At 44.6% G+C, this 576,716-nt stretch overlaps 1 protein-coding gene, 1 long non-coding RNA gene, 1 other non-coding gene and 2 pseudogenes across 9 annotated transcripts; 2 read left to right on the top strand and 3 right to left on the bottom strand.

Moving 5' to 3' along the window:
* Positions 1-20,928: 20,928 nt before the first annotated feature.
* On the bottom strand, positions 20,929-63,334 carry LOC135361641 (uncharacterized). The gene is made up of 3 exons (XR_010405299.1): positions 63,316-63,334; positions 59,721-59,836; positions 20,929-21,510 (listed from the first exon to the last, which is right to left on the bottom strand). It is a non-coding gene; the product is annotated as an uncharacterized LOC135361641 (long non-coding RNA).
* Positions 38,546-39,901, bottom strand: LOC123862481 (eukaryotic translation initiation factor 3 subunit E-like; annotated as a pseudogene). Its single transcript, XR_010405298.1, has one exon. The product of XR_010405298.1 is annotated as a eukaryotic translation initiation factor 3 subunit E-like (transcript).
* A 78,544-nt stretch (positions 63,335-141,878) lies between the features above and the next one.
* Positions 141,879-536,063, top strand: FOXN3 (forkhead box N3). 6 transcript variants are annotated; one of them, XM_054513833.2, is made up of 9 exons: positions 141,879-142,055; positions 243,818-243,870; positions 254,885-255,000; positions 314,568-315,124; positions 364,470-364,606; positions 418,440-418,504; positions 504,502-504,567; positions 514,315-514,420; positions 529,214-536,063. In XM_054513833.2, exons 4-9 carry the CDS (start codon positions 314,582-314,584, stop codon positions 529,749-529,751), a joined length of 1,455 nt encoding a protein of 484 aa, XP_054369808.1. In that variant the 5' UTR covers positions 141,879-142,055; positions 243,818-243,870; positions 254,885-255,000; positions 314,568-314,581; the 3' UTR covers positions 529,752-536,063. The 6 variants fall into 6 exon arrangements, with proteins under 6 accessions (XP_054369808.1, XP_045757347.1, XP_045757341.1 ...); XM_045901391.3 differs by lacking the exon at positions 243,818-243,870 and having other exon boundaries at positions 504,502-504,564; XM_045901385.3 differs by lacking the exon at positions 243,818-243,870.
* LOC123862793 (small nucleolar RNA U3) lies at positions 221,332-221,404 on the top strand (annotated as a pseudogene).
* On the bottom strand, positions 292,289-292,400 carry LOC123862604 (U6 spliceosomal RNA). Its single transcript, XR_006795299.2, has one exon. It is a non-coding gene; the product is annotated as a U6 spliceosomal RNA (small nuclear RNA).
* Positions 536,064-576,716: the final 40,653 nt, after the last annotated feature.

Here is a 576,716-nt window from a genome sequence, read left to right as displayed (position 1 = left end):
AGGCAGGTGCTTAACCAACTGAGCCACCCAGGTGTCCCTTGAGTCCATTTCTTTATCAAGCTTTCCCTATTGCTATCTGTATTAGACTGCTTGTGGGATGAAGCTTGTTTATTTCTTTTCCCCCCTTTTTCCTTCCCTTCCTTCTTTTCTTCTTTCTTTTGTTTTTACTATCCCTCTCACATTCACAAATAGAATTAAATACATTGGGCCATCCAAGATTCAATTGGACCTGCTTTTTTTGGCTGATATACAAACTTATATCAACAGTTTTCCCCCCTCCTACAAATAAAAACCAAAATTGCAGGATACTTTATGTCTTCCATTAAATACGGAAACTTCTTGGCCATTATCTCTTCAAATACATCTTTTGCCACATTCTTGAAGAGAATGTCCTGTCGGACTCCAATTATACGTATGTTACACTGAGGATTTTATCTGAAATGTCTCTCATTCTCTGTTCTCTCCCCCACCTCCTCCTCCTCCTCCTCCCTCATCTTCCTCCTCTTCCCACCTCTCTTATTTTCAGTTTAGTAATGTTTACTCTCATTTATTGCTAGTGGGAATGCAAAACGGTATAGCCACTTTGGAAGACAGTTTGACAGTTTCTTACAAAGCTAAGTATAGTCTTACCATATGATCCAGCAATCATACTCCTACATATTTACTCAACTGACTTGAAAACTTCTCTCCACATAAAAACTTGCACATGAATGTTTATAGCAGCTTCCTTCATAATCACCAAAAACTAGAAGCTACCAAGATGTCCTTCAGGAAGTGAATGGATAAACAAAATGTGGTATAGTCACGCAATGGAATTATTACCCGGCGATAAAAAGAAATAAGCTATCAAGCCACAAAAAGACATGGGTGAGTCTTAAAATGTATATTAAGTAATGAAGCCAGTGTGAAAAAGTGTAAAAAATTATACCAATGTGACATTCTGGAAAAGGCAAAACTATAGTGGTGACTAAGATTAGTGATTATCGGGTTTTTTGCAGGGTGTGGGTTAAATAGGTAGAGCACTGGGAATTTTTTTTAATGTGGCAAAAAACACAAGATAAGCCTGGAGCATCTTGTAGTGCTGGAAGGTAAGGTAGTGCTCAAAAAGCAAACAAAAAACAAAAACAAGACCCCCTTTGTTGACAGGGGGTATGACCAAGGGACATAGGAACCAACAGAAAGAGTGCCCAGTGACCAAAGTTGGAACAATCTGAGCAACAAAATTGATAAAGTAGTATTGGGTTGTAACCCAAAGTAAAATAAATATCCATGAGTCCGTACTGATTCAAATAAATTGATCGAATAAAGAAATAAAGGGAAGAGTAGAGACAAATGTCCTTTGCAGAAGAATTCCAAGTAATTTATGCAAGTTCTCTGCCCTCAAAGAGAAGGAGTACAACTCTCCATTTCTTAAGTGTGGACTGAATAGAATGACTCTCTCCCAAAGAGTACGGTACAGAAGCAGGGAGTGGGGTGGGGCACAGAGGAACAGTGGAGAAACCTGACAATCACTACCTCAGCTAGGTGATCAAGGTCAATATTAACAATAATAAATCATGTTGATACTATCAACTGTTACGTAGGTGATGAAAATGACACTTTACCTCTCTGGATTTTCTCCCCAAAACCCACAACCCCAGTCTAATCATGAGGAAAATATCAGACACCTGTCAGTTCAGAGACATTCTACAAGATGCCTAATACTCCTCAAAAATGTCAAGGTCATCAAAAACAAGGAATGCCTGAGAAACTGTCACAGCCAAGAGGAGCCTAAGGAGACATGACAACCAAATGTAATGTGATAGCCAGGATGGTGTCCTGGCATAGGAAAAGGACATTAGGTAAAAATTCAGGATATATAAAGTAAGGACTTTAGTTAATAATATTGTACCAATATTGTTTCCTTCACTATAGCAAAGGTACCATACTAATATAAGATGTTAACATTAGGATACACTGGGTTTGAGATATATGGGAACTTTTTACTATTTCACAATTTTTCTGTAAATCTAGAACTGTTCTAAAATTAAAAGTTTTTTTAAAAATTTTCCTATTACAGGGCAACCCCCTGGGGCCCCCTCCCTCCTCGGGAGTTTTGTAGATCACTTTGCTATTGCTCAATAAACTTTGCTTTGCTGTCCAAAAAAAAAAAAAAAAAATTTCCTATTACAATTTTACTATGGTGAAAATTATATCCCATGCTACTATTTAAATTTCTAACTAAAGTGTAGATGTCAATTAAAAATATGCAAAGGGATACATAGCTTTTCAATATAATGTTTTGGGATACTTTAGCAAAAAACTTTGAAGACCACCACTTTATGGCACCTTTATAGGACTCTTTCAACTCTCAAGGGTCAAGCCTTTGCCATGGGGAAGTATATTAACAGCCTCTTATATGATTTGGGTTGGTTTCTGACAAAGAAGAGACCTCATATAGTTTAAAGTACCTGCTTTTGAATTGCATTTGGAGAACCTTCAAAAAACTAAGAAAAAAGTCCCCAGCTGTCCTATTATATTACTTTCAATATACATTTCAAGGAAAGAAATCCCTTAGCTTTGGACCTATTGAACAGAAAACCCTTTATACTTCTTTTGAACTTCATAATTCCTCACAACACTGAGAAATCTGTAAGGTACCATCTACCCACAAGGTATGGCTCCTAGATTCTCTCTGTGTCCAGTCTCGAAAGACCTGTTAATATAGCCAGCACATAGAAACTTCAGTGCCCATTGATGGAATAATGGGTAAAGAAAGTGTAGTGGTTGTGTGTGTGTGTGTGTAATTCCATTATGGAATAATGGAATACTATTCAGCGATAAAAAAAGAAATCCTGCCGTTTGCAAAACAAGGATGGACATTGAGGGCATTATGTTAAGTAAAATAGGTTCGAGAAGACAAATACAGTGTGATTTCAATTACCCATGGAATCTAAAAAAACCAAATTCACAGAAACAGAAAATAGAATAGTGGTTGCAGGACTGGGGGAAATGGGGAGGTATTGGTCCAAGGGTACAAATTTCCAGTTATAAGAGGAATTAGTTCTGGAGATCTAATGTACAGCATGGTGACTATAGATAACAGGACTACATTATATGCTTGAAAGTTGCTAAGAAAATAGATTTCAAGGGGCGCCTGGGTGGCTCAGTTGGTTAAGCGACTGCCTTCGGCTCAGGTCATGATCCTGGAGTCCCGGGATCGAGTCCCGCATCGGGCTCCCTGCTCGGCAGGGAGTCTGCTTCTCCCTCTGACCCTCCCCCTCTCATGCTCTCTGTCTCCCATTCTCTCTCTCAGATAAATAAATAAAACCTTAAAAAAAAAAAAAGATTTTAAAAACAAAACAAAACAAAAAAACAAAACAAAACAAAAAAAAAAGAAAATAGATTTCAAGTGTTCCTATCACAACTTTTTTTTAAAAAAGGTAATTATGTCAGGGGATGGAGATATTGACCAACCTTATTGTGGTGGTAATCATTTCATAATATATAAGGGTATCAAGTCATCACATTGTACACCTTAACCTTACATAATGTTGTATGTCAATTGTATCTCAGTAAAGCTGGGGGAAACAGCCTGTTCATGGTAGGAGCGCACTAGCACGTTGTGACTAACTCTCCTTTGTGTTCCCTGCCCTCCTGACAGCTTGGCCTCAGCTTGGTCCTGCATCATAGCCATGGAAGCCAGCATGGTCGTTGTGAGATTACTCAGAGACAAGTTTGGTTTTATAAGGTTAATATTTTACTCATTAAAATTATAATGGTGTCTTAGTCTGTTCGAGCTGCTATAACAAGAATACCATAGGCTGGGTGGTTAATGAACAAAAATCTTTTCTTTCTCAGTTCTGGAAGCTGAAATACTGAGATCAAGGTGCTGGCAGATACTGAACCTGCAAGAGCCTACTTCCTTACAGACGCTCATTTTCTCACTGTAGCCCTACCTGAGCATTAATCCCATTCCTGAAGGCTCTGCTCTCATGACCTAATCGCCTCCCAAAGGTCCCACCTCTTAACACCTGGGAGTTAGGATTTTAACATCTGAATTTGGCGGGGTGGGTAGCAAATGTTCAGACCAGAGCAAATGGTAAAAAGCCTAGTTCTTCCTTAAGCCTTCATCTCATATACAGATCATACTGTTCTGTTTATAAGTATCCAAAAATTTATTTATCACCTTCAGGTGGCTCTTATAATTCTCTTACATTTCCTTAAGTTTTAACTGCACCTATAAAAATAATATATTGTTGGGCACCTGGGTGGCTCAGTTGGTTAAGCGGCTGCCTTCGGCTCAGGTCATGATCCTGGAGTCCCTGGATCGAGTCCCGCATTGGGCTCCCTGCTCGGCGGGGAGTCTGCTTCTCCCTCCGACCCTCCCCCCTTTCATGCTCTCTCTCTCTCAGTCTCTCTCTCTCAAATAAATAAATAAAATCTTTAAATATATATATATATTGTTATCTTTTCTTGATTGGTCTTTGTAGGTATTCATTACTTTTATTAATCTTAACAAAACATCAACTTTTGGGCTTGTTGCTTTTCTTTATTTTCTGTTTCATTATTTCTGCCCTTCTTATTTTTTCTTCTTCTTTCTATTCTGCTTTTTTCCCCTAGCTACTTGAGAGGCTAAGGTCATTGATTTTCAGCTTTTTTTCTTTTCTTATACTTACATTTAAAGCTATGAAGGTCCTGGGGTGCCTGGGTGGCTATCAGTTAAGTGTCTGACTTCAGCTCAGGTCATGATCTCAGGGTCCTGGGATCAAGCTCCGTATCAGGCTCCATGCTCAGCGGGGAGTCTGCTTGTCCCTCTGCCCCTCACCCCACTTGTTCTCTCTCTCTCTCTCTCAAATAAATAAATAAAGTCTTATAAAAAATAATGAAGTAAAGCTATGAATGTCCTAAACCGCTGCTTTGGTCCCAAGTTTTAATACGTCTTATCTTCATTATTGTTATCTTCTTGCTCATTGTTGTAATTTCTTCTTTGGTGCACAGTCTATTCAGAAGTGAATTATTACATTTTCAAAAATATTTTTGGTTTTCCAGTTTTCCTTATTGCTTTCTAGCTAATTCTATCGTGGGCAGAGGACTTATTTTGAATATTTTCAATCTTTGAATGAATCAATTCTCTTTTAAGTCCTTTAACTTTTCAGTGAACAAAGACATCTTCCCATGCATTTAAATAAATTATTTAATAATTATAAATCAATTAATTATTGAACTCTATAATCTGATAAATCTTAATTCTCATGATGTTCCAACACTACTTGTGAACTTGAATTTCAACATAAAATTATAAATCTAAACCAACTTGTATTTTATGTGTTTTTTTAAGTTTATTTACTTTTTAGTACTCTCTACACTCAATGTGGGCCTTGAGCCCATCAAGGGTTGAATGCTCTTCTGACTGATCCAGCCAGGCACCCCCCCAACTTGTATTTTATTTTATTTATTTTTTTTAGAGAGAGAACATGTGCAAGCAGTGATGGGGTGGGGTGTGCAGAGAGAAAGAGGGAGAGAGAGAATCCTAAGCAGGCTCCACACTCAATGCAGAGTTCCACTCAGGGCTCAATCTCACAACCCTGCGATCATGACCTGAGTGGAGATCAAGAGTCAGACCCTTAACCGACTGAGCCACCCAGGCGCCCCTAAATTGGAATCACAAAGTGAATTTATCAGTCTAAAACTGCTGTCTAACATGGTAGTCACCAGCACACGTGGCAACTTAAATTTAATTGTTAATCAAAATTAGAGAAAATTTAAAATTCAGTTCCTCATTGAATAGCCATATTCAGTAGCCATATTACAAGTGTGCAATGACTGCATGTGATTGTCGGCTACCATATTGAACAGTGGCAAATAGAACATTTCTATCATTGCATGGAGTTCGATTGGGCAGCACTCCCTAGACACTCTTAGGGTACTGGCCAGTCATTAGATTGGCTGCTCTGGGCCCTGGTCCTGGTCCAATCAGGTGACAGAGTTATGTGGCTCCAGCATGGTAATTTATGCAAACATCTCCCCACATAAGAGAGCTATTGTGAGAACTTAGAAAGTGATTGAGGGAGAGAAAAACATTCTGAGCCTAAGTCCTGATCACCCTTCAAGGCCCCATGCCAACAACACCTCCTGCATGACACCTCTCCTTACTCCATTAAGAGACTTTCATACTTTCTTCTCGACATCCATAGCAGCCTCTTCAGAGTACTGCCTGTGTTGTGGTGTGACTGGTACATTTCCATATCTGTCTCCAACGTTGGATTATTAGCTTCCTGAAGCCAGGATCATGTGTTTTTTGTTTTTTGTTTTCTGTTTTTTTGTCTTCATGTCTCTAGTGGCTGGCACCATGCCTAGTGTATGATGGGATTGGGTACACTGATGAAGGAGAGGGATATTTCTCTGAGAGGCAGTGTGATTTGGAGCTAAGTAATGGAGGATCTGAATTCTACTCTCCACTCAGTGTGTGTGCTCTTTGGCAAGTCAACTACTTTTCCTGGGTCTCAGTTTCCTCTTTCTTATCCATTTCAATGGCAAGGTTGACTTAGATAAAATGCCTCATTGCCCATTTATACATAAATAAGTGTTATATGAAAAAAAAAAAAGAGCACCATGGCCAAACTTGGGAGCTTGGGAATACTTGGTTGAAGATGATAAATGGGTATTCTTATTACTGTAGGAGTCCCCCAAACTTTAAAAATACTAACATCCCGTTATGGCACTGCAAGAAACGGGTAGAATGTACAAAGTTTCTCAGACTTATTTAATGGGCCATAGGGCTGTGTGTGTGTGTGTGTGTGTGTGTCTAAGGAATTGTCCAGTTCCATGTTTTTATGACTTTTATGAAGATGCTGCCCAGTTTTACTGTCCCTGATGCCCAGCTTGGATAATGGTGTGACTGTGAACTCATGGAACCATACACTTAACCTCTCACTCCCTCAGCTCCAGCTTCCTCATCTCCCGTTGTACCCCCTGACCTACCCGGAGAAGAAATTGGAACAACTGTACTTGAAATGCCTGTCAGGAAGGAAGGGACTGAGGTGCATGCATTTAACTTTGGACCTCTGATAGTGAGGTAATGTCAATACTAATCTAGAAGAGCAGCTGCTTTGAAAATTGAAGCATAAGACAGAGAGAATGATTTTATTTTAATTTAAAATTGATGTTCTCAGTTCTACCACATTTTTTTTCATGATATCACGGGTGTCACTGTTTAATATATCTAATTTGAGCCATAACTTAATATACCAGGCTCTCATGCCCATGAATTCTTAAAGCAGCAACAGATTATTCAGGTTATGTTAGTAAGAAAGCAATAATGAAATATTATACAGAGTTCCTACTCCATATATTATTAATGACGACCTTTGTGTTTTGGTGGGCTTGATACTTTACGATGTGGTCACCGAACAGATTAGAAAATGTTTTTGCTTTCTCAGCAAAAAGGCACCAAATCAGGTTACGTGACTAGAAAGTATTAGCGACAGGTAGCAAAAGTGGCCATGAGGCATTGTGGGACGGGAGGCAATGAACTTATTTCAATTTGAGGTGCCAGGAATAGGAACATTCTTGTTACTCAAGAGTGAAATGAACAGTTCTATCAGCTGCCTTGGAAATAAAAAATAGAAAAAAACAGGCCTACTACAAAGCTTAGTCCTGTGCCATGCTAAATTGCCACATGCACTGAAACTTACTAACATCAATTGTAAAAACCAAGGTCCACTGTATGCCTGCCGTGGGCTGACACTGTTCTAAGCACTTGGCATGCGTTGTCACATTTAAATCTTGTGGTGACTTTAAGAGAGAGGCATTATCTTTATTCTCACGAGGGGGAATAAGAGCAGAGACATGAAGGGCCTTCAGTAGTAAGTGGCAGACACGGGATTTGAACCTGATCAAGCTGCCTGAGCCCATCCTCGTCACCTCAACACTGAGAATGGAGATTTGTCCTGTCAGGTCTGAGCTCTGGGGAAGCACCCAGGCCTCTGGCCCATCCAGAGGAGCTTCAAGTGTGTCCAGGAATGGACTCATTTGTCTGGATCTCAAAGGTCATCACAGGGGGCACCTGGGTAGCTCAGTCGGTTAAGCGTCTGCCTTCGGCTCAGGCCATGATCTCAGGGTCCTGGGATTGAGTCCCGCATCAGGCTCCCTGCTCAGCGGGGAGTCTGCTTCTCCCTCTGACCCTCCCCTCTCGTGCTCTCTCATTTTCTCTCTCAAATAAATAAATAAAATCTTTAAAAAAAAAAAAAAAGGTCACCATGGGTCTCACAGTGACCAGCCCCCTCAGGCCAGCTGTTATGTTAGAATGGGAGTAGAAGTCCAGAGAGATCTTCCAGTTACACTGTGACTCTCTATTAGAGGTGTCCACGGTCACGTGCTCACCTAAAAGGCCATTTTGTTCTTCATGAGACCAACATCACCAGAGGATTGGTAATCTATCAAAAATTACACACATGAACCCCCACCTTCCCTTCTCCTCCCCCTACACACCCACCCACATCCTCCATCCCAGCTGTAAGCCCTGTCCTGCCCTTGGCTGGTGTGGTTTTGTCTGTATCCCCCAGCCACTTCTCACATGAGATTGGCCTCCTCTCCCCTTGGCAGGTGACCTGTGCTATGTTGGATTTTGTTCAAGGAGCACAGGCTCCATGTTCACCTGCTCAGTGTGACAGTCATCACCCCACTCAGATCGTGAGGAGGAAGAGACTGTGTAATCCACAGTTTCCAAGATCCCAACAATCCTGTCGCCATCTCGGATTCTCCCACCACCCTCCCTGGGTTTTGCCAGACACATGGAAATTCTAAAAAGCAAAGTGCCATTTTCTTCAATCATTTGATTTTGAAAAAGGGGGGGTGGGGAATGACACACAGTTGACTTAGCCATTGCCCTTTCTGTGCAGATACGAAGCCCATTGTAGCTATGATTTAAATACTAATTATATGCCAGTTTTCATTTTAAGGTTTTTTTGTTTGTTTGTTCCTTTACAGAAGCAGTCAGGGGAGTGACTAAAAGCTTATTCATTGGCAGGATTTTTCTTTTGGAAATGAACATGCTGGCACAATTTTAATTGGGTTTTAGTTGTTGTTGTTTTAATTCTCACAGTGATGGCTTGGCTATGTCTTTTGGGACTGCAGAGGGAAACTGGCATCTGGTGTTTGAGGATTCTGGGGATTTGCACCATATTTATGTGTAATAACTATACAGTAAATAAACAGAATGAATAATTAAGTGAATAATGAGTTTCTCGGAAAAGAGGATTCTTCGGAAGACTTCGACAGAAATTCTCACGTGTGTTGCGTGCCCTCCCTCCTGCTCTCACGGTGCCTTTGCCCCCGTGGAAACCAGCAAGGACACCTTCCAAGCTGAATCCAGCATGCCATTCATCAACGTGGTTTGATAGAAACAAGATATTTTCTTCCCATTGCAAGGAGGTTGGATTTATGTCTCTCAGAATTATTTTTTTACTCTAGAGAGAGAGATATTTGCCTCTTTAAAAATAAAATCCACGAGATTAAATTTCATTGAACAGTTTCTCTCTAAGGGACTAAAAACCTGAAATTCCAGGAATTCGCCGTAGCTGGTGAAATTACATTAATGCATGTTAATACCCATATTAGCCAATCCAAGGTGCCCTTGCTTCTGGATGCGCCCTGGGCCCAAAGCGAATCTTCTCGGAGGTAAAACCGCTGTGTACTTACTGTTATTTCGTGTGTGTGTGTTCATGCATTCACTCATAAGTTTTTACATTCATTGATTCATTCGGCAAGTTATTGAGCACCTACTGCATGCCCAGCACAGTGCCAGGCTCTGGTGTTACAAGGTGATGAGCAAAACCAGACCCAGTTCCAGTCCTCCTGGAGCCCACGTCCCTGTCAGGGAGACAGCCATCACGTAAAGCAACGAAAGGTAAGTTGCAACGATGACAGGTGCTATGAAGGAGGCCATGTTAGTGTGCTCAGGCCGCCATAACAAAATACCACAGACCAGTGGCCTCAGCAACAGATACTTATTTTCTCACAGTTCTGGAAGCTGGAAGTCAATCACAGAATCAGCAGATTTGGTCTCAACAGAGGCAGCTCTCCTTGGCTTGCAAATAGCCACCTTCTCTGTGTGTCTTCACCTTATCTTCCTTCTGTATGTGTGTGTCTGTGTGTGTGTGTTTGTCCAAATTTCCTCTTCTTACAGATAGATACCAGTCTGATTGGATTAGGGCCCACCTTAATGGCCTTATTTTAACTGAATTACTTTTTTAAAGGCCCTATCTCCAAATACAGCCACAATCTGAGGTAGTGGGGGTTAGGGCTTCAACATAGGAATTTGGGGGGACACGATTCAGCCTTAACAGAGAGGTATCTGGTACATAAGGAGATAGTAACAGGGACGGGTCAGATACCCAAGCAGGGACATAGGGTGGGCTTGCTGAGGATTAGGTGGGGATCTCAGGGATGACCAGGAGCTAACTATAAGAAGAGGAGAAGGAAATTCCAGGAAAAGGGAGGATCACGTGGCAAAGCCCTCCAAAGAGAGAGCATGGCCAGTAGCAGAGACCAAAGGGAGGCAGACTATGGTGGCTAAGGAACGGTGAGGTAAGGCGTGGCACCTGGGATGGTGCTGACATTATAGAGGGGAGCCAGGCCATGTAGGGACTTTTGTCTTTTTCCCAAGAGCAGTGGGAGATCATCAAAGGTTTTTAACTGAGGACAGAAGTGTCATGACTATATTTGCCCTTTGGAAATATCAGTCTGGCTGCAGTGTGGAGAACAGACGTGTGGGGTTCTGGAGTGCCTTTAGACAGGCACTGGATACAGGAGAATGCTGTGGGTATCCAAGCAAGAGAGGAAAGTGGCGGGATTCAGGAACTAGGGTAGGAGCAGAAAGAAATGAGTCAGTTTGCAAGAGGAATAAGGGACAATGGATTAAATATGGTGAAGCACTGGGTGACAGGAATTGGTGACAGGTTAGATCCGTTGGACACCTGGTGAGGGAGAAGATGACAGGTTGTCTCCTGCATTTCTGACTCCTGTAACTGGGTAAACAAAGTACAAGTCAATGGGATCAAGAACACCTGGAGAAGGGCCTATGTTCAAGTTGTTTTGATCATACTGACATCATAGACACCAAAGACCCCTTGGCCACTTTCTGTGCCTCAGCACAGATACCTCTCTCCCCTGTACATGCTGTTCTGCTTGGAACACTTGCCCGCTTATACTTCACCACCCAAGCCCTTCACATCTCGGCCCAAGGGCCAACTTCCTCAGCACTGAGGCCTTTCCCAATTGCTCAGACTAGGCCACGTGTCCCTTTCACACACTCTTATAACACCTGTGTTTACCTTCAGAGCAATCATTACAGTTGAAATTACAGCTACCTGTTTAAATTCTATTTCTACCACTAGAATGGAAAGACTATGAAGGCCAAGGCGATATCTGTCTAATTAGTACAGCAGACTGGTGGTTCTAGTCTGACTAGAACTGACTCTTTGGGTTGGAATCTTGTCTTCCCTACTTCCTAGTGGTGGGAATTTGGGCAAGGTCTTTAATCTTGCTGCACCTCAGCTGGCTTTGTATATAAAGTATGGATTATGACAGCACATCCTTCATAGAACTGTTGGGATGATTAAATGAGTTCATTAGCAAGAGTGTTTATAACAATGCTTGACATATAATAAGCACTCAGTAAACGTTAGCTATGGTTATTTTCCATCACTGTATCCCTAAGTATTTGATGGACAGATGATCAGATAAATGGATGGACCACTGAATAGGTGGATTGAGGAATAAGTAAGGTGAGAAGAAATAAGACACAATCCTTATTAAGCTATGTTGAATGAGCACAGTGGAAAAGCAAGGAAACCCAAGTGGGTATTGTGAAAAGAGGGGCTGGCTCATTCTTCAAGACTTAGCTAACTTCCAAGATATTGGGCCCCATGAAGGTAAACTTCTCCTGTATGCTCACTTTTAGGCAGGGCCTTAAGGAATCTCCACCAGCTTTCTTTAAGAGTAAATCATGTTATTTGTTTCTGGACCCCAATAGAAGGGGAAACAAATTACCACAACCCAACCGTCCCCTTCTTAATTAAGCTGACTGCACATTTCCCAACTTCCCTGTGAATTTTTTTAAAAGATAAAATAAAAAACTAAGTTTAATCTGACTTAAACAATAAACTGAATCATTAATCCATTCTTGTGTCCCTCCTCCAAACATTTATGGGATTCCTCTTCTATGTCAGGCACTGGGATGGGTATGAGGTGGTTACCAAGTTAAATAAGATACCGTCCCCGTCCTTGAGAAGCTTGAGTCCTAATAAACTTTACAAAGAGATTTTAAATAGATATTCTTGATAGATAGACCTGATCAAAATAAAGCAAAAAGCAAAAGCTGTTTTCTGGACAGAGGGCAGCAGACTATTACAGATCATCCTCACTGTAACTCTTGCTTACCCCCGCCCTGCTGGGTCTTCAATGGTGAAGCCACCACATAGAAAAGCTGAGGCTGCTTGGTCCCAGCTGGAAGGTATTTTCATCGCTGTCACTCTATTTATGAAAGCAACGCGTGTCTCGTATCTTCTTTTTTGCCCAAAGGATTCTCTTTCTGTAATTTATTACAAAATTCAAGGCCATTCCATTAGGGGGAAATGCGCCATATCATTATTATAACAACTCCCCCTATTTTTTTCAATTTTGAAACTGACAATCCAAAGACTATTTTTAGCTCAGTCATGTGAGATTATTTGTTTCCTTCTGAGAAGTTTTTTCTTCGGACTAGTTAACATGAATTTTATGCTCACTTATTATGTCACATGCTCCAATTCAATTTATTTTAAAGCAGATTCTTTGGGGAAAACTGTAAAGCTAATTTGAATTGATTCTTTAGAGATTCCATTTTAAATGACGTGCTATAAAATTGGCAGACAAAGTGAAAAAATGGAATTGAATTTTCTTCTTCAGCTACTCATTGGATTCAGAAATCTTGCTTTTCAACACTGCCAAGGGTTTTGATATAATGTTTTATGCAATTTTCATAACATTTATCTTAAACTCCATCGCCTTTAGTTTGGTTGTTCAACTCAAAATGGTTTCCTGGTATTTCCGTGGGAAAAAAAAAAAAAAAGCAGAGTCCCTGCTACAAGAAGAATTGGGTGCTTTCATACAAACCTCCTGCCATCCACAGGGGTGCCTGTCTATGAAACATCTGGTGTAATGCAGGTGCTTTAATTCCAGAATGAATATTGTACGTCTGTGGACAAACGTGCTGAGGGAGGTGTGGAATAAAACAGCATCTCCCACTTCCTTCCACTCTGCACAATTTCTATTCCTCCCTCTCACATTTGATGGATTTGCAGCTTGAGGAAAGAGTGGGAATAATAGGCAAGACGCCCAACGGCTTACTTTCCCGTCCTACACAGCGCCCCCGAGAGGCGCCCACTGTTCGTCAGGGCAGTGGACTCCAAGCTAATCAGAAACAGCCGTCTCCAGGTGGGGACGAGGACCCCGGGTTTGGTACATCTGATTCCGCTCGATGATTTACATCCTATTATTATCAATCGAATGGAAAATACATGGAAAACACATGTCTGCAATTTCCCCTTGAGACACACTTGTTTTCTTGGCTATGTTTTTAAAAGGGAGTTTTATTTCACACTCATCTTTCTCTGGAATGCCCTCAATTGCAACTATCATTCCCATTGACCCAGCTAGTCGGCTCACAGTCACACTCACCAAGGGTCTTCCCCCCTTGTGCTCAGCCACCACCGAGTGCCACATCAAGTACTTGGGGTTACTTTCGTAAACCCAGGTTGGTCCCAAAAGAAGCCAGTCATTGCCTCCCGTGGTTTTGCTCTGACTACAAAGAAGGTAACTGTGTGAAGGGAGTGCACCTGTCAGTCAGGTTCAAAGGAAAGAGCAGACCTCGGGCTCCCTTCTCCCTTAGACACACAAGGCCTAGGGCTCATGATTGGTATGTGTAGGGGCCCACAAAAGCTTTCATTGTAATTAAAATGAATGTAATCATGAATATATAATAATGAATGCAGCCTAGATATTTGTTTTTCTACCAAAAGAGCCTTAAAATATCAATTTTATTATTATTATTTTTTTTTACTGGAGGAAGGGGTCCACGAAGGCCAAGTGTCTCAGGCCCACGAGTCATCATGCAGCCCTGAGCAGACCAGCTATGAGGAACATGGGATAAGGGATTGATTATAGGGTCAGACCTTCTGTGACTATGGGAGCTGGTGGAGAGGGCTAAGCAAGCCTGTTGGACCTCTGCATGTGAAGGCGAAGGTCAAGAAGGCCAGCAATTGGAAAGAAGAGCTGGCTGGGAAGACCGGGGCGGGGGGGGAAGGTCTCAACCAGGGATGATTCCCCACCCCCCGTTCAGAAGACTTTGGCAATGTCTGGAGACAGTTTGCCTCGTCACAACTAGGGTAAAAGTTGCTACTGGTATCCAGGGACCCTGCTAAACATCCTACAATGCACAGGACAGCTCCACATAACAAAGAATTATCCAGAATCATCAAAAGAGCAATAGTGCTGAGGTTGAGCAACCCCAAGGTTAAAGTTGAGAAAGGCCGGGAACTGCAAGGCCAGTCAGAGCCCAGGTCTCTCTCCCACGGCCACCAACTTCGGTGGAGGAGGTGACCTGCAGAAGGAGCAGGCCCTTCACCATGGAGCTACGCTTGCAGACTGGCTGAGGACTTGGAGAAGCTGCAGCAGGAGACTGGGGGGCTGTAGGCCTGGCGAGCCAGCAGATGAGCAGCAATGCCCGCGAGCTACAGCAGTGCCTGGTGCCCTGGGTCCGCCTTCTGAGCTGAACCAGAGAGCATTGCTAGAATCCCACGCTAACTTCCCCCACAGCCAGCCCTAACTCGGGGCCACACAGGGAAGGGAACTCGAGAGAAGGTAGCCCCCGCTTAGCTAGGTTGACACTGTGCACAGCCTCCCCGGGAGGAGGAGTTCTGTTCACTAGCACTCTTCACCAACAGAGCGGCTTGTCCCTCACCACACTCGCCACCTTGCACGCCCTTAAATCGGAGGCGGTGGAAAGCTGTCTCAATCTCCAGACGCCTGGTGTGCCTTAGACCCAGGGTCGCGCATCAGCATCTGTTCTTCCTTTCAGAAATAGAGACATGGCTGGACATGCAGCTGCCCAGACTACACGCCTCAGCTTCCCCGGAAGTGAGATGTGGCCGTGTCGCATGACTTTTTTTTTTTTTAAAGATTTTATTTATTTATTTATTTGAGAGAGAGAGAATGAGAGAGAGCGAGTACATGAGAGGGGGGAGGGTCAGAGGGAGAAGCAGACTCCCCACCGAGCAGGGAGCCCGATGCGGGACTCGATCCCGGGACTCCAGGATCATGACCTGAGCCGAAGGCAGTCGCTTAACCAACTGAGCCACCCAGGCACCCCGTGTCGCATGACTTTGAGGGCAAGCCGTGGTGCCAGCTCCAGAGGGGGACCTCCAGACATCGGCTGTACCCTCCTGCATGTGTTTTTGCCCCCTTCCCACTAGCTGGGACTCAGGCATGGAGGCGATCCAGCTTCAACCACACAAGGACAAAAGCAGAACACAGATGGAAGGACTCTGTGATCCGGAGAATCCTTAACCTTAGGCACCTTTTTTTTTTTTCCTTAAGGAGTTCTGAGGGAGCATGTTAGTTACTCAGGTTGTAGATGATTAAAGCCAACTCAGATTCACTGAAGACAGGGAATGTATTTGCTCACATCATTGGGAAGTCTGGGGTAAGAGTTTCAGGCATAGCTGGATCTAGGGGTTCAAAAGATGTCACGAGACTCTCCATCTCTCAGCACTGGCTTTCTGCTAAAGTCCAGAGAAGATGGCATTAAGAAAGTCCAAGCTTCTAATTTCCTTAGAGATCATGACCCAGGAGAAGACAGCAAATCCTCTCTCTCAATGTGTATTTTTAATTATGCAGAACAAATGCTGAACAGTCCTGCTGGGGTCACAGGCTCCCCTCTGAACCAAGTGCTATGAGTCCCAGAAGGAGGGAGATTGGAATAAATCTGTAAAATCAGCCGCTGCTACAGTCCACTCGGGAACTTAGCCAACATCACCAGGAGGGAAGACAGTGCCGATGAGGGTGTAGGGTCAGGGAATATCCACTGGGGTTCAAGGGAGGGAAAATCATGCTCCCCTGAGGTAGGAAAGGCTTCACGGTAGAGGTGGGATTGGAGCTGGGTGTTGAAAGATTAAGAGTTGAAAAATGGATACAGAAAATACGGTACTTTCATTCCTGACCATTTTCAAAAGCTCAAGCAAACTCAGTAGCCTTATGGGATGAAAGGGATCGTGTTGTTTTTCTTCCCTTTGCTGTTGGTTCAGAATGAGAAGTGTTTCCCTTTGAGCACCGAGTCCTTCCAGAGACTGACCAAAGCCGGGGGGAAGAGTCTGGGTGTCGGGACACAAATCTCCAACACGGGCACTCACACGTAAAGCAGGAAGAAAGGTTTGCTTCTCCGTAACCTGAAGAAAGGTTGGTAAGTGGAACTGGCAGCTCCCTAATCACTCCAGAAAGCCTCGTGATATAAATAAATGATTCAAATATGAAGTGACTTACCTTAGGAAACATGCATTGCTTTTTTGTTTGTTTTTCATGTTCCTAGCATGGTTTCCTTCAGTTTGGAGTGGAATAAGCTGGTAATTTTCATACGCATGTATTAATTCCAAAACTCTCTGGTGTTGGAATTTTAGGAAGACGTTTTTATTGAGGTTGCAAGTAGCTTAGTGATGTCCCAAGCAGTCCGGCCCCTGGAGCCTGTGGCTCATTTCTGCAGTACAGGGGTCAGTCTTTTGAGATGGAAATGCCTCTGTGGCCAACCAGGGTGCTACTGGCTGGATCAAGCCAGGTAACTGAAAAGGTGGTGGTGATGATGTTGATGATGAAGATAGCAACTGTTGATCTTACAGGTGATGCAGCCAGGATATAAACCCTATTCTCCCCTGTTCTGACTGTTGTACTGTCTTTCCTAAAGAACTGAGGTACCTTTCATTGGTTCAAGGGCTGTAAGAACATCCGGGGATTTATTGTTTCCTGGTTATTTGATGATGAAATGATTTCTTGGGATGCAAAGCTCTTTTCGTTGGCAAGTCTGCACCTTCATGCAGGGCGTGGGAGATGTACTCTTATGTGCCTTAAGCTGACTCTCTCTGGACCAGTTTGTCCTTAGAGCGCATTGAATGCAGGTCAGCAGCCCAGCTTCTGTCCTCTGTTTCCTTCGGGGGCCGAGCCATAAGACTCCCGGAAGGACAAGAGTCCTATAGGGGATTCCTGACTTCAGGTAGCTAGAGCCACATAAACCAGTTTAACTTAATTGGATTGATTTGACTGGTGGCGTAGATCATATTATTGTTCTCAATCATTGGCTCCCCATGTCAATTCCCACGCACTGCCATGTGACTTGCAGTGTCTCTTATGGTGGGAGCATACTTCTCCACCCCCTTGATATTGAGTGTGGTGCCATGACTTGCGTTCTCATGAACAAATGGAGATGTGAGCGGAAGAGACTAGGTGCCAGGTAGGAGCAGAGGCTTTAGGAGACTCTGCTCTTACTCCCTTGCTCATCTGCCTCCCTTCTTTTCCATCTGCCATGAGAGTGGCTTGTCCGTGTTAGGTATTGCTCTGTCAGCCTAGGCTTTCACATGTATTGTCATACTGGTTGTTGTAAGCTACTGAGATTTAGGCTTGTTACAATGACATAACTATGGGAAAGTTGACAGGTACAGAGGGTCACTTATTGTCCTAAACCCTCCCGTGAAGAATGGTCCAACTCTCTATGTAGATATAGACTGAGGTTGTGACAAATCAGGAAAAATTAATCCTAAGCATAAGAAAACTAAGGAACGCCAGTCAGATTAAACCAACAATAACAAGAAGCCAATTTTGCCTGTGAAAGGCTATAAAAAGAAGCGTATTGGAGAGAGTGTGCTAGAAACAGGCATTCTTAGACATTGTTAATAGGGGCATAAATTAATATAATGGTGCTGAAGATTCATTCAGAAATAATGCTAATGCTAATAATAATAGATGCCATTTGTAGAGTATCTTTACGTGCCAGACACGACTATTTGAAGTTTTATTAACCCCACTTGAATTAATAAAATTGGTTCACATGTACTAGTTCACTTAATCCTCATAACAACCTTGTAAGGGAGATACTATTATTAAACAACATATTTCAACAGCCTTCAAAATTTATGTATGCTCTTTGATTCACATCTGGGAATTTATCCTAATGAAACTATTAAAGATGGGGTGTAAACTTTTAATATAAGAATGTGGATGGCAGTCTTGTTTATAATTGTGAAATTTGGAAGCAATATAAATATTCAGAAAATGGGGATCTTTTCAATAAACTGATCCATTTAAAAGTGATATAAAAATATGTAGTGGGCATGAAATACGTTAAGTATATTGTGTAGCTTACAATAGTCCTGCCTTGTCCAGCACAATAGCCACTAGTCACGTGAGCACCTGAAATATGGCTAGTCTTTTCTTTTTAAATGTAGCGAGTCTGAAATGAGGTGTGCAATAAGTGAAGAATTAGTATGGAAAGAAAAGAATGTAAACTATCTCCTTGATAATTTATATTTATTTTTATATTTATATTTATATAATTTTATATTGATTGCAATGTTGAACTGATAATATTTTGGACATATTCAAATTAATTTCACTTTCTCCTTTGTATTTATAAAATTTTTACTTTTATTTTTTAGTAACAACTATGTTTAAAGTGTACAACATAACGTGGTCTACACAATAATGTTTTGATGTACATATACATAGCAAAATGATGACTACAGTCAAAGTCATTCACATACCCATCTCCTTACATCGTTCGTTTATTGCGTGATGAGGCTGCCTGGAAATGGACTCTTTTAGCAGATTTCTAGTACACAATGCAGTATTATTAACTATAGTCACTGTGCTGTGCACTAGATTTCTATACTCCTTCATTCTACACAACTGCACCTTCTCTCCCCAGTATCTCCTCTTCCTCTCAGCTCCCTGCCGTTGGTAACCACCATTCTACTCTCGGCTTCCATGTATTCAACTTTTTTATGTTCCACATATAAGTGAGATCATGAAGTATTTTTCTTTTGGGGTCTGGCTTATTTCACGTAGTAAAATGTCTTCCAGGTTTATCCAGATTGTTGCGATTGGCAAGACCTCCTTTTTAAAGGCTGGATAATATTCCAGGGGCTCTACGTACCACAATTTCTTTATCCGTTCATCTGTTGATGGACATTTGTGTTGTTTCCATATTTGGGTGTTGCGAATAATGCTGCCATGAACGTGAGCATACAGATATTCTCTGAGGTGCTGATTTCAGTTCCTCTCGGAAGATACCAGAAGTGGGATTGCTGAACCATATGGTGGTTCTCTTTTTCATTTTTTTGAGGAACCTCCATTCTGCTCTCCATGACGGCTGCACCAGTTTGCATGCCCACCAGTGTACAAGGCTTCCCTTTTCTTCACCTCCTCGCCAGCACTAACCTTTTGTCTTTTTGATACTAGCCGTCCTAACAGGTGTGAGGTGATGTCTCACGGTGGTTTTGATTTGCATCTCCCTAATGATGAGTGATGTTGAGCATCTTTTCATGTACCTGTTGGCCACTTCTATGCTTCCAAGTTGTGTTTGTACTTCTAAAAGAATGTGGCTACTAGAAAAACTTAAAATTTCATATGTGACTCACATTTATTTCAGGCTTTGCAAGCCACATGCTCTCTGTTACAACTATTCAACTGCTATTGTAAGCACCATGATGGATGAGGAGTGCTGGGTGGGAAACTGAGTCAGAAGTCCAGTTCTCTGGCACAGAAATGCCAGGCAGCAACCCTGGGCAGTGACTGGAGAGACAGTTCCACTCACTCCTGGGTCTGGGTGTTGGTCAGTACCACTCTGGGGCTGGTGAGCAGAGAGAGGGCATGAGTGGTCCAGGTGTCAGGGATGGGGGAAGGCAGGTATGGCAGAGGCTGTGGATGGCCCCTAATGCCGTTCTTCCCTTCTGCCTGGGTACTAGAACTCCCAAGCTTTCACTGGACACATGGTCACCAAACCAGACTCCCTTACAGATCAGTGTGGCCATGCCCTTCCTCTCCTGCTCTCCTTCCTGTGGTGCAAATGCAAGGGCTGGAGCTCAAGCAGCCATCTAAGACCATGAGGTGGACCCATTTTTGAGATTGGTGGAACAAGAATACAGGTAGAGACGGTGTCCCTGATAGTTGCAAAACTCTGATCTGCTCACTTCCAGACTTGGTTTCTCTTAGACATTTCAATACATACATGCAATATCAATACATATATGCGATATCTCAATACATTTCTATCTTGGCTAATTTATTATTATTTGGGGTTTGCTACCATTCTGAATTAAGCTGAAATTAATTTTAACTAATTTAACAAGGACTGGTGTATCAATAATGCTGGCCTCAGAAAGCCGGCTCCCCCTCCTAATCCTCTCTCTATAGCGTAGATTCTATATAGACCAATTCTAATTTTAATTAATAGGTACTTAATTAAATCACTTTAAGCAAATGGCAGCAAACCCACTCGCTGGTGTGATTGCTCCCTAACTGCTGTGATTCCTGCTGTGCTTTCAGTTCAGAGCCACGCCCACCCCCATCCTCCCTACCCCCCACCCCTGCCAGCATCTCTGGTAAAGGCACAATAGAAGGAAAAGCTGAACTTAGAAATAGAATGCTCTTGATCCGCAAGCAAATTCAGAGGCACAACCATCCTTACCGCTTTCTCAGCCTCCTCCCCCATTCCAGTTCCCATGGTCATCAACTGCACCTCACTGTTCTCCATTCTTCCTTTCTCTGACCAAGCTCAGTTCCTGCTTCTGTCCCTTGATGTCCTGGATCCCAGCCCCTCCTGCCCAGAAAACAACCCCCTCCCACAATAATCCACTATCCCCTGTAAGAAATTAACCTTTTCGTTTGTTACAGTTCTGGGTATGAGAGAAAAGTAGGGTTGTAGGTCCGGTTCCTCAGGAAACAGACCTTGAGACATATTTATTCAGGAGTATGGGAATAATACCTGTCAGACGGTGAAGGAAACACAGGACAGAGAACAAAGTGGAAGTTAAAGCAGTTGCCAAAGGAAGCCTCGCCCATCCCATGGGGCACTCTGAAGATGAGATGGCCCTTCAGAGATGTTTCCAATTGAGGCAAGGGGTTGAGTGCCTTCCTCCTTCGGGGGTCTTGGCAACACATTACAGTATCCACTCCAGGTGCACTGAAGGATTCTGGCTGACCTTGGTGAGACTCTTGGGGTGGCTGACTGAGACCCAGACCCTGAACGTTCTTTATATGTCCATAGATAATTAGTGTCTCCATGACAAAGTCACACCAACTAAATTCAGACAAGACTAATGAAAACATGGCCACTGGTTTGTTTACACTGAGATCGTCCTTTTGCTGTGATTAAAATGTATTCTTTACCTCTCACGCCCCTTCCTCCGGGTCCAAGTTAAAACAGGAAGTGAATGGGCTCCAAGAGATCTGTAAGAAGAAAACGCGAAGGCATTTTGCATTAGGTGAAATGAGTAAGAAGCTGGGAATGTTTGGTGAAGACAAAATATGTTTCTTCTCTCAACAACAAAAAAGCGAAGTCTTAGGAGAAACTGAAAAAGGTGCAAGAAAATCATGGTCCAAATAGAGGCGAACTAAAATGACCCATGATTTTGAATAATTAATAGAGTGTAATAAAAGAGAACCAGTCTGACCATGCCACAGAGTATTTCCTGTGGAATACTCCTTCGAATCACTCAAGAGTTGAGATGTTGGACCTAGGAGGAAGAAATGTGGTCCTAACACAATCCTTGGCTCTCCAGGAAGCAAGAGCTATTTACTCAAAAGAACTCAAATGCAGTTTATTGGTTTTCAACTCTTGGACTTAAGCAGTAGACCACGCAGAGAGGACTTCTGGCCGAAGACCAGAAGCTACTGCTGTCGGGCAGAACAACGGAAAAGCACAGGTCAAGCTGACAAGAGTTGAAGGGGTCCGTGGGAAGCTGATATCTTCATCTCACTCTGTGTGGAGTTAGGAAATACTGTCTCGAGTTCGTGGAATGAGACACAGAATTTCAATCCATTAGTTGAAGTAATGAACGTAACCACCAGAAGAATGAAAAATAATACTGTGACTACCAAACTTTGGAAGGAAGAAGGGGAAGTGAAGGCAGAGTAAATAAACCTTCATCTTCCAATATTGACCAACAATGAAAATGATAAATGATGAAAGGGACGAGTAAGTGTATTATCTATAGTGACAGGGTAACCACCAGAAGACACAAAAATAGAAACAAGCAGTTGCCTTTGGGATGTGAGATGTGCAGGTGGAGGTGGTTTGAGGGTGACAGTGTTGCTTCTGTAGTATTTACACTTTTTTTATCCTCTATATGATTCCTTCCAAATTTTGAAAAATATGTAAAATTTGAAAATCACCAGGCAAAGTTTAATTATTAATCAGAAGGATATTTGGCAAGTATAGACTCCGTGTGATTTGTGGGACAAGTCTCTTACGTTGTGGGAAAGCCCAGTGAAATTCCCCTCCCCAGCAATGGAGAACACATCCTTGGTGTTCCCCCAATTTCCAGGCCTGTCACCACCAAAAGGAACTGGCTCCACATGGATACATTTTGATTTGCTGGTCTTCATTTTCTGTACTTACCACTCCTCTGTGTCCTGATGACATGGACTGACATGAGAGTCATCAGACTTCTCCTAGAAGTAACACATTTCAATCTTGTGTTGCTCAAAATAGGGAATAATGTAACTGGAACAGTGGTTCCCAACTGTGGCCACATGTGAGACTCTCTCTTGGACATTTAAAAACATACCCCTGCCCAGGCCCCACTCCAGACCGATGACATGGATGGCCTAGGCTTTGATATTAACAACAACCACCACCAAAGTTCCCCAGGTGTTTCTATCCTGCAGGTAAAGTTGAGAATCTCTGGCCCAGTCTCCCGTGTTTTGTTCATCAGAGGATTGAAGCAGGTCCACCTCAAGGTAGTGCATGCTTCCTTCATCATCATAGTCCTTGCAAGCAGTCAAAATTCTGCTTCTCAGCGCAGAATCTGAACCTCTTGACAGCTCCTCCTACCCTGAAATTCTCTCCCTCAGTTTCTTTGATCCCCTCTCTTCCTGATGCTCTTCCTCTTAGTCTGTTCATGGGGTACCCGTCCCCTGTCTTCTTGGGACTCTTCTTCCTGGTCACATTCCATGGAATTTCAACTACCTTCTTGACCACCACTGTCATCATACTGAGGATGGCTTCCAAATCTTCATCTCCACCCCAGATCTCTCTCCAGAGGTCCAATTGTCTACTGGACATTTCCACTTTGATATCTCACAGGTTCTTCATCCAAAACTTGCCCCCAAATGGCACTCCTCCTCTATTGCCCCAAATCCTTTCTCCTATCTTCCCTGCTGTGTCAAATGGCACCAGTTATCCAATCTCCTTCAACCAAACAAACCCAAACTCCAGGAATCCCCTCGACACTTCTTTTCCCTCCTCTAACCAGCATTCAATTCATTCTGTCTTAGTTAATCCCCTTCTGCTTCATCTCTGTGGCCTGGCTATAGTCAGTCTATCATCATCTCTTTTTTGGATGTCTGCAACAATCTCCTATCCAGTCTCCCTGACTTAATCACGTCCCCTTCTGATGCCCACTTTGGCCAGAGTGATCGTTCCAAAGCACAAATATGACTGTGTCAATCTCCTGCTTAAAACCCTTCTATCACTTCCTCGTGGTCTTCCAAGTCCAAACTTAGAAAGGTCCACAAGGCACGCAGTAACTCACTCCTCCCTGCATCTCCAGTTTCAGCACCTGCTGCCACTAACAGATGCCCCATGCATCTCGCCACACTGAGCACCCCCACCCCACCCGCAGGCCCCCTAATCTGCCAGCCGGCTTCCTCCATGCTTTCCCCTGTGGATTCTGGGCCTGGACCGGCCTTCTTGACTTTCAGCTATCTCCTACTTGTGCTTGAAAACTTTGCTCAGACCTCACCATCTCCAAGCCCCCTCCTCCTCCCTGATGCCTATCCCAGGGCCTGGAAAACATTTAAGAAGTGTTTACAGAATGAGTGAATACATATGTTCTTAATTTCAGAGAAGGAATGGAATTAGTACATGAAGAAAGTGAAAAAGATAATTATAATTTATCTCTACCTCTCAAATGCATTGATTTTTAAAATAAAGTTATCAATGTATTCTGAAGAGTCCTGGGGGTCCCACAGAGCCCCCTCAAAGGCTCCCAGGGGACCTCTTCATTTTAAATAAAACTACTTTCATTTCATCTATTTTTATATGTTGGTCTTCCGAGAAAGGTCCAGTTTGAACAGTGTTTTGTGGCCAAGAAATATTTGAAAACCAATGGTCTAAATTATTCAAATAATTAAAATGAAGTGCAATTTCTGTTTGAATTACTGCCCCCCAAAAGTTCTCATCTCTCTGTTTCTTTTTAAAGCAGCATAACACAACGATGTTTTCTTCTGGTTTAATTTAGTATCCTAGTGACATATTGCCTTTTTTTTTTTTTTTGCTTTAAAAAGAAATTGTTATTTTGAATTGATAGTATAATGCATATGGTCACAAAAAGGAATTCAGTGAAAAATCAGCCTCCCACAAATACTCATCCTCCATCTTTGAGAGACAAACTGTAGCCAACTTCAGCACATCATTCCAGAGACTTCCGTGCATAGATCACTGCTCTGGTGGACAGGGGGCCCATCCCCTTGCTCGGGACAATGGAAGAACAAGCCTTCTACACACCACTGATGGTTTAATCATTAAGAACTTGGAGTGGCCTTGGAAAGACACCTGGCCTCACTATCCAATGACTGTCAGGAAGAAGGGCTTAACATCAACTCTCCCAATATCAAAACCACTTTTTGACAGACAACCTCTAGCATTTGCTTGGCTCATATCCAAATACCCATTTCAGTCAGCTTATTAACTTACCTAGGGATACATTTTCTCCTAATATATTTTGGAAGTGTTACCAGGAAATTACACTTCTTAAAATAAGACAGTCTGTGGGTGCTTTACTGAGTTTTTTTTTTTTAACTGATTAGAGTATTTGACATTTCAATAGATAGCGTTGGGACATTTGATTCTCACATGGGAAAGAAAAGGAAAAAAAAATTCCTACTTCATGCCCATCACAGAAATGAATTAAAGATCTGCTGCAGATCAGGGCGCCTGGCTGGCTCAGTTCGCGGAGCGTGCGACTCTGGATCTTGGGGTTGCGAGTTTGAGTCCCATGTTGGGTGTAGAGATGACTCAAAAATAAAATCTTTAAAAAGACGTACTGAAGATCTAAGCATGGGGAAAAATACTCTACAACTCTTAGAAGAAAATAGAACACCTCTCAAAATTTTGGAGAAGGAAAGTTGCAGGGTTTTTTTTAAGATGACACACAAAAAAGCAAACTATGACTAGAAGAACATCTGATTACACCTAAGTAAAGACCTTTTGTCAAAATAACACCATGAACAAGATTAAAAGAGTTCAGAACACCTAGCAGACATCTATCATTCTCTACAGTGTATATGATTCCCACCAATAAGGCAGAACAAGACATACAATGAATGGAAAAGCAGGCAAAGGATACGAACTGAGAATGTAGAGATGAGGAAATAAGAATGGATGATGCATGGGGAGCCTGGGTGGCTCATGAGATCAGGCCCCGCATCAGGCTCCACACTCAGCAGGGAGTCTGCTTGAGGATTCTCCCTCTCCCTCTCCCTCTCCCCCTGCTCATGCTCTCTCTCTCTCTCAAATAAATAAATAAATCTTAAAAGAAAAGAATGGAAAATGCATGTATGAAAAGATATCCAACTTCATATATAATGAGGGAAGTGCAAATGAAACAATGAGATCTTTTTTTGCCAATCATATTGGCACACATCTTAAAGTTGGAGAATATGAAATGTTGGCTAGGATGTGGGGAACTGGCACTCTCATTCGCTATTGTCGAGAGTATAGACAGATAAAGACGCGTTAGAAGGCCATTTGGCAGCATCTTGCAAATTTGAAAATGCGCCTCCCCTGTAATGCAGCGATTCCATTTTCTAGGTATTGCCCTAGAGACACTCCCACACATGTGCACGAGGAGCCACGTGCTTAGTTTCCATCTAAATGGCCACCAGTAGGGGAACAGCTGAAAATACTGTGGCATTTGTGTTCCAGGCTGCCCATACCCATCTGCCAGGACTGCCAGAGCAAAGTGCCAGAGACCAGGTGGCTTAAACAACGGAAATTTGTTATCTCACAGATCTGGAGCCTCAAAGTCCGAGATCATTGGCTTCCTCTGAGGCCTCTCTCCTTGGCTTAAAGATGACCACCTTCTCTCTATGTCTTCTCATGGTCTTCCCTCTGTTACGTGCCTGTGTCCTAATCTCTTCTGGTAAGTACAGCAGTTATATTGGATTCGGGCCCATACTAATGACCTCATTTTCACCTAATTTGTCTATTCAAATAGATAGTCTCCAACTATAGTCACATTCTGAGGCCCTGGGGTGAGGACGTCTACATACAGATTTTAGGGGGACAAAATTCATCCCATACCACCGTCCCTACAAGGAACTAGCAAGATGCATGTGTGACAACGCAGCTTTATCTCAGAAAACAATGTCAAGTTGAAAGAGTGTGATGCATAACGGTGCCTACCATATGATAGCACTCCCCACTTACAGAACACACACATGCGCCTACACAAATATCTAATGCATGTATATCAGCATTTAATGTTCTGGAAGGATCATTCAGATGCATTAGAAGTTGCTTCTCTGTTGGTAAGTCAGACATGACTTTAGTCATAGTATTTTATTTCCTTAAAAAATATTGCAAACAAATACAGTGAAATGTGAATGCTTTCTAATTCTGAGTAGCAGAATACGAGAACTTGGATACAATATTCTTTGTAATTTTCTGTATCTCTTATATATTTTTTAAAGATCTATTTATTTGAGAGTTGGGGGAGGGGCAGAGGGAGAGAGAGAATCCCAAGCAGGCTTCCCGCTGAGCAAAGAGCCCAACACAGGGATAAATCTCATGACCTTGAGATCAGGGCCTGGGCCAAAACCAAGAGTCAGACGCTTAACTGACTGCACCACCCAGGTGCCCCTGTATCTCTTGTATTTTTAAAGAAGTTTAAAAAGGCCAAAAGGATGACCAACTCATCCATTCCTCAAGATACTTTAAATGTATTTTTGTGTGAAGTCAGAAACCATGAAGGAGCTACACACTAGGACTTCATTTCACCTCTGCCTCTCTAGAAAAACATTGCTCTCTCTTACTGCATTTTGAGGCCATGCAAGTGCAGGATGCCTTAGGGATCAGCCCTGTGAGCTTCCTTTTGAATTTGTTATAGGAAGGTGGTCGATGATCTTATCTACTACTTTCCACTATCCCTTATGAGGACTAATTTATTCTGGAGATATTTTTATGAGCTGACTAACATCCTTTTAGATTGAAGAGGGGCATAAATAAATAAATAAATGAGTATAATATCAAAGGCAATAAATGCAATAAACATTTCTCTGCTGGTGAATAACAGGCTCGTGCCTTCAGAAGGATGAAAGCAACCTTTCCTGAACTCCTACCATGTGCCAAGCACTCTGCTAGAGGCTCTAAATAATTGTCATTTAAATATTAATTGTTACGACATTAGGAAGCAGGTTATGAGGGACAGTGAGTTTAAATAACTTGTCCAAAGTCACAGTGAGTGACTAATCCAGACTAACTTCAAACCATAATAGAATATTTGGGAAGTCGTAGCGTTTCCTGATTATAGAGGGGGTGGAAGAGGCAAAGGAGAGAAGTTCATGTTAACTTATTCAGAATCTATGTCCAGTGCAGCAGTCCTGTGAACCAAAGATTTTTCATTCCAATTGTGAAATGAGGAGACTAAAACTCAGAGAAGTTTTATATATATATCTCAAGATGCTCAAGATGAGGGTGCCTGGGTGGCTCAGTCAGTTAAGCGTCTGCCTTTGGCTCAGGTCATGATCCCACGGTCCTGGGACCGAGTCCCGCATTGGGCTTCCTGCTCAGTAGGAAGCCTGCTTCTCCCTCTGCCCTTCACCCCGCTCTTGTGCTCTCTCTCTCAAATAAATAGAATCTTAAAAAAAAAAAAAAGATGTTCAAGATGACATAACAAATCAATCTATGAGGTAGGTCTATTTCTAGAATAACAGGGAAGGTTCAAGATGAGGATCTTCCATGGAAAATGCATATGCTGGCCTTACTTCCTTTGTCCCCTTGATCTGCCATAGCAAAGTGTCACGGGCTGGGGGCCTTCAGCAGCAGCAATTTATTGTCTCACAGATTTGGACAGTAGAAGTCTGAAGTCAAAGCATTGGCAGGATAGGTTTCTTCCTCTCTCCTTGACTTGTAGATGGCCGGCCTCTCCCTGTGTCTTCACATGCTCTTCCCTCTGTGTGTGCCTATGTCCTAATCTCTTCTTCTTATAAGGGCACCGATTATATAGGGGTAGGGCCCATACTTATGACCCCTTTCTAACGTAATTACCTCTTTGAAGACCCTATCTCCATTATGTGAGGGTGATCTGGCTAAGACATTTGTCACCCCATTGATTGCCAAGCTTTATTCGGCGGATCTGGCTGGCTAGACAGGCGTCCCCCTTCCTCTCTCACCACTCCATGTGCGTCCCTCCCGAAGCTAAGCATTCGGTTGAAGAGGACGACCTTCCCTGATAGAAGAGGACCATTCTTTGGTCAAGGGTATACAAGTAACTGCACTCCCCTGCTAGAACTTCCAAACAAGCTCTCAAGGCCCACTTGTAGGAGAATGTAGGATAGTCAAGCTTCCAAGACTCCTGACACATCCAAATGAGGTGCTGCACATGGCAGTCTGCTTTTCTAAAAAACAATAAACAAAAACAAAAACAAACAAACAAAAACCAGACCCTGTCTCCAAATACAGTCACATTCTTAAGCACTGGGGTTTAGGACTTCAGTATATGAGTGCAAGGGGGACACAATTCAGCTCATAACACCTATCATTCGTGGTTAGGCTCACTCCATGTTACTGAAGAACAGGATGCAGGATGTTTTTAGGAAGCTTCTATGGTCTGGAGAGCTGGTGGTCAAAAAAAAAAAAAAAGGAAAGAAAAAAAAAGAGCCCTAAGTTTAGATCTCTAGAGGAATGATTAGGGCAAAAGCTGCCCTTTTGGTAATGAATAATTCCTTATGAACCAGTCTAATTTCATTTGATTCACGGTGCATCTTGCTTTAGTTATGCTTCTGTTAAAGTGTTCAAACACAGCTAAGAAGAGAGAAACTATTTCTTCTCTGTGTGAACAAAGTCCTCGGACACCCAGATGAAAGTACCTTGTGTTTCCCACCCAAATTTACCACCAGACTTGAAAAGGACAACAAATGTCAGCTCTGGTGGGTGATTCTCTTTGTTATGATTTCCTAAATGGTCTGTTTGGGGAGGGGGAGTGGTCTTCCCAGACCCCATGAACTGACTTATTTTCCTTGGAATAGAAATCTTCCAGGAAATCTCCTCTACTTTGCCCAACCGTCAAGTGATTCAGTTATTATCTGCAGAGGGTAAGGGTTTTTCTGACGAGTGATCTGTATCTGTTTTGAGATCATTCAGGAGGAAAGGAAATCTTGCCCCCACCCATTTTATTTTTAAAAAATCTCCATTTCCAAGGTGCCATGTGGCTCGGGACACTGTTGTTCCTCATTTTTATTGACTTTCTCTCTTGGTGCGTATTGAGCCTCACAGCTTTAATTATCACTTATATACAGATGATATTCAAATTTACACTTCATTTCCAGCCCTTTCAGATGATGTCACCCTTCGCCTCGCCCCAGACTTGGCTCACGTCTTGTCTTGGATGAGCCACAATTTTCTCTGATTGAATATGGATGAGACAGAGGCTTTGCAGTTTAGTTGTAAATAAACTCTACATGCATTGAAGTTAATTTACCTCATTGATATCCCGGTCTTCCAGTTAAGAGCAAGGGTGTTCAGTGACTGACTCCGAATTATCCTCCTTCATTCATCAGAGAACTACCTGGCCAAGGGACTAATCTCCACCAAATATCCCAAAGACATGTGACAGTTTCCATCACTCCTAATTTTGGCCAGAATTCTGGTTATCTCACAGCTGAAATTCTGCCATGATCTTTGGAAAGGCCTCCGCTAAAACCTCCTGTTTATGGTCTACTTGGAATATGGCTGCCCTTTGGCCTTGCTCTGTGTACACAATCCCAGGATACATTTTCCTTCAGGCAGCTGCGTTAGTTTCTTGTGCACTGAATAAAATGTAATTTGTCAAGATCTTGGCCAGATTGTCTGCCTTCACATAAACTAGCTTTTGAAATGACTTAAAATTACGGGCTCGTTTTTCCAAGAGTCGCTTGCTGTTTTGTTTCATCGTGTAGTTGGAGATGTACCAGGCATAGCACCTCAACACTCTATAGAACATGCCATCTTGAACAAAAATGTGTATTTGAAAATACCAGGAGTAAGTATTAGCCTATGAGAGCCTGGCACGTAATAAGCAATAAGCACTCAATAAATACTCAGTGGAATAAAGACTGGGTAAATGAATTTGTAATCCTTTGAACCATTTGTGGTTGTTGCTGCTGTAGTTATTTATAATATATTTTTATCTACCTCTTAGATTATGATGTAACTGTGACGGTGTAATTATTAATTCAACTAGAACATATTAGAAATCTCCATTAACATAAGTGAAGGATATAAAATAGAATGTTTGGAGTTGTCAATTAGCTGATTTGTCTTGTGTTGTTTTTCTTCATTATTTCAGTGCAGCTAACGGTTCATTCAGCACATTTTAATTAAAAACAAACATATGTGGGTCTGCTAAGAACGCGAGTGTCTAGTAGTGCAGTTAGACAGGGATGGCCAATATTTCTAGCAGTGACCATATGATATCTTCCATTCATCTCGGCAATAATCCTCCAAATCTAATTATTGGGAGGATGGCAGCTGGACTCGGTTAGGCTTTTCTTTATTTTTACAGAGATGTGTGTTTTTTTCAGCCCGTTGTGTTGTAGAAAATCAGCTGCTGCCTGAGTCCCTTCCAAGGCTGAAATCCCCCCATCCACAAGCTTTCCTCCAGTTGCTTCCATTGAGACACCACCCATTTGTTCCTGTCCATGTGCCTTCTGGCCTGAAGATGTTCCAAGGAAACATATAGCCTTCTGACAAGATCTCTTTCTCTGTTTGTACAAATATGTTAGGTATATTATTGTGACCTGAAAGTATAACCATGGAGCATGTGTCTCCAGGGGAAGCCTCAGTAACAGATGTGGGATCACCTGCATGAAGCCGCCATGTTCCTCGGTCCCGTCTTTAGCCTTGCAGACTCAGACAGGATTCTATCAGCTTCGTCTCATACTGAGGATGCAGAGGAGAATGTACTCATTTAAAGTGAGAATTATAGCAATTAAAAAAATATTCACTCATATGGAGTGTCCCTCTGGCGTAATAATTGAGAACAAGGACTCTGGAGTCAGACTGCTTGGGGACCAATCCTGTTTGTGCTGCTCACTAGCTATGTGACCTGCACTTCACTGCATGTGGCAGACAGACTTTAGGGTGGCCCCCACGATCTCTGCTCCTAAGAGTCATAACCCTGTGTCATTCCCTGCCCTACACGTGGGGGTAAGACCTGTGATATGCTTCTAACCAATGGAAGCTGGCAAAGGTAATGGGATGTACATGATTATGAATGCACGATTATGTAAGAGCACAGCACCCATCCTGCTAGAGTTTCTCTCTCTCTCCCTCTCTCCCCCTCTCTCTCTGTCCTTGGACTTGTGCTATTGGAGCGCTGAGCTGCCTTATAAAAAGTCCGTACGGTGAAGCCACCGTACAAGAACGACCACGTAGAGAGACCAAATATAAATAGAAAGATTGCCCAAGGAGCTATCGGTCTTCCAGCCCTAGCTTCCAGCTCTTTGGGTGTTTCCAGGCCCTAAACGAGTGTGTGAAGAGGACTTTGAGATGATTCCAGCCCCACCCCCATGCTGATGGCAACGGTGAAGAGGTCCCCGGGAGGACCACCCAGCTGAGCTCAGTCAACTTCTAGAACTGTGGGAGGGAAGAAGAAATGAGGGTTATTGTTTTCAGCCACTGTTTTAAGGTTGCTGGTTGCCGAACAATGGAGAACTTGAAAAGATGCACATACCGAAACTCCTGTGTGTGTGTGTGTGTGTGTGTGTGTGTGTGTGTGATGCAGACACATATTCTGTTTGACATACATGTGTCACACAGCTTGGTAACCGGTGCTAGCAATCCTATTGTCACAGTCACTGTTCTATCACAGACACTTGCCATCCTAGGGTCAGCACACATGGTTTTGGTGATTTTGCAAATCCCAGATCTGTGATGTGTGGTCATTTGTAATTTGCTGAGCCATGAATTTGCATCCTAGGCTTGTGGGCGAGAGCGAGTTTCTCACTGGTGAATGATCCTAGCTGACTACCAGCATAAACAGGGTTTTGTTTTCTGCTAGTCGTGCCTCATGCAATTAATTTTATGATGTAAGTTTTAAAAAAATGCTTTGCTCCCTTGTTAAAACAAAAGGCTCTAAAAAAATATCTTAGTGATAAAAATGAGAAAATAAAGAGGCCTGAGAGATCCTCCCCCCACCCCAGTAACAGGAATTTGAAAGCCTGGAGTGTCAAACGCTTGGCTTATATGACAGCAGTTGGAGGGGGGGCAATTCCCAAACCAGGGAGTGCAAGTGATTGAGCCATTTTGGTGAGAACTCTGATCAGAACAGAGTAGTTTACAAAGTCTTTAGAAACCTCAAGGCGTCATACATATTTTTCAATTAAAATAGACTGCATTTGGGGAGGAAATTATATGCTATTTCTATTCACCAATTTGTGGGATATTTGAAGGTGTAGGGACATATATGTCTTGAATTTCAGCAGAATGTAGTCCCCAAACTTCATATGTGAGAGGCTTGTGCAGCCTTAAGAAAAGTTTAAGTCATGGTCCTTGCCCTTGAGATGCATACAGTTTATCTAGGTGATGGATGTGGAGGCAAGAGGGGAAAAAAGAAGCCAACAAATGACAAGTTAAAGATTATCACTTTCATGCATGGTGGTGAATGTCATCTGTGATAAAGTGGTATAGAGAATAAGGGCTGTTAGTTCAGAGGAGAAAGACCAAGAACTTGAGATCTCTCATAGGATAAAGTCTAAGGTCCTTAGCCTGGCGTTCAAAGCCTTCCATAATCTCTCCCCAAACTTATCTCCAACCTTCTCTCTTAATATCCACCACATAAAACAGCGCTTCCAGTCAAGTTGGCTGATTCATTAAGAAATACACCTGCCTCTAATTTACATCCTCTTAATTTAAAGAGTTTGAAATAAAATGAAAGAGAATTGAGCAGCACACACATACACATAAAATAATTTCAGAATAGCAGGGATTTATGTTGCTTGTCAAGATTTTTTAAACAGAAAACTCCTTAGCAATAGGGAGTGAGAAACCTCTCATCCATGATCTACCCTGCCCCTTCCCCTTGTGGCTGGCTGGCTGGAGCAGAGTCAAGCCCCAAGGTCACCTTGGAAGCTACACATTGAAGATGGCAGAGCCTCTAGCAGCTGGGTCCTGAATGAGTGTGTGGAGGAAGGTCACCTAGCAACCAGGAAGGCCCCTGTCAACTCACACATAAGTAAGAAGTACACCTATTGTGGTTGGCCTTCGAAATTTTGGGCTTGTTTATTACAGCAGCTAACTTCTTGGGCAGTTTGCATCATCTTAACTAATATGGTCAGGTAATATGAAGAAGTAGGAAAAAGCTATCACTACCAGCATCAAAATAGAGGTTACCCACTGCACTAATAAAGGCTAACAGGACAGTTCCCATCAAGAGTATGGATTCTGGCACCAGACTGCAGGACTGGAAGCCATTTCTACCATTTACTGGGTATATAACCTCAGGCAAGGGCATTAGGTGGGGACGTGAAGTTCTCCAGAGAAACAGAACCAATAGGATGTGATATAGAGAAAGAGATTTATTTTAAGCAATCGGCTTATGTGATTGTGGAGGTTTGGCAAGTCCAAAATCTGATGGTGGAGGCTGGCAGGCTGCAGACACAGGAAAGAATTGCAGGTCAAGTTCAAAAGCAGTCTGTTAGTGAATTAGGAAGAGCTAATGCTGCAGATGGAGTCCAAAGGCGGGCTGCTGGCAGAATTTCTTCTTGCTCATGGCGAGGTCAGCCTTTTGTTCTCTTCAGTCTTTCAACTGATTGGATGAGGCCTCCCCAACAGTATGGAGGGCAATCTGCTTTACTCAAAGTCCACTGATTTAAATACGAATCTCATCTAGAAACACCCTCAAAGAAACATCCGGAATAGTGTTTGACCAACTATCTGGGCCCTGTGGCCCAGCCAAGTTGACACATAAAGGTAGCCATCACAGGAAGCTATTCACTCCCTCAGTGCCTCAGTTAACCTCCTCTGTGAAATGGAGATAATAAAAGAATCTATCCTATTGGACGAATCTGAAGACCGAATGAATAAGTGCATGTGTTTAGAATAGTGTCTGCCCATAGTGCTCTTGACTATTATTATTAATAATAATAATTATTATTATTAATTACTATTTTCACGGGCTTCAGCTGTATGCTTCACTCTGACAAAAGAGCTAAGAAAATGGTTAAGCAGGGCCACCAAGTGTAATGGGTGTTCAGTTGGGAACACCACTAACATGAAGAGAGTCTTCATACATGAGAATTCTTCTAGTGTAGAAGGGGAAGACTTGCCTACCGGCCTCTGCAGACTATACTGGCCAGTGCTCCCTTATTAAGGAGCTATCTTCTTTCTTGTTGTTATCCATGAATAAATTTTAATATATTCAAGTTTCCCCATGAACTGTTTATTTACAGTTCATATTAATGCAATCTGATGAAAACATTTACATGACTGGAATCCTTTGCAATCTACGGGAGCATCTCTCCTGCTTTGCTTTTCCTTCACTTCTGGTGAGAAACTTCATTTTTGCTTTACATGTTTTTGAATTAACTGTTTTTGAATGAACTTCTCAGGAATGCAACATCAGCATAAATCAAAAGGCTGAGGTAGAGTAGAATGATTAAGAATCTGGCTCAGAGTTAGCCAGAATTGGGTGTAAAGAAACCTCACCTTCTTCACAAAGGATTATCGTGGGGATTGAGTGGGGAGTCTCAACACCGTATCTGGCACAAGAAACATTCGGCAAATGGGAACTAGGAGGACTCCTTCCATTAGTAATTCTCTACATTGTTGTTACACTGTTCCTCCTCGTGCTGGGAGATGTAGCATCCTGGGACCTGAATGACTGTGTGGAAGAAGTCACCTAGCAGCGAGGATTAGCCCCGTCCATCTATTACATATGCAGAGTAAACTCCTGTTTTCATTAATCTTTTAAATTTGGGGTTTCCTTATTATTGCACCTAGCTTGTTAGGTGCTATGCATCACCCTAACCACTGTGGTCAGTTAATATTGCAAGAAGGCTACCAGTCATTCATGATGCTCTCTTCACCTCTACGGGCTGCAGAGGCCTTGAACTTCTATAGAAAGTGGCTGCAATACAAGAGCTTATTTACTCCTCCTATCCACTACCCAGTGACAATACCTCTCTTTTTATGGAAATGTCCTGCTTCCCCAGGTAGACAATATTGTAGATGTTGATTTCAGGGTGCAAGAAATGTGACTTTTAAAATTTAATTTTGGGGCGCCTGGGTGGTTCAGTTGGTTAAGTGTCTGGCTCTTGATTTTGGCTCAGGTCATGATCTTGGGGTTGTAGGATTGAGCCCCGAATTGGGCTGAGCATGGAGTCTGCTTGAGATGTCCTCTCTGTTTACCTCTGCCCCTCCCCCCATTTGTGCTCTCTCTCAAGTAAATAAATAAATCTTTAATAAAATAAAATAAAATTTCTTTCTTGAGTTTCCATGCTACTGGCACAGCCCAATAGGAATTCTAGTTAATTTGAGGTTTTCCTGATTTCTTTTGGGGTTGCATCTAAGTTCTGGGCTGTGGAGCTGGGCATCTGGTCTTCAATATCATCTGTGCAGACATCCTCATTTCTGCTGGGTATTTCATTGTCAGTTAGTGTGTAGTTTTCGCTCATTCTTGACTGTAAGGCTGCCCACCATTGGTCCCCAGTCTCAGCATTTTCATGCTGCTTATACATATGTGAGAATAAAGAGGCTTGTGTGAGTGTCCAAGGTGTATAGAAATCTGTCTGTGGAGCAATGGGTAGAAGAAGGGACTATGGACCAAAAAAAATCAGTTAATATTTTAAAGATTTATTTATTTATTTGAGAGACAGAGATAGGGTGGGGATATGGGGGGAGGGGCAGAGGGAGTAGGTGAGAAAGAATCGCAAACAGACTCCCCCTTGAGCACAGAGCCCATCACAGGGCTCCATCTCATGACTCTGAGATCATGACCTGAGCCTAAACTAAGAGTCAGACGCTTAACTGACTGAACCACCCAGGTGCTCCAGTTAATATTTTAATATCAAAAATATATAATTCCACCACAAAAAGAAAGGCCCTTGAGGATAGGAACTGTATCCTGACCATATCCTGGCACACTATCCAGCAAATCAAATCTACCTCATTACATTTTTTGCTGCCACCATTCAATGATAAAGAATGGCCAATGGGCCATAGAAACAGAGGGAGAAAAGATCCCAGTCTTTTTTAAAACAGTAACTTAAATAAGGAAAAGCACTGGTATGAGCTGAATTCTGTGTCCCCACCCGTCCCCCATGTCTAGTCCTGGTGGAATAACCAATACTACTTGTTTTCTTCCTGCCATAAACAACTAGACAACCTCACGAAATATATGATACAATTACTTCAGACATTGGACAGCAGGACTATAATCCCTGAGAGAAAGGGAACAAAGCAAGGTGAAAGAACTCCCAGGGAGCTATAAACTGAAAGTTTCTCAGCATCCACAGCTCTCTGGGAGACAACTGAGTGCCACCTAGTCAATGTGGAGAAACCTTTTTTCTATGGCTACTGTAACAAATTGTTATAAATGTAGTGATTTAAAACACCTAAGTTTATTATCTTACAATTCTGTAAGTCAGAAATCTGATACAGATCTCACTGGCTAAAATCAAAGTGTTGGCATGGTGCATTCCTTTCTAGCAGACCTAAGGAAGAATTCACATTTTTGTGTCTTTCACCTTGGTGAGGTCCCCCACTCTCCTTGATTCACGGCCCCCTTTTTCCATCTCCAAAGTCAACAACACTGAGCTGAATCCTCTATCTCTCTGGTTCTCTCTTCTGCTTCCCTCTTTAGTTTTTAAAAACTGTTGGATAAGCCAGTATAATCTTCCTACTTCAAAGTCAGCTGATCAGTAAATTTAATTCCAGCTGCTACTTCAATTCCCCTTTGGCATGTATCCTAACATATTTCCAGGTTCCAGGGATTAAGATGTAGGCATTTCAGGAGGCCTTTATTCAGCATACTACAACCACTGAGGCATTTACTAGAGACCTCAGAAATTGTGCCATAGTTGTGGAGATAAACTAGCTCTAAGGTAATGGATACTCTACATCCAACCTAACAAAGCTTTAAAATAAGCTCAAAAGAATTAAGCTAATCCACAAGTACATTAATACTTGCCAAAACAAATTTCAAAATTCTTTAAAGAAAGACAACACAATCCAGACACAAAACAGTGTGATGTTCATAATTGCAACCAAAAGTTACTAGACATTCAAAGAAGCAGGAAGACAGGAGTCACAACCAAAAGAAAAATTAATCAATAGGAACAGACCCAGAAATGACAGCAATAATAGAATTATCAAACAAGGACTTTTTTTTTTTAAAGATTTTATTTATTTATTTGACAGAGACAGAGACAGCGAGAGCAGGAACACAAGCAGGGGGAGTGGGAGAGGGAGAAGCAGGCTTCCTGCCGAGCAGGGAGCCCGATGTGGGACTCGATCCAGGACCCTGGGATCATGACCTGAGCCGAAGGCAGTCGCTTAACCAACTGAGCCACCCAGGCGCCCTCAAACAAGGACTTTAAAATAGTTCTTATAAATATGTTCAAGAGGAAATGACATGAGGAAAGAAATGCAAACTATTATAAAGAAATGAATAAAATTTCAATGGAACCAAAGGAAATTTTAAAAAGTCAATGGGTAGGCGTAACAAGAGATTGGACACTGCAGAAGAAAAGATCAGTGAACTTGAAGAAATAACAAAAGAAATATATGGAGAAAAAAAAGTCTGAAAAAAATGAAAGAACTTGAGTGACCTACGGGACAAGATCAAGTAGTCGAATATATATGAAAGGGGAGCCCTAGAAAAGGGAGAACAGAAAATCTATTAGAAGAAATAATGGCCAAAGTGACCCCAAATTTAATAACTAAAAACATAGGTCCAAGACACTCAATGAAGACCAAGCAGAAAAAACACAAATAAAAGCACATCACAATACATATAACCAAAATTGCTGAAAACCAGTGATGAAAAAGCTTTTTTTTTAATGAAACACAGCCAATTTTATTCAAATTCCCCAAAATTTATAAACTGTTAATTGTTCCTAAAATGTAGGTCACCCTTTATATAATGGTTTTATTATTTCATCTTTATTTTATAGTTTTTTCATCTTGTCTTTATACAGTTCTTCAGTAGAAGCCAGAGTCCTGAGTTGCCCAGTTAGGAGCTAATTTGGAATCAATCTTGGCATCCAGCCTTGCATTTCTAATCAAATTTACAATCCATCTTTCAGCTTCTTCTGGAGTCATGTTCAGTTTGTCTGCCAACATATTAATGCTGATACACTAGTAGATGCGACCAAAAGTCTCAAATATGAGGAGACGAGCGTTTTCAATGAAATCCTCAAGACAAGCCACCAAGAAGAAGTCATTCACAAGTACTGATTCACATTCCCTCAGCTTTTTCTGAGCCCCATCAAAGTCAAAGTTAACATATAAGCATTCAACAAATTCTGTAATTGGGTCTTTATATGTGTAAGACTCCTGTTGAATAACTTTAACAAGATCTTTTAGCACCTGTCGGCGTTTCCGAACATCTTTGTTTGTTATGACGGCTGTAGTCAAATAGCGCAGAATATGTGGACACATTGTCTGAATTGCATTAAGATACTGTGGCTGGTAAAGGAAGAGATCAATTATGTTATCACGCCCTTTGGGGTGGTTGAAGAAAACAAACAGAGACCAATGGATGAGCCATGTTCGCTGCTGAAGAGACTGAAGTGGAGAACTCACAGAATTAGTATCTATGGTCTCTTTTAACCTTGTAAGGTCTTCCATAGCTGCATCCCAATTCTGCATTAAGATTTCAGAGGCCAATTTTCCCCAGAGTGAACTCAAAGCATTTCTATCTGTTGCTGGAACCAACACTCTAAAGAAGTAAAGATATTCTGTGGCTCCAGAGTAATTCCCACATTCATATTGAAATTTCACATACCTTTAGAGTGTATCTAAATATTCCTGCCTAAAACCATGCTTGTCCGCCAGGTAGTCAAACAGCATCTGACCATCTCTGGTTGACTGCATCTGCCTTGTAGTTTCTGGATCTTCAAACATCTTCACAATTGGTTCTGTTTCTGCCTGAAGCTGTTTCAGTTGTGCAAAAACTGTGGTTCTTTTTTCTCTCAAAGCATGCGGAATATCATCAGAATAAAGGTTTTTGTATACATCCATAGTAGAGTCTACCATGTTGGTATCACTAAGGACATCCAATTTCCTTTGTAATAATTCTTTTTCATTATATATCTCTTTTATGGAGAGAAACTCAAGCAACGGAAAGACTAGATGCTGATCCAAAAAGTGCGCGATGCAAGTAGTCAAGTCGTATTCCACCATCTTGCCAAGTAAAAAGGGCTGAAAAAGTTCTTAGAAGAAGCCAGAGAAAAAAAGACATTTTATAAACAGGGGACACAGACAAGGATATTCAGACTTCTTGTCAGGGACAATGCAAGTCAGAAGAAAAGGAGAATGCACTGTCACAGTGCTGGAAGGGAAAAAAAACGTCAAAGTAGAATTCTATATCTAGAAAAAATATCCTTCAAAAATGAAAGCAAAATAAGACTTTTCATCTAGGAGACCTATACCATAAGGAATGTTTAAGTAAGCTTTTCAGGTGGAGGCAAATGATACCAGTTGGAAACCTGGATCTACGTAGAAGGGAAGAACATTGACATGGTGACTGTGTGTGTAAAGATAAAATATATGTTTCCCTAACTTAAAATCTTCTTTTAAAGAGAATGGAATGTTTAAGGCAAAAATAATAACAATGTATTATGGGGTTTATTATGCATGTAGAAGTAAGATGTATGGCACAAAGTGCATTAAGGACCCAAAGGGAGAAATGGAAGCATACTATTATAAGGTTCTTAGGTTATACATTATAAGATATATCATGATTTGAAAGTAGACTGCGATGTTAAAGATACATATTGTGAACTCTATACCCCACTCCACCAAAAAAACAAACCAGTAGGTATTGATAATAAGCTAATACAGAGAAAATAGAATGTAAAAATACTAAATCCAAAAGAAAGCCATGAAAGAGGGGGAAAATAGCAGATAACCCAGTAAAAAAAAAAAATAGTTAAGACAGTAGACTTAAATCCAACCATATCAGTAACTACATTAAATAAAAACACTTTAATTAAAAGTCAGAGATTGTCAGACAGGATAAGAAAGCAAGACCCCAATTAAACATTGCCTCAAAGAGATCTAATTTAAATATAAAAAAGGTTAAAATAAAGGAATGGAAAAAGATATACTATACAATATTAATAACAGGAAATCTGAAGTGGCTCTATTAATATCAGACAAGGGGAACGAACTTCAGGATAAAGAATATAACCAAAGAAAAAGAGGGACGCTTCACAATGATGCAAGATCAATTCATTAAGACATCACAATTGTGTATTCAACTAAATGTGTATTCACAAAACTTCAAAATACACAGAGCAAACACTGAAAGAACTGAGAAAGATTTCAAAATCTACAGTTATGTGTGATTTTGAAACTAAACATGGTGGGGTGTTTTTTGTTTGTTTGTTTTCTGTCAACAAATGGTGATAGGAAAACTGCATAGCCACATGCAAAAGAATGGAGTTGGACCTGACACCACGTACAAAAATTAACTCGAAATGGATCAAAAACCTAAATATGAGTTGAAGTTATAGAACTTTAAAGGACAGAGAAAAAACTTCACAACACTGGATTTGCATTGGTTTTATAGATATGACACCTAGACCACAGGTAACCAAAGAAAATTAGATAAAGTGGTCTACATCAAAATGTAAAACTTCTGTGCATGAAAGGATACTATCAACAGAGCAAAAAGGCAACCTACAAAATGGGAGAAAATACTTGTAAATTATACATCTGATCAGGGACTGATAACCAGAATATAGAAAAGAAGTCTTACAACTCAACAGTAAAAAAACAAACAACTCGATTAAAAATGAGCCAAGAACTTAGACAAACATTCCTCCAAAGAACATATACAAATGGTCAATAATCCATGAAAAGATGCTCAACATCACTAATTACCAGGGAAACCCAAGTCAAAACCACAACGAGATACCACTTCACACCCATTAGCATGGCCATTTAAACAACAACAACAACAAAAACAGAAAATAACAGATATTGGTGAAGATGTGGAGAAACTGGAACCACCACGCATTGCCAGAGGGAACATAAAATGGTATAGCTGCTGTGGAAAACATATGATGATTCCTCCAGTAATTAAACACAGAATTACCCTGTGATCCAGCAATTCCACCGGAGAATGGAAAGCAGGGACTTGCACAGATATTTGTACACCGTGTTCATAGTGTTATTCACGAAAGCCTGAGGTGGAAGCAACCTCAGCATCCATCGCTAGATAGGAGTAAACAAAATGTGATAAATGTGGTACATACAGCAGAATAGTATCGAATCTTTTAAAAAGAGGGAAATTCTGACATATGCTCCAATGTGAACAAGGCTTGAAGATATCATGGTGAGCGACATAAGCCCGTTTGGAAGGAACACACCCTCTGATTCCACTAATGGGAGGACTAATCACGTTCATGGAATTAGGAAGTAGAATGGTGGTTTTCAGGGACCAGGAAGTAGAACGGTGGTTTTCAGGGACAGAGAGGAAGGGCAGGGGGAATGGGGAGTTAAGTTAGTGTTTAGGGGTACGGAGTTTCAGTTTGGGAAGATGAAAAAGTTCTGGAGAGGGATAGTGGTGCTGATTGCACGACACTATGACTCTACTAATGCCCATTAAAGCGTAGGCTCTCAAATGTTTAAGATGGGAAATTTTATACTCTGGGTGTGTGTGTGTGTATGTGTGTGTATGTGTGTTACTATAATAAACAAAGAAGAGAAGGGAGGAGGAGAAGGAGAGAGTTAAAGCATTTGAACAGAAAGCCTCCATATGTTTTTGACTGAGATGATTAAATTTCTTTTTTTTTTTTTTTTTTTTTCTGTTTTTCCACATCAGAAGGAAATTCTTATATTGCAGTCTGGCCCAGTTCCCCAGCTCTGCTCTAGGAGAACTCCCCGGTGCTAGAAAGCTCTGGCCAAGTGGGCCTGTGGGTCCGTATGCTGGCATGGGAACACGTTTTTTTCTGACTTCCCAGTTTAATTTAGGGGACGGCACTTCACAAAGTGCTTAAACAGGAAGGAGAAATTACCGACACTGTTATTTTCTTTTACAACAGCTTCAAGATTCAAGCTAAAGCTCCCATTATCCTTCTCCCTCCATTCCTCTAAAAATACTCATTTCCCTATTTGATTCAATGGAGAAGGGAACTTGGGCTGGTTCTGCAGGTGCAGATGGAGACCTGGGTTCCTGGTCCTCATGGGCTCTTGCAGTGGTAAGTCACCCTGTCCTCCAGGGGCCTCTTGTTCAGCCATGGGTGCTCCTAGTGGATTCAAGTGTTAGGTAAATCCCAGACTTGAATAGGGACTTCCTTTCTGAATGATTGGATAAAGGGCTATTTTACCCAATAATTAGTAGACCCTGTGGATATTTAATTCAACTTGGTAACAGTTCAAAGCTGATGCCAAAAGGGTGCCTTTAATAGAGCAATAGAACACAGGCATTGAGATAATAATTTTTTAAAACAGGAATAACATGGGGCATCTGGGTGGCTCAGTCGGTTAAGTGTCTGACTTCAGCTCAGGTCATGATCTCAGATTCCTGGGATCAAGCCCCCTGTGGGGCTCCCTGCTCAACAGGGAGTCTGCTTCGCCCTCTCCTTCTGCCCCTCAACCCCCCCCCCACACACACACGTGCTCTCTCTCTCAAATAAATAAATAAAATCTTTTTTAAAAATAGGAATAACATCTAAATAAAATATGAAAAAATTTAAAAATGGGAATAATCTTAATAACAACAATATTGGCTAACATTTGGGGTACTTTTCATATACTGATTTACTTAATCCTCACAATAAGGCAAGTTTTATGACTGTCCCATTTCACAGATGAGGAAACTCAGCCACAGAGCAGCGAGGTAACTTTCCCCAACCCTAAATTTGAATTCCTATCTCTTGACACCTGCTTTCACCATGGGATGTCTCACTGAAAGGCAAACTAGTTAGAGGCTTGCTCTGTGTTGCTGTATTTACTATTCAAGTCATTTTGCTAGCAAGCCATGGGAAACCAACTCAAATTTGCTGAAGTAAGTATGGGCATTTGTCGGTGGTATAACCAAGACCATAGGGTATAGCCAGTTTCAGGCACAGCTGTATCCAAGTGACCAAATGGCAGTTATCTATCTGTCTCTCTCTCACACACACACACATACTTTTTCCACCTCTAGAGTCTGTTTACCCCTCTGCTGACAAAGTTAAAATGACTAGCATCAAGCCTACATCCAAAAGTTTAAATTCTAGTAGAAAGACAGAGCTTGTTTTCCCCCTCAGGAGTCCCAGCATGAATCCTGGGATTGCGTCTTAGAGGCCTATCTTGAGTCACCTAATATCCCTAAACCAATCACTGTGGTCAAGTGGAAGGAAAACTTGCATTGGCCTGACCTGATCCAATTGCCCATCTTCATGTCTGGGGGTTAGGGAGGGGCTTGGCTCCACCTTAAACTGTGTGAACCAAGAGTGAGAAAGGCCAATTGAGATGCTATTATCCAAAGAAAGAGGGTGTGCACGGAGGGCAGACAAAAGTAACATTCACTATTGCTGCCTGGAGGGCAGCCAACGATAGACCCAGACTACTATCGGATTTCAAGCTGGAGTGTAGGGAATCCCCATTTCGTTGGATTGGATGTCCAGTAGCCTGTTTTTTCCCTACATAGCTTGCTGACCAAAGTTCTTTCAAAGATTCTAACAGCTTTGAATTCATGACTCATGGGTCACTTAAGAAACTGAGTCACTGCCATATTTCTACTTCCATTTTGACATTCATTCAACAGATACTGATGGAGCCCTAGCTGTATGGAAGGATCTTGAGAGACAAAAGTGGATAGTGTCAGGGCCCTCCCTTTCATTCCAGCCAGGGCTGATGTCCATGGCCATTTGCCGTGGGTTTGCTTGACTTTGTAAATCACAAGAAGCTTTTGCATTGAACGTTGGATTTTCCTATGACACCATGGATAGAATTTCAAGTAGTAGCAGGTAGTCAATACATGTTTGCTGATTGATTATATGACAGTGAAGATCCATCCTTCTGTATTTATTTTTTTTTTCTCTATTGTTTATCTGCTGCTAGACCGATGGATCACGAGTGTTGGAAACCTTCAGCTATTTTTCCAAGAACAGTGATGTAATGCTGTTCTTTACAGGTGGTGGACATGGAAATTATTTGCTGTGGGAACCCCACGTTTATTAATCATTTGTGTGGTGGTAAATGTTTGGGACTGGGAAGTCTCACAACTGCCTTTCTTCCCTTTCTGTGTTTTTGCTAACTTTGATCTGGAATTTTAATCTTATTGGGTTATTTCTGGTGAGGTGTTCAAAGACTTTCAAGTATCTCTGTGTTTTTGAGCATTAGCTTCTTTCTGGTGTGTTTTTTCCTAATTTTTCCAAATATAGGACAAAGACCATGAAAGCAGAAAAAAAAAACCATTTTCCGTTCTTGAATTTGATTGCATATTCACAGCTTCCACTTAGTACCTCTCTAGTTATTAGGTTCATTTCAATGTCATTTTCAAGGTGCCTGCCAAAATTATAATCATTTCAATCTAAGTTAATATACATTTAGGGAACAAGTCGGTTCATTTGACTTAAACACTGGACCTCAATATCTGTGTTGACACATGGCTCAAAGCTCCTAGTACAGTTATTGTAGAGCTAGGCTACTGCATATTATTTAATATGTTTATTAATTCATTCATCAAATATTTACTGAACACCTACCATACGTGAAGGTGGTCAAAGGCACAGACTTCCAGGTATAAAAGAAACAAGTCCTGGGGATATAATATACAGCATGATGACTATAATTAATAATATGTACTGTCTATTTGAAAGTTTCTAAGAGAGTAGGTCTTAAAGGTTCTCACCACAAGAAAAAAAAAACTGTAATGATGTGTGGTACAGATGTTAACTAGACTTCTCGTGGTGCTCATTTCACAATGCACATACATATCAAATCATTATGTTGCACACCTGAAACTAGTGTAACATTATATGCCAGTTATATCTCAATTTTAAAATAGATATAAGTAAATAAATAGGTTCATACTTCATGTGCTAGGAAGAGATGTAAAGCAGGCTTCGGGGGAGAGTCAGGGGAGGGCTTTAGATGGGGGGATGTATTAGTCAGCTTGGGCCGCCATAACAAAATATCACAGCCTGGGGGCCATCAACCACAGAAATGTACTTTCTCACAGCTCTGGAGGCTAGAAGTCCAAGACCAAGGTATAGGCAGGTTTGGTTTCTCCTGAAGCCTCTCTTTAGCTGACAGGTGGCCATTTTCTTGCTGTGCATGTGCATGTGTGGTATCTGTCTCTATGCCCATCTCTTATTCTCATAAAGATACCAATCACACTGGATGAGTGCTACCCCTACAAACCCATGTTAACTCAAGCACATCTTTAAAGGCCTTGTCACCAGATGAAGTCACGTTCTGAGATATTGAAGATTAGGGCTTCCACATATGCATTTGGGGAGGATACCACTCAGCCCATAGCAGAGGGGTTCTGGAAAACCTCTCCAAGAAGAGGAGACATCTGAACAGAGACCTGAAGAAGGAAGAAGGTCATGGCTGTAGGGTGAGTCATCCAGGAGTGGAGCATCTCTGGCAGGGGGAGAAAATGAGTGCACAGGTTCAAGGCTGGAATATCAAGGGGGGATGGTAGCTGGAGCCCAGTGAGGGAGGCCGGCTCATGAGGAACCTTGGAGGCAGGGTGAGGACTTAATGCTTTTTCTTCTGAATGTCATTGGAAGTCACAGGAGTGTTTTCAGCAAGTCAGAGACATAATCTCACATATGTTTTTAAAGGATTATTTTAAAATTTACAACAGATTTTCTGCAGGCTCCCAAGAATTCAGTGGGAAAAATCATACTGATCATGAAGCCCAGAAGAATTTCTTAGAATAGTTAAGATGCAGACCCCAGAGGTTACTCTCCACTGATTTTTTTAGCAATGTCTTCCCTCAAGGGTTAAGGTATCAGCTAAGAATTATTTGGAATACTGGACTGCTGCCAAGGCTTCTCCTGCCACATTCACTGACGCTGAGTTTATAATAAGGGAAATATCCGGCTCCATGTGTATATACCCTTTTCTTGAAGGAAAACTTGGGTTATGATGATCTGGTCTGCATTAATTTATAAGGAGTGATGTTAAATTGACATCACTTGGAACAACTAGAGTCAGGGCAAGCTCTGAGGTGTCTTTTCCCTCCTTGACAGATGCCATCTCTAGACATACATGAAGAAACAAGAGAGTGAAAACAGTTATTTTGGAAATTCTGAGCAACTTCTTGCCAAAAAATAAGGGATCTCCCCAAAGCAGTTCCCACACATCACACCTAGACCCTATTCTGAATTAACCAGACAGGGCATTCTAAAGCCCCACATACAGGAAGCCTGCGTGACACTGGATTATATATAGACCACAAACCATCAAGGGATTTCTTAAGGTACTTTAAATGGCCATATCCATTTTTACAGCGCATTTATGTTGTACTCTGATGCAAGCACAACGCTCAATAGAAAACATATTCATTGAATACATTAGGAGTCATTTTCATGGGAACTTGTAAACACCAACCATCAATTTTCCCTCTTATGCCTCCATTAAACTTTGTTACTGAGGGCTGCCTTCCAGGATCTGTAAAAAGTTTCCTCATATAAAAGACTATAAAAATATTAGACACACACATGCACATACACACAGAAACTTCCTACTGAAATCTCCTGATTAGAGTTAGTAGAATTTTAGCTGAGATAAGTGACACGTCAAAAATAACACTCGGTCACTTTTTCAGTCTCTCTTCTTCTTTTTTAAGATTTATTCATTTATTTTGAGAGAGTGAGTGAGAGGCAGGGGCAGAGGGACAGAGAATCCTAAGCAGACTCCACGCTAAGCCTGATGCAGGGCTCCATCTCACGACCCTGAGGTCACAACCTGATCCGAAACCAAGAGTCGGATGCTCAACCAACGATGCCACCCGGGCGCACCGTCTTTCTTCTTTTTGAAACACGGTATCTGTTTTATGAAGGGGGATATGGTAAGTAGAAACAAATTTAACCTGTTTATGCCCTGAAAATCATTTAGAGGTCATTGGAAACAACTTTAATATGAGTATGAAAGCTTCCCTCACCCCCACAGGGAGAGAAAATGGACTAACCTGTTTTGGCCAAACAATGAGAATTACATATGGGTGAATAAAGTCCTTAGTAAAACAAATCATCCATCTGTTGTGGAGTTTGGATGTCTGTATCTAAAGTGTGTATGAACATTCCCCTAAAGACTGTCTTTGGACACCCGAAGAACCCCAAGGCACGACACAAACCAGAGGACATTTTCCACAGTCTTGGTAACTGAAGGATACAAGGCAGAGCAGAAGCTAGCTTGCCTCAATCGGGTTCTCAGTCAAGTATTTGGAGGCTATTCTCCACGGCTGAATTAAAAGACCAGGGCAGCAATAAAATAATCTTGTTTCACTGGCTTTAATAAGCAGACGTAGAGATAGTATTTATGATACGTAGAGATTATTATGATAACTCCATCATCAGCGGAATGTGCTCCGTGCATTCCGAAAACAGGAAGCCTCGCTTTGAGTCCTACTATTAAGTCCTTGCCGTGCAGGGGTGGCAAGTGTTATTAAGTTGTTAGATTAGCAAGGTTCTACTGCATTTTCGCTTTAAGCCGGCGTGCTTTCACAGCTGAGCCGTAAGGCTCTGAAAATGCCTACATAACAAGAGCCAGACATGGAGCTGAATCCCAAATGGTAAACGGCCAACAGCATTTATACACCATTACCTTGCTTGAAGCCATAAAAAGTCAGCACGTCCAAAAAGACACTGTGCCTAAATCCAAAAACATAGAGGAAGCCAACACAGAAAATAGGTAGGCTCTTTCCATAATAACATACCTTTACAGGGCGGGAAGGCAGTTCCGTTTTCTAGAGAATACCAGCATGAACTCCAATCCCTTCTTAAGAAGGCAAGTAGAAAGAATGAACATAAATTATCCTATTGATGACTAAACGTTACATTTAGCTCCCAGGAGTCCATGGGACAGAATTTCAAGGAATTGCATTTAGCCTGCTGGCCAAGTGGGACTTGTCAAATACTTGAGTAAACACGAGGTTTCCTAATAAACTGCCTTTCTGAGAAATCTGAAGTACTAAGTCCCTAAATTCACGCAAACCTGAATTTCTCCGGCAGGAAAAGGAATCAAATCGTAGAACGACAGAGCTAGAAAGAAAACCTAAATGCACCTGACGGCAGATAGCTAACGGAGTTTGAGAAATCACATTTCAGAAAAGTACATTTCAGTTGCCAGTTGAGGCGCTCGTTGGCCAAGTTGCCTGGATCCATGAATCGGTTGAATCTTATACAAACCCAATTTGCCTTGGCTTGACTCAAAATAGTCTGTGACTTTCGTTTCTTGTGTGATTGATGTGGTTGAGAGGTAGGCTCCTGGCCCTATGCTGGGGAACAAAGAACAAGACCTGGCCTTGGGCTTGGGAGGTTGGACATGAACACACACACCTGCAGCAAAGCTGAGAAATGGTGGTGGGATTTTAGGGGTGGGTTTAAATAAAGTTAGGAAGAGTTCAGTGACTTGCGCCCTAGGACAGAAAGGTAATTTGTTTCTTTGCTTCAGTACTTGAGGTAGCTTCTCAGAAGAGTTTAGGGCAGGGCCAGCGATGCAGAAGCATTTCTGAGTCACAATATCAAGAATGTAGGATCCAAAAAGATGCGTGGAATCTATCGGTGACTACCTTGGCAGCATCCAATGTTGTTTAGGGGGAAGCTACTACTGTTTCCTAGGAGGATGAATGATGACACTTCACTGGCTAGCTTTGCAAACTTTGGAATGTTAAAATAAAATGAAACCTTTGCACATGACCCAACGCCACAGTCAATGTTTTAATAATACAGACAAGCTCTGAGAATCCTTTTTGGTGCTGATGATTCCACTATTCACAAACCAACATTTTAGTACATTGATGTTCTTAAATGTATTATGTAGAATTTTTTTTAAATGAGGAAAGTCTGAAAAAATAAGATAAATGTTATCTTCTAAAGGGAATACATAAAAATAACTTTCTGACTGTATCTGTTATCCCATTACCAAGGAATGACTGGGTAGATTTTCACTGTATCAGACGACATGTGTGGAATGATCTGACTTGAAATATGGGCTCCCCTGACTTGCACAAAATTTACTTGGAGTTAGGTCCTGGAGGGCTACCTCAAAGAGAATGTCAACCATCACTCAAAAAAAGTGGAAACTCCTAGATTGTGTGGGTAGGGGTGGGGGGGGAGGTGACTGCCAGTGACCAATGAAGAGATGCATCATATGTATTATCTTAGGTCAGGTCCTCCCAGAAATGGACTTGGAAATGAATATTCATGGGAAAAGATTTTCTAAGGAACTATTCCCCAAGGCACATCAGTGGGGGTGGGGGAGTTGGGGGAGGACAGATAAGCAGGATAGAGAACCAGAAGAAGCCAAGCCAGGAGCCATTTCAGGCCAAGTCCCAGCCTTGACCTGCCCCTGGGAGAGCTGTGGAATAGAAGTTATGCCTCAGTCTCTGTCCCAACTCTGGACAAAGAACTGGGCCTTCATATTGGGCACCAGCCAGTCATCGACCAAGGGCCCCCCCAAGGAGCATATCAGTTTCCAGGTACTTCTGATTTGAGTCTTCCAAAGAGTCACTGGTGCTGGCTGTTGGAAGCAACCATACAAGCCTAGAGCAGACCATCTAAGAATGGAAAAAGGATTTTGAGGGGATCAGGTAGAGCCTCAACAGTGTTCACCCCGTGTATTAAAAACTGTGGACAGGACAAGAAATAGATACTTCAGATATGAGCCCAAGATTCCTAGGGCCCAAGACACCAAATTGCAGAAACTGGTTTACAATTGCAACTCTGTGCAGCTTGTCCCTCTTCTCATGCTGCTCTTGGGGGGCCCAGGGCGTGGGACTGCTCCAAAGGCGAAGACACACGTCTGACCCAAAGCAGCTAACAAGCCTCTTTCTTATTCCACCTGTGTCTGGCCGAACCCCTTTTCTCTTTGATGATGGGAGAGTCGTCGAGGAGACTACATCATCATGGGGGAGACTCCATGATGCAAACAGAGTAAGGGTGTCATGAAAATGGCAGTTAATTAGGACTGGAGGAGCCATGGAAGGCTTTGGGGGCAGGGAGATGAACTTTCCTTTTGGCCTGGAAAGTCCCCAGAAGTCAGATAGGTAGAAGAGAGCAGGAAGGGAGTCCTGGAGGAGGAGGACAGATTGGGCAAAGGCACAGAGGTGAGACCTGGCGAGCACTGTTACCCACAAGGTGAAGACGACTGAGTGAGCGGCAGTGAGGATCACAGCGCAGAAGGTTTTGCCCGCTGGCCGTGTGGGGTCTGAAAACTGGGTCATGGTCTTAAGCCGTCTCCCCGACTCCTGCTTGCCCCAGCTTCCTTCTGATTCTCTGCCCAATTTCCCACTCAGACTTGCTTTCCGTCAAGCTGTGTCGTGCACTGGACCATCCTCCTAATTAATACATGCCAGGTTCCAGCAGCTGACAAGCTTTCAATACAAAGAAACAAATGATACAAGCCAGGACAAAAAGCAGAACAAAATAAAGGCAGCAGGGGGTGTTTTGAGTGAGCGGCATCACAGAACAGGCAAATTTCAGAGACTTTTTGGAACAGGGGAAACCTGATGTGTTAATTAGGAGTCTATTTCAGTAATAAGACCCCTCAGGAAGGGCGATGAAAGAAATGGAAGGGGCAGCAGAGGGAATGGCTCAGGCAGAATGGGGTGACGGTGTACGAGGGGAGGGAGCTGATTATCCTCTGTTGTCTTCTCTACGTCTGTGGTCTGTCCGGTTCAAAGACAGATGACTTGGCCTTTGGTGTTTCGTAAAGCACCACGAATAAAGAGCTTTGGGTACAAATAACAATGCAGTGTCTGCCCCCAGGACCCAGTTCAACAGGAAGTATTGCAGCCTTACCAGCTCCAGCTGGTGGTGGATTTTGGCTTTCCAGAGCAGACTCGACTCAGGAACCGTTTGCAGCTGAGATGGGCCAATAGAAGGGCTCAAAACGACAGGAAGTACAGCAAAGGAGGGAGGCACCAAAGCAGCCGCAATGAGGAAAGGGGGGGGCTTGCGGAGCCAAAAGCCTTCATCCACTGGAGCGGCTCTTACCCCAGCTATGCACTTGCCGGCTCTATGGTTAGATGTCCCAGCTGGTGCTGCTGAGCCAGGAAGAGGCAGTCTATCCTCTACACCGCTGCCACACTGATTTTCCAAAAGCACAGCTTCAAACATATCTTTCCACTCTTCAGACCCAGCCGTGGCTCCCAACGGCTTAGCAGAGTCGGTGCACTGGAGGTTTTTGGGACGAAGGCAGCGAGTGAAACTTCCTGTGCCTCACTCTCTTCTTCGGGGCGGACAGCATGATAATAGTCACTGCATTGTTGGGCGGCCGTAACATTAAGGACGATGATCCATATACAGCACTGGGGACGTAGTAAGTGCTCAATTAACATTAATTTTCATTGTTGGTCAAGGGATTGCCCGAGAGTACAGCCCAGCTCTCCACTCCCTAGACAGATGATCTTGGGCCAATTTCTTAATTTCTCTATGCCTCCGTTCATTTTTTTTTTTTTTTAAGATTTTATTTATTTAAGAGAGAGAGAGAAAGAACACCCGTGAGCAGTGGGGAGGAGCAGAGGGAGAGGGACAAGCAGACTCCGGGCTGAGCCCTGGGCCTGAGGCAGGGTCATTCTCAGGACCCTGAGATCATGACCCCAGCTGAAATCAAGAGTCAGATGCTCAACCGACTGAGCCATGTGGACGCCCCTCTGTGCCTCAGTTCTAATCCTCGGAAGTTTGTTTGTTTTGTTTTGTTTTGTTTTAAAGATTTTATTTATTTATTTGACAGAGAGAGACACAGCGAGAGAGGGAACCCAAGCAGGGGGAGTGGGAGAGGGAGAAGCAGGCTTCCTGCGGAGCAGGGAGCCCGATGCGGGGCTTGATCCCAGGATTCTGGAATCATGACCTGAGCTGAAGGCAGACGCTTAACGACTGAGCCACCCAGGCGCCCCTACTCTTCAGAAGTTTGGATGAATTCATGTATCTAAAGCATCTTGACTAATACTTAGTGCTCAATAAATTTTACTTTTGTATTAAGATATGATGATCACGGCATCATCATCACCATCATCATTTATATCTGGGAGGGGAAAACAGTACGTTGGGAATATGAAAAGAATCCCCAAAGTTGCTCTGGGGGTTAAGGAGGGGGAAAAGGGGACTGGGCTCTCTCCACCCTTCTCTCCACAAAGACTTCTGACAAGCCCCTGGGTGGCTGGGACATTTATGACCAGGGAAGGAGAGAGAGGGAAAGAAGGAGAGAGAGAGAGAGATTGATTTTTAAGGGATTGGCTCACACGAATACAAAGCCTGGCGAGTCCAAAATCTGCAGAGTAGGCCAACAGGCTGGAGACCCAGAGAAGAGTTGCAGTTCAAGTCCAAAGGCCAAGTCTGCTAACAGAATTCCCTCCTCCTCTGGAGAGGTCAGTCTTTTTTTTTTTCTATTAAGGCCTTCAACTGAACGCATGAGACCCACTCACAATATTGAGGGTAATTTACTTTATTCAAAGTCTGCTTATGTAAATGTTAATCTTATCTTTAAAATGTCTTCAAAGAAACATCTAGAATAATGTTTGACAGACTATCTGGGTACCATGACCTAGGCAAACTGACGCATGAAACTGACTATCACACTTCCTCAAATGGTTTTTAGACCATCAGACTTCCCAAGTGGGCCCTAGGGGGAACATGAGCAGAGCTGCTGTTGAGTGACTATGGACATGACCAGCAAAACCCAAACCCTCAGGTCCTGGTGCATTGAGACTTCCTAAAATAACCAGTGTGAAGGCGTGGAATTCCCAGGATAGCAGCTGGGAACTTCCATTATGGAGAGTTGGGCCTTTATAGTAAAATGACCCCATCTGCAGGCCTGGGTAGGCCCGGGGACATTTAGATTACAGTTTCTTCTTAACTGGGTAGATCCTGAAGACGTGTACATCCATCTCTATACCCAGGGGCCAGCATATCCTGGGACAGGGTGCCAGTATTCAATAATTGTTCAATGAATAAGTCTTCACAAATGCCTATCTAGTAGTGGCATAGATAAGTGGCTTATTCATTAGAAGTTGAACTGGAAATAGACACTATGACTCATGTTAGTCCAGTGGTCTGTGCACAAGACCTTGACAGCAGGGGCCCTCAGTAATAGAAGGAGCCCCACATGGGGTCTCAGCTCCACCTCTGTCTGTGGGACCTTGGGAGAGCCTGCCACCCTCTCTGGGCTCTTTTTCATCATTTGTAAAATTAGGATGTTAGACCAGATGGTGTGTGAGGTTTTTTCCAGCTCTCACATCTACAGTTCAGTAAGATCATCCACATGGTGACCAAAATACCAGGATATTGTGCATGGAATTCGTAGTGATAAAGAGATTCAGGGAAAGACACTAACGGACTCCTATTCCACCATCTCTACTCGAGTTTAGAACAATTGCGTCTTGGAAAGACCAGAGCAGGTAGATGATCCTTTGCCATCCTGAGATCTCATTATATTTTAATAAACTATATTAGTTCTAATGTTTAAAAAGGTATTTTTTAAATTACCTAAGATTATAAAATGTAAATACACATAAAGAAGAAATTTAAGATCCCATAATCCTCGAACCCTCACATAACCTCCTCTGCTACCTTTTTTATATATATCCTTCCAGAAGTTTTCTATGAACATATACGTAATTTTGCTTTGCCAAAACAAGAAAAAATGGGACCATGTTATTTATCAGTTGTTCTCTATTTTGATCTTTTAGGGTTTTTAGGACCAGTCTTCCTTCCTGGTTTGTTTCTTGGTGATTTTTCTCTTTTTCAGGGTCTAAAATTTCCTCACCATGGTCTCTCAGATTCTGGTTTTATTGTAAATACTACAAATAAGAAGCAGGGGTTTGCTTCCGTGGCTGAAGGAGAAAGTCCAGAGGTCAAAATATGGAGAGCTCTTGGGAGGGTCAAAGCAGGAAGGAGTTATTGCAGATGAACTCTCCCTCAGTTGTGGGTTGAATCATGTCCCCCCTGAAAATATGTTCAAGTCCGAGCCCCTGGTCCATGGAATGTGACCTTATCTGGAAGTAGGGCCCTTGCAGATGGAACTGTGTTAAGGGTCTTAAGGTCACCTGGATAAGACATTTGCATATTGGCAGAAGAGTGCGTCCTAAATCCAATGACTGGTATCCTTCTAAGAGAAAGGAGAGGGAATCTGAGACCCAGACACAGGAGCACACACAGGGAAAGGCCACGTCTTCAGATAGAGCAGAGATTGCAGTGATGGGTCTACAAGCCAAAAAGCACCAAAGATTGCAGACCACCAGCAGAAACGAGGAGAAAGGTATGGGACGATTCTCCCTCAGAAACTCGGGAAGGAACCAATCCTGCCGACACCTTGATGTGGAACTTCGGGCCTCCAGAATGGTGAGAGCATAGGTTTCTATTGTTGGAAGCCACCAAGGCCATCGACAATGTCGATGACAGCCCTTGGAAGCCAATATACTCTCCATATCTCAGGCCCTTTTCTTGCGTTTTGTTCTTGTTTCCTGACTTGCCTGGTAAACCACTGAATGCCTTTCCAGCAGACCCACGAAGTCAGTCCTGGTAAGTGGGGTCAGGCCGACTTCAATTTCCTGAACAAGAATATCATTAGAGTTTGCCCCAGAATAAGAACTACATGATCTACAAATAGGACCCTGGCTCTAAACATTCACAATGATAGAAGACATTGTTTAAGACGGTAAGCAAAACTCCAACAGTGATTTATAGTTTACAAAGTAGATCAAAGCCCATCAAAATCCTCAAAAATAAAGCCACAACTTCATCAACTCCCAGTGCCAGTTTCAAATTCACCTCCATCCAGGAGAGCATTGGGGTCTGATTAGGAACACACCCAAATGATTAAACCTCATCTCTTCTCTTCGGTAAGACTGTTATTACTGCTGATAACAGCTGAGGAGGGACACTGCGCAGTGCACCCTGCACAGAGAAAATTTTGTTCTAAAAAAATCATTTTGGCTCATAAATATTGTGCATTAGAAGAGTTCTTTAGACCTTCTTAGCAATTTTTCTGTCCTGTATTAGCATGACCAGAAGCAAATCTCAATGTATTTACCCTATTACGCCAGCAGAAAAAAAAATGCACATCACACTTTCTAAGCAAAGTTGAGAGAGAGGGTGAGAGGCAGCATCACTGTGTAGGTCGTTCCCATATAATGACAAGGGTCTGTAAGAATTGAAAATCAATTGACTTGGAATGAGTACTAAAGGTCTAAAATCTGAGAAACTGGTTTTCAAATTTTTGCTTTAAATTATCATCATGAAGTTCATGTGGTATCCATTTCAAGAGTTAATTTAATTTATTTTGAGGAAATTTTCTATTGTGCTAACAGCTTTTATTTTACTTAAACTGTCATTCATCTTGAATGAAATTTACAAACTGTACTAATTGCAATTTAGATCCACCCAAAGTGGAGAAACGAAGGTTAACAGGAGATTAATGAGAACATTCACTCAATGGATTTTTTATTTTATTTTATGTGTTTCTCATTTCTTCCATGAACCAGGCGCTGTGCTGGGTGCTGAGACGCCAGAGAGGACCTGGAGAGTCCCCGCCCTCTCAGAGCTGGCCGTCCAGCTCCTCAAGAGGACCACCGTAAGGTGTGCACGGGGAACATAGCAGCCCTGAGGAGGGCACCAACCTTAGCTGAAAGAATGCTTGAGACACTGCCAACGACTTCTTAATGGGTCAGGCCTAAAGAGTTGGATCAGGGCTGGGAGGCGGGAAAGGAAGGCAATGGTTCCCAATACAATGGGAACCACACGTGCAAAGACCAATGGCTTTGGGGATCATAGAAAATTTGAGAAACAGAAAAGTGCAGAAGAGTAGGAATATGGAGGCTGGGGGGGTGGGGGTTAGGGAAAACCACTGAGTTGAAGTCAGTCAGAGGAGTAGGAACTGGATGAAAGAAGCCATCCTGGCTATCAGGCCAAGAAGTCCTTTTTCTTGAGGGGCCTGAAAGAGGCAGTGAAAAGTTGTAAGCAGGTGCAAGGCCACCAGATTTGCGTGGCACAGCCAGGATGACAGCAAAACAGAGGGGAAAGGCTACAGAAATAAAGCTCAGTCCTACCAGTCTTCTCAGGAAACGAAACACACTACCTAAAATGGCGGAGTCCACTTTTACAGAGTAAAGGATGGTCTTGTAGTTAATGGAACTCCCCCACTCACATTTTGTCTGTGGTATTAGAAACCAAAGCAACTGAATCACAGACACTGTTAATAAACTATGACTCTGACTCTCGTACCCGAAAACAATGAAAAATGAGACAAGACTTCAGCCGCTTTCCCTACTCTGAAATCATTGTGTGGCTAAGGAACTTGGCATTGAAAGAAACCATCTTTCATTCCCCATGCTTGTAGGCAGCCTAAAGACAGGTGATGTCTGAACATTTCAAATTCCCTCAGTTGAGGGTGTTAAGCAACTTGTTATTTTAAGCAATTTAGCCATATTTGCATATACAAGCAAGCAAGTACATTCCTTGAACCAACCCATTCTATAACCTCACTTATCCCTGCAGGTAACAAACTGCCCTAAGTGCGGAATGAGATATAATCCAAGGTTTTCTGTGCATGCCTGTGTAGTCAGACCAATAAGAAACAGACGCACTTATTAGGGACAATAGCTGTCTTCCACTTCACTTACCTCTTGTGAATTATTTCTTCTCTCAATTCCAAGGCAAGAAAAACACATATTTCCTAACTCGTGCTATCAAATAAGCACCGGAAGAGCTAAGATTGACAGAACTGCACAGAAATGTGTTGTGGGAGACACGTGAGTCTGCTGGTGTGTAATATCTAGAAATAGAGCATTCTATATATTTCCTTTTTTTTTTTATTTGTCTCCACATGCTATTCAAAGACACCTCATCCATTCATTCATTCACTTACTCATTCAACCAACTTTTTAAGGGTCCTATTGTAGCTATGTTTTAAATATGCAAGGTGGGATTTCATGTCAAAGAAGATACATGCCTGCCCTCCAACAGCTGACAAGTGGCTGAGGAGTTCGAATGCTTTATGGCACTTCAGAAAAGAACGCTGTTTGCGTGGCACCAAGCTCCAACTCCTCTCGGTTCTAAGAGGCAGCGTGGGCTCTGGAGCCAGACCATCCAGGGCATAAATCCCAACTCTGCCACTCACAGGTGTTACTGCCTTGGCAAATTATGTGTCCTCTCCGAGAGTCGTTTTTCTCATCTGCAATGGAAATCCTACTAGAGCCTAACTGATAATGATTGTTGTGAGGATTAAATAAATTGAGATTTGTAAAGTGCCTCGAACGAGGCCTGGCACACAGTGAGAACCCAGTCAGTTTTTGTTATTATAAATGCCTGGAGCCCCTGCCTGGGAGTCATTGACTATGAGCCTACTATGTGCAGGGCAAAGCCTCGCTGCTGGAGGGGGCCCCAAAAGCGGGCCTGGCATTCCAGCAGATAGATAAAACCTGTTGCACAGATAACCATCCTCAGCGCAGATGTGCTCAAGCCTACAGACCAGCTGCAGAGTGCTAGCATCGGTTACCTATTGCTGTATAACAAATTGCCACAAACTTAGTGGCTTAAACCAACATATACTTGTTTTCACACAGTTCTCATGGGTCAGGGATCTATATGTGATTAGCTGGGTCCTCTTTCAGGCTCTCACACAGGCTGCACTCAAGGTATTGGCCAGGGCTGGGTTCTCACGTTAAGGCTCAAGTGGGAAACGATCCTCTTCCAAATGCATGTTGGCAAAATTCAGTTCCTTGAGGGTTATTTGACTAAGGGCCTCAGTTCCTTTCTGGCTGTTGGCAGGAGACTCCCTCAGTTCTTTGCCATGAAGGCATGCAATCCAAAGACACGACAGAGAGAGAGTCTGCTAGCAAGATGGAAGGCACAATCTTATATAACCTAATCACAGAAGGTAATGATCTGCTCAGGGCAGCGAGGGAAGCAAAACTCTCCATAGCACCCTTCTCTCTGATGCTCTGAGTCATGCACTATGCCCTCCAACAACACGCTAATGGAAACCCAGCCTCTCTACATCTCTCCAGTGGTTTCTTCAGAGTTTGAGTCTGGGAGGAGGCGGAAAGAAGCTCGGTTCAGTTTCTCATCTTGTCAGTAACCAGAAGCTTTAAGTCAGTTGTTCATATATTAATTTTTGTTTCTTTAGCGGTTGTGGGACTCTTGTCTAGATCCTCTCAAATCCTCCCTGTTGGTTCAGTGTAGCCATCCCCCAGTTTCTACAAGCTTTGCTCCAGAAGTTCCTATCTGTAACTTTCTTCGGGAAGCTAATCTGTGGTCCCCTGGAACCACTTCACTCAGATGCCTCTAGAACCAAAAGAGCCTGGGAAGTTACAAATACCTATGGTGGCCTGACTGACTGGTACAGAAGTACAACAACCTGGATCCCCTACTTTTAGGTAGGATAAACTCCACTGGGGAATTTATTCTCAAGGGTTCAGACTGAATCTGGAACTTTACTTGAAATCACAACCTTGCCTGGCTAATTTTTTTCCCTATTCTGTTTTTCCTACTCCCTTACAATTTCTCTGGGGGTAAATTGCTTAATCACTCGCACACAAATTCTCTCCTCGGGGTCTGCATCTGGGGGACCTGCTTGAGACAACTATTACCACAAGTAGTCCCAGGAAGCTGACTTTAAGATTCTGGATGTAGCTCATTCACCAGCAAGATGAAAATGGGGATCCCATCCCTCATGGGAGGAGGCATTCTGTACTTTTTAAAATTCATTAGAAATTCAATATATTTTTATATTAAATTGCATACAATATCTCATTTTACTGAAATTTAAGGACATACGTACAAGTAAAACTCTAATTAGTACTATGATAAAGCATCAAGAAAGCAAAAAAAAAAAACTTTTTTCATACCTGTTATTAATTGTGGCCTCCTGTATCTTTGTACCATTGCAGTGACTAAGACTTTCACTCTTGGTAAACTGTGATGGGATCCAGATGGAAGGGGACGCATGGTTTGCATGGTATCTCTAGCTTTTGAGAAAGACAGAGGAAATAATCATAAGGACTATGGAAGTGGGTGAAACTGGGCTTGCGCAGGTCCACAACATAGGAGTAAACTGCACGAAACGGAGACCTAAACCTCTATGTGAGCTACCCACAAATGCATCTCTATTGGCTCACACCTATGGGTATCCCCCATGGCCAGCTGATAGAAGAAAGATCCCCAGTTTGGTTCACAGATAGTCTGACTCAGTCCATTGGTACAAACTGAAACTGGACAGTTGATGAACTATCCCCCCAACCAAAGGGGGCTCTGAAGAGACCAATGAGGATAAACTGTAATAGGCAGAGCTTTGGGCATTGCACCTGGTGATCCAATTGGTATGAAGGGAGAGGTGGCCCCAGGTGAGGAGATAGATAGAGTGAAGATCTTGGTATTGCACATTAGTGCCTACCAGAGAGCATTTCTTGCAGAAGAAGCTTTAAGCAACCAGGTGGGCAGGATGACTTGTCCGGTAAATGTCAGCCAGCCTTTGTCCGTAGCTCCTGTAGTTCCTGTGTGATAGGCACAGGCCCATGAATGTAGTAGCTTTGTGGCAGAGACGGAGGCTATGCATGAGTCAGAAAGCACAGGCTCCTTCTCACCAAAGCTGATTGAGTGCTGCCACTGCGGATGTTTGACCTGTGAGCTACAGAGACCGACTTTGTGTCCCCAGTAGGGTGCCCTTCCTTCAGGACAGCAATCAGAGACTTGGTGGAAAGTTAATGATGTGAAGTCCTCTCACCCTGGAAGTGACAGCATTTTGTTCGGACTGGGATTGATACAAATTAGTGTATGAATTCACCTTTCCTGCCTGCAGTGCCTTGGCAAGATCCACTATTTGAAGATTCAAAATGTCTGATATACTGATACAGGATCCCATAAAATATTTTCTGCCCATTTTTTGACAAAGGAGGTATGATAATGGGCACATGACTGTGAAATCTGATCCCACCATATACCATTCAGAAGCTTCTAGCATGATATATCGTAACCACATTCTGAAGGCATAGGTAGGCACTAACTTAGAAATGATGCTCTGTGAAATTGGGCCCCGTCCTTCAGAATGCAATATGTGCCTTAAACCGACAGTCATTATTTTGCATTGCGTCTCCAGTGAGTTGAATACGTGGGTCTGGAAACCAAGGGGTGGAAAGAGGAGTAGTCTGGTTCACTATCACTCCCAGTGAACTTTTTGGGCAATACACCCTTCCCATCCTCCTAACTCTAGGACATTGAGTCTAGAGGTTCTAGTTCCTGGAGGAAAATACCTCAGCTGATCCCCTGGAGTCTCTCTGGCTGCTCTCCGTGCCTACTGTTAACTGAAAGCAGGCAATTGCAACAGCTACTACCTGATAAAGACACAGCAGTAAGGAGCTCAGACCCCTGAAGGATGAAGATGTGGGCCACCCTGCCAGGCAAGCCACCGAGTCTGGCAGAGGGCTAGTTGAGGATGAGGGGAATCTAGAATGGACAATAGAGAAAAGGGATGATGGATATTCATTATAATCTTGGCACCAGCTACAGTGGCAGGGGCTGTGATTTGTCCTATTAGATCCATGATCAATTAGAATCTTGAATAAGCTGTGACAAAATGGACTAGACTCAATGTGAGAAGCACATGAATCTGAGTGGGACAAAGGGTGGACTCCAGTGAATGCTTTTGGTACAGATCCCCTTTACTGGGTCACTGGACCTATCCTCGAGCCTTTGGGTACTTCTCTCCTGATGGCTCACACCTCCAACCTCCTTCAGAGAACTGCCTTCCCTTAATTTACAGGAGCCACTTCACGCAGAGTCACTCAGAACAGGAAGTGCTGGGTATCATGTCCTCCATCCCCTCCTGGAAGGCCTGTAGCCGGTGACACATGTGTGGTATGTGGGTTTAAAAAACCCAGTTCCCTTCCTGGGGAGCTTGATCAAGCTGAGGCTGGATCTTGACTTTAAATTGCTCCCTTGCTTGCCTTCTTCTCCTGCCCTATTCCGCTTCCCTTTCTCCCTTACTAGTTTCTCCCGGAAACACTTCCCTAATACATTGTTTGCCCACAATCCTTGGCAACCCCAGACAGTCCCTGAACAGAATATAAACTCTTTGTGGACAAACACTGTCTAAGGAAAAAAATCTCTTAATCTCCCACATACCTAGGCCAGCATGGGATACCTGCTGGGAGTCAGTACCCGTTTTGGCAAATCTCCATCTTAGATTTTCTTCCTTGAGAAGAATCTGAACTCTTAAGTGGGGATCGTGGTAGTAAGTTACAGACCAGGACATTTGTAAATTAGCAGTGATATATGAGGGCATACTGTATGTCCCAGATTTGGGGGCCAATCTTGATTTTTTCAATCCTCTTGTCAGGCCATTTCTAGACACTGCCCAGTTGGTGCGGTGTGTACGTGTGGATAGGCAAAGGGATGATGAAGCAGCTGAGGGAGGACACTGGAGCATTATAACAAAGCAGAGACCTTGAAGTTGAGCAAGACTGGACTTCAAATCCTGGCTGCGCCCCCAATCAGCCGTATGACCTTGGCCACATTTTCTTCATTTCGTCGAAATAAAGTTACTAGTCCCTACTTCACAGGATTGAAAATGAGTCCATGTGGGCAAAGTGTTCGGCAATGCTCCTCGACATGGTAAAGCTCCAGAAAGGGTTCCTCTCGGAGGGAGGGAGGGAGAAGAGCGGGTCAAGAGCCCTCAGCGCAGCGTGGGGGCGTTACTGTCCTCGTAAAGCCGGTGCGGGGAGCGGCCATGCCCAAGGGCTTTCGCACATTCTTCCTCCGAGGGCACAGGACACAATACTTGCAAGCCAACGGGAAAGGGGACGCCATCTCGGCCGGAAGGACCCGCACCGCAGGAGAGAGGCCCTGAGGCCCTCGGCCAGCACGTGGCGCCCGCCCCCTCCTCCCCCTCGGCGGCGCCGGAGTCCACGGAGGGCGGAAGCCGGGCGAGCGCGACGCGGAGGCGGACTCCCACCGCCCGTTTCCTAGCAACTCCCGCCCCGCCCCATCCCGCCTGGCGTGGCGCGCCGGCGCCCGGAAGCGGGGACGGGCCGCCGTTGCCATGGCAGCGCGGCCGCCGCGCCCGACGCCGGCGGCGCCTGAGGGAAGCGCGAGCTGCGGGGCCCGCGTGGGCGGCCGGGAGGCGTCGCCGCCTCGCCTGCGTTCCCTCCGAGCGCGAGTCGCGGCCTCGCCGGAAGCCGCGGGGGCCCGCAGCTGCTTCCGAGTGTGGCCGGGCCTCAAGGTCGGTTGGCTGTGTCTCGCATCCCGGCCGTCTGGGCCGTTCGGCAGCCCGGAGACTTTCCAGCTTGTCTCGCGGGGACGGAGTTGGTCACCCCGGTCCGGTCAAGGCTGGGTGAATTGTTCTGGATTTGGAATCTCGTACCTTTTTTCTCCCCTACGCAAGAGAGGTATACACACACACAAATAAATACAGCCTAAAGTCCCAACCTTTTCCCTCCGGTGTCTCACCTGAAGGATCTTTAATCTTGGAAACAATATGCACAAAAAGGAGCAGCCTCCAAAATCAGCCTGTGAAAACAGCACTGGAAATTAAGTATCCTGTTTCTCGAGGGCCATTTTAAACTCTCAACGTCCATGCCTGGAAGGGTATTCTGGATTCTGGACTTGAATTTGCATTCTTCTAAATCCCTCTCTGCAATGAGCTGCGTTTGGACAATTCAGTTGTGGGGTATTAAATTTAAACATATATACCCCTCTAGCTAGTATTATGATTGCTCAGCTAAAGGACCCACAAAGACAAAGCCGCACGGTTCTCAGTCATTCTCTGGCTTGAGAGTATTTTTAACAGAGGCGGAGTCAGTCACGTGTCTGTGAGTTTAATCAAATTGACAAGGGCTCTGGGCAAGAAACGCTTGCTATCTAATAGTAAGACAGCATTAGGAACATGGAGATGCATTCTCTTTGGACTTACTTGAATCAGAGCTTCTCAAATGGAATCTTCACTTGCATATATTTTTCTCGATCTGCTGCAACTGGAAAATTTAAATCAAAATCCTATTTCTTACATTCATTTCTATGGTAAATGTGTCTAGGTTGAGATTATGCATTTTCTTGATCAACAAGGAAATGTGCAGCAATCACTATGAATTGAGCACCTTGCTGATTGAGCAACACTGGAACCTGCAGGCAAGAACGACCATAATCTTAGAATGAGAATCCTCCACAGTATATTTCACAAGCATTTTCACAGCTAACCTTTTTCCACTCCAAAGGATCACTCACTTGGAACTTCTTCTTTGTCAGAGTATTAAATCTCTTAGAAAATCGCTTTCACATACTTTTTAGTTTGAAAATATGATTGTGGTGGGACAAGTGCTCATATAATTTATATCTCTCTTTCTATTCTCTTACTCGTGGATCGTTTTTTCCCAGTATCAAAACGGAACCTTTAATTTGCGTGTTGGAGAGTAGAGGATAAATTCTGAAAGCTAAATGAGGGATCTGAAAATAATAGTTTCATGCTTAGCACTCTTGGGGGAAAAGAAAGAACCTATAAAGCTATGTGTACCAAATGACTTTTTTGTGCATCAGGCAAATCACTAAGATTATCTGCTTCAGATTTGGTAGTTTCAATGTTACAATAGCAGAAACAATAACAATGAATTTTGTAAGGAAATAGAAGCATTTCCAAAACTTGGTAGTTTTCATAGCATCTGATTATTCATTCATTTTCCGAAACTTTTTTACACAGAGCTTATTCATCTGTATGAGCCCAAACCAACTTGATTACAAGATACTGATAAGGGTCCACATATGCCTGGTGTGGCAAATAGAACTGACCAGATGAGCTGTTTAACTGGTTGGTTGTTCTCTGTAGATAAAGGTTTAGTTACACACGAGTTAGCCAAACCTTCACTCTTTAGACTTCATTAACCACTGTGGAGGGTTAAATAGACAGCAGAGGAACCCATAGGATTTATTGCGTACCCTACTCTGTTAATAACATTGGAATGTTAAGAACCTCACTAAATTTTTCCTATTATTTGCTAATGTGGAAATGATCTCCATACAACCATTCCAGTTGTTCCACGAGGTTTCTCTCTTCTCTTTTATGGTTATTGTTTCCTCAGGAACCGAATACAGGTTTCCCCCGAAGTAGGGTGTTTGTATGAAATCTTTTGTAAGCCGAAATGGCATAAAACAAAGAAGCAATTACCGCTAATTTATATGGAGAAATTTTGGAGTGTTCCCAGACCCAAAAAATAACCTCTCGTAGGCTTTTCTGATGCCTTAGGACACATCTCCCTAACGGATGCATAAAATAAATGGAGCAAAGCACAAATGCTCAGACCGAGGTCAAAACTATGAGGGCTTAATGCTGGGCTGCTGAATGTGATTTCCAGGGAAAGAGCTTGATGGGGCCCCTCTCACCGCTGGGGGTGTCCGCTGCCCACATAACAGTTTGCAGCAAAACATTGAAAGGTATTTTCACTTTTTTTTTTTTTCCCCTTTGGTAAAAGTGGAAATCATCTTCTGATTTCTTTCAGTTAACAAAAACAGGTACTAATGTAGATCTTTTGCAAAAGTGAAGTGGCGTAATGTGAACTTTTGAAAAGCGGGGGTACCTGTATTTATCAAACACCAGATCCATTCTGCACGTTCACCTTTTCCTCTTTTCCAAATAATCAGTGACCTTATGCTTTGCACATCTCATCGTTACTACCGACTACCAGCCTCTTATCTAATCCTGCATTAAACTCGATTTACTGTTTTATCTACACTATTTTAATCTTTTAGAGGCTTATCATAATATGGACTCCTTAATGAAATATTTTATCATACGAATAAACTAACCTTTCTCCATTTTCCAGATTCCTCTACTTTTGCTCATTTACCTATATACCTTTATCCTTCTTTAAATATTCATGTTTTCCAGTTTCATTTCTTATGCAACGAAATAAACCAAAATGCTTATCTTGTTACTCCAGAAATGACTGTGTTACCACAAAATGTGGAATGTTCTTGTTTAGTGCTTAATGTCTTAGTTTAGCTCTCCTGATCTCAGTAAAAAATTCATGCTTCTGTTGCTGGAAGATTTCCCCATCCTGACATCTTAAAATATTTCCTCCCATCAAGCTGCAAGGCCACCTAATATTCTCAGATCATTCCTTTGGATTTAAAGAGGCCATGTAGCATAGGAGTTAGTAGATAAGACTCTGAACCCAGGCCAGGACTCAGGTCTTGGTTCTAATGCTTCCAAGCTGTGTGACTTTAATCAAGTTTTTCTTAACCTCTCTGGGCTCAGTTTTCTCATCTGTAAAATGGAGATAACAGCAATTAGCTCATTGGATTTGAGGATTTTTAAGGATTAAAGGCATAATTCTTGTAACGTGCTTGGCATGTAGTGAATGCTCATGCATGTCTGCAGTGGGCATCACCATTGTTATTATTATCAATATTAAAATATTGTTTCCACTGTCACCAAATTAGTTCATTAAACTCTCCATAGATAGACAGTGTTCTGACAGGACATAAAACAGACATTCCGATGAAGGAGGGGAAAGGTGCAAGGAGAAGGGAAAAGTCCAGAGCATGCGCTAGCAGCTGGAGGGGGGCGCACATCGGTATCCTGGAAAGCTAAGGCACAGCATGGGCTCACTGGGCTCCGAAGGTGATAGAGTAGAATGAAAACTAGAGCTAACAGTTGAATGATATTCATAAAATTAGTCATGACATAGACAACACCACGAGAGAGATGATTTTTAAATATATATAAGATTGTGAGACCTACCATATAGAAAAAAATATGAAAAAGTGGGGAATTCTGACACATGCTAAAGACGTAAGACCTAGATGGGAAGGTTTGTTTGTTTGTTTTTTATCACTCGTGTTTCCCTGGCAGACATCAGAATCCACTGTAGAGAGTCTAGGCAGAAAGAAATTTATTCTAGGGTGATAAGTGGCTTCCAGACTTGGTTTTAGGGTTGAGGAAAATACTTGAGGCTGAGCTTCAGGAGCGACTCCCCACACAGAATTGGGCCATGGCAGAAGTTGCTTGCCTCTTGTGCCCCAGGAAACGCCTGCACAGTCGTGGCTGCCTGCTTGGGAGCCACACACCTCGGCCACCATCAGGAGTCTGCCACCATCAGGAAGCCCGCCAACAGGAAGTCTCCATGGCCGTGGCACCAGCAAGACAGATGCCCTCCTTTGACACCCACAAGGCTAGTGACCACACACTGATACCTCGGTGAACCCTGTGGAAGAAGTGCTCAATGGCTCCTGGGCCAGGCTTGCCAGTAGGAACAGTGGAACCCAGAGGCGAACCATGCAAGCGTCTAGTGAGAAGCTAAGTTAGATCCTGAATTTTGCTTCAAGGAAGTCTGAAAAATGAGTCTGTGGCATTCCCACCTCTGCAGGAGAGGAAGGTATATGAAAAGGAGGATGGAATGGCTGCTGAGCCCTAATCCACCTTGTCCTCGGTGGGCCACCCCTTTGGTGGTTAAAGATCCGTATGGTCTCTTCTTCCCAAATGTAAGCTACCAAATGAGAACGGTAACACCAGGCCTTCCCTAACGTTCAAATGCACTTGCCCTGTCCCTAAAGGGAGAGCAGTACTTCTCTGCATCCATCTCTGGGCAATGCTCATTTTCCCTTCAGCTCAGTCACAATCCGGTCTTGATGTCCCCACTACCTATGGGCTGACTTGTAAAGTTAATCATGCCCCGCAAAACCCTTCATTCAACATTGAAGGCAAAGATGAGGGAATAAAAAGAAAAGTGGTTAATATTTGTAAATGATACATGAACAGCAAGGGGAAAAATGACAAGCTACTACAGTCCTCACAGATGCATCACACCCCGGTCCACTGCAGGAGGTCTAGACACATAACCTGTTCCCTAGACCTCCATGAAACCAATCACCTGTTCCTTTTTCCAAGGCTCTTAAGTGTCTGGTTATATAGATCCATACTTTTGATTTCTCTCTTTCTATACAAACTGAACAACCAGAGGAATCGTTTCAAGTTCTAACCATTGGGAGAATTGTTGTTCCCCCACCTCTTAGTGAATCTGTAATGCTGGAGAAATCCAATATTGATGGAGCTTGCATATCATGTGGAACCTTCCCTTAAAAAAAAAAAAAAAACTCCCCCTGAGGGTCTACGTGTGTGTTGAAGGAGACGTGTAACAGGAGTAGGTGCTTTGGGGGTGTGACTCACCTACCAGTGCATCTTGGATCATCACAACTTGCTCAGACTCAATATGCTATATAGTGTACTACTTCCACTTAGGCCAACTTTGTGGATGAATGGATCCATACAACACCCAGTTCCTCACGGGAAGACTGGTCATGTGATCACTGGGTTTTCCATTAAAAAAAAAAAAGGTTCTTTGCCAAAGGATGTGGCTTTATTTCAAAATATTAAAATCCTCTGCTATGAACTTCCTACCACGGCTCTGTAAGCACCCTTACCCAAGTCACAAATGCTTTGCACGCTGTTAGATATTCTGGATCATCAGAGCCAAATTGCAGAACCGCTTGTATTGGATCAGCTCGAGAACTTTCTCTTGCTCTCATTTCCGCTCAAAACTGATAGCCCTATAGCTCACTTGGTAAATGGATCAGACACCCAAACACAGTGTGGCTTCCTTCCTTCAGAACCATCTACTATGACCAGAGTCTGGGAGGCTGCCACAGTCAAGAATCCTCCACTGGAGCCACCAGCCCCAAACCATAGTGGTCCTCTGAAAATCCTCATTGAAAAATGAAATGCCTCCATGACCATGCTTGCCAGAAAAACAGCAATAGGGCCTCTACTTCATTTTTGCCTTCCAAATTCTACCCGAGTGCTGAACCTACGTTATATCCATCATCCCAACTTCAAGAGAGTTCAAGAAAGGTAGTTTTAAGCTTTCCAGTCTCTGCTATGGGTTGAATTGTGTCCTCCACCCCCAATTCATATGTTGAAGTCCTAACCCCTTGTACCTCAGAATATGACCTTACTTGGAAATAGGGTCATTGCCGATGCAATTAGTTAACTTAAGATGAAGTCATTAGAGGGGCGCCAGTGTGGCTCAGTCGATAAGCATCTGCCTTCGGCTCAGGTCATGATCTCGGGGTCCTGGGATCAAGCCCCCCATCAGGCTCCCTGCTCCACGGGAAGCCTGCTTCTACCTCTCCTACTCCCTCTGCTTGAGTTCCCTCTCTCGCTGTGTCTCTCTCTGTCAAATAAATAAATAAAATCCTAAAAAAAAAAAAAAAATGAAGTCATTAGAGTGACCACTAACCCAATATAACCGTTATCCTTATAAAAAGGGGAAATTTGGACCCAGAGAGACACAAACAGGGAGAATCCCATGTGAAGCTGAAGGTAGAGCTCAGGGTTATGCTTCTACGAGCCAAAGAATGCCAGAGATTGCCAGCAACCGGCAGGAGCTAGAGGAGAGACTTGGAACAGACCCTTCCCTCACAGCCCTCAGAAGGAACCAACCCTGCCTACCAACAACATGATGTCGGACTTCTAGCCTCCAGAAATGTGAGACAATTCATTTCTGTCATTTAAGTTTTCCAGTTTGTGGAATTTTATTATGGCAGCCCTAGCAAGCTAGTATAGACTGTGTGGCCACCCCTATCTGTAATTTATGGTGTCCTTCTTGTGGCTTCTAAATGGGGCTCAGCAAGTCTTCTCACTGTTCTCGAGAAAAGTCCAGTCAGTATCTGCAGTGCTATTATTGATCATCCTGCAACATCCATCACTGGGGATTAAGCCCCCAAAAATATTTGGGGTGATGTAATTGTTTCATGAGTATCGTATTTTTTTTTTTAACGATTTTTCTTTTTTTTTTTTATTTGACACACAGAGAGAGAAAGCACAAGCAGGTGAAGCAGCAGGCAGAGAGAGAGGGAGGAGCAGATGCAGGGCTCAATCCCAGGACCCTGGGATCGTGACCTGAGCCGAAGGCAGATGCTTCACCGACTGAGCCACCCAGGAACCCCATGAGTAGCCATATTTTAACTCTGAGATGATTTAGCATACATTTAAGAGAATCCAGCCTACAACATTTCTATTTTATGTCGAGAAGGAATCTGTTCCTATTTGTTCATTTTCGTTCAAGAGAATTTAGCCTTGCGGTTAAACAGGTCAGTCTTGTTGCCCTAAATAAAAATTATAATTGTTTTAGGTTTCTGGTTTCTAGATTGAAATCTTTCTACATTTATACAAAGTTTTAGAACATTTAAGAGTACTTAAGACTCAACATAGTTGGGGCGCCTCAGTGGCTCAGTTGTTAAGCGTCTGCTCCGTGGGGAGCCTGCTTCTCCCTCTCCCACTCCCCCTGCTTGTATTCCCTCTCTCGCTGTGTCTGTCTCTGTCAAATAAATCAATAAAAAATCTTAAAAAAAAAAAAAGACTCAACATAGTTACAAGGTTATAGTAATAGTTATAAGTTACATAAATATAACTAGAGTTGTAAAATTCTACATAGCTTATTAGATTTACAAGAATTATACAAACACTTTCCCAAGTTAAGAGAGACACCTGAGTGACATTAAAAGGAAATCTAATACAAATATATACATGCACTTAAAAATGCTTCAAGGTGTTTTAACTGAATTTATTAAAGCCTCCTGAAGAGTGTTAAATATAGAATAATAAGATTTGTAAGTTAAATCCAAGACGGGGCTTGGCAAACTTTCTGTAAAGGGCCAGGTGTAAATATCTCAGGCTTTGTGGGCCCTGTGGTCTCGGCTGCAGATCTGTGACTCTGTCATGGATCCTAGCACAGAAGTAACCACAGACAGACACTATGTAAATGAATAGGTATGGCCGTGTTCCAGTAAAACTTTACTCACAAAAACAGGCAGCCAGCCAGACTTGGCTCACAGGCTGCAGTTTGCCAACCTCTGATTTAAGAGATTAAGGATCTTTAAATGTATAAGTTTTTAAATTTACGACTTCCATAAGTCAAATATTAATTATAAAAACAATATAACCACTGAATAATCTTCTCTGTGCATAAAAGCCACCTTCAAATGTATCATAAAAAGTCACATTGAAATGAGCTGGGTGGCACTGGGAAACAATGTCATGTAGCAGAAAGAGGATGAATTTTGGAGTTTGACACCTAGTTTCCAGTCCTAGCTCTGTTACTCCAGTAGCTACACTATTTGGAGAAAATCATTTAGCACTGGATCTTTGTAAAGACAGTATAATCGTCATTGGACCTATACTCATTAAGTTGTGATACTCAAATGAGACCTTACATAAAAGTGTACATTGAAACTAGAAAGTGTCTTTCAAAAATAGAGTATTACAGCCAAAGGATAAATGCATTTGCACATGTTTGTCCACAGAGTCTATCAAGAATTTTGAATAATTTCTTACCATATTTACCACTTGAAAAATTTTCATCTTGGTTGTAACTAATCTATGCTATCCTGCTCATCAGAAATTGAATTAATATAATACTCAGAAATTTGTCTCTTTAACATGGAAAATATTAAATAGGCATTTTATAATTTCAACAGATTCACCATCGCTTCTTTCTAAGGCCAACTTCTTTCCCAGGAAAAGCCCAATTTTTAAATTTCGTTCATGCTTTTGTGTCATACTTTGCTGTATAATTTTAGAGCTAGCAGGAATCTTTGAGATCATTCCATCAATCCTACAACTGTTTACAGATGAGGATACTGCAGATTTGATGGGCTTGCCAAAAAGCACACTATTAGGAGAACATTTATAACTTAATTATCCTGTAAATGAAAGCTCAGAACCAGTCATGATGGACCCTTTGTATTTGTAGGACCTGTTTGGTGCATATGTTCCAAACCTTACACAAATAATGTATGACTAGAAGGGATGCCTAAGTGATCTACACTAAGGGTGCATAGTAACGGTCCTTTCAACGTCTATTTAAGTGAACTATTTGGAATCATATGTGCAGAAAAAATGATCACTCATTCCTCTGGGTCTTTATTTTTCTCATTTGTACCGTAATTCCTCAGTAGGTTTCCTAGGATATATTGATAGAAGAAACTAGTAAACGTATCAACTCTAACCTTCTTTTTCAGTGTTTGTCCACAGGTGGTTTGCCCATTTAGTTTACTACTTTATTTAGTATCATCAGCTCCCTGTAAGAAATACCACTGAGGAAGATTGTCTAAGGTAGATGTTTTCATGATGGCATTGAGAAGCATTAATAGAAGTTAAATGTAGAAATCCCAGCATGCTAAGTTTACAACTGTAAAATATAATTTCCTTCCAAGCCTTTTCAGATCTGGAAGGTTGAGGATGGTTCGTTAAACTCAAATATTTATGTAGTTTTGATAGTCTCAGAAAAAGGAACTTACTTTCACTCTTTCTTTTATCATAATCTTGTTACAGAGTTTACAATGCAATCTACTAAACGGGGTTTTCCTCAATGCAGGGGACAGAGGTCTCACACAGACATGCACTAGTAGGATCAGCATGGATTTATGGTGGGAGTGCATTCTTTCTCACCAAGTTGCCATCCAGTATTTTCTATTCGTATAGAATACATATATGTATCACTGGTTTGTGGTATAATTGGCATTATGCTTATATATTGTTGTGTAACCTGTTTTTGTCACTTAATATGGATGCATTCTCTGATGATTAAGTGTTCTTTTGCGGCATGATATTTAATGGCCACTTGGTACTCCATCAACCAGATGAACCATCATTAATTTACCCACTCTACTGTTGGACATTTGTGTTTCCAATTTTTCACTGTTATAAATAATGTGGTGATGAATATCCATGTACATAAATCTTTGTTTCCCGTTCTGATCATTTTTGTAAGATAAATTCTTTGACATAAAATTGCTGGTCCAAGGAAAGTGAATATTTGTAAAACTCTTTGTACATAATGATCACGATAATACCATTTATTAGACTCTCTACATGCTGGGCACCGTGCTATAATGAGCATAATCTCATTTAATTCTCACAATAAATTTATGAGATAAGTAGTATTGATATCCACATTTTTTTCAAGGAAACTGAGGCTCGTGCCCAGAAAATGATTAATACATGACAGCAGTCGGCAGACCCAGCATTTGAGCCCCGGTCTGTCTGTCCAACTTCAAAGCTAATAGTCTTTATCCTTCCACTATATTGCCACTCCCATATTGTCAAGATATCTTCCAAAAAAGATTATTACAATTTAGATCTCTACCAGCAATATATGAGTGTGCCTATTTCCCCGTGCTACTGAGGATTCTTTGATTATGAGGGAAGCTGAACAAATTTTCTTCATGTTTGTTGGCCGTTTGTGGATTGTCTGTTCACGTCCTTTGCATAGAATCCATGTCTGAAATCTTTCCTTTTGAGAGTCAGATGATCTGAATTCTAATCACAGCTCTACCCCTAATTAGCTATGCGATGTCAGGAAAAAATCACTGCAGAGTTCTAAGTCTCCATTTCTTCTTGTGGAAAATGAGGTGGTTAAATTAAATAATCTCGTGGGCCATCTCTCAAGTTTTGTGATTCCATCTGTTGGTCCCCGCATCACCTGTCCTTGTCCGTGGGCAATGTGGGAGGAAGTAGGTGGTCACCTATACCGGATGTCTTCTTTTACGTATTTAAGGAAGCCTCTACTCCAAAACATCTTTCCCAGCCCCTGGGATTCATGTGCCTGAAATCCCACCCTTCATTTTGTGGGGCTCTCCTTCTTCATTCTGCCAAGTCTCTCCTTCCTGCTTCAAGGTGTCCTATTCTTTGGCTTCATTGGCATCCCTCTCTGATGGCTTGCTTCTGCTCACATTCCTTGTCAGGTTTCTCCCCGCATTTCCGCAAAATGTTGGGATTCCCTGGGTTTGCCCGTGGCTCACTGCTCTTTTAATTAGATCCCTCTCAGCCATCATGATCCAGATGGGGTTCCTAGAACATGCCATGACTCTCTTGCATCCAAACCTTTGAACATGTTATTCTCTCTCCCTGGAGTGCTCTTTTCTTCCTTTCTTTACTAAACGGAGTCCACGTGTGTCTTCTGGAAAGCAGCCTGGCTAAGACTTGATACATGGGCTTGGAGTCAGTCACGGCCAGGTTCTACCATGTATTAACCACGTGACCTTGGATAATTTATGTATCCTTCTTAACCTTCATTTCCTCATCTGTATAATGGGAGGAATGATCGTATCTCCCACTTAAGACTGTTGTGAGAAGGACGTGAGAGAACGAACGCAAAGCTTGGCCCGTGATGCTAGATGTTTTGAGCTTTCACGGCACTTAATGTGTACGTCTAGCATAACATTTAACATACTGCATTCTGAATATTCATTGTTTTATCTCCATTCGTTAGCACGTGTCTAGCACACTGTAGGCACTTAGCAGCTGTTTATTGGGGGGAATAAATGAATCACATTGCAAATACCTTTAGGAAAATTTTTTGTGGTGGTTGTTTCATTTTATATTGTTTTGCTAGTTTATTTATTTGTTTGTTTTACTAACACCCTATCAAGAATTGCTTTCCAACCTGACATTTAAGGAAACAAGATTAATGCCCTGAAATGATTAGAAGGTTTAGGAACAAGGATGCCCAACCCAGACAGACAGAAGGGTTCCAAATAGGGAGGTAAGAATATGTTGAAGACAAATTTTACAGCTCTGTGCTTTCACGGTGGCTACTCCATGAAGATACCCTAATCCCCCCTCACTCCAGCAGAACCTTCGGCCATGTAAGTTCTTCATGGGCAGGTTCAAATCCACCCATACCTAGAGATATCTTGTGTTACCTGTTTATCCCTGAATGTCTCAACACAGCTTCACAGAGCAAATGAGCAATAAAATATCTCAAACCAGATATCATCACTAAAATAGAAAAAAAATAATATAAAAAAGAAAAAGCAAACATATTTGGGAAATGTACTGGCTGGGGAGGTGGCCAGGGGCTAGAGATAGCAGAAAAACCAAGGAGAAGTGGATATGAAAAGAGAGAGGTCTACAGGCTTATTGAAAATTGAGATGTCTTTGGGGAAAGAAAAATCAATACGGGCTATGAATCTTTTAGTATAGACTCATGGTGAAAAGCATCCCAGCAGTTTGTGTGTGTGTGTGTTTTTAAGGATTTAAAAATAATTATCTATGCACATTAGCTGGTGTTTCTTTAAAGGGAAAAAAAAAAAAAAACCCTCACAAGTACCGTATTTCAAAAAGATTTTAAAATAGCAAAATTGCCTTCTGTGTGCAAATGGATGCCTGATTCCTCCCTAACGTGCCCCACAGGTTTATCATCAGTTCTGAGAGCCTCAGACATGGGGTCCTCATTCATCAATTCTGGGACCCACACTAAATGCCTGGTCAGTTTTACAGAAACAACATCTACCTTCCCTCACACCCCTCCACAATTCCCCAAACCCAACCAATCTTTCTAATGCCTTTAGAGAGTGGCGTGTATTTTGTTGAGTTATGCCCTAGAAACACAATGCCCTTTACTTATCTGTTGCCTCCCCATCTCCCCTGTGGTTTTCATTAGGTCTTCGCTGTCAATGACCCTTCAAGACTGCACATTACCAATACCTTGAGTGCAAACTCAAGGCATTCAGGCAAGATGAAGAACAAAGAGAGTACACTGGTGGAGACAGGTAATCTACAGGACACACAGGACTAAATTTGACTTGAGAAATCAAACCTCATGACTAGTCAAAGAATTACTCACAATATGGAAAGATATAGCCCAGCCGTCTGGATGTTTCTATTCTTTATGAGTGCACACGGAGTGACATATGCTTTTGACATTTGATACAAGCATTTTCAAAAATATTTTTCTTTTGCTAGTTTCTAGTGTTTCCCCCTCCATCTTGATCCACTTTGGATGATTACTTTTTAAAATGTTAAAGAAAATAGATGTCAGGATGAGTTTGAAAGGGACCAGAGGAAACGCACCCCTTTGCCTCTGTCTAGAATTCCCTCTTCCTCTCGATGTCACGAGCATCTACTCATCTTGAAGACCCAGCTCAAGGACCAGTTCCTGGGAGAATTGCTCCCTGACCCTGCAATCTCTGTCAGACACGGCTCCTCTGAGCTTCTGGAAACTTCTCTAGCCTCTACGGCATCATCTTCTCTAGTAGACTGCAAAGTTCTGGATGGAAAGTACCAGACTTTTCCTATCTCTATCCCCAGTGGAGTACCTCACCCAATATTTATTAAATAAACCATCAAAGGAATGAATGGATGGATGGATGGATGGCTATACAGAGAAGGAAAGGTTAAAAAAAAAAAAAAGTGGCAGGTGGTAAGCAAGTTTCAGAAAGTGAGAAGTAAGAGAGCCAGCACTCATTCAAACAATTTATACATGAAGTCCTGAAGTGAAATCCATTTTTCAGCCTCCACTGAGAGATCTGTTATACAGATTTTTGCCCCAAGTATGTATCAATTCTGAGTAAACCACAGTCCCAGTTAAAACTGTGAAATGAGGAAGAACTGTGAGCTACATTCAAACATACAGTTATAACAGCTTGTTTTAAATACAGTGATAGCTGTGTTTTTCAGAAATTTACCCTAGAAAACAAGTCCGAGGAAAAATCTATTTCTGTTATTTTTAAGTGTTAATATTCAAATGTGTGCATTATCCCACACTGAAGCACATGCATCTGAGTGATCTGTGGCCGTGGAAAAAGCTTGCGTAGCAGGAGTGAAAGCTGACTTGCTTGGTGGTGGTTTTGAGCACTAAAACTTTAGTTTTGAAAACTAAAGTTTTCCTTCCCCCTTCTCCCCACGCCCCACAAAGGTTTCCTCTACTTTCCAGTCTCCTAGAACTTGTAAATTCCCTTCGAAAAACGCCAGGTTTTTTGTTTTTTGTTTTTTGTTTTTTCTTTTTTTAAGGTTGGCATTACATTTCTAGGAACTATTCAATTGCAGATGAAGTTCAATTAAATTAACTTTTATTAGCTACTAAGGAACAAGGCCCTAGAGACCCACTATCATACACATCACCTTTGTACTGGTTCAAGGGGAACAGGTAAGTGTTGACAAGATAAGGTGCACGAAAGGCCTCATCCGTCCCTCTCATCACTGTTGGAATATCCCTCCTCTAATGCAGAGCTAATCATACCGCTCCCTACCCCCTCAAATGCTTCCCATGACTCTGTCTCCTACAGAATAAATACCAAATTCCATAATGAAAAGGTGTTTATCTAACTTATCCAAACAGGAATGCCCACTGCCCCACCCCCACCTCACCCCAACACCCCCACTCAGGGAGCAAATTCTCTCAAGCATTTTTTTTCACCAGAGAGAGAGCATAGAGACCATACTGGTTGATTAGAGATAGCTCTTCTTTAAAAAATCTGAAAGAGTTCGTAAAATCAGAGTGACAATCAAAAGGGATTCTTGCAAAATTTCTTAGAAAACTATGGCGGATCTCTATACACGATTACTGAACAGCGTGTTAACAAACTTCCACTGAAACAAAGCACGTAACTGACATGATCTATGGTGTTCTACTGCGCAACTGTGGTGTTGACCATCCCATCCTCAGCCAGCATCCTCTGTTTACATGGTCATTGTTCTTTGCTCTCATCACTGCTGTTCACTTCTGGAAACCTAAGTATGTCCACGTGAGATCTGTCATCTTCTTGTATTCTCAAACTATCTCATCTGTAGTTCCTCAGACCTTAAAACTCAGTCTTCCTGCCTCATCTCCAGAGGGTGCATCAACTACCATGAATACACTTGATCTTGATCATACACTCTTATTTTTTATTGTTCTTGATTCTGGAAAATTCCCATGAGGCACTGAAACAGCAGGTCCTGCCTTACAGGATCTGGGGACAACGGGTTTGGCCAGAGTCCGGTGTTTGGGCATTTCATGCCTGTTGCCCCTGGGCCACGTTACCAGGCCTTCAAAATCTCTCAATACTTGCTTCTTCCCACTGCTCCCTCCCATCTGCCATTGCCTCCCTCTTCATGCAACTGCCCTTGGGCCCATCAGCACGATCATTTCTGCTGTTCCACATTTATATCTATAATGAGAACCACTTCCTGAGGGCTTGTTATGTGTCATGTGCTTTTAGGAAGGCAACGGGGTGGGGGGTAGATTTAGACTGAGGTTTAAATTTGGGCTCTATCACCTAATACCCCGGGGACCTTGGGCAAGTCTTTTGGAGCTTTTGGTTTCACCTTTTAGAGCTTTCATTTCCTTATCCAAGGAAAGGAAATAACAGCTACTCATGATATTGGGATATATATGTATTTATGTGTATGTTTTATAAAATTGTATATGTGTGTGTGTGTGTATATATATATATATATATATATATATATATATATATATATATATGTATATAAAATTGCTCATCTCTTCCCTTCATGTTTAATGTCTTTGCTTTTACCGTTTCTTCCTTATTCTGGAATGCTCTTTACCTCCCATCCTCCACTTATCAAAACCCTACTCATATTTCAAAGTGTAGTTAAAACACCACCTTTTCTAAGAAGCTTTCTGAAACCTTGCATATTGATTTCCCATGGTTTCCACCTCTCCCTCTTTATATATTTTGTGACCTGGGTTTTCCAGGGTCCATAGACCTGATCTAATAACAGAGCCACAACAGTCCCCACCAGCTTTTCTCCAGTTCTGTCCCTGCAGCTGCAGGAACATCTCCACCCAATTCCTTTTGCCCAACTACTTCTTGCCTCAAGGAAACATTTTATAACACCTCAGACAACCTTGACCCTAACCTCTTTGTATTTTCCCAATTCTTTGTACTTTTCCTTCGCAGCACTTACACAATGAAATAATCATTTATACAAGTATGTGTTAACATCTGTTTGCGCCAAGCAGACCAGAAGCCATTTGGGGCAGGGGCCAGTATCTGACTGCTTGGTCTAGTCCAGTGCCTGGCACATGGGGGATGCCCAGCAAAGTGGGGTCATAACTGAACACAGGCTCCATGGGGGCCTCAGGCTTTTTCATCCGCAGTTAGCCCTGCCCTCCAGGCTCTTCCATATTACTCCCCTCCTGTTCTGCCAGCCATGATGCCACCAGTTGCTGGGAGGGCAACACTGCTCACACCTGCCAGAGAGAAGTCTTTCAAAGGACCTTCTATCTCCTGAGGCTGCCAGGACGCCACTGAGGATCACAATGGCAGACACACATTGTCCTCTCATATGTCTTCTTTGATCCAGCTCTGGCTGGACTGTCCAACTGCTCAAAACCATGGGTCTGTGCCATGTCCATAGGCATTCCAACCACAACCCAAGTGGGAGGCAAAATGGTTGCACCAGCAAGGAACCAATGTGACCTTGAGCACTGGATATCCCATGGACATGCGACTGATGGAGAGATTGCGTCCACTCGGGCCTCACCTCTTAAGACTCAGGATGTGACTAAAGGCCATATTGCACTGAACCTGTCTCTTCTTCTCTGATCTGGAAGCACTGACTTTGCAGCCATGTTATACATCGCCCTGCTAGCTCCTCTTAGAGTGACTTCTTCCCCAAATGCCTCTCGGTTCACTGGGCATATAGCCTTCTGCAGGTGGCACTTGCAGGCACTCTGAAACATTGTCTGTTTTCCTGACACACAAGCACAGCACTTGATATGCTTGCTGTTTTATTCCAATCCTCATATCTATCTCCCCTAGATTTTAAATTCCTTTAAGAAAGCTACTGTATCTTCTTTGTCTCTGCATCTCTCTCTCTCTCTCCCTCCCCACCATCTCCTGCCCAGCATCTAGCCCAGGCTTTACACATACTAGTTGCTTAATAAATATTTGTTACGTGGATGACTGAACCAACAGATGAGTAGTCATCAAGGGAAAGCAGGCTGGACAGAGATCCGTAGAGTCCATGTGAAACCCAGGAGGGCACCGAGGGAAAGGGGAGCGCCGCAAGCAGAGGCGATGCCTCTTCTATCTGACAGCCGAGTCTGTGTCTGAATGTGCTCCTCATTCCTCTTGTTCCTGGTGATGAAAAGAAAGGAAGGAAGCAGTAGATCTCTGCCTTAGATGGCTTCTGCAAAAATCAATACTTTCTGTTTACAAATTATTTCCTTTCCACTTATGTATAGGTCTTTCAAAGAGAAAAAGAAGTAAAGAGGTGAGGGAGAACCTGAGACCTATGGCTGGGGAGAGGTCAATGCGGACTAGCCGGATTGGTTGACCGGATGTTTAGACTAGCTGACATCACTCCATGTCCCACAAGATCAGGTTCCAAGGCTTTCACTCTCCTGATGTAGGCACACGTTTTTCTTGAGACTGAATCTTTTAGAAAATACATTTGTCTAGGATGGTAGCTATTTTTTGAGCCCGTGTTTGCATGCACAGTCGTTCCGTTCTACTAGACACAGTTTACCGCCATTATGCAATAAGTCTTTCACTTCTTCAGAAACATATCATCTATTTTTACAGTTCCCACTCTCTGCGGTGAATGTTAAAGGCCCAGAAGGAGCGTGCTTAGAAAGTAAGGATCTATGATCCAGCCACGCTGGTGCTCAGGGCTCCAGCATGTGTCTCCTTCATGCTTTTGCAGGTGACACGGATGGTGGGAACTTATTTAACTTATACTTGACCTGAGTTTCCTAATTAGAACATGGTCTTTGTCTCATTAAAGTGGGCATTCTTTATGGCTGAAGGCTTCAAGGTTTGGATTTCTATACAGCAGAAAAAATAAATTTCTCCTCCCTATCCCTCCTTTTTTTTTTTTTTTTTTTTTTGTTAAACACTGAAATTAAACTCTGTTTTCCACTGGCTGCAGCACTTACCCCCAGCAAGATGCTCTGATTCAGAAGCTAAGCCTATTTCTGAAAAAAGGACACAAAAATAACATCTTCAACATCGAGTGTATTTGAATTAATGCGTTGTGTTTCTTAAACCTTTGGGGAAATGGAAGTCCTGAAATTAAAACAGTGAACTATGAGTCCTATCTGGCCTCAGCCATCCTCCTGATTTACTGCGGGTGCTTACACCTTAGTCTATGCCTTATGGTTCCCCATCTGAAAAAAGAGGTGCCAGATTTCAAGGTAGGTAATGATCTGACATAAATTCTCAAGCACAATAATGTTCTTTCTCTGTTGGGGCAAAAATAGGACATATATATGGGAAGAAGGACTGAAAATGTGACCCTAATTTCTCATAGAATTCCACAGAACCTTCTCAAACAGTGTCATAATCCTATCCACTGAAGGAAGAAGGTTTAGGGGAAATACAAATTATCCTTGACATTCGGATTTACTGCTCCTGGTTTCAAACATTCGAGTGCGTCACTCTCCATCTCTGCAACGTGCTTGGCGATCCCCTGGCATTTCTAACATTTTAACACTCAGTTTGGAAGAGGAGGTTGCATTACAAAATTTGTCTCACGAGGTATGCAAAATTTAGCTGCTTGTAATTCATTGCCCCTCCCTATTGATCCTCTAGACTCTTCTCCCTCTCCAGGATGGATTCAGAACCTCATGATCCAGCCCAGAGATGTCCAATAAAAATGTGTGTGCCATCCTGGAGTGAGAGGCACAGCATAGGGAACGTAACCAATGACAATATGATAGTGTTGTACAGTGACAGATGGTGGCTGCCCTTGCGGGGAGCATAGCGTCAGGTATAAACTTGTCGAATCACTGTGTGGTACCCTGGAAACTCATGTTAACACCATGTGTCAACTACGCTCAAATAAAAAGTTTTCCAAAAAATTCGTGTGCCACAGAGATAATTAAAAATTTTGTAGTAGCCACATCAAAAACAGTAAAAAGAGGGGTACCTGGGTGGCCCAGTCAGTTTAGCATCTGCCTTCGGCTCAGGTCATGATCCCGGGGTCCTGGGATCAAGCCCTGCATCGGGCTCCCTGCTTGGTGGGGAGATGGCTTCTCCCTCTCCCTCTGCCTCTCTCCCCTCTGCCTCTCTCCCCGTGCTCCTGTGCGCTCTCTCTCAAATAAATAAATAAAATCTTCAAAAAAACCCAAAAACAGTAAAAAGAAAGAGGTGAAATTAATTTTAATAATGTATATAATATTTAATACTATAGCCAAAAAAATGATCATCTCAACATGTAATCAATACAAACATTTTAATGTGATATTTTACATTCTTTTTTTTATGCCATGTCCTGGAAATCCAGTGTGTATTTTTTACCCTTACGGTGCATCTCAACTCAGACACACCACATTTCAAATGTAAAACAGTGGCCTGTGGCTCGTGGCTACCTTCTTGGGCAGCATAGATGTGGCTCGTGACTGCAGAAAGTTCTGTTGGACAGCACATACCTAGTCCATTCATGAGGATTTTTATCTAGAAAGGCGTCTTTCTGCAGAAGGCATCACCTGTCATTTTTACTCTCCAAAGAGCCTTAGGCAGTGTCTTTCTAGTCAGCAGAAGAACAAGAAAGCCCACTTCTGACTATTTGTACCTGTTTTTCCTCAGGGCTCCAATTACACTATGGTTCCCTGAAAGCAAAGAAAACCCAGTCAGATGCTCTCCCCTCCTCCGCCCCCGAAAGCACCTGTGCTTCCCGCCTCTCCCTCACTGCCTCTTGAACCTTCTCAGATGGAATGAATTTGTGTCTCATTCCTGCTGGAGGAGGAAGCCCCGACTGTAGTGTTTGCCAGCTCGTGTGGTGTAAAGACCCCTGCTCTGGACGGCGATCGCAATCCACCAGCGTGGCACATCTGATCACCGAGGTGGGGAGAGATGCTCGCTACTCACTGGTAGGAGATGGTCCACCCCCTCACGGGAGCGCAGTGAAGTGTTTCTGGAATTCTCCCATTTTCCAGAACCTAGAGCATGTATATCACAGAATATCCTCCCCACGCAAAGCAAAAAGTGTCCCAAGGCTTCCATGTTTGGGGTAAAAGTGAGATTTTAAGCATAGTTGAATTTAGTAAGGAGGCTCACAGCTTAACAGAATATATAGAGAAGATCATCAATGTATCATCTATTCCACATCCGTTCTCATAATTAACAATACAGATCTAATCATGATTAGATCTGTTGAAATGTAGCTGAAAGTGATAAGCAAGGTATGTCAGACAGAGGAAGACGAGGACTGTATGCCATCATTCATATGCAGAATCTAAAAAAGTTAAGCCTGTAAAAAAACAGAGAGCAAGTGGCAACCGGGTGGCTCAGTCTGTTAAGCATCTGCCTTCAGCTCAGGTCAGATCCCAGGGTCCTGGGATCGAGCCCCGAGTCAGGCTTCCTGCTCGGCAGAGAGTCTGCTTCTCCCTCTCCCTCTGCTGTTCTCCCTGCTTCTGCTCTCTCTCTCTCCCTGTCTGTCAAATAAACAAGTAAATAAAATCTAAAAAAAAAAATTAAAAGAAAATAAAACAGAGTGCAAGATGGTGATTACCAGGGGGTGGGTGGGAGTCAGAGCGACGGTGTTTAAGGCAACAAACTTGTAATCCATAGTATATAAGCCACAGAGATCTCATGCACAGTATAATAAATATAGAAAATAACATTGTACTCTAATTATGTACTGTGATAAATACCACTGCGTGGGCAATCATATAATAATATAAAAATGGATCGACATAACATTCTGTAGACCTTAAACTTCCACAATGTTACATGTCAAATGTATTCAATAATAATAATAAAAAAATGTGCTGCAGGTGTGATCAGCTTTCATTATCACCTTTTCCTTCTGGTCAGGTGACAACTATACTACCCATTGTTCGATAGAAAGAAACAATATCAAATATAGAAAGAGCTTGAGAATTTATCTGAATTTCTTGTTGACTCATTCTTCCAGGAAAAAAAAAAAAATGAGTGTCCTTTGCGTGGCTGAAATAAATGGTATAAAGGCAACGTAGTCCATCTTAAATGGGACCCTAAGTTATAGTCTGAACTACCTATGACAAGCCGTAGGATCTGGGGCAAACCCTTTGAAACTATGCAGGGCCTCATCTTCCTCAACTATAAAACTAGGGGCTGGACTAGCTCAGTGTTTCCCAGATTTTAGTCATTCTCATATACGACCACCACTATTTTTGTCATTTCTATATGTCACCGGCACTATTATTTTCTCTGCATTTTTCTTAAAACAACTCATCTCTTTTTACTTAACTACCAAGCCTTTTCCTAAGTAGTAACATCTATAAAATCATAGCCTCGATTCACTAGTTATTTTTTTTCTAATACACATTGATACACAAACCTGAGTGTAAATGTAACCATGGCATGTGTACCTCCTAAAATCATCTTGTGTGCCGCATGTGATCTCTGTGGGTCCCACAGCGTTGTTGGCTTGCAAGCCAAGTCATAATTTCAGCCACTTGAGTGCTCGCTGTGGAAATTTCAGGATTGATTCATATTGCGGTGACACTTGTCAATCAAGATGAGTGAAGCTAATGGCTCATCCAGCTATACCGTTGTCCAGGCCTCTCATTAGAGATCAAAGGTGGTTTGAGACTTCTATTCTGAAATATATTTGCTCCTGCACCAATATAACTTTCTCGTTCCATCAAGCAGCAGAAAGAACTGATAAAAAATTTAAATGAACGCATTTTGCATATAATATTTTGTCTCTCACTATTAAGCTCAGTAAATAGGTTGAAATCTGCATATAAATCACTTATATTTGCCTGCTTGTCTCTATGGGGGTTGCAGCGATGGTGCTTTAAATATCAAGTGAAATCTTTACGAGATTGCCGGGCACGGGAGAGACTATAGAACTATTTTTATTAAAAAAATTACGAATTAGAAAGCAGGACTTTCTTTAGAGTTGATGCTTCAATAATTTCAACCAGATGAACCGTTGTCAACAATTTGCATTTAAAATATAATTAATTATGTTAGTCTGCCTGTTATTATACTAGGAAATTGAGATACCATACATGTTTATGATAGGAAATTTCTCAATTGTCTTTTTTAATCCACTATGAAGCTGCACATTTATTTCCACAGGAGGAAAGAGAAACAAATCATGCTGCTAAAGTAATACCAGTCTTTTCTAGGATTATGTATCAGTGGATGGTTTGTGGGATTAGTGATTTCTCTTCTCAAATGAAAACCAGATGGGCAAAGCCAAAAGCATAAACAGTTAAGGGGAAAAATTGGCAGAAAAAGTCACGTTTGATAATTACATTTGTTATTATACCTTCTCTTCTGTAACGAGATAGTCAGGAACTCGGTTTATAAGATAATGTAACTCCTGAGCTCTGATTTGACCCAATAAAGTTCAGACTCTATTTTGTTTGGCAACGATTAGGTAGCAATATGATAATTGGGCAGCTGTTTTTATTAGAAACAGAAAATTCTTGTCCACAAAAAACTTTCCGGAAATGTTCGCCCTGTTGTTCATTTAAATGTATAATAATAAGTTTATGTTTATAGTTATACGTAAAAAATAGGATAAACAAATTTAGCATCTGCCCTGTATGATGAAGTATTTGCAACATCTATATAATTACTGAACCGTACATTTTAGTAATATTCAATGTTTTACCACAAATGCAAGGATCTAATTTATATCTTTTGAACTAGAGAGTAGAAAGTTATGTTCATCACTCAGTGTTTTAGAGAACATGATACTGAAGAAATAAGGCACAGTTTGCTATTAATCTAGGCAATTTGTCTAGAATCCCAGATGCATTGGCTCGCCTGTTCACCCACATTCTGTGACAGTTTCTGTGAGTCGGGGTCTGTGCTGAGCTTTTGCAAGCATGATGCCATCGTTCTCCCCACTTTTCAAAGGAGGGGACTGAGGCTCTGAGGGGCTAAGGTGATTGGACAGCCCAGCCAGCACGTGGCAGAGCTGGATTTGAACATAGACCCAGCAGTTGTGCTATGTTCTTGACTTCTTCCTCTGAGCCAAGCTCTGGGCTCGGTGCTGGGAACACAGTAAGCTGTGGATGCTGAGTTTCAGATTAGGCAGCCCTTCACTCAGAACATGGGAACGCCGTGGAAATCTTCTGACCAAACTCCATTTTATCCCAGATAGGAAAACAGTAGTTTAGGAGGGTGTCTTACTCTCAGTGTACATGGTAGATAAGTGTATAGATATACATGTAAAGATGAAAATTATGAATCGGTTACTTAAAATGCTGATACCGTCATTTACTAAATACTGTGGTATCTTTGTAGCTTGAATATGTATAAGCTAGTACTTTGGTCTATTCTTTGCTCAAACATATGGTAAGAATACTGGTGTTGGTGAGTATTATAACTACGGCTAAAATAGAGATTGAAAAATGAAATAACCGGGGCGCCTGGGTGGCTCAGTCGTTAAGCGTCTGCCTTCGGCTCAGGTCATGATCCCAGGGTCCTGGGATCGAGCCCCGCATCGGGCTCCCTGCTCAGCGGGAAGCCTGCTTCTCCCTCTCCCACTCCCCCTGCTTGTGTTCCCTCTCTTCGCTGTGTCTCTGTCAAATAAATAAAATCTTAAAAAAAATGAAATGAAATAACAATTCTGGTTTATTTAGTTCAACAAACAAATTGAGTGCCTATGTGCTGACTACAGACATAAGGTTGGGTAAATAATGATGTACTCGACGTACTGGGCACTTGTCCTCATGGCCATTACCACGCAGTGAAAGAAACAAGCTAATTAATGTAATTACTGTGCATTGTGATAAGGGGAGGTTCAGGGTGTTGTTGGCACATAGCAGGGACACCTATCCCAGTGAAGGGCCATCAGGGTTGAAGGGAGTGTTGGGGTGAGGGCAGGAAAGAGAAAGGGGATCCAGATAGAAGGATGTTCGTATGCCAAGATCTCTTGAGAGGTATCTAGAGCTTCTTTAGGTTAATGGTGCCAGATTCATTTCCTTTGCTTCTCTACTTTCCACCTTTTGCCCCCGACCCTCTGACAGGAGACTCATCTGCAGAGACCACATTAGTGAGCACTAATGTGCTCTCTGGCTGCCAGTTGGATTCAGCCAATGGGGAGCCCCAGGAGGAGACTTGGATGGAGGAAGGTGACTGAGTTCAGGTCCTTGTGGGGTGCTTTCTGGCTCACTGGTGGTGTTCTACAACACTTCTTCACCTAACCGTCTCCTTAGCAGCCTCGAACTGCTCCCACCTTGAGGTGATAACAGCCCTCAGGCACTGTGTTCTCCCCGAGTTTCCCTATACCCCCACCCATCCCTTTGTACAGTCCCTTTATTAAGGCTTCCTTGAATGTTCCCAATTCCATGTGCAGGGACTCCTGAAAGGGAAGAAGCTAGAGTGAGGAATGGTGTTGATTGGTGAGGTAGGTGGGGATAGATTCACGAGTTGGTTTATAATCCAGATTAACAAAACTGGGAATGTAACCGAAGGGTAGCTAGGGCCAAGATCAAGGAGAACGTTATAGGCACAAGGTAAGATTCTGGATTTTATTCTTAGAAGGATGGCAAGGCATTGGAGGATCTTCCATAGAGAAGTGACAAGATCGAATTTATCTTTTCCAAAGATCTCTCTGGCTGCTGAGTGAAGAACAGGCTGTTGGGGCAAAGGGTGGGGACCACAAGACCACAAGCTCATGTGGGAGGGGATTGTCCCAGCTCCAGGGAGATACTGGCTGATTGCTGGCAAGGTCGCGAGAAATGGTTAGATTCTGGATCTGTTTTGAAGCTTCAGCTGACAAGGCATACTTTTAGTATGTGGTAATGGGTTCTGGGAATATAGCGAACTAAAATAAACATGATTGGGGGTGTCTTGGTAGCTCAGTCAGTAAAGCATCTGACTCCTAATCTCAGCTCAGATCTTCATCTCAGGGTCATGAGTTCAAGCCCTGTGGTGGGCTCCACCCTAGGCATGGAGCCTACTTAAAAAATAAATAAATAAGGGGCACCTGGGTGGCTCAGTCAGTTAAGCATCTGCCTTCAGCTCATGTCATGATTCTGGGGTCCCGAGATTGAGCCTGCCCATCAGGCTCCCTGTTCAGCCAGGAGACTGCTTCTCCCTGTCCCCTTGCCCCTCCCCACTGCTCATGCTCTCTTACCTCTCTCTCTCTCTCTCAAATAAATAAATAAAATCTTTTAAAAATAGATAAATAAAAATAACAAATAAAAAAGTTTTAAAAATAAACTAAACACGATTGTTGCCCTTCTGGAACTTTTATTGTAGTTGAGGTGTCAGACATTGATCAAACAATCACTCATATAAATGTAAAGTTCTAACTGCTTAAGTGTTCTGGAGAAAAACAAAACCAGGACTACCTAGGTGTATAGGGGATCTGACTGGGTCAGGAGGTGGGGTGTCATCAAGGAAAACTTCCCTTCAGATCCAAAGGATCCATATGCTCTGACAAGGTGGGCATGGGGTGGGTGGAGCAGAGACAGTATGTGCAAATGTCCTGGGGATGGGAGAGAAAATAGAGGCCTAGGGAGGACAGTTAGAGGGAACTTGTGGAGATAAGCCTGTGGGAGAGAAACAGAGGTTAAACTTCTAGGTAGCATGCCTAAGAAATAAATTGAAAAATGGAAGCCAAAAGGGAAGTTGAGATGATGTATCATAACTATTGAAGTCATTTCCCTGTTAGTTTAATTCAGGGACCAAAAGTGAGAGGTGAGTGCATTTTTACCATTGATAAACTGTTGATACCATTTTATCAACTCTGTGTTGATATTTCCTTCACTGAGCACACTTTCCTTGGATAAAAAACATTTAAAGAAAAAAAATGTTGTAAAAGTGAAGACGTTTTGAAAAGGGATTTGGTTTGTTTGTTATTTTTAGGGAGTCATCCCAAGAAGAGGCCAACCAGGGGGTGGGGTCACATGGGGTTCACGTTCAGACCCATTTCCTGCCTTGGGTTTGCACTGTGAACTGGCTTGACTTCGTGATCTGGGGCTGCCTCTGCCTTCGAGCTCTGTTTTTCTTTGCTTAAAAAAAATATGAATTTTTTTTCACATAACATAAAATTAACCATTTAAAACTGAACAACTCAGCGACATTAGTACATTCAGAGTGTTGTGTGGGTACCACTTTGATCTGAGGTTCCAGATCATTTCCATCACTCCAGAATAAAACCCTGGACCCATTAAGCAGTTACTCTCCATCCCCCACTTCCTGCCAGTCCCACTAGCCATTTACCACTTCCGGATCTTTCATATAAATGAAGTCATACAATTTGTGACTTTTGTGTCTGGCTTCTTTCACATAAACTAATGTTGTTGATGTTCATCCATATTATAGCAGGCATCAGTACTTCCTTCCTTACTATGGTTGAATAATATTCCATGGTGTGGATGACCCACATTTTGTTTATCCATTCATCTGTTGATGGACCCTTGGGCTGTTTCCACCTTGTGACTATTATGAATGATGCTGCAGTGAACATTTGAACATTGGTGTACAAGTATCTGTTTGAGTCCCACTTGCCAATTCTTTCAGGTAGATACTCAGAAGTGCAGTTCCTGGGTCCCATGGTGATTCTACATGGAACTTTTTGAGGAACCCATCTTTGGGCTTTTTTGATTGTTTCTTCCTTTGGGTCCGGTTGAGGTTCTGTAGGCCTCACCCAGCAGACCGTTGACCCTGCAACTGCGTTCTGATTATTGACCGGAACCCCAACCATGTTCCTGAAGGTTCACACTACCTAACAGTTGGTTGAGCTGTTGCTGCCATCTTTGTTCCCATGTGGTTTATTTCACAAAATTACATATTGAAAATGAGCCTTCACCTCCCAAGGGTCCTACTGAACATCAGAGTATGGGAGGTGGGGAGAGGCCTTGACACTAGGGAGATGTTGAAGTCCCTCCCCATGAAGAGATCACTGAGTGCAGTGGACACTGTTGGTGTGCAGCCACATCTTCCAGGCCCATCCTCATCTCCAGGCACTATACTCCCTTGTCCAAAGGCTTTCTTTGCCCAACAGAGTCCACTCTTCCTCAGGAGGCAGGCTGGAAACACAGGAAGAACTCATCATGCTCTCCCCTCTCCTCCACAGCTCCCCTCCTTCAATGACTGGTGGCAATCTAGAGGCCTCCAGAGTTCCACAGCTTGGTAATGCACCTTTCGTTGGCTTCCTTCCCTTCCCTGTGCCTCCTCCCCATGGCCCTGCACACATCTGCTCTGCCAGGTAAACCACTTGTCCCAGAATCTTTGTCTCAACTTCTGCTTTGGGTTGGGGGGTGGGGGGGTCCATGCTAAGACAGTGTGATGGTTAATTTTATGGGTCAACTTGGCTGTGCCATAATGCCCACTTATTTGGTCAAACACTATTCTGGGTGTTTCTGTGAAGGTGTTTTTTTGGATGAAATTAACATTTAAATAGCGGGCTTTGAATTAAACAGATCACCTTCCATAATGTGGGTGGGTCTCATCCAATCAGCCGAAGGTCCTAATAGAACAAAGACTGACCTCCCCTGAGCAAGAAGGACTTCTGCCAGTAGACTGCTATCAAACTTGAGCTGCAACCTAGACAGTTCCCTGGATCTTGAGCCCGCTGGCCTTATCCTGCAGATTTGGATTTACCACGCTTCCATAATCACATAAGCCAAGTCCTTAAAATCTCTCTCTCTCCCTGTCTCGCTCCCTCTCTCTGTCCCTCTCTCTAACTCTCTCTATATATACTAGCATTAGTCACAATACATATACATATTCTGTGTCTCTGGAGAACCCTGACCAATAAAGTCAATACGTGACCTTGTTTTGCAGGCAGGGGTTTGCCTGTGAGCTTTGATGCCCTGATCAGTGTCAGATGAGCCAGTGGCATAGGGGAAAGAACAGGGGTCCACGGATCACTAGGGCTGCAGCTCCATTCACGGACCCCAGAGCAGGTACCCCCAGCAGGTCTTTGAGGTCCCTTTGGGGCTCGATTTCATCTTTAAAATAGGAAAAGTAATAGCTTCCTTGCCCAACTCACATGGTTGTTGTGCAAATCAAATAAGACAATGTATTTAAGCACCCTGAAAATGACAACATACAAACACAAAGCATTAGGTATTATTTTTGATCAGCTTATAATTCTGCTGTAAACGTTCTTGAAATAGTGTATTGGCAGCAGTTTTGAAAGCCAGATAAACATGGGACATCCATTCACCCATTTAGCACCTGGGCAAGCTGTCCTTTCTGTCTGGAATGGCTCTTCTCCTGCTACCTTAATGCTTTTTTTTTTTTTTTTAAGATTTTATTTATTTATTTGACAGAGAGAGAGCGAGAGAGCACAAGCAGGGAGAGCGGCAGAAGGAGAGGGAGAAGCAGGCTCCCCTCTGTGCAGGGAGCCCGATGCGGGGCTCAATCCCAGAACCCTGGGATCACGACCTGAGCTGAAGGCAGACGCTTAACCGACTGAGCCACCCAGGTGTCCAGTTACCTTAATTCTTAATTTTGAGGCAGGGGAGAATGCCGGGGGCAGAGGGAGAAAGAGGGGTCGAGAATCATGCTATGTCTCTGGCTTGAACACATGTATGGATAGTGATGGCATTAAACAGAAGAACAAAGTAACTTGGCAAAATTAAGTATTGAAAATGACTTCTCCATTTCAAGGATGCTATCCGACATTAGAGGACGTTACTAAAGGAAGAACATATTTAGATGTCTGCATGTATGGGGCGGACAAGTGGGATGGTAAGTTTTAAATGGGGCCAGTTCAGTTTGCAGTGTTTATGGGAAATCTAAATGATAATATACAAGATCACTCCGAATTGAGAAATAGGCTGGAAATAGACACGCTAAGAAGAGCAGCTGACAGTTCATGTGTTACACCATGTGACAGACACTGTACTAAGCATGTTATATGTATGATCTCAGTTAACCATGAAACAGTCCTGTGAGATCTGTCTTTTATCACACCCATTTCCAGGATTCCCTAGCTAGAACGTAGCTAATTTGGGGTTTAAAGCAAACCGTGTGCCTGCGTTCACAGGGATACAAGTTTGCTTAGGCAGAGGGCACGCAGCCGGACTCGAGGGAACAGGAACATTTCCTGGTAGATCATGAGAAGAGGGTTTCTGGAAAAAGATGGAAGGGCAGAGCTTGGAGAGAAGAAGAAAGCTGTGTAGACGCTGGGTCAATGAATCTGAGGGAGGAGCATGTTTCCAGAGATTTTTCACCTTTTGCAGGGAGGCCAAATGAAGCAGGAATGATACCCAGATGTTGGATTTAGCAACTGGGGGTGGTGTTGGTGTTGGTGTTGGGGGCACGGGGACCTTCCGTGGGTGGGTAGATGTGGGAAGGGCTTCCGGCTCCATCGTGGGCTTTCCAGCCAAGCAGGGTCACCTCGACTCACCCAGGCTGAGAGCCACATCACTGGTTTCTCTGATAAAGGAAGGCTGCTGATACTGTCTCGTCATTGATCTCTCTGATAAAGTAGTGTTGCCGCTGGCTTGTTCTTCATTTTTCTCCCCGCTCAGCAATTTGTCATTTGCTTTATTTGGCTTTACCAGGTTCCCAGCTTCTCTCTAATAGTGTGACTTGGATCTGTCTTTGCTACAGGTGTGCAGCTTTGAATGATGAGTCTGTCTTTTCTTTTTCTTACCTTTAGTAAGTTTCATCTGACACTGGAGAGAAGATGAGATAAAGATAAATGTAAGCTTGGAGATTGGGAAGTTAGTGCAGCTCTCCATCTGTTTATCTTGGGAAACAGGCAGAGGGAAGGTTTTTCCATTCTGTTCCTAGTTGCTGCATAGACCCGGATATAATGCAAGGTCTCCCCCCTCCCCAAATATTCCCTCAGAGAAGAAGTTGTTGCCTTCAGTTAGATTCTCTGCCAAGTCACTCATATTACAGGGTGCCCTCTGAGTTGCTTCATTTTGAATCATAAATGCCATTGGGAGGAAATGTTGCTGGTTTTATATTCTAATAGTGTTTAAGTTATGGCATCAATGAAAAAGAAAAAGAACACTTTAACACAGATCTAGTAATTATGAATAGTAAGATGACCTCCCAACTACATTGTGGGAAATTGTTGAGAATAGGCCTTTTAAAAACCACTTTAAGAAGTACAGTAAGTCAGATAAGGGTAAATACTATATGACATCACTTACATGTGGAATTTTTAAAAGCCAAACTCATAAAAACAGAGAAGAATGGTGGTCACTAGGGGCCGAGAGGTGGGAGAATTAGGGAGATGTTGCTTAAGGATACAAACTTGCAAGTAGTAGATAAATAAGTCCTGGAGATCTAATGTACAGCAGAGTGAGTATAGTCAACAATATCGTATTATAAGCTTCAAAGCTGCTAAGGGACTAGATCTTAATTGTTCTCACCATAAAAAAGAAATGATAATTATGTGACATGATAGAGGTGTTAGCTAATGCCATAGTGGTAATCGTTCTGCAATGTATAGATGTATCAGATCGACACATTGTATACCTTAAACATACACAATGTTATATGTCAGTTATATCTCAAAAAAAGAAAAAAAGACAAACAACTTTAAGAAGCAATTAATTAAAGGATTATTTTGTGGAGTTCACAAGTAATAAATGGCTACTTGTAGCTTAGGATACAATTTCCAAGGTCATTATTACACAGAGATTCCAAAACTGCTGTATCTTAAACAATTTTGATGGAAACAAAAGTGATGTGTTCTGGGAAACTCTAGGAAACTCAAAAAGTGACTCCCATGATGACAGAAATGGTAAAGTATATGAAGACTTTAGATAAAACTGTTGCATGAGAGTTTATAACATGAGATTTTAAATATACATAATGAAAGTACATATTATAAGTAGACAGCCATTTCATCTACATTTCCTAAAGGTTTATATTACATTCAAATTGCCAAAAGGCTTTTGTTTTATAATTTCTCATGGGCTATTACCTTACATACACACTTGCCTTATACTGGGGCATATAAATTATTCCATAAACCATGAATTCAACTGGGCTAAGTATTTTGGCCTTGAGATTCAAAGATCAGCACCTGTAAGCACAGCAAAGAAAGAGTTGGACTACTCAAGTAAAAGATGCTGCCTCTAAAAGCCAACCCAAGCCTTGTGTCTCCATAGAGCATAACAGATGGTCCACAACATGCCTCCCTAATTGATTCGGCTTCAGCCACATTGCCCGGATTGAACCGCAGAGGCTGAAGAGAACTATCTCCTCCAAGGTCATGCTCCTTTTCCAGGGCAGTCCACAACCAACGACTGGTCAGCAGCGTACAGAGGCCCAACCCCAATGCCCCAACTCAGAACAACTCTGAAGGGCCATTCCGGCTCCAGAGCTCCTAGCAGAGTTGACTGGCCCCTAGTAGTACCTACACTGTAGCCCAGCTTTGCCTCATCCCAACCTTCTATCCTTCCCATCACCCACAGGTGCTCATCTCAAGAGCACTCCCCAAATCAGTGTCCTGCATGCCAACTTCTGCCTCAAAGGAAGAGGGGAGCCCAACTGTAGAAGCGTTGAAGAACATAGTGAAAATTATGAATATGATTCACTTGAACGCATTGAGTATAGACTTCTTAATTGTCAGGCTACAAGAAAAATGGACAATGAGTAAAGGTTCTGCTTTTCCACACTAGAGTATGTTGGCCCCTGGGGGCATGGGGGAAGCGCCCATAACATTTTAAAATGAGGGATGAGATGAAATTATTTCTTCACGACTCTAATAGTGCCAGTGAAGACATTTTTGTTACCAAGGGACTTGCTTAACTGGTTTTCCTCCCTCATCATTTCAGGACCCAACACCACAGTTGTTTTTGGTTTTGTTTTTTTTAACTGAAGTAGAGTTGACATACAGTATTATATTACTTTCAGGTGTACAACATAGTGATTCAACAATGACATGCATTATGGAATGCGTATCATGATAAGTGTAGTTAGCATCTATCATCACACAAAGTTATTAATATATTATGGACTGTATTCCCAATGCTGTACTTTTCATTCTTGTGACTTACTTATTTTATAATTGAAGTCTGTACCTCTTCATCCCCCTTCACCTGTTTCAGCCAGCCCCCCACCTCACTCCAATTCCCCTCTGGCAGTCATCAGTTTCTCTCTATATTTATGAGTCTGTTCCTATTTTGTCTGTCTGTTCATTTGTCTTGCTTTTTAGATTCCACATATAAGGGAAATCATACGGCATTTGTCTTCCATTGTCTGACTTATCTCACTTAACATAGTACCCTCTACTCCATCCATGTTGTTGCAAATGGCAAGATCTCATTCTTTTTATGACTGGGTAATATTCCATTGTGTATATACCACATCTTCTTTATCCATTCATCTACTGGTAGACACTTAGAATGCTATTGAAAATGATGCTGCAATAAACATATGGGTGCATATATTTTTTCAAATTAGTGTGTTCATTTTCTTCTGGTAAATACCCAGAAGTGGAATTACTGGATGGTATGGTACTTCCATTTTTCATTTTTTGAGGAAACCCCACACTCCAACACCACAGCTCTTAAAGTGAAGGACCAGATATTAAGTTTTCCTAGGAACCCAAACTCAACTCTAAAGGATTCTATCACAAAGTGTTTGATGATTTCTCAGTTTTGCACTTGATTTTTAAAAATTTTGTTGAAGACAGAAGAAAAAGATGTATTATTGGATGTATTTAAAAGTCGCATCTGAATGTTGCAACAGAACATGAACAAATATTTTCCAGAGAACAAATAAAACTAATGAGTGGATTACGGATCTATTCATGTTCTCTGCCAAGCTGGAAAATCCAACCTCTGGCTTTTGATTATGCATGCTCACTAACCTAGCCTCTGACACTCTCTCTTTAGTGAGAACTTCTCCTTTCCTTCTCTCTCTCTTTTTTTTAAAGTAACCTCTACTCCCAACATGGGGCTCGAACTCAGGACCCCCAGATCAAGGGTTGCATGCTCTACCAACTGAGCCAGCCAGCCCCACCCTTTTCTCCTTTTATGTTTAACCCAAATACCCAGAACTACCTGACAAAACCATAAAATGCTTGGTAACTTTTGAGATGAACTATGGTGGGCGCCTGGGTGGCTCAGTTGGTTAAGCGGCTGCCTTCGGCTCAGGTCATGATCCTGGAGTCCTGGGATCGAGTCCCACATCGGGCTCCCTGCTCGGCAGGGAGTCTGCTTCTCCCTCTGACCCTCCTCCCTCTCATGTTCTCTGTCTCTCATTCTCTCTCTCGCAAATAAATAAAATCTTAAAAAAAAAAAAAAGAGATGAACTATGGTGATTTATGCTTTTCTAATTTTGTAGAATGAAAATAATGATAATAATAATGAAGGAAACTGAGTGTGAACAATAACAGTGATACTAGCATGACTTTGACTCAGTGTTTGAGTCTCAGGTTTTGTGTTTTTTAAATTTAGCAGGCTGCCTGGGTGTCTCAGTTGGTTAAGTGTCTGCCTTGGGCTCAGGACATGATCCCAGGGTCCTGGGATCGAGTCCCGCATCGGGCTCCCTGCTCAGTGGGGAGTCTGCTTCTCCCTCTGCCCCTCCCCCTGCCCCTGCTCTTGTTCTCTCTCTCTTTCAAATGAGTAAATGAAAAATCTTTTAAAAAAACAAAATAAGGGCGCCTGGGTGTCTCAGTTGGTTAAGTGTCTGCCTTGGGCTCAGGACATGATCCCAGGGTCCTGGGATTGAGTCCCACATCGGGGTCTCCGCTTAGTGGGGAGCCCGCTTCTCCCTCTGACCCTCTCCCCTCTCATGCTGTTTCTCTGTCTCTCTCTCTTTCTCTCAAATAAATAAATAAAATCTTTAAAAATAAATAAATAAATAAATAAATTTAGTAAATGATGCCAAACGGTTTTCCTAAGTAGTTATACCAATTCACACCTTCTATCTTTATTTTTCTCAGAGGACCCGTTGGATTAAATCATTACCAACATTTGGTATAATCAGTTTTTTTAAAATTTAAGTCATTTTGAGGATAATACTACTAATAAACATAGACACAAAAATACTAGTAATCTGACTCCAGGGATGTGTAAAAATGTGACTTGTAATGAATAAGTTGAATTCATTTAGGAATGCAAGACTGGTTCAGCATTTGAAAACCATCCATGTAATTTCCACATTAACAGAATAAGAATTAAAGTCACAGAATAGTTTCAATTGATAGAGCAAAAGCATTTCACAAAATTCAGTATCCATTTATTCTGATATAGTAGTACCTTATTGTGGTTTTAATTTATTATTATTATTATATAAGTATAATTATTATACAGTGTTATATTAGCTTCAGGTATATAATATAATGAATCAACAGTTCTAAACATTTCTCAGTGCTCATCAGGATAAGTGTACTCTTAATCCCCTTTATCTATCTGTGGTTTTAATTTTAATTTCCTTAACGGGTTATGTGGTTGAGCTCATTTTTACATGCTTATTTAAAATTTGAATGTCTTCTTGTGCTCTGCTACTTCAAGTCTTTACTCATTTTTAATTGCTTTGCCTGAGTTTTGCCTATTGATCTGAATGGATACAAGTGCTATGTCTGTTACATATATTGGAAATATCTTTGCTCATTTTATTACTTGCTCATATAGTCTTTTCCTGGTCTCTCTCTCTCTCTCTCTCTCTCTCTCTCTTTTGGTATATCTAGATTGTAATTTTTTATGTGATGCAATTTACCAGTCTTTTAAAATACATCTCACCTCATCTAAGTTCGTGAAGATATTTTTCTATGTTGTCTTTTAGAAGCTTTTATTATTATTATTATTATTTAGTTTTTATATTTAGGTCTAAAACCCACCTCAAATTATTTTGATCATATGAGGTCAAGTTGTGTTTATATGAAGTCAGGTGCCTTTTTTTACTATCAATTTCTAATTGCTTATTGCTGTTTTGTAGAAATATAAATTGATTTTTAAATATTAAACTTACATCGAGAGATTTTGCTAAAATCACTTATTAATTGTAATTAACAAGGAAGAATTCTTTTGAATTTTATACATATAAAATGATGTTTTCTGGGAATAATGACACATTTTTATCTTCCTTTCCAATCTTTATGCCTTTTATTTCTTTTTCCAGTCTTTTTGAACTAGCTAAACCTTTCAGTATAATGTTGAATGGAAATGGTGATAATAAGCAAGATCATCATGCTCCCTATCTCAAATGAAAATTTTGAGCATGGCATCATTAAATATGCTTGCTGTAGGATTGTTTGTTTTTAATAAATACACTACATCAGACTGAAGGAAGTTTCTTTCTATTCCTAGTTTGCTAAATATTTCAAGAATTGTAAATGGATATTGAATTTTGTGAAATGCATTTGCTTTATCAATTAAAATTATCCTATGGGGTTGGGGCGCCTGGGTGGCTCAGTCGGTTAAGCATCTGCCTTCAGCTCAGTTCATGATCCCAGGTCCTGGGATCAAGCCCTGCATCAGGCTCCCGGCTCAGTGGAGAGCTTGCTTCTCCCTCTCTCCCTGCTGCTCCCCCTGCTTGTGCTCTCTCTCTCTTTCTATCAAATAAATTAATTAAGTAAAAATAAAATCTTAAAAAAAAAGAAACTATCCTATGCTGATGCTGGGGTGACTCAGTTGGTTAAGCGTCTGGCTCTTAATTTCAGCTCAAGTCATGATCTCAGGGTCATGAGATGGAGCCCCATGTCTGGTTTGTGCTTGGCGAAGAGGCTGCTTCGGATTATGTCTCTCCCTCTGCCCCTCCCCCCGCTTGAGCTCTCCCCCAGCCCCAGCAAAAAAAAAAAAAAAGGAAACCATCCTATGACTTTAATCTTTTATTCTGTTAATGTGAAGAATTCAATTAATTGATTTTCCAATGCTACAATACTCTTGATTCCTAAATAACTCAACTTGTTCATTACACGTATCACATTTTTACATATAACTGGAGTCCGTTTATTAGTATATTACTTAGTATTTTTCTTTCAATGTTTATGAGTAAGATTTTCCTCAGATTTTGTTTTCTCATAATGTACTTTTTATGTTGTGGTGTTAAGGTTACGTTGGCTTTTTAAAGTATTGTTGGGAAGTATTTTTCTGTTTTCTGGAAGTTGTTGAGTAAGAATGACATTAGCACTTCCTTAAGTATTTGGTAGATGTCACCATGGAAACCAGCTGCATCTGGAATTTTCTTTGTGGGAAACATAAATAACAAATTCAAGTTCTATAGCAGATATAGGACTGTTCAGATTTTCTATTTTTTCTTGTGTTAGTTTTGGTAAGTTTTGTTTTTTGACAAATTTGTATATTTCATTCTAAGTTTTTAAATCTATTGGTATAATGTCTTTTTGTTATCTCCTTAATGTTTGTAAGGCCTGTAGAGATGTTACCTCTTCATAACTAGTATTTGCCATTTGTGCTTCTTCTCTTTTTTTTTCTTGATCATTATTTCTAGGGCTTTATCAAAATTTTTGGACTTTTCAAAGAACCATGTTTGTTCTTTTTTTAAACCGTGTTGGTTCTATTGTATGCTTGTTTTCTATTTCATTGATTTCTGCTCCTATTTACGTTGTTTCCCTCCTTCTCTCTTTTTGGAGTTTATTATGCTATGGTTCCCTAACTTCTTTTTTTTTTTTAAGAGAGAAAGAGAGAGTGCATACATGCGAGGGGGGAGGGACAGAAGGAGAGGGAGAAAGAGAATCTTAAGCAGGATCCATGTCCAGTGCAGAGCCCAGCATGGAGCCCCATGGAGGTTTAAATCTCACATTGGTGGGGCTCCATCTCATCACCCTGAGATCATAACCTAAACCGAAATCAAGAGTCGGACACTCAACTTAATAAGCACCTTCTTGAGATAGTTGCTTAGCTAATTGATTTCTAGTCTTTTTATTTTTTCAAATCTATGCATTTAAGGATAAAATTTCCCTCTAAACACTGCTTTAGATGTGTCCTACAAGTTCTGATAGGTTATGTTTTCATTATTATTCATTTCAAAATATTTTCTCTTTTGCACTGTGCTTTCTTTTTAACCTATACTAATCAGAAGCTTATACTGTTTAATTTCTAAATATTTTAGGTGTTTCTAGTTTTTAAATTATTAACTTCTATTTAATTCAGGTCTATTTAATGGCAGCCTAAGAATGTGGTATGATTTTAATTATTTTAAATTTGTGACCCAACATATAAACAATTTTGGTAAATTCTCTATATGTGTTTGATAAGAATGTGTATTCTGCAATTGCTGGGTAAAGTATTCTATATATGTTCATTAGGTTTCTGAACCCATGCTATTCAACTACTTTGTAGTTTTACCAATTTTTTTTTTTTTGTCTATTGCTCTCTCAGTTACTGAGTGGAGTATATTAAAATATTCCATTATCTTTATGGATTTGTCTGCTTCTCATTTTAATTCTGTCATATAGAGATCTATAACTAACTATCCTTTCTTTCAGTAATGCTTTTTGCTTTAAAGTCTACAGAGAGGGAGGTAAACCATAAGAGACTCTTAACTATAGGAAACAAATGGAGGATTGCTGGAGGGCAGGTGGGTTGGGGGATGGGGAATTGGGTGATGGGCATCAAGGAGGGCACTTGTATTGAGCACTGGGTATTACATGAATCACTAAATTCTACCCCTGAAACTAGTAATACACTATATGTTAACTGAATTGAATTTAAATAAATTTTGGGGGGGGGGGCACCTGGGTGGCTCAGTTGGTTAAGCATCTGCCTTCGGTTCAGGTTATGATCCCAGAGTCCCAGGATCGAGTCCTGCATTGGTCTCCCCACTCAGCAGGGAGTCTGTTCTCCCTCTGACCCTCCACCCCCTCATGCTTTCTCTCTCTCTCTCTATCAAATAAATAAGTAAAATCTTTTAAAAAGTTTTAATGTAAAAAAATAAAATCTACTATGACTGATATTAATATAGCTACAGCAGCTTTCTTTTCATTGTGTTTGCAGGGTGTATATTTTTCCATCTTTTAACTTTCAACCATTCTGTACCCTTATGCTTAAGGTGTGACTAGTGTAAGCAATGTGTTGTTTTAACTTAGTATAAAATTTTTTATCTCTTAATTAGAAAATGTAATCAATTTACTTTTTTTTTTAAAAGATTTTATTTATTTATTTGACAGAGAGAGAGAGAGAGGGAGCACAAGTAGGCAGAACAGCAGGCAGAGTGAGAGGGAGAAGCAGGCTCCCTGCTAAGCAGGGAGCCCGATGTTGGGCTCAATCCTAGGACTCTGGGATCATGACTTGAGCTGAAGGCAGATGCTTAACCAACTGAGCCACCCAGGCACCCCTAATCAATTTACTTTTAATGTAATTACTGACCGATGTAGATTTAAATCTATCATCTTACCATCTGTTTTCTATTTATCCTACATGTTATTTGTTTCATTTTCTCTCCTCTTTTGTCTTCTTTTTAATTATGTCCATTTTATTATGACATTTTTACATTTTCCAGCTCTCTTTGCTTGTAATTTATACATTTTTAACTATTCTTTTTAGTGGTTGTCCTATATTTTACAATGTGCATTTTTAATTTATTCAAAGTATGATATAAATGTGCTTTTGCTTCTTCTCTGATAATGCTTTAAACTTAAAACACATTAACTCCATTTACTCCTCACATTTTGGGCTGTTTTTCCATGTACATTAATTGTATATATATATCTCAAGCCTCAGAAACATTGTTATTATTACTCCATACAGTAAATATATATTTAAATTTATCCATGTGTTTATCTTTCATTCTTTCTTGCAGATACCATGTAAGGTCTTATTCCTTCTTCCTAAAAATGTCCCTTTCATATTTGCATTAGATCAGATCCACTGCTAAAAAAAAATCGTGTCAGTTTTTGTTTGCCTGAAATGTATTTATTTTATTCTCATTTTTGAGGAATATTTTTGCTGGGCATAGAATTCTGGTTGGCAGTTATTTTATTTCAGCCCTTGGAATGTATGATTCCACTGTCTTCTGGATTCCATTGTGTTGTTGAAAAGTCAGCTGTAAATCTTATAGTATTGCCTCTTTGAAGCTAATATATTATTTTTCTTTGGATGCTTTTAAGAATGTCTCTTTATCTTTAGTTTTTAGTGTCTTTACTATATATATGTATATATATTAATATATAAATATATGTATATTTTACATATATATTTCTCGGGTGTTCGTAACACTTTTTGAATCTATGAGACTACTAATATCTCTGCTTATCTTATCATTCTCTCAGCCATACTCCACTTCAAATACCAGGCTTACCTCTCTTAGGTTTCCTCTTATTCAAATTTTGATCCTACAAATTATCTCTGCTTTGATATTTCTATGATATCTTCAGATGTTAGGTGTGTGTGTGTGTGTGTGTGTGTGTGTGTTTTAGTATTCTATCTAGCTCTTCTAATTTTTCTCAGAAGCAGCATTGGTATAAGATACCTCCTAAGCCACTGTTAGAAGTCTTGATTAACATTTTTGAAAAACAACTTACCTACAATTGAATATCTATATGTGTCCTACATGGCCTTAAAGTTGTTTGCAGATATCAAAATTGAGAGAAACACTAAAGTAAATGGTTTGGGCACCTGGGTGGCTCAGATGGTTAAGCGTCTGCCTTCAGCTCAGGTCATGATTCCAGGGTCCTGGGATCGAGTCCCACATCGGGCTCCTGGCTCAGCGGGGAGCCTGCTTCTCCCTCTGACCCTCTCCCCTCTCATGCTGTTTCTCTCTCGCTCGCTCTCTAAAAAATAAATAAAATCTTAATAAATAAATAAATAAATAAAGTAAATGGTTTGATAGGGAGCAAAGTAAAGACAATCAGGGACTGATTGGGAATGAACTTTAAGACTTTTTAATTCTTTAAGTTGATATAGTGCTCTAGATGATAATAAACATCACACACTCATGAATGTGGGGATAAAAGTCATTGGAATTGAGATGTGAATGAAGTGTGAGGTAAGGATTCAGACAGATTACCCACTTGGAAATTGAGGATCCCTGAAATGACTCTGGGACTATAACAGAGAGGGAGACTGAACTGTCTTTGATGAATATGGGGACCAAAGAAGAATTATATTGGTTATTACATGAATTCTTTCTCTACGTAATGCCTCAAACATGGTGGCCTCTGTACCAGTAAATGACGGACATGAGGAATGGTAAAAAGCTATACAATTAGATGGCACGAGGTTCAAAAAGGAAGAGAAGTCCACATGAGATATAGGAATAATGATTTGGCTGCCACAATGAGAAGCTAAGAAATTATAGGCATACCTAATTTTATTACAGTTCACTTTATTGCAGATATACAGTTCACAGATAGTTGCATTTTTTTACAAACTAAAAGTTTGTGGAAATCCTGTACCAATCAATTCTATCAGCACCATTTTTCCAACAGCATGTGCTCATTTCACTTTTCTGTGTCACATTTTTGGTAATTCTTGAAATATTTCACACTTTTAAGTTATTGTATTTGTTATGGTGATTTGTGATCAGTGAAAACCACTCACTGGAAGCTCAGATGATGGTAAGCATTTTTTAACAAAAAAGTATTTTAATTAAGGCATGTACATTGCTTTTTCAGACATAATGCTATTACACATTTAATAGACTATAGTATAGTGTAAACATAACTTTTATATGCACTGGGAAGCTAAAGAATTCATTGGACTTGCTTTATTGCAATATTCGCTTTATTGCAGGAGTCTGGAACCAAACCTGCCATGTCTGTACCAAGCCCTTCTTGCCTTCACCCACCTCCAGCTCCCTGCCCTGTCACATGTCAGTCCTGTGAGAACGAACAAGTTCTCTTGAGGAACAAGTTCTCTTGAGGATCCTATGAAGAACATCTGTATCCTTTTTTTTTTTTAAGATTTTATTTATTTATTAGAGAGCGAGCGAGAGAGAAACAGCATGAGAGAGGAGAGGGTCAGAGGGAGAAGCAGGCTCCCCGCTGAGCCGGGAGCCCGATGTGGGACTCGATCCCAGGACCCTGGGATCATGACCTGAGCCGAAGGCAGTCGCTTAACCAACTGAGCCACCCAGGCGCCCAGAACATCTGTATCCTTAAGAAAGATCAGGTTTCAGCTATAATTAGGAAGCACAGGGAATATTTTGTGAAGTAATGGAATATGTTAGGAAATCTGCTTAGCAGTTAACAGGGGTTCCAGAGGATGAAATGGAAGGCTTGGGAGAGTGAAGAGTGACCATAAAAAAACTTCTGTGCCATTGGAAGAGTGTGATGGTGAAGTTAGGGCTGAGATATTCTAGCAATCAATATTGAAACCACTAATGTTTATTCATGACAGTGTGAGAGTAAATTGAAAAATGGTTGCTGACAACACAGCATCCTTCAGATAACTTAGAGCCAAAGAGATCTACAGATGGCTTTAACCCAATTAGGAAATGAGTAACACAATAACAGGCATAGTTTTTATAAATTATGTACATGGATGGAATAACTTAGAGTACGATGATTTACTTATTCAACTTAAATTGCTATAAGAAAAACCCCTTAAAGACCAAGGTGGCATTCTAACATCTGTGGTGTGCAATGCCGTGGTGTTACGCAACATAGGTACTGAAGGCAAGTAACAGACCAAGTTCAAAAGAAAGGCTACAGTATTACAATCATTCTGAATTCCATTAGGTAAGTAGATAACATTTCCATCTCCAGAAAGTAACAAATAGGAGAAACAAGAAAAGACAAGACAACAAAAGAGACAATGGTGACATTAATAGAGGAAAGTTTTTGAAACACTACTGTTACAAGAAAATGTAGCCTAGAACCAGAGGCATGTTTGGAAAGAGTAACCGCTTCTCAGGAAGTTGTTAGTGGATGGGATACTTTTTTTTTTTTTTAAGATTTTATTTATTTATTTGAGAGAGAGAGCGAGCACAAGGCGGGGGAGCGGGAGAGGGAGAAGCAGACTCCCTGCCGAGCAGGGAGCCCGACATGGGACTCGATCCCGGGACTCCAGGATCATAACCCGAGCCGAAGGCAGTCGCTTAACCAACTGAGCCACCCAGGCGCCCTGGATGGGATACTATTTAAGCAGACATTCTCAGGCTCGAGACCATCCCTTTGCCTTTGAGATGTCAAGGGCTAAAATGGCATTTCTAGAACAAATGTGATACATGAATGCAGAAAAATATAAAGTGTAAGGTATTGTTACATTTCCCCTCGCCATCTTTGTATTCTGTCAAATTGGTCATTTTCATGGGAATACATTCAGAGTTGAGAGTGGGCACAGGGAGGGCATATAAAGGTTTTTGCAATAACACTTTACAAGCAGCATATTCTTTGATATTTTCCTTTTAGACCATGCTTTAACTTTTCTTCCCAGGAATTTCCCCCCCTGTGTAAGTTATCTTTAAATAATAAAAATCCTTTTTCTTACTCACGTGCACTGCTTGTAATGACTTCAGTGAGACATTTAGGTCATTTAGAGCACAGAACTGTTTTGTGATTCACATCATTACAACATATGTCCCATTAAGATGATGCACAAGCTGAACCGGAGTTAATGAGCCTGCCTTCTTGCAAGATAATTCAAACTTTAAGAGTGGTATCAACTTAAAATAAGAAAGGGAAGAAAAGTCAGGTTCATTGTACACCAGAGATCATGATCTTTATCCTCTCGGTTCATAAAAGCAAATGTGTTGCTCAGTGACTCTCAGACCATTATTAGAGTGGCTGTAGAGCCCATATACACATGTAATTAAGCACCCCTCTGTGGCCATAAAAGGACTGCATGTGTTTCCACAGGGAGTGCACAAGAAACTTGATTCATAAGCCTTTAAGAGAGTGTGTGTACCTTTAGCCTTTCTGGAATGCTGCATGGAAATGTGTGGCATATCTCCACTTCCTATTCAAAGCAAGGGTCGGAACACTATAGCTCATGGCCACGTTAGGCCCACTGCTGTTTTGTAAATAAAGTTTATTGAAACGCACCCACACCTATTCGTTTACATATTGTCTATGGCTGCTTTAGGCCCATCACAGCAGAATTCAACAGTTGCCACAGAGACTGTATGGCCCAGAAAGCCGAAAATATTTACTATCTGGCTCTTTAAAGAAAAAGTTTGCCCATTCTTGACCTAAAGCAAAACCTTTGTTCCATAATCGACAACCATATCCATAATTGCAAAATGAGTAAAGCCTCTATTAAATCAATGAAATATAATTTCAGAGCGCAATATTTACATTGTATATAGTGTCAAAGCTCCAGGATCCACTTGACCTACTTAGGAATCGATGTCTTCTAAAAAAGCGGACACTCGGTATTTGAAACCCTTCTTCCATTGTCAAGGAATAAAATAAGTAAGTAAGTAAATAAATAAATAAATAAATAAATAAATAAATAAACAAAAACAATAGCCACTAGTTTTGTAAACCCTCCTGAAACACAATGTCTCGTGTTCCCCTTCTGGCTCTGGGGCAGCTGTTAACCATCAAATACTATTTCTAGAACTGTGCTGACATCAGTCAACGATCATACACAAAGCTGTTTGGCAAGACATGCACTGTACGAATCTGTTAAAACGAAACGGCTCTGTTAAAATTAACTCTATTCACATCACAGGGAAAATCTCTACATTGGCCAAATCGAGCCCTTCCTATATCAGTGGGAAGAACGATTTTCCAACCTCCAAAAAGGTAATTCAGACACAGGAGAGAGAGAGGGGAAAGAAAACCCTCCGAAATTAAAATGATAAAACAAAAATTTGCTTGACAGCAAAAGTACTTCCAAATGTATGAAATTGAATCCAAAACTGAGCCTGCAACAAATTTAACTGACAAGCAGGTCTGCATAATGGACTTGGTTTTATTATTAATGCTAATATGGGTACATTTTTGTTCTATTTTGCTGATGGCAAGAAGATAAATGCCCACCGAAGGCACTAAAGTATCTCCACTCTGTTGAAGCCCTGATTGTAGTTAGAATGCAAACACTCTTCACTTGTAAGGAAAAAAGAAGAAAAAAAATTTTTAAAGCAAGTACTACTATAGGCCATTGCAGAATCAGGTAGAGTTTTTGAAATAGAATTTCTTAAAATAACTAAATGCAACCCTTAAAAACCAGTTTTGTGAAATTTAAAATTATATAGATATCACTCTGTCAAAATGATAAATATATGCCTTAAAAAATAAAACAATTTTTCATTAGCTCTTAAAAAATGAAGAATTAGCCTTACAGAGTCCTTGTAAGTAGTGATTGAAGTTTACATTCAGGGCAAACAAGTCAAACGGAGGACATGTTTTTCCTGCCCCCTCGCCGCTCCCTGAAAATCAATACTCCAAGTGCTCCCCTACCTCCCACGTCACCCAGGGGGACAGGCAGCGGCCAGACAGGGATTGTGAGCGGTGGGGACTGTGCCCAAGAATATCTGGCCGTTTTCAGGTTCGCGAGCCAAGGCTGTAAGCTCCACAGTGGTTGCTAGTCGACTGGGCCAAGCGTCTGGAAGCCAGGGAGCTCGGGCCAAGCGAGGCTGTAGTCAAGCCACTAAATAAGTTCATCTGAGAAGGAGCCATCGGGTTCTGCAGACCAAGACTCGCAGAAGGTCAGAAATTCTGGGAGGTTAGTAACCGCAGGGAAATAGAATATAGGAGTGTCAGCGGTGAAGGGGAGTCTATGCATGTTTGCTTTTAGGGGGCGTATGTGTATGCCCCCCCGGGTGCATGCAGCAGAGTATTATTACAGAGGCTCTGAGTGAAACTGCGGGGGTGGGGGTGGGGCTAAACCCTGATTCCAGCTGCGGCCAGCCGCTAATTACAAGAAGGGTGTTACAGACCTCCGAGATTATTTAAATAGCTATTACACCTGTGCTCTAAGCCTGCGCTAATGGGTCCAAATGCTCCCACCATTTGTCTTCTCTATTCATGTATTTAACCTTGTTCTACTTTCTAGATTGCTTCTATCAGCGGTGGACAGAGATTTAAGATGGCCCCCAAGAATCTCCCCCCTTGCCCCTGGACACACCGTGTATAATCTTCTCTTCTTGAGTGTGGGTGGACCAGTGGATATAATGGGCTATCATCACTCCTTTGATTAGGTTACTCATCAATTGACTTGGAGTTACTCAAAAGGGAAAGTATCCTGGGTGGGCCTGGCCCAATCAGGAAACCCTTAGAAGAAGGTGAAGGGCCAAAGAGCTAAGAGCCAGTTGGTCTCAAGGAAAAAAACAAATTGTCATGTCCTAAGAAGAGGGAAATGCATGGTAAGGACCACAGGTGGCCTCTAGGAGCTGCAAGTAGTCCCTCCATGGTACAGATTACAGCAAAATGAATTCTGCTGACAACCAGTGAGTGGGAAAGAAGACCCCAAACCTCAGGGGAGACCCCAGCCCACACCTTAATTTCAGCCTGGTGAGACCCTGAGCAGAGATCCCGGCTAAGTGCACATGGACTTCTGACCTACGGAAACTGTGAGGTAATAAATTTGTCCTATTTTAAGCCACGAAGTTTGTGGTAATTTGTTATACAGTAATAAGAAATGAATACACTATCCAATAGAACTTCCCCCCTAATGGAAATGTCTTATATTCGTGCTGTTAATATGGTAGCCACTAGCCTATCGAGCATTTGAAATGAGGCTAGTGCAACTGAGGAACTGAATTTTTTATTTTCTATTATTTTAATTAATTTAAACTCGAGTAGGCTTATGTGACTAGTGGCTACCCTCTGGGGCAGTGCAGTTCTAGAGGAATAATAATGAAGACAACAATCCTTTGATTTTAATGTTCTCGATTACAAATAGCTCTCCTCTGAATTTAATTTTCAAAATTCAATCTTAAACAAATTCTCTAGGACGACCATCTCATATGGTTTCTCATAAGCCCTGTGTGACCTGGTCATGCATGACCAATCTCTGTCTTCAGCCCATTCCCCTCCCCGACCATAAGGTTTCCTCCACTCATGTGAGGGTATCCAACTTGTTCTCTCCTGAAGTCTTCAGGACCCTCTTCCCTTCATTCTGCATTTGTCTAATACCTACTTAATACCCCAGTCCAAATGTCACTTTCTTGGAGAAGAATTCCCTGATGCCCTGCATTAGTTAGCTACTGCTGTATAACAGGCTATGCCATTGCAGGATCAGGTAGAGTTTTTGAAATAGAATTTCTTAAAATAACAGGCTATGCCAAAACTCAGTGGCTGAAAAAAATAATCATTTTTTAATTGCAGTTCATGCACCTGTGGGTCCACTGAGTCATCAGATATAGGCAGGGCTCACACATGTGCCTGTGGGATGGTGGAAGGCTCTGCTTTAAACTGGAATTGGCTGGGACACATTAGCAGGGTCAGGTCCCTCTGGGTGTCTCTCTTCCTTCTGGGGTCAGCAGGCTAGCCTGGGCATGCTCTTCTAGGGGCAATGGCAGAAGTGCAAAGGGCAAGTATAAACACACATGGACTGCTCAGGCATGAGCATATTTATTTTATCTACTGCTGGGCCACCAGAACCTATGACACTCCATTATTTATTGAAAAAAATGAATGAACGAAATGTCTGAAGACCCTTTTAAAAGCTGAGTACGTTCTGATGAGCAGGATCCGATAACTAGTTAAAGGTTGAGCAAAATTTGGCAGCTGTTATCAGAGCACGAGGAGGTATTTAACAAATTAATTTATGAAAGTCAAGAAAAGTAACTGAAAAGTGAGAATGTGTGTGTGTGTGTGTGTATAAAATTTGTATGTGTATGTATGAATATATACAGGCAAGAGAGTTGGAAGGAAGGAAGGACAGATGGAAGGAAGAAAGGAACAAGGAAATGACAAGTTGTAACAATCACAGGCCAGGTATATCTCTCTGAGGAACTATAATACTAGAATCCTCTAATAACCAATGAGTAATCAACCAGACTATGCTTCACGTAGGAGCCAATAATAGAATGATAGACTCTGTGTATTTAATATGGTTTATGTTTGAAGAAGCTCCTTTTCAGTTGGGCAGATGTCTCTAATAATACTATAGTCCTAAGACCCAGCACACATAAATTTTTAGTCCAGTTTTGATTTGCAGCCGTATCAGATGTTTTTAGAGACTCTCTCTTTTTTTTTTTTCTCATCACCTCATGGCCAGTCAGAATCTCAAAAATTTAAAAAGGTCCTCTGTCTCCTATTGCTATACTCCAGTGATTCTGTCATTTGAGAATTCCCTGCAATGTTTCTCAGCTTTGTTATTTGGGAATTCATAAAAAGCATATGGAAAGGATCACTGGAATATCGTTGCCCTTGCTTAGCTGCTGTGTTGCTGGGATAAATGTGGAGCCATCTTTGATGGTCACTGAGCCATACAGATTTTCAGAGCCAACAGGTTTTTGGTTTGGTGTTAGTCTAATTAATCTTAGATTCCAATAAAGATTTCACGTGTTTCTTCATTTTATTTGCATGCATGATATACATATGTGTATATGTCCTTTTTAATCAGGATCACAGAGAGCTGCAGGGTGTTAACGACATATTACTTTCTTTCCTATAAGCAGCATCTTGAACTCTGAGTCACTGACAACAATCTAATCATAGCAATGCAAGCCAGCAGGGTGCAGGGTTTCTAACTGCCTTAGACATAATGTCTTTTAAAACTTGTGCGTTTGCTGTTTATACTGATGTAAAAGCATGCAGAAATATTTATTGAGCACCGACTATCTTCTGGTGCTCTAAACACTAGGGTGGATGACCAGTTCCCTGTCTTCCTGGGGCACACCATCTCGTGGGTGAGGCAGACATGCATAAGCAATTGATTCCAAAGAGGTGTGATGCGTGATGTGAGAGAGAGATGTGTACAAAGTCAGGGAGAACTTGAAAGATAGATTGATTAATTTTGCCCAGAGGGTATTCTGAAGGGAAGGTGATGCTTAAGCTTTGGAGGAGTAGGAATTTGACAAGTGGATAAGGGTGAAAGACAGATCAGGCAGGAGATGAAATTTGAGAGATGTCAGGGTCCGGATCATGAAGGACCTACTTTGTTATACTAAGAAGTGTGGGTCTTACACTCTAGGGCAGTGTTTCTCAAAGTGTTGTGCTCAGACCAGCACCATCACCAACATCTGGAAACCTGTCAGAAATGCAAATCATTAGTCCCCACCTCAGACTGAGTCAGAAACTCTGGGAATGGAGCCCCATGATCTGTGTTTTAACAAGTCCTCCCAATGAGTCTGATGAGAACTCAAGTTTGAGAACCAATTGCCCTTGGTCATGAGGAGCCGTGAATATGTTTGAGTGGGGAAGTGGCTAGACCAGATCTAGATTTTTAGAAAGGTGTCCCTGGCCCTGATGTGGAGCGTGGATTTGAATTGGGAGAGGGGGTATGGGTGAGTAGAGGCAGTGAGACCACGGGGAAGCTGCTGAGAGTGTCAGTGGGAGCCGTGATGAGTAACTGGGACCCACAGGGAGGACCTTTGCCTTTGCTCTGAGTCAGATACAGAGACCTTAAAGGTGCATAGGTTATCGAGAGGCTTCGTACCCCATTATCTAGATCAGCGGCGGAGGAACCCTGAAGCTATTGAAGAATTACTCCAAAGGGCTTATGAATCCGTGTACTCACCTAGACTCAACAAATCATGGCACTCACACATATGGGAACCACTGCTCCCACTGTAGGCAGTTGTTTATCAGTAATAATAACATATTCATTTAAAATAACTTCCAAATTCTTAGCAACTTTTTGTCATTCTGTCTTTGCATCAGATACTAAAATATGGCTACCATTCTATAGGGGATCCCGGAAATTCTGAAAATATTACAGGGAGTTTTCATACTTGAAAAAGCTCACAATCCTAGATAGGGTGTCTGGAGTGCCACTGGGATATAATCGTTGGTAATGGACACCCAGTGCAGCATGTGAAGTTCACAGACACGGAAACTTTAATACTGTTTCAGCGCTCTGCTCTTTCTTTCTCTTTATGAGGTTGAGTTTGTAAGCTCAGCACTCAAAAGATTGTTTAGTTCCTGTTAGTACCTTGCATATGATTAGGGTACTGGCAGCCAAGTAAGTGACGATTCTTACATTAGCACTTTACAGTCTAAAAACCCCAGATCTCCCGAAGGTATGATTAGCTGAAAGATTAATTTATTTTACAACCTAATTATAACTTCTTTTTACAAAGAAAAGATCTCTTTATTAAAACAGATAGCAAACATTAAAAAGCAAAGAAGATAGCCCCACAGAGCAAATTACTAAAGAAAATATATACCTAAGTACATTTGCTACATTTCTCACCCATCCTTGAGTCTTATCAATCATCACTCATCTTTGTTTTAGTCTTAAAGCTTTGTAGACAATTTCTTTTTCAGTTGTTGGAGTCTGTATACCTCCAATCAAAGCTTCTGGCTGCCCTAACTAGTACCATAGCTTTCCCCAGGCTCCTGATTCTGAGTCATTAGCAGGGAGATCTGTGCACAATTAATGTGCCAATATAAATACATTCTACATATAAGTGCTTCCTTTCATGGTTGTTGTTTTATATATATACACACATACATAAATGTACATATGTACATATATGCATCTCATACATATACACATACACAACTCATATGTGTACAGAGATTTTAAGGATTTTTTTTTTTTTTTTTTTTTTTTTTGGTAAGTAGACTTTATTTGTAGAGCAGTTTAAAGTTCACAGCAAAATTGAGGGGAGATACAGAAATTTCCCCCTGCCCCCCACGTGCATAGTCTCCTCCACTACCAACATCCCCCACCAGAGTGGGATATGTTATACTTGCTGAACCCCCACGGACATATCATCATCACCCCAAAGTCCATACTTTACATTCAGTTTTACTCTTGGTGCTGTATATTCTATGGGTTTGGACAAATGTGTAATGACATGTGTCCATCATTCTGATATCATGCAGAGTAGCTCACTGCCCTAAAAATCCTGTGCTCTACCTGATCAGCCCGCTCCTGACCTCCAAACCCTGGCAACCATCATCTTTTAACTGTCATAGTTTTACTTTTTCCAGACTGTCCTATGGTTGGAATCAGGTAGTACTGAACCTTTGCAGACTGGCTTCTTTCACTCGGTAATATGCATTTAAAGTTCTTCCGTGTCTTTTCATGGCTTGGTAGTACATTTCTTTTTAGCATTGAAGAATATGTATTTGTCTGCATGTACCAGGACCTCAGTCTTCTTTATTTGAAGGCATTCAACTGATTGGATGAGGCCCATCAAATCTGCTTTACACCAAATCAACTGACTTAACTCTTACTCTCATCTAAAAATTATCTTCACAGCAGCATCTTTACTGGTGTTTGACCAACTATCTGGGTGCTGTGGCCCTAGCCAAGTTGACACATAAAATTAACCATCCTGTGTCCACCCCTTGTGTACTTGGCACCCATACACATCCCGTAAATCGTACTTCATCTCCAAATAAAGACGATGACAAGGTCATAACCGCACCTGACATGACACAACTATCCTGCATACAACTGAAATCACATTAACCCTTACCCCAGAAGAGGATGCAAAGTCCTTAGGTGATATTTACCCTTGTCCTTGATATCCTGTCATTTAAATACTATGATGTAAAATTAACAATATTTAAATGCTATGATATAAAGTCAATACATTTTATGTTATCTTCTAAGGTGATAAGGGAGAAGAAAACAAAGATATTTGATATCTATATATCTCTCTATAACTGTATACATATAAACATTTATAACATAACAACTACATTTCTTGTATCTGTAGCTGTTCATGTGCTCATAGCTGGTATTTGTAAGTACCTTTTTCCAGTACCCATTCTGTATTCCTTTTGCCTTCAGGAAACATGGGTCATGGTTCTTTACCTAGTGGGTGACCCAAACCTTCATTCCTGAAGGGTCTTGGCCATTACTAATGCTGCCTTGGTTGGCTTGCTGTTGTTTCCATCCACCTTAGTCACAGTGCATAGTGAGACTAAGAGACACTCTGTGGGATCTCCTGTACTCTGGACATACACTTCTTTACCTACATTGTGGGGCAGCAGTCCAATTTCCCCTTGGTAACCAGGAATAATTACTCCATTCAGCACAGAACTCCCTTCTTTGCCTGTTGACCCAGAAGCATGAGGAGCCCAAAGCGCCTGAGTGGCTGTCTTAACTTCCAGTTTAGTGGAATCCCTGTTGCAGACAGGACATTTCCCCTTCCATGATGGAAGCCGGCCAATGTCATCAACCAGGTAGCTGGTGGATCACCCTGGGGAAGTATGACATCAGCAATGGTGGTCGCCAGGCTGACCTTGGTAAATGAAAGTCCTTGTTGCTGAGCCCGTGCATAATGTCCCTCCCTGCCATCCTGGCCATTTTGTTCATGAACCCATTGGTCAATGACAGGACTGGCTCCAGGGAAAGAGACTCACTGGTATCCACAGAGCCAGTCATCCTATCCACTTGATCATTAAAACCCTTCTTTGCTGGGGTCACCTTTTGGTGAGCATTCATATGGGACATAGATATTCTAACATGTTTTACCCATTCAGAGTGGTCTGTCCACATGCCTCTTCTCCAGACCAGTTTTCACCAAATTCCCAATCATAACCCCTCCAAGTCAAACCACAGACCTCACGTGGCCATAGACCATGAATCCATATCTAATTGCTTGTCTGGACATTTCTCCTACCAAGCAAAATGAACAACCAGGTGCACTGCTCCAAGTTGTGCCCCCTGAGAGTATTTCACTTCACACTGCCCTTCACAGATGTGCCAGAAAGGGGCTGTAGTGCTGCAGCTGTCCACTCTTGGGGAGTGGCCACATTTCACACAGAACTATTATAAACAAGGCCCACGTGTTCTCTTCTTCCAAGTGATCACATGGAACTCTCCATGAGGCCATTGGTGCAGGCAGGGAGAGAGAAGGCTGTACAGCAGGAGTGGGGACCCAGGGAAGAGTTGATGCTGCAGTTTGATTCCAAAGGCAGTCTTCTGGCAGAATTCTCTCTTCCTAGATGGTGGTTGGTCCTTTTCAATTAAGATCTTCAACTGATTTGATGAGGCCCACCCACATTGTGGCAGGTAATCTGCTTTACTCACAGTCTACTGATTTAAATGTTAATCCTATCTTTAAAAATGCCTTCATAGAAACGTCTAAAATAATGTTTGACCAAACATCTGGGTACCAAGTTGACATGAAATTAACCATCATAATGTTCTTTTCTAATAGAAAAAGGCCCATCCTCCCACCCTCCACCATCCCTCCCTCTCTTTTTCCTTTATTCTTTCTCTCCTTTTTCTTTCTATAAGCATTTCCTGAGAGCCCACTAGATTCCTGATCCTATAGGCCTACTGATGATGCTGAGCTGTCTCCTTGGTAACCATCTCTAACCCAGAATGGAATACAGACTGCCTTCTGAAGCAGACAATCTTCTTTAAAGGGATCATATATCCCTTTCCAAATTTAAACCATAACTTAGAAAAACAATTTTACTATTTCTTTTAAACAGAAAAATAGATGTTTTACAAAGAGATTAATGACTGAAGCTGGCGTGAGCACTAATTTAGATGCTGCTGATTTAAAATTTGCCCTGATTTGGTCAGAGATCAGCTCAGAGATTACTTTTGTATTACAGGGTTTGTCATGGAAATTAATGGTTTAAAAATATTTCAGAGGAAAATATTAAACCCGCTTTAGAAAACAAACTGCTTTCAAGCCATTTAGATGGTAGACTATATAATTAATGAAACATGTAAGTTACACTGCATTTTAAAATACATTTACTAAAGCAGGTCCAAAGATGTCCTATATGTCAAAACAAACTGGAAAAATTTTGTTAAGTCTACTTTCAATGATCCTATTACTCACAAACTTATTTATCATGGAGGCTGCTTTTCTAGACGTGGCACTGCTACCCAAACCAGTATGGAAGGAGACTAAAGCCCAGTCCCTATGGAGCCATGTGCCCAGCATCACACATCGCCATGCAGCATATCTCGTGTCTGTTCTTTCCAAATCCCCAGGAGGAGCACCAACCACCCACCACGGTTTGTCTCCATCCCAGACTGCAGCAGTGTTCATGATGCCATTCACAGCATAAGACATCTTCCGCCAATCCCAATGGTCTGCTGATCTTCACTCTGTTTCTTCAACTGTTTCCATGACGGTGCCTCAAACTCTTGTAAAACTGACATTTAAAATCCCTAGTGATACTCTTCCATTGAAATTGGCTCCAGCCTTACCACACATACACTTTTGCTAGTCATTAATGGTTCAAAACGTTTAACCAGAACACAAAATAAGTATCGAAAAGAGAGTCCATCACCCATGAAACCACACATTACAAAACCCATTTAAGTAGCACAGCAGAGAGTGAGAGTTTACTTTGCTTACTTAGGGTTATATAGTTCTTTTGAACTTTCCTGAGTATCAAAAAAATGCAATGATGGTGGTCATTAAGAAAAGTCTGCTAGACTTTTCAGGAAGAAACTTCCACTTACCAGAGCACAACAAGATTATGAACAGGACTCTCAAAGAAGAAGATAGGAGGAGATTTCAATCTTAAAACACCTGTATACCTTTGTCTTTTTTTAAAAAAAACCTCCATGCATGGCCCGGGTACACATCTGCACCAATCTAAACTAGACTGTAAGCTCCTCGAGAGCAGGAACCCAACATTCCTTGAAACACTGAATATCTGAACATTTCTTCTTCCTTCTCTTTCTTTCCTCCTTTGATTTCTTCTGAAGAGCTGTCTCCCTTCCATGTAGGTTTCAGTCAAATGTACCTTCAGTTTTATGGAATTATATGGATAACTTGTTACTATGCCATGAATCATATTTCCTTTTGATCAATGTTGTCAGTCTTTCTCCTTCTTCATAATCTAGTCGAAAACTTGCTTTCTGTGATTTAATAAAAAATATTCAGAGGAAGGAGATTGGTTTTCTCTGTGTGTGTGTGTGTATGTGTGTGTGTGTGCTGGTCATACAAAAGCATATTTGTGTTAAATATTCTTTAGCCACCTAAAAGCATTTCCATATTTTATATAATCTACCCACCAAGTGACCAAGAAACACTTCAACACTTCATCCTCTTCAAATGCAGAAACAAAGTGCTTGCGTATTCCATAAGCAAGTATCGGATAGAGGTAGCTGATCTGTCTACTTAACAGAGAGTCCAGTGCCAAAGAGAGAAGTTTAGCACGCACCAGGCCTCTCTTGGTTCTCTGTAGGTAGGACTCAGGAGTGGGGTGTTGAGTTTTGGGCATGCATATTTACATCATCTCTACTTGCGCATGACAGGCATCATTAATCAACCATGGGATTCCTTCCTGCTGAGCACAGACATGAGCTCAGAAGCTTTCCAAATGTAACACTCTTAGGAAGGCACTCTCAAATAATAGGAGTTGGGATACAAGATAAGACCTACTTAACATCTCCAGTATGCAAAGTGGGGTTTAGAATCCAAGAGGATGGTTAAAAGATAAGAGGCTGCCTATAGTCTAAAATAAAATATCCTTATGGTCACCTGAAGATCTTCATAAGAAATCCTGAAGGACAAGGGTAAAGGAGATGTATTAGTCACGAGGCAGGTGAAGAATGAGCAGCAGTATAACCACATAAAGGCCATTAAGCCTTTATTGAACAATTACAATATAAATATCTGAGCTTTTAGGAATTTTCTTCCCATTTTGGTGTTTTAAGTATTTTACCCTAAGTTTCTCTTTTCTGAATTCCTTACTGCACTTTAAATGACAGAATTTTAAAATAATGGAACCTCCCCTGAATAAAGGAACCTCTTCTTCATCCTCTCCATTAATGAGCTATGGATGTCTCATGACTAAGTTTTACAAATCTGTTTATACACCAATTTGTTCCCGTGCCTACATAACCCTTCTAGGCATAGTGTTTACCACTCTTGCTTTGTTTTGTTTGGGTGTTGTTTTTTAATTACATAGGACATCTAAATGAACATTGGCCCTGCTGTTCTGAAGTTCATTTACTGCTTATTGACTTTTCAGTGTTATGAGCAAAACAACATTTATTTTCCTATCAACTTAGCTATTCATATAATGTGACTCACTGTAGGTCTTCTTTCCTAGAGTATATTGCTTCACCTTTGTTTATGGTTGGGGTTTTTTTTGTTCACTTATTTTTAAACAAAGAATCCATTCTACAAAGAAAATAGAATATAGTATTAGCTGCTATTCTTATCCATTTTAAAGGAACAATGCCTTTTTTTGCAGCAATAACTCACCTGCCCAGAGGTCATTTTTTCAATCATGTCAGTCATGGAGAACACAGCTCAAAGAAAAAGGCCTCTGAGAAGTTAAAATGAACACTGTAGATCTCACTCCCTAAGCTTGTGCATTTTATTTCCAACTTCTTTCTCTGTCATTCAGCAACTGTCTTTACCCATTTTAGACCTGATCTTAATAAACCTGGTTACCTAGTTTCTTAGCCCACAGAAAATTAGAACCAACTAATTCGAAGGAGATCTAGAGGCCTCTAGAAATCGACATAATGGCTGGGTGACAAAAGACAAAAAGAGAACCAGGCTCAAGGATGCAAAAATTGTAACAACTAGAGGCCATTTGAAATTTGGTCAGATAGTCCTACGTATAGCAGTAATCTCCTTTACCCAGGAAATCATGTTCCTAACTATGTCTCTGAATTACTGAGTTTATTTCATGTTCAAAATTTTCCATTTTAGGAGAGGTGAATATATAATATATTTTGGGAGACTCCTAGATAATGGAAGTAATACAGTAAAATGAGAATTAGGACAGGCTTTGGAGTAAAACAGATTTTTTTGCTTCCTGCAGTTTAATTGAGGTCTATAGACTCCAGGTGGGGACACTGGGTGCCTGCATTGGGCTCTGCATTTAAATTGGGGAAAAGGAGTATAGGAAGCATGTGACTTCAGTCCTCTTTTCTGAGTATTATTTAAAATTTTTAAAAATTCTAAAATAGACTTTTTTAGAGCAGTTTAAGGTTTACAGCAAAATTGAGGAAAAGAGGGTGCATGGGTGGCTCAGTCAGTTAAGCTTCTGCCTTCGGCTTAGGTCATGATCCCAAGGGTCCTGGAATCGAGTCCTGCATCGGGCTCCCCACTCAGCAGGGAACCTGCTTCTCCCTCTGCCTGCCGCTTCCCCTGCTTGTGCTCACTCTCTGTCTCTCTCTGGCAAATAAATAAATAAAATCTTTAAAAAATTTTGAGGAAAATGTACAGAGATCTCCCATGTACTCCCTGCCCCCACATATGCAAAGCCTCCCCCATGATCAACATCCCCTAGCAGAATGGGACTTTGTTACAGTTGATAAACGTACACTGACACATCATTATCACCCAAGATCTGTACTTTCCATTAGCGTTCGTTCTATGGATTTGGACAGATGTATAATGACATGTGCCCATCACTATGGTATCATACAGAGAAGTTTCACTGCCCTAAAATTCCTCTGTGCTCTGCCTATTCATCCCTCTCTGACCCTCCACCCCTGGCAACCACTGATCTTTTGACTGTCTCCATCGTTTTGCGTTTTCCAGAATGTCACATAGTCCGTAGCCTTTTCAAACTGGCTTCTTTCACTTCATCATATGCACTTGAGCTTCCTCCACATCTTTTCATGGCTTGATATTGCATTTCTTTTTAGTGCTGAGTATCCTCCATTGTCTGCATGCACCACAGTTTATGTATCCATTCACCTACTGAAGATACCTTGGTTACTTCCAAGATTTGGCAATTATAAACAAAACGGCTATAAATGTCTGTGTGCAGGTTGTTGTGTGGATATAAGTTCTCTACCCCTTTGGATAAATATCAAGGAGCACAATTGTTGGGTCACATGGTAAGAACATATTAAGTTTTGTAAGAAACTGCCAAACTGTCTTCCAAAGTGGCTGTATCATTTTGCATTCCCACCAGTGATGAATGAGAATTCCTGTTGTTGCACATCTTCACCAGCATTGGGTGTTGTTGGTGTTCCAGATTTTGTCCATTTTATTAGGCATGTGGTGGTATCTCGTTATCTTAATCTGCACTTCCCAGATGACATATGATATGGAGCCGGTTTGGGAAACTTTTAAGTGAACTGTAAATGCAGTCCTTCTCTCCACTTCAAATCACAGAAGGTTGTTCATCAGACTATAAGGATTTCTATTCATTCGTTCACTTACTCATTCTATCATTCATTCATTCACTCACTCACTCAGCTGTCCACAAATATAGTGTTCCTACTACATACCAGACATAGTGCTAGTTGCTGGGGATAAAACAGTGAAATAATTGTAGTTGTTAAAAAAAATAGTACCAAGAAAGTTTCCTATTCAACCACCACCAAAATCCTGGGATATATGGAAGCTCCCCACTCTAACACTTGACATGTGTCAAATTTGAGTTGACATTAAATTGGGTCAACATTCAGTGGTGACAGAGGGAATCGGGACTAATGTTTTTTTATTTTTTGTTTCTTCAGTATTTATTTATTTATTTATTTTAGAGAGACAGAGAGGGAGCGTGCACATGCGTGTGATTGCTCACATGCATGTGAGTGGAGGGGAGGGACAGAGGGAGTGGGAGGGAGAGAAACAGACTCCCCGCTGAGCATGGAGCCCCATGCAGGGCTTGATCCCACAACCTTGAGACCATGAGAGCCTAAATCAAGAGTCGGAGGCTCCACCGACTGAGCCACCCAGGCACCTCTCAAGATTAACGTTGAGTTTAATTTCCTCCCAAAGGTAGAGAATTAGCTGAACTAAGGAAGATATGGGAAGAGAGGCCTTGGTCTTGATTTGGCAACCAGCACACAGACTTCTCTTCCATTCTGTTGTCAGGCATTGGCATGACATCGGCCCCTGCAAAGACCACACAGATTGGTTTTCGGTCAACAGGGGAGAAGGTCCTTCTTAGTAAAAGGGTCCAACCCCTGGTTCTGATGAGCGGTATTTTGTTTAGCAGCAAGAGCAGGTCTTCACATTAGGCTAGTCTTCTACCATATCTTAATAACGCCTTGAAAAAATATTCATTATTTATATTTATATTTGCATCAAAGAGTTTATCTGAGATCAGTTTGGAAAGATGGATTTATATGTTGTAGTTACATAAAATAGTATTTACTACTTTAAGGACTCAATAAAATACCAAAGAAAGGTTACTTGAATTTGGGGCATAAAAAAAGGGGTCAAAGTTATATGGCATTCCAAGGGGCCTGTCACAGCTCTGCCCAAGCGTAGAGGGGGAAAAAAAGTTAGTCTCACGTTATCTTAGAATTTATTTTCTTCTCTTTATTGATTTTGGCCTTGGCAAGTCTTGGAATTATGGTCTCAAAGACCTTGGGGATTCCCAAGCGATCACCTGCTTCATTTTACTGATCAGGAAGTTGGAAGTTCAGAAAGGTTAAGTGATGCTTATGGTTGTCTATTGTATTGGTAACAGAGAATTTACTGGACACATAAAGGGGGGAAAAGCACAGCTGTTGTTTTTTTCTCAGAAAAGGCTCTCAGGCAGCACAACATCTGGAACATGATATTTGGAATATCTTATATGGCTATCGAGAGTTTCATAAACAAGTCAGAAGTACTTCCATAAAATGAATTATTATTATTCTTTTAAAGATTTTATTTATTTAATTGACAGGGAGAGAGAGAGAGAGACAGACAGCATGAGAGGGAACACAAGGAGGGGGAGTGGGAGAGGAAGAAGCAGGCTTCCCGCTGAGCAGGGAGCCCGATGCGGGGCTCGATCCCAGGACCCTGGGATCATGACCTGAGCTGAAGGCAGTCGCTTAACCAACTGAGCCACCCAGGCGCCCCAATGAAACGAATTATTGATCAGTTGTTGCCACGCTGTTTTATCTGCAGTACCTGGGTTAGCTCTTTTCTGCTAAATTTGAAAGCAGTTAACATCACTTTCAACTTTTGCCTGTTTTACTTTGCTCTAAGTGTGCCAACACAAAATGTCCAGGGTTGTTCCTTTGAATTGCACAGCTTCCTTCTGCACCACTTTGCTTAAGCAGCAGGACACACACTCGCTGCTTATCTAATAAAATTGCAAATGTGTGTGTGTATGCATGTGTGTGTGTGTAAAACCTGGCGGTCCAGGGAATTTTACTACCCAGTTTAACAACTCAATAAATGGGATTTTACATTACAAGCATTTTTTCCTTCTCTATGATGAAGAAACGATTGGTCTTTTAATTTAAAGTCTTCCCTTAAAAAGAAGGTTGCCTCAACTACAATAAATTCTGGATAAAAATGTTTCTGCTAATTAATTTTTCCCTGAGCCAACCAGTCTGCCAACCAAGCTGCTTCTTTACTTGAATTCAGATTGACAGTGAAATATTTTAAAGCAATAGATTTGTGGTTTCTTGTCTTTTTTAACTTTTTTTGATTATTTAAAATCCAATACTGCAGGGTGTAATTATCTTTTTCAACAAATATTTGCCATGACTTTGGAATTAACTTGTACTCTTTTAGGAGCACAAGGTAAATAAAAAAGCACTTCAGGTATGGAAATCCTAGATTCCAATTGACTATATGACCATGAAGAAAGCTCTTAACCTCACTGGGCCTCATTGTCCATGTTTATAAAGTAATAGAGTTGGGCTAGAGGATCTTTAATGTGTCTTCCAGTCTAAGATGTCATGGCTCTCATGTCTCTTTATACTTAACTTGTCCAAGCAGTGTAGGAGACTTATCTGGTCCCAAGGCTTCAAATGGCTTCTAGATGTGAATGATTTCCCGACCTTTTATCTGTAGCCTCATCTGTCTCTGGAATGCTAGATTCATGTACCAAAGTAGTTTTTTGCTATCTCCCCATTTGGATGATGAGTAGGCATCTCTAATTTAACATGGTCACAGCAGAATTCCCAATCCACCTCCTTGACCTCCAGATGAGGTTTCCCTTCATTTTCCCAAATCTGGGGGATGGCTTCACTGTCCACAAGTTGCTTAGGCCAGAAATCTAGGAGTTATCTTTAGTTCTCTCTCCTTCTCCACCAACATCCAGCTATTGGCAAAGCCCATTCACTCTGCCTTCAAAAGCTATCCTGAGTCTTTCCATTCATGTTCCTCTCCACTCCCCTTACCCTCAGCCAAGCCCTCAGTATCCCTCTCCCAGACCACTGCAAATACAACTCAGCTTTTGGTCTTCCTCTCTGCAGACTACTTTCTGCACAAAAAGTAAAATGAGCTTTTATTTATTTTTTTTTTAAAGATTTTTTTAAAAATTTATTTGACAGAGAGAGAGAGAGAGATCATAAGAAGGCAGGCAGGCAGGCAGAGGGAGAGGGAGAAGCAGGCTCCCCGCCAAGCAAGGAGCCCGATGCGGGGCCCAATCCCAGGACACCGAGATCATGACCCAAGCCGAAGGCAGACACTTAACCGACTGAGCCACCCAGGTGCCCCTAAAATGAGCTTTTAAAAATATAAATCAGACACTGTTCCTCTCTTGCTTAACACTGTTCTGTGGCTTCTTATCACAACTAGGATAACTTGGAACTCCTCACTTTGACTTATAAAGCTCTAAATGATATGGCTCCTGTCTTTGTCTACTGCTGCATCTTTCCCTTTCAACTTCCCCTAGTTCTCTCCAGTAGCTCTGACCTTCTTTCCTTTCTTTTACCATGCCTCTCTGAGTCAGGGTTCTCCAGAGAGGACCAATAGTGCATTGATATTTATGTTTATATTTACATTTGCATTTATATTTATAAAGGGATTTATTATAAGGAATTGGCTCATGGGATTACAGAGGCTGAGAAGTCTCGGGGCGCCTGGGTGGCTCAGTTGGTTAAACGACTGCCTTCAGCTCAGGTCACGATCCTGGAGTCCCGGGATCGAGCCCCGCATCGGGCTCCCTGCTCGGCAGGGAGTCTGCTTCTCCCTCTGACCCTCCCCCCTCTCATGTTCTCTCTCTCATTCTCTCTCTCTCTCTCTCTCAAATAAATAAATAAAATCTTTAAAAAAAAAAAATAAGTCCCATGATCTGCCATCTGTGAAGTAGAGACCCAGGGGAGCCAATGGTGGGTTCTATCCTAAGTCCAAAGGCCTAAGAACCGAGAAGGCTGATGGTGTAAATCTCAGTCTGATGGCAAGAGAAGACCAATGGTTCAGCTCAAATAGTCAAGCAGAGAGAGAAAATTCTCCCTTTCTCTGCCCTTTTATTCTGTTCAGGCCCTCAGTAGACTGAATAAAATGGCCATCAACATTGGGGAGGGCAATTTGCTTTACTTAGTTTACCAGTTCAAATGCTAACCTTCTCTGGAAACACCCTCAGAGGCATACCTGGAAATAATGTTTAACCAAATATCTGGGCAACCAAATATACTATGACCCAGTCAAGTTGACCCAGAAAATTAACCATCACACATTCTAACCCCACTCCTCTCTTAGGGTCCTTGTGATAATTCTCTCATCTGCCTCAAGTTCTTTTCCCATAATCTCATAGCTGGTTCCTTTGTGTTATTCAATTATCACCTTGAGAGTCATCTTCTCCAAAAGAATCCTTCCCTAACCATCCAACATAAAGTAGCCACCCGTTACTATTTATCATGTCATTTTAATTATCAGCAGAACACTTATGACTATCTTATAACTTTCTTGCTATTTGTTTATTTATTTTTTGCTGTCTTTCTCCATAAAATATAAGTTCCATAAGGACAGATACCTTATCTTGACCACCAAAGTGTCCCTAGCACCAGAATGGTGCTGGCATATGATAGGATTTCAAATACTTGTTGAATAAAGGAAATCTCTCAGAACCTTAAGAACCCTAGATAGTGTTAACTAGATAATATTGTTTGTTCCCTTAAATATTTGCTCACAAGCGAACGGTGATTTTGGAAGGAAGTTTCTGCATTATGGATACATTATAAATCCCTTGAGACCTCTTAAGGATTTATCTAATAGACATGGTTGCATATGGTGGTAGAGTTGTTATAAGCCCCATATGAAGCACCATATGTTTGAAAATCAAGAGGAAAAATAGTCAATGGAAACAGGCCCATAGGTAATCCAGACATTAGAAATATCAGACAAGGCCTTTAAAATAACTATGATTACTATGTTCAAGAAAATAGAAAAGATGATTTAGAATCTATTAAAAAAGAATAACATGAGAATTCTAGAATTCTAGAATTGAAAAACCTGCTATCTAATATTAAGAACCTATTGAATGGGTTTAATAGTAGATTAGACACAGAAGAACAGAGGAAAGACAAGTTAATAGAAAACATTCAACTGAAGCACAGATCAAAGAATGGGAAGAAAACAGAAGAGAAGATAAAAGATATATGAGACACTGTGAAAAGTTCTAACTTATAGGTAATCAGAGACTTGGAGAGGAGAGAAAGAATAGGACAGAAGCTATATTTGAAGTGTATTGGCTGGGCATTTTCCAAAACTGATGAAAAACATCAATCTACAGATATGAGAAGTTTAATGAATCCCAAGTAGGATAAATACAAAGGAATCACACATCAGAGCATCATATTAACTGCTGAAAACTGAAAAACAAAAGCAAAGGAAAAAAATAATAAAATCGGTCAGAGTTGTGAAGCTAGGTGAAGCTGTAAAGGACCTAGACAACCCAGAAACTGGGAGGTTTGTCCTTGAATAATCTAAAACACAATGTGAATTCATTTTAGTTATAGCTATAGTTTTATTCATGCCAATAAGTTTAAAAAATAAATTATATATTGTCACACATTGGATTCATTATTTTGGTCACTACTCAACATAGTTTTCATTCATTCATTCACTCACTCACTCATCCATTCAACCATTCTTGCAGATATTTATCCAAGCACCTTGTATGTGTCAGTCCCTGGGTTATCCTCTTGGGATAAGGTAGCAAACAAGAGAGATACAGTTTTTGCTTTCTTGGCACTGCCCCACATACTTAAAAAAATGTATTGCTCATTACTTCTACAAAAATGCACATTTTACAGATGAAGAAACTTAAATGCAGAGATATTAAGTAAATTTAGCATGGTTACAGAGCCTGTAAACAGAGTGATTCAAACCCAGGTATGTTGGATGTCAAAGCTCAGATTCTCTCTCCTGGACCACCTTGTCTATCACTTTTCCCTTCTGTTTACCCCATCCCTACAGATCCTTCCAAGTGCAACTGAAATCCTTCGTTCTCTCTGAGATCTTTGACTAAACTATTGACTCTCTTCTCCTGAAGGCCTATAGCATTCCTTGCCTGTGCCACACAAGTTAGCACCACCTCTTATGCTGTCTTGTTGAAAGATACTCCAAGTAATTTGCGTGGCCTTCCTCAAAGCCCTGAAGGTTGAGGTCTTAACATTCTTCTGGGTTCTTTTGTACCTAGCCCAACACTGAGTGTCATTATATAGTTGCAGCTTAATTAGAATCTAAGTGTCATCCCTTTATCCTAACTTCTGGATTAAGATTGAACCAGAAGGAAAGGGAAGGGAGAACATTTTGATAAGCCCACAGTGATCTTTTTAACCTGTGGGCTATGGATTCCATAATTCCCCTAAAATAGTTGTCATATTTTATATGTCTTTATTGATTGTCTCAAATTCTCAAGGGAGTGTAAGATCCACAAAAGGTTAAGAAACATTCAAAGTCATCCTGGTGGCCCACTTATTAATGCCCCATCTCACTTTTCTCTGCATCTTTCTTTTTTTATCTAGAAAATTAGAATTTACATTTTATGAGGCATCACAGGTCATTTCCGCCTTGACACTCATCCTTATGGCCTGGCAGAGAAAAAGTGCCTGTTTTCACTTTGCAACAACAAAAACAACAACAACAAATTTCAATCCTAATCATTCTGAGGCAACTATGAGAAGTAAGACATGAACCACTACATCTCTGACAGGCTTGTACAGTCCAGTTTTATTATTCAGCTCTTACTAAAACGCTACTCCTCTGGGAGGCAGAAAAAATCCCTGTATGAGTTCTTTAGCACCAACAAACATCTTAAAGGAAATATGAAGTAAAAATCACATTGACTGTATCAAAGATACAGTAGGGAGAAGGAACGACCAGAAACTGAGAAGGAGAAGGATGGTGGAATAAGTAGATTATATAAAGTAGGGTGAGCTGAATTGGGAAGTAGGAAGGTAAGGAGGCACAATTTCCTAAATCCATGAGCTGTAAGAATAAGCCACTGAGGAGAGTCGAGGCTGAGATTTTCTGGTAACATACACCCCAGTATGATGACCCAGGAATAATTTTTAGGGCAATGAGAGAACAGATCCGCCCAAATAAATTAGCCTTCCTAGTTTGGCATTAACAAAAGCAAATTCCATCACGTGATCCTACATAGCCTCCTGCCAGTAACAAATTTAAGGGCATCATGGTGTTTCACACTCACAACTACCAAGAAGTGATGAACTTTTCATTTAAAAATTTTCTTGGCCTGCACCTGTGGCTCTGCCCTTGGGATTCTGTTCTAGAAATTAAGATAACAGACTATACAGAACCCTAGCTTACATCAGTGGGATGGACTAAATCGGTGCTTCTAAAGGTTCTCACTTCTGCCAAATTCCTATGAAAAGGAAACATTGCCCAAGGGAATGAATTTAGGGCTCTTGTTTGTGTTACTAACTTTGTCTCTAATCCAAGTTCCCATTTTACTTGGCAGATATTCTGATGAGACACACATGGTGATCAATCCCACTTTTCAGATAGCATGAACCAGGGCACACGAGGATAAGGAAGGGTGCCATTTTCACAGGAAAGGAAAGCTACATGTTTGAGACAATGGTTGGCCTTTGGACACAGCAGAGTATCCAAAGCTTCCCGGTTTGCCCTCTGTGTTCTACCTCAGTCCTATGATGGATCATTCCTTCCCCCTCTTTGAATCCTATAAAGAGGATTATTTCTGAAGCCTATCTCCAAACCTCAGCCCATTGCATATGTCTCTCTTCCTTCGAATTTTGTTCAAATATCAAAACTAGCTTTGCTTCAAAGCCGTGGTATGTGCCTTGACCTACCCCCCCGCCCTCGCCAAATTGATAACTGGATTCTTGTGTTGTTTCCCTGTCCTGCTAAATTATCTAGTAGCTTAGGCTCTCTAAGGAAAGCTCCTCAGTCTCAGCCCGGAGGCTAGGGACTCCTTATTCACCAGGGAAGTATCTTAATTCGGACCGTTGATCTTATCTCTGGGTCCTTGTTGCTTTGCCTGCTCCAGACCCGAGCATGCGAGTGTGCCCTGTGATGGCAGCCGAGGCAAAATTGGGCACCTGCTGCAGTGGATGTCATCACAGCACCCGTGAATGGCTTGGTGCCAGCCTGGTCCACTTCTGGGTCCAATTTTAAGTCTTGCTCTGGGTCCTGCTGCCTCCCAATCTACCTGTCCCGTTACAGGCACCTGGCTGCATCCGACTGGGTTCTGAGGTACAAAATATGTCTTGCTCAAGAGTAGATCCTTAAAACTCCCCAGTCCAAGATTTGGAATTGTTCTAGACTCTAGAATTTTCTAGAATCCAAACTGGCATAGGGCCAATGCCGCTCAGGTTGGGTTAATGGTTTCAGCTGCAAGGGGAGGAGAGCTGGAAGCTGGGGAAGAGGGGGCTGTCAGGGAGTAGTAACTAAGCTTCTCCTGAGAACAGGAAGAGAATGGAAGGGAAAAACAACAAAGAGAATATTAATCCCAGCTTTATCTTCCTCTTTTATCTCTCTTCTGGTGATTCCCAGGCCCAACCGGGGCTCAGACTCACTGCATGAGATGACTGCATCTAATTGTGGGTGGGCCAGGGACCGCATCCCAAAAAACATGACTGTGGAGGTAACGTGCCCACAACCAGTGGCCCAGCGCATGTGGCATCACAGGCGAAGTCATGTTCACATCTAGAAAAGGACCCATTCGGACCTGAGAGAGGACAAAGTCGTATCCAGTGGTTGGGATAGGTCTCAGGACAGCAGCCCCAGGATGTTCTGTGGTCCTGCAGCCGTTGCAGGCAGGAAGGGTCAGGCACGGTGCCCTGGTGGGGGCTGCAAGCAAGGAAGGCAGACTTCCTCCAGCTGGGCCAGGGAATCTTGGGCTTCTTGGGTCTCCCTCCACCTTCCCATGAAAGGCCACTGAAAAGGCCGAAGGCAGACGCGTGACTGTCTAAGCCACCCAGACATCCCAGGACCCTGCTTTTAAAGAGCAATCACTTAGCAAACAATATAAGCCATACCCGCAAACATGTAAATTACAAGACAGTATCTGGTAGGTTTTGTGAGTTGCAAAAACAATAAACACCTTTGCAATGTTTTCCTAAGTATGACCCATGGTGTCATCTGTATTCGAATCACTGAAGGTTTATCAAACATGTTAATTTCTAGACCCAACCCCGGTCCTACTGAAACAGAATCTCTGGAAGGGGGACTTCGGAAATTGTGTGACTAAAAAGCACACCAGATGAATCCTTGTACCACAAAGTTAAGAACCAGCGCCTCAGAGCTCGGAAGATCGAAAATGTTTCCTCCACCAGGTGACCAATCGCCAATGTGACAATGACATAGGAGAGTCCCTGAAGGAGGCTCCTATGGGGAATACCATTGCAGAATTCATCACATTGTGATGTAACTTCCTTTTCCTTGTCTGTCTGTCTTTCCAGTGGATTAGGAATTCCTCGAGGGGAGAGATTTGTCTTCTTCGCTGGAATCCAGTCAGCCCATAGCTGGCTCTCAATAAATGTTGGTTGAGCAAATGAATAATTGTGGGTGATCTAAACAGGTTTGAGGAAATCTAGGACAGGGTTCTGGGAGGAGAAGAGACACAGGCAAAATTTTAGTGTTGGGAAAATGAAGGTCAGTAGTCAAGTATGTCGGAGAGAAAGGATAATTTAGGTGAATAAGTGGGCATAGGGTAGAGAGCAAAATCGCAAGAGAGAGTATGAGGGTCTTCAAGTGCTCAGAGAGGGGTATAAACTGTATGCTGTGTATTCTGTGGATGATGGGGAGTCACCAAAGCCTGGGGGCCAGAAAGTGATGGAACCAGAATGCATTTTAGGACAACTAATTATTTGGCCATGGGCTGCTTCCCTGGGAGGAGGAAGTGAGTGGACGCAGGCAGCCATGGCCGAACCCTGGGAGTAGCTAGGGACTGGCTTGGTCAGTAGAGGCAGGACTTGCTGAGATTTTACATTTAAGCATCATAATCATCCAGGGTCCTGACACCCCCCACCCAAAGAAATTTTTGTTCTTTTTCTAGCACTCATCTGTTTGGACTCCTGGGTTTGATGGGCTTTTCTCCCTCGGCTGCCCAAGGAGCACATCTCATCTGGCATGAGAATAACTGGGAAGCATTGCTCAGGATGTTGGGGACAGAAGCAGTGGTCAAGAGATGAAGGGGCCTGAACTGAGGCAGAGGCTGTGGGGATGGTCAGGAGAGGCCAGGTATAAGAACAATTTCTGAGACAGAACCTATAGAATTTGGTGAATGAACGTGAAGCAGAAAAAAGGGCATGTTAAGGATAATTTTGAGGTTTCTGGATGTTAATTATAGAGCTATAGGAAGAGGGTGCTTGGAGCAGAAGGACAAATAATTCAGCTTGGGGCATAATGAATTTGAATTTGAGGTAACGGCAAAATTTCCATCCAGGTAGAGGGGTCTTGAAACCTACTGGAGACAGAGATTTGAAGTTCAGCAGGAAGGTTGGTGCTGGTTGTTGATTATTTGTGATCATTCGAACGCACAGAAATGGATGTGATCACCCAGAAAGAGCAGGTGGAAAGAAAAGAGAAAAGGGCCAATGATAAACACCAGCATTAAGAGATGGACAGAGGAGGAGCCAGCGAGAGAAACCAAGAAGGACTGGCCAGAAAGGCAGAAGGAAAACCAGGTGAAAGTGGAGTTCAAGAAAGGCAAGAGTTTCCAGAAATGGCCGTAGCAACATCACACAGCACAAGGAGGTAGAGTAAGCCAGGCAGCACCCAGTGCATTGGTGGAAGCCATCAGTGGGAGCCAGGTTGAGGAAGGCATGGGAGGAGGGGAGGTGGATGGAAACCATGGCCCCCACGGATGGTCACCTTCCTCACCGAGTAACAGTCTCTGGACAACTGAACACAAAGGAATTCAACATGACAGATGGAGGGCGATGCCTTTCATTGAGACCTCTACTCTGATTCTCTTCAATCCACCCTGCTTTCATTTAAGACACCGACCATTTGTTCCTGGGCTTATTCAGGGCTGCTAATCATAGTGTAAGTGAAAGCCTTAATGATATCTTTGCCTTCTTGTTTTGTAAGAAATTTTTCCACTTCCACATTTAACTTGTTTGGAGAATATTCTGAAAAACTTGCCTTCCTGGGTTTTGTCAGTGGAAGTTTGTATTTTCTCATCTTTCAAGGAATCAGTTCTTAGCTCTTTGAGACAAAATAATCCATCTCATGTTGAAAGTTTCTTATTGTCAAGTTCAATGTCATTGGGAAGAGTCAATAGATGAATTATAAGTATTTACCATAATGTGATTTCTATAAGACAAAGAGAAAAAGCTGAATAAAGAGGATGAACTGGATATTGAAACCCTTTCTTCTCTATTAAAAAACAAAACAAAACAGCGAAAGTGATTTTTTCCTGTCACTATGGAGGTTTTGTTTTGCTTTGTTTTATTTTATTTTTATTTTGGCCCATCTTCTACTGTATTACATTCTTTGGAGTCATAGAAAAGACTCTACCCTGCCTGTGGTACCAGAAACACGTGTACCCAACCCACCCCATTTTACCCGTGCAGAAAGGTATCAACGTCTCTGGTTGATTCATGTATTACCAACAGCCAAGGTAGTCAATTCACCATAGGAGCAACTGGCTTATTTAATGGCCACAGATGGCCCCACACCTAAGTGCTACAGCAGGAGGAACCTGGTCATAGAGAGAGCGGAGGATCAATGCAAACCCAATGCTACTGCTTGAGAAACAATGGCTAGGTTGGTACAACTAGTATCTGAGGGAGACTATGGGACAAGGCCCTTGTATCAGTCGACAGAAGCTGACTCTGGATGATCTAAGCAGAAAATGTATTCATGTACAGCACGCTGGGTGGCCCACAGGAATCTTCAGGAGGGCCAGAAACCGGCGCTAAGGTGATACAGCTCGGATCAAGCCCCAAAGTGTAGACTGGTCTGGTGATGGCCCTTCCATAGACCCCAAGGACGCTACCCTCTGCCCTAAAGCTGCTGCCACCACTATGGCTACTGGATTCAGTACCTCCCACTTCTTCCCATCACCAGCACGCAGGGGGGACCTAGATTATGGCCCTCCCCTCCACTGGAAGAAAGGCTAGGGAGATGGTCTCTGGCATTTCCAGTTTTTAGTGGGGAGGTGGCTCTGCTTCCTGAGGTTGGGGGTTCTCCAGACACAGGAAGGAGGTGTCATCCTGGGCAACCAGAAAGACAAATGTCATTCTTGCACTTGAGGCCTGGGTCTCTGTCTTCACCTTCATTATGGGCCCAGATCCATGCCCTGAACAGCAGAGGTGCTGACAAAACTTTTGGTTGTGAATGCTCTGCCAACATCCATTCAGGAGTGAGTTATACTTCACAGATACTATTAGCCTAGAGAGCTGAGCAACTTGACAATACGTGTAGTCTGTGCTTTTTAAAGCTGTGGCTTCTTTTTTGAACCCATTGTAGTGTGGCCATATTATATTCACATTCTTTTGAGGGTGGGAGAAGGAGCAGAGGGAGAGGGAGAGAGAATCTTTTTTTTTTTTTTAAAGATTTTATTTATTTATTTGAGAGAGAGGGAATGAGAGAGAGCATGATGAGGGGAGGGTCAGAGGGAGAAGCAGACTCCCCACCGAGCAGGGAGCCCGATGCGGGACTCGATCCTGGGACTCCAGGATCATGACCTGATGCCAAAGGCAGTCGCCCAACCAACTGAGCCACCCAGGCGCCCAGGGAGAGAGAATCTTAAGCAGGCTCCACACCCAGTGTGGAGCCCGATGCGGGGCTCCATCGCACGACGCTGAGATCATGACCCGAGGTGAAATCAAGAGTCAGATGCTTAACCAACTGAGCCACCCAGGCACCCATATATTCACATTTTTTGATGGGATCTATGTCAAAGCCATTAACAAAACTCACTGTCTACTCAATGAAAATCTCCTTCTGACCCCCATGAGTACATTACAATTTGCATGGTATAAAAACTAAGGGAATAAAAGTGTTTAAACCTCTGGTCTCTGTTAAGTTAGAGAGAGAAAAGATATCCTCAGCATTTTAAGATGAACATCTTTTTTTTTTTTTTTTTTAAGATGAACGTCTTAAAACTGTACTCGGAGTGGCAAGCAATATAATCTGTAGTGTTATTTGACAAGATTGTTCTTCCTCATCACTGTCCACCGAAAGGGAAAGCATGGAGCTGATTGACTGGCAAGCCATCCATTTTCTGTGAAATGAGGAAAGCACTGGGGGCTGAAATGGTAAAGTTATCAAATATCTTACATCCAAACAGCTACCTTAAAATGACTTCCACACAGGCAACGTTTTCTTCCTGACAGTAATGTTTGCCATTTTAACGTACAATATGGTGCCTTGCAGACACTAGAAACTCAATGAGTTTCTTGCTGGTGATAACTGCTAAAGATAACATAATTGCCTCTTATTTTGGTAACAAAAAACTTGGTGGGTTTTTTTTTTTTTTTTTTTTTGTGGACCCTAAGGAGGAATTTTCATGTCTTATACTGGAAGTACAGGTGAAGCATTAGACCCACTGTGTAGGCATTACTGATTTTGATGCATTTTAAAAAAATTATTGTTATTGATAGATGAGCATTTGTTGCAGAGAAAGAAGAGTTCCTATATACCACTCACCCAACTTCCTGTAATGTTAATATCACAAATAACCATGACATGTGTATCAAAACTAAGAAATTGACATTGATACAAGCTGTCAACTAAACTACACACTTCTTTGGATTTCCCTACCATTTCTTGTCAATGCAAAACTTCACTACTTATTTGGACTTGAGGGTCCCACCAAGCTATAGAACTACATTAATTCAGATGGACCGGGATTAGATATAGAAGCGGCTCAGAAAGACTATAAATCTACCACTGTGTGTGCCAAACATAAATATATTTTAAATTTTGGTCCTAAATATTTTGCATGCATGCTCTGATTTCATCCTCCCCAGAAACCTAGAGGGTGGATACTATCATATCCACTTTATAGCTAAGACGGCGGGATTTGGGATTCCAAGCAATGTTTGCCAGATAGCTTAGCTGGGAAGTGGCACAGCTAGGATGTGGACTAAGGCCTCTCAGATTCCAAAGCCCATGGCCTTGAGCATCACCACTACGGTACCCACTCAAGGGCATTTATCACAGGTGTGATACTACTGTTTCTCTCCATCTGCAGTCTTGCTCAGGACCCACCTTCGGAAGGTCATCTGGATCAGCTGTGGCAGGTGATCCCGATGTTGGTGGGGGGGGTTGTCCTGTAATGAGGACATGTGACTCTAAGTAAAGGGGGGTTTTCTGTGATGTGTGGAATCATTTCAACCCTCAACACCCCGACCCTGCACGCTCAAACAGGAAGCTCTCCCTGGCAGCGTGGGGCTGTCCCCCCTGGCTGGACTGCCCTCCAGCCAGAGGAGCTGAAAGGAGCACAGTGCAAACATCCCCACGTGCCTTTTGCTTTTCTTTCCTGTGTTTCAAGGCTCAATTAACGCGTGTAAAGTGATCTGAAATGCAGGAATAAAAAGAGCTGGGGAGCTGCAGAGTGTTGGTCATTACCTGAGGTGAGACAGCTGAAAGAGGGAGGCCCAGGGAGACAAAGGGGGTCTGGGGAGAGGCGAGGCCTTCAGCTCAGCAGCCTGCTGGTTGGCATAGAGCCAGATCAGGCTGTTTCTCGCAGTGCTCTGTCCCAAGCCCTGTCTCAAGGCCTCCATTGCAGTTCTGCTCAGAATTCCTACAGGACTGAGCCAAAGCTGGGGAAAATGGGTCCTTGGTTCCAAACTGCAGCCAGTTCTATAACCGGCCCTACAGACAATGAGATGCCCCCCATTCTCCACTGTTGCCAACACAGGACCATCTGCAAATTACTGGATCTGGTCAATGAAGGAAAGAATGTGATCAATACCGAAGATATGAATGACGCCACGTGAGCTTTGTTCATTCCTTTTGACAAGCATGGATTCATAGTAGTGATTTTATACTGTCACCTGTGGGAGGCAATAAATCCCTTATAAAGTGATGGGTAAAAATTAATGAAGTCCGAGTCACATGCTATTTCACCATCACCCAAGTGTGTATTAGTGAAAGGGTGAGGCTACTGGTTTCACAGAGAACGTTGAGCCTTGTGACATCATAGGGTGAAGGCAGGTGGCATTTTTTTTTTTAAAGATTTTATTTATTTATTTCAGAGAGAGAGAATGAGAGAGAGCACATGAGAGAGGGGAGGGTCAGAGGGAGAAGCAGACCCCCCGCCGAGCAGGGAGCCTGATGCGGGACTCGATCCCGGGACTCCAGGATCATGACCTGAGCCGAAGGCAGTCGCTTAACCGACTGAGCCACCCAGGCGCCCGGCAGGTGGCATTTTATTGCAATGTAAAGCCTACAAAGAAGCAAGTGAAACATCTTTCTTTCAGTATAACTTGATACCACCTGAATCTAGAAAGTGAGAGAGCGTTACATCGTTCTCTCCAATGGGGCAAAGATGTCTGTGCATCTCTGGGGAGATATATATATATATGCACATATATATATACATATATATATATATAAACGGCTATATATACAGCCTATTCTAAACTGTTTATGATGATGGAGGAGAAAACGGTATGTGTGGATAACCCAAAGTTTACTTTCATCATGTCTTTATGTCCTGCTCAGGCTAATAGTTGGGTTGTTATCCATCTCTCGAGCCCACAAACTGAGGATGTGCCTACTGGCTGCTCCGTTCGGCTTGGCAACCAGAGCAGGAGGTCCGCTGCCCCTGACTTCAGTTCGAGAATTCCAGAGGACTCCAGGAGGTCTGGCATGGGGTCACGGGTCCACTCCAGGCCCAATCCTATGGTCAGAGAGGGAGGCTCATACTCCAAATTGCCTTTTTCCGTTCAACACCAGGGCCATCAAGTGAAATAGAAAACCCCCAAAGGAGACCCAGGTAGCCATCCCCACCTCCGTCTATTCCGACTGAGCAGGGAGAGGCCAGAAGATTCTGTTGTCCCCAGCCTGCAGCAAGGGACTTCTCCATGGCCGGGATCCACGACAGACAACAAGTTTGTTCTTTTCTGGGCATTGCATTTGTGACTGGTTCCCCCTGGAATTGTGTCTGTGCAGTGCTTCAGCACATGTAACATCCCGTGTTGCCATGGGTCACTGAGGGGTCATTTAAAGCCACCAGTGATGGTGCCCTTCAGATGTGCATCAATTCTTGCCTGATCTAGTTCAGTAATGACCTCCTAAGTCTCCCTGTCTCCGCCCTGTCCCCTTCTAAATCATTCTCCCTACAGGTCCTGGAATGATTCTTATAAAACACAGAGTCCCTTTCAATACCATGATGGTACATTTTATGCCAGCTTTACTGGGCCATGGGGTGCCCAGATAGTTGGTCAGATACTGGTTATGTCTGTGATGGTGTTTTGGATGAGATTAACATTTGAGTCAGTAGACTGAGAAAAGGGGATTGCGCTCCCTAATGTGGGTGAGCCGCATCCAATCAGTTGATGGCCTGAATAGGACAAACCAGAAGAAAACTCCTCCTACCCAACTGCCTTGAGCTGGGACATCTGTTCTTTTCTGCCTTTGGACTGGAACTGAAACATTGGCTCTTCCTAGATCTCGAACCAGCCAACATTCAAGCTGGAACAGCACCATGGGCTTTCCTGGGTCTCCAACGCGCTGGCTGCAGATCTTGGGACTTGTCAGCCTCCATAATCTTGTGAGCCGATACCTCATAATAAATCTCTTTCTCTATATATTTACATCCTACTAGTTCTGTTTCTCTGGAGAACTCTGACTGATACAAATACCTTCTTATCTACTAGCTTCATTCATTCATTCATTTAAAAAAATTTATTGAGCACCTGCTATCGGCTGGACACTGCTTCAGGTTCTTGGAAATGATCACTGAACTAAATAAAGAATCCTGGCCCATCGAACGTTTATTCATGTGTGCGGGGGGTGGGGGGCGGTGGTGATGGAGGGAGACAGGTAATGAATAATAGGAATAAGAGGATTAGTAATGTGTTAGAAGGTGGTCAGTACAAGGGGCAGAGGAAAAAGCAGAGCAGGACGTGGAGGATCAAGAAGCATCGAGAAAGGGATATTGGAGCAAAGGTTTACAGGAAATAAAGCGGCTTGTCATGTGGACATTACGGTAAGTTCACAGTGCGGGGGACACTGGCCCCTGCTTCATCTCCAGTGGGATCTGTGGGAGCTTCCTCATTAGAAACCTTTGTTTTAGCCACGCTGCTCCCAAGCAGCCCTCTGACCTACCTACCTTGACCTTTGCCCAGGCGGACAATGTCCCCTTGGTGAAGACCCTCCTCTCCCTACTCGTGTTTACATCTTAACCCCTCCTTGTCCGGGAAGACTCAGTTTCATGGCTCCTACCAAGGATGCCTACCCCAGTGATTTCTTGACCCTTTTTAGTGTCCCACAGACTTGAATTTGAGCTGCAATTGTCCCCCTATGTATCATGCAACTTGGGGCCAGTTTGTTCATCTCTAAAGTGGGAATAAAATCATTCCCTGCTTAGAAGGTTAAGAGACTAGAAATGAGAAAAAAGCACCTAACATGACTCTGTGACTCTTAGCTGCTGTAATTATTGTTCTCATGTCCCTCCTCCCCTGTTCCTCTTCTCTCTGTGCTCCCAGAGACTCCAGGGCCTGCCCCTCCAAGGCCGGTCACATTCAAGAGCGATCTCCAACCAGCCTACCTTCCCAGCCCTGCTCCACACCCTGGCTGGATGTCCTGTTTCCTCACTCATGGCTCCCACCTTCCTCTCATCAACCTCACCCCAGACCACATTCTGGCTTCAGACTCAGGTGTTTTCCTGGCTTCCCAGAACCTCTTATCCCTTGCTGGATGGGATATTTCTTGATGTTTTGACTATTAAAGTCTGTGCTTTAGCTCCCTGTAAGCAAGCCCCAGACCTGCTGGACCAGATCTATGGCCCCTGCTAGGGAAGGGAGGCAAGGGGTTTTCTGTAGTGGGGAAACAAAGCCATGTCAGTGTTTACCACAGAAGGATGTGTGAAGACATTATTTTTATGACTGTTTTAAATGTACAGACAAATCAAGAAGCTACTACAGAGTTCCCACACACCTCATTCCCAGTTTGCCCTGTTATTAGCATCTTACATGTTAATGTGTTTTTAAATGTTTTAATTAATTAATTACTTTATTTATTTATTTTTAGAGAGAGAGAGAGAGCATGCATGCAAGCAGGGGGTGTGGGGTGAGGGAGAGGGAGAGAGAGAATCCCAAGCAGGCTCCATGCTCAGAGTGGAGCCCAATACAGGGCTCGATCTCACGACCCTGAGATCATGACCTGAGCCAAAATCAAGAGGCGGATGCCTAATTGACTGAGCCACTCAGGCATCCCCTTACATGTTAATGTATGGTACATTTGTTACCATTAATGCACTAATATTGATAAATCACTGCTAAGTAAAGTCCATACTTAATGCAGATTTCCTTAGTTTTTCTGTCCCAGGATACATGTGGCATACCATGATACGTTTAAGATTTTATTTTTTGATCCCAGGGTCCTGAGATCAAGCCCTGTGTCCCGCTTCCTGCTCAGCAGGGAGTCTGCTTCTAGCTCTCCCTCTGCCCCTCCCCCTCTTGTGCACGCACGCACGCACGTTCTCTCTTGCTCATTCTCTCTCAAATCAAATCTTTTTTAAAAAAGATTTTATTTTTAAGTCATCTCTATACTCAATGTGGGGCTCGAACTCACGACCCCAAGATCAACGGTCACATGCTCTGCAGACTGAGCCAGGCAGGCGCCCCATACCACAATACATTTAATTGTCATGTCTCCTAATCTCCTCTTTGGAGTAATAGTTTCTCAGCATATCCTGGTTTTGTTGAACCTTGCTCGCTTTGAGGAAGTACTGCTCAGGTATTTGGTAAGATGCCTTTCCATTGGAATCTGATAAGCACAGAAGGAATTTAATGCAGGGGATTGCTCACACAGGTGGTAGAGGATCTGAGATGGAAACAGGGGAAGGTGAAGCTACCAAAGATTCATTTCAGCAGAAAGCCATTAACATTCTGAGATGGAAACAGGGGAAGGTGAAGTTACCCAAAGACTCATTTCAGCAGAAAGCCCTTAACATTCCTAAGCTGGGATGTTAGCAGAATGTGGCAGGGTTACCCAAGCCAGGAGTTGGGGTCACCTGGCAGAAGCCTCAGCCAGTTGCCGCCACTGTGGCAGATGCTGTCAGAGGCAAGAAGTAGGTGAAGAAATTCTTTATCTTCTTTTTCTTTTTTAAGATTTTATTTATTTATTTGAGAGAGAGAGAGCCCGAGCATGAGCGGGGGAGGGGAAGGAGCAGAGGGAGAGGGAGAAGCAGACTCCCTGCTGACCCTGAGATCATGACCTGAGTCGAAACCAAGAATCAGATGTTTAACTGACTGAGCCCCCCAGGCGCCCCAATTCTTTATCTTCTTTCCTCCCAACCTCCACTCTTCTTTCAGTACCTCTTGTTGACCATACCTCGCCGTTAACCAGCCGACCCAGGGGTCTGTGAACTCAGCCTGCAAATCTGCTCCTCGCCGTACAGAGCAGAGGGCGCCCCTGAGAATGGCTCTAAAGACAAAGTGGCCCATGACTGGGACAGCTGGCCTTTGAACCCATAGCACCTGAGATGTAGTTTTACTATAGCACTACACCTCTGTTGAGCAATGTTGGCCTGAGCTTGGGCTCCATATGATGATGAGGGCCGCGAGGGCATTATTTTTTATACCCAGAGCCTAGAATAGTACCTTGACCATATTAGGTTTTCGACGTGTGAGGTATACACAATTGAATGAATGAGTGAATGAACGAATGAATGAATGACAGTTTCTTTGGACCAGCACCTCTTCTGGGATGCTCCAGCTTTGAGGAATTGCTTAGCACCAGCATGTCTTTTCAGCTTCTCACAACCTCCTATTGCTGCTAAGATTACTCTGAGCCTCGCCTTTGCAACATCTGAAGGCCATGTGGACGGTGTGACTACAAACTAATTAGACCAGTTTTCAACGAAGGGATCCAATTAATTCATCAAGTAAGTAAGTTTTACATTAATCCTTTCGAGTTGTTGCTCAAGAAGGTCATCTGCATCTTCCAACGATGCTGCTACGCCCAGCCTCGTCCTCATGAGCTGCCCAAGGAAAGGAATGCATAATTTTTCAGAATAAAATGTCTCTGTCTTTTCAGCTAAATGTCACCCGGCCCTCACCTGCTGGTATTTAAGTGGGTGGGACACATCATCAGAGAAGTTACATTTCCTTGCAGCCGAGGGGAGGAGGCAGTGGACTGCCACAAACGGAACTGAATGTGGCTTTCCCATGCGTGCAGGAGGGTAGAGAAGTCACACCCGGGTGTCACCAGGTCTGGGCCAGGACGCCCTCCATCTCACTAATAGGACACCTGGTCTCTGAGACACCTGAGGTCCAGGATTTTTCGAGGACGGTCCGTGCCGAGACTGCACGTAGAAAACCAAGTTCCACTTGCGAGAACCTCACTCCTCTGTGTGCCAAGCGGATCTCAGTCTCTGATAAGAAGCAAAGGTGCCTAGGTTGCAGGAGCATTCCTCAGCCCTAGAGTTTTCCAGTTTTCTGCCTGCCCTGGACAGGGTGCCCTGGACAGTCACAGGACAGAAATCTGACCAGCCAGCATTCTCATTTAGCAGAGACGAAAATATTTTCAACTATCCTCTTGTTTCCATTCTGGTTAATTGCTCTTCTAATACAGGTAAGAAATGGTGGCTGCAGAACCTTTGCATTTTGGTTTCCGATACCTCCTTTACAGCAGTGCTTAATGGGGAAATCATTGGGAGGGCAGGTGGCGCACTTGGGAAAGCAGAGGTTGTTAGAAGTGTTGGGGACTGAGGTTGAGACCCCAGCTCCTCCACATATATACCAGCTGTGTGATTTCGGACAAGTCGCTTTATCCTTCGGGACTTCCACTATCTCATTTGAAAATCGGGGATTAAAATGTCTGTTTTATCACAGAGGTGTGGTAAAGATCACCTGAGAACGATGTACGGTCAAGTACTTGGAGGATCGACAAGTGTAACGTATTACAAGTATTTTTTTGTGTGGACATAAGGCAGCAGAAAAGGTGTCTTTGATGTTTAATTAATACTAAAAATCTTCCATTACATATATTTGTTATAATTGGGAAGAAAGGAGGTGGGCACGAGTAATTCTTAAAGGGACTTTTTCTGCTCCAGAAATAGAACTCAGAAAACACATATTTGATTTTCCTTTTGGTGTCAAACCACAGCACCATTGTTCTTAGCAGTTTTACAGAATTGTGACCTTAAAACTTGGTGATATCAATGACTGAAAGCAAGCTCCCAGTCCTGAAGCCTTTCAAACAGGCCCTTCAAACTAAAGCACTTTTATTTTGAATTAAGGGCTAATAGAATTGTCCTCTTAAATGAGCACTTACAAGTTTAAATGTCGCCTTCCAGGTGGGCTGCAGTAAATGAACGTGCTAAGAGGTCGCTGAAAGCTCTTTTGGGGACAATGAGGGGAATCTGTTATAGAGGTTCATGTAACACCCTTTCTGCGGTTAAAAGAGAAACCTAGAACTTACATTTTCCTAATTGTTCATAAGCTGATTTGTGTATACATCTAGGACGATAATTTACTTTCAGTTACTGAATTTGTAAATTTTCACATTTGTTTTAATTTGTAATTAAGTTTTCTCTATGAGGCACACCATATGCTACCATTAATTCTTTCTCATTGATTTCTTAGGAGATACATGAGTGCATATTTTGATGCAATTTTTGAGGTCTTTTGAAAATCAAATGACTACGTGTTTAGCCATATGGGCCTTTGTTATTTAAAATAGCATACGATAAAGTAAGAAATGCAAAGGAGGACCTGTTAGACAACAAAAAATTGGAAGACTGTAAAATACTGCTATAAACACACCAATTTTCGATTTTTTTTTTTTTTGCCTTATATTTTTGAAATCTGTCTTATGGATCCCCACACTGTCTCTTACCATCTGTGAAGGTACCGAATCACAAGTGCACCAGGCAAACGTACGGAAACCAGTTACTGCCCTAAGCTTTACACTGGGGCGCCAGATACTAACATCCGCCTCCAGTGAGTTCAGTTGTAGCCAGCGTGTTTCTTTGAACATCTTGTGCCAGCATTTGACACCGAGCGCCGTTCATCCGCACACACGGTGTCCGGTTTTGAAAGGGGCCGGCGGGTTTTTCTGTTTCGCAGGGGACTCCCGATGCTCCCGAGCTGCCTGCCGTACGTGCGGGCTGCAGCCCCGGCCGCGGGCGGGCGGGCCGGCGGGCGCGCGGCGCGCACTAGGACCCAGCGGGGCTCCGGACCCGGGTGGGAGCCGCGCCGCCGACCCCGGGCGGGCGCCGGGGCTGGAGCCGGGGTTCCGGCCGCGATCGGCTGCAGCTCGGCCGGGAGACGGCGCGACCCGGCGGCGGGGCCACCGGCGAGTCCAGCGCCGCCGCAGCCCCCCAATGCGGCCCGCGAGAAGCAGCGGGGGGGGGGGGCCGGCGATCGAAGGTAACGAAAATGGGGCTCATTTCCTGCCTCCTGAGCTTCTGCTCTGGCTCAGCATTGTCACGAGAAGCCCTCACTGTTCTGGCTGCTGCATTTTGGGGCACCCTTTGATTTTTTTAAGGTGTCCACCCCCATATTTCCACCTGGTTTCAGATTGATTTATAGCGTGCAGCCCAAGTGGGAAAGATCCAGGGATAGCAAGTTGAATATTTTCATTAGTTTTGGCTCAAAAGTAAGTTCATTAAAAAAAAAAAAAAAGTTTCTCAGGAATTTGTGAATAGCCGTTTAAAAAATTTTCTTTTAAAATAGAAGACAAATGAATAATTTAAGAAATTATCAAATAATTGATGTAATTGTGTTAATTACTTCCTAGGGCTTTACTTCTGTGGGCTCCCCAGGCGTTACTTTTATTTTCAAGGAACTAACGTGTTAAATGTGGAGTTTGGCTCGGGCAGAGTTTACAGCATTTGCTGTCGCAACTGTTTTGCTATCAATTATAAACAGTGTCAAATCTGTGGGCAGTTTCAGCCTCTTTTCCAACACTGTAACTGGTTATCCTAATATGACATCTACAGATGAGAGTTTCCTTTGAGGGCCCCAGGAATATTTCTCTTTTCGGAGAAGCGTTGCTTTGAGGAGAAAAACCATGATTCCTGGCTGGGAGGCTGAAGAGACTATTTTTCATGCTTTGTTTATACTCCTGGGATGACATTTGGGGAAGGGCAAGGCAGTCTTTCTCGGCAGCTTTTAATTGCGGGATTATTAATTTACTTAATTTATGAGTTTCAATCCATGGGGCTCGGGGAGCCCTCTGTCACAGGATGTGCTTAAGGTGACCCATTTGCTAGCAGTTGGGACGTACGATTGCAAATGTAAAATGTGCCGCCCGTGGACTGGTCTGCTGGGAGCTCGCATGTGGAGCTGTCGTAGGCTGGCTGCTAACTGGCTCATTGAGGAAAAAGGGAATCATTTTCCTTAGCAAAGGAAGACATCCTGTTATATTCCTTTTGTTCCCTGTTTTTCATTGATCACCAGCTCTGTCTTGAGAGGGGAGAGCAGCTCAGAGTGCAGAGCGGAAGACTGCACAGATGCCTACAAACCACTTCAACTCTCACATTGATTGGTCAGCTAGATTGAGACTTAGGAAAACAGCCACCCCAAACCTTCTTTTAAAATACTGCTGTAATTTTCAGATTAGCCTTCTCAGTGCGCAGATTCCTGCAAGATTGCTTTTTAATTTCGGGTGCAATTTTCGTGAGAGAACCTTTATGTTTAATTTTTCGTTGTTGTTTCTAACCGGATAAAGCAGGCCATTTTGGTGACAAATTTCTTTGCAGACGTCAGCTACTAGCTTACATTTATAGACATATCACTTTACAATACGTTCTCCATGATTTCTCCTCAGGAGCTGTACGATGCAAAGTTGTTCAACTTAGAATAATTTTTCCTAGGCGGTTTTTGACCCGAATATTTAAACAGCACCAGCAGCAGATGGATGTCTAGCTGGATCTTTACTTCGATCATTTAAGCGTCCTGTGCATTGACATGTTTCATGCACTAAATTTAAGTCTGCAACAGTGAAAGAAAAAGGCAATGAAGAGCAAACAATCAAAATCAACTTGCACACTATGATCAGAAATTGTGGCATCTGTTTGGGAGAATGCATTTCACGTCCGAGGAAAGGGGCATTCTTCACCTTATAAGAACAGAAATTAGTAAATCATTGTGTATCTATAAGACAAAAATATATATAAGACCCATGGACATCTTTATTTGAGCCTTAAAGCACTTCAATTAAAGAAGCACTATCTCAGAAGTTGTTAAATGGATAAACACTTTTCTGATTGGCTTAAAAATTTAGACACAGGAAGTGGATGGTATCTAATAACCTATGAGTGGAGACATGGTTGTCATGGAAACCGAGAATAGTAACCCCCCCGCAACACACACATACACTACCATAACCACCACTTAAAAAAAAAAAAAAAAAACCTGCATGTCATCACAGATGCCTGGAGAACATGTTGGCTTCTGTAAGCTTTCCCACAGCATCTGCTGAAACCCGAGACCATGCCTGTCAAATCAAGGTCATTTTACAACAACAACCAAAAATGCAGTCTCCTGGATTTCATAACCGTGTTTTATTAAGCATATGTGAGGAAAAAAAACCTTAAAGCGAGGATGAGCACACGTGCTTACTTAGCGGTTGGCTACCTCTGAGTTGTGCAAGGCAAAGCGAAGAAGGTATTTGAGCACTTCATTGTGGAATCAAACTGATTTGTAGGTCCTACTGTTAGAACGAAGCTCTTTTTAGAGCCATAAAGACTGGAGTGTTGCCCGTGGCTGAAGAGTCACTTGGGGAAGGTATAATGAAGAGTCTATGTTTGCGAGAGGGTTCAAAGTTGAACTGTGGCAATTGAATTCAAAGAACTGGCATTTTGGAACCCTGAACTAAGGCAAATCGACTGGCTGGTGATTTGCAAAGTACAGGGGAGGGTGTTCTCAATAGCTGAGCAGGGAGAGGAAAGCTCTGACTAAGTAGAGCTAAACTGTTTCAAAAACTCCAGTTCATATTTGATTAACTTAGAAAAGTTTCCTCTTCTTTTGTAGATGAGGAGAGTGCTTTTAGTTTTAAGTTTTCAAAATCAGAGTTGTGACTATTTCCGATACCTTGGTAATGGTTTCAGTGAGGAGGGGGAAGAAGGGAGAAAAGTTTGGAGACCCTCCCCCTTTTCACTTTGCTGAGTGAAAAATAACCGAGGAGGCCCTCTCCTCAATTTTGACTTGGACGGTCAACATGGAAGCTTGTAAATATAATGCCAAAGTGTTTCTTAGGTTTCTCTAATCTTGTCAGTGGTAGTCTTTAAATTCTAAATTCTTGATATTCATTTAGTAATATCTTCCTTCTAATCATGACTTATAGCATTGTCTTGCTTTATCTTAAATGAAATTGGTCAGTTTTAAATATTACTTAACACTTTGATCTTTTTAAAAAGAAGACAATTTTTCCTTGTTTTTATCAACTAATTGCATGGGGGAAGAGAAAAAGTGGAAAGAATCCTGAGTGTATTTTAATGTTTATATAACATCCTGCCCCTATGCCATAGGTAGTATGGACTTTAGAATAAATGCAGCGGTATAACAATCACCTGCTGTGTTGATTCAGCATATATATTTCATGATCCCATGTTGTTAAATATTTAACTGATTGGGGTTTGGTGAAAAAGGTTGTGTTTAATGGCACAACGGTTCTCTTTTAGCAAAGGATTTCCTGCAGGGAGCTTTCTTATCTGTAAGTATGGTCATTGGCAGGAAGCAAGTCAGTTGCTTGTTTTTACAAACTGAAGGAAATGAATGGGATTTGTTGGTTTCTAGAATCTGCCTTCCTTCTCCATTGTCTGTCAAATAGTTTGCTCAGAATTTCTAAAGCGACTCCAAATCTTTGGCATTTCTGTTTATTTATTTTTGACTTTGGGATTAGAAAAATTGGTCATTATTTTACTGTGTACAACTTACTTTACCAATCCAAATGAACAAGATGTTCAATAATATTCTAATTCATTTTCAGTTGTCAGATCTACACATACTCACTGAAGCTGGCTTTTTGGATAGCTCTGCCAAATTTCTGATCATTCAGAATACCAACCAAATGCCAGTTTCATGGTGAGGTAAAGGGAGAGAAGCAGCTTCATTCTTTCCTTTGCTTATCAGAAGAAAATTCATAAAGACTGAATGTCAGGTATATGCCTACTTTGCTGATGGCAAAAGACTGGTGTAGGGGGAGAATCAGAAATGGCGGGGGGCAGTGCTAAATCCAGTGTACAATCCATGTGAGAAAACCAGATCTTAACCTTGAAGAGATTTCTTGTGCAAGACTCTGGATTGCTTTTTGGATATTGTCAATAAACACATTTAGTTATTTTAATTTGTGTATGTTTCAAACTCTGGAAGAGAAAACAAGGGTGAACTTCTTTAAAGGAAAAGAAGTACATAAACCTGCATTTGAAGGAAACAGCCCTGGGGGGATGGGTTAAGAGTGTCTGAGGGAGAGAATGATTTGTTGCAATGGTTTTCACACATTTTTGAAGACATCATTTTTGTTTTATATTTAGCACCGAATGGAATCTTATGCAAGACCTTAATCCATGAGCGGAATAGGAACAGAGCTGCTTGGGGGAAACCAAGAACCAGGAGCCCAGAGCCTGATGTCTTCCCCTGGGCTGTGCCTGGGGCTCACCCTAGAACCCTGCTACCTCTGTGTAACAGTCTGAAAATCACTGCTTTTAAAGTGTCCAAAATAATCTCTAAAGAAGACCCAAGAGAATGGCTTACAGAGCCCCCAGAACCTCTTAGCTGAAGAGAGAACTTTTGCCTTGATAATTTAAGAGGCGCTTGTGCTCAGAACGAGTAGGAAAAAGGCACATACTACAATGTACTTTAATAAGCCAGTGTGTCTATAGCAAATGATTCGGCTGGCCATAAATATGGCAAAGCCCTGGACCAGTCTCTAATAAGGGAAGGGAAAGGATGTTTTTAGGGGTTACTTACAAACCAGGGCCCCCTTTCCCTATAAGCTATGGGAATATTGCATAGACATATTTGAGAGTACTTAGTTATGATTATTCCAGAATACATGGATTTATTCTGTTGCCACCTCGGGATCTGTTATATCACTGTTATTCTATTTGTCAGTGAAAATTATTTCATATTAAGTGTCGTTCATGAAATGAAAGTTTGCCAAGCTATATAATCTGCTTGGCAGACTCAGTCATGTTTTGCGTGTTGAGTAAAATGATAACACACAGATGATATTTGAATATCATCAAATATATTCGCATTATCTCCTCTCTTGTGCGATTGACTAAAATGGCAGCATTGGGGTTGGGCTCAGTTCTCCTCGCTCACATCCCATGGCTACGAGTATTAAGATTTCTAGGGGTGGTGGACAGAGAAATTCCCTTCGGTTCCACTCTGGATTTTCATGACCACTCGATTCACGCGTGCACAGTTATGGAGGTGAGGAGAAATCGGTGGACCCTTCAGGCAGACTGGAGTGCGTCGTGTTCCTTGTGGCCACAGCCATCCTCCCTGCATCGTTTCCTGGAGGATGTGCAGTGGGGCTGTTTGTAGAAGTAGGAAGGGCAGACCCCTCTCTACATTCTCCCATTACTTCCGCGGGGTTTGCAGTCCCTGTTACCCGCATGGGGTTGGAAATGGCAATTAGAATGATCAGTGTTCTGGGAAGTTGCAGGTCTTCCAACAATTTGTGCTGGAACTTTTTCTTTTTCTTTCTTTCTTTCTTTCTTTTTTTTTCTTTTAAAGTAGGCTCCACACTCACAGTGGGGCTTGAACTCACACCCCTGAGATCAAGCATCGCAGACTCTACCCACTGAGCCAGTCCGGCGCCCCGGGGAACTTTTTCTATTTTTAAGAAAATATTTCCTCTACAAAGATGAAACTAGTATGAGCACAAAATAGTTGGCTGCGGTGGTGGATGGAGAGAAAATGATTGTGGTTAACTTTTATTTGTTGAATTGTGTGGAAGAAAGCTTTTCATGTGTAGGCTGTTTAAAGCTATCTTATTCCTCCTCCCACTGCATTTCAAAGAAGAATGAGTGTGTACGCAGAAATCCAATGGAACTGTCCCAAGGCATATTCATGAAAATAGACCAATGATTCCTCTTGAGTGAGCATTTAAACTCCGATGTTCTTGGGGACTTTTTTTTTTTAACTCAAGGATTCGGTGCAGTTACTGGGACCTGGCAGAAATTGCTAGTGTAGGACTTAAGATGTTACATAGAGTGTATGCTGTGTACCTTTCTTAAGATTCGGATAACAGCAAGTTCTCCTTGAAGAGGGGACTTAAGTATATTATACAAGGTTAGATTTCAGATAATCTCAGGTTATGTCTTCACACCCTGATATTTTCTGATTCAGTAAACTTAACATTTTTGCAGCCTTTAAAACAATTACTGTTTAATGACTAGTTAATACAGATCTCTAAATTAAGGTAGTCATACTGTTTCGTGGGACTAGATTTAGCATTTATAGTGGTCTCTTGAAAAAGAAATAAGTTGCTCTCGGTAAGTTTAGCAGTATTGGGTAACAGAAAAATCATATCACACTAGTAAGAGGCTTTCCTTTAAAAGATGCCTCCCCAGGGTGCCTGGGTGACTCAGTGGGTTGGGCATCTGACTTCTGCTCAGGTCTTGATCTCAGTGTCCTGGATGGAGCCCTGCCTCAGGCACTGCGCTCAGCAAGGAGTCTACTTCTCCCTCCCTTTCCCTCTCCCTCTGCCCTTTCCCCTGCTCATGCTCTTTCTCTCCCTCTCTCTTTCTCAAATAAATAAATAAGATCTTTTTTTTTAAAGCTGCCTCCCCTATATGATTTTAATTGATTCTTATAATAACCTAGTATTCATATACTGCTACCACTGTTACTACTAAGTAATGATAAATATGCATTAATGTCCCATTTTACAGATAAAGAAACTGAGGCCCTGTGTTCCTAGGGCCACATACTCGTTGGTCACCAGCCAGTTCTGACTCCCAAATTCCAGGCATTTTTTCCACCCCACTGGCTACCTCACAACTGTTCAACTGTTTCTGTTCCAGGGTTGATGACTTCCCCTTCCATGTTCGAAATGGAATCTCCTCCTGGGAAAAAAATCACAGGGTGGGGTAGGGAATATTTGATATAACTTTGACAAGAAACAGGGTTTGCTCGTGAATGTTCTGTGTTCCCACGTCTGGCCAGTAGGGTTGCAAGGGACTTTGTAGTTCCCTTGTCAGAGACTATGCTAATTCCTCTTCATCTTTTGAATTTTCCTTCATCTACCTCTGAGCACATTCACCTACTTGGTAAACAAAAGGCTCTTACCACAGGGATATGACTTCCCTGAATTAGCCAAATATTGCACTTCATCTTTCTGTTGTGGCCTCCGCAGAAACGGATTTCCTAGACAACATTCACTTTTGTAATTCATAGGAGCTGCCCAACAAACTCAAATACAATGACATCTCCTTTATTTTCTGAATAAAAAACAGGGGGCTTACCTTGTCAGATTAGCAGGCTGTCTGGTATCTCCTTCTTGGGGCTCCCCTACCCCTAAGTCATACAAACCCCATATGGGTTGATACAGACCGAGTGGAGCAGGGTCCCTTTGGCTTCTCATCTAAGCCCAGAGCTCTGCTTCTTGCAAGCTGGCAGAACAGGCTTCAGCCAGAGAACATTCGTGGGGACTTGTTCATGCCCTTAGCAGCAGTGGGAGGTTGGGCTGGTGTGCACTAGGATGTCAGGCCCGAAAGGGAAGTGGCCAGGGCATCCGTAGCTCCTACCACCACTCTACTCTTCAGCTCCTTCTACGGGGTCAGAGATGTAGACGTTTTAGAAGAATAATCATTTTTAATAATCCTCTGAACTTCAAAATGAATGAAGACCCTGGGAGAGTGGTTTTTAGTCCAAACAAACAGGAACAGGAGAAGTCGCGCCAGTTCTGAGTCTAAGCATTCGGGCAGAAATGTTCAACGAGGGCATTCATTTTGTTGTTGTTTTTCCTCTGTTACCAGCATTATCCTGTTTCCCAGGTTGGAACACTTGGACACTTACTTGCTTTCCATCCATGTATCTCATTTATCACCAGAGCTGCTTGCTGCTTTCTTGGAAATGCACCTTCTATTCATCTCCTCATCTTGAGTGCTGGAGCCTTGCGCCTGGGACACCGCAGGTCACCTCGAAGGGGCTCTGTCCCTCCCGCTCCCTTTCCTTCCCCTGTACTCCTGAAGACTTGTCTCCCCCCAAAATGCTCTGGAAGTGCCTCTGCCGCGTAGAGCTGTGTGTGACCTTGACCTAAGACCCGGTGATATGGAAAGAAGACTCAGTAATGTGGAAATCCTGAACGGATTATTGTGAAGGTTAATCGTAGAGTCCCCGAGAAGCGCTTGGCACAGAGCCTGGCACATAGTTGCAACTTACTGTAGTGATTTGTATTGTTGTGTTGTTATTGGTGTTAGTCCCTCAGCCACTGAGAACCTGTGATGGCTTTCTGTGGCTCCCCTTACCAAGTCTGTCTTCCTCTGTCCGGCAAGACCTTCTGTGACCTGGCCTTACCCATTAGGGCTCAGGGAATGCCTCTGGCACTGGACCCCGGACTCGCCTTGCCCCTTTCAGCTCCGCTGCCTTTGTTTATATTGTTCCTAGTTCCTATGATCCCCTGACCACAACCTTCTTCTTCCTCCATTCACATGTTGGAAGGACACCAGTTGCGCCCATCCTGCAGCTCCAGTGTATAGAGAAAATGCAATTTATTCCTTTTTTTCCTACAGCGAACCTTCTTCCCCAGCACGCACCTGTTGATTATCAGGAAAAAGAATAAAACTTTTGATCCTATCTATTTTAAAACTTAGTGCGGTCAGATAATCCAAACAGTCCCTTACAGTAATTCTTAGTCTTCCTGGGAGAATACTGCCCATTCGCTCATGTTGTGTCCGCTCCTTTGCCTGTGATGGTGTGTGTGTGGGAAAGAGTGTCAAGCATGCTCCTCCCTTGTATTTCTTCCCGAGGACGAGCAGATTCAGGCTCCGTAGGTGGGGTGACCTCTGCTCTTGGGGACTGGGTCTCTTGCCCACTGGTGCTGCTTGTGTTATACTAGCAGTTGAAGCCTGTGACTCTTATTACACATAATCTAACCCAGGGGTTTTCAAAGACCCACAGTAAGATACAGATACATTGTCAGGGCGCTTGGGTGGCTCAGTCGGTTAAGCGTCCAACTCTTGGTTTCGGCTCAGGTCATGATCTCAGGGTTGTGGGATCGAGCCCCACATCGGGCTCTGCATTCAACTGGGAGTCTGTTTGAGATAATCTCTCTCCCTGTCCCTCTGCCCCTCCCCCACCACTCTCACTCTCTCTCTCTCTAAAATAAATCTTTTTTTTAAAAAAAGATAGATACATTGTCAGAAGATCCTAGTAAGCACATATGGACATTGTATACATGGATGGACCATACAGAAGATAGTATTATTCTTGCTACACTCCATGCACTCTGGTCTCCATTCTCTTTTATTTTATTCTATTTTATTTAATTTAAAAAACCTCACTGTGACACTCCCTGCTGACTTAGTCTCACCTCAGCTCCCATGAGCAGCAAACTCTGAGTTTGCTCCAACATCCTCCATCAGCCTTCTGGTCTGGTGGTCTTGGCAAGGGATCCCCTCCTCTGGCCACAGCCAACTCAAGGCAAGTGCATGGTTCTTAGCTCAGCCTCCTCCCCCTCCTCCTCCTCCCACCCCAACACCTCGACTCACTGCTCCCTCTGCTTGAGCATGCTGTCGCACTGGGCTGATGAAGCTGTGCCCCACACTGGTGCAGGCCATCTCTTCTCAGGGCTCCACATGGTGCAGGAATATGGGCACAAGGACATCCCTCTACACCCAGTGTACTTCCTCCAGTCAGGAGGCAGAATCACCCAGGAGTAGGTCAGGCCAAGCAAGAAATACCCAACTATCCTCTTTTCTTCTCTCCTATTTCTTTCCTATAATTATCTGGACCCAGAAACGGGTGGATTCTTCTTTAGCTTCCCCTTCACCACCACTTCCTTGCACCATCAAGGTGGGGAGATTAGGGACTTCCCTGTCCCTGATGGGTAAAAGTAGCATCTTCCACTGTCTTCCGGTAGATTCTTTGAGTTGGGTCGTCCAGATTCCTGGTAAATGGTGGAAAATCCTGTCCCAGGACAAAGCCTGACTTTCAAGGTTGTGGAATTTCTGCCTGTGGCACAGTCTACTATTTTCCCACCTGTGTACATTCTGTGCAAGTTTTAGCTAACAATCACATTTCGAAGACTGCCCCCCCTTTTTGGTCTTTTGCTAAGAATGGCAAAACTCTAGCTTCTGGGATGCGAGTAGATGTGTGGGGTTTCTGTCTGGTTTGTGTCCTTGTTTTTCTTTATAGTTTTATCCCATACTTTTTTTTTTAGCCTGAAACTACATATAGTTTAGTTTTGCCTGCTTTCATATAAATGGAAACATTATGGGGTGTGTGTGTGTACTGTCTCATGGTTTAAAATATGTTTCTTATAAATGGGAACAAAAAAATGGAAAGCCTCTGCATCGTGGTAATTGTCTAGATATGGAATTTCTGTTCATAAGGTATAAGCATCTTAATGCAAATTGGTTTCAAAAGTGCGTGGGCCAATTTACATTCCCACCAGTAGTGAATATATTTTTCTGTTGTTTCATGTTCTCAAGACATTTAATATTGTCAGACTTTAAAAGTTTTGCCAGTAGGGGCACCTGGGTGGCTCAGTTGGTTAAGCGACTGCCTTCGGCTCAGGTCATGATCCTGGAGTCCCGGGATCGAGTCCCCCATTGGGCTCCCTGCTCAGCAGGGAGTCTGCTTCTCCCTCTGACCCTTCCCCCTCTCATGCTCTCTCTCTATCTCATTCTCTCTCTCAAATAAATAAATAAAATCTTTAATAAAAAAAAAAAGTTTTGCCAGTATAAGTGTGAAATAATCTCATTGTTATTTAAATTATTTTGGTTATCAATAAGTTTGAGTATCTTTTCATAAGTTTATTGGTCATGTATGTTTCTTCATTTTGTGAAGTTCCTATTTGCCTTTCGTCTAGTGTTTTCCAAAAAACTTAGTTTCTTAGATCTCTGTAGTATCTCTTTGTTTATTTTCTGCTGTATCTTTATTGTTTTTACTCTTTTGTGTTTATTATTTTATTTTTTAACTTCCTGAGATGGCAGTTTTTGAAGTTTTCTATTTTTTCTTTTAAGATTTTATTTTAAGGTAATCTCTACACCCAACGTGGGGCTTGAACTCACAACCCTGAGATCAAGAGATACAACTTGTTCCAACTGAGCCAGTCAGGTGCCCCTGAAGTTTTCTTTTCTAATACCAAAATACAAGCTATAAATGACCTTCTAAGTACTGAGTTAGTGCTATCTCAGGAGTTATAGTATGTAACATTTTCACTGTTGTTCAGTTCTAATTAACTTTTAAATTTATTATAACTTTTTCTTTGTTCTATGGATTATTTAAAAGTGTTTTGTATCTTTCAAGTTATTTCTTCATTATTGATTTCTAACAATTGCATTTTTGTCATATAACACAGTCTTATGATGTCAATTATGGAACATTAAGTCAAGCTTGTTAACCTAGTCTTTAAATCTTTACTATTTTTATTGATACTTTGCTGATCTATTTTTAATTGAGAGAAGTGTATTAAAATTTCTCACTGAGAATAATAGTTTATCACTTTTCTTGATATATTTTGAAGTTACATTATTTGATGTATATATTTAGAATTCTTCTGTCATCTTGGAGAATTGAATCTTTTATTATTATGAAGGAATGCACTTTAACACTCATGCTGTTTTTTGTCCTTAAGTATATTTTTGTCTGATGTTCATGCAACAACACTAGACAACCATGGGACATGCCAGCTTCCTCTTTTTTTTTTTAAGATTTTATTTATTCATTTGAGACAGAGAGGTACACAGAGAGAGAGAGCATGAGCAGGGGGAGAGGCAGAGGGAGAGGGAGAAGCAGACTCCCCGCTGAGCCAGGAGCCCGACGTGGGGCTTGATCCTGGGACCCTGGGACCATGACCTGAGCCGAAGGCAGACACCCAACCATCTGAGCCATCCAGGCACCCCTCAGCTTCCTCTTTATTAACTTTTGCTACTTGTCTTTCCATCCTTTGTTTTTTTAAACTCTTTGTATCCTAGTATTTTGGATGTATCTTTTATATGTGACCTATAGGTGGATATTGTTTTTAGGCAGTCTGTAAATACCTTTTAACTGAAATATGTAATGTTTATATTTATTGTAATTACAGATATATTTCAATTTATCCTTCATGTTATTTTATCCTTTCCATTTGTCCTGCCTCTTCTGTGTTTCTTTTTCTTTCATTTCTTGCCTTCTTTTGAATTGATGAGCCTTCCTTTCTTATTTTATGTATTTTTCTATAGTAGTTTAGAAGTTTTACACTATTATTATTCTTTTAGTGGTTCTCTGGAAGTTTTAGCATGTATACTTATCAAAGTCTAAAACTAATTCATATCTTTCCTTTCCTCCCAAACAATGAAAGGATCTTAGGTTACTTAACTCCAGTCACTGCCCCCCACTTCCCCAAATTAGGTCCCATTTTTGCTCATTGTTTTAGGTGTATCTTATGTTTTTTTAACTTCACATGTTAGACATTACTGTTATCATTTTAAAATAGAACTTTTTGTTCAGATTTACCCACATATTTACTACTTTCTTTGTTTATAATTCCTTCCTCTGCCCCCAGTCCTACCCCACTGGATCACTTCTTTTCTTAGATTTCATTTAGTGAGGATCAATTGAGGGAAAACTATTTCAGTTATTGTTTGTTGGAAAGTTCTATTTTTTCTGTTTTCTAAAAATATAGTTTTGCTAGGTATAAAATCTGTGTTTGCTAGGTATACAATTCTAGTTATTTTTCTGTCAACATGTTAAAGATGTTCTGTTGTTTTCTGGTTTCCTCTGCTGAGAAGTCAATACTAAATCTAATTGTCACTTGTCATTGAAAGGTATTCTTTATTCAATAGTACTTTATGGCTGCTCTTAGATATTTTATTTTTGGTATTCTGCAATTTTATTATAAAGTATCTAGATGTGAATTTCTCTTTTATGTATTTATTTCATATGGGATTTTGGGGGTTTTGTGAATTTATGGATTGAATTGTTTCATCAGTTATGGAAGATTCTCAGAATATTGTCCCTGCTCTGTACTCTTCTACTTCTGGATTTCAGATTAAGTATATCTTAGACTTTTGCTCTTTGTCTTCTCTATGTTTTAACCTCTTTTTCATGTTTTCTGTCTTTCTCTCTAATATCTTTATGTGCTACAGTCTAGATATTTTCAGTATTTGTCAGTTTCCTCTATCCAATCTGTCTGATTTGCTTGCAGCTTATATACTTGTTTCCTTCTATTATTTAAACATTTATTTTATATTGTGTGTCTAATGATTTTAAAAGTTGAAGTCTTTGTGGGTTCAATTCTACCATCTCTTGTTTTTGCTAGTTGTTCATGATGCTTTGTTTCCTTATGCATGTGTGTGTTTGTGGGTTTTGTTTTATTTTACTGTGACCTAATTTTTTTTGAGATTTGATAGGTAGGAATTCTTTGAGGTTTGTATTTAGGTGAATTCTCTAGATTTTGCATTTGTTTCTGCCAGGTGCATGGTATCATAAACAATCTGCAAAGCAAGGACTTAAAATTTTCAACTTGAGTTTTGGGAGATCAATCACATAATCAGTTCGTATTCAAAACTCATGTGAAGGCTCTCTTGTGATTACAGATTTTCAGTAAGGACTCTCTCTCCTCTACTCAACACGAATTTTGGAGACAGGCATTCTGATAGCCTTTTGGAGTCCTATCTATAGCAGAGCACCTCCTAGTATACTTTCTTTGTACCTTGGTGAGTCCTGCCTTTGTTAGTGCTACCAAGTTTGTTTGCCATCCCCTGTGCTCTGCTATACTGTAAAAACAGAAGCTCAAGTTCACTCAGTTTGTTAAATGCCGTCAAGGTGAAAGCTGATGTAAGTGTTATGCTCTGAGTATGCCCCAGTTTCTTGTTGGCTCATACATCCATTTCAGACTATTTTGAGGAAGTATTTTGTCCGGCATCTTTAGTTGTTTCAAGGATTGGACAGATATCTTTTTTTGTCATAGTGCCAGAAAAAGAACTCCCATCCTTCTTTCTCTGTATTTCTTCTTCAATAGTCCCTGGATATATGAATGCCCCTGGGCAACTAGGGTGAAGATCATGTGTGCATAAAGCAGTAGAAAAAAAGCACAATCATTATTTTCAAAATATGACCTCCTTCTGCACCTATTTTAAGCCCTAACTTGTATTAGTTGAGGTAATACTAGCTGCTTCAATAAAACCAACAATGCAATGAATCAAAACAATAAAAGTTTATTCCTTATATATCCAAAGTGGGTGTCCTGAATGGAGAATGGCTCTCATTCAGGTGGTGATCCAGGGAACCAGACAGTTTTCATTCTGGGGCTCTGCCATTTTCAACCAATGGCTCCCAAGGTCATTGTGCTTACTTAGATCACGCCGGCAAAAGGGGGAAAGAACGGAGAAACTCAGGAGTGACAGGTTTTTACTGGCCATCCTAGATGTGGCACATTCCACTTCCTTTCCCAGTTATTAGCGAATACTTGGTAGGATTGCCACATCTGTCTGCAAGGAGGGTTGCTGGGAAAGGTAGTCTGGATGTGTGCCTAGGAGGAAGAAGAACAGGTGTAATAAACAGCCAGTCTGTCTCTGTCATGCATTTCCTTTCTGAAACTTTGGCCCAGCCTGTTTCCTCACTTCTCTGAGCTCCTTTTTCACTTAGAATCAGTGCCACCACGTTTAAGATTTAATTATCCTGAATTATTTCATGTTCATCCAGTTTAAACCCCCAACTATATAATAACTTCCTTGAGGGTGTGAATTATGTGCTGAACGTTTGAAAATGTCCCCTATCATGTAGTTTTGAACACACAGCATGCTCTACTGAAATTAAGCCTCAGATGAAAGGAGAACGTTCTTGTTGTAAGCAGATGACTGCTAACGCTTTTAGGGATGCAGCATTGTGATCTGCAACTTATTCATTATGTTACTCCTTCACGTTTTTGCCTTAGACTTGAAATTTATCAAAATAAAAATTTGAAGAAACAAACCCTGAAACCCCTGACAGTTGGAGGGGGCACTGCTCACCATAGTGGCATTTCCACGGGGGGATCACTTTAATCTGTCTCAGTTGTTTCTTCTGAAATGTCTTGACATCAGCCCTCTCGGCACCCTCTGGGTTGTTCTGAAAATTCATACCGTCATTCTGGAAATACTTGTTGAGGTCTGCAAGGTGCTAGAGACTGGGGAGCAGCTGGGTATAGGGGCGTGAGATAAGACCCTGCCCCAGAGCCAGTCAGGTGAGGGGGTGTAAACAAACTGCTTTGAGTGGAGAAAGACCTTTGTGGTTGATTTTGTGATTGATACAGTGGTGGTTCTAGTTCATTTGTAGGATGGGAAGGATAAAGGCTTGGTACGATCTCAAGTCCTTTAGGAGGGACTTTTCACTTCTTTTCCTTTGCTTTTAGGTCTTGCTTATGGAAGCCAGCCTTTTTCCAGGCAAGTAGTTAGCAAAGCAACAAGCAGAGTGTAGCTCTTAAATATTCTCTAGGGCCACAGATAATCTCAGCTGAACTGGACCCTGGGTTATTGGCCTCAGTATCACTCTCTGCTTCAGTTGAACTTACTACTTTGTTGCTAGGCTCAATGTTTTCAATTCTCTATTTTTATTTTCTGTTGCTATTGGTTTTAGTAAATGAGAATGACATATGGACTTGAGTTAAACTGTTGGAATCCTCGTTTGTTTTCTTTTCATTGCATAGTTTTCTTTCTCTACTGCACCGCGCTGTGGATGGGAAAATACACTGACATCTTAGTAACTCTAACTAATCTATTATCCACCTGCTCAGATGCAAGCACAATGCATGTGGCAAATTACTTTATATGCCAATAAAGCCTGTGTTTTGGAAAAATGTTGGGCTGTTTATATTCAAAACATTGTTTTGAATCAAGTCATCTAAAATATGCAGATGGAGAATAGGAAATGGTATCCTGAATAGCATCCTCAAAATTCCAGGAAGGGTCAGGCTGCAAAATACAAGACATGGTGAGTCTATAATTAGGTATAGACCATGTTTTATTTGCCTGAGCAACTCCTCGGGCTTAGCTCTGGCACTGGGCAGAGAATAGCTCTTGAACCCAGAGGAGTTCACTTTAGAAGATGACCCGGCAGGTAAATGTGGTTCCTTCAGTAGCCAAACAAAGCAAGTCCTTCACTTCTTATGTTGTTCCACTTGTGGAACAGGGCATAGAATTTCTGGCAGGTGAGAGTAGAGTACAGCATTTTTAATAAAATTGATGAAGTGTAGATGGGTGGGTGCACAGGGCTCTTCTTGAAATTGTGTCCATTTTCTTCCCAATTCTAAACCTCTAGTAAATGAGAATTTTAGATTTTTTTTCTTGTGTTTGGAAAGGTTTCCAAAGCTCCTCTTTTGGAGGTACCGAGTCTCAACCAAAGATGTTAATCAGATATACAGCCCAGGACCTAGCAGACTGAGTAGGATAGCTAACCCCCTCTTTTGATGCAGTGAGCTACTGAGTGGTCTCTTCCTACTTAGAGCAAGGGCTCCTTTTTAGCCTTAATAGTAAGTATTCAGTCACAGAGGGAAGAGGCAAGGCTTCCATATTTTTTATATGGCTGATGTGATTTTTAAATTAATTTGTGTATATATATATTTAAAGATTTATTTATCCTTAGAGAGAGAGAGCATGAGCAGGGGAGGGACAGAGGGAGAGGGAGAGAAGAAGAGGGAGAGAGGGAGTGGGAGAGAGACAATCCTCAAGCAGACTCCCCACTGAGCACAGAGCCCAATGTGGGGCTTGATCCCATGACCTCGAGATCATGACCTGAGCCAAAATCAAGAGTCGAACGCTTAACTGACTGAGCCACCCAGGCACCCCATTAAATTAATCTATATTTTTAAAGCAGAGTCCTCCATGCAGTATTATTGGGGTGACCATATATCCTGATTTGTTTGTAATAGTTTTGGTTTATGCGTACTGCCTCAGTTTAATGATTCCTTTTATTTTCAAAGGCACCCTGGCTTATATGATAAATTATGGTCACCTTACTTACAGTGGTAGTCAATGTATCTAGCAATAGTAGATCAGATTTGTTCCGACCAGCTTATCTGCTGAGAAAATCTGCTTAAAATTAAAAAGGAAAAAAAAAAAAGTCAGTTTGGAAGCCTTGGAGAGTCATCAAAGCAATGAGGAATGATAAAACCAAGATTCAGGGAAAGGAAAGCCCTAAGAGATGAGCACAGCTTTTGGATCTTTTTCTTGAGACAGTTGTCACTTCCAAAATTAGTGGCCAAGAGACTAAAAAACTTAGCAGAGTTTTCAACAGACTCATGGGATTGGGGGCATTATAACTGTATTCAAGTCCTGCCAAGGAGCAGAAGCCCTAGTAAACAACCTGGGCTTTCATTTGGAACCCTGAGTCAAGATAAACCAGAAATAGAAAAACTCACACAGGGACTGAAGCCAAAAATCAAATATTTTCAGATTAGTGTCCCTAGTTTAGTTCCTTGCCAGAAACAAAAGTTAAAATCCTCTCTGGAGGAAGATACATCTTCCAGAGCCTCATGTTTTTACTAGAGTTTTTCATGTACTGTATCTGTCACCTGGTAAAAAATAACTAGACATATGAGAAGACAAGACATGATTTAGAAAACCAACAAATAAAATATACCTTTCTCTGACTTATTTCACTTAACATTATACCCTGTAGGCCCATCCACATTGCTACAACTGGCAAGATCTTGTTTTTTTTTACGGCCAATTAATATTCCATTTTATATCTATATCATATCTTATCATTCACATGTGGAATTTAAGAAACAAAACAAATGAACAAACAAAGAAAAAAAGAGAGACAAAAAAACCCCAGACTTGAATACAGAGTACAAACTGGTGGTTGCCAGAGGGGAGATGGGTGGGGGGATGGGTGAAATAGGTAAGGAGGATTAAGACCACACTTATATTGATGAGCACTGAGAAATGTACAGAATTGTTGATGTATTTAAAAAGAAATATAAATGAGACAGAAAGATTTATAGATGTATTCTATAAATCTAGATGACTGAAGTTCTTTAAAGCGAGAAATAAAGATGAAGAAGAAGAAAAAAAGATATAGCTAAAAGAAATCCAGATAGTGGATTAATCAGAGATGGTCTCTAAAATAACTGTGATTAAGGGGCACCTGGGTGGCTCAGTCATTAAGCGTCTGCCTTCGGCTTGGGTCATGGTCCCAGGGTCCTGGGATCGAGCCCCACATCGGGCTCCCTGCTCCACAGGAAGCCTGCTTCTCCCTCTCCCACTCCCCTGCTTGTGTTCCCTCTCTCGCTGTGTCTCTCTCTGTCAAATAAATAAATACAAAATCTTAAAAAATAAAATAACTGTGATTGAAATATTCAGAGAATTAAAAGATAAGATGTAAAAAATTGCCAGACAACTGGAAATTATAAATAAGAACCTGGTACTGAAAAATATAGTTACTGAAGTTTAATAGATAACTTATAAATCAATGAACTTTTTGAGGTGATGGAAGTCCTCTAAGACTGTTATAGTGCTGGTGTTGGTTGCACAACTGAATTAATATGCTGAAACCATTGCGTGTACATTTACAATAGATCTATTTTATGGTATGTAAATTGTACTTTAATAAATGTGTTGAAAATGGATGGGTTCAATGGGGTAGATGCAGTTGAAGAGAGAATTAGTGAACTGAAATGTAGAGCAGAAGAAAATACCCAAAATAAAGCCTGGAGAGACAAAATGATGGAAAATAAATACAGGATTTTTAAAGACATACGATATATGGTGGAAAGGCCTAATATACAGGTAATTGGAGTTTCAGTAGGAGAGGACAGAGAAAATGGAGCAGAAGAAATAATTGGAAAAAATTGCTAAAATTTTTCCAAAACTAACAAGTGACACAAAACTGCAGAATTAAGAAGCCCTAAGATAGCAATCAGGTTCAGTACGAAAAAACAAAAACAAAACAAAAACAAACAAACCAGAAAACAAAGCAAAAACATGCTGAAAAGCAGTCAGGACTGGAAGAATAGTTAACTCTTGTTTTCAAAGGAGCAACAATAATATTGACAACCAACTGTTCAATGAAACAATAAAATTCAAAAAGAAATGGCATGAGATCTTCAAACTGCTGAAAGAAAACAGTTGTTAATTGTGAATTCTATATCTACCTAAAGGATTCCTCAAAATGAAGAAAAACTAAAAGTATTAAAAAAAAAATTATCATGAGCCCATCTGTACTACAGGAGATCCTAAAAGTCATCCCCCCCGACTTTTTTTAAAGTAGGCTCCATGCCCAGAGTGGAGCCCAGTGTGGGGCTTGAACTCAGAATCCTGAGATCAAGACCTGAGCTGAGATCAAGAGTCACATGCCCAAACTGACTGAGCCACCCAGGTGCCCCTAAAAGGCATCTTTTGGACAGAAGGAAAATTATTTCAGATCAAAGCTCAGAGATGCAGAAAGGAATGAAGAACAATAGAAATAATAAGTAACTAAATATAAATAAATATTCACTCTACAAAATAATAGTAATTATTCCTGTTATAAATATATGGTGAATAAAATATATGATCGAAGGAGAACTTAAGTCTGAACAGATTAAGGAAGTTAAATTCTATGATCCACGTATTGTGTAGGAAGTGATAAAAAAACTAATTTGTATTAGCCATTAATAAGTCAAGGATGCATGTTTTAAACTCTGGATAATCTTTAAAAGAATGGTAAAGGAATATAGAAATAATAAGCTAAAAGAAAGGAACTAGAATAATAAAACATACTCAGATAATTAAAAAGAAGGTAGAAAATGGAGAAAAAGGATCCTATAGTAGATAAAACAAATAAAAAATAGGTTTAAGCCCAAACATATCAGCAATTATATGAAATATAAATGGAGTAACTACTTAAAAGTCAAAGATAGGGCCGCCTGGGTGGCTCAGTCATTAAGCATCTGCCTTTGACTCAGGTCATGATCCCAGGGTCCTGGGTTCGAGCCCTGCGTCAGGCTCCCTGCTCAGCAGGAAGCCTGCTTCTCCCTCTCCCACTCCCCCGATTGTGTTCCTTCTCTCACTGTGTCTGTCTCTGTCAAATAAATAAATAAAATCTTTAAAAAAATAAAAATAAATAATAAATAAATAAATAAAAACATTTAGAAACTATAATTTCTAAAACAAAAATAAAAAAAGCGAAGATAATCAGGTTGAATTTTTAAAAACCTATACACTGCTTTAAAGAGACATACACTATTTTTTTTTACATTTAAAAAAAATTTTATTATGTTATGTTAATCACCATACATCATTAGTTTTTGATGTAGTGTTCCATGATTCATTGTTTGTGTATAACACCCAGTGCTCCATTCACTACATGCCCTCTTTAATACCCATCACCAGGCTAACCCTTCCCCCCACCCCCCTCCCCTCTAGAACCCTCAGTTTGTTTCTCAGAGTCCCTAGAAAGAGACATACACTATTTAAAAAGATACAGAAAGGCCAAACACAAAAGGATGTAAAAAGATATAACATGCAAACACTAGCCAAAAGAAACATTGCATAGCTATATCTATATATCTATATATCTATATATATATATATCTATATAGCTTTATATATATCTTTAAAATATTTAAAGATTTATTTATTTCTTTTAGTGAGAGAGAGAGAGACAACACATGCATGCATGATTGGATGGAGGGGCAGAGAGTAAGGGAGAGAATCTCAAGCAGACTCCACGCCGAGCATGGAACCCAGTGGGGGGCCAAATCCCATGACCCCAAGATCATGACTCAAGCTGAAATCCGGAGTTGGGTTCTCAACTCAGTGAGGCACCCAGGTGCCCTGCATAGCTATATTAGTATCAGATAAAGTACACCCTTTATAAGCAAGAAGGACTGTTAGAGACGAAAAGAGATATTTCATAATAAAAAAGATTCAATTCATCAGAAAAATATATTTCTAAATGTGTATGCACTTATTAAACACACATATACACACATACATGCACACAATTGTAAGACCTGCAAAGTAAAAAATAGAGCTACCCTACGACCCAGCAATTGCACTACTGGATATTTACCCCAAAGATACAAATGTACTGATCCAAAGGGGCACCTGCACCCTAATGTTTATAGCAGCAATGTCCACAATAGCCAAGCTATGGAAAGAACCCAGATGCCCACGGACAGATGAATGGATAAAGATGTGGTGTATATATACAATGGAATATTACTCAGCCATCAAAAAATGAAATCTTGCCATTTGCAATGATGTGGATAGAACTAGAGGGTATTACACTAAGCGAAATAAGTCAATCAGAGAAAGACAATTATCATACGATCTCACTTATATGTGGAATAAGAAACAAAACAGAGGATCATAGGGGAAGAGAGGAAAAAATAAAACAAGATGAAACCAGACAGGGAGACAAACCATAAGAGACTCTTAATCATAGGAAACAAACTGAGGGTTGCTGGAGGGGAGGGGGGTGGGGGGATGGGGTAACTGGGTGATAGACATTAAGGAGGGCACGTGATGTAATGAGCACTGGGTACCATATAAGACTGATGAATTGGGGCGCCTGAGTGGCTCAGTTGGTTAAGCGACTGCCTTCGGCTCAGGTCATGATCCTGGAGTCCCTGGATCGAGTCCTGCATCGGGCTCCCTGCTCGGCAGGGAGCCTGCTTCTGCCTCTGACCCTCCCCCCTCTCATGTGCTCTCTCTCTCTCATTCTCTCTGTCTCAAATAAATAAATAAAATCTTTAAAAAAAAAAAAAAAAGACTGATGAATCACTGACCTCCACCTCTGAAATCAATGATACATTATGTTAATTAATTGAATTTAAATTTAAAAAAGGTAATTTTAGTTATTTGCATTTAGCCATCCTAGTATTTCTGAAATAATTAAAAAATATCTAATGTAAAAAAAAAAGACCTGCAAGGAGAAATAGAGATACTGATATAATCATAAATTCTAATGTATCCTAGTAATTGATATACCCAGTAGACAATAAAAATCAGGGTGGGGTGCTTGGCTGGCTCAGTCAGTAGAGCATGCAACTCTTGATCTCAGGGTTATAATTTCGAGCCCCATACTGGCTATAGAATTTGCTTAAAAAGAATAAAATCTTAAAATCTTAAATCTTAAAAAAAATCCGTTAGGATATAGACAATTTGAATAAAGTTAATTAACAAGCTTGATCTAATTATAAAACAGTGCACTCAACAGATATAGAATATACACTCCTTTCACGTGCACATAGACTATTTGCCAACATTGCCCATGTTCAGTTGAAGCAAGTCAGCAAATTTTAAAGGATTGAAATCATACAGAGTATATTTTCAGATCACAGTGACATTAAACTAGAATTCAGTGTCAAAAAAAGATAACTCAAAAATCCCCAAAAATCCCCCAAAAAAGATAACTGAAAAATCCCCATGTTTAAAAATTAAGCAATCATGGGTCAAAAAAGAAATAACAATGAAAATTAACTAATATTTATTTACTTATTTTTAAAGATTTATTTATTTATTTTAGATAATGTATACATGAGCAGGGGGAGAGGCAAAGGGAGAGGGAGAGAGAATCCTCAGGCAGACTCTCTGCTGAACGTGGAGCCCATCTTGGGGCTCAATCCCAGGACCTTGAAATAATGACCTGAGCTGAAACCAAGAGTGAGATGCTTAACCAACTGAGGCACCCAGGCACCCCTCAACTTAGCTAATATTTAGAAATTAATGACAGTGAAAATATGACAAGCCAGATGTGGAATGCAGCTAAAGCCATGCTTGAAGGGACATTTGTAGTTTCAAATGTATACATTAAAAAAAAAGAGAGGCTTGAAAATAAATAAGTATTAATTTCAAGAAGTTAAAAAAGGACAATTAAATTTTATTTATTTATTTATTTTAAAGATTTTATTTATTTGACAGAGAGAGACAGCGAGAGAGGGAACACAAGCAGGGGGAGTGAGAGAGGGAGAAGCAGGCTCCCCTCTGAGCAGGGAGCCCAATGTGGGGCTCCATCCCAGGACCCTGGGATCACGACCCAAGCCAAAGGCAGACACTCAACGACTGAGCCACCCAGGTGCCCCAGGACAATTAAATTTTAAAAAGTAAGAGGAAGAAAATAACAAAAATAAGAGAGGAAAGTAATGACATAGAAAACAGACATCCCATAGAATTATTAGCACCAAAAGACTATGAAATCAATAAATCCTGGTGAAAGTAATTAAGAAAAAAGTACAAATAACCAATATCAGGAATGACACAAGGGATGTCACTACATTTAAAAGATAATAAAGGAATGTGATGAATAGCCCAGTGGCAATCTTACAGAGTGAAATTTTAGAAGAAATGAACAGATTTTCTAAAAATGCCACTTACCCAAACTGACATAAAAAAAATAAGAATCTGAGTAGCCCTGTATCTTCTCATATGAATATGTAATTAAAAACCTTACCACAAGGACAACTTCAGACTCAGATGATTTTTCTGTTGAATTCGTTAAATATTTAAGGAAGAAATAACACATATTTTCTACAAACTCTTCCAGATAATAGAAAAAGAAGGCACATTCCCAAATTGTTTTACGAAGTCAGCAGAATTCTAATGCTAAAACCTGACGTGATAAGAAAGAAAAATTCCAGGCCAATTTTATCCATGAATGTAGTTGCAAAACTCCTAAACAAAATACTAGCAAAGTGAATCCAGCAATAAATTATTACATCATGATCAAGTTGATTATGTTCCAGATATGCAAAATTAGGGTAATCTATTTAAAAGTCAGTGTAACTCAGTATATAAAGAAGAAAGAATAAAATATACAATAATTCAGAATAAAGACAAAAACCATATGATTATCTCAAAAAATGCAGAACACATATGGGATGTAATCCAACATTTATTCATGATTTTTTTAAAAAAAGACTCACCTTAATAAACAAGAAAGAAATTTTCTTACTCTAAGAAGGTATCTACAGAAAATACTCTATTATTAAAAAGTAGGAAACAGGGGCACTGGGGTGGCTCAGTTGTTAAGCGTCTGCCTTCTGCTCAGGTCATGATCCCAGAGTCCTGGAATCGAGCCCCACATCAGGCTCCCTGCTCAGTGGGAAGCCTGCTTCTCCCTCTCCCACTCCCCCTGCTTGTGTTCCCTCTCTCGCTGTGTCTCTCTCTCTGTCAAATAAATAAAATCTTTAAAAAAGAAAAAAAGTAGGAAATACCATGCGTAATGAGGGATATGTTAAAACTTTCCCTTTGCTCGTAGGAAAGGACAAATAGACCAGTTATCATCACCTCTGTTCATCATTACATAACGAATCCCTGCTAATGCAGTGAGGCACAAAAGAGAAATAAAAATATTAGGATTAAAAAAGAATAGGTAAAGCTGTAATTATTGGAAGTTTCAATTACTATATATGTAGAAAATTCAAAAGAAATTTCAGATAAATTGTTGCAACTAGAAAGTGAATTTAGCAAGTTTGCTGAACACAGGTAAATATAAAAAAAATGTATTTCTGTTTATCACTAATAAACAGAAATTGAATTTACATTAGAATAAAAATGATCAAATACCTCGGGATAAATCTAACAAAAGTGATGAAGGCCCCCAAATGGAAAAGCATTTAACCCTACTGAGAAATGAAATAAGATCTAAATAAATGGAGGCATATATCATGTATATGAAATATGAAATTTTCTTTTTTAATATATATATTTTAAACATTTTTATTTGACAGAGAGAGAGAGAGCACAAGCAGGGGGAGTGGCAGGCGGAGGCAGAGAGGGAGGGAGAAGCAGACTCTCTGTGGAGCAGGGAGCCTGACGTGGGGCTCGATTCCAGGACTCTGGGATCACGACCCGAGCTGAAGGCAGAGCTTTACTGACTGAGCCACCCAGGCACCCCTGAAATAGGAAATTTTCTAAAGATGTCAATTAATCTCAAGCTGAAGTGCAATCTCAGTCAAAATCCCAAGTGGGCTTTTGTGAAATTTGATAAACTTGTCCTAAAATTTGTGCAGAAACACAGAAGACAGAAAATAGCTAAGACACTCTTGAAGAAGGTAAGAGAAGAGGAGTTGCTCCACCAGATATGAAGGTTTATTATTAGGCTAGAGGAATTGATGCATTGTGGCATGAGTACAATAGACCAGTGGAGAGAATAGAGTCCAAGAAATAGACTTGTGTATATATAGACAGGCTATCAGTGACAAAAATGACACTGTAGGACATTAGGGATAGAATTTTTTTTTTATTAACAAAAGTTTTTTAAACTAAGTTTTACATGGGGCTTGAACTCCTGACCCTGAGATCAAGCATTGCATGCTCTACCAACTGAGCCAGCCAGGTGGCCCAGAATTGTCTTTTTTAAATAAACAGCTGTGGACAATTGGATGTTAATGTTAAAAAATAATAAAACTTGACCCTACACTTAAACTATACACCAAAACCCCTTCCAATTGAATTCGAGACCTAAATGTAAAAGACAAAATAATATCCAGAAGATAATGTAGGATAGCATACTCATGATTTTGGCTAGGCAAAGAATTCCTGCACAAGACCTAAAAGAACCAATCATAAAGAAAAAGACAGATAAAATCGGGTGATATTAAAATGAAGAACTTATGTTCATCAGAAGAACTTCATCAAAGACACAGTTAAAGAGAGTGAGAGGCAAGTTAGAGATATTTGCAACATCATGAGAAGAATATATAAAGAATTCTTACAAATCAATAAAAGACAAAATTGAAAAATGGGTAATAGGCTTAAACAGGGGCTTCCCAAAAGGTGATATCCAAATGTCCAAGAAACATGTGAAAAAGTGCTCAACCTCGTAGTCTTCAGGGAAGTATAAATTAGAAACTACATAAAACGTGACCGCATTTCCACCACAATGCCTAAAATTAAAAATGACTTTGGATACCAAGAAGTGGAGAGGATTTGGAGAAATAAGAATTCTCCTGCACTGGTGGTTGAGGGTGCTAATTGGTACAACCACTTGGAAGACTTTGGAAGCGTTAGCTAATGAAATTGAACGTAAGCATATTCCTTGAGCCCGAAGTTCTACTCTGACGCACAGATTCAATGAAAAGTGAATACATGTATACCAAAAATCATGGACGGGAATGTTCACACAGCAGTATTCATAGTGGCCCCAGACTGGAAACAACTCAGTGTCCATCAAGAGTGTAATATAATGTGTGCACCTGCACGTGCACACACACATATTTTATGATCTATTTATACAAACGAGGAATGGTATACTAGTAAAAACAAACAAAGTAGAGCTGCGTAAGTTGGATTTCATTTCTATAAAGCTCAACAAACAAGCATAATGAAACTATAGGCTTTAGGGATGCATGCTTAGATGCAAAACGATAAAATGCCCTGCAAGTTAAGGTGGTAGCCTTAGGGAGTGCTGGGACGCTAATTAGGAGGGAGAATGATGAGCATTTCAGGGATGTTGGCCAAGCTGTATTTTTTTACTTGGGTAATGATTACATGGATGTCTGCTTTGGGATAAATCATTGAGCTGTAGATTTTGTTTTGTGCACTTTTCTCTGTATATTTCACAATGTAAACATTTAAAAAAATCAATAAATAATGTGCCTTTACCACTGTTTTCTTGATTTTTAATCAATCTAAAATATCACCCATTGACTTACTATTATAATTTGGACCTCTCCTCCTTCCCTTCTTTTGAATTGACACTGTTGGGGCGCCTGGGTGGCTCAGTCGTTAAGCGTCTGCCTTCGGCTCAGGTCATGATCCCAGGGTCCTGGGATCGAGCCCCGCATCGGGCTCCCTGCTCCGCGGGGAAGCCTGCTTCTCCCTCTCCCACTCCCCCTGCTTGTGTTCCTGCTCTCTCTCTCTCTGTCAAATAAATAAATAAAATCTTTCAAAAAAAAAAATGAATTGACACTGTTTATATTATGTAAACACTATTCATCAGTGCGACCAGTGATATACTGTATGACAAATCCTTTCTTGTGCAACTTTTAGGTGTTTTTTCCTGTTGAATAGCATTACCTCTTTTTGAGTCATGTATATATTTGTATATTTACAAACATACGCTTCCTTCCATCAGTCCTTCTTTCCTTTTATTTCTTCGCATGCCTTCCACCAGCATCTCTCAATCTAATTTTGCTCTTGGCCAAACATATCAGACAATGTACCACTTCCATTTTGTTTCTCCTGCTCTAATTTGCCCTCGTTGCTCAATGAGCCTGTTCTGGCATGGGGTTTTGTGCCAGGATTTCTTTTTTGCCTGACTTCTGTATTGTTTGTTTCTTGGATCCCACGTTGTCTTCTTTTTCGGTTTGTTGCTTCAAGTGGAGCACGTTGCTAACAATTTACTAAAAAAGTTATCTTTAATGTACCCTCCTCCCCTTAGTCAGTAGTTTGGCTAGGCATAGAATTCTAGATTAAAAATCATCTTTCCCCTGTATTTTGAAGCAATACTCAATTGACTTTTAGCTTCTGTTGTTGCTGTTGAGAAGTCATGGGCCATTCTGACGTTCCTCTTTTATATGTGAATAGATTTTTTTCTTCATGGAGGCTTCTGGAATTTTAATTTTATCCCTGGAGTGAAATTTCATGATACTATAATTTTGTTGTGTCTTTATAGATTTGCTGTGGATTTAATCAGACCTCTGAGTTGGAAGAATTACGCTCTTGTTCTGTGAAATGGTTCTTAAGGATTTTGTTTTTGTTTATGTTTGCTTATTTTATTTTTTAAAAGATTTATTTATTTTATTTTACGAGACCAGTGCTCTAACCCCTGAGCTACGGAGCCTATTTATTTTATTTTAGAGAGAGTGGTAGAGCATGAGCAGGGGGAGGGGCAGAGGGAGAAGGAGAGAGAATCCACCAGCAAGCTCTTGGCTAGAGAATCCACCAGCAAGCTCTTGGCTGAGCACGGAGCCTGACTCCGGGCTTGATCCCACAACCCTGACTAACATCATGACCTGAGCTGAAACCAAGAGTGGGATGCTCAACTGACTGAGCCACCCAGGTGCCCTTGTGTTCGCTTATTTTAAATCATTTTTTTCTTCCCATTTTCTCTGAACACTTAGAAACTCTAGTAGTTGAACTTTGGACTGATCCTTTTCTTATTTTTTTCCTCTTTTCTTCATGATCTCTTTGTCTTATTGCCTTGCCTCCTGGATGGTTTCCTTTATTTCTAAATCATCGGTTGAATTTTTAATGTTTAATTTTGTCCATTGTATTTGTAATATCAAAGAACTTAAATTTTTCCCTGAGTGTTTCTTTTCATAGCATCCTGTTCTTCTCTTTTAACAGAAACAATAGCTTCTCTCACAGAATATATCAATTACGGTTTTTGATATTTTCTTCTGTTTCCTGCATTATCTCTGTTCTCTCACACCTTCTTATTTTGCCTGATTGTTTAAGTGTCTGACGTTCAGTGGAGGTTTTGCTTTCACCTCTAAGTGTAAGGATCAGAAGAGCTTATTGGAAGTTTTGTGCTTGAATTTGGCTCATTAACTGAGAGACTGCCCTGTGGAGTGGTGGGGTAGTGAGCCAGTTTCTTCAAATTTCAGTACGTGTCAGGAGTTTTCCTCTGGGGCCGTTCCATTTTTTTTTCAGAGAGGGATCTTCTAATCCGTGTGGTGTTCTGATAGCCAGGTAGGCAGGGGACAGACTCTCAGTGTCCCGTTCGCCCTCTGTGTTCAGCCTGGTGTCCACCCCTGCTGCCTTCTCCTTGATCTCTCCAGCATTAAGCCTGACTCATATTGGGAATGGGGGAGGAGAATTGTGCGGTTAATGCCCAGGAGGGGTGATAACTTGAGGGTCTAACTTCTCACTGTAGAGTCTAACCAACCTCCACATCTCATCTACTCCCACCTTCCACTGTGTCTGTGGCCTCCAGTTCCTGAGCCTTTCTGGGATTCCGTGAGGCCAGTCCATTCACATCTATCAGTTTTCCTCTCCACTGGAATTCTAGTTTCTTCATTCAGCTAGCACTCCTCCATATACCCATAGTCTTCAAGACATTGGTTGACCACTCTCATCTGCCGTTGGCCCCTCTCTCATTCTGTTTGTCCTCATGGGCTTATGTTAACTCTCTGAGGGCAGAAACCATGACTTGCACATCTTTAGTTTGCTTGCAGAGCCAAGCGCAAAGGCTTAGGAAGCACTCATTGATTGATTGATGGATGGATGGATGGAGGCCCACCTTGCTATAGCATCATTGAAGTACTCTGCCCTTCTTGCCTTCTTGAACCTTGAACCTTCCCTCCATGTTCTCTCTTGTTTCTTATTTGCAGGTGGGTAGATGCAGATGATAGCCTCTCCTTTGGTGCTATGTCCCATTCTTGGTGGGTTCCTTCTCCTGTCTGTCGCCTGGGTGCCAGCAATCCTGGACCCTGTCAGGCATCAGTCCATCACCTGTGCCAAACACTTCTGCCTCCTTTGGCCAAGCCACCTTGCTTCCAAACTGTCTGGAAAGGAGGAGTAGGGAGGGGAAGGGGGGACAGCTCTCAGATGCCTAAAGGGGCTGAGTTTCCCTTCCCCTCCTGAGCACAAACAGGGTCTCTTAAAATAGCTTTTGGAGCTCTGTGATGTGAATATAGCCACACAGCCCTTCTCAGGATTGGCTTATTGTTGAAAAGAAAAATCTCTGGGAACATGTATGCCGCACCTCACGCTCATGGCAGATTTTGAGAAGCTGCATCTTGACTGCTGTTCGCTGAGTGGTTTCAGGGTAGAGAGCAGCCAACTTCCAGGTCTGGGCTGGTGTTCACAGCATCTCTAATTTATGTTGCGTGGTGCTGTTGTATCTGTAGACCTCAGCCAGGTGGGCTTGTTCTCCCTCTTCCCCTCGTGCATTTGAAGAAGCTGGGAATATGAAATATTTCCAAGGTTGCATGGACCATGGGATCCTAGAATCATGCGGAGCACTGAGACTATGCTCAGTGATCAGTAGGGCCCTTCTCCCTCTCTTCCTTCTTAGTGACTGGGAAATTGTTTAAGCATGGTCAGTTTCTTTGGCTTTCTTGAGGGTTTTGTTTTGTTGGTTTTTTTTTTTTTTTAATGAGACTCACTTGATTTTTCACCAGTAATTTGATTTGGTGGAAATTATTAAAGGTTCGGACAAGAGTATTGTGTTTTGCTATTCCCATAACATCTCATGCCATCAGGACAGTCTTCATTTGCTTTCCAAAGACTAGGACCTGGAAAATTAAAAAGAAAAAAAGTGTCTTGTGTTTCAAATGGCCCACACCTAGAAGTAAACTTGAAATGCTTCAGTAAGTCTGGTTTTATGGTGATCTAGAGGGAAGAGTGCCCCTTATCTAGAGATTAGAAGAACACATTGTTTTACACAAAGGCAATATGGTTTTAGTCACATAGCCTGGAAGGGCACGTGGTCAACACTAAGCTCTGCTGTTTAGTCATTGCCAGGAAGAAAGATGGCTGCAGTTCGAATATTCTTAAACAATTACATTTTTTATTTTTGGTAGGTATTTCCCAACCTTAAATTGGTTTATAGTTAATGATACCGTCTAGCAGGTCACTTAATTTGTGGCATATGTTTTGCAACTATTTAATCTTTGAGGGAACTCCAAAAAGTGGCACAGTTAGAAGGCAGACACGGTACACCCTTTAAAAGATGTGTGTTTGATTATGTCTCACAAAATTCCAGACTGGGTGTATTTCAGTTATGGAAACTTGATTGCCCATTTGTCTTTATATTAAAGTGGCTCGAAATCATTTTTGCAAGGGGATTGTTGGCTCTGCCCACAGGTACCAAGTGCCTTTTATTTAGGTTTGTATCTTTGCCAAGCCCTTCTTCAGGAAGACGGCAACTCTGCCCCACAGGCCTGCTGTGTCTTCAATCACACATCCCCATACTTAGCTAACAACACAGGAGAGCTGCATTCCAGGTATTCCAAATGCCAGTTAGAAGTTTCACCTCAAAAATACTGCTACCCAGCCCAGACTGGACCTTTGGTGAAGCAGGTGATGTCTATGAACGATTGCAGGTTGTCTGACCTGTTCCCGAATTCAGCCTGACCACTGGAAAGCTCCATATCTGACATGATATGAACCTTGAGCTTTCACTGAATTGTGCTTTGTCCTGATGCCATTGTGCAGCGTTGATGTCAATGCTAAAACTGAAAAGCCCCAGGCACTGCATCCGTGAGTTCGTTACTATATCCAAACCATGGTTCCTGGGCTTTATTTAACTTGTGGGTAATTGTTGCTTGTCCCAGACAGTGGTTTCAAACATTTTGAATTTGATCACCTATAGATGAGGCACATACCTTCCAGCTGTCCCCAGTCCCCACCGTTCCCTATCATCTGACACTCGTTTCATTTGGTTACTTTATCTGTCTGGTTCCTGTGGCCGTTTGAGTTTGCAGATCCTGCTTTATGTAGTGTGGTGGTTAATTTTATGTGCCAACTCAGTGAGGCCATGATACCTAGATATTTGGTCAAACACCAGTCTAGATGTCTCTGTGGAAGTATTTTTAGATGAGATTAACATTTAAATTGGTAGACTTTGAGTAAAGCAGATTTCGCTCCATAATGTGGGTGGGCCTCATCCAATCAGTTGAAGACCTTAAGAGAAAAAGACTGAGGTCCCTTGAGGAAGAGGGAATTCTGCCTCCAGACTGACTTACGACTTGAGCTGCAGCATCAGCTCTTCCCTGGGTCTCCAGCCTTCTGGGGGACTATGCTGCAGACTTTGGACTCTCCAGTCCCCATAATCTTGTGAGCCAATTCCTTAAACTAACTCTCTCTATGCATCTACACATCGTTGGTTTTGTTTCTCTGGAGATGCTTAATGCACATAATGAACTCTTTATGGAGACCTGCAGGAGGAAACAGTTGGTTTCCTTGTATCTTATGAATACTGAGTTATGTAATTGAAAATATTTCCTTTTTTGTGTTGACTTTCAAAGCTTTTGTGACCGAATCTGTGTCTTAACTGTAGCAGCTTTAGCAAATATATACTGATAGATACAGACTACACACCATGGGCAGCAGAGACTCACCAAGAGAATGGTGGTAGCGATACCAGATTCAGGTTGTGTTGGGGAAGGGCATTTGGTTAGCGCATTTCATTTGAATCTACCTCTTCTCCCTCCTCCTGCATTTGGTAAGTGTCTCAGTCCTTTTGGAGTGCTATAACAAAACGCCCATACGCTGGGTGGTTTAGAAAACATCAGAAATGTACTGCTTACGGTTTTGGAGGCTGGGAAGTCCATAATCATGGCACAGGCAGATTTGGTGTCTGATGAAGGCCCACTTCTGGTTCTCAGATGCCTGACTTGGCGCTCTGTCCTCACATGGCAGACAGAGCTAGGGATTGCTTTGGGGTCTCATTTATAAGGGTGCTGATCATAAGGGGTCTTTTTCATAAGGGCTCCACCTTCAGAACCCAATCCCCTTCTAAAGGTCCCACCTCCTAATACTATCACATTGGGAGTTAGCACTTCAACAGATGAATTTGGAGAGGAAGCACACATTCCGTCTATCACAAGAAGCCATCTTAAATATTTTCCGGAACAAGACAGAGGCGTAAACAACCAAAAAGACAGTGTACCTTTTCATCCATCTATTTCAAGATAGCATACACTTTTGAGTCATGATCAGAGAGAGCAGTTTCAATTAACTGAGCAGTTTACTAGCTTTGTTCTGGAGGCAGTATAAAGACTTCAGCTAATGCATTACAAGCAAGGTAGACCAGGTCATCTTTGGACATGGTTTTGTGAGTCCATAGTAAGGTTCCCACTGTGCTGGGTGCTTTGGTAACATTTTATTTTTGTTGTTTAGCTCAGCTCTTTCTCCTACTGACCTTTCTCCTACTGACCTTTCTCATCTCTTCTCTCACTTCCTGCTTTTGCCTTGTTTTTCACTTTTGGGTATATTCCCAGCTGGTTTGAAGCCCGACCATTCACTTTTTCATCTGTGCACCATGCAGTACTCTTGACTCCCTTCTCCATGCCAGGGACTGGGGCTGGGTAATTTAAGAGTAGAAATACAAAGCAGAATAATAAAGATTACAGAAAGATTATAGGCATGAGAAGCAGCCTTGTGGCTACTCTCATTTCACTCAAGCTTTCCCACAAATGGTCCTTCTCACTGAAAGTTGCCTTGACCACTCTATTTAAAATTGTAACCGGCCCCATCCCTGGCATTCCCAATCCCCTTTGCCCTGCTCTACTTTTTCTTTCTTACAAGCATAATATATAGTTTGCTTATTTGTTGCTTATATTATTTATTGCTATTATCGGTCTCCCTCTACTAGAATGTCAGCCCTACAAAGACAGGCTTTTTTTTTTTTTTTAATCGATTTTGCTCATTGATGTATACCAAGGGTCTCCAATAGAAAACCTCAAAGATTTAGGGGAATAAATTTCTCTAACATGCATATAATAAGGGAAACATTATTTTAAAACACATATTTTCTGGGGCGCCTGGGTGGCTCAGTCCTTAAGCGCCTGCCTTCGGTTCAGGTCATGATCACAGGGTCCTGGGATCGAGCCCCACATCGGGCTCCCCGCTCAGCGGGAAGCCTGCTTCTCCCTATCCCGCTCCCCGCTGCTGGTGTTCCCTCTCTTGCTATCTCTCTCTGTCAAATAAATAACTAAAATCTTTTAAAAATTGTTATTTAAAATTTATTTATATATTTATTTATTTTATATTTATTTAAATATAACAACAGCAGCAACAACAAAATAAGTAGAATTCAAAGTAGAAAGTTAGAAATGGCAGAAGAAAGAGAATTTTGTGGAAGTTCAGATGAAGAAACCATTACTCTCAGACTGGGCTCAAGGAAGGCTTGAGGAAGGATATAGCACCTCAACTGGGACCTGAAGGGTGAACAGAAGTTGATGGGCAGAAATGTAGGTGAAGAAAGCATTAAATCACTTAAAGCAAAGGAACAAGATAAGCAAAAATTTATGGTTGGCTCCATTGGGAGAACATGTGACTCTTGATCTCAGGCTCATGAGTTCAAATCCCACATTGGGTGTAGAGATTACTTAAAAAAAAAAAAAAGCAAACATTTAGAGGGAAGTGTGAGATGTGTGTGTAGGGGCTTATGAATTGGGTTTGGCTGGAGCAAATGGTGCACAAAGAATACTAGAAAAATAAGGAGAAAAAGTGAGATTGGCCAATTAAAAAATGGACAAAAGATTTGAACAGACACTTCACCAAAGAAATATGTGGATGGCAAATAAGTACGTGGAAATATGATAACCATCATTAGTTATTAGGGAAATGCAAAATAAATCCATAATACTGTACCATCTATTGGAATGGATAAAATTTTAAAAACTGACCATACTAAGTGTTGACAAGGTAGCAAAGAAACTGTGACTCTCATACCTTGTTGGGTGTAAAATTGTGTAACTGCTTTGAAAACAGTTTGGCAGTTTCTTAAAAAGTTAAAAATAAGCCTAGCATATGATCTGGCTATTCCAATCCTAAGTATTTACCTAAGAGAAATAAAAGCATACGTTCATACAGAGATCTGTGTATAAATCTTCATAGCAGCTTTATTTAGAATAATCCCAAACTGGGTTTAGAATTACCCCAACCCAGGGGCGCCTGGGTGGCACAGTCAGTTAAGCATCCAAGTCTTGGTTTCGGCTCAGGTCGTGATCTCAGGGTCATGAGATTGAGCCCCATGTCGGGCTCCCCACTAGCGCGGAGTCTGCTTAGGACTCCCTCTCCCATGTTCTCTCTCTCTGTTTAAAATAAATAAATCTTAAAAAAAAAAAAAAAAGAATTACCCCAACCCAAATGTTTATCAGCAGGTGAATGGAAAACAAATTATGGTACATCCATCCAGTGGAACACTATTGAGCAATAAAAATAAATGAACTCTTGATATGTGCGACAATGTGAATGAGTCTTAAAATAATTTTGTTGAGTGAAAGAAAAAGAGTATATATTGTATAGTTCCATATATACACATATATATTTTTAGAAAATGCAAACTAATCTATCTATAAGGACAGAAGGCAGATGAGTGATTGCCTGGAGATAGCAGGAAGGAGGGGTTTTGGAAGGACATGAGGCAACTTTTGGAGGTAATGAGTATGATCATTAGCATGACTCATGATGGTATCACAGGCGTGGACATATGTTAAAACGCATCAAACTGCATTCTCTAAATATATCTTGTATCCCAATAAAGCTGTTTGAAAAGGTGAGGTTGGAGTCAGTATACCTAAGGTCTTCATAATTAAGCCAAGGTGTTTACATCCTCTCTGGGGCTGTCCATTTATTCATAAGAATTAAAAAAAAAATTAATTGCATGCCGATTGTATGCCAAACACTATGTGTGGCCATTAATAGAACAAGGGAGAAGGAAGTGGGAAGTAAATGATGAGTTTCATTCTAGAAACGCTGAGCTCAGGGTGTCTGAGGAATAGTCTTGTCGAGCTGTGTAGCAAGCAGTTGGAAACGCTGAATCCTGCTTGGGAAGAGAGCAGCGGCAGAGATAATGTTTCAGATACGTCCCACAGGGAGAGGACTACTGCAGCCCGGAGGGTTAAGGTTTATTAAAGTAGAATGTGTAGAACATGCTGCATGAAACCTGATGGACGTATTAGTGTGTATTTTATTCTCCCTGAAGCAGAAGACCTGAAAGAATTCTTTTTCTTCCACCCTTCCCAAGAAAGCAGTGAAATGTTTGTATTCTGAGTCTAGATTCCCTTACCCCAGAGGGTTGTGGCAATGTCTTTGTGTCCTGGGGCTGAATGTTGAGTTTCCAGATATTTGGAAGTCAGCCTCCACTCAGGCTTTCATGAGGAAAGTGGATGGAAGTCACAGATATGAGGAAGGCAGGTGCTGGGAACTGAGGATACAGTATTAAAGATGGGGGTTCTGAGGGGCTGATGGATATCTGGGACTTGAGGAGAAGGCCTGGGGGTTAGGGAAAATGCCTGGAATGAGAGGCCCATGCCTGCTCTCCTTGAGCATATGAGAATGTGCCAGGTTCTGTGATGGGGTGTCATGTGGATGCTGGAGGGACTTAGCCAAACACCCTGACCCTGGGAACCATAACCAAGGACCCCTGTAGTCCTACTTGGTTTGAGGGGAAAGAGCAGGTACTGGGAAAGGGTGGCTGATGGGCATCGTGGAGGTGGCTCTGGGAACTGACTCCACAGAGCCATTTCCCTGTTCTTGAGGGGAAAGGTCCCTAAAAACACTTTTGAAATCATTTCCATTGAGGGATCCAGATTTAATTGGATTTGGAAGAAATAAAAGTAACGTCATATCCCTTGTACTCAGCGTGCACCAATCATGGAACACGTGTATGCCTATTGCAAATAAAACCAGGTCAGGATCTTCAGGGAACACACACCGGGGGAGAGCAGACTCTCTTCTGGAGGTTTGATTAGGCAATCAGATGTTGGTACAAGGAATCATATAGATGAGGACTGGACAGGGGTAGGACCCTCTAGAAATCATCCCTTCCTTTCCCTTGCCTAAATCTTTCAGTAAGAAGAGATCACATCATCTTTAAAGCATTTGGAGGAAGTGGGTCCATGTTTGGCAGTATTATGTGGTCTTTTTGTGTCTATATGATTACCCACTTTGAGAACCCCACACGGTGGTGTCTGTGCACAGAACAGATTTTAGTTAAAACTGCACAGCATGATAGTCCTAACAGACAATCATCTGAGAGTTTACAAAACTCTTTACAATCTGGAAGGAAAAGATTTTTCCATGAGAAACTCATTTTGGTCACCCATTTTACAGATGACAAAGTGATGGAAGAAGAAATTCTGATCCTCCTACAAGTTCCCAGGTGATGTATTTCTGGAAAATCTTAGGAGCAGGTGTCTACTCTTGACTGATTTTCTAGACTCTGCTAGAAATACTAATCTGGTTTCAGGAAAGATGGGCCATGGAGCCATAGATTTGGGTTCAAATTCTGGCTTTGCCTCCAATTACTTGGATGACCTTGGACATATCCCTGGAAAACTCAATTTTATCCCCTTCGAAGTAGGAATAATCTCATAAACATAGGAAAATACAGGGAAATATATTCATTTATTCATTTTTGTACTTATTGAGCAAATGTTACTAGGTATCTCCTCACTGTACCTGGAGGCTGGTGAGTTGAGTGATAAGGGGATGAAATGGCAGGACTCCATCACGTCAGTTCTTACAGGCAAGAGAAGCATAGGTTTTATAGTAGGTGTAATGGGAAATTGCTAGAGAATTTGAAAGGAGTCACAGAGTCTGCTGCATTTTCCTAAGAGAACGTTCTGGCTACTGTGTGGAGGATGGAAGCAGAGAGACCAGTTTAAGAGGTATGACAGTATCTGGGAGAGGAAAGGAGCTTCAACTGGAGTGGTAAAGTGGACTGGTGAGAAGGAGAAAGAGGATGTATTTTGGAAGTAAAGTTAACAGATTGGAAGTGGAGGGTGAGGGGAAAGGGGATCAATAGAGGATTATTTTAGGATTTCTTAAGGTGGTGTCATTTCCTGAGATTGGAAAGACTTAGGGTGAGGAGGTGGTTCTGTTTTGGCCAGCCTACATCTGAGATGCTTGTTGGGAACATCAGGAAGGCAGCTGGGTACTGGCACGTAGACTCCAGGGGGAGTTGTTGGCACGTGGGTTGTGTCTACAGCTCTAAGACTGGGTGAGATCATCCTGAAAGAGCCCAAGACAGAGCCTGAGCACTAAAAGGCAGCGATTGGACCAAGAAAAGATGAGCTAGCAAAAATCATGCAGAAGGAGCTCTCGCTGAAGTTGAAGGAGAATTGGACGTGTGGTGCCACAGAAGCCAAGGGAAGAATCCCTTTGGCCAGCCAGCCCTGGCCACACAGTAGACACTCAAGGAGAGTTCGTTTCCCCTTTCATAGAAATAGTATCATTCATTTATTTTAGGTCTCTCAAAAGATATAATATTACCTTTCATCCCAGCATAAATTCAATCTGCAATGGCATTTTTTCCCCTTTCATATGTCTTTCAAGGTTGAAATACAGAGCCCTGAAGAGTTGTGGGTTGGTCACCCCTCTTCAAAAGCATACATTTACCAGCCTGCAAATCTACCAAGTGAAGATTTCTCTTTTTCTGCCTTAAGTTCACATGATTTAATTTGCCCGAGTAACCTGCTGTCATAGGTTTTCATGGAGTCCTGATATCTAACAGAGTAATTAATGCTTTAGGCTTTTAGGAACTGTTTCAGGTTTTTATTAATCACTGTTGTGATTGCACATATGAATTATGAAGGAGTTATTTTGGTAGTTGGATTTCCCCTTCAGAAAAATTTCCATATTTGTTCATTATGAACTGATAGCCTGGAGAAGAAGAATAAAAATGGAGACTGTTCCCTGGGTCCTATGCAGACATTTCAAATTATCCAGGGTAAGGATTACTTTATAGTAAACAGAAAGAGCATGAATTGTTTGAAGTTGGTACTTAAAGGTTTTCTCTTTCCCCCACCGTAAATTAATTAGAGATTCTTTGGGACTGCCCCAAATATATGGATTTTGTGAACCGTTTAAGGATGTGTGAACATCCGAAGGAATCTGTGGGTTTTGTGTGATTTGTCTATGTTTGGAGGAATCACTCCTAGGACCCTGATGATTCGTGTGCTGTTCTTCTGGGAGTTTTCCAGGAGACAGAGGTCTCCAGGTAACAGGAAAGAAAAAGAAACCTATCCCCCTTATTCCTTCTAATTTTATTTAGGGGAAATGTCGTGGATTTTCAGAATTCAGTGATTGTATTTGAGATCAGTGTATGAAAAAGGAATGTGATGGTTGGTATCAAGTGCTTAAAATTCAATTCTGAAGTGTAAGAAACAAGACACAGTAACGGTTCTCTGGGAAGCTCCTCCCCCTAAGGCACCCACCCCAGACATTTGCAGGCGTTGTGCATAAATGCGAGCGTGGCAGCTTGTGAGTCCTGCTTGCCACTTTCCTTGGCATGGGGGAAATGTAGATTTCCCCTGTGTTTACAGGAAATTTTACTCCCTGCCTTTTCCTCTGACAAGAGAAGACTAGCTGCTTTACTGGGAACAGGGCTCTTTTCAGTGATTAGAGTGATTTTCCATGATTCTACCCATACTTGGAACAGATTTTTGAGACTGCAAATAAAAGACAAAATAGTTCTATCACTTTCGATGGAGGCAACCACTCTGCTAGTATCCAGTGCCTTGACTATTAAGTGAAAATACCTGTTATTGCTCTAACTGCCATTTTTACTCTTCCTAAGTGGCCAGTTGGGATGAGGAGTGGGGGAAGGAGCTGGGTTGGGCAGGAGGAAGTCCATTTGCAAAGTCAACAGCGGAAGTATTCAGGCAGAGCCTGGGACATCTGATCTGAATTCTGTGGAGACAAGGGGAGGGTTCGATACAGCGCTGATGGACCACCCTGCTAATTCTACAGTAACTTGCTGTGACAGACTATGCACTTTTAATCTGATGGTATTTTCATCTTAATTTACTTGCAACCTGCTTTTTGTAGGTAACAGCATTTCTGACAAAGGTGATAAATTTGCTAAAGCTTCACATTCAGATTCTTTCCTCATATGAGTGTTATATAATTATATATACATTTGGGCTCAAAGGTCCCAGTCTAACAAATTCCCTTCACGGGAATACCATTTGAGTGCCCATTCTCTCATTAATTTTATTTGACATTTATGTCAACATTACATTCCTAGCCTAAAAGGAGAAATCACATGCGTATGCAGGGGTGTATTTTAAAGTGGAGTATTTAGTTTGGCAGTGAAAAGCAGCCAGCTAAGTCTGCTAAAGCAAAATTTTCTAAATTAGTTAATATGAAGTGGTCTAAATGCACTAAATTTAAATTGTTCTAACAAAGCCCCGAATGCTGGTGCATGCGGCTATTTTGATATTTCTCACATTTTTCCTCCAGGACTTCCAGCGTTGACTGAGAAGGTGTTTCTGGAAAATTAACTTGGGAGCCATCAGAGGTTGAAAGAAGGGACTGAAAATAAGTCGTTCTGGTGGTGTCAGGAGTGGTATTTGCTTGCCTGAGACCCGGCGCCCAAGTCAAAGACCCGATTCTTCTCCCACCTACACTAACCTGGGAGCGAGGAAGTTTATCAGTTAAACATGTAAGCGTCCAGTTCCCGGTTCTGCTGAATGAAGAGTTTCACAAACATCGCTGCTGAGGTGGGAGGGCAGTTGGGGGGCCCCATCCCAGCAGCGTGAGCTCCATTATGTCTCTGACCGGTTGGTCACATGGCCATGGCATTGCTGAGCCCTAACAAAAGTAGACAAACGCGTGATTTGGGGGTGATTAGCCCTAAACAAGAAACGATTGTTGGACATCATCGATATCCTCTGACTTAGGGGGCTCGGCTAAATTTTGAATCAGAGGCTGCCACCAGAGAGGAAAGGAGCTTATCCCTAAGCAGAATCCAAGGGACAAAACGTGGCAGTTTCTTTGGGGTGCAAAATGCTGACTTTTACATACTTTGTGGTTTGTGTGTTCTCGAGCTGCGCTTTGTGCTTGGCTATAACGATGAATTGCAGACTGGGCTTTTGTTTTGCAGAGAATTCACCAGTGTTGGAGAAGACCGGCCTTTGGCATAAGTGGGGAGTGGGCAGTTTGTCAAGCGCCCCTCCCCCACTCATCTTCATTCCAGCATTCATCCCTACTCCCCGTGGCCCCCCAGCCCTGCCAGGGTTTACTGACCCCAAACAAACACTTCCATCCCCTCCGGGCTGTCTTCAGCATGATTCTGGAGTGTCAGGTGGTTGGTGACCAGCAGACCTGTGAACCTTTCAGAGGGCAAGGTCCTTCAAGGTCATTACTAGAGTGATTTCAACTGTGATCTTCTGGAGTCATTTTCTCCTGGGGGTCCCTTTGGTGGGCTAGCCACTTAATGTCATCTCTGAAAGGTTAGGAATGTATCAGGGAAGAGGAGGAGGAGGACGGGTTGCAGTTGATGAAGGAGAAACTTAAGAGTCCGTATTGGCCTTCGTCATCATCAGCTCAGATGGCTTTGTTCTCAGCACTTTACTTTGGCTTTGAGGATTCTGTGATTTTCTTACCTGATCTCGTCTGCGTTAGCTTGTGACTAGCCCTGGTAGGTATGTTTGCGTTCAGGAGTACGTGCTGGTGGTGGTCACGTGGTGTTTTGTTTCAGAGTTCTGGTATATCCTTCCAGCCCCCTTAAAGGTACTACCTGCAAAACTAAGAGATTCATAGTTTTCTGGCTGTCAAGGCAATTCTGGATTTCCTAGGGAAGAGATTTTGAGAGCTGGAAGAGCCCCAGACATCTGGGTCACCTTGGCATGTGTAGATAAGCCCAGAGAGGTGAGGAGCCAGGTCTCCGGACACTTGCCCAATCTTCCTTTCACCTTCCAGCCATTGCCCGTAGGATGAGCAGAGAAGCTTCTCACTGCTTCGCCCGTGTAGTGGGAGGCAAAGTGGTTGAAATCCCTCTGCCGAGAGCCAGTAACAACTCCGTTCCAGCACCCTAGAATGGAAGACCCTTCGAGACTGTGGAGTTGAATCCCGAGGCCATAGGCTCCGAGTCGGGGGGCTGGCAGCAGCACCCTAGCTCCCTCAAGCCTTCAGTTCAGCGATTCCCCTCCACGTGTTCTGGGTGGAAGATGATGAGAGGTGCCCGTTGGCACGTTCTCTCTCTGCTCTCTTCCTGCCAGCTACCAGATGTATCCCTGCCAGGCCTTTATCACCCCCAAAGAAGACCTAAAATCTTATTAGGGAAGTATTTACTACAGAACTAATCTGTCCTTATCGAGGCCATGCCTGTGTTTTTAGCTCAGTTAAATGAACTACCATTCCCTTAGAAAATACCCATTTCTCTGGAACTCTTGCTCCTGGCACCAGCTGCCCATGGGTGTCTTTGTCTCTAACAACATACCACAGACCGGTGCCTTGCAAACAACAGGCATTTTTTCTCACAGTCTGGAAGTCTGAGATCAGGGTGCTAGCATGATCAGGTGAGGGCTCTCTTCCAGGTCACAGACTTCTTGTTGAATTTTTCCCTGGTGGAAGGGGCCGGGGGTTCTCTAGGGTCTCTTGTATTTATAAGAGTACTAATGACGTAATCACCTCCCAAAGGCCCTACCTCTCCTCACACCCTCACGTTGGGCGTTAGGATTCCAACATGTGAATTCTGGGCGGGGACACAGACATTCAGACTACAGCAAGGGGTGACACTTTTCAGCCAGGAAGTGGTGAGGGTCTGCTCTACAGTGGACGGAAGGATTGGGTGGGGGCTGCAGGGAGTGGCTCAGATCAACAAGAATTGGAGACAGTGACCTTAGAGACAATTCCTTCTGCCACCAGTGCCCTTAAGAATGACTCCTCTTTGCTGCTGAAGACCTTGCTTTATACAGATGGCCTCTTGGCCTTTAACCTCTAGGCCTGGGATGAAGAACTGTGTTTGAGGGGCTGCTCGTTCTTGCCCCCCAGCACTTACGGTACTTGGCTCATTGCTTGGCCTGGTTATGGGAGCTCAGGTTAAGATCGTACTGTGTGAAGGGGAGCTCATGCACAAGCTTTCTTCTCTTGCACAGTTTAGAATTTGCTAGCAGACTAGCTCTGCGGGTGGAGGGCCCAGTCCCTTCTTTAGCAAAATATCCGGAAAGCAACAAGTGCAGCTGGTCTTCTCCAAGTGCAGCTTTATTGGCATCTGGCTTCTTGTAATATATTTTTAATATACTATGTATGCTGTATCTGAGTAAATCAGTAGGTATGTTTTGAAATTAAATATTTGCTAAGGGCTAGATTCTTCTGGTGTTAAATTATTGATAACAAACTTCACAGACACTGTATGAGATTTGATGACATATGATTTTTGAGTGACCTGCCATTTATTAGACTTTATCTGCCCATGAAATCCATTTCCAATTCAGACCATATCTACTTTGGGATTGCTTGCCAGAAATCTATTCCCAGGTTTCTCCTTATTTCAGTGAAATATCTCTGTCTCAGCACCTTTCCCAAGGTGGCTGATCTAATCGGGGGCCAATCACTTATCGCTTCTCATTTCCTTTGGCAGGTCTGTCAAACTGGGAAATGCATCTCAGGGACACTCAGAAGTACTAGGTGACCCACCCCCTTTGCCCTTTTCCTCTATAGCAGAAGGTTGGAAGGAGTGAACACCCCCAAGCAGAGCCCTGGTCCAGGGTCTATAAACAGAAACAGGACCACCTTCTTGCTCGGGCAAACGGAAGTGGTCTCCCTGCTTTCCCCTCGGTCAGGAGCTGTCGGGAACCTCTCTGTGCTGAATGGTGCTCATTGACCCTCGAGCAATGAGAACTCATTTGCATGGCACAGAAGGCCGCTGGGCCCTCAAATCTTTTTCAGGTCCCCCTTCCTATCTGACTTCTCTGCAGACAGGTGCATGCTTCTGGCTGCTGCAGGGTCCAGCTGGCAGGAGGACTCTAACTTGTCATCACAGAAATAAAATGTGTCACCTCTGTGTTCCCAACCTCTGTTCTTTCATGTTTAACCAGCACTTTGAATCTTTATAAACATGTCAGGGTTTCTATTTTTATTTCCTAATTAATTCAGAAAAGGCGCAGAAGACGTTGCTAATGATGGAAAAGAGAAAGGGACAGGTAGAGCCAAGGGTGGCTTTTGTTTCTCAGTTTGATAAGACAATTGAATGAATATGGGCATCCAGCAATTCAAGCAATTACTTGGGGCTTGCCAATGCTTTCGTGATTCTTGGGCATTCCTGAAACTGGTCAAATTTATGAACGGGTCTATACCAATCAAATACCATGGCAAGCTTTTTTTTCCCCAATATTAGTGGACAATGAGACTTCATTTTCCCATGCACAAGGGAGAACAAGAATTTTCACATATATTAATCTTCAATTTATTTGAAATGTATTCTTTTTAGCACTAGTTCTGAAATTACAGTGTCTGAATACATTAAACCTAATTTACCCTTTGTCTTGATGATTCAAAATCATCTTTCTAAATATCTAGAACTGTGTACTTTAGTGATTCCAGAATCTCAGGAGTCTCAAGGGTGTAGTGTTTTAATTAAATGAGCATTTCCTCTATTCCATTGTTACCAAAAAGGCTCAAATAGTAGACATGAAATAATGGAAAGAGTTCTAAACTTAGAGCCAAAACTCTGGTTCTAATTTAAGTTTAATCATTAATTAGCTGTTTGACCTTTAGCAAGTCTCTTAACCTCTCTGAGAAATTATTTTTTCCATCTATAAAAATGGGGAATTGGACCATAGTATTCCCAAGGTTGTTTAGATTTCTAAAATTTTATAATTTTATGATGAAGGACCATGCTATGCTGTAATGCCAGTTGTCCTAAGGGCTTTTGAGGTTAGGATTATTTGTTTCTTTATGCTGTGGTCCCACATTGCTAAGATTTTCTAGATATTGTGTTGGCTTTGAAGCTTTTCTCCATTCCCTGGGTTGTAAACTACAGCCTCCAGGCCAAATTCGACCCACCACCTGTTTTTGTAAATAAAATTTTATTGGAACAGAGCCACACTCATTCGCTTACATCTGTAGCTTCTCTGGAGCTACAGTGGTGGAACTGAGTAATCACAGCCGAGAAGGTTATGAGCCACAATGCCTAAAATATTTGTTATCTGATCTTTATAGGAAAAGCTTGCCAACCTCTGCTTTCTTCTTTAAAAAAAATTACCAAAAAAAAATTTTTTTCACCCCTGAAGTCTATTACTTTTCATTGCAATCACTGTCTCCCTCCACGATTTAGTTTTCATTTACCACATCAACCTGGCTAGAGGCTAAGAAAGCAGTCGACACAACTAATCAGAATTAAGTTCAAAGAAAGAGTCAACAGCAGGTTCTGAACAAAACTTCGTGGGGACAGTCAGGGCAGGTGTTGAGTGCTTGGGCTTTTTAGCTTCTTAGAGGGCCTGTCCTTTCTTATTTACATTTCTGGATCATTCTTGCTAGTCTTCCTATGTAGAGTGAGTCTTACCACCACTGGAAATTTCTAGAAATGGTTGCTTTTATTCTGCTGATGGTTCTTAGTTTGCCATAAAATCCGGCTCCTGGACCTGTACACGTGACTTCACCATCACGGGGAGTCTCCCTATGAATGTAGTCAACTGAACCTGAGACCCACACAGCTGGGTGTCAGTCCTGCTCAGCTGTCCCCTGGCTGCATGAGCCGAGGTAGTCGCTTCACTGCCCCAGGCCTGTTCCGTCATCTGGGAAATGGGAAGGGTACTGAAGACCTCATAGGTTGTACTGCAAGGGATACCGTGGGTTTCAACCCCACCCTTCAACTGCCTTTCCTGACACTTGGGCGGACCCTTTGTGAAACTGATAACGCCAAATGATAGAACATGAGATGAGCGCCAAGCAGTCATGAGCAAGACCCTGTGCCTTAAAGTTTACCACGTGCTTCCTCTCTTGCATGCGGCCAGGTGAGTCAGCCTTGCCAGAGCCCCGCGTTGGCTCAGTGTGATAAAGTGACTTCGATTCCCGTTAGGCCCCTGTTCCTGTGTGTAGCTCCCTGGCTGGTGAGGGGAAAGAGTTAGGTGAGAGGCAGGATTGCAGACCTTTCTGGGTCCCTAGCAGTAACAGCACCAACCCCAGTTCCTATCAGGTCCTGATGATCGTGCTGTTTTGTGGACATGGATGTGAGACCATGTACGTAGAGACTACTGCCTCCCTCTGTGGCCTGTAAATTCCTGAAATGCAGGAGCTATTTTTTATCTTAGCTCCAAATCTCTGTTGAAGAGAACAATGTCTGGCTTCAACAAATACATGTTGAATTGATTTGTAATGACCAAGGTTTTCTGACGACACAACTACGTTGGCTGTGTGTCTAGGTAGACCTCTGTAGTAGCCATACATACCAAACTGGCTCCCTGTACAGTGCTCAGTGTCAGAACACAGCCACCTCTTAGAGGAACTAGCCCTTCCTTTTGGAGATAGCACTAGAAGGCAGGCAACACCTGCAAGGGCAACCGAGCCGGGCTGAAGTCTGGGTGGGAAGCCTTGTCTTAGCCGCTGCTCACTTCGGATCACCGTAGCCATCCACCACCTCCATCCTGCCCATGCCTCTGAGATTGACACCCATTCCTCACCTCCATCCCTGTTGCCCCTCTGCTGTCAAGGGGTGATCAGACTGAAGGAAATGAAAAAAAAAAAAAAGACTAGTATATGACCCACCTTGAAGGTTATCTAAGAAAGGGCTAAAAACAGTACAACATGGTGACTATAGGTAATAATGATGTATTTGCACGTTTGAAAGTTGCTAAGAGAGGGGCACCCAGGTAGCTCAGTTGGTTGAGCCTCCGACTCGGTTTCAGCTCAGGTCATGATCTCGTGGGTCGTGAGATCGAGCCCTGCATCGGGTTCCGTGCTTAGCGGGGAGTCTACTTGGGGATTCTTTCCCTCTGCTCCCCCCATGGATAAATAAATCTTTTTTAAAGAAAAAGAAAGTTGTTAAAAGAGTAGATCTAAAAAGTTCTCATCACAAGAGGAAAATGTTTGATGATGGATGTTAACTAGACTTCTTGTGGTGATCATTTCATATTATATACAAATATCAAATCATTTTGTTGTACACAGAATGCTTCAATTAAAAAAAAAGGAGCCCACCCACCCTTGATCCATGTGTAAATACATAGGAGTTTCTGGGGTGCCTGGCAGGCTTAGTTGGTAGAGCATGCGACGCTTGAGCTTGGAGTTGTGAATTCCCACCCACTTTGGGTGTAGAGCTTACTTAAAAAAGAAAAATACATAGGAGTTTCTTTCTGTTACATGTACTGTATTGGGAAATGAATAACAAATACTTGATTCATTCATTAAAAAAAATATTGAATCTCTCTTTTTTTTTTAAAGATTTTATTTATTTATTTGACAGAGACACAGCAAGAGGAGGAACATAAGCAGGGGGAGTGGGAGAGGGAGAAGCAGGCTTCCCGCGGAGCAGGGAGCCCAATGCGGGGCTCGATCCCAGGACCCTGGGACCATGACCTGAGCCAAAGGCAGACGCTTAACGACTGAGCCACCCAGGCGCCCAATATTGAATCTCTTATTTGTGCCAGGTTTATGCTAGTTGTTGGAGTGACAGCAGTCATCAAGAACAGAAAGGAATTCATATGTAATTAACAAATAAACAAGTGAAACAGTTGTAAATTGTGATAAAAAACGATGAGGGATACAAATGTTAGGGGCCAGCTCTGAGGAGGTGACATTTACCAAGAGTCTTAAAAATCCAGAAGGAGCTTCATTATGCAGATGAGGGAAGAAAGAGATTCCAGGCTGTGGGCACAGCATGTGCAAAGACCCCGAGGCTGATGGAGGGAGCCTCGGCTCCTCTGGGATTGAAACAGGGTGAATGTGTGGGAATGTGTGGCCTGGGTGGAGGTCCAGGAGGTGGTCAGGGTGCTGCTCCTGGAGGAGGTTGGGTTCATTGTTGCTGCCATGATTTCATGCATTCAGGTTTCTATTGAAAGTATCACTTTTGCTGTTGTGTGGAGTGCAGTCATCAAGACCAGGCAAGTGATGTCCCTGGACCAGAATAAGGTAAAGCTCTAAAGTAGAGAAGATGAAGAGAACTTTCTGGTGGGTTGGAATAGAAGTCAGGAGGGACAGGGAGGTGCTGGGATGCTGACATCTAGGAGATGGCATTTATTAAGATGAGAGAAATTGAGGGGAGTGGAAGGACAGATTTGGGGGAAAAGTCTGAAGTTCTGCTTTGAAATCAAGTGTGTTGGTGGCACAAGGCACCTTGTGGAGCTGGTAAATGTGAACCAGTGTAACCTTTCTTATCCCTGCCATTCATGAGTCATTCTATGCTCTGATGAATGACTAGCCTTCTTCCTGCACATGAATCTTCCCCAGGGTCCCCTCTGAACCCAGATTTATACCATATTGCACCTTTAGTTAGCACAATCGCTTGCTTGCAGTAGGTGCTCAGGAAAGATTTGTTGATGCACCAAGCATCCCCAGCTCGTTGAGAGAATCCAGTTCCAAAGCAAGTAAAAGAAACTGGTTAAAGGGGAAGCGATGCCCATGAAGAGGGGCTTTGGTTGTGTCCGTGATGAAATGGCTATTTTCCTAGGAAGGGACGCGAGGCAAATGATGAGGAAGAAACGGGGACACACCTAGATGTCCGCCCCTCGAAGCACGTGTCTTGGCTTCTGTACCTGTAACCTGGGGTCGGCTGTGTTGGGAGCTGGATCACACATGCACACCTGTCTTCTCTCTCCCTTCCCTATCTCCTCATTTCCTCCTCTTTGCTCTCCTATCGACCCCTTAGAGGAGGAAAAAAGGCAAAGTAACAAGGAGGAGGACGAAGGGCGGAGGGCAAAGCCACGGGCTTCATTCAGGTATCATGGGGCAGGGGATGTCATTTGGAATACATAGCTGCTGTCTCTCTCTCTCTCTCTCTCTCTCTCTCTCTCTCTCTCACACACACACACACACACACACACACACACACACACACACACACAGAGGAATGAGTCGTGAGTAATTTCATCTCCCAAAACCAGCACAGAGAACACTATTTTCCCTCCCTGCTTTCAGTGTTCTGGAAGATTGAAGCTAGTGATAGTGCTACCACTTATTAACTTAAAAGTGCATTTCTGTGATAGGTCCCAGGTCCTGAACTAGTAATTTTTGACAATGCAAAATAATGAGGGCAGTGTCTCGTGATTTTAGAAGCTAAGCATTTGTTGCATTTAAAAAAAAAATTTTAAGTTATTTCTTCCCTGTAGGAAAGTAAAGAAATCCGCGATAAAATAATAATTAAATGCTGACAGTGCTAAATTTCCACCCAGCATGAGCCGCCAGCAGTTTCATACCAAAACATTAGGTCATTTGAAGAAAAAAAATCCGATTAAATACCTCTGTAGGCTTCTCTGATTAGCCGTTCTTAAAAGAGTCTGTGACAGTAATGAAAGGGTGCGATTTGACAGCCATAATTTCCTCTTGAAAGAAAGGTAACCCAGAATAGTGGGTACACGTGAGGTTTTTACGGGAATTTCTTGTTGGTCTTTACTAGTGGGTTTGTTTTACTAATCATTAGTTTCTAGCCGTTCTGAAGAGCCCGCCAAGCAGGAATTATGTACGTTGTCTTCCCAGGGTAAGGCTTGGGGGACAATTTCAATGCCAGCCTTTCTTTTCTTTCTTCTCCGCACAGTGGGTTTCATATTGCCGGGGTTAAATGACCTTGACACGGGCAGGTTTGGGAAATGAAGTGTGGGTTACAGAGATCCTCCATGCGTCCCGTGTATTAATTTTCTGCGTCTGGCAGCTCCCAGCGTCTCTTTGTATTAACTCGCCATGGCATGAGGGCTGGAGGCCAGATTTGACGGAAGATGGAATGATTATGTGGCATATGGTAAATGCAACCACCACCACTAATTACTCTTTCTTTTCACTTTCTCCTTGGCTTCCATGGGTGATCGGGGGTTTCTTGAATTTGGAAATGTTTACCTTGTGTCGGCCCCATGATATACTCTCACCCTCAATGGATATTGGAGCAGCTGACTTCCTGGGCTCTAATGTGATGGGATTGACATTGCAAACCTAAGAGCAGACGAACAGCTCAACCAGCGCCAAAATACTTCATTTGAAAGTTGAAGGCCTTTGAAGGAGAGGTTCTTCTGGGAGGCGGTTGCAGAATGGAGCCTAGAAGTCAAGTCTCCCAAGCCCCGGACGAAGCTGGTTTTCCCTTGGCTGTCCTACCTCTCAGGGGCTGAAGGAGAGTCAGGGTTTTAGTGTCCTATGGCTGGGTGGCTCAAAGCAACAGAAATGGATTCTCTTACACGAATCTTTCAGTTGGTTAGAAATCCAAAATTCAGGTGTTGGCAGGGCCATGCAGACTGAAGGCTCAGTGGCAGAATCTGTTCTATGCCTTTCTCCTCGTTCTGGTGTTGCTGGCAACCCTTGGCTATGCCACAGCCCCAGTCTCTGCCTCCAGCATCACGTGGCTTTCTCCCTGTGTGCGTCTCTATCTGCGTCTCTCGTCTTCTTGTAAGGACACCAGTCATATTGGATTTAGGACCCACCTTACTCCTGTATAACCTCATCTTAACTACTTGCATCTGCAAGATCCTCCTTTTCTGAATCAGGTCACATTGCGAGGTTCCAGGAGTTAGGACTTGGTGGCGGGGGGGCGGGGGGGGCACGAATCAGTGCATAACAGGCGGGGTTGGGGTAGATTTTCCAGGGAGGGATTTTGGAGACGTTTAACTGCCATGAATCATTATCACCTTCAACTGTACTTCTAGAGCTTGTTCTGTCTTTATGCTTTTCCTGTCAAGTGCAGGAACCTGAGTCCTTTCAATTTATTATTAATGATGATGATATGTAGCTTTCACTTTTTAGCAAGGAGTGAGAGCATGTGAGTCAACCCAAGGATTAGCCATAAAAAAGGGATGAAGTTAAAAACGATTCAGAGACAAGATTTGAATTGTAGATATTTTTGTAGAGATTCTCTGGGTTCTTTTTCAGTCTGCATTAAAGCCCTTCAATTTGGAGAGTCGATTCTATTTATTTTTATATTTGTTCTATATTTATTTATAATTTAGAAAAATTATAATTTAGAATATACAACAATTTGTTCTATAATTTACGCAATCACAATTATCCTGCCTTTCTCCTTAACGGTTATTTTTTTTCACTATCCCTCACTCTAAATTCACCTTCTGGAAAGATTGACCATTTTTAATTTCTTCAGTCCTGTCATGTAGAATCCATGGTGACCCCCATTTCCTGCCATTGTTATCAACCTGCAGTGGCCGTCATGCCAAACAGATCTGCGTCCTGATCTCCAAATACTCTTTCTCCCTCCCCGCCTCCATACTCTGCTCTGGCTCCTCTTGCCCTCTGACATGGTTTTCCCCTTCCCCTGCTGCCCCTCAGAACACAGCCTACCCTCCCCTGCTTCCTGGATGCTACTCAAACAGGAAGTGATCCTCTCCTGAGTGAAGTCCAGTGGAATTCCTTGTCAGTTTCTCATTTGGGTCCCACACGACTGCCTTTTAGTGCCTTCTCTTTATAAAAGTAGCAGATTAGTACCCGCAAGAACCACCTTCTACTCATGCTGCCATCCCCACTTTGTGTAGCTGTGGGATGCTTACCATACTGTCTGCCTCTCTATGGTTTGGAGAATCTGATGAGACAGAACATCAAGATGATTTGAAACTCGTCTCTGAGAAGTACTATTCAAATACTTATCACTTAATGTGCCTCAATGTACTTACCTGTAAAATGGACCAATTAATAATAGTACCTGGGGAGGATTAATTTAGTAAGGCACATAGGATAGTACGTGGAGTATAGTAATTCATGAGTGAGAGCCGTCATCCTCCTCCTCATTGTCAGTATCTTTGCAGATAGGATCGTATGCCCCTTGAGGACGGAGGTTGCATTTTGGAATCTCCTCCATGCATAGGATGGAACCTTACACTGGATGATCAGTAAACACTTGCTGGCTGTGTGCATTCTCCTATGTCTCCTTTTTCCTATGACATTAAAATTCCCCCTGATCATACTCTTTAGCATGGAAGTTTTTAAATGACTAGAAATCAACTCTCTGACAGCAGTGTTGATTTTAGCTCTAAACCTAAATTAGTTTGATAGGTGAATCTCTGTGGTAATGCAGATGTCATCATTCAAAAGTGGTCCAAATTCATTTTCTTTTGATACCTCCTCATCAGGATGTAACATGGGCATGTTTTGAAATGGAACATCTTCTATTAGTTTAATTGAATGTGGTTTTGACAGCGTCAAGGCTTGTGTAATGTCCTCGTGGTAACCCTTTGAAGGCATATGTGAAAATTGTTCTATAAAATGGCGAGGCAGAAAATTTCTGGGACAGCTTGGTGTTCCTTGTGTGGTGTAGCGTAGCTGGGTAAATGATAGTGGGTCGATGAGACGAGACAGAGAAACCTTGCCGATGACTACTTGGAGGTCAACTTTCACATGGTGCCTAAAAATACATGGCACAATCTGCTCACACACATACGAAATTTGCCAATCATGCACTTTTTGATATTAGTGTAATTTTTGAATGCCTCTTAACCCTCCTCCTTTTGGGTAAATCTTACCAATACACTTTCCTCACCACATCCAAGTCTGTCCATACCTATTTTTTTTTAAAGATTTTATTTATTTATTCATGAGAGAGAGAGAGAGAGAGAGGCAGAGGGAGAAGCAGGCTCCCTGCAGAGTGGGGAGCCCGATGCGGGACTCGATCCCAGGACCCCGGGATCATGACCTGAGCCGAAGGCAGACGCTTAACCATCTGAGCCACCCAGGCGCCCCATACCTATTTTTTTTATATGGATCTAAGAATAGAAATTCCTTTGGGGGCAAATATGAGCAGATCTGTTTTCTTCCCACATACCAGTAGGATGCCCTGAACAGCGCTGATGCTCAAAGTCTGTTGATAATGGGCTTTCTTTCCAGGAATATGGCTTGGGTAATTTTATCAAGAATTCATGGTGTGGCAGCAAAATTAGTGGTGTTTATTTAGGAAGGGTTTTCCTGTAAGTAGCTGATTGGGAAAATGTGCAGCTCCTACTGCATAAATAGAGGTCAAGGAAGGCAAGTGGAGTCTACAGAGAGGGGTCCGGGAGACAAAAGAAATCTTGTCCTTTTGATGTGACTGTGAATGAATATCACAGTCGCACTGGAACACCTACACACACACACACACACACACACACATTCCTTCCTTCCAAGCCTTGTAACTGGATCACACCAACCCAACTAGAGCCACAGTAATAGTAGTAGCCAGCCTTTCTTGCAAACGCCACTGTCCACAATTTGCAGACAACTCTCCTGCAAGTATCTTGGGAAGATCCCCTCCTCTGCTGTTTGCTTCTAAATTCACGTCTGGAAAGCTTGACCATTCTGGAAAGCTTGACCATTTTAATTTCCTCCATCTGTAATGGCATCCCATTTCCTGCCCTTGCTACTCCTTGCACTTGCCCCGCTGGGCCTCCCTGCCACCAGATGGCCCCACTTCCTGATCTCCAGATGTACCTGGTACTCGCACACCGCCACACTCTGCTCTGGCTCCTCTTGCCCTCTGACATGGTGTTCTCCTTCCCCTGCTGCCCCTCTGAACACAGCCGACCCTCAGGGGCTTGCATCCACCATCCAGGAAGTGCTCCCCAAACAGGAAGTGATCTCCTCCTGAGGGAAGTCCAGTGGAATTCCTTGTCGGTACCTCGTGTTGGTCTCACAGGACTGCCTCAGGAATGCCTGATGCATCCCCGAGACCTGTGAAAATCGACATGACCCGTGAAGGTGCCCCAAAGCTATGAAGGTTACTTGAGGCCTCTGGGAAGCGTCCCACCCTCATTGTGGAAGCCAGTTCTTGGTGACGCCTACCAGCCACGACATCTTTCCTGCCTCCCTCTCCCAAGCCTGCATAGGTCCCTACGTTCTGCTTGAGCCACTCTGCATTCCCAGACCTCTCAGCTGGGGCCCTGCCTCCTGTCCTGCTGGCTGGTCCACCAAGTGCTGGTTTTCAGTCAGAAGGCACCTCGACCCCCTTCTCTGTCCTTCACTTCCAGCACCTTGGGTTGGTCTGGGCGTAGAGCATGGCGGCTGATACAGGTTTTAAGTGATTTGGTGCACCTCTGTTGGAAATTTCTGAACTGCCGGGTCTGTCTTGAGGGCCAGAGCAGAGTTAGGAGGGCGAGACCTGTTTTCTAGGGTTGGCCTGTGTACTGATGGCTGTATGATCTTGAGAAAGTTAGTGTTGTCCTCGGAGAGCCAAACAGGTGTGTGTAAAGCATTTATCTCAGTTACTAGCACCCAGTACGCATTCAGTGAGTAATGTGGCTAGTTTTATTTTTCTTTTGAATATCCTCAGAGATAGCAAAAAGTAAATCACTTGGAAGCAGGTAATACTCGCTGGGTAATGTTAATTTGGGGTCCATAACGATAGGTCATTTTAAAGCAATGAGACTCAGACTTGTAAACTGGCTCTGGAGTCACTTCTGAAACTGGTGACAACATATACTACCGTTCACAAAGCCAGTGTAATCCAGGGCTGGATCTTTGCTGTCCAGGGAGTCTGTACCAGGATTGAGTCGTATAGGTAACTTGGGGCTCGCCTCCTTGCCTCTAGTCAAGACAGGCTATGGGAGGGGTCCCCATTTCCCTTCTCCAGTGGTCCAGGGGCTGCGTGGGGCCACCACCTGGCTAGCCCCGGGCCTATCCTCATTACTGGTTTGTGCAAGGAAGACCAGCCTGGCAGACCCTCACTGTTTTTGGAAGACTCCCTCCTGCCCCAGAGTGCAAGTTTGAGCCCATACAATTGCCTCTGTCCTCAGCTGTTGCTGCCCATCCCAGAACTAAAGAGAGTAACTTCACCCTGTCCCAGCACCCTCCCCTCAGCGTTAGGAGGACCTTCGTGCCCAGATGCCATGTAAGCAGGCTCCAGAGGTAGCCATCCCTCCTCACTGCACAGCCCAGGCCGGCTCAGCCTTCCCTGAAGGATGGGGCTTGCCACAGGACCTGGGATGAATCTTGACCGGAAGCAGTGTTTGAAGAGCTCGAGCCCCGAGTCCTTATTGCCTCACCCAACTTTGACCTTGAGTCCTGTTTTTTTGTTTTGTGTGTGTGTGTGTGTGTTTTTAATTGGGTCTCCAAATTTGTCCCCAGATCCCTACCCTGTGTCTGAGCCCAAGCCTCCTGCCAAGAACCTAGGAACTGGGGGCTTGTGCTCAGCCTTGACCTGTCCACAGAGCAGAGCCTGCCTGTCCCCACCCGCCCAGCAGATGGGCTCTGCCCGCGCCCACAGCCCGTGCACCCATCGGCTTTGACTGCTGAGTGCTCACTGCTCCCGTCCTGCCTCCCTCGCCACGTCAGGGCATTCTGTTTTCGGACAGCACACTACCTTTTCCTGCACAACCACTTGTTGTTTGCTTGTCCTGCCCTTGGTATATAGTGGAGAGACTTCATGCAGCTTTTCACCATATGCTCCTGGCCCAGATGGCTCGTCGATAGAGAGATGTTATCTGGAGAAATAGAAGCAAGCCTTCAGTGTCCATCTTCATTACCCGTCAGTAACTATATGCAGTGAATTTCTACATCCATAAGGTTACTCTATTTTAAAGCAGTTCTTAATTTTTAAAGCAATTTTGTCTACACTTGTGTTTCGCCTTATGTTTTGGCTTTAGTACCTGACTTCTACATGACACGAGGCCACGTTTTGTGTGATGTCAGAGACATCCTTCCAGGGCTTACGGTGGGTGGAATCTCTGCCTTCTGTACCTGTCCCACCCCAGGGTGGGGAGCCCTGCTGGGAGGCCTTGTCTCAGCGAACCAGGGGAAGCCGGGCTCTTGCCCAGGAGACGGGCCGGTTGCCCAGGTAGCTGGGTGGAGCCAGCAGAGGTGCCACCCAGAGTTAGCTTGGGTTCCCTTGGAACGGCCCACCTTTCGGGTGTCTTGCTGAATTACCCCATCACTCCCTTATGTCTGGGGCAGGAGCTCCATCAGGCTGCAGTAGAATTTCCAGACCACCTGCACATGTGTTACTCTCTCAGGATTTCTCAACGGGGTGAATACTAGCCCTCCAGTAAGAACAGGAATGGAGAGAAGAGTTTTTTTCATCTTTTTATGGAAAGGACTACCCTTGAAGGAAACGAACAGATTGAGGTGATTAAATTAAAAGATGAAATCGGTGCCTTTTGCTCCAGGTGTAAGCTCAGATTTATGAACACTCATCCTATGCTCTGGCCGTGCGGGCCTTGCAGACAGCCAAGAAGTCAAGACCTTTGGTGACAATGGCAAGGTTCCAGATCTAAGCCCCAAACGGTGCAGCTTGGCCGACGATTGCCAAACCACAGCTTCGAAGACTGAACCCCTGTCCACCGAGCCCTTCCTTGCCCTGCAGGTCCTGGGGGCTGCCTGCCAGGCCCTTGAGGCAGCTCTGATTGGCTTGGCGTCTTTCTCCTTTTGCCCCATCGCTCACAGCTCTGGATCCTCTGCCCGGTTGCATCTTGGAGCAGAATGCAGGTCTTCCGGTTTTCTAGCTCCTTTCTGTCCCTTTTCCCAAATCAACGGATACTTTCCACCTCACACCCCTTTCTGGCAAACTAGAGACTGCATCCCCAGGATCGACCAGAGACCACTTGGGAATCAAAATCCTAGGTTGAACCCAGAAGCAGTCCTTGTCAATAGCCAAAAACTGACAGGCCTTGTGGCATGCAACTGTCTTCTTCTCTGCCTCCCCAACCCCTGGGGGACTCCTCCTCTGCCCTGTCCTGGGAGTTGGTGCATTCATTCTCCCTGCACGCTTCAGTAGGGGGGCCTGTGCCGGGGCCCCAGGCTTCCTGGGGAAGGGAGTGTGTCCATCCTCCTCGAACCCCCTCCACCCGAACATCCTGCCCACCCAGGGATGCTAAGCTCATACTCTGGTGATGTACACGGAGAGCCCAAGCTTCTCTAGGCTTTGGCCCAAACAACAGAAGGAGAATAATATAGTTGTAGCGTTCCTTATTTGCTTGTTATACAATGAAAACTGGCCAGGTCAATAGAAAATGCAAATTCATCACTAAAAAAAGAGAGTATTTCTCGTCTCTTCTACAATCTGAGAAGGCATTTTGATGCAGTAAACAGACGCACGCAGAAATCATTAGACTAGACGGTAAACTGTGAATTCTAGGCCTGGCTGGGAACATACAGTGAGCTCTTTGGTCAAATCTGCTAACAATCTAAACCTGCTTCCTCAGCTCCAAAACAGGAATAATATTTTTATGCCTCCTTACCAGCTTTTTTTTTTTTTTTTTTTTTTAAGATCTCATTTATTTGACAGAGAGAGACACAGCGAGAGAGGGAACACAAGCAGGGGGAGTGGGAGAGGGAGGAGCAGGCTTCCCGCTGAGCAGGGAGCCCGATGCGGGGCTCGATCCCAGGACCCTGGGATCATGACCTGAGCCGAAGGCAGACGCTTAACGACTGAGCCACCTAGGCGCCCCTTACCAGCTTATTATAGTTATTAAATTAGACAAAATTCTATGAAGGGGCTTAAGGCACTATAAAACACTAAAAGACCAGCCTGGATATTATTTACTAGAGAGATTGCCTTTGATAAAGATAAAGAAAGTGGTAGAATGTCACCCAAGATGGGAAGGTGCAGTTGACAGAAAATGAGATGAATGGCTCTTAAACATATCAAAAGATACTTATACCCTCAGGGCTACTAAGAGAAATATAAACTAAAACTTTTAAAGATCATTTTTACCTGTTAGATTGGTGAAGTTCAAAATACAGTTGGCCCTTGACAAACAACATGGGTTTGAACAGTGTGGGTCGACTTATGTATGGATTTTTCTTGATAAATACAGTACTGAAAATGTATTTTCTCTTCCTTATGATTTTGTTCATACAATTTTCTGTTCTCTAGCTTACTTTATTGTAAGAGTACAGTCTATAATATGTAGAACATACAAAATTTGTGTTAAATCGACTTACCGGTAAGGCTTCTGGTCAACAGTCGGCTATTAGTAGTTAAGGTTTAGGGAGTGAAAAGTTCTGCGTGGATTTTCAGTGGTGTGGGGTAAGGAGTGTCAGGTCCACACCCGTAATCCCCTCCTTGTTCAAGTGCCAGCTGTGGTTGATGGTCCTCTGTTAGCCAGGGTGAGAAGAAGCAGAGCTACATTGCCGATGGGAGTATAAATTGATACAGCCTCTAGGAAAAGCACATTGGTCATATTAACTGAAGCAGAAAATGCATATATCAGCGGGCAAGCAAATCCATTTCTTGAAATTTATCCTACAGATGTACTTGCACTTGGGCAGAAGAAGGCAGCTCTATATGTACCACTGATAGGGAAGGATCTCAAAGTAGGCTGAGTGAAAAGTGCTAAGTACAGGAGTTTACAAAAAACATTTGATTTTTCTCCCCCACCTTTGGTAGTATTTGCTGTTTTTTGTTTGTTCTGTTTTTGTTTTTGTTTTGCTGCTGAGGGGTGGAATTGAGTGGCAGATGACAGGGGTGATATGATTAAACGTTTCGATGTTTTTTGAACCTTTTGAATTTTATACTGTATGCAGGTATGACCCATGTTTAAAAAAAAAAATCAAAATAAGATAAAAGTCAACAAAAAATCAAAGTGAACAACAACAAAAAATATGGACAAAGCCCCAACTTTTTTTTAACTCTCCTCTTGCTAAACTAAAATTTAAAATAAAAGGGAAGGAAGAAAGTCTCTTACGGGGCATTATCAGTTTTTTTTGTTTTGTTTTGGTTTGGTTTTAGTTTGTTTTTTGTTTGCCTTTATCATGCTTGACTTTCATATACCTTTTTGTTGGTTAAACTGAAGGGTATTTTCCTTTTACTTTTTGGGTGCTAGAAAACTAACTTGAGTTGACTCCTTACAACTGCAAAAGTGACTTTATTTGCATGATTCTAGTGAACCAAACAGTCATGTCTTGCAAAAGTGACTTTATTTGCATGATTCTAATGAACCAAACGGTCATGTCTGTGCTTTTCCCTTGATCTGCCCATCTTTATTTCTGAGATTTCAGTAACCCTTGAAAAGTTGTGAGCAGCAAATCTAACCTAGACACTCATTTTCCCTGACTTCCCAATGAGTGGTGGAGCTTGCTAGATAGGAGCCTTGGGGCCTGCTGCCCAGAGGATTAATCCCCTGGGCAATCAGAGAGCTGCTCAGGGCCGCAAATCCTAATTGGGTATTGAACATTTTGTTAAATGACTCAAGTTCTGCCTTCCTGCTTGATTAGAAATTACAAGTTGTGTATTTGGGGATTGTACTTCCAGAGTTTTGATTTCTTTCTTTATTCTTTTTTCACTTGCAAATTGTTTGGGCAAAGGGCTCCTTTCATTGGGCTGGTCTTTTAACTCGATTAACCCACAAGCACTACTTTATAGTTTTTCCTTACCAAATTGTCCCCTTTGTGTAATATGGGGAACTGTGTAGCCTCTTTGCTGTGAGGGCCAAATGGAACCCCCCAGACCAGCCGCGGTCTTTTGAACATTTTCAGATGAAGAGGCCGTCTGTGAATGAGTGCCAAGTGGGGTGTTTGAGAGAGCCCCTTCATGTTGACTTACTGTCTGTCGCCTTCAGTTAGGAGAATTCACCACAGCCCACGTGGAGACGCCCTCCAGGCTCCAGTAAAGAGCTTGTTTTATTGTGTACATAGACAATTTGGAGTTAAAGGCTAACTTCAACTGAGGGCCATGTTTACTTTTCTATTGTGAACTCAAGTCACTTGTTTGTTTGAACGGGGTTCAGCTTGTCTATCCATTATTCATACCTGTAAGTCAGAGATGATCTGCGTGGTTGTGACATATATGTGAACTGCGTGCATGTATTTGGTGGTAGGGACTGGGGTTTGACTAATATTTTTCCAGAACGTTTCCAGCAATCCTTACAGCCTCACTTAAGCAAACAAATAGTGATATCCGTCACGGAACAACTAGGCACACAGTTCTGAGCGCTTTTTCAGATGCTCTTTACAATGATTGGCCCAAGGCCTATCCTAACGTGTACTGTAGGAGCAACTCTCAGTTCTTTGAAGAAGAAAGATAAATCTCAGGGCAACAGATTTCCTTCTGTTTTCCTTCAAGTGTTTGGCTCTAATTCAGTAATTAGTTATACAGAGATCATCAAATCATGAAAACGATGGCATTTAGGATTATTACCTTTTCTTAAGTGAGGATTATGAGGTTCTCAGACTCTCTGGGCTCCCAGCTTTTTGGGGTCTTGCATAAGAACTTTTGCCATGGTATGAGATTAAAACAAAAACAAATAAACCAAACAGCTCCAGCAAGAAAAGGTTTTGATGTCCAAGACTGAGTCATGGGTGAGGCCCTAAAAATAGCGTATACCTCAAAACAGGCAGCTATCTTACAGAAAGGAAAGAAAGAATGCTGGGGGTGGCAGTAAGCAGACTCTTGTTCTACGAGCATGCCATGAGAATTTACTATATGCTCAACACTGTGCTGGCTGGGAATACGGTCTGTAGGGATAAAGTGGTTGACCAGATAGATGTGACCCGCCATAAGGCGTAAACCATCACATTGGTGACATTAGAGAGAGCTGAGGGCACCCTTTTTTGTCAGGGGTGAAAAGGGTTGCAGAGACATAATGGTGTCAGTAGGAAGGATAGGTCGGACCTGGGATGGGTCTGAGGGAGGGAGGAAGCATCAGAGCCTATTTCTGCTTCTGTGACTTTAACTGGAGTCCCACAAAACTGATCTGAATAGGACAGAAGACTAAAAATAAAGGAGATGAACCCCAGAACGTTAGACTTAGAGCTCTTGGATCCCGTAGCACAGCGGGGTGCCTCACAGAAAGGATATTTTCCCCTACCTCACCATCCTATCATTTGCTGTTTTAAAAAACTGGCTGTTTTGCCTTGTGCTGTGGTAAAAATATTTCTTTAATTCTCAGTAAGTAAATGGAGTCTTAAAGCTTAAACCTCTGCCCTGGGCAAGGAACCAGAGGATGTCATTGTGCATAACTTCAAAGGCTGATAAGATGTTTAAGGTCGCTACTCTCTGAAAGAGTTCCTTTCTTTTAAGACCAGCCAGAAACATCCGTGTGCACCACGTCCCACCATGATTCTGACAAGAAGTAGAAGACCGTTTCTTCACTGCATGTCTATTGAGACTCTTGCTTGCATTCCTCTACCCCACAGAATATATTTTCTTTCTCTGTGCCCTACAACGATCACACTGTGCTTTGGATGATGGATGTCCAGTAAGCATGATATTAAAAGCAGCACCTTTTCCATCTGGAGGAGTCAAAGGAACAGTGGTCTTCGTTGTACCATTTCCATGTTTCCATGTTTGTATGAAGCAGTCACCCAAGGACTTGAGGGTTCTTGATGTTTTGGGGATTATGACCAGTGTGATATATAAGCTGGTGAAAAATTAAGCAAGCTGCTTTCTCAGTGTCTCTGGTCATCCACCATTTAAAGCCTGTTGCTGACAGGTTAGACAGGTTTAGCTCAGAGCCTACTGTTTGTCAAGGACACTTCTCTCTCTTTTTTTCAGTTTTATCCCTGGGCCAGGCAGAATATGCTGGTTTCTCTCTCTCACCAGCAGACAATTTGGCACAGCAGATGCCCACAACCTGTGAAAACAGGGGTGGAAGATTTTCAGTGAAATGTCCAGGAAATAAGGAAATACTGGCTAAGCTGCTGGAAATGTTTGCTGTTCACTGCACATTCTTTTGCGCAGAATATCTTCCAGCTATAATAAGTTTTTTCTACGTTTTAGCTTTGCAAAAGGAGGCCTGCGCTGTCCAGTCTAGGAGGATAAGGCCTCGGAATAAGAGGGATGGAGTCCTGGAAATGATTCATTGCCCCCGGAGGTGGATGGCAGAACACGGATGCTTTGATGACCAAAGATGGTGGCGCTTCTTTTGCGCCTCTGTATTACAGTGCTTGGAACTCCTCTGTGCTCCTAAATGCCTGCGGGTTGCTTCATGAAAGCGTAATTTAGGTTTCTGGTGCTTGCTTGTAGCTCCCTTGTCCTTCACCTGACTTCCTAGCCCTGAGGATAGAGACAGAGTTCTCTAGTCCTGCCTGATGAAGCCCTTGTGCATTACTTGATCCAGGGGCATCACATTGTTGCCTTCCATAGAAGGAGCCTCAGCCAGCCTGCCAGGAAAAAATGTGACGTAAATGAGGACTTGGGAACCTCACAGTTTGAAGCTCCTGGTTTCGCATTCCAGACTGATGCCCTCCGGCAGACTGGAGATAGCTTAATACAAGCATATTTGTAACACTCCGGTTCCAACCAGATCAAAGGGCAGAGAGCCTGCCGGGCTTGCAGTCTCCAACATGAAAACTGGACTCTGGAACAGAGTCTGTGTGAGCTGGCCATGCCTTGAATCCGGGAAGAAATACCAGTTCTGTTATGGATATTTGAGCCATCACATGGAGACTTTGAAGTCTCTTTGCCTATAATAAATTGGATTCGATGCCTGCCTCACCCTTCCCCCTCCTTGGGCTCGTTTAATATTGGGGGTTTCTTCTAAAGTGGTACTTCTAGTTGGGGCTGTCGTGGGGGGGGGGGAGCGACGTGAGCCCACATGAGCTCGGGTAGGTGCTGGAGTGCTGGTACCCAGGGCGGGCTCCGCTCAGAGGCCGGCTCTTCAGGGATGTTCCCATGCGGCCGTGACTGGGGTGACGCGAGGACCTGAAGGCAATGTTCGCTCCTCACACAGAATAGGGAAATGTTGTCAGGCATGGACTAGTAACATTTCGAAAGAAAATTTCTATTTTTTTTTTGTAAAGAAGGGCTTTAAAAAGTTATCCCCATAATTTCATAAAACAACAGACCTTTGAACAAACCAAAAAAAAAATCAGTAATAATTTTATTTCAGAACAAAAGCTGTTTTTTAAATATTATACATTTAGCATGATAAAAAAAAAACCTTAATACATTGTTACAATTTTCCTCATTTTGCCCTAGCCAGTAAAAGCTTTGTCACTAACTACTATTGGCCTGTGAACAGATATTTGGAAACTGTGTTAGGTATTTGAAAATTGTGTCAGGTTACATAGATCACGTAATATATAGATATACATACATATGTACTTATATACATATAGCCTGAAAGAGAAATCATAATTATTATGGTAATAACATGTTTACATTGGGCTTTTAATTGTAGAGTATTTTTACATATATTATCCCATATGATCAGTTAGCGTATGCCCTTAAAACATAAATTAATCTTAGTAGCCTGAGCTAAATAGAATTAAGCATAGAAGGGAAGTCTAGTGTTTAAATTGTTAGTGTCCTAGAGTCAAATATGAATAATTTTAAAAATTATCTACTGCTTTGATTTTTCTGTGTCTTTGTTAACCTGCTATATTAGCAAGAGTAAATAAATAGCTAATTCTATGATGGTATGAACACATCTTTATAACCATATGTATAGCCTACCCGCATACATGCATGTGTTTATGATGCTTTTTCTAAATAAAAAATTAGAACATATATTCTGAGAAACAAATATACATGTGGGGGATAATAAAATGATCTAAAATACAGTATGAGAAAATCCGAGAGATGCATAGGGCAGGGATTAAGGGGGAAGTGAGAGGAGGAGGGAAGAAGAGAAGGCAGGCGAGTGAAAGAGGGAATTTTTATTCAGAGTAGGGGTGTTTCTAGTCTCAAACTTGTATTTATTTATTTATTTATTTTTTAAAGATTTTATTTATTTATTTGAGAGAGAGAATGAGAGAGAGAGAGCATGAGAGGGAGGAGGGTCAGAGGGAGAAGCAGACTCCCCGCCGAGCAGGGAGCCCGATGCGGGACTCGATCCCGGGACTCCAGGATCATGATCTGAGCCGAAGGCAGTCGCTTAACCAACTGAGCCACCCAGGCGCTGTATTTTTTATTTTTTAAAAAAATTTAAGAGAGAGTGTGTGCACATAGTGGTGGGGGTGGGGGGGGCCCAAGCAGGACTCGATCTTAGGACCCTGAGATCATGACCTGAGCTGAAACCAAGAGTCAGATGCTTAGACTGAGCCACCCAGGCGCCCCTCAAACTTAAAATATATTTAAAAACAAAGATATATTTTGACTTCCACCCAGGTGTCTCTATCTTTAACATCTGAATATAGGTGTTTCTGATTTTGAATGTTCTCTTTGAACAAGATAATACAGCATTTTCCCTTTGCTAGCTTCTCCTTCTTGTTCTCCTAGGATTACAGGCTCCCTCAGGTTCCCTAAAGGAGGGTGCTAGCTTTAGTGTTCTGGTTTGCAGGTGTTTCTCTGAAACAAAACCTATTGCAAGACCTGTAGCCTAGTTGTTAAGTCGACAGTCTTTCTTTTGAAGACCCTCTACCAAGCTAGAACTTCAATTAGGCATTAATTAATCAGTCAACTAAATACTTCAGACAGTGATCCTTCCACAAATATTTACTGGGTGCTTCATCCATGTCAGCCTTGGTGGCAGGCAGGGGAGATACTAACAAAGCTCAAGAGAAAATAGCATCTACTTTTGGAGAGCTCATAGTCTACTGGGGAGACAGACAAACTAGGATACAACAAATAATTAATTACAAATAGTGATTAATTCTGAATAGGAAACACATGGGATGCTATTATCGATAAACTTGAAAGAAGCAATCTTGCAAACTAATCAGATAAAGAGAAAATTCAACAACTGACGATATTGTGTGTGTATATATATGTATATGTATGAAAAAGACAAGGGTTATATGATATATTTGTGTGTGATATATTTATAACATAAAACATTAGTTTAAGAAAGGAAACCATTAGGGGAAAAAATCATTAACTCTTGGGCGCCTGGGTGGCTCAGTTGGTTAAGCGACTGCCTTTGGCTCAGGTCATGATCCTGAAGTCCCTGGATCGAGTCCCGCATCGGGCTCCCTGCTCGGCAGGGAGTCTGCTTCTCCCTCTGACCCTCCCCCCTCTCATGTGCTCTCTCTCATTCTCTCTCTCTCAAATAAATAAATAAAATCTTAAAAAAAAAAAGCATTAACTCTTAATTTTCTCATGGCACCCACGGAAAGCCTCAATTTACTAGATCACTTACAGGGAGCACAAGGCACCCCAGTTGGAAGGGTAGAGCCATTTGGTCAACTTAACACCAATACCACGGACTCTGCATGATCTAGCACTGGTGGTTTGACCAGATATCGCAGAGTATCCATAAACTAAAAAAAAAAAAAAAAAATTGGGGGGGTTATATTTACATGTCATTTTGTTCTCGCTCAGTAAAAAACAAAATCATCTACCATTTAATGAACACCTATTCTGGGTAAAGTCCCTGAGCTGGCACTTAGAGAACATACACCTGATGGGAGAGAGGATAATTACACGCAAAGGTTGAATATAAAGTAGAAAGGGTCTGGTACAGGGGCAGGGCTACAGGTAACAGAGGGAGAGCTTGGCTGGGGAGGGGGAGCCCGGCAAAAGATTTCTGGGATGGCATTTCCGACTGCACCTTAAAGAGTGGGCAAGCATTAGCCTTGGAGAGAGTGGCAGTGCCATGTGCCTGCTCAGCCACCTTTACAAGCTCTTGGGAATACCCATTAAGCCTCTTTTTCATATTAAAACTAACAACTCTTTGTTTCCTGAGGGCACATGTCTTGTTAGGGAGCAATAATAATATATCCGTTTCCATCAAGTTGCATTTTATCATCATAATGGTTACGGAGGAGGCTGCTTTTAGCTCCTGCAGTGCATTTTAATGTGTCGCAAGAAACATGGAAACTGACTAAAGGCATAATGGATCCATAATGGATGAGGAGCTGATGAGGCCACAAATGGGACACGCCATGGCTGGAACATGAAAGTGCTTCACTTGAAGTCAGATGCAGCGTCTGCATTAGAAGGAGCGGATGAGCACAATCTGGTTTCACCCAACACTCCTAGGTGATGTGTGGGCAGAATTGCTGGTCTGCGTCGTCTGGTTGCATTTGGCCTCAGAGTCTGCAATGGCGGCCCCCGGCGCCCTAACCACCATAGGCTGGGGAATGCGTGCTTGGAGGGAGCGCTCTGTCTGTGCGCACGTGTGCAGTTTTCTAAAGAGCCTGTTACCAGCGGAGGTGATACGTTATGAATGCCATAAAGTTTGAGATTAAGTGTGAGCATATTTTTTGCTCCAGACCTGGGAGCTTTGCACCAGACCCTGGGAAAAGACAGGCATGGCCCTGACCATTTTGGGAGCTCAGCTCAGTTAGCGTATCTTGGAGGTGGTTTTCATAAGTGAACACAATAAATGCCAAACTAACCTTTTGCAGAACTTCTTTGGTGAGAAGAAACCATTTAACTTTAAATCCTCATAGTAAGCATGTTCTAAATAAGGCCTGGCCCAACGTCTTACATTCTTTGGTCACCCCCTACAGCCCCGGGATGGGACCTCAGAGCCCGCAGTGAGCCCTTGTTGATCACTGACTCATGCGCTCGGGGATTTGCCAAAGAAGGTGTTGCTAGAGAATTGCAGGCGGAAAGATGCATTTGAATCCAGAACTCTTCATTACATCGAGGCTCCATCTTTAGAACACTAATATTTTCCCCAACTATTCTTCGATGCTATTTTTTTCCCATGGCTTTTGGATATGGTTGTCTTAAAATGAAATCATATGTCTCCTAGAACTGATCACCCAGTAGAATGAACTTGAGTCAATCCTAGTGTTTCTGATAAATTAGTCTTTAGTTGGGTGTTGGGATATATATAGATTATCTCTCTCTCTCTCTCTCTCTCTCTCTCTCTCTATCTATCTATCTATATATTTTTTTTGTCTTTCCCAGATTTCTTGAGTTTGGGAGCGAGTGAGTTACAGTACATTTTGATTCAGTTTTAATCCATCAAAATCAAGTTAGTTATAAGTGATGGAAGAGCTCACTTTGTGGAGTCCAGGCTGCCTGGAGACATCAGCCACATGCCAAAAGCTTGCTCGTTGCCCGGCAACCTTGCCGGAGGAATAGATTTTCTGCCACTGTTTCCCTTTTTAGTCGAGGTGGAATCTATTAGCACTACTATTCTAGTCCAGAGAACCGGAGCTGGAGTTTAACGGGAAAGAATGGTCAGAGTTCTTTGTTTTTGTTTTTTAATAACCAAACATCGTGTTTCTGGCTTCTAAGCTCCAGTGCTAATTTCATTGACTTCTAAATAAAGACGTAGAGTTTATTAATATTACCCAACGTTGCTGAAGCTGCAGAGGTCAGTCTTGTGCCTGCTCAGCCCCATAAAGAAGCTCAGTGCTTGATTTCTATAGAAACTACCACGCAAGGAATGGGTGGGCACCCTGAGCACCCAAGTCGAACGTGGGGCAGATAAGCATGACTTCTTTTGCCCCCAAACTTTTCTAAGTCCTACGAGGTGGACTTGTGGCTCCCGCTTTCTGAAACTTACCATCCGCCTGTGGAAGCTGTTATTTCTTAAAGTATTCGTGATCTCGCTCTGATTGAAAAGTGGCTGTGTATTCCTTCCTTTTATCCTTCAATCAAAGAGTATCTTTTCTCCTTTTGTAGCTAAATACTTCACCAGCAGGATTGATGGTTTCCATCTACCAGGGGAGTTTGCCTTACTGTCAGCTCTATTGTTTTGCTTATGCTCTTAATGTAATAGCTTTGGGTTGTAGCAAGGGAAGATGATGGCTAAGCCCAGCGTCTGGTGGCTGGAGTTATTTGCCTCTGCTGAAATGCAATTTTAATAATGGACTGTATCAGCTCAATGTGTTTTCTTGCCCCTGTGTAAAACAAAGGAAGCTCTCAGAACATTAACCCATTGGAGGCAGGAAAAATCAAAGTTGCCAGGAACTACTTAATTAAATGACACTTGCATCTCAAATGAGAAAGCTTGCAAACAGGCTGCAGAAATTCTCTGGACAGGAGAGGAGGGGGTTGCTCCTTTTTCAGGGAGTGGGCATTAGCCCCCTCATCAATCCCGCTCTTTCTAAGGGCCAAATGCAGGAAAGTAGTTTGTGATTTGGCAGAGAAATGAGTGAACTTGATAAAACCATGACTAACTCAATAAAACAATCTCGGAATGCATTTCTTTATTTGTTCCAATCATTCTAAACCTTATTATTTATGATAACTCAGGTGTTTGGGTTTATATTTTCCTAAGTAATCTTAGACTATGACTGATGTAAGGGACCTTCAAAAGCATAGTTTGAGTGCCCAGGTTGACAAAGGAAACGAGTGAGTCTCTTTCTCAGCACTGCCTGTGGAGGTGACAGCCATCTCCTACTCGGCATCAGACCTCTAGTGAAGCCCAAGGTCGGTAAAAAGAGGACCAAGAGGTTCATCCAGGACCAGTCAGACCAATAAGTCAAAAGTAAGTGCAACTGGCGGAAACCCAGAGACACTGACGATAGGGTGTTCAGAGGATTCACGGGCCAGATCTTGATGCCCAGCATTAGTGCAACAAGGAAACAAAGCGCATGCTGCCCAGTGGCTCCTGGAAGTTCCTAGTGCACAACGTGAAGGACCTGGAGGTGTTGCCGATGTGCAACAAATCTCACCACGCAGAGATTGCTCACAGTGTCTCTTCCAAGAACCACAAAGCCACTGTGGAAAGAGCAGCCCAGTTGGCCGTCAGAGTCGCCGATCCCAATGCCAGGTTGTGTGGTGAAGAAAATGAATAGACAGCTTATGTGCAGGTTGTATGGTTAAATAAAACCATAGAACTACAAAAAGAAAAAAACCACCCAAAACAAAACAAAGGAAACCAGTAAGATGTAAAAGTTTGCTCAGGGATGCATAGCTTTGTCAAGAATGAAGAGCAGGGACCAAAATCCTGACCAGTGGACTCCTAACGATAATGCCACCCAAACGATGTATTTGAAATGAAATGAATAAGGAGAAGCAGCTACTTCCCTAGTTCTCATCGCATTAATATATCCAACAAATATTAAGGCACATTGACCATGTGTGTGTGCATGCATTAGGCTAGGTGCTGGGGAAAGACAAGATCTTTAGCTTCTTGCAGTTATGCTTAGAGGTGGGGGAACCCCTTAGTCGATACTGAAACAGGTAAGGAAAGTACAGGTGGTGATAAGTACTTAGCTGAGACGCAGGGGAACACAGGAATGTTGGTGACAGATAACAAAGTCTAAAGTATTTGACTTTTAACTTTATCTGTTAAAGTACTTAACTCTTTGGGAACACCTGCATTCTTACCACTAACGGAAACTAGGTTGGATAAAACTTGAAACCTCTGGAAGTGTTTGTTGTCATGCATTAACATTGTATCACAGTGGAGAGATCTGTCTGGCTAGGTGGTGAGCTTCCCACGACACAGTGGACATACAAAATCTACACTGGTCGCCATCTTAGAGCTCTTCCAATCATAGATACTGTGACCTCACCGCATCATTCATTCATTCATTCATTCATTCAATTTCTTCATGTTGCAAATACTTATTAGACATTTCCAACCTAACTGTTGGAAATTTCTGCCCAACAAAAATATTTTCAAGACCCAGGTGGACACACTTCTATCCAGGACTGTTCCATACAAACTTCTGTTAGCAGCAGTCTTGGGACACTTTATCCTAACAAATTTGATTTTTAAAGTCATAAAGCTCGTTCTTTTTCTTACTAACTGGTTGCGTTAGTGCCCCCGGCAACTTTTTTTTTTTTATTTTATTTATTTATTTATTTATTTTTTATTTATTTATTTGAGAGAGAGAATGAGATAGAGAGAGCATGAGAGGGGGGAGGGTCAGAGGGAGAAGCAGACTCCCTGCCGAGCAGGGAGCCCGATGCGGGACTCGATCCCGGGACTCCAGGATCATGACCCGAGCTGAAGGCAGTCGCTCAACCAACTGAGCCACCCAGGCGCCCAGTGCCCCCGGCAACTTTATATGCAAGATTTTTTTCTTTTTTTTCAGCATGCAGTACTGTGAAACCAGTGTGAGGCTTTGCTTTGGGTTTGGGTCTGTATTAAGCAGGTGGTTTAGAGGGCAGTGGTAAAAACTAATTGACTTGGCCAAGGGCGGCATCTGTTTTTAGGGTCTTGATCTTACCTCGTACTACGTGGTCACTTGTTGCTGGCTTTGCCGCTCTCTCTGTTTCCTCAGAATTATCCTGAATCCTGAAATCTGCTATAAATTTACCGTGAATGGATTTTGCATTTCCCTCCACTTCCCCACACACCACTTGGAAGAAATGAAGTGAGAACACAACTAAAAGTGTTTATCCTGCTGTTCTTTGCATTTTCTTTGTTCTCCAGATACATCATGATATCTGGAGATCAGATTTCATAGACAAGTAGAAACAGCTGGGGGCACTTGTTTTTGTAATTTCAGATTAAATTCATTTCCTTAAAAATCTGTCTTGAGAGGAGTTTTCTTAAGACTTTTCTCCCATTTTGGTGTTTCTTTTTCTTTTCCCATAGGGTTTCTTTCATTTTAGCCTAAGAAGACACAGCCATGGTGACTACCCCTAATGCGCCTCTCTCTGTCACCCCTCGAGTGTCCCCTGTGATGCTTTCTGAACATGGAAGACTTGCTCTGTGCTAAGCATTTAACTCAGTAAATACCTCCACTCGCTCTTAGGGGCAGGTTATGCCATTATTCCCATTTGGCTGATGTGGAAACAGGCTGAGAAAGCGTAATCAATTTTTTTTTTAAGATTTTATTTATTTATTTATTTATTTGAGGGAGAGAGAGGGAGAAAGAGAGAGAGTGCGCTTGCGAGCAGGGGGAGGGGCAGAGGGGGAGGGAGAGGGAGAGAATCTCAAGCAGATTTCCGCTCACTATGGAGCCCAGCATGGGGCTCCATCTCATGACTCTGAGATCATGACCTGGGCTGAAACCAAGAGTCGGATGCTTAACTGACTGAGCCACCTAGGCGCCCCAAAAGTTTAATCAGTTTTTAAGCCAAAGTCACACAGTGTAGGTGGAGAACAAGACCAAAGTTGTAATTATGTAATTTAAAAATCTTTTCCTTGCTAACAGTCCTAGCGATCATGCCCCCTTTATTTCTCCATTCTAGGCACCCCCCTTTTTCTTTTAATCTGTGAGAATCCTTAAAATAAAAAGGGAGAGATGATTTGTGTATCATTTTCACTAGACCAGTACTTTCTATGTGCGTTTTCCAAAGTACTAGACTGTAAGATATTTAAAAAGAGTCTTGCATTAAATTAAGTTGGTCAAAACTGCACATTACATCCCCTTCTAGGAGATTCTGAATTCAACTTCGCATATTAAGAGGTCTGAGATGTCCTTCAGCAAAAAAGTATTTTTATTTTAAAATTTTATTTTTATTTAACTTTCCTAAATTTCCATTTGACTGCACCCTCTTCTTTTTTATTTTTTCCTAATGCCTTTAAAAGCACAATTTGGAAAAGTCTTCAGTGAAAAGACAAATAATGAACTTGGTGCATTCCACTATGCATTTGAAGTTTTTGAAAAAGAAGAAGTGGAAGGAAACAGAATGATCTCAGGCCCCCTAAAGATCACAGCCTCCTGCTTCATCCTGTTCCACTTTAAAATTGTTTTATTTTTACCCAGAGTCCTCCAAGGCAAGAAATGCGAATCTCCTGCTCTTTATCTCCTACCCTGAGACTTGTATTTTTTTTTTTTTTGCCTGAGACATGACTAGATTTTTGCCATCTGTGCCCCTTTGCACCCACCAGTGTGTGGTAAGCTCCTTGAGGGGAGAAGCTGGGCTGTGGCATCTTTATGGTCTGACGGTGGCTTAGTAACTATGTAGAAAATAGAGAAATGACCTGCATTTGGAATAAAAGAACAAATGCAGTGTGTGGATCTGTTTTTCTGAGTTGACGCTAGCCAAGTGAATAACCCCCTCTTTGAGTGACAGTGAGAAATTTGAGAAGCTGCAGTAACTCATTTATATCACTAGGGTTCCATTTGGAAAATGATACCTCCTGTTGTCTAATTTAATTAGTAATTGTGTTTTCAGTTCCAACTGAAAGCCTCAGAAGAAAGGATGGTAATAAACTGTGGTATTTGGTATTATTATTGTTATCTAATTATATTTACTATTGTGACGGTTTTAGATTAAGACACTTTTCAAGAAGGTACTTGTCCGTGTTATCTAATTGGTTTTTCTCTTGTTCTTCCCCCACCTCCTGTGCATCCTAATGTCCAGTCTTAAGTCTGAGCCCTGTTTTACGGACATATGAATTGATGCACACAGTTTTGTTGTTATTGTTTGTTCATTTTTGAACACATGGCCTGAGGTTTTATGACAAGTCCATTTTGAATTCAGAGTTTGAGTCTCAAGTCTTCTCTGACGTGTCACCTGTGCATTGACAAAGGCAGTGTGGACCCGGGGCTGATGGCCCAACGGGAAGTTGGAAGATGTGGGGTCTGCTTTGGCTCTGCCATTACTGGTTGGATGGCTTTGACAGTTCACTCACTTATTCATCCAGCATTTTATGGAATACCTACCAGGTGGTTGGTGCTCAGCTAGATACTAGGACTACACAGATGAGTAGGACAGTGCCTTGTTCTTAATGAACTTTCTGTTTCACGTACAGACTCAGACCTAGAAAGCATCGTGTTCGGGAAGATGCCGTGGTGCTTTGTGGGAAGTGTGTATAAGGAGAGTGGGAGCCCAGAGCAGGGAGGGACCACACTGTCCGTGGTGCTACAGAAAGGCTTCATGGCGGGAGTGATTTGGGGTTGAGTTTTGGGAAAAAAATATATATATTATTGAGGGATTATGGCATGATAAAGAGTTTGGACTTTATGCACCTACTGAGTTTCTGGTCATAGGAGCCAATGAAGAGTTTTAACTAGGAAACCACCCAGTCATTTTTGCATTGTAGAAAGATGTGTGGAGGATGAGTTGACTTCATCTCTGTGAGCCTCACTCTTCTCCTCTGTAAGATGGACCCACTTCTCTTGCCTCATAGGTTCATTTGGGTCGCGTTTCTCTCTTTGAAATGTGGTGAGAATAGCTGACGTGCACGCACTGCTTTCTGAGCACTTCCTCCTCAGAGCAACCCTGTGAAGCTCAGTATTGCTATTATGTGCATTTTAGAGGTGAATATCTGACCCAGGGACACACAGCTAGTACTCGTGGTGCAGTCAGGATCGGAACTCAAGTCTGCCAGATTCTGGAACCCCGATGCCCTGAGCTACCACCCAACGCTGTTAAGGTGCTGGTGAGTCTTTCACCCTCATCTCTCACCTGAAACGTCTTATCTGGTCGCTGTACTTTGCCTCCAGTGACCTTAGCAAAGAGTTGATGTAGTGGAAAGACTCAAGATCAGCACCAAACAGATGTGCCATTATTTACAACTGTTTAATCTTTGTCTCTGATAATGTGGTCTTTTATCATTAAATAGATCCAAATTTTTGGAGTAGGATATGTGACTTTAATTCTTTTGTACTAACTGGGGTATTACAAATAATGTATGTTTCTGTGGGCACAGACATAAATCTTCCTTCCAGTTTTAACAAAAAATCAATCATGACTCTGACTCCATCCTTCTGGGGAGTTCTTTGGAAGATCCATATTATGAATAAGTAAAAGTAAAATTGAAGAGGCTGTAATGAGGCAGTTTAGAGCAAGGGAAAGACCTTGGACGGGGTAGGCTTGTCGTAGCAGTTGCCAAAGAACAGAAGAGACAAAGGTAAGGAAGTAGGTTTGGCAAAGTCAGCAAGCTCTGCTTGTTGAAAAAACAGTCTGGAAAATACCCTACAAGTTCACACACAGGCAGTCGCAATCCAAGGACAAGGGAATGGCACCCCTTTGGTAAAAAGTTTATTCACTGTATTTTCTCTGTAGTAGGTCACTGCAGGGTGAAAAAGGCTGCATTATCTGCTGACTATGAATGAATGCCTTCAGGTACTGCTGCTTGAAGATTCAGAAGGTTTAAGAAGAATAATTAAAATAAAACACCATTCCATGTCTTGACCTGTGTTCAGTGTGCCAAAAAAATAGCCCTTTGAAAAATGCCAGGGTTACATATTCTGTGGTCTGGGAAGAACGTTGTGATCAGCCTTCAGCTGCTCATAAAAAATCAATACTATCGTGTTCTTATTTGGACCGCTTCTTGAAGATCTTTTGGAGTAGATTTGCAGCTGAAATTTCACCTCAACTAAAAAAGAAGCGGGGGGGGGGGGAGGAAAAGGAAAGGGGGAAGGAGAAAGGGAAAGAAAAGCTGTGCCTTACTTAAAGCATTAGGCATGTCATGCCAGAGTAAAATAATGGAATCAGCAAGAGAAAATGCTCCATTGAGATAAAACAGCTGTCTTTTATACTCATCACTTAAGTATAATTCACCTGCTGTTTGTATGTTATGCTTTAATGGGAAGGAATATTAAGGGAATGAGAAAGAATTTCTTTATTAAATGGAAGCTCATTGCAAAAAACATATATATCCCCAACCGAAGCAGCTGTTTGAGAAGAGCAGGTTCTGGAATGTGAGTGAAAGTGTATCCCCCAAGATCCTGCCGCCTGGCATGTGGGAAGAATGGAATAAATATGAGATGTGCGGAGCCACCGACAGAACGTGGCGTCCGTGTGAGGTTTCGTGGGTGTCACCACCCAGCTCACTGGTTCTCAAATTTAGATGTACTTTGGAATCACCTGGGGAATTTGGAAAAAAAAAATGGGTTCCACACCCAGAGATTCTGATTTAATTGCTCTGGGCTGTGGCCTGGGCATGGGGATTTTTAAAAGCTCCCCCGAAGACTCATGTACAGCAAAATTTGAGGACCACTGGCCTAGATGATGACTAATTTCTTTCTCCCCTTGTGTTCTTTGCAGCTAGGGCCGTTTACTATGGGAACTTAGGTTTAGAAGCCTCGGTCCTTCAAAGCCAGACTCATGGAGTACTTAGCTAAGTCTTTAGTTTGATAGATTCCTCTCTTTAAGGGCTAAAAAGTAACATTCCAGTGTTCTTTTGAAAAATGAACCCTGAGATTTTTTTTTTTTCCATCACAGAGAAAGTATAAGTATGTTCTCTCTGAACTTCACAGTAGGAAAAAAGAGAAAAGAAAATGAGTACATCCAGATGCAGGCAAAGTTCCATGTTCTGTAGTGGGGAGATGGGTGAGCTGTTGTTGACCAAGGTATCTTGGCGGATTAAGTCTTGACCCTAATTTGCCGTTGTTAAAAAATGAAGAAAGGAAGGAAGAAAAAGACAAGAAATAGAGCTACATTCTTGATTATAGGTCAGAACTACAGATCCCAACTCAAGTGGGAGCTTGTCTTTCCCTTTTGGGATTTCCAGGGAATGCCAGGCAGTATGGTACAACATAAATAAGAAGAAATGTGGTTTTTAGCTAGTACTTTGCTAATGATAAGCTTTGACCTTCAGTAATTCACTTAACTTTTATGAGGTGGATTTTCTAAAGTAAGAGTAATACTATCCCTTCGGTCTTCTACTCCAAAATAAGATACACTTTGATGAAGGACATTTAATTCCCTAGAAGCACTTCCCTCCCAAGCCAATACATTCTCGAGGAGTGATTGAGAATGGGAGTCTTGACTTCAACACCAGCTAGAGATAAAGTTGGGAAGTCACAGGGGTGGGGAGTGGTATCCAGGTGGAGCCAAGGCAAAAAGCAGGCTTGAGTGGTGCTCCTCAAGCGGAATGTGCCTACAAATCTAGACATGCTGTGAAAATACAGGTTCTGATTCAACAGGTCGAGGGAGGGGCCTGAGAGGAGGGTCCACGTTTCCCACAAATAGCATTTCCAGGGGATGCTGATGACACTGACCCTGGGTCGTGCTTTTGAGAGGCATGACGGTTCAGAACAGCTCTGTGCTTGGGTGAATGCTTTTCTTAGGGCAGCTAGAAAAGAGTGCATCGTGGACCGTGAAGACAGGTGTTGTGTAGCTGCTGTCTAAACAGCAGGTGAGTGAAGCACAAACATGAGGACCATTTTGTGTCTTTGAGTTAATGTGGCCCCAAGCACCTTGGTGTGATCAATGCCTGTTTATGTTCTGGACTGCCCTTTTTATAGATACTAATTTTTATATACTTTCCATTTTTTATATGACCTTCAGGAGAGCCTGAGTATAAAAATTTAGTTTTTTTCCATTAATTTTTTCCCCTTTTTATTGAATTCTGGTGTGTCGGCCTCATCCTTCTCTGTGATTCAATCTAACATATCTCTTGAGTCTTTGTTACCTACATGTATAGCAAGGTCTCTTATCTGGTGCCTACAACAGTGATTTTTTTTAAAAAAAAATTCTGTAGATAAGTGCTAGAATTATTCAAAATAATAAGCCAGTTGACCTCATCCTCACTGGGTTATCAGTGGAAACGGTGGGGTAAAAATCAGCCTGCCAACATTGTTATAAATAAGATCCTCGGGGCGCCTGGGTGGCTCAGTGGTTAAGTGTCTGCCTTCGGTTCAGGTCATGATCCCAGGGTCCTGGGATCGAGGCCCACATCGGGCTCCCTGCTCAGCGGGGAGCCTGCTTCTCCCTCTGACCCTCACCCAACTCGTGCTCTCTCTCTTGCTGTGTCTTGCTGTCAAATAAATAAAAAAATCTTAAAAAAAAAAAAAAGATCCTCTAATTATATATTTTTTGCCCAACTGATAGACCTTTGTTTTGCTGCTATAAATCAGTGGCTATGTTGTGTTTCCCTGATTGCTTCATAATGTTCTTACACATTATTTAGGTTTGTAAAGTTTAAGAATAGATGTAATTTCATGTGTTCTAATTTGAAGATGGAGTTTGGAAAGGGAAGAGGGTTTTAAAAAAAATATGGTTGTGACATGTTTGTTATAAACATGTGACAGTGGAACCAGTGATTATGCTGGTGGTGTGTACATATTGTACCTTGTCAACAGAAAGCTTTTATGTTTGCATATTTCACGTGGTGTTTTCTTTCTTTAAAAAAAAAATTAGAACTGATGACGTCTCTGGGAAGACTTTAAACACATTCTGGTTTACAATAGTCCTCTATAGGGGCACCTGGATGGCTTAGTTGGTTAAGCGTCTGCCTTTGGCTCAGGTCATGATCCCAGGGTCCTGGGATCGAGCCCCACGTCAGGCTCCCTGCTCCGCCGGAAGCCTGCTTCTCCCTCTCCCACTCCCCCCGCTTGTGTTCCCTCTCTCGCTGTGTCTCTCTCTATCAAATAAAGAAATAAGATCTTAAATAAAATAAAATAAAAATAAAAATAAAATAGTCCTCTATAGGGGCACCTGGGTGGCTCAGTCGGTTAAACGTCTGCCTTCAGCTCAGGTCATGATCTCAGCGTCTGGGGATCGAGCCCCATGTTAGGCTCCCTGCTCAGCTGGGAGCCTGCTTCTCTCTCTCTCTCCTTCAGCCTACAGCTCCCCCTGCTTATGTGTGTGTGCTCTCTCTCTTTCTCAAATAAATAAATAAAATCTTAAAACTAAATAAAATAGTCCTCTATGACTAGGCTTCTTCTTGAACTTTCCACGGCTTTCTCTCAGAACCACAGACCTTTTGAAATATCAGCTGATTTTCACCCACTGCAGTCCGTTGTTTCTCATTCTCTAAGCCAGTGATTCTTGAACATCAGAGTCACCTGAAAGTCAAATGAATACAGGACTGCTGGGCTCCATCGCCAGAGTTTTGGATTCAAGAGGTGTGAAGTGGTGCCTGAGAACTTGCATTTCTCCCGTGTGGCAGGTGACGCTGCCGCTGCTGGTCCATGCACCCCACTTGGAGAAGCACTGCAGGTGAAGCCTTGGGAAGTGTTGTCTGGAACCAGCAGTGTTTATCATTGTACCTGGGATCTTGCAGAAATACAGACTCTTAGGTTCCAGCCCGGACTGACTCACTGAATCAGAGTCTGTGTTCTTACCAAGGTCCTATGTGATTTGTGGGCACATTAAAGTTTGAGAAGCCCTGCATGGCTGAACTTGCTGAGAGGGGTTGCATTGTGTACCATTCCAGAAAGTTATTTCTAATTATTCCTTTAATTCTAGAGAAAAATGACGTGTATTTATTTAAAACCACTTACCTAAAAAAGCATCTTAATATTTACAAATTGCTTATCACAACAAAGCAAGCGCAGATAATCAGATTCATTCATTGTGTGTTCTGCCAACAAATTTTGGAAATGCTCAAGAGAGCGTAGCAGACAGATGGGCCTAGAGATCTGGGAGGTTTGTTAGAAGTCAGTCCACTGCAGGTTCTCCTCCATCTTTTTTTTTTTTTAATTTTTAAATTTTTAAGTAATTTCTACAGCCAACGTGGGGCTCGAACTTACAACCCCGAGATCAAGAGTTGCATGGTGTACTGACTGAGCCAGCCGGGCGCTTCTCTTCTCCACCTTTCTCCGCAACCATAGGACTATCTAGTAAAACCTCAAGGTTCGTGATTATAATCCTGAGACATCATCTAATCCAGTGGAAAGTAACAATAAGAAAAGATTTTCTGGAATATTCCGTTATTCAGCACCAAAAGAGCTCCCTTCCTGAACAAATGAAGGGTCTAATGTATTTTTTCTTTCAGTTTGATTACGTGACAAACCTTTGGAATTCTTAGGTCTTACTTCCTTAAAAGAGGAAAGGAAAGTAGTATCTGACATTGGCAAATATATTTTTTTGCCTTAGTTTTCTGGTAATTATAAGTGAAAAAGGAGTAGAGGGAGAGAGAAGCAGTACAGAAAGACAACAAAAGCGTCTAGACTTTGCAAAAACTTTTCGTATTCTTTAGTTGGAAGCAATGCCACAGAGAAAGTGGACTACATCTTCCTGAGGTATCTATTCAACAGGAAGCTTTGTGGCGGGAATTGTTATACAATCTAACTAGTAATTAATATTAAACATTATGTCTATATTAAAACCAACAGCATTTATGAAATAGGAAGTAACATGCATACAGATTTTTAAGATACAGTGTAAAAGGGGCATCTGGGTGGCTTGGGACATTAAGGGTCCAACTCTTGGTTCTGGCTCAGGCCATAATGTCATGGTGGTGAGATAGAGCCCCTCGTCAGGCTCTGCGCTAGGTGTGGATCCTGCTTAAGATTCTCTCCCTCTACCTTTGCGCATCCCTCCCTCCCTCTCAAAAAAAAAAAAAAAAAAAAAAGATACAGTGTGAGACTTAAAGAAATTTGGTTTTTGTGGCTGGCTGCTGTGGGGGTTGTATCCCCAGACCCTTAGAGTTTTATTCGTTTTCTTCTATACAGAGTCTTTGGTGGGAAACTTTAAGAAGTACGTCTTAAGATATCAGTAATCTTTTTTTAAAATACCTTTATTGAGGTATACTTGATATATAATACACTACACATATTTAGAGTGTGGAGTTTGATAAGTTTTGACATGTATATATACACCTGTGAATCTATCCTAACAATCAAGATAATGAAGATACCTGTCACCTGCAAAAGCGTCTTCATTCTCCTTTGTTATCTCCCCTTTCATCCCTCCCCACCCTCCATCAAGTAGGCAAGCGACCTCTAATCTGCCATCTGTCACTACAGATTACTTTGCACTGTCTAGAATTTTATGTAAGTGCAATCATACAGTATGTACTTTTGGAGGGAGCATGTCTGGCTTCTTTCATTCAGTAAAATGATTTTAAGATTCATCCATGTCTGCAAGATGTGTACACACGTATAGTATGTATGAACCCTTCAGTCCTCTTTATCACTGGGTAGTATTCCTTTGAATGGGCATATCTCACTTTGTTTTCCCATTCACCTTTTGATGGACATTTGGTGTTTTTTTTTTTTAAGATTTATTTATTTGAGAGAGAGCGCACAAGCGGGGGAGGGGCAAAGGGAGAGGGAGAAGCAGACTCCCCCCTGAGCAGAGAGCCTGATGTGGGGCTTGATCCCAGGACCCCGGGATCATGACCTGAGCCTAGGCAGATGCTTAACTGACTGAGCCACCCTGCTGCCCCCTGTTGGACATTTGAGTTGTTTCCAGCCTATGGCTATCTGAAGCAAAGTCGCTGTGAACATTTGTGTACAAATATACGGATGGTCATATGCTTTCATTTCTCTTAGGTAAAGGCCTAAGATTGGAATGTTTAATTTTTAAGAAATTGCAAGACTAGGGTGCCTGGGTGGCTCAGTCGGTTGAGCGACTGCCTTCGGCTCAGGTCATGATCCTGGAGTCCCAGGATCGAGTCCCGCATCGGGCTCCCTGCTCGGCGGGGAGTCTGCTTCTCCCTCTGACCCTCCTCCCTCTCATGTGCTCTCTCTCTCTCCCTCTCTCTCTCAAATAAATAAATAAATAAAATCTTAAAAAAAAAAAAAGAAGTTGCAAGACTATACTTTCAGGGATCATTTCTATAGTTCATAATTTTTAAGAAGTTGCCAAAATGTTTCCAAAATTATTTGTACCATTTTACATTCTCACCAGCAACATTCGAGCTCCTGTGGCTTCACATCTTTGCTAAATCTTTATAAATTTTAGCCATTCTACTAGGTGTGTAGTGGCAGTATGTCATTAGAGATTTTGTTTGTATTTCCCTACTGACTCATGTTGTTGAACATCTTCCCGTGTTCTTCTTCGCCATTAATACATCTTCTTTAGTGAAATGTGTGTTGAAGTCTTTGCCCATTATATTGTTGGGTTGGTTATCTACTCAGTATTGAGTTTTGAGAATTTTTAAAACATATATTTAAGATATAAATTCTTTGTCAGGTATGTGATATGCAAATATTTTATCACAATCTCTGACTTGTATTTTCATTTTTTGACCATGTCTTTGGAAGAACAGATATTTTTAATTTTGAAATATAGTTCATCCATTATTCCTTTTATGGATTGCACTTTTGGTGTTATATCTAAGAGGTATTGGCCTAACATGATTTTCTCTTTTGTTTTTCTCTAAAAGCTGTAGTTTTACATTTAGATCTGTGGTCCATTTTGAATTAATTTTTGTATATGGTGCAAGGTATGTATCCAAGGTCATTTTTTAAATACATGGATTTCACATTGTTCCAGAACCATTTGTTGAAACCAACTTCTCTCTCTACTACATTACTTTTATACCTTTGCTTAAAATTAATTGACCAAATATGTGTGAGTCTGTTTCCGGACTGTCTATTTTGTTGTATTGATCTATTTGTCTATCTTTTTAAAAAATACTTATTACACCCAATATGGGGCTTGAACTCATGACCCTGAAATCAAGAGTCGAATGCTCTTCTCACTGAGCCATCCAGGTTCCTCTCTTTGTCTTGATGCTAATACCACACTGTATTGATGATTGTAGCTTTATAATAAGTCTTAGGTCATGTAGTGAAATTCCTCCAGACTTGTTCTGCCTATTGTTTTGGCCATTCTGGGTCCTTTGTACTTACACATGAGTTGGCAATCAGCTTGGCAACTGCTACAAAAAATCCTGATGTTGAATCTTTCGATCAATTTAAAGAGAATTAACAGGGCGCCTGGGTGGCTCAGTTGGTTAAGTGACTGCCTTCGGCTCAGGTCATGATCCTGGAGTCCCTGGATCGAGTCCCGCGTCGGGCTCCCTGCTCGGCAGGGAGTCTGCTTCTCCCTCTGACCCTCCCCCCTCTCATGTGCTCTCTCTCTCCTCTCATCCTCTCTTTCAAATAAATAAATAAAATCTTTAAAAAAAATAAAAATTAAAAATTAAAAAAAAATAAAGAGAATTAACATCTTAATGGTATTGAGTCTTCCAGTCCATGAACATGGTCTATGTGTCCATTTATTTAGGTCTTTAATTTCTCTCAGCAATGTTCTGTAGTTCTTTTTTTTTTTTTTTTTAAAGATTTTATTTATTTATTTGAGAGAGAGAGAATGAGAGAGAGAGAACACCTGAGAGGGGATAGGGTCAGAGGACGAAGCAGACTCCCTGCCGAGCAGGAAGCCCGATACGGGACTCGATCCAGGGACTCCAGGATCATGACCTGAGCCAAAGGCAGTCGCTCAACCAACTGAGCCACCCAGGCGCCCCATGTTCTGTAGTTCTTAGAATACAGGTCTTGCACATCTTTTGTCAGATTTATCCCTCAGTATTTCAGTGTTTTTATGTTATTGTAAATTCTGGTTTTTAAATTTTAATTTCTGATAGTTGGCCAACATAAAGAAATACAACTGCTTTTCATTTATTCATGTTGTATCATGCTATCTTCACTTATTCACTTACTCTAGAGGTCTTTTTGTAGATTGTTTGGTGTTTTCTACAAAGATGATCATATTATGCAGATACAGTTTTACTTCTTCCTTTCCAATCTGATTACCTTTTACTTCTTCTTGCCTGATAGTTCTGGCTAGACCTCCAATACAATGTTAAATAGAAGTGGTGAGATGGGGTGCCTGGGTGGCTCAGTCGTTTAAGCATCTGACTCTTGATTTTGGCTCAGGTCATGATCTCAGTGTACTGAGATTGAGCCCTGTGTTGGGCTCCATGCCCGGTGTAGAGCCTGCTTAAGATTCTCTCTTTCCGGGTGCCTGGGTGGCTCAGTTGGTTAAGCGACTGCCTTCGGCTCAGGTCATGATCCTGGAGTCCCGGGATCGAGTCCCGCATCAGGCTCCCTGCTTGGCGGGGAGTCTGCTTCTCCCTCTCCCACTCCCTGTTTGTGTTCCCTCTCTCGCTGTGTCTTTCTCTGTCAAATAAATAAATAAAATCTTTAAAAAAAAAAAAAGATTCTCTCTTTCCCTCTGCCTCTCCTCCTCCCTCTAAAAAAAAAAAAAAAAGATAGAAGTGGTGAGAGAAAATCTTTCCTTGTTCCTGATCGTAGGAGGAAAAACATTCAGTCTTTAAAGTATGATAGTAGCTATGGAGTTAGGGTTTGTTTTTTCCTCTTTTTTATAGATACTCTTTATTAAAGTTCCTTTCTATTCCTAGTTTGCTGATAGATTTTACCAAGAAGAGATACTGGATTTTGTCAAATGCTTTTTCTGTGTTTACTGAGATGATCATATGACTTTTCATTTTTAGTTGTTACTATGGTGAATTATATTGATTTTTCTAATGTTAAATCAACCCTGCACTCCTAGAATAAACTCCATTTGGTCTGTCTTATCTTTTACATTTATTATTAGATTTGATTGATTCAACTTTTTTTGTTATTGTTGTTAAGAATTTTTGCATGTATATTCCTGAAAGATAGTGGCCTTTAGTTTTCTTTCCTTGTATATCTTTGTCTAGTCTTGGTACTGGAGTGATCCTGGTTTCATAGAATAAAGTGGAGAACATTCTCCCTTCTTCAATTTCCCAGAAGTTTTGTGTGTAGTATTATTTTTATTTTAAATGTTTGCTAAAATTCACCACTGAAACTATCTGGACTTGGAGTCTTTGAAGGTAAATTTTTAGCTACAAGTTCAAGTTTACTAATAGATATAAGCTTATTCAGATTATATAATTCTTTTTTCATTGGTCTTTGTTAATTTGTGTCTTTCAGGGAATTTGCAAATAAATTATTAAATTTATTGGCATAAAATTGTTCCTACTGTCCACTTATTTTACTTCTAATATCTACAGGCTGTAGTAATGTCAGCTTCCTTATTCCTGATATTGGTAATATTTTTTTTCCTCCTTTTTTCCTGATAATACTGATTAGAGATTTAACAGTTCTATTGACCTTCTGAAGGAACTAGCTTTTGGTTTCATTGAAATTTCCCTATTTTTTTTTTCTATTTAATTGATATTTTTTCTCTATTATTTCCTTCTATTTGCTTTGGGTTTCATGTTCTGTTCTTTTTCTAGTTTCTTAAGGTGGAAAACACTGAAGTTATTGATTTGGAACCTTTCTTCTTGTTTAATATAAGCACTTAGTGTTATAAATTTTCCTCTTATTCTGCTTTAGCAGTGCCCTACAAATTGTAATACGTTGTTTTCATTTTCATTCAGTTCAAAATACTTTCTCATTTTCCATTTGATTTCTTCTTTGACTCACGGGTTATTTAGAGGTGTGTTATTTATTTTTCAATTATTTGGGAATTCCTCAAATATCATTCTGTTATTCATTTCTAATTTAATTGCATTATGGTTAGAGAACACATTTGTATAACTTGAATCCTTTTACATTTATTGATATGTTTTATGGCCCTAAATGTGATCTATCTTGGTAAATGTTTCCCGTGCGCTTGAATGGGTAGTGTTCTGTTGTTGGGTGTAGTGTTCTTGACATTACATCAATTTTGTTGACAGTGTTGTTCAAGTCTCCTATCTTTGCTGATTTTCTGTCTACTTATTCTATCAGTTATTGAGAGAAGGTTGCTGAGATCTCTAACTGTGGATTTGTCTATTTTTCTTTACAGTTCTATCACTTTTCTTCATGTATTTTTAAGTTCTGTTACTAGGTGTCTAAATATTTAGGGTTGCTATGTCCTCTGATTAATTGACCCCTCTATATGAAATTATTCCCTTTACCTTGGTAATATTCTGTAATTTAAAATCTACTTTGGGGGCACCTGGGTGGCTCAGTCATTGGGCGTCTGCTTTCAGCTCAGATCATGAGCCCAGGGTCCTGGGACTGAGCCCCGCATTGGGCTCTCTGCTCAGTGGGAGGCCTGCTTCTCCCTCTCCTACTTCCCCTGCTTGTGTTCCCTCTCTCACTGTCTCTCTCTCTGTCAAATAAATAAATAAAATCTTTAAAAAAAATAAAATAAAATCTACTTTGTTTGCTATTAATACAGCTATTTTAGCTGTCTTTAGATTAATGCTGGTATAGTATTTTTCTTTATATTTGTGACTTCATAAAGTGGCTTCCTTATAAGCAGCATGTGGTTTGATCTTATGTTTTTTCTCATTTGACAATCTCTGTCCTTTAATTGGGATATTTATACTATTTAAATATAATTATTGATTTGGTTGAGTTTAAACCAATCAATTAATGATTTGTTTTATGTTTGTCCAATCTGTTCTTCATTACTCTTTTCTTCTTTTCTGCCTCCCTTTGGAGTGATCATTCTTTTTTGATTCTGTTTTATCGTTTTCTTGTTTTTTGTGTTTTTTTTTAAAGATTTTATTTATTTATTTGACAGAAAGAGATGTAGCGAGAGCAGGAACACAAGCAGGGGGAGAGGGAGAGGGAGAAGCAGGCTTCCCACTGAGCGGGGAGCCCAATGCGGGGCTCGATCCCAGGACCCTGGGATCATGACCTGAGCCGAAGGCAGACGCTTAACGACTGAGCCACCCAGGCGCCCCTGTTTTATTGTTTTTATCTACTTGATAGCTATATCTCTCTGCATTTATTTTAGTAGTTACTTTAGCATTTGTAGTATACATCGTTGTCATGGTCAACCTTCAAGTTATATTTTACTAGTTATTGTATAGTGTAAGAATCTTTAAAAGAGTACACAGCTATTTCTTTACTCCTGGCCTTTGTGCTATTGTTGTCATATGCTTTATTACTTCTGTATTTGTTATAAACCCCACCATTCATTGTTAGTATTTTTGTTTTAGACAATCAGTTGCCTTTAAAGAGATTTAAATAATAAGAAAAAGATCTTTTATATTAATCTACATAGTTAATCATTTCTGGTGCTTTTTATTCTTTTGTGTATATCCAGAGTTCCATCTTGTATCACTTTCCGTCTGCCTGAATGGCTTCCTTTAACATTTCTTATAGCGCTGGTCTGCTGGCTGTGAATTCTTTTGGTTTTTGTATGTCTGAAAAAGTATTTATTTCACTTTGTTTTTAAAAGCTATTTTCATGGGGCGCCTGGGTGGCTCAGTCGTTAAGCGTCTGCCTTCGGCTCAGGTCATGATCCCAGGGTCCTGGGAGCAAGCCCCACATCGGGCTCCCTGCTCGGCAGGAAGCCTGCTTCTCCCTTTCCCACTCCTCCTGCTTGTGTTCCCTCTCTCGCTGTGTCTCTCTCTGTCAAATAAATAAATAAAAAATCTTTGAAAAAAAAAGCTATTTTCACTGGATATAAAATTCTAATTTGACAGTTTTTTTTTTCCTTTAGCACTTTGAAGATGTGGCTCCACTGTCTTGCAATTTGTATTGTTTCTGATGAGAAACCTACTGTCATCTTTATCTTTGGTCTTCTGTCCCTAGTGGGTTTTCCACCCCTTCTGGGTGCATCTGCCATGTTTTCTTTTTTTTTTTTTTAAATCCCCTTCTTCCCCCATGGCTTTCTTTGTATGTCCCTTGCATGGTGTTTACAGCTCTTCTTTTTTCTTTTTTTAAAAAATATTTTATTTATTTATTTGACAGAGAGAGAGATAGCAAGAGCAGGAACACAAGCAAGGGGAGCGGGAGAGGGAAAAGCAGGCTTCCTGCCGAGCAGGGAGCCCGATATGGAGCTCAATCCCAGGACCCTGGGCTCATGACCTGAGCCGAAGGCAGACGCTTAATGACTGAGCCACCCAGGCATCCCTATGGCTCTTCTTAAACATGAAAATGTATGTCTTTTTTTTTTAACTAAGTTTTTTATTTTAATTCCAGTATTGTTAACATACAGTGTTAGATTAGTTTCAGGTGTACAATATAGTGATTCAACAATTCTGTACATTATTCAGTGCTCATTGTGGTAAGCATGCTCTTTAATCCCCTTCACCTATTTCACCCATCCCCCACTGACCTAAAAATTTATGTCTTTAACCAAATTTGGGAAATTGTATCTTCAAATAATCTTTGTGCCTCATTCTGTATCTCTCCTCTTCTCTCTTCTCCTTCTTAGACTTTAATTGCTAAACATGGATAGACAGTCAGCTCATAGGTCTCCAAGGTTCTCATTTTTTCCAGTCTTTATTTCTTTCTGTTTTATAGACTGAATAAATCTGTTTTGTCTTTGAGTTTATAGATTGTCTTCTGTTCTTTCTATTCTGCTCTTAAGCCTATTCAGGAGATTTTTACATTTCAGATTTTAATTTTTCATTTGGTTCTTGTCATTATGAGTGTATTTTGTTTGTCATGCGTATTGATTTTTGTGCTAAGATATCATGTGCATAGTTTTAATAGGCTTTTCACATCCTTGTTGGTTAATTCTAATGTGTATCATCTTGGGGTCAGTCTTTTTTATTGCTTTTGACTTTGCTCTTGAATACAGGCTGTATTTTCTTCTTCACACGTCTAGACATTTTATTTTTTATTTATTTATTTATTTATTTTACGTCTAGACATTTTAGATTATAACCCAGATGTGAATGATATATTGTAGAGACTCTGGACTCTGTTATTCTTTTCTAAAGATTTATTTATTTATTTGAGAGAGAGAGAGCACGTGTGCACCTGTGTGAGCGGCAGGGAGGGGCAGAGAGAGAGAGAGAGAAAGAAAATCTCAAGCAGACTCCACGCTGAGTGTGGAGCCTGGCGCAGGGCTGTCTCATAACCCTGAGATCATGGGCCAAAACCAAGAGTTGAATGCTTAACCAACTGAGCCACCCAGGCACCCCTGGATTCTGTTATTCTTGAAAAATATTAATTTGTCTTGTTTTGTGTCATTAGGCAGTTATCTTGAGTTCACTGTAATTCCAGCCCTTGTCCTTTTTGTGGTGGGCAGCCCCTAAATCTCTTTTGTTTAGCCTTAGCTTATCTTCTTGCAGTCTTCCCCACACACGGATAGTTACAGATTGAGACAGAGTTTTTACACAAAACTTGGGGCTTCCTTCTCTCAGACTCTCTCCTTCCTGGGATTTTACACCTCACTTTATAGCTGCTGTGTTTGCCCTGGACTCTGCCTTCTGGTTCTTCAAACATGTAACACCTTGGGTTTCTAGCTATGTTTTAAGAGCCCCATGTGGCACTGATTAGTTTTTTTCTTAAAAAAACCAGAAAATCCACCCACCTTTCTCTTCTTTCAAGCGTAGACTCCCCTATAGTTTTTGCTTCTCACTGCATTCAGTTAGTATTTTTGTTTGTTTCTTTGCTCATTTGTTTGGTTTTTAAATCTAAGGTCAGTAGTTGTTATTTTCGAGGACTGGCTGTTAGAAACCGCTTCATTATTACAAAAAGCAAAACCCACCTCTGTCCCTGGCTCTAGGTTCTTAAATCTCCCTTGGCTTCACCCCTACAGTGAAGACATTGCTGCCTTTCTCCTACCCTGGGCAGATCCAGTCTTGACTCCTGCTCTTCCTTGAGGGATCGTGTGCTCTAGTGTCTCCATTCCCATTGGTCTCATCATTTCAGGGCAGGCTTTATCCCTTTACACCTGACTTTCTGGCTCCAGGCTCTCCCCCTCCAGACCATCTTCAGCACCTTCAGCCAGAACGTCCCAAATACCCCCTTCACAGTTTCTGCCTCACTCAGACCACTGTAGCAGATCTTCGCTGCCCATGATGGCGGTCTCTTCCCTCATAGATGGAGATATGTCAGTATTTCTGGCAGCCGGTTGCCCTTGCATTCTTTTTCACACCCCTTTCTCCATAGTTTTCTAGCTTTCCTGAAGGTCAGGGAGGCAGAATGACTGGCAGCACGTCACCTCAGCTGCACAATTAGGTCTGCACTCTCAGCATTAACACAAACACCTCAGAACTTCAGGGAAAAGAAGAACGTGGTTTTCCTTCAGGTATATTGGCATCCTGTGGCTTTCACTTGAGCATCCACAGGGATCCCCATTTGGGCTCAGTCTACCTGTCTGGCTTCAGTTACCCCCTCCAGCTTCACCATTTCCTCTAGCTCGGCCCACCTTCCCTTTGAGCAGGCCGGCCATGCTCGTTCACATCTCTGTGGATGACTGCTTGTGATGAACTCATTCCAGTTCTTGTTTCTTTTCTTACGTAAGTTCTTCCCCGATTGCCAATGACTAAAAGTCATCTCTCCCTATGCTGGGCCTTTCCATTTATATTTTTGAATTATTTAACAAGGCTTTATTACAAGTAACAGAGACCTCTTTGAACAAACTTAGTTTTTCTTGGGATGGGGGAACACATAAGGAGACCTGGGTGTCTGACTTGTCATTTTCCATTTTCCTGAGAAGATAATCTGATTTGTTGGGCTTGGGTCAGGTTGGTGCCCCTCCTCCAATCAGTCTAGGCCAGGGAGCAAGGTGATGTGGTTATAAACATGGCAGCCTGGTGTAGAGCATTCGAGGGATCTGGGGGCTGATCAAGGAAAAAGATATGCCCACGAGGTGGCAGTAGTATATACAAGCATTGTTGGGCAATACTTAGGCAGGTTTGCCTGGGGCTGCAGGGGGGATGCCCCTGAGAGCAGGAGTCTGTCCAGAGACTTCAGCAGGAGGGTTGAGGAGGGGAGGGTCACTTCAGGGAGAGGGTAACTGGAGAGGGTCTCACGTGTGTCCTGGTGATGTTGTTCACCAGCGTGTTGGGGAGGGTCTAGGTCAGGAAGCTCCAAAGGGCAGTAGTGGCCTCGGGGCTTATAACCACAGGGTTCTATCTTATCCATGGCTAGCAGATGCTGGGTGTGGTTTTGTAAGGAATGCAAAACAGGCAGGCTTTAAATAGCTAAAAATCTGCTTGTCTGGGCTATTAAAAAATTAATTGGGGACACCTGGGTGGCTCAGTCAGTTAAGCGTCTGCCATCAGCTCAGGTCATGATCCCAGGGTGCTGGGATCGAGTCCCGCATCGGGCTTCCTGCTTGGTGGGAAGCCTGCTTCTCCCTCTCCCACTCCCCTTGCTTGTGTTTGTGCTCTTGCTATCTCTCTCTCTCTCTCTGTCAAGTGAATAAATAAAGTCTTTAAAAAAAATTAAGTGGGTGTGCAAAAATTTGAGTTTGGCACCAGCAGCCTTTTGAGCTAACAGGTCTCAGAGTGTAGTGAAGAAATAGACAACCCAGGGGCCATCTTTGGCTCATTTGTGTAACACCCAGACTTATCTTTGTTGATCATGGTATTTGGGAGGATAGAAAGGAGGAGACAGTTTCCATAGAAAGTAGAGGCTCCTATAATTGTTCTTCTGGCTGTTGTCATAGTTGTCTCTGCATTATAGATGTTGGGGTGCATACCATCTCCTGTAAGCTCATTGGTGTATTACCTGGATATTAGTTAAAACAGCCTACCCTTATTACACATGGTAAATGTGAAATCCTGTTCGTTGAATGAATGAACGAATGGATGAATGAATGATTTTCTTCTTTCTGAAATACCCCGATGAGTCTGTCTGAAATCTACTTGTATAGGGTCATATCCTTGTGGTGCTTTCCCTGACTAGTCTTTGTTTTTTGTTTTTTTTTCTCCTCTAAGCTCCTCTGTATCACTCTTTTGATACATGCCATCTTAGGTGCTTGTGTTTGCACTCCTACTGAGATCATAAACTTCTCAAAGGCATGAAACTGACACGCATCTCTTTAATCTTTCACCTTGTTAGAGTGAGTGGTGCCCTGCCCACGGAGTGGGGAACACTAACCCATTTGGTTGGCGTGTATGCAAGGTAGAGGACCTAGTCCTCACGTGAGTGGGAAGAGTGGGAACTATAGTCATGTTTCAGCAAAGCCTTGGTGGTGGCCATCCTAGAGAACCAGCACAAACAGGAGGTCAAGTGATAAAATCAGTGCTGGGAGAGTGTGGAGGAGAGCCGGCCAGGGTCTGTGGCCAGACGAGCAGTTTGGGGCTGAGACTAGGAACGAGGGATGCTGGCCAGAGTGTCTTTTCTGCAGAATGTCTGCTTTGCAGAGCTACTGGAAACCTGATACTTGGTGCCTAGTGCCAAGCTTTGCATGTACAAGGAGGCCACTAAATATTCTTCTATGTTCCTGAGCCCTCAGTGGTATTTCAATCACGGAAGTCAGAATGTATGTCACAGCAGAGACAAGTTATTGCATGTAGAATACTAAGCGTGTGTCCATCCTTGAGATTTCATTTGCTTATTTACTTCTACACCTTAGAAGACTGGAAGCATGCCTTTCTATGTGGCCTGTGTAAGGATATAAAAGATTAAAGCAACAGAGAGAGCAGAGAGAGAAGAAACTGCACCCAGATTCTACTTTCCTAAAGCTCAGAGTCCCTGAGGCATTTATCTGCACAGATAGCCATCTCTGTACGCACAGTATCTGCACACAAATAAAATGCCCTTCCGTGTGTAGGTACTCCACAAACAATAGGGCTGTGTGCCCTGCTTCCCTCAAGACGGACACCGTGTGGATGAAATAAACTATTAATCTGTAACAAGTGGTTGCTTCATTTGGCCAGTTTGGATGCTGTGTGTTTGTTCCCGCCCAGTGGCATTTTGAAAACCCCGTAGCCATCACCAGTGGTGTAGGCTTGTGACCGACACCCTGGCAGAGACGAGCACACCTGCTCCGGGGTCCCAGAGGCAACCGGCGCTGGCCCCGGCCATGCTCCTCAGGGACCACGGGCTGCAGAGTTGGTCTCTGTGGCACTTGGGCACCCTTGGCGTTCATGACCAGGCCGTCTCAAAACCGAACCTTTAACTTGTCGTTACATGTGCTGTTTGAACCGTTCGGAGCCCGCGAATCCATTCTGACTGGTTGGTTTCAACCTAAATGGTCTTCAGTGTATCTGAAGCACTTCGGAGAAGCAGAACCTAATACCTCTCTAAATGACAACATGTGCCATAACGTTGACAATGGTGACCTTCTTCTTAGTGGCTCTACATCCTGGAAGGAATCCTTTTCTGCCCTTATCCAAGGTGGATTGTCGATCCGGAACTGGCCTTTTCAGAATAACACGGACTAACGCTGAGCTGGGAATGTTTCAGCATCTCTGTGCTGTCGAAACAACAAACAGATGGCGATTGATTCCACTCGTGGACCTCCCTTCTTTTACGGAGAGTGCAACAGATAGATACACGGGAAGCACTGAATAAAGGGAAGCTACTAGAATGGCAAAACGCACAGATGGAGTGGGGACTATAAAATTCCTCGAAAGCGCAAGCCGAATGTGTGATGAACTAAAATTAAATGTAGTTGTTCTAGGCAGCGTGAGTAGTGGAAAGAGGGCTGTCCTGACACTCAGCACAGGCTCTGTTCCTAGCAACTTCCGTGACCTTGACCAACCTCTTTGGGCCCCAGTTTCCGTATCCGTAAAGTCTGGTCACAGCCGATGCTGTCCGTGTTCAAGGTTTAAGGCTCTTGCTCTAAGATTGTGTGGTAAGGAACATTCTTTGGCTGTTTAATTGCACTTAATTGAGGTAACATTACTGTTGTCCCAGAATGTGATTTACACAGAGGTTTGCCCCAGGGAGGAGGTGAGGACAGCCATGAGCTTATACTGGCAGATGTTAAGGTCTCAAGTCTGCTTGATGCTGAGGCCAAGGGCAAATCCGTTTACAATAGCCAGCTCCCTTTGAGACCCGCAGTAGAAAAGCACAGCGAGGTGCAGAATGTTGCTCCATTGTTCCCGAAGCTCAAGCTCTAGCCCTGCGGGATGGGAGTGGAGTGCTTGGTTACGTGGCTGTTAGGACAGCTTCTCTCCATTCTTCACCCTCTTCTTCCCTCACTCACCGCTTTTCTCCTTTTCTAGCATCTTCTCTGTTCTGCCTTGGCTAGTTATTATCTTGTCTCCCACGGTCAGCGTCCTCACCTGGTTCTCCAGAGACCCTTCCACATTTGCCAGAAACACACACAAAGCCATGTCCCCTCCCTTCTGGTTCATCTGGAAATGCTACCAATTTTTCTCTAAGTGGAGGGGAGGGGGTGTGTGTGTGTGTGAGAGAGAGAGAGGGAGGGAGGGAGGGAGGGAGGGAGGGAGAGAGGAGGGAATGAAAGCGTAGGAGATTGTAATAGTTGGGGTAATAGTGGATAGGGTTTTGAGATAAAAAAACAAACCCAAAATGGTGATATTGGAGCCCGCATTAGACAGCATGGAAGCTGCATTTGGGAAGTAGGGTTTGGGGAAAGTGTAACTGCTTAGTTTCTTTCTTAAATTTCACTTGTACTACTTTTGACATGTGAAGGTCTATCTCTGTGCATTTCCTGTGAGGAAGGTGGCCTCCCTGGACCAGGAAGAAGAGAACGCTGTTATCACTGGTGATGGGGAGCTGAAGCTCAGATGAGTCTATACAAAGAAACCTTATTGCAATAGCACTTATCTCCCCCACACAGTTCCTTGTCACTTCCCACAAATCCCTCATTCCTTTGCTTTGTCACATCTCCACAATGTATCCCTCTTTGTTAAAATGGTGTATAAACCCCTGGGTCTAACCACTTGGGGCTTATACTTCTTTCTGTGAAGCCCCCTGTGACACATAAAAATGTTTATGTCACATAAAATTTGTTTGCTTTTCCCCCTTTTAATCTATCTTTTGTCAGTTTAATGTACAGGCCCTAGGTACAGAACCTAAGAGGGTAGAGGAAAAGTCTTTCCTCTCCTAGAGTTCTGAGCAGCTGATCCTACTACCCACCCTCACTATGGCTTCCTGCCTTGCTCTGGAGGGACGCAGACCTAATTGTTAGTTCTATGCTGTAGGCAAATGGCTGTAGGCAAACAGGGGTGTGCCATTCTGAGAAAGCAGTAGATGATCCCTTTTGCCTCTGGAGAGTCTGCACTGTTAGGACTGCAAAACCTCATTAAGCCTAGTTTAGTTTAGCTCCAGCATCTTCAGGCGGTGACCTCTAGGCTTCAGGACAAACCAGGCTGAGTGAACGTGAGTTATAATGTGAACTATAAACCAAGCGGGCCTTCTGAGAGCCCCAGCCCCTGGGATGATCTGAATGTGAGTCAAGTCAAGTGAGTCTGGACACTCATGAGTGCCTCCATGCCTGCTGTGGCCAGGTATGCACATCTGGAATGGAACAGGAGTGAAAGTGGCCTTTGGGAAAAGGCAGGTGGTGGTGAGCTTGGTCACTCAGTTCAATCTCTGACTTCAAAGTCATAACCTCCAAGCTCCAAGAATGTCTCGTCATTCTGAATGTGACCGTGACCATGACCACGGATTCTCTGGGCATTTAGGGGGACCTCCCCACATGCCTGCACTGATTGGAGATGTGTGCTGGTGAGGTGCACAGCAGCGTGGGTCCTGGGCTTACACTGGATGCACAGCCTTCTCTGCTTGGTTACAGCCTTCAGGGGATCTGCAGGACTGGTCCCGGGGAAGAGCTGACTTTCACTGGTTCTGTGGATGTCACGAGACTTCTCCAGGATCCCTGTCCTGGGTCTTGGAACTGAAGCCATTCTCAGACCAGATCCCAGATTCTGTGTATAAAGAGGAGCAGAGAGCAAAGAGTATTAGGGGTTAGGCAGCCTGGGTTCTCATCCCAGCCCCACCACCGAATGGCAGTGAGACCCTGCACAAGTCACTCACCTTTCTGAGCCTCCCGGTTATCTTGCGTGCAAGGAGGAATCCCCACCCTGCTTTCCGGCTTTTCTCAAATCCTCCGCGTTTGCGTGTAAGAGTGGGAGGCCCGTCTCATGGGGAGGTCTGCTTGCCAATTTTGATCTGCCTCTTGTCTGTGTGGGTCCCTTGAGGAGGAAGGAGGAGGAATCTGGGATGAATGGTGAATGAGAGCTGGAAAACCTGGGGGATGCCTTTCTCCCACAAAGCCCATACTTGCATGACAAGATAAAAATATCTCTTACAGTCTAACAGCGGCTCTTTTTGAAATATTGAAGGAGTAGTTTTTCCAGATTGGAAAATAGCATATTAGATGTAAGCAGGTGATCACTGAAGTCTGTGAGGATGATGGTTGGTACTTTAACAATTCTATTAAAAACTAAATTTTTTCTTCATTCTACGAATATTTAAGCACCTATTATGTGCCACACATTGGAATAGATATGGCAATGAACAAAACAGACAAAATCCTCGCCTTCTTGGGACCGATTGGCTAGTGGAGAGATGGATAAGATATGATCTGCACAGAGTAATATGTGTGCTGGAGAAGGATGAAGCAGGAGCGGGGGCTGTGACTTTAAGCCAGATGACCAGCACCGGCTTCCCTCCCGCAAGGGGGTGAGGGATAATGGCAGGTAGATGTGGAGAGGATGAGTTCCTCAGGTGGAGTGCATAGCAGTCATGAGGTCCTGAAGGGGGCCTGGCCTGATCTAGGAATAGCAGGGAGGCCTGGGTGGGTGGAACAGAGTGAGGGAAGGGAGGGAGAAGTAGTAGATGAGCTCAGAGTCCTTGTTGTTGGCAGCGGGAGTGAATGTCACATGACATAAAAACGAGTGGGAGGGTTTTCAGGGATGTGGTGTGACATATACTTTACAAGGGCCAATTGAGGGCCGCCTGGGTGGCTCAGCTGGTTAAGCATCTGACTTTATTTTGGCTCAGGTCATGATCTCAAGGTCCTGGGATTGAGCTCTGCCTCGGGCACCCTGCTCAGTGGGGAGTCTGCTTCTCCCTCTCCCTCTCTCTCTGCCCTTCCCTCTGCTTGTGCTCTCTCTCTCTCTCAGATAAATAAATAAATCTTAAAAAAATAGTAATAAAAGGGCCAATTGAGGGGCACCTGGGTGGCTCAGTTGGCTGAGTGTTTGGCTCTTGGTTTTGCCTCGGATCGTGATCTCAGGGTCATGGAATCGAGCCCCGTGTTGGGCTCTGCACTTGACATGGAGTCTGCTTGTCCTTCTTCCTCTGCTCCTACCCATGTTCTCTCTCTCTCTCAAATAAATAAATAAACAAAATCTTAAAAAAAAAAATACGGGCCAATTGATAGTGATCATTTGATTTTTTGCCATGTGCAGAGCCTATCATGTGGAGCAGGAGAAAGGCCTAAAATCATAAGGTCACAGAATATGTGGTGTTCTAGATCCTGCTACTCAACGTGTGGTCCGTAGGCCAGCAGCATGGGCATCCCCTGGTTAGAAATAGAGAGTCTCAGGCCCCGTCTCGGACTTACTGAGTCAGCCCCTGCTTCCGATGGGGCCTGCAGGCGATCTGTGGACACATCCGAGTGTGAGAAGCACCAGTCTGGAGCTGTCTGTGGCTTTGGGCATCAGAAGGCTGGGAATCTGCTCGAAGCATGCCCACGGAGACCCCGGACGATTAGGGCAGACACATCACTACGGTCAGCCTGAGCTCCTCCCTCTGTGGTAGGAGGACATGAGAGGGACACTGACATTTCCCTGCTCCAGGCCCGCTCCCCACTCCTCTGCTTTTCCAGGTGCTTTTCCCCTTCTTCATCGGACCACCCTGTCCGGGGTTGTGTGGGGCGGGAGGCTCACCAGGAGGCTGGCGCTCTGGCTTTTGTGGAATTTCTAGGATGGTTTTCACTGAGCTCAGAGGGTCTGCTTTCAGCAGAGGGTCACAAATGTCCCAAGTCTGTGCCACAATGGGGAGTGTCGTGCCTCCTCTGCACACACGGGCCACCGCCCACCGCCCACCCTCTTCAGCAGGCCCACGGGCACGGGGGCTAAGCCGTAGACCAAGTTGCCATCATCTTCTGCCAGGTCTCTTCTGGGTCCAGCAGCTCCAGGTGCAGGAAGGCTGGTCGCCTTTGAGGGTACGTGGAGGTGTCACTTCTCATGGGGAACAGCGGTTTTGCATTCCGCTGGCCTGTCCGTCCTCTGTGGCCTGGGTACCAAGCCTGGAGTCTCAGCAATCTAATTTTGGCTCAGCTATTATTAACTTCTGAGGAGCTTGGGGCGCATCCCTTCCCATGCCTGGGTATCAGGCTGCTTATTGATAAAATGGGGTTCCAATCATTGCTACTTCACAGGCAGGTTATTGAGGCTTCATTATATAAATGCTTTTGAAAGCTGTTCTTAAATGTGTGATTTCTAGGCTTCAGTCACTAGGTATAGTAGGAAAGTTTTTTTTATTTTAATGAGTGTGAAATCCTCTCTCTACTTCTGTTCATTTAATGACTACAGCGTTGATGAGCAGATAATGGCAAATGCCTATTAATGTTACTCACGGATTAGTGTGGGTTAAGAAACAAACTAGACATTGACCTTTCTTGGCCGTTTCTGAATTAGTCACACACTTCCCATTATTTGTGTATGTCAGCAGTATGACCTAAATAAAGTTAGGGTTGATCTCTCTCAGAATATGTTTTGGGTTTCTCCTTACAATAAAGTTAAAGGCAAGCTGATGTATGGCTCACAATCAAATAGAAAGACCTTCCCAGCATAGTACTTGCTCGACTGGGGAGTTATTATTGAACATTGGGTTTCTGGATGTGGTCAAATTCTCAGGTTTCTCAAGTGTTTCCTGGCCCGCTAAGGGCTGTCGTAGAAAGCAGTCTGCATTTGTCCCTGCCATTTTCCATTGGTGGGGCAACTCGATCACTCCAGTGGCCCTGCGTCTTACCTTACCCCCTTGGAATTCCAGACCAGCCCAATGCTTGCTGAGGTTGGGTGTGTGCAGATCTTTACCACTGTGTTGTGAGATGACCTTCTGGGCTCCCCTCACTGATGACTTAAATCAGTTGCTGTCCCTGCTGCATAAAGCAGGTGGGTTCAGGGACGTTGTTTCATGAACTGTGTAATCTTAGGCAAGCAAGCAAACAACGCAACATTCACAGCAACCACCAAACTCCCTGGGTCACGCTGGGTCTCTGATCAAGCTTAGGCTGCAGAGATAAAATCAGACCATCACAGCTTAGCCTGGCATAATGGAGCTAATTCCCGGATAGTGCATGTTTTCCAGACCTTCACTCTTCTGCCTTAGATTCTGTTTCACTGCCCAGGATGGAGATCATCCTTGCCTTCTAGGATACATGAAGGCCTGTTGAAGAAGGAAGTGCTTCATGACAAATTCATGTCTGGTTTGGAAGCTCCTGGGGTGAGTGGGGATTGGATCTAAGAGCTCAGGGTGCCAGGTCTCTTGATGGGCTCATTGGGATTGGGGAAATGGTAACTGTTGTTCCTGTGGGCCATGATGGCTGCTTGAGGGAGTTCCGTCTGGTATATTGTAAGGTGTCATCTTACAAAAAGTTCATACCAAGAAGAGCATCTCTCCCAAGCAATATGAAGCCACTCCTCAGAGATTTCCCACAGACCTGGGACTTTGAATTGGGTGGGGAGTGGGGAGCAGGGTGGAGACATGGGTGGCTGGACCAAGTTGTCATGGACATTCCAATACTGCCCTCACACGGAACTGTGGCTCTTTGCCCTGCTCTCTCATGTCTTTGAGAAAGAGCACCAGTCTTCATCAACTGGGCTGTATTGAAGGACCAGTCCATTGCCAGGATCTGTCCTGGCAATAAACGCTATCATTTTTGTTCTCCCAGCTTCTCACCAAGTTGGTAAAAGATGGCTCACTTCTGTCACAAGTCATGCCATCTATTTCCCATCTCCACGTGCACAGGACTGGTAGCGTTCAGTGTTTGGACCACTCCGGGGCATTGCAGACATCCTGCAAACACATGCGATGGATTCTTGACATGTGGCTTGGAAAGTAAGGGAGTATAACGCCATAGATTTTAGTCTCCTGCATGTTCGTGTCTCCCAAGTGCACGGGAGTGGATTAGCAGTGCACATGACCACTTGGCTGGTATACTCCCTGATGGCGTGACCCAGTTAGAGACTTGGCCCTGGGGACAGGAGGAGCAAGGCTGTTTGGGTACTACCAGGGAACCTTCCCAGCTGGGGCTGGGGGCTCCTGCTATTCTAGTCAAGGTTGCAAACAAGGGTCAGAGCCAGGGGGAGGGTCCCTGCTATTGCTTTAATCCCTCTCTGGCCATGTAGATAAATAGAATGGAGAAAATCCAGTGGGCCTGATACTAGAGCCTGTTCCATCCATGGTGTCGCCTGTGTCTTTGGGAAGCAGCCATTGTAAGTGGTCTTCCAGGTTTTCATCCAGTTGTTAACCAAACTTGAAAATTTTCCAAACTCCTTAATGTGTTAATATGCCCAGCGAGGCAAGAATCATTACTGTACCCTCCGCAGTGACCAAGCAGACCTTCAGAGTGGTAGTGACCTAGTGAAAATCACATGCTTGTAACTAGCCAGGCTGGGAGAGAAGCCCAGCCCCTGACTCCGTCTGTCCTACTATTGTCTCTCAGATGGTGAAGTGGCTCAATCTATAAAACGTGTGGTTGCTATGAATTACTGTTGTTGGTAAGGAGAATTGGAAACATTCGCATTTCTAGATTACCTTTCAAATATTCAAATTCATGCACCAGTAGCATATGGCTAGAACTTTTATTTTTTCACTCAGATGTCTTCCAATGTGCTTCATTGAATTCCAAATCCACATCAGGTTTGAATTTTGAAAATGCCAACTGTATACTAACTGAATGTGAGAAATGAAGAAAACTTTCATAAATGTTTTTTTTTTTAAATAAATGGTGATTTATTTTTCTGCATTCAGATAAACCAGCTGTATGGATTTTTTTCCCATTTTGTTTCATTTGCATCTTGATAGTATTGAGGGAACAATATTGCTGATGTATTCTTAGCTAATTTTCTACAAGACAGATCCACAATGGCACGTATCAAACATCCAAGGAAACTGGCCCATGGCACTCTTTCCCATCCCCATCCCTTCTGCTGGCCAGGAGCGTGGACTTAGCTTTGGGTGGATGGAGAAGCCTTGGTTGTCCTTAGACAGCTGTGTCTGTCTGTCTTCTTGGTCTGTCCAAAATTTTGGTCCAGTAATTATCTGATTCTGTTTTCTTCCCATTTGGAGTTGAGTTTCATTTGCAGGAGCCGTTCATGTTTGTGTCACTGACCAGATAAGAGATTCTCACGCACTTTAGAACAAATAAAGGGGGGCTTTTTTCTGCTATCTTTTCCTCAGTTGCAGAGAAAATTAGTCTGAATGTGTGTATTTTGCATGACCTCAGTCAGAGGCACCTTCACTGAAAAGAGATTAGCGTGGAAGTCAGAAAACCGCCCGACAGACAGAATCCAGGGATGGGGTTCTGTTTTTTTTTTTTTTTCTTTTGAAGATTTTATTTATTTATTTGAGGGAGAGAGAGAGAGAAAGAGAGAGGGAATGAGTGTGGGGAGGGACAGAGGGAGAGGGAGAAGCAGGCTCTCCACTGAGCAGAGGGCCCAATGGGGGGGCTCCATCCCAGGACCCCAAGATCATGACCTGAGCCGAAGACAGACGCTTAACCAACTGAGCCCCCCAGGTGCCCCAGGGATGGGGTTCTAATAGCTTCATAAGCTTTGAGATGCCCACTTGTGGAAACTTCCCCTAACCCTACCGTCAAACATATTAAAATGTACCACAAAGTGTGATTTATGCATTGCACATCTTCAAATCTAAGTCAACATTTACCGTAAAGCAAAACCTTATTTTATGTACCACTAAGACAAAAATGCTGCCTAATATAATTAGATGCACTAATTTCAGAGAGTACAAATGTAGAAAAATGTCCATTTTAGAATTGGTGAAATATAATTTAGTTATGAGTTGAGCTGCAGTTGGGTTGTTGAGATAATGCTAAATTTTATAATTTTGTAGATGTAGATTTATTTCTAACATATAAAAATCTAAAACACCCATGTATCGCATCACCCAACTTTGACAGATCTGAACATTTTACCACATTTGCTTTAAATATTAAAAAATAAAATAAAACATTGAGGCTCCTGGGTGGCTCAGTCGATTAAGCGTCTGACTCTTGGTTTCAGTTCAGGTCACAATCTCAGGGGCATGAGATTGAGCCCTGTGTCGGGCTCCATGCTCAGCGCGGAGTCTGCTTGAGAGTCTCTCTCCCTCTCCCCCCCCCCCACCTCCCCCTCTGCCCCTCCTCCTGCTCACACAAGCACTCTCTCTCTCTCTCAAATAAATAAGTAAATGAGAAAGTAAGTAAATAAATAAATAAAATAAATAAAATAAATAAATAAAATCTTGGGGCACTGTACTCTCTCTCAAATAAATAAATAAAATATTTTAAAAGATAAATACAATCTTTTAAAAAGTAAATTAAAAAAATGAAACATTGACAATACTGTTGCAGACCCCTGTGTGCCTCATGCTCCCATCTCGGGACTCCTCTCTCCCTTGTGACATATGATCCCTATCTTGATTTGGTGCTTATCATTCCCATGAATGTTTATAAACATGTTTGTATCCACAAATACATTTAGCATTTTTAAAACACAGCTTGGGATGCCTGGGTGGCTCAGTCAGTTAAGTGTCTGCCTTCTGCTCAGGTCGTGATCCCAGGGTCCTGAGATCGAGTCCTGCATTGGGCTCCTTGCTCAGCGGGGAGCCTGCTTCTCCCTCTGCCTGCCACTTCCCTGCTTGTGCTCTCTTTCTCTGATAAATAAACACAAATCTTTAAAAAAAAAAAAAAATAGCTAGTTGTCTACTAGTATCCATTTCCTTTCAATAATAGAACCCCAGACCTTTAGCTGAACACTGTCACTGGCTAAGTGACTAAGTTCTGGCTGATAGATGAACATGGCAGGGACGGGAATAACATCTGGGTTTTGCCTTTAAAACAAAGGAACAAGCCCTTCATGTTCTGTTTCCTGCTTGCTTCTGACTAGGACGGGACAAGGTGGTAATGAGCTGCCCATCCATATGTGGGAAACACACCAGGAGATAACAGAGCTACAAAATAGAAAAATCCTTGGTCCCTGCCTTCACGATCCTGCTCCCTAACTGCATCCCACCCTCCCTGGTCCCACCATCAGATTGTCTACCATCTTAGCCTTTTATAAACAAACGTCTTTTTATTTAAGTCGTTGGTGTGATTTGATCTCTATTAAAACAAATCCAAAAATGTTCCAATAGAAGTGGTTTACATTCTGATTATGTACATTACTGGTAACTTACTGTATTAAAAACTTCATTTTGGGCACCTGGGTAGCTCAGTCGGTTAAGTGTCTGTCTGCCTTTGGCTCAGGTCATGATCCCAGAGTCCTGGGATCAAGCCCCGCATCGGGCTCCCTGCTTAGCAGGGAGTCTGCTTCTCCCTCTCGCTCTGCCCCTCCCCCTGCTTGTGCTCTCTGTCTCTCAAATAAATAACTAAATCTTTTTTTAAAAAGTTTAAAAACTTCATTTTTCTTAAGTAGGGAGGATTAGGGTAAAGCACATGTAATTCATTGCATCCTTAGATTAAAAAAGGAAAACAATATATTTTAGAGCTTCCCCAGTGGCTACCTATGTATTAGTGTCCAGTCCTGGCGTGGACTTAACCCTGTTGAGGACACATGAGTTCAGTTCAGTGATTATCCTCCGTATAGAGAAGAGCAAGTTCGTACACACTGAGGATGGCTAGCTGTTCTGTCCCCCACTGGACACATTTAAAGCAAACGTCACAATGATAACTTCAGAATGAAAGGGAAAAGTTTCCATTCCTGGGAGGATTTTCTTCCCAAAACTTGACTGAGCATCTACATGAGCGTCATAAAATGGAAGGCTTCCTGGTCAATTTCTCCAGGAGCTGGCCCCCATCACTCCCCACCACCCGCCGCGACAAATAGAACAGTCTGGCAGGAGTTCTTGCAAATCAGTGCCAGGGTACCTTGCTGATTGGAATGCTTGCTTTCTGCAGAATGGTTAAGTGGCTTAGGGGATCCACCCAGAGGAGCAATGTCTGTTTCAGAGCCACAGGTAGATATTAGGGGGGCACAGGGACCAATTCCTTCCTGTGCCACTTTGCAGCCCTGATTATGCCTGATGGGTGCACACCCGCTAGCTCATCCCTGATCTCTCAGGTCAATGTGAACGGTGGCCTTTAGGCAAGTCTGGTCTTTGGTTTCCCTTTCAAAGAGCCCTTGCAACAGAGTGCTGCAAGGCAGCTGGCTTCTCCTTTTGAATGGTGGTGGTCCTATCACTGCCGGTCATACTGGATACACCTTGACCTTGGGCCTTTTGACCCCTAGCATTAAGAACTGGGTTGTCAGGTGAGTGATTCTCAGACTTCTGCAGTCCATGCGTGGATTTGATGCAAAAGATCATGGGTGTCTCTTATGCCCTTGTGCCGACTGCTTCCAAACACACGTCAGAGTCGCCCGGAGTGAGCGGGAAGGTGAGCCCTGCTCTGAGTGAGATTCGGGCCATAAGTTAAATTCACGGTGGAAAAAGCAAAGCCAAATAATACAAAATTCCTTCCTTCCACAGAGGCTGGAAACTCAGCTGCATGGAGCCTGGTGCAATAAGGAAAAAAGGCCAAGGTAGCGTGCAAAAAAGTCCGTTTGTGCGTTCTGCCTGATTGAACCGCACATTTCCTTGGATGGGTTTTGCATTCTAAAAAAATAAAATAAAATTTAGAAGTAAAAATTCCCCTAAAACAAGTTCTCATATCGATTTGCCTAATAATCAGTTCACCAGAAATTCAATTACATTTTGAGTGTTTTGCATTCATCGCTAGTATCTCAAAAAATTATTTAATTTAAAAATGAAAAAATTAAGTGTAAATTAAAATTTAAAAGCAAGCTGGGTGGGGCGCCTGGGTGGCTCAGTCGTTAAGCGTCTGCCTTCCACTCAGGTCATGATCTCAGGGTCCTGGGATCGAGCCCCGCATTGGGCTCCCTGCTTCACGGGAAGCCTGCTTCTCGCTCTCCCACTCCCCCTGCTTGTGTTCCCTCTTTCGCTGTGTCTCTCTCTGTCAAATAAATAAATCTTTAAAAAATAAATAAATAAATAAAAATAAAAACAAGCTGGGTGTGCCCCCAAGAAGGCTCGATTTATAAACCTCATCATGCCAAAGAGATGGCCAAAGGAAGGGACATTCCCATGTCAAAGCACTCAAAAAGGTTTCAAATTATAGGCAAATTGCTCATTAGGTGACTGGCTTTAGGCTAATTGACCTGGAGTCATTGGCATCCAAAAGTTGACACTTTTGTGCTCAGGGACAGTCTCTCCGGCCTGTATTCATCTTATTTCAGACAAAATTCTAATCAGCTCCCTTATTTGGTTTCCCAGCCCCTGGCATATTAGATGTGAATCAAACAGGGAGAGAATGGCGAGAGCCAGGCCACTCTGCATGGTGAGAAGGCCAGCTGATACCCTGACAGCCAGGAGCAGCGAACAGAGGCCAAAGAGAATTAAAATGTAAATATAGGGATTAGCAAATCACAGGAGTGTGGGGCCCTTTCCTGTGCGGGTGACCTCCCCCTCCCCCGCCTGCCCCGGGGAATCTTTGGCTTCTGAGAGCACCTGTGTATCATCATGTGTGTGATGCCAGTCACATCACGACAAATATTTGTAACAGGCTAAGTTACATTTGCCCAATTCACTGTTTTGTCATACAATCCAATTTAGAAATGTTTTCATCTAAAGGAACCGAATCGCATCCTTAAATAGGAGCATCCACTGGAAGGTACCTAGTTTCCCCCTGCCCTCTATAAGAGGACTCCCCAGAACACTGCCCATAGGATGCCTTCTACTTCATGGACACCCCCCTGGTCAAACTAGAACAATTCAGTGGTCTGGAAAAATTTCACTTCTAGGAAGTCCTCTTTCCCCAAAATATGTAGCATGTTAATTCTTGATATCCAGGTAACGAGGGTAGGAATTTGTGATTAGCCCAAATCAGGATGAAATCCACCTTCAGTTATCTGGTGGCCCTAAGTCTGGAACAGCTTACTTCCTTAGGGTGGTGGATTAGTCTAGAGAAGGAGAACCAATTGTTTGTTTCTGTCTATCTGTCTGTCTTTCTATTTGTAAGTGTTGTTACTCCAGTTACTTTAAGTCCTTTACAACCAACTGCATTTGCGAGCGCACCCAGAGACAGTGTGGCATGGGGAGAGACCATTAGATTGGGTAATAGAAGATGGGATTCTGCCACTTTGATGTGACCTTGGGCCAGTCACTGACTTTGGGAACCTCCGCGCTCTCTAACGAGAGATGAGGTTGGTGACACTTGCCCAACTAATTCATAGTATAATCTCATCATAGTCAAATGGGATGAGCTATGTGAAAATGCTTGTCAATTCCCAACAAATGTCGATTTGGAAGTGCAAAGTAAATGTAAGCAACACCTGTTTTCTTGCTGTGGCCCTGCTCCTTAAGTTTCTAAGTGCTGCTCATGATAAGTTACAAGGTAATCTCTAGCTGCCCTGCTGATACTCAAAGGCTAGGCTTTATACTGACCCTCACATCATCTTGAGATGCTTTTAAAAAGTGACATCTCTTTCACTACTAAGGTGTATATATCTGTTTTCGGTTTTGCTTTATCTTAGGGATGAGTTGATTATTATTATCATAGTATGTAGCCAAGGATGATTCAATTTGGGAAAATGATAGGAAAATTTTGCTTCTCTTTTGTAGGGTGATTTTGCCATAATCCCCACAAATAAATTAGTGGTTTCTTTAAAACATGCCAGTTCAGAGTCACGGATCTGCACTTTTAAAGCCTACAATTGATTGTTTAGTGCGAAAATTGTATTCAAGTGAAGCACATCAGCATGCAAATCTAAAGTGTGGCCATTTTCATCTAGATTGAATATTATTAACTAGCCCAAGGGATAGGATGTAATTAAGATTTTGAACAGCTTACTTTTGTCTGCTGCCATGAGTAACCTCAACGTTTAAAGTGGCATCCTGGTTTGAATAATGGGAAGGTGGTCCAATGTGCCAATATCTATACATTTTACCTCTTAGGTATAATAGAATATTTGACTTCTCGCCACTGGTCCAAACATTTGTTGAGGGCAGCAATTTGAATTTGCAGCAAATAAGAGAATGTTCAGATTCCAGGAAAATCGCATTTCTTTCTGAATGATGGCAGATTTCCATCTTGTTAGTCATTCACTCATTCTAATACCTTCTTCCATGGGCTTAGGAACAAAGACCAAGCAGGGACAGATGAAGCCCTTGTTGAGGGTTTATGCTTTTGCCTAATTAAAGCTATTGGATTTACAGCCTGCTAACGCAGCTCTAGTTAGAAGGAGGAACAACTCTTAGCTTGGATCCACTTCAGAAACTTTGCAAGACCTCCCTCTGCCTTTCACGGGACTGCTAAGGCACATTTCTGGTAGCATCTTTATTCTGGTGCCATTCCATGATAACTTCTTCTTGGGTGAGACAAGATGTTCACCTTTTTTTGTCCTACCCACACCGTTTTGAAAGAAAGAAACAAAGTTGTCTATTTCTCCCAGGAGAAGTTAGTGAGAGGATCCATTGCATCGCTGTACTGCCTTAAGCAGCTACCCAGCAGGCTAGGCTGGCACACAGCTCATTTCAGCCATCCGTATTTTCAGGTGTACCATATGTATTTAGTACATCATTTGATAATACTAAAAAATATTAAAGCAGTGTGAGACGGAAGGAGAAAGAAGATGAATGTTAGCATTCCCCTGGGGTTCATGGGTGAAGGAATTAACACAGCGTGGCACTCTACCCTAGCTGTGTTTGTTTCCATGGCAACAGCTACGTACATGTTTCAGACTATCTACAGTGACACAGTTGCAGAAATAGTAGCTTGCAGGTTTCTGATATCGCATCAGTGGACAGGCAGCTCGCACTATATTAAGTAAGTGTAAAAGAATTTAAAATATAGCTCTGATTCAGATGCATATTAGCTCTGCCGAGCCATGTGTCGGGGGGTTTCGACGTTCCCCTGCCTCACCACGGCAGAATCTGGGCAAAGTTGAAAGTTGCAAGATTCCAGTCAAACAATTGTCCTTGCTTGGGTAAATATCAAATGAAACAAATGTGAGTGAGTTACAAAGGTAAGAAAATGGCCTTGGCAGATGACATATTTAAGAAGGATATTGTCAGTGAAGCTAATTTTTTGAAGGGGGTAGTGATGGGTAAGGAATGAAAGCTTTGGTTGAAAATAGCTGAGTCTTAAAGCAAATCTAATGTGCAACAGAATCTTTTAACTGCTGCTGAGTTTATGGCAACTAAGGTCTTTGAATGTATCGTTGTAGAAATTGCTTTTATATAAAAATGATCAGGTGAGGAGCAGAGAGGTTGATTAGGTGTGCAGTTAAAGGGAATTTGGGGCTCTATTGTCTTTGCTGAATGCTTATGTAAATATCTCTCTTCTCACGGGGATGACCCTGGTTTGTCTTTGACATTTGCTGCTACTTTTTGGTATCATTTGCTGGTCTCTGTGTTTATATCCTGCTGCCACATTATAGCCTGATAAGACTTGAGTGTTGGTTAGAGAGCAACCCAGTAAAGATGATAGACTTTTTAAGTGTGTGACTTTGCAATCAGATCGTATGGTAATTTAGGAGAAGTGTTCAAATATGTATTTATTTACGTGTTAGACCCCGGCTTTTGAATAGCAGCCTAGGTATTAGGTTAATGATTTCAATGTGCACGTTATGATTGCAGGAGCTTTCAAGTATGTTGTAGTTCAATTTATACTGAGTTTTTAATGTCAAAATATTTTTATTTATGCCCATTATTCAGTTTAAGCTACATTTACCTTATAGTTTTATTATTCATGTATCAGTGAAGAGAATGTAAAATGGCATGGTAATTTAAGCTAATCTATTCATTTGAGGAGGATTCATTTTCTGACCATAGGTGGACTTTTACAAAAAGTGGCATGAGATATGCAACTCTTTGAGTGTGTATGAGACTGTGTTTTATGTGCACAGGAAACTATCTTAGGCGCCTACCGCATGTTGCTCTTCACAGCAATTATTTGATTAGATGTTAAGAGAACACCTATTGGAGGGGGGAGGGGGTCGTGCACTCTGGAGCTTCCAGAACACCTGGGTATGCGGAGGGCTGCGACAGATTTTGAATTATAAATCAGGGACTCGAACCCTGGAATATTCAACACCCCAGTGGATAGACACGACTTGCCTTTCTAAATAAGGTGATCCAGAATGAAACTAATGTTGAAGCCTCCCATTTATTGCCTGTCTGTCGTCTGAACCACCCAGGGATGGGTAGGGACAGTTTGGGTTTTCTATGGGGAATTAGCGTTTTGGTGGCTCATGCCCAAGGCAGCTCCTTTCTCAGAGGATGAGCCCCTCCTCCTGATGCCACACTCATTTCTGTTCTCGTCGTGAGACACTGGCCCATTTTCGGGGCTGACGGGAGGGCAGGTTTGCAGAGCCCCTCCCCGTGCCCTGTGAATGGCGGTGGGCAGCTTCTCTCGGTGACAGCCGCAGAAAGCCTCCTGTACCTGCGCCCCTCCTCCCCGCCCCCAGGCAGAGGAACCAGACACCGCTGGTATGAATGTTTACATGATTTTCTGCTCTTACACTTGAGGGGCCCTGGTAACTTTGGGTTTATTACCCTTGGGCTCTGAAACCAGAAATCAAAAACTTGTCAATGCACTCCTTGGGATGACTAACTCAACTTTTGTCTGTTCAGGAGCACTAGAGCAAGTCCTCCATCAGTCGAGATGTTTGGGGTTTTCTTCTTCTTTCTTATCATCCAGAAATATTGTCCAGTGTAAAGCAAAAAACAAAACAAAACAAAACAAACAAACAGAAAACAACAACAACAACAACAACAAGCCCACCGGTCTATACCACATTGTTTTAACTCTTTTTTAAGACTAGAAAAACACATGAACCTAGATGTAGAGCCCTGGGCCGAACCAGTCATTTGAATGTAAAATCCTGGCAGGGCTGGTAGGAAACTCCATTCCTTCCATTTGAAGGGCCAGGAAATTGATTTGGAAAAAAATAAATGTGAGGGATTCCCAAATAGTGGCAGCATGGAATGAATAAGAGAAAAATGAAGGTACAGACTGATCTTTTTTTTTTTTTTTTAAGATTTTATTTATTTATTTGACAGAGAGAGAGAGAGAGCGAGAGCAGGAACACAAGCAGAGGGGGTGGGAGAGCGAGAAGCAGGCTTCCTGCCGAGCAGGGAGCCCGATGCAGGGCTCGATCCCAGGACCCTGGGATCATGACCTGAGCCGAAGGCAGACGCTTAACGACTGAGCCACCCAGGTGCCCCAGACTGATCTTATTACCAGTCTTAAATGGTCATAGAATTGCCAGGATACACTTCCTGCAGTGTAGCTCATTTGGAGTGTCCATGGCCCAGAAACTTCTGAAGGTTCTTGGTGATCACGGGGTAGAAGCCAGGCTGTGGGCTGGCGTCTAGGGCTTTCCCCATCAGTCTCTCTTCAGCCCCCTCGCTGTCTAGATCTCCTCTTCCTTGAGCATCTTATGGTGCTGCCCTAGGGTACTAAGTACCATGTCTTGGCCATGTCAGGAAGTTTCTGGGCTTTTGCTCTGGCCACTGCCTCTGCCCGGATGCCTTTCTTTCCAGCTTCGATTCCAGTTCTTCTTTAAAACCTTAAAGAATTCTCCCTCTCACCCTCAGTGGGATGATTTCTCCCTCGTCACGTTCCCATAACAGTTTCTTCATCTGCAATTATAGCACTTATTCCACAATATTAAGATGAGTCGTGTCTGTCCGTAACTGAGATGTAAGTGGATTAATGACAGCACCATGACTCGTAGGCTTTTGTAGCTTTTGCCATACCTAGAACAGTGTGTCAAGCTGTCATATTTCATTGAATCCTAAAAACCTCATAAAGCTATACATTGTTGAATCCTCTCCAGTGATCATGTTCTCTGCTCAAAGACAGTCTGTGGGATACTGAGGCTCCTAAGGCTGTGTCTGTCCCAGCACTAAGCATCTGGACCAGTTCAGCCTCTTTCAGATGCTTCCAAACTTCTGGCTGTTTGGCATCATCTAAACACAGAAACCAAGTGAATGGCTGATTTCTTTTTTTCATATTTAGGGGATCACAAGATTTTACAGCCAGAAAGAACCTTGGGGAGCTGAACTCCTATTACAGAGGAGAGAATTGTAAGTCTGAACTGTAAGGGACTTTTCCAAAGCCACATGGTTGGTTAGTGACCCAGGCGTGGGGATCCAGCTGATAATCTCTCTGCATGGTCCTGTGTACTGAACCTTCCTGGCCGTGGCCTTGAGTTTCACTTAAGACATCACCCGTCAGCTCGTGCTTTCTGCCGTTTTGGGACTGGCTGGCTTTCTCTATTTAAACGCCATCATCGGACAACAATCCTGTACCCAGTTTGCTAAAGGCTGATATCATTGGGATAGAATTAAAAACAAAAGTGGACTCCAGTTTAACTCAGGGGCCCTGGGAGCAGTGCTAACAATTCATTAGCCATTGCCTCACTGAGGACACAGCAGCTGCTGAACTCGGTCAAGTTCAGACCCTTACAAAGAGTGGAAAAAAGAAAGCACATACTTTCCAGTGCTTGGGCACCACAGAGCCGGGCCAGCTGGGTGCAGCACCGTGGCAAAAAGATGTCCTCGGTTTCAGAAATACGAGCCCCGAGCTTGCACACAGGGAGGGGCAGGGAACGTGGCTGCTACTGGAGCTGATTGGCATTCCGTGTCTGGGCTCGCTCCTGCCTGCAGTCCCGTCAGATCCGCCCCTCTGGGAAGAGGGTAGCTAAAGAAAGAGCCCGCCCTCCAAGTTGACATAAGGAGCAAGCTTTCTGTGTGTGTGTGTGTGTGTGTGTGTGTGTTTAAAGGCCTGTGTCTGAGGTTGACAGGCTTTTTCAGAGGAACTCTTGGCTTTCGGTGTAAACGTGTACTTCCTCTTGTCCAGAGTTAGCCTGTTAAAGGAATAAAGCACAATTCAGGTTTCCAAGTTGGAAGCCTGATTAATCTCTCTGCCAGTTACATATGGAAATAAATTAGTAAATGGTCCATCTGGGACTAAACTCCTGCAGAGATGATAAATTATCGCCATCGTATATGTCAGTGTTGCTGAAGACTGAGTTGTGCTCACCAGGAGCTGCTGAAAGATAACTGGATGCTCTATCGTGGTCAGAGGAATAAAATTAAAAAAAAAATTACGAGTAAAAAATTTAACTTGAAATGTTTCTTGGGAGAATGGTTTGGTTGATGCCAAGTTTACTGCTCAGGATTGCTGTATCTGCAGATATTTAAAAAAGGTGAGCCTCAAGGGCATAGAAAACATTTTGCTTTTATACTTTCAAAGGCCAATACAATAAGTATTAATTAGTACCCACATGTCTCGATGAGCAGGATAATTCTGTACCTTACGGTTGCACTTTGTAATTGTCATAGCAACTTCTTGTCTCTTCTTTAAATTTCACTGAAGGTGGGGCTAGTCAGTGCCTCTAATTCTCCATCACTGAAGCACTGAGGTTTCGAGGGTTGAGTCCCTTACTCACAATGACTCAGATGGCTAAATGGCAGAAGTGGGATGAGCAACCAGGTATTGCCGATTCTGAACCCCACTTCATTTCTGCCAGAGTCTCGTATGACGTCAGAACGTTTTAGTATCCCGTCACTCACCCAGCGGCATCAGGAACTAAAGCATTCTATTTATGCCAGCTTTCTAGAGGCAAAAGCCATACCTTCTTGATCATGAAAAGTTTTTCTTTTCCTCTAACTGGAGATGTTGAGTGATGGTTTAACTTTTTTTTAATATATGTTTTAATTTGTTTAAATTGAGGTATAATTGACATAAAGCATTATATTAGGGGCGCCTGGGTGGCTCAGTCATTAAGCGTCTGCCTTCAGCTCAGGTCATGATCCCAGGGTCCTGGGATCAAGCCCCGCACGGGCTCCCTGCTCGGAAGGAAGCCCGCTTCTCCCTCTCCCACTCCCCCCTGCTTGTGTTCCCTCTCTCGCTGTGTCTCTCTCTGTCAAATAAAATTAATTAATTAATTAATTAATTAATAATAAAGCATTATATTAGTGTCCGATGTACGACATAGTGTTTCGTATTTGTGTACATTGTAAAATGATCACCACAATATAAGTGTAGTTAGTATCCATCACCTTCCATAGTTACAAAAAACTTTTTTTCTTCTGATGAGAACTTTTAGTACCTGTTCTCTTAGCAACTTTCAAATATGCAATATAGTATTATGAACTACAGTCACCATGCTGTGCATCACCTCCCCATGACTTGTTTATTTTATACTGGAAGTCTGTACCTTTTGACCCTTTCACCCCTTTCTTCCCTCTCCCCACCCCTGGCTTAACTTTTTTCCTGTGATTAGGGCACACACCACTATCCACATGAACTATTTTATAAAACTAAAACCACAGATGTCTTCAGGGGCTTCTTAGGTATGGTAACATTTTGCCCCTTTGCAGAATGGCGTGAGGCTACTGTGCCATCTAGATTCCTGTGCCTACTTTAAAATTTTCTTTTGTATCTTCCTCCTGGGCAGAACTTCAGCGGTTAATTCGTGAAGCAGCCGAGGTGCACCCCTCTAGAAAGTGTAGTAATAATAATAATAAAAAAGTACAGAAAAGCAAACTGGCTTTAGAAGTCTTTGAGTCACCTAGTTTATCAGACATCAATTTCTAAACATAAGCAGCGGGTGCTGCGGGGTGGTCCTCACACAAGAAAGAGAAGCCACAGGCCCCTAGCATTTACCTGTCTGAACTTGGAAGTCACCTTGTCTCACCCAGACCGCCTTCACGTTTCTCAGGTCTCAGCCAGACCTGGTTGCTCCATGCAACTGAATGGGCCCTCACGCTTCCTTGCCTCAGGGCCTTTGCTTCAGTTTTGGCCTGTTCCCACCTGTCAGAATCCTGTCCGGATCTCAAGGCCCGTTATTACTGTGGTGGTCTTGATGCTTTCCCTTCCCTGCTCTCGCCACCCCAGCCAGCAACAAACGTCTCCTCAGAAACCCGCTAGCAGTTTATTAAAGGAAATCACACTGTCTGTATTTGAGTTGCCTGCATATGTCTTGTCTCCCATAGTGGATGATACTTTTCTTTTTCTTTTTTTTAAGATTTATTTATTTATTTGAGAGAAGAGAGCGTGCACACGCAGGCACGGGCAGGGGGAGGGGCAAAGGGAGAGGGAGAAGCAGACTCCCTGCTGAGCACAGGGCACTATTTCATGACTCTGAGATCATGACCGGAGCCAAAATCAAGAGTCTTTTTTTTTTTTTTTTAAGATTTTTTTATTTATTTATTTGACAGAGAGAGACACAGCAAGAGAGGGAACACAAGCAGGGGGAGTGGGAGAGCGAGAAGCAGGCCTCCCACAGAGCAGGGAGCCCGATGCGGGGCTCGATCCCAGGACCCTGGGATCATGACCTGAGCCGAAGGCAGACGCTTAACGACTGAGCCACCCAGGTGCCCCAAAATCAAGAGTCTTAACCTCCCAAGTCACCCAGGTGCCCCAAGGACAATCCATTTCTCAAAGGCAGGGATTTTATCATCCTCTGTCTCTGACTCCTCTTCCCTCCCCAATCCTCAGTTCGTTGCTTTGCCTGTAGTTAAAGCTTAACGCACTGTAGAGTGGGGTCGTTTTATTTGACAACGACAGAATGTCTTTGAATGGGTGGATAAATTAATAATCAAAGGCATATCAGAATTACTTGGAGGGCTTGTTAAAACAAATCGCTGGGCCCCACCTCCAAATGTTCAGATTCAGTAGATCTTGGGTGGGGGCCAAGAATTTGTATTTCGAACAAACTCTCAGGTCCATGTTCTGATGCTGTTCCAGGGACCAGAGTTTGAGGATCACCGATCTAATGAATTTATTTCCTGATATTCTCTACACTGAAGTTCGTAAGATAACATCGTTCTTTTCATGAGAGAGTCTATTAATTTGCCTTCTTTGAGGCGTAGGCTAAAAAAGTAATCCTCCATCAGAAATTATTATACAATCAATCTCCTGTACCAACTTTTCTATTTTGCAAGCTTATTGGTTAACTGTGGGCCAGTAATTTGTAGCCACATATTTAGCGAGCTTGAGCTTGATGGGATCTTTCCCGTCAGGAGTAGAGCCAGAGTAATTTTATTTGGTAGCAACAGAAGAGAGCCTCATTGACTTTGCAGCCTGTGAACCTGGTCAACCCAGGGGATCCAGCCTGGTCCATGTGCTGGAATGCTGGCCTTGAATGCTCGCTGGTGCTCTGATGGTTTTCCTTTGTGTAGACAAGTGTTTCAGTGGCAGCTGGAGAGAAGTAAAAAGGTCTCACCAATGTCACAATGACCACTGTAGTAAAGTAAGATAATCTCATGACATCTGTGGTGTGTATTTTCAAATTTCTGGGTCCTTTTATGCCCTGTGAGACAGTTTCAAGAACATGCCATCCGGAAAGACCCACTGCTTCCATAACTTTCCAAGAAATAAGAGGTAACTGTTGCAATTGATTTTTTCCCCCCTGAAGTGTTGCATCTTTTAGAGTCAAGCCAGAGATGACATCCATTGTGTTTGAGAGGGTCCTCTCTCCTCCTCCGCTCTAATCCTGACTTCCTTCTGCTTCTCTCCACCAGTCACTAGAAGCATCATCTCCTAGAAGACCAGCGTTCTTGTGATGATAGAGGCCTGTCTGTCCTTTCTGTGACCAGAGCAATGTTGACCTTGGTTTCCTGGACCCATTCTGACTCAGGTAATCAGGCTCTGCCTTCCCCTGCCCCCCTATACCTCAGGGAGCTTGCACTGAATAAATGAAATACCAAAGCTATATTTAAATGCAAATGCCAAATTGATTGTTTCTTCATTCATTGGTATGCTCCCCCTCTTCTTCTCCCAATCTTCTTAATGATTAATTTATGCAGCTGATCAGACTGACAATGTGGTCAATCCAATTTAGGCATTAAGATAATGAAAACATTCAATCACATCTTTATTTAAAATTTTGGTGTGTGTCCTAGGCACACAAAGCAACAGGAACTCTGCTGGGAATTTTCATCTAGAAACTACCTTCTACCTGTGGTTCCTCTAAATCAGTTTCTTTCCCATAATACCAAGTTTTACTTGAATTGTATTAATCTTTCTAATCTTGTACCTTTTAATTGAATTCAATAAGTATTACTGAGTATCTGTTATGTGTTCTTGGGGCAGATGGGAATTAAAAAAATATATAAGACGTGGATCTGTCCTTATAGAGTTACGGCTTAGCCAAAGATCCATGACTCAAGGAAATGGCAGATGGTGGTGTTCAGCTTAGGGCCAGGGCTGCGTACTAATTAATGGTAGCTCTCTGGTTCAGGGAATTGAGAGACTTTGAGGATTAGGATTGAAATAATTAGGGAAGAACTCATGGAAGAGGGAGGGCCTCTGGGGGGCTTTTTTTTTTTTTTTTTGCTGTGCATCTTTTGGCCAGGCCGAGTGGAGAGGAGCAACATGGTGCCTGGATGGGAAGGTGGGAATGAGCCCACCGTGAGCCTGAGCAGTGAGGGCCCTGGCTGTGTGGGGCCGACAGGGGTCAGAGGACCCTGATCCTCTGTCCCAGCCAGAGTCAGCTTACCCCTAAGAGCCTGGGTCCCTGAAGGTTTCCTGGGGAGATCCTACCTGCCCTGTTACAGAGGGGCCTTGGCTGGAAGCTTCCTTCAGGGACAGTGGTCGTTGTTGCCCTGCCCCTGGCTTGGCTGCTTCCGGGCTGGCCTTGTCTGCTCATTCAGGCCCGTCCACATCTGGCCTCTGCCTGTCTACCTGATTATTCACTCTTCCCTTACACACCTGCCCCCCTCCCCGCCAAGGTCTGCCTGGCCGGTGTGGCTTGACAAGGCCTCGGGGATAAACCAGAGGCTGTGTGAGGTCAGTACCTTGGTGATTCACAAGGCCCGATTCAGAGTTGGGAAGTCGAAGGGAAGGGAGCATAAGCCAAGAATGTGAGTTGTAAGTCGATGGATGCCGAGAGTTCCGAAAGCCAGAATTCAGTGAGGGTCCCAAGGCTGAAACTGGGGCCATGGTCAGGGATGGGGAGCCAAGTGCCCTGCTTCATTCTGGGATAGCCCAGCAAATCCTGCCCACACCTAGCTCTCTTCCAATGTTGTTTTTGGATAAAGCAGTGGTGGCTTTTGCTGCCCAGGGTCTTAAAGGTGCTACTGAGAGTTGCCTGCCCAAGACTCCTGCTCATCCTGTCAGGTCTGTCTGGGCTAAGGTCCCCTGCCTCAGCATGCTCCGGTGCTCCTAGAGCTGAGGGCCTTGCTGACCCAGGAGCTAAGGCCTTCCTGGAATCGGAGCCCCTGGATGGCCAGCCACCAGGAAGCAGAAGAACTAGAAGAAGTCTTTGTGTTCTCCTCCCACTAACGCGATTGCCTAATTGATGGTGGGCCTTTGTCTTCGGAGCCTAGTGCAGGGATCGATCCCGGCCCATTGGCCAGGTGTGGCCTGCGGCATGTTTGTGGGCAGCCGACGGGCTGCAGGGGGTTTCTACATGGTCAAATGGTTGGGCAAAATTCAAAGAAGGATAATATTTTGTGTCGCATGAAAATGAAATGGGGGCACCTGGGTGGCTCAGATGGTTAAGCGTCTGCCTTCGGCTCAGGTCGTGATCCCAGGGTCCTGGGATCGAGTCCCACATCAGGCTCCCTGCTCTGCGGAAAGTCTGCTTCTCCCTCTGCCTCTCTCTCCCTCTCTCTCTGTCTCTCATGAATAAATAAATACAATCTTTAAAAAAAGAAAGAAAATGAAATGGGATTCAGATTTCAGTGTCCCTAAATAAAGTTTTACTGGAACATAGTCCTGTTCATCTGCGGATTATCTAGGGCAGTTTTGGCACCACACAGAGTGGAATAGGTGCAGCAGAAATCAAAAAATATTTACTTTCTGACGCTTTGTGGAAAAAAAAAAATTGTCATCCTGGCACATTGCCTGGGCAATCGTGTGACACGACTGTTTGCAAAATTTGAGGTGCGGAATGACAGGGCTCGATCTCATGACGCATGAGATCGTGACCTGGGCTGAAACCGAGAGTTGGATGCTTTTAACTGACTGAGCCACCCAGGCGCCCTATTTTAACCAAATAAATATTTTGTTTTAAATCAAGTAAGCATTGAAGACTTAGCATGAGTAAGTCCTGCCATTTAACCGTGGCAATATTTTCCCAGTCTGGTGGGATTTTATGATATTGTTGAGTGGAAACTGTGGTCACAGTTGGAGATGTGGGTTCTTACTCCTACCAACTAGCTGAGCAGGGGCAGGCTGTGGTATATACCAGCGTAAAGAGGACTCCCCAAATCTCAGGGTTAATACAACAGAAAGTTTATTTCTCACTCACCCAGAGTTGGATTGTGCCAGGGCGGCTGTGTCCTGCATCCAGTTTCCAGGTTCCAACCCTTCTCCCTCTCGTGACACCTCCGTCTCAACATGGGGCTTCCTGGTTACTCTAGCATGTGAAAAGAAGAATTGAAAACACCCACCCTTTCTTAAGTGACTCAGACCAATTTCACATCCACAGTCCATTGGCCAGAATTAGTCACATGACCCTCTTGTTGCCAGGAGGCTGGGAAGTAGGGAGGAGCATGAGGGATGCTTGGGGTAGCCCCAGCCCTGGCAACACTGGGTCATTGTGGGAAAACCCATGCTTTTTCTGTGCTTTTCTTTGCTCATCATTAAAAAGTAATTAACCCAGCTCTACGTTTTTCCGCATAGTTTATGAAAGGTCAGATACAATGTAGGAAAGAGCCTTAAGTGGTAGAATGAGTTGTAAAATATGTAAGATATAATCATTACCTGATTTTTTTTTTTTTACCTGATTTTTTTATAAGGTGTTGAATGGTGATGGACCGGGGTCAGGGTAGTTGCATATGCCCCAGTATTCCTGGGACCGTCCTAGCATTTGCCAGTTGACCTAACATAATTATCATACAGTCCTTCCTTTCACATCCAGAAATATCGTAGTAGAGACAACAAATTATATGATCACCCCAGCTTGATCCCACTGGTCATCCTTCAAGATTAATGTTAGCTACTGCTTAGGAGCCTTTTCTGAGTCACACTGTTCTAAGCTTTTGCCTGCATTGTTTCATTTAATCTTCAAAGCCAACTTGTGAAGTAGGTACACGTAATCTCATTTAAGCTAAGGTAGCAGAAGCAGAAAGGCTTGCCTTGAATCCAGGTCCATCCTGCCCTTAAGCACTCTGTGGGACTGCCTCATTAACCCTTCACGAGGATTGCCCCCTTGACTGCGCAGGGCCCCACATCCCTAACACTGGCTTGGGAACCATGCCCAGACCGTACAGTGGTAGAGGGCTAAAGCCCCGAGTGGTGAGTCTAGCCCTTTAGGACCTCGATGAGAAGATGAGACATGGACTCACTATGTGATTCTCCAGAGCCAGGAAGTAGCAGAACCCGTGAGTCCCTTCCCCTCACTACCCTGGCATCGACAAACACAGCTTTTGTTAACGCTGGGCGCTACATTTGACACAGGGAGAAAGATTTTATTTTGAAATCTAGGGTGGAGGAGGACTCTAGCCAGTGAAGACTTGCCATGTGCAATGCAGTTGATTCAAACAGGCTCCTTCCCAACACAAATAGCTAGGAGGAACTGAGCTCTGTTTTCAGGGAGTTTATTTACAAATTTGTTTATTAAAAAAAAAAAAAAAGGCTGAACCACAACCAAAGACCAGTTTGCTTACAGAATAATATCAAACAAAAACCCATTTATTCACGAGATGGTATTAATTTCCCTGGTTTCTGGCCTTCCTAATCAGTGTTCAGAACTGAACCCATGGAATCAAAGGGAAGAGTTTCTGAAAAATGAGCCGAATGTGCCAGAGTGTTTATTGCATTGCTTGCTTCGAGAAACCCCCCAGAAAATGATACATGGGGTTTCAAAACGTACAAAGAAAACTAAAGGAATTCCATTATGAAAGAAAAATTAGATGGAAATTTCTAATCCTGTCTCATAAACAATATAGAAATAACTTTAAAATATTCTGCTTTAAGCATGCATTTAATTTGTGCTCTGGGAACCAAATAATGTTGCTAAGATAAAACATTCTAATAATGATTTATGTAAATTTATTTGTACAAAATAATGGTGTAGTTGCCTATAGCAAATTGCTTGGAATATGAAATGACATTTATGAGGTCTTTTTTTCCCTCTGAATGAATACAATGGAGAAAATGAGAGACTCCAGAAAGGGAAAAAGAAATTCGCATTCAAAATGGAGTCTGATGCCTTGGCGGGCAAGAGACTGCTGGACAGGTTGGAGGGTGTGTAAACAGCCAACCAGTATAGTTCAACATGTTTTCCTGTGATCCTCCCATTATTTAAGCCGTTTTTAAAGTCACACAAAGAGCGCACGTGCGTTAGATTCTTAGAAGGCTAGAACCCTCTATTTTAGTGATCGTAAACTCTGCAGATACCAGAGCTCTTTCAGAATAGCCGATGATAGATCACTTGTTCTCATGGTGCCCTCATAAGGCAGGGCACTTACAATATGGGGTACAAAGAGGCCAAATGTAATTAAAAATTGGGCAATTAATCTCCACTCCCAGTTACTTTAATACCAAGGAGAGTTATGCTTGAGTCATAAATGGGGCCCAAATGTTAATAAACAAAACACAAACCCTCCCAAGGACTGATTCACAGGCCTACAGGAAGTTTTCCTATTGCCCAGTTGGCACCTTTGATAATGGTTCTAGGTGTTTCCCGGAAAACTTTAATTAAATAGAAATCCCCATATATGTAACAGAGGGAGAGTTTCTGGAGCTATGCTTTGGCCGTGTAAGTGCCCAGTATAATTTGCCATAACCTATACGATTTGGAAAAGGTATGATATTAGCACCTTCGTTTTAGGAGGCATTTATTTTCTTTTTCCTCAAAATGTTTTTACTGTCTCCGTTGCTTATTGCAATCATTTTTGTGAGACAGGTGATTACAGTTTGTTTTCTCTCCATAGGGAAACTTAGAGCCACAGAAGTCACAAAGCAAGACATCACGGGGTGCGGGGGGAGGGGGGGCAGCTTCGTCCCTAACGCTGGTCCCATTGTCATCCCGAACCAAAGCAGACGAAAGAGACTTGTGGATGCTGGAGAGCTTGATTTATTTAAAACCCGTTCTGAGTTTTGGTCCCTCTTACGCCACTGCTGAACTGCACCAACTATCCTGGGAGAAATGGGTTTGTCTAATTGGACAACTGATTTTGCAATCAGGCCGTTAGCTGTAGCGTGGCCCAGGCCTGGGGACCAACGTTAGAGTTGCTGGGAGAGGGGGCGTAAAGCCTGAACAGGACTTTCAAACAGCGAAAATCCCCCTGGCTTCGAGGAAAGAGCGATGGCCTTGGTGTTGTAGTAGCATCAGTTCAAGGGCGTGTACCGTAACAGCCGTGGCTCGTGGCAGGACTGGCTTTAGTTTAGTGGCCCAGGCATCCCAGGGCGAGGTAGTGGATGTTGGGGCCACGGTTCCAGATTCCAGTCTTTCCTCTTCCTAGCTGAATGACTCTAAGTGTGATTTCGGAGCTGCGGGTTCCCGGAAAATCATGTAAGGTACCTGAGTCTCCATTTCTCCATCTGTAAAATGGGAATACTGATCTCTACCTGGTAGAGAGGGCGTGAGAATGAAATAAAATCATTCTTATAAAATACTGGGCACAGTGCTTGGCAGAACACTCCTTTTACAGTAGCTCCTAAAATTATTATAATCGTTATTGCTTGAGAATGTATGCTCCTGATTGATCATTGGAAATGAGATTGAAATCCATCTTTTATTTAAATGAGAATTAATCTAAAAGATTTCTAAGTCAGTTGTTTCCATGTACCGGAGGATACCAAGATAAATACGGGAGTCCATTCATTTATGCATTCAACAAACAGCTCTTGATGTCGAAGGCCCTTTGCAAACTGTTTTCGAGGGATGGAGAGGCCAGAGACAGAGTTCTGGTCTCAAGGGATAAGGGAGATTTTTTTTTGTTGTTTTGTAACGTAGACACTGTGCAGGCCACGTTAGTGTAGATGGTCTTTGTCTTCCAAGAATTCAGAAATTAAGTTGATCTAAATCCTTAGCTGTTGCTCAAAGCCCTGGTTCTGGTCCAGACTCTGCAAGTTGGTTCTCTTTAGGCAGTCATCTTGGCTGGCTGTAGAGTGGGTTTGTGTCAAGATAAATGGATGGAAAGTCTTTGGTCATCTCCTCCGGCTGCTTCTGCCTGCAAAGGAAGCTATTCACATTCTTTGCACATGTGTTCTTGGCCATTGTAGGTCAGGCCCCTAGGCTGAAAGTGTGAATACACCCTTTTGTTAGAATTCATTTCCATTAGAAGCATATAGACTACTTTCTTATCAAGGGTTGAAATGAATCCAATGTAAAATGTGTTGACTTTTTTTTAAGATGGCTACGTAGTTATATCACCTTAGAAAAGGTGTTTCACAGAAATTCTCTGAAGGAAGATAAGGAAATGTGAAACATTCTCAGGCGAAATGAGAAAAGAAGTAATAATTCTCAGATTCTGGATCCAGTCTGGTCTATTTCGGGGGTTCCTAGACACCGAGGGGCCTCCTGCGTGGAAGGCAGAGGGAATGCTGAGGTGCCCCGCCTGAGCGTATAGTCTAGCGGTGGGGATGGTGCAGAGGGCAGACGAATATGCATAAATAAGCATTCAAAGATGAACTTCTCCCTGGTCCAAGACAAAGAGAAAAATAAGCTCAACATAGTGAGTTCAGTATCCTTACTTAGCAAAATAAAAAGTTGGCAACCTACGCTCGTCCCCAAAACTATTTTTGAAATCTTATTGTGGTGCAAAATCACGATCTGGGAACCTCCCTGGCTTGAGCTCTCTTGCTTCTCTCTGGTGCTATTCTCACCTCCCTCTCTACCTTCCTTGCGGGCTCTCACTACTGTTTACTGGGAGGTCCCAGCCTGTGGCTTATCCTTCTTATTAGAAAGGAGATTAGCAAGTGTTAAAGACATACCAGCAATTAAGACTTTCTTCCTGGTTTAAGGAGGAGAAAAAAAGCATTTGAAAAGATGAGTAGGCATCTGCCCATAGCACTCTGGATTAAGAATGCACAGTCACACATGTATGTCCTGGTGGAAATCTGGCAGACCCCATCTCAGCAAAGGCAGAGGGTGAGCATGGAGGGACCATGCTGTGTTGTGTTAGCTGTTTCCCTATACTGGATATATGTATGTGTCCACATCTATTTTATTCTCGCTCTGGTATGTGCATACCAACTCCCAAAATGGATATTTGGGTGTTAACAGGGGAATGAGTCGTTTGGGCCCAAACTCGTAACGATACTTAAAGCTTGGAGCTCCATCAGTGGTGGAAGCCACGGAGCACAAGACAGAGCTTTTAGAATTTAATAAGATAGAATTAGCCTCAAAGGAACAATTGGAACTCAGAGCAGGGGCATCTCCTGTGGAGTCAGAAGAAGAGCTGTTTTGAAGTTGGTACCCCTTGAAAGAGAATGGCGTCCAAATTGGCCTTGTTAATAGAACAGCTCATAATGAAGGAGGAGAAGGCACTTTTGTAAAGGATATAATGTCATCCCCAGGCCCAAGTGAATGGCCTCTGAGCAGGTAGACTTTTAACAGCTGACACTCCAAGCCTCGTAGAAGGTGTTCTGGTGAGTTGAATACACCTGACAGCAGGTGGGGAAGCCCACTCTCCAGCATGACTTTATTCCTGCCAGAAGCTGGGGAGTCCTCACCACCACTGAATACCAGAGGATAGAGCATTCCCTCACATCTAATACATATTCTCCAGGTGAACAAAAAGAAACAGGAGATCGGTTGTAGTAGTTACTGGAAGGCCCAAATTACTCTCCAGTTAGAGTTTCTTAGACTTTACCTGTGATGAGTTTGATCTGGTCAATGGACGCCCTCTCTCCTGAATCAGTCTCGGGTGCACTGGCGCAGAACTGGGCAATGCTAAGCTGTGTTCGAGGACTATATGATTTCTAGAGTGTTCCATCAGGGGCCGCTAAGGTAAATAAGGAAATGACCTGCTCTTTTACAGGCGTGTGGCTGTGTGCTAGTTCGTCATGTGCTTGATAAATGATTCGAAATAGTGATGGACCTATTTTTATCGTGGCTTTTCACTTTATGCCTCTGGTGAATATAACTGAAACGTTAGAGTTACAAGAATCTGTTGTTGTGTGTATCTGTATATCCATGTAATGCATATGTATATGGAAATACATGTGTCTGTGTGTGTGTGTGTATAAATAAATTACGTCATGGGACACTTTATAGGATTCACTGTTTTCTGAAGACGTTGGAATATCTAAATTACCGCCCATTTTAACTGGCTACACTTCTGTCTTGTTCAGTGTCTACTTCTTTCTTAGCTCTTCTATCTGGGACACATAAGTAGCCTCTGGATATATATGTGCTTAACTGAACAAAAATGTCAACAAGCTGCTATTTATTTTCTTAAACAGCTTGAGCAGAGATGTTTGGTTTGATTGCCGAAATTGTTAGCTTATCACCGAACTGTCCTGATGATTCTTATTATTCAATTTGCATTGCTTACAATAGTAATTATTACTACATAAGAGAGCATGATGCTTTTATTTGTATAGTTCTTTCATTAATAATTTAATTGACTATTACATCCAAGTGGTTCTGTGACACATACATCAATGTACTTAGAGACTGGCCCTGGGCACCCTGGGAAATCAGGATCTAAGTAGAGTAAGGCTTGGGCTGGGGAGACGGGTGGTAGGCAGGTCCTTTGGCCCTAACATCCAGTTGGTTGGCTGTAGGTTTCCCTCATATTTATTGCCAAGCATTTTGCAGATTTACCAGCAGAGACTCTCATCTGGTCATTTTAACAACCCAAGAAATAAGATCATGGTATAGTTATTTGGCTCACTAAAATGACTGGATTGGTACTGATTTATAAGTGGAAAGGTATTGATGGCAAAAGCAATGTATTGACCCAAAATGACTGAATCGGTGGCTTCACTTAAATAGAATCTGTGTCTATGGGGCCTGTTCTTTAGAAATGGGAAGATTTTATGGTCACAGCTGAGCTGGCGTTCCTAGACTGCAACTGTGTTAAGACTTATGTTTCGATGCATCTTGCTATAGAGAACTTAGTTTGTGGATTTTTTAGTGTAGGAGAATACTACGAATTTTGTTCTAATTCATGTTTTATATATTAAATAAAATGATGACCTGAAATATGCCTTTGGAGGCATGAGAACCTGACTTGGGTGGGTGTCAACCCATAGAGATGTTCAAGGAACAGCATTTTAAAACTCTGGATTCAACAGGGAAAATAAAGTAAGCAAAGGAGTTCCCATTTGGCCAGCGCAGCCTGACATCTGGGAGGATCATGGAGGAAATTTTTCATGTCAGAAATTGGAGTTTATTAAAATGATTGTCAGGGCGCCTGGGTGGCTCAGTCGGTTGAGCATCCGACTCTTGGTTTGGGCTCAGGTCCTGATCTCAAGGTCATGAGATCGAGCCCTGTGTCAGGCTCTGCGCCCAGCAGGGAGTCTGCTTGAGATTCTCTCTCCCTCTCCCTCTGCTCCTCCTCCCTGCTCTTAAGTCTTTTAAAAAAATAAAATAAAATGATTGTCTTCTCCTCCACTGGCTTTGAACAACATTCTTTACATCCTTCAGAAAAATGGACTAGTCACCTGAAGTAGGATTGGCTTCTTTCTTCAGTACTGTCCCTTCCAAGGACTGAACCAAGGGGTGGCTCGGGGCTCTAGTCCCCCCATACTCTCTCTCTCACACAGATGCAAGCCACTCAGACAAACGTTCGCTGTGTTCATTATAAAGGCGCAGCATCCCATGAAGTTCCCCAGCCATCCCCTTCCTGGCCACCTGATGCTACCTCTAAGCTCCTCCTACACAGACATTCCAGAATGGCCACAATTCCTTGGTGTTCCCTTCTTGGCTCTTCATTGTGGACTGTCCCGGTGTTGATGGTACCCTTTAGATTTCATTTTCCTAAGTGGGCATCTGAAGGTTTCTTCTTGCAAAGACAGAGCCCGGTTGGTGGGGGCATTGGCCTGTGCGTACTGCTGTCTCTCCGGAGCGAAGTTGTTCCTCACTCACCTGGCTGAGGGGGCTCCTGTTGTCCTTGCCTCCATCCTGTCTGAGGCTTCTGTTAGTCTTCACCAGACTCCTCCGGGGCACTTGCTGAAAGCCTCCCGGCCTGGAACAGAGCACTGGGGTCTGGGCTTGGGTTGCCGGCATAACGAGTTCCTTCATGGCCTTGGTGATGCTGCACAAGGCCCCAAAAGGAATTTATATGCACCCAAGAGAGACTCTCTTAGCCAGCAGAATTCAGCTCTCTGGAATATAACCGGGAGTTAGGAAGAAATAAAAAATGTCTCAGAGGACAAAATAGCTTTCTCCAAAGCCAAGCATTAAACTTTAAGTAGATCTTTGCTGGGTTTGTGTTCTTAGTGTGACCACACTCCTAATTAACTTGGCTTTATGATTCTCTTTACTTTTATAGATGAGAAAACTGAAGCCCAAAGAGGCTAAATAATTTGCCTAAACTCTCCAAGCTATGAGTGGTAGAACAGGTTCTTATGATTCTAGACCTTAGGAGGGTAATCAGTGTTCGGGATAGTGGCAGCAAGATAAGGAAAAGGGTTGAACTGTGTTTAACTCTTTTGTTTAGAAAGTAGTAGAAAGATACGTAGTACTTGCAAGATGGTTCCCTTCAAAATGGCCACTTTATTTTTTAACTCTAGTGTGATGAGTATCAGTTGGCTGAGAAATCCCAGCAGGTGGAACTGTGCTTCCTGATTCTGCCAAATGAATGTGAAGTTACTAGAGTTGCCTTTGCTGAACAGCTAGTTTATAGATGCTTATGAACTATTTTTTGTATCGTCAAGATGAACGAAGCCTCGACTCAGTCTGGGTCACGGTGATCAGCCCGGTTCTGGTGTGCCTAGGCAGGAGATGGACAGCTTCTGGAATATCTCAGCGCAGGGATAGGCCCCTCCCACGTGACTGAGGATGGCTGCTTCATACAAGAAAGTCCCTGCATGGAAGCGAATGGCCACCAGCTCGTTGACATTCACCAGCATCCTTCATTTGTGTTGAGCTTCACAGTTTTCAAAGTACCGTCCTGCACACGATCTCCTTGGCTTACAACCGTCCCACCTGTTAGGCAAAGCGGGCATCAGTGTCCTTTCCATCATCCAGGTGAGGACATCCAGGCTTGGAGGGAGGAGCCCGTGGCCATGGGGAGAAGCAGGATCCGAGCCCTTGTTTAGACCACGCACTCGGATCCTCCCACCACTCTGAACACCTGTGTTGTTCATGCCTAGCTGGGGAGGGCACCAGACGGTAATGGAAGGAGATTCTTTCCCTCCTCCGAGGAGCTTTCTTTCCCAGTTGAAAAAGGCCAGTTTCGCAGAAAAGGAGAAAAAGGAATGCAAAGGTCTGGTCACAGCATGAACCACTTTGCTCTCAGGTGGAAGAAACACTTGGGATGACATAAACTGGAGAAAAGACACCTTGGAACCTCAGGCAGTTTGTGGACAAGGCTTTCTTTATCTGCCAGCCTCAGTCAGCGACCGTGCAGCCGAGGAGCGCCACAGCCCCGCTTTCTGGGCCGAGGACCAGGCTGGGATGTCCCTATCTGGCCAGGGAAACGCATGCCTTGGGATTGCTGGTCCCGAGGCGGGCTCTGACCCTAACCCTGGCCGCAGAGAACCCCAGCTGCCTGCCCCACCTGGGTGCACCCTGGACAGGGAAGAGGAAGGAGGGTGGCCATCGGTCATTAGATGTTCTTCCTGGTGCTGGGGGGTCAGGGCATCCTCAGGTGGACCAACCCGAGATCGGGTCCAGCTTGTTCGCAGGTTCGACTTTAAGCCAGTTAGAGGACCACTAGGTCTCTGCTTTTCTCATCTGTAAACTTAACTTCACTCATTATTTAAAGAGGTTCAAATGGAAACAACAGGAGATATCATTTGTCGTCATTGGTCTGACTGGCAAATATTTAAAAATTTCAGAATATCCATTTCTGGAGAGGGGTCAGGAAACAACACCCTCCCTCGGTTTTCAAGGCAGGGAACCTAGGTGGTGCATTTGGCAACATCTGTCAAAAGTTATACGCACACACCCCTCAGGTTCCTTCATGAATGGATCCTATGGATTTACCCACTGAAATGTCAAAAACTAGTGAATGAGGCCATCTTAATATTGCTTATACTAGCAATAGCCCCAAACCAGATACACCCTCAGTACCCATCACCAGAGGATTGGAAGAGCATATATCCTTGGCACACAAATGTATATCCTTGGCATGACGTTCAGCATTCCACTTCTGAAATAAATAAGTCATGGGGTTGTAATGTACAACATAGGGAATATATAGTCAATACTCTTGTAATAACTTTGTGTGGTGACAGATGGTAACTGGACTTAATTGCGGTAATTTATTTAATAACGTATAAAAATTTCGAATCACTATGATGTATCCTGAAATCAGTAGGACTTTGCATATCAATTATACTGAGGTAAAAAACAGGATGAGTTGGAGAGGGCACAAAGATGTAATGGGAATAAGTAATAATAATAATAGTACACAGTTTTTGAGTGTCATCCACATCCTAAGAAGTTTACACGTATTAACTCACCTGCTCCCCATTTTACAGATGGCAAAGCTAAGGCACAGTGAGGTTAAAGAAACTCAAGATTATAATTTCATTAGAAAGTAGCGTGGAGCCAGGAGTACAAGGCAGGCATTCTGGGGTCAAAACTTCATTCATTGCCTTCTTTCTTAGTCTGTGTGGGCAGAACACAGTTCACATGGTTTCCTGTCACGTTCCCATTATTTAAGCAAAATACCAGAGCCTGGATGGCCGATGAACAACAGAAGCTTATTTCTCATATTTCTGGAGACTAGAAGTCTGAGATCAGGGGCCAGCCTGGTCCAGTGCAGACCCTCTTCTGGGTCTCAGACTTCTCGCTGTGCCCTCACATGGTAGAAGGGGGTAGGGAGCTGTGCTCGGTCTCTTTTTTTTTTTTTTTAAAGATTTTATTTATTTATTTGACAGAGACACAGCGAGAGAGGGAACACAAGCAGAGGGGGTGGGAGAGGGAGAAGCAGGCCTCCCGAGGAGCAGAGAGCCCGATGCGGGGCTCGATCCCAGGACCCCAGGATCATGACCTGAGTCGAAGGCAGACGCTTAACGACTGAGCCACCCAGGCGCCCCTCGGTCTCTTTTTTAAGACACTAATCCCATTCATGAGGGTGGAGCCCTCCCAAGGCCCCACCTTCTAACACCGTCACACAGGGGATTAGGAATTCAACATATGAATTCTGTGTGTGTGTAGGGGGGAGGTCACAAACATTCAGACCATAGCACCTTCTTTTTTTTTTTTTTTAAAGATTTTATTTATTTATTTGAGAGAGAGAGAATGAGAGAGAGAGAACACCTGAGAGGGGATAGGGTCAGAGGACGAAGCAGACTCCCTGCCGAGCAGGAAGCCCGATGCGGGACTTGATCCAGGGACTCCAGGATCATGACCTGAGCCGAAGGCAGTCGCTTAACCAACTGAGCCACCCAGGCACCCGCCCATAGCACCTTCTTAAGTGAGGAAAAGCAAGGAAAGTGGGGTCCTGTTTATGTCAAAAAAATCAAGGCATAGGGGCGCCTGGATGGCTCAGTCGGTTAGGCGTCTGCCTTTGGTTCCGGTCATGGTCCCAGGGTCCTGGGATCGAGCCCCACATCGGGCTCCCTGCTTGGCAGGAAGCCTGCTTCTCCCTCTCTCACTCCCCCTGCTTGTGTTCCCTCTCTCACTGTGTCTCTCTCTATCAAATAAATAAGATCTTAAAAAATCAAGTCATATATATGTATGTATATATGTGCATGCATATATATAGTCATATTTTTATAATTATTTTGTAAAAGATTTTATCTATTTATTTGACAGAGAGAGAGAGAGTGCACAGGTAGGCAGAGCGGCAGGCAGAGGGAGAAGCAGACTCCCCACTGAGCAGGGAGCCCGATGGCAGGACTCGATCCCAGGACCCTGGGATCATGACCTGAGTCGAAGGCAGATGCTTAACAGTCTGAGCCACCCAGGCTCCTGGAAAGCAGGATACACAGGAAACAGTAGGGAGAACTGAGGGTTCAGGTGGGAGAGAAGGCAACTTTTTATACATTCCTGTACTATTTCGTCTTTAAAAAAAAAAAGGTATATTTGTGATTTTTATTTTTAATGTTTACATAGGGCTAATCCGTTTAGGTGGTAGGCCTCGTGGTTATTTACATTTTCTTTTAATTTTTCTGTATTTAAAAATCATCGTGTAAATTTTTTTGTAAAATTATAAAAAATTTTTTTCTAAAATTACAAAAAAATGTAAATTTTTTAAGATTTTATTTATTTGACAGAGAGAGCACAAGCAGGGGGAGCAGCAGTACGAAAGGGAGACGCAGGCTTCCCGCTGAACAGGGAGCCCGATGCGGAGCTCGATCCCAGGAGCCTGGGATCACGATCCGAGTGGAAGGCAGACACCCAACTGACTGAGCCACCCAGGCGCCCCAATAATTGTATTTTTATTTTTTTTAAAGATTTTATTTATTTATTTGACAGAGAGATAGCACAGATAGGCGGAGTGGCAGGCAGAGGGAGAAGTAGGTTTTCCGCTGAGCAGGGAGCCTGACATGGGGCTCGATCCCAGGACCCTGGGGTCATGACCTCAGCTGAAGGCAGACGCTTAACCGCCTGAACCACTCAGGCGCCCCCACCCCCCAATAATTGTATTTTTAAAGGAAAGATTGGACATAACCTCTGAGAGTCCCTTCCAGATTAGAAATTTCCTAATTGTATTTGGTGGGCATGAACCCAGCCTTGTTTCTTGTGTAGCACATAATGAAACCATGTTCCCTGCCCACAGGTCTGAGCTGAATCAGGTAATGGTGGACAGTGATAAACACACCTGGGATGCATAAACCGCCAGGACCCCACCATTCTCTGCTAGAGACCCGCTTGTCTTGCTTGGCCGACACTCATTTTCTTCCTCAGCAGAGAGTTGTGTCTGAGTCCAGGCTGAGGAGAGCCACTTAGAGAAGGGACCAGTGATAGGTAGTTGTCTGCGCTTAGGGGCCCTGGGCAGGTTCCAGCCTGGACTGGATCCTTCTGAGTTCATGATTCTCGCCACCATGGACAACGAATGCTAACACTTACTTTGTACCAGGCACTGAGATGATCTCTTTACCTGCATGCACTAGGGTTACTGTTATGCTCTCCATTCTACACATGAACATGCAGTTGTGCCCGCTTGCCTGTGCCTTAGTTTTGGAGTAGTGGGCCCCCCACCCCGTGTGCTTATGCCCCCAGGGATCAGCGTGATGACTGGGACAAGAATGGAACTGAGAAAACCCCCAAGAGCAGGGAAGAACTCAAAGAAAGTGGTCAGATTCTTGTGCAGTTGTCCCAAGCCCCCCGTCATTTTCCATCTCATGGTCACGAGTCTCCTGTAATTGGGAGGGGGTGGGCGCTTGTGTCTTACAGTCCCGACTCATGACTGTCTGTTCATGCCTGCCTCACAACACTTAGCACACTCTATAGTAACTGCCGTTATGGGTTGTGTCCCTCCCTAGGCTTTGGGTTCCTGGCGGGCAAGGTCCTGATTCATCTCGCTGATCCACGTGCCAAGAACCCAACCTTACTTAGGACTCCAGGAATGTTTCCAGTGGGGATAGAGTTTGTGTGTACGGGCAAAACAGTTGTCTGAGCCGTCAAGAGGCACAGAAACCAGGTGGCACGAAAACATATCCCCTCTACTTGCTTTCAGTTGGAAGAGAGACGAGAAAGAGGAGAAACAGGTGGAGTGCCCTTAGTTTGACAAAGTCCTATTTGGTAGCAAAATGGCTGCCCGCGGGGCACTGAACGGATTGGTTGCTCCCATGTCCATTTGCTTTCAGCAGAGACACTTGTATGCCTCAGTGAACGGAGTCGTGATTTAAGAGGCACAGACATGGAAGGAAAAGAGGTGAAAAGGAGGAAAAAAATGAGTGGAAGCGATGGAGCAGAGACACTGGGAGCTGGTGGTGACTGGAGCACCAGGGAGGCTCCTGGGGGACGGGCCCTGCAGTTGCTTGCTGACTTCTCCCTGCCCACACGCTCAGTGGTGTTCACACTGTACTCATTTGGAGGAAGCTGGTAGAAACTCTTTTCTGTATGCGTGTGCGTGATTTATAGAGATGAATAAAGCTAATGAGATGGGGACTACCCCGATATTCTACCTCAATAATCAGTCTGTAAAAAAAACAAAACAAAACAAAAACACTGTTCATCAAAATCTAAAAATGGGAATAAGCATTTGTAATTAATTTTATGATACAATCCGGAATGATGTCCTAAGCCTACCACACCTAGACAGCTCCAGAGTTGAGATTTAAGTGGAGAATTCCAAGAGCGTCTTCCACTCTTCAGTGGCACCAACAAATCTTCATCCACTGGAGAGAACGGAATATGACCTCTCAGTACCTGAAATGATAAACAGCTCAGGTTGGAAGACTCCGATCACTCTTCCCCTTCTTTGCAATGTTTAAATCTGTGAGTTTCAGGGAGATCCTTCTGCATTTGGCCAATGGCAGAAAACACACCATCTTGTGTGGCCACCTTGAAAAGTTCCTGCCGGGTATTACCGAAGAGTTAAGCAAGAGCGTGGATCCCACTTCCTGAGCTAAGTTAAGGAAGGTTTCTCATCAAAGGTGTCTGGGAAGGGGAGATCACTCAGAAGTTTTCAAGGTGTTGCTGGAAAGGTAGTAGATACTATGGCCGTGGGTATATGACACCAGGATTGCTTTTTAGTAAATGAGCTGTAAGGATGAGAGCTCTTGGCCATGATGCTGGGGAAGGCTGCGTGCAAGAAGAGCAGGAACCAGAGCTGCGTCTAAACTCCTGAGTTACCATAGGCTCTCCCCTGGGCTGGGGAATGGGGCAGGCCTGGGAAACAGGAGTAAGATAGAGAAGCATCTCCCAGGTTCTCCCATACACAAGAAAACTTCCTTGTTCTTTGGTGCCCCATATCCATTCAGCTGATGCAATCTGGAGAAGACAGGCATCTGTCCCATCTGCATTACACAAGCCGGGGGCGCAGGGGACTGATGGACCTCCACCCCTGCATGTCTCTGATGCTCCAGGCATTGGTCCACAGCCAGGTTATCAGGGGATCCCACCTTCTTATGGTGCTGGAGCAATGCTGCTACGTCTGGGCCCCAGTAGCTGAGGCTGGAATGAAGAGACCTCAGGAGCCAGATGCCTCTGTGGATTAAAGGCTTTTTCAAAATCCACTCTCTGTTCTGGAAGAACCAGAGGCTACGGGAATAACTTGGCTAAGGAAGACCTGTTATGGGTAAGAACTGGTCACTGAAAAACTGCCCAACTTGTAATCTTCTAGAGTAAGAGGGGGGAGGTGCACACTTTTAGTTTTAAACCTTCCCTCCTGGGGCGCCTGGGTGGCTCAGTTGGTTGAGCGACTGCCTTCGGCTCAGGTCATGATCCTGGAGTCCCGGGATCCAGCCCCGCGTCGGGCTCCCTGCTCAGCAGGGAGTCTGCTTCTCCCTCTGCCCCTCCCCCTTGTGTTCCTTCTCTCTCTCAAATAAATAAATAAAATCTTTAAAAAAAAAAAAAACCAAAAAACCTCCCCTCCTAGAATTTCCTGATAATTTGGCAGCTGTCTCCTCCAGCAATCCTGGGCCAGCTAGGTAGTGGGCATGACAGAAAAAAAGAAATTATGTAGGAACGTGTCCCTCATGAAATGGTCTTTGATAGCATTAGCCAGATGCCTTAACGTCCTAGCCCAGTGCTTTTGACCTTGAAAGATTTTTTCCATGGTATCAGGGGTTTCCCTAAGGAAGAAGAGTTAGGACCTTGATTTCTGTTTCATGACTGGGAGAACTCACCAGAGGTGCCCTTGGATTCCCGCTTCTCCCTGCTCAATTTCAAATAGCCTTCTGGCCATTCTTCCAGCCAGCAAGAACTCAGGAATACCGAGAGAGAGCCTCTACCCTCCCTACTGTACTACCAGGAAACACTGATTAATGAAAAAATCCAGTGTTTCTAAATCTTATTTGATTAGACGGAAAGCTGGTTACCTAGAGTGGATGCTTCTGTGGGCAGGGCCTGTCTCTCTTGTTCACTGCCATGACCCCAGCCCTGCTCCTGGCAGGTCACCAGCTTCCGGGGAGGACAGATGTGGGCCCAGATGCCACTAAGGCTTTCTTTTCATGCTGTCCTCCAGGTTCTAAACACCCTTTTCTCCCCTGCCCTAGATTGACCTCTCTTTAAATCCTGTCCATCTTCCCATGTCTGTCCAGATAGTTGCCCACCGAACACCTACCTTTTCCGATCACACCGGTTCTAGCCGTGTCTGCTTCCTTCTAACACCTGCCCCACACGTCACAGTGTACGTTTCAAGGGATTTCCTACAATCCTAGTTAAAGTGCTGTTTGTGTCAAGGACTTGCTTTTTATTATTGCCTTTTGAAATTAGAAATCCTGAAAGGCTAATAGCGTCACTCTCAGCTTCGGTTTCTGATACATACTTTCTTCATTAATTCATTAACGTATTCATTATTCATTCAAACAAATATTCCTTACGTGTTGTGGGCCAGGATCTGCCCTGGTTCGGGGGAAATGGTGAGAAACATGCCGCTGAGGCCCCTGTTCTTGTGGTATCTACGTTCTGGGGGAGGAAGACAGACAACAAGCAGACAAGAGATCACTGATTACGGTCCGTGCGCTGAAGGAAGTAAAATGAACTTCGAGAAGGTGCCGTGGTGCTGCTGGTTGGGGAAGACATCTCCGAAGGGAGGACATTTCAGCTGAGGCCTGAGGGGACGGGAGAAGGAAAGCAAGGGTGGGGATCATCCTATCCTGGGAGTCGTCAGGTATGTGAACACGGAAAGCCTCTTAGTTCAGCTGCTCTCTTGGTCCCCGGAACATCCTACCTTTTTTTGTTTGGTATGTTTTTTGCATTGTTATTTAAAAATAATCATAGACTTAGAAGTTGCAAAAAAAAAAAGTATAGAGAGGACCCTCCAGCTTTCCCCAGGATATCTTCCAAAACCATACTGTCTCATTAAAACCAGGAAACTGACTTGGCACCTTACTCTTAGGTAGACTACAGACCTTATTTAGAGGACTTCACCAGTTTTTATATGTATTCATTGCATACAAAGGACTTGCCTCTGTGTGTGTGTGTTATGTTTTTAAAGTCTACATTTCTTCATCTCTCTTTTTTTAAAGATTTATTTATTTATTGGAGAGAGAGAGAGAGACCGAGGACAAGCTGGTGGGAGAGAGAACCCCAAGCAAGCTCCGCACTGAGCGTGGAGCCTGATGCAGGTCTCGATCTCACGACCCTGAGATCATGACCTGAGGGGAAACCAAGAGTCGGACGCTCAACCGACTGAGCCACCCGGGCGCCCCTGCCTCATCTGTTTTAAACCTAGTTTGCTAAGTTTGTTTCAGGAATGTCTGACTTCTTTATCCAACAAACATTAATCCAACACCTACTATGCATCAGTCCTGTGTTGGGAATTGGAGATACGAGGATGACTGATACCGTGGCAAGCCGGGGATATAGAGGCATCCTTTTGAGCTCCATCCTTTTGAGCCATAAAGGCAGTGTTGGCTCTGTGCCAAACCGACCTGGGAGCGACCCCCGGATGCTGCGCATCCCCAGGCAGAGCCCAGAGTAATGAGGCGCCCCTTCTCCCCGCTCTGATGGGCAGCGTTGGACTGGGAAGCGCACGTGTTTGCATATCACTGACATTTGCTGTACACGAAGAAACTAGGTTTTGGATGCTATTTAGCTGTTTCCTGTAAGTTTTCTGAAGAGGGAGGGAGATGCTTGTCGATTACAGGGTCCACGCAGATTAAACGACACCCATCCACCGAACAAGGAACGTTCGAGTCTAATCACTTAGTATTTGGCTCGGACCTTTCAAACGTGTCGTTTTGGGGTAGCAGCCCTGGTACACGCAGCCTGCACCGCTCCACTGGAACACTCTGGAAAGGTGTAACCAGGACATCCTTGTCTTTTAGAACAAAAGGCAAGAAAAAGAAGCCCCGCCCCCATCTCCCCATCAGGAAGGACTTTGGCTCTCTAGAGGAAGGCAAGAAGGTGGATTCCAGGTAAACGTGCTGCGGGCTCTCAGAATTCCAGCACTGGCTGGGCTGCCAGGGTCTCCTCCGTGTCCCTTCGCAGCTGCCTGGGGGGGTTTTCAGTAGCCCCCTCTCTTGCTGCGGGGCTGACGGTCCTGAGCCTGAGGTCATCCCATGCAGATGTGTGCCTCGCTTGCTCAGCACACAGTCCCCCTTGAGCTGTTGCTCTGGCCTTGGGCACGGGCCAGGGAATGTGGCCCTCAGTGGGGACTCGGATACCGTCCAGGCAGTTACCTTCCTAGCAAAGGTTCTAGGTTTCGTGAGGCATGTGATGAACCCACCTTCTAAATCCAGCGGGCACTTGGGCAGACAGGAGAAGCAGCCCAAGCTGTGGCTGAAGGGAGAGATGGGGCATGCACCTGGCTGCCGGCAGCCCTCTCGTATAGGGGCCTTCCTTGGCCCCGCGGGGGTTGCAGGAGCGAGACGTGAGAAGCGCAAAAGCACTTACTCTGCATAGCCACCTGGACAGCACTGTGTGGCCCACTGGGTGCATAGCAGGTGCCAGAGGTATAAGGGGGGGCAAGCTAGAACCAGGCCGCTGGAGTCCCCTCTCGGGGCTCCCCCAGCCCCACGGATCCTGGAGCAAGTCTCTTCATCTCCCTGGACCTCATTTTCTGCCTGTAAAGTAACGGGTGTGAACTAGATGATCCCCAGAAACAAATATACTGTCATTGTACATTAAAGGCTAATGGTTTGGGTGCAGATTGAAATTCACTCTGATGACAAGGGCGTTTTTTTGGGCCCAGCTCCTTGGTGGGTTGTCAAGGAATAGCATGACCTCTTGGGAGATCCCGTTCTAGGCTTGCACAAGCTTTTCCTGGTCTACGGGAATGACAGTGTCACGGTCACCTTGTCACCGTAACATCATTTCAAACGACCCTGTTGCTTTTTTGAAGGCTACATCCTGCATGCACGGCTCTTCCCTGAACCCCCTATTCAGAGGGCCAACTGGTGGTTTGTGATTCAGAGACCAAGATGTTGAGATTTCCTCAAAGTCGGGCCAGATTAGCTTCGCCTTCTTAGGGCAGGAGGCGGGCGGGGCGAGCAGTGGAAAATTACGTTTTCTGGCCTCTTTGGAGAGCTTGCAAATGAAATTTGTTTCCTTTTGTCCTTTTCCACTCAGCAAATACCGACTTTGACTCTTGGCTGTGAGTGGGGCTGGAATGAGCGTGGCTAATCTCTATTTAAGGGCTTTATCTCCTCCAGGGCCAGATCAGCCAAAATTCTGTGCTGCGGGCATTGACTGGGACCTAGAGGTGTCTTGATGGTTCTGTTCACTGAGACTCACAGCGAGCCGAGAGCTCCACGCCCCGGACAAAGTAGCTGGCAGATTGGGAGGGCAGCTGGATAACTTTCTGGTAATTATTTGTTTTCAGGCATGCCAAGGCTGCACTTGAAACTCAAATTATTCACAAGCATAATAGCCAAGCTCCCAGTTCACGTTGTATCTCCCTGCTGAGTACAGAAGGAACGGGGCAATTTTCTGAGAAGTGCCTTGTAAAACACTTGTTAAAAGTGCATCAAAGAGGCAGTTGGTGTCCACGGTGGACCCGCATGCTGAGTTTGGGGAGAGAACAGTATGCTTATCCCAGGAGGAAAGGAAGTCCCTCAATAGAGAGAGAGCCCAAGTGGCTGTCTCCACAAATGGACCCTGTGCGTTTCTAACACGGGGACAAGCAGCGCTGAGCTTTCGAGGCCCAAAGAGCCAGCCCAGGTGAAGGCAAAGAGAAGAACTGCAGATAGCAGCAGATGGACAAAACAGTGGATAATTCTGAAAGGGGAAAGCCTTGAGAGCCTGGGGTGTGGAAGCGGGGGGGGCTATAGATGTCTGATCTGGTGTTTCACAGCCCCCCCCCCCCCCACTTCTTCCAAATGTCCCAGTCACTCTGACTTGGAGAGTAGTGCTCGTGCAGGCAAGACTAATGTCCTGATTGACCTTCACATCCCCCTATAAACTCATCCATGTCCGCTCCTCGTTTTTCCCAGATCTCCCTCGCCCTTGCTTCTCTGTATCCGCATCTCCCGCCTCTTCTAAAAGCTCTGTGGAGAAGTAGCCAAGGCTGCAGCACGGGGCTTCAGCTCTGGCTGAGACTGCAATAACTGTTTCCCCCTTTTGATTATTCCTTCTATATCTTCATTCATTGGTCTGTTCAGGTGATCTTTTGGTTCGGCATGCGTTTATTGAGCACTTACTCTCTGCTGCATGTTGTAGGGCCTCAAGATCTGGCAGTGAACATGACAAATGAGGGCTGGCCTCTGGGGAGCTCACATGGACTTGTTAATTTTTATGGCACAAATTCTTATGCCTAAGGGGCCATTATGGTATGTGTGCTGGCTGGATAAACGTCTCAGACCTTCTCTGGATCACTTGTCCACAGTTAAATGCCCGTATTCTTCAGCAAGGACATGTCCCAACTGAAACAAAAAAGGTAACCATAAGAGAGATTTCTATTAATACAGATTCCCGGCCTCGGTTCCAAAAATGCCAAGACCTTCACTCACCTTAGTCTGTACTTAGTTTGTTGGGTCAAACAGGTGCAATGAGGGGCACCTGGGTGGCTCAGTCATTAAGCGTCTGCCTTCAGCTCAGGTCATGATCCTGGGGTCCTGGGATCGAGCCCCACATCTTGCTCCCTGCCCCACAGGAAGCCTGCTTCTTCCTCTCCCACTCCCCCTGCTTGTGTTCGTACTCTCGCTGTGTCTCTCTCTGTCAAATAAATAAATAAAATCTTAAAAAAAAAAAAAACAGGTGCAGTGGACTGTCAGTCTTTCAACTTATAAATCAGCCGTTCAGTCAGTTGTTCAACAAATATTTATTGAAGACCTACTATGTGTCAGGTACTCTGCTTATGTTCTGCTTCACCAGCAAATCCTTTCCTCTCTACCTTAGAGAGGATTCAAGCTGACTGTGTGAGTAATAAAAATGAACGAATATGGGAAAGGTAGTCTCCGTGGGAAGGACTTTCTCTGGTAGGGTTTTCGCTAATGGGCTGGTTGATTTCCATGATTTTCCACAAAGCCAATAGAAGTACAATCTTCGGCTTCCTCTTCCCTTTCCCCAAGTAGGTACTATTATTTGTCCCCATTTTCCAGATGAGAACACTGAGGTTTCAAGTGGTTAAGTAACTTGCCCCGAGGTCATACAGTTAAGAGTGTGGAACCAGGATTTGAACCTCAGCCTCCGGCTCCAGGTTGCATGCTTGCAATACCCACTGTGCCATGTTGGATTTGCCTTTGTGAGCAGGCTCAGGTGTCTGGAGGCCAACTCAGAATCAAATGTTGACTCTTGGGGCCAGGGCTGAACCAGAATTGCCCACAGACTTACTTGCTGGTTCTCCGGGGCTGGTCTTCCTGTTTTTCTGGGGCGCGTATCTTTACAGGCACTTTGTAGGTGTCTGGAAACAGTGGACTAGCTGATAATGTTCTGAGGAGACCTTGCTTTAAAGGAGAAAGGGGAAATGCTGTGTCTAAAGAAGAAGCTATTGCTGATGTCAGTTATTAACTCATGGCTCCGGAAAGGCAAGTTGAGCTGATTGTGTAACTTTTCGGATAATTATGATTGTCACAGGTGCACAAGCCCTGGTGTGAGTTGGAGTTATTAATAATGGTGATAGGATTAGTTCCCATTTTCTGAGACCCTACTGTGAACCAGACATGCCGGATGTCTGCCGTATATTAGTCCCATCTTCCCCAAAGCCCTGCTTGTTGCTATTCCATTCCGCAGGAGAAGAACCAAAGGGGGTGCCTGGGTGGCTCAGTTGGTTAAGCGACTGCCTTCGGCTCAGGTCATGATCCTGGAGTCCTGGGATCGAGTCCCACATCGGGCTCCCTGCTCGGCAGGGGGTCTGCTTCTCCCTCTGCCCTCTTCCCTCTCGTGCTCTCTGTCTCATTCTCTCTCTCTCAAATAAATAAATAAAATCTTAAAAAAAAAAAAAAAAAAAAAAAAGAAGAAGAACCAAAGGCTCGCAAAGGTTAAGTGACTTGCCCAGGACCATACAGCTTATAAATTGCTAACCCAGCCCCGACTGCCTCCTAAAACCGTGGCTTTCCGCTACCTCATTTGCTCACTCAGTCACTTAAGTTTTACTGCGCACCTACTATGTACCAGCCACTGTTCCTGGTGCTGAGGATGCCGTGAGGAATATGGTAGATGAGGTCTTTGTTTCTTGGAGCTTATACCAGACGATGGTGACCGTCAAGAGCCTGGGACCCTGCTTAAACCAGGCAAGGTGGCGAATGGGATCCAAGACCTAATATGGAGGCCTTGAACCTACAAGGCCAAAGCCTCTTTTGTAGTTAGGATTTAATCAAGCATGAAACTATAGAGCTATGGATCCTCCAAGGAGGTTTAATTATTTATCAGTGTGTGTTAAATGGAAAGTACAATTATAGTAGAAGATCCAGAATGGGCATTTGGGGGTTGGCAAGCTTGAAGTTTTAAGACTCAGGCTGACTTGAGAACAACCTGCAGAGGGTGGGCCATCTGGCTGCCCTCTCGGTAGTCTTGCTACCTTGCTTTCCTGTGCCTCCCACCCACCCAGCACCTAGCACTGGCCCCAGGCCTTTGGACAGGTGAGGAAGCTGATGGCTACTCGTCTAGCTGGCACCCCTCAGCATTACTCCATGGGCTGTGTAGATGGAACTGGTTTGGAACCGTCCTGGTTCTTTTTAAAGATTTTATTTATTTATTTGAGAGAGAGAATGAGAGAGAGAGAGAGCATGAGAGGGGGGAGGGTCAGAGGGAGAAGCAGACTCCCTGCTGAGCAGGGAGCCCAATGGGGGACTCGATCTGGGACTCCAGGATCATGACCTGAGCCGAAGGCAGTCGCTTAACCAACTGAGCCACCCAGGCGCCCGGAGCCATCCTGGTTCTTGTGGCAAGTTAAGTATCTCTGGCCCACCTGTTAAATGCTGGTAGCATCTGCCTTCTCCCCATTGTTGTGACAAACCATCCCTATGTATTCCCAAACATTCAGTTCTCCAGTCAAGAACTTCAAAAATGTGCTTGTTTTTCCCACTACACCAAAACCCTTTTGCTCTCTCCCCTTGGCTGACTCTACACTAACTCCAGATAATGCCAGTAAGACTTTTCTCAATTGTTCCTTTTCCCACGGTGTCCTGATTTCAGGCCCTGGCTCTGTCCGGTATTTCAACAAATGCCCACTGAGTACCCCTTTCATGGAGGCTCTGGTCAGGGAGGGGTCAGGGTCAAGGAGAGAATATCAGAGAGGATTCCCTTCAAGCCCTTAATCTCACTGATGACAAAACCGGAACATGGAAGAAAATTTGTGCAAGCCGACAGTCCCAATTCATCATCCCACATTCAGTCCATCACACTGGTCACTTCTTAAGCACAAAGTAGTTTGAGTGTGAAGGTATTGGAAGAGTTGGAATTTTGAACCATTTATCCTGGAATTGCAGAGGTGAAATACATAGCCCATAGCCACTATTCTCTAGAACCTATAAGAAACACAGTCCTTAGTCCCACTCTAGCACAAGATGAGGGACAAAGACGGTGTCGTAGATAATTAAATAATGTGAAGAGATGGAGGAACTCAACTTTTTAAATTCTGATTACATGTTATTGTTTAATGTTAAAAAATAAAAACATTAAAATCCTAGCAAATTTAGATATGCTTGTCATGGAAAGTTTAAAGTCCCTAATGATCCACCCATCAAAGATTTCCTTTGTGTGTATATTAACATATCGAATACTATCGTACAAAAAATAGGCTTGCTCTTCAGTTTGCAATGTGCTGTTCTCTCTGAGCATCTATTCCCATAAACACCTCAGTTTACCTGTTTCTTTTATAAGCTGTGAGTGTCTGTTCTATGAACGAACCAGGAATTACTAATTGATCCCTTTTTCATGGACATGGAGTTCTTTCCAGTTTTCCTCTATTGCAGATGATGCTGAAATAATTCTTGCACATGCATATTTTTGCACAATTGTGCATTTCTGGACAATACATCCCTGCAAGGAGGACTGCTAAGTCAAAGCCAATGCGCATTTTAATTTTAATAAAGTATTGCTAAATATCTCTCCCCAAATGACGGGACTTCACTGACGCTCCCATCAACATTGAACCGGAGTGCCTCTTTCTTTACATCGTCATCCACACTGGGTTTTCACGGAGCTTTTAAATTTTGGAACTAAGTTTTGTTTTGTTTTTAAAGATTTTATTTATTTATTTGACAGAGAGAGACACAGCAAGAGAGGGAACACAAGCAGGGGGAGTGGGAGAGGGAGAAGTGGGCTTCCTGATTCCTGCGGGGCTCCATCCCAGGACCCTGGGATCATGACCTGAGCCAAAGGCAGATGCTTAACGACTGAGCCACCCAGGCGCCCCTGGAACTAAGTATTTTTAAAGAGACCAGTGTTCCCATTTGATACAATTTAAGTTCATTTTTCATGTTTGTTATCTCTTTCATCAGAGTACAAGGGGTTTAAAGGGTTACATTTTAGATAGGCATTTCTTAAAAGGGTTTCATTTTTGCTTTATACCTGTAGGTTTTTGGAAACCTGAAGCTAAAATCTAGTTTCTTCCCAATCTTTTTTCCTGTGTTTCCTGCTGGAGCTGGCTTGTTCACTGGCCCCTGGCCCACAGGCTGCTGGAGGTGGAGGCACTGGTTTTCTCAGGGCTATTCATACAGGGAAATAGCCCATTTCCAAGGCCCCACAACTTGGTGGGGACCAGGGCTGAAGAGACTTCTTGACGCTGGCTGATTTTTTAAGCTAAGCTCCCCCTCAAAACGGGCTTCCCCCAGCAGGCTTTAGAGGACACATTTCCTAACCCAGATGGCCTCGCCAGCCTGGACACCTGGCGGGGGAGAGTGAGCTGGCACCTCCTGTGTCCCTATTAGTGCTGCTTCGGTGATGGTGCTGATGGTCTCAGCTGTGCTCATTCCGCCCTCCCCCAGGAATGCTGGGGGGATGGAGATGGGTTTGGCCAAGGAGCCTTTCCACAGTGGCTCCGCTCAAGCACCAGTTAAGCCAAGGGTGGATAAATTATCCTTCCTTGGAAGGTCACTGTTATGGGATGCCCTTCTTTTTAAAGTCAAATTAAGAAGAAAGAAGATTATCTCTAGAAAAAAGTAGTGCAATGACCCTGGTTCTGGGTGCTCTCCGTCTGTTCTTTCTGCCTTTCTCCCTCCCAGCCCCTAGGACACACCCTGATAACACACCTTTATACCTCTTTGGGGGACACACGGATCCCTGCTTCTCTCCAGCCTGTTCAGGGAATGACCTTGGTATTAGTCATTCACACACTAGTATGAATGTAGGGCAACTGATTTTAGATAGGAGGCCACCGTAGGTAAGGAATGAGCTTCAGGTAGGGTCTTTTAAGGTGTAGTTCCTTACTCTCTGAAATCACTCCATCAAAACAATCCTCTCTTTTTTATCAAGTGGATTCAGAGTGCTGAGATAGTTAGACAAGGCAGGAGGTGGAGTAATACTGTCCTCTGGAATCCAAATGATTTCGGAAACCTTGCAGTCCCCAACCACCCATACCTGAGTGATGACATCCGAAAATATATTTTCTGTTTTTATTTATTTATTTATTTATTTATTTATTTATTTATTTATTAAGATTTTATTTATTTATTTGACAGAGAGAGACAGCGAGAGAAGGAACACAAGCAGGGGGAGTGGGAGAGGGAGAAGCAGGCTTCCCGCTGAGCAGGGAGCCCGATGTGGGGCTCGATCCCAGGACCCTATGATCACGACCTGAGCCGAAGGCAGGTGCTTAAGGACTGAGCCAACCAGGTGCCCCTATTCTCTGTTTTTTAAAAGGTCTTTTAATTTAAAATGTATGCTATACACACACAAGGCTTCACAGTTTTTCAAATGGGTAGTGAAAATAAAATAAAAAAGTGAATCTGAAGTGTTAAGGCAGGCAGGGGTGATGAAGATTTTACTTGTGGGACTGTTACCCTCAAGCTATAGTAATTCTCCAGAATGAACAAAGACACGGCAGCATCCCATACATCCTGGCCTGTTCTCAGGCTGACATCTGCATGGTGACACATTACTGACAGGTAGCACAATGAACTGAAAACATATCAATCCAAAGGCCAGCTCAGGGAAAGCCTTGTTAAATTATAACATGGTCCAGAAGCTCCGTTGCCAGAATTGTTGGCCAAGGGACAGGACACAGGTGGCCAGTGGTCATTTTTAGGGTTAGGGTCCTGATTTGAGGAATTACATTTCCTGACAACCAGACGGGATATTCAGAACATCACATTACCAGATGATCTTTGCCTTACCTGACAACAACCGGTTGCCATAGGATGCCTCCCAGGGTTGGGTTGATGGGAGAGAACTGGCTGACTCACCCTGCATTTCTGTGGATGACATCAACATCCTGGCATTGGCGGCAACATGAGAGCCACCCTTTGTAAAGTTTGTATCTCTTTTGGGGTATTCAATCAACAGTGGCTTTTCTCTCCTGCTGTCTTGGCCTTTGCTGGTCAGCCTGAGCTTTCTACTTGCAAAATCATGGGCTTCTCATTCTGAAAGAGACCCTAGGGCTCATCCAGTCTACCCGATTGCAAATTGGAAAACTGAGACATCCCTCTTGAAACCAGTGTTGCCTCCAGGTCATGCAAAGTCCCATAGATACCAAGGAAGGAAAGGCTAGCCTTGGGGGACTTTTCTGGTATGCTGCATGTTCCAGATTCCCTTAACAGGCAAGCCTGGAAAGTTATTTCTGTCAAAGGCACAGGGCACAAAGTTTTAAGCAGGTAAAGTATAGAATATTCATTTTCTTAGCTGGAACGAACTTTGGAGAAGAGCTCTTCCTGCCCCTCACTGTCAGAAAAAGATACTGAAGTCCAGAGTGGTTCCAGGGTTCATCCAAGGGGACGGAGTTTTAAGGCAGACTTATGGTAGGTTGGGTTGAGCTCCAGGGTATTGATGAAGTTTCAGCCCAGGGTGTTAACCAAGGAGGAGGAGGAGGAAAGAGGATGAGAGAAGGGAATCCTGCCGATGGAGGCATGTACTCTAAGGCACCCAAGAGAGAAGGTGTAGAAGGCAGCTGTGGGTCACAGGAGACCTTTACAGATCTGCACCTCAGTGGGCAGATGCTAAAGGCATCATTACTCATAATGCTGTCAGCCTGGCCTGCTCCTCCATGAAGCTGTGATATCAGGAGCTCAGTAAAATAATGTGTCCCACAGAATGTATTTCATTAAGTTCTGGTCTAGAAACATTTCTGTGGAGGTTGGGAGACTGTGAGGATGCCATGAAATGGGCTAGAGGTGGGTCTGTCCAGGAGCTCTCAGACGTGGGAGTGGTCACTCCTCTCCTGCCAGCCCCTGGCTCAATAATGCACCAGTGGGGAGTGTCAGGAGCTGCAGGAGGGCTCCTCTGCCGAGCTTGGGTCTGGAGCAATTGGCTGTACAGGGCAGAAAATGGAGTAGACCTGGCCTGTGGCTCTGCCACCAGGCAACAAGCAGATCCTGCCATCAAGGTGGCACTCTCCGTGGCTGAAAAACCAGGGACATGGCCAGTGTGCCCCGAGTGGCAAGGGTACCCTCATATGAGTCCTCTGCTCTGTCTTCTTTTTGGACCCCTCACCTCGAGCCCCTTCCCCCATAGTCCGTCCCGCTTAAGTCAAGAAATCTGAATTTGAGGTCAACTGGATTTCTTTATAGGGCTGGCTTTCTGGCTCTCCCCATGATCCCATCTCCCTAAGAGGCCTCCTGATGGCAAGCTCCCTAATAGTTGCCGAAGGAGGCAGAAGTCCATGGGCAAAGCTATCAGATCCCCATGGTGAATTGGCTGAACCTCGTATGCATATGGGGTTGTAGATCTGGCAAAGCCACAGCTCCAAAAGAGAATGCAAAAGGTCCTATAAGTTGGCCTCCTGCCCCCACAAACATGGTAATTCCAAATGTCACCTTGGCATTTTCTTCTCAAATAAATTCTGTCTTGTTCATATCACAAGGAAACTGGAAATACGGACTTGAGAACTTCTGTGTTTATTTCTCAGTCCTCTGATTGACTTGCTGTGTGACATGTTGAACTATTACATTTCTTTCATGGATAAATGTGAACATGAGCTTTGAGATTTTTATCTTTTGAGTACTGGAGGCCTGTGGTTTATTTTGAGTCAAAGAAAAGTGTTTGGACTTCTGTATTTTGGGTGTATATGTTTGTGTGTTTATAAAAAAGGATACATGGCAAAGAGTAGCTTAATATTAATGGATGGTGAAGAGCCATATGGATTTAAAAAAAAAATCGCAGATGATTCAAAAGGTTAGGAGCCATCCTGATAACATTGCCATCAGGTGTGGGGAAGATTTGGATAGAAGTTCTATGTCTGGGGGCGCCTGGGTGGCTCAGTTGGTTAAGCGACTGCCTTCGGCTCAGGTCATGGTCCTGGAGTCCCTGGATCGAGTCCCGCATCGGGCTCCCTGCTCGGCAGGGAGTCTGCTTCTCCCTCTGACCCTCCTCCCTCTCGTGCTCTCTGTCTCTCAGTCTCTCTCTCTCAAATAAATAAATAAAATCTTTAAAAAAAAAAAAAAAGAAGTCCTATGTCTGATTCTTAAGAAAACAGAAGTCATGACATAGGAGTACACTGAATTTGGAGAGGTGCTTTGCCTCTCAGAACACATGAAAGATTTTTATGCTTCAGTTCTTCTAATGTTCTTGTGAAACAGGAGAGATGCAGAAAAAAAACCCATTTTGAAGATGGAGAAACAAAAACACAGAAGGTAATGTTGACACAGTAATTCTGGGACAGAGGTGGGATTTGAATCCGGAGTTTGTTTGTTTTTAGGATTTTATTTATTTATTTGAGAGAGAGAGAGGCGCACGGTTGCACAGACACACACACACACACACACACACACACGAGGAGCGGAGGGAGGACAAGCTGACTTTCCACTGAGTGGGGACCCTGAGATCATGACGCGAGCCAAAGGCAGACGCTTAACTGACTTAGCCACCTGGGGACCCTGAATCCAGAGTTTCTTATGTGTCCTGGGATACAGCACAGAGGGCTGCAAGGAGGGCGAGTGTGCTTTGGTGTTGGAGCTTCTTCATCACGGAGATGCTTGCTCCTGCTAATTCCAAGTGAGCGCTGGCCACGTGGGGTGGGAGCTTGGGGCTTCCTGGATCAGGATCTACACAGCTGTTTTCATTTTCACAAATGACCTCCTTGACCTACGGGGCCGGGGTGGGGGGGGAATAATCAATTAAAATACTCTGATAGATATACTCATTTGGAATTTATCTTGCTGATTTATATTAGGAAAAACAAACTGTTTTCTAAGAAACAAATATTAAAAGTGTGTTTTTGAGGTTAACAGTGTATCTTTATTCTTTTTTTTCTTTCTTTTTTTTTTTTTTTAAAGATTTTATTTATTTATTTGAGAGAGAGAGAATGAGAGACAGAGAGCATGAGAGGGAGGAGGGTCAGAGGGAGAAGCAGACTCCCTGCTGAGCAGGGAGCCCGATGCGGGACTCGATCCCGGGACTCCAGGATCATGACCTGAGCCGAAGGCAGTTGCTTAACCAACTGAGCCACCCAGGCGCCCAACAGTGTATCTTTAATGTATGCATGTATGAAAAAAGAAATTTAGAAACTGCTATGATGTTTACTTTTAACTGCAGATATTTATAGACAGGTTGAGCAAGACAGACTTGGTGCCAGAGACACAGATTTGGTGTGGGTCACTGTTTATATAGAAAGATTGGGTTTTATGCTGTGTCCTGGGGGATGGAGGATGTTTCCTAGTTTGGGAGATAGAAATGGTAGGGTTGATAGTTCTCTAGTATTCGGTACCACACTGTATTTTTCAACAGAGAGGAGGTCAGAGGGATACTGATCAAAGTTCAAGAAGATACTCCATACTGTGTGGGGTTGCTAAATATCAAATGAGCTTCAAGTCCAGCCCTTAATTCCTCATTAAAACACCTACTGAGGGATTCTACAATTTCCCCTTAACTCACGTATTCACTCCATGGAGAAAGCTCACGCTTTTCCATCTCCTAAATCACCGGTGGAGGATATACATTAGGATTACCTTTCTGGAGAGCCATTTGGCAGCAGGGATCCAAGGCTTTACAATGTGAGTACTCTGACCCAGCGATTGCATGTTTAGGAATTTACCGTAGGGACAGAGAGTTACGTACACCATGCATGAACGAGGCTGTGCATCCAACGTTGTTCATGGTAGCAGAACACTGGAGATGCCCTGAGTTTCCAGCAGAATGAGGGTGGCTAAGTCATGGTTCTTCCACATAAGGCCATGCTGGCATCCACGCATTCCACATTGTTTATTAAGCTCCTACTGTGTGCCATTCACACAGAAGGGGCGATGTCAGGGCTGATACGGTTTCAGCACACCTGAAGTTCAAAATTTTGTTGTTGATTTCATACAGTGTGAAGTGAAGAAAGGAAAAAAAAAAAGGGCACAAAATGTATTTACGGTGTGCTCTCACTTTCGTTGTATGAATAGAAAAACTTGGAAGGCAGTCTGAATTAACAGAGGTATAGAGGCTTTGGGCAATGGGCTTATATCCATGCATTTTTTTCCCCTTTTAATTCTTCTCTAGTTTCCAAGTTTTCCATAGTGACCATTATGATTTTTATAATATTTTTTAAAGATTTTATTTTATTTATTTGACAGAGAGAGAGACACAGCGAGAGCAGGAACACAAGTAGGAGGAGTGGGAGAGGGAGAAGCAGGCTTCCCGCGGAGCAGGGAGCCGGATGTGGGGCTCGATCCCAGAACCCTGGGATTATGACCTGAGCCGAAGGCAGACGCTTAACGACTAAGCCACCCAGGTGCCCCTATAATTTTTTTTAAATATGACTTTGAAGATAGAGAAAAAGAAGTGAACAGACCTGGGTTCTAGATCCAACTCTTCCTTAAACTCTTGGTGAGCTCTTGAGTGAGTCAGAGAAGCTCGTGAACAGCCTGGAGGAAGAGGTCTCTGAAGCCTCCAGCTTGAGGTTCCCAGATCCCAAGCTCTTGTCTCTTCTGAGGACACTGGGGGATTGTGCTGCAGGGCTGGGCTGGGAGCTTCCCCAGGAGGCAAGACTGCAGCCAGGCTGCTGAGTCCCCAGTCCCTGGGCACTTCCAGTCTCCTGGGTTCTGGTCCTCTAGGCATCTGGTGATGGACTCAAAGGAGAAAAGAGTTTGTGTATTGGGCATATGGTAATTAAATTAAGGAAGTGCCTCTCACCTAGCAAATAAAAATTGACTTGCATTATCTCAGCCAAATGTCACTGCACCCTGAGAAAACAGATGACAGCAGTTCCATTGATTGAACCATATCCGGTGCCAGGTATGGTATGCAAAGCATTTTGCAGACATTTTCCTAGTTGAGGCTCCTGGCATGCCCTGAAGTGGGTACTCATCACCCCTATTTTATAGGTGGGGACCTTCAACAGAAAGCAGCTAACCTAAGCAGGTCACTTGGGTAGAAAAGGCTGGGACTCCAACTCCCCCTCTGCCTGCTCTAAGCAGCGTCTCTAACCTCTCCTCTGTTCTGCCTCCCCCTCCAAGAGGCTGGCTCTCCTGTCACCATACACACAAGTGTCTAAAGTCAGGGCCGTGTGTGAGGGCAAGTGACAGAGTGCTGGCAGAGACTTAGAATGGGCACAGTCTTATTTCTGATGAAACCGGATGCAGAGCAGGCTATTAGCTGCCTTTTCTGGGAGGTTATAAATGAGGAAATTGGGGTTTCACACAGACACACACACACACAGAGAAAATATCATCTCCCTTGTGAAAACTGTAATAAACTTTCCTCCTGCTTGTGATTTGAAATCAAAGGCCAACTATTATACCTCATATCTATACTACATCTCACAAAAGAGTGAAACCCTTATACCAAGACCTGACCTTTGTTGTTTGACTGTTTTTCTTGAAATATTTTCCTTGCTGGTTCCAGCTTTGCTTATTTAGTAGGTATTTAGGTATTTAAAAATTTGTGAGACATACAGGAGATATCAGGGACACACAGATGGGAAACTGTAAGTTAAAAGGAGGAGAAAGAATTGTTTCTTTTCCCCATTGAAACAATGTTTCTATCAATATGATAGATACTATATCCTGTGTTTCAATTTCAGTTCCTCTGTAGTTCAGATTCTTCTGATTCATTTTATATACCATGGCCAGATTAATGTTTCTAAAATACCACTTTCATGTTATCATCTCCTACTTTACTTAGAACACTCAGTGGCTCCCCATCATCTAAAATACAAACTTGTGGGTTTTGAACCCAGGTTCCTTCGTAATCTGTCTGCAACTTTACCTTTCCAGCCATCTTCCCAGTTATTCCCATGAGGGATCCTCTTGCTCAGATGAACTCGTCTCTGCCGTGGTTCTCTGAATATACCCTTGACCTTCCTCACTTTGAGTATTTGCTTTACTGCTCAGTGCAGGAAAGAACCAAGTGGAAAGTTCTCCCTTCCCTTTTCCTTTCTCTGAAGTCCTACCCTTTCTTTCGGGCACTAGTCACATTTTCCTTTTTTTAAAAAAGGAGTAAACAGGGCGCCTGGGTGGCTCAGTTGGTTAAGCGACTGCGTTTGGCTCAGGTCATGATCCTGGAGTCCCTGGATCGAGTCCCGCATCGGGCTCCCTGCTTGGCAGGGAGTCTGCTTCTCCCTCTGACCCTCCCCCCTCTCATGCTCTCTCTCTATCTCATTCTCTCTCAAATAAATAAATAAAATCTTTAAAAAAAATGAGTAAACAAACAAAAAAAATGAGTAAACATTCCTTGACTATCGCAGCCTGGGATGACCTGGGTTACCCTATCACTTACTATCTGCAGTTGGAGTTCCTGTGGGGCTAGACCAGCTCAGTGCATTGCATATCACAGGAGCTCCATAAGCACCCAACTGAACTGCTAACAAGGAGTGCTTCCTGGCCCGGCCGCAAAATACTGCTACACCAAGACAGGACCTCTTACCCTTCAGAAAACAAATAGTAATTCTTCTAGTCGTGTGCTCAAAATGCATATGTTGGGGGTATTAGTTAATTATTTGTCATGCACTTGCCACCCATGACTAATCCTATGATATGACTGAAATGGAAGCCCAGAGGTGAAAATACTTCTATGACCTCACAAAGCCTAGCGTGTTGGTGGAACCAGTATTTGAACCCGCATTTCCTCCTGCTAACTTATTAGGGCCACTGTTCCTTTTAAACCATGAGTCATAGGCCATCAGAAACTTCTGTAAATATTCTGGTGGCTTTTGTCATCCTCCCTTTTTTTCTCTAAAGGGCCAGACAGTAAATATTTTAGGCTCTGCAGGCTCTGTGGTTTCTGTTGCAACTGCTCAACTCTGGCCCTGGAGTGGGAAAGCACCCAGGGCCACTGCGGAACCTACTGGGAGTGGCTGTGTGCCAACACAGTTTTATTTACAAAAGCAGGCTGTGGCCTGGATTTGGCCTGCAGCAGGTGGTAGTCTGCTGACCCCCTGCGATAGACGGTTCCCCTCTCTCTGTTCCTCACATCGGTCCGGAAAGTCAAGTTTAGGCGTAAGAAATTTTCAGTTTGAATTCTGAGCAGGCCCCACAATTGTATACAGGCTAACGTGTGAATTATGTCTGTGGCTCAGAAGCCTGGCTGCTTAGGCTAAAGGGGGAAGTTGCAGATGTTCAAGCAATAGTCTGTGTGCCTAATGAGCAGTAGACAACTGGTCATTCCATGAACATGGGTGTTGGTCTCAAGGGGATCATACTGGGGACACTCTCAGCATTGGGGGCACATAACCCCCTGAACTAACCAGCCTGAGGCTCTCCCCACCCAACCTGAGTATTCCCTTATGCCCAGAGTTTACACCTATAATCCACAGGCTGTCCCATTTCTCACATGTGAAGGTGGACCCCAAGAAAAGTCATAATTACAACAAATGAGGTACAGTGAGCTCCCCGGTCATGTCATCACCCACAGTTTTTATTGGTGGCAGAGTGAAGTGATCCATCTGCATGGAGGTAAAGGAGCGTTGTAGGGAATCGTTCTTAGGAATGGCTGAGATACCTCTCTCCTGAAAGGAACAGGTAGGTTTGGGGGAAAAAAGTCTTAAAAACTGTGGGTCCAGCTCACCTCCATGACTCCATCTAAGAACATGCACATACTAAAGGCAGCCCCCAACAAATCAATGAGGTCAGCAAGTTTATTCTGGTTCTGCTCTTCTGAGGGGGAGAGCTATTTGCTTTTTTTTTTTCAACAGAGACAGCATAAGATCCGGGACCGAGAACACACAAGTTTTTCCACAGTCTTCAAGGTGTTGTGGAAAATATCAGAAAATCCTAATTAATTCCAGGAAAGAATTTCAATGGTTTCTTTAAAAAAATTTTTTTCTGAACTTTAAAGTATAGTTGACACAATGTTACATGAGTTTCAAGTGTCCAACATAGTGATTCCATGTTTTGCTGTGCTTGCCCCAAGTGTAGAATTTTGGTGGCCGCTTGATCCTTAAACTACAAAGAAAGAAAAGGAGGAAAGGTTTTAAATCTTTATGCTTGGGAGAAAACACCCTGGTTTTAGGCAGTTAATGTAAATCGTGAGCAAATCATTCTTTAAGTTGACTCTTACCTCTTATTCTATTTAATTCTCTTTATTTTCTACATAATAATAGTAAACCCTTGCCGGGCATTTAGCCTGCGCCCTGCATGCCTGTGGGGTGCTTTACATATGCCGATTTATTTAATCCTCGGGCAGCCCGGGGAGGGTCGGCAGTCTTACATCCCCATTTCACAGGTGAGGACAGGAAGGCGCTAAGAGGTGAGATGACTGCCCGCACCCTCACTGTGCTCATACTCATCCGGCCGCCTGCCTCTGTCTTTTAGTTAGTTAGTTGGTTAGTTCTTATTTTAATTCCAGTTAGTTAACATTCAAATACAGCGTGCTTCATCTTTATGCAGGGGCCATGCTAATCTTGTCTGTATTCTCTGTATTGTTCCAATTTTAGCGTCTGTGTTGCCAAATCCTTTAAATGGATGTTGCGACAGTCAGAAATACTCCTTCTAATGGATCCGTTCCTTCTCAGAGCGGACTGACCAGTCCGTCATGCCGTCCCCTACTCGGCAAAGATTTCTCACACTTGCTCTCTGCTGGGTAGGACTCTGCTTCTTTGGCTTGCTCAGAAGCTAGTGGTGCCCCATTGGGGCATGGTGGCTGCCAGCATATGGGGTGAGGTGGGGGAGAGCCCTGTGTGATGTCACCTCCATGAACTGTCTTGAGCCCAGAGAAGCACACCTGTGTCCCGAGGGTGCACCTGTTAGCTAAGCTCACAGGACAGGTGGAGGGAATCAGAAGGCTTGTGTATTAATTGACAGAGATATTACTGAAGGGGTTTGGTGAGCTTGGGAATTGGGAAGGGAAGGCGGGGTGATTTGAGTGTTGAGTGCCATTGGGAAAGTCAGCGGGCCACAGACCCCCCTGTAACTAGCTCCCATTGTTACTGAGACTCCAATCTCAAGGCCAGGGTTAACGCTATCAGGGTGCAGGGTGGGTCTTGGAGGAATGCGTGTAGGGTCCTCCGGTGCTCTGCCCTTCTGCCCACTTCCGCCCCTCCCTCCCTTTCAGGAGGACACTTCAGTATTTTAGATTCGTTAGCACAGTCCACCCTGAGGCTGGGAAGTGGGTATCTCTCTCTCCCTGGGATTTTACGTATGTCTACCCTTCTCTTGCAGAAGGATGGCCTTTTCTGTTCTAGCTGGTGGGGGGAGTAGGGCAGAGCGGAGACCCTGAGAGGTGAGCACCGATAATAATGATGATGACCAGTAACACTATATTAATGGTAAAGTCCAAGGTCTTGCGTTCCACTGGTTTCCTGGGCTCCTCACTGGCCCAAGAAGGTAAAGCACACACCGCCTTGTAGTTTCATCTTTTTTTTTAAAAAATCTCTACACCCACCGTGGGGCTCGCATGCATGACACCGAGATCAAGAGTTGCACACTCCACTGACTGAGCCATCCGGGCCTCCGGTGTCATCATTTTGAACAGAAAATTAGTGGTACCGAAACATAGCAGGTCCTGTCCTGAGTTCGGGGAGGACTGAGGCAGGGGGTTCAGGTAGTTGGGGAGCTGGGCCTCACAGGAGGGACCAGGTTCTTCAGACAGAAAACTGAGTCAGCAGGGAGTGAATCCACCAGAAGCGTTATGCAGATGACGCAGTTGTTCTGAACTGAGTGGGGGAGAGGACCCCCCACTGGCTGGGAGAGGCTGGGATTGGGACCCTGAGGAGGACCCCCGGGTTGGGGAGGACAGGGAGCTGAGGCTACAGCTGTGCCTCACACTAAATTGGGGGCTTCCTTTTCTGTGGTCAGACGGCTCCCTCTTCTCTCCTTGGGTCCCTCCCTCAAGCCCACAGCCTTCAGCTCTCACCGAGGTTTGGACACGTGGACCCACTGTCACCATACCGGGCTTGCTGCAGCCTAATCAGCATCACCTGAACCATAAATGACATCAAAGGAGCCGGCTGGTCACTGACCAAGAGGTTGTGGCCCCAAGGTGACCCATTGTAGAGTCCCACTGTTGCCCACTGACAAGGATTAAACCCTCTGCCCTGCAGGAAACTGAATCAGGGCGCCTTCTGCCCCAGTCTGCCCCACGGGTTTGAGATAGCCCCTCCTTCCCCAGCCCTGCCAGGAAGCTGCCGGGGCCAGAGGCCAGGGAGGCAGGCCTGTGTCACAGAAGGGTAGCCCTTTCTTTCTTGTCTTGGGGTGGGGGGGCGGTGGGCAGGCCAAAAAGCAGGACTAGCAAGGCAGGGTGGCACCTGGCTTGGGGCCCTTTGGATCAGACTGCTGGGTTCAGTCTGCCACTTCTCAGCTGGGTAACCTTTGGTAGGTCTTTCTAACCTGCTTGAGGCCCAGATCCCTCATCTATAAAATGGGGTAATAACACCTGCCTCAAAGAACCCCTAGCTGACCACGAGGAGCTGGCCCGCGAAAAGCCATGACCCGGCTCACAGTAGGCACCCCGGGAGCAGATGCAGGCCCCGTATGGCCTGAGGCCTATTTAATTTGGGAGCCCTCTCTAAGAAAAAATGTAAAATTATAAATATAAAACCAGGTTTATGAGGGAGCACTTATTTCAAATGATGAAATAAAATGTAAAAAATATATATGTTTCAAAAGCTGACATCCCAAACATCACAAAATCCAGAAAAATAACACAAATATCATAAACCGGCTGTTTCACACATGTCTGCATGACTTTTTTTTCCTACATTTTTGGGCTGTGTGCCCTTTGATGCCTTCTTCCTATGACAGTGATTTTAGAATGGCATTTTCCTCAAGAGAACAGCAAGGTAATTCAGTCATTCCTCTAGCATAGTTCGTCGGGGCTTGTTTTTCATTCTTGATGGATTAGGGAAAAAACTTGTTTGCTTCACAAGCAGTTATTGGTAATGTCATGTAAATTTTTAGGATTATTGGGCGCCTGGGTGGCTCAGATGGTTAAGCGTCTGCCTTAGGCTCAGGTCATGATCCTAGGGTCCTGGGATTGAGTCCTGCATCGGGCTCCCTGCTAGGCGGGAGCCTGCTTCTCCCTCTGCCTCTGCCCCCCCCCCCCCACCTCTCATGAATAAATAAATAAAACATTAAAAAAAAATTTTTTTTACGATTATTGTCACATGTCGGGGAAACTTTCTCAGGTTTTTTTCATGTCTGAGCCATAGGGTTTCAGGACATTTAAGTGTTTCTGTGCGGTGACTAAGCTTAAATACTGAAGGGCTCATTCCTGGGCCCACTGAAGGGGCCGCGGGAGCGAGGGGTGCTGACGCTTTAAGCCTCAGTATCTGGTGGCAAATCCTCCTTCTCGATAAATGCTAATTAGACCCTATCTAATTATTCCATCTATTGATACTCATCTTTTTAATTTTATAGTTTTAGGATTACTAAAGAATGTGTTCTTACTGATGACAAATACAATCTTACAAGAGTTCGGTGTGCGTGACGATCACTCCTTCTGTATCATTTGTTAATTGTCTACTCCGATCAGCCTACCTCACGTTGATATCTGGGGAGCATTCGATGACATAAAGCAGATAAGACACAGCTCAGCGTCTTCATCTAGTAACTACTCAATAAGCTTAGCCATTGAGACCCGTGTCACCCCTCCATTGGCACCCGATTTGGAGCTGGGGACTTGGAGATATAAAATTGAGACATTGTTCCTCCGAGAGGTAGGGAAGAGACCGGCTTTAGGTCCAACTCTGAGACTGAAGTGGGAGTCAGGTTTTGTCTCAAGTTATAAATAGAATGGTCCTCAGGGTGCCTGGGTGGCTCAGTCGGTTAAATGTCCGACTCTTGATTTCGGCTCAGGTCATGATCTTGGGGCCCTGGGATCAAGCCCCATGTCAGGCTCTGCACTGGACTTGGAGCCTGCTTGAGATTCTTTCTTTCTCCCTCTGTGTCCTGTTCCCTCCCCGCCCAGCTCGCTCTCTCTCAAAAATAAATAAATAATATATTAAGAAAATAGAATGGTCTTCCCCCATTATCCACGAATTCTCTACAGTTAATCTCCATTCATGAATTCTTCAGTCATCAAAAGTACTCTATTAATATAGTCACAGTTACACATTAAGCCATACTTTTAAAGAGCTCAATGATAGTCTTTAGTTGCCTATGTTTCCCCCAAATCTCTTGATTCTTACCAAGTTCAGCCACTAAATTTGTCAAAATATGGTTTGCTATTTTGTAATGTTAAAGACTACTGTGGCAGAAATATCTGTGTACAGGCAGTCAGGAAATCGGAGTGGCCACTAACTCTGCTCGGGTATCTGTTGGGATGCTTTTGGTTGCAAATGACAGAGAAGCCACTTCGATGACAGGGTCAGGCCCACTCACGCCACAGGACTGGAATTTTGGGGGTGCTGTTGAACAAGGAAACTACCTGTGTGTATTCTGTGACATGTGGCCCTAAATCACGTCGCTTCTTTGGGCTTCATTTGCCTCCTTTAATTAGGGGCTCGTCTGACACCATTAGTAAAATCCATCCCAAGAGTAATCTTTAAGATTTTGTTTTCTGTTTACATTAATTGGTTTTTGTAATGAATAAACAAATCTTTTCTGGCCAGTGCTGTCAGGCCAAGAATGTAATTAGTAAATAAATAGCAGTCAGCCTTAGTGACTTTCTTCCTACTCATGAGTTGGAGATTTTGATCTAGAAAAATGAGCCATGGAGGATGTGAGGGAGGAGCCCTGGAACATGGCCCTGCTCCGACTTAGTAAGTGTCTGACTTAGTACGCGGATCTTTTGCGTAGAAAATGCAACTCAGTTGTTCATTCACAGGAGCTCCGGGAAGGTCTGGGCAGGGCTTATGTTTCTTAGCGTAACCATTGGAGGCTTTGCAATGATGCTGGTATCACAAGGAAGCTGAGAGAGGTTGAATTTGGATCCAGAGGGAGCTGGTGTTGGCAGAGGCCAGAGGGACTCTAAATGGCAGTGGGATCGGATCCCTGTGGATAGCTGAGGGTTTCTCGGGACTGAAACCACAGGCCTCAGCTTTCTACTTCATCCACTTCTTCCAGAGCCTTTGGCTAGCCTTGGTCGTAGCACCAGGAGAGCCCTCAAGGAAGCATGTGGAGGTGGTTCGTGACGGAATGAACTCCTCGGCCCTGGTGCCCAAGTCGACGTGGGAATGCCGCGGATGTGAAGATGTTGCAGGTGCTGGAGATGGCTGTGAGCTGTGGGAGCATGTCTCCTCCACACCTCCAGTGCCCTGGGCTGTGTGAAGACTCCGGGGCACGTGTGGGGCACAGGGCTGCCTCGGTAGGGAGCCTTACCCTTCTGTCCAGGATCTGTGGGAAAAGGTTAATCTGATTGGTAGCGCAGTCAGTATATTTTCATGGCGACTTGCTGATTTTTGAATCTGTTTGTAGAGTTGGCAAAGGTTGATCTGTGCCTCGATCTAATTCTCTGTAATTTAGCTTTTGGAAGATAGTTCTGGTGTGGTGGGTCAGTCGTGTTTCTAAACTGGCAGGCAATAACTAGCTCACTTAGTGTGCAAAGTGCAAAAGACAGAGTTCAAAATGGTTTCTGGTGAAATGGAAGCATTAGCTGGAAGTGAAACTATCAGATCTTGATCCCAGTGGTTGTAGCATATGGAGAAAAGTTCATTTGTTGGCTTGGGGGAGGGTAGAGTGTGGATTGAAGAGAGAGTAGGTTGTTCTATGAGTTGCGTAACGGGCACCTTCCTAACAGCTTGTTCCTTCTGCGGGCCCATCGGAACGGGAGGTGGGAATAGACCTAGAGTTTCAGGCCTGGCCTCTGGAGCAGTCGCTGTCATGGGTTATTTGTTGTTGTTTTCACAGTCGTCGGGCTTTACGATTCAGAGAGGAGCACAGTGCGGGTGTACGACCATTGGCCTGGGTCTTTTGGTCTTTTGTAGATGTGCTTGTCCCGTCCATGAATGGTGTCCACGTTCTCTACGAGCCTCAAGGAGCTGCGCCTGGTGGCGGGGGGAAGGGGTGTCGTGGTTAGTGGCCTGTTATGCAAAAACTAGATCAAACAATTTCCAAAAAAACCTCTGACAGGGAAGCCCAGGAGGTAGATTGCAAGCAGCAAGATACATTTCTGTGATCTTGGAAATTAGGTATGGAGAGGATGAAGAGGTTAGAGAACGCAGCAGTGCAGGGGGTGGGCTCGGTGGGCCCCAACCGCATGGGCTCTTGCCTTTCCAGCTCACCTCAACAAGCACCACTGACAAATGCCTTAATTTCTTTAAGCTCAGTATCCTCATCTGTAAGAGGATGACTGCGCCTCCCTCATAAAGGTAAGTGGAAGGAAGGAATAAATAATACAGGCAAAGCTCCAAGTGAGTAGGAAGCATGGGAGAGCTTTTGGCATTATGTATGTTTTAGAATTCTTTGGATTGCAAGAATTGAGTACTTGGGGTTCAGTGTTTGGGCTGTTGCTTTGCAGGTGCTTTGAACATCCCCGGGCAGAATTAACATTACCTTTGGTCCCCCCTCGGGGAAAATAGAGAGCAGGGCGGTGTGCGAGTGGCTGCAGACCAGCCAGGTTTCCCACCCATGAAGGGAGAGGCAAGCTCTGTCTGGCAGACACGTTACCAACGTGTGCCTAGATTTCAAAGCAATATTTTGTCCGCACTTTTCCACAGAGAGCTGATAGGCATTGAGTTCATGGAAGGCTGTAGGGCAGCCGAGTCTCTCAACGGGATGCCATTTTAGGCTTTTCCATTTCTTTGGTTGGAATTGGGTTTTTACACATTGTTTGATTAAAAAAAAAAACAAAAACCAACAACAACAGCAACACTGCGAGAGCTCTTGCACAGAGAACCAAGAGAATGGCTTCTGAGTAGATACAGAAACCTGGATTAAAAAACATGCCGAACACATGAAGACCAACCAGATTGCATCGGTAGGTGGCAAAGTACTTTGCTATAAATATTACTGGACTCCTCTTTCTCTACTTAAAAGAAAAATTGCTTTGCATTTCAGATGACAGAAATGGCTGGACAAGCCTTCAGTTCATGTGCAAGAAACTGTGAAAACAATGTGAAAGATTTTCCTAAAATGGAGACAGAGCTTGGCCTAGTCTAGGGTTGAAGTTAAAGCCCCGTCTCGATGTGCCTTCCATGCATTATTTCTCATACGTTATGCAAGATTCCCCAGGCCCCAAACCATTCATTTTTCCCCTGTAATCTCGAGGTGTGCACAGGGTACAACTCAGCTTCAGACCTTTCTGCTTTCACTTTTGGTTAGGCAGAACCTCCATCTGGCGGGATTTGAATATGAGTGTTTTCTGTGGCTTTTCTGTGGCTCCTTTTCAAAGTATTCAAAGCAGTTTAAAAATACAGAATGTTCAGCGATCTGACCAAGAGCTAATGTAAGTACTTATTTGGGGACTATTTTTATAAGATCTATTAGGGCAGGTCTGAAACTCTTAACTCTGCCTCTGTCTTGGAAATAGCTACTAAGATTAAAAAAAGGTTTGAAAAACAGGAGACTCCTTCTCCACAGTCATAATGCTTTCCGGAGTGACAGGAGTAGCAAAGAGCACAGTCTAGAAAAACAGAAGAGCTGCAATTCTTTGATATTAAACAGGAAACTGAGCTGGGGAGTCTGCAGCAACATGGTGGGTTTTTGGCAAACCTGTCGCCGGGTTTGTCTGTAGTGAAAAGGCTCCATGAGAATTTTGATTCCTTGTTTCTTTTTTTAAATTTTTTTAAATTTTTTAAATTTTTATGATTTTTATTTATTTATTTATTTATTTTGAGGACTTTGATTCTGTTAAGATGGTGAGTGTTCATGAAAATCTTCACCCAAATGTGACCCCTGGAAGCAGGTTTCTGTATTGTAGGGTTTTAAAGCAACCAATCCGTTCCACCAGAGCCAAAGGAAATTTGGAAGCAAATTGAAAAACCTCTCAAAGAGTGGAAAATGCTCTGCACTTGTGTTTCGCCTTTGTGCGGGGCTGTCACTCACCCAACATGTGCATATGAATATTCTTTCTGAAGACCTGGGCTTCATTTTAAGGTCAGCCTTCAATTTCTAGAGAATATAATTTGCTGCTATTTTTAGAGCATCATGATTGCTCATAATAACTAATGGAAAAAAACTCAACAGAGAAATAAATGTGTAACAGCTGTGTCTGCTTAAACTTGATTAAAGGCAGTAAAAAAAGTAAACAGAAGAATGAATGTGACAAAAGACAAGGGAGAGACGAGTAGCTCTCTCATTGGGAAGAGTTTCACAGACATCTCTCGTTCGACTTCGGAGGCTGGCGATGTCTGTGTTTAAAGTTTACTTTCCTGTTTGTCTTGAGTGGGATCAGTGTTGTAGTGAATAATTTATAGCCAGCATGAATGAGCTCATTAGTCACCTTTTCAGACTTTAAATGAGTTTTGTGGTTGTCATTACTCGAGCCTTCTGTTCAGCCGCCGAGCAAAATGACAGTTTGGCAGTTGGCTGCCTTGTTGTCGGGCAGCCTGCTCCCCTTCAGGTCTGCGTTGCTTTTGTATTTCATTGAAACCTTTCCTTTCTATCCCAGGGCTGGTCCGGGGACTCTCACATTTCAGATGCCTTTTGCACCCCCAGCTTAAATGAGAAGTTTTTCATGGATTTAAAAAAAAAAAAAATCTTTCAGTCGCGTCTGCCACAGAGAATGAAGTGGATGGAGTGAGCTTTTTCCAGCAACTGCTGTATATTATTCTCTTTGTGCTTGGTTTGATATTCAAGTTATTCAGGAGCAGCAAGCTGGGGAGTCGCTGTGCAGCGCCTGAGCCAGGCACTCACATGGTGGCAGGCATTTCGGGCCGGGGAAGTCACTGGAGTGTAGAGGTTGAAGGATATTGCAGAGCGGGTTTGCATTTTGACAGTCCTGAACGTCAATATGATGTGGGTGCGTGTGGATGAAGAAACTTACTCCAGAAAATCTGCCAGGCCAGATTTCCAGGGCCAAAGACAACCATGTTTTTCCTGCAAAGGGGCGGACAAGATGACCTTTCAGTATCCCAGCCAATGGGGGGGTCCGGATCATGGGGATTGGCCATGACTTCTTCCTCAAGTCCGCGTCTTTCCCAGTCCAAAGCATTGAGAGAAAGCAAACTGTTGCAGCTGCCTGCCCACCGTGCCTTTGGAGACTTGCCTGGGAGGCCGGTATGTGAGGAAGATGAGCCTGGGCATGCCAGTAGCAGGTGGGATTTCTTTAGAACGGATGTCATGAAGTTCATCCCTCCCTTTGAACCTGGCCTGGGCAGCCTCCGGAGAGCTGTGACGTCCACTCTCTGGGACCGGACTCCGTCCGGAAGTCCAGGACAGTGTGGCATGCCCACCTGGGTCCTCGGGTAGCCTCTGCTGGCACTCAAGGGGCATGGAAGCTTGCCTGGGCTGTCTCAGCCAATGGCCTGGACCTCTGTTCGGCGGGATCTTTGACGTTGGCTGTGCGCACCAAGCATTAAAGGCTGCCATCACCAACATGGGCAGCACCCCCTTCCGGGATCCATATTGTTAGACAGCTGGCCTAGCACGGTGAGGCATGTAGGAAAGATGCTCAGTATTCCTCTCTGGAAGAAATGCCAACTTAAAAAGGATGCCTGGTTGTTTGGGGGCCAAATCTTTGAAGCCAGTGATAGTCATGTGTCTTCAGGCTTGGGGGAATTAGGTGCTATTGGTGCACCCCCAGAAAGACAGCCGTCCATTTGGCCACTTCCTTCCCAGCCCCCGCCCCTTGTGAGACTGAGCGCTCAGCACACACTCATGCCTCACAGTTTATGGCCACATTTTGCTTGCACCTGAATCAAAAATATTAAAGGCACATGAGAGGCTATTTGGGGAAGGAGTGGGGGTTTCAAAGCAGAAAGTGTTGGTGAACTTCACTGTCTGATAGAGAATAACAGACTTCAGGTTTGGCAGTCATAGTAAGTTGAAAAGTTGCTAATCCCCCAAAAGGAATTTTGTACAGCAGGGAAATATATTGGTGATACCTTAATCTATGCAACGGTTCCCAGAGATGTCGTTGAATTTGTAGTTTTTACTTTTGTTTCAAAAAGACAATCTTCAAGAGAAGAATTGATTGTCTTCTTTCACATCCTTCTGAAAAAGTAAATTGAGAGAAGTTATTTCTTGGCATGGTAAAGACTTTGGCAGACTTAGCAATTGAAACCCACGAGGCCGTGGAACTCGGTGTACTCGGTGAACAGAGGAAAACAATAAGAGCTCTTCAGAACTTTGGAGGAGGAAAAGGTTGATGATGCTACTTCTCTTTGACTAATCTGTGTAGTTATTAGATACCAGTTTGAGAGAGCAATAAAAAGAAGCTTTTTTTTTTCTGTTAAGCGATCGATATATATATATTTTTAAAGATTTTATTTATTTATTTGAGAGAGAGAATGAGATAGAGAGAGCATGAGAGGGGGGAGGGGCAGAGGGAGAAGCAGACTCCCCGCCGAGCAGGGAGCCCGATGCGGGACTCGATCCCGGGACTCCAGGATCATGACCTGAGCCGAAGGCAGTCGCTTAACCAACTGAGCCACCCAGGCGCCCAAGCGATCGATATTTTTGATTACCACTGTGCCACATGCTATGAGCAGAAGAGAAGTATAAGGCAGGGTCCTTGCCTCTCTCAAGGCACTTACAATTTGTTTGATGCTCAGTATCTCGTTGATTTATTTTTTATTACAAAGGTACACCATGCCATGTTGATTATGACATAGAAGCTGAACTTTGCCTTTTTGCAAGTGGTACCTTTTCATTCAGTTTAAAAATCCCTTTTTCCTTCCTTCTTCTTTATTTGCTGCTCACAGTTTTCCCTCTCTTGAACCCCACCACTCCTGTCCTTCAAGTCCTTGACCCCCAGGGGTTCTCCAAGAAGAATTCAGATGCTCTGGATGGATCTGAAGCTTCCCTTGGTTCCTACCTGGAACACAGCTTCAAACTCTGGAGCCAGACCGTGTGGGTTCAAATCCCAGCCCCATCACTTATCAGCTTTGTGACCTGGGGCAGGTGGCTAAACCTCTCTGTGCCTCAGGTTCCTCATTTATAATATGGGCATAATAATAGTACCCTGCCCCCATGGTTAATGTGAGGCTGAAATGAGTATTTGCCAAGCCTTAGAATACGGTCTGGCACCGAATAAGTGCTATGCAAGTGTTTGTTAAATACAGTTGGCCATTATTCATGTATGCCGTATTTGCAAATTCATGTACTTGCTACAAATTATTTGTAACCCCCCAATGAATAAATACTCGCGGTGCTTTTATGGTCATTTGTTGACAGGTGCAGAGTGGCCAAAAATTTAAATTGTCTAATGCACACATTCCCAGCTTACATTTAACAAAGCAACACTGGCGTAAATAAGTTTCAGTTCTCATACTGCCATCTCAATCCAAATGGCAGGGAACGAAGGGAGCATGGGGCCAGGGTGGGCCACAGAATATAATAATATGCCTGCAGCCTCTTATCGCAGCAATTTCCGAGTTTTGGTGATTTTAAACAATGTCCCAGCACACCCTCCTAAATATAATATTGCATATTCTAGTGCATGTTTCCAGTAAGTACTGATGGAAGTCTTCTGTGTGTGTCAGGCACTAGGATAACTGCGGGAGCTTAGTGGGTCACTGGATCACGAGGGTAGACAGTCTGGGGGGCACATTAACGGTCTTTTTTTTTTTTTTTTAAGATTTTATTTATTTATTTGGCAGAGAGAGACATAGTGAGAGCAGGAACACAAGCAGGGGGAGTGGGAGAGGGAGAAGCAGGCTTCCCGCAGAGCAGGGAGCCCGATGTGGGACTCAATCCCAGGACCCTGGGGTCATGACCTGAGCCGAAGGCAGACGCTTAACGACTGAGCCACCCAGGCGCCCCACATTAACGGTCTTGTGAGACTACTTCCCTAGGATAAATTCCTAGAAGTTGGAAATTTAGGGTCCATAGCTGGGTTCACTGAAGTTGTCCTTGAAGAGTTGTACCGAGTCACCTTCTTCCTGACACCCCCACCAACAGTGGTATGCTTATTCCTTTTCAGCCTGTGCCGATCTGGGAGATGAAATGAGATATCACAATTGCTTGAATTTGCATTTCTTTGTTTTTTTACTGAGGTGGAGCCTCTCTTCATGGGTATATTCATCATTTTCCTTTCTCTTTTGGTGACTTTGTCCCTTTTCTCATTAGGATGATCCTTTTTTTTTTTTTTTCCTCATTGAGTTGTAAGGGTTCTAAATTTAAAATATTAACCCCTTTTCCTCTGTATGGCAAATATTTCCTCATTTTTGAATCTGTCTTGTCGCCTGATTTATAGGACCCTGGCCCTACACGCAAATTTTAAATTGCTATGCAGTCAACTATGTCAATACTTTCCTTCTGATTTATTTACTTAATAAAAATGGTGCTAAGTGCCAGGGCACCATTATATGTGTTTTGCAAATACTAATTCATTTGCTCTTCGTCAGAACCCTATGAAGTGGGCCTTGCTATCATTCTCCCTCCCTACCCACTTTTTCTTAAAATGAGGAAACTAGATGGAGAAAAAGAAGTTAAGCACCTTGACTAAGTTTACCCAGCTAGTAAGTGGTGAAGTGAGACCATGAACCTGGTCCCAGGTGTTAGGCTAGCCATCAGGCTACACCACCTCGGGCCACAGTATTTTGCTTTGTGTGTGTGTGTATGTTTATCTGTAGTCGCTTCATAAATGCTCCCCAAGTCTCCCGGATCCTTGAGGGCGAGTGCCACCCCTTTTATTTCTCCAGGTTCCTTTCCGGTCCCCTCCATGAAGTCCTGGGCATATTGTAGCTAGAGGCGTCATAAATACTTGTTGACTGAAGGCATTGACTAAATCTGGATTCTGGATGATTCGCTCACACTTGTGTTTATGCTCAAAGAGGAGCTGACAGGTTCTGTTTCCATGTTGCCTCCAGCAGGAGACTTGAGAAGCTGGGGTTTGGCGAGGGCACCTGAGCTAATGAACTTCACTCCACCGGTTTGGCTGTCCTTTCCCTTACCACACATCCCCTCCTTCCCTCCTCAAAGAAGCCTCCTGGCTCTGTTCCCTACTGGAGAAGTTTGAAGAAGCCTTTTCCCAGGCTACACCCTCCAGAACCTGTCATGTAAACATCAAGAATGTGCAAGAGGAAAATGCAAGAGAAGAGGGCAGGCCAGGGCCAAGATGCTGGGGCAAACCTTGAAACTCTCTGAGAGTGGAGGGCCTTCCAGCCCTGATGCTGGGTCTTTTTTACCTCTGCGCCCAAGGGAAGGAAGGGAGCAGCTTTTCTGCCATTACCAACAGCATTCTCATATATTACCTCAAAGAGACTTAGTCAACCCACGATTCAGGGGTTTTCTTTGATCATAATCTTCCCTTCTTTTCTCATATTTGACAGTCCCTCTTGGTTTTTCCTTTGAAGGCTTTCAGACATTCATTTTTTCCAGTCTCACTGACTATTCTGTGATTCAGTGGGTCTCAAACTGTGGTCCCTCAACCACCGGCAGCAGCATCCCTGGGAGCTTGTTAGAGATGTGAATTCTCAGGCCACAGCCCCAACCTATTGAATCACAGACTCTGGGGGTGGGGGGCCAGCAGTTTCAATAAGCTTACGGGTCATTTTGGTGCACAATCAAGGCTGAGAACCTCTGCTCTAATGGGATCCTCCCCACCTTATCGTTAGAACATTGTAGTGTAATATAATGGGTGCTCCTGGTAGAAAATTTGGAATATAATAAACACATATGAAAGACAGGCAGGCCAAAATAATCACCCCATAACTCTGCCACTCAGAGGGAATCACTATTTTAATATTTTAGCATATTTATAATTTTTGAAAACATTTAAAGAAACAATCTTTATTCCCTGTTATATGGATCATGGCCTTGCTTTCTCAGCAGTTCTGCCTCCTTTGGGTTTTTCATATTTTTTCCTTTCCTCTCCCAAAACTCATCTTAAATCAACAATTCCATTTATTTATTTATTTTTAATTTTTAAGATTTTAATTATTTCTTTATTTTAGAGGGAGAGACAGCATGAGTGGGGATGGGGGGGGGGGCGGTGCAGAAGGAGGGACTCTGAAGCAGACTCCATGCTCAGTGCAGAGCCCCATGCAGGGCTCGATCTCACCACCCTGAGATCACGACCTGAGCCGAAACCGAGAGTCAGATGCTTCACTGACTGAGCTGCCCGGGCGCCTCCACAATCCTTCTTCTTTTTTAAAAAACTGAGATATATTTGACATATAATGTGTGTAAGTTTAAGGTATACAACATATATATTTGATATTACAATGTGATTTCCACTGTCACATTAGCTAACACTTCTGTGGTGTCACATTACTATCATTTCTTCTAGTGTTGAGAACAATTAAAATCTAGTCACTTCGTTTAAATGTTTATAATACAGTTTTCTTGTTGATAATCGCTGTACTGTGTATTAGGTCTCTGGGACTTACTTGTCTACTAGTTCCAAGCCATTCTTTTTTTTTTTTTTTAAAGATTTTATTTATTTATTTGAGAGAGAGAATGAGAGAGAGAGAGCACATGAAAGGGGGGAGGGTCAGAGGGAGAAGCAGACTCCCTGCTGAGCAAGGAGCCTGATATGGGACTCGATCCAGGGACTCCAGGATCATGACCTGAGACGAAGGCAGTCGCTTAACCAACTGAGCCACCCAGGCGCCCCCAAGCCATTCTTTTAAAGTGTATTTTTGATAGTATAACTTCCGCACTCAAAAATACTCAATGAGTTCCTCTTGCCCTTTGAATTAGTGCATATAAACTGCTCACCTTAGCATTTAAAGAGTTTGGTCATATTATGTTTCCCCTCTTTTCCGCCAACAGGCATGGTCAATAAGGAACAAAACCCGTTTATCTCGGGCACCTAACACAATACGGTGTACTTGGTAGGTACTCAGTAAAAACTTGCTCAAGGAACGAATGCATCTTCTAATATGATCAAGTCATATCTGATAAATCAGCAGGTGCCATTCATTTCTCCTCCCTGGAACAGTAACTCCTGCTCTTGCACCTTCTGAAAATATACATGCCTGAGACCCATCCTAGAAGATTCTGATCCATTAGGTTTGGCTTCCTGGGTATCCCTAAGAGAAAAGCTCAGGTCTGTAGCACAGGTCAGACACCAACCCATCTTTATTAGATACCCTCCTTCCGAAGGCATTCCCAGTCCTGGTGTGCCTGATGGTTGCATCATGCCCCTAGCCTCAGCTGACCGGAGGGGGTGGGCAGAAAGGAACAGTCACCTAAGTCAGGCTAAGCCAATCAGGTTATTGCCCTGAGAATACAGGCCATGGCGTGGAAGACAGAGGCAGTCTGAAGGTGGTGGGTGCCGAAAGTCAAAAAGTTTGGCCTTGATGCCGGCAGCCATATGGGGTCGTAAGTGAGGAGAGAGAGCCCGACAGGGAGGAGAGTGGAACAGGTATGTAGAGGGAAGTCGGAAAGACAGTGTGGTCTCAGAGGAAAGGGGAGAGGGAAGTGCCTCATGACGCCCCAGTTCTGAGAAGCCCGCAGTGTGGCTGCCCCTGGCTGACCTGGGTTCCTGCTCATGAGTCCTCTTCACTGCAGTCAGCTTGCAGGATCCAGGAGACCATTTTTGCAGGCCTGCCTCAGCTTCCTCCTCACACACGAAGGTCCCCAGGCCTTCCACCTGCAGTGGCCTCTCACTGCTCATCTCTTCAGGTGTTACTGCATCAGGGGGGCTGGAAGGCTCCACGTTGAACTATTCCATAAATAATCCTCTTGGCCAAAGAACGAGGGATGGGGAGAGAGGCTTCCATGGTGCAGGGCAGCGAAGCATGTTGGAGAAGGAAGACATCATCAAGGGGAGAGGCACTCCTCTGCACACAGCTCCAGGGCACACGTAGGATTCTGCTGTTGAACGTGTTTGTGGAACAATAGTTTAAACAGTTCCACTTGTTTTTTGGAGACTTCTCAGGGACAAGGGAACTTTTGAAAGTTCAGGAAGGATATTCAACATGGTGGTGTTCCAAAGACTCTGGCCCCTGCAGCCTTTTGTGAGGGAGCATCTTTCAGAGCTGGGGCTCTATGGGCTTATAAGGTAGAAAGGGGCCACACCAAGCCTTGCTTTGGCTTTCAACAAATATGTGGACCCCCCACTTGAGACCGACGGATAGGCAGATGTGTGTCCCCCGCTCTCCGCATCAGGCAGGGCTGGCCCGCCACTTCCTCCTCAGGCTGACATCCCTTGCCGCATCTCCCATGACAAGTGGGAGAGAGGAATTAAGGAATGCAGATGGTCCCTGACGCAGTATAGCTCGACATTGGATTTTTTGACTTTACGACCATGTGAAAAGCGATACACATTCGGTAGACACTGGACTTCAGATTCGGAATTTGGATCTTTTCCTGAGCTAGTGATCTACTGTCCGATGCCCTCTGGGGAGGCTGGGCAAGGCCTCAGCGCCCTGTTAGCCACGCCATCACAGGGTAAACAAACTGATACACCTATAGCCATTCTGCACCCATACAACCCATACAACAAAATGTTTGTTTTTCACTTGCAGAACAGTAGTCAGTAAGTTACACGAGATATTCAACACGTGTGTTCGGTGACTCTGCCCAATTGTAGGCTGAGGTTAGTGTTCTGTGCATGGTCAAGGTTAGCCAGGCTGAGCTGGGATGGGTGGTGGGTTGCGTGTATGAAATGCATTTTTGACTCACAGATATTTTCAACTTAGGATGATGGGTGTACTGGGATGTAACCCCGTCGTAAATAGAGGAAGGTCTGTATGTTTGAGAAGGGAAGAAACCGAAACACGCAGAAGGAAAGAGAGGCAGGCTAATAAAAGACAGCTTACCTCACCATACTCCACCCTCTACTTAGGGCTTCTCCTGGCCCAAGGCTTGCCTGTTTTTTAAAGGTGTTGTTCACCTACATGGTTGGTTTTCGGACACTGGAGGCTGAACAGCTCGCACGGAGAATTTTAAGAACGACATATTCTGTGTGCTTGAACTCTGAGGACAAAGAAAGGACCGAAGTGAAAATTAACATGCCGCCTCTCTTACTGTAAAGAGAGTTCTAGCTATGGCATGAGTATGGTTGGCTATGGGGAGGGTTGGGAGCTGGTGATGGAAAGGGAGGACAGCAGGGGAGTATTTCTTCTTCTCCGAGTGGGCAAAGGGGCTTGGACAGAGGTCTCTGGCCTTGGTTTCTTTGATGGGAGATTCAGCCCCCTCAACGGATATGCGGAAGGAGGGTGCCACCTACGCTTGACTGATGTCCAATCGCCCCTTTGTCACCATTTCTGATTCTTAGAATCTCTGGCTTGAGGCTTCAGAGCTGTCTCTCTCAGCTTACACCTTTCGCTTAGTGAGTTTGGGTAGGTCACATCAAGTGCTCGTAATTAAAAGGGGGTGGGACTGGATGACCTCCACCCGCCCCTGGGCCTCCACCTTGGAGACATCTTCTGGGTGGGATCTGCCATACCACTGGTAAGTAATAAGGCCTGTGGTGAGTGTTCTTGCTGAAGACTTGCCACCCACCGCTTTGAAGCTTTGTTAAAAGGAATGACTCCCAGATCGATTGGGGTTTCTTTATTTTTTGGAAAAAAAATTTTTTTTCAGAAGCTCTGTGGGATTTTTCTCCCCTTTTGGCTAGGTTAAAAGGTACTGCAAACTAGAGGGCTGTCTGAGGGCGATCACTCTGGGCCTTCTCACGGGTTTTTGTGCAGTTTTCAAAAACAGCTCAAAATGGCCGGTCCACTGGCTCAGGTGGGTGCAGGTGGGGGTGATGGGAGTTGTCACCTGGGCTTCTCTTCTATGGAGGAACCTACTGATTTGGCTACGTGCGAGTGGTGTGCAATCATATTTTTATTTGTGTCACCACCAGGGTGTCCTGTGGGACTCTCCTTTCATCCTCTCCAAAGGCAGCTGGTTGGTGTGGCTTTAGCAGTGGGTGGCCCTTCTTTGGAGGAGCCTAAAGACTTGGAGTGGTGGCTACGCCGCCGGTCGCTGGGTGGCCCTGCGAATTGTCTGTCGGGTTCTTGAGAACTCAAAATGTGAAGGAGATAAGGCCGGTTTTCGCTCAAGGCTTATAAGTCGGTCGCGGCGCTGAGCCTTCCCCCTGGAGAGGCCCTACCGGCGTGGCCTCTAGGACGGGCCTCTCGCTCGGTTGCTGTAATGGCCACCCTCCGTCCCTCCGCAGGCACGCGCCGGCAGACGACAGGGGGAGCGGCCGGCGGGGCGGGAGGCTGCGGTGCCTTTGTGCCTTTCCTCCCGGGGCTCGGGGTGGGCGCAGGAGGAGGGCTGGGGACTGCCTCGGGAGCCCCGCCAGGACGCCGTAGTTGGGGAGAAGTGGAATCTCCTCTCCCCCTCGCAAGCCTCGCCCGCATCGTAATTCTTTTTATTTTTACTTTCGAGCCTTGTAAGGCATGCGGATGGGGTAGGAGCGTTCCGGCGACACGTTGCCAGCGGCACAGCGCCGGCCCGCCCGCGTGGCCGGAGCCTGGGGAAGGGGCAGGCCGCGCACCGCCCGCCCGCCCGCCAGCCCCGCCGCCCAGGTCGCGGCCGCCCCGGGTCGCGAGGGCCCGCGCCGGTCACCCCCGCCCCGCGGCTGGAGGCGAGGACGCGCGGCCCAGGCCGGCCTGGGCCCCGGCTGCGCCCCCCCCATTCTCCCGGGGAGCGCCCGGGCACGGCGCGCGGGGTCGATCGCGGCGAGGGGGCGCGCGGGCTGGGGCCGCCCCGGCGGGTCCGCACCCCGGGCCGCCGGCGACCCGGCCCACGTTTTCCCTCTCTCCGGCTCCCTCCGCCCCCTCCGCTCCGTCCCTCCCCTCCGCGCCCCTCCCTCCCCGCGCTTCCCCTCCTCCTGCCTGGTCATGTGTCGCCTTTTTTTGTTTGCAGTGGAAACAATTTCTCGCCGCTCGGCGCGCCCCGGCCCGACGCGCCGCGGCGGAGGCGAGCGGGAGGCGGGACGGGGCGGGGAGAGCGGCGGGGCCGGCGGGAGGACGCGCGGCGCGCCCGGCGGACGCCGCAGGTCCCATGCCGCGCCGCGACCCCCGCGCCCCTGCCGCCCGCGCCCGCGGCCGCCCCCCGCCGCCCGCCGCCCCGGGCTCGCCGCGCCGCGCCCGCGCGTCCTTAGCCGGGCCACCAGGCGATGCCCGCTGGGCGCCCGCGAAACTTTGTCGGCTCCCGCTGAAGGGCTGCGGCGCCCCCGCGCCCCCGCGCCCCGCTCCGGCCAGGTGAGTTTGCTCCCCGCTCCCGCCGGCGCCCCGGTGGGGTTGGGGTGACTCGGGGCGGGGGCGCTCGTCCGAGGCCGTCCTGGAGGCGACCTCACCGCTCTCGGCAGACGAGGGACTCCGCAGTTCCTTGGGGGGAGGGCTTGGGGTGGGGGGCCCGGCCGGGCGGGGAGACGGCAGCCCCCGAGCGGGGAAGTTGCCCGGTCCGAAGAGTTTCCTGCCCCGACGTGCGGGCTGTTTCCCGGTGCCTCGATTTCCGAAAGAAGCCCGAAAGGAGCAGAGTTGGTATTGTCCGCGGAGGACAGGATCCCCGCCGTTCCGGGCCGGGGGAGGGGGTGCCGATCTAGGGGAGACCCCAAGATGAGAAACAGGCTCCTAACAAAGATGCCCCCTCCCCCCAAACTGTGCAGGCTTGGCACCGGCAGTGAGCGTCTGCCGAGACCCCCCGAGGCCCGACCCCTCCTCACCCCGGCTCTCTAGGAAACCCTCCTTGGACCCTGGAGAAGTTGGGGGGACGGCGGGCTTTTATTGATGTGTTTTTAAGGCTCGCCGCGGTGCGGCCAATAAAAGGTTTATGACATCTGACCGGCAGTGAAGGTATGCGAGCTCCCAATTGCCCAGTATACGGGGAGCAGAGCAGTTTCCTCGTTGCCTGGCAACGCTGCTGATTGACGCGGGACGCAGCCAATCGCCGCTCCCGCAGGTCCCCTTGAAATGTTTTTGACAAGTACAGTAGACGGGAGTGGAGCGCGTGCGTGCGCGCGCGCGCGCGAAGGGGGGTTGCCCGGCCCCTCCAAACTCGCGACTGCCCTGCTCGGCTTGGAGAGGATTTCTTAACTTTTTAAAGTTCACTTCGAGCATCTGTTCGAAGCTGGGTCAGTAATGTGTCAGTTATTTGGAAACCTTCTGATAGTGGGCAAGAAACTCGCTTTCCTGCTGCATTTTCTCCGTTGAAAAGCAAATAAGATAACAAAACACAGCAAGTCATATAAAAACAAAAAGAGGGTGTGTATTTGTGTGTGTGGAATGTAACCAATAGCAAACCGAAAAGTTGTAAGGAGGTCACTAGTGAATAACTATTTGCGTATCTGGTGGAGCAACCTTATTGGCAGCAGATTAAAAATGTTTGCTTAACTGCAGACTCACATGATCCGGATTCTCGCTGGCTCGCTCTCTCTTTTTTTCCCCTCTGAAATAGGAGGAAAAAAAGATTTGGCAAATTATGTAGTTAGAGTATAATAATGGAAAACTCCTCAGCTGTGGTTTCTGGGAACTGTTTTTTTTTTAAATGGAACTGTAGTGATCAGCAGCTCTTGATACCGTTGCTATGAAAATGCTGGATTTATAGGGCTGCAGTTAGCAGTTGGAGAGCATGGGGGGACAGAAGCACAAAGCAGACAGATGATTCAAGGGTAGCGGACCCCTGTCACCCTCTTTTCTCGACAGTGCCATTTTTTTCTAATAAAACCCTACTGCTGGCAATGTTTGTTTAAAACAAAAGAAAACATGGAGTATAGTGTGTTAGTTCCTTTGGGAAGCTACTGACAAATAAGCAAATTGAAAAGAAAGAGCAGCATGTTGTCATAGCAACAGTGCAATTAAATTACTTTACTGTCAGCCATGATATAATTTTCCTGTTTGGAAGCTCAGGAGACATAAAACTTTCATCTGGAGCTGAAGTTGACTTCAGTGGCTGGAGTATATGTTCTGCTTTGTACGCTACTGTGTGGATATTCCTGGTTGTCAGAAACCTAGGGTTTTGTGATGGGATCTGGGGAAACTCGGAGAGAGACGAGCCTAGCTTTAATTTGTTCATAAAGAAGGTAAAAACATTATCAAGTTGGTCTCTGTCATAGCCCCAGACCTAAAGATACTGGCTTATTCTTTAAATTGTGTCCTGTACTACTCAGGTTAGGTTCCTTGTTTGACATTAAGAAATAGTCCCTGTGGCTGAAACTGGAAGTTTTCGCTCCTTGGAGCTGGGCATCTCTCAGCAGCTCCGGAGAGCTTTCTCCCGCCTTCTGCCAGCAGGTTCTGTCTGTCTACCTTGTGATAGAGGGAGAGGGTGCTGCCGTTTTCAGGCACCCTGGGCTGGCCGTTGGGTGCCTCACATTATGCTTTCAAGAATCCCATTCAAGAGCTTCCCCAGCTGAAGTGGCAGTTACTTTCAGCACACTGTCAATGGGCATTGGAGCCTTAGAATGATCATGTCTGCTTTTGTGTTCGTTCTTTTTTTCTAGATAGATGGCTTGATCTTCTTACTCAGGGGGAAAAAATAAAATAGACATGCTTCTTAAACCAAGCACATTGTGTGAGCGTTACAAGCGGACAGTGGGAGACCTCTTTAATTATCTTTACTGTTCTTTCTATCTTACGTTGAGTACTCAAGGGTTGAATATGCTTTGTATCTGTCGGGGTCATTCTGTTTGTGGACTTGCCACGTCCTCATTTTCTTTTCTCATCAGAAGTTGTACTCCCTGTTCTAGGTCATTGATAAAAATGGGGGTGGCATGGGGGGTGCAGAATAGAATTCTGTAGCAATTTTTGTTGCATTTGCCTTCCAGTCTGGAAGCTGCCAGTTGCTCTTCTGGCTTTTTTCACCAATTCTAATTTCAGTTAATGGCTCGTCTTCACATTCCCATTGATTTGTGTGGTGCCCAAAGTTACTCACTCGCTTTTTCATTTGGGGTGTAGTGTCCCAGTAATTGAATGTACTTTTTCCTCCAGTTCCAACCCACAGACTTCCTTGTTTACCACTCTTTAGACTTGCCAGCTGTGATTAAAGTTGCAGAGTTTGGGGCCATTGCTTGTGGAGGAAAGATACAGTCAAATATGAAACACTACCAATCAATGCACGCTGTGGTCAGAGTGTTAATTCTGGGGCAGTTGTCATGGTTTTCATGTGGAGACAGCTGAACTTAATCTGAAACACCTGGCCTTAAACTTACAGGTATTTTTGTCAGCGGGGGGGAGGGTAGGATAAACTATGAGGACTATAACCCCAAGTGACAGAAGTGGTACATTGCGTTTACTTTGTAGTATTTGTCGTGAGGCTTGAAAGAATTTTACCTGTGTATACGTTCATATTTTGAGAAGAAATCGAGGCATCAAGAAATAACTGACAGTGGGCCACGGTGATAATAGAACGGTCATGTAAATCTGGGAAGAAAGCTTTATAGATTTCCCATTCTTTTCATGATGCATATGCATATTAAAGGTACTGTAAATAGCTCCAGTCTCAGTGTATTGAAGAGGTGACCAAGTCGCCAGGCTGCTTGCACGGTGGACTGCTTTTACACAGTAGTGCATCTCTGTGTGGTAGAGTGGTGGGTCTGTGTTACCCAGTGTGGGAGCCATGAGATGGTGTTCCCGTGGGGCCGGGGGGTCCATAGAGGCGGCAGGGGTGGGAGGTGGTCTGAAAAGAATTCGGAGGGCATGGCTGCCTCTCTGTTTTGGGGTTCCCCAACTCATCTTTTCTTTGTAATGTGTTTACCAGGAGCCTTCACATAAATGGGTCCAGTCATGCCTCCGAGTAAGAAGCCAGAAAGCTCAGGAATTAGTGTCTCCAGTGGGCTGAGTCAGTGTTACCGGGACAGTGGTTTCTCCAAGGCCCTGCAGGAGGACGATGACCTTGACTTCTCTTTGCCTGACATCCGATTAGAAGAGGGGGCCATGGAAGATGAAGAGCTGACCAATCTGAACTGGCTTCACGAGAGCAAGAACTTGCTGAAGAGCTTCGGGGAGTCGGTCCTCAGGAGTGTCAGCCCTGTCCAGGACCTGGACGATGACACCCCTCCATCCCCTGCCCACTCTGACATGCCCTACGATGCCAGGCAGAACCCCAACTGCAAACCCCCCTACTCCTTTAGCTGCCTCATATTTATGGCCATCGAGGACTCTCCAACCAAGCGCCTGCCAGTAAAGGATATCTACAACTGGATCTTGGAACATTTTCCGTATTTTGCAAACGCACCTACCGGGTGGAAAAACTCAGTGAGACATAATTTGTCTTTGAATAAGTGTTTTAAGAAAGTGGACAAGGAGAGGAGTCAGGTAAGCCCTCTGGGTCTGGAACTCACGTTTTTCTTTTTTAAAATGTGTCATTTCTCCCCATAAAAAAAAAGCGTGAGGGATGTATGTTCACCACACCGAAGTAGCAGTTATAAATGAGTAATTTTATTTCATTCATTTGGTTGCAAAGAACTTCCTTTGCCTTAACCATATTCGTTGGAGAGCGTTTTTGGTGTTCGTGCCGGATTGAGAGTTTCCCACTGTGGTATCCGAGCATGATCACACAACAGTGGTTTGTGCACTTGATTGGTTCTTAGGATCATCCCTCAATGTGGATGGGTCACTTTGGGTTTATAGTACAAACACAGGTCCGTATTCCAAGGACAGCCATTAACCATGAGGTATGTGTATATACATTTGAGGAAAACTGCCACCTGGGACAAGAGAAAAATGGCATTTCTTTTCTTTCTAAGTATTAACTTGGAGAGAGGCAACCTCTCCAGGATTCTGGAATAAATTGGACAGTAATGGACATTGGGAGGTGACTGAACAGTACACTCCAAGACCAGACAAAGACATGGATTGCCGAGGTGACTCATAAAATCAGGGGTACACGTAAGTGGTAACTTCGAAACACCCAGACTATGAAAAATCAGGGTAAGGTTCCCCTTAGAGATGGGCTTCCAAAAGATTGAATTTTGACTGTAAAGCCTTAGTCCAGGTTTCCTGGCCTGCTGAAGTGAGATAGTTTGTATAATATCATTATAGGAGCCGTAGAAAGAGGATTGACCAGTAGGGCTGGAACGCAAAGCTGTGGTCTGACTTCGGAGTTCCGAGAAGTCACGTAGCCACAGTTAAACCGTAAGCTGGGAAACGTTCTCTCCACAGAGTTTTCACAGTATTACTGTATTTTGCAGCCTGGTTTTTCGGGGTAGTCACATTGCGATGTGGAGCCGGCAGTCTGCTTTTGCCTCTCTTTGAAGTTCGAGTGTGGGGCGCTGACTGTGCGGTGTTGGGGCCTTTCTGTTCAGAAACACAGTCCTGTTTCCAGCACAATCTTGAGCCTGAGGGAACTCTGCTCGTCTTGGGCAGGGAAGAATATGAATCCGGAAGTGGCGACGCCATAGTTTTCCTTGCTGCAACTGGACACGTTTGTCTGCAAATGGTATTCCCCTCGAGTTTATGTTCAGCGTGGGGAGTGGGCGTGCAGGGTTTGAGGAGGGGGGTTGCCTGGGAACACCGGGAGAGACGCGGACACTCAGGATCTTTGCCTCTGCCCGCTGGGGCAGGCGATGCCTCGGTCCAGTGTGCAAATGCGAATAGTCCCCACGTCCTTATTTTTACCTAACCGTGACAGAGGTGGGGCGCTGTTGCCGTCCCCGGGTGTCCCCCGCTCTCCTTCCTCCCCTCCACCTCGCTGAAGGGGCACGAGGAGACCGACCTCTGGACTTGGCTCCGTTGACTGCTCTACCATCTTTCTTTGAACTTAAAGAGAATTCGCTGCGCCCCTCTAAAGAACCAAGGCTGTGCTGTTAAAAGTTTCTGTATAGGTGGGTCTTTGTGGTTAGGAGGGGAAAATCTTAGAAAGCAACTTGAGGATTAGAAGATAGTGAAGAAAATGCTGTCCAGGTCCCCCAAAGCCGCATGTCCCCGAGGAAGCAACGAACAGCGCTTTCAGCTGGGCGTGACCCTGTCCTGCGCGGTACTGCCTGCCTGGCCCTGGGTTTGCCACGACGCCGGAGCTCACGCTCACTCAGAAATGTTCAGTGTGGGGCGCCGGGGGGGCTCAGTCAGTGGAGCGTCTGCCTTCGGCTCAGGTCATGATCCCAGGGTCCTGGGATCGAGCCCCACCTCCGGCTCCTGGCTCAGCGGGGAGTCCGCTTCTCCCTCTCCCTCAGCCCCTCCCCCTGCTCATGCTCTCTCTCTCTCTCTCTCTCTCTCTGTGTGTGTCTCAAATGAATAAATAAATTGTTTAAAAAAAAAATGTTCAAGGAGAGCAACTCCAAAGTGGGCAGAGAGTTTTGGAGGCATGTTCATCACCCCCCGAGTGACAGGTGTGTTGGGCGGGGCGTGTGTGTTAAGGCACATGGGCGGGAGTGCCGTCTCCCCTGTGCGCACCCCCCGCCCCCACTCTGGGAGTCAGGTGTTCCGGGTGACGGTTGTCATTCTGCACAAACACCGATACCAAAGGGAATGAATGGCTTTGAGGATCTGAGATTGTTAATCTTACGAAACATGGAGTCCTGGCTTCCTGGCCAGGCCGACCTGTATTGACATGTTTCTGATCGAATGCCAGTCGGTGTTGTAGCGGGAGTTTGTTCCCATCCTCTGTGATTTTGTGAGAACAGAGCCCAGAGTGTGAGTTTTCCCCCTTTTGTCCTCCTTTCTTGGGTTACTCCCAGGTCCTTCCAGGGCACTGGCCCCGGCCCCTCCATTTGGGGTTTCTCCTCTGGCTGGCTGAGTAAAGGGGGAGGCATTCTCCCTGACACTTGGCCCAGTGAAAGCCCCTTTGGCTGCATGGGTAAACTTGTTTTTTTTCCCCGGGGATTTTACTTGGTGGTAGCTCCCACACCGAGGTTGGGCCACAACCCAGTGACCAAGTGCAGCCGAATGTTGGTGAGAAATACGTGTTCGTTGAAGGGGGAGAATGGAAGGCTTGCACATTGTAGTCACATTTTTTTCTTCTAAAAAAGTGTGGAACACAGTTTTAAACTTGACATAACTGAGATTGCAGAATCCGGTGTGGTCCTTGTCCCTGCGGGCTTGGAACACGTCCCCTGCTGGACACCTGCCTGCCTGGGATGTGGGAGAGGTATCTTACAAGATTGCACCAGCAGCACCCGGGCACCTCAAAGCCGTGAGCATTTCGTGGCTCCACCCTGGAGATTCTCATTCATTCGGTTTGAGGTGGATTGGGGACAATTGGTGGTTCTGATAAGCTCCTTGGGTGTTTCTGACTTGCAGCCAGATTTGAGAATCCGTGAACTAGATGCCCTCTTGGGTTCTTTCCAAAGCTGAGATTTCATCGGGAACATGTCATGAATGAGTAAGTCGGGGAGAATGGACAGTTTTGCTTCCGTTTTCTCTCTTTTAAGGTTTTATCTCTTATAAGACTTAGATACGTAAGGACTTAAAAAGGACTGTGAAAGATAGAGTTTTATTTTTATTTTGTAATCCTGGAGAATTTCAAACACATGGAGAGAGAGTAGTGTGGCGAATCCTTATCACCCCCGTTGCCCACACCCAGCTCCAGTAGTTAACAAGGGTTTGTGACTTCAGTCTTTTGAGGCAGATCCTAGATCTCATGTCATTTTTACTTTCCGTGTGCATAAGAAAAATCTCCAGTTTTTACATCACCTCAATTCCACTGTCACCCTGAACAAAGTGAACACTTCCTTGGTATCACCTAATACCAGATCCATATTCAGAGATCTCTGAGGATTTATAGAATATTTGATTGAATTAGGGTCCAAATGTGGTTTATGCCATGCAGTTGGCTGTTTTCATGAATAGCAACCCTATGCCCCCCACCCCCCTTTCTGATGCCCTTCCTTGTCAGAGACCCAGCTCTTGTGCTGTGGAGTGCCCCATGTTCTGTCGGCTCCATTTGGATTTCATTTATCATGTTCTTCTATCCCCTTGTATTTTCAATGAAATGGAAGTAAGGCTGGATCAAAAAACCGTTCTGATTTTTTGTTTCCCCCCAAGAATGCTTTATAGACAGTTCTTCTGTGTTCTCACATCGGGAAGGCTGGTTGGCCCCTCTTGGGGTTGCTGAGCGTGAGCTGTCGGTTCACGTGGGATCGGCTGCTACCCAACCTCTGCAAAGTTTCCCACCGGTTTCTCATCTTAGGGATTCCTCTGTGGATGGACTTTTGCCTGAATCCATCACAGTAGAGTTTCATAGTCTGAGAATAAGTTTTATACCCCCTAAATACAATCTCAGTTAAGACTATAAGATGAGCATGTGCTAACCTCTCTGAGTACTTGTAAAGGAGAAGTAAAGTGCAGTTCCCTTTTATAGACTGGATATAATGGTTCAGGTATGTGTGTTTCTATTTCTGTGCTTTTTCTTTACTTCTGACCAATTTAACAAAAAACGTTGTTGTTGCAAGAAGGTTTATCAAGGAAACACTGTCCAAAAGTATGTTTATTATATCCAGGGCTGAGTGTTTTATTTTTTATTTTTATTCTTTTAGTATTCTCTGTGTGCAACATGGGGCTCGAACCCACGACCCCGAGATGGAGAGTTGCACGCTCTTCCGACTGAGCCATCCAGGTGCCCCCAGGGCTGAGTGCTTTAAATACAGTTTTAGCTTATTAATATGGGCAACTTGTCTTGGTTGAAAGAGGAGTGAATTAGAAACCAGGATACCTGGTTCTAGTTTTGATGCCGGTCCTCATAGAGAAGCAGGAATTTGTAATTGCTGGGTTTCTTAATTGGGGGTCTTTGGATATCAGAGCCTCTGTAGACAGCCTGAAATATCAGAGGCTCTGTAGACAGCCTGAAATTATTGACTGCAAGCCCCGTGACTATGCATGTTGCATTTTCCTGGAGGATCCCAAGATTTTGTTCATTCGATTTTTAGATTTTTTAATGGAACCTCTGACTCAGGAAAAGTGAAGAGCAGCCTGTATTTTGTAGTAACAGTAGCGGACATAATATGGAAACCTCTTCTTTGAACATTCCATATGCAATATCCCACTTCCTCACTACAATCCTGTGAGGTAGGTCCTGTTTTCCTTCTAAAATAGGTGATGAGTTAAGCTCAGAATGGTTAAGGAGCTCGCTGGAGGTCACAAAGCTGGTAAGTAGCAGAATAGGAATTCACCCTCACTCCCTCCAGTTTTGAAGGGCCTTATGCTTAAATTAACCCCGGTGCTTGATTACACCTCAATAGACAGGCTATTGTAGATGATCTCTACGTTCTTCCTCAAAATATTCTATGAAAATGCGTTACAGGGAACTAAAATAACACCAGTAAACCCAGAATTTACTCTGGGGGTGCAGGATAGAGAAAGGTAAATATAGAGAATCTTTTTGTGCTGTTGAGATGGGGCCAGATTCTGTCTTTGTCAGCAAATGGAGAGATGTGGCTTCTGCACGGAGCCTACCACTGCCCTCTCGGCTTCCTGCTTCCAGGATCCATCCCAGGCCCCCTCCACTGATCCGGCCCAAGTTCAGAGTCCCTTCTCCTCTGCCTAGACACTGTTTATACAAGCTCTCCCTCCCAATTCCCAGCCCCCTTGATGTTTTGCTTCTCCATCCTGGTGGATGAGATTCTTTTTCAGAGGCAGTTTGGAAAATGAGCTGGCATCGCTTATGTGGCAGGACACCCCCATATGCACAGTTGCCTCTAATTCTCTCCTCTTGGTGGTGTCAACACCGAGTCAAGAGCATTTCCCTTTCCCGTGATGCTAGTCAGTGTACCCATTTCATCGATGGTCATTTTAGGAAGAAGAGATGACTTTTTTATTTTGGATGAAGAATGCTCTTTGAAGGACTGTGCAGTCTGGTTTTGATGGGGAAGGTCCTAAAAATCAGGGTAACGTTGGGTGATGGGGCATGCGGAAAATGTGACGAGGTGTCTAAGTTTCTTCTGAGGCCTCTGGGGCAGGTGAGGATCCTGCTCATCCCTGGGTATGGGCTGCCTCTTGCTCACCCGTGCACACTGCCTAGCATACCGCTTTCTCCTGTCTGTGCTAAATGTGGACTTTGTTGGGCGCCTGGGTGGCTCAGTTGGTTGGGCGACTGCCTTCGGCTCAGGTCATGATCCTGGAGTCCCTGGATTGAGTCCCGCATCGGGCTCCCTGCTCGGCAGGGTGCCTGCTTCTGCCTCTGACCCTCCCCCCTCTCATGTGCTCTCTCTCTCTCATTCTCTCTGTCTCAAATAAATAAATAAAATCTTAAAAAAAAAAAAATAAATGTAGACTTTGTTACCTCAGAAGGTTGAGACTTTTCCAGGGTCTCTGAGGGGCCTAAAGTAACCCATGCTGTAGGCCCTGGAATAGGGAGCCCTTCATACCAGCATCCGGTAATTTCAGGCAGCCTGTGCTGCCCTTGGCCATGCTCTCCCACCGATCCAACCAACTCTGCTTCTTCCCTATTCTTCGAGGTATTAGATGCCTTTGTGGCGGGGGTGGGGGGGGCATTTTTGTTGTCCCAATCTTGCCTGCTCTTCATTGTCTGCTCATTCATTCATTCATTTAAAAGACTTTTTAAAATATCCATTATGGTCTGTTCCTACTCTGCTCAATGACATCGAGTGCTGAAAGGACACAAAGTTGAATGTGTGGTCTGTGGTCCAATGAGTTGCCCCCCCCCACCCCCCGCCAAGACTTTCCTCCTAGCTCCTGGAACTTACCAGCAGAAGTCCTCCTTTCCGCCCAGTCTCCTCCTTTTGCTTATCTGTTTCCTATTTCTCACATCATTCTTTTCTGGCCCTTCTGTTTCAAAGATACACTGCTTTTTCAAGTCCTTCCACAGTGACTCCTATTATTGACCTCTCTAAGGATCCCTACAAGTCTTCTAGAAAGCTTGTTTCTTCTGGACTCGAGGGCCCCATTGGTGTCCAGTAGCTCTCTCCATGAACGGTTCAAAAATGTCGCGTTTTCTTTGGTAGGGCTTCGTGGTACCTGGTAGGTCTGTGGGATGCTGCTTCACTCATGTACTGCCTGGATAGCCAAGCAGCAAGAAACTGCTCTCAGAACCTCCCCCGATGAGCTGAAGTGGCTTTGGGATTTCCCTTTGAAATCACTTTAGCTGCAGGATAATTCTCTGCAGTAAATAATATGGGAAGTTGGCACACTGACCTCCTATTTGAAAGTCATGGGTTTTGCTTCTTTCACAGTGATGGGTTGTTTGGATTAATCCATACTCTCTCATGGAGCCCTTGGTCATCTTAATGCTCTGAAGTTTTGGCAAGATGATGGCAGGTCTTATTTTATTTTATTTTTTTAAAGATTTTATTTATTTGAGAGAGAGAATGAGATAGAGAGAGAGAGCATGAGACGGGGGAGGGTCAGAGGGAGAAGCAGACTCCCTGCCGAGCAGGGAGCCCGATGCGGGACTCGATCCCGGGACTTCAGGATCATGACCTGAGCCGAAGGCAGTCGCTTAACCAACTGAGCCACCCAGGCGCCCGGCAGGTCTTATTTTTATAGAAAATTCCACCATCTTCCCAGTGGACATTTTTGCACTTGAAACAGATGATTATGTATTTTTAAAAGGTCAGTGTAATGCTTGTTTTGATGATACTGTGGTTTATCAGGCAGGTCTTTTGTTTACGGATTTTGGTTTCATGGTCTCCTTAAAGTATCTTATTCCCATTTCCTACTCTTGTCACTTTTAACTTATTTGCTGCTTGTCTTGTTGAATACGTCTAACTAGCTCTGTGAGGGTTTATCTTTTGGCTGCATTTGGTTCAACACGGGCCTGAAGTTACTGTTCGAACTTACCAAGTTGTTCTGTGGAGTGCTTCCATATGAGTAGGCCATCAATATCTCTTTACCTGTGATTTCAGGGACACCAGGGTCCTCTGCTTATTAGTTTATTCAGTAGAATTATTTGGTAATGTGAAAGATTAAGTTAAGGTGAGATTTGGTTCTTGCCTTTTAGCAGCTTCCATTGCAGGGAAACAGGAGACATAATAAAAAATGAAAAAGAATAAACCATCAGAAGTATGGGAAGCATGCCAGATCAATAGGTGATAGGTGTCGTTTGAGGTCAGAGAAGCTTCTCTTCCCCAGAATGGGGCATGTGGGTACTCTTCATGGGGGCAGCACTCGACTAAATTCACAAAGCATTCTTGTGTGGGAATGAGCACGGGACCTCCAAGAATGGATTAGTTAGGATGAGGTTTGACTATTTATTCTAGAAAATACAAACAAGGGTGAATTAAACATGCTACAAGTGGATTGGTCTGTCACATAAAATAAGTCTTGAGGAGTTGGACAGAGACCCACATTCCATCTCTCTTTCTGCTCTGCTGTTCCCAATCACTGCTGGTTTCCATTCTCAGAACCTTCTCATGGTTGGAGATGGCATCAGCTAGCATGTTTTCCATTTAGGAAGTAGGAAGGGGTGTGCATGGAAGGACCAACGGGGGTCCCACTGAATTAGCAATTTTAAGGAGCTTTTTCAGAAACCCCACACTCTGCTTTCATCTTACTGGTTATACTCTGGTCACATGGCTGCAAAGCAGGCTAAGAAATGCTGTCTTTTGGCTGGGCCCGCTGCAGTCCCAAGTAAAACATTGGTGCTGTTACTGAGCAAGCGTGGGATTTTCCGTCACAGAGGCCTAGAGGAGATGAATGTTGCTGGACCCAAGGGATGTGTTGGAACCGTGTCAGGGAAGAGGAAGGAGAGAGATGGGTGGTCAGGGAGGTTATGTAAATAAGAGTAAGGAGTTGGTGGGAGAGCGAGGATGCCAAGGGGAAAACTTTAAATTGCTCTGGTAACTAAAGCAGAGACGCCGACCCATTTTTTTTTTTTTTTTTAACATGGCAGTTAACCAAGGTTTTGCTTCAAGATATTCTGGTTAAATTGCATTTAATATTTTCAAAAGCAATAGCTTGATAGAGGTGAAGATGCAGTCTGTGCCAAGAATGATAAGAAGAAAAGCAAGGAAATGTATGGTTGAAGATAGAAAGCAGTGTAAAGTTGTTTTTTCAGTAATAACTTGCCGGTTTGCTGGGTGAGGTTACATCGCCTTCCAAGAAGGGGATGAATTCTTTGATGTGTGTGCGTGCACGCGCGCTTGTGAACTCAGCAGGAGGCCAGTAAATCCAGGCGGAGAGATTGTGCTGCTTCCCAGGGGAGAGGCTCTCTTGGTGACCCTGTGGGCTCTTCCCCTGGTCCCCACAGGATGGGTGGGGTTCCGCCGTGCTCCCCCTGGGGCTGCGTTCAGGGTTGCCTTCTGTTTACTGGAGCTCCGTCAGGTGCCTTGCAGAGGCTGTGTCTGTGCTCCTCTGGGGACGGGACCGAGAAGTGATTTAACTAATGTCATTAGATAGAAAACAGTCCGCCAGCAGAACGTTTGTACACTTTGTTTTTAGAAAAAAAGGCCAAGTGGCATGAGCGCTTCTCTCGCCGTGGCTCTTGTGGAGGGCAAAAAGCACCAGGGTCTCCTGCGGTCAGAGTACAGCAGTGTGGTACAGATCAGCGTCCCGCGACGTTCTCTTGGAATACTGCATGGAATGCCCAGTTCTTTCCAGCGTCTTCCACAGATGCATGTAAAGCGAGAACCCGCGTTCGTAGCCATGGTTCTGAGACCCTGCAGAAGCCTTAGTCTGCAAAGTAAAAATTAGACTCAGCGTTTTCCAAAAAAAGTAGCTCAGTCCTTTTAGAAGCATTTTTAGCAGTGATCATTCATGCCACACATACATGGGGAGTGCTGGGCACAGTTTTGGGTGCTGAGGATATATAGTGGTGACCTGTGATAGTTACCGGGCTGTTCTAGACTATCCATAGGGCAGGCAGAAGGGAAGGGGGAGGCCCATGTTAAACAGTAGATCCATACATGGTCACATAGGTAATCTATCAGATAGTGATACACACAGTGAAGAAAATACAACAGGATAATGTGCTGGAGAGGGGTGGGGGTAGGAGGCTTCCCGGAGGTGCCATGCCTTAAGTGGCAAAGGGGTGCTGCAAAGACGGGAACAGAGAGCGCAGCAGGTGCAAAGGCCCTGAGGTGGCAACAGCTTGAAATGTCCAAGGAACAGAAAGAAGGCTAGTAGAAAGCACATTAAAGAGGGAGAATGAGATGTTGTGAAGAGATATCAGGGAGAAGCATGTATCTGGACTGGTTCTGGTGGTGCAGGTTAGAGATGAAAGAAACAGTGTTAGCTCAGACCAGGATTGAGGTTTGCAGATGAAGGCTTGTGGGCAAACGAGGGTTGGGAAGTCGGATGGGGGATAGAGCAAAAATTCTGTTTTGACCATGTTAAATTTGAGGTGGCTTTTGAACATCTGAGTGGAGCTGTCAGGTTGGAGGTTTGATATGTGAGTTTCAAGCTCAATAGAGAAGTCAGACCAGAGGTATAAATCTGGGACACATTAGCGCTTAGTTGGTGGAAACTAAAGAGGATTTCTGGATTATCTCTCCATCAGAAAGGAGGAAAAATATCAAACCTCTATTTCAGTTCTTACTGAAAATTAGATTTCCATTACTGTTTGACTGGAGAATTCATTTTAGGGTATATTCAGCACGGGGAATAAAAACAAAAGACGTTCGTATGTAGAGGGAGAAATTCAGAATCATTTCAAAAATAACTTACCTGTATATATTGTAGTTCCTGCCTGTAGTTTTGCAGGCAGAAAACAAACCTTTGCTTTTTGTAATGAGGTGGTAATTTCTAAATGTGCTCGGGGCCGGTGGTGTCTCCGATATGATGAGAGAAATGCACTCTAGTAAACATCCCATTTAGCAAAGCCCCCTAACCCATGACTTCCCTGAGTTCCCTGCCATCTGGTCCCTGGCTGGAGAGAGGAATTTTTCTTGTATATGTGTTTCCATAGCAACGAGTTTGCCGTTGATATGGAAAGTAAGCAGTTGCCTTAGCAACGGAGTTGCTGATGTGGTGACTCCCCAGCTTTCAGGGAATGGATAAGCTGACCAAACTAGTTTAGATGCATCGTGTAGGGCACTGGTAATGTAGGATCAGTTCTGCTTTAAAAGAGATCGCAGCCCCTCCGTCTGCCCGAAGGCAGGCTTACCGAGGTAATAAATCAGACAAAAGTAGCTGCTGTCGGTTGAAATAGATTATGAGAGGGATTTCCCGGTGGAGTTTATTTAGTTTCTCTTAAAGGAGAATGTTGTAGTCAGTGCACATTTGGTTGCAAGGAAAGGAAAGCCACCCAGGTTGGCATAAGTAAAAGAGTGTTTGTCCCAAAGATATAACAATCAGTCCCACCGGGCGGGGGGTGAGGTGCAACAGAGCACACCTTGGGTCCGCGGTGATCGGAACTGCTCCCTACATCCCTCAGTGGCCGCATGGGATGCTCGTCCCTGCCTTTCTGTGCGGACTTGCTCCGGTCTCCTCTTTGCAGTCTAGCTTCCTCTGTGTGGCTGTTGCTTTCTGCTTCTTAACACCACTGGCTTGCTCTGGTGGACTTTTGGAGACAGCCCCCTCGATGTGATGGTCCCCAGGCCCAGTGACATTGACCTTGTCATTTCTGTGCAGTGTCTCTGTCACAGTTCCTAGACACATGGACTTGGTCGTCCTGGGTTAGATGCTCAGGTCTGGTCAAAGCAAGGGCAGGGTGTCCTGGATCCAGGCGCTGCTGGGACGCCCCCTCATGCGGGCTTGGGGTAGGGCTGGGGCTGGAAACATGCCTGCCATGAAAAACTTTTTGGGAAGCCTTCAGTCTTTCAAAAACATTTCAATAATGAAAATAAAAATAAGAGGAGCTTTTGACTATTTTGTACTTTCTGTTTCCCTTTGTGTCTCCTCAGGACACCTGTCCCAGGTGTTGGAGACTGATACACCAGAGAGCTCTGGGACTGTCCCAAGGCTCCCCTCTGCTTCTTTATTGTGGCTGTGATGACTTCATCTTTCTTGCGCTTCGAGTCCATAGATTTGGGGCTGGCATTTCCCAAACTAGCAAAGTTTTTCTTTGGTGGCTACTTCTTCCTCCCAGCTGCCCTCAGCTTGCCTGTAATCACAGGGTTGAGTGATGACCCAAAATTATGAACTCTAGCCCCCTGTTCTAGACAGGAATAAATGTCAGCTATCCAACACAAGTTGTCCTGATTTTCAAGATCAAGAGATTGGGTAATGGTTCTTGCTAACCAGCCCATGTCATCACATTGTGATTTTCAACATGGGGAAGAAATGTAATTACTCTGTGCGGGGACTGGCATAGACCTACAGAGAGGTTACCAAACTTGGGTGTAGTGGACTGGGCAGAGATAAAAAGAGACCAGGGAGGTTAAAAGTGGCATTTGCCATTTGCCAAGGGATTGGCCAATGGCCAAGATTACATGGTTTGGAAATCCAAAGGAGAAAATTATTCCCAACGGTTAGCAGAACCATGGTGGGATTCCTGGAGATGACACAGAATTTCATTAGCTGGACCCTTCAGGAAAGCCAGGACAACAGGGGCCAATGGCAGGGAGAGGAGGTCATGAGTCACCAGGGTGAGCTTGACGTGTGGGGGAGGGCAGGGGTGCGGGGAATGGGGTGGGAAGTCATACGTGGGAGACCGAGTGTGCCAAATGGGAACTGATATTTTCACAGAGCTTATGGGGGGACTGTTTGGAATTGCGTGAGGCATTTGTACCTATGACCTGATAGCTTTCCAGCAACTGCAAAGTCAATATGAGGTTCTTTTTACAGGTGGGGAAACTGAGGCTCAGAAAGATTCTTCGGCTTGCTAAGATGACATGACCAGATATTGAACCAAGATTCTTCTTTGCTTTTCCTTTCCCCCTGTTGGCTGAAGCAGAGGGCTCCTGTAGGACAGAGAGGGACATAGATTTGGGAAAGTAGTTTGAGCTGGACTGTGGGGTTCTTGAGAGCCATGGCCGGGAATCTAGACTTTGCTCTGAAGGCAATGGGGAGCCATTTGAGCATGGGTGCCAGATACACAAAGGTACAAAGCAGGAGCCTTAGAGGTTTGCACGGCAAGCAGCCCTCTTCTCCATGCAGAAGGCCAAACAGTGGTCACAGAATGATTTTCTATAGACTTAACTAATGTGGACCAGATTTTTACACAAACCAGAAAAAAAAAAAAAAATCCCAGTCTGCAACTATTTTTCATTTAAAATGTTTCACTCTTTTTTTTTTTTTTAATTTAATGGATCCTGTTTTCATTGACCATTGCTTTTATTTGTTGGCGTCACCACTTTGATGAATGTCTTGACCCTTCCAGAATTCATACAGTTCACAGAGAAATGAGTTGAGTGACCCACTCCCTCAACGTGGCCCTATGGATTTGGTCATTTTTTGATGGTGGGGTAGATTTTTCCCTCTTGCTGTTTGAGATGGTAATGTCTTTTCCCGTTTGGCATTACAGGGAAGCACAGTAATATTTAATGTTTTAGTTCTGTAGGAAAATGGGGCCGAGTAGGTGATTTTACTCATTCTTTTGTTGATTTAACCACACTGAGTTCTTAGAACGTGGAGGACATTGTGCTAGGTGCTGTGGACGTGGGGGAGGCAACACTGGGTCCTTGGGGGACACCTCGGGGTTACGCCTGATGCTTCCCTCTTCCTGAATCTCATTCCCAGTCAGTTACAAAGATCTCTTGATTCGGCCTCCTCAGTGTCCCTCTGGCTGTCCACTTCTCTCTGATCTTCATTGTTGGCTGACGCTTTTCCTCCTTCTACTTACTGTCTCTCCTCCAGTCCATCTGATAGAGTGCTGCCGAGGCTTCAGTACCCAGACACGAATTCTCTCCCAGCCCTTGGGTGGTTCTTGTTACCTTGAGTGGTTTGTCTCAAAGTGTGGCTCTGACCACCAGCCTTAGAATAATCTGGAATGTTTATTAGAAGTGCAGATTTCTGGGCCTTTGCCCATGTTTACTGAGAACTTGTGGTGCTGCTGCCTGGGAATCTGCATTTACGCAAGCCCCCAAGATGATTCTTTTTTACACTGAAATTTGAGAAGCAAGGTTTAGAGGACCCAGTTCAAACCTTTCAGCAGGGTTTATAAGGTTTGCCTTTCAAATACTTTTTATTGTGGCAGATTTCAGGACTGTATCATAATGGACTTCAGAGTCCACTGTGGCTGTCATGGGAGTCGACACATCATGTGTATTATTCACGAGGGACCCATCTTGTTCCATCCTCCCCTTGCCCCTTCCCACCCTCTTTGCTCGATTATCTTATTTTTATTTATTTTATTTTATTTTTTTATCTCTAATACATGAGAACTCACAAACACACACACCCCTACAAAACCATTATCACTCCTAAAAACAAATTAACCATGATTCTTTACTGTCACCTAAAATCCAGTCCATTTTAGAATTTACCTGATTGTGTGTTAAAAAAAAAAAAATTCAGCAGTGGTTTATTCAAATTAGAATCCAAAGCAGGTCCACATATGGCATTTCATTGATGTGTCTCTTAAATCTCTTTTTGATCTGCTCCTTCCTCTTCTTTCCCCCTCACCATTTAAAGGAAGCTGTTTTCCCTTTCATCCTCTTCTCCATCATTATTCTGATGTTCCAGTCTTTTTGCCATATCCCAGGACTCCCTGTGCCCACAAAGGCCATGTGCTCTAATGCTGACTGTCACTTGGGTATGCTGTTCTCTCTGCCCAAAATATTCTTCCTCCTCTTTTCTCCTCCAGATGCTGCATTCTCCACTTGGACGACCCAGCTGAGCTGCACCTCTGCAGAACCTTCCCAAACCACCCCTTCCCACTGTGGTTTTTGTTCTCCACTTTGCCTATTATTTTGCATTGTGATTATCTCCTTAGTATCTGTGCCTTCCAGATACTAAAGTCCCCCTCCCACTTCTCTCCCCACCCTGAGATGCAGAGCATGGATCACGTGTTAGCCATTTTTGCATCCCTGGGGGCCAGCATGTTGCCTGCCTTGTGGTAGGTACCCTTGAAATATGAGAGAATGGACAAGCCATCAGCCACCAATTCAAGTGTTCACGATAAACGTAGGTTCAGCCTTTTGAAAATACTTGAGTATTTCCGAGTATTTCTTGTTATAATAAGGTTTGTGTACCCTGCATGAGTAGCTTTCTCTAATTAGGAAGAGTACTGCTTTCTAATGTTTTCTCAGTCTGCTGTAAGACTGGGTTTGCCCAGATAACTGCCTCCGTCTACCTTCAGTGGCCAACTGTTGTGGCCATCACTACCACCCTCTTGTCCAGAATTAACGAAAGGAAGAGAGTCTTTGCATTGAATGTGCTGACCAAGGAGTGTTGTACAGTTGGGAGAGAAAGAGGTGGTTCAAGCCATAAACAGAATTGACCCTTGCCCTAGGAAATTCACTTAGTTGTGCATAACACCCAATAGTCTGTCACTTTTGTGAGCATGAACATGAGCACAACAGATTTTCTTCCCAGTTGGTGTTCCCTGAACTCTTAGAGATCTCTTTCCTGGGATCCTAGAAGGCCATGTTGGTTTATAGAAGAATCTGAGGTCCAAACAGTGAGTGACGTGCTGAAAACCCCTATATCTGGGTGAAGAGCCCAGGTCTACTGCCTCTTGTCTGATGCTCTTCTCTGCATTATCTTAACTGTTTCACTCATGCTTTGAGATTCCGATTAATTGGAAATGGACATGAACTTGTGCCATTTACATCGGTTTGTTTTCCTTCATGTGTCTTACTTTGAGTCACTGAGAGTACTAAATTTTCTAAATAAATGGTGTATCATTTCTGTTCGTGACCTTTGAAAATATGCTCAGAGGTATCACATTTTTTGTTTCATTAACTACTCGGACTACTCTTGAATTTTAGTTTTTGAATGAATCTATGTATGGACACTGTTTTGAGTTACCTGCTAATTCATATTCTAGCCATCGATGAAATCCACACAGATCTTCCTGGAGAGCAAAGGACCTGATCCTGTTTGTTGATACAGGTATTATGTGTAGGGAATGCAGATTGCCCAGAAGCACTGACCAGGGTAGTCGGAGGACTGTTGGAACATTTTTCACGTGAGGATCTGTCCTGATTAACTCTATATTCATTATCTCTGGGGTTTTTTTGACTTTTTTTTTTTTTTAAGATTCATGCATATGCATGAGTGGGGAGAGGGGCAGAGGGAGAGAATCTTTTTTTTTTCCCCCTTTTAAGATTTTATTTATTTATTTGACAGAGAGAGACACAGCAAGAAGAGGGAACACAAGCAGGGGGAGTGGGAGAGGGAGAAGCAGGCTTCCTGCTTCCTGCGGGGCTCAATCCCAGGACCCTGGGATCATGACCTGAGCCGAAGGCAGATGCTTAACGATTGAGCCACCCAGGTGCTCCATAGAGGGAGAGAATCTTTTTTTTTTTTTTTTAAGATTTTATTTATTTGAGAGAGAGAATGAGACAGAGAGCATGAGAGAGGGGAGGGTCAGAGGGAGAAGCAGACTCCCCGCTGAGCAGGGAGCCCGATGCGGGACTCAATCCCGGGACTCCAGGATCATGACCTGAGCCGAAGGCAGCCGCTTAACCGACTGAGCCACTCAGGCGCCCCGAGGGAGAGAATCTTAAAGCAGACTCCCCACTGAGCAGGGAGCCCGATGTGGGGCTGGATCCCACAATCCTGAGATCATGACCCGAGCCAAAACCAAGAGTTGGACGCTTAACCGTCTGAGCCACCCAGGCACCCCTTGACTTATGTTAAAGGCTTTCCCCCCATCATTGTAGATCAGTTTATATCTAAGGGGGTTGTTTCTCTTAAATAATATTAACAAGCAATAGGTAATGATACCACTTCTGTATGGTGCCTGAAACTTCCTTATAACTCATTCATTTAACACATGTCGATTTCATGCTTATAAACAGGCTTTGTGCTAAGCATCAGGAAAATGAGGATGATTTCACTCTAGTGGGAGAGATGAGCGTATAAGAGATACACCTACAACATGGTGTACATCTATACAAGGTGCTATGGGAGGGCAGGCGAGGGGGGTCTGCCTCTTGGTTTTTGTATGAATCGATGAGCAAGGTTTCTGTTGTACAGAGAGGGTTCATAGGGAGAGAGCTTGGAAAGTGCACAGAGCACTGAAGTTGAGGCTTAGGGTCTCTGGATTTTAGAGCGAACTTGGTCACTGACCTGTGACTGGGACGAGTGCCTGCTTCTTTCTGAATTTTCAATTTCTCCACCCCGTTCAGTAAACCTTCTCTTGTGGGCCCACGGTGCTTATTCAGTGTGTTTCTTCAGTAGTTCATGTGGGAGCTGAGTTGGCTTTGATCCCTGGTTCCTCAACTAGTTGCCACAGAGGCCTTGGATTATCCTCCCTAGTCCATGCTGACCACCAGTCACGGGTTCTGATCTGCCTCCGATTGCCCGGGGCCATGTGGTGAGCTGCTGAAGAACGTTTCTGCCCAGCAGCTTGCCCAGCAGTGTTGTAGGGGTTCCGAAAGGGTTGGGGGAGGTGTCCGACTGGGGCCCCATCCTCACACTGCTCGTTCTGCAGAAGACCTTTCCGTGTGGGAAAATGGCACTAGGATGTGTGTGATCTGCAAGCCCGTTCTTGTCCCATAATTAAGATGTATGCAATCAACGTTGACGGGGACTCAGCTGTGCTTAAGTTGGATCTTGTGTCTCCCGGGGGCCAACTGTGTCTCTCGCTCTCCCCTGCGTGTCATAGCCAGCAGTTGGGACTCAGCTCTTGTGAGCGCTCTGCCAGTGTTCCTGGCACCCCAGGATTAGGGGACAGTAGCTCCAAGTATCCTGTTCCTGCGGAAATGGGATTCTAGAGCGTGCATGGCCACACGGGCACCCTTGGCCACTCGCGTGCACCTGGCCAGATCTCTTAGGCCGCCATGTCCACAGTGGGCTCTTGGTTTCTTTCTCTGTGTACATTTCTCTCTCTTTTTTGTGTGTACATTTCTCTTGATGATGATGTCTCCTTTATGAAAATACATTTAATGAACTCAGAGGCTGTGAAGGGCACTTGTGACTGGGCTCATCTCTCCTCCCCAGGTCCCTGCTCCAGACAAGTGGTACCTCTGGACTCTCTGGCCTCCCCCTCTTCTGTTGAAGTAACTGAGTCACTCCTGCCTGTCTCTGGACAAGCCTGCCGTCTGTGCAGGCGTGATTTAATGCCAGATGGTTATTTTCTTAACAGTGATTGAGTTTTATGAAATGTAATCCCAGTTGGTCTTTTTCTCCCCCCCGGTGTAAAATGTTGGGCTTATGCACTTTGAGCCATTTGTTTAGCCTGGAGCTGAGGTTTACCCCAGGTTTGGGGGGGAGCTGTGTTGGTGGCTGTCACCTGGTTGTGGCTGATGGAGGGCCACGCTTACCTCCAGACTTTGGAGACAGCGCAGAGGTTTGTAGATCATCTGTTTGGAAACGGCAGCTCAGTCACATGGTGTCGTTGTTGGATTTCTCATGGTGCTCAGCATTTGCCTGTCTAAGCAAGCGAGCGCTGGGGGTTGAATAGTTTCTCAAAAAAGATAGGTTGGAGCTCCAATCCTTGGTACTTGTGAATGTGCCTGTGGCCTTTTTTGAAAATAGGGTCTTTGCAGATACAATCAAATCAAGATGAGGGCATTACTGGATGAGGATGGGCCTTAATTCAGTATAAGTGATGTCCTTATAAGATGAGGAGAAGAGGCACAGACCTGCATTCAGGGGAGATGGAAGCGGAGGTTGGGGTGATGTGTCTACAAGCCAAGAAACTCAAGGATTGCTGGCATCCAGCAGAGACTGGGAGAGAGGTGTGGAACACATCCTCTTTCAGAACTTCCAGAAGGAACCAGCTCTGCTGACACCTGGATTTTGGATTTCAAGCCAGAACAGGGAGAGAATAAATTTCTGTTGTTCTAAGCCACCAGTCAGTGGCACTTTTTTCCAGCAGCTGTGGGACATGAACACAGCAACGAAAAGAAGCAGTGATGAGTTTCCACCTGCGCTAAAGACTAAGGGTAGCGCCCAGCCGCAGGTGCTTAGGAATGATGCAGCGGGACCGTGTCCTTTTATAGAGGAGGGCACTGATGCCAGGGTGGTGTGTGGCCACACAGTTGGGGGCTCCAGAAGCCATGTCTCCAGCGCTTAGAACTTCTCTCACTGATAACTGCCTTTTTCAAGTACATTTGAAACCTGACCTTGTTCACATTAAAGATGCAGCCACCTTCGGGGGCAAGTGGCTTCTTTTCCTCTTCAGTTTTAGATGGTCAATGAGGAGAGCACAGATCTTCTTGACAGAGTGGGGAGGATTTGTTAGGGTATTGGTTGTGTTTGCTACACGCACTGCAGGTGAACACAGGGGCAGAGACGACAGGTCCCAAATGGGACCCATTGCCCTGGGGCAATAGCTTATTGGTCATGGCCTTGAACTTGCTTTTCTTCATCCGAAGTGATTTGTAGTAAGTGCCAGCCTACTCCTTTTCTTCCAAGGGAAAGCGTTTTATAAAAAACCCTTGTCACTGTCTCTCAGGTAGAGGTAGTGTGGGGTGATGGAGCAGGGGGAAGGCTTAGCTTTTCTAGCTTTTTTTTTTTTTTAAATTAAGATTTTATTTATTTGAGAGAGAGAGAGCATAGTGGGAGAGGGAGAGGGAGGAGCAGACTCCTTGCTGAGCAGAGAGCCCGATGTGGGACTCGATCCGAGACTCGATCCGAGGACCTGAGCTGAAGGCAGATGCTTAACCACCTGAGCCACCCAGGCGCCCATTAGCTTTTCTAGCTTTATTTGAAGATCTTAAAACACATCCTCCTATTTTATCTTATTTTTAAAGTTTTAATTAATTTATTTAATCTCTACACCCAACATGGGACTTGAACTCATGGCCCCTGAGATCAAGAGTCGCATGCTCCTCCAACTGAGCCAGCCAGGTGCCCCACGTCCTCCTATTTTAAACTCATGACACTCATCCCATCTTATCAAAACCTGACCTATTGTTCAGAAGGCACTCTTCCTTACAGAACTGACTTTCTTGGCTCCCCCTCCCTACTCTGAGTTTGAGGTGTTTACAGGCCTGGCTCGGTCCTCTCCTGGTCCTCAGGCGCTAAGCCCCCCCACCCTGGGCTATCTCCTGCACCCAGGCATCTGTCCCAGGGACCCACTCCCTTGGCCTCAGGTCCATAGCACGGTCTTGGATGCACTGGTCCTGTAGGGTGGTGGGGTGGTTCTTGCTGCCTGGTGCTCGGCGTGAATTGGTACAACTAGGTACCGTACCTGCTCAGCATTTCTTACTCAGGGCCTGTGTAAACCTCGAACTTGGAAGTTCAAGGCGACTCTTGTTTGGAGTAACATGTTCTTCAGCGGCAAATCCTTTTGCTTGAAACATGAAATCACGCGACTCTGTTTGCACAACTGTGAATGCTCACATCAGCTGAGGTCATGGTACAGGAGCGGAGGGACTGGCTGAATAATTCTCCATCAGAATCCCTTTAGAATTATTAATGTATTGGCCACTTTGTTCCCAATGACTCAGTGTTTGTGTGACCTCAGCTCTACCAAGCATCTGAAGGCGCTTTTGTCGAGTGTCTTCAATTTGCCCAGTGTCACAACAGTTTATTTCTGAGCAATAGTCATGCCCTTTAACCTGGCTGCTATTCAAGGAGGGGGGCCTGCTCTTCAAGGAGGGGGGCCTGCTCGCCGCCTGTGAGAGCTGAGGTCAGCCTGGGTCTGCCAGTGGGCGGTCAGGCTGCTTCTTCGGGTCAAGGTGATTCTCTCCTCCAACGTTCTCACCCTTCGTAATTGGCCCCAGGAGACCAAGTACAAGGAAGTACATGCCGTTCCCTCACACCAGTCCACTTCATCTCTGGCTCGTGGCAGCCTGGATCCACCGTGCCGTCAGGCATTTGGCAAGAGAACTTTCTGGAGATGCCTCCTCCTCACAGCTTCATTGGCTCAGCTGTGCTGACTGAAGCTTTGAGCTTTTCTTTTGTCAGTGACCTTCTTGCCTAAGTGGCAGGGGCAGGGCCTCTTGAGGAACGGGACTAAGTGTAAGTGTGGACTCTGCCTCAGAGAAGGTCCCCCTCACATTGGTGAGGACTTGAGCAGTGGCATCTCCCACAGCATTCCTGGGGGTTGGCAGGGACTTCCGAAGGGTTTTTGGAGATTTGGGTCATAGAGTGAATTCAGTTACTTTGGAGTGTCCTTGCACCATTTTTATTTTCTTTAATACCTTGTATTTTATTTTCTGGGCTCCCCCCCCTCAGAATAAAGGCACATTCAATAAGAAGAATTCTCTAGTACCAATACAAAAATGATACTGCTTGTCAGTTTGAAGAAAAAGCAAATTGTCTGCTCCGTGAGTTGGGATTTCCTCTTTAAAAAAAAAAAAAAGCAGCTTAGAGAAAATCCCTGAACATAGTCTCCTGATTGAAAAATATATTAGTGGATTTCACGGCTTTATCATTTTCTTAAAGTAACAGTTTTCCTTACTTTGAAAACATATATATTGCTGTTGAGACATATGGCTGAAAACATTCCCAGTGCAGAATTTTTGATGGTTTACAAGACTGAAAAAAAGTCTTTGTTTCATAAAATTGTGTAGTTGAAAAGAAGCTTATTATTCCTTAAGTCCAACCCTCTGCCTTGGGACAAAGGGCAGGTGTCCCTTCTATAAGCCGTGACCAGCCTGGGTCATTTCTATGATACCTCCATGGGGGGCTTGCTCATATCATGTATTGACACCTTCAGACCACCCTTTGGATGCTAAATTTGGCTTTCTGCACATCATCAACAAGTGATGCTTTTAGCCATCCCGCCGACCTGCCAGCTAATACATCAGTTTCTACAGCTTTTCCATTTTTGTCTTTTTGGCATGATTTTTTCCTGTGATCATTTGGATTGTGTAGGTACTTTGCCCTTGTTTTATAAAAATGAAAATTAAAAATTAAGAAGGTTAATAATAAGAATTAGGAAGATCATAATTCTCAACACACTCCCTGAAAGAGAGCAGGAAATCATTTGGCGTGAACCTTTGGGTTCATGGTGGGGTTCTGCAGTTAAGGGAAAGAAGAAAAGTAAGGGCATGTGCCAGGGCTGCTAAAGAACCAATGAATTGTGGATGCTGGAGTCCGAAAGGCGAGGTCTCCAGGAGCTTCTTTGCTTGCATTTGTTCTAAGCACTCCAAGAAGGAGCAAGGCTTTCTACTAGTGAGGTGTAAGTTGTAACGCAAGTTTTTGACTTTCCTACGTTTTACTTGTAAAGCCCATTTTTCAGGAAAGCATCCCAGGTGAGGGAGAAAGGATGGCTGCGGAAGCCCAAACAGATCTGGTAAGGCCCCTCTCGGGCTGCAGGTCTGTCCCCTGGAGCCTTTCCAGATGTATGTTTCAGGATAGCAACTGCCCTGCAGGTCAGCTCTCCTGGTGTTGCCTGGGTCCCCTCCCCCGTGCCTCAGATGTCTGGTTTCCCAGGATTTTCTTTCTGGATCACCCGACTTTGGACTCCCCCACTTGCCCAGGCTCCCTCAGTAGATACTGCCTGGCAGTCCTGGGCCAATGCTCTGGTGGTACTGGTGGGTGGCCCTTAGAACCATGTTCCCTCCTGTCTGGAATGCACCCAGCTTTATCACATCTTGTCCCCCACCCTCACCCCTCGGAGCCTTTGCTGTCAGCCTCTCAGGCATCTCATTTTTGATTTTCCTGCTCCTCACTCACCTGGCACCTTCTCATTCACCTGCTTCTAGCTTTAATGACACCTCTTCCGAGAGGTCTTCCTTCAGCTCTCCTGCTGGGCTCCTTCAGGACTTTTCCCCCAGGAGCACTCAGCCCCAAGTGTATTTATACATTGATTTGTTGCTTGTTTACCATCTGTTTCCTCCTCAAAATGTCAGACCGCCTTGCACAGGGGGCTCCTGAAGATCTGCTGAATGCATGTGAATGGCACCCTCATTCTCCTGGTCTCTGAGGTGCTGAACCTGGCAGTTATCTTTGATTCCTCATCTCCTTGGCCCGCAGTTGACTGAGAACTCACTAAGAGCCGGGCCCAGCAGCTGGCCCTCTGGACTACACCCCCACCCCCACGCCCCGCCCCCACCTTGCTTGTGGCCCCGCCCCTTCCTTCCCTGAGCTGCAGGTGCAGCCTTTCCCATCTCCAGGCTCTGTCCCCTGTAGCCCAAGCACGGTCACCACTGAATCCCCTGCTTGGGTGGCCTTATTGATCACTGTCCCCCATGGAAGTAAGTTCCCATCTTTAAGTCCTGCTGTTCCCAGCACATGCCCACCACTGGAGGCAGGCAGGTCCCTGCCCTGCTCTTCAGGACCCACCAGGCGTGGTCTCTTGCTCATGCTGTCTTTACCTGGACCCCTCCCCACCTCCCTTCTGTCTACCCTGACCGGCTCTTGGCTCTGGGCTCTGCTTAAATCCCAGCTCCTTAATGGCATCTTCTCATGATCTTATTAATCTCTCTTTGGCCCTTGGCATTTATAGTCTGTCTATGCAGTTTATAATAAACTTTATAACAGAGCCTGTCATCTAATGAAATCAGGAGCAATGCGGATGATTTTTAGGAGTGCTGAGGTTGGAATCCGAAACCTAGGTATGAATCTTCGACCATGTGCCAGCTGCATGTCCTTCTGCGAGTTAATTACTGTCAGCGAGCTTCGTGTCCTCCGCAGTGATGTGTGAATAATAACGCCTTGCTCACGTGGTTGTTGAAAGATGAAGTTATGTCATGATGGCACAACTCCTGGAATATAGTAGACATTCAGCGACTGTTATACTGGTGGTCGTTTCCCCTGTGTTGGTGCAATAGACTGAATCGTGTCCCCTCACTTCAGATGTGGTAGCCCTAATCCCAGTGTGAGTGTGTGTGGTGATAGAGCTTTTAGAAAGTAATTAAGATTGGGCGCCTGGGTGGCTCAGTCGGTTAAGCGACTGCCTTCGGCTCAGGTCATGATCCTGGAGTCCCGGGATCGAGTTCCGCATCGGGCTCCCTGCTCAGTGGGGAGCCTGCTTCTCCCTCTGACCCTCCCCCCTCTCGTGTGCTCTCTGTCTCTCTCATTCTCTCTGTCTCAAATAAAATAAATAGAATCTTTGAAAAAAAAAAAAAAAGAAAGTTATTAAGGTTAAATGAGGTCATAAGGGCATGATCCCAGTCCTATAGGATTGATGGCCTTATAAGAAGAGGAAGAGAGAGAGAGAGAGAGATCTCCTGACACTGACACACTGGAGAAAGGCCGCGTGAGGACACAGCAAGAAGGTGGCTGTCTGTCTGGAAGCCAGGAGGAAAGCTAGGTTCACTAGGAACCAAATCAGGCAGCACTTGGCTCTTGGACTGGTGGCCTCCAGAATATGAGAACTGCATTGCTGTTGCTTCAGCCATCCATACTGTGGTGTTTCGTGCAAGCAGGCAGAGCTGACTAATACAGTTGGTGTTGGCGCTTATCGGATAATGATTTGCCGGGCTGACGTTAATTGAGCACTTACTATGTGTCAGGCACTTTCTCATTGAACCTTACAGATCTCATCTCTCAGTTCTCATAACCACCTTAGGAGATTGGTTCAGCAGTTTGCTTGGGCTCCCCTGGCCTAGCAGAGCCAGCGTTAGATCGGTGGCCCAGTGCTGCGGCCTTCGGGAAACAGCATCTCCTGGAGTTGTGCGGTGTGCATCTCTGTGGCCTCCTGCAAGGACCCTGGTGGCAGGCCATGCGTCTCTACTCCAGATGATGGATTCCTTGATGTCAGAGGCGGCGCCCTTGTGTTTTATCTCCAGTGGCACTTAGCTGGGGCTCCGTGCACAGGAAGCAATTAAAAAACTATTTCTGGTTGGCTCATTTTCCCCAGACGGTTGTATTGCCTGCATCTGGGCAAAGAGTGAAAATTTCCACCCCCACCCCAGTTCCCCAGGGGGAGTCCCCTGAGTGTTTGCTGTCAGTGGGGGCATTGGCGTGTGGAGGTGGAGAGCCTGCCCAGCAAGCTGCTGAGCTGAGGGAGAATGAAGGAGGATCAGGTCTTTCAGTGGTTGGGCGTTAAACCTTTGGAAGTCAGAACCTTCAATTCTTTTATTCTCTCAGTGAGTAAAGTGAGTGCTGGTCCTTCGGGACGTGTCTGTTCACATCAGTTGTGGAAGAACTTGTCTTCCTGTCTTTCTCCTTTGCTTTCTGCTACCTCTCCATGTATGAACTCAATTTAAGAGACCAGAGAGGAGAACACTAAGCAACCTTTGTTTTTTTGTTGTTGTTTGTTGTTTTTTTTTTTTTCCCCTTCACTCTCCTTAGGACCTGGATGGCTATATTAGTAATTAATTAACCCCTTTTTATCAGAAGTTGATGGGTTTGGGTTTCTGAACAAGATTAGCCATGTAGAGTCTTGGAGTCTAACTTAAGGTTTGGGGGTGATGGGGTTATAGCTTTTAGACTTCCAGGACCATATACTTACACATTGGCATATATTCCTTATCAGCATGTTCATAATTTATATCCCACTTCCTTTTAGTAAGGATTAACCTAAGATACATACGACATGTTACAATAAGGCTATTTAAGTAAAAGTAGAAAATAGACATACCCTGTGGAGAGACGGGAAAGCAAATACTCCAAATTCTTAAGCTCATGTATTTGTTGCATTTGAGTGCCCTGACAGCCAAGGCAAAAATGGAAACTCAGCTGGTTTTATCATTCTGCTTCTGGTAAAATGCCAGTTCAAGAGAGTCATCGTCCTCAGGTGCGAGGGCTCAAAAAAGACTACACTAGATTTACAATATATACAGCAACCCTAGCTATGGTTTAAGAAGGTTAATCATGTTTGATCAAGGCTTTTGCTCATGGTCTTAGTTATGGCCTTATCCTTCTCTATCCCTGGATAACTCCCGTCCATCCTTTAGCCTTTGAGTGGGGTCTCCTCCTCCAAGAAGTCTTCTGTGATGCTCTCTGCCCAGCCTGGGCTGTCTCTCCTCAGTGGAACCATAGTACTGTGGGCACTAATTTTTTGCACCTCCGTATTGCTTTATGTCATCTCTCACAACTAGACTAGGTGTTCTTAGGACTCATTTCTTGTATTGTGATAGTTGGGTGCTACGTTTGTTGAAGGAAGGAAGTTTATTGATCTAAGTTAGAGAAACACTTTTCTAAGTAGATGAAACCAGTTTCTGCCAGTGAAGGTCATCAGCTGATTTTTGGTGTCTGCCCACAGCACATAGCTTGTCTGTAATGCAGGAAAGTTGTACATCTCACTCTTGTTACTGGTTCTTGTCCTGGTTCTTCCACCACGTAGAGATGCGACTCGCACATTCCATGGGCTCAGTTTCTGCATCTGCAAAGTGAGGATGTTGAACCAGGTCAGGGAGCCCAGAGATGTGGAATTCGTCTTCAGTCCCATGTTGCACTCCCCTACGGTGGGCATGGTGGGCATCCCTCACAGGCCACAGCACCCCCCACCCCCAGCAGACGCAGGGTTGGGGCTCCTTCTCTGAGTGTCCGTTCTAGAAGCCACCACCAGAGCACCAGTCCTTCGGGGTTGGTACCAGAGAAGAAGCCTATTTACCATCTGTGGTTACTTTTGACGTTCTTTTTAGCTCTAGTGATTCTAGAAAATTCCCTGATTTTCCTCTGTCATCACAGTAAGGGGATGAATAGTATTCCCCTGTACTTCATGTGTGCCTGGAACCTCAGAATGTGACCTCCTTTGGAAACAAGTTCTTTGCAGATGTAAGTAGTTAAGATGACGTCGTTCTGGGTTCAGGTGGGCCCTAAATTTAATGACTCGTGTCCCTCTAAGAAGAGAGGACCCAGGCATACAGGGAGGAGTGCTGTGTGACGGCGGGGCAGGGCAGAGTGGCGCAGCTCCAGGCCCGGAGTGCCCGCGATCGCCACAGCCCCCAGACCTGGGAGGAGACAAGGGGGGCTATTCCCTGGAGGCTTCGGAGGGAGCACGGCCCTGGCAGCCCTTTGATTTCAGAATTCTGGCCTGGGAAAATAAGTTTCCACCAAGTTTGTGGTATTTGTTACGGCAGCTCTAAAAAACCAATACGTGCACCTCATTTTATTTATTTATTTTAGAGTCAGAGAGTGGTGGGGTGGGGGGGCGGCGCAGAGAGAGAGGGACAAGCGGAATCCCTGCTGAACACTGGGCTCAGTCCCAGGATCCTGAGATCATGACCTGAGCTGAAATCAAGAGTCAGCCGCTGAACCACTTAAGGCCACCCAGGCGCCCCACCTCTTATTTTTATTTAAAAACTATCCCTTGTGTTTACTCTCTCCAATGCTAGTATGCCCCTTTCTCATGTCTATCTAGAAAAGACGTCATTTTGCCAGGTTGTGTGTGGTGGAAAGAATCAGACATTTCTCTGACTGTTCATAAAAATTTAGACATTGATAAAAAGCCCCTTTTCCCAATTAATAGATGAAAGCATATGAATCACTTTGTATTTTTGTGGGACATATGTTTAGTTCAGACTCCCTGAGGTCTTATTCAAATTATCGAAAACCTGGCCTCTGCAGTATAATTCACAGATGGTACTGACTCTCGCCAAAAAAGAAAAAGACAGCAAAAAAAAAAAAAAAAAAAAGAACCGGGGTTTGAAAACACACAAAACTAGTCCAGTGTCCTGAGCGATAGGAAACGGTGTTGGGTTGGGCTTGCCCTCCACTCCTCCTCTCCGGACCCAGCGGGAACCTGTCCCTCTCGGCAGGAGAGCCTGCGCTGTCCCTTTTGCCTGTCTTGCTCAGTGCAGCCTCCAAGCGCGCGTCTGTGTTTTTCTTCAGACAACTAGCTCCTCTTTGTCAAGTGCTTTCCTCTGTTCCTCAGTGATCTCAGCACGCTACAAAGGGGGTGATTACAGTCCCATTGTACAGACAAGGAAACAGAGACTCCGAAGCCCGCGTCCTCCCAGCCCACTTCAGAGGGCGTGTGGGGTGGGGGGTGGGAACAGTGGCCTAGCAAACTCGGGATGGGCAGAGGTGGGATAGGAGAACGTGAGGGAACAGGGAAGGGGAGGCCTGGGGTGAGGCCAGCGAGCTGGGAAGGTTCCTACTGTGCAGGGCCTGTGCCTCAGGCCTGGAAGATAGGGTGCTTTCTGTCTCCCCGGGGAGCCGTTGGAGATGGAGGCATGGAGAGAGTGGAGTGTGACAGGAGGGGATTTGAGGTGGGGAAGGCCTGGCAGCAGGAAGCAGAGTGTTGGGTCAGAGTCCAGGAGGGGCTGGGGGCTGGGACAAGGTCGGCAGCTGTAGGAAAGGCGTTGGTGACGGCCGACCTGCTCTCCCAGAGGTGGAATCCGTAGGCTGTGAGGACAGCCGGGGGCTGCGGGGGAGGCAGGCAAGGAAGAGGAGTAAGAGTCAAGGATTAAGCCTGCTTAGTGGAGAGGGGGCATCATGCACTTTGACAAGCACTAAGGCGGAAAGGGTGGGTTTGGGCGGTAGAAGAAGATGATGGGTTCTGGTCTGGCCTTGGTGCACTCCGGGCACTGAAGGTCATCAGGAGAGGATCATCAGGAAACAGCCTGATGTGTTGGCTGTGCAGAGGCAAGGTGAAGTGTTGGAGGTAGTTGAGAGGATCAAGCAAAGGGCCTGGGGCCAGCTTTACCTTTATTTAAGCAGACGTGGCCAAGCCTTCCCGGACTGTGGGCAGTGGGGCTGTCTAGCCTTGGTATCGCCCTCTGCACGGCTGGGATGTTAGGGGTGTAGAGTTAGCTAGGGAGGGCTGTTAGGGTCACACCGCCAGATGTTGTGGGAAGGCTTTATAAAAATTACGAACAAACGTGTAATCCGTGTGGTTTTGGAGGCCCAGGCCTCCGTCTGAGACATAATCCCTCTGTGAGTCGCTTCAGGAATACAGGGACTCAGTCGGCCGCAGTAGAGAATTATTGTGCTGTTTATCAGTAATATTTGCAGATGCAGCCGAGGTGCCTTGCTGGTGTGTTTGTGATGATTCTCTGACAAGAGGGCCTTTCTCCTGTGGTCACTGAGCTTGACTTCTGAGGTTTAGGCCTCTCGGGGCTGGTTTGCCGTTAGTCCCCATGGGTGAGCATCTTCACAAGCAGTTCCGCAGGTGATTCCCAGGACTGTCCCTGCTCTCACTGTTGCCGCTTTTTGTAGGAAGGGGGACCAGGGCACCTGGTGTGTGGCCTCAGCGCTTCGTGAGGAGCCCTGGAGCACCCTGCTCGTGGGCAGGGCTTTTAAGGGATGTGGTTGAAGCTGTGTGCAGGGGTGAAGTCGGTGATGTAGGAGGTGGCGCTCTTCTGCACTCAAATCGAGCTTGGATTGAGAGATCCCCCTCTTTGTCAGAACTTAGTAGTTTATCATGCTCTAGAGGAGCGGTTCTTAACTGGAGGTGAGTTTTGCCCCCCGCCCCCCCCCCCCCCCACCAGGGGACACTTGGCTGTGTGTGGAGATTTGGTTGTCATAACATGGGTGAGGGGTCCTACTGGTGATCTAGTGGGTCGAGCCTAGGGATGCTGCTAAACCTCTGCAACACCCAGGACGGCCCCCACCACAAAGAATCACCCTGCCCCGGATGCCAGTAGGCCCAAGGTTGAGAAACTGCGGGTAGTTTCCAACAAAATCTTTCCATCCTCCCTGCTGGCCACTGGGGAAGACTCAGGGTTCTTACCATGGCATGGGGTTTCAGCACAGCTAGGGAAGGTCCCTGAGTGAAGGTCAGGGTGGAGAGAGCCTGCGTGGCTGTGGCAAAGAGCCTGTCAGGCCACTAGCTGTGTGCTCTCAGCAAGTGCTGCCCTTTTGAGTGCAGGTCCCTCAAATGCCAAGCGAGGAGAGCCAACCGGGAGAACTAAGACCCTTTCCAGCTCCCACACCCTGAGATTCTAGAACTGACCCTCTCTCCTCATGACCCAGGCACCATTCAAGCAATGTAGGCAAAGAGATTTGATAAGACCTCGTTCTCTCTGCCTTTTCTACCAGTTTTTATTTGCATTTTTGGGGAGTTCTCAAGAGAGAAAAATTGCATACTATTAATTTCATGTTTAAAATGCCCCCTCTTTTTAATAAATAGGAACCCTGATGATAAACACGAGAAGGTTTTTTTCTGTCTCAAGGAGAAATGACTTTAATATCCTCGAAACATTTCTGCTCGGTGATAAAAATTCGAGGTTTGATCACTTGCAGCAGACAGACGTGTGCATTTTAAGTGTCTCTGCTGAGGTAAGCTCGGGCTGCAGGGATGTCCCCAGACATCGCTGGCTCTGAGCGAAGTCCTATGAGTGCGAGAGAACCTGAGATTCAGGATGTCTGGGTATTCCCCAGCTGATGGAGCAGACGTTAAGTCATCCTGAGTAGCTGTCTTCACCCCCACCCCCTACACATGCGCACACGCACACACACACACACACAGACGTGGTATCCTGGGAGCGCTTGATCTTCTCCATCAGTAAATGGGTAATGTGCACAAGGAAGCAAAAGCTGTTCCTCTGTCTGGATTAGAGGAACAGTCTTTCTCCTTCGGGAATCTTCCCTATTATAGGAGTTTGCTAGGGCTGCGGTAACAAGCACCACAGACTGGGGGGTGGGGTGCGGGAGTTAAAAAACAAATTTATTTTCTCCCAGTCCTGGAGGCTGGAAGTGTGAGATAAAGGTGTCAGCTGGGCTGGTTTCTTCAGAGGCGTCTCTCCTTGGCTGGTAGGTGGCCACCTTCTTGTGTCTTCACATGATCTTCCCTCTGTGTGTGCCCGTGTCCTTATCTCCTCTTCTTTTAAGGACATCAGAGCCCACCGTAATGGCCTCGTTTTAGCTTAATTACCTCTTTAAAGCCCCTGTCTCCAAATAGAGTCACATTCTGAGGGTCCTGAATTGAGGGCACGGTTCAGCTCAGTACGGCTGTGGAGGTGTGTGGAGAACGGGCTCTGTGCAGGATAAGACTTTACAGATGGTAATAATGTCGCCACGGCTGCTTCTCCCCCCCCCCCCCATGTTTTTCTTTCTTTCTTTTTTTTTAAAGATTTTATTTATTTATTTGACAGAGAGAGAGACAGCGAGAGAGGGAACACAAGCAGGGGGAGTGGGAGAGGGAGAAGCAGGCTCCTGGCGGAGCAGGGAGCCCGATGCGGGGCTCTATCCCAGGACCCTGGGATCATGACCTGAGCCGAAGGTAGACGCTTAACGACTGAGCCACCCAGGTGCCCCTCCTCATGTTTTTCTTATGAAAAAACTCAGACATACAGAAAAGATGCAAGAATAGTACAGTGGCCCCCTACACACCCTACTGTGGAGAATCCATCTTTGTTAACATGTTACATTTGCTTCATCTTTATGTAGAAATTCTATGAACCAATTAACAGACAGTCTAGGCATCATGATGCTTTAAAACATCAGCACGAATCTCTTAGGAATAAAGATGTTCTCCTGCATAATCACAACACTATTACCACACCTAAGAAAATTTAAAATAATTCCCTACAGCATCTGATATGTAGTCCATATTCAGATTTCTCCGATTGTACCCCGAAGTTGTTGTTGTTGGTTTTTTTTTTTTTTATAACTTTGTGGTTTTTTAAAACCAGGATCTAGTGAAGGTACAGGCATTGCCGCTGGATTTTTAGATCTCTGTAGTCTTTCCAGTCTGGAATGATCCTACCATCCCCCGCCCCCCTTTTTTGAGAAGATCAAGGCCTGTTGTTTAGGGGATGCTGACATCCTGAATTTGGCTGAGTGTTTCCTTGTGATGTTGTTCAGCTTGGCCCTGTATCCCTGAAAGTCAGATCCAAATGCTTGTTTAGGTGCAGGCTCGTTTAAACAGTTGCCAGGTGATGCTGGGTGCTTCTTAAACCATCAGATTCCACCAGGTTATCCCATTGTTCAGGATGCTAAGTTTGAACACTGGCCTAAGGTGGTGGTGCCAGATCTCTCCACTGCATGGTACGTTTTTCCCCTTGCAATTAACCCGTAATTTAGGGGGAGATAATTTGGCATCGCACCGTGTGCATATCCATTGATGATTCTTGCCTGGATTATTTCACTGGGGGGGGGGGTTGCAAAATGGTGATTTTTCTAATTCTTTCATTAGTTGGCATTATAGTTTTTTTTTTTTTTAAAGATTTTTTAAAAAAATTTTTTTATTTATTTGAGAGAGAGAGAATGAGAGAGAGAGCATGAGGGGGGGAGGGTCAGAGGGAGAAGCAGACTCCTCGCTGAGCAAGGTGCCCGATGCGGGACTCGATCCCGGGACTCCAGGATCATGACCTGAGCCGAAGGCAGTCGCTTAACCAACTGAGCCACCCAGGCGCCCGGCATTATAGTTCTTAAAAAGGAACTGTGATGGCCGATTTGTAGAGAAAAGGATTGGTGTATAATCACCTCTAATGGTGGCAAATAAATCTTTGTGAGTATCATTGTGGACTCAGGTTTTTATTTAGTCAGTGTTTTATAATCAATTACAGTCATTGTTTTGATGCTGAAATTATCCCATATTTGGCCAGTATGACCCCTTTCAGGCTGCCTTTCATGTCCTTTGAACGTGTCCCTTTTAGTCTCTGAGCACTTCTTGCTTTCTTGCACAGAAACGTCCTCGGTTTAGCTTAAATTTTCCATTTCCAGACACGGATTCATCCATTTCCCCAAAAAGCTCTGATTCCTTTTAGAGGCGAATGGTATTTAGGAACCGAACCTGGATGCTGGTGTGTTCATTGTGGCTGGGGTGTTATCATTTTCAGGGCTTTCAGTGGACAGAACTAAGAAAAAAACAGAATAACAAGCTTATTGATATTTCCAAACCACATCTAACAATATTGGGGTTTTCCTTAAAATCTTTGATTTTGTATTCATAGCTCTTTCCTTGGCTTCTAATACTGTGAATGCTATTAACACGTTCACCTTTTGCTTTATTCTATAAGATACATAAAATAGTTTCACAATTATATTGTTACTATTAATATAAGTCAGATCGAAATGTGGTATTTCTTCCTATTTCATTTTGTCTTTTGCATACATTCTGCTAGAATGGGCAGTCAGTATTGAGTTCAAAAGCCCTGTGAAAGAATCCTTTTCCCTGTAAAGATAATGTTGCCAACTTGATCCTCCAGTTAGATTATTTTGCTTGTTTTTTTTTTTTTTTTTAAAGATTTTATTTATTTATTTGACATTGAGAGAGACAGCGAAAGAGGGAACACAAGCACGGGGAGTGGGGGAGGGAGAAGCAGACTCTCTGCTGAGCAAGGAGCCTGATGCGGGGCTCCATCCCAGGACCCTGGGATCATGACCTGAGCCGAAGGCAGACACTCAACGACAGAGTCATCCAGGTGCCCCGCTTTTTAATTTTTTAAAATTTTTTATTTTAAAGATTTTATTTATTTATTTGAGAGAGAGAGAGGGAGGGAGCAGGAGTGGGGGGAGGGGCAGAGGGAGAAGCAGACTCCCCGCTAGCAGGGAGCCCGACTCCTGGTGATCATGACCTGAGCCAAAGGCAGAAGCTTAGCCCACTGAACCACCCAGGAACCCCTTTCTTTTGCTTTTTTTAAAAAAAATTTAAACTTACATGCTCTTTTCTAAGAAGTCAACTTTATTGAGGCACAATTTAATTTATAATAAACTGCCCCCACTGAAAGTATATGCTAGTATGTATACATCTTTGTGAACAGCTGCTGGAGTGACCACCAGGACATCTTCATCACTACAGTTTCCCTGTGCCCCTTTTGAGTCAGTCTTCTCGCCCTCCACCCGAATCCTCAGACAACCACTGATGCACTTTCTCAGTTTCACCTTTTCTAGAATTTCCTAGTAGTGATCACAGACGAGTATACTTTTATTTCTGACTTCTTTCACTCAGCATAATGTTTTTGAGAATCCTAAATGTTGTTTGTATCAATAATTCATTCCTTTTTTTGCTGAGTAGTGTTCCATTTTATGGAGATATGATTTGTTTATCCAGTCAGTGGCTGGTGGATTTTGGATACTTTGCAGTTTTTAGGTGTTATGAATAAAGCCGCTTTGAACATTCTTGTACAAGTCTTTGTGTGGATATATGAATTCATTTCTCTTGGGTAAATAAATATCTAGGTGTGGGATCGTAGACTCCTGTGATAAGCGTATATGTAATTTTATACGAAAATGCTGGACTGTTCTCTAAAGTGGTTGTGCTAGGTTACACCCGTCCCCACAAGTCTGTAGCTTCACATCTGGACCAGCGCTTAGTATTGTCAGTGTTTTTCATTTTAGCCATTCCAGGGGGCATATTGTCATATCTCGTGATTTTTATTTGTATTGTTCTCCTTTTGATTGGATTTTTCTTTTGAATAGTAAAACATTTCTTAGTTCTAGAGTCAACAATCTATGAAAAAATATATTTAGCGAAGTCTTAAACTTCTTACTCTCCATCGTACCATCGAAGGTATGGCGTATACGGGGAGAGAAAACCCATGTCTTTGTTAGCAAGAGGTCATGAGCAAAGAAGGGAATAGCCCCTACCTTCATAGAGTTTACATATGAGCAAGGGGAGGTAGATATTAATCAGATAATCTCACAAATAAGTGTAAACTTGTACCTTTGCTGTGTGCTGTGTAGGAAAGAAAGCTACAAGGAGAAGCCTGGGGCTGTTGTACCTGAATCTCTTCCTGGTTTCCCAAGAAAAAGACATTGTTTATGTGCTCCCTCCCTTCATACTTGTTGCAAAATTTCTAAAGTGCTGTAACTCTAGGACCTGTAGCAACAGGCTGAGCCCTGGGAAAGCAAACTAACACCCTGCTGTTGGAACCCAGATCTCTGGTAAAACCATGATGAGCTTTCACATGATTATTTGGCTTGAGGTGAAGTCATATAGACTTGTTCCTCACAGAGCCCTAGGTGAAACACACTTCAGTGTTTTAAAAAATTGGTATGGGTAACACATGATTTATATTTAAAATCCCTTTTCTATTTTGTTTTTAACATTGTGGATAATGATGATTCCTCAGTGATTAAAGAATGTCAGTGCTTGTTAGCAGTGGGTTTTTTTTTTTTTTTTATTACTTGCATCTTGTAGGTTTGTTGGCCATCCCTCTCCTCTGCCCCATGAGACAGCTCATAGTTTTTAAATTTGAAACTTCAGTTTATGTTTTAATTTCCTGCAGGTCATCTTGACCTGGTACAAAACACTGATAGTCTTCATGATGTTAGGTCTTAAATTCTTAGAAATTTTGATTCTGTGTTACTGTTATAATAATTGAATGTAGTTACTGTGTACTCTGAAGTGTCTTAGATAAGATGTAGTTTCACTCGGCTGTTCTAAAACTGGAAACTTTACTGACGCTGTTGTCCTATTTGCAATTTTGATGCATAGTTAAAGTGACTGAAACATAATAGTCATCACTGACAGTGCGCTTTTAAAGGAAGTCTACGGAGAATATTTTCAGTAACAACGTACTTTTTGAATGCCGTGATCGACTTTTCATGTTTGAAAGCTTATTCCACTTTTAGGAAGATGAATTCTGGTCTCTCAAGGTAAACAGTATAGTAAATTATCAGGGAAGTGTTGGTGCCCCCCTCCCGGCCCCCCCCATCCTCTATGATATCGGCATATTGTGGCATGTAGATTCCAAGAGTGAAATTCTAGGGTGATTGATTTTGGTTTTCATTTTGCCAGTCATCGTCCTGGCAGGAGCCACTTGGCACACTCTGACCGAAGTAACTGAGGAGCATTTAATAAAGGGCTGGTTTGGCAGCACTGGACAGGGATACATGAGGAACCAGTGAGGAGGATGCATGGCAACACCCCCCCCCGGGGGGCGGGGCGATGGCTACCTCCACCAGGGAACTTTCCTCCCCCCTAGTTCTGAAGGCGGGAAGGAAAGGGGCAAGTGCCTGGACCTGGAGGAGAAAGGAGCTGGGGTTATGGGCCCCTCTGTAGGGATGTGGCCTTAGGGGCCAGGGGAGTAAATCCTGCCCTCATCCTCCTTCCACCCTTCACTTATCTTACTTGTGCCGCCTCTTGGTGGGGCCAGATCGGAAGTCAGTAGGCAGGGGAGCCTGTCCGTGTGTCTGCACGTCTGTCTCCTGGGACCGGGAACAGTGTGAGGGGCTCTGGGGCGGATGAGTACATCCAGCATCCTGAGAGACAGAATGTAGGATGCGGAGGACCAGCACGTGCCCTGAATACCTATAGCGCATGTGTGAGCTTAGTCCTGGCCAGTGCCCGAGAGCAGCAGGGCAACTGATGACTGGGTGGATCACTATGGAAGGTATTTTAACATCCAAGGATCTTTCTTTAAGTTAAAACGCCCAAAGAAACCAAAAATACCTAAATGGAGTCCCAGACCCGTTTCAGCTAGGTTCTGATAGTCTTCATTTTCCAGCATTTGATAACTACTTTCCCATCACTGGAAGACGGTACAAAATCAGGGGAGATCGCTCCCAAAGAAGAGCCCACCTTGCTCGGGGGGCCACCTCTGAATGCAGGAGGCGGAGCTGGCCACCCCGAGCAGTCCGCGTCCCCACACGCTCTCCTTGCCTGTGTGAAGCGTCTGCGAGCGGGGTGGCCCCTAGGGGCTCCCACGTGGGTGCAGCACGGCTGAAAGGGTCCGAGTAAGCTTGCCATCCAGGATGCCCTGCAGGCTGGAAGCTGGCCTCAGGGCTGCCACATGAGGGTAGAAAGTCCCCCCGAAGCAGGTGCACTGTTTTGTCGTCATTTTGGGGAAAGGCTGCACAGTTGAAACCCCTAAGCACAACATTTCTTTCTGTTGTCTTAAAAGATGGATGACAGGGCTCCTGGCCGGCTCAGTCGGAAGAGCGTGCATGCGACTCTTGATGTCAGGGTCATGAGTTCGAACCCCACGGGGTTAGATAAATACAATGTTAAAAAATAAATAAATGAAAGGTTGATGACAGTGTAGATAATATGTACTTGTAAGAACATAACTCATCAGAAATGTAAACTGCGTCCTCAGTGTGGTGTGTAGATCCCACAGGCCATGTGATCCCAACCCCAGAAGTTGAGTGTGATCTGGGGCTGTGTTTGTTCTGCCAGCAAACACACTCTTGGATGTGTGTGGATGATTCCAGTGACTCAATGTTAGGGAGCTTAGCTTTCTCTCGCCCATTTTAGAATATGTCTGCCAAAGCAAAAGCCCTTTCTCTCCTTACTCCCTCCAAAAACTTCTCTAAAGTAGCACATGATTTTAAGAATCTCCTTCCTGCCAGGTGAATTCAGAGACCCTGGGTCCCACCTGGGGGAGGGAATGTAAACATTTGCACAAACATACACAAGTGGTCCCACTTTGTGGGATTCCATGGGTCTTGGTGCAGATGTTGGAACTCTTTGAACCATATGCACAGATTTGAAAACATGGCCAGCGGGCTGGATTTTCTCATGGAAGTGTCATGGTTTGGTGGAAAGATGGAGGCAGCTCTGGAAACTGAGGCATGAATCCTGGCTCTGGCTCTTGCCGATTCTGGTCTGGGGCAAGCCCCTGTCTTTTTGGAGCCTGTTTTCTTGGCTATAAACGGACTTAATCTCAGATTCCTTCATGGAGTTGTTCAGGGCCATCTGAGTGATTGATTGTTTTTGAAATTTGCTATACAAACGGAAAGGTGTTTTGTCTGCTGATGGTCACGTACCAACAACACAAATATAAAGTCATAATAATAGGACTGGTAACTTCTGACTTTATTTCTCCTCTGACATGAATGATTAAAATGTGTGTGTATCAGAAAGCATTTGTGTGTGTGCACACCTATTAAAGGATGTATATTACTTACTACAGTAGATGGTCCCCAGATCATTTGGCTTCACTTAAGAGCGTGTGATAGGGTTTTATTGCCGCTGCCTACGTACGAGGTGATGTTTGTAGCAGACTTTCCTTTTGGTGGGAAGGCGTATAGGTTCCTGAGTCAGACTGCTTGCATTTGACCCGAGGCAAGTTAGTTAACCTGTCTGAACCTTAACTTCCTTATCTGTAGGGTCCTACCGCTCCCTCCGTTCTAGGGTTGTTGGGAGAATTAAATATGCACGAAAAATGCTTGGGGTAGAGCTTGGCACCTGTTCAGGTTGTCAGTTAACGTTAATGGTTGTTCCTGTTGCTCCTATTGCTACCATCACCACCACTACTCAGATGTTCCAGGATACCCTGAGTTCCAGGTTAGACTGATATTTAGGCCAAGTGACTCAGCAGTATACTGAGTGAATTAAATCTTTTCGTGTGTAAAATTTCCACGGATAATCAAGGGCTGGCTGTTTCGGGGAACCTTAACGGATCATTGCGGCATGGTCTGAGGCTGGTATCAGGGCACCTAGCGTTCAGATCCCCCCTTCCCCCTGCCTGCGGGGAGGTCCAGAATACTGGCTACAGGTGCCCTTACTGAGACCCCTTTCAGGACTCGTGAAGTGGTGGTCAGAGAGTACTTTTACACTCTCCAATGAAACGCGCTGTGTACAGTGTTTGTTAAACCGGAGATGTTCCCCTTATGCAGCGTAATCAGGTAACTCCTAACCCTTGGCCGACTTTCGCTCTCATTTGCTATCATGTTGCCTTGTGTAATTGTCAGTTATTAACCTCATGAGCTTCTGGTTCAATCTCTGGAGGGCTGTGTTTTGTGTCCTGTGCCTCAGGTTGTAGTTGAGTTCTCAGGCGAGCTGAGAAGTGTGCACTCACGGGTGCCCTTACGGCCCTGTACCATTCTTGGGGGGATCACTGTGCTGGTAGCCCAAATGAATCCCCAGAGTGAGCAGGGCTCAGTTTGGACACTGGCCCTTCCAGGTGACACACATCGAAGTATCACCGAAACTCAGCGATCTGCATAGGTATGCAGATACGGAGGTTGGCAGCTCCCACCTTCTGTAGGAACCTCATGGGAACACAGTTTGTCAGGAAGATACGATGATGAGGTGGAGGACCAGTGTGATTTGGCTTGGCAGGACTCTGAAATTGGCCTCGAGGACACTCTGTGTGAGGCCAAGGGGGAGGGTTTAGACACCCTTGTGCCCTGGCTCTAGGCAGCTGCGGGTCAGGTCGCTCAGCCTTCGCCACCGTTTTCATGTGGTTTCACATGATTCCTAGGGTCCCGGTCAGCTTGTCTTTTTGGGTAGATTCTGTTCCCTTAAATGTTTACCTCAGTGCTGATCACAGGATTAGTTCATTCTCCCGCTCCTGAGGCTTTGCCTGGGGCGCTGGGAGGCCTCAGTTCCTTTGGAATTCTGGATTTACCTCTTCTTACCGGCGGGCTTCCTGACACCCCTCCCCCACCCCCAACACCTTTGGCCTTGCCCTCTGCTCCCGCAGGCTCCGTCCGTATCCCGACTAGCACAGTGTCATTGCTCCTTGTCACTTCTCCCACCTGGGTTGGGGCTGGTTTCACCTTTGTCTCTGCTGCAAATGTCACCACGTCAGACCACTTGTTGAAAGGATTGCCTCTGTTACTGGTATACCCGTACTGAAATTGAAAGGTGCTGGAAAGGCAATCTCTCCCTCCAAGGGGGCCGAGTTGGTTGTAGCAAGATGCTGCCGCCAAAAGCTGGATTCCCAGCCTCGGAACCCCAGCACGGGCCGCTTGTGTGGACCATGAGGGAGGCTGGTGACGGCTTGGGGCCGCGGCCAATGACCACCTCTTACAAAGCAAACATACAAACAAACCAGTAACCCAGGGAGCCTGTTTTCCTGAGAGAGAGGGTTCTTACGATTGTCTTTTTAAAATAAAAGGTCATCACTGTCAAGTTCAAACCCAGTACAACCCCCCCCCCCCCCCCCGTAACTGTAGCTTTTACCTAGCCAGGTACATTCAACAGCTTTTAGTTATGGAAGTAAGGTGATCAAATTATATGTGCCAATTAGATAAGATCATATTGGAACATTTAAAAATAGATGAGTAACTACTGACAACGAGCAGATAAAGTGGCACTAGGTGGGCCAGATGTAATCCAGCCGAGGGTGTCTCTGTCAGACCCACATGTGCCTTTATTACTCTCCACAAAACATTATTGTGTCAGTTATCATTTGCAGCATCTGAATCACTTTAAAGAAAGTAGAGGTACTGGAAAGAGTGCAAGCTCACTCCAAAACTAGAGCTGGCTGTCATCCTTCCCCTCCGCACTTCAAATTGTCTGTTGATCAAAGTCCTTTACTGGGTCTTGAACGTTTTTGTTTATTTTTTTTTTTTTTTAAGATTTTATTTATTTATTTTAGAGAGCTGGGGAGTGAGCAGTGGAGGGAAAGGAACAAGCAGACTCTGCACTCACTGAGTGCAGAGCTTGGAGCCCGACGTGGGGCTCCATCCCACAACCTTGAGATCATGAGCCAAAATCAAGAGTGTGACGCTCAACCGACTGAGCCACCCAGGAGCCCCTGGGTCTTGAACTTTTAAAATAACTTGAGTTTCTATCTCTGTCAATGTGATAAAGGGTAAATTTACCTCCCTTGGTATCTATTAGCTTTAATAGATAAAGTTTGCCTTTTAAACTTCAAAAAGTGAAAAGGCAGTCTGATATATGTCTTTTTATTCTACCATGTGTCCTCTTTGTCATTTGCTTATGCAATTTTTATTTTAAGATTGCGGGTACGATACGAACAACTATTATTAAAAACTTCTAAAAAGGAGTATATCCACATCTTGGACAACTTCATCACATCACTGTACATTCTTGTTTCATATCAGATGACAAATAAAGCCTACATTTGCATATCTTTGTTTCTATAATAAAGTTGTTAGCAGTTAGAGGGTCATGAAGAATTTACTTATCCATATATTGGGTGTGTCAGGGAGAGCACACAGTATCTGGAATTCATTTGAATTCACCTCTTGGAAGTGCTGTAGCCTGGCTATCATTAAAGTGTATAGAAAACCAGCTTCTTACACTTCCTGTGTGTTTCACAAGTGCTTGAAAGTTTTTTAAACCTCTCTGTGCCCATACTCCTTCTCAGTCTGCCCAGGTAACATGGTGAGCTTGCAGATCGGGGAGAATAGTTAACCCTTATCTTCTAACCATCCCCAAAGGACATCTAGATGGGTGAAACGAATTTGGAAGAATCCCAAGATTTAGTTGGATAAAAGCGGTGATTTTGCAGATGCCAATTGTTTGGCCTTCTGATATAGAGCACGACGGGGGGGGGGGGTGTTCTGTGTGTGCATCTGTGTGGGTGTGCGTGTTCCCTTTTCTTTATTAGAGATCGCCAGTGTAGAGTTTGACAGTATCTATCCGTAAATATGCCTTTGTGGGTGGACACACTCCAGGTTTGCCCCCAGCGCCGCCCCAGTGAAATCGGACTGATGGGTGGTGGAGGACAGGAGAGCAAACCGACTGCACCGAATAGCAAATGCCCAAGTCGCGAATGAACTGAGGACAGATTCCTGCAAAGCGGAGCTCTGAGAAACTCTGATGAACGGGTTTCCTTTAGCAGTGTCCACTCCCTTCGCCACACCTGGTTTTTCCTAGAGATTAATTTGGTTTTAAGGCAAATCTTGGGTTGATTTTGGTTTTATTTTGGTGTGAATGCAAGGACAGGATTGATTTTCCTGCAGTGACTAACACGCACATAGCCTGCTCAGCGTCTCCACTGCAGATGAAGCATTTACCCTGTGCCTACAAACGGTGCTTGCCCACCTGTCCCTGCTGCATTCCCTTGTCCTTCATCCATGGATGCTCATGAAGGAAGGGGGGTGGTTACGAGATAGCCAAGGTGCGCCCCTGACAGAGCTGTGGGGAGCTAGAACCACCACACAGCTCACATCTCTGAATATTGTGCAAGTGATGTCTTAATCATTTCCATCTTTTGGAACATGTCTATAAAATAATAGCAAGACAGTTTCAGAATTGGGGGTGATTTCCATATCTGATATTCAGAGGACACCTTGTTCAGGGGCTCTGTTTCTAGCTCCTGATGCTAACGGGCTGGCACGGGCCTCCCTGCCTGCAGGGGCCCCTCCCCAGGATGGAGAGAGACTGAGGCACACGGGTTGGGGTCTTGAGTGAAACTTTTGTCTGGACCAGGGGTGTAATTTCTCTTTTTTCATCCCTCCTCCTTTTGGGGGAAAAAAAGAGAGAGGAATGGGGAGAGCACAGTGGGGCAGTAAAAACAGGGCCACACCATAAAGTTGTTAGGGAAATCCAAGTGTCTGACATGACTTCTTTTTTTAAAATCTTTCTTCTGGAGTAATTGTCTGTTTTGTTGTGGGAAATGAACAATGATCTATCTAGATAAAAATTCTTTGTGATCAGTTTTGTTCTTTCTCCTTCTCTCTCTCTTTCATGTACTTGGCTACTTCCTCAGATCATTTTCTTAATATTTAAAATTCAAAAATCCCCCTTGATGTCTTTACATTATAAATGACAGAATTTTAGAACAAAAGGGGCCTTTAGGAATCACTCACTTGCCAAGCATTTTGGTGGGGTACAAGGTCATTGTCATTTGTTAGCATAACTTTTCTCTGTTCTCTCTCTCTCTCTTTCTAGTATTTCCCAGCTTCTTCTGTGACTTCCTTTGACAGAGAGGAGAACTGAATTGATTAAATGCCTTTTATGTGCTGGGTACAGTGTTAGGTGCATTCTGTGCCTGACCACATGTAAGCCTGACATGACTCAGAAAAGATAGTATTACATCTAATACAGAGGTGAAGAAGCTGCCAGTCTAAGAGAAGTGGTTTATTTCCAGTAACACAGCAGGGTAGCCGTGTAGACCAGAACCATGTAGCTCGAGCCCTTTGTTGCTTGGGAGCCATGTGTGGGATGCATTCTGGAACGTTCCCCAGGAAAGCCCTGGCATTGCGTCTGGCCCCTCTCATGCCCTTCACCATCTTGATAGGCCCGGGAAGCGTGAACGCAAGGGAGCGAGACTGGGGTGGGGGGTGCTTGGAGGGAAGGGGAAGGGGCTGGTGAGAACTGTCCCTAAGAGGTTGCACGTTCCAGCCGGCCGGGGGGGGGGGGGGTGGCTGCCCTGCACAGGGGGTGTGGGCATTGAGTGGGTCCGCAGGAGGGGCTGGCTGAGTGTGTGTGTGTGTGTGTGTGTGTGCGTGCAGTGTTAACACCTTCCTCCCCTGCACAGCTCATCTCTGTCCTCTGTTGTCCCGTAGCCCTTTGGTCAGCTTGCGCAGTCTTTCAGAGTTGCTTATTGTTTGTCTTCCTCTTGAGGTCCCGTGCCTGAAAAAGTGGACCCTGTCTCTGTGTCATGGTGTGTCATGGCAACAAGTGTTAAATGACCTGCTTCAGAACAAGACCCAAGGGGCATTCTTTTGTTAGGCCCAGGGAAGTTGGAGTGGGTTTGTGACCTGTTGGAAGTCCCGATTCAGCCTGGTCTAGGGGCCGAGGATGGGTTTTCTGGGGAAGGAAGGAACCTGCCACCATGGGGGTATCAGCACCTGCCAGCCCCTCCCCCAGCCCTCCCTGCCGGCCTCCCTTTCTCCTTCCTTTAGGTCAACTTGACCCTGGGGAGCCTGAGCAGGAGCCAGCTCCTGAGTAGAGGAGGAGCCCACCGGGGTGGGAGGTGGGAAGGCAGGAAGGCAGTGGGGGCCTGTAGGAGGAGCTCTTTCCAGAAGATTTTAAGCCCGCCCTCCAGATCCTGGGAAAACTTTCTGTATGTTGGGTTAGAATGGCAACTTGATGAAAAATGTCAACTTTGCCTCCCCCCCGCCCCCGCCAGCCAATCTATAAAAGCTACAAGTGTCTTTTGATGAACGGTGAGTGGGACACTGGGAAGGAGATGGAGAAATGAAGGCCCACATACGTTAATAAATCTAGCAACACATTCTCAAAGCATATGGTTTGATTTAGTCTGAGGTATGATTTAGTCTGACCACCTAATTTATGGAGGAGAAAATTGAGACCCAGAGACCTACCTAGTGAGGTGCAGCTCAAAGAGTATGTATTCTTAATACTGATGGGCTTACTAATTCCATCTGTACCTCCTCCTCTTCCGTCCCCCACTCGTCCCCTTTTTCTGCCTTGAAGCACTTGACTTAGGTCATCATCGGTACCCCCCTCCCCAATCCCACAGGACCAGCCCAACTCTCTTAGCCCCTGAAGACCCCGTACCTGTGTTAGGTTCCCAGAACTACAAGCGCTTTGAGTCCGAGCCCCAGGTTCAAGTTATCGAGCCGTGGGGCGGGGGGCAGCTAATGATGGGCTGTGTTTTTGTAAATCAGGTATTCTGGAAGCACAGCATGTCTGTCCTTCATGCCTGTGGAAGGTCAACAAAGACCACATTGCCCTCCATGAGTAAAATATGTACACTGACCCTTTAAGAAGAGGTTGACCAACCCCACCTGTTGAAGAATCAGTTGATGTTAAACCTCCAAAGCCAGCCCACCTTAGATCCACCTATCTGCATCCCTGAGCTTCTGCTCTAAAGGTGGGGGTCAGCGAGCCTACAGTGGAGGGAAGAGGGGGTGTATGTCCGGGAAGGTCGTTCAAGGACCTTGATCAGCGGTTCTTAATTCGTAGATATCTCGAAGGTTATATGTTCAGATGAGCACTGAACTTCCTCCACCACTCCCCAGTCTTTGACCTAGTTAGTTGCTCAAACCAAACCATTCTTCATCTTTCTTCTTTACCTGTCACTTCCAATCCATTGCCGGGTCCAGTTGGTTCAGAATACATCCTGAAGCTGCCCTTCTTCCTCCTCCTCCTGCTGCCAGCTGGTCACCTCAGGCCTGGACTGTGGCATCAGCTCTTAACGGACCTCTGCAGGTCCTCTTGCCGCTTCCAAACCATTTATTCCTATGGCGGCAGGTCCCTGCCTTCTAACTCATGAATCATTATTTCCTTCACGGCAGGCATTCCAGTCTGTAGGATCTTGCTTATTTATTTCTTTGCTTACTTACTTGCTGTCTTCTTCCCTCTCTAGAATCCGAGCTTCAGGAGAGCAGCACCTGTTTGTATTGTTTTGTATTCACTAGCGCTGCCCGCATGGTGCCTGGCATGTCGGGGGGACCATATGGAGAAGGGAATGAACAAGGGTAGGTGGTGTTGGAAGGGTAGGTTGGTGTCAGAAATGGCAGATCAGAAACATCGAGAAGAATCATTTCAGATGGTGCACCAAGAACACATACCCAGCTCCCCACTCCATTTTGACCTGGATCCTGCCTCATCAGCCCCGTTCCCCCAGCGTGGGGCATCATGGTGCTGGAGATGGGCTTTATCCCTCAGAAGTGATGGGGCTGGGGGAGGAAACCATTGTCCTAGACCAGCATGTACCACACGTCCTTGACCCAGAATCCACATACAAAGTGTATGTTTCTTTGTGATCCAGTGTGCACCCACATACGTGTGTACGCACATGCACATTCACGAAATGCCACTCCAGTACAATGTTGTGCGTTCTAGTCTATGTGAGTCTGTTCTGTTCCACTAAAACTGTGCTGGCTGTGCCCTGTGACTTTGATTTCATGACCCATTAACGTGATAGCCCACAGTTTGAAAGTCATCTTTAAAATTTGGTACTCGTCCTCAGGAATTCACAAGCCTTATGCAGAGCCCCCCAACGAAGACCCCTACATACGGCAGGCTGATGGCGGAGGTGCTGCGTGCGGGGATGGGAGAGATTCCCGCGCTAGAACCGTCTCAGGAAAAAATGTTACCGTTACAAGTTAGATTTAAGACTTAATTTAGTTGTTGTTTTATCTCCGTTTTTTTTTTAACCTTCCCGACTAATCAGTTCTTTCTACAATATAGGCTTCCTCTTGTGTACTCATGTTTTTTATTGCTAACAAGGAGCTGTCTATTATTCTCCAGGTGCTTTTTAATTAAAACACAGAACTTGGCCTCATCCATATCTTCTACTCAATTTATTTCTCTTATTCCTCTCCTTTTCACGTTGGTTTTTTCAAGCTATATGTGTATGTGTGAGAAAGATCTTCATTCAGAGACACATTTTGATCTTTATATACATGTATATGTATAAATGTCATCTTAAAGAATATCTGTACACAGAAATGTGTCTCTGAATGAAGATCTTTCTTTCCTTATTATTTTGAAATCCTAAACATTTAATGATGCATGGCACCCACAGTTGTCACAGGAAAAAAAAAATCCCTATTCTTCAGATGAGATGTAGAAATTTCTATAAAAGCCCTGACTCTGAACTTATTACACAACTATAATCAAATTACAGCTGCCTTTCCCCGGTGAGGGGCATTAAATGTAATTTTTCCTTTCCTAAGAAACTTGAGTATTCTCTCTGTGCATATTTCCATTAAAATTTTTTTCAAGTCGGCCTTTTTACTCTTCTATGCTGTTCCATGAGACCAAGGAGGACACTTGCAGATGAGATGCAGTGGCCAGGCTCTTTCTGTTCCTTTCAAGTTCTGTACGGTCATTGGAGGGGGTAGGCAGATGACAGTGTTCCTGCGGCTGTGTTGAAGATGCTTTTTGTGTTTATTTTTCTCTCTTTGGAAATTCTAAGTATGAGGTTTTTTTATGTTTTGTGTTTTTTTTTAAGATTTTATTTATTTGAGAGAGAGCGTATGAGAGAGTGCAAGCCGGGTGGGGGCAGAGGGAGAGGGAGAAGCAGACTTTCTGCTGAGCAGGGAGCCCGAGGTGGGACTCATCCCAGGACCCTGGGATCATCACCTGAGCCAAAGGCAGACGCTTAACCGATCGAGCCACCCAGGCGCCCCTAAGTATGAGAGTTTGAAATTCGTGTCTGGTCTGCAAAAACCTATCAGCAGTTCCAGATCTCTCTCCCGACGAAATGCAGAACCGGTCAAGGTGGGAATCTTTATGACCTGAAGCCTGGGCAAGTGTCTGCAGTGAATGGCTGTTGTAAATATGTGCCGACCAGTTCGAAATTGAACCTCGGCTTGATGATCACTGTGTGAAGGCCTGGGCGAAAGAAAACCTGGAGCAGCGAGCGGCGAGGCTGCTGTGAGTCGGAAGTGGCACGGGAGAAGTTAGGATGGCGAGCACACGGAGTGAGCGGGGTGTGGGGGGCGGACGGGAGTATGCATGGAAATAAAGCGGGCGTCATAGAAAGTAGGAAAGCTCCCCACAGTGGACTTGCTAAGCCAGGATCAACAGTACCTGTGAGTTTTCTGGAGGCTCCTCCCACTGCCACTCTCCAAACTTGGTGTTTCTTTTTGATGGATGGCCTTGGGAAAATCAATTTGATTGATTGATTGGTTTTTAAAGATTTTGTTTTATTTATTTATTTTTTAGGGGGTGGGGCAGAGAGAGAGGGAGAGAGAGAATTCCAAGCACACGCCATGCCCAGCACATGAGCCCTAAGCTGAGCTCCATCCCACAACCCCGAGATCATGACCTGAGGCGAAATCGAGTCAGACACTTAACCGACTGAGCCACCCAGGCGCCCCTCAGATTTGATTTAGTGAAAGGCATTGGATAGCCAGCTTTGCTCCCTTTCTTCTGTCAGAAAGGAGAGGTTCAGGACTTCATCCACCATTTCTTGAGTATGGGTAGGCATGTGAGATCATGCCTTTGCTGGGGCCCCACACTCATCCCTTAGGGGGTCTTTATTTTGCCAACGAGGAAGCCAAGACTTTCTGGGGACCATGATTTACCCAGGACCACACAGGAAACATCTCGATGGCTCCAGAATTCCTGGTTCTTAACTGTAACCCCCACCCCTGCCTCTTGCATCTGCATCGGTTACCTTGCAACCCATCCCCCCAATTGTGGTTTTTTTTCCACTTAGTTCGTAAATAGTAATGTAGTATAATAAAAAAGATACTGGGGCGCCTGGGTGGTTCAGTTGGTTAAGCGACTGCCTTCGGCTCAGGTCATGATTCTGGAGTCCTGGGATCGAGTCCCACATCGGGCTCCCTGCTCAGCAGGGGGTCTGCTTCTCCCTTTGACCCTTCCCCTCTCATGCTCTCTGTCTCCCATTCTCTCTCTCAGATAAATAAATAAAATCTTTAAAAAAAAAAAAAAAAAAAGATACTTAGGCCAGGATTTGGAGAAACCACATTCTTGGCTTACTGTTAATTTGCCTAAGAGGGTCAATTGTCCTTCATGTCTTTGTCATATTTTTATTCCCTGTAAGATTAAACAGCCCCACCCTGAAAGCCACCTTGAAAACAAAGCCCTTAGGTTCCCAGAACTGAGATAATCTTGCAGAAATGTTTGGGTGGCCTGTGGGCCCTGGCCCTCCAGGTAGCTGGTTAGGGGCTCTGTGTTCAAGTAGATCTGAAAGGCTCCATGGGGAACCTTTGGTGGAGTCAGGCCAGGACCCACCCCCGCCCAGCCCCAACACACACACACCAAAGAGTTACCAGCTTTTGTGGTTTGTTTCATGTTATCTGAATTTGGTCGTTGCTGGTCTGCCCTGTCCTCCCCCACACCTCTTCTATAAAGTGCGGTTTGCATCTATTTCCCGAAGGAAAGAACCGGTGGGTCCCCGCAGCTCATTTGGTGGCCTGCCTGCTTTCCTGAGAGTGTCTCAGCAGTGCCCCTCAACTATTCCGGGCTTGGAAATGTATGCATGAAAGGAAAGGCCACATAAGGACATGGAATTTTTCAAAGTTGACATTTTTCACGTTTTTACACATCCAGATGGTTAAACTGGAACGTTGGTATTCTGCTTAGGCAGGTTGGCCTGACTGGGAGCTGTGTTTGGGCTCAGGCCTGTGCGCCCCGGGGGTGGAGGCTAGGGTGGAGGCTGGGGTGCATCAGAGGCCCCAGCCAGTGGGGATCTTGGCTTTTGGAGCAATTCTCTCTACTCAGGGCACCAGAAAGAGTTAATTTGGGTTCTGGCACTCACTGATGTTGTGACAGTGAAGAATGTTAATGGGTTCTGTGAATCAGTTTGTAAGTAAACTACAGGGTGAACTCATGACTGAAATTCAAATTTTTAAAAGCCTCTTTAAAGATTTTAGGAATAACTTACTATTTTTTTTGTTTTGTTTTCCTTCTAAGGGATTTTCTTGGGAGTTTATTCCCCCCCCCCCCAAGAGTTAAACAGTTTTATTGTTTGCTTTCTCAATGTTCCTGTCCTACAATAGTTCTGAAAAGAAGCGAGTCAGTCCCTTGGCTGCAGGCATGGGGTGGGTGCGGGTTTATGTAATTTGACTTCTTTTCTCTCCAAATCAGTAAATATTTACAAACGACCTTATCAAACAGCTTGGGTACATTCGGTCACTTGAAAGCATGCGGCAGAATAGTGACTGCCCATTGGCCTGCTGCCAGGTCAGTGGGCCTCACAGGAAGGACTGACTTTTTTTAAAATAAAAATGTGGTCCACAGACCAAAAGTGGGCCTCAGAAGCAACTCTTTCCATGGAACCAGTTTTAGAAAATTTGCATTTTTAAGTTTGACTTCTAAAGATCCAACTCCTTTAGGCCTGGGGCAGAATACTGTGAACTTCCGCATCCAGAAAATAAATCCTGGCTTCTGGCTTAGTTCCCCCCCCCTCCCCCCCCCCCCCGATTTCTTTTGTTTCTTGGGGAAGGTAATTACAGAATTCCATTTGAAGCTTAAATGTCGTTCTTTGTGAGTAAGTAGGAAAAAACAAGTGGATTACTTTCCGTTTTTTTGCCAAGTGGTGCCGAAATAAGATGGTTTAAAAACACAACTCTCGAATGTTTTACAGTGGCAGTGGGAGTTTGGGGGTACCCCGCCCTCTTTTTCTTTCCACATTTGAAATCTGACAAATTTAAAATGCATTTTTTAGAACGGGGGATACATATGTCCTTCAGAGTCGACACTGAAAAATAATAAAGGAATCTGAGTTTGGGGGCCATCAGGCTATGAAAATTACAGTATTATTGTACCAGCATCCCCTGGGAATAGCAGGCTCATTTCGTCTGCCACACTTAATCCAGGTAAGACCGAAGTGCATTTTATGGTGCCGTCCGGTCAGTGTCCAATATTACATATTTCTGGCTGGCAAACAATGACAAGTAAGTGAGAGGCTTTTAAAAAATAAGTAACTGTGGTAATTGCTATTCATCTACTTACTGCAGAATACTGAATGTTGCTTTATTAATCATTTTTATGTTTTCATTTTCTTTGCAGAGCATTGGGAAAGGGTCATTGTGGTGCATAGACCCAGAGTATAGACAAAATCTAATTCAGGCTTTGAAAAAGACACCTTACCACCCATACTCACACGTGTTCAATACACCTCCTGCCTCTCCTCAGGCATATCAAAGGTAAGCAATTCAGACTTCCTTTTTTTTTTTTTGGTCTACTGAAGTTGCATTATTTTGGTGGAGACAGGCACTGAAACTAATTTAATAGGCTGTATGGTATGAAAAATAACTGTAGGTAAATGAGAAAGAAATGAGGTATTATTGGAGGTATACCCACTGTTGTATTTCCTGCAAACCTTACCGCTTCTGGCTGCTTCGGAGGAACGTGCTTAGAAGGCTTCACAGTGGGCGAAATACTGTCTTCCTGGGTAGAAACATTTACCAAGAAAAGTTGACAGCTTTAACATCTCCATGCGTCACGGTTTGTTGGGATAGAAGTACAGGAATGAGTCAGGTAAGCACTTCGGTCTTCCCAGCCTCTGACTGAGAGAGTCTACAGGTGTTCGCTGAAGGACTCATTTGATTGTTGTCATTCCTGGTCTCCATGTAGACGGTGCTCCAGAGTGATCATTTTGTTGTGGTTACTTGGTGTTTGCCTCTTCAAGGAGAACAGCAGAGAACAATGGAGACTTTCATTCCCCCTCACATGCCCATTTGGGTTGAGACAGTGAGGTCATGGTGCCATTTTTACAAAGATGTAATTGGAGGGGAGAGTAGGAAGCCTGTCCCTAAAAAGAGATAAATAAATAAATTAATTAAAATAAAGGTGTTTATGTTAGATTCCAAAAAAAAAAAAAAATAGCCACATGACACAGATACAAATTTTAAAATCGATTTTATCTCACATAATGCCAGGGTTGTAAATATATTCCTCACTCCTGGAAAAAAAATTTTTTTCGTTTTTAAATGTAAAGAAGTGTTTCTATTGTAACCACCCAGTTGAGAGACCTTATCCTTGGGCTACAAGTTTATGTCAGTGAGGGATGGCGTGGATTCGTAGATTTCAGTGATTTTTATAGTCCACTTCTTTGCAGATTCTTTCCCTTGTCTGGTGTTTGCTCTGCAGAGGGGAGCACCAGGTGATCCTCTGAAACTGCATTAATGAAGTTCTTGTGCATCTTAGTTGAGAAGCATTCCATCACAGGCCCTAGACAATCAGTCTTCTGCAAGAGACGCGGAGGAACAGCTGGGCTCTCGGGGAAGACTGCTGTATGTCTGCCTTTGCTAGGCGATTAGCGTGATGGTAGCCATAGCAACTGGAGCATCTCCATAGTAACGCGTAGCCGAGACAGGTGCAGTTGCATCACAAGGCTGCTTGTTGCCTGGCAAAAGGACAGGCCATTAGTACTTAGATATACGCTGTTGCCTTAGAAACAAATAACCCTACATAGCAACTACAGTTGGTTTGAAAGATTTGGGGGAGAAAAAAAAAGGTTGTAGCAGCTTTTGTCTGTGTTCATAAAAATCAGCGCAAGCATACTTTATTGGAAATGACAACTTGAGGTCATATAGCTGTAGGAGATAAAATGGGATTTTCCAGAGCAACCCAGCCAACATTGTAGAAATGTCCAGAAGGACAGAGCCATATGCTTGGTTTTCTCCTTGTGGCTGTAGCTACGCCTGAGATGCAAGGGACCTGGGATGGGAGAATTACTGATCTCCGAGGTTGATGGGGGAGGCGATGACCCTCATTATTAGAATTTTCCCCAGATTCTCCCGTTCCTTTGTCATTCTCCATCCCCTCCGCCTCCCACCCTCCAGACCCCACAGAAAACCCTCACTTTCCTCCCCATTTTGTATCTTGGAAGTATTTCATAGCCTTTTGTTCCTAGGACGTTAAGAACATAACTGTTATTCACTGGGTCATATCATTGGTTCATTTAGACAGTATTTTGTTGCCAAATGTGACCCCAAGGGAAACGCAGTAATTATTTAATAATTTGAAGGATTATGGCAGAGCTCTGGGGGTTGCAGACTCAGGCAGAGGCTTTCCGAGCTGGCCTAAGCTTAATGACTTCATTCAATTTTTTAATATAAGCATAAAAATGCAGACAAACCAGAGCTTTTGTGATGAAAATAATTTCCAGTCGACTACTTCAGATCCTGCTCTGTCACCTCCAGTTCTTCTTCTCCCGGGTGACTGAAGGAAAAAAAAAAGTTTCTCTATCTACCCATGCGGGCGCTCAGATTTCACCTCCCTAAAGGTCACTGGATGTGGAGTGAGATGGCGTATCAGATTCTAGCTAGCCTCTCTTTTCCGTGTCTTCAGTCTGAGGACGGGTCACTTTCTCTGTCCTGGGGACGACTGTCCCTTCCTCGCAGAGCTTAGATTTTGCTCCAGAATCCTCTAGTGTGTGCGTTTGTGCTAAAGATCCTAAATACTGGATGACCATACAATATTTGGATAGCTCACAGTGAAGTGTGGTGTGTAGTTCACTTCTAAGTCCCCGGGGCCACTTGTTGATGGGACTTAGGGAGGATGGATGCGGGACAAAGCACGTCATTAAATAGGGACCAGAAATGCCGGCTTGACAATACCTGGCACGTGTGCCGTGAGGCGGGGGTCACCTGTCAGCCCCTCGCAGCATTGCCGTGTGGGCACCTGGGAAGTGCTGGGCGTTGGCAGGGCTGGTACTTAGCATGCTGAAGGTGGTGCTTACACTAGATGGGTGGTCAGTGCTGGTGCTTGCTGGTGTGCCTGGCGAGTAGCTCCGCCCCGAGCTGCAGCTGCCCAAAAACTGCTGGGAAAACGAGGCATCTGAAAACGCTGCCCCGGACGTTGTTCGTGGCCAGATACGCTGCTCGATACTGTAGCTCGTGGACTCCGGGCGCCGTGTTCCAGTGTGCCCTTTTGGATGTTTGCTAGGCTGTCCCTCTGTACCTGTTTCATTTGACACCCCAGCTGTGAATTGTTTGTGATTGAAATGCAGAGCTCAGTGACATTAGGCATAACAGACTAAGAACTGAGTGGCTTTTTTTTTAATAATTTAAAAACACTGTTTTTAAAGATTTTCATTTATTTATTCGAGAGAAAGAGAGAGCATGAGCAAGGGGCAGAGCAGAGGGAGAGGGAGAAGCAGACTCCCCCATGAGCAGGGAGCCCGACGCGGGGGCTCGATCCCAGGACCCTGAGATCATGACCTGAGCCAAAGGCAGACGCTCAACTGACTGAGCCACCCAGGTGCCCCAGAACTGAGTGATTTAACAGAAGTTTATTTTCTCACAGTTCTGGAGGCCGGAAGTCAGAGATCCAGGTGTCAGCAAGGTTGATTCCTTCTGAGTCTGAGGGACAATCTATTCCAGGCCTAGCGTCTGGCGGTCACTGGCATTCTTTGGGTTGTAGAAGCATCACCTCGATCCCTGCCTTCGTCTTCACGTGGTGCTGTCCTGGTGTGCTGTCTGTATCCAGATTTCCCCTTTGTATAAGGACGCTAGTCAAACTGGCAGAGGGACCTGCCCTCCTCCAGTATGATTTCATTTTAACGAATTCGACCTCCAATGACCACATTCTGAGGTACTGGTGGCCAGGACTTTCACATGAAACTTGGTGGGAGGGGACACAGACAATTTCACCTGTAACAGCCCTTTTCTTAGTAAGACATTTTCACTGGTAAAAATATGGAGAAAGTAAGGAGGTATTCAAAAACAAAACAGTGGGGGCATGGTGGGGGGATACAGGAGCCTACCTGAAATTGTTCCCAGTGGCCAAAGCTGGGACAATTTGAGGAGCAAAATAAATAACTGTTGGGTTATGACCCAAAACATAAAGTAAGTATCTGTGAGTCCAAACTGATGTAAATAAATGATGGAATAAGTAAATGGATATAGAGACAAATCTCCTGTACAAAAGAATTCCAAACAATCTCGGTAGCTACTCCTCCCCTCCAGGAGTTGGAGTTTAACTCCCCACCCCAAGTGGCTGCACTCAGTGACTTGCTTCCACAGAGTGAGTATGGAAGGAAGCAGAAGAGGAGGTTTATTGTGGGAAAACCTGGCACCCACCACCTTGGCCAAGTGATCAAAGCTGACTTCCATGATGAGAGGTTGCCAGCAAGCACCTTTGATACGATGTCTTGGAACTGACGGTTCACCTCTGTGGTCTCCCCACCGAGCCCCCCAAGTCCATAACCCCTGCCGAATCACAGGAAAAACGTCAGACGATAGTTTTGTCCCTGAGGCGGGGGGGGGGGGGGGGGGGGGGAGGGCACTCTACAAAATCCCTGAATAGCACTCTTCAAAGCTGTCAAGGTCATCAAAGGCAAGGAAAGTCTGGAAAACTGTTACAGACCCGAGGAGGCTAGGGAGACGCCAGAGACTGAATGGGTAACATGATATCCTGGACGAGTTCCTGGAACCCAAAGGACATGGGGGAGAAACTAGTGGAATGTGAATAAACCATGCAGTTTGGTTGATGGTCATGTACCACCAACCAGTGTTGGTTCCTTAGTTGTGATGAAGGTACCCTAATCATGCAAGCTCTTAACATTAGGGAAACTGATTGAAGGGTGTCCGGGAACTCGGTGCTGTCTTTGTAACTTTGCCATTGAAGAAAAAGTAGCCCCCAACACACAGGCTAGTTGAGTTTATCAATTTTAAATATCCAAGGCATTTTTGGTCTAATGAAAAGTCAGATCACCGCGGCACTGAGCACTTGACTGACTGACTTTAGGTCTCTTATCATGACCCTACGTCTGAAGGGCTGATTATTGGGAGCTCTTGCTTTTACCTCATTCTCTGTAGGATCTGCAGAGCCACATGAGGGGACATGCCTGTTATTTGGATATTACAGTTCTTGGAACTTTATTTTTGTGAAATGGCACCCAACTTTGCTTGTAAGGTCCCCAGGGCTGAGCTCAGGGAACTCCAGCTGAGCACGCTAAATCGGCTTTCTTTAGGACTCTCAGCCATGGCCATTGTGGCCTTCAGACTCTAGGCCTGGGAACAGGTGGGAGGGATGGTGTATTTGGGTTTCTTGCCTGCAGTCTTTCAGAAAAGTCCTATTGTCTATTTTAATGGTTATCTTGCATATGCCCCTCCTTCCTGCACATGGAATTTCTCGTTAAAGGATATGCATATTTTAATGCTTTTGATATAGATATTGCCAGATTGCCTTCCAATTTTACACTCAGTTCCAATCTATACTCCCACCAACTTTTTAGGAAATTCTCATTTTCTAACCTTTCTCCATATCTGATGGTTAAATAGACAGTTTGCCAGTGGGAGGCCTCAACTTTTACGATTTTGGTGTTTTATAGTGGGGACATTTAAACTTTACAACTAGATTAGTGCCCTGTAAACAGCGGCTGTCAGATAACAGTGTTTATGGCAACAGGTTGTTTTTAAAGTATGTGGATGGATCTTATGTCATACCTTCTCTGGTATAGGAACCAATCCAAAATCAATTTATAGAAGAAACATTTTAATCATCTCTCACCGTAGGTAGGAACAGGTTTTATAATTAATCAAAAAGTATGGTTTATGGAGAGTTTCCTGGATGATCAGTTTTCAGAGAAGGGAATTTGTTTTAAAGATTTATTTTAGAGAGAGAGTGAGCACACATTGGGGGGAGGGGCAGAGGGAGAGGGGGAGAGAGAGAGAGAGACAGAGAGAGTCCCAAGCAGACTCTGCACTGAGCTTGGAGCCTGACACAGGGCTTGATCTCATGCTGAGATCATGACCTGAGCCAAAACCAAGGATTGGGTGCTTAACTGACTGCACCACCCAGGCTCCCCGAGAAGGGAAATTGAATAAAGTAAAACCCATTTAGGAGCCAGAGCCAGTGTAGTTTCATGCTTCCTTGGTATGTGCAAAGATACCTCAGCATCTTGTATGCCTCTGGTCTATGTGGTAGGTTAGCCATGGTGGGGATCTAGCTAAACATGAGTCCTGTGTGAGGGGACTTTTGTTCCATAACTTACCTTCATTTGTCATTTAAATATATCTTCACTCTAAAAATAATCACAGCATATTTTACATTTTGTATATTGTGGCCAAATACGTGTAAAGTTAGAAAAATCCACAAGACTTAGATGATGACTTTTGGATGACTTTATTTATCTAAAGTTTGCAGAGTCAAAACAGTACCGTGTCTGTTGCTCTCACTTTTTTTTTTTTTTTTTTAAATAAAGAAAATCCTGGGGCGGGTGCCTGAGTGACTCAGTCGGTTAAGTGTCTGACTCTTGATCTCAGCTCAGGTCTTGATCTCAGGGTGTTGGGCTCCACGCTGGGCCTGGATCCAACTTTAAAAATAAATAAATAAATAACTATAAATAAAAATAAAATCCTGGACATTCAGACTTGTCATTTAACTCTTTATGTTTCTTTTTGCCTCTTCAGAGCCATTTAATGAACCACGAAAAATACGTTAATGGCCTCTCCAAAGATTTTGGCCTTTTGATATTGAGGGTCTTAATGAAAATGGCTGATTTTCCTGCTGACTCAGCAGTGCTGCCCTGTTCATGTGCTTTGAGCTTGTTCTTTATGATTTTTTTTAAGCGCCTGCAGGGCAGGGAAATTGTACAGAGAGTGGTCAGTATATATTCAAATTAAGGAAATTATCAGTGATTCCTCGCCAGGTAAGAGAGCTTTGGCTGAAGGAGTGAACTGGTAATGGCGGATGGGGGTTTGCACTGGGAGGAGGTGGGAAGGGGAGGTGTTTAGGGAGCTCATCCTTTTAGACAATTAGAAGATTAGAAAATCCTTAGAATCTTAAGCTTGTTAACATAACTGTGTTAATTCCCCCACCAAAATGCTGAATTTGCACACAGCAAGGAAGAGCTTATTCATTGCTTGGATAGCATCCAATAATTTTTTAACTTACAAGGCATCTTTCTTTCCAGTTATTCAGAGTGGTGTGCATTTAATCGTTGGCAGAAGAACTGTAAAACCACAATAAGATCAGTTTTAACTTGCACTAAAGGAGTTTAATTGTTAGATTGTCGTGTCGTTGCAAGTTTTAATTCGGCCAAGCATGAAAAAGAATGTGAGGGTTTAGATCAGTTGCATCATAATTACATTTCTAATATTTACTTGTAAGCAATATATTTGACGGAAACTGTAAGTAGTTTTTTAAATTCTCATATTCGATACACTTATCTCTGTACATTTAATTTAAAAGGGTGAGTGAGGTATGATGTATTTTGAAAGAGTATGCCTAAATTGCAACTTTTTGCTTAGAGTAATTTTTTAAAAAATACTCAATTACAAAAAATCAATATGAAGCTTCGTTGTGCTTAATATGTAGAAGGATATGCTAAATTAATGCGGTAAAATAGCTATTGGATTGAATGACAAGGTTTTCTAATGGTGGTACTTCCGAATATAAAGTTTATTTTGTTAAAAATTTGGCAAGACAGGGAGTAGAAAAGGCTTAACATTGTAGGGTTTCACTCTTGCATATTAAGAAGAACAGTGCTCATTTACAGTGTGAGCTTTGAAAATCCATTAGTTGGCTGTAATTTTATTTGCATATCAAATCATACTATCTGTTGACTTCCATGATATTTTCTGAGTTGGTCACAGAGTATTTTTAATCTTAGCCTTTTGCCTTCATTATGCTGTTCTTTGTACACTTCCTTCTCGTTCGGTCCTACATTATTTTATTTAAATGGAAAACAGCCCGTTATCTTTGGCACTTAGGTACTAGGCGTATCGTGTGAATATTGCGCCCAGTCATCCAATTTCACTCTGTTTTCCCACGCGCTTTGAAGGTTGAATGTTGAAGCAAGCAGCAGGGCTGATGACATCCATTTTTACTCAGGTGCTGAGTAAAGCTCATGGTTGGGAGAGCGACACACTTACTGTTTGGTCCTCTGATCTCCTTGGGTGCCCTCAGTCCCTGGTTTGTATTCTAATGGCAGAAGTGTTAGGAGCTCTTAAAATCTACTGATAACATTTCTGTCAACCTAACTCCTGAGATGATGGATAGCGAAGAGGTTCTGTGTCCCTGATTCCCGGTTAGAAGGTCGAGGTGTCGATGGACCCACCGGGAGTCTGGGGTCTTTGCCCAGTTCTCTTCCTGTTTGTTTGCTGTTCCAAAGAGCCAGTGGAGGACCAGAGGCTTGGAGGAGGACTGGAGGACGGGGCAGATTCCTCATCAGAGCATCTTAGGCATCGCTAGGCCGTGTCTCTAAAGTGGGGCTGACCTACATTCTGCATGTTTGTCAAACTCCTCACCTTCCCAGAGGGGGAGAAATTGATCTCTGTGTTTGAAATATGAAAGAACTGTCAAAAATGCCTGAAATCAATGATGTACAGTGTGAAACAACAGGCAGCATATTCTTTGTTTTGCAGCAGTGTAAAATTGGCAAATTTTTCATCACAATAGAAAAGAAAAACCCACCAGTGCTGTGTGTAAAAGCCTCCTCTTTCCTCATCTTCCCATTACAGCTAAATACTTCTGGATTTTATAGATTAAAAAAGGAGGGGGGTTAAACAGAGAGGTGTAATATGATTAGATTTAGCAGTAGTGGAACCCATCATTCATAAAAGATTTGAGGAAGATAGAATGGGGAAAGGATTAGTTTAGTGTTAGTATATCACGAGTGAATCATATTGGTCAAAAGGGCGTTGTAGGTGGTCTTAGATAGTATTAATAAAAGATGAGTGTTTGAACAAGTGATGTGATGGCCAGTAATTCCCACCTTCAGTGTGGATCAGACCTCCCTGGGGAGTTTCTGTCCAGATGGGAGGGCACTTTGAGATGATGCAGAAAGCAGTCAGGCTGGCTCGGGGGGGCAAGGAAGAGCTGGGGATGTGTAATCTGGAGAACTTCAGAAGGTCAGCATGCCTGCCATCTTCAACTTCCCCTAGGGAGGGATTGGATCCATTGGGTTGAAGTTATGGAAAGAAAGATTTGGGCTCAATTAAAGAAGCTCTCCCTGGATAGAACAGCATCTAACACTGTGCCAGACACAAAGCAGGGGTTGGATGCATGTTTGGGTTGACGGGTAAATGTTTGGATCGATGGGTGAACGAGCTACCCCTGGGGATATTAGTGGACCAGTTGCCAGGGTCCTTGGGAGAGATTGAATTACTGCTTAGAGAATTGCAAGGTTCTCCCTTCCAGCTCTTGAGATGTTCGGTCTCTGAGTCTGTCGAGTTGCTGTAGCAGTCCAAGGATGGAGTCCCACTCTATAGCATGGGTTTTGTTATGCTGGAAACAAAACATTAGGGGAAATATGCCTGGCTTTCTTACTCAGAAAGGAGAGGTCAGGGTTTTCGCCTGAAATTGTTAAGTTCGGATTTCAAGACCGTGATGGGACTAATTTAGTTACTCTTTATTCTGTGTCATCCAGCTTTTTGATTCATGCCCTATAATTACCTCCCTTGTTTTAGTGACACTTCTTTACATTTCCTTCCGTGTGAATAAAATTATCACTGCGGTGTTTTGCCAAGCAGAAGATCATTTCCAAAAGCTGTCCATCAAATCATCTGGACTTTCCTCCTATTGTTTATCCACTGAATTAATGAGAGCAACACCCACCCTTTGTATAAATCTCCACGCGAGAGCCAAAGTGCTGTCCTTGTTCTGTAGAATCACATGTTTTTGGCCAGAGCCTCTGATCACATTCTTAACCTTTTTTTCTTATGTAAGGCCCATGTCACATTATTTGTCAAACCATCTTTGAGACCCTGCCATATATGTGAAAGGTGTGGAAAGAGTGTGAGAAGCATCAGAAATTTAGTTAATTGCTAACTCCTTCTGATTTTTAAGTCATGTGGAAAAAACATCCATAAACCATTTGGACACATTTCTTAATCCTTATCTTTCTAGATTGAGTTGCTTAATCACAATAGTCCCAAGTTGAGACATGCTCACTGTGTGTTTATCTGCTTTTGAATGGAAAGTTTTGGTCAAAGTCTGCTAAGCAGCTGCTTATTCAACCCATATCTCTGTGACAAATTTGAGTTCTCTTCACTCCCCAGCACACATTCCCCATCTAGTTTGGCAGGAGTAAATGTGAATGGGGGAAAAAAACCCATTCAGAAGAAAACAACGAAAAGACTTTTAGCAGTCTTCTCCACCTCCTTCCCTCTCCTCGACCTCCTCTCCCTACCCCCTTCCTTTTGCCATTGTGGAGCTTGGGAGTGATGGGCTTCTTTTTTAACTATAAGGAGAGCAGAGGTTTTTTTTTTTTTTTTTTTAATCTTAGGATTCTTTTGGGCTAGAAATTGACACGCACACCCCCTTTTCAGCTTATAGAGAAACCGAGGCACATAGACTTTCCCCCTTTTAAACTTTCCAGCAGAGTCCCTCACTGAAGGGGGGTGTTCTGGCCAGCTTGGTGAGTTCCTCAGGCCCACAGCCCCGTGCCCAGCCTTCTGCCTCCCAGCATTTGCTGTGGAGTGGACTCCCACTGGTCCTGCAGGTGGACTGTTGGACGCAGCAGCTGTGATATCCTCAGGAGGAAGAGAGAAGTCTGGGGAGAAGAATGAGAAAGATCTAAAGATCCCAAGCTCTTCAGGTGTGGTGCTGGCTTCCCCAGCTCTCCCCTACCTCCCCACCTGTCAGAATCCCACCCCTTTGGTAGACGAGAAGTCAGACAAGGTGCTCTGTTCTGGGCCTGTGCCTGATGAGCCTTGGTACCTCGGGCAGGTCCTTCTGCCACGCACAAGAGGACATGCAATGGAGCCAGACTTGAGAGCCCCACGCGGCTGACCCAGACCAGGACTGGAGCCCGCCCACCCGCTCCTGCGGGCCATCCGCCTTGGAACTGGGCTCTGAGCAAATCCCAGCAAGTCTCAGAGAGACATGCAGGTTAGAACCTCGCTTGGGCTGTGCCATCTTGGACAAGTTACCTGGCCTCTCCGAAGACCTGCCTTTGTCACTCCTTTTGTGATATCATAATACCTACCTCAAAGGAGTGCAGTAGGCATTAAATGAAGTGAAAGGGCATATCAAATGCTTATCACTTGTGCCTGGCCCACAGAAAATCAATACATTTTAATTGCTCCTTCCTCACCATCCCCAGACTTTCCTTTTGATAATTGCATAGTTTTGTTTTTGCCCCAGTGGCATACCAATGCAGCCCTTGTATAGATGGGTTTGCAGTGTAAAATGCCTTTTTACACTTGGTATTCTGATAGTTTCTACAAGATTTAGGATCTATAAAAACCAGTACTCTCTTTGAGTTCTCACTCCCAGTGCTCTAAACAGAACCCTGCATACAGGTGTTACTCAAAAGATATTTATTGATGATTTCTCTTAGAGTGCAGAGCACAGATTATAGAAGAGTGCAAAATATTTCTTCTAGCTGCTCAGGGATGCCAGAAAAATTGGCCACCTTCTTCGTCTTTACCGTCACAAGGTAAGGGACCTAGGCAGGTGGGCGGGAGAGGCTCCGCTCTGTAGCCCTTCCCTCTAAAGATAATTCAGGGATTTTGCAGTGTTAGTGCTTCTGGCTTTCCATCTTCTTATCTGTCTGCCAGGGCCCTGGTGTCCCTCTGGGCATCACAAAGCCTGTGGATTTGGGCCAGGTGATTCCTGAAGCCCTAAGAGAGCCATCAGGCTACTCTGGGATGGAAAGGTGGTAAATTCCAGGCTGTTGACTCCAAGGCACCAAATATTGTCAGAGGACTAAACATCTTGCAGCTGCCATAGAAAATGCAAATGGGCTTAAGGTGGTGCTGGCCAGGAACCGCCCCAGCTTGGTCTCTCATTCATGATTCCTCCCTGAGAAGACGCCTCCCCTATACACTTCCTGCGGGACAGAGCCCTTGAAAGGTGAGGCGCTCCGGCTCTGCCTTCCCCGATCATAATGGGAAAAGTTTTCGCCACAGGCTGGCCCCAACAGTCCATTGTGCTCATTCTCTAGCAGATACATAATCCGTGTTTAAATCTCTTGGCAGTAACTCATTAGTTTCTCCCCCTACATTCTTTTCCTCTTTGATGAGAACAAAGCCCGGCTCTTCCCTGCACCAGATCTTGCCTCTCTCTCTCTCACGTGGGAAACCTCACTGTTCTACTTGCATCCCTTAGGAAAGAAGTCACCCAAATGGTAGCCTTCCCTACCTGCGAAAAGATGAAGATCTTGTTCTTTGTAACTTGAAAATCTGTGTTCAGAACTCACAAATACATGGTACCCTGGCTTCTACGGGGGCTGTGCTGGTGATGTACCTCGTGGCCTGACCAGCTCAGGACCCCCTCGCTTGAGCAGGTCCTCCTTCCAGCTCTTTAATGGACTGTGCTAGAGAAAGGAAGGCTTGGACCTATGGTAACTCCAGTGGAATCTTATTAAATCCCTTTGAAGTTCCCTCTTTCCGACGCCGCCCCCTCTTGCCCGCCCCTTTTAGATGTGGCTGTTCTGTCATCAGAGTTGTTGAAGTCAGAGTTAGAGGAAAACCAGCCTGAATTTCTGTAAAACAGCTCTTTGATGCAGAGTAAAGCAAAAATCTATTTCCATCGAATAGTCTAGACTTAACAAGAAATGGGCTAAGGATGTCCGCTTTTTAGCAGTATGGGATTAGAAAGAATTTTCAATTCAGTTAGTCCCTCCTGTTGTGAACCCTGAACTGTGGTTTGATTCTGGAATGTGGGTGAGAGGCAGGACACCAAGCGTTTATTAAACACCTACTGTGTGCCAGGCTTGGCCTAACAGACATCATATATGCAGTCTGTGTAAATTCTTACAGGGCCCAGTGAAATTGATCTTTCACTGTCCTGCATTCGAGAGAACTAGCGCAGAGAGGTGTCCTGTGCCCGCTGCTGGCCAAGCGGGGACCCGAGCCAGCCTAGTCTCCTTATTCTGACGGCAGAGACTCAGCTCTTTCTGCCATAATTGGGCATCTTGTGGTCACTGCCTTCTAATGGAGATACTCTCCAGCATCTAGTTTTTGAAGAGGTGAGCCTGGGAAAGGAGAAATGGCGTATCACTTTCTCAACGGCATTTTAGGTTTTTATGAAGAGGGCAGGACAGATGGAGGCGAGACTAGGTAGGAGGCCACTGCAGTAGATCAAGCCATTGGGATGAAGGTCTGAAACCGAGGACAGAGAGGAAGGAGCAGAGGCATCTGGAAGGAGATCCATAGGCTGGGTGGGGGAGTGGGTTCTGAGCCGTGTGGATGGAGGAAGGCATTGTTGAGGGAGATGGGGAGAGACGTGCCTAAGAGGACCACGGGACATGCGTGTGGTATGCCATGTGCGTGAGGATCGCTTCTATTTCAAACAACAATAGACAAGTCAGTGTGGGACGGGAGAGACTCACACAACATTTCTCAGACTTGAGATTTGGAGATCACTTCATGATTTTGGAGATTATTTATGCTGTTCAATAAGAAACAAGAAATTCCAAGTTCACAGTATTAGCACTTGCCTTTTCCACTCTTAGAGATAATTAGGATTTTGTCTTGCTTTTTCCTACAGGCCTGCTTAAACAGTCATCCTTGGGAATAATAAATGGCCATACAACTATCTTTTTTTTTTATTATTTTATTAACTTTTTAATTTTAATTCCAGTATAGTTAGCATACAGTCTTATAGCCCTTGAGGTGTACAATATAGAGATTCAGCACTTCCATACATCACTCGGTGCTCCTCATAGCAAGTGCCCTCCTTAATCCCCATTACCTATGTCTCCCATCCCCCACCCACCTCCCCTCTGGCCACCATCAGTTTGTTCTCTAGAGTTAAGAGTCTATTTCTTGGTCATACAACTATCTTTCTAATCATTTTTTATGTGTAATTTAAAAAAATATGTCTGTGGGGAGATCTGACAGGGGCTAACCACCTTTTGGGTTTGAGGGTTTTTTTGGTTTTTTTTTTTGGTCCTTGTTGTTAAAGCAATATATTTTGTTAATGTTCTTTAAAAAAAACCAAAAAACAAAACCAACCACTGGCCTGAACCTTTAATATGTATGGACTCAGTAAATATTTGTCAAATAAAACGAATACATGCAATTATCATCCTTTATTTGACATTGAAGTCATAAAATGGGTTAAAGACATAGGATTAATTTTAATTTGTCAAGGAGTAAGTCATGAGGATTCTTCCCAAAATACCTGACCAGTTCTGGTTGACTCAAGTATATCAAACTAAGCTGTAAATAGCCCTCAGAACAGTGCTCTGGAACTGCGTATTTGCTAAGGCAAGACTTAGGTTGTAGGGACTGGTGAGCTCTGCTGGTCATTTTGGTTTGTATGTGCCAGGTCGGACGGACTGCTTGGTGGCAAAATGCCCCATGGGAGGATGTTTTCAGTAATCTAAAAAGGTGTAGGAATGATGCTCAATTTGAGAGAATCAACTGAAATTAACGTGCTATGCCACTGGGCTGTTTGCAATTAATCTTGGAAAATTTGGTTTTAACAACGTCTCCAGATCAGCATTAAGGGAATAAGGGGTAGGGTATCAGAATTCAGAATCACTAGAGAAGCTTTTAAGAAATTATACAGGATGTTGATGGTGGAGGAGGCTGTATGTGTTGGGGGGACTTTCCACTCAACTTGCTGTGCACATTAAAGCTCTCTGAAAAATTAAGTTGATTATTTTCTTTTAAATTTATGGAGCATCAGATGTAGTATTTAAAATCACTGCCTTAGGAGCTCTGGTTGCCATGGGGCATATTTGCTTCCCGTAGCATGAATAGGAAAATCATGTTGAGAATTACTGTCCTATTTCATAAAATGTTGGAGCAGAAAATAACCAAAAATCACCCAGTTTAGTGTTCCCCAATTGGGTACTACAGCGAACAGTTTCCAGAGATGTTAGGACTTTACTTTCGAGTTATACATGAAGTTTTCCATGGTCAGTAAGTTTGGGAAATGTAACTTTGGGAAATTATAACTTCTTTGTGGTGAGGTAATTCAGATGTTTCCCACACTATTAAACAAATGCTTTTGGGGGGGCACACTTAATCAACACAGTCCAAGGAACACCAATTTGGGAACAAGTAACTTCAAATAAGGGTGTTACAAAAGTAGGTGGGTCGCCACTCGATAATGGGTTGTGAAATCAATTTAGGGGTTGCAACCATCCTTTTTTTTAAACAAAAAATAACAGAATAGCATAGAAAATACCAGAACGCTTTGCACATAGGAGGGTAAATGTCATTTTGTGAAACTGTTTCAGTTATACATGTGGGTTTGTGTGTACTCAGTCATAATGAGAACTCTATTTCTTACTGTAGATGATGACCAAAAAAATTCTTGGAAAACATCAGTGTAACAGTTCCTCAATTTTACAAGTGAAAACACTGAAATGGGTGTCAGGATCACGTGGGGAGTCAGGGACATAGTCTAAGTCTACTCTTTATCCTCTCCCACCTACGCCAGGGCGCCGCCAAATCCACACATCATCCCTTTTAAAAAGCAGCATTGATGGAAACAATGCAAATATTCATCAGCAGATGAATGGATAAACAAAATCTAGTTTGTATGGACCATGGAATACTATTCAGCCTTAACAAGAAATGGAATTCTGAAACCTGCTACAACATGGCCAGACCTTGACTTTATGCTCAGCGGCGTAAGTCAGACACAAAAGGACAGGTGTTGTGTGAATCCACTTGGATGAGGTTCTTTGAATAGGCAAACTCATAGAGACAGAAAGTAGATTAGAGGTTGCCAGGGACGGTGGAGAGGGGAGAACCAGGAGTCAGTGTTTCCGGGGGACAGAGTTTCAGTTCAGAATGATGAAAAAGTTCCGGAGGCGGACGGTGCTGATGGCTTCACGGCACTGGGAACGTACTCCAGGCCGCGGAATTGCACACTCAAGAAATGGTTAAAATGGCAACTTTTATGTTATGGCTATTTTATCACACTAATAATGTTTAAAAGAACCGAGCCTCAAAAAAGAATCATAATAGTTGATGATAAAACAACACAGCGTTTCTTTCAGACAGACCTTATTTTATGTTCTAACCTCCGTTCATTCCTTCGGAGCTCCCCGTGTGCATGTCTGGGCCCAGGCACTGAGGATTCTGGGGCAAACAGTGAGGGCTCCCTGCTCTCAGGATTCCCTGGTGCAGAGTGTGGCCACGGGTGACCCTGATTCTAGAATGCCTGGCAGGTGACAACAGCTAACATTTCCGTAGGTGATGCATTTTACAGCAGCGAGTCACGCTTAGCATGTGACCTTTCCTGTGCTAATAGCTCTGATTTTCCAACTGCAACATTTGGATAAACCAACAATTTGCTTTTTGGAAGGTCAAGCAGAAACATATTTCATGGTTTTTCCCATGGTTTCACCCTTTCATCAGTTGGTCATTAGCCCCGACCCGGAGACAAATCGCCTTTTCTTGCTTTGCTTCTGCCTCTGTCTTCACAAGACCTCCAGGCTTGCTGCAAATAGCAATTTAAGAGCAATGCTACTACCCACAAGCTGGTTATAGTGATTCCTGCTGTGTCCACTCTCTGCTCTTGCTTCACATGTTTGCGTATGAGAATCTGAAGAGTCAGGGTGAACCAGAAACGAGCGTGAGGGTAGCTGGATGGTGGAGAATGGTTGTGTGTTTCTTCCTTGGAGCCGACAGGGTTTTCGATCTCCTAATGCAAGGCACTTTCTGCCCATAAAATTTGCAACAGCTGGGAGTCGCCCCTCGGCTCTGTTTGAGGACTTTGGAGCTTGCTTACCCCTCAGGCAGGCCCCCTTTTGTGTCCGGTCCCCACACAGGTATTGACAAACAGCAGGTCTCTGCTTGCAGCTTCCCTGTTGGGATCTCTGCGGGCCTCAAGCTGGCATCCACAGTAAAGGAAACTGGGAGAAAATGCGTCTTACTCGACCAGTGAGGATATTTAACTTGGTTTACTGGAAGCTCAGGGAGAGCTTCGGAAGCAAGGCTGGTGGAATCTTCCTGAATGGGGGCAACACATCATGATAACGACCTCAAAACCCTTAGCATGATCTTGTGAGTTGGAAGTAAAACTCGGGGCTTCTCTACCTTGGCACTCTTGACATTTGGGGGTAGGTAATTCTTTGTTGCAGGGGCTGCCCTGTGCATTGGAGGATGTTTAGCAACATCCCTGGCCTCTACCCACCAGACGCCAATAGTATCCCCCAACTTGTGATGATCAAAAACGTCCCCTCGGGGGCAAAATCACCCCTGGCTGAGAGCCAGTGGCAAGCTCCAAGTACCTTCTGCTGTGTTTTAAGTTTTAGCTGTTGAGGACTTTGTCATGGCCGGATGATGTAAGCTATTTATTTCATTCCTGTGTCTTTCTCTCCCACATCTAAGTGGAGGATGATAACCTGCTCTTCATCTTATTAAATGGCCATGATATGGGCACTTGTGTTGAGTTCCCCTCCTATAGTGGTAAGAGTTGTTTGAGACCATGGGATTCTTTGTGTTTTCCTTACTTGTCACAGAGCCCTAAATGGATTCCCAAGTTCCATCTTCCAAAACGCAAAGCATCCATTTTCTTCCCCTAGGCTGGAGTAGCTGGATGTTTCTTTATTCATTCATCCAGTGGTGCTGGAGCTCCCGTGTGTCATGCTTTGTGCAAGTCACTTAGATGACTGAGCCAGGTTTCCTGTCACACTCTAGTTAAAAAGATGGACTTATAAATAAATCTAATGTAACGTGAGGATTGTTTTCTGTTACCTATACAAAGGACAGTGGTTTAACTTCCCTGCATATTTTGAAGCTCTTCCCAAGTCTGAAGAAACAAGCACAGTTAATGACTATTTCAGAAAGCGTTAGCATGCAGTCTGAGGGAGCACTGCTCTGGAAGTCGGAAAACTTGGGCTTTTTTATGTTGACACTGGCCCTGATTAGCTGTGGACCCTTATCCATGTCACTTCATCTTTCTGGTTTGTAAAACAATATGTATGGTTTACATCATCTCTGAGGTCCCTTCTGACTCCAGCAGTCTATGCTTATTATAATAACAACCATATTATAATTATTAAATATCATCATGATGTATTTTAGTGCTAGGAACCTCATGATGAGCCAGTCTTTGTGAGGAGGATTTATAGTAAGTTTTTAAATGGGTTCCTGCTCCTTTGTGCCTGGTGAGGAGACTTGGATAACTCTGGTGAGGTCAGAAGCCTTTGCAACACTTCGAGGCCCCATTTAAGGGGTAGACCAGCAGTCTGAAAGATTGAAACAGATGTTTTGCCCTGAAGCTCCATAAGAAAGATGCTGTCTCTAAACAGACCCATCAACTTTGGAGGGCTTCTTTCCTCAAAGCTTTTTGGGAGGTAAGGTAGGTGCCCTTTTTGGGGGTAGGTGCCTTTTACCTATATCTTTCTGTTTACCTCCAGAATTACATAAACTCATTAGGTAGAGGTTATTCATTCCCTCTGTGCCTGAAGCAGTACGTTAAGTTTGCTGTCCAATTTAAACCTTGTCTTCACATCTGTCACTTCTGGATCCTGTAAGCTCCATCCCCAGGTTACCAGGGCTGGTAACCTCAGGGATGGCTGTAGGCAAGCTCGTGGCAAGGGATGCCCAGTCGGGGATAAGATCTGTAGTCCTATGCATGTTATGTAATAACGGGAGAGAAATATTTGGAACATTCTCCTTTCTTCAAAACACTTTGCATCCTTATTAACATTTCAATGATGGTCTTGCAGATAAATCTCACCTTTGTCAAGAAACCATTATGTGATCTTTCACTGCCCATCCGAAAAGATTTCCTCAATCACCTGAATGATACTTGGCAGATATTGCCTTATATTGTGGTCCTGTGTGTTCATGTGCCATTTCTCTTACAAGATTGTAATGATCTCCTAGAGCTGTGATTGTGTTTAACCACCTGGAAAGACCCCACGACCTGGGTCAGGCTGTGTGTGCACGCATGTGTATTGGATACCTGGTTAACGTTGGGGGAATGAATTGATGGATCACAGTGTCAGGCGCTGGGAAGCACTCAATAAATAGTTGTAGAATTGGACTGAATTGTAAGTGGTTAAATATTTCACAGTTCTCTAGTCTTCCTGCTTCATGCCACTTACTGCAGGTTAGGAAATAAGATGAAGCTGTGTGTAGGCACCTCAAGAGTGAAAAGTGGTTGCTGGTTATCTGAAGAGCTTGTAGAGCTTTTAGATGTTGTATAGTTCTCATTCTTTTTTTTTTTTTTTTTTTTTTTTTAGCAGTGTTTATTATTTCTAGCTATTATGCACACTAATATAAAAATTTAATTAGACCCTTTCTTTTCAATTAATTGTTACGGCCATGTTTGTTTGCTCTCTCGGCAGAGTCTGCGTTGTGGGAACAAGAGAGATCAATTTGCTATCACAAAATTCATTACTTTTGACTAAAGTCCAGTGTGCCTGTGAGGGTATGCTCCACTCATGGTGACTTCTCAGGCACTTGGAGGATTGTAGATTGTGAAATGGGCAAGTGTTCAAGTAACTTAAGAGACAGGATCTTTTTGAGCCAAGAGGAGTTGTGATTTGGTCATTGGCCTTCTCAGAACAACACAGGCAGCAAAATGAAAATTCTGGACAGCTCATGAGATTGAAAATACACATGCCTCTTATTTGTGTCTCATTGTTGAATATTTAAGTATCTAGAGAGTTGAAATTAGGCATAGAATATGTACAGGGTTCTAGTTTAGGAAAAGTATTCGCTTTGGTTGTATCTATAAATGAAGGTGTATGTTGAATGAGAATCCATGAGATAAATAGCTTGTTTTGCTTTTGATCATTGATTAAAGTGTTTTCTGGATTAAAGGTTCTCTGTGACCGTGTTTCTAAGTCTGCATGAATAATGTCTTGGATGGGGCTGTTTTTCAGTCTTGGGAGATACTACCACACGTGTCTTCAGGCGCTGTAGCTACCGTATCTAACTTGGCAGGGCAGGGGGCTGGGCCTGGGCCTTGAGAGTCATAAATAATGCCCAGCGTGGTTTCCACAGCCCCCAAGGACAGAGCGTGACCTTGGCAGCCACACACATCTAGCACCAAGCAGTCTGCTGCCATTACCAGGTCTGCGACTCTTGGGGAGGTAGCGAAGCCTCTGCTCTTGTCTATTCACTCATCTGTAAAGCTGAGCCAGTAATACCTGCTCTCCAGGATGGGTGGCGGGTCTCAAGTGACATAGTAGGTAATGTCCCTTATAGAAAGATATTCAATAACTATGTCCATTTGCAGTTCCTTTACTTTCTAGCAGCATATTCCGTTTATGGATATATAGTGGTTTTCCACTCTGCTCTGTATTGAATGGTTTACCTCTTACTCTTGTATGAAATGAGGAATATGAGAGAAAGGACCCAGTGGCCTGAGTTCCTTGGTGCCTCAGGGAATCATTGATACAGCGCAGAGTTAGAAGTCAAAGCTCGCGTGCAGAAAGGACTCATCCTGTGTGTGGGGGTGGGGGTGGGGGATGAATGAGGGAGTAAGAGCTCTGGGAGCAGCGCCATCCAGTAGAACTTCTCGTGATGGTGGAAAATGTTCTCTGTCTGCACTGTCTAATGCACAGCCACTGGCCACATGGTGGCCACTGAGCGCTTGAGATGTGGCCAATTTGAGGGAGGAGCTGAATTCTTAATTTCATTTAATTTTCATTTGACTGAACTAATCACATTGGACAAACAAGGAGTGCATTGGATAGGAGGACTCTGGGGCCTGCCTGTGGCTCAAGGGCTCATGGTCTGCTTTTCCCAGGAGCTTGTGAGAAATGCAAAATCTCAGACATCACCTCCAATCTACTGGGTCAGAGCCTGCTTTTTGGGGGTGCCTGGCGGGCTCCATCGAGCACGTGATTCTTGATCTTGGGATTGTGAGCCCAAGTCCCACGTTGGGTGTAGAGGTAACAAAAAAGAACCTGCTTTTTTAAAAAAAATGGTTTATTTATTTTAGAGAGAGTGCACCCTGGGAGGGGGGGTGGCAGGGGGAGAGGGAGAGAATCTTTTTTTTTTTAAGATTTTATTTATTTATTCATGAGAGAGAGAGAGAGGCAGAGGGAGAAGCAGGCTCCCAAGGAGCAGAGAGACCGATGCGGGACTCGATCCCAGGACCCTGGGATCATGACCTGAGCCGAAGGCAGACGCTTAACCATCTGAGCCACCCAGGCGCCCGAGAGGGAGAGAATCTTAAACATATTCCTCGCTGAGCACATAGCCTGAAGTGGGGCTCCATCTCACAACCCTGAGATCATGACCTGAGCTGAAACCAAGAGCTGGACACTTAACAGACTGAGCCACCCAGGCGCCCCAAAAGGAACCTGCTTTTTAACCAGATCCCCAGGTGGTTCGTGTGCACGGTTGAATTTAGGAAATGGGGCTGGCATCTGAACTGCTCAGTTTTCTCTGTAAACTTGTGTGCGGTTTTGGTGCTCGTGCGGGATGCTCACTCAGAGCAGCGGGTTCTTACTGTCCTCTGGTTTTCAGGGGACCCGTGCATGTGGGTCTGTGTGCATCCCTGGGGTTCAGACATCAAACGAGAAAGTTATTAAGCTTTTAGCTCAGGGTTAAAGGCTGTTTTGCTGATTCCTCCTCCTGAACCTTGTTAATTTCTATATTCCCATGTTTTCTCCCCAGAAGATAGCTCCCCTTTTCCCTTCCCATTCACTACTCTATAGCTTTCTTTTTCCTACTACTTTGCCCTAAACTGGTAAAGATGTGGGTGTGTGTATACACACACAATACACACACACACACACACACACACACACCCCTTTTAGATGTTTCAAACCAAATCAGTACGTTCAGGTTGTGGTTATCTTAATGCTTCCAGCATGCTGCCTAGTGATAAATATTTCAAAAGGAGAAGTAGCATTTTCTCTTTAAGCGAAGTTAGAGACATGTCCCCCACCAGTCTGGAAGTATTAATAATTTCTATTCTGTAATGGTGCCGATTTAACCAATTGAAACAACAATGAAACTTCGAGAATTTCTTTGCCATCCATCAGTCAAATCACTTCGGCTAATGCACACATTGCTTGGGTAGTGATGCCAGCCAAAGCTGAAAATCTGTGTGTTCGTTTTGGTGGAGACTTTCCATTTTGCCCCTTTAAAGTCTTGAGTGGCTCACAGACACCAGGTGGTGGTGATGACCCTGTACCTTACCATGTTGATAGCAGGTTGGAAAACATTGAGAGTCTGTATCTGGGGAGCTGTCAGGAGCACCATGAGGAAACTGAGGCATAAAGGCTGCATGCTAAAGGGGGCCACACACCGGGGTTCTGTGTCCCTATTATGTGTCTCGAAAACAGACCCAAGGTCACAGTGCTAGTAAACGGCAGAGCCAAAGTTGGACCCCTCGCAGTTTGGTTGCCAAGCGTGCTCACCCCCCCACTCCCGGCATGCTCTGCTCTCTGCCAGGGATGGGCTCCCTCCGATTTCCACTGTGTTTGCCCCTTCAGTCCTTGCTGTCACTGTCACTGCTTCTCCTCTCCTCCTTCACATCTTTTCTCAGATGTCACCTTCTCGAGGACACCTTCCCTGGCCGCTCCATCAAAAACAGCGTGTGTGTGCGCACACGCATGAAATGCACACACGCACCCACCCACCATCATTCTCTATTCCCACTGCTCTTCTTTATTTCCCTCCTTGGTCCTTATTATCACCTGCATCTTACATACTTGTTTGTATGTATGTCCCTTGAGAGCAGGGACTTGGTTTTGTTCATTGCTGTAACCTCTGGGTCTAGAACAGTGCCCAGCCCATAGTAGCACTAGATGAATATTTCTGAATGAACCAATGAATGAATGAATCAGTGGGTGAATCAGTGACTCTCTAACCTGAGAAGCTGCTGTCATCTCATACATGGTCTCTTTCTTGCTTCTTTCCTGGCATGCTAATCCTCGGTGGCCTGAGTGATCCTTCTGGAACTCTACCTGCCCCTGACAATCCCTTCCAGAGGCTTCCTGTTCTTATGATTCCTGACTGCCTCCCCGGCCCTTCTCCTCTGCTGTACGGCCATTCCTTCATTTTTCAATCATGCCACTACCCCTCTTTTCCCTCTTTCCCTCCTCGACCCCTGCCAGCCCTGGGCATTGTGTCCTCCTGCAGCTTGAGCTTGTCTGTCTGGCTTCTACACTCCACGGCCATCTCTCACTCGGTGGACTGTAAGCTTTATGAGGGCAGGAATCCTCTCTGTCTTGTTCCCCTTCACTCACCCCAACTTCAGGCTGAGCACCCTGCTCTGAGTAAGCACCTAATAACTGTATGGGAGGGTGAGTGAGGCCATCTAATTCTACGGGTAGATACGCACAGAATTTGTTGGAACCCAGTCTTACTTCTCTAGAATTAAGTGTTTCTTTGGCACTATGCAGTCTTACTGTTCAAGCTGTGAGATTTAAAGACAAAATGCTTCCTGCTAATTATTAACAGTTGCCCTGTAAGAACGGAGCCATTATGGGGCCCTGAACCCTGGCACGCTGCCCCCCTTCCAGCAGCGAACAGCGTCGTAGAGTGGAGCAACTACCACCCTGGCACCTGCTAGCCCTCAGATTACCCAAAGAGGATTGCAGTCTTGGGGCCAAAAGAGTAGGGAGTGGGTAAAAGGATTTGAAATGAGATTATAGGCCCTAAAAGCTCCTTGCTTTTTTGTTCAGGAAATAATTTACCAGTTTTCTTCAAGGCAGCGAGCCAATCCAGTTTAGGGACTGGAGTGGTAGATCAATGTCCTGGGGCTCTTGAGATACTTAAATATAAGTTGTTATCTGTAGTTGTGCTTCCTGGGCTGTTTGTTAAAAATAAAGGAAAAAAAAAACAGGAATGGAAAGAGGAAAGCTCAAAATTACTCTTAAACAAACAAAATTGAACACAGGATCTTTTAAGAGCGTACAAAGACAGCCTCCGTTTAAAGAGCATCTTACTTGGTCAGTGTGCCTGCAAGCCAAAGTCAAGCCAGTGGGTAGTGTGAGCAGAAGGCTGTTTCTTTATTTGGAACTCCGAGAAGGAAGGTCGTTTCCCTTGACCTCAGCTCCCTACCTCTAAGATCCTTCATCGAAACCCTGCAGGTTTGGCTGGGCTGGAGCGAGAATCAAGCCAGCTTTGCTGTGTGCCCTTTGTGGTTGGGTTTGCAGCCGTCCTAACAGTTGTCTTCATGCTTTACCATCTTTTTCACGTCGATGCTTCTTGGAGGTGTTTTTTGCTTGGCCCTCGGCACAGGTGTCTCTTCTCCCTAAATCTTCTTTAGCGTCCTTCCTCTTCTTCACACTGCGGGCCTCCCTGCCATCCCTTCTATTGACATGAAGTGGCTTTTGGCTGATGGGAGTAGGCTTTCCTGTTCCGAGTTTGAGGGAGACCCACAAGGGATTTGTCTCACCGCTGCTGATGCCTGGGTCCGATTCTGGCAAGACAGCAGGGGATTAGCTCATTCACTGAGGTCTGCAAGAGGATGCCAGGTCGTCTGAGACCCCACTCATACGGGATCGTAGATTTAATCCATCTTTAGCAAGGGGAGCAGTTAGTGCATGGGTGATCCTGCAGAAAACATCTGAGAGATTCTTCGTACTGTGGAACCCTGCACTAACACAGAGTTTGGAAAACCAGAGCCACCCCAGTTACAAAACTTATCACCAAACCTGGTGTTTGGCGTCCTTCTTTAAATGTTTATTCTGATCCAGGGATCGGTTTGCTGCCAATAGGAAGAATGTGCTGAACGAACGCTTGCATGCCGGGGGATATTGCATTTTGTTCTTCACGGTCCTCAGTTTTTCGTTACGTCGGTGTAAAGTATGTCCCCACTCTCGAGAGGTCACAGGAGATGATTGTTTTGAATAAGTCCCCGATAGAAGCTTCTGACTTGTCCCTTTCTCTTAAAAGTGAAATAATCTCTAGCCTCCCCTCTCCTGGCCGCCTGCAAATGTTTTTATTTGAAGATGGGGGCTAGCTGGGTTTCAGTTAATTAAAGTTCTAATTGTGTTTGATTCTGCAGCAGACCTAATGTTTACCTACCTACCTTAATAACGAAATGCAAAATGTCATCATCTTGAAGCTCACTCTCTTACTGGACAGCAAGGGGAGCAGAAGCAGCCTGGAATCCTGCTAGCCCCACCTGGTAATTTGTATTTGCTGTTTGTTTTTGGTGTTATATTCAGATCTGAGAAAAGGGCTGACCTAAGCTTGATAAGCTGAACATTACTCAAGAATTGCTCTGATGTCTACAGTTTGTGCACTTGTGTGTTGGATGTAAAACATCACCCCTGTACAGAACTCAAGTACTCAGATGTCCTTCTGTGCAGAAAAGAGCTAACAGAGCCTGAGACTGCTCTCCTTAGAAAGTCCTGCTTGCAGTGTTGGCCCTGAACTGGTGTCTGGAGATTTGGGTTTAGAGAGTTCTCTCACCATTCCCAGAACTGACAGTTCACTGTGCCTAAGCTGTGTAAACAATGCAGTTGGTGGAAGAAATCTGGAATTTTGGAATGTGCTAGGCAGAGGGTGTCTACATGAGCAGTCCCCCAGTGGAAACCTTGGGCCCAGGTCTCTAATGAGCTTCCCTCGTAGGCAGTGCTTCCCATGTAATGTTGTGACCCATTGCCGGAGGAATTAAGCACATCCCATGTGACTCTCTTCGGGGAGGACTCTTGGAAACTAGTGCGCGGTATCCTCTGGACTTCATCCCTTGTGCCTTTTCCCTCTGCTGATTGTACTTGGTGTCCTTTTGCTGAAATCAGTCATAGCTGTGAACATATGTGCTCTGTGCTGAGCCCTGTGAGTTCTCCCAGGGGATCACCCGACCTGGGGGTCATCCCCAACTGCTTCCCTGTCTGGTTTTTCTGCCTCTCTCCTCTATCCCCTATCACGTGACCTTCCTCCAAAACCCAGGCAGAGCTGCCACGACCAAGGAAATGAAACACAAATGCCTCAGCTGGGCCTCCCAGGGCCCTTGTACAGCTTCATCGGGGAGTGGTGTGGCCCAGGGGTTGGGGCTCAGATTTGGGCTGTTCACTCCGTCACTCAGTGGCCACTACCACAGGCAAGTTACAGCTTCTCTGTACGTGAGCGTCCTTCCCTGCTCATGAGGTGTAAAACAGTACCGTCCTCAGAGGCTGGGTGCAAGAATGAAATGAGTGCATGTTGAAAATCCTCAGGACAGTGTCTGGCATCTAAAAACTCTCAATAACTGTTAGCTGTGCTTCTTTTTATAATTATCTCTCAGCAGTCTCCTCTCTGGGGTGTGCACTGCTTTCTGGTACCATCTGATTGTAGCTCCTAAAGAATGAATGAATGAATGAATGAATGAATGAATGAATGAATGAATGAATGAATGGATGGGAAAGAGAGAAAGGGAGGGAGGGAGAATGAGGAGAGAAGGGTTGGTTAAAACATGGCTTATACTGATGGATATAAGATGCCCTAATAGATTAAGCTAGCAGTATGAAAGGAATACGGGTCAACTTGTGGCATGTTGTGAAAGGATTCAGAGAAGGGAGGGGTCTGTGTGAGGCAGGAAGGAAGCACCCGAAAAGTTTCAGCAAAGTTACCAAACTCAGGCTTTGCCCTCATTTCAGAGCCCACAGAGAGAGAGAGGCAGAGAAGTGTCAGGACTTGGTGTCCTTCTAAGAAACAATCATAAAAGTGAAGTCTTCCTGGGGGACCCTTCGACTCTACCCCTGCTGAAACTTGTCTTTCTCTGGGGTGACACTTTGAGCTACTTAACAGGGTGTGCGTACTTCTGAGAGATAGTCACCATAGAATGACTTCTGAATGATTCTCTCCAGAGCGTCTACATTTCCTCCTGGCTCGCTGGAGTAGAAGGGACTCTTGGAGAGAGGAAAATATATGTCAGCTCCAGAACTAACTCCCAGGAAGGACCCTTGCCTCCGAAAGCATGTCTGAGGAAGTGGGCTGGCTGTCACCAAGTGTTGCTTCACTGAGTTGCTGGGAAGGGTTGGCACGAGTAAGTAAGTTGCTGTTGGTAATGCACCTACGTCAGGTGGAGACAGTTCTGTCCTGTGAGCTTCCTCAGTAACGGCTAGAGGCCAGGTCACAGAAAGTGTTATCAAGATGGCCAGGGCCCCTGGTGGGCTTGGTCAGTGGGGCATGTGACTCAGGATCTCAGGATCTGTAGGTTTGAGCTCTGCAATGGATGTAGAGATGACTTAAAAATAAAATCTTTAAAGGGGCGCCTGGGTGGTTCAGTCAGTTAAGCATCTGACTTTGGCTCAGGTCATGATCTCAGGGTCCTGGGATCGAGCCCTGCTCAGCGGGGAGTCTGCTTCTCTCTCCTTCTCCCCCCCTCCCCTGGCTTGTGCCTGCGTGTGTGCTCTCTCTCTCTCAGATAAAGAAATAAAATCTTTTAAAAAGATAAAAATAATAAGTAAATAAATAAAATCTTTTTTAAAAATTGTTGTTGCCGGGCTCCCTGCTCGGCGGGAAGCCTGCTTCTCCCTCTCCCACTCCCCCTGCTTGTGTTCCTGCTCTCGCTATCTCTCTGTGTCAAATAAAAAATCTTAAAAAAAAAAAAAAAAAATTTGTTGTTGCACTTTTCTGCATCAGGCAGCCCCTAAAATCACCATCTTGCAGCTACATTGCAGTCCTGGGAGCATGGTTCCTTGTGTAGGTTCTATTATATAGAACTGTGTATCGTTCAGCTTCTGCTACATAACAAAAACCAAGTGACTTGGAAGAATAAACGTCTCTTTGCTCATCATTCCCCGTGTTGGCAGCCTGGGCTGGGCTCAGCTTGGATGGCCCATCTCTCTTCCTGGCGGTGATGGTTGGGCTCACTGGCGTATTTGGGCCTCAGCTGGGATGGCTGGGAAAGCTGGCGTCTCTCTCCGTGGGGTCTCAAGTTCTTTAGGAGGCTGTTCCAAGCTTATTCACACGGTGGCAGAAGGATTCCCAGCAACAAGAGAAAACAAGCCCTGGTACTCAGGCACTTTTCCAGTTTCTGCCCGTGTCCTGTTTCCCCATGCCCTGTTGGCCACAGCGAGCCACGAGGCCGAGCCAGAGTCATTGTCGGCAGGGCCCACCCCAGGGCGTAGGGCTCTTTCTGCAGTTGTTTACGTCACGCTTGAGGGTCCTGCCAGAAGTGAAAACAGTGGTGTCGTTGCCAGCCGTCTTTGCCATCCTCCTCCAGACGGTCATCCAGGGTGGGCATAATCAGTGGATTAGACACTCTGCTCGCTGGTCCACGTGGGCCCCCTTAGCACTCCTTCTCTCTATGACCAGGGACTGCGCAGAGGCTTTAAGCCATCTGGCTCACAGATTGATGGGCACTCCTAATCCCAGAGGGCCCACCAGGCTGGATCAGCACAAATCTGACGTTAAGGCTAGAAAAGGAACTCCAAGCTGACAGAAAACCCAGCCCACGCAGATAGTTGTGGCAAAATGACATTGAAAATCCCCTACAGCGTCTTCAGCCTGCGCTGAGCCCGGGCCACGTCTCTGGGGAAATGCCTGCAGCCATCCTCTGCCTCCACCAGTACCTGGATAACACTCTGAGGACCGAGGAGCCATGGAGGAGAGTCTGGGGCGTGAGAAGGTGGGAGACTCACCTGGAACACCCAGGTTCCTCAGCAGGGTTGACACCAGGTGACTGACCTCTTGCGTGAGGGGAGGGTGGGCTGATGCACTTGATGATTCATCCATCCCAGTCCAAGTCATCTGATTTTAAGTTGTTTATCTTTAGAGGGTTATGCTGTTGAAGATTATACTTACGAAATATTATGGACGTATTGCCTCATGATGGACCAAGAGACAAGAATCGAGACAGGAATGGTTTTGAGATCAGAGAGCTGTTTTGAGGCAGAGTCTGGAATGAGGAGGGAAGGGGTAAAAGGGTGGGTGGTCTCCGGGTCCTTTGGATCCCGCACATTAGAGGCACCCAATCCCCCGCTCCTGGTAAGCTGAGCCAGGGGAGGGGCACGGGACTGCTCAGGGTCAAAGAACTTCTACCAGGGCTTCTGAGGCATGGTGATGGGGGAGAAGACCCCCCTGCTGCAAGCCAGGAAGAATTAAATTTAAGCAAGAATGAATTTTCCATTCTTTAAGTCTGAGATTATGACAGCGTCTCAGGCTGAGCAAATTCAACTCCCGCGGTCACTGGAAGTCAAGAGCCCTCACAGGTGGGAACCGTGAAGGTTCTAGGTTGATTCTGACATCAAGGTTATTGTGTATGAAAGATGGCGTGAGTGACTGCATGCATGTGTGTGTGTGCGTGTGAGTGCATGTGCACGTGTATACGCATAGCCTGGGGTGGGAGCACATGTGGGGCTCCATACCAACCTGTCCATGTCACGTCTGTCTTCCCGTCATGGTCTGGAGTCAGGAACTGAGCTCCTCCTGGCCTCCATTGTGTCCCCAAGGTTTTGAGTGTTGCCAGGCACCTATTAAACACTTAAATATTTATTGAATACACGAATCAAGAAAGGCTGGAAGAGAATTTTTTTAAGAAGCATTTAGGTGGCAGTTTTTAAAGAATGAACCTGGACATTTTAATCAGTTACAGAACAATGACTGTTGATATCTCTTAAGCTCTTTTTGGTGGCAGCCTGATAAGAAATGAAAGGAAGCTGACAAAACAAGGGGCCAAAGTTTAATTTATACACTATTAAAAACAAACATGCACTAACTGCTAAAAACCCGAAAACCTAGATTACCAGCCGAGTGTAGTAGAAATATACTATCATTTTGTAATATACTTGTATTTTTCCAGAATTAAAATAGCTTTATTGTATTTTCTGATTAATAAGTACATACACACATAGAGTGGCCAAACAATAACAGTGTAAAGAATTCAATAAAATACCCTGATTTTCGTTTTGTTAACATTCATGAAAAAAAATTTTTTTAATTGTGGTGAAATACATAGAACATAAAATGTACTATCTAAACCACTTTAAAGTGTTGAGTTCAGTGGCAGTAAGTATGCTCACATTGTTGCGTGTCCAGAACTTTTTCGTCTTGCAAAACTGACACTCTGTAACCACTCAGCAACTTTGTATTTCACCCTCTCCTCAGCCCCTGGCAGCACCTTTCTACTTTTTGTCTCTATGGATTTGAGTATTCTAGGGAGCGCAGAATTATACAGTATTTGTCTTTTGTGTCTGGCTTATTTCACTTAGCATAATGTCTTCGGGGTTCATTCATGTTGGGGCATGGGTCAGCATTTCCCTCTGTAGGATATTCCATTGTAGGTGTATATACATTTTGTTTATCCCTTCATCTGTCAGTGGACACTTGAGTTGAATACTGCCGTGAACATGGGTGTTGAACATGGTTTCACATGTTCCTTTACCTCCACAAACTATAAATCAGATCATACTGTATGCGTTGCTTTGTAATGTGTATTTTTACTCTATGCTGTGTACATCCTCCCTTGTCAATTAAAAATGATATGCATACTCTCTTATGGTGCATAATGCTTGTGACTTGTATGGATTTATCTAGTTGTGGTTGCACATTTAGGTTGTTTTTTATTTGTTGATATTATAACCATGCTTCAGTAAACATGCAAAATGTATAACTTTGCCCCTTTGCTTAGTAATAAAAATTGTAATGGTTGGATCTCAGGCTGGATCATGCAGAAGCAGAGCCTGAGGATTTGGGTGTGAATGATTTACTAAGGGGGTCTTCTCTGGAGAAGAGGCATGAGGGAGGCAGGATGGGGAAGGGGCCAAGCAAAGAAGTCCTAAAGTCTAAGTCTGATTGGAACATAATCACACTGGCAGGGTTGTCCCCCTTGAGTCAGGGGGGATTGTCAGCCACTTATCGTGTGACTCACAGGCCTCTTGGGGCCCTCGGCCAAGAGCAGTTCTGAGGAGGTATTGGGTATGAGCCATTAGTACAGATCTCACAGCTGCTGGGGGGTGGGTGCAGTCCACCCTGGTGTGGGTGGGTGGGACATCACCACCAGTGCTAATAACATTTCTATATGCCCGCTATGGTGCCAAGTACATCAATGCATATTTCATAGTCTTGTGTTCTGGGTGCTCATATTATCTGTAGTTTACAGATGAAGAGCTGATACTGAGAGAAAGTAAGTAACCGAGTGTCCCACAGCTAGGAAGGGGTGGCTAGCATTGGAAGGCACACTCAGGTCTGTCCTCTACCAGAGCCTGAGCTCTTTATCCATAGGCTGTAGAACCTAATCATTAACTCCTAGAAGTGGAATTGCTGGACCAAAGAGACATTTCAGATAGACCTATATTATTCAACCTCTCTCCCCACCCTCTTCTCAAGTTGTGTCGATTTATATTCCTTCCAACACTTTGTTCTCCTGCCATCCCTGGGTCTTCTCAGTCTTTTAAATATCTGCTGATCCAAATTGGTAGAGAGTTTTGCCTTGATTTTCTTTTCTTATTGCTGAGATTCCCATGTTTGTTAGCTAGCTGGATTTTTTTCCTCAGGGCCCAGTTTTTGGTTAAAGCCTTTTGCTCATTTTTGATGGTCCTTTACACAAATGTTGGAATCTTCCAGATCCCCTGCAGGGATTTGAAATGCTGCATTTATAGTGCACTTGTTTCGAGCCAGTACTCCATTCTATTTTTAGACTTTCACTGAGTTCTTGGTCTGTCTTTTGCTAGGATCATACTCTTTTAATTATTGTACAGTTTATTTTAAAAGATAAAAATTGTAGGATTTTTGTTGTCAGCTCAGTGCGAACTGAAGATTGCCAAGTCTAGGACATTTATAGGCCCTCCAGCCCCAAATAAGAATAGATAGAACTCTTTTGTTAGCAGTTAATAACAGTATATGCCAGTAGCTACATTTCTTTAGTGAAGGCACCATTTGTCTTTCCAGCTCTTGTCTGTAATACTTCCATTTGCCCTTTTCTTAAAGGGAGTGGGGGGGGAGGTAACCTTGAACTTAGTCATCGTTTGAATTATCAGTGTAGCAGCTAGTACTGAATTTGCAATTGAGAGAAAATTTGACTCAGAGTGGCTTAGGTATGAATGAATATCTGTTAGCTTTATCTAACTAGAAAGTCCAAGAGTGGGTCTAACTTCAAGCCGATCCTTAATCCATCAGTGTCTCGCTGTCCTTCCTTCGGCATTCCAAAGGATGTGTTGGCTGCATACTCAGGCAAGCTTTTGCTTCGTGGCAATATGGCTGCCCAGTCCAGCTGAGTCTTTGAAGGTCAAGTCCAGTGGGAAAAGACTGGATCTCCTCTCCCCAAATTTGGGCCTGATTGCCATTGGCCTAACACCAATAACTGTAACAGGACAGTGTATGCATTTTGACTTATGCCTGGTACCCAAGTGAATTTGGGGAGCTGTTACTGGAAGAAGAGAGAATGGGTCCTGGCTGACCAGGAATATCAACAAATGCCCTCTACACTCACATTAGTAGAACGGGCCTTAATGATGCTTTATTTTCACAGTGAGAAAAGTTCATAATGTCAGGCTCTGGAAGAGAATCATTTTTAGAGAATGGGGCTTGCCCTGGGTCTGGTGACTTACGGATAAGGGAATCCCCCTTTCAAGTGATTCTGTGACCATGGACCATCTGGGGATCCTAGGGATGCTGAGGCCATCAGTGATTCTTGGCAGAGCTTAGTGGGGTTCTCATCTTATTTTAATGAGTGAGGCAAGGCTCGAGTCTGCCATTTCATTATTAAACCAGAAAATGGCTCCTCAGAATCACAGGACTCGCTCTTCAGAGACCAAACGTCAACTGGCTGCAAAGGGGTTAAAGTGCACACTCAGGTGGTAGAAAGTCAGAGACTTGCCCTTGGCCAAAGTACATCTCTTTCCCAGCTTCTTTGGATTTTGCTGTTACTTAAATGGTTAGCTATGCCCAGATAATGAAGGTTTTACTTAAATTTCTTTTTCTTTGCTTAAAACCCAAATTCTTCTTTAAATCCACTCCCCCCGCCTTAAATAAACTTTGAAGTTTAATACCAGAAGCAGCCTGCATGTTGGAAACACCAGTGGCTGGTTTCCGGGTCTCCCTGTGCTCCTGATCATGTGTGGCTGTGGGTGAGTCATAGAACTTCTCCTCATCTCTGTTTTCCAGTTTGTGAAATAAAATGGTAGCACTAGATGCCCTCTGAAAGTATAGAAATAGGGTCCCAGAATGATAGTCCAAAGTAGCTGTAGAGAATGCCACGTCCCGCCCTCACACTTAACCAGAGGAGAAGGCCTTGAGATGGTCAAGGGCCTGTAAGGAATGATGCTGGAGAGAGAGCCTCAGACCTTGTGTTTTAGTTTGGGCTGTTGTATAAAAGGCAAGGACAACCATTTTTAAAAAGTTAAAAAGAAGCGTAATTGATATGCTAAGAGAGGAGAGAAGATGGAGTCATATGAAATGCTCAGTTAAAGCCTCAAAATGCAGAAAAAGAATGGAAGACAAAAATAGGAGCAAAGAACAAGGGCAACAAATGGAAAACAGTAACACATGTAGCAGATACTAATCCAGCTGTGTAAGTAATCACTTTGAATGGCAGTGGCCTAAATGAACCAATTAAAAGGCAGAGGTTGTCAGAATGGATCAAGAAAACAAGACCCAACTACATGTTGTCTACAAGAAACCCACTTTAAATATAAAGACTCATAGAGTAAAAGTGGATGGATGGAGGAAAAAACAGCATGCTAAAACTAACCAAAAGAAGGCATTAGTAGCTATATTAATTTCAGACAGAGCAGACTTCAGAGCAGGGAAAGTTATCGGGGATAAAGAGGGAAGTTACATAATGATCAAGGAGCCAATTCTTCAAGAAGATATAACAATTCTTTATACATATGTGCCTAACAATAGAATGTCAGACTACATGAGGCAAAAACTAAATAGAATTGCAAAGAGAAATAGATGAATTCACTTTTGTAGTTGGAGAGTTCATCATGCCTGTATCAGGAATGGACACATCCAGGAGGCAGAAAATTGGTAAGGATATCATTGATCTCAACAGCACCATCAGTGGTGGCTTCTGCTTCTATACCTCTTCCTTGAGTTCATTTGTACAAGTCCAGCCCTGGGGACAGGAAGGGCTCAGCTCCTGCTTTCAAGCTAGGCCACGAAGGTTAAAGGTAGCCTGGAGCTGGTGTCCACTGTGGTCCCCCCTGGTTCAAGGCTATGCCCTGGCTCTGTCAGCTGTGGCCATTGCTGTGGGCTCATGAGCTACAAAACATGGCGCCTCAGCGTGCTGTGGAGGGGCATTTTCCTGAAGCAAGCGTGCTCCCGCAGTACCAGAGCCAGTGAGTTCACCAGGTATCGAGCTCACTGGGTATCCTCAATCACCAAATAGTGTTTTCCCACCTCAGCCTGAAATTACTGGGATTCCTTTTCGAGAAGATGGGGTTTGTGGTGGCCCTCGCACCTGAGTTCATCTGCCGAGAATGGGGTAGGATATCCTGGGGTAATTCCAGGAAATTCAAAGTCATTTTTAGGAGAGCTCATTTCTATCCAGCGGGGGTAAATACGGTTTTTAAATTTTGATGTTAGTTACTCTCCTGCTCTTCTTCCAGAATTGCCACGGTCTTAAATACAGACAAAACCTGAAGCTCTTTAGGCCCTTTCTCCTTCTCATGTCAGGTGCAGAGAGTCCCAGAGTTACTTAGATCTGGCAGATCCTGGGGTTTTGATTAATGAGATTCCTTGAGGATTTAGTGTCAGTGATTCTGGAAGGCTTGAAATATGGCACTTTTTCTTTGCTTTAGCTGGCAGTGGATTTAGGAACGATGGTCAGATCATGAGGGCCATGATTCTGCACAAGCCATAGACTGTAATATGATGCAAAACATGTGTCTCTAAAGTATAAGCAGCAGTGCAGCCTGCCAGTGAACTTCAAGGAGATACTGAGGCCTGGGAAACGGAGAGCCCCAGGGGGAGGGTAGCAAGAGCAGAAACCTTTGGCTGTTTCAGACTTCAGCAAGAGCACATCCAAATTTCAGTCTGGATCAGCGCTTCCCTAGGAAAGTTTGTGGACGTACAGCATTAATCTGGTGGGTGGGCTGATTTACACACAAAATGTAATTGATTCCATATTCCTCTCAGACCTAAAAACAGTACTCACGTTTGTTTTTAATAACAGAATTACTCAAGTTTAGAAAATGGTGTAGATTTACATAGAGCATCTGATGAGTTACTCCGATTGTTCTACCAGTAACAAGATAGAGGAGAAACAACCTAAGAAAAACATTTTGAAGATCCCAAGTAATGATTCTTAAATTTAATACTAATTTAATTAGCATTCCATAGGGACTGTTTTCTGGAAATTTTGATGTAGTGGATTCACTAAGCAGCCCAGACCCAAGGCCTTTCAGTGGGAAATGGCTTATTTTCATTGTTTTGATCATGTTTAAAGTTAATTCGAAAATCAGTTTCTTTTTCAAGAACTAAAACGTCACTGTTCTTTATTCCCCTTCAGAGGTCTGCAAACTTTGTTGTAAAGGACCAAATACTGAATATTTAGCACAGAATCAACATATATATAAACAAAGGGGTGTATTGTATCTCAATAAAATATTATTTATGGACACTGGAATTTGGATTTCATGTAATTTTCACTTGTCATAAAATATTCTTCTTTTGATTTTTTTTTTTTTTTAATTTCAATGACTTAAAATGTAAACACCATTCTTAGCTCCAGGGTAGTACAATTTGGTCAACCTCTGCTTTCTGCTCTACTTTCGTAGCTGGTGTCTTGTCTTTTGGGGAGTATATTTATACTTTGCATATGACAGGGGCCCACACTCTGTGTGTGTGTGTGTGTGTGTGTGTATGTCTCCTCTACTCCTCCAGCCTCCCCTCTAGGGGGTGAAGTAGGGTCTCTAGACTTGAGAACTTTGATTGCTCAAGACTTTGCCCCCAGCAGCCTAGCCCTGATGGTGGGGAGGCCAGCTCTGTGGACTCTGATTAAACTCTGGACTTGTTCTCCACCCAGAGAATTCTGAGCGACTCTTGGAACAGAAGGAATTGAGAATGCAGACAAAGGTAGTAACTCTGAGAGTCACAGGCTGTTGAGTTTTTCGTCCAGAGAGCCCTGCAAGAAGGGTAAAAATGGTGGTGGTATCCTCCTAATTTGTTTGCAAGTATATCTATTTTAAAAGACTTAGGTGTCTGTGGTGTTTCTGTTCATCCTTATTCTTAGAGAAGTAGGCAAAAGACATGCTTCTACAAAATGTAAGCATATGGTTTTGCTTTAGTACAATATTTAGGGAAATTAGGAAAGTTGCAAAAACATCCAGTTTCCCCGAAATGATCTGCAGAACATGGGACAGTGAAATAAAGGCAGATATGCATTGTATTTAGCTGACTCTGGTTTAATAGGAATCATTCTTATTAGGATGCTCTCCCAAAATCCTTAATCAACATAAAGCTTTTAAATATTTGTCCCATTTTGTAATTAGTCTAGATTTAGCAGTGGCTCTTCCAGATTTGGGAGGAAGCATGCTTGACTGTTGCCAGGCAACAGCTAATCGAGGTATTAGCTGCCAGCAAGCTGTTGGCAGTAACAGTAAATTCTTTTGTCTTGTTAACAAAAAAATGAGTGTTAAAGATACAGCAGTATATAAAGTCTGTTCTGTTGTTCAAATATATATAACTTAGGCAATAAATTCCTGTGCTACTATAACCTCAGTTGTGCTGCTAAAATTTATAGTGGATTGAGAGGACCCATTCATTCTTGGGCTTGAGTCACGTGTATCTTCTCATGACGCTAAAACTCACAGAAGGGGACAGTGATGTAACAGAGGTATTTTTTCTTAAGGTCTCCTAAAAAGAACCTGAGGTTTGTGTTAAATTATGGGTTGTGGAATACATGCAGACTTCTGGCGTATTTTTATGTCCCAAGTGAGGACTCTGGTTCTTGCGCAGGTGTCACCAATTCTCCGACGCTGACCTCGGTCTCCCTTGCCCCCCTGGGGAGCATCCAACACAGGTGGCCAATCTGGTGGCAGCCAGGGCCCTGGTCCCCCCTTCACCCCAGCTCGGCCAGACTCGGTGCAAGTCTTCTAGGACAAAACCTCATCGAAATAATTCTCACTTCATAGGCAAACATGCCTGTGAATCATCCTTTGGACACACAGAATTAAGAAAGAAGAAAAAACCACTATTTCGTTGGTGCTTCTGTAAAGAAATGAAACTGCATTATGTCCCCGGAATAGATCCCAGACCACAGTCAGCGTTTCTCTCTTCTGGTTACGTGTTTCTAGAGGACGTTGTGGATGGTCTCTCAGGGGTCCCACATTCCATCAGGCCCTTTGGCATACATTTTCTCATGTTAGGCTCATACCCAGAGTGGCAGGTGGGGGAGACAGAGCAGGTCCGACGGGCCACAAGGAGAGGAGCTGGAATGAAAGTTCACGTTTCCTCTGGTTTCCAAGCCTGCACTCCACTGTCCCCTCAGCTTGGGTCTGGTATCCAGAAAGGTCTAGTTGCCCAGTAAACCAGGATAAGGCACCAAAGGAATGGCCAAGATGTTCAAAGTACTTCCTTCTTATTTTCTTGATTTCTAAACAACCAGCTCAGATGTTTGTAGCAAGATTTCTATATCCATGTTTATGAGTTTTCATCTCTATGCTACCGTATTCTTTGCCCCCCCCCCCCCGCCCCCGCCAGCAACGGCAGGAAGTGTCCGTGCCCTGTCTTCACTCCAGTTGTGCTTACAGCGTTTCCCTTAAACCTGGCCATTTTGGATTTTCCCTGCCAACCTCACTGTTCCTCCCAGGCTCCAGCTTAGCGGAAAGAAGGTTTGCCAGAGCCACAAACCCGTTTCTGTCCCTTTTCAATGTTCTTTTTGTTTGTTTGTTTTTGTTTTTTTTTACTATGAGCCGAACTACTTTGGCATCGTGTAAACACATTGGAGTATGTTAAGAGCTGCCTCTCTTTTAAAGTTGAACTGGCTCAGAACTAAAAGGGGAACTGCTTTCAGGTTCTGCTCAAGTTTGCATGTGACCGCATCAAAGCTATGTTTAGTACAGTGATCACCGGCAAGCCCCCGAAAACTGCTTTCGACTATGAACAGCGGGAAAGGCGGTTTCTGGGCCGCTTAAGCTCTTGAGTCCATTTGTGTAGGAGACAAAGGGGTGTGTAAATCTCTTCTTCACAGTTTTGCAGGCATCTTCTGCCTGTTCAGAGCTCCCTCACCTCTGCAGAGAAAAGTAATGTTAATTTAGCGCTTGGCTGCCCCGGGCTCCAAGTTCAACTAGATGCACCGATAATGGTGAATTATAGGAGTGTCCTAGGTGTCCGTTGCTGAAAGGCAATGTATAGATGCTCTGAAACAGTCAGTAAACTTGTATTTCCTGTAGATCACAAAACTCAAGAGACAACAGGAAATGAGAGGTGGGGTATATAAGCCTCATACTCCAGTGGAAAGAGCATGAGTCACTTACTAGTGGCAGGACCCTTGTGACTTCACCTTTCAGAATGAAGTTTTCTTAGCTGCAGGATGAGGATCATGATCCCAGCTCTATGTACTTTCTAAGACTAGCTTTTTCGGCAGACATTTATTGATACCTACTCCATGCTAGCCACGAGGAGCCTCAGAATAACAGAACAATCGGTATTCTCCAGAGACTTCAGTCGAGCCATATAAACAAATGGATGACTGCACGATACAGTGTGATGCACATAAAAGGAACAGCACGAGAGTGGCTGGATCTGTACTGGGCATAGGGGGAGGTGGAAGGAAGACAAAGCAGAATTTTCAAAAACGCCGAAGAGTTTGCAGAGAGGATCCTGGAGGGAGGGATGTTTCAAGCAGGGACAGCTGAGTTGAGCAGAGACAGAAGTGAGAAGCTCTCTGGTTTGTCTGGGGGCCCGTGAACAGCTTGGTATTGCTAGAGCAACAACAGGAAAAAAAATAAATAAAAAGACAAGGGATGGCAGGGGATGAAGCTGGAGCAAGTTGAGCCAGTCGTTCAGAGCTAAGGAACTTGGAAGTGACACCAGGCCACAGGGAGCCAGGGACTGGTTTTGAAAACACGAGTGACTGGTTTATACAAAAGTTAACGTGGCGCCACCACCAGTGAAAGCTGGTGCATCTGCAGATACGACGTGGTCGCAGGTCACATTGTATGTATGCCCTGAACAGAAACTGTCTCCCGGGGACGAGGGGGGGGGGGGGGGCTGCAGTCCGAAACTGGATGCCACGTGACTCTGTTGGGCGTGGCTTTTGAAGAGGAGGTGCAGGTAAAAGGCCCAGAGGTAGCGTGCTGGGGAGACCCTTTAAAGCCTGATTGAGTGCTGAGCTCTGCAGGTGAGTTGGGGGGCTGGCCCGTGTCCTTCTGGAGCTCTCTGGCCAGCTAGCCCCAGTGAGGAGGGGGTGTGCCCCAGGCATGAAGCGTTTGCTGCGTGTGGTCAGTGGACACTCAAAGGTGAGTGTAAGGACCAGGCACCAGGAAGCATCATCTGTATGTGGGAGTTGAGTTCCCCCAAAGGTTTCAGGAAGCCAAGGTTTTCCTGAATATGCTTAAAGCTTCAATTCTGTGGTAACTTTTATATGCCATGGAAATTCAAAGAAGAGGGAAGTGCAGAACAAACAAAGCAAAACAAAAAAACCTCACACAATGCTACCCGCATGTTTGTGCAGAAAGGAATGTTCTGAAAAGTCACCATGTACCACCAAGTTTTGTAAAGCACAGTCTCCCATACCTATAACCATGGCCAAGATGTAACGTTACTTTTTTGAAAGTATGTTCTCTTTGAATGTAATACACTAAAAAGTAAGTTTATTTGCTTCATTTTCCTTTAAGGGAAGGAACGAATGTTTCCACAAGCTTTTAGAAGAATCCAGTGGGTTTTCGGTTTTCAGGGATTAATATGAGTCCGTTACATAAGCCCCTAGCCCCCATGATGTGGAAGGAGAACAGTGCAGTTGGATTTCCAACCACTTACTTGGTTTCCCTGGACAAGGTTCAGGATACACATGAGGACCCTGTGTTTGAGAACAGGACAAGTTCACAAGCAAGCAGCTGTGACAGGTATGGGTGGTGGGGGCGGTGGCCAGGGAGCACAGGTCAGGAAGGAAGGGAGGAAACATCTTTGAGGGGGCGGGCAGCTCTTTATGCTCGGTTGGAAGTATCAGGACAAAGCCACAGTTCAGGTGCTGACGCCTCATCACAATATTGTTGCCTTGGCTGGCAGATGGAAGAGATTACTTTGTGGAAATGGAGATTTGCTTTTTTATCACTTCGAAGTCAACCACAAATAGATCCAAGAAACTGTAGGGAAAATGTTTCATAAAATATAAACTTCTGCGCTGTTACATGCAACTTCAGCGTTTTAACTTGAGTGCCTGGATTTGGTACCCTTGCTGGAACATTCAGACAGAGGTGTCCAGCTCTCTATCAACTTTCTGAAATCAGCATTCGTGTCTCTCATCTTTGTGGTGGGGTGTGGGGTGGGGCTGGCTCTCATGGGGAGGAAATGAGTAATCAAGGTAAATCACAATTTTCCCAAAAATAGGTTATTTTCCCGTCTGTGACGGGTGTTCAGCGTGGCAGGAAGTACCGGGAATCAGACTGTATCAAAACTTGGATTCAGCCTTGGATCTACGACTCAATCTCTATAAGCCTGAATGATGAATAGATCATAGTGACTTTAGTCTCTGTTAGTGAGGTTTTTCTCTGAAAGTTGTAATAGTTCAGTGGAGTCATGAGAGGTAATGTTGTTAGCGTTCTCTGCATTGGGCAATGTGTGTTTGTGTGTCACGGCCTCAGAATGATACTTGCCATCCTGGGACAGAAGATACGCACGTGGGCCGCCCTTCCTGCTTCTAGGTTACGGGAGATGGCCCAGGGATATGACACTTGCCACCGTGTTCATGGCGAAATGATATTTTCACTTCAGAGGCATTTCCTCTTAAAGGAGTCAATCTTTAGTTTTTAGGTAAAGATTTCGCCTCTGTCACTCATCCCCAGCTGTACCAATTCTGTCTGAAGTCCCCAACTGGTTCCACACATTCCACCGAGTTCCTGGTGCTCTGTCAAGACCTCCCCAGAACCACTGCCAGTGGGAGGAAAGAAGAGCTGGAGGTCATCAGTCCCGGAGCCCCTCCACGCCGGCACGGCCAGAGGGCAAGGCTAGGACCTGTCCCTGTGCCACCATCAGCCGCTCCATCTTTGAGAACTGCCGTCAGCAGACAAGCTGCTCCTGGAGGGGGCTGGGTGTCTGTATTCATGGGGCAGCAATGCTGAGAGGGGGAAATTCCATGGGACCGCCTCCAGGTTTCAACTCCGCAGGAATGCACCCAAGAGTCTATTAAGCGACTGTTCCTGGGGCTCTGATGGTAGTTGGCATTTAGGGAGCACTTAGTACCGGGCCGTGTGCTGAGCATTGGCTCAGTGGGTGACACCTGTGGAGGATCGGCAGTGTCCCTGGGGAGGCAGCTGGAGGAGAACTGGCAAGACGGTTGGTCCTGAAGTCCATGTGTCGAGGCCAAGGCTGTCAGACCTCAAAGAAGAGACAGAGGAGGACCAAGTCAGGTTAGTCCTTGCGGAAGAGAGAAGATCGTTGATGGTTTCTGTCCAACAAGAAGGTCTAGTGTCAGTTTCATTCATGGCAGAGTAATCGAAGGACCCAAGGGCAGGGGTCTCACAGCTGTGCGTCCAGAGCTGTGTGTCATTCTCTGTACAATCCTTGGTCTATTTACCCATCTGTGTCCCTGCATCTTGGAGGACGGGATGGTTTCTTCACTGCCATGTCCTCATAGCACGGGTAAAACCATGTTTATTCAGTGAGAGGACAAGTGAGAAAAGGTGGGCAAAGCCACTCCATTCTCAGAGCCTCGGGACAGAGGAGCAGAGAAGCACCACCTGCCCCCCAGTGTCTGGCCATTAGGAAATGTCTGCTTGTTTTATTATCTCTCTCTCTCTCTAGTTATCTATTACTTATTTTGAAGTTGTAGTAAACTACATATAACATAAATTTATCATCTCGGTCATTTTTAAGGATACAGTTCGCTGCCATTAAGTACATTCATTTGTTGCACAACCAGCACGACCATCCGTTTCCAGAACTTTTCCATCTTCCCAAACGGAAACTGTCCCCGTGAAGCAGCAGCTCCTCAGTCCTCCCCCCAACCCCTGGCAACCGCCATTCTGCTTTCTTTTATGAGTTTGACTCCTTGTAGGTACCTCATACAGGTGGCCTCATACAGTCTTTGTCTTATTGTGACTGGTATATTTCACAGGTTAACGTCCTCCCACGTCAGCCATGTTACAGCCTGTGACAGAATTTCCTTCTTCTCCTAAGGCTGAAGACCACTGTGTGTACATACCGAAGTCTTGGTCTGTTCATCCATCGGTGGACACTTGGGTTGCTTCCACCATTTGCTTATTATCAGTAGTGTTGCTCTAAACAAGGGTGTACAGTTATCTCTTTGAGTTCTTGCTTTCAGTTCTTTTTTGTGTATATGCAGACGAGGAACTACCGGATCATATGGTAATTCTGTGTGTGATTGTTTTTTGAGGAACCACCGTACTGTTTTCCATGGTGACCGCACCATTTGAAGGGGAGGTTTCAGTCATTTAACTCTTCCCATGTGTGGCTTGCCTTTCTTCCATGAGTTTTGCAAATGCAGCCCTCCTCCCTTCTGCTCAGCTTGTGTCCTTTGAACCCGACTGGTTAAAATCTGGCCCTATGGACAGGTTTGGGTTAATGCCACAGGTAGGCTGGATGGACCACAGCTGCGTAGTCGGCCCAGATCTGGGGCTGTGGGCTCTCTCCCATCCACCTTTAGAAAGTTCAGTTTATCCCATTGCCCGTCCTCCACCCCTCAGCCCGGGCAGATGTCCCCTGGGGAGTCCCAGGCAGCTCCAAAGATTAAGCTAGAACCAGACTGGCCCTAGACTTGCAGCTCTTAGAACAGCTGCTCAGCTTCCCTCAACTCCACCATTTTAATTGTGATTAGTAGGTTCATTTGCATCTAAAAGGAGTCATTTTCTTATCAGCACCATTGAGTTGGGAACCAGTGCGCTCCATTTATATAGAGTGGCCCATTTTAACCAGGCCCATTAAGCAGTAAAAGTAAATGTGGGTGTTTTACAAATGCAAATATATCATGCAAATAATGTACTTTATGCTGAAGGATGCCTTGGTTTTCATATGTAAAATTAGAAACTGTGTAGCTCGGAGATAATGATAAACACCTTTGCATCTGTTCATAAAATGTATCATGAGCCGAATGCATCTAAATTCATAGCTGGGGTTTTGAGCAGCATTTCTTCAGTGGACCCAAACGTGCATTCCATATTACCAGAAATATACATGTACTTATCTAGTTATTTATATATTCCTAAGTAATCAAGAAATCACAGAAAAGAGTAATCTAAATTACCTAACCTATTACTTATCATCAATGAGGAGATTTATCATTTCGTTTCCATTTTTAAAAGATTTTTAAGTTTTTATCTGAGATGGTGACAGAGAAGAAATGTTACTATACAGGCTAGTTCCTTGGTAAGAGACTTAATTATGTCTATCAGAGATTTTTTTAATCCTTAGTGTTTGAAGTAATTCTCTTTATGATATGCAGATGGTGTTTCTGCTGTTTTATAAAATCACTTAGTAGAGTAATGACACCCATCTGTGTGCGACAAACTTGGCCACATTCTGGGAGGGAAGTCACCTTTAGTCTCTGCCCACATAGGGTTTCTGCTCTTTGGGAGTCAAGACACAGACTATGGAAAGTGAATTAAAGGTGTAAGAAGACATCAGATCAGAAAACATCACAGAGTATGATCAGTTCCCAATTGGCTGTACAGGTAGTAATTACTAAACCAAACTCAGAGTAGGGGAGAGGTCCCAGGGTGGGAGTGATCGGGAACATTCTCCCTGGGATCTGGGATTTGAGTTGAGAAACAAAGGGTGGATCGGAGCTGCACAGGCCAAGAGAACAGGGGAAGAGGGTATTTCAGGCAGAGGGGAACAGAATTGGCTTGAACGGGCCTCGGAAGTGTATGGGGTCCATGTGTAGTCTGGAGACCCGGTCAGGTGGCATACTGGGGAGCAGGGAGAATATAAAGACTTCTGAGAGGCAGAGAACCTATCGGCTTTGACTCTGCCCTATTAGCTACTGGTTTTCCCCCACTTTTGTAATCACCAAACTCTTCAAATGAGAAATTATGTGGAAACTCAATACAGAAGATGCAAGAAAAATCACACGCCTTGTTGACATTGGGCCAGGACCTCACCTAGACACCCACCCTCACTGTTGGCAGCACCATGGGCGCCTCCCGGGCTTTCCTGAGGAGCAGTTTGCAAAGCCAGGGCAGAGCAAATGGAGATGCTGTGCTGTGCTTGGGGAAGGCTGCTAAGGTGTTAGGCCAGGCCTCCTGGAGTCCTGCGGGAGATTTGGTAGGGCGCCGGTAGGACCACCTGCATGTCAGTTGATCCAGTTGAGCAGAAACACAAGAGACCTTAGAAGGAAAGGCTTGGCAGCAATGGGTGACGGCAGACAGGAGTGTGGGAGAGGAAGGTGTTGGATACTTCCGAATTTTGAACTTGAGAATTTTACAGGTGATCACCAAAGGATGAGTGATTTTTTTTTCTTCTTTGTTTTTGTGAGGAATGCTGAGTTCCGTTGTCAACTTTTATTCCCTCAGCAAACGTGATAGGTGCCAGCCAAGTTCCAAGCACTGTGGGAGGTGATAGAGATTTAGGGAAAGAAAAGACAGCAGGTGTCTCTCGCGTTGCAGAGAGTGAGTACACCACATGGAAAGAGAGACAGCCATGGACACTGTTATGGGTTGAGTTGTCGTCCCCCTCGCCCACCCCAAATTCATATGTTGATGTCCTAACACCTAGTACTTTAGAATATGTCCTGCTTTGGAAATAAGGTCATTGTAGGTGTAATCAGGTAAGATTAGGTCATACTGCAGTAGGGTGGACTTCTAAGCTAATATGAAAAGGGGAAATGTGGACACAGGTGAGCACACAGCGGGAGAAGGCCAGGTAAATAGGAAGGCATAGATGGGGTGATGCATATATAAGCCAAGGAATACCAAAGATTGTCATCAAACCCAGAAACTCAGGGAGAGGCACGGAACAGATTCTCCCTTGGAGTCCTTAGACGAAACCAACATTGACCTTGGACTTCTAGCCTCCAGAACTGTGAGACAAGAAATTTCTGTTGTTGAAGCTGCTCGTCTGTGGTACTTCGTTATGGCAGCCCTAGAGAACTCACAGAGACGAGAGAACCCCCAGGGCAGTGTGGAAGTGCCCAGGGGGACCACCAGGGAGGCAGAGACAGAAAGCCTGACCCTTCGTTTACAGGATTGGTGGGGTGACAGCTGAGGATCATGTCAGCACGCAGCCAGAGGTACGTTCCAGAGTCTACCGACAAAGTCAGCTGTAGATGCAGAATTGGAAAAAGCCGGATTTTCCATCGTTCCATAAATTCTTCTAGGAAAGGAATAGGAAGAGAGAAGAGAGAGGGCTAACATTCTAGGAATGCCCATAATTATGGGGCCCAGGCTGGACAGAGAGCTCACAGGATATATAGAAAGGAGAGTGGGACGAGGAAAATCAGGCTAGAAGGGTGTTTTGAGGTTAAAATTGGAAAGGGTTTTAAAGGGGTAATGTCAGAAGTCATGGAATTTATGTAATCGGGAAACAACAGGCGAGCTTCTCTTGCAAGCACGGGGAGGAGGAGAGCTTAGGCTGTAGGGCCACCAAGGGCCCTCTGCCCCGAACGGCCGGCTGACTGGGAGGCCGCTGGTGACGTCCGTGTGAGAGGACGGTGTCCGGTCCTTGGAGACAGCGATGTGATGGGGTCAAGGCCAGGCATGCCGTGTCAGCTGGGGGCCAGGGGGTGGGGTTTGCCTAGTGCCTGGCGGAGCTGTGGGAGCTGAGGAGGGGCTGAACACCGGTTGCTGTTTGATAATGCACGAGATAAGAAATTCCTAGCCCTCGGAAGGGAGGGGCAAGTGGAGATAAAGGGTACAAGGGGTAATGGAGGGAGCGTAGGTTCCAGAGGAAAAGAGGGCAGTAGGGTGCCACTTTTCAAGGAAGAAGGTACAGATGCAGGTGGAAATAACAGAGGGCGAGTGAGCTTATGCAGAATGGCTTTGGTTTCAGAAAAGAGGAGGTGACATTGCCGGATGGAGATGTGGAGAGGGAGGTTTGGAATTTGGCGCGTGGGAGAAGATTGGGGCCAGCTTAGTGGAGTAGCTGACCGCCAAGCCAGTGGTCCTCACCTGAGAGCAGATTGGTCCCCCGGTGGATGCTTGGCGGTGTCTGGAGACATCTGTAGTTGTTACGACAGGGGAGGGCTTAGCTACTGGCGTCTAGGGGGTAGAGGCCAGGGAGGCTGCCGAACATCCTACGATGCACAGGACAAGCCCCAGTGACAAGGAATTCTGGGACGCCGGTAGTGCCGAGGTTAAGACCCCCTGCCACAGGTCAGCAGCGGTTCACACACGTGTCCAAGGAGGGAATCCTAAACTTCATCGTGTGCTTGGTGGACCATTTGGAAACACGGTGGCTCTTACTCCAGGACAGCCGCCTGCCTCTGTCCTGTCCTCACAGCAAGTTCTCACAGCCCTTTCAACCCCCAGCACCTCCAGGGCCTTTGGCGGTGATGGGCACCCAAGAACTCTTCATAGGGTGATCCATTTGGATGCGTCTCTAGTTTTCATATTTGGCTAAGGTAACAAAGTGACTCCCATTTCTTACCATGGTTCATGGTTTGCCCTCAGGGTGATCTTGCCTTGCTCTCTGCTGTGGCTTTTGTGGTCCTGGATCCTTTTTGTCTGAATGTTTCAGTAATGCCTTGTCAAGAAGTGGCCAGTCCTGGTATGTTTCCACCAGACCCTGGCAGATCACTGTGGGCAGCCATACTTGCCAGTTTGGATCTGTGCAGGATTCTGTGCAGTTACCTCTTTTTATTCCCCCCCCCCTTTTTTAAAGGTTTTATTTATTTATTTGAGAGAGAGAATGAGAGAGAAAGCAATGAGAGGGAGAAGCAGACTCCCTGCTGAGCAGGGAGCCCGATGCGGGACTCGATCCTGGGACTCCAGAATCATGACCTGAGCCGAAGGCAGTCGCTTAACCAACTGAGCCACCCAGGCGCCCTCTTTTTATTTTTTCCTTAAGATTTTATTTATTTGAGAGAGCGAGGGAGTGAGAGAGAGAGCGAGCACGCACACAGGTGTGTGAGCAAGGCGAAGGGCAGAGGGAGAGGAAGAAGGAGAGAATCCCAGGCAGACTCCACACTGAGCATGGATCCTGACGTGGACTGGATCCCAACCCTGAAATCATGACCTGAGCCAAAACCAAGAGTCAGACACTTAACCCACTGAGCCACCCAGGTGCCCCAAGTTCTCTCTTTTTATTTTAGCTTTCTTTAGAGTAGGTGGCATCTTGTGAAGCTGCTGCTTGCAGCCTGTTGATTTTTATAAACTGTTCGCTGCTACTTGGGACTGAGGAACATTCGCAATGAGACCATCTCAGAGCACCTGGACAGAAAAGAGGAAGAGAAGGCATGGCCACCTCCTCCCTTGCAGGAATGCGGAGCCCAGCTCGGGGAGCGCACAGGCTCTAGTGTTGGCACCAAGCCCGTCTCTTCAGTTCCCCAAACTGCAGTGTCCTTGTCATCACGATCACCACCCGGGCTCGTGCAGGTCCCCGAGCGTCCTTCTTACGTGCGTTGCCTCGTGTCATTGCCCCCACTTGATGGCATGGAGTTGAGACTTGGCCAAGTTAAAAGACGTTCAGGCTGTGTTTTGCGCAAACTCCTGTGCCCAAATCTTGTGCCAGCCCCCACCACATCTCAGTTGGGACCAGGTGGCCACTGAGATCCCTTTGAAATGTCATCATGCTCTGGTTTTTTTTTTGGCACGGGGGGGGGGGGGAGGTTATAAAAGTATCAAGAATGTCCCCAAGAAGGCTGAACGTTCAGCTGAGCTCTTTAGTGGTGCTTCTCAAATTGTGAGCGATAGTTTGTGAAACTTGGTACCTTCTGACCTGCGTCTCTCTGTCCAGCCTGCTCTGATTTCTTCTTTCCAAACCTCAGTGACTGGCCCCCTTCACCCGAGGGGTCTGTGTTAGTGTATGGTATGGGTCACATTTGTTTTTCTGCGGTTTCCTGGTGATGAATACACAGAATTAAGACAATAGAATTTTAGGTTTTTGGGGGTTGGAATTCCCCCGCTAGTACACGTGCTTTGAGTGTTTTATTTCTGGGTAAACACAGCCTGGTGGTAGATTTCACACGTCCAAAGCTATTGCCTTCACACTCTAGTTTCAAGGGCTGGGAATATGACAGGAGGCAGTTCAGTTGCCTACAAAGTATCAGGCAAGCCCTGTAAATACTAGATTTGGATAGACTGGTCTCACGATATCACTTTCCTTTTCCTCAGTCGGTTTGGGCTTTCTGCTTTTTAGTGTGTTGTGGACCATTATAGCAGAGATGCTAATTGTCCCTTCACAGACAGCACGTAGGTTGGTCCTTCACTGCCCAAAACTCTTTATTTAGACTTCGATGTATTTCTTCTAGAGTCTTCTTGCCTGCATTCCTTCACTCATTCGCTCTCTCCTGTCTCTCTGTCTCTAAATTAAAAAAAAATGTAATTGTGGTAAAGTAGATATAATATTAAATATTACCATCTTTTTTTTTAAAGATTTTATTTGTTTATTTGGGGGGGGGGCAGAGGGAATGGGAGAGAATCTCAAGCAGACTCCTCACTGAGCGCAGAGCCCGACATGGGGCTCAATCCCACAACCCTGAGGTCATGACCTGAGCCGAAATCAAGACACTCAACTGACTGAGCCATCCGGGTGCCCCTAAATATTACCATCTTAACTAGTTTTTTCAGGTGCACAGTCCAGTAATGTTAACTAAGTGCATTCACATTGTTGTGTAACCAATCTCTAGAACTCTCTTCGTCTTACAAAACTACAGTACCCATTAAACAACTTTTTACCCTCCCCTCCCCTCCCCTCCCCTCAGCCCCTGGCAACCTCCGTTCTCCTTTCTGTCTTTATGAATTTGACCACTAGAGTCTAGTAGCGTGTTTGTCCCTTTGTGTCTGGCTTATTTCACTTAGTGTAGTATCCTTAAGGTTCACTCATGTTGGAGTATCCTGTACTCTCTTTTAGATACACCAGTTCACATTTGGTAGCTGAGTTTTTAGGAAAGAAAGTACTTTTTAAAAAAAGTACTTAGAAAAAAGTACTTTTCTTGACTTTCATGAGTCCAGGATGGTGTATGGGTCTTGGCAGAACCTCCCAGGGTCTTGGTTACAGTCTGTCTGGTTCTCACAATGATGAAAGCTCACGAGTGGAGGAAAATCCCATGATTGAACGCATCATTATGCCAAGAGCCACCTTCGGGCCGTAGGACCTGTTGACTCACGGTGTCCCGTTGGGAGTTGGAAGTCATGCAGCTTCGAGGGTACAGCCCAGGAAATGATTGAGGGCTGAGACCCAGCAAACGCTGGGTATGCTGTTCAAGATGGTATCATTCCTCTCTTGGGATTTTTGCTGGCTTAGCTCTGGTCTTAATGATCAGCCCGGATCAATGTGCTCAAATGCCAGTTCACAAACTGCTTTTCTGGCAGACAGAGCCCTCTTAACCTGTCAGTCAGCCGCCTTTGTCACAAGTGGGTTTGCCATACGGTGCTGAAGGTCATGGAATTTTGTTAGAGCGTTAGTGAAATGAGACATTTGTTGTACCCTCATTGTGGTATTTCTGCTAATTATGAGCCCACGTGTCTGTCTTTCACATACGGTGAGCCTGATTGCTTTTTCTAGCCTGGGATTTTGCCTTGAGATTCTTTTTGTTTGTTTATTTCAAGTTTTTATTTAAATTCTAGTTAGTTAATGTATAGTGTAATATTAGTTTCAGGGGTAGAATTTAGTGATTCATCACTTACATGTAACACCGCGTGCTCATCACAAGTGTCCTCCTTAATGCCCATCCCCCATCTAGCCCCTCCTCCCACCCACCTCCCCTCCACCAACCTTCGGTGTGTTCTCTACAGTTAAGGGTCTGTTTTACGGTTTGCCCCTCGCTCTCTTTTTTCTGCCCTATGTTCATCTGTTTTGTTTCTTAAATTCCACATATGAGTGAACTCATATGGTATTTGTCTTTCTCTGACTGACTTATTTCTCTTAGCATAATACACTCTCGTTCCATCCACGTCATTGTAAATAGCAAGATTTCATTTCTTTTTTATGGCTGAGAAATATTCCATTGTGTTTATATATCTCTCTCTATATATGCACATACCACATCGTCTTTATCCATTCATCAGTTGATGGACATTTGGGCTCTTTCTGTAATTTGGCTATTGTTGATAATGCTACTATGAACATCAGGGTGCATGTGTCCATTCGAATCAGTATTTTTGTATCCTTTGGGTAAATACCTAGTAGTGCAATTACTGGATCGTAGTTCTCTTTTTAACTTTTTGAGGAACCTCTGTACTGTTTTTCCAGAGTGGCTGCACCAGTTTGCATCCCTACCAACAGTGTAAGAGGGTTCCCCTTTTTCCACATCCTTGCCAACGTCTGTTGTTTCCTGTGTTGTTGATTTTAGCCATTGGCCTTGAGATTTTTTTTTTTTTAATTTATTTATTTGAGGGAGAGAGAGAGACGGTGAGAGAGAGCATGAGCAGAGGGGAGAGGGAGAAGCAGGCTCCTCACTGAGCCGGGAACCTGATGGCGGGGCTCGATCCCAGGACCCTGGGATCGTGACCTGAGCCGAAGGCAGACGCTTAACTGTCTGAGCCACCCAGGCGCCCCTGGCCTTGAGATTCTTAGTGAAATACCATCCACAGCTTTCTTCCATGAAGAAGGATAGACAGGGGTTTAGTGCCAGCAGACTGGAAGAGGAAGCGGGGAAGATGAGCCATGATACGTATGTGGTGGTACAGTGAGCCAGCACCAGAAGCCCTGGTCTGGTCATGGGCTCATCACTAACTAGCCTTGTGATGCTTGGGCAAGTCCCCTCACCTCTCAAGGCCTCCATCCCCTCAGCCCCTCCTTCTGCCCTGCCCACCCACAGCATGGAGGATCCCATTGGGAAAACATTAATTGCTGTACTTTGTAAATGGTAATTTGCTATCCCAGCATCCCACCCTGTGAGCACCATTGTAAGGTGATTAAAACCCACTCCAGTAGGTGTAAGGGGGCCCTAGTGGCCGCTTTTCATTGGCAGTGACCATTTACAAGTCACCAACACTAAGTGACCGAGTGTAGAGAGCCCCCGACCCCTCTCCCCCTGCATGTGTCATACCTACATTCCCCTCCTCTTGATTTGCCACATGAGCTAGTGGTTTCTTTCTTTCTTTCTTTTTTTTTTAAAGATTTTATTTATTTGACAGAGACACAGCGAGAGAGGGGACACAAGCAGGGGGAGTGGGAGAGAGAGAAGCAGGCTTCCCGCCGAGCAGGGAGCCGGATGAGGGGCTCGATCCCAGGACTCTGGGATCATGACCTGAGCCGAATGCAGACACCTGACTGAGCCACCCAGGCACCCCGAACTAATGGTTTCCAGAGTAGCTTCAGCAACTCCTGTGAAGACCTCAGTTAGCTTCTTTAAATTCCTATGGTTAATAAACACTTTCAGGTAATTTCATTTAATTTTTCAAAACCATCTTTGAGCCTTAAAGGCCAATGAGCTGGGAGCATCACCAGATGGAGGGGGAAAAAAAAATCACTTTGCTGCCTCCCCAACTTACAGCCACTAGGGCCATATCCATTGGCCTTTTTATAGTCATGTATGTCTTTTAAGACACGGTCACAGGAGGTTGGAGCTAGGTAAGTTCCTAGAGGCCATAAAATATGGCTTTTAATTTTTCCCCTGTGTCCTTCACACCAAGGACAGTTCTCAATAGGTACTTAATGAATCCTTGAATCCCCTGACAGTTAGCCATGTTGAGGGACCATCCAAAAGAAGCCTGTAGACTATCTGGCTAGTGAGTTCCAAAGCTTTGCAATTAGCATGATGGGAACCAGCTTAACTTGAGCTAAAAAGAGACTATAGGTGAATTCATCCTTGACAGTGGGGGCCGGGTAAAAGCAGGTCGGTGGGCCAGTCCAAATCTCTCTCCACGACTGGAGTATCCATTATGTGGGCAGCGTGGCAGAACGACTAGAATAGTGATCAGTGACTTAGGTACCTTAAAAGGACGTTGTAGAAATCGCCGAGTAGATCTCTATCATGCAGAGAATTTTCCTTATCTTAAACCACTGGATTTACCTGACCTCAGTTCCCCACATTCACGCCATGCCTGGCGTCTCCTCAGTGTTCAGCCAAATCAAGGTCAGGATAAAGAGGAGGTTTGGATGGAAGTAAGCTGGATATTCAGGCTCCTGCAGTAATACTCAATTATTGAATTCTCTCGAAGCACCAACTCCTATATAATGAAGTCCTCGGTTTTTAAATATCTTTAGCAATCAGGTGACTCAGGATTGGCAACAGCCAGCTTGCTGTTTCCTGCTTTCTTATAAAAATAAGATGGTAAAAATCCCAGGGAGTTGGCTGGAGTTGTTAAAAGATAATCTTGAGCATTTTAATGCACATTATTTTTCATGCATCTTTGAGCCTTAAAAGCCTCCATGGAATAGGACAGGAATCAGATGGAAGAGGAATCAGCTTGCCATCATCCTGCGGCCCTGAGACCCCAGCCAGATCCGGTGTCCTGTGCAGCCTGGCACTCGACCACACCTGCCCGAGCTGAGAGGCATGTAGGAAGAGCTGTAGCTTCAATGCATTCTTCTCATTTACTCTGAGTATAGTCAATCCCAAACAAAATAAAACAAAAAGGTTCATTTACATCAAGGTTCGTAGTGTGTGTTTTCTCGGACGTTTGGCATTATTTCGACGTCGAAAAGTATTTCTATGCACTGAAGCTCTTTTCTCCCTCTCTCCGCCCCTCACCCATCATGTAATGTGTCCCCATACCTGCAACGCTGTTTGTACCTCTCTGGTAACGAAATTTGGGTCAGCAGAATGTGTTGCTGGTGTTTCTCCTTGTTAACAGTATTGATTGCTGTCCTGTATGACTAGAGACCCTGGTTGACTGGGAAAGTGTTCATGACGTGGCCCTTCGGAGTTCTTATTCTGTGTGTGCATGCCCACCAGATTTACAACTGTCAGACCATCTTTTTATTTTTCTCCTGTGATTGACAGTGCCTTAACCAGTATCACTTGCCATGGACGGTCTTGGGTTGGATGTAGTAACATGTTTGACTAAGTGCTTTCTAGCATGAATCCAAACCAATCCTTGATTTATAATAGCCAACTTCCCACTCCCAGGATATTTTACTGAGACTGGCTTGGTTATAAAGTTTTTCACTGGGAGTCTTAAAGCAGTGAAAATGCTCATCTATAAATGTAGTAAAGTGTCTATATATATTGATCTTCCTTATTTTCTTGCCTCTCTCCTACTACCAGACCATGGTGGTATCCACATCTGCACAGTGTTTTATAGGGTATGGAGGGCAACATTTTAACCACAGAAATGGAAAACAGGATACCAAGCAAGAGGATGGGGGAGGGAGTCCATCAAAGCCATTTCTGTGTATTAAGGATTCGGTGAGGAGAAAGGCCAAAGGCCAAGAAAGGCAAGTTTTCGTTCATCACAGGCAGGTGTCACTAGGAAGTGACGGAAAACCCACTTGGTCCCAGAAGACACGAATAGAAGTTCTCTGCCACGTGAATTCATAAAATTAGGAATCCATTAGCAGCCATTCTTAAGTGATGCGTTGTGATGTTGAACTCTGTGAACGTACCGTTTTGTTTACCTGCAAATGATTTCAGTGCTCAGGAGGGAGAAGGGTCAGGATAGTAAGCAGAATGAATACCCACGCAGACAGGTTCCGCACTGTGAAATATGGAGCCCGTTCAACTTAAAACAAATCTGGTTTTTTATTTATTTATTTATTTTTATAGATTTTATTTATTTATTTGAGAGAGAGAGAATGAGATAGAGTATGAGGGGGGGAGGGTCAGAGGGAGAAGCAGACTCCCCGCTGAGCAGGGAGCCCGATGCGGGACTCGATCCCGGGACTCCAGGATCATGACCTGAGCCGAAGGCAGTTGCTTAACCAGCTGAGCCACCCAGGTGCCCAATCTGGTGTTTTTTAAAGATGTGTTTTTAAAGGGCGTAATTGGGAAAGTGTTTTGCAGCCTTCTGAGGGCTCTGTTTGGAGAGGCGGCTGTTCTGAGTGCGGTTGAGTGAGTGTCCACGAGCCCACACTTACACTGGTTTTTCTTCTGTTGCAGCACATCAGGTCCACCCATCTGGCCGGGCAGTACCTTCTTCAAGAGAAATGGAGCCCTTCTGCAAGGTAGGTCTCTTAGAGCACCCCCTCCCCGCCCCCCAGCCCTGTGCCCTTGTGCTGGTAGCAGCCAGGGGAGCTCTGTCCTCCTTAGGAGTGGGCACTGTCTGGAGAAGTGTGACTGCTGTGGGTTGGGGCTGTTTGTCCAGTTCTCTTTATTTCTTCCTACTTATGTCTCCTGGTTGCTATGAATTGTTAGCCCGAAACCGGGACTAGCTCTTTGGTCTGCCCCAACTGGTCCTGTTTTGGAAGTATTCGGCTTGCTTTGGTGAAACTGGAATGACATGGCAGTCGGGATATGAGAGTAGCATGAACTGAGCTGGTCAGCTGGTGTAAACACCCCCCGTTAGGTATTCCCAGTGCTCGGGCAAATGAGGAATGTTTGGGGTGTTCTGGCATTTTGGTGAACGTGGTAGTTCCCCTCTTCCTTGCTGGCCCCTAATATCGGCGTGTGCCTGGAGGGTTGGCTGTGGGGTGTTCCAGGGCTCAGAGTTCAGTCACCCCTCTCCTGTCCCCACCAGCGTCCTTTGCAGGGGGACGTCCTTCCTGTTGCCCAGCCCACCCTTTGCTGCTTTGCTGTCAGTCCTATCCCACGTGCTCAAGGAATTCCAGCTGCCTGTCCATCTCTGCTTTGGCTATGAAGTTTCTTTTGAAATGACTGAATAAAGTGAAAGAAGAATAAATGGTTACAAGTAGCCATAAAATGCCTCCTAGATACTTCTGGATTATCACTGCTTTGTAGGTCCGCTGTGCAGATAAGCTGGAATCGGTGGGCTCCTGAGGTTTCCAGTTTCCTGTCCCCATTAGCCTCCTGGATCCGAGTGGCACAAAAGCAGATGGGTCTGGTGGTACTGAGAGCTTTACCACTGCACTGGGCTTCTAGTGTGGAGTGGTCTGTGCATTTTGGTTGGTTTAGAGCTGGTAAGCCTCTTTTCCTGAAAAGTACATGCCAAGGGCTGGCCACATGTGTGAAGGAGTGGACTATAAATGTGGCTGAGAAAAGGAATATTTATCTTCAGGTTTCTTGAGTACCTCAAAGAGATGGCATCACATTTCTGTTGTTGTTTTATAAGCCATGTGATTACGTATTGTCTTTTTAATAGCCTGTGAAATCGGCGACTGAAGGATTTCCTTGCCTGTTTGCTTGGGACAGGTGAAATTTAGGCAGGCAGGTTTGACTAATCCTCATTTTAATGACCATTATAGATATCCAAAATATCTAAGGAAAAAAGGGAACTCCCTCCACTCTCAAAGATAATTTTAAAAAATCTGTTCTCCCTTCAGATGGCAAATGGAAACCAATTATGATAAGCCTTTGGGAGTTTTTTCAAGTGAATTTCAAAGTTTTGTGCATATTTATTTTTCCTCTAGATCTATAACAATGATATGAATATCATTCGTGTTTGGATTATTTTCAGAAGAGGGATTTTATTTAGTGAGCACATTTTCTTACAGGATTTTTATTCATTAAGTTTCACATTAAGTAAGACTTGCTCTTAGGATATTAGTTTCTGGTTGTTTCTGCCGGACGCGAAAGCATGAAGAAAACATCAATAAGGTTCTGAAGTTGAGTGATTTCACCATGAGATTCTATCTCATAGGTGCCGACCTTTTTTCTCTCTCTGATAGGGTCTAAAATTCTAATTATTCTGAGCGCTGAGAATCACATTATTACAGATTTCAGATGCTTATTCAGTCCACATCCACTTCAATACAGCCCTCCTATTTTTTTTTAATTTTAATTTTAATTTTCTTGGACATGTGAAAATCAGAAGACTCTTCGTTGGAGTTTGAGAGGGTGGGCAAGGATTTGCTCATTTTTTCCTGTGATATTTCTTTGCTCTATATTTGCTATATCTGTATATAGAGTTCTCAAGACACTTTCATGGTGCTGAGATTTTTCAAACTATGTGCCTGTTCTCCCTAATTCATATTTTTGTGTTCCTTCGGTGGGTGCTACTGGTCATCAAGAAGTTGCTAACGCCCAGGAGCAAAAGTTTTACAATAAAAATATAGGTATATAAAGAAGGGAGCTGCCCAGTCATGCCAGTGGACGGTTTGGGTTAGACTCAAGTAGAAGAGAAAGTGCCTGATTTATACTCCCTTTCTCGTCTTTATACTTTACATTTTCAAACTACGTGCATGTTCCTTCTTTTCCCCTGTAACAAGCAGGAAGGCACTGGTTCTAGGTAGTTAGGCTAGGAAAAAACTCTGTTAGTAGGTCCCAGCCAATCTTGGGACTGAAGGCAAACAGGATGCCCTGAAGAACCCGCTTCCTAGAACAGGGGTAGAAGGTGACACAGAGGCCCGGGGAGCGGCCGGCAAAGCCCAGCTGACTGTGGGCCCCCCTCACATGCACAGCTGGCTGACCCAGGGCGACAACACGGGGGTCGTCGGGGAGAACCCCGCGGTGTGGAGTGGCCCTGGGAGCTGAGACCAAAAGAAGGCAGGCATGGCCGAATACCGTTTGGAGGAGGGAGGCTGGTTTTTGTCAGGAGGGTGGGAGAGTAGGGGCTGTCAATCAACCCTTGAACGAGGCCTTGAAAAATAGATTGCGGGCGTGTGGGAACAGAACAAAGGGCATTGCGAGAAGGGGAAACAAGTCTGTAGGCAAGAGGGCGCACGGCGAGGGGGATGTTATGCGGTGGTTGTGAACAAGGAATGACTCGTGGGCACGTTGGGATGGCGACAGCCCATGTTCTCAGCAAGATGTGCAGAGCACTGTGATGTCCAGAGAGGACACAGTGGAAGTTAGACCCTGAAACCCATGGAACAATAGGACATAATGGTTAGATAATGGGAACCTATGTGTGTTGTCTGGTAGTTGTTTGGTTTATTAGCTGTCGAGAAGAAACGAGTTTTTTTTTCCCCCCAGCATAAAACCAATTGCAAGAACTAACTGGAAGGAAGCACTTGGTCCTACTTGAGTGTGGCCTCTGTGTTTGATTCTTGCAGAGTCACTGGCAAGAGGACCTGCTGAATCATCTAGCAGTTTTGAGGATAATGGGGTAAGATTTGGTTTAGATTACACCAGGCATGGGTACTTAACATAATGGGTCACTTCATCAATTCACAGTATTTATTTTAAATGCCATTTAAGCTGCTAGAGACAATTTTAGGATGTTAGCGGTTTCAGGGACCAGACAGTACTTCGGTTCTTGTACAATGGAAACCTTGTTGTGTGCCAGAAAGGGACAAACCCTTTGTTTAAAGGGGACCCAGGATGGGTCCAAACAGATGAGTGTGGCTTATTCGGAGCCCTGCAGGAGTGGCCAGCTGACAGGTGTCTTCAACTGTCCCCTCCTCATGTCTGTGTGTCCCTGTTTTGGTCTCTCTGTGTTTGAGATACATTTTTTATTTTATTAGTTAATAATGTCTCTCTCTCTCTTTCTCTTTTTTTTAATGAGAGAGTAAAGCATTTTATATATATTTTTTCTTTTCCAAACGCCCTAGCACCTCCCTCCCCGCCCCCACCCACACATACACACACATTCCATTCACCCATCAAACTTAAAGTTAGGTTACTTTATTTAAACATCACCCTTGGATGGGTTATTTTAATGAGTCAGTGATTCCTAATTAAAAACATTCTTCACCCCTGGTCTGACCCTTCATCTGGTCCCTGGAGGTTTCATCCCAGTGCTACGTAGGGCCTCGCTGTGCTTTTCGCTTCCTGCCTTCTACTCAAAGTTCCTACAGGCTGCCGTCATCTTGGCTTCCGCTTCCGCCCTTTCAGCCTTCGTTGGGCCCGTTGGCCTCAGAACTCCCGTGCGGTTGTGTTCAGAGGGAAGACTCTGCATCTAGTGCTCTGTGCCAGCTGCCCGTTTGGGCCCACCTGTCTCTTACCTCTAGCCCTTCCTCTGAGCAGGTGCTCCCCGGGCCCACCCCCACTGCCCCACCTGCAAGCACTTCTTTCTTACCCATCTCTGTGTCAGCCACCGGATTGGGCTGGAGTTAGCCAGCCGCCCCCTCAACCCCTTACAGCCCATTCTGGGGTCTGACCTCACATCCCAGCCTTTGTGGTAGAGGTGCTCGGGCATGGACACTGCCACCCCCAGGCCCCCTTGCTAACACCCTGCCAGCCTTCTGGACCCTCCCTCCGCCTGCCTTCTCTCCAGGATGGGGCCACGAATTACTAGTAAATCTGTTTCCTTAGGATGCAGTGGTGGAATTAAAATAAATTCCATAACACGCATAACAGATTTTTATTTCCATTCACTTCTCACAACCCACTGGATGAGCTAATGAAATGGAAGGAAGACCTCCAAGGCACTTTCAGGGCACAGAGCAGGATTGTGCTCCTGCAGACCCACAAGCAGACAGGGAAAAAGGAAACCAGCTCTTTTGCTGTCAGATGAACGCTGTTCCTAGGAGTGCATAGATGTGCGCTTGCCATTGGTCAAACACCGATGAGGTTGACCGTGACCATTGGACGACTCGCTTTGGGGAATACCAGTTGCCCAAGTTCCAGGTTGGCTTTAGGCGCTCCCTTTCCTGGGCGTTCATGTCCACAGCCCTGACCCTTTGCCTCGGCTCTGCTATGCATTTTTACTGTTCAAATGTATGCTGGACCTCACTTTGGCAGTATTTCCTGCCCCGAAAGGCTCAAGAGCAAGTGTTCAGTGTATCAGAAACAAGTTCTAGGGGGAGAAGCACTGGATGACGAGCAAAGGGGCCTAGTTGTGGTCCCAGTGCTGCCACTGGGTAAACTTTGTGACCTTGAGCAAGCCACAGGGCATCCCGAGTTTTTCCTGCTCTTCCGTGTGAATTAAGGCGGCAGCGGTTTCCCATGGAGCACCAGCTCTGCTCCATTCTGGCAACTTGTTTCCTAAAAGTGGCTCGAAATGGATTTGAGGCTTAGCTCTAGCTCCATGGAAAGAGTGCTGCCTTCAGCCAGGTGTGTCTGCAGATGGGTCCAAGGAGAGGAAACAGGGTGGTGGCAGCCTGGCTGGAGATTCCAGTCCTTGCACAAGACAACTCTGGAAGGTCCCATGGATCTTAGGGAGGCAGTACATTATAAATTTGGACAGCCTGGCAATGAACCAGTGAGCCCTGTCTTGGATTCTTGGGCAACTGGCTTAAACCTCTCTGTGGGGATGATGATGATGATGATGATGATTTGGGCAACTGGCTTAAACCTCTCTGTGGGGATGATGATGATGATGATGATGATGATGATAATAATAATAATAATAATAATAATAATAATACTTGTCTCATGGGGATCTTGTGAGGATTCAAGAAATTCATATTAGTAAGGCATTTAGAAGATGCTAAATTCCTAGTTAGAGTTAGTTATTAGAACATCTTACAAAACTCTGGAAAAATAGGAAAATAGAGCTGAAATCCTCTGAATGTGATTGATTTCCCTGTGCTCTTTACCTTCCTTGCTAAAATTTCCCTTGTCCATTTGCTAGTGTTAGTGATTTTCAGAACAGGGCCAAAGACGGGACGCCCCAGATCCTGTTGGATGTATACATAGATCTGAAAGATTTGTTCATCCCTTTATCTCCGATTCCTTTCAGATAGGACTGCTTGCTTGAGAGGTCACCCAGTTCACAAACATGGAGCTATCCCCCTCGCTCTAAAATTGCACATACACAGCAGGTGCATAGACAGCCACACGAGAGGGCATGGATTTAGCACCACATCAGCCTGGGTTTAAAGCCCTCCCTCCCTGGGCACCAGCTGTTTGACCTGGGGCCTCAGTTTTGATTGTCTCTACAATGGGGCTACCAGATGTGTTCCCCAGAATCTTTGTGGAGGTTAAGGGAGCACAAGAACGTACAAACATAAGCCCATTCCAGTGTCTGGCACCTCACAAATGCTCTATCAGAACAAAGATTTATTAACTTCTGACCGTTTCGTTCCCAGGGTTTCTGATCATTAATCCTGGCAGATAGATTCAAGGTGAAAAGTTCCAAAACACCTCAAAGGAGCGGCCTCCTGATCACCTCTCCTTTGCATGATTTCCCTTCTCACTGCCAGCCCACAGTTGTTTCCTTCTCTCTGGAACCAGGATGGCGCTGCTGGAACCCATCTCTGCCACGGCCGCAGGCCCCTGGGCCCTGGCACTTCTGTACTTCTCTCCAGAAAGACCGTGGCTCAGATCTCGGGACTTGTTCGGCTTTGCCTTGACCCTCCCCCACTCATTTCTTTCACATTTGATTGTAGCCCCTGGGCTCTTTGGCTCCTTTCATCTAATCTGCTCCACAAGCTGACTCTTTTGTCCATTTTGCAAACGAGGGCATCTACCTAATGCATAAGCCTCCTGATTCTTGTCCCCAGGCACACCCGTTTCAAAAAAATGTAGTAATAACAGAAAGGTGGGGGGAGGAAAACCTCCCTACATTTTCCCCCAAGTCCTAATTGCCTTCTGTCCTCTTTTAGCCTGTGGAGCCCTTTGGTTTTTAGGAGGGGCCCCTTTCTCTTGGCATCATTTGTCTTATTGTTCTGCACTGAGTTATCTATAAGGATATTTACATAACAACAGTCATAAAGTCAGGTGAATTTAAAGGCATGCTGGTCACCTCTCTAATCACTCATGTTCTATGTGGTCACTGAGAACATGCTCTTAAACTAGTTAAATATAAGGAAATGCTAAAACACACACACACACACACATATGGAAATGCAATTATAAAAGACGGCTTTGGTCAATTTTGACTGTCACTGTCTCTTGGGAATCCAAATTTACCCCATCTATGGTTACTCCAACTTCCCCAGTGTCTCCAGCAGGGCGTGGAACCTGAGAAAACATCAGTCCCCTAGCCTGGATTTTCCTTTCTGGCTCGCATGTCAGCTGGTCTGTCTCCGACCGTCTCTAGGAACCATTTTCATGAAAATCTGGTGTTGCACCCTGAGAAAATGGTACCCTGTGGACAGAAATAGGGAAGTGAGAAGGACTTGCCAGTCTGATGGGGGACATGGCATTGAGAGCTTCTTCTGGGTCAGGCACCTGCTGGGCAGGGTCTTTGGGCTGCCCCTCCTGTTTCTGGGTAGTGCCGCTAGGAGGGAAGACAGGCTGGAGTTTAGGAGAAAGGAGGTCAAGGCAAGAAAGGGAGTGTTGGAAGTTATAGGGGCACAAGGGCACACAGCCACTAGTCTACTTTCTGTCTTTATGGCCCTGCCTGTTCAGGACTTTTTTTATAAGTGGAATCATATAACATATGACCCTTTGTGTCTGGCCGTATATATTCTTTTTCTTTCTTTCTTTCTTTCTTTCTTTCTTTCTTTCTTTCTTTCTTTCTTTCTCTCTTTCTCTCTTTCTCTCTTTCTTTCTTTTTTTTAAGGGGGGAGGGGCAGAGGGAGGGAATCTCCAGCAGACTCCCTGCTGAGCGCAGAGCCTGACGTGGGGCTTGATCCCACAACCCTGAGATCACGACCTGAGCCGAAACCAAGAGTTGGATACTCGACCGACTGAGCCACCCAGGCGCCCCAATTTTTTACATTATTCTTATATTAGCCTTATACATTAGGTATTATTACTCCCATTTTGTAGAAGGGAAAAATAAGGCCCAAACAAATGTCCTGCTTCAGGTCACAGATCCAGGATCATAAGCCTGGACTCACACTAACTGATCTTCGGTTCAGCTTGGCCTAAGTATTTTTTGAAGTGTTCCACTTGAGATGTTTGCCCATTCTGCAGTGTTTTGCAGACTGGGGCTGGGGAGAATCCTGTCATAATGGTCAAAAGCAGTTTATAATGACAAAACAGAAAGATGGAAATGAATACTTATATTGTCTTCTTTCATTCAGGTAATCAAGGTGCTTCATTTCTCTTTTGCTCCCCACGCAGGACTATTGTAAACAGCTAAATATTAAGATATTTTAAAGACTGTGGATAGAGAAAAGGGGAAATCCTCAAATTAGTCATTCAAAGATTAATGCAATGAGAGGAACCCACACCTCCACAGAATGAATATTTTGAGTGTATATGGATTTTATAGTCATAGAGATATAGCTATTTTTATACCAATTATTCTTCAATAGAAATATATCCTTACAGTTTAATTTTTGAACATTAAAAATGTTTCCCTTATCTATTAAATTGTATCACATTATAAAATGCATAAAGATGATACAGTTTTGGATCACATTGTACTGTAGAGCCTGCTTTTATCAAAGTGCTCAATCTTAAAAATACAATTGGAAAAGTCATTCTCCTTGAAGTTCTATTTAACTGCGGGGAGAGAAGTCTAGAAATATTTTTATGCAATTGCCAAGAGGCTCACAATGAAGAATTTTTTAGAATATACTCATGGAGCTGTTCACATTAGTTTCAGAAGTGCACTTAAATGCATCTGTCTACCTGTAAACTGCAAGAGGTCAAGTTTGTGTTTTTGTTTGGTTCCTGGACGACCAAAGGGCGTGGCTGAGAACTCCTGGGTGTATTGCTCACTGTGGAGCGCGTGCTAGGTTAGGAGTGTATGTGTGTGTGTGTGCGTGCGTGTGCATGCGTGTGTGTGCGTGTGCATGCGTGTGTGTGCGCGCATACGCCAGTGAATGTGGCCCAGGCACTCGGGCTTGTTCCCACCCCGTGTTGTGAATCTGCAAGAACAAATTTCTCCTGCCCCATCCCCCTGCCCTTCTCTCTGGTGATTCCAGCCCACCCAGTTCTATTGGCCTTTGTAAACGATGGCATGTGGATAAAAGACCTCAGTTTTCAAATCAGGTGTACCTGGATCCATCCCCTTGCCTGGCTGCCTAATTGCCGTCTGACCTTGGAAAAGTTAAGTGAACCACTTCGGGCTACTGCCAAATGCAAAAACACCAGTCCTGCGAGATCAGTATCATTGTGGGGACTAGCCAATGCCAGTCTGTGTAGCGTCCCTGGCACTTTGCAGGAGCTCCACGTGCAGGCCCCATCACCGCTGCTTTCCCTCCAGGGGAGGCAGCGTGCCTGGGAGGGAAGAGTGGAGACCTTGGAGCTGGCGAGTCGTGGGTCCACCAGCCGTGGGACCTCAAGCAACTCCTCTGATGCGTCCGAGGCCTTCCTTCCCAGCCAGTCAAAGAGATAGCAGTGTTTCATGGGGTTTTGTAAGAATTACAAGATAGTGTACGTCCAGGGGCTGGCAATTATTGAGTGTTTAATAAATAGAATTCATCATGCTTATGATAGCATTTCTGCCATTTCTAAGGGTTTCAATACCTTCCACCCCCCAAATAACAATACCATAAAAAAAAATCCTTCCCCAGTGGAAGGGAACTTATACCTTCAGGAGTATTTAAGACTGTTTCCAGTGTGTCTGAAGTGCCTGCTACATGAAGGCAAATGCCTGCGAGATTACCTGATCCCTGCAGGAGGAGGAGAACTGGAGTTCTTACCGGCTGTTCTCACTGACACTTTGGAGTGACTAAGATCTTTTTTTTTTTTTTAAAGACTTTATTTATTTATTTGACAGAGAGAGACACAGCGAGAGAGGGAACACAAGCAGGGGGAGTGGGAGAGGGAGAAGCAGACTCCCTGCCGAGCAGGGAGCCCGATGCGGGGCTTCATCCCAGGACCCCGGGATCATGACCTGAGCCAAAGGCAGACGCTTAACTGACTGAGCCACCCAGGCGCGCCCGGAGTAACTAAGATCTTGCAGAAATGTGACACACAGAAAGAAGAAGGTTCCTTGGGGATGGGTTAGAATGGCTTGTGATCTGTACCCCTGTTTCTTCCTCTCAGTATCTCTGTGCTGGAATACGAACTATTTGCAAAGCTGCATTTCAGAGATGGGAGGGAGAGAAAGAAAAGAGAGAGATACAGTGATCAAGACTTCAGACAATCATTTAAAAGCTCACATTGAACTCGTCCCCCACTTCATGGTCACCCTAGCACACGAGTTGGCCCCTTTTTGGGCTGTGATTTTTTTTTTTAAATGGGGCTTATTTAGGATGATCTCATGCTGCTAATTTGACACAGATGGCATTGAAGTGTTAGAACTACATGTCTGCGCATAGAGCTGCGCTAACCTAGTGTCTTGGCCATGGGTTCATTTCCCACACTGTGAGCATGATTGTGAACTCACCGTGACAAGAGATGAGAAGCCTGTGACATGTAGCAAGGCCACTTCTCTTTATCATTTGTGTGTGTGTATTTCTCAGACTCTAAGAGGCTTCATTCGTTGAGTTTGCCACGGTTGGGAAGTGAAACAATTACGAATGAAGTTTTCACTTTTAAACTTGTGCAGCTATCGTAAGCCCAAATTGGGGTGCTTTGTGAGACCCACTGGTTTTCCCCTACCCCAGCTTCCAATATAAATTGCAAATGGGGAAGTGCCAACTTCCTATAGGAGCTCCCTGTCCTCAGCAGTTGGTTGAGAGATGGGCGTGTAACCCAATCCAGGCCAGGCACTTCTTACCTTGGATCTGGCGGCTCTGAAGGATGTGCTGGATTCAAAAAGGGGTACCGTGTGGAGTCAACCACTGTTGCCAAGAAGTGGCACCAAGGCAAAGAAGCAGAGATGAGGGGCCACTCTACCACTGTCCTTCCTGTGTTGGATTATATGAACTCTAAATTCCCCATTTTACTCGACCTAGCTTGATTTTTTGGGGGGGGGGGTGTACACCCAAGAGTCCTTGACTAATAAAGAATCTCTAGCCTCAGTTAAACTAAACGTATGTCACTGATGATTTCTGTGTGCCAGTAAAATTCCAATTCTCCATTGGTCTAGGAGACCCACTTAGGAATTTGGCTGTCAAATGAAAGAATATAAGATGAGCATAGAGAGCTTTTCTGAGATGGTGACTTAACAAAGTAGGACTGTGGTAGTAATAATACTTATTCTCTCTGTTCCCCAACTCAGCTTAGTCTGTGGTGGAAATAAGCTTGGAGAAGCTCACGTTGGGTTTACAAGGTGGCTGCCACAGCATCTTGTACTGCAGACATCAGCTTGGAGTCTAGCATTTCCTGGGTGTCCTCAGGAAAAGGTCTGGGCAGCATTGTAATTAGACCAGCCTGGATCACATGACCACTGGGAACCATCACTGTGACCAGAGGAATTGGTGGGGAGGGTCACAGATTTTTTTATGCTGGGGATGGAAACATCACTTCGAAGCACATGGATGGATTGGGAGATGAAATGTTCTCCAGATGCAAGTCTGGATCAGTTCCCAAAGAAGGGAAGAACTGTCCATTACAACAGCACAGCCATTTTATTTAAAAAGCAAAGCACTGGAGGAATGCCTGGCTGGCTCAGTCGGTAGAGTGTGTGACTCTTGATCTCAGGGTTGTAAGTTTGAGCCCCACATTGGGTGTAGAGATTATTTAAAAATAAAATCTGTTAAAATTTTTTTTAAAAGAAGCACTGGACACAAAAATGTGAGGTTACATATGCAAGGATATGTAGCCACTAAGTGGAAGATCTAAGGCCAGAATGCAGATCTTCCCATTTGAGACTCTTCTAGCTTTCTTTTCATGATAATGGCCATTATCCATGGGTGTACAGGATTATCAAGATCTCAGGGCATAAGGTGGTGTCATTCAAGTTAAAGTAATTTCCCAGAGGCCCAGAATCTTAGTTAATGATGACATTCACTTTTCCTGGCAGAGTGGGGATTGCTAAAGGGTATTGCCTTAACTAGACTTGCCACCTTGTTGATAAGGGAAAGATGGAAGATGGGATACAGCTGCCCTTTACTGGGGATTAACCTTGGGCAACGAACCTCCGTATCTTCATGAACTTCCCTTCACAGCCAGAGTTGGTCCCCAGAGCCCTATCTTTAGAGTACAAGATGCTTGGACAGTTGGTGAATGTATTAATCAGCTAGAGCTGCCATAACAAAATACCACAGACTGGGTGACTTAAACAACAGAAATTTATTTGCTCACGGTTCTGGAGACTAGAAGTTCAAGATCAAGGGGGCAGCAGGTTTGATCTCTCCTGGCCATCTCTTCTTGGCTTGCAGATGGCTGCCTGCTCACTGTGTCCTCGCATGGCCTTTTCTGTGTGCATGTGCTTCACCTGGTCTCTTTCTCTTCTTACAAGGACACCAGCCCTATTAGATGAAGGCCCTGTTATGGTCATATTGCATTAGAGCCCCACCCTTATGTCCTCATTTAACCTTATCCAAATTCAGCCACATTGAGGGTTAAGGTTTCAACATAGGAATTGGGGGGGTGGGGAAGGACACAGTTCAGTCCAGCTCAGTTCAGTGAATTACATGTAAACATTTCACAAACATCCCTTCCTTTCCCACAGTGTGCTTAGGTTGGTAGAGGCTGGGGATAGAGATAAGGAGATTTTCCAGCCTCAAGGAGTTGTGGTCTAGCTCGGGGGCAGAATCACCCAGAAGCCTTGGTGGTTTGTGCCATCTCCAAAGAGCTCAGACTCTGGGGGAAGGAAGTCAGGAGTTGAGGGAAGACTTCACGGAGCGGTGTTTGCTAGTGCTGTGTGAGGCTGCCATCCGAGCGTCTCCTAAATCTGTTTGACATGGTCAACCGTGCATTTCTCAATCAGTGTCGCTCCAGGCCCCAATACAAAAGGGGCACCGTGATATTGCAGCCATGGCCAAAACACTCAGACAAGCTCACAAAATAGTGACGCCCACAACCAAAGGCACGGGTCCTAAGTAAGTGCACAACACAGTATGTTGGTGTGTGAGATTTATGTGTTCACAAAGGAGAAATGTGATAAGCCAGGATAGAATTGGGAAGTCACCCTGTCCTTATTCCTTACAGGAAAGAGGATGGGAAGGAGAAAGAAGAGCGTTCTGGGCAGAATGGTGGGGAGATTCTGGTAAAGGTAGTAGTGGAGAGTGGCTTTGTCCTGGAGGACTTGGGGGAGATGGCACCGTTTCAGGCTTGCACTGAAATTAGACCTATAAGCAAGGGTAAAGAACTAAGAGCCGCTCTACGCAAACACGGGCGGGAGAACTGCTGCTGGGTGGCCGCTTTGGCGTCAGGTGGTCGGTATCACGTGACCACCACGGACCATGGTCAGCGCCATGTGCGTTATGGGCACAGCTGGAGCTGGGAGGCCATGAGAACAGCTGTACTGACCCCGCGAGAGGAGAGTGGAGACCAAGTCACTTGGGGTGGGGGTGAGAGGTGGGGGGCCAGGGGTGGGGCGGCGGGGGAGACTGAGGGGTGTTAGAGCCCCCAGATCACCGCAGTCTGGGGGCGTCTTTGCATTTCTGTCATTACCCAGGCTACTTAGGGAAAGCAGTAATAATCACATCGTGAATCAGTATAATTGGAAGAGTAGTTGAGTAATGAAAATCCAGTTCAGGACCAGAGATGGAGCCTCTTCAGGCTCACTTGCTAGTTCCCAACTTAATTTTTAAAATTAAGATAGTGCTAATGCAGAGACTCAAAATTGTTCACAATCCAAAATGTAGTGAGGGTGAGGGGGAAAGATAAGATGCTAAACGAAAAAATGAGTTCTGTTTCCGAAACTGTCACACCGAGTGAGTGTTCATGGGGGTTGGGGACTGGGGTCAGGGGGTGATACAGTTCTTCTCTATATAAGGCCATCTGACTTTTTCAAACATGTGAGTCAATGAATTTAGAGGAAAATGAGGTTTCCTAAAATAGTTGTGCAACATACACAACGGAGTTTGGCATTGGAGGGACCTGGCTTTGGATCTGACTCTGACAATCCCTCATACCACCCCTCTCCTGCCCATACATGGAACTACATATTCCCTTACACATATACATATATGCCTCTTGGCTTGGTCAAATACTCGACTGTGAACTTGTTTCTTCATCTGTAAAATCGGGAGGATACCACCTACCTTCCACAAAGGAAATGAAATAATGTGCAAGCCTATGTGTGCCTCGTGACTCCAATGGTGATCATCTTGGTTCAGGGTTGCCCCCTGCCAGAGTTTGCAGGGATGTGCAAGGAAAAGTCAAGGTTGTGGTTATCTTTGGGGTATAAGGTGGTGACTGGAGAGGTTGGAGGGGAGGCTCCTGTTTGCCAGTTTGTTCATCTGGGTGCTGGTTACATGGGCAAATGGTTTGTGAGAATTCATTGAGCTGGACATGTATGTGGGCTTTGCGAGGTATATTACTTTGTTCAAAAGTTTCAAAAATGATTGGGCAACAAAAATGTCATAACACTGACTTGATTTCAGATTTTCATTATGCACATGCAGTGAACTTCAGAATTTTTACATGATTAAAGATGAGATTGTCATAGGTTTTTATTAAATCAATGTAGTAAATTAAAGCTGGTGAAACACAAAATAACAAGAATTTCTCTCACAATTCAAGCGTGTTTTATTAAGGCCCGCTGAACCTGTTTGTTATTGATATTGTTAATATAATATTTAGACTCCATTTTGAACATGCCAGCTGGCAGAGATTACTGAAATGTCAATCTTTCCTGAGAGTGGGTTTGTTTGTTTGTTTTTTAAGATATTCAGAACCAGAGAGTTAGGTTCTTAAATGTAGGTTAAGATGAATTTATGTGACTTCAAGTGAAATTAGGGGAAAAAAATGAAAACTGTAGCAAAAACTTTGAGAGAAGTTCTTTGCCAGAACACATAGGAGAACTTGAACAGACCTGAAATTTTTATCTAAACAAAAGTGGTTTTCCATTCCATCATCTTGATGAATAAATGTGCTGGTGAAGTAATTGGTTTAGAAATCATTATTAAAACCTTCAAACTTTGTAGCAAGCATTTCGCTAGTGAAGAAAGCAATGTGTTTGAAAACTTGAGATTTAAAAACAAGCAGGCCAGAATGGGGAATGGGCGAAATGGGTAAGGGTTGTCAAGAGGTACAAACTTCCAGGTAAAAAATAAATTAAGTGCTAGGGATATAACATACAGCATGGTGACTAGAATTAACACTACGGTATTGCATATTTGAGCCGATAGGAGAGTAGATCTTAAAAGTTCTCACCCCAAAAGCAAAAACAACCTGTTACTACACACGAATGTTAACTAGACTTACTGTGGTGGTCATTTTGCAATGTGTAAAAATATCAAATCATTATGTTGTACACCTGAAAATAATACAATGTTATGTCAGTCATATCTCAGTAAAAGTAAAAATAAAAAATAAGATGAGAATAAGCAGGCCAGTTACAATGAGATTTGTCACTTCCAGAGGAATATGGAATAACCAGGATCTTTTTCATCTGAAAGCACATATAATCGTGCTTGTACTTTGAAGGCTGACCAGAAGGGTATCCTTCCTCTGCAGCGTTTGTTGAAATGATTGAAGTGTTGTTCAGGAAAACCTGTCAGATCTCTGAACCATTTGTTATCTTCAATTAAGCTGTAGGGCCCCACGTATCAGTCCCTTGTAAATACTGTCTGCATGGTTAATGCTGCCTCTTAAATTTTCAGACCTCGTAAGAACGTGTTGTAATAAAAAAAAAAAAGAAAGAAAAAGGCGGGGCATCATTTTTACATTAGTACTCAGACCTGGATTTCGCCTTCAGAGTGTCCCCAAGCCTAAGGCTGTGCGTGACACTGCCATAGTTCAGGGACAGAGAGAATCTCAGGTATGTCTGTGTTTGCTTTCCCAAAAGAGTTAAGACAATATTGCGATGCGTTTTCTTTTCATACTTAAGGTTAGGTACCCACCTGTTCTGATTTTGACTAGTTATACTGTTGAATACGCAGTAGAGTCTACACACGGAAATGTTTCTGAAGGCCTTTGTTTACTTCCGCAGTCTGTCCAGGCCAGGCTGGGAGGTGTCCGTAGAGTGGCCTCTATTCACTCCTCCATCGGCCCTTCAGTATTTTCATCTCCGAGATGGGACAAGAAAGTACATGCCCTGGTTTGGGGGTCACATCGCGGCTCAAAATCGAATTGTGGGCGTTCCTACTGCAGGTGTCTCTTACATGTCTTAGCATGATTTCTAATGTGTCCACACCCTCCCTTCACATCTCATAAAAAAGTATTTGCTTAATGTTTTTCCTTAGAACAGGGTAATTTACATAGTGTTTCCTGTGTATTCAGGATCGTTATTTTGGTGAGAGCAGCGGAGTGCCACCCATCCCATCCTGGTCTCCAGTTTGTATGTGGTGCGGACATAGGTGCAGGGACCAGCTCGAGTCCCGAGATTTCAGAGCTGGGACTCTCTCAGACACCTTGCTAGGCACAGCCACCATGAACAGACTGGTAAACCTGGCCCAGAGAGCCAGGGCTGGCTCTGGGCCACAGGGCAAACTGGTGGCTAAGCCAGCCCCTCTGCAGGCCAGTCCAGGTCTCCTGTTCTGCCGTCCTTTCATTTTTTTTTTTTTTTTTTTAGATTTTATTTATTTTTATTTTGAGAGAGAGAGAGCACAAGAGGGGGGAGCGGGAGAGGGAGAAGCAGACTCCCCGCCGAGCAGGGAGCCCGATGTGGGACTCGATCCCGGGACTCCAGGATCATGACCTGAGCCGAAGGCAGTCGCTCAACCAACTGAGCCACCCAGGCGCCCCTCTGCCGTCCTTTCAAATCAGATCAACTCCCCTTCTCTTCTGGGTCTGCCAAAGATACAGAAAGGGAGAAAAGAAACCCCAAACTGTGTGTCTCATCATCAAAATCGGTAAGGTAAGACTGGATACTTCTTTCTCATCGTGCTGGCGTCAGCGCTGGCCTGGAATCCCGGCTTCTTTCTCACTAGCAGCACTGTCTCAGATCTCAGTTTCTCCATCTGCGAAATGGGAAGGTAGGACCCCCGCCCTGTGCTGGGTCACAGGGAAGATTTACATGGGATCGCCTCAGTGCCTGGCATACAGTAAGCACTCCATAATTAGAAACTACCACGCAACCACTTGGTAGCTCTGACTCTTCTTGGGCTCCTTCCGAGAAATGGCACGCCACAGCCAGCCCTGGGTTTGAACCGAGCACACTGTTCATACGAATGGTCCAGAGTCTGACTGAGACTGACCCCAACCCACATTACATAAGCAAGAAAACGAAGGGCAGATGCTGGAAGGGTAATCCTAGTTATTTTGAGCTGTGGAATTAGGGGTCATTTTTTTATTCACAGCGTACTGCCTACAGTAAGGTGGTATTGGTTACACAAATTAAAATATATAAAGGAATAAAAAGAATTTTACAGCTGCTAGTTTATGCTCATTAGGTTATTGTTCATGGTTAGTTTCCATCTTCAAAGATCAAGCAACGTTTGCAAAAATGTAAAATGGCAGAATGTTTAAGGCGTTCTGTGCTACTTAAACACTAGACAGTAGGGAAGCTTTAGATCTTACCCCTCCTGGTGCCCAATGTGTGCACCTGAGAGTTCTTTTTTTTTTTTTTTAAAGATTTTATTTATTTATTTGAGAGAGAGAATGAGATAGAGAGCATGAGAGGGGGGAGGGTCAGAGAGAGAGGCAGACCCCCCGCTGAGCAGGGAGCCCGATGTGGGACTCGATCCCGGGACTCCAGGATCATGACCTGAGCTGAAGGCAGTCGCTTAACCAACTGAGCCACCCAGGCGCCCTGCACCTGAGAGTTCTTACTTTTTAAATAAATGTGATCCATATCTTTAGATTGTTTTGTGGAAGAAATAACAACTAATGGCAATGACAGAAGCCCTCAGCCTTCAGGCCCTGTTGGCCACGCACATGAGGCCCGGATCAAAGCCACATGCACCCAGGCAGTGCCAGCCGGGAGCTCTTTGGCAGGTCCCCACCCTCCTGATGCAGATGGACTGAGCTATGGCTAAGAAGGAGAGGGAACCGCTCTGTATGTTAACAGTACACGGCGATCCCCACAAGCACAGGGGGTCTTTGCTGCAGCCCGGAGCTCTGGTCCAGGCTGTCAAAGTGCACCCCCCGCCCCCAGATTCCTGGCCACCTCAGGAGTGGTCCTGGCTCTGTGCCCAAGAGAACAGATCCCCTCACAGATACGGAAAAGCATTTCAGTTGGCAGATAACAATCTTTTTGATCACATTTGGGAACGGGTAGTGTTTGGGTAGTTAGTTTGGTTCAAAGTATAGGGTTATGTGGGGACATAGCGTGCAGCCTGTTTGGAGTACCCAGAACTTTTAAAAGAACTTTCAAAAAAACGACCAGAACACTGTTCAGGTATTCTAAGTGATCCATTCATTTTGTCTGATACACGAGGCCACAGACTTCCACCATCTACTATGACCTGTACGTGGTCCCTTAAACCAACCTGATGCTTTTCCATAAGGACCAGAATTTTAGTTCTGTGTGTGGAGCTGCTGCATGAAGTTGAGAGACCATAGATTCAGAATTGAAGGTCAGGATTCTAGATTTTGAATTTGCATAGCTGTTTTTATTTTACTTAAAATTTTTTATAACTTTAAAACATACTTAATATGCAGTTCAGATATGCTTCCAGATGTTCTCTGACAACGAGAGCCAGGAGGAAGGTTTCTGTTTGGGAGTTGACCCCAAAGTCAAAAACTGTCCTCCGAGCCGTAGTCTCTACTTTGGTGCTCATTACCGTCTGCTTTAGAGCCGCCATGCTGCAAAAGGCTGCATGTCAGTGACTATATTTAATTAATTAGTCTAACACACCCCACCTTGTTCCAGAAAGAATTTGCAATAAATTGCAAAAATGCAGCATAACTGGAATTTTTTTAAAGCACATGCAGAAATCAAGACAAAGGGAAAATAAAGGTAGGAAACCCAACATTAGTATATAAAATTAATATCATAAGTTCTGTATATTGGTTTAAGGGGTAGAGCGGTCTGTCATGAATTTGGCTTTGAGCTCCCTAGTAGCTAAGGCAAAGAGAGAAACATGATCACTTGTATGGTTTATTAACTTTTTTTGATCATTTGTTTGGCTTCAATGGTCAGAAGATTAAAACTGACTCGTAACTGAGGAGAAATAGAGGTCCCTGGTACTAATTTGTCCTTTAGGTCCTCAGAGAGAGAGGGGGAAATCCTGAGTTATATAGCAGGATACAAAGGAAGTTGTCTATAACGTCTCTTCAGGTAGGCCAATAGCAACAAGACATTTAGAAGCCAGTTCTTCAGTGATAGTCTAGGGATGTTGCCTTCTTTAGTCCGAATGCAGGTCTGGGCTAGGGCCACGGGATCTGCTGTTTTAAAAGCTCCCAGGTGATTCTGATCTACGGACTTGATACCATCAGTTTTCAGGGAGTGAGAAATGTGTAACAAACCCAGTGAGAGGCCAGAGCTAGGAACACTGAGTCAGTGAGTCGTTGGTGAACAGGAGCTGACGCGTGTGTGCGAGGCGAAGCTCACTGAGGGAGTAGTAGGCCTGGAGAGAGACAAAGGTGTGGGGATGGCCGAGCCTGAACAGACGCCTGAAAAGAGACCCTTGAAAGGAAAGGACAGTGAACATACTTTTAAGTTGGATTACTTTAATATTAGTTACATTTATCATTGTGAATTCTTTAAATTAAAAATGTAATGAAGTTTAGGGGCGCCCGGGTGGCTCAGTTGGTTGGGCGACTGCCTTCGGCTCGGGTCATGATCCTGGAGTCCCGGGATCTAGTCCCACATCGGGCTCCCTGCTCGGCAGGGAGCCTGCTTCTCCCTCTGACCCTCCCCCTTCTCATGTGCTTGCTCTCTCTCATTCTCTTTCTCTCAAATAAATAAATAAAATCTTAAAAAAAAAAAATGTAATGAAGTTTAGAAAACATTAACCAGTGAACAGGGCTCCAGTGGGCGACCGCTCCTTACCCTTGCCTCTCGTGTGCTGGGCACTGAGCTTGGCCCACACCTGCACACACTCACTTGAGCCTCCCCATCACTCCGGGAGGTCGAGGCGGCACCATTGTCCCTGATGCTGGCAGGCAACCAAGGAGGGGGACGGAGGCCCTGGGATTTACTCCACATTTGCCCATTGCGGGAGAATCCATAAACTTGGAGCTCCATTTGTGCTTGCTAAGATTGCCTTTCGCTTCCCTCTCTCCTTTTCCTTTTCTTTTCTTATTCTTTGGCCTTTTTTTTTTTTTTTTTTTAAACTGAAACCTTCCATGGAGTCAAAATAAGGCAAAACATGAGATCAAAACCGTTCCATTGAACTAAGAGTTGCAGGGGCCAAGAGGTCCCTGGCTCAGCCTCGCCCTCCACACCAGTTTCACCCCCACAGAAAGGCCATGGAAACACCACTGTGCCAGGGTCTCACTGCCTTCTCAAGCGGTGCCCCATAGCGCTTGTGTGATGTGACTCAAAGCCCCGTGTGTGTTGGCTCGTGTGTGTGCAAAGACACTCCAGTTGCCAATCAAGAGACCGATGGTTATTTCCTATTTGATTCTTTAGGATGTCTCACTTACTTTTACAAATTAGGAACAAATAGGAAGCTTCTCCTGTGGTATTTAGGAGATCATGTATGAGGTTTGTAAAAGCGCACACACCATTGTCTTCTCATCGGTGTGTTCTGAGGACATGCTCTTGCCCCTCAGAGAGCGCTGGCCAGCACCCTAACTGTGCACTTCGCAGGATGCTGAGGTTCAAATTGGCTGCAGATCTGTGATCAGCTGTCATCTCCAGCAGGACCTCAACCAGAGATCAGCCAAAGTGTTTCAAACTTTTTATGGTGAAAATCCAGCCTGGTGGGGAAGCCCAGAGGGGATTTTTGAGAGATTTTCTCATCTAGCCTCCTCCCCCAGGATCAGATTATGCACAAATTGGTACTTACAGGTGGTAATTAGTTCTGTTCTTAAGAGATTTCTCTAGAGGATAATTTTACTACTTTCTCCAATAGTATGTTTTAGCCTGAATTTCTGGAAGGAACTTCTTCCCACTCTTTAATTTGAACCTCTCTTCTTACGGTTTAAATACAATTTCCTTTACTTATGTGCTCTCTGAAGAAGAAAACAAACAATAAAACACAAAATGGGTTTGTCTCCCGCATCTTATTATAACACCTTGAAAATGTCAACCTCACCATCAAACACACATGGGCCGCATGGAAGATGGTGGGACTCAGCCTCTAGCAGTAGAATGGATATGTATCCTTACGTGTCCCTGTGAGTCAGCAGAGGAGTTGGTGATCGTGATTAATGGGGGCCACCTCCTCCCACCTCTGCCCCTGGGGACCCCCCACCACATACCTCCAAGATAGATGGCAAAGGATGGGTTCATTTGCTGCTTGACAAGAGATTTTCTCTTCTCAGAGATAACTGGTTTATGAACTAATCAAATCTCTGGCCTCAGAATCATTAACTCCCATGTTTTTTCCTACTGAGCTCACCTGCCACTCACACAGAAAATAACATTTTGCAGAATGGCCAGGTCTTACGTGAATAACTTGAGAAGTCTAAAGTACACCACTTGTTCATTGGGGTTGTGATTCTTTGAAAAGAAAGCTCACAGAGGTCCCACCTGCTCAGGCTCCTGTTGGCAGGATATCAAACTGTGGCCTCATAGCCAGATTTTCCCTGAATAATGAATGAGCCAGTGCCGAGCAAGTCAGAAATAGAAATCAATAAAGCTAAACACCAAGAAGAGGCAGCCCGGCTGTAGAATGATAGAGCATTGAGGCCAGTGGATGCCAAACACAATAACACATATGCTTAAACTCTCACGAGTTAGGGAAAGAAGAAAAGAAAACCTGTAACTTGGGAAGAGTCCTAAGGGGTCAGAACTTGAGGACATACCAGGCTCAACGGGAACAGGGAGGGATGGACAGACGGTTGGTGGAACAGCAGCTTGGTGCATAAATCTCCTGGGAGCCAAGCACCAAACATCTTCATAAATCCTATGTTTGCAGCTGTGTGACCAAAATAGATCCACACACAGCCTGTTTGTCTTGGCCTCGTGGAACGTGGTAAGATCACGAGGCCCGAGAAGTAGCTGTGACCCCTGCCCTTGCAGCGCTCTGCCCTGAGCCGTGCATCAGGCATCTGCTCACATCTGACTTCTCCCCCCTCCACCCCTCCAGGTGGGGGCCACACAAACTGGCTTTGATCACGCAGGCTTAACGGATGGATTGATTTTCGTTTGAGGGAAACGGAAGCACATTGTGTGGAAGGCCTTTTTTATGCCGGTGGTTCCATGAGCCACCACTCCATCTCCCCTTTGAGGCACCCTTAGGAGGCGAGCCAGTGTGGGGGGGTGGGTAGCAGAAGGGGCAGGGCTGTGCCAGCACACTAATTCTACCTGCTGGCCAGCAGGCAACTGGACTTGATCCTTTTTTTAGGGCACATCAGGTGCACGCCTTGGGTGAATGTTCAGACCCCCTCCCACCCCTCCCTCCAGACTCTTAGTGAACCTCTGTCCTTCATGACATGTCACTCAATGTCTTGTCCCTTAAGTGCATTGGGATGTTAAAACAAACCAGCAAAAAGCATAAGAATCACTTGAGAATGGTTCTAGAAGGGTGGTGGGAGGGGTTCGTCTGCAGAAAGCACTAATGGATTATCATGGTTGAGTGTCATGCCAGGTGGAGTCGTCTTGGACAAGGGTGTGGGGGAGGTCACAGTTTGCAGACATCTGAGTCTGGGTGCTGGGCCTCAATAACAGTCGAGTTAGAATCCTGTTAGGAATGTTTTACACCTGTTAGGAATGTTTTACACACAAAAAGAACTTTGGACGAGGAGCAAGGACTTCTGGTTTGATCTTTGCACCACTCCCTAATAGCCAAAACCGATATGTGCGGTTCGTGTTCACCTCTCTGGGCTTCAGATCTTCAGCAGGATGGGGTGTTGGATGGGATCCTTTGTTAAGGTTCCGCCTAGGCCCTGGCATTCTTTGTTTGCTGGAACAGACTTTCATCGTGGGACTTTTTGCACTTAATTTCCCTCGCCATTTCCCAAACCTAGTACTGTGTCTGACATCGAGTGAACCAGTGCTTGGTGAATGAATGAGTGAATGAATGAATGAATACAGACCAACAGTGACTCATCTTCTGCAGCCTGTATGTGATTGGAATATGGAAAGCCTGGTTTCCCTTGGGTTTGACTTGAGCCTACACAGGTGGGAATTTGGGCGCCACTTGATGAAATACCGCATTTGTAGGAATGAGCCCACAAAGTGGCAGCACAGGCTCATGGCTGGTGGAGATCGAAGTGTTGACATGACTGTGAATTTCTCCAGAAAGACACTGAACAACGTGCCGTGTCTTTAGCAGTCTGTGCCTTCACCACAAGAGAGCTCTAGCTGCTGTCGAGTCAGGCACTCCCCGTGTGCCAGGGAGAGCTTCAGGCAGCAGCCCCTGGCCTCTGGGAACTTCGCCTCTAAGACTTCTGCACTGGCACAGATGCTCCACGTTCGGGAAATCCAAGTGGGGGAATAAAAAAAGCTCTAAATCAATACATGAGTGTCATTAAAGCACTTAGCTCTCCTTCAGGTTCCTGCTAAGTGCCTCTAATGCATTGTCGGGGGGAGTGGATCAACAGAAGGTCGGGGTTGGGCTGAACAGGGAGGGGGTGGTCAGAGAAGGTGGCCTTGAGGGCTCTGGGCCTGAGGAGAGAGAAGGACACGCTGCTCTTCTGGGGCCACCAGGGAAGGCCTCATGGAGGAAAGGAGTGTTCAGAAGCACAGTTTGTAAATGACCCCACCCCACTGAGCACAGAGCACAGACTGGTGGCCCTGGGGAGCAAATCTGGCACAGAGATGGGTTTTATTCCTTGGACAGAGTGATTCTTACCCCTACACCCTGCATTCCACTGCGAGTCCCTGGTTAGAGAGCAAGCTTCCTGGTCCTCTTGGGGAAACCTCCCAGGCCTGGGCCATTGCTGCAGGCCTGGGCCATTCATTGCTGCAGCCCTGCAGCAGGTAAAATAGGGTGGTGGGGATGGCGGCTGAAACCTACCCAGCTGCTCACTATGTACAGATCCTGTTCTGATCACCCTGCGTGCTTTCATTCATCCCCACAAACACCCGTGAAGACAGGTGCTGGAACGACCCGTGTCTTAGAGACGGGGAACCCAGAGTGCAGGTTTCTTTACCGGAAGTAACTCCCCGACGGTATGCAGTTCGTAAGTGACATAGCTGGGATTTTCACCCAAGCAGTCCGGCTCCAGGGTCTGTGCTCTTGACCCGTGAGGAAAATTAACATCACCGAGTTCTGATACAGGCCAGTGCTGGTGGCCAGTGCTCCATATGGTCCATTGTTGTGGATTCTCGCACAGCCCCTGGGAGATGTTCTATGTACAGATAAGGACTTGGAGAGGTGGGGGGATTTCCTCAGGGACACAGCGGGAGTTCTGGATGAGGACAGCAGAATCGGGAAGTCCTGGGAGATTTCGAGAAGGAAACTCGGGGGCTCAAGAGACAGACATAATGCTGGCCGGTGAGAGGGGCCCAGAGAGACTGAAAGAGGGAGGAGGCAAAAGATTGATTGAAAGAATCCAGACGAATGTGTCTGTACATTCCTTTCTTTTCGAAGCAGTGTTGTGTCGTGGTTCTCTTGAGTTAACTTTTGGGCTCCAGCCCAAAAGGAATTAGCTCCCACTAGCCAGTCTTTTACCTTAAGAAATGACTCCGGGAATGAAATAAGATCTGATCTCTTCTGTGCCCTCCACTGAGATTTCTACAACCCAGTCTGTTCATGGGAGAGAGCCGTTTGATAACCTGTGTGGGCAGCATTTCAGGGCAAACAGGAGGGGGGACCAGGCCTTACTCGAGTGATGGAAACTTGAACTGAATCTCTGCCTTGAAACAGTGTAGAGACGCACCGAGCCCTGAGCAGCTCTCCTTGGGGAGCCCCTTGGATTCACTCTTCCAGAACCTTCATGCCCTAAAGCTAATGCCAGGTTCCTACTGGAGGCCCTTACCCGCAATGCCCGTGAAGCCGTCCGTGAATAAGGCAAGAGGACGCCTCCAAACGCACGCTCACTCCACTTCTGGTCCCCCCAGGCCCAGACAGTCTCACATTATGCCTTGATGAGCACTGACGACCTGGGGCAGGGAACCATTTATAGCTGAACCGTGGTAGCCACAGGCTGAGCAACACAAGGCAGTGCCCTCCTCCCTGGCACCGTCCGCCAAGATTGACACGGAGACCAAACAGCAGACGCTCAGTGCCCTTGACAACCCCCTCCCAAGCTCTGTCTGACCTTGTCGCCCTTCTCTGTAAAGTAACTGCCCACTCCAGGCAACTGGATGTTTCCCACAGTCCTAAACCTATGCACGCTTCACGGCAGCACCTTCGTTGCTGTTTTCCATACTCTTGTGGAAGACCTCTGTAAGTTTTGTATCCTGTTTCATACTGTATCTGGTATCTAGTAATCTCTTTTCCCTTTTAATTATCCCTGAATTTTCATGTAAAATTGAGACTCAGATAAAATGTATCACGTTCAGCTTGGCATCCTGAACCTCACACACTGTGGGTGGGGGCAGCACATGGCCCACTTCGAGAAGCTCATGTATTAAACGTAATTCTAAGTTCTATAGCCTGGCTTTGGCTTGTGGTTCACCAAGTTATTAGCTGAGTAACCTTTGTCAGGTTACTTAACCTGTTTTCTCATCTGTTAAACCGGTATAAGAATCACTACTTTGTAGGTTGCTATAAGGATTCAAAGTGATCATTTAAATGACTAAGTGTGTTAAATGGCATCTAGTAGACAATAAATGGTTGTTTTTCAAGATGCAGGTCTTCCAAAGAGCATTCCCCGACTGTTTCAACCAAGCCTTACTGTCTAAATTTTTAGCTAGTCTATTGCAGAGCTGCTTTGCATCTTTGAATCATTTAACTTTGGAGTTGTTACGACTTTTGCCCCATTGTTTCCTAATGCTTCAAGGTCAGGGACATGTATTAGGACTATTTTGCATTTTTCATCATATATCATTGGTATTCTATAAGCACATTATATTATTTGTGTATAGAAATGATTTTATTGATCTAAAACGGCATGTTCTATTAGAGTACAAATAACTTAAATATGAAGAAATACTGAGGCACCTGGGTGGCTCAGACGGGTAAGTGTCTAATTTCAGCTCAGGTCATGATCTCGGGGCTCTGGGATCAAGCTCTTAGTCTGGCTCCCCACTTGGTGGGGAGTCTGCTTCTCCCTCTGCCCCCCCCCACTCGTTTTCTCTCTCTCTCAAATAAATGATCTTTTAAAAATGAAGAAATATTTCATAAAAGACTTGGCAGTTGAGGGGCGCCTGAGTGGCTCAGTCGGTTAAGCGTCTGCCTTCTGTTCAGGTCATGATCCCGGGGTCCTGGGATTGAGCCCCGCATCGAACTCCCTGCTTAGTGGGGATTCTGCTTCTCCCTGTCCTTCTGGCCTTCCCCTTGCCGCCACCCACCTCGTGCTCTCTCTCTCAAATGAATAAATAAAAAATCTTTAAAAAAATTTTTAAAAGAACACTTGGCAATTGAGTGGGATCTTGATACAGAAGGATATCTTAAGTTAGCACGTTAGCTCTGAGCACTCAGTATTTGCAGGCCCCACTCCATATCATAGTAAACCCACCTCCCACATAGAGGGTTGTATACACGTCATTATGTGTAAGAGTTGAGTTGATTTACTCTTGATGGTTAGTGTTATTATAAACATTTAGGTGAGCATTTATGTCAAAATTTCAAGATGCTTTTGGCATGAATTTCAGTTTTCAGGTCTCATGTCCTCATAGGCCTTGGAAAGCTTGGAGGCCAGAGGCACTTGAATGAGGGACCTGGGATCAGACTCAGGAAAGGGTCACAGGAGGAGGGGCGGTTTTGTGAGCGAGGGCAGGTAACCTAGGATGCACTGCAGGGTGCGGGCTTCACCCCGTGCCACGGGGCTGCAGGAGGCTTCTGGGAAGTGCGGGATGTGGTGGGAAGAGGACTGAAGCCCGATGAGGAGGAAGCAGTGAGTTCTCCAGTGAGGCTGTTTTGTTGGAAGAAACATAAATCTAGCACTTTTGAATCCTAATCTTTTTTTCTTCAGATACTTCTCAGTAAGGATCTTTTGTTTTTGTTTTCTAGTCAGCGAGATGGAACCTGTATTAGTCTGGGGACAGCAGAAGCATTTTCTTACCCACTGTGCCCTCCCACATGGTCCTGGCAGAGTCATGTGGTTTCTCGGGGTGCAGTCCTCATCTGTAAAATGTGGGAGTTGGTCTGGGAGGTGCCAAAGGGCTGCTTTCTGTGATGACTGACAGATGTTTTTTTGTGGATTCTCTCAAAATTGTTCCATCACTGTCTCTTGGTAAACGAGAGTTAGAGCTTTTTTGTTTATGGGCACCAAAATTTGAATTTCATGTAATATGCATGGATCACAAAACGTTAAAATTTTTTTTCAATAATTAAAAATATACACAAACCATTATTGGCTTATAGGCTGACCCGGCAGAAACAAATTTGGCCCATGGGCTGTTTGCTGCCTTCTGAGTTAGTTTGTCCCTTCTCCGAGGCCAGAGGATTTGATCCAAGTTCCCATGGCAGTCCCGTATGCCAGAGCGTCTTGCATAGCATCGTACCATCACTGCATTTGTATCTGTCTCTCCCAAACATCTTACGAGCAGGGACCAAGATTTTCCTCTACAGCCACAGTCCCTGGTGGACAGTAGGTATTTGCTGAATGCTTTCAGATGAATGGTGTAGCAATTATCCCACTTACAGACGACTGTGTCTACATGAAACACTGGGACATTATTGTTTCATTGCTAGACTAAAACATCTGTTTGGACAGATCCATAGTGAAGGGAGTTTGGAGGATGGCAGTGTCTGCGCTGTTGCTGTTGAGTCGTCGTCCCCGCATTTCAAAGGCTGTGATGCTTGTAAATAAATTCTGCTTACCTGGCAGTGACTGTTTCAGGAGCTACTTAGCTGAGGATCTCGGTGGCTGGGATCACAAGAGAACAAGACGAAAGGGGAAAGGGGCTTGGCAAAGGAGGGTGGAGAAGAGCTAGGGAGGACAGCAGCAGGGCCTTGGCTGCTACAGGTGTCCTATAAATATACCATGTGGGTCCACAGGAATTTTCAGAACATTCCTCTCCACTGTTGGCAGGCTTTTGAGAGTACCGCCTATCTGTTGAGTCCAGGCTCTCGAGAGGCTCATTTGAATGAGCCCCTGAAATATTTATTTTATCCCTTGTTTGTAATTTTAAGGCAAGAGCTTTATAATTTCCACTGAGGAATGATGTTTGGTATTTAAGAACGGTGGTGTTTGTACTTGCTTCCGCTTTCCCGTGAGAGCGATCCGGGCCATTCCGGGAAGGTAACTGTGCACAGAGCGCTAGAGTGGGAGGATATAATACCAGGATGCACAAAGAAGAAATTATGACCATTTACTTGTGTATTATTTTCTCACTTTGAAGCACTTGAATTCCAGAGCTCTTAAATCAAGAGGTTGAATTCCTGGCATTTTAAAGTAGACCACTTGAATAAGCTGTTAAACCATTAGAATGGCTTTTTAAAAAATTCACCCGTTTCCTGGATCATTGGCTCTTGAGATTTACTTAATTGAAGTTTTTGCCTTTTCATTTGACTTCAAATCAAAATGATTTCTATAGTTAAGGAAGTTTTCATTTTATTCCTAGGGGTAGAGTAGATTTCATACTTCAGTCTGTTCCTCGACAGGTGAAAGCAGGCGGTTTTCCACGAGCCTCGCATAGCTCTCGGGGCATCTTGTGGGCCTCCAGCAAGTGGGGTATGTGGGATCGGGCAGGTGGGGTTCTGGGCCCCTCCTGCTTGCAGTGTGGCTCGGGGACCCGCCTTTCCCTGCTGGTGTCCTCTGTTTAGTTGACAGAGCACTCACAGGGAAAAGCTCCACTGTTTTGGAGAAGTAAAGAGCAGTGGGAATTTTGAAGCATTCTTATATGTCTCTTTTACCTGGAAACGTCTTCTTTCACACTGAACCGTTTTTCCAAATGAGGGCCCTGGTGGATGGAACAGCCTTCTCCTTTACTTGATCGCACAAGTGGTTTATAACCCTGAGGCTGAGGGTTTCCAAATGGGGGACGGGGGGATGTGTACAGCAAGAAAGATCCATCCAGTTAAAGAGAAGGAGACAGGAGAAACCAAGCACCTGTTTCTTTCCATCTTTTGTTCCTTCCAGTGCCTTTTTGAAGGACTAAGAGGCCAAGAAATTTTGAAATGAGAAACCTACAGCAAATGTTGTTTTTCGCTTTCGAACAAAGAAAACATTTCTTGCCCTCGGATATTTTCTGCCCAGACACACTTTCTTGATATTTCAAGTTTCAGGGTGAAAGAGGATTGTCAGCTCTTGGTCAGTACATCAGTGTGGCTTCATAAGGATGGAAGGCAGAAGGAACTCTGCTCGGTGCCCACCTGTGTGTCTTCTGCATATGCTTCCAAAAACTAGGATGTGTTCATTATACTTGATTTTTTTTTTCCTTTGCCTTTATTAGTGTTTTCAACTTAGGTGATCCATCTCTGCTGGTGCCCTGAAACTAACTTTGCGATGTGAAGCTTCGGTTTGCTCTTCTGTAAAAATCATTTTAGCGGCGCCTACTTTGGATTCCATAGCACTTCAACTACCTGACACTACACGTCTTTGTTATTTTCCTTTCTTCTTATCACACCCCAAGAATGTCAGCGGCTAAAGGCAGGGCCTTTTCTTTTTCCATCTGTTGCTATATGCCCAGCATTTAGAACACTCCTTGACATGTGGTAGGTGCTTGGTTAATAGGAGTTGAAGGAAATGAACACGCGAGGTGCCAAATGAAGTCAGGAAGTTGGATGCACATGATTCAGCAGGTCCTCTCTGCCTTCAGCATTGACCATCCACGCTGAAAGCCTTCTCCAGGAACCGTTCGGGTACATTTTTATACATGTATGAAGGATAATGGAGATTTCACATACCCTGGTCTCAGCTTCTTGTGTGCTTCCCCTCTCTCTAATCTTAAGAAGAAAGCTAAGTCTGGGGAATCTTCATTCTTGTAGCTATAAGAAGACAAGGTAAGTGGGTTTTCTTTACAGTCTCCTTTGAAGTAAAATTGTTATATATACATCTTATCCTGAAGGGCAAATTTCTTTTTGTCTATCTCCGTCAGCTTACATATTAGCACATGCCCAGAGCCTATGGGAAATCAGATAGCAGACCTAAAAAAAAGTCTAATAGCTTTGCCTTTTCATACCCTTCACACGTTGTAAGGTTTGCATGACAATTGGTGGGTGAACTCTGAACATATTTGGCCATAGGCAGATTCCTGTGTCTCTTTGCCTACCGGAGATACAGTGGAAGGACTTGTAGATGACATCTCTAGGTAGGGGTTAGAAAAGGGAAAATATTGGAGGACTCCTGGATTGTATAGGGAACTCACCTTGGGCTGCATTTATATTATAATGGCAAGCTTAAGGTCAGGAAAGGACACTAGAAGTGTAATGTATTTATGTCTAAGAAAACATTTCACCTTTTGCAGAGGCTTGGTTTCATTTCGCATGGTTTCTCAGGGTGATTTTGCCTCGATTCTGTATAAAAAGCATTTCAAGATACCTAGTGTTAAGATTAACTGCATGTCTCTACTAGTTGACTATGAGTTGGGTTTTGGAGGAGGGGTGGTTGTAACTCATCTGATCATCTCTGTTAGCATCAGTGCAAAGAGATTTTCTTGTGTAGCCAGGACCAAATATAGCTTTTTATTGTTTTCATTCTCCTGCGAGATGGAGCTTAGGGGAGCCCTGATGTGAACTGATGCATCCCGGAGAGAGAGCTCACGTGGTACCATTGGTGGAAGCAACGCAGGCTCGGCTATGTTTAGCTCCTTCTCTCCCAGTTGCCAGGTGCCCATTCGTGGTGCTCCCTCACCTCCACGGGTCATGGAAAATGGCAAAAAGAGGGCTGTTGAAGTAATTTTTGGAAGCACTTCATTGTGCTTGACATTGATCATTTGCTCCTTCAACTGTATTTTGTGATGTCAGATTTACTGTATTTACCTCTAGGAGAAGGAGAATAAGCCTTCTCTCAGAAAAGAAAAGGGCAGCATTGTTATGTGTTCATGAAGTCATAATATGGCCTCATCCTCTCTGGTTGTAGCCACTGAGGAGGTATTCTCACAACACAACGAGGCTGATGCGGAGAGGTTATGAAAGAACATACACGGGTTGTCAGAAGTATATCTAGGTTAAAAGATGTTGCTATACTCCCAGCCCTCCTTAAAAGAGGCTATTTATAATACCGTGCGGGTATTTGTGCTGCTTGCATTGTATGCATCCTGAATGAAGAATCAGCGCTTTAAAAAGAACATTAAAAATAAAACCCTTGTTGTAGAAATCTGACTTAGTCAGTCAAGAGATTGTGGGCATTGTAAATGGCCACTCATTTCCCAAGGCTACTCAGATGCTTCCTCCTGGGCATGAGATATTTTGACCTGGCGTCTCAGCTTTTCTTTCCTTTCCCTTTTTTTTTCTTTATGTTCTAGATAAGAAAATGCATACCTACCACTTCACAGTCACTTGGCAGGCTCTTCGGGGAGGTGAGCCCCCAACGTGCTGAGAGGGGGGATTTGTCACCTCCCTTGAGTTGACCTCACCCAGCTCTGTGACCCCACCAGGTCCTTCCAACTGGGGCCCCTTCACTTCCCTCTCCCAGCAGGGGGCAAGACTGGTTGAAGAAACATCTTAACATACAGAAAGTGTAAATTACACCTCAATAAAGTTGTTTAAGAGGAAAACCAAACAAGCACCCCGATTAATGGACTGTGCCACCATTCTGTGAATACTTGACATGGTTTTTAAAAATAGCTCCTTTGCTAGAGTGTTTTGGGGCAGGGTATGTATTCTTGGATGGTTTTTATTCTTTTTTATGCATAGCATTGATAGGAAAATGTAGAACTCTTAAAATAACACATGCAGTATTAAATTGGATACATTGCCCTCTCCCGTGGCATTGACTTCCCGACTCTCTCCTTTGGTTTTTCCTGGTACTTAAGCATCCGTTCTCGGGCATTTTCCCAGCGTAATTGTTGATTAAGTGCTGTGCATCCCGAGATGATTATGAGAAGATTGTTGTATTCAGCTTTTAATCTTGTGAGTGTCAAATATTTTACCGTAATGGTATCTTTATTATTATTATTATTCATAGCTCTTTCTGTTTGCGTAATGCAATCAGGCAAAATAAAGGTGATGCCACAAATTCGGCATTTTTTTAAAGAAGTCTTTGTCTCAAAATGGAAAGTGCCATTTGCAGGCCATTCGCAAATGCTGATTGGGATTTAGGAAATTGGGATTAGGAATATTTTAGGCTTCTTTTGGTTGCAAGTCACAGAAAGCGACGAATTTAAGAAGAAATCTGTATCAGGAGAAAGCTACCAGCAGAACTGAGGGTCTCGGAGGACCCCGACGACAGGCATGTTGGCGGGAGTCAGCAGGACTGGGAAGCAGAAGGCTGCCAAGAGTGTGGGCAGCGCCTGGGCCTTTTCTCTCTTTCTTTCTCTGTCCTATCTCCCGGTGTCCACTCTGACGGTAAGACCATGGCATTCTGAAGAAAGTGATCTACAGTCAGCCGCCTGTTGCTTAGCTGAACGAAAGGAATCCGTAGTATGAATGAATAACTCCAGTTGCCCTATCCACAGAACCAGCAGGCTTTCTGATTCTTTCCTTAGGTACTGATGTCTCCGCTTTATAGATAAGGAAGCTGAGGTTGGAAGACAGAGTGTATCACCTGATGTCCTATAGCCGGAATGCAGAGCCCAGGGCTGTCTGCTCCAGCCACTGTCCTGGGCTGGGGTTGCACTTCCGTGAGCTCACAGTGGCCGCTTCGTGGGAGAACAGTAGGTAGTGAACAGGGAGGTGGCTAGGTAGATGTGGGCCCGAAGTGGAAAATCTCCTGGGAGTAACCCACATACCGAGTGATATTTGTGCACGTGATGAGGATTTAAGCTTGGCAAGAACTTTCTATACAGAAACCTAGAATCCATCTAAACGTTTTGGTTGGACCTCAAGCCATGAGGCATTGAGGAGTTAAGCAGCTGTTTCACCGTAGGCAGACTGTCACAGGGAAAGTTCTGTTTGGCCTAGCCACATGTCATCCCCTCCTTGTCACTCCAAAGGTGCCAGTGTCCATGATATGGGGGATGACACTAATTGGAACATGGAGGTTCGGTCCGACTCAATGCTAACTAACAAAATCATGGCGCCAGGGAGAAGGGTGTGATTTCTCCGAGAGTGATCACTGGTGGCAAAGACTGAGTGAGGCGCAGAAAATCAAACTGTGTCTGTAAGATGCTGCTCAGCCGAAAGAGGTCAGGGCTGAGAGTCAGGACCCTGGGAACCAGGCCCAGCCCTACCTCTGACCATCTGTAGGGGCCCAGGCAAGTGCCTGCCCACCGCACCACTCAGGCTCCTTTTCCTTTTCTTTCCAGTATGTTGTTTTGAAAAAAATAATAAAGTAAATAAAGATATATAGTAGTCCACTCTTATCTGCGGAGGGTCTGTTCTAGGATCCCCAGGGGCTGCCAGAAACTACAGATAGCACCACGCCCTATAGAGACTATGTTTTTCCCTCTATGCACATCCCTATTTTAAAGTTTAATTTATAAATTAGGTACAGTAAGATTAACAATAATAATAATAATAATAAAATAGAACAGTTATAACAGTATACTGTCATAAAAGTGACATGACTGTGGTCTCCCTTTCTCGAAATATCTTACTGTACTCACCCTTCTTGAAGTGAGGTGGGATGATAACATGCCCCCGGGATGAGGCGAAGTAAAGTGAGTGACATGGCATTAGGCTCCTCTTGACTGATTCTGGTTATATGTCAGAAAGAAGATCATCTGCTCTGGGACCACAGTTGACTCGTGGGTAACTGAAACCATAGATAAATCAGAGGGAGGGGCTACTGTATAATGAAAGGTAAGTCATTCTCCTGTCGAAGAAATACAGCTCCCCAACCCCCGTCCTCAAAGGTAACCAACATGACTGGGGTCTTAGGGGTCATTTGATGACTGATGCCTTTACACACCTGAGCGTGTGCGTGCATCTGTGCAGACGGGCACGTGCCATCCATGTTACTCTGATCATGAAGATTGTTCTATATCGGTGCATATAGAGCTGTCTTTTTTTTTTTAAGAGTTTTTTTTTTTTTTTAAGATTTTATTTCTCCATCTGACAGAAAGAGAGGACAAGTAGGCAGAGTGGCGGGCAGATGGAGAGGGAGAAGCAGACTCCCCGCTGAGCAGGGAGCCGGACGTGGGCTCCATCCCAAGACCCCAAGATCACGACCCGAGCTGAAGGCAGCCACCTAACCGACTGAGCCACCCAGGCGCCCCTAGAGCTGTCTTTTTTATGGGCTCTAGAGTATTTCACTGTATGGATGCACCCCTAGATTAAAGCAGCCCCTGGAAGTATACATTCAACAGTGTTGCAAAGTGACTTTTTGTTGTTACTCATTTCCTTAATTGAGTGAGGTCAAAAGCCACTTGTATTTCTGTTTGTGTATATCTCCTGCTCATGCCCTCAGCTCATTTGTTTTCCTTTTGAGTCTTTTTCTTACTTCACCTCATTTTTCCAAAGAGATAATGATCCAGGGGCCAGTCAGTTCTGTGGATAGGACTGTTTCAGTTTGGAGAGAGATGGATGTTTGCCAAGAAATCAGGGTACCCAGGAAAAGGCCTGGCACTGGCTATGGAGGCCAGTGTGGTTTACCTGGTCCCTCTTTCCTCCCCAGTGTTGTTGAGGTGGGCTCATGCCAAGTTCCTCGGCAAACCTCAGACTCGGCCTTGACTTTAGTAAAGCGGCATGTCTACACCACACAAAGTTCGGCTTGACTAGTATTTCCTAGGTGAACGAAGGAGAGAACATAGCATCATGGGACAGGATTATTTTGGAGGTCAGCTAGTCCTCTAGACATTGGCCTGGGTTCAAATTGTCTTGGCTCCAGAATTTAGGAGCCACGTGAACCTTTCTGGACCTCAGTTTCCTCATCTGTAAAATGGGAATAATAGTACCCCTGTTGAAGGCTGTTGAGCAATAGAAATAAAGAAATAACATATTTAAAGTACTTAGGATATGATGGGTTTTCAATAATCGGTAGCTTCTAGTATTAGTATCATTGTCATGATCATCACTGTTATCACTATAAATCAAATGAATGACAACCGGGGCCAGGAGGCAGCCATGTAACATTGGACTTGGACTTCATGAACCTGTTCCAGAAGATGCAGTGTGGTCTGCAAACCATGTTCATCTCTGCAATAAGCACTTACTTGTACCTACGTCCACTTCATCGGTGACTCCAGCATTTTCCCGGGTATGTTGTGCCTCTGTAGTAATCACAGTACAAAATGGCCAACCAGTTTTCTGGCCTGGAAAAAGGAGTGTGACCTGAAAGTATTCTTCTTGAATTCTGAGTGGGAAAGATGTAAAAACTCTCCTCCCCATCCTTCCTCTACCCCCAAGAAGTCTGAGGGACCAAAAAAAAAAAACAAAAAAAACCTTTCTCTCTGCATCCCTAAAACCCAATTTACAAAATTAACAAAGGAAGATGGATGGACTGAAATAAGACTCCCAGAGAAGAGATGGGAGCCCCCTAATTGATTCCCACAAAGCTGCTGGTTATTTACAACTAGGAAAATTGCCTGCTTAGAGATACCAATTCAGCTTTCTGGTTCCGCTGGCTTAACAGGAAACATTCACTGGGCCTGGCTGGAAACGCTCTTAGGGAGGAGGAAACCGGAGTGAGTTACGTCTGACTGTTTAACACCATCTCATTCATAGATTTCTGCCTCATCCCCCAGTTGATCATTCGCAGTCTCTTTTTTAGTATATAATTGTTCATTTTAAATTTTCGTGTTTGCTGTAGCTGAGTGTATATTAATTACTGACAGTCTGTAATTATGTTGTCTATTTGTCATTCCTGTGGCAGCAAGGGTAGTAAGCAAGAATTCTTCCAATAGCAAGAATTTTAATTTACAACTGCCCCCCCCAAGCCATTTAGAAATTGATACATTTCATGTGCACTCTGGATATAGTTGAGTGAATGCTGTGTTACTGATCTTCATTATCAGCTTTTAAGCTCAGACATGCCACTGTACTCTAACTTAAAAGACCCAAAATTTTGGTTTATTCACTCAATCCACAGCCACTTACTGAACATCCACTGTGCGCTAGGTGCTTGGGATATATCTCTGAATAAAACAGACAAAAATAAAATATCCTGTGGTTCTGTGTGTAACTGAGGGATCTGTCCAGCTGACCACTAAAGCCACTGTCTGGCTGGTGGCAATGAGAATGTGTCCCCCAGGCTGCTGAACACTTGACCTTTCCCAGCACTGTCATAATGAGGACTATGGTAAGAAGTTAGAAGCCACTGGCAATCAAAGTTATTATTTCACATTAAAGTCCCCCTATGTGATATTGGCAGCTGAGACATACTTGGAAAACATAATAATTTAAAGATTATCAGATTAGTTCCAGACATCCCAAGGGTCTGTGTGCAAATTAAATTAGAGATACATCAAACTGATCCAATCAAGAAACAGGGCTGGGATTAAGGGACATGTTCTTGCTGTAGGGACCAGGTAAACAGAGTGACCTCAAAGGGAGGTTCCAGCACCCTACCTTGAAATTGACCCCTGGGAATGATTGCCAGGGTTGAGTTCTCTGGTGCTAGGAAGGTGGAGGCATAGGGACTTGGTTGGAAAGGTCTATAGAACAGAGCTAAAGACTAAGGGTTCATCAAAACTGGAGTCAGAATCCTACTGTTGGATAAAGCTGAAGGGGGCAACTCCTTAGAGGGGAAAGGATTTGGGGGAAGGTAGGCAGTTGGAAATACTCTAAGAAGGCACATGATTGAGTCCCCCCATACTAATTTGGCATTTTTTTCTAGAGCCTCTAATGTGCTAGAGTGAGACCAAGATGGAAGCCCTGCTCATGTGGAACTTCCATTTCAGTGGGAGAAGCAAGGCAGACCGACAGGACAGACAGACGGACAGACAGACAGACACAGTGATGTGATGTGATGTAAAGTAATGTCATACAGTTACGAGTGCTACAAAAAATTATAAAGCAGGGTAAAGGAATAGAGTAATCAAGGTCCTGCTTTACTATCCTATCTAGTGTTTTGGCAGTTCTTCTCAATATGAGAAGAAAACACTGCTTGAAGAAGGGGTCAGGTTTTGGTTTTTGTTTGTTTTTTAGGGGAGTATTCCCAAATCAGTACAGGGCTTTTATTGCCTTTTTTTTTTTTTTTTTTTTTAAAGAGAGAGAGAGAGAGCGGGGAGGGAAGAGGCAGAGGGAGGAGAGAGAAAATCATAAGCAGGCTCCATGCTCAGTGCAGAGCCCCGCATGGGACTCCATCTCAGGACACTGAGATCATGACCTGCTGAAATCAAGAGTCAGATGCTTAACCGACAGAGCCAACCAGGCGCCCCTTATTGCATCTTTAAAATATCACAGAGGTCTTGGGCGCCTGGGTGGCTCAGATGGTTAAGCTTCTGCCTTCGGCTCGGGTCACGGTCCCAGGGTTCTGGGATCAAGTCCCGCATCGGGCTCCCTGCTCGGCGGGGAGCCTGCTTCTCCTTCTGCCTCTCTCTCTCTCTCTCTCATGAATAAATAAATAAAATCTTTAAAAATAAATAAATAAATAAATAAAATAAAATATCACAGAGGTCTGAAGAATCATCCGGCATCTTGTTCTTTCTTTAGCTGTACAACTTAGGTCTTATTCAGTAGCCTGTTGAACTGGTCAATTTTCAGAGACTTAGGTACCATCCCCAGATTTTCTGAAGAACTTTGTTTTAACTGGTATGGCTTGCTGAATCCAAGCAGCCGAATTTCATGCGAGTTCAGTGTCATTTCCTTCAAGAATGAACTCATCTTTCCAGGCTTGAGATCTTGAACAAGCAACACCTGGCCTCATCCAAACCCTAGGCATGTATTTTTTGCCCAAGCAATTTTGGATTTCAGCAAGAGACCCATTCTCCTGAATAATGCCATTGACGGGGAAGGGAGCATACTGAGACGTCATCTTGTAACAGAAGCACAGTATAATGCCCTTGATCGTGTTCTTTACACGACACGGATAACGCACACAGTAGCCAGTTTCTTTCCATTTCTCCACCATTTGTCAATGGGAGCCTCTTCTTTTTCTTTACAAGGAGACTGAGTTCTACACTGATAGGAAGTCTCTCGGCAGGGTTCCTCTGGGGGCCTTCAAAATAATTGTGTGTCGCTTCAGAGTGATGTCAACATTTTCTGGAATGTCAACAGTCTGATTGCTGAGAATGATGCCGCAAAGAGCAGTTTTTGTTTTTTAATTAACCTTTTGAGATAATTGTAGATTAACATGCAGCTGTAAGAAATAATAGAGATCCTGTTGTACCTTTACTCAGTTTCTCCCAGTGGTAACATCTTGCAAAACTATAGTGCTGTGTATATATGGTCTCATCTGTATCTACAAAAAAGTCTCGCTGGGATTTTGATAGAAATTGCATTCAACTTGTGTATTAATCTGGGGACAAATGGTATTTTTATTCAGTCTTCTAATCCATGAACATGATATGCCTCTCCATTTATTTAGATCTCCTTTGATTTCTTTCTTTAGGATTTTGTAGTTTTCAGCATACAAGTCCTATACATGTATTTCATATTTCTTGAGCAGTTGTAAATGTCATTTGAAAAACTTTTTGTATCTACTCATTCATTGTTAGCATATAGGAATACAATGGATTTTGTATGTTTACTTTGTATCCTGAGCCCTTGCTGAATGCACTTATTAATTCTATGAGGATTTGGGTTTTTTTGTTTTGTTTTGTTTTGTTTGTAGCTTCCTTGGGATTTTTTGTATAGACAGTCTGCAAATGCAAATAGAGCGAGTTTTATTTCTTCTCTTTTGATCTGTATGCCTTTTATTTCATTTTCTTGCCTTATTGTACCAGCTAGAACTTCCAGCACTGTTAAATAAGAGTGGTGAGATGAGACATCCTTAATTGTTCCCAGTTCTAGGGAGAAAGCATTCAGTCTTTTCTCCGTTAAGCATAATGTTAGCTGTAGGGTTTTTTGTAGGTGCTCTTTGATAAGTTGAGTAATTCTCTTCCTAGTTTGGTGAGCATTTTTATCATTAAGATTAGATGTTGGATTTTTCGTATGCTTTTTCTACATCAGTTGATATGATCATGTAGTTTCTTTTCTGTAGCCTGTTGATAATGGCGGATTACACTGATTTTCAAATATTGAACCAGCCTTGCATCCCTGAAATAAACCCCACTTACTCATGGTGTGTAATTCCATTTATATATTCCTGAATTATATTTGCTAATATTTTGTTAAGGGTTTTTATGCCTGTATTCATAAGGGCTATTGGGCTGTAGTTTGCCCTTAGTGGGTCATATTTCTTCTCGCTACCTTTCAGAATCCTCTTATGTTTGCCTTATATTTAATGTTCAAGTGTTTGTACTTGCATCGGTGGGAAGAATAGGCGAAAGTACATCTATCCCATTTTCCTGGAAGTAGAAGTCCCTTCAGATGGTCGGGTTTGGGGTATACTGTTCAAGCAGATGCATAATTTGCTACCAGCAGAACAGAAAATCCTGAGTTCAGATCCTGATGAATAAAAAATGCTACCAAGCGACCATGGTTTGACTTGCCCGATTCTAAAAGAAGCTGAATAAAGAGATTTGGGCTGTGCAGAAAGGCATAACCACATCAGCTCCTCACCATCACTTCCTGAACTTCCCAGTAGAAGAAAGACTCTGTTAAGGTCACCAGAGCATTAGGAACAATTAGACATTGGAGCAGCGCACCCAGATAGAGAACTTTCAGTGGAACTTCTATCTGCTGCTGCGCCCAGAGCATTCATTTAAATTGTGTCACCTGAAAGCTCTTGGTAAAACCAGGTATTTACAGAAAGGTGCTCTGGGCATGGCTGCAGGCTCTGTGGTGCCTTTCGGGGTTGTGTGCCAGAAGGGGTCTGAAACTTCAGCCAGGAGGGCAGTTTGTCTTCTGTTGTAGACAAATAAAGATGACTGGTAGAGGAGATGGGTTCTCAGTGTCAATGAGAATTTCTTTCTGCACTAAAAGAGCTGATGAATGCTGGGGTCTACCTGCCTAGAATAGCCCTAGGTCAGCTTCAGGAGCCAGGGTGTGGTGTCTGGCAGGCAAAAGGTGTAATTTTTCAGAACGTAGAACTTTGTAAAGGCTTGGAACTCGGGCATGCCCAGTGAGCCTAGCAGACCAGAAGACCAGTGGCTGCAGGTGTCCCCAGGGCTAGAGCACTTTTAAGTCTTAGGAGGTGGGGGCAGTAGGCCAACCCATCAGGATAACTAAAGGCTCAGCTTCTAATCAGCCTGTGCAAATTGGGGACAAATTACCAGGAAGCTCCCTGCTTCTTGCTTACCGTTAACCTCATGTGATCCCTTGGAAAGACACTGGCCCTCTCCAGGGCACCAGAATCCTCGCTGGTAGAAGAGTCGGCCACTACTGTCAAAGGCTCCTTCCAGCCCCCAAGTTCAGTCAGCCTGTGACTGGGACCAGACTTTGAGTAAGGACAGTTTGCAGATGAGCCACTAGGGGTGTGTTTTCCTGCTCCACCCAGAGCCATGTACCCAGCCATGGGTTACTTCTGCTGCTCCTTAGCTGTGTACCCTTAGACTACTTCTCGGCCTACCTGGGCTTCGGTTTCCCCATCTGAAGGAGTAACTGATCCCTGTAGGGGTTTCCCCTGGCTAGTATAATGAAGTGTTGCAAACTTAGTGGTTTAAAACAATACAAATTTATTATCTTACAGTTCTGAGTGTCAAAAGTCCAAAATGGGTCTAATGGGGCTAAAACCAAGGGATTTTAGGGTGTGCCTTGTGGAGGCTCTAGGGGAGAATCCATTTTCTTACCTTTTCCAGCTTCTAGAGGCTACCTACATGCCTTGGCTTAGAGCCCCTTCTTCCAACTTCAGAGACAAAAGAGTTGATCAGGTTTTTCTTCCATGAAATCACTTTTTCACTCATAAGGACCTTTATGATTACGTTGGGCCCCCCCAGATAATCCAGAAGAATTCTACCACCTCCATCCAGGACGGGTTTTCCCATGCTCTGTAACCTAACACAGTCACACATTCTGGAGATTGGGATGTCAACATCTTTGGGGAAGGGGTATTTTTCTGCCTTCCATGATCTCTAAGACCCCTTCCAGCTGAACGTGCTGCAGTTCCTAATGCTCAAGTGCTGGGGCTCGAGGGTCAGCCCTTGATGGAAACTTCCAAGGTTGTGGTAGCCGATGGGGTCCATGAGCTGCTGATGCCCGGTAGTGTTGGCATAAGCCCGTCATGTGGGCATACTCCCGTTCTTTACTTTAAGTGGTTAGCTGTCTTTTGGCCTTTCTTATGATTTCCAAGAAATAGGCCCAAGAGCAGAGGTTACAGAGATTCAATGAGGGAATCGATAGGCCACAGGTTCTGACAGCCTCTGGTTCCAAAGGTCTCTTCTCCATGGTGAAGTTTTCAAAACAGGAGGCATTTATTTCCAGTCTCCTCTTATCTTCTTGCTGGTTTACTTTAGCAAATATTTGCAAGCACCTACTGTGGGTACAGTGATTGAGTAAGAAATAGCCCCTGCTCTACAGGAGTGGTAGGCAGAGAGGGTACAAATGACCATAGTCCAACTGTCACCAAGAAATAGACAAAACAGCGTCATAGGCTGGATGCAGGTGACTTGGCTTCTCACTGGTGAAATTTGAGCTGGAGCTTTAAGAGTTGGGAGGGTTTCCGCAGCGAGGGTAGGGGTGGCCCTGCTGGCCTTGGGGACTGTGTGGGCCCAGAGGGGAAACATGGGCGTGTTCCGGAAACATGGCACCAGGAGCACGTAGGGCGCCATCGGGCAGAGAACTCTGCCTTCCTCGCCTGCTCTCATCTGTCCAGACATTGAAAAGAAGTATCTTTTCCTCGTATGACCACTAGAACTATAATGCCTTTCTACTTATATTTTTCTTTCCATGGTACCTCAGGTGGACTTTGGTCATCCCCTTACACATTTGTGCTCTTTGGTTTAGTTTTCCATATGTGATTAGCTAGTGCTGTGGGTTGAATTTTGCCCCCTCTAAAAAAGATATGCTGAAGTCCTCACCCACCCAACCCCCAATACTTTGGAATGTGACCTAAGTTTGGAGCCTAATCAGTTTTCATCTTGTAACCAAGATGCAGCCATTCATGGGCCCTGGTCAGTGGGACTGGTGTCCTTATTAGAAGTGGGGCATTCGGACACAGACACACACAGGAAGAGCTCCATGGGGTGATGGAGGCAGAGATGGGAGCAGTGCAGCTGCGAGCCAAGGAAGACCCGGGATTGTTCTGGCAGCCCTAGGAGCTAACAGTTTGTCCTCAGCCGTGGACCAGGCTAATTCGGCTGGGTCTCTACTCAGATGACCTTGGTGAGTCGGGAAAGTTCAGTTCTGCCAGTTGAGGTCACATCGGTGGCTAATAGGTGGTCTTTGCGGGGGAATCTGGTCATCAGAGGGGCACCTTGGTTGTCTGGCCGGTCGTCTGAGGTCTCTGGGATCTATATGGGAGGACGGCGAGCAGGGATAAGCAGGGATGATCCTCTTTCCGACTCCATTCCTCTAGGGACTCTCCAGGCCCAGCCGACTGGGACGTGGTTCCTCTTAGAGAATTGGAGCTAGACTGGAATCACAGGGTTTAAGGGCAAGGGACTTCAGAGTTCATTGATTCCAGCTCCTCGTGACAGATGATAAACTGCCCTGGGAAGCATCCTGTGACCCACCCAAGGTCACTCTGCTAGAAGCCAAGTCAGGACTTGAGTTCACATCTTAAATCTCACACCCCCTTTAAGATTTAGAGGGACTCCAAAGGCTGTGGTCCTGGCTTCTGAAAGTTTTCTTTGGGGCACAGAATTTTAACTTAGGTCTTTAGACTATTCTGTATTTACTCGGAGAGAAAAAGCATAGGGATTTTTTAAAAAAAAGAAAAAGCAAAAAAGGGGAACATGTTGGCCTTGGATTTGAAAGAATAAGTTTATGTGACTTTTTAAAAAGTCCCGTGGATATTTAGTTTTACTATGTGTCATGGAAAAGCAAATCCACTCCCAGCTTCAGGTGAATGGGAAATTCTGTCTGGTTCCCAGCTTCGTTGGTTGCCATTCCCCTCCAACCCCACCCGGGCGTTGCAGAGTGTTGAATTTATTAAATCAGCAGCTATTATATGACCTCAGACACCACCAAGTAGCACTTTTAGCCTTGCTGCAGAAGAGCTTTCCTGTCCTTCTGCAGGGTGAAGTAGAGCCACTAACGTTGTTTCAATAGATTTCAGCTTTCCAGAGTTGCTTTAAATCACAAGTATGGAATGCCGGCTAGATTCATTATGGCAGTAGCAATGCATAGACGGCATCTTGGTAGCTTTAAATCAATATCTCTCCTAAAGGTTCCGAGGAATGTCATCTGCAAGGCACATTGCTTGTGCAAGCATCCTTTGTGTTGGGTGCCCTGGAATGTAATTTCTATCAGTAAGACATAAAGGAGACCTGAAGAGATCATTTTGCTTGGCAGCACGCAATGAAAGGAATGGGGCGGGGGGCGGGGGATTGTGGTATTTTTTGTTGTTGTTGTTACTATTATTGTTTCTTGGCTTCCTCCAACAAAGCAATGCTGTGTGGCTTTCAGGAGTCTCTCCCTGCAAAACGCATCCTGTCAGGAGCGATCGGCGTCCTGCCATTTTGAAATGGCAGAAGTGGCTTTAGCAGCCCTTACGAAATTATTGTTGCCGTGCCAGGCATTGGAGACCAGCTTCTCGGAGAAGTCGACGCTGGTCTCTTTCCTCCAGTCCCTCTTGCAACTGCCAGGGCGCTGTCACTTTAACAGACTGTCACCCTGCAGTGGGGTTGCTTCATCCAGGTCTGTGGGAAAACAAGGTTAGAAGAGCAGAGACTTTTGTCGATGGTGAGTAAGTGGGATTAGTTTAAACCAATATTGAAAAATGGTTTGCACAACTCTCGGCGGCTCGTACTACTTCTGAAAGGATGTGCTCTTTCGGCCTGCATTGGCACGGATACAGTTAAAGTTGCATCAGGACCTCTGTTATATAATGCTTCCCGGTTATGTAATTAAGGGTCCTGTTTCTTCTTGTCCTGGTTTATATCGATTGGAACGAGGATAGAAGATCGCAACAGTTCATAGTCTCCTGTAATAGCCAAGGCAGTCATTTTATTGATGAAAGCCCATGGGGTCTATTGGTTGTCAGGAATGCTATATGCAGGACGAGTGTGCGTATGCGACCGGTTTGTGTCTGAAGAACAGAAGGTGAGTTTCAGACACATGTATCGTCCTACAGATGAGCCCTTTGAAAGAACTGACCTTCAGATTCTGGCTTCTGGGAACCTTCTGGTTTTGGCCCATGTCTCTAGCTGGTCGGAGACCTAAAACAGGCCTAGGTAGAGAAAAATTGGGAAGCAATGACAGCACAATGTTACCGTCTCGCAGAAGGAAATTTTAGCATGATTTTAGCATGACAGGCATACGGTGCCCGTGACACCTGTCGTGAGGCGGCCCCTGTGGCTTTGGCCAGACGTGGCCCAGACAGTTAGGAAACATGACAACCTACAGGCAGGTAGGATTCGTGCGAGTTACGTCCGCACTTTACCCTTGGCCAGCTGCTGGCACCTGCTCCCATCTGCGCCCGCGCCCAGCTCTTCCCGATGTAAACTCAGAAGCCATAAATGGCCGCCCCTCCAGCCAGTCGATTTGAGCAGACCTAGAAATCAGTTCCCACCGTCCCCCTACTACCATCTCCCGGGTCTCGGAAGGACTGCAGCATAGGCATGTCCGCCCCATGCCCCCGGCTCAGTGGGCGCCAGCAGGTAGGCAGGAAAGCCATATCACGCAGGGCAGCCACGCTGTTCCTTGACCTGCTCTGTCTCCGGATATGAGGATTCTGGGGCCCTGGGGCTGTAGCCGTGTGGCTGGGACCTTCTGAAGGGCTGCTAGTCCTCAGCGACAGGTGCCCACGTCCTGCTCTAACAAAACTTGTCAGCAGAACTTCGAAGGGCAAGCAGATCAGATCCCCGTTTTGCCCCTTCTTGGCCACTTGAACCTGGGCCCATGCACTCTTCTTCATCCTCAGCTGCCCTCCCTCATAAGCGCCTGGCTCCTTAGCCCCCACCAGGGCCCTCCTTCCCTCAGGCCTGGGCTGCTCTGTTTTGTTTTGTTTTGTTTTAAGATTTTATTTATTTATGTATTTGAGAGCACTCATGCACACGGGGGAGAGGGAGAGGCAGGCTCTCCGCTGAGCAGGGAGCCCGATGCGGGACTCCATCCCAGGACCCCGGGATCGTGACCTGAGCCGAAGGCAGATGCTTAACTGACTGAGCCGCCCAGGTGCCCCAGGCCTGGCCTGCTCGTGACTCCCAGAATTCCGTGTGGCCAGTGCAGCCAAGAAATCATGCTAAAATTTCCTTCTGCGATACAGTAATACTGCGCTGTCATTGCGTCCCAAAAAGCAAGTACGAATACCAAATGGAGTTGTGGATAATTTTTATTTTCTTCTTTACACTCTTGTTTTTCTTTTTTTAATCAAGTTTTCCACAATAAACACGTACTACTTTTCTAGCTGGAAAGAAAAAAATATTTTAAAATAGCAGTTTGGGAAACCAAAAATAAAAACGAGTAACTTTTGTTTTTTTTTCAGTAGAATAATAACAGCAACAGCATAAACACCCAAGGTAAATCAATGCAAAAATATTAGGCAGGCTTGCTTCTCCTCATCAAGCAATAAATGGCCTTGCACAGGTGAGATGGTGTGAGACATTATCATCATTATCATCAACCTCAAGTCCTGATATTTTTGCAGAGCTGCTGGGTAGATGCTACTCCAGTAGACACCATGGGGATTTATTACAAGGTTGTTGTGAGGCTCAAATGAGAAAATAGATGTGAAAGTACTTTATAAATGGAAGCTATTATTTCCAACAAAAAGTAGAAAACTTTCGTCTACACTGGGAGACAAGGCAGAATGTTGTAAGGATGTGTCTGCAGTTTAACATAGAGAAAGGCATGGCCTCGACGATCTAAGAACTTAAGTTCATGTGTCCATTAAATAAATGTTTATTGTGCCTGGAACAGGTTATGGTGCTTGGGATTTATCAGTGAAAAAACAGATACAAATCCTTTCCTTTGTGGAGCCTTGTGAGGGAGACAGAGGAGAAACAATACATCTACTAATAAATTAAAAAAGTAGTCATCAAAATAATAAGAACTGTGACTAACACTTACGTAGTGCTTACTTTGTGCCAAGTCTGGTTCTGAGCCCTTTACGTATCGTCCCAAACACACTCAGTAAGGTAGATGCTAATGTTAACCACACTGGGGGGAAATGATCCACTCAGGTGAAGTGACTTGCCCAAGGTCACTTAGCTAGTAATGCCAGCGCTGGAATTCAGTCTCAGACGGCCTGGCCTTCATCGCAGAAGGTGTGGGCAGGGCGCCTGGGTGGCTCAGTTGGTTAAGTGACTGCCTTCAGCTCAGGTCATGATCCTGGGGTCCTGGGATCGAGTCCCGCATCGGGCTCCCTGCTCTGTGGGAAGCCTGCTTCTCCCTCTCCCACTCCCCCTGCTTGTGTTCCCTCTCTCGCTGTGTCTCTCTCTGTCAAATAAATAAATAAAATCTTTAAAAAAAAAAAAGAAGGTGTGGGCAGATGTGAGACTGTTGGAAGAAGAAACAGGGCGGGGTGAGGGATCACCCATTCAGCAGGTGGATGCTGGGATACAGAATGCAAGGGGCACTGTCCCTGGATGGAGGAGGTCACTGGTCTCCTGGGGAAGTTGGAGGGGTACATAGACATATTAGTGAACCATGTGATAACCTTAGGTTCCTAGGACAGCAGAGATTCCATATTGGAAAAGCACTGGTTTCCATGACCCTTTTCTCTGGGGCAGGCGCCAGTGAATTCCTGGTATCGGCTGCCTTACCTTTTCCCGAAGGCCACGGGTCCATGCTGTTGTAGGCTCCCTGCCTACAGAGGCACGTGAAGCCAGTAACTGCTTTGGTTAGACTCCGGGCCAGAAAGCCAAGGGCCTAGGCCATCCTGAGCTCATCCTCTCCAGTCTCCACCAGTAGGGCCGGTTCGGTTCCCCTGGATGCCCTTCTGTTCAGCGGCTGCCTGTGCTGCCATCTCTGCTCTTTTGAATGTCATTCCTGCTGCCTTCGGTCCGTCCCCCGCGTCACACAGAGGGACGCACCCAGCCCTGCACCTCTGTCCCAAGACTGGCCGAGGAGCAGCCGGGGAGAACACAAGCCCGCTAAAGTAAAGCCCTTGGCAGTTTATTTCCTGCTGGTGAGGGGTCAGTAGCATATGGTTCCTGCCCAAAGGCTGCGGATTTGTTCCCACAACACATCTTCCTTCTGTAACAATGGTGTCCCGCCACGGTGTCCTTTTTTCTCCCGCTGATGTGATCCCCAGCCACTAGGATAGAAGGATGTTCTGTCTGCGGAGCTACTGTAATTGCATGGTCAGCGCCGTGTGTGTGTTTGGTTAGGGGTTATGTTTGTTTCCCTGTTTCTTTTGTCTGACCAAGTGCATGACCAAGTCTGGATAGTCTTTGCTGTTGATCAGGATTCGGAAGATGGGCACTGTCACGGGAGAAGCTCCCCCTTACCTGTTTTTGTCCTTGGGACAACCACTCTTACCGTTCTTTTCCCAGAGACCTGAGTGCAGGGGAATGACTGTCCTCATAAACCTGTCATAGGTCAGGACTCCCTGCCCTTCTTTGGGGCAGTTGAACCAATTCCCTTCAGGAGGCCCGTGGTCGTTGTTTTTGTTGCTTATTAAAGCCTGGCACTAGGCAGGGTTCTTTCATGACTTTTTTCAGTTCTCAAAACAACTCATTTTATAGTTGGGAAAACCCAGGCTCAGAGAACTAAGTAGCACCTTCCCAGGCACACAGTAGCAAGTACTAGAACAGGACTTCAATCCAGGTTTGGAAATGGGAATTTCACTTTGTTTTCCTTTCCAGTATACCACCCCAAAGGGTGTTTGGATTAGAAAGTAAATTTCTTTCAGGTGTTATTGTGTTAGTTCTGAATAAATTCTCTTGTGTGGGGAAATGAACTGAGCCTGTCTTCCTAAAGTGTCCTCTTAAAACACTTCCAGCCTTCTACAAGCCATGCCTTTTTTTTTTTTAACTTATTTATTTACTTATTTTTTCGGTTCCTATAATAAGCTAGAAGAGTCAGGGTTGAAGACTTTCTCCTAATAAGAAATCGCATTTTCTTCAAATCTGTGCTTTTCTATCTCTACACAAGTTGAAGATAATATGATATTAAAACAATGGCTCTATCTTACAGCTTAAGAACGAAACAGCAATTATTTAGAGTCACATTTTAAACTGCAGAAATGGGCAGGTAGGTGATGCTTACGTACTGTGACCTTGTTAGTTTCCCACACATTAGCAAGTTTTGCAGTGTATTTTACTGAGTAGACAGAAAGGTTCATAACGTGGTATCCAAGAACATCTTGAGGATTCATTGATGAGTTTGAAGGGTTTAGGCAAATCCCAGAAATTATATTCAGAACATGTGCCTTCCTGAGCTTTTCTAATTAGAGGTTCCTTCTTTTTCGTCAGATCCTCAAAGGACATCTTCCCTGTATCCGTGTTCGCTGTTGTGTAACAAATTACCATGAACAGTGGCTTAAAACAGCACGCTTTCGTATCTTACAGTCACCTTGGGTCAGGCGTCCGGCCACCTCTGAGCTGGGTCCCCTGCCCAGGGTCTCACCAGGTAGCACACAAGTGTCAGCAGGTTGAAGCTCTTTCTGGAGCTCGGGTGCTCTTTCAAGCTTACGGGGTTGCTGCCAGAGTTCAGTCCTTGGTGGTGCAAGGATGGAGGTGCCCGTTTTCTTGCTAGCTCTCAGTGGGGTCCACTCGCAGCCAGCAGACTCCCATGGTCCCAGCCACGCGGTCCCCTCGGTCACGGCAGCTGATTTCTTCAAGGCCAACAAGAGCCCCTCGTCTGGTCTGCTGTGACACAGTCTTGCATGATGTAAGGTGCAGGTATCCCCCACTTGTCAAAAGTCTGCGTTATGTCGCTTTGCTTTTAACAAAAAACCGGCGTTAGTACCTGTGTTCTTTAAACAAAAGATCCCAAGAGGACTTCCATTTTTACACACACACGCTAAAGGGGAGAATAGTATTCAGGGGTTTTTTGCCTTGTTAGAGGGAGTGTGCACCCCCAGCAGCGAGAGCGGCCCCGCCCAGCTCCTTCCCCATGAACTCACGCTGCATCTCGGCTTCCCCACGAACTCCATCCTGCATCTGGGCTTCAAGCTGCCGGAGCTTTGACCTGTGTGAGCACTTGTGCTGGATGTCCATTTTGTGCGGCCCTTAGCAAGATGTGTCCTAAGGGGTCAGGAAACCTAAAAAGGTTATTTTTTTCAGTCTGGGAATGCTCAGAAATTTTTTCATATAAGTTAAAGGTAAACGCTTCTGCACTTACAAAAAGTTTCATAGGGATGCTGTACTTTCAGTCCCAGGAGGGACTACTCCTTGCCTTTGCCATATGTCATTATTAGAAGCAAGTAACAGATTCCATCTTCCCTGAAAGGGGGCGGGGGGAGATTATATAAGGCCATGACCCACTGGGGGGTCACCTTAGTGTTTGTCTGCCAGTCACCTCCTAAAAGCTCAGAAGAATCACTGCTCTGGAACCTTTGAAAAACTGCATGACTGACATCCTACGAACATTTCATTGGTTCACTGAGTAGTTATATTACATCCATAGGAAGAAAAACAACATAACTGAGTGGGAAAAAATTCATCAGTCTTATTTTATCTAGATGGAGTAGGCACCACGAAGGGAGTCCCATTTGGTGAAGTATTAAATGAGGAAAAAAGAGTTTATTCTAGGCTGTGTGGAAGAAGATCCACAGCAAACACCATATTATAGTTTATGTCATTATCGTGGCCATATTCAATCTAATTTTTGAGATAAAAAAGTCATGATTTGGACAAATGGGAGGCAGCCAAATCCCAAAGCAGCTTAAAACTCCTCATTCGTGGGTGCTGAGGGGTAGCAGCATGTTGACTGAGATCATTCTTATTTTACTTGGAGTCTAATTCCAGGTTAATAAAAAAGTTGGAAGTTAAATATGAGTTGGTCTATGGTAGAATTTAATGGGATAGTCCCAACGTTGCTTTTTCTCCTGCTCTGTTTACTGAATGTATTAGTTTCCTAGGGCCACAGTAACAAAGTACTGCAACTAGGTAGCTTTCACTACAGAAATGTATTCATTCACAGTTCTGGGGGCTAGAAGCCCAAGATGAAGTTGTTGGCAGGCCCACACTCCCCACCAAGGCTCTAGGGAAGGATCTGTTCCAGGCCTCTCTCCTAACTTTTGGTGGTTCCTTGGCTTGTGGCAGCATCACTCCCATCTTCACATGGCATTTTCCTCTGCATCTGTCCAAATTTTCCCTTTTAATAAAGACACCAGTCATGTTGGATGAGGGGTCCACCTGCTGCAGTGTGAATTCATCTTAATTTATTTATTTAATCATATTTAATTTATCTGAGAGAGAGAACAGGAGACAGCATGAGAGGGGGAGGGTCAGAGGGAGAAGCAAACCCCCCACTGAGCAGGGAGCCCGATGTGGGACTCGATCCCGGGACTCCAGGATCATGACCTGAGCCGAAGGCAGTTGCTTAACCAAGTGAGCCACCCAGGCGCCCCTATATATCTAATTTTCTTACACATTTCTGTGCTTTATTCTAAATCTTCCTGGGTAAGGCTTTAGTGTAAGAATTTGGGGGGGGCAGGGGATGGACACAATTCAACCCATAACACTTAAGAATAATTTACTATTTCCCTGGCACCCATTCTATTCTAGCAAGTAAATAAGTCTCCCTGGTGGATTGATGGTCAGAAGCCATTAGCTTTCCGTTTCTCCCCTTACCCCTCATTTGGGAATTTACTATTTTCTCACTAGAATGGCTGCCTTGCCCTTTGGACTGTATTGGAAATAAAGCTCCTTTCATTCTGCATCTAAATTGGTCAGTCATAAACCTATTTCTGGTAGTAGGATGCTTGTCCAGAGGTCAGTCATCTGGTAACCTCACCTGTAAGTGGGATAGGGAATGGAGAACCCAGCTCACAAAGGAAACAGAATTCTGAGCAAAGATAGCACAACATTCATAGAATAAACCCTTTCAAGAGGACCCTGTGGGGGCGCCTGGCTGGCTCAGTCAGTAGAACATGCTACTCTTGATCTCAGGGTCATGAGTTCAAGCCCCACATTGGGCATAGAGCTTACTTAAAAAAAAAAAAAAAAAAAAGAGGGGTGGTGCGCACCTGGGTGGCTCAGTCATTTTTAAGCGTCTGCCTTTGGCTCAGATCATGATCCCAAGGATAGAGCCCCACAATCAGGGGAGCCTGCTTCTCCCTCTCCCTCTGCCTGCCACTCCCCCTGCTTGTGCTCTGTCTCTCTCAAATAAATAAAAATCTTAAAAATAAATAAACAATAAAGATTTTTTAAAAAGAGAGAGAGAGTATAAGCCCTGAGGAAGTTCATTCATATCTTATTAACCTCTGCTTTGCATATGATTCTAACAGAGTTTTGAAGTCTGAGTTGGCAGCTCACAGGATCACTGAAGCATGAGTATATGCATAGGGCAAACTCAGAGCCATAGGTGGTGCCAGGAGGGAAATCTCACGAGCTTAAAGAGCAGATTCCAAACTAGATCTAGTTCAAATAGTACTTCTGTTACGATGCCTTTATTGATATCTTCCTGTGAATTCCAGTATCACCTTATACCTATCTTCATCAGTCAGTTGTCACCTGTTTTCTTATTTGTCAACATACTTTTATCTCCTCAACCAGGTGATTGTAAGAGCCAGGATGTACCTGCTTGTGCCCAGTACAATACCTGACACATAGTAAGAGCATCAAGAAATTCTTACTGAAGACTGGATGACAAGAAAAGATAATGTCTTATAGGCAGGGTGGAGTTTCAAAGCATTTTGAGCAGAAAAAGTTATTTACTTTCTAAATTTCTTTATTAAAGATAAAAAATCCCACTATTTTATTTATAAACCTAGCAATTTTTAACAATCGCTTTTAAGGGGGCCTTTTGTTAATGTTTGGTCTGATTTGCAAACTTACAAAACTCCTTTAAACATTTTAAACTGCATTTGTAAAGGAAATCGAACATATAAGGACTCAATTACCTGACTCAACAAACAAGCCTCCCAGAGCACTTAAGCAATTCTTATAAATCTAATTAAGCTGAAGGTATGTTACACCTTATGGTCTTTTAAATTTTCTTATACTGTATATGGCCTTAGTGAGATTTCGACTTAATATGAAAATGTAAATTGGTTATTTAATTCCACATTTTAGTTGATGTTTCATGGTTTGTCTGCTATTCTTTCTTATAGGCCAATTTTCTTAATTATAGCAGATATTTAAAATACTAGGCCTGCATTGATTTCTTATTTAAAAAGTTAATTCTATATATCTAATTTTCTTTTTTTTTTTCTAAAGATTTTATTTATTTATCTGAGAGAGAGAATGGGAGACAGAGAGCATGAGAGGGGGACGGTCAGAGGGAGAAGCAAACCCCCCACTGAGCAGGGAGCCCGATGTGGGACTCGATCCCGGGACTCCAGGATCATGACCTGAGCCGAAGGCAGTTGCTTAACCAACTGAGCCACCCAGGTGCCCTATATATCTAATTTTCTTACACATTTCTGTGCTTTATTCTAAATCTTCCTTGGGTTAAAAGGTACTCACTCAAATTGTCCAGGGGAAAGGACACCTCTCGCCTCTGCCCTCCAGAACATTTGAAATATCGGGGATCTTTGGACACTTCTATTCACCACCACCCGCTAATGCCCCCCTTCTGCCCTTGACTGTCCAATGGGAGAATGGGCACAAATCCCTGTCAGGTGCTCCTTGAAGGGACCTAGCAGGTGCTTTTGGCAGCTTTGAGAAAGTCTGAGCAATTTGGGGTATCCGGAGGCTGCCTGGGAGCACAGTTCAGCCCTCAGACTCTAAATCGTCCTTCCCCTGAAGAAGTTCTCACAGGTGGACAGACAAGCCCTACGTGAAGTGCTGGGGAGCCATCAGTACTTGTGCCTTGACCCCTCCCAAGACATCCCGCCCTTCATCTTTATGACTGCCTTCACGGTGGACTCCAGCAGACGGAAGACAGTGGGGGTCCGGCCGTGGCACCACCATCAGTGATCTATCTCTCCCACCCAGTGCTTTCTCCACTGCAGGCTTGACGTTAGGACCACCCACCACAGGCTCACCAGCTTCCTTTTTGACCAGCGTCCCCCATCTTTCTCCCCCTCAGAGAAGAATCTAGGACACAGTGGCCAGAGGTTGGATTCAGAATGCGGGCCTGGATCAGAACCATTAAAATCACTCAAATTACTGGAAATGTCAGGCCAAATCTGGCTCTCTGGTTCATATTTTTAAAAATTTGAGCCCAGATACTTTCTTACCCTGCAGAAACACGAAGGGTGCATTCCATTGTTCACATATTTGCATCAGAACTTTTGCCCCTAAGTAACAAGTTATAAAAATAAACAGTTGCCTACAGTTTCTTAAAAAGAAAAAAGGAAGGAAGGGATGCTTATTTTTGACTGAACAACAATTAATTGTTTTTTGAGGTCACCTCAGATAATTTGGGGCATTGCCTTCCTATGAGTTTTGGGGGGTGGAGGAGGGGTGGCCTTCTCAGCTTGCTAGGATTTCATCATGACCGGTGGGTATTGGCCTGCAATCAGTTAAGTATCTGTGCCCCTGACTGCCGGGCCGAGCCTGCCTTTTTTAAGTCACTTTGTAAATGTGGCCACAACCTAAAGAATCAGGTGTCCCTTGGCCCACATGCCCTAGATTCAAGGCAAACGTTACCAGATTCTTCTGTCCACTCACAGAGGTCTGTATCCACTAACCTCTGGCTGTCCCTAGAATGGATTTTACGTTTTCCAAATCTTACATACTGGAGATGTCTTTCCATGAGAGCCCAGAGACCTTGCAAGTCTATGGGATTGTGCATGATCTTCATATAATGCCACATGTTCACGTGGGCCTGTGGATTCTTACCTTTGGCTAGCTGGAGCTCCCATCCCCCCCAGCCAGCCATTCCATAAGTGACATTAGCCCTGGAAACCATCATATGTTATAGCAATACCCAGTGATGAGTTTCCATGGTGACAGCTAAGTCCTAAAGCAAAAGATTATATAGACAGGGAAGTATATGATACGATTTTTAAAGTTTATTAAAATACTTAAAATGAAAAGAAAATAAATATTTCAAGAGGTACTGCTTCACGTCCTGGAAAATTGTCTTCAAGGGAATACTGTATTTCCCAACAATGTGGCTAAGAGAGTTCTTGCTGTATGAGACAAACATTTGTAGAAGTCTGACAAAGGCTCTTGATCCAATGAGGAAGTTGGTAAAAGCAAGTTCTTTATAACTGCATTGAAGAAAAGCCAGAATAATGCAATTCTGTTATCATTTATTTATTATAAGTTGTTAAGGGATTTGCAAGGCTTCCTGGCTTTCGCTACATATATCACGAGCCTGACTGTAACCAAAGGTTATATATAATATGGTGTGGTGAATAATGCATGGGTAGTGATAACAGCCTTTAAAAGAGAGCGAGAGAGAAAAGAATGTGCCTTTTAAGTACAGTATGGCATTTCCTTTTCTGCCATGGTGATATATGATATAGTGCTCTGCGGTGTGCAAAATGTTACTGGTTGTCATAGCAATAGAACACCATCCCAGAGAAAGGAAGAAAGCTGTCGTAAGACACTCGCTAGAATAGAACTACGGTTACAACAAAATGATCATTGTTAGCACTGTATTTATTGTCAAATAGTAAAAGGCATGCTTGTTCTTTTGTTTTTTTTTTTTTTGTTTTGTTTTTAAAGATTTTATTTATTTATTTGAGAGAGAGAGAATGAGAGACAGAGAGCACGAGAGGGTGGAGGGCAGAGGGAGAAGCAGACTCCCTGCTGAGCAGGGAGCCCGATGCGGGGCTCGATCCTGGGACTCCAGGATCACAACCTGAGCCGAAGGCAGTCGCTTAACCAACTGAGCCACCCAGGCGCCCCATGCTTGTTTTTTTTCTTAGCGATAATTCCGAGTGGCCCTGACGGCCATCCCGGGGTTTGTATTACATACACAGAAGCTTCTACCTTCATTTGAGAGTTTTGTACCTTTTGCATGTGCTCCTCATTGGTGTAAAAAAAGATTATGTTTTCAACGCCTCCCTGAGCTCACTTTCAGCCACTGGCCCAACTCCATAAGCTTCAGGGTTTGAACACCTCCATAGAGCCCATAATTAATTTCTGTGTCTCTCTTTGCCCTCAGGGCTGCCTCCCCTTGGTTGTTTTTCAGTTCTTGTCCGATCTGGTTAGATCTTGACTGAACAGCTCTTCCAGTAGAACCGTCAACCCTGAAGCTAATCTTTGCTTTTGGGTGGTTCTAGAGGCTGTCGTCCTGTGGTGGTGGAGCCTCCGGTGAGTCGGGTTCTGTCTTTCAGAGTATGTGCTTGGATACAGTGGAGGGCAGTTCCTCTTCTGTTCAGTTGCCTGGGCAGGTTAGCTCCAGAGAGTTCTTAGAGGGCCAGCCAAGGTCAGGAGTACCATTTGGGTGCAGATCGGTCACTTCGCCACGGCTGCACCCCTCCTGATCGTCCAGCCCATGAATACACATTCGTGATCCGGCAGAGTGTGGGGTAGGTAGTGCAGCAAGGGTTGTGTGTGTCCACAGCCCAGAGGAATCCATCGTGCCAGCTGAAAACGTAGCTTGAACCGCAGGTCCTTAAGGTAATGTGCTGCAGCGGCATCATTTTGGTCTGATAACAATGATCAGCAATTAGTGATTGCCACGTTCTCTCCTCCTTGCTCGACACACGTCAGCTCGTTTAATCCTGACTGCAGCCATTCGTGCGTCAGGAAGCTGACGCAAAGAGGGGTGAAGTATCTAGACTGAGAGCACCCTAATGGTAGGTGCAGGAGCTGGTCCAGAGCCTGTTGCACACCGCTCTGCCGCTCCCCGGAATCTGAATTGGAACCAAGGGAGGCCCCAAATGCATGCAGGGCACTTGGCTCCTCTGGGGAGAACCTCTGGGAGCTGGGGGAAGAAGGAGAAAAATTGGGTGATGGCAAAGGAGGAAGACGGGACTTTGAAACTCGGGAGAAAGCGTAACTTGTACAAACATAGGTGACAGTCCAGAACAAACAGGAGTTCACTCGGAGGTGGTTCTCCGTGCGGAATCAGACATTAGTACAATAAAGAAGGAGAGTCAGCTGCAAGCTGATTATTAGTACCGTGAATGGAGAGGACCCTGCGTTAGACTGCTTACGGTTTCTGACATCGCTGTCTCAGGGATATCTCAGCGCTGCACCCCAGCAATGTCGGGCACCCCTGAATACACCACCCCATTGAGTCAGTGGGATACTGCACATCACACAGGTTATAAAGATGACTGTTGTAGCAGCCAACGGTAATGGGCCGTTTCGATGTACCAGGCGTTACTCTGAGGGCTTTGCGTGTATCACCTTGTTTGATCTGCACGGCAACCCCATAAGGGAGGGAGGTCCTGTTATCACATTTTCCAGCTGAGGAAACTGAGGCACAGAGCAGCTGCTTACCCAGGCTACACTCCGAGTTCGTGGCCGGGCTGTCAGTCATCCGTTCACGGGGTATTCGAGGCGAGCCCACTGTGTGTACCGCATGCCCTCGGCTCCTGGGGTATGGTGATGAGCAAACAGACAAGGCCTCTCCCTCGTGGGGCTGCCATTCACACGAATGCACACACACTCACAAGTTAGAAGCTCTGAGGATGCCTGTCAAGTATTAAGGGGAGGCAGGAATTTCGTAGGAGGAGGAAGGAGTTCACAAAGATGTAAGATCTGGAATACCTAGACGTCTTGGACAAAAACAGGAAGTAGGAATAAATGAGCTCAGATTCTGGACAACCTTGGAAGCACAGGGAGAGTCTAAAGTCTAAACTGGGGGTGGACTGGGAAAAGAGCCACGTGTGGAGACAGAGCCTTCTCATGATGGCCCTAGTGACACGAAATGTTGAATGGAAGTACAGTCCCAGTGGACTGTTCAGACCTCTCGCTTTGCAGACAAGGAAAGCAAGGCCCAGAAAGTTTCTCTGAGATGCATCCTGGGAGAGCAGTCCCACACATGCTTGCTGGAGCTTTCTTTGTAAAAGCCCAAAATTGAAAACACTGTAAACAAGATGCCCAGGGATGAGCTCCATCCATCTGTACCCCAGATGAATAGAGGCGAAGATTTAATGCTGAATGAACAAAACAAGTTGCAAAGCAATGTATACATTTGTCTCCATTTATGTAAGACAAAAACACTATAAATAGTTTCAAAGATCCAAGTTCTTGTCTGCTTGTCTGAGAGAAAAAGCTCTGGACCCATACTGCTCTTGCAGAGGTTACCTCCTGAGAAGGGCAGGGCAATAGGATCAGGCAGCGTTTCTTGGTACTGGCTACTTTTTAAAATAAGCCACTGTATTCTTGCATTGGTCGTGTGATTAAAAATTAAGGTTTTGTTTCGTTTTTTAGATTTTATTACTTGACGGGGGAGAGCGCACAAGCAGGGGAGCAGCAGAGGGAGAGGGAGAAGCAGGCCCCCGCTGAGCAGGTAGCCCAATGTGGGGCTCGATCCCAGGACCCCGGGATCATGACCTGAGCCAAAGGCAGATGCTTAACCAACTGAGCCACCCAGGCGCCCCCCCGCCCAAAATTAAGTTTTTAAGAAAAAGGACAATTAGCTTGTCTGATGGTACACTTTGAGTTAGTAGAAAAGGCAAGGCAAGTCTGGCTCCCAGTCCCCAGTCAAGCACCAAAATATACTGGGGTGGAGGGGACTCCAGAGCCTCGTAACCAGCCATGTACTGCCAAGGAATCCCGGGAACCATACAAATGCCGATGAGTTAAACAGGGTTTTGCTAAATTAATGTGTGTTTTTCAAAAAACACTCCAGTTTCTAATGGCATTAGTATTCCAAGCAGCTGAATCCCAGGCTGGAGAAAGGTACAAATGATGATTGCTCATTAGCAAATAGAATACAGATGTTAGGTTCATTTTGCCTGAGTGCCTCGGCACCTTGGGGAGCCACCCGCACAGTGAGCCGGGCCCGGCAGCAGTTCTGCAGGCTCAGCATGCCGGAGGGTCCTGCAGAGGGGAGGGGACACAGGCCCCTTCAAAGTTTACTGGCTGGACTTCGTACATTTCCAGCGGTAGTTTGTTGGGACTGATGGGTCAGAGTGGGAAGCCAATGTTTCTAAAGCAACTAACCAAAAAAAATTTTTTTTAATATATTTTTTATTTTACCTTTTTGGTTTCATTTATTAATAAACCATCTTATGAACTAGGGTGCCTGGCTTTGGAAAGGAAATTGAGGCTCAGGGAGGTAAAGTGACTTACCCAAAGTCACACAGCAACTGAGTGGTGAATTAGAACCCAGATGCATCTGGCTCCAGAACTCTGATTTTTTTTTTTTTTTGGTGCCCTTCTCACCAACCATTGAGGGTTCGGGAGGCAGACTGCACAAAACCATTTTGAGATCTCACACTCCTGCCCTTTTCTTAAGACACCCACTCCTCTTTTGAGCAGTTTCCAGGAACTGCATCCCATTTCTCAGGAGCCTTTTAAAGCTAAATTGAGGTATTCTTTTAAAATCAGGGCAGCGCAGGTCTGAGCTGGAGAAGGGTAGATACAAAGAATAGCAAGATGTGAACTCAGCATTCCTTAACCTGCAAGAAGTGTCTGGCCTGGTCACAGGGTAAAGGTTGAAAAGCAAATCGTCACGCAGGGTGTCGTGGCCGTTCCACACAACAGGGAACAGTGTGTGGAAGGTGGGTTTTCATTAAGTGGTGGGTATGGTTTCCTTAGGAAGAAGGGATGGGGATGGGACTCCAGGCTGGCCGTGACATGAATTGAAACGCCCACGAGGGGAGCCGAAGCTGGCTGGCGGGGTGGGGCTGCCGCGAGGAGAGTGGTCAACCGTTTCTATTTGAATGCCAGATGGGAAGGTTGGGTCAGGTCTTCTAGGATGGCAAAGAGCTGGTAGAGGCTTAGAAGGCAGAGGGCTCTTGAGGCTGGTGCCATGTGGACAGGGATTGAGCAGGGAGAGAGCTCGGGCCAGAGGTGGAGGGTGTGAGTTAGTGACCTGGCTTCACTCTCATCTGATTGTGTTGGAAACTCCTTACCCGCCAGCATGTTTCCCACCTTGACCCGTCTTTTGCAGGTTATTCTGTTTGGGGTAAAATTTGGGTTTTAAAAAAAAATTTTGTTTTTTTTAACACACACACAATTTTATTTTCTGTTTTTATCCAGCAGGGATGATGGGAACTTTATACCTAATCAGGTCATAATGTCTTTTATTACTCCAGTGTTATTGCTCCCTGCGCTTTCGCACACACACACAGCCACACCCTGCTTACAGACTCCGCTTGTGTGTCTGTCCACACGGAATCTTTTGCACGAGCCTGGTAATAACTAAGTTTCCTGTCAGTGGAGGCGCCCCTGGTGGCCCAGCCCAGTAAGGCGTGTGGGCTGCTCGCCTGACCTCTGCTCATTGGCAAAAATGTCCTATTTCTGACTTTTGATCAGAACAGGTGAGCACGTCTCTAGCGATTCTCAGCAAGTTTGTAAACCTTATCCTGAGGGACTAAGGTTACTTTATTAAGAAGTACCTGGTCCACGTTCAAGGTGAAATAAAGAGTTTTAGATACGAGGAGCCATTATGTCTGCATCTGTCCAGCTGTTAAAATTTTAACACAGCCAGTCATCAGATTTTTCAGCTGTGTCGCCACCAGCCATCAGACTCCCGTATCGAATGTCACTCACTATAGGTCTCTTGGTCTAGCAAATTCTCTTGACTCCCGTACAACAGCAGTTGCACAGAGAAGCCACTTTTCTTCTGCACTTGGACAGGCGGGGATAGACAACCGGCGACATGTCCTGGGAAGAACCAAAACCACGCTTCCAGAGGCAACTGACCTTTATTTCTAGACTGAAAGTTTTTACTTTTTTTTTTTTTTTTTAAGATTTTATTTATTTATTTGACAGAGAGAGACACAGCGAGAGAGGGAACACAAGCAGGGGGAGTGGGAGAGGGAGAAGCGGGCTTCCTTCTGAACAGAGAGCCCGATGCGGGGCTCGATACCAGGACCCCAAGATCATGACCTGAGCGGAAGGCGGACGGGACGCTTAAGACTGAGCCACCCAGGCGCCCCTTTACTGTCTTTTTCACTAAGTTCCCATCCCTGAACTTTTCTCACCTTATTGAATGGCTAGAATTCAGTCTGGTCAGATGCCTTCTGCCTTGGGGGGTATAAAATTAATTTAGAAATGACATTTTAAATAGTGGAAGCCTTTTATATAATGATGTGAAAATTGTTCTGCTTTTGAAAATCAAAATCAAACATGAAACAGTATGTGTTTCTGTAAAGAAGTCAGATATCTTGCTGGGATATTACTTTGGCTTTCTGCCCAAAAAACAAAACACAACACCCTCTATTTATTCTCCTCCCTCTGAAGAAATGAAGCAAAAAGGTATTTGAGGAAGGAGGAGGGGTTGTGATTGTTTTATCTTCAAGACTAGAAGCCAGATTTACAAAGCAGCACTTTTTTTTTTTTTTTAACTCTAATCCAGACAAGAAAAATTGGGCGCCTTCCCCAAATAGAATCTCTAAACTGTACCCAGCGAAAGCTTGAATAACTAGTTTGGATTTTGAAAGACAGAAGACCCTTCCCGTTGCTGACTGCAGTTTAATTACATAATTAACCGACCAATCCTGTTTTTATCTGGTTTAGACGCCTTGCAAAATAATTTTCCATAGAATTACGCTGCTATTCTCATGTACGTTCCCTTGTTAACCATCTGAAAGCAAATTCTTTAAATTCTCTTGCTTTTTTAAAGGGCTTGGCTTTGCCTCACCTTACCCGATAAACAATTTACAGTCAGAAGCAGCGTCTGGGCCTCTGATACGGATCAGAAAATGGAATTGTGTTACTCCCAAGGAGCCTGTGTTTTTTTTCTTTAAAGAAAATGCTTAGATAGAAGGCATTCACGTTACCTGCTCCCCACTAGGCTGGAGGAAAACAATCTAACAAAATACAGAAAATACGGTTAGTTCCCATCAAAGTTGAATCACATCTGGGGGGGCAAATCCAGTGAAAGGGCACTTCTGAGAGGTGGATCAGCATGAAGTGTCTGCTCTGGGAAGGGTCCTTTGCATCCATCCCTCCATCTTTTCTCAGCCCTAATTGAGTGAAGAATATAACCAGCTTGACTTACAAAAGCTGCTCTTTGCTCCCTCCTTCTGCCCCAGAGCAAACAAAATAGGCAGGTTCCCAATTTGGACCTACTGCAACGGGCGGATGGGCCCAGGCCTTTGTTTGCTGTGGAGTTGTCCGGGGCAGCAGAGCAAACAGATGTGAGGAGATTAAACTAACCGAGAAGGCCCAGCTCAGGCGGGTGGCCCTTCCTGTCCCGCCGGGAAGGTACAACCTGTCGGTGCGGGGTGGACGAGGCCCGGGGCCTGGCTCTCCCGTAGAGCCTTCCAGTGACAGACCCCTTCCTTTCTCCACACTGGATGAAGTGAGCAGGACCTGAGCGTGCTTCATAGGTGATAGAATCTGTTTTAGAGTTTCAGTCCACCCTCCTTATTTTACAGATAAGGAAACGCCCTCATTTAATAGATAAGGACACACAAGCCCTTTGTGCTAAGTAACCTACCTGAGACCAGTTGGTAGATAGTAAAAAGAAGATACATCATCAACGTTGAGAGCATACCCTGATTTATTAATCTGGGGGGGTTTTCTAACCTCTTGGAGAATGTTGGGATAACTTTTTTGCTTGCATGTTGCCCCAGGAGATGTTTTTTCAGTCTTCAAGGATCGTGAGAACGATCATAGAGGAAAGACCCATGAGTAAAAAAGCACGGTGACAGCCTGATCATGCTTGGTACTGCCAAAGCAAGTATAAAATTTAGAAGAAGCAGTAGCTTACTAAATTATTATATGTTCATGAGCAATTACACCACAGTTTTTGGAATTGCATGCTTTTTTTTTTTTCCCCCCCTAAAAACACAGTTGTCAAATTTCCTCTGGGTGGCAGTCTTCCTGTCTCATCGACAACAAAAGGAAAAGGCCTTCCTTCTCCTCCTCCTTCTTCAGTATTTTCCACTTAGGGTGAGCAGGAAGGGTCATACCGTCAGACCAGTGGCTTACCCAAAACGTAGGTTTTATTTATCTGTGTATACCTCACCTATCTCCAAAAAAAGAAGTGACCCAAAATGATAAAAGTGCAAGAAACGACAATGTCAACAGTGCTTAATGTAGGTTTTTTTTTTTTTTTTTTTTAATAGCTCTGTGGGAAGGAAAGGGAGAGAAGGGCGCTCTGCAGCGGCTATCTTTCAGGGGTCCAGGCTGAGAGAATGACAGCAATTGATTGAAAACCCAGCTCCGAGTTCCCTAGCGGCAAAGGCAAAGAGAGAAATCTGGTGCACACTGCTCTCATTTCTAGTATAATTATACATACCATTGAGTGGCCTGGCTCTGAGAACAAGGGCAATCTCAGGGCTTTATTTGAGAGGAGTAAGAAATAGTGCCTTTAACAGAATTTAACGACAGCTGCAAAAGTGTCATGCATACCCTTTTCTTATAAAGCCCTTGGTGAAAAGGAAGGACTCATTGCTAAGGTTGCTATGTGGAAGGAAAGCTCCCAAAGCTCAGAGAGACCTGGACAAAAAGAATTATCTGGTGCCTTCTGATCTCACAGTTGGTCAGTTCTACTTCTTGATCTGGAAGTAAATTCATCTGGAAGCTGAGGATGCCTTGTTTTTCTTTGTCAACAATGTCATTCCACCCCCCAGTGCCACAGTGGGTCAGCTGTACCAGGAACACCGCGAAGACAACTTCTTTCTCTACATCGTCTACAGGGATGAAAGTGTCTTCAGTCTATGAAGTTGCTGCCCCTGAGATTGGGGGGGAGGTCCCCTTTCTTGACCTACTCCTCCTCAGGCTCAACCACCATGTCCCTTCTTCAGGACCTGTACTTCCTCATGATTGAGACTCCCCTCCAGCCCCTCTTAGCAGGAGGGTTAATGGGGGAGGTGGCCTCTAGTATCTCTCCTTCCTCCTCTTTCTTACCTTTCCCACTCTGCTTTAGACTTCTCCTTTTTTTTTTTAGGTGGGGAGGGGCAGAGGGAGAGAGAGAAACCCAACCAGGCTCCACGCCCAGCATGGAACCCAATGTGGGGCTCGATCTCATGACCTGAGCCAAAATCAAGAGTCGGACACTTGCCCAACTGAGCCACCTAGGCGCCGCTCTGCCTTAGACTTCTTGATTGTCAGTCTCTGTCACATCCAGTGGTTTTGCTTTCTGTTCATTGCCCCAGGGGCTCAGAACCCCAACATTCCCTTGTTTTGGGGGGAGTAGATGGAAGGGACTGAAATTGTGGGAGGGAAGGGAAGAAGCACATCAATACAGAGGAAACCACCAAAAAAGGAAGAAGAAAGAAAAGAAAAGAGAAAAAGAAAGGAAAAACGTAATCCCTAGGCCATGCTGTGTGGAAGAAGGGGAGCGATGGAGTCACGGGTGTATGGTCACATTCCTTGGATCTACTCTGACTCCTACTCTTCCTGTGCACAGCTGCACCTCAGAGATACTGCAGGTTCTGAACGTTCCAGACCACTGCAATCAAGTATTTCAACAAAGTGACTCAGATGAATTTTGGGGTTTCCCAGTGCATGTAAAGGTTACATTTACACTGTACTGTAGTCTGCTAAGTAGGCAAAAGCATTATGTCTTAAGAAAAACAACGTATACGCCTTAATTTTAAAAATATAATTGCTAAAAACGCTAACCATCCTCTGAGCTTTTAGCGAGTCATCATCACTGATCAGAGATCACCATGGCAAATAGAATAATGATGAAAATGTTTGAAATACTGAGAGAATTACCAGAATGTGACACAAAAACACGAAGTGACCAAATGCTGTTGGGAAAATGGCACTGATAAATTGCTTAACTCAGGGTTGCCACAGACCTTCAATTTGTTAAAAAAAAAAAGGCAGCAGTAACTGTGAAGCACCGTAAAAGGAGACATGCCTCTCTCTGGAAGACACTGCGCGGCTGAGCTGGATACACAGGAGCTGGCTCCCTCACCCAGGACATACTTAGATGCTCAGGCAAAAAGGGACTGAGATCATCCTCCTCCTCCCGCCAGCCCCATAAAACATAGAAGCCTGGTCCATCTTTGAATATCTTTCTGAAATTGTATCAGTTAAAGATTTTATTTTTTAAGTAATCTCCACACCCAACATGGGACTTGAACTCTAAACCCTGAGATCAGTAGTCACACGCTCTACCAACTGAGCCAGGTGCCCTGAAATTGTATCAGTTAAATAGATCTGAGCTTCCTGGTTTCTCTCTTTAAAAACAGAGCTACAGAATGTAACTGCTTCAGGCTGGTTCTCATTTAACCAACTGTCCCTTCGCCCCCCCCATGGGAGGCAAACAGCTCCCTAGGTCCTCTTCAGTGATGTCCTGGTTCTGTGATCTGGGATACAGGGCAGGGGATGGCAAGTGTTCTAAGTGGTTAAAAGAGAAAGGGAGGTCATACAGGGAATTAAGGACTTAAAAAATTGTTGAAAGAACCGGAAGAGGAGAAGCCAGGCTGGCCTTTCAGAAATGATTTCCAGAATCCTATAGAACTAACCACCAGAGGCTGCTGTCACTGCAACTGTGGGGTCCAGTGGGGTTTGGTTTCTAGTAAGAGCTCACTTCCTGGTCTGCAGAGGGCCACCCCTCACTGAATCCTCCCGTGGCCTTTCCCCTGTGCTCCTGGGCATAGGGGCATAGGACAGTTTTTCTTCTCTCTCTTCCTATTCTTCTAGGACCACTAATTCCATCGCGGGCGCTCCACTCTCATGCCCTAATCTAACCCTCATTCTTTCACAAAGGCTGCATCTCCAAATACCATTACATGGGGGTTTAGGGCTTCAACATAGAAATCTTGGGGCGGGGGGGATACATACATTCAGTTCTTAACAAACAAGCATTTTTCTTAGCATTGCAAAAGCTTCAAAATTATTTCAAACCAAAGAATCATAATTCTTTCTTAGAGGAAGGGGAGAGCTTTTAGTCCTGTCCTAATAATGCACCCTGGGGTGAGACTTCCATCTCTGATGGGTGGGTATAAAGCCTGTGATTCTTACCCTCTTCTGTATAATCCACCCCAGAGGGAGCTGGATAAAAGCTATGGACCTTTCTAGGAATGTCACAAAATACCAGTGTTTGCGTGCACTTTCCGCATTCAACCTTCCTAGGGACTGCCCCTCCTCTGGATGGTTCTTGTTCAGGGTTCAGTGTGAGCAGCTCTTTCCTTCCTCACAACTGCTTGTGTTCGGGTGGTCATCCGGAAGCCAAGGTGTTGCTGATCAGGTCCCAGGGCAATAAATGAGATTCAGTGGCTGGAGCTCAGAACCGTCTGTCTGCGTTCACTGAGAGAGAATTGGTTTGTGCGGTTGCGTAACCGAAGCTCTGATTGGGATCTTTCCTATTACCTTTAGTTAATAAACATGACCAAGATGACTTGGCCACTTTGGAACATTGAAGATTGTGATAAAAATGAATTTACTCGGGAAGCTTAATCTCCAGACTTGCTTCAAGTTTGGATTCTCATCCATCCAGCACTGAAAACTGCAGAGAGAGATACGTGCAGAATGATATCAGCTGACTGGGTGGGACATGGGATATTCCAGATGAAAGGTAATGAAATAAAGGAAAGAATCAGATGAATTAACAATTTTATGTGAAATGGAATCAATAAAATTAAGCCCACTTTGGATTCATTAGCTGTTCTGTTTGGGGTTTTGGCTTTTTGCAAAGTGCTTAGATGGAGAAAATAGGCAACTAGAGAGTGTGAAGATATGTAAAACTTAATTGTGTTCTGTGGTCCAAACTGTATGGTTTCTTTGGAGAATATAATGAAACAAAACGGAGTAAGCCGAATTGGCCACTCAGCAGATGCCAGGGTTTTGTGATGTGGAAGGAATGTTTTGCTTTTAAACATGCTCAGTCTGATGAACCACCACAGGAAGGGGCTGAGCTCACAGCACCCCTCTTTTTAACCCTTTCCATCACCAGGTGCTGGGGCCATGGCGAACGCACAGCTAAATGGAGTGAGCAGTTAAGAACCAAAATTTAGGAACTGATGGTATTTCATTTGTGGCTTGTTACATAAATTAATGTAGCAAATAACACTTGGGGATAAATATGGTGGAGGCTGATGTACTGAGGGGGGAAGCAAAGCTCTAGGACCCGAGCCATTTTATGTGACTAGGATGTTTGAGTTGACAAGGCTCTGCTAGGTGCTTTGTCAAGCCACAGTTCTGGATCTGTGACATAAGGGCAAGTATTTTGCAAAATCCCTGTGAAGCATGGAATTGGAGTTTCTGAGCCAAGTAGCTGCGTGCAGTGTTTCAAGAAATAATGTGAACTTGAAGAATTTACCACTGAAACATTCCCCCGCACTCATGACAGTGGTAGAATGAACTTTGTTTTTTTTTTAAGATTTTATTTATTTATTTGACAGAGAGAGAATGAGAGAGAGAGAGCACATGAGAGTGGGGAGGGTCAGAGGGAGAAGCAGGCTCCCCGCCGAGCAGGGATCCCGGGACTCCAGGATCATGACCTGAGCCAAAGGCAGTCGCTCAACCAACTGAGCCACCCAGGTGCCCCTAGAATGAACTTTTATCAATACATTTGCATTGGTATATCACGCAGTGACTTTACATTGAGATGCAAATAACTGGTCTCAATTAAATACCTTTGTTGTGATGTATTTAGACTTGTTCCTTTGACTTCTCTTACTGAACCAAAAGAAAATAAAGTAGTAAAGTAGTATTTCTTCCTAGTGACGAGCCTATAAAAACAGGAAGGCAATTATTCTTTTATTTAACTCTGTTTTGGACACCTCTGAATAGTCGTTAAGTTTTTCTTTTCTGAATAGAGGAGCTTTTACAAATATAGAGAACCATAATTCACTCCCAGGCTGTTCAATTCAAGAAAACTACACTGGTTTAAAAAACAACAACAACAACAACACTCTATTTCTCAGGGCCATTTATGTGAAGCTCATGCCTCCAAGCAAGAATTGTCACTCGGCTGTGTAAATGTTGTGACTTGACGTTGTCTTATCCATTTGAAACTACTTTTATCAAACTTTGGAATTTTCGACCCCTTTTTACTGCCAGGAAAAGATTAGCTGGTGCTGTACCATCCCTCTTTCCAATTTTTCAAGCATTGGCTGGGGATTTAAAATACTGTTGGAAGGAACTTGGCTGTTTGTCAGGGTTATTTAATGACTCCTGCTGAAAAGTGAAGAAGCTATGCTCCTGAGGAGTATGAGAGACACAGATTAGCTGCTTGGGCTTTGTGTTGGAAGCAGGAACTGAAATTAACGTGGCCACCAAGTAAGGCGCTAACCACAAGTTGGTCATAAACTGTTCCTGTGAGTTCCTCACCCCATGATTTTCTGCCATTGCTTCTGTTTCCCCTCTATCTGGACCTGCCTCAGGCCTTTCATCTGTAGGATGATTTCCGAGGGTCTCTTTCAGCTCAAGAATTCTATTATTCAGCACGGAGAACTGAAAGCAGTGCCGGTGGGTTTTATTTCCCCGCAAGACGATTTGTTATGTATAATGATTCGGGCTATCTAAGCTAGAAATATTGCTAGGTGAGGCCAGTTAGGAGGTCTAATAAAATAGCAATAAATCCAAATTTTTAAAGTAGAGTCGAGTCTCTCTGCAGCAACTTTACAAAACACCCAAGTGAAAAAATGATCCAGAATTGATCTTTTCCACTTTGTCCTTACATGGCTAATTAGACAGGAGACGCGCATCATTCCTAGCATTTTCATTCGAGTGTTTGCTTTTGCCTCTTTGCCGTGGTCCAAGAGACAGTGTAAAAGCTCTGCTAGTCCGTGTCTACTTAAAGAAATAAAACGTTTCTCAGTGAAAAATGATAATTAGTAAACCCCAAACAGATCGGAGTTCAACAGGGAATGAGCATGGATGCCTGACCTCGCAAACTGCCTGGGGACTCTGGCTGCCCATCACCGTGACAATGGGTTGGGCCTGTACCGGCCTTGTATGTGCTTTTCCCAGCGTGTAGGCAGTGCTACTGCAAGAGGTCAGTTTGGATACTATGGTCACATTTTAAAAAGAGAACCGTAATTATGACCTCTAATTATGTACAGTTATGCCTGCTGAGTTAAAGATAATGGCGCCTCCTGCTTGGAAGTATAAGTTAATTGCCTTTAGGGGTCAGGAGGGTGCTGACCCCTTTCCCCACCCCGCGCACACCCCCCCCCCAACCTCAACCAGGCATGCACCATAAGACAAAGTAAATTGGGCCTGCTGTGCTTTATCACGCTGTTTAAGCATCAGGTTTAAGCACTGTTTAACTCTTAGTCCTGCGGAAGGTCAAATTTAACTCGTGTTCAAGAGGGAAATGAAACTTCAGTGAGTCTAGACTTAGCCTGGATTCCCCGGTGACCTTCTGGGAGCCCAGCATCACCTGGAGCTCCGTGTCATGGGCCATATTTTTGTTCATAAAAGAGCATGTTCCACATCTGCTGCAGTTGGTCTGGTACATTTTGCCATTGTTTTGGGGTTTTTTTCTAACTATTTAAACTTTTTATTTGGAACATTTCAGTATACATTGCAAAGAATAAAACAATAAACCTCTGTCACCTTTCACCCGACAATCAGTAAATCCTGGCCAGATGTGTCGCATCTGTACTTCTCCCACCACCTTCCACCCCCAAGTAATGGGGATTCTGGATATCCCTAGATATTGTATCATTTCTTCTGTATATATTTCAGTATATAGCTCAAAAAGACAAGAAATATATATTTAAAAAGAAAAAAAACGGTCACGGGGCACCTGGGTGGCTCAGTTGGTTAACCATCTGCCTTTGGCTCAGGTTGTGATCCCAGGGTGCTGGGCTCCCTGCTGATGGGGAGTCTGCCTCTCCCTCTCCCTCGCTCCTCCACAACACCCCCCATCCCCGCTTGTGTGTGCACGCACTCTGTCTCCCAAATAAAGTCTTTTTTTTTAAAAAAAAGCACAGTCACAGTATCAATAACACACTTTAAAGTTTGTAATAAATTGCTTAGATCTTAAAAGTTCTCATCACAGGGGCGCCTGGGTGGCTCAGTTGGTTAAGCGACTGCCTTCGGCTCAGGTCATGATCCTGGAGTCCCGGGATCGAGTCCCACATCGGGCTCCCTGCTCGGCAGGGGGTCTGCTTCTCCCTCTGCCCTCTTCCCTCTCGTGCTCTCTGTCTCTCATTCTCTCTTTCTCAAATAAATAAATAAAATCTTTAAAAAAAAAAAGTTCTCATCACAAGGGAAAAAAATTATAACTGTGTGAGGTGATGGATGTTAATTTACTGTGGTAAGTTTATTTTTCATTATTATTTTGCAGCATATATCAAAACATGTTGTATACTTTAAACTTACACAACAATGTGTAGGTCAGTTGTATCTCAAAACTGGGGGAAAATAATTCCTTAGTAATTCATCAGTGTTTACTTTTCCCCAGTTGCTTGTAGGGTTTTTTTATTTTTTAAGATTTATTTATTTATTTGAGGGAAAGAGAGCATGCGTGCGCACAAGTGGGAGGGACAGAGGGAGAGGGAGAAAGAATCTTAAGCAGACTCCATGCTGAGCGCAGAGCCCAACACGGGGCTTGATCCCACAACCCTGAGATCATGACCTGAGCCTTGGTCTATCCCTTATGTCTCTTTCAGTCTGTTGACTCCCTTCCATACTTAACTGTCCGGTCTGTCATTTTTTCTCGCCGCTGCTGCTGTATAAGAATTTGGGTTATTCTGTAGAGTTTCCTACAGTCTAAATTCTGTGGATTCAACTTGTGTTGTCATTTAACTTGTTCCTTTGTCCCCTGGATTTCCTATAAATTGGGTATTAAATCCAGAGCAGGGTTTTTCAACCTTGGCAACTGATGTTTAGGGCCAGATAATTCTTTGCTGTGGGGGGCCGTCCTATACATGGTAGGACGTTGAGCAGCGTTTCTGGGCTTTACAGACTAGATGCTAGTGCTGTACAGACCCAGACACCAGTCACAACAATCGAAATACCTCCAGACATTGCCAGGTGTCTCCAGATGGAACACTTTTTGGGGGGGCAAGATTACTTCTAAGTGGGGTTTATACCTCTGTCAGATGATACATTGTATCTGCTTGTTTCTTTTTTGGTGATTTTTTTTTTTTTTAAGATTTTATTTATTTGACAGAGAGACAGCGAGAGAGGGAACACAAGCAGGGGGAGTGGGAGAAGGAGAAGCAGGGTTCCCGCCGAGCAGGGAGCCCTATGCGGGGCTCGATCCCAGGACCCTGGGATCATGACCTGAGCCGAAGGCAGACGCTTAACGACTGAGCCACCCAGGCGCCCCTCTTTTTTTTGTGATTTTAACAGCTATTGGTTATCACTGCTTAGATAAATTAATTCATTAGGGACTTAATCATTCCTTTTTCATGTATTATCTAGAATACTTTTTAAAAAAAGATTTATCTATTTATTTTAGAGAGGGAGAGAGAGAGAGAGAGCATGTGCCCCCAAGGGAGTGCCAAGGGAGAGAATCTCAAGCCGACTCTGTGCTTAGCACAGAGCCTGACTTGAGGCTTGATCTCATGACCCTGAGAACATGATCTGAGCCAAAACCAAGAGTCAGACGCTCAACCAACTGAGCCACTCAGGCTATATAGAGAAATATCTCCTCAATCACTTAGCTCGTTTAGGTATATTTCATGTAAGAAAGGCAGAGCAATTGCTTGTTTCTTGCTTTCATCAGTTTTCAAAGAATGAGTCAGTTCCCTAGCAATTCCCACAGGTTTTTTAAATATCTTTACAAACTATTGGGTGGAAGCATTTTTGATGTATTTCAATTTAATGCAGTTACCACCTTCATAGGAATTCAAACCCAATGGAGGGCCCCGCAAGTAGGTTCCTAAGTCCTTTAGACACGAAGTCTATAGACTTCGATAGTGTCCTCATTTTCTAGTGCAACAAGGTGCTCTGGGCTTATTATGTATATTTCCTGCTCCAGACCAATTTCTTTTAAGTGGGAAATGGTAGGGACTACAGTCCGTTGCCACTAGTAATTTTAACCATGTAGTTCTGTTTGCTGTGGATCTCAGGCTCTACCCAAATATTTGTAGCACCCTGATAGTATGTATAGCTTCTTAGATGAGTTTACAGACTACTCAGAAGTACATCCTGTTTGCCTATAACCCTAAGCCCCCCTGGAGACTAAGACTAATGTTTCTTTGGCTTTTGAAGTTAGTGTTGCAGGCTAGACCACAGTATATGGAAATATTAAGCCTGAGCTAACCATAAGGAGGCCTTTGTGGTTGACTGTGTGGTAGGTTCTAGAAGTAGCAGAGCCTAGAAACTAATCAGTTACCTAGGCATGAATGAGACATCCTTGAAAGCCCATTTCTTGAGGACCAGAACACCCTTGATTGAGGCAAGCTCTTGATCAGGTCTTGACAGTCTGGTAGAGTCACCGTCTTTATACTTTGCCAGCCCTCTGTGGCAGCGCAACAAGCGAGAAGAGGTTCTTCCTGGTTCCTTTTCATTCTACTTGGATACCTGAAGTTGTGGCTCACTCTGTAGAACGTGTGCCAGCATCCTTCCTAAACTGAGAATTCAGTGACAAGAAGAATTCCTCCTTTTTCCCAGAATGCAAATAAGGCAGGCTTGTTAGAAGAGAGATCTTGTTCCAGAAGGTGAATGATCGCCAGCCTCCCACAGGGACGACAGAGAGGGGTAAGAGTGCCCCTACTGACAAGGGGGGGTCATCTCTTTGACAAGACGCTATGTATGCACAAGAAATGATTAGAAGATAACCCAAGGTGGGTTACCGGGCACAGTGGGAGCTCTGGGTGTCTGGGGAGGGAGAGACCATTGGGGCGGTTTGCAGAGGAGGCAGAGTTGAATTTGGCAGAGCCAGACACTGCCTGTCCCCACGCACTTGGGCGTAGCTGCCAGCACCCCACAAAACCCCACCCGATGAGTACGGTACCAGATGCCTAGTTCTAAAAGTGACTTGGAGCCTTCTCGGCCAGGAGGCACCAGGTAGGTGCTCTCAGAGGGGCGAGGAGCACTGCTCAGAAGGGGGATACATGGGGCTTTAGTTCCTTCTGTCCATTTTGCCATCAATTCTATCATCTACGCGCAGAATACAGCAGACTGCATGAAAAATAACTTTCTAAGAAGACTGTGTTGAATATGTGGGTTTAGTCGTAGGTGAGATTGGCTCTGTGAAGAGCATTTCTGTTTAAAAAGCACGAACCTTTTAAAAACCAGTTCTTGGGGCGCCTGGGTGGCTCAGTCGTTAAGCATCTGCCTTCGGCTCAGGTCATGATCCCAGGGTCCTGGGATCGAGCCCCGCATCGGGCTCCCTGCTCCGCGGGAAGCCTGCTTCTCCCTCTCCCACTCCCTCTGCTTGTGTTCCCTCTCTCGCTGTGTCTCTCTGTCAAATAAATAAAATCTTAAAAATAAATAAATAAAATAAATAAAAAATAAAAATAAAAACCAGTTCTTTTTCTTACCTAGGAGGAGCAGAGTGAGAAATAAATACAGGGGAAGGGGAGGGATGAAGGCCTCCCAGCATTTTCTCTCCATCGTAATTCAAGCCAAAGCCCAGATTTCTGGGGTGTCTCTTGTGCACCCTGGCTTGCCTCCCTGCACACGCACATTCCCTGGAGCAGTAATCATCTGGGAGGACAGCGGGCTGGTGGCACTGGCTTAGCTGTGCCCGCCTGGCCTCTAAGGATGGGCCGAATGCCCGTCGCCAGGAGTCTCTCAGTGGTAAGAGCTTGCAGAAATAGGCTTTTTGGGTTTCTTCAGAATATGAACTGGGAAAGACTGGATATGCTTAAAAACAGATCGTCAGTTTGATTTCCCCTCTCCTCCTCGACCCTCCCCAAAGCCCTTACTTTGAAAGGACAGTGGCCACTCTGCTCTCTGGCACACCCGGAGCCTGAAGACTCCCAGGCAGGCCTCAGGCTTAGTGAGAATATGCTGAACCCCTTCCTAGAAGAGTCTTGCAAGGGTGGGAGAGCCCCAGGTGCCAGCTTGCTGGCAGTCGATAGACCTTTCCTCTTCTATCTTCCAATAGTCTTTATGCGGTTTTGCTTGCATCATCCTTGCTGGAACTTTCATCCTATTGAAAAATGAAATATGCCTCTCATGGTAAGGGAATGAACTCAGTTGCTCTCACGAAGTAACCTGATCCACCAGCTTGTTGGGCTGGCCTGCAAAGCTGTCTCCAGATGGGTTTGTCCTTGCTGCAGCCCCAGTGGGAGCCGACCTTCCCCGACCACACCATCGCCTTTTGTCACTTTTACCTTAAGAGTCTACCCAGGTCTGTTAATCATACTGTCTGGTGATTGTCATCTCTCTTGATTTTTTTTTTCAAAAACAGGTGTGCCCCAGACACACACTGAAAACCTTTACTTGGCTTAGCATTTGTAGTCCTGGAATGAGTACATAGCATCCACAAGAGGACATCAGGTTTGGCCTGAACTCACCTCTTTGAAAAGCATGCTTCCCTGACCAAGCTCTTGCCCTCAGCACTTGGGCCTACTTTATTCCACATTATACTCACTTAGAATTTTTATGTATGAGGTGTTTTAACCACTTATGCTATGGGGCTGGAAAGTAAAGAGCTCAAAATTTTTTTTATTAAACACCCCCCCACCCCCCTCACCCCCAGAAAGGGGAACCCTTCAAAGTAGACTCCTTACAACCACAGTACTTATTTCAGGGTTGCAGCCGTTCCTAGAAACTGTTCTGGAGACTTTTGTGGGGTTTGTCTTCAGAACAGATTTCCCATTCGCCCACCAGAAGATCAGCTTATTGCTTTACGGTTAGACTGAATTTTAAACCCAAGCTAATCATTCCCAACCTCCTTACCTTTGAGTTTAGGGCTCTTCCACCCTTAGAGAATGTTGGTATGTCCTTCAGGATTGGGGCAGGCTGGGCTCCTCGGCATTTCTCTTCCAGTAGCACCATGGTGTGCTTAAATTTTATTGAGTGGGAAACTTAATCCTTTTATGTTGGTGATACTTTTACTTTTACTTACAGCCTTAATCTTGAATCTGTATGTCCATTTTGAACTGGATCTGAAAGGAATTGCTGATTATCAGCTTAATGATACTTTTTGTTCTCAACAATTGATGGATGATGCCCATGTGTCTTTGTAGGCAACTGAGTATGCACTATTCAGTGGAAACAGAATTAATAGCCATTATAATATTACAGCCTCCTCAGTGTACCTACTGACTCTGTAACCCCTAAAAGGTTCAGGACATCCCGGGAGCCAGGTTTGAGACAGACAGAGGAAGTTACCCTGTAGGATAAAGGAAAAGTGCTTTGTTGGTGCTTTATTTTTATTTTTCAACTGATATATTTCATAATGTAGGTTGTTTCTGAATAAATATGTTTCAGAGAACTACACAAAGGTTAAAAAAAAAAATACTAAGCACCAGATTTGCTTTAATCTTTTTTTTTTCCTAATGTATTTCGGGGGCGGGGTGGAGAGGATTAGACCAGAAAGCATAAAAGACTAAGCATTAAAACTGAGGCCCAGACAGAGCTCAGTGACCAGTAATCCTAAGAATCAGCAGCCGCAGTTCACTTTGGAAGAATAGCCAAGGGGATGGACTGGCAGCATTGAACATCATTCCCTATCAAGGACCATGCTCCAGCTGCCCAAAGGCAGGGCCGGGGTCCTCCAGTGAGGCATATATGGACTGCAGTAAGAATTAGGACCTCCAAGTCTGTGATGGGAAATGTGCTTCTGACTCCTTTGGTTCCTCTTTGTATCTGAAGCTCAGGTCTCTAAGGGAGAAAGAGTTGGCTTTCAAGGCCCCACTTGCCTGCAGGTATCCGTGGGATTGTGTGTGTGTGTGTGTGTGCACGTGCATGCGTGTAGGGAAGGGAGCCTGGTTGTATCTGTATTTCCTTCTGATCTCTTGATAAGATGCCCCAAGCAGGATTTAAATAACTATGTTTTAGTAGCAAATTCTGACTTTCATTGGGAGCAGGGTGGCCAGAAAGCCACTTGCTTTCTGAGACCTAAAGGCATACAGAAGTCCCCTGCCTCCCTGGTGCACTCTTGATCAGCTTCCCGCCCTGGGGCTCTCTGGACGGGCAGAGACCTCCTGACTAGCCAGAGAAAAACCTGAAGACAGTGATGTGAGCCTTCAGCCATCCTGCCCTGCCCTTCACCTCCCTATCGTACTCGGCCTCCCCAGAGTATGACATCCTGTGGGTTGGCTTCATTGTCCGTTTTCTCACACCGCACTGTGGGCCAGGTGCTGGTTCTGCTGCCCTCCGTCTCCCTACACGTGCAAACCTGGCAGACTGGTCTCCCCCTGTTGGCCACAGACACAGGGCACGGGGGTGGGGAGAGCCGTTCTGGGGCCGTGTGTCTGATTCAATATGGCAGACGTTTGTGCAGAAGGCACGGGCTAAGCTTCAGTTCTAACGTGTCTGTCTGATGACCGTCTACTGTCAGACCTGGGAAAACCAGTGCTTCCGTGGCCCCTTGTGAAATTCTTGTCAGTCAGCATAATACATACATTCCCAGACAAAGTGAGCCTTGTGTTAGGAGTTCTCCCCTCCAGTTCTTTGAGTCTTGTGTCTTAGGGAAGAACGCAACTGCAAGGCAGGCAAGCAGCTGATTTGTGCCTTGGAATTCTGATGTCAGGGTCCTGAGTGATCGTTACTGTCACTAACACACCTGCCAGTGTCACTCCGAGATGGGATCTTTGCTTCTGGAAAAAGAGGCTTTGCACGTCTACCCAGTTGAAGACAGACCTCATGGAAGATGCCGTGCAAGTGGAAATATTCACTTGTCAGCACCAGCAAGCCTGCGCCCCCGGGTGGGGGCCAGGCTGCCCGGAGAACAGCTGGAGCTGTGGGAGAGAGCCTGCTGGGGTTGCCTGCAGCCCTGTGACTGGAAGTGGCTTTCAGGGTGGGGACTGGGCAGGAATGGATCTTCCCGTCGGTGGGGAGAACTGGTGGTGGAGAAAGATGAGCTAACAGTGTGGAGAGGGAAAAGAGGGCTAGAGATGGGTGCCCTGGTGCCCCCCAGGGCTCTTGCCAGTGTCGTGCCCTGTCTGTCCTCTGGTGCTCTTGACTGCCCCGCCGGCTTTTGGTTCCTGCCTTGGGGATCTCTGGGCCTGGTTCTGTCACGGGCTTCTCCTCTGACATCCTTCTTAACTGAGACATGAGTGTGGCCATGTCTCAGGGCTCTCGTAAGAGCCCCCATTCCAGGTGCCAGCTCAGTGGTGGACTTTGGCTCCGTCCCTGGTTCAAGAAGCCAGGACCAAGCAGGAGGTTATCAAACCAGAGTCTAGAGGGCTTCAGCATTAATTCCCTGTACTCCTCCCTCCCAGTGTCGGAAGCCCCTTTCCAAAGTCCCCGGATGTCTCCTCTGCCCCTGGCTGTGGGTTACGGCCTCTCTGCCTCTCCAGGGAGGCAAAAATCAGAGAATGCAGTAAGTGGACCTATAACTGAATGAGGTGCCAAGGGAAAGGCACCTGCAAGGAATATACAGTTTCTCATTCACCTGCAAGAAGTTAAAAAAAAAAAAAAATATATATATATATATATATATTTTTTTTTTACCCCATCACAGATAAGCAGCTGCAGCACAAATTAATCAGCCAAACAGAACCAAACCAGAACTCCTTCCTTGCCTCTTAAAAAATGGTTCTGACTCCTAGGACAGAAGTCATACCCTCTTCTGGGTCTCCTGTCACCTTTACCCTGGTCTTCAAGTTCTAGAATCTTAGACCCTTTGTACTGTTGTCCTGGATCCATATGGTTCCTTTCCATTTGCTCCCAGGTAGCTGCTAGAAAAACTCCCAGCAACTGGTCACAGACATTAAAGAGGTAAACATGCATTCAGTAGGGAAATTCAGAGTGTTGGATAAAAGAGGTATTGGAGTGGCGGTTGCCAGAGGGATGGGGTGGACCCTCCTGTGCCCCCAGGAAAGGGCTTGGAAGCACAGATTTGGAAAGGTAGACGATGAAACGCAGACCTCTCAGGAGCGCAGAAGCAAAGGGGACATTTGAATGAAGACACCCAGCAGACATCCAAGTTAAAGCGTTTCTTGTTGTCCGGAGAAAACACGCAGGAAGCATCTGCCGGGCGGAGTGTCAGTGAGCTTGCTTTTACTTTTCAGTGATGGACTCAGAGAGAATCCTTGTCATCTGACTCCCAGCCCAGGGTGCACCCTGAGCTCTGTACTTAATCATCCAGAACCTTTTCCTCAAATCCCCTTCCGCATGAAATGGAATTAGGGGCAATAAATGGGCAATTTACACAAGTTAGAAAGAGAGCTGACTTGGATAAATGCGTTCCCAATTCGCAGAGTTGATGGTGACGTGACGCTGCTCCTCAGAGCTGATACATCCCTCCTCTAGAGTTCACCAGTCACTGCTTTTAAGCTGAGAAAGAATCAGAAGATGTGTGAATGGGAGCCTAATAATACTTCAGATGCACTTATTGATCATTCATCCCCTCCCCCCTCAGCTTAATTTAGATTCTCTTTTGTTCCGAAAACAACTCTTAGGTTCAACTTGCTTGTTAGTTTCAACTTGCCTCATTTCTTCAGAGTAGCAGGAGTTTGGGGTTTTCTTGGACTCCCGTTTTTTGGAGAAGGGACACTCTTGGTGTTCTCTAGCTCAGACTTCCATCATCAAGATGATTTTTAAAGTCACCACTTGGAGTCAATCTTTGCTTGAGGTTTTTATTCCCTAAAATCCCATCCGTTGTGAAGGTTGTCCACTGGGCTTTGTGGTGCCACTTCCCCACGCCCCCACGCCCCATCTGTCTGTGTGAACCCCTCAAATGTTAGCATTTTCTACCCATGGTGAATACTGCGTCTTAAGAACCTTTGGCCGGGGGCGCCTGGGTGGCTCAGATGGTTGGGCATCTGCCTTCGGCTCAGGTCATGATCCCAGGGTCCTGGGATCAAGTCCCACATCAGGCTCCCTGCTCAGCAAGGAGCCTGCCTCTCCCTCTGCCTCTCTCTCTCTGTCTCTTATGAATAAGTAAATAAAATCTTAAAAAAAAAGTACCTTTGGCCAACAGGGAAGTGAGAGAAATACTCGGGGTAAATGATCTCAGTAGATCAGCCAGTGCTTCCCTGAGCTGCTACCGTTGAGATCAGAAGCTGCTGTTGGAGATTCCTTGATTGATTGCAACAGTGGCCAAAGAGTGCCACGCCCTACTTCGGTGGTTTCAGAGTCACAAACATGGATATCCTTTCCCTTCACCTAGGCCTGGGGCCTTTGCAAAAAGGAAAAAAGAAAAAAGCAACAACAAAACAAATTTCGTATCCATTTATTTTTGATGTGTACTGTTTGAGATCATTTGATTCAAAAAAACCTGCTTTTCTTGACCACAGCACATGTACATGTAAGCTTAGTACAGGGTTTGTCAACCTCAGCCCTGCTTACATCTTGGACTGGATAATTCTTCATGTGGGGGGCTGTCCTGTACACTGTAGGACATTGAGTAGCAGCATCCCTGGGCTCTACCCACGAGATGCCACTCCTGCCCAGTCATGACAATCAAAAATGTCTCCAGACACTGCCATATGCCCCGGGAAGGAAGAGGTTCAAAATTGTCCCTGATGGAGAACCACTTACTGAGTATATGGCATGTGCATAAATGAAATCAGGCAGATCCAGAATCCGCGCCCTGCCCCCCTCCCCACCCGGAAATGTATACCTTATTGGGATTTTTTTTTTTTTTTTGCTTGCTTGTTTATTTTCATCTATTTCTTGTCTCCTTGGCCCTAAAAGTTATCCCAAGTATTTTTTCTCCATTTTCATGGATTAACCAAATACTTTCGGATGTGTCACTCATGCAGAGTTGCAGAAAGTGGATAAAGATATTTCAAAGCAGAGAGATCTAGTGATGTTACAGGTGATAACAGACTTCTGGGGAGCACGGTCATCCGCAGTGGACTTCTTTGGATGGCATCCATATGCCCTTGATTTGCTACTACTAAACTAAAGTGTTTCTTCACCTTTCCTACACAACAGACTCTGGTGAATTTTTGCAAAACTCCCTGTGTCATTTGGGGTGGGGCCTGACTTACGGTTTTCTGGAGTTTCCAGGGGATTCTACCGCACATCAAGAGGTTTATGGCCTGGGGCACCTGGCTGGCTCAATTGGTAGAGCATGCCACTCTTGATCTCAGGGTCATAAGTTCAAGTCCCACATTGGGCCTAGAGCTTACTTAAAAATGAATGATTTTTACAAAAGTGTTAACTTTCTTTAAAAAAAAAAAAAGGAGGCTTATGCCCTGTAATCATCATCATCATCAGCCTCAGACAGCTGTTGGATAAGCCATGCATTCATTTGTTCAACAGCTATTTATCTGGCACCCCTATGTTCCAGGTGCTGTTTCAGGTGCTGGGAATACAGGCTGCAGAGGGTGAGTCCTGCAGTAGGGCTCACTTCCTGGTTGAGAATGCAAGAGAATATGAATACTTTGGTGTGTGCACTTGATTGAAGGAGCATCGGGTCCTTCTGTCCCATAATTTCTGTCCATTTGTGTGTCATCTATTGTTTGGTGGTTTCTTATGTTTCTTGAATCTATTTTATTTAATTATATAAAGATCTTTCATCTTTCTGTAAAACATTTCAGGTATGATGGGGATGTAGCAGACAGAAATAAACACGTTAGACCTATGGACAATTAAACCATTTCTAAGAGAATCATTGGTTGTAATTCTCAGGCTTCCCATATTGGAATCTGTTATCATTCTGTTAGATCAGTCAGCTCAGTGATGCTAAGGATGGTGCTCACATTTTGCAGCAGTCTAGGGCCACGAACCAGGGGCTTCCACCTGTCCTTTGTGTTCTTAGTTTGTCAGGATAAGGTGGTCTTGGCAGTCACTTCCCTATGACCCCACATCCCAGAGGAAGGAGAGTGAATGCAGACAGCAGCCGCACTAGGAATCCACCAGATGCCCACATCAGGCCAGATGGATTGCTCAAAGCAGACCCCGCAGATGCCCAGAATGACAGGTCATGGCTTTCCAGAAACAGTAGGGTATTCCTCCAGCCTTACTAAGAGCATTCGCTTTCTCCAAAGGCATTGGAACAAATAACACCATTTGGTAGGTGCTCCTTGGAGTCCATAGTTCTGGCAGCCACTAGCTGGAAAGGGAAGAGGAAGTCGGGGGACTTTAGAGGCAGAGTAACTATGTGGAATGCGGTAAAAAAAAAACCCATCCGTCCCCTCCCAAGTCTGCAGCCACCCCCCACCATTTTAAAAGAAATGAATTCCATCCCAGCAAAATTAAAGTCACCCGTTAATTAGCCGCAGACCCAAGACTTGACCCCAAGAATCCTCGTGCCTTGACCAGTTCTTTTCCCATCACACCCCCAGACAGAAGGCCTCTTCCCACCTCACCTCGACCCCATCCCTGTGCCCCAAAGAAATCCATCTCTACATTTTGGGAAAATGAAGTGCAGTATATATCTTTTCATCTAAAAAGCTGAACCATTGATTCTAGAAACTTTGTTACCTACTCCTCTCACTATAGCATAATGTAATTGTGTATGTACCTTCACGAGAAGAGGATTTGAAAGCATTTTTGAGATGTGTGGCCTTTTTTTTAGTCTTGTACTGCCGAGAGGAGGCAATGTGATAAGACAACCACATTAAAGACGAAAATTGAAATGGGATGCTGGGAACTGGTCCAGAGGAGAAGTAACATTTGTTACTGAAGCATGAGCAGAGGAGGAAATCTTTTTAATCCGGGTTTGAGATTGGCTCCATTTTAAGGATGGTCCTAACTTCACGAAGCATCCGTGATGGCGTACTTGTTCTACTGAATTAAGCAGTGGTAAATGACTTGGGGTTTCTGTATGAGGATGCTGAATTAGGTACTTTGGGAAGACTCTCCTCTCCAAAAATAAAGAGGGTAATGCTTCTTTATTCTCCTGTACCCCTCACCCCAGTTCCCCAGGGAGGCAACATGTGAAGGATACCCCTGCCGGGTGGATCTTCATTCCTAGAAAGAGTTCCTGACCAAAATATCTTCCTCTTGTGCTGATAAGCTGGATCGAACAATTTGGGGGGGGAAGAAAACCTCTCTTTTAAGCCCGGAGAGAATCCCGTGCAGTCATCCCACTGCTCACCCTCCCCTGCATCTAGTCCTGGACCTTTTTCCTTCAGAATCAGCCGTGCCTCCAGAGCAGAAGCAACCCCTCGCCCCCAAACAGTTGCCTCGTCTCCTAAAACCCCTCCGGCCAAAAAACTCCACGACCAGTGTCCTTGATCAAAAGTGTCCTATTCAAAAGCTTCCATCAGAAAGCCTCTCTCATGCCTAAAGATGTAAGCCAACACTGGCCTCTCCTGACCATGGAGAAAGGACTCTTTCAGGTGTGCTCACAACAAATAGCAAGTAGGGGTGAGCCCCAGAGAGGTTGAGGAAGTAAGAGCTGTGAGCAGGCAGAGAAGGGAGGGAATGAGCCACGCTGCATCCTCTGAGGGAGGGGGACGCGGGGAAGGAGAGGGGGGGTTGCTGTGCTGAGGCCGTGTCTTCAGGGGCTCAAGTTTGCTAGGGAACAGCAGCGTGCTGGGCACAGGTTCCAGATGTTTCGTCTTTGCTCTCCCAGTAGTCTGCAGCCTAAAGAAAAGAGAATGTCAGTCCAAACAGTGTGGCTTGTTTTTATGCATGAAAAAGTCATCACAGAAAAACTTTTAGACAACGTGCACGAATCTGAAAGGTTGCCAAGATGTCTTATCTAGTGAAAACTTGAAGAAAAAAAAAATGCAGAAAAGTATTTTCCCCATAAACCCCTTTTTTAAAGAGTCGGTACGTGTGCATGAGTATAAATACCTCCCATTGGTGAGCTCCCCTAAATGTCTGTATTTGTATAGTCAACTTCTGGACATCTGTAGGAGAAAATGTGAATCTGGGAATGGGTCTGTGGGGAAGACATTTATTTCTCAAATTATATCTACCTCATGCATATTTTTTTTAACTCACTACCTTCATATTTTCTTAAAAAGGGAAGAAAACTAAGAAATAATAGGTAGATGAATAAGCATTGTAGCATCTCTTTGGAGAGGAGAGACAGCAGATTGTCAGCTCAAGCACACACAGGACATCAGGGTGTGGTGAATATAAGGACACGACAGGTGTTTAGCAGCAGGTCCTAGAGAGCTTTTTCCATAGAAACGTGGCTGACCAAATCTCTCAGGCTGCCTGGTGTTCCCCCAACCCACCTGTAGCCCAGGCAGGTCTTTCTGGTGTTGATCTGTACAGTTCCAGGAGGTCTGTGCTTCACCAGCCTACTGGATGAAGAAAGTTCTGGTTAATGAGTTCCATTTTCATTTACCTGTAAATCTGAGTATGGAACCCAGATAATGTTACACTAACGCATGAGACTCAAAAAGAAGCTGCTCAGGAGGGAAATCTTTGCAACTTTGGGGTAGGCTAAGATTTCTTAGTTGGGGCAAACAAAACCCAATTGAGTTGTAAAAGAAATTCATAAATTGGACTTCATAAAAATGTAAAACTCAGCTTATTAAAAGACACTATTAAGAAGCTGAATAGATAAGCCATGGGCTGAGAAAAAAATATATCTCATAAAGGACTTCTATCCAGAATGTTTAAGGAACTTTACAACTTTACGATTGGGTTAAAGAACCCAATTAAGCAGTGGTCACAAATTTGAACAGAATGTTCACCAAAGAAGATACATCAATGGCCATTAAGCACATTAAGAGATGCTCAACATAGGGGCGCCTGGGTGGCTCAGTTGGTTAAGCGACTGCCTTCAGCTCAGGTCATGATCCTGGAGTCACAGGATCGAGTCCCGCATTGGGCTCCCTGCTCGGCAGGGAGTCTGCTTCTCCCTCTGACCCTCCTCCCTCTCATGCTCTCTGTCTCTCATTCTCTCTCTCTCAAATAAATAAATAAAATCTTTAAAAAAAAAATTAAAAAAAAAAAAGAGATGCTCAACATCATTTGTCATTAGGGAAATAAAGATTAAAACCACAGTGAATGACCACTACACAGCTGTGAGAATGGGGAAAATTTTAAAAGCTTGACAGTTTCAAGTGTGGAACAACTGGAATTCTCATACATGGTCCAGCCTCCTTGGAAGAGAGTTCGTTGGGCCCCTGTAAAGTTAAACATGCTCTTCCCAGCAGTTACTCAAGGGAAGTGAAAACATGTTCACCAAAGATAGATGCAGAAGCTCATAGGGGCTTCTATAAGATCCCAAGCTGAAACAGCCAAAATGTCCATCTATAGGCGCACGGGTAAACAAAGCTTAGTTCTGTCTAGACAGCAGAATATGGCTCAATAATGGAAGGAATAAGGAATGAGCTGCTGGTGCCCCATCAGAGAGAGAAAGAAAGCAAACCAGGATTTGCCCCGGGCAAGGGCAGGTAGGACTGCAAGGGGTACAAGGAAACTTTGGGGTGATGGAAATCTGTATCTTGGTTGTGCTGTCTTCATTCTGGTGATGGTAACCCTGGTATAAAATTCATCAAACTGTACACCCGGGAAGGCGCTCCCTGTGTCTCCCTGGGGACTGGGCAGCCCCTCCGTGGTGTCAGCATGCACACAATGAACGTAGAAGGACATTTTCTCAGACCATTACACTACACGTGTTTGCTAATTCCAACTGCCAAGGTGTCAAGAGGAGGGCATTCCATGCCTTGCCTTCCCTTCCATTCTGCCCACAGGGCTGCGTGTTTGGGCGTACCCCACACAGGAACTGGTCCATGCACAATGAAGAAGAGGGCCGTAGGAATTGATCATGAACGAGAACACGACAAGTCTGGGTGTGGCACCTTCGCTAAATGCCTGGAGACCAGCAGGAGGGCCGGGGTGGCGTGGGAATGTTTGTCTGTGGAGGCCTAGGCATGGCAGGTCTGGTCTGGTGGAAGGAAGGAAGGATTGGGGGACTTGTCCTAAAACGTCCTGTTTTCACTTAGTTGATGTGTTGATCTGGCTCAGCTGGGATGGGGGAAGTGGTCGTGGTGATGTTTTGTGGGTCTGAAGCACTTTCTGTGTTGCCCCTTAGGTTCTGCGAAATGCATGTGGGTGTTGATGGTGCTCTTTTCCTTTGAAGGTTCTCTTTCTCTTCCTTCTTTCTCCTTTCTTTCCTTACGTCTGTCTGTGGCCCTTTGCACCTTCCTCCTATGGTCCCGTGTTTGTGAAGAATAAAGAACCACTTTGTTTCATTTTCTGGGGAAATAAATAGGAAAAGACTCCTGATTTTTTTTTTTTAATTTTTTTTTTTTTACCTGTATTTCCTCTTGTTCTATCCCCATCGAACCTCCTGGTGGTTGAGGGAAAGTGTGGGTAAGAGTCATCTGGGGAGGCGGGGGCCATGCAGCCAGGCCAACCCTGGGTTGCCCGCCATACTTGTGTTCTTGAAGACGGTAAGGAACCTTTGCTCTGCCGAGAGCCAGGTGTGTTTTCTCAGTCCTGAGAGGGGAAGGGGGTCTTTCCAAAAAGAGGGAGTGGGAGAAGGCCTCAGTCCCTCCACAGCATCTTCCAGAAGCTATGAGCCCTGCTTCTTGGCCATAGGCCGTGTGGGGGACAAAGGCACAGGAATAGCAGGAACCCTGGGAGCCGTGAGAGGGGCCTTAAGTCTTTCAGTTCAACTAACATGTATATATATATTTTAATATCAGGGGGAGCGATGACTGTTTTAGGAATTTCACCCCGGGAGTTGCCAAATAAGTTAATTTACCTGTTTCTCACACAATATACTATTAAAACAAACCTTCACTCCATCATTGAGTGTAAGTAACGGACCTCCTGCAGGCAAAATCGAAAAAGGCCTGTGCAGTAAAGTTCCTCCCCCTCACCCCCATCACCTGTTTTTGAGACATTGTCTTCTAGAACGCCCGTCATCCTTATTATTAATCGCTTGTGGGGCTTTAAACTGCATCACGTTACTCCCTTGGAATTAAACTGCACATATAAAGTATGAAAAATGTACTTTTTTAAACAGTAAAAAAGTCATTGCCTCGCATAATACCCAAAGTAAAGTGCCATGGAGCCATTAGTAGTAAATTGAATTTTTTGGTGTGTAATTTGTACAAAAAGTGACAAGTGTGAGCCCTCCTGTCCCGCCATCATTAGTCACTGGGTTTAGTGGACACCGAGGTAGTAGTCTGCAAGGGCGGGCATTTTGATGTCGACTTCAATTGCACACTTCATTTATTTGGACGGGGCACAGGCGGCAGCTTCTGTCACGAAGCAGCTCTACACTGTAAGCGAATTTCGCCCCGGGGCAGCTGGGACGCTGCGCTGGGGCAGCTGTTCTTTTCAGCCTATTCAGTGACCGTTCTTGGGGGTTGTTTACTGTTGCCATGGCAACTCTCATTTCCATGGCAGCGGCGCTGCTGTTTCTCAGAGGAAGATGAATTTAGTTATAAAAGGATAATATTTTTCTCTGTCTCTATATAACCTGCCATCTGTCAACTCGTGGATCAGTAAGGATTCAGAAACCTATTAAGAATTAGAGCAACAGAGTGAGGAGTGTTTTTTTTTTTTTGGTCCCATATTAAAAGCAGTAATAGATGTGAAAGCCAACATTGTGCCCTCGACATCGTAACTTTAATTTTTTCTTTATATTTTAAATGCTTTTTTTGGTTGTTTTTTAATGCCTTCACCACCTCTACCAACACTGTGCACGCACACACAGTCTCGGAAAACATAATTTACATTCTGCTGACAGATGGAAATACCCCGACGTCTTGTGTGTATCTTACTAGATGCAGGTATATTTAGGGCTGTTTCTTGTTGGTGCTGTGAGCTTCCCCAGTTCATCAAAGATTCCTAGAGCTAAACTTCCTGTTGTCACCCCACTCCCCTACTCCCAGGGGAGCAAGCACGGGGCTGCCCAGGTCAGCAGCTTATCAGGAACATACAGTGCCAGTTATGAAATTAGCAAAATGAGGAGGGACCATGCTTCGTCTGGAAAACTTACCAACCTGCCCCTTAAATCTCATTCTAGAATACCTTTCTTCCTCCCAAATCCAAATGGGAAGAAAGTCACCTTTGGGATTAGCTCATCTGGTTCCTGGATTTTTTTTTTTTTCCCTCTGTTGCTTTCATAAACTGTGACTTACAGGGGGAGACACACACACACCGGCCCCGTTGTAAATAATGTTGTTTATTGGTTGATTTTTCCAGATCCTGACATTGACGCTGCTGGTGCCATGATGCTTTTGAATGCTCCCCCTGAGATACAAGCAGGTTGTGAGTAGATATGTCTGTAGCCTACGGCACCATAGTTCGTGAACTTAACCTTCTCACTTATATACCGGGCCACAGGAAGAACTAATGCTCAAGTAGAACTTCCCTGGTAGAATTACTTTAAAACTACGTCAGTGCACGATTACATGCATATGCATACAAACGTGCAACCATGCATATGTGTGAATGAATGCATAGGTGTGTTTCCAAGATGACAAAGGTTTTCTGTAATCTCAGGGCTTAAGACATGGGAGGAAGGGAAGCAGACCCCATAATGAGTCCCAGTGGAGAGAACTTGCTTTCTCCTGCACTAGTAGTTCCTGTGAGTTGGTAGTTTCTGCTAGACGAGGCTATATGGGGCCAGCTTAACAGTTTCTAGAAATTTCTTTCCCTTCTGGGACCTCATTAATAGCAGGCTACATTTTATAGCTAGAGAAGAGAGCTGGCAAGGTGGGTGTGCAGGAGCTCAGAGTGGCCTTGAAATGGACCATGGGTGCCCCCAGGTGTCCTCCCCACCAGCCTTCCACGCTGTCATAGAGAAGGGCAGGCTTCACTTAGCTAAACAGGGCTCCTGTCTTCACCTTCTGTTGGCCACTGAGCAATGTCAAGCTTGAGACCGCGTTCTTCCTCCCTTGAACTTCTCTTCTATCCACCGCCTCACGTTTTTTTCCCACCTCTGGAGCTAGATTACCGTGATTTTAGAAAGGTCTTCTTCCCGAGTGATGACTTTAAATGGAGACATCTGTTCCCTCCTCCTACTGACTTGAATCTAGTTCCTCTGCCCGCACTTCACCCCCAGCCAGAACCCCGTTGGCAGATGGCCAGCTCACTTGCCAGGGTCTGCTCAGGACCTCGCTGCATCGCAGCCTCCCGTTGACGAACACGCTGGTCGGAGATGATAAAGTGACACGGCAGACCCCACCACGACACCCTCCAGGGGCTGGTGCCTGCCTGGCTCATTCTTAGGGCTGGGTCTTCAGCTCGTTGCGGCCTCTGGCTCCCTGAGGGCTGCCTGGCCTCCTGAGTCAGGGAAATCCCCCATGTTGGAGAACATCCATTCTTGGGTGCTTTTGTGAATAGCGGACTGATAATGGAATTCCACAGCATCCTTCATAGCCCTCCGCGGGTCACAGCCTTCCCCAGAGCTTTAGGAAATTTGACTCTATCCTTTCTTCTTCCTTCTTTTAAAAGACCCAAGAGATGCGGCCACACATTCTCAGGAGAGACTCATCCCTCTGGCAGGGGCTACCATTACCTGCTCCAAAAGGTGCCAAGTTCCTGTTCTTTCTCCTGATCTAAACTCAGATAACCAGCAATTGAAGTGTTAGGCTGCCCACCCCGCCGAAAAGCAAACACCACTGCTAAGCGCTGGTATAATTAGTACAGTCCAGTAACTAGCAGTTACCCTGTGATGTGGTTTTTGTTTTTGTTTTTTTTTTTAATTTATTTGAGAGAGAGAGCACATGAGAGGGGGGACGGTCAGAGGGAGAAGCAGACTCCCTGCTGAGCAGGGAGCCCGATGCAGGACTCGATCCAGAGACTCCGGGATCATGACCTGAGCCGAAGGCAGTCGCCCAACCAACTGAGCCACCCAGGCGCCCTGTGATGTGGTTTTTAAATGATGTTTGAAGTGACAGAGAAATTCAAAACAAAACAAAAAACTCTGTTCTCAGATGACATGACAGGAAGAGTACAGACCAGATTGTAACCAAGTTATGGTCTGAAAGGGCTTCCAAAATCAGGCTGCATAACTTGTCATGAGGAAAGCATACTTTTTTCATCAGAGCTGTGCAAGATTCAGCAGCATTTTCCTTAGCTCCCGGCCACTGTACACAGTGATCATTGGCTTCGAGAGATGCTTTTGATGAGCCAGAATAATGGAGTTAAGAGAGAAAGAGGCAAGGGGATTGGTCATTAAGGGATTCCCAGCAGCTCCCATAAAAGCCCATTATTACTGAATTCTTGAGCACAGGTAGAAGAGAAACAGGATTGATCTTGATTAGTTGACAAATTAATGGTTTTTAATGTTCTCGTGGCTAAATGAACTTCTCCCCACTCCCTCACTATAACACTCAAACTATAAATAATTATTTTTTCAAGGTATCCATAGTCTTACTTAACATGAAAATACTGAACTCGAGTTTTGAAAGCTCAGTGTTTATGTGTTGAAGCTATAGGGTCGTTTTTAGAAGTCTTTCTTCCCACCTCGGTCTTAACCACTGTGAGAAATCCAGCCTCAGCCTTCGTGAAGGTGCCACACCAAGAAGGGGGCTCCAGGGTCCTTCCAGGAAGGAAGGAACCAGGAGGCCCCCAAAAGTCATGGAAGGAGAGGCCCATTGGCAGGAGCAGCCAAGAAATTGATATTAAGACAGGGGAGAGGGTAGGAGCAACATCTTTGTATTCACCTTCCCGTCTGGCCCCAGTCTCTAGTAAAATCCCCAAGTGGTCCAGCTAGAGCCTGGTCAACAGGCCAGAGTAAAGTCCCTGAAAATGGGACTAGGACTGCAGGAAGGAAGTGAACTTGGATTGAGTGTCTGCTGTGTGCACTCGGGAAGCCAGGTGGCCAGCTGCTGGTCAGCCTCCTGGTAAACCAGTCAGAGGTGTGTGTCTCCACGCCCCAGGGCCTTGGTCTTCTCTTAGCATTTCTTGGCTTCACTCTTCCCCTCCCTCCCCTTGTTTTCATTTTACTTGTGTCATGTTTCTTTTCCTGAGATTCGGTGAGTGCCTTGTGTGGCCGCTATCCCCCTGCCTTGCCAGCTTCGCCCAGGGCCTGGAAAAAGTAGGAGGTGATTCCTCACCCAAAAGGTTCCGAGGCAGCAGGCCCCAGCCGCAGTGCTGGGGGACGGGCGGCCCGCCTGGTGGTGTTGGTGTGCATTTGTCCCGGGGGGGGGGGGGGGGGGGGAGGGTGTGTGTGTGTGTGTGTGTGTGTGTGTTCAGCCCCCGGGCTGGGCTGAGGCCGAGCTCTGTTGACAGAGCCTCCTTGTATCCTGCTATTTATACTCCCTTGTTTTCCCCTCCTGGGCTATGCGATGCCCTGTTTGAACCGAGGCCACCAGCCTAGTCTGTCTGCCGCGGTCATTTCCAGCCGTAAGAGGCTGGCCTGGGTGGCTTGAAAGGCTCTTCCTTTGCCATCGACCTCCGTAGCCGCTCCAGTTAAGGTTACCAGATGGCAGCCACTTAGATGGTTTCCTCTCATCCTCCCAGCCTCTGCAAAGCTAGCTCGGGGCTGGCAGACCAGCCACCATCCACAAGCTGAGTAGATCGTACAAAGGAAGCTCCTCAAGAAGCTGGTGAGAATTCTAGTCAGCCAAGCCCCTTTATCTTTGAGGGGTCCCACACTGCCCCATGGGAGCTCAGCTCCCCACCCCCCGGCCCCGTGTATTGCTTGAGCTGGACTCCCTGTGGGTCCCCTCAGCCTCCCCTGCTGACCTGATGCTTCGCTTTCGATGAGGCAGCTGTGTGCATCTAATCCAAACCACAGGCTTCAGTGTTTTGTCCCCTCTCCCAGCAGCACCAGTGATGATGTTCCCTTTTCCAGACTTTGCCACTTTGCAGCATGGGGCACATTCTACAAGATGTGCCATTCTGTCTTGCATGCGCTCTAGGACGCTACTTCCAGAAAAGTCAGCACAGGACATTGCTGCCTCTTTATCTCTTGAATTTTGGATTATGCTCCTAGTCCCATCCACCTATCCTCCCCGCCCCACCCCGTCCTCCCATAAAAGTGGCTATGGAGACTTAATTCCAGCTTCTAGAGTCTACTTAAGTACCTGCTTTGCAGTTCCCCTTTGACAAGCGCTGGGAGTCATCTTTAACCCCAATGGGGAGATTGTTATGAAGTCAGATCACCATTACTCATCTTCAGAGGCTTATATAATCCCTAGTTGGAATGTTCCCAGAGAGGAACTCTGATCATAAACAAAACAACAAAATGGGACAGCGGGGCGGGGGGGGAGGATGGAGGTGGCATTCTGCACCCTGCCTCGAAGTGGGATATGTATCCAACACGCCAGGCACTGGAGAAGAAAGGCAACTGGCACGTAGGCTCCCCCATTCCAGCCCCCTCCCCAGCATCCTTCCAAGTAAGCAGGTGGAAAGGCCGACTTCGGGAAAGGGAAGGATTATCGGAATCACTTGCTGCTCAGCTTATGGCCTCTGGTAGCGTTAGCCAGGGCTGCCCTCCAAAGGCAGCAGTAGGAGCTCAGAGGTTAATTTTAGAAGCTGTGAAAATCAAGGAAGCTGAGCATCAGGAGGGAAGCTGAGGAAACTGGGATGGGGAAGTGCTGAGGGTGGCGGAGCCCGGAGGGAAGTTTGTCTTGTTCCATCGACATTTTTTTAGGTTCTCAAGGTGATCGCATTTAGATCCCGGTGAGCAGTGCTGCCTGGCTCAACTCTGTGTGTGTTCCTGTCTTCCTGGTTAAAAATAAAGAAGTTTAGAGTCGCTCTGTAGCATAAGAGAAAGTGGTCGATCAGCAAGAACTGGGCGCTCTGTGGCTCCTGCCCTCGGCCCCTCATCCCGGCAAATCGAGAATTTCAGACGTGTGTCTTCTTGCGGATAAAAGCTGAACATTGACTTGATCTAACAGAACAGGATGGTGCTGGAGGCCTGTGCCTTTTGCAGTGAGAGCACAGACATGTCCAGTTTCTCACTACATACAGCCCTTCCCAGCTGGAGCCGAGGTACCAATCTCAGTGCATTGGGAGGGGTAGGCTGGTTGTAAAGGGGTTGGTCTGTAGGTGTTCTGGTCTACCCTGAGGGTGATAGAGGCAGAGGAAGGCAAAGAGAGGCATGCTGACAGGAAAAGGGCTGAGGAATGCATTCATGCTCCTTCGGAGTCCTCCACATCCAGGACTAGTTAAATATGGACCTCGGAATGCTTTTCATGGACATTTTAGACTGGCTGTGATTCGTTTCTCAAGCCTCGTTCCTGACGGTTGGGGATGGAGACAGGAAGGAGGAAAGATGGGAGAATAGTTAAGTGTCACAGCTGGCTTCTGGCAGCCCGTGAGCAAATACGAACACATCGCCATCCCAACATGGAGAGCGTTGCCAGTGAGGAGGACTGGGAAGTGCCAGGGTTGGCAGAAGCAGCATTCAGTTGCAGCTCATTTGAGAGCAAACTCTAGGAGTCAGGAGAAGAGCCTAGTTTATGTGCCAGGAGTCTTGGTTCAGGAGGTTCAGGAAATAGCTCGGGGAAAGCCTTCTAATGCTGCGGGATAGCTTTGTCCATGAGATTCTCTTTGAAGTGAATACACTTCATTAATCAGGAAGATGTTTTAGGGGGTGAATGCAGAGTTGGGGAGAACTACAAAAAGCATAAAAGGCTGGAAGAATTTCCCCATCTTGATGCACCATCCCCCCCCTCCCCCAACAGGTCCTGTTCCTTACAGATAATTGGTAAGAAGATGCTAGAGAGATGGGATGCGATGGTGGAGGGATGAACAAGATGGTGATGATGAGCTTACAGAGTGGACCAATTTACATCGGTCTTCCTATTTAATACTCAAAACAGTCCTAGGAGCTGTGGGAAACTGAGGCAACAGGAAGGTTAAGGCACTTGTCCAAAGCTGCAGAGCTAGTGGTAGGACAAGACTTTGGCGGGGACGCAGACCATGTTGCCCCGGGCTTGTACTCTCATCCACTGCAGAACACTTCTTCCCTGGAGGCCTAAATGAGGTGAGGCGCATCAATGGACCCTGGTCTCCAGGCTGTGTGCACCGAGGACTGGCTTCCTTTCTTTGTTCCGCTCCCTGTTGGCCATGCCCCTGGGGCTTAAAGGTTCTAGGCGCTTGGGCAGAGGACTCTGGGCTTGGGGCAGTCACCTTGGGGTTGCTTTTCTCCTTTGACTGGCAGATGACTCACTGGCCATGCCAGGTCCGGAGAACCTGTGCTCTAGGACTCCCATCTGCTGTCTTCACTTTCCAGGGCACCCCAGTCTTTGTCCCAAGATTTTAGGTGTTTTAGGCATTCCCCGCCCCGCTAGGGGCGACTCTGACACGATCGGCACGATGGGAGCAGAAGTGCCGTTAAGAGCAGCCATTGCTCCTCCAGCTGCACTCTGTGACCAGGAAGACGGCTAAGTTCTTCCAGCACGGTTCGGGTTTGTCTCCCTCAGTCCTTACGGACTTTTGGCTCGCCTGGAATGGAGACAGCACAGGTGGCCTCAGGATGCTCTGAGGATGGTGGTGGTGGTATTGATGACTAAGCTGTATTTTTCTAAACAGTAGTGCCTTTATTAACTCAGTTAAATCTCCACTCTGAGCTAAATCCCATTTCTGTCCCCCTCCTCTTACTGAAGTGGCTCGCTCAGGCAACATAGGCAGTAAATGACAGAGATGGAACACAGACTCAGGGCCTTCCAGCACCAGAGTCTGGCTCGCAGCCATTACTAAACTCTGCACCACTTCCCTGCTCAGAACCCTTAATGGTTTTCCCAGTACCCATGGGACGAAGCCCAAAAGCACCTCATTCCTGCAGGGGATCATATGCTTCAGCAAAATTACTTTTTGTTCTTGTGCACGTTGTGGTTATTACTACTTCCAGGCCCTGTATGTGCCATTCCTCTGCCTCTTAATGCCAACTTCGATGGCACTTTCTTTTTTTTTTTTTTTAAAGATTTTATTTATTTATTCATAAGAGACAGAGAGAGAGAGAGGCAGAGGGAGAAGCAGGCTCCCCGCCGAGCGGAAAGCCCGATGTGGGACTCGATCCCAGGACCCTGGGATCATGACCTGAGCCGAAGGCAGATGCTTAACGATCTGAGGCACCCTCGATGGCACTTTCTACAGGAAGCCTTCCCAGGGACCCTTTACTTCAGGTCAGGTGTCTCCATCCTTCCGTGTCTATAGACCCCCTGCCCCAGCACTTACTATAGTATATTTCCCTTGTCACTTTAATTCTCTCTCTGTCCCGCTTAGCTGTGGCAACCCCATGTCCCCTTCATCTAATACCTAAGCAGGTACTTGGTATGTTAATCTGTTAATCGATACAATCTGTATATGGGACTATGATAGTTTTGCTGGCGAGAATTATAACTGTGGTATCGATTTTAAATTTTTAAGTTATTTTAACAAGTAGTCGTTTCTATCAGATTTGCTTGCTGTTCTGGATGAGATCCCTAGTAGCCGATGTCTTCAACGGTATTATCAGAATTTAACTGAGCCTGTGGCTGTCAGGCCATTTCAAAGAGACTACCATACGGCAAAATAACTGAAAAACCTTTTGCCACAGTCCCCAAAACAGACAAACCAAAAGCCTCTCTTTTCAAACAACCCGAAGCACCTGTCTACAAACTCCGGAGTTCTCCTGATTTTTGCGTGTCTGTCCTGGGGAATTATGGGCATTTTTCCTACTGTGTTTTTCTTTTAAAAGTTTTATAATTTTAGTTCCTGTGTTTATGTCCATGATCCGTTTCTAATTAACTTTGATGTATGGCATGAGGTAAGGACCAAGGTTCATTTCTTCCCAAACGGATCTCCAGTTGTTCTAACCCTGTTTTCCCCATTGTGTTGTCTTGTTACCTCCACCAAAAATCAAGTTGGCCATGTATTTGTGGGTATATTTCTGAATTCTGTGTTCTTCCTGATCTGTATATCTCTACTGACACTAATCCCACTCTGTCTCGTAGCTCTATAGGAAATCTTGAAATCAGTAATGTAAGTCAGTTAATATAAATTTTAGGTACTCTTCCTTAGAACTTATCAACTAAGCAAAATAGGATACGTACCCAGAGTATCACATTATACAGGTTTCATGCTTCTAAGATAGTTGGTAAGTCTCCTGTCTCAGATGATCTGCTGTCTGAAATCAGGCTGAGAGTAAGGGACACGGGTTAAGAGTTTCTGATCTAGTTCAGCCTACTGTCACAGTTAAATATGGTATGAGAATGGGAAGATTCTGGACCACTGGACTGCATTGGCGGTACTGACTTTGGGCACTGGTTTTAATTCTGTCTCCCATCCACCTTTTAGAAAACCCAGTGGCAAGGGCTTTACACAGACCTAGAAAAAAAGGTAGCAAAAATATTAGCAAGAGCCACAGAATTCTCGAGGAATCAGTCTATATAATACATCATCCTATATTCAGGAGTGGACATTCATCCTATATGAGGGACCTCTTGTTAAAGGTTTGGAATATTTATGTAAACATGCTCTTAGAAGCCTAAAATTTACAGGATAGAAAGTAATGTTGGGGCGCCTGGGTGGCTCAGTCATTAAGTGTCTGCCTTCGGCTCAGGTCATGATCCCAGGGTCCTGGGATCGAGCCCCACATCGGGCTTCCTGCTTGGCGGGAAGCCTGCTTCTCCCTCTCCCACTCTCTCTACTTGTGTTCCTGCTCTCGCTATCTCTCTCTCTGTCAAATAAATGAATGAATGAATGAATGAATGAATGAATGAATGAATGAATGAAAGTAATGTTTGTGTTTTGTAGAGAGTATTCTACTCAATATGGACGTTAAAAACTTAATATCCAGAAGGGTTTTCATTTTTGAATGTATGATTTTCTGGAGCCTTTTTGGTATGGCATTTGTTTGAGAAAGCCTGATTTATCCACTTTGCCTCTGGATGAGACTGTGGGGGGGCTGTATGAACACAGCCAGAGCTCGGGGGACTCAGGATGCTGTTCAGAGAAGGAAGAAGAGATTTCGGTAACTTGCATAAAGTCACAGAAGAGGAATTAAGATTAAAGCTAAGACTCCAAGCCCCGCATCAGGGCTCTCACTTCATGAAGCACGCCTGGCCCCGTGGACGCATGGAGGAGAATTGGTAGTACAGGAAGAGTGTTGGCTTGAACCAAACGAAACTGCTATTTGGGAGGTCGAAAAAGATGGACTCTTGGGGATTTCCTGTGGTTCCCCTGTTGTGTGACTCCTCAGACAGGAGTGAGGCTCCTGTGGGATTGTATGGAAACGGACGGGATCTGATGTTCCCTGGCAAAAAGGTTGGCTTACCGTTGCTCCAGGGACGAGGGTATTTAGGAGAAGGCAGGATGGTGAGAGAACTCTCTGGAGATTTGCTTGGGGGGAAGCTTCGAGAAAGGAGGAAGTGGGCCCTCCAGAGCGGGCTCTGCATGATTCTGAGGCAGGAGCCAGAGCTTCCCTGCCAGCCCTCTACCCCGCCACACTGAGGAAGGGTCTTTCCTCGGCAGCAGAAATCACGGTGAGCACGAACTGTGTTGTGAGCACTGAGGTGCCAAGAGGCTTTTTGTAAAATCAGCTTTGTTATTTTTTCGGCTCTCTTTTTTCCTTGTTGGATTAAGGACAAACAGAAAGGTGTTCTCAGCTTCTGACCATGATCGGAGAAGCATGAGGAAATGCTTTTGTTTGGTCATTGCTATCAGACTTCTGTCCGTGTTCTTGAGATCTTGTTAGGGTCTGACTGGAAATGAAAGCTTATATTTAATAAGCGCAAGCAAATAATGTTTGAAGCCCATTTTTTTAATACTCACCCTTTTTTAAACCGGTGCATCAATAATTTGATTGTAAGGTAATGGTCTGACACGGCTGACTGAACCTCTTTCTTGAGGCATGGTATCTTTCTTTCCCTCTCGGTGTGCATGCATGTACGCGTGTGTGTGCACGTGCACACGCGTATTTCTCTCTCTCTGTTCACTCTCTATGCCAGTAATACTTTCTCTCTCTTTTCGCTCTCTCTCTCTCTCTCTTCTCTCTGGTGTATCCAGAATTTCTGACTCAACAGAAATCTTAGAAGTTGAACTCATGTGTGGTGTCTTTCCTTTTTGCTTTTGCAGTTCCTCCAGGAGTGATACAAAATGGAGCACGGGTTCTGAGCCGCGGGCTGTTTCCTGGAGTTCGGCCTTTGCCAATCACTCCCATTGGAATGACGGCAGCTGTGAGGTAAGGGAGACACTCTCTGGGCAGAGCCTGCCTAAGAAGTGGGAAGGGCATCATCATGTGTCCCACAGGGTCACTTGGGATCGAGAGGCCCAGCCTCTAAACAGTGAAGACCGTAAACTTGGTTTGGGTGTTCAGAAAAGTCAAAGTAATTCCCAGGGACCCCAGTCCACGTGCCAGCTTCGCCTTCTGGGCTCAAATTATCTCGGTCCTGTTGCAGATAAGGAGATGAAGACAAATTAAGTGTTTTTGTTCTAAGAAGGTGGGGCAAGGAAGGGGGAAGGAAGTGGTGAGCAAGTTGTTCATTAGATTCTAGGCCAACTGGTCTACCTCTAGAATGAACTGCAAAATCCTGTGTGAAAAGTGCCTTGGTAAGTGGGATATAAATAACAGGTGGCATCATTCCCCCTGCTTCCAAGAATCAGGTCAGTTGCCCAAGCCACATGAACTCTTCCTTGGGAAATTGCTTCCCTCCATCCTTCTTACTCCATTGCCAGCCCTGGGTTAGGGTCTCTCACTAGCTTTGATCCCTCAAAGGGGCCAGTGTGGATGCCACCTCCTATTTTCCTGCTGCTTCTCTGCCCACTGCCTCCCACATATCAGCCTGACATCACCCCATTCCTTCTGTCTCCTTGAGCCAAACTTGTTCCCCAGTGTTGGCCCATCTTATCCATTCTGTTGCCTCTGTGTAGGCTTCCCTCAGCCTCCACGTGCAAATCAGCACCTCCTTCAAGGTCCATCACAAAAACGATTACTTCACAAAGCTTTTGGGAACGTGGCCTCTGAGCCACCCTGGATGGCTTTGAAAGCCCCATGCTTTGTTTGCGGCCCTTTGATGGGTGACCCTGTGTGGTAAAATTCCTCTGTGTGTCCCCCTCTGCTCTCGGGTTCACTTGCTATAGATAGGGCTGGCTCTCATTCACTTGGCTGATGGCTGATGACTCCTCACGTTTGCAGTGTCGGGCCCAGGCTCTCACTTGGAAGGCCCGTCACACTGAGCTGTACCCCTCCATAGCATCCTCTCCTTGCTCACTCTGCACTTTTGGATCAAGTTCGCATCTGAAGGCCATTTTCCTTTCATAGTGTCTCATGTCCCAAAGGAAACCACCCCAGAAGGTCTGTTGGGGGGCCTGAGGGAAGATGCAAGGTCGAGCTCCCTCGTGTGAAGGAACCACGTGAAGCTTTCCCGCTCAGTTGTGTCTTGCGCTCTTCTGGCAAACCAACCTACTCTTGCCAAGGTGGAAGTCCCCCAATCTTCAGGGCGGACACTGGTGTCTAGGATCTGATGAGGAGGGAATTTGGTTGGAATTAGAATAGTAATAAAGTTAGAAAACCACATAGCATTTCCGCTAACCCAATATGGTGATAGTTTCCAAAAATAGATGGGGGGATGGGTCTCTCTCTTGTATTTCTCCAGTATCTTCCATGGTTATCTGTAGATCAGTAATTCCTGAGTTCATAAATGAAAAGCCTCTTCCATGAAGCCAAAGTATCAGTGCCTTTGTGTCACATTATGAGAGAGACATACTCTATTTTCTGGTCTTAAAATCTTTTCAGCCTCACCTCCCACCTTACTTTTTGGCTGACAGGACTTTGAGACTGTAGACTGTTTCTCGTGGAATAACAATCTATGTTCATTAGCAGATTCCAAGTATAGATTTCAGTTTGTCATCTTGAGCATTCCTTTCAGCCCTTTCCAGGATGGATCTGGATGTGGCTCTGGCCATTCCTCGGAGCAGAGCACAGGGGAGCCGGGCGCACGGGGAGAGAGATGTAAGACCAGGTTGGCCTTCGGCAGGAGCCATCCCCTAATTTTAATTATTATCCTTGTAGCGTATATCATTTCCCATTATCATACATTCTACTGAGTAGTACTCCCTGGAGGATCATTTAAAATATTGATTTCCTTTTTTTTTTTTCCTCCTGGTTATGTTCTGGTTGGGGCGATAAAAAAGCACCACCACAAAACAGTGAAGTCTTGTCTCTCATTAAAGAGTTGCCACTTCCCCAGTGAAGGGAGCACCTCACTTTGGCTCTGCCACGGTGAAAGACCACAAAACAGGTTTCAGGTGCAGTCAGGAGACAGAAAGCATACTAGGTGTTCAAGCAGGGAGACTTTCATGTAAAGAACCGTCAACCAGGTAGGAAGTTATGAACCAAGTAACTGGAAGGGTAAAAAGAGAACTCCAGGCATCATGGCGAGAGCAGTTGCTGGAAGCAGCCACATCCCCTCAGGCTAAGAGAAAGGGGAGAGATTGTGATGGTTGCCCTGCAGAGGTGGGGCTCAGACCTCAGAAGAGGGGATCCAGACCTTTGACGGGTACCCCTCCCCAGGGTGCTGGAGTCTCTGAGCTCAGAGGAGGGACCTGTGGAAGGACCCGAGGGATCTCAGATCTCCTGCTGGTGTAAGCCCTGTAGGGGAACGTGAAGAAGTTGGTTCTGTAAGCATCAGAGGGACCATGAGCTGGATTCAACAGCTTCTACAGGAATGAGCTGTGGCCTCAGGTGAACAGGATACACCCAGGAAGGGGCGTGTCCTTTCTTCCTCCTCCCCCTTCCCAGTCTTTCCGTGGCACCTCGTGTTGTTTGAGCCTAACATGGAGCCAGATGGTGCAGTAGACGTGGGGCTTGCACAGCCCAGCCCCAGCCCCAGCCCTAGCCCGCAAAGCACTGTGGAAGGGTGGGTTTGGAGCTGAGTGACAGTAGTTTCAATGTCTGTCCACTTGCTTGCTTGATGTCTGTCCACTGTGAAAGCACACAGTCTAAGAGTGACCTTCGTCAGCATCAGAGAAGTTTTCGGTGAAATGCACAACTGCTGGTTTGCAAAACTAGACAGGTTTCCATCTGCATAAATAAGCGAGAACCAGTCAAGAAAACCATTGTGCATTAGCAGTGCATTCTCCAAATACAAGTTCGGCACCTTCCAGCTCAGTTTTAAGAGAAATTAGGGGAGAGGAGTATTGCAAGCTCCGTAAGGTCAAGGACCCTTGCTCAGAATACTTTGCCTTCTTCATGCCCCAAATGCCTGGCAAATAATAGGTACTGAGATGCTTTCAGAAAGAATAAACATAAACATAGCCACGGGGATGTTTGCAGAACCATTGTCTATGTAAAACCCATTAATAAGTCTTTGGGTGGGAGGATCTTGTTTTGCTCTTTCACACTCATTGTAATTTAAAATTTTTTAAAAATTTGACCATGTATCTGAGGTTAAAAGGAAAACAGTCCACAGGAGAACAGAACAACAGCAGATGTTGGCCAGACCCCGTGTTGGTGACCAAGGGTTTCTGAGGGTGTTCGTGTTCCCACCACTGCCCCCCACCCCCGATCAGTGCAGCGGGGGATGGAGGGAGGGCCAGAGAGTCATTAGCACCCACTAAAGACCAATTTCCTACTCTGCTTTGTGTGGCAGGTTTTCTGTGTGAGTCTAAGTGACTTCTCCTTAAGTGAAAATATTTGTCTTTCAGGGATTTTTTTTTTTTTCCCCACCACTGAGTGGCAAAGGCCATGTTTGTTTGTCTTAACTCTGAAACTGTTATTGACATAGATGAAGTGTTACTTTTATTAGCTGATCATTACACAGCTTGTATTTGCTGGGTTCCTTTGCATATAATTATGATGTGAAATCTCCTTGTAAGAGTATCTGTCAATAGTGTAATTGACTTTACAGTGTTGACTTTTTACTCAATAACCTCAGAGATTGGCCCATCCTTAGTCGTTGGAAACCTGCTTATTTTTAAATTTGCCTGGGCATAGAGTCCTCAAGACACATCATCCTCAAAATGACTCTCACACGAAAGTTTCATGCCTGTGTCTTCGGTTTTCCCAGAGACATTCTTTGCAGAGAATACATTGAATGGAACAAATGATTATAGCCCTAGGAGAACTGTTCCTGGCTCTCTTGGGAAACAGGAGCCCCAAATTTCTCACATTTATAGCATTATGGGCTGCCTCCCAGGTAGGGGCCATAGCAGTTCTCTGGGATCTGGGCCCCCTTGCTTTCAACTCTGAGGGCTCTTTTGACTGCAAGTGATCATTCAGGTGGTTGAGAAGAATTAAATGTCCAAGGCTTGCCAAAGAGGACTGGGAGAAAACTGCTGAGGGGGTGGGGGTCCTTCATAAGGCAGCAGGGCCAGAAATTACATACGAGAACTCAGGAACCAAGTTTCCCCAGTCCTTATCCTGTGGTTGTATGTGTGTGCCTGGGCTTCTCATTAGTAAACCAGTCTTACGGGTTATTAGGGTAATGCAGAGTTATGTGCCTGGCATATGATACGTGTTAAGTAGGTGCTTGATAAATAATATGGAAAAACAAACAACCCAATTCAGAAATGGGCAAAGGACTTGAATAGATATTTCTCCCAAGAAGATATACAAATGGCCAAAGCTCATGAAAAGATGCTCAGCATCGCTAATCATTAGGGAAATGCAAATCAAAACTATGAGATACCACCTCACACCCATTAGGATGACTTGTAGCAACAGCAGAAACTAACAAGTGTTGAGGAGGATGTGGAAGACTTGGAACCCTTGTGTGCTATGGGTAGGGATGTAACATGGTGTAGCTGTTGTAGAAAACAGTATGGCGATTCCTCAAAAAATTAAAAATCAAATTACCATATGGTCCAGCAGTTCCACTTCTGGGTTTGTACCCAAAAGAACCAAAAGTAGGGTCTTGAAGGGATTTTCGTCCATCTGTGTTCATAGCAGCACTATTCACAATAGCTAAAATGTTTAAGCAACCCAAGGTTTCGTCAACAGATGAATGAATAAGCAATATGTGGTATATACACACAATGGAATCTCATTCAGCCTCGAAAAGGAAAGACATTCTGACACATGCTACGTACGGTACGGATAAACCTTGAGGAGATTACACTGAGTGTAATAATCCAGTCACAAAAAGACAAACTCTATGTTCCACTTATATGAGGTATTTAGGGTAGTCAAAATCCTAGAGACAGGAAGTAGAAGGGTGGTTGCCAATGGCTAAGGGGGGGAAGGAGTGGAGAGTGAGTATTTATTGGGGACAGAGTTGTAGTTTTATAAAATGAAGAGTTCTAGAGTTGGACGGTGGTGATGGCTGCACAATAACTATGAATGCATTCAATACCACTGACCTATACAATTAAAAATGGTTAAGATGGTAAGTTTTTCATGTTTGTGTATTTTACCGTAGTAAAGCCAATTGGAAACAAAAATAAGATTAATAATGTGGGGAGCCTTGGATTCATCTAGCTTGCCCTCCACACACCTTCCCAAGTCCCCTTTCTGAGCACCTGAAGCTTAGCCCCAAACCCCAGGAAAAGGCTTAGATTGAGCTTTTTATGCCCCCTTCAGCACAATGTACATCTGCCCAAGCCATTGGTTTTAAGGAGTGGGAGCAGTCATCTGAACCTCAGCAGTTTATAAAATTATAAGAAAGTTCCATCTAGTCACCAGCTAAAGCTGCTTAATTTTATTTGGACCTCAAGTGAAAACTGCAGTTCCCATGGAACATGAAGCGAGTCAGGAATTAATGGTCTTACTGTAATACAGAGCATTAATACCTAAGGTGCTGTCAGAATAGAGTCATCAGGAAAACTCCTCTCAGCCTAAGATCTGCTCCTGGCCACCTAACTTTGTCTTTCCCCTTTGAGAAGATGTTTGTCACAGGAGTTTCAGGAAGCTGACAACGTTCAATTTTAAGATAGAGTGTAGTCTAACAACAGAACTTGAGGGAAGATTTGCCACCGGTCTTTCTTTTTCTTTTTTCTTTTTTGAGATTTGTTTTTTTGTTTTTTTTTTTTAAGGAGACAAATCTTTCCCCTTCTTTATTTTTTAAGTAATCCCCACACCCAACATGGGGCTCGGATTTACAACCCCAGGATCAAGAGGTGCATGCGGTACTGACTGAGCCAGCCAGGTGCCCCTGGGCTTTCTTTTTTTAATTGAAGTATAGTTGACACACAATTTTGCATTAGTTACAGGTGTACAACGTAGTGATTAGACAAGTCTATATATTATGCTGTGCTCACAACAGACATAGATAGCTGCCATCTATCCTCATACGGTGCTGTCACAATACATTGACTATATTCCCGATGCAGTACCTGCTATTGGTCTTTTTGTATTCTATTTTGTTTTGTTTTTAAAGACCATGCACCTGTCAGCTTCCATCTTCTGAAATCATGTTCTTTGAAGGCAATTCTGAAACTCAGAAATAGGTTATGCTTTATGGTAGGAGGGAGAGAAGAAAATGCGACAAGAAGAGTATGGCTTATTTTTAATTTCTTTCTGAATTCATTATGGTTACTGTAGGGATTTGTCCACTTCACCAAAGTTTCCAGGTCTGTTGGTGGAAAGTTATTCATAACGTGTCTGCCGTCTTTTAAAATACTTTTGTAGTTATGCTCCTTTTTCATTCCTTATTTCATTTTAACATCACTCTTCTTGCTTAATCTTGCCACAGTTTTTTGGCTTTCCTCTCAAAGTCAACTTTTGGGTTTTTTGGTTTGGGGTTTTGGGTTTTTTTGTTGGTTTTTGTTTTTTTTTCCTTCATTTATAATTGGCTTTCTTTTTGTAGGTTTATTCTTTTTCTCTTTGTCTGGATTGGTTACTTTCATTTTTAAACTTTTCTTCTTTTTCTATAAAAGTTGAAGGTTATAATTTCCTTGAAACTACTGCCTAGTTGTATCCCATGAGTTTTGATATCTTTTATTTTCATTATTAACAGTGCAAAGTATTTTTAATTTCCCTTTTGATTTCTTTGACTCACAGGTATTTTTGGAAGCATGTTTTTAAATTTTCAAACTGAGGAGAAGGTGATTGTTTCTTATTTTGGTTTTTAGTTACCTCTTCAACACTGATTCTTAACTACCAGGCATTTGTGGTCAGGGAGTTGATCTGTAAGATACCGCTTCTTCAAAATTTGGGGAGACTTGCTATATGATCTAGTATACATTGGTTTTTATAAATATTCTGTGTGCGCTTCAAAGTAATATGTCGTCTTCATTACTAACACATGTTGTGTATATGTCCGTTAGATCAAGTCTGCATTACCAACCCTGTTGTGGGGGAGCACCCTTGATCAATTGAATACTGAGAACGATGTATTTAAAATCTCCCATTACAATGTGGATTTTGACCGTTTCTCCTGGTAGCTCTTTCAGTTTGGGCTGTGTATGTTTTGAAGCTATCTTAGTGGAGGTACCCATGTTTAAAACTGTTGTATCTCAGGCGCCTGGGTGGCTCAGTCATTAGGTGTCTGCCTTTGGCTCGGGTCATGATCCCAGGGTCCTGGGATCGAACCCCGCATCGGGCTCCCTGCTCGGTGGGAGGCCTGCTTCTCCCTCTCCCCCTCCCCCTGCTTGTGTTCCCTCTCTCGCTGTATCTCTCTCTGTCAAATAAATAAATAAAATCTTCAAAAAAAAAAAAAAAGAACTGTTGTATCTTCCTGGTAAACTGAACCTTTATGAATGTTTTATGACTCTCTTTATCTGTAGTAATGATTTTTGCCTTAAAAATCTGTCTTCTCTGGTTTTAATATAGCTACACCAGCATGGCATGAGACAACATTTTCCATCCTTTTACTTTTAACCTTTTTTTGTCTTTGTGTTTTAGGTTTTTCTCTTAGAAACAGCTTTTTTTTTTTAATTCTGTGTTAATGATCTTTACCATTTAGTGAAGATTTTTAGCCCCTTTTTAATAACATATTTGGATTTATTTCTACCATTTTATTTTGTATTTGTTTGCTCTGCTATTTCCAGATTCTTTTTCATTTCTTGCATTATTTTAAATTGATCAAGAGTCTCCCATTCCTCATTTTTTTCCCTTCTAATGGTTTAGAAATTATACATTTTGTTTCTTTTCTTTTAGTGTTGATCCCAGAACTTGTAACATGAATATTTTAAAATGTTTAAAGTTAATCAATACTTTTAACCTCCTGATCAATACAAGGCCCTTGGAATGCTTTAACTGTTCTTCTCTGCCTCCCAAATGATGTGTTACATTTGTCCAGTACTTTGGTTCTATTTCAGTTTTTTTTTAAGTCACTTAGTCATTATCATCATCATTATGCTGTTCAGTCAATACTTGATTACATTTTCTTTGCTTATCATTTCTTCTTGCGTCTCAGACCTTCATTTTCCTTTTTTCCTGAAATATATTCTTAAGAAGTTCCTTATACTGAGTATCTGCTTTTAGTTAAAGCACTAATGACATCTTGTCTGAAAACATACTAATTTTGCCTTCTTTCTTAGAAGATAATGTTATAATGCATACAGTTCTAGTTTGACCGTTCTTTCCTTCCTCTCTCACTTTGAGAATATTTTTCCACTTTCATCTATTTTGCTTGTTTTATCTTAACTGATACTCTATTTTTTTTAAAGATTTATTTATTTTTATTATTTTAGAAAGAGAGAGAGTGCATGCATGGGGGGAGGAGCAGAGGGAGAGAGAAAATCCTGAGCAGACGCTCCCCTGAGCACAGAGCCCATTTCCAGGGCTCAGCCCCACCTCAGGGCTCAGTCCCAGGATCCTGCAATCACAGCCTGAGCCGAAATCCAGAGTCAGAGGCTCAACTGACTGAGCCACCCAGGCTCCCCACTGATGCTCCTCCTTAGGTGATGTGTTTTCTTTCTGCTACTTTTAAGTCTTCTTTCTCCCTTTTTTAAATGTCTACAGTTCGACTATGATGTGTCCAGATACACATTTCTTTTTACTTACCTTCTGTGGGATTTGTTGGTTAAATCTGAAGATTGGTACCTTTCATCAAAATGAGAAAATTCTCAGCCCGTTTTCTCTTCAGGCGTTGGGTTTGCCCCCATGTTCTGTTTCATTCTGGAACTCTAGTTGTATTTACATTGGGTCTTCTTACTGTATTCCACATTGCCCAGCCTTCCGTATTTCTCTTTGTCTCTGCTGCATGGTATGTAGTCTCTTCAGATTCATCTTCCAATTCACTGCTCTTTTTTTTTTTTTTTTTTTAACTAATTTTTCTCCTTCAGCTTCATTGAGGTTAATTTCAGGGATTATACTTTTTTCATCTCAGGCAACTGATGCTTTCCAAAATCTGTCTACTTAGATTTCATAATCTGTTCTTCCTTTCTGATACTTTTCAGTTCCCTCTTTTATTTCTGTACACATGCTTGACATCGTGTACCTACTTACTTCAATATTTGTCAGCTTTACAGTTCAGATTCTATAGTTGGTTTTTCTGTTGCCTCTGCCTTATGGTGGCTTATTTGTGGTTTTTTTTTTTTTTTTTTTTTTTTTTTATTATGAACCTGTGTTCCTTAAAGTCTTATCTGTGGGAATTCATTGTGGCCTGATATTAAAGACTGTTCTTCCAGAAAGGATTTGTATTTTCTTCTAGTAGGCACCATTGGGCACTTTAAATTAAATTTAGTTTAAAGCCTTTGGGTCCACACAGTGGACCCAAATTCTGGCCTCATCCCCACAAGACTCAAGGCTTGTGGTTAAAAAATCTCAGGGGATGCTTTTCTTATTTTGCGTCCCATCTGGGGCGGAGGTTAAGGCTGGCTTTTAGCCCCATTGTCTGCCTGTGATGGGCAAGTTACTTTTCCCTAGGACCTCATTGAGATTATCATTATTCAGACGTCTTAGCTTTTTCATTTATGTGACATTTTTACATTTATACATTCCTAGTTGCCTGCTTGCTGGTATGTTTGATGATTTTAGGTTATGAGTTTTCTACGTGACTATTTGATTAACCGTAATATGGGGGAATCCTGATGGCTGAAATTCAGGTTGTGTTCTTGAAGAGAGGATTTGCTTTCAAAGCTTACGCTGGGTGCCTAGGGCCCAGTACACCTGAGGCCACCTTAATCCCCTTTGAGGAGCTACAGCAGCTGCCAGAGTCAATCTTCTGCCGCTCTGTCCCCATCACCATAAGTTCGGGCCCTTGTCACAGTGCTGGCGTCTGCTCTGGGGAAACCCTGGCTTTCTTGGTTGCCTCCTGCTCTCATTTCAGATTTTGTCCCTTTATTTTTTAACTCTGTGTGTATGTGACATTCTCTTGGTACACGTGTGTTTGCATGGGTTTCTAAGAGTCCCCTGTGTTCCCAGTGAAGGCTTCACTGGGAACACGGCAGTGACTTAAAACTGTGTTGCTGTGCTTCGTCCAAGATCTTTTGTGTGATAGTCGGAAGAGTGCCTTCCAGATGCTTTCTCTGCCTCCCGGCTGGAAGTGAAAGCCCCCAGCCATCTCTTGTCTTCCGTTGTCTTTCTACCTGTGTTTGGTTTTAGACAGAAGCCCTGCACTGGCTCTGGTTCTAGCCTTGATTCAGGATCCCATTAACTGCATGCTTGACAAAAGCCCAGAGTTCTCAAGTCAGTCCCTTGAGAGGACCACTTCACCCTAAATGTTGGTCTCTAGGTTTAAAACCATCAGTTCCAGAGAAAACCCTTGGGCTCAGGTGCAAGGTGGAGGTGATACGTATGGTTAGACCAATAATGAACCAAGAGAGGAGACCGCAAAATGGCCATGTCTCATTAGAAGCCGTACTTTGACTTGTTAGTTGCAAGCACTGCTCATTCTCGGCCTGAACTAATGTGATTTCTCACCTTTTATGTTTGCTGTTGCCCATCAGTTTGACGAGAGACTGAATACCAGGTTTTTGAAATTAACATGACTGCTGTGAGTGGTGGTACATGCAAGCTCAGCTACACCTGAAGAATGGCAGGCATTTCTCATGTATCCCATGTTCATTTCAATGAATGATTTTTGAAGAGGTGGTTAGCTACTTACCTTCCAGCATGTTCGGGATGACTGGTTCCTTCTAAGTATGTGGCGCCCCGTAATGACGGCCCCTGGCAGCCTTGTGCCACCACGAACATCGCATCAAGTTATTCATAATTGAAGGAGCTTGTCACTCCCTGCCGAGTTGTGTGTAATTTATGGATTGTGCGCCCATGCTGCAATCTCAGGGAAAGTTAATTTTATCCACTGAGAGAGATACATTTATAATTTAATTCCTGCTCCCTGAACTTAACGTCTGCATACCTGTTTTTATCCAGAAATACGGTCAATGGGTGTATTGGTTTCCTTACCTGAGAGAGACAGAAAGATATTTCAAATTCCTGCTTGAGCTGTCTTTGAGAACTAGCTGGGGCACCGTGGACCAGTCATGGGACTTCCTTAGTTTCTGTTTATTTAATCTGCAAAACAGTTCGTTGAGTTAGGCCAGTGTTCCAGAGTGTGGCTTATGGAATCCCTGTTGGCGTGCAGCATGATTCCAAGTGGTACCAGAGACCTTGCCCTACATAACATTTAATTCATGGACTATCAAAGTGATTTTCTCTTCTGTTCTCCATTTGACTGTAGTGTGTCTTTAGTACTTCTCTCAGGCTTGTTTATCTCCTTTAAGAAAGAGAAGTTCTCAGGCCCAGAACCCTTCCTCTTGTAATAGTCTGGAACTAGAATGTTCTGTCCTTGCTGTCATTCTAGCATATATCTCATATATCTCCCACGCCCTACTCCAAACTTTTTCCTCAAAAAAATGTCTTAACCTGTGGGAATGAGGAAAAGCACAATGAACACCATATGCCTTTCACCTAGATTCAGTAAGAATTAGCTTTTGGCTAATTTTTGCCAAATTTCATACTCTTGCTCCCATGATTCTCTCCCCCTCTCTCTTTCTCTCTGTGTTCCGAGGTAGCCTGTTCTGCTTAACTGTGGTAGTGAAGTGAATTATAAGCCCCATGTTGTTAACAAATGAGGATTCAGAACTAAATTGATTTTCTAAAAGCCAGCCATAGCCCAGTTTACTCATCCAAGTGTCGTGGGCTTCGCTCTGAGACTGTTTTATGCTAGTTCAGTAGACCGATTATTTTGCATTTTACAGCAGTTACCTGAAACAACAAAGATCAAGAGAACCATTATCCGAGACTTTCAATTTCATTTGTTTAATAACTATTAATAGCTACCTGTGCAATTAGTTACATTTATTGAGTTTCATATTTGGAAACACCTCAAAGTAATCTTTTCCTAGCCACTTCTATGCACCCAAGACAGAGCCAAGAAACAGAAAGTCTGCAGAAAATAGATATCGCAGGGGCCATTCCCCAAAGCTCAGGGGCTGTGTTTACAGGCAAGCCCCTGAGGCATCCCTCTCTCGGGTCCCCTTTCCTCTTCCTTTATGCCGTGTTCCCATAAGCCTCCCGACCCAGAATAGAAAGAAAACGAGTGCTCAGGTAAGCATGTCACAGCCATAAGAAGCAGTGGTGAGCCGTCTGATGGCAACAGAGGAAACCAAGGCAGAATTCTCAAGCACCACTGAAGAAGCCATCCTCTGCGCTCGGAACTTTTCATTTCATCATCACCCCGCCCTGTAAGGGAGATGAGCCCACGGCAGGTCACTAATAAACAGGGCTGGGCTGTGAACAGAAGCCTGTCTGTCTTGAGAGCCAGGCTCTTTCCAGAAGGGCTGGGCGGAGGTGCTGTGGATTCTGGGATCACAGCGTGCAGGACACCGCCTGGGGCCGTTCTGGAGACTGCTAGGACTTCATTGTGCGAATTAATTGTTGTTGGGCAGCACTGTCATTGCTGGGGTTGATTTTGATGATCTCCAGGCATGTAGCAAAGGTTGGGTTTGGATAATGGCCCTCATGCATTTTGCTGGTGCATATTTCAGTGGGAATTCTCACCACCCGCTTACATTTAGCAGAGCACCCACTGCAGGGCCTCGAACACCAGGAGGGAGAGTCCTTGGCTCCACTCCCCTGCTACACCATTTACACCAAGGACTCTCCTCCCCTTTCACTTTCTCCCTGGGCTGCAACCAGGGTCTTCTTGAGCCTCAGGGCCCATAGAGATGGCAGGAAAGAGAGGGTAACAGCTCGTGACCGAATCTTCTCGTTGGGCCCAACCCCATAGGCTTTCCATAGATGCCATATGTTCGGGGAGTGTCCAGTAAGGCATGTTGGGGGAGGCCCACAGTATCTTCCCAAACTTCATGCTCTCTGCCACACAATTCCATCTGCTCCTACCCTTGCTCTATCTCATGTGTCCACTCTGCGCCTGGCGCTGGGGGACATGTCATGACTGGGCCCTGTCTTGTGGAGCTAACACTCCAATGGGAAGCACACAGACTTTGAACAAGGCATCATACAGCTCATACAGATGGTGGGACGTGCTGTCTGTGGAGGGAACATGGTAGGAGAGCGTAGAGCTGGGGGTGTGTAGGAAGGAAGGAAGGAAAAGTGTGCTCATGTTCCCCAGAGCTCCTAGAAGTGCATCATCGGGTGGATAGGCTTACAGGACATGGGGCCAACATGTGCAATAGAACACCTCTCCTCCCTGCCCAGAACCTTCAGCCCTCATGTCCAAGTCAGATGCCGTGTCTTCCGCGGACCTTTTTCTTGCCCTCCGTCTATCCCCTCCAGCTGCAAATACACCTTTTCTCCTGTGCATATTCCTCTCTCATCACCACCTCTTCTGAGCACCTACTGTGTCCTCTCAGTGCCCACCCCTGGGAATGTGTGGCCGAAGCAGGAATGAACATCATAGTCCTCACCCTTGAGCCAGGCACTGGTCCCCCGTCCTCAGCCCCACAACGAAGTGGGTGCAGTTACCCTCCCCTTTGCCAGTATGGAAGCACAGGGAGCTCAGTTCATCACTCAGGCGTAAAGACACGAGACAGTAATCCGTGGTGTCGTAACTGGTGTGGGCTTCTGATGGGAGTGTATGGAAGGGACCTAGTTATAGGGAAATCAGAAAAACAGCGAGAGTCTGTCAGATTGCACTAAGAGCCCATCTTGAGAATCAGACTTTGTTTGGGGCGCCTGGGTGGCTCAGTTGGCTAAGCGACTGCCTTCGGGTCATGATCCTGGAGTCCCGGGATCAAGTCCCGCATCGGGCTCCCTGCTCAGCGGGGAGTCTGCTTCTCCCTCTGACCCTCCCCCCTCTCATGCTGTCTCTCTCTATCTCATTCTCTCAAATAAATAAATAAAATCTTTAAAAAAAAAAAAGAATCAGACTTTGGTCTTAATCCCATCTCTGCTACGTATTAGCTGTGTGGCTTTCCAGACCCTTCTTCCAATGTCAGTAAAATAGGGATGCTCGCACCCGCTTTACAGAGTTAAATGCAGCCATCCTTGCAGATGGTACGTGGCATTTGGCAGGTGGTGAGTATAGTAGGTGGCAGCTTACTGCTCTCTCACCTGTGATGTGACCACGACTTGCTTCTCTGTTCAACTTTAAGCATCTTTGCGACAGTGTCTGTATCTGATCCCACCACGGATGCCTCCTGGGGACCCTCCCTAAGACCATGCATCTGCATGTGGGGTGTTCAGCGAATATTTGCAGGATGAACGAGGGAGGGAGGGAAGGCGCGAGTGAATAGCTGTCACCACACGGCAGGTGGCCCTTTCCGCTGAACCCTGGGTTTCATCTCCTGACAAGAGGCTCCTAATGTCGCAGCTCTGGCAGAGAGCGGGCTTGTCCCCCTGAAGTAGCCAGGCAGGCCGGCAGAGCCTACCCCGTGGTGTTGGCTGGCGTACGAAACCAAGCCCGGCTTGATTTTTCTGGTTTGATGTAAGAGGTGGCCCTCCAGCGCTGTCACCGCAGAAGAGAGTGGTTTGCCGTCTCCGCCCAGGCCGAGGGGGAATGCGGGCGAGCGGGGCATGAGTGGGAAGGCCGGGGGTCGGGATTCGGGGCGCTGCCCGCAGAGCAGGGCCGCCTGCAGGGCCCCAGGCGGGCAGAGCGCCGGGCTGCGGGTCAGGGGCCTGCGGGCGTGAGCGCGGGGGGCTAACCTGTGTCCTCTCTGTGTCCCCTCCCCGCCGCCCCGTCCGCAGGAACGGCCTGGGCGGCTGCCGGCTACGCACCGAGAGCGAGCCATCATGCGGCTCCCCGGTGGTCAGCGGCGACCCCAAGGACGACCACAACTACAGCAGTGCCAAGTCCAACGCCAGGAGCGCCTCGCCCGCCAGCGACTCGGCGTCCTCCTCCTCGGCCGACGACCACTACGAGTTCGCCCCCAAGGGGAGCCGGGAGGGCAGCGAGGGCAGCTTCCAGAGCCCCGAGAGCCACAGCGACACGGAGGAGGACGACCGCAAACACAGCCCCAAGGAGCCCAAGGACGCCCTGGGGGACAGCGGCTACGCGGCCCAGCACAAGAAGCGCCAGCACTGCGCCAAGGCCCGGAGGGTGCCCAGCGACACGCTGCCCCTCAAAAAGAGACGCACGGAGAAGCCCCCCGAGAGCGACGACGAGGAGATGAAAGAGGCGGCGGGCTCGCTCCTGCACTTGGCAGGGATCCGGTCCTGTTTGAATAACATCACCAATCGGACGGCAAAGGGGCAGAAAGAGCAAAAGGAAACCACAAAAAACTAAAAACAAGTCACTGATTTGTTTTGAACTCTCGGCCATTTGGTTTTAGCATGTCAGGAGATTTCTAATGATTTGTGGCAATATCAGCAATTTCTTTTTTCTTTTTTCTTTTTCTTTCTTTTTTTTTTTTTTTGGTTTGGTTTTCTTTCTTTTCTTTCCTTTTTTTTTAATTTGCCCCTCCTTTGTTTTGGACCCTTAAGAATTTTATTTTAAAGGAGATTGAAGCCATAGAACTCATATTGACACTCAGCTGTTTTACAAAAGCTTTTCATTATCTGAAGACAAAACCGAAAAAGCCAAAATTACCATTGCTTCCTCCAGCTCTGTCAGAAACACGTGGCTGAATCCGCAGGGACGCCAACAGTCATGCCACGGGAACACACATTCGGCACGTGTGCAAAGTAATCATCCATCAGGCCCAACCCTCAGGTTTAAAAGGTCAGGATGGCCCCCCAGTTGGGGTCACCGAGTGAATGTGTATAAGGCGACTGGGGACAAGGAAGAACCCTGGTCCCCTGGGAGCAGACCCAGGCTCGTAGTGCGGGGCATCCAGCTGCACCAGGAAGACTCTTGGCCTTGCCATGGGTGTCATTGCCATGAAGTGTGCAGGGGTGGGTGGACAGAGTGGGGGGCGTTCTCCAGTCCTTCATGCTTCTTCGCTGGAAAGCCTAGTAGCATCTTAGGAGGGGGACATACTGGACCACTCCTTTTACACCAGGTGTCAATGACAATGAGAAGAAACTGGGTCAGTTTTTAGTGATGTTGCTCATCATTGAATTTTGTTCTGTATTAAGAGAATGTTCCACAAGCCATAAGCCTGAAGGTTGGCCCTGCACGCACACGCACACACACACGAGAGATAGAGAGAGAGAACTAATGCAGAAAACAAGCTATGTCTTCTTAACTGCCCAAGTGAAAATCAAGTCCAGGAAATTACAGTAGCTGTTAAGGAAGAAAATAATGGTACAGATCTTTTTCTGTCTGTCAAAACTGTTTGATCCGAGTGAGAAAACAAAAAGCTACAGAACCTGCCATTAGTATTGTGGTGTATTTCTAAAAGATTAAAGGCAGACTGATGGACAAACAAAAGTAAAAATATGGCAAAAAAAAAAAACAAAAACAAAAAAGTCCTATACTGCCCTCAAAATGGAGTTTGCAGTTAATATCAGGATTCATCTTTGCAAAATCAGTGATTTCCACGTTCAGCCAGTGTAGCCAGCAGAAATTTCTGATCCACAATGCATGGATTCCTTTGAAAAAAGAAAAAAAAGGAAAAAAGATAAAAAAGGAAAAAAAAAATCACAAAACACAAACTTTTTTTTATTCAAAAATAACAAAGTTCTTGTAAGGTAAATAATGTATTTAGCATGAAGCATGAATTATTTTCATATAAATATAGAAAATAGAGAAAAGGCTATGCCTCTAATTTTTAAGCCCTTAGGCTTAGAGTTTCTTTTGGTTTTCTCTTTTTTTTTTTCTTTCTTTCTTTTCTTTCATTTTTTTTCTGTTGTTTTGTTTTTTTTTTCCCCAATTATTTTGTTTTGGTTTTTTGAAGCAGGTGTTTAAGGTTTAACCTTCTTCAGGGACAAATTCTGACTGTTGGGGAATCTTACTCTGCAATATAAAATATCTTCGTGTTCTGGTAGGGCCTGGATGGCGGAGCTCTAACTGCCTTGTCTGCACTTCAGCCCCCGACCCCCTGGTTCTCTGTTGAAAAGTGTGTCCTTTCTCTTTGTCTGTCCATGTTTACCATGACGCAATAATTTGAGGGCAAACTTAGTAGTGAGTGTGTATGATAGAGTCAAGAGAATTACGGGACGCTGACTTGAGAAAACCATTACCGTGAGTTGGTCCTAGCAAAAAGGCAGTGAATAATTATGCAAATTCGCCGGAAGAAGGGAAAGCACGCTAATGGGCCTTATTGGATGAGGGTGTGAGTTAGGGTGCACGCGAAGGAGGAAGTGACACGGATGTTGGAAGGACCAGCCCCAGACAGTTTCCCTGTGATGCCATCTCGCAGTGGGAAGGAGGGGCCGGCCACCTCTGCCACCTGAGCACACGAACCAACCTGGAATTAAGCCCACCTAGATTATGAGAGCTGAATTTAGACAACCGGACGATGTCACGCAGACCAGAAACTCCTGTTACCTTTGCCTAAAAGAAATTATCTTGAGAGATCCAGAGAGAAATCTCTGAAAGAATATGATCTTCCACCCACATGGAGGGGAATTTTAAAACACAAACAGGAACACCCACTACCGGGGCTCAGGATGTGGTGGTGAGGGAGAGCGGGGGGCACTGGGGAGACGGTGATGTTTAAAGACGGGACAGTCGGGGGCCGTCGTGGAGCCCAGTGGCCAGCAGCAGCCAGGACGGAGGGAATGAACAGGCGCGGACCCCGCGCTTTCCTTCCTGTGGGTTGCTGGTAAGAGAACCTGGCGGGGGGGAAAAAAGTCTACGCCCATATGACAGGTCAAGTTCAGGACCTGAACCTGAATACTTCCAGCACATTTGTCCCGGGTGTACATGGGAAAAGGATGTATTACCGAAGTGCCCTGTTCCCTCCATCTCCCCAAGTATCTGACACCCCAAAAGCTGAGTCAGTTGCGGAGCCTGAGCAACACTTTGATACGTGTTGTCGCCTGACCAAACCCAGAAGACACCCCCTTCGGCTCCGCACCCCCACTCCCTCCCCCGCTCCCAGGATAAAGTTCAGGCTTCCCTCCCAAAAGGCAGAGGCGGACATCCAGGACTGTTTCTGGCGGGGACTTCTTCCAGTCAAAACCCCCGCGGTGGGCTGTCTCCCCTCATTTTGTTTTTCTAAAGGAGCAAAGGTGTCTTTTAGAAAATAATAAAATGCAATGTGTGTGATTTACTTTTCTGATCTCTTTGAGAAATAGATAAATATCTTATAAAAGTGTGTTCTTAACTCCAGAACCACTCTTTTTGCATAAATACCTCATCGGGCAGCTTTCTAAGTGTTATTTTCCTGAGTCTCCCTCAGCACCCTTGTAGAAGCCTGCTGGGTGACTTCTAGGGGAAACTTCAGTGAGGGTACTTTTTTCTATTTTTCTTCTGTTTTTGGAGGCATACACATTATGCATAACCAAAACAATGGCTCAATTGTGTTTAACTTTGTATTTTGATTGTTGAGAAAAAAAAAAAAAGTATTGATGTGTATGTGGCCGTTTGTAGTGAATTCATGGCAGAATGAGGTTGTCCGTGTCCTTGCCAAGCCAAGGGGCGGGAGGCACCCTCTCTCACTCCCTCCTCCAAGAGCAGTAGAGGATTTAAGCACAAGCCTATTTGTGAAAGACTATTTTGCTCAAATGTAATTCACTTTAGTCTTGGAATTATTTCCCAAACGTCAGGTGTTCTTTTAGCTTCCAAACTAGCATATGTATTCATGAGTCTGACAGATCGCCTGAGCACCGTTCAAGGGGTGTGGTGTTTTTGCTTTCATTTCTCCTGCTGGGAGAAGGGGTGTTTTCATGTGTCATTCCAGTATCTCACATACTCACGGGGGGCGGGGGGGGAGGGGGAGATGGGGAACTATAGCAATATTTAAAGATGCTTTGGAAAACAACCATGAACACATCAGCACCGTGACATCTACAATTACTTGCTGTTGGCCCTCGGACACATTTAAGAGAAAGAGACTGTAGCTCTTTTTTCTTAAATGATATACACATAGACAGTTATTTTTATGCTACTCTAATTGTCTTTTATCTTTATCTAGTACTACGTGGAAAGGGTCTGCATCATAGATTTTTCCCAGCCTTATTATATACCATAAGCTCCTACTTCCCTTCCCTCTCTAATCAATATACTTTTGAGAGTTCTTTGGTAAATAAAGCTGTCTATTTGAAACTCAAACGAACCAAACCCACGTTTAGGTGGTGGTTTGAGATGGCCAAGACGACTGCTGCAGGTTTCAGTCTTGGGGCTGAGTCTTCAAGAAGGGATGTGTCAGAGGCTTTTCCCAAGAGCTGATTTTTTCTCGGAGAGGCATTCAGCGTGTCTGGTCCTTGCTGGGTGCGGCAGTAGCTACCACAGGGCATTCTAGAAGCTGCCATGCACACGAATGGCATTCCTGCCCCAGGGACTTCAGGCTGTGGGCTGTGAAAACCGTCCAGATGGCTTTTGTGCCCAGCTCAGTGCTGGGACACACTGGGACTGCCCGGCACCAAGTGCTACCAACTCACGTTTCAGTGACCCCCCACACTATGCATGTGGGCTCTTAGCCTCTCATTCGAAGGGCTTTTGGAGAAGGAATCGGAGTTCTGTACAAGTGACCTACATGGGAGGGTTTTCCATACGGGATTGGGTTAAATTCAATGTGACTCCTCTTTTCCCTTTAAACTTGATTCAGGTTGGGACTCGGTTTCTTTCTGGTGGATCACAGCTGCCCAGATGTTGCAATTTATTTTTATGTTTCTGTAGAGAAGTGTTTTCCTTTCATCTTCAGGATTTTTGCCACCAAAAGAACACATTCGAACTCTGTGTCCCCTCTTGATTGTGACTTAACCAGTGTTGACAGTTAAATCCGTAGTGTCGTAGGTCCCAGCCCTCCAATACTATATCAAACACTGTTATGCACATAATGCAGCACTGTGATCTAATTTAAATAATACTTTTTTATTATTTATACTACTATATATAATATACATCAACACTTTTGCTATATAACCTAAGTGATAACCCTCTTTTAGTTATCTGCCAAACTCGGGACTTTGGTTTATATTGCAGTTAACACAGTTACAAAGTTGTAATGGTGTCTTTTTTCTTTGTAACGGAATGTGTAAATCGAAGTATATACATTGTGTGGTGTTCCTGTTTCTGGAGTTTCATGAGGATTTACACATGGCATTCAGTGTTCTGTATAGACCCGCCTACCTTTGTGAGTTCATCTGTTAACCCCTCTTCCTTTGAGAGAGCACCGGAGGTGGTTAACTCCTTGTTTTCTCTCTCTTCTACTGGTTATTCTTGAATTAAGCACAGGCTCGTCAGCTCGGTTGCTTTATCATGAATAATGCGTGTGACCTTGAAATTCTTCCACAGTTCAGCAAACAAGTGCTAGCTTCACTGACCAAAAATTAAGGAAGGAAAATACTATTTTCAAAGTGATCCATCTTTTAACGGCCAAAACCGATGTGTCTATGGTGCTGCATTTTGCTGTCTGTCCTACTTTTGAAATCAGACCTAGGTGAAAGATCACTTCTGACTTTACTGTGATATGCTCACAAGTACCCTTCCTGTTCGTTTTGTTAGCGTTGAAATCAAGACTATTTATTTGGAATATATTCAACAGTGTTTTTCCCACTGTATTTCATTTGCAAAAGTTGAGAACAGCCTTCCCTACCTTTTGCAAATAACTGATATTCCATATTGGATTCGCACAGACTTCGATATGGTGAGCCTGTCAAACCTACAAATTGTATTTCATCCTTTCATTACTGTGGCCTGAGTTCCCCGACCTCCACCTCCTTTTTTTAGATGAAACTTAGCACAAGTTCAGTTATTTAAACATGGAGCATTTCTTGAGTACGTGTGTTGAGGCCATTGAAGCTCATAGCTGATTCAGTAACCAGTTTCATGCTGTTTTATTCACACTTACTACTTATTACTGCCATGGTGAAAATGCGGGGTGGGGGGGGGGGAGTATCCGGGTGTGTCTGGGAAGCATTAGACACTTGTACATTTTTTTATACTCTGATTCTGTAACATTTCTGAGTTGCGTTTTTGTTTTACAGAAGAAAAAAAAAATAACAGTGATAAAGCAATCAGAAGACCAAGAGGTTTACTATCGATGCTTAGGGTCGTCTGACCTTTGCTGGCCAATAGACCTACATGGCCAAATTCTAATTTACTAGAGTAATAATTTCTCAAAAGCCAATTTTTTTTTCTGTATTTTCTGTATGAAACTGCCAATAATATCATGAATAGAAAGGGAGAACCATAAAGGAGAAAGAAAGTGACGTTCAGTTGCATCTGTGTTCCCTGCAGGAGCATTGTGAAGGCAGGCACAATCAGCCGGACTTTAGGGACCTGATGGTGTTGCTTTGGAGGCATCCATACATGCATTTCGCATTCTTCATATGTAATCATATTGCCAAAGACAAACTATTTCATCATTTATTGTAAATAACACTTTCCCCCAGACCTACCATAAAGTTTCTGTGATGTATTGTCTTCCAGTTGCAATAAAAATTACTGAGTTGCATCAATTGACAAACAATGCCACGTCGTATTATGTGCACCGCGTCTCTATATGCAAATGCCGAGCAGTAAAATCATTTCTATTTCTTACCTGCACTAGGGTGTGTGTTCCGTTTTTTTCCACTTCAGTTTTAGGGTCTCAGACGCACTTACTGGACCCACCCATCCTCATGCGTGCTTCCCTTGTGGTTTAAAAAAAAAAAAAAAATCACACAACTTTTGCAAATACGCAAACTCCCAGCCAGAGGCTGGGCTCACTTGTGGCTCAGCTCTGGTCTAAAGAATCGTCGGACAGCAAGCCTCCCACCACAGAGTTTAGAGCTTGTGGTTAGACAGATTTTGCCTTTCATCTGGAAGCTGGCAAACTTCGTTGATTATTCTGCTTTGGGGCTGGAGCCTGCCAACCTATCCCAGGTCCTGAGGGTTTCTTGTGATAACTTTCTAACCCTTAGACTTCTCCTATAGATTTAACCTATCACCAACCCATCACCCCTGCAATACCACCCCAAGGTCCAGCAAGGAGCTGGATGGGCTAAAGGAGTGGTGAGACGGTTAATAGCTCATGGGGCACCAGTCACCATGCTGGAGGAGCAGAAAGGGTGTTCTCCTTTGTGATGGTTTTGTCTCAGCAGACCATGTAGATCTATAGATTCCAGCAGCAGCAGTAGGAACCCCAGAGGAGCTGGCCTGTGCCCTGTCCTGCTGGGCCCCCCACATCCACTGGTGTCTTCGAGGTTCTCAGCCCGTAACTCCTGTGGTCGAGGTGTTACTGCAAGATCGGCGGGGGGGGGGGGGGGGGGGGGGCGCATCTAGTCTAGTGATCCTACTAGAAGGCCCCTCCCCCTAAGACTTCTCAAAGTGGTCACCCCAGGACCCCACACATTGGTGTTGCTGCCATTTACAGTCAGTCCCACGGCTGAAATCACTTACGAAGCTGTGGTGTCACCTCCCGGGTGACAGACCTTCAGTATTTGAGGAGACCTGGTTGGGAGGAAAAGCAGAAAGTCCTTGGGTCGAATCTGATGAATCAGGTGGTTGACCAAGTTGAGTACGCTTACGGTCAAGTGTAACGGGTGTGGTCTCAATAAGAAGCCCCTATTAAACCTTTTTTATAAGGGAACCTCAAGATGGCTAGAAAAGACGCCCAGTTAGACTGAGTGTCCGAATACCAGAGGGAACTCTGCCCAAATGATAACACCTCCCAGATGCTGATCTGACCTCCAGAGGCTACTGACCATCCCACAGAAGAGAGGACGGAGGAAAATCTGGTAGTCAGTTGTGACCTGCGGTGAAGAGCAAAACGCAAGGCCTCTGGGCTACAATACGGTGTGAGAAAGGAGATGAGTAGCAAAGAATTGAAATAATACCACAGCAGTAAAAAAAAAACTGCCACCAAAGTCAAATTCATCGTATTAGGTATTGCATATTATTTTTGGTAATGATTCATCTGCTACCCTCACGAGGCCCTTCTTTTTAATTCAAGAAGCATTCATTCAGCGACAGTTCTATCCCGGTGACTGCTGGGTGACAGGGACAGGTGGAGCCAGCCTTGAAGGGGCTTGCAAGCTAATGGAGCCCTGAGTTGGCGTGGAAGGCAGATGGCTCAGGCTTAAATGGCACCCCGAAGCGGTTGGGGCCTGTCTTTCTGGAGCAGAGCTTCCTGAGGGGTAAGCAGGGGCAATCTTATTGGAACAAGTCCAGAGTATTGTCAGGTGACTGATTTGAAAGGACAGCACTCAGATGTGTCTCTAAGCTGCTCCTATGTGTGTTCACTTTCTTGCCGTGTATTCACATGCCTCCGCATCTGGGTTCTCTGCCCTCAAGATGGTACCCGGCCGCCCCTTCCTCCCTCTTCAATTCACACCCCAATTCCTTCCCTGAAAAGAGGCCAACAAAGGATGATCAGTGTATTTTATTAAAAGCAGCTTGGTATAAATGCAGAGAAAGAAGAAATCAAAGGTACTAATAAAACTCACACTTGTAAGTGACTTTCTGTCCTTCCTGCCCTGTTTTAATTGCAGCATTTGCCGGGCTGTGCTGTGCATTCGGTTGGGGAGCTGTATGTCTAAGGCTTCTTTGAGCCAAGCTAGAAGATTCTAGACTCTGCCTTGAGGATGTAATGATTTGCTGGATAGATGCGTTATTTGCATATCTAAATAATACACAAGCTCTCCTCTCATTTTTAGGTAATCTAGTTGTGGGCTGTCCCTGCAGTTTAAAAATTCTTCCTGGACAATTGAAAATGGGTTCTTTTCCGAAAAGATCAGACAACAGTGTCTGTAAAGTTTACTCCTGGGGGCGGTGAAAGTCTCCCTGGTACTTCAGGGACACCGAGGACCCTTCTATGTGTTGATGCTGTTGTTAGTGGTGTTTCTCCTCTAGTCTCTCCTCTCCTCTTGACTGCTCTGCCTGATGAAAAGGAAGTGTCTGAACTCAGAAGTCGCCACCCTTCCAGAAAGTTCTGAACAGATGAGGGCAATTTCAGAGGGAGTCTGGGCATGACGAGGACGCTTTTGTTTATGTGTTGAAAGCTCATGTCTGTCACCCTGCTTCTCAGACCCCTACGAATGAAAAGGCCCTGCATGACATCCATAGTGACCATTTTCCCATGGACTGGGATACAAAACCAGGGAACTGGGGAAAGACAATTTTTTTAAAAAAAGACTCAAATACAAGTAAATAGAACAGTTTGTTAAATGTCCACCCCTTCCCTTGGTTTTGTGTGAATGAAGTCACGTCCTCGCAGCAGCTTCGTGATTCGAAATCATGCTTGGGCATTTTTGAATAAAGTATCCTAATGACTTGAGAACTGTGTTATGCTACTTTACACTGAAGTACTTAGGGAACATATGGCTAAATTTCCTTCAAAACGCACTAATTTCTTTGAGAAAGATCAAGGAATTCTATTTTTTCTCATCTCCTCATTTCAAAACTGATTTCTAAAAATATGGACTATGGAAGAAGTCGAGTATGATGGGGTAAATCTGAAAGCAAGACTTAGTGGCTGATTTCTTAATCCCTCCGGGATATGGTTTCTTCATGAACTAGGTCCATTCTATTCACATCGTAAAACTGGAAAGGACCTTAGACACCATTGAGTCCAAACTCCCTGTCTGACCGACTTGGCAGCTGAGGCACAGAAAAAGTAAGGGATTTGCCCAAGATACCACAACTAGCTATTGGCGAAGCTGGACTAAAAGAAGAAATTGTCCTTCTTACCTTTGTCATACCCATCTGTCATGCAATTATAATCATCACATCTGTGGAATTTTGTAGGTGGCCATCCCCCACGGGTGCACACATAACGTTCTGTCCTGTGCATTTTCCCGATGAAATGACTACCATGAAAATGACTTTTTAAATGATACGTAACGTTCTACTGAGCGAATGCCTGTCATCTTCAGCTGTTCCCTTTCATTGTTTACATTGCTTAGGCTTTCTCTCTATGATAAGTAATACCACAATGGATATCTTCAGGCATGTGGCCATTTGCATTTTTTCATCTTGTCTTTTGTTAGCTTGCCTTTTGGACTGTTGGCACGGAAGTATTAGCAATGTCACAGGTCTTTCTATACTTTCCAAAAGGCATCAGTGCGAATGGCAGCAAGTGAAAACACCAGTCTCTCTACACCCTCAGCGGTATTGCAATTTATTTTCCTCCTTAATTTTTGCTCACAGGTAAAATCTCTGTTATTACTGTTTGAATTGTCATTTCATTACTAGCAAAATAATTTTTAAAACTGTTTTTCCTAATTTTCTGGTCATTTATTTTCTCTTTTCTCAATCATCTGTAACCAGCTCCCCAAGAATTCAAAAGAAAAGGAAATCAGATACATGGACTCTTTCGTACCATGTTCCCAATGAGCCATTCAGTGGTGCCAAGATGACCCAACCCAGCACCTGAACTCAGGTGACCCTTTCACCTTCCGACCCTCTGACTATCCTTCTAATGAAACAAAAATCTCACTCCCTAAAACTTGTACCAGAAGGACCTTGGACTAGCCTGGAAGTCCACAAAAATGCAAACCTGAGTCTTCTTGCACGTGGCAACCATTTCTCCGTGTGGAAACAGTAATTTCCTCTCTAAATCTTCTCCAGAACAAACATTTCAAGGTCTGTCTACTCTCTCCCTCTTCTGGACATGTTCCAGTTTATGATCAAAACTGAGAGCTGAAAACAGAATTCCAGGTAAGTTTGAGGAGGAGGAACATTCTAGATCTTCTGTTTCTATTCATGAAACCAAAGGCTGAATTTTATTGTCAGAAGACTCATCACGCCACCGATTCAGACTGAATCTGCTATTAACTAAAACAAGTAAATCCCAGCCATTGGTGTCCTTCTCCAGATATTCATTTGGGATCAAAGTGCAGGGCTTTATATTTATCTCTCTTAAATGCCACCTCCTTAGATTTGGTCCACTATTCAAGGCTAGTTGAGTTTACCACTGGGGGGCGGTGTGAGGGTCCTGATTTTGCCGTCCAAAACACTTGCTTTCCCTCCAGATGTTGTTGGATCACAGATCTGAGAATGTCTTTTGTATATTGATTAGGACAAAGCTGGAGCCCTGCGGCACAGTTCTGGGGAACCCCTGGTCGGTCAGTTTCCTTCCGATCAACACGGTCTGAGGGCAGATGCGCTTGGCTTTATGAAAACGTAGCCTACATTTCTCCATCTGATCAAAACTGTCAAGTACATCCTTGATCTCCAGATATAAATCCGTAGTCTTCCTTTATGAAGGAGGACATAAGAGTCATACTGTATGCTAATATGAATTATGCCAATCTGAAAGAAGGCAATGGTAAAGAATAAAGTTTCACTTAATGTACAAAACTTGAAGTGATGTAAATCCTACTTTATTCCTATGGGGAAATTAGTCTTGATTTATGCATGTATTAAATTATATGAGATCTTAGGGAACATATCCCTCATAAAAGCAGCCATGGTTTATTCATCCATTCCTTCCTTCCTTCATTCACTTATTATATCTTAGTGAGCCCAAACTGGCTTCCTTGCCAAGAGCTTACAAACCATTCTTGTAATAATCTACCCAAGAATATTGCCCAGCGGAGCACTGAGACTATAGATACATGGTTTGCAGACAGCCTGCTCCTGTTTACAACCAGGAAACTCCAGCATAATGCTTAGTGGTATTTCTTCAGTCTATGTGCAAGCCTCTTTAGGAGACTGTCATATCTACCATATAGCTAGCCTTTAAATATAGTCAAATGCATTTAAAATAATTGGGCTTCCTTAAAAAAAAAAAAAAAAAAACTCAGAAGTTGAGTTTGGTTACTTCTGGCACTTACTTATTTTTAAATACATGACACCTTATCCAGCATGGCATATACAGTTAAGCCTGTCCAAAAACATGAAAGGATAGAAGAATTTAAGAAGAAATAGATTCAGAAAGTTTTAAAATAGATTTTCTCCTTCGCGCTCACAGTCAGCCCACACTTGTTTTCAACGACTGCTACGTGCCAATCCGGATAGGTGCTGGGAATGCAGAGGAGAAATCTGGTTCCTACCTTCCGGTGTGATCACCTCCCAAAATCTAGCTGTGGTGATTAATGGGTGTCTCACTGGCAGCTGGGATATCGTTCCCCAAACTTCTCAGTAGTGGGTGGTCTTTTTTAGGCCTAAAAATACTGGTTGCAAAGAACAGTACGGCCTTTTTCTCCCCCTCCCACCGCCCCCCCATCTCTCCACTCCTCACCTCTGTCGGCTGGTGTGAAGGCAGGAAACAGGGCCTGGGGTTAGCCCTGCTACACCAGGCTGAGCTCAGCTGAGGAAGGTCAAGGAATGAAACTGGACGCAACAGGCCCGAGGCCAGCACACTGGTCCTACCCCTCTCTTGTGCATTCCGTCCCCTGCACACAGGGTGTCTGTCCCACACAGCCATCTGAGACTTCCCTCTGTCTAAAATCCTCCCATGCACCCCAAACTCTGACTTAGGTTCCTGATTCCTCAGCCTGGCCCATGAGCCCTTCATGCCTGGCCCCCACCCGCCCCCAGCCTGATCTCCTTACCCCTGCCATGCCCGCTCTGAGCTCCAGCTGCGAGGTCAGCTACACTTGCTAGGAAGTCCCTTGGTGCCCCTGTCCCTTGGCATGGACTGTTCTTTCTGCCTTTCTGGAATGTTCTTTCATCCCATAAAGCTCAGTCCCCCTACCCAGTCTCTCTGTGTTCAACTTCCATACTGTCTGCTACCAGAATACCTGTAGTTAAAATTCCTGTATTCTAGCACTTACCATGCTTCTTTCTAGCTGTTCGTTTCCCAGTCCGTCTGTACCATGTTCTCCTGAAGAACAGGTGTTTTGCCCTGTCCATTTCTTTATCCCCGGGGCCTGCCATAGCATCCGGTGCTCAGGGGTCACTCAGCTCCTTCTGAATGGACAGATGGAGGAGCACAAGTCGTTGCTTGGCCCCTCACCTGGATGCTCCTCGGGAGAGCCTTGCGCACTCTTCTCCACCTGCGGCCAGAGCAGGATGGAGGGGAGAGGAGCTGGAAATGCATTTGGGAACACTGGAGAACACAGTGGCACCTCCCGCTGAGGAAAGCTTCTGGAGGTGAGGCCTCGCTCACCACCCTGCTTGGGTGTTCAGGAGTGAACAGGAGATGCTTGGGCTCGGCTTGTCCAGGCCACATCCATGCCCGGACTTGGTACCTTCAGACGATGCTGCAGCTGTGGTCAGCAGGGTGAGGGGACCACCCTCCTCCCACAGAGCCCCACCCCCAGAAATGTCACAGCTTGAAGGGCATCTAGAACATCTGCACAGACGGGACCAGAGAAAGGGACAACCCCTACCGCCGGCCCCCCCAGATCTCCCACCTCTCAGGCCAGCCCGTCCTTGTCTCCTGCTGCCTGTGGCTGTTAAGGGTGGAGGCGGGGCGTGGGGCGGCGTGGGCACGACCTAGGCGGCCCCGGTCTTTTGCCGGGCCTCGGTTTCCAGCCAGTGTTACACTGCCTGGCCGCGCTGGAGCCCGTTTCCGTGCTGGAAGTCACATCACAACGTGTCCACACCGACACGCTCAGCATGGCTAAGTCAGAATCCTCAAATCATCCCTGGGGGGGACAATCGATGCTCTTGTCCGGCTTTTAGTGACAATCAATTCTCTCCCTGGCTCTTGGCTAAGTAAGTGTCATTGAGAACAATTGCATTTTGTGAGCCCGGTCGCCGGCCTTGAATTTGCAGCTTCCTCCCGCTGATGGGAGTCTGAGCGTCTTGTTACTGCCCTGTTCTCAGTCAGTCACCCGGTATGCTCAGCTGTACAGTTCATATTCTTTCCGGTCTGTTTTCTAAGTCAATGTGACAACCCCACTAATCAGGAAAGGAAGTGCATCCTTGCCCCTGAGCCTGGATGGGGCTGGGGAGAGCCAGGGTGGTGGCCGGTCTCTTTGCTGACCCTGAGACATTGAGGCCACATGCTGGTGTCAGGCAGACTAGGTTTCCGGTCCCAACTCGGCCCTTTACCAGCTGTGTGGCCTTGGGCAAACCACTCACCCTCTCTGAGGCTCTGTTTCAGCATCTGTAGAATGGGATAAGAATAGTACCTACCACGTAAGGTTGTTAAGAGGATTAAACGTGGGGCGCCTGGGTGGCTCAGTTGGTTAAGCGTCTGCCTTCGGCTCAGGTCATGATCCCAGGGTCCTGGGATCGAGCCCCACATCCGGCTCCCTGCTCTGCGGGGAGTCTGCTTCTCCCTCTCCCACTCCCCCTGCTTACGTTCCTGCTCTCGCTGTCTCTCTCTGTCAAAAAATGAAATCTTTAAATAAATAAATAAAAGAGGATTGAATGTAATGATGCATGAAAAAGAGGGTTCATGTGACATGTGTCACATCTAAGAGGCTCAATAAATGACCATTATTATTAACTACTACTGCTACTATTATTATCATTCTATCCTTAAGAATCCCGGAACTGCCTAGTCCAGCCTCTGTGCTGACACACAGATATGGCCACTGCGGAACAGTTGAAATACAGAATCCAAATTGAGACGTGCTCTAAATATACTGGATTTTACAGACTCAATATGGGAAAGACAATGTAAAACATTTCATTAACACCTTTGAAACTATTGATTACATATTGCAATAATATTTGGATATATTGGGTTAAACAAAATATATCATTAAAATTAGTTGCACCTGTTTCTTTTGATTTTTCTAAAGTGGCTACTACTAGATTTGGAATTACATATGCAGCCCAGATTCTATGTCTCTTGGACAGCATTCTTCTTTCTACATGGAGTTGCTCTCAAAGACGTCCCATCAAATAGCCGAAAGTAATCAACGGTGACAACGACAAAAGGCGAACAACAAACAAAATATCCAGGAATTTTCGATCTTCAGTTTGTGTCTCTTTGAAAAACGACATATAAGTACCATTCATGCTTCTCACAGTTCATTTCCTCTTGTCCCAATTTCCTTGCACTCCATGCTATTTTGAAGCTTTTCCTTTGCCACTTCCCCACCCCCACTGCCAAGTACTCCTAAACCATCTCTCCACTTCAGCCCACAGGACATTTGTTTGCTCTCCACTGTTCCTCCAGCTCCAAGACTACACCCTCCCTCTCTAGGATCCTTCCTCTCCTCCTCCCACCTCTCCCACCGGGCCTCTTCTTACCTACTTCCTGAATTAACATCTCCGGGGAACTGCTCTCTGGCTCCCCGGGCACTTGGGTGGAGCAGAGCAGACTACCATTAACCAAGGTCACAAAAGACTGATGAATAAACCAGAGTGCCCACGGGTTAACTGACAACAGAGAGAGTCTTTTTCGGGGACTATATGCTCCCTCCTCAGTGGGGGAGCCCTGACCCTAGGTTTATACTCTATGAGGGTGGGGTGTGCAATGCACAAAGCCAGGGGACAACATTTACACAGAGTGTCCTATGATGTCAAATGTACATGGTGGTTCCCAGTATCAGGGTTCCCGAGAAGATGTATTGGTCAGTTTGGTGAGCTCAGTATTAGAACCAAGAAAATCTGAAGGGAGATTTTTATCAAAGTCATGGAAAAACCCAGTGGATGCTTCCAGCCTGGCCACCATGTGTAACTACACGGAGGCCAGAGTGCCCACATCCCCAGATTTGCTGCCTTTCCCTCTTGGCCAGGGCTGGATAAACATGGACAAATTCTTATTCTTTGGCTGTCTCTTTTCCCAGGCTCCCAGAAGAATTGTGCTGTTCTGATTATAAGGTTCTCCTCCAGCCTGGACAGGAGGCATTTGATGGGGGTTCAGCTCAGTGACATGTCAGTTTTCCCACCCATGAGTGCACAGACTGGTCCCCATGACTTGATCTCAGGCTTCACTCATGTCCTTGGTCCCAGTTCTCGGTTGAATTGTGCCTCCCCCTTTCCCACATTCATCTATTGAAGTCTTGACTCCCCAGTCCTTCAGAATGTGACTGTATTTAGAAATAGGGTCATTGCAAATCAGATTGGTTAAGGTGAGGGTCATACTGGAATAGGGGGGGCCTTTAATCTAATAGGACTGGTGTCTTTATAAAAAGGGGACGTTCAGACACAGACACTGTGAGGTAAGCTACCACCAGGCAAGAAAGTACCTGGAACAGATACTTCCCTGGGGCCTTCAGAGGGAGACTGGCCCTGCTGACCCCTTGATCTAGGACCTCCAGCCTCCAGACCTGTGAGACAATACATTTCTGTTGGCCCAGCCCCCCAGTTTGTGGTGGTTTGTTAAGGCACCCCTGGGAAACCAATACCACCAACAAATAGAGCTGCCTTTATGGGCGACGAATCTTTCTGCCATTATGGGTAAACCCTTCGTAATTTCACTCTGGGAAGGAACTTTAATCTTCAGGTTTTGAGGATAATCGGCCATCACTCATAAATGCTAATCACATTATTAGTATTATGAACAAAATCTTTTAAAATGAAACATTTAAGTTCTTGGCTTTCTTTATTATAAGGTAGCCTTGTAAACTCCTCAAAGGAAACTTGCTCTATTATGCACTCATCTTGTTTTGAGAACCGATGTAAGGAACTGTCAAGGCAAGAAGTCTTCTGCATTTATGACTGCCATTTGGAGATATTGTTCTTTAAGTTACTCAAGGACCGGGAGCCAAAGCCCTGGTGACCCATGGCAAAATCGTCTCAAAGCTCAGAGCGAAGAATCAGCTGGACTTCTGCTTATTTATTTTTTTCCCACATGATGAACTTGTATGCAATGAAAGATACACGCTATGTACCCTTCCCTGTTTCTTCAGACGGCAACGAAGCGTGGGATTTCCTTCCTGCGACTTGCCTCAGCCGAGAGTTCTTGGTAAGTGTTTTCTCCTTCCCCTTTTCTGCATGTTGTCCTTCTGTTTTGCTTCATGAATGTTGGTTTTATTTTTCCTTTACTATGACAATAGCCACCTCAAATCTCTTTTGGAAGAAAGCAGGATATGACTCAACAAATTGAAAAGAAGCTAAAAAAGGCAAAGCGATCAAGTTTTGGGCAATGGGAGGGAGGGAGGGTGAGATGATTTTACCAGAAGCCTAGTCTTAAAAACAAAAACAAACAAAGCAAAACCAAGCACAGTCCTCTTCCAGCTGACGGTAGGGCAGGCCTGTGGTAGAGGCTGAGAGGAATCGAGGCAGGAAGGGGGCCGGGGATGTTCACAAGCACTGGGGAAGCACCAAGAGCTGACTCCGGAGCCCCAGGAGCCCTGCGTTCTCTCTACAATTGTTTTTGTGTCTCCGCTAAATGTGGAATCAGGCTGTTCTGCAGGGACCCAACTTAATCAACTTACGTATTCTTTTCTGCATCTAGAGTAAACAGCAAGTCTGCCCCCGCAGCTTTACGCAAGGCCAGGCTGGGCTCCCAGCATCCTGATCAACACCACTGCTCTTCCCATCTGGGACGAGGCATGGGCCCCTGTGTGCAGTGCGGTCCCCGGGGTAGCAGCGTTTCCCTCCCTCTTCTGTGGGATTCCACAGTGGGGCGAAGGGGGGGCAGGGGTCACTGAAGGACCCGACTCCATCCACAGGACTCTCCCTTCTTCTGCCTCGTGTCCCTGCCATTGGAGGGGCCCTCAGCGAGCCAACGTGGGCACAAGGGCCACCCCCCCCTTCCCCACCCCACCCCTGCTCCCGGCAATCCACACGCAGGTCCTGGGGTGAAGGGTGCAAAGCAATGACACTTCTTGTTTTCTGGACTCTCCCTCACCTGGGGGTATGGGGCTCTTTTTGGCAGACAAAGGATTTGAGACAGAAGAGCTACCGGGGCGCCTGGGTGGCTCAGTCGATTAAGTCACCGACTCTGGGTTTTGGCTCAGGTCATGATCTCTGGGTCCTGGGATGGAGCCCCCTGTGGGGCTTCCTGCTCAGCGGGGAGCCTGCTTCTCCCTCTCCCTCTGCCCCTCCCCCAGCTCCCATACTCTCTCTCTCAAATAAATAACCGAATCTTAAAAAAAAGAGACAGAGAGAGAGAGAAGAAGAAGAACTGACACAGGGTGTTGAAGCCTGTCAGGGAGCATGAGCAGAGCTCCCGTTTATTGAGTGCTGACTGTATACCAGGCCTGCAGCAAGCACTTTGTGTATATGAGTGTGTGAGGCAGCTTCTTCTACTCTCCCCACTTTACAGATGAGGAAACGGAGGCAGAGAGACTCCCAGTGACTTGCCCAAGACAAGGCAGATGTAAGTGGGGGAGCTAGGATTTGAGCGCAGGTGCGGGGCTCCTGACCCAGCTGCCCAGGCTGGGATAAGGCAGCTCGGCTCTGGCACAAGGAGGACGCTCAGCTGTCACTGCACCTCTCGGGTCACGCAGAGGCCCCACAGATGGACAGCCTGGAGTCTCCCTCCGTCCCGGCCCCTCTCCCCTTCCCTCCAAGCCCACGCTCTAGGGGGCGCAGGCTCCCTCCTGGGTCCCCACCTCCCACCACAGCGTTACCAGGCATCCTGCTTTCTTCCTGCTGGAGCTTTTCCACCACAAGCATGTCCTGCTTTTGCGAATATTGACCTCTTATCAGAGCAGAACTCCCGGGCTTTATTTGGCTAGCGATCTGGGGATTCACTCCATTTTTACTAAAGAACTCTGTCCCCAAGTTGAAGAGTGAACGATGCGGGAAGGAGAAGGAACATTCTCAGCTCATGTTTATGGCACACCTACCACACACCAGGCCCTGGGCTAGGGGCCTTGCCTCACCACCTTGTGAGAGGGGGACTGTTAGCCCCATTTTACAGATGAAGACGTCGAGACCTAAAAGCTTAGCCCCATTTTACAGATGAAGACGTCGAGACCTAAAACCCGCCCAGGACCTCACAGCTCTTAAGTGGCAGAGATGAGGCTTGAACCCAGAGCTTTCCAGGCCCATCTAAAGAAAAGCAGCCAAGTCATCCTCTCAGAACGAGGACGCGGTGAGGGAGACTCCATCCCCACTCCCACTGCCTTGTCATGGGCGCCTTAGAAGCTTCCATGCAGCTCCGGCCTCTCCGTCCACCCTCTGCCCAGGGCTACATGAGCTGGCCGGTTCTGCTGTCCCAGCCCCCACACCTCGGGAAACTCTCCCAAACTCTCCCTCCCGCTCTAGGCACTGCCGAGAGCCCGTGGCTGCACCCCGACCCGTGGGCAGGTCTCATGCCCGGAATATGTTCTGCCACCCTCTTCAGGAGCCCCGCGCTGTGGGAGGAGCCGCTGTGTCCACCAGGCCAGGCTAAAGACAGAGGTAGGACCCAGTAAGGGCTTGGCCATGACCCTGCCAAACCCCTGCTCATCAGTGAAAGGTCTGTTGAAGCTGCTCCCCAGTTTTGGAGCTCAAGAGTGGCGGAGGAAGTGGGGAGGAACCCCCAGTCAGGGATCTGGGGGTCTGGACTGGATTTAGGAGCAGCCCGGTGGTGTTCTCTGGACACTGCCTGGGGCCCCTGCGGAGGGGTGTCTCTCTGGCTCGCTCAGATGCTCTTAGCACTTAACATGGGCACACGCAGGCTTCCCTCCCACAGATGGAGCCCTGGGCAGGGAGGACAGTGGGGTCAGGACAACCCGACGGTGCAGTGAAGCTGTCGGTGCCCCCCTCCCAGGCCCTCTCAGCCCCTGCTCACAGGGCTGTAGGGGGTGCAGCGCCCTGCTTTCTGCTAGGGTAATTGTAAGGTATGTGCTGTACATATTCTTGCTACTCAAAGGCGGTCCGCGGGTCCGCAGCAGGGAAACCGTTGGCAGCTTGTTGGCGGTGCAGAATCTTGGGTCCCACCCCGACCTGATGCATCAGTATCTGCATTTTATCAGGGTCCCAGGAGTTTGGTGTGTGAGTTAAAGTTTGAGAAGCACCGCCCTATGCTGCTTCCCAAGGGCCCCCAGACGGATGAAGTTCCGGTGGCCCGTAGTAGTAGTAAGCCGCTCCATACCATACTTGCACGGACTTCCTACCCTTTCGTGTCTTGCTCCCCCTGCCCTCCCGCACTGCTTTCTGGGATCCCCTGCCAAATACACTATGTTGTCTCCAGATCTGCTCCTGGGGGAACCAACCTAGGACTCATGGCCTTTTGGGGATGAAATAATGGATCTGCTGCAAAGCCCACCCAGCCCAGCCCTTCTAAGCTGTGCAATGCTGGGCAAATGACATGCAAGAAAAGCAGTATTTAGTTCTTAGAATTAGTCTGAGGATTAAACGAGGCGGCTCTCGCAAAGAGCAGGCACTGTGGCTGGCACGTGGTCGCCCTTCCAGGAAACGTTGGCTGTGGCTACTCTTCTTCTTCTGGGAGCAAAGGGCTTGGACCCAGCTGTGCCATCAACTAACTGAACCTCAGTTTCCTTACCTGTGAAATGGGCATGCCGATACCGACCTCACCAGGCTGTTGGGAAGAAGAAATTAAGCAGTGTGTAGAAACCATCTGGCAGTGAATCTGGTATGTGGTGGGTGCTCAGCAAAGGTCTGTGGGAGCAAAAGTAGAAGGGACAGCAACTCGGAACAATCTGCTGGGGTTGGGCACCTCTCCCAGCCCAGGGCATGACCCCAGGATGACTCATCATTCTTAAACCTCAAACTTGGGCCAGGCCCTCTGCCCACTGGTGCACCCCCCCCTGCATGGGTCACCCCAGGGCCACCTTCGCAGGAGCAAACAGGAAGAGTCAACAGGCGGAGAGACTGGGCCTCTTGCCACTCGGAAGGAGGCTCACGTCCTTGTTTCATGCCCAGACAGGAGACGGTATTGTTCCATGAACCTAACTCCTTTACCGGGCAAAGCTAGCCAGAGCCACGGGGGCCCTGTTGCTCCTCGGAGTTGGATGGGCAGGCCTACTGGGTGGGCTTGACCAGAATGAGGGAATGTATTGCGAGAGAAGGTGTGTTCCCAAGCGATCACGCCTAGCCCAAAGGATAGAGGAGGCTTCTCCCTTGAAGGAGAGAGGAGACAGAGCCTGCTGCAGCAGATAGAGCCTTCGGCCTTGGCATCAGCGGGGCAGACTCGCCACGAGTAGCTGCTTTCTTGGGAGGGGCTGCAAACCTAAAGCAAGACCAGTCATGTTGATAGGTTGCTTTAATTTTACAAAAGGTTTGTTATTTATTAGCTTATTCATCTTCACAATCACCCTGTAAAACAGTCTGGGACGCAGTATCTCCTATTTGACAAGTGAGGGAAACTGAGGCCTGGAGAGGCAAATAATCAGCCTCAGTCACGTGCTAGAGGCCAAAACAGCAGGAGTTCCAGCCATGTGAATGCTCCACTCCAGAAAATGGACAATTTAAAAAGCAGGAGAAGGAGAGCCTCTGCTTTAATTTTTTTTTAAGATTTTATTTATGTATCTAGAGAGAGAGCTTTTGAGCAGGGGAGGGGCGGAGGGAGAGGGAGAATCTCAAGCAGACGCCCCACTGAGTGCGGAGCCTGACTCGGGGCTTGATCTCACGACCCTGAGATCATGACCTGAGCCAAAATCCAGAGTGGGATGCTTAACCGACAGAGCCACCCAGGCACCCTCTCTGCTTTAATTTTTAGGCTCAATTGTTAAGCATCTGCCTTCGGCTCAGGTCATGATCCTGGGGTCCTGGGATCGAGCCCCGCATCGGGCTTCCTGCTTAGCGGGAAGCCTGCTTCTCCCTCTCCCACTCTTGTGCTTGTGTTCCCTCTCTCGCTGTGTCTCTCTCTGTCAAATGAGTAAGTAAGTAAGTAAGTAAGTAAATAAATAAATGAATAAAAAGTAAGAAGAAAGCCTTTTATATTCACTGTTACAGATACCATTTTCGGTGCTTGTCATTCCTTTCTATAAATGCATATTTCCATCTAGTATCATTTTTCTTCTGCCCAAAGGACTTCCTTTGATGTTTCTTGTTGTACCAGTCTGCTGGGGATGAGTTCTTTCTGCTTTAGCATGTCGGCTTTCATTTACTGATATTTCTTCTGGGTATAGAATACTAGGTACACGGGGTTGGTTTGTTTGTTTTTCACTATTTTAAAGATGTGTCTCCACTGTCTCCTGGCTCACATCATTTCTGGTGAGAAATCTGTTGCCACTCTTCTTTTTGCTGCTCAGTATGCAATGTATCCTTTTTTCCTCTGCCTACTTTCAGATGTTCTCTTTATCACTGGCTTTTAGCAATTCAATTGTCATTTGCCTTGGTGTTGTTTTCTTCATATTTATTGGGCTTGGGATTCACTGAGCTTCTTGGATCCATGAGTTTACAATTTTCTTTAAATTTGGAAAAATCTCAGCCATCATCTCTCCAAATGTTTTTTTCTGTTCCTCCCCACGCTCCTCAAGAGACTCCAGTTACACATATATTAGGCTACTTGAAGTCATTCCACAGCTCACTGGTGCTCTGCTTATTTTATTTTCCCCAGTTATTTCTCTGTTTCATTTTGGATGACTCCTACTGCACAACCTTCAAGTTCATTAATATTTCACTCTGCCAGGTTTAATCTGTTGTTGCCATCACACAGTGTATTTTTATTGTAGATGTTGTATTTTCTTTAAAAAAGATTTATTTATTTTATTTTAGAGAGAGAGAGTGCACAGGAGGTAGGGCCAGAGGAAGAGGGAGAGAGAATCTTCAGGAGACTTTGCCCTGAGCGTGGAGTCTGATGTGGGGCTCAGTCTCACAACCCTGAGATCACTAACTGAGCCAAAACCAAGAGTCAGATACTTAACCAGCTGTGCCACCCAGGCACCCCCAGACATTGTATTTTTCATCTCTAGTAGGTCAGTTCTTTTGGGGTCTGTTTTTAGAGCTTCTGTGTCTCTTCTTAACATGCTCATGTTTTTCCCTGCCTTACATATACAGAAACAGTTAAAACAACTGTCTTAATGTCCTTGTCTACTAATTACAACATCAATGTCATGTCTGGGCCTGTTTCTATTGACTGATTTTTCACCTCATTTTGGGTTATATTTTCCTGCCTCTTTGCACACCTGGTAATTTTTAAGTTGGAGATGCCAGATGCTGTGATGGGTGCTCCAGATGGGTGCTGGATATTTTTGTTTCCCTTTACATATTCTTGAACTTTGTTCTGGGATATAGTTAAATTACTTTAATCCTTTTGAGGCTTGCTTTTAAGCTTTGTTAGGTGGGTTCAGAGCCTCCTTTAACCTAGGGCTAATTTTTTCCCATTGCTGGAACAACCCTTTCTGAGGATTTTTTCTATGCCCTGCATATTACAACATTCCCCCATCTTGGCTGGTGGGAACATGAACCACTCCTGGCCCTGGGTGAGCCCCCCTGAATTGCTCAGCCTGCTCTTTTTGTTGGTTATTTTTCCAGGTAATTTCTTTACATGCATGCACTCATCAGTGGTCAGTCAAGGTCAGATCTTCAGTGTTGTCTACCTTCATAACTTCCTCCTTGCTCTACAACTCTCTTCTCACAGATACTCTGCCCTGTGAATTCTAGCTACTGTGGCCTGCTTGAATTCTCAACTCTGTCTTCACAACTCAGGAAGACCATCAGGCTCTGCAGGGCCTTCCCTCCCTGTGCTCTACCTGGAAAGTCTTTCTCCTTGTTTATTTCTCTTCCCTTGGGGATCACTTCCTGCATCGCTGGCTGACACCTCAAAAGTGTTGTTTCGTATGTTTTGTTCATGGTTTTAGTTAAGACAGGAGGGTAAGTCCAATCCCTGTTCTTCTGTCATAGCTGAACCCATAAGTTCCCATAAGTTTTGTAATTTAAAAAAAATTTTTTTATTGTGGTAACATGTACCTAACACAAAATTTACCACTGAAACCATTTTTAAGTATATAGTTCAGTCTCTCTGTCTCAGTTTTAAGTGAAAAAACAAATGCATATTTTTCTTCGAATAATTATTAAACACTTACTCAGTGCTAGGTGTTGAAGTAGATATTATGGTGGGCGCCTGGGTGGCTCAGTTGGTTAAGTGACTGCCTTCGGCTCAGGTCATGATCCTGGAGTCCCTGGATCGAGTCCCGCATCAGGCTCCCTGCTCGGCAGGGAGTCTGCTTCTCCCTCTGACCCTCCCCCCTCTCATGTGCTCTCTCTCTCTCATTCTCTCTCTCAAATAAATAAATAAAATCTTAAAAAAAAAAAAGATTGAAGTAGATATTATGGTTACACCCATTTTAAAGACATGGAATGTGAAGTTTAGACTATAACTTGCCAAGGTGTCAGGGTAGTTGGTGGTGTGGTTCGGATTTAGTCCCACAAGGCCAAGAGATGAGCTTCACTGAGAAAGGGTCCCTACATCTGATGGCCTTCACCTGTCTGGAAGGACTTCCGCTGGAAAGCTATTTCTCAGCTTGGAGCAGGTGTTCCAGAAATTAGCCCCCAGTCCATGGTGGCAGGAGCCTATTCACCCAAATAACAGAAGTGCTCTGGGCTTGGGGCCAGACCAATATCTGAATGGTAGAGTGTCTGTCACCTGTGACCCAGGACAGGGCCAGGTTGGCATACAGATCTGTGAGGGGCTCCATCCTCGAGGCACTGTGCAGGGCAGGGGTGCGCCAGGAGTCTGCTTGCGTGTGGTGCTGGTGGGACCCCGAGACCACAATACACAGTCAGCCACTTGGAATTAAATGTCAGCTTCATTTGCATCCCTGGCTTATCTTAAATTACAATTACAAATCTTCTGAAATCCCTGTTTAACTTCTTACCAGCTCCAAATGGGCACGTTAGCCGCCATTGATCCAGCACATCAGGGATTCTTGGCTTCATGGAGTCGTTCCCTTTATGTATATGAATGAAAACAAGACTCTTGTCTCAGAAATACTCTGGTGGCCTCTTTGCAAAGGCTGTGGGTCATTTACTCCCAGCCTTTCACAAGAAAACCCTAGAAGCATATTCCTTTGTATGGTTTCAGTTTGTGTCAAATGCACTTTAAGAATCACAAGTGGGTTCTTCTTAGTTATTTCCCACTAGCGACCCATGAAGCTTGGAGCATTTTATAGATGCCTCTCTTACAGACACGGGTATGAAGGCCAAGGAACAGTCACCCTCACAGGCTCTCCATCTGGTGGGGACAGTGCAGAGGCCACGCACCCCCCACCCACCTCATTCATCTGTTCTCTCATGAATCTCTGTTTGCCTGGAGGTGGGCTGTCCCTGGTACTGGATGAGCGGGCCTCTCAGCCCCGGAGGGCTGGACTGTACTTTTTCCTCTGTTTCCCTCCATGGGACATGGAACCCAATGTGCTCTTGGATAAAAATCCCCAACCTTCACCATCATCGCTTTATCTTCAAGTAGTCACAGTTCTGTGGCGTCCATCCCTGGTGTTTTCCTGTGAAGGTGCACTGGGAAATGAGTAGGCCACATTTGACCTCTCTTTACCCAGCACAGATTCGGCGTAAATCTCAGGCCCAAAGAGACTGCAGATAAGGAAACAACTACGCAACAGATTTTCCAGAGCTCCAATAAAGAACTATTCGTTTGGTAAAACAATGATTTGTTTCAAAAAGATCTGGGAGTGTGCCATTCTGGGAAATCGACTTTTCTGGGGAACTGAGGTGTATGGTTGTCCCAGCACTTGGGTTGCAGCTGGGCATGGGAGGGTGGAGCTGATGTCTTCTGTGGGAGATGATGGAGAATCTGAAGGGCATTGGAACAGCTCTTCTCTGAAGGTTAGGGGAGAGGGGCAACACGTCTGGCAGCCTCACCTGTAATCAAGGAGAGGAACCAACCTGGACATGATGCCGTTCCCAGCATACTGGGTACTCAGAACCAGGGCCAGCTTCATGCATGTGTGACCTGTGCAGCCACATGGGCCCCATGTTCAGAGGAACTCCAAGCTTGGTTTATTGTGCTATTGCCGCCATCTTGAAATTCTCCATCACTTTGAACAAGAAAACTTGGATGACTTCAAGCCATCAGGAAGTGAACCTCGAAAGGAACCTGACCAGCTGCTCTGCCAGTTTCCGAAACTGAAGGTGATCCCATAACTGGGGGTTATCTGAATTAACTCCCATGTAGAAAACTATTTATATTAAAGGATATGTAATAAAAATGCACTAATTTTAAGATAACATCTATCTTATTAAAACTTAACAAAAACTGCTTAACTGTTGTGTAGAAATTAGACCAAAAAACTGTCTTTGAGGGGTACTTATCACGAATAGTGGTTAGTATTGCTGACACGTGGTGCTGATAAAAAGCAGACCAACTTTAGTACATTTCACTATTGTTTTAAAACTCACCACCGACGATGCGCCACCTGATTGAGGACATCTGGGCAGGGGTACACCACCGCCAAGAGATGCCCTTTTTATTTTGCCATCAAAACTCACAAATGTTTTTGGTTTGAAGGGTAATAATTTCCAGTATTGCTAAGGACTCGGGGCTGCGAGTGGAAATACAACTGTTGGTCAGGACGACATGGCAAAATGTCAAAAGTCCATATCCTTTGATCTAGAAATTTTACTGCAAGGATTCTGGTCTAAAAAGATAGTCATGAGTGTATCTAGAGATTTAGCAGTAAAGATGCTCAACACAGTATTGCTGATAATAAAGACACTGGAAATAAATCGCAGTACATCTAGGCATTTCGAATATGTGGTGGCCATGTTTAAAATGTTGTGTAAAAATATTTGATGGTATAGGAAACTTTTCATAATGTATTCTTAAGTGAAGCAATCAGATTATAAAACACAATGTATTATATTTCCCTTTTTAAAGGAAATCAGAATATGCATGTTATTAGTACGTGCCACCCACTTCCCAGCTGGAGCACAAAATAAGTTTACATTTTCTTTTATATCCAAATTACGATTCCAGACTCTGCCCCAAAGATCATAGGAAACCCATTTTTCCAGCTCCCATCCAAGGTCATTTTGGGAAGTGCCTGGAATGCTTGGCGGTTTCACAAATTCAACCTGCTTGTTCTTCCCTCTGCAGCCTTGCTTTGTGGGGCGGGGAGCGGGGGGCGGCGCTGTACTGCTCAAAAGCCCTGTGGGTCACCTCCAGTGGAAAAGAGAAGTAGCTCTCTTTCCTGGCCACTGGCTCCAAGCAGGCTCCCTTCCTTAGCTGTCCCAACTGCCTAAACCCAAGCTCAGGTGTTTAGCAAACCTTTGCAGAATGCTTGGGGGAATAACCCTGGGTCAAGTGCAGTGAATGCCTTGGTAGCTAAGAGCTCCACATCCCTTTGGGCTCACAGACCAGAAGCCACCCTCAGGGTCCCAACAGAGCAGACACCAGCCCAGCCCAGCCCTCCTCGAGTCCTAGTGAGGAAGGGACCCCTCCCTGCACAAGGGCTGACCCTCACGCGCACCCCAGATGCCTGAAAGAGAGAGGATCTATTTCCTTCAAGGGAAACATACCACACATACACACTCGCCGCCCACAGACACACACCCCATGTGCATTCAGGCACACAGGGTTTGGTCTGACCTCTCTGACCTAGAAGAAGCAAAAACAGTCGGTGTCAGCACAATTCCCAAATCCAGTCAGTTACATAACAATAACACAACGTAAGGAACACGGACAGTCCCACCCAAATTGTCATTTAGATAAAAATCATTTCTCCAACTCATTGAAGGCACAGACTCCAGAATCTCCCCGTTTCCATAAGTAACCATGCCATACTGGACAGCCTCAGTCCTGGTTGTGTGATCCTGCCATTTTTCTCTCAGTATGCTGGCTAAGTCCTTTACATTTGTGTCACTAAAGAGCCCAGTCCTGGACTTTTTCTAAAAACATTAGAAATCTGCTCTAAAGGAGAAATGACGTCTCCACTTCCAGAAAAGAAAAACTGTCAACACGCTTCAAATGTTGTTCCTGCAGTTACAGGCTTCCATGAGGAAGGGAGCATTCCCAGCAGTCCCCCTGTTACCGACTGTGTGTGTATGGGTGTGTGTGTGCATGTGCATTCGTGTGTTTTGTGCATGCATCAGAAACTGGTAGCATGTGTACAAAATCACAGATCATGGCCAAATTAAAGTGAGGAGATTATGGGCAATGTTAATTTCCTTTTAATTGCCTTTTGGGTTTCTTTTCCTCGAATTTTAAGATTAGCTTGAAAAGTGAGAAAGCACAAAGCACACATTCAAAGCTGGGCTTTTTGTTGGTTTTAAGCCCTTAATATTTTATTTTCTCTTCCCTTGATCTTTCTTCTAAAAACCAAAACCCCACATGTCTGATTAATTAAGGTTTTCAGTTAATCAAATTTTATTAGGTATTTTACAGGTTTTCTAGACAATGGCCCGTAAGCTGGTCTGATGCAAAAGGGCAGATGGGGCCTATCTAATCACAGAGAGGAGCCCAGTGAAAGAGCAGACTGAACAGCGAAGGTGTTTGCATGGATCAACGTGATTTGGAATCGAAAGAGTTTGTTTTAAAAAACATCCATTTTAGCAAATAGTGAGCTGAAGTTAGTGATATTTATTTAAAACTACACAATGAGCTTTGAAAACACAGGGGCACCTTGATTATCTTGTCTGCAGCTCACTTTCTGGACTCAAATCCGATTTTTAAAAAGTATTCATTTTAATTTTAAAACTTTAAAGCAATTGTTTTTCTCTGTGCTTGAGCAGTTTCCCATCTGTCAGGTGGCAAATGGGCTGGTGGTTTTTTAAAACAGTTTTTTATTTCAAATTACCAAAGTAATACATATTCATTGATGAAAATATGATAAATACAGAAGAGCTCAAAGAAAAACAATCATCCATAATCTCACCATGCTGTTCATGAAAAAGCTGCTCATTTGAGGCATTTACTTCCAGCCTAATACACACACATACAAACACACACGTACCGTATATACATACAGACAGAGCCCCGTGTAAACACATACGTTCAGGTATACACAATAACTGGATTGTCCCGGACACACTACTTTGTAATCTACTCATTGTAACTTAGCAGAATGTCGTACATATATCTTTAGAGATTCTTAGTTAACATCTTTTTAATGGCTGCATTGTGCTCTATCTTACAGTTGGGTATTTACATTATTTCTAATGCCTTGCGGTCATAATGACTGCTTCAGCGTGCATGTTTGTTGTATATTCCCTATAAATAGTTTCCTTAAAGTAGAATTGCTAAAGTAAAGAAAATGTGCATTTTCAAGGTTTTTGATCCATACTGACAAATATCCCTCTGGACAAGTTACACTAATGGGCTCTTCTTCAAGCCAAAGGTGAGGACACTGGTTTTCCCCGTAGTGGGTATGCCAGTATTTTAAAGATATTTTAATATCTTGGCCTACTGGGCTAAAATATTTTTTTTAAGATTTTAGTTATTTATTTATCTATTTGAGAGAGAGCACAGCGGGGGAGAGGGAGAAGCAGACTCCCCACCACGCAGGGTGTCCAATGCGGGGCTCGATCCCAGCACCCTGGGATCATGTCCTGAGCTGAAGGCGGACACTTAATTGACTGAGCCGCCCAGGCGCCCCCAGTGGGCTAAAATATTATGTTAAGATGTGATTCTGATCCAACAGCCCTAGAAAGGGGAGTTAGAACACTGTCAAAGTACCAGGCAGTAGCATGCATCTGTCTTGCTTCCTGATGCTTCATGCTGGATCCCATCCTACATCTCACTGTAACTCAGTATGAGCAACAGGGATGCTGGGCAAACAGCAAAAAAATTAGATAACAAAGATATATATGTGTCTATGTACACACACATACATATACATGTATCAATATGTCCCAATTTTGTTAAAATATGTATGTGTTTATATACACACACTCACACCCACATGCCCTCCCAAAATGTTCACAGCAGTTATCTTGGAGATGTGGGTTACAAACAGCTTTTATTTTCTTCCTTTAATTTACCTATGTTTTCAAATTTTCTATAATGACCATCAATTACTTTTGAAAACACATATACCCAAACAATAAATGTGGTTATTTTTCTGAGCAAACGAAATTCATCCTAGCGTGCTAGGCAATAGCTTAGCCCCTTCTGTTGCTAATCTCGTCCTCCCACCCTCAGGTTTAGAAACCACTATGGGGGAGTGGAGGATTCAGTCATCAGACCATCCAGGTACTGGGACCAGCTGGCAGCTAACCATCTGAAGCAGATCTCTGGGCCCCAGTTTCTTCCTCTTTAGAATAAGAAATCAGGGAATGGCATTAGGTTTCAACTCAAATGTCTGCTAGAGTGGGGTACTATGGTGAGAACATTTTAGAAGCTGACTCAAAATGGAATCTGGAAAGTCAGAAAGATTTCTGTGATTGACTAGTAATGTCTGCCTCAGGAAGAATTGCAGCAATTGACTCCAGGTGTGTGCCATGGAAATCCTCCAGTCTCCTGCAGCAGAGCTGTCATGCCTGGACCAGACATCTGGAACATCTCTTCCCAGTCTTAAATCCTACTTTCTTGGCTTCTTCATTCATGATGTCTTTCCATATTACCTTTCCCCTTTCTAAGTGTCTCACTTTTTAATGAAGATCAGAAATTTCATGTGGTTCCATAAATACTTACTCTAGGAAACGTAAAGGTAAATAGGATTTAGTCCCTGCTCTGGAGGAACCTCCATGGGGATGCTGGAGAAGGGAGTCCAGGATTACATTTCCTCAAAGTTTTTCTTGGATTGTAAAGGAGACTGAGCACAGTGATGGCCAAGGAGTTCACCCAAAGGGAAAGGCCAGGGATGCTGGGAAAGAAAGGTCACCATGCAGAGGAGGGAGGTATACCAGTTGTCTCTGAGTGGCTTCCAGCCCATTCTCCGTGTGACCTGGTTCTGTCTCACCTGCCTCCATTTCCTGCGTCTGACCCCTAGGGGCTGGCAGGGGAGAGCTCGTTGTGCATCAGGAGCAGCCCTGGCTGCCTTGCTGGGTCTTTGCTGGTCTTAGACTGGCGTGGAAGGTTAGGATGGAAGACGGAGGTTCAACAGGATCCTTTCAGTGTGCAGTGACAGGTGATGGGTTAGACCTGCCATCCTAGGGAAGATGGGGCCTTGGCTCAGGGACATCTGTCCTCTCAGCAGTGGTGAGAAGAGCAGAAGAGTGAACACAGAGCTTTCATTGGGAGGTTGGCCTTGGGCCTGCTACCTTGGGTGTTTTCCTGCTTTGGCCGAACTTTTGGTCCCAAGTATATACCCCTCTCTGGGAGATGCACTTTCAGTTCATAGAAAGCAAAACTTCTGCCTCATAAAGACACCTGAATGGGGACTTTGAGCCCCAGTGGAAAATTGGTCCAGATGTTCTCAAATGTCCCTTCCAACCCTGAGACTCCATGTCCCCTTCCCTCCACATGTCACCTTGGAAGCCCGTGTGTCACACACCCTCTTAGATGAAAAGGCTCTGTTGATGATGCGTCACCAAGGCCGCCTGGCCTCCAATCCCCACGGCTCCACTTACCATCTATGTGACCTTGGGCAAATGAATCCATCTCTCTGCCTCAGTTTCTTCAACTATTAGATGGGGATAACACTACTACTTTTCGCCCAGGGCTGTTGTGAGGATAAAATGAGCTAATGTGTGCTCAGTAATTACGTGATGAGTGTTCAATAGGTCTGTTCTTCCCTCTAGACTGAGTATGTAGACCATGACTCATCTTTGTGTCTTTAGCAGCCAAGCACAGACTGCACCAGAACTTTTGGCTACGAACACTTCCCTCAGTTGTCCTCTTTCAAGAGAAAGACGTAAGTAATAAAATAGGCGGCTGTATGGGATGTGGAAATAAAAGGAAACTTCCAGTGGAGCACCAAAGTCAGTAGAGCTCCACCCAATCTCCTGTATCTGCTCAGGCAACAAGCAGCTCTGCGCAGATGATCTCAATCTGTGGGACACGCAGGAGCCTCATCCAGCAACACAGACTTCAGGACGGAGCCTCGTGCTGACACTTCCAGTAGGGTCTTAGGGGTGCAGTTCGAAAATGTGGACTTCTTTATAGATGTGCATGTGATAAAGACAATATAATGAAATAACGAAAACATAATACAAATGTAAAATACATTAGTGTACTTATTTATATAATTTATTATACTTGATACAATATACATTTATTTATTGTATTCTCTAAAATAGAATGTAATAAAAAGGCCTGCCACATTGTAATCTTCCCACAGAACAATTTATCTTCAGAAACATCATTCTCACTGTAGGTGGAGCTTTTGTAAGAGATGTGGGTAATAAAAGGAGGTATGTGATAGATGAGGGTTGGCCCCCAAGCTCCTCCCCATCACCTGAATCAGGAATTGATGGAACCATTTCTAACCCCTAGAGCAACGCCACTCAACCTCAGCTGCCCATGGGGTCACCTGGGGAGTTTTTAAAAATACTCATGTCCAGGTGATTTGAAGGTGCTGTCAAGGTTGAGAACTGCTGATCCAGGGCAGGTGTTTGTCATTACTGATGGGAAGAGAGGAAGGGGGGCCTGTGGAGGCCTATCTGTGTTTGTTGTATGGATTCTTAGGGTCCTTTGCAGAGAGGGCCTGGTCACAAGATCTTGACCTGTTAGGCACATGGTGGCCTCGTCTCCTGCTTATAGGGTCCTCTATGGATGATGCAAAATGGATGGAAGAAAGGGCAACAGTTACTCTCTTAAACAGCTGAGAATATAGGGAGAGTTTTAAAAGACGGAAATGCTTCAAAGCTGATTCGAGTCAATCAACATTTAAAAATCCAGTTGCCTTTCTTTTTAGAGTGTTCTTGTAGAGACTCCAAAATTGTGACTCTGCAGTGATCTGGCTGGCTCTCCTCAGGGAGCTTCGTTTCTAAGATCACTGCTGAGGAGAAGCCTGGAAAGGAAATGGGAGTCAGGTCTTTCAGAGCCAGCTCAGGTCACAGGGAATCTGTGTGGGAGGCCAGGGTCTTTGGGCCATGGTTCTCTGCTTCGGTCATCAAGGAGGCCTGCTGGGGGAAGAAGGAGGGAAAGATAAAACTCTGCCGACAGTCATTTATGGGGGGCACGAAAAATGGGAGGCACGGAGGTCACGGGTCCTGATCACAGCGTGGCAGAGGCCAGGAAGTGCGTGCTGGTTGCAGCTGTCCAGGGACAAGATGTAGGAGGACCTCAGGACATCACGTGATGTGCCTGGCTTTCATGTCCTCCTCGGAAGACTGGGGAAGGGTCTGAAATAGCTGGAACCCAAGGCCCCCCCTACCTCAGACATTCTGGGAGCTGGTAAGTTTACAAAGTCGGTTACCGACTGGCTCTGAGAGGGAGAAGAGAGAAGACCTCTCTTGAGGGAATTATGTGCAGGAGGGTTCGGAGCAAAAGGAACAGTTGGGTGACACTTCAGGAAACAAGGCGGTCTCAGGACAGAAGCGAGCCTTCACTTCACTTCACAAAAAACTCAGTTTTTCCTCTGACCTGGATGCTGCCACTCAGATTATGAGGCAGAAAATGGCAGTGGTACCAGCTTCTTCTTCCCAGTTTCATGGGGACTTGCCGTTACCATGGCGATGGCGAGGTGGTGTGATGTGTGGCTTTGTGCTGAGACCACCTCCTTCTTTGTTCTCATCCCAACTATAGGTACTACCTCTGGGGCTATAAGAAAGAGCCCATGTAGGGGATTTCTGAGCTTCTTTGACTCACCTCAGCAGCGAATCTCTTTCCCTCCTGCTATTGCTTCTATCCTCCGGGAATTAAGTTTCCTGATTAGAAGTTCTGAGGCACTTGGGCCCTATTTCCTTGACGGCAGCAGAGAACAGAATCTGAAATATAAAACCCACTAGATAAGAAGAGAATGAAGTTTGGTCTGTCCCTTTGTTCTGTCTTACTAGCAAGAGATACTTTAGGGGAAAGACACAGTAGCTGCCTTCAGTGGTATCTGTTTCTAAAGGTTAGGGATATAAGCCTCTCTGACTTGCCCCTTCATAACTTTCTGGCTCCATCGTTCATGTGAGCTCCTCTGAGTCCTTCTGGAACTTATTTATCCTTTCAGCCTTTATTGGATTCCAAATGATAGAGGCAACCCCCGAGACTTGCGGTTGAGACGTGCCCTCATCCATCAGCTGCAGACTCCAATTGTGAAGTAATGTTCTCCGCAGAAAGTTCTCTGCTGGGCTTCTTTCCTTGGATCTGCCTTTAAAAAGCTATGACCCTGAGCAAAGTCCTTCAATCTCTCTGAGTCTAGGTTTCCTATTCTAGAAAACAAAGGTAGGAGCCTTGGACAACCCCTAGTTCATGAGGTGGTTGTATTTTGAGGGTGGGCAAGAACGGTGTTCTATTCATTGCTGCATCCCCAGAGCCCAACATGGTCCCTGGCACATCACAAGAATTCAGTGAATGTCTGTCAAATGGGAGAGGTTAAAAGAAATGATATATTAGTGGTGATACTTCTGTCCCAGTTGGAACTCTTGGTGGCAAATGACAGAAACCAGCTTACACTAGCTGAAGCAGACACAGAACGTTTCCATCTGACATGCCTGGGAAGTCCAGGGGTGAAATTGATTTCGGGCACGACTAGATGCCAAAGACTCCAGGAAGCCAGGAGAGCCAGACCTTTGGAGCAAAAGCTAATTTTGCTTGTTTGGGCCCATACCTCTGCAGGGATGGAAAGAGTCAAAAGATGTATGGGTTTCTTATCCTGCCCTGCCCTTTCTGAGTTAACTGACCTTGGGTGAGTCGCTTTTTTTGAAGTTCTGGCTTTCAACTCTTGAAGATGGGGATAAGAATATTTGCTTTGCGTAAGGTGGTTGAAAAAGCTCAAAAAAAGGTAAGAATGTGAAATTTTCTACTGGCCTTAAAATGTAATTTAAACGCAAGGTAGGTGGCATGTATATGATTGGCTTAAGTAAACATGCAAGCCTAATTTACTTTGCAAGAAATCATTTTAGGGAGGCATGTTCAGAGCCCCTCTTTATGCAAGCCTGTGCTGACTTAGGCCCACTAGTGAGCACTTTATGTGGATTATCTCACTTAGTCCTTACCTCATTCTATGCAGTAAGGCACTGCTGTTAGCTCCATTTTAAAGATGGGGACACCGAGGCTTTATGCACGCAGGTAACTGCCAAGGAACACAGATGTAGGTAGTAGAGGCAGGATGGACACTGACCCTTGGGTCTGACTGAATATCCTGCATGTACCACACCGGGGGATGTCCCATCCCTGTTCTCAAGGTTCTCTTTGTCTGTCACGGCATGTTGGTGGAAGCCCCTGCCGCATCTTACTGAGGCTCAACGGAGCCAGGACCTCAGCCCAGCTTTCTGACCTCCATTCTGCATCTGCCAGAGCTTCGAAGAGGAAGTCCCGCAAATGCCAACCAAAGGCAGGCGTTAAACGAGAGTCCTAGAACTGCTGGAGAAGCTGGAGAACCAGGCGGGGGTCCCTCCACCACTGCCCAGCACCAGACACGACAGTTGGCAGCACCTGACAGCACCCCATACCCATCCGAGTCCCCGTCACTCCGTCCTCCCATACAGAGTACTGTTCCCGCGTCCTGATCTGGCCAACCCTGGATTCGGCGTCTGGTTGGGGACACGTGACGAATGGAGCGTATTTCACGTGCCCATGTCCTCGCGGCAAGAGAGGCCGCAAAGGCAAGTGTCCAGCAGTTGTCGCTTTTGGAGCGAGAAGCAACGTTCCTTCCTTCCAATACTCCAAAAAGAGGTGGGGGGCGTTCCCAGACCTTGAAAGGGGATATAGATATTTGGTGGGCAAAACTAGCATTCTTGAGATTCTGGATAAGAGTAAATGGGGTCTCAGGACATGCCGGCTGGCTCCCCAACCCCCACCCTAGGAGCTGAAAAGCAAATGGGGTCTGTCCCTTCCCTGCTTCCCCGGGGGCTCGGGGCATGTGCTCTTCACAGAGTGTTCTGAAGCTTGTTCTCAGCTCTCGGCTTCTCCACGAAGGATCTGCAGCCTCTGTCCTGGGTCTCATTCGCGGGCACAAGGTGCTGTGTCGTGTTGTACCATATGTAAAAATAGGTGACATGGACACTTCGGGACGGAGGCTTCTGGAGCCCCACCCTGTGTCAGCCGCCCCAGGTCGTGAAGGGGAGAGTGTGCTGGGTGCCTGGACGCTCTGCCTCTTTGCGCAGCTGAGTGGGGGAGGGCTGTTTGGGTCTTTCTCCTCATGCCCTCCTCCTCCCCCAGCCCTGACCCCCAAGGCAGCCAGGCATGGCTGGGAAAGGAAAAGTCAGAGGCTCCCTGGCTTTGAGGGGTGACTTTTCCAGGGACCTAGGAGGAGAGAGCGCATCCAGGATGGAGCAAACCACAGCTGTTGGTGGGTCGAGGGCTCTTCCCACCAGACAGCCAGTCTTTTGACTGTCGTGGCACAGCCCTGGGTTGACAACCTGGGACAGCAGAGTTTCCTGCTCCGTTAAAGGAGATGAGCCAATTTGAGCTTCTTGTATCTAAATATTTTAAATAGATTTGTTTGCGGGGTATTTATGACACGTCAGAGGGCATCTCATTTTGTTTCTATCACAAAGTGATGACGCCATATTGTAAATGGGCAAACTCAGCAGAGCGGACAAATGACCACCCCCCATCCCTCACTCCGTCGTGAGGCTGGTTCCTAACAGTGCAAGGATGGGAAGCCAGGTTGCCAGACTCCCAGGTCAGAGTTATTCTAGACCAAAGATTTTGAGTCAAAGGACCCTTAAGTTCTCCTCATTTTTTAAGCAAGGAAACTATGGCCCAGATTGGTCAAATGACTTGGCAATGTTCACACAGGTAGTTCGTGGCTATGCTGTGTCCTCTCTTTCCATCTCGTCTGGACTCCTAGTCCAGTGCTCCTGCTGTTGCCTTGGCATGACTGTCCCTGATGGTAGAGATTCTGCCGGTCTCCTGTCCCGTGAGGGTCGGGCTGGCCAACCCCCTCATTAACCACAATGACTTTGATTAAGTGCCAGCCTGTAATCCTAAAAGGGTCACATTATTAGGACCTCATAGAATTCCCAGTTGCAATCTAGGAAACCATCCTCAAGACAGCCAGATTATGAAGATTTCCCTCTAGTGTCTCATGCGCCACGATTTTATAAGCAGTGATTGTCATCTCGATTTTTTTCCAACTTCTCATTTTCAAGGATTATTTATGCACAAATCCTGCAAATATGTGTCCCCTTGCATTCCCAGGGTGGCGCCTTGGATGGCTGTCCCTCCTCTCTCCCTCCCAGTGCTGATTTTTGGCTCTGTGGTATCTCATCATATTCTAAAGAGCTACCCACAAGGCAGGGCACCACAGATGAATTAAATCTGCTTCTGTGGCAACATTGCTCTTAAGCAAAATATATTGATCGCTGAAGCTTTGGACCCACTTTAATCAAGTAATCTAAACAGGGCTTAAGCTTCAAAAGCCGAACGATGTGCCCGGCTTCCAAGCGCTTACTTACACTGAATTAATTTATCCGGGATGTACTAATGCTCCCCACAACCCTGTGGATTAGAATGTTAGAGGTTGCAATCAGGGCTCTGATCGTCTCCCTGAAGCCCGGCCTCTATTGATCGTCATGAAAAAGACACAAAGAGAAGTGGGGTGCAGTGGAGGAGGGAAAAAAGGGATTGGATCTGATTAAGACTGAACCCTCCCTGTCCACTGCTGTCCCAGGGTCCTGATGGCCCTGCCCCAGGCCCCCAAGCTGCCAGCCCGCACCCTGCTGGTTACCTCTCCCCACCAATAGTCAGGGAACGATTTCTCCTTGACCCCAATACTGGCTTTTGAGGGAGGCTCCAACCACATCCTGGATCTGGAGGCTGTGACCTTGTTACTCATTCGTTCAACAGTTTTTTGAGAGCTTGCTACGTGCCAGACATTATTCTAGGTCCTGGGGATACAGTAGTGACCAGGATGGACAGCAATCCTTGGCCTTATGGACTTCATTTGCCACTGGGGTGGATAGGACAAGACTAACATCCTGTCTTTTTTCCTTGTGATAGCCTGAGGGTGAAATGTACTCTAGAGGAAGGGAGAAGGGATAGGGTGTGTGTCAGCAGGTGCAGGTGGAGCTGGTGGTATGGCTGTGAATTCACTTTTAAGTCCAGGGGTCCTCACTGGGCAGGTGACATTTGAGAAAAGACTTGAAGGAGATGTGGGAAGGAGGTACCATAGACTTCTGTGGGAAAAGTGCTCAAGGCAGAAGGAAAAACATGTACAAAGGCCCTGAGGCCCTGAGGTAGTGAAGGGGAGAGTGTGCTGGGTGTCTGGACATGTCTGCCATGTTTGAGGGGCAAGGAGGGAGCCAATGTGGCTGGGACAGCATAGACAGAAGGAAGAGTAGGATGACATGAAGTCAGAGATGATAGATACAAGGGCCAGATGGAGGCCAAGGTCAGCCTGTGTATTTAGTTCCCCGGGCCACAATGACTGGTTCAGGGATGGACCAGTGACAGGAACCATGAAGAGCATGTCCTGAGGAGACACCAGTATCTTGTCACCACATGGAGCCCGAGGACAAAGCCAAAATGGAGGACAGTGGCACCCAGTGATGGGTGACATTGTCTGAGTCTCCCATACTACTGAGGCTGAAAACTTCACAACACTTGGATTTTTTCAATTTATGGGAGCCAATATATCTACCTTTTTGCCTAAACCATTTTGAATTGTTTTTTGCTGTAAAAACCTTGAAGCCATGAAATTCCTACTTCTTTTTTTTTTTTTAAGATTTTATTTATTTATTCATTAGAGACCGAGAGAGAGAGGCAGAGGGAGAAGCAGGCTCCCCGCCTAGCAGGGAGCCCGATGCGGGACTCGATCCCAGGACCCTGGGATCATGACCTGAGCCGAAGGCAGACGCTTAACCATCTGAGCCACCCAGGCGCCCGAGATTCCTACTTCTTGACAATAACTTCAGAGGTAAAGCCCACACCCCAAGCATCCATTTTCTCTCTGTATCATGCTGGGGGCCCAGTCTGGCTCACCGTTCTCTCTCTCTTTTTTTTTTAAGATTTTATTTACTTATTTGAAAGAGAGAGAATGAGAGAGAGAGAGAGAATGAGAGAGAGCACATGAGAGTCGGGGAGGGTCAGAGGGAGAAGCAGACTCCCCGCCGAGCAGGGAGCACGATGCGGGACTGGATCCCGGGACTCCAGGATCATGACCTGAGCCGAAGGCAGTCGCTTAACTGACAGAGCCACCCAGGTGTCCCTCACCTTTCTCTTTAGAAGTAGGAAGGACCTTTGTGTCTCACTGCCAGGGGAGTAAGAGAGGGTACCTCCTCCCCGCAAGGCCTTGCCCTGCTCCCTCCCTTTTACTCTCTCTACCACTAGAGGGCCCCTGGGCCAGCCGGTGTGGGGGATGGCAGCACTCTGAACCCCTCTCCAAATTCCGCTTTCCTCTCTCCCACTCCATCTCCCTCAGTGTGTGCTGTTGGCCCTGTCCTACCTGTATTAGCGCTAGGACCTAAGGCATGCCAGATTTTACATATGTCGAGTTTCTACATATGGGATTGCATTTTTGCAACTTTTGCACCTCGAGGAGCTCCCTCTGATATTCACCCTCTATGACCCTGATGGTGGACAGGCCAGCCTCCAGTTCTCCTGGTTGGTGTGAAGACACAAAGGTGGCCAAAGCTTTCAGATAGGACTCCTGGATGTCATTGTCTCCTGTATCTCCGGTGATATCCACATTAAATGGATCCAAATGCTGCTCTGTGTGTGGTCACAGCCAGCCAGGCTTTCTCCAGTCTCTCTGGGGCTTTGTGGAGAGTAGAGGTGATGGCTTACATGTTCCTGTTCTCCCCTGGCTTCAAGCTCCTCTGAATTACTGATCACATTGCCCAGGTGTGGACCCCCTGCTCGCCCCCTCCCCCCCCCCGTACTAACACAAGGCATTGGTGTGTAGAAGACAGGGTAGAGCAATGGAAAGGGATTACATCACAGTAGCAGGTAATAAAAGAAATCAAATATTATGCCTCCCTCGGTATCTATTTATTTGGCCATTTCTAATAAGAAGACCCTCCCTTTTGCCTTTTCCCATCCCAGCCATATTGCTAAGCCCTCTCTCTTCTTCTAAACTGCTCCCTCACTCCTCACTTTTCAGGTTCATTCCCCTTTCTCATCCCCCTTTCCTCTCCTTCTTCCCCTCCACACCGTCCACCCTGATTCCCCGTCACTTTTGCAAAGAAAAGAAATTTGTTCTCCACTTCTGCTCAGCTCTGGCCTTAATGTGCTTGCTTATCAGGGGCCCAGGCCTGTGGGTCCCTCTTCCGAGTAGCCCAGAGGAAACAGCTTGGCTTTGCACTGTCTTCCCTTTCTCCCAGCTACCCGGATCTCTGCTGGGGGAGGCGTGGCTCCGTGATCGGTTCCCCAGTGCTACTTCTGAATAATTCTATCACCTGCAAGAGGCAGAAGAAGCTACCGTGCCCAGCCTCAGTTTCAAGACATAAACTTCTCTTTATTAAACCCACCCATTTTATTGGCAACAAAATGAATGCTCCATAAGGTGGAGTGGATCAATCACTTGTCTAGTCTAGCACAGCTAGTGCCCAGGAGACAGTGGATTTGAATCCACATGTGATGATGGCAAATTTTTGCCATTTTTACGAGGATCATTATGAATTCAATCAAAATCACATTGTTACATTGACTTGGACCCATCCATTCACATTCACTGAGTGCTTCCTCTGCGGAAGCACTGGGCTGGGAAGGTAGGTGGTGGCGGGGGGTCTGAGGATGAACAATAAATGGTCCCTTCCCAAAATGGATTCTTCATCTCACAGGGAGACAGGCCAGATGGCCCATGAATTAAGGTGAAGATTCAGGAAGTTCAAGGAAAACGAAATAAGCGACTCCCAAAACTCTTCACCTATCTATTTAAAAAGCAGGATAGCAGTGGTTATGAACTTGATTATGAACCCACGGCAAGTTACTTACCTCCTCTGTACTTCACATTTTTTTTTCAGATGCAATATGAAGATAATAAGAGTGCCTCTCTTATAGGCTTCCTGGGGGTTAAGTGAATTCACTCATGTAATATACTTCGAACAGTGCCCGGCTCATAACAGACACTCCATGAATGACAGTATTATGATTAAATAATGTATGCTGTGCTTGGCTAACAACTATTTTACTTGATAAATATCACCAGCCCTGGCTGACAGTGGTGGAAGTTGAAGCTCAGGGGTGAGGGAACGTCCTTCACGTCGTGGAGCCATTTTTGGCAGAGGCAGTAATAGAATGCAGGTCTTTGGATGTGGAGCTGTGCTCTTCCCAATATGTCTAACTGACAGTTGGGCATGCAGGACAGACAGCTAGGCAGGCTTGTAGAAAAGGTGGGACTGATGGGGAATGGAGCAGATTGGATCTAGGAATGGATGATAAAGAAGGTTCATGCTACAAAAACGACTAGTTGTCCACCTAAATCTATTCTCTTCATCTTCCATGGTGACGGTGTTGAAGATGGACACACGCTGCCTTCTTAGGGACTACATCTCCCATCTTGCCTTGTGGCTAGGGGTGGTGGCCATGTTGAAACGTTCTCCTGAGGGAATGTGAGTAGAAGAAAGTGATCCCCTCCCAGGCTGGCACCTTAGAACTTGGGGTATACCTCTTCCATGCTCTTTCCCCCTTTTGTGCTTCTCAGACTACCTGTGTTGAAGAACTGGATTTCTATACCACCACACCCTCAATCCACCACTAACCACAGTTGTGTTCTACAATCTATTCAGTGAGGAGTTTACTAGTTATACATACACTCAGATGTCATGGAAATGTCAAATTGCAGTAAAGTTTCCGAAAGCTTATTCTCAATGTCATGACTCAGTTCATGGTATTGCTACCAAGAAGTTTGTGTACTTGAACTTTCTGCAGACCGCACTTTAAGTAGCACCGCTCTTGGGGCTGCAGAGACAAAATGGAAGGTACCAGGGTTCCTGATGGCTGCATGGAAAAGAGTGGCCTGTTGGCCTGGAACATTCAAATCGGACAGTTTCGTAAAAGAAGAAATTTACAAATCCATATTCTTAAGCCACTGCATCTTAGGATTGCTTCTTAGGGAGGTGTGTTTTACCCTAATACAGATGGCTCATGCCATCTAGTACAAGGAAGAGGGGGCTTTCACACCAGGCAAAGTGACCCCTCCGATGCCCCTGCTGTAGATAGGCTGGCTCCAGCTGTGGGGACAGTACCACACCTGTACGTGACATTCCTGAGCGAAACTGTGTCCATATACCAAAGGATGATACAAGAGCCACTGGTTCCCTGTCAGCAGCCCCCTTGCTGGAGGTCTTACAATTTATAGGCTCTTAGTATGCCTTGGAATGATTTGGATCCAAGTAAATCCATGTTCTAGGGCTCAGATGAAATCAGAGGTATTGAAGTGCTTTGAAAAAGGCATGGTAAGCAAAGTTAAGCTCATAAAGCAGCTGGAGACCAGAAACGATTGAGGTAAGGATTTAGGGACCCACAGGCAGATCTCCATGAGCTCTGAGAGACCCTAAGGGCCACTGAGCAGCATCTAACCCTGGAAGTGAGGCCAAAATGCTTCTGATGTCTGGAGTCACACTGTCTCTAGCTGAGCAGCCTCCGGTGGGTCACGTAGCATCCTCTCGGTGAAGGAAGATTGTTAGGACAACATTGCAGGATCGGTGTGAAGGTCTGGGAGAAGGTATGTGTGAGAAGACCAGAGTGCACCTGTGTGCCAGCCAGGACCCGGCAGGAAACCGATGGTACATTCGAGCTGAGTGCTTTGAGAGAGTGTAATAAAGAGCAACTTACAAAGGTGTGGCAGGGATGGGGGGCCTGACAAGGGACAGTGAGTACTTGGCTAGCAATGGTGTGTACAGGGTAGGGAAGGAGTCTTTACCTCCCCCGGGTCTGAAGGGGAGTGGAGGGGGCAGTTATGAGATTCTAGAAGCCTCGTTCCATCTGGGTGGCATGACAGAGACAACCATCCAACAGAAATGGCAGCCAACGCCAAGGCAGATGCCACCACTGTAGCGAAGTCTCTCTAGGGAGTCAGCTGGGGAATGTATTCCCTGACCTTACTCTCTTCCCATCCTCCTAAATCCTGCTGCTGCCTCCCATTGGCCAGACTCTGATGGAAGGCAGGGGAAGAGGGGGTCCTTGATGCCGATCGGCCTCCTGGGCACAGAGGAGGATGAAGAAGCAGGAGAGGACCCACGGGTCCAGTGACTATATCCCCCCCCCCACCACCACCATAGGACGCTGCCCAGCTTGCAGTGCTGGAGTTATAGTCTATGGCTGTAACCGTTAATGAGAAGGCCGCGTGCATCTTCCAAGGCCCCACTTAGCTGAAGATCGGACTCCTGGATGCCAGGCCTGAGAGTCTGTTCTCACCTCGAGCAGAGTTTGAGCAAATGGTTCTCTCTGTGCTGGCTTCTCGCCAGATCCTTTCCCACCCCTTTATTCGGTCTTCTCTGTTGTCCTTGCCTAAGAAACCACCATCTGGCCACAACCTGCCTGAGGAAGGGATTGGTGAGTCGAGGACCTGCGGTACGGCCCCCGCTGCCTCAAGAGATGATTAGTGGCTGCTTGTCAGCAGATGTAGCTCAGTGGCATTTTAATATCCAGATGCCCCCCCCCCCCACGAGGAAGGCTGCGGCCTATTGAAGGCATTTCACACAGAGAGCTGTGATTACTGCAGCAATAATTTCCCTCAACAGCCATTAAAACACTTCTGAATGTGTTTTTAAAAAGAAAAAGAAGAGGAAAAAAGGGCAGACAGGGATGGGGAGGGGGGCAGGAGTCCTTCCCATTTCCTGGCAAATATCAATGTTCACAGAGTGAACTTTAATTGGATGGGATGTTAATATCAGCGCCTTTGTGGTTATTAGCCCCTCGTCCGGGCCCACCTTTCATCCTGAGCTCAGCCTGGAGGTCACGCCTACCCCTGAGACTCAAGATAAAGAGCAGGCGGAGCCCAGCTCTCCTTGGGGTGCTTCATGCCTGGGCTGCCCGGGGGCACCCTCCCGTCCAAAGGGATGTTGTCTCAAGTCTTCAGGAGTCAATGAACCTTCTCAGTGCAGCTCCCTCCCTTGGCAGAGTGGCCAGCTCTCGGGCAGGGCCTGGGCTCTGCTTTGTGGCCCACTTACCAAAAGGTAGGCAAAAGCGGGTTGTGCCTTCATTCATTCACTCAACAAATATCTACGGAGGGTCTCCCAGGTGCCAGGAGCCCCAGATGTGGAGGTTGCCGCCGGGAGGGCTTGCAGAATGCGGGCACAGCCCTGACAATGCCCAACCAGAACCAGGTTGTGGGTCCAGGGGCTGAGAGAGGGTCCCAGAGACCGGGGCGGGCCTGACCTCAGGCTTTAGCTGCTGGACTATGGAGGCCGGGGGCATGCCTGGGGAGAGGTGGGGCAGCCTGGGCAGCAGGGGGCCCCAGCGCGGGATAGTGAGTGTTCATCGGTCTGGAAGTATTTCAACATCTTGCCACTTGTCATAGTCCTATGGCGATTTGGCAGCTGAAAAAAAACCCAAAAAGCCCAGCAATGTCTCCCATATGGAGTTTGCCTCCTTACAAGCAGCAAGAAGCAGTCAGCTTGTCTTTTCTGTGCTTATAGTAGGGATATTGTTTTAAAATCTTGCCCCAAGTGAAACCAGCAACCGAAGGGTTAACGGACTAATTCCCAGCAGGGGACTAGGAAGAGCAGCTGCAACTTTTTACCCAGACCCTCTTTGTTTGCTGTTAAATTTCCCTGACTCTCCAGGGGTGAGGTGGACTGAGGGCTCGCTTTCCTGTCTCCTCATGGGGCTGCCTCTGAAATAAACCCCTTTCCTTGCCCCATGCTGGATGTCTCAGTGACTGGCTTTGTGTGCATCGGGGAGACAGCGGACTTGGGTTTGGTTGCAAAACTAGCAGCAGCTCCATTTTCTGTGCTAGGCCTGTGTGGACTCGGTGACATATCAGGAGATGAGTTTCAGGCCACCAAGGCACAGGGGCTGGTCAGCAGAACCCGTTCGTCTTCGTTTACCGCAAGACTGAGCAACATTCCGGTGTGTCTGCACTGCTTGGGCTGGAGGTGCATCTAGACGGCTGTCCCCAGCACCCTGTCACCCCACCCTCAAGGAGGTAAGTGGAGTTTGCCTACATATCTGGGGGTGCAAGACAACTGCTTCAGAAGAAAGATGTGTTCTGTCCCCTTTTGTTGCCTCTCTTGGGCCCAAATCATGGGCTATGAGGACATCCAACCACAACTTCCTGACATCATCTGCCACACCAAAGGGCTGGCTTTCTCCACTGGGTCTTTTTCTAGGCAGAAAGCTCTCATCTGTGGACAGGAAACAGGAACGAGGGTCACGGAGGATGAGTCTAGTGTTGTCCGTGCAAAGTAAGAACCGTAACGTGGTTACTGTTGACATCCCATATCCGTGAAAGGGGTTTTGCCAGCATTTGGTGGAACCATCCTTCATTAATCAACCCTGGATTTCTGGGCACCCTGTGTTCTGAGGATTACTTATGCTACCAAGAAGGCAGAAATGCCAAGAAACAACAGGAAGGGGGTGGGGGGATGCAGTTCATGGTTTACAAAGATAAAAGCCATGGCATTATTATTATTATTATTTTTTACAAATGACCAAAGAGGAGAATAGATGTTGTCTATGCTCCTCTGGGTTACTCTGAGAACAAGTCTGCCAAAAGTTTCCTTAAAATCTGTCTGTGTTGATGTGCTTGTAAAAACCAAGTTACAGAACAGCAAATCTAGTATGACTCCATTTGAATAAAAAGGAAGATATACAAGGAATCTGTGCACATACACAGCTGTATAGAAAATGTTGGAAGAATATACATTTTAGTGAATTCCTTCAGACTTCAGAGGCAAAAAAAGCTTTCTTATCTGTGAGACAATGTGTATGGTGAAACGCATCAGTTTCCCTTTTTGCTTCAGCTGCTGGGAAGCTTATATTTAAATTTGTATTCTTGTTATAGTCATGGTAGGTTCATCTGGAGAACACTGGTTCTCAACCTTGACTGCAAGTTAGAATCACTTGGGCAGCTTTAATAAAGCCCAGTGCCCAGGCCACACCCCAGAACAATTAAGTCAGGATCTCTGGGGAATGGGACTCAGAATCTTACTTTAAAAAAAAAAAATGTATTTAGAGCACAAGCAGGGGGAGCAGCAGAGAGAGAGGGAGAAGCAGGCTCCTGTTGAGCAGGGAGCCTGATATGGGGCTCAATCCCAGAATCCTGGGATCATGACCTGAGCTGAAGGCAGACGCTTAACCGACTGAGCCACCGAGGCATCCCTAGAATCTTACTTTTAAAAATCCCTGAATGATTCCATTGTGTGGCTCTCAGTAAGCTCCAGCTGGTCTGTTTAAATTCTGGCTTTCTCAAGTCAAAAGTAAGGAAAACTGCTCACCTTTATTTACATTTTCCTTGAATCTGATTTTTATTTATGTGTAATTTTTCAATTTGATTTTGTGTATTCTTGTAAATTGCCTCAAGTCCTCTATAGAACAAGATATGATATAGACAAAAATGATAAACTTGCATTCAAGCCGTCTGACAACCAGTCCAGAGCTGTGTGATTTCAGTGAGGAGAATATTTTCTGTATGAGTGCACCCACTGGGGAGAGGGAGGGGCCCCCAAATCCCATCGGGCTCCCGGGTGTGGGGTGAGTGTGCCCTAAGGAAAAGCCCACATCTCCAATTCCAAGAAAGACACCCTTGGGACTAGTAGCTGCCCTGACAGACGCGCTGTTTGTGGATGGGAGCAAGGGGGTGTGGAGAATTCAATTTGGGGGGGGCAGCAAAGCAAGGTTTATTGAGCAATAGTAAAATGATAGTACAAAGCTCCCAAAGAGGGAAGGGACTTGAGATGGTTGCCGAGAATTCAAATTTTCTTAAGAAATAAGTTCTAGGAATGTGTCGATATATTTTCTTCCTGGGGAAACGTTGGCCTGCTAAATAAGGCTTGTGTGTACGTCCAAGAGACCGAGAGATCTGACTCCCTCCTGAAGGGACTCTCCTCATCATAATTTGCTCAGATGGGGCTGATTGGAATAATTGCCTCCCACTGGAATCATGGTCACTGTTCTGGGGTGGGAGCCAGGTGGGCCTGGTTCTGGGGTAGGGGAGGAAGGGGCACCTCTGACCCAGATTGCCCCCTTTTGAATGTTCCCCTGTGAGTCAGCCCTTGGTGCTCCTTAGCAAGCCAATCATCTGCGCTAAGTTAGAACTGGAGCAGAGTGGCAAGAAGGCTTGCTATTGCCTTGAATGCCAGTCGTAAATTTAATGCCCACAGGGCCAGAGAAGCAGAGAAATGTGAGCAAAGCCTTGGGGTGCAAGAGGAATGGGGGGGAAGGGGGGAGGGGGACTGTGATGGAGTGGCTCAGAGAGCATCTGAGGGACGTGCAACCTCAGATTGAAGTGGGGGTTCAGGCAGGGGTGGTTTGAGGGCGGCAAGTAGGGTAGGGTGCTGGGGATACAAGGGCCAGAGGAGAAAAGACCTCGAGCAGGGAGGTGATGCCACCAACTAATGGCATCTACTTTGAAATTTTGCCCAAGGGCATTGGTGGCCACCTGGCTCGGGTGGACCCTTAAAGCTCAGAAGCCTCACACACGTGCATCTTTG

This window comes from Mirounga angustirostris, unplaced genomic scaffold, assembly GCF_029215605.1.
Source record: "Mirounga angustirostris isolate CCGP_5_RB_7025 unplaced genomic scaffold, mMirAng1.0.hap1 SCAF_9, whole genome shotgun sequence".
NCBI classification, from domain to species: domain Eukaryota; kingdom Metazoa; phylum Chordata; class Mammalia; order Carnivora; family Phocidae; genus Mirounga; species Mirounga angustirostris.
Note: the sequence above shows the minus strand (reverse complement) of the source record. Positions and strands in the feature narration are given on the sequence as shown.

Coding starts and splice junctions, on each gene's coding strand:
- FOXN3 (XM_045901385.3), top strand. CDS start 314,582: ATGGGTCCAGTCATGCCTCCGAGTAAGAAGCCAGAAAGCTCAGGAATT. Junction 315,125..364,469: donor TGGACAAGGAGAGGAGTCAG/GTAAGCCCTCTG, acceptor TTTTCTTTGCAG/AGCATTGGGAAAGGGTCATT. Junction 504,568..514,314: donor CCCTGAGATACAAGCAGGTT/GTGAGTAGATAT, acceptor TTGCTTTTGCAG/TTCCTCCAGGAGTGATACAA.